The sequence below is a fragment of the Rousettus aegyptiacus genome, unplaced genomic scaffold (genome assembly GCF_014176215.1).
Source record: "Rousettus aegyptiacus isolate mRouAeg1 unplaced genomic scaffold, mRouAeg1.p scaffold_m13_p_10, whole genome shotgun sequence".
Taxonomy (NCBI): domain Eukaryota; kingdom Metazoa; phylum Chordata; class Mammalia; order Chiroptera; family Pteropodidae; genus Rousettus; species Rousettus aegyptiacus.
In genome coordinates, this window is record NW_023416285.1 from 27,487,545 (window position 1) to 28,064,260 (window position 576,716).

Below are 576,716 nucleotides of genomic sequence, written 5' to 3' on the forward strand. Positions count from 1 at the left end.
AGAGTGTGCTTTGGAATTGTGGCTGGAATTACCCTCAAATTATTTCTTTTTCATTTTCTAATAACTCTTAGATAAAATCCATCAACTGAGCAATCCCACATGTTACCTAACAATAAATTGGAAAACTTGAACGGAACCACTGCGAGTGGGCAGATTGTCAGCCAATCTGCAATCAAATGCAAACCCTCTCCCTGCAGTTGTGTAACTTGGGCACACTCTGAAACCTCTCTAGGCTGTTGCTCCCTGTTTTCCAACAGAGGATGACAATGATATGTCTGTCATGGGGTTGTGTGAAGACAGAATTAAGTAATACATGTTACATAAGCCTGGAGCATACATGTACTCATTAAATGTGGGTGGATTCATTAGGATGTTTTTGTTACCAGTAACAGGAAACCTGAATTCGACTAGTCTAAACAACAGAAAGTACTATATCAAATGATAAGACCAAAGCTCAGGTGGCTCCATGGTTAATTCAGGGTCAATTCCTCAAAGGCGCAGTGGCTCCTATCCACCTTGACCCTTTCCACTTGGTCACTTCCTCATAGAGGTTAATCTACACCTCATGCTACCCCCGTACTCTGAGTAGCTCTGGACCTAGGTCCGGGGTCTGACTTTACTAGAAGGCTAACAACTTAGTTCACGTACACAGACGTCATTAACACTGTAAGATTCATGTCTTTTCAATTAGTTTTCATCCAAAAAAAAAATGATGATGAGAATTCCAGACATTGAGAAAAATCATTGGGGTGAAATGAACATTTTAGCACAGGTACGCTCAGCTTTTTCTGTAGTGTTTGTCCTTTTCTTTCTTGCTTTTTTGATTTTCAGTTCATTTCAAATAAAATCTCAAACCAGAAAAATATAAAGATACAGAAAAACAAATAGGTAAGCAAAGATATATCTATAATTCCACATGATTTGTAATCCTTTGGTACACACACACACACACACACACACACACACGTCAATGGTTTTTGCTATGCAAAAATCTTACCCTATATTCAGTTTGGTAACTACTTTTCTAACTAAGCAATAGAGCATGAATGTCTTTTCAGATTAATAGATAAAGGTCTTTGAAATGGATTTTAGTGGCTGCAGAATATTCCATTTTATGGGTGTACCTACCGTGATATGTTTTAGAAAGCCACTGTGGGGAACAGTGTTTTGTCATTACAAAAAGCATCTTGGTACATGGCTAGGCAGGTACATTCTTGGGTTTGTCCTTAAGTCTCATTCTATAAATGGGTACTTGCACTTCCAATTGACTTTGAATAAGGCCTTTTTTTTTCTCTGACACCTATTTTGCTCATCTTAAAATGGAATTTTAAGTCATAGGATTGATATCAAGAAAGGAATATAAAAATCTATAGAGTCTTTTAAAAATGAAGCTGATATTATTATGATTATACCTGGAAGCAGGTATCTTAGAATATAAATTAAGATGACACGTCTTCGAGGGACACTCTGTTTGCTTCATGTTAACTTTAAAAATTATTGTGGGAAGCTTTCCACTTTATCTGGATAAGTGGGTCTGCTGTGTTTTAAAAGCATCTTAGTCATACAGTTTCTCTCCAGTCTTTCTAGTGCTCCAGGTCCACAATATCTCATTTTAGGGGCCCAGGCTTTGTTCGCAGACCAGGCTCCTAGCTGACACCATCTTCCTCCAGAAATCTCGGTGTGTGAGCTGACTTGGGTGCCCTTAACTAATATTTAACCTAGTAGTACAAGCCATAATTCATTGTCAGAGGCTGGACGGATTGATCTGGAATGTAAAGGTTTATTTATTTACTGGTTCTCTAATGTGAGAGCTATGTTATGGATGGTGTTATCTTGCCGTGCAGGAAATGTGCACACTCTTTAAGGCCAAGGCTTAAGTCAGGGCCATAATATTCTGACCCCAGTGGGTGGTGATTTTCCACAGCAGTAAAAAAGCCTTAAAGATGCAGGAGTGGCAAGAGTCCAGGAGCTAAGGCAGGGCAGAGTCTCAAACATTATATTTTGTCTTCATTCCCCAAACTTTCTTCCTATATGCACACACACTCATTCACACACGTCAAATCCTTCTTCTCAAGTTCCTCTTAATCTTTCGTCTTCTGTAAACCTCCCCTAACCTTTTCCACCCTCTCAGACATTGCAGTCTTTTAAATTCTTTCAGCACTTCACAGTCTATGCCATATGCATGGACGTTTAATTGCAAACTGTCTCTGTGACTATTTCTTGTGCACTGGGTTCGTTTCTGCAAACAAACTCTCTGAGGTGAGGGCCAGATATACTTCTCCTCCATCCCTAGCCAGGGTAAAGCACAGAAGTAGTGCTTGAGTGATTCTTTGGATGAATTCATTCAAACAGACTGGCTCTTCTCTTCTGCTATAAATTCATTGAACCAACACTTCATGGACGAGGGTAATCTCAATCACTGTTGAGTCCCTTGGAGAAAACACCATTGGATATTCACAGTGCTGACTGAACACAGTGAGCAACTAAGTAATATTAAAACAAACGTTTCCTAAGACCTACTGTCTAGTTTTACAAAGGAAGGTCTGTTTCACAGAAGTTAAATAATATGCTCAAGGCGATCCAGGTATTTAATCAGGCATCAAAATTGCAGGCCTTTATGCAAAAAGCTCTCAACGCTTTTGTATTCCTCAGAAAATGGGCACTACAAAAAAATACATTGTTTAGTAGCATAGTTATATGTCAAGTTTCCATCATAATAATGGACTTCAAGCATTCCTTTACCTGAACAGCAAATTCTAATTAATTAGAAGTTTGTCAAGGAATTCTTTTCAACATGGCAATTACTTATAGGGGAAGGAATCCATCAAATAAATAAAAGTTCATATAGCTTTCTCTGAATGACCTCGATAGTGCTTGCCATAAGGACCCAAATAACCCTTTCCAGGGCAGCGCGACACGGCTCACACTGCAGGTTATTTACGTGCGCTCCGTCTGCGGCATCCAGCGAGCGCTGGAAAACCGCAAGTGTTCTCAGCCCTGTTCTGGCAGGTCAGTGCCACAGGCCTGGCCATGAAAAACATGTTACGTGTCAAGGAGAGCCCTAGACCTTAACACAGGATGATTTCACAGCTGCCCCAAGTGAGGAATAATGAAATAGCTTCAGTTTGCAAGAGTGTTTGAGGTATTTATTCAAAATTCATTGACTGAGCACCAAGTATGAGTAAAGCACAGTGTTATCAGATGTGGAAGGAGCATCGACAAAGAAAGTCAAGGGAGCAGCCTGTCGGGACAGGGTTCTGTTCCAGGGACAGAAAACTGGCTGAGACCCTGAAGGCTCTTGACTGGCTAATGTAACTCAGGGGCCAAGAGAGAATTCTGGCTTTAAGCAGAATGGGTTCTGATGGGTTCTCTCTTTCTGTTTTCTCCAGGGTTAAATTTACAGTCAGGCTCCAAAGTTCTTGTGGTGACTTTGCACATTCCCCTGATGGTGGCAAGCGGTTGGCACTGCTGCGAGACTGTCACCCTCACACCGCGCTCTCCAGGGAGGGAGAGTCTGTGTTAACTTTCTTGGCAATAATTGAAACGTCGACTTGGTTTTGACTAGCTTGGGTGGCGGCCCACACTTGAAGCTGTCACTAGACCAAGTGGGGTACTCGCTTGGTCAGGGTCTGTGTTACAGGCCTGTAACCACTTCTGACTAATTGATCAGCTCAGGCTGAGCAGAGTCTAGCTTGAAGCTGGGGTGGGGTCAACTCCACCCAAAGCACATGTCAAAGATGGGGAAAGAGCATTTTCGGCTTCAGACTTCTGTTGTCTAGAGAAGAGGAAATAAAAAGTAGGGAAGCGACCAACAACTGTCTCCTGACAGTTGCCCAAGAGTGAGCTCAGATGAGACAGACGTGCAGGTGCCCGACCAAGAGCTGTTCGTGACACCTTGGACGGCATTTTTACTGATCACCAGCAGCGCCGCCTTAGCCATGGTGAAGATGTTCACTGTCAGAGGGCTGCCTCAGTTTTCAGCTGAAGGAGTAATTTCACAGGAAGGTCGTTGTGTTACAGAAGGTTTGTTTTGCTCTACCTAAAGTGAACTAAAAAGCAAGCTGCAATTGGCCATCTGAAGAAAATCAGATTTCAGGGCTATTGCCAGCACCAGGAGCCAATCAATCTATGTCCCCCAGCCCCTAATTTGGCAGCTACTTCTTTAACTTATATTAATAACATATTTATGTTGGCACCAAGGTGTGGTAGGAAAAAGTGAGATAATGTTCAGTTCATCTCAAGAAGGGACGAGTGTAATAACCGAAGCTAAAAGGCTCAGCTTCTAGTCCGGCCTATGTTACTAATTCACTAGGGACACTGTCAACCTGAGGGCTTTGGAGTCAGCTTCACATTTACTGTGCAACTTTGGGCAAATTACTTAACTTTCTGATCCCAAATTTTCTCCTCTGTAAAATAAGGCTAACAATAATCTTTATTGTTAGTGTGGAATCTTGCTACATCTCAGTTTGCTCCCATGTAAACAAATGAATGAATTTTACCTAGCAGTCGTTAATTACCTGGTGGATGTGAAAGAGGTGCTGTTCTACCTGGGGAATGGAAACACACTGGGAAGTGAACGTGATTAACAGAGCTCACTTGGTGGTGAGAACTTGGCAGCGAACCCAAACTCCCAAACCTGCCTGCAGGTGACCTGGCCACTCTGCTCTTCCAAGAAGGATGGGACAAGACCCAGGGATGGCAGGGTAAACCGAGGGAACTTCCTTATTATCATTTGAAGATTTCCTGCTTCATTAATAGTCACCATTTCTACTCTCAGAGTGTAGAAGTCAGGAGCATCATACTTTGTATAAAGTGAAAACTTTCCTCAGAAAATTTTTCATATAATTCCCATGAGAAATAGTTCCAGGTTCCTGTCTCTTTCCCCTGCAGGAGATTCTTGCCCCACCTAGGAACATACCTATACCTCCCAAGCCAAGTCCAGCAGTGCAACCAGCGCTGTAGAACCCACGCTTGAGGTTTCATTTCTGGTTCCACCATCTCAATGTGACTTTGGACAAGTTATTAAAGCTCCCTGAGCATCATCAGTTCATTTCCTCATCTGAAGAAAAGAGTGTGGGTACTGATCCCTTGCAGGGTGGTTGTGGGGATCAGTCTTATGGAAGGTACTTGGCTCCATTCCTGGCACAAGGGTGGGGAGTGGGGGCTTTCTCTGCTGAGACTTTGGGAGGTAAGGAGCTGAAGTGGAGATGTTCGAGATATACAGAATAATTGCTGTGTTTCATAATCTGGCCACTGAAAACTATACTAACTTTTAAATTAAAAATGTATTGAAACTGCAAAGTATTTAGTGTTGTTTTAATGGTGTCAGCTGGTCAAACTGCCCAGCTATAATTTTGAAATATGGCTGATGTGTCTGGCAGTCAACAGGACATAAATGTCGATGGAAAACTCAGATCAAAAATAAAAGTATCACAGGATTTCTAAGAGGAGAGGACCCATAGGCGTCACCTGAATGCCCTGTCTGTGTGCCCCCACCTCTACCTTGTGTAATCTACATAGCCTCTATTACTGTGCATTAAAATGGCCTTGTCTGCACGTGGTAAAACTGGCCAGAGCAGTATCAGTATAAATAGCAAAGCAGTGCGCGATTTATTTGAAAGTGTAAACTTCAGAGCCCCACTACTACTTACTAACTAGTCTAACTCTGGGCAAGTTGTTTAAACTCTGTAAGCTTTAGTTAGTTTTCCTGTCTATAGAATGAGGCCAATAAAATTTCTTTAAAAGATTGCCACAAAAGTTTAATAAAATAATATAGGTCAGCAGCTTGGCCCATAGTAAGCACTTAATAAACAGTTATTATTCTTTTGTGTGTGTCTATGTGCTGCTATGGCTTACTAATTTTTCTCTTTACAAGTTTTGGATACATTTGGTCTGTCCCTATGTTACATTTTCTAGATTGACACAACATGAAAAATGTGTGTAACTCATGTCTAGCACTCTGTCTTGTCCTATTGGTTGATTAATGATTTTAAGTCAGTTTGTATGCCCAAGGTTTTTCTCTCTAGGAATCTGAGCCCTGTCAGCGCAGGTGAGGTGTGAATTCCCCAGGCCTTTTGACTCAGGGGTATCTAAGATGACTGAGTACTCAGTGGTCAGCAGTCATGGTCTTGTAACCACTAGCCAGTGAGTTTCTTTGTCCCAGACCTATTTCCAAAGAGAATTCTTTACCATGGATTGTGTCCCATAACATTTCCTCTTACATTGCTTCCCCCATCTTGGACAACCCCCAAATCCTTTGCTGAGCTGACCTACACTGGTCATATCTGCCTGATATGGACTGAATTATATACCCCTCAAATTCATATGTTGAAGCCCTAGCTCCCCGTCGTGATGGTATTTGGAGGTAATTAAGTTTAGATGAGATCATGAGGATGGGAGCCTCCCGATGGGATTAACGCCCTTATAAGAAGAGATACTAGAGAGCTTTGCCATGTGAGGACCATGAGAAGTAGCTATCTGCAAGCCAGGGAACTCAATCAGCTAGCACCTTGACTTTACACTTCCCAGCCTGCATAACTGTGAGAAAAATATTCCTGTATCTAAGCCCTGCCCCCCGTCTGTGGTAGTTTGTTACAGCAGCCTGAGCAGACTAAGACAATGGCAGTCTGTATTGCTCCCAAAGCCAATTGTACTATAAAAATGGATTATACTATAAAAATGGGGAATTAAAACCCAAATACTGTTCTTTTATCCCAAAACTAGTTATAAGAATGAAATTTCATTATATGTTGATACTATTGTCTTAAAAATAACAGATATTTTCTATGCATAAAATATGTATTCTAGGCCTCATAAAGTACAATCATTCTAAGATCTAAGTGTCTAGAGTCAGAAACTGGTATGTATGTTTGTAAATATATACATATAGGTGTATATAACAAACACATGAGGTAATCTGAATAAGCTACCAATAATAAAAATAATAATAGTGTTAATGATAATACTGATGATGATAATAATAATTGTTTCCTAATTATAGAATACCTCATATGCTTTACAAAGATTATACTATTCAAATAACCTGTACATCAATCTTGAAGGAAGTATTATCTCTCTTAAGATAAGGAAGCAGAGAGTAAGAGAGGCTGCCTAATTAGCCCAAGGTCACACAATTGGTAAGGGCAGATGGGCATTAAAGGGTTGTGAAGAAACGCTGTGTGACAAAGATAATAATGAGGAGCCTCCTGGGCCCATAAGCCAGGAGGACCTGGGCAGCAGGATGAGGATGAGACACCATCAGGTGGAGGTGAGTGAACATACAGTTAGTGCCAATGGAAAGGAGCCCCTGAGGGTACTTCCTCCCATTCACTGCCCTTCACACATACTTACGGGAGAGAGGACTGGGCTGCAAAGAGAGAGTCGAAAATGAGCGCCCTGTGAGGTTGCAGCCACTGCTCATGGTGATGTCGTGGTGACAGGACCCAGTGATTCTGCCATGCTCATGGGGGCCCTGCTGAAGCACCCGGGGACAGATGCTCCACTTCCTTTGGCCTTGAGGCGTCTCATTTAGATAAACTAGCTTCCATTACCAAAGAGGAAATAATAAAGACTTGCCTTTCCCTTTGTGCCTGCCCAAGAAACTTTGCTAAGCCAAAACCATGGCCAGTGCTGACAGGAGCTTGGTGGGACTTCTTTTAGGTGCACAGTTTGAGGGAAGCAGTACATGTGAGGTTCTCTATGGATTGTCAGTTCTCTACATTATGCCTTGTCAAGGTCTTCTCCCCTTCTTTATAATGGGGTCTTTAAATTCCAAGATAGAAATATGGTCACCTCACTGAAGTCTGAGCTGGTCAAAGTCATGATTATTAATTTGGAGTATAGCATTTTGGGGACACCTGTTTCCCTTGTCTCAAATACACTGGATATCTCCCTATAAAAACCATGAGTTGGCCTGCTTCCCTCAGAGCCATTCTGACTATCCTATTCTGTCAGCGTGACTCACCCAGAATGTCCAACTTTTGGGTCTCTCGAGCTGTGCCCTGGGCACTTGCCAGGTACATTTTTAGTAGGTCCCTCAAGACTGGCTTCCTGCCCAGAGTCTCCACTGAAACTTTGGCTTACCTCCTGTGATTTGGCTGGACGCAGGAAGAACTAAACTTGGCTTCCTGGCCCATATCCCAAGTGCCCTCATTTCACAGGACATCCGGCTTTTTGTCTGCCTTCCTGACCAGGCAGGCCCCATGAAGTTGCTCAAAGCTCTGCTGCCCACAAAATTCCCAGTCCTTTCCCTCTAATCACTCTTTCTGTAAGGTAAAAGAAGGAGCAGATTCAGATTTATAGCACTTTTTTGCTTTTTGAGACCATTAATTCATAGTACCCTTCTCTCCTCTAGATAAGGAATAAACTGAAAAAGACCCAGTTGTCAGAAATGAAAACACGAGTTGTTGAAACAGGATTTGAGAAGCGATGTTCTTATTCAAGAATCTGGACAATTACAGGACTGCACACCTTCCTTTTCTAGGAACATGGTCTTCTCTGAGGGGCCCAAGAGATGGAGAAAAACATGTGGAGACTGCGGGGAGGCAGAAGGAGACAGAAGGAAGGCCCCAACTAGGGATTTATAAACTGAGAGTCTGGCCTAGGACCAGTCACTGCTCCTGAGGGTGGAGGGAAGGGAGAGGAAAGGAGAGAGAATGTAGCGACTTCCTTACTACTTCGGAGGATGCAGAAGCTCTGAAATGTGTAGGCTGGTGGGAATCCAGGGAAAAAGGAACAGCAATCACCCCCAACCTCACCCTGAACCCCCATCACTACACACATCCAAGAGTTGTATGCACAAGCAACAGAAAGAAAGACTATGGAGACAAATGAGAATAACAAGGAAGAAAAAAAAGCATCCAATAAAAGTGTAAGGATAAAAGGAAATGTTAGAAATATGAAACATCCTGAAGAATAATTCAGGGACCCAAATATCTACTATCTTGTAGACAGTTTTAAAGTTACTGAGTGTTATACACTGTGACCTAAATACGCTAAAGTTATAGAGGAAGGAGCAAAGGAGAAAAGTAGTTGACATTCTCAAGTAACAAACTATACTAAAAAAATATATATATATTTTTATGAGTTTTGCTGAGACTGGAATATGTTTTTTAATGACTACTACTTTTTTGGTAAAGCAGTTAAGAGTCTTATGGAATATAAACTAAGACCATATCTTCATTATTCAATTAGTTTAGGATTTTAAAATTACTGAAACAAACAGATTAACTCATTTTTCAATATGGTACTTTTCATTTCCTTTGAAAATGCTGAGAGTTTAGAAGTGTCATTGCCAGGTCAGAGGGAAATCTTGCACCTTGGGCAAAATAGCCAGTGATCTCATATTAGAAGCTGCCAACCGCTCCCACCAATGGGCGGATTTCCTTCATGCCCAGGGAAATCACAGGTTTTGTATAGTAAGAGAACAGGAGGGTGGGAATCAAGCCAGTATTTAACAGTGTGTGTTCATAGGCCTCCCCACGGGTGTTCTAAGAAAGCCGTACAAACTTTGGAGCAAAAAAGAACTTATTTAGGACAGCTGGCTAATCTTCTTGGATTAATCGAGTTGGAATCAACTTGGTAAGAATAGCACTGCACACTTGACAGAATTTTTTATTACTACTATTTATAAAAATACCTAGAGACTTATCATTTTCATAAAAATAACTTTGTATTCTTTGCATACAAGTGTGACCCATTAAAGGAGAAATTCATGGCAGCTTTGTTCCTCAGTGATATCATAAATATATAAATAAAGAGAAGTAGGCTTTTGAATATAGGGTAAAAGCTAGCACATCAAAGTAAAAAAATTATTTTGCAAAGCTTTCCTCTCAGGAATTAGCGCGGCTCTTTGAAAATTTGTTGTATGAAGTAGGAATTTCTTATGATCTTAGAGGAGACAAGAATTCAAGGTTTTTGACTCTCATGCAGGAACAACATACACGAATCACATTTAAGCATGTTAAAAGGCAGTACTTAGTGCATTACAAATCAGATGTATTACATGGACCATTAGATGATTACATGTACATGATTTCATGATTACCTTGCACAAGATTTTGGTACCCATTGGGCCAAAGTCTCTCTCTCCTTTGCTGGCTTTGAGGAAGCAAGCAGTCATCTTGGGGAGCATGGGTGGCAAGGAACTGTGGTAGGCCCCAAGCAGTTGAGGAGAAACTTCAGCCTCCACCTTCTAGCCAGCGAGAAAATGCGGCAGATGCAAGGGACTGAATTCTGCTCATGCAACGTGAGCTTGGAATTGGATCCATCAATAATCAAGTCTCGCACGAGACCCCAGCCCTGGCTGACCCCTTGACTGCAGCCTTGTCAGACACCGAAGCAGAAAACCAAGTCATACTACGCCTAGACTCCAATCACACAGAAACTGTGAGATAATAAATGTGTGTTCTTTTAAGCTGTAGCTTTTGTGGAAATGTTGTTAGATAGTAATAGAGAGTGAATGCAATTTATTTTCTGCAGCGGAATGACCAGCAGTCATAGGTGTTAGAGGATATCTTTATGGAAGTCCATGAAAGAGGCAAATGAGCAGACGGTGGTATAAACACCTCAGGTTACAGTTAGAATAATGTCCACATGTCTAATGCAAGCCAGGACCCACTCTCCACACAGACTGTGTGAAGGCTAGGCATTTGAGAGGTCTCTGTACTTTTATGTGTGTGCCTGGGAGGTTCAGAACTTCGTGCTCCCTGAAAGATCAGATGGCTCTCTCTAGTATGTTCTCATCATGCTTTGAGGTGACTTTGGAGAAAGTTCATTTCCCACATAGTTCTTATTAGACCAAAAAGATACTTTTAAAAATTAACCATAATGCGAATGTTGGAATAGTAGGTACATCTTCCTCATTCCTTAAAAAAAAGAATAGACTTTGTAAAAATAGAGGTTCAAAGGTCCTTATTTTTCTTCTTTGTTAGCAACATAACATGATGTGGGATGAGGAAACTAAATAGAGGAGAAAAAACTGCTTAATGCAATTTTTCTTCACCCTGTTTTGTCTTCTGCCTCTGGAGCATGACTCTTCCAGGTTAAGTGCACTGCCAGAGCAAGAGGTCCTTTGGAGCAACCCAGTACAGCTGGAAACAGCTCTGAACAAACAGCTGCCCTTGACCATGAGCAAGAGATGCAGAGGCCCAGAGGGACCCTAATCTCACACTACCCTATTGAAAGAGCAGGTAGCCAGCCTTTTTCTAAACTGACAGAAGATATATTACACAGCTTGCTTGCATTCAAATTCCAAACTGAAACCAGGACCTTTGATTTGTAAAGAGACATCTACTCTGCTTAAAGGAAATAAAACTGTACGTGATATGAGGGACAAGTGAGTGAACTGACCAGGATTGTCCTGAATCAAAAGTAATTCTAGAGGTCAGGACAAGGACTCTTAGCTCTTTAAAAGCCACATCACCATTTAGATCATTGTTTGGAAATAAAAGTATAAACTCCAGCTCCAGATGGCTAATTGGTCTTGGTGTGTGATGCTAGCTTGAACTGATTAGGAAGGGCTGCCTAACTGCAGACTAGAAAAAGAGCCTGAAGGTGATTTTGTTGGGATGGAGGAGTGATACAGGCCTGTGTGCTTGGATTCTAAAGAAACAGGGAGCTAGGGGCATGCAGATATCACACACATCTCCGAGAGTGCTTGAGGACAGCTCCCTAAAGAGACCCTACAGCAAGGGAAAGAACTGCCTCCCAGATGATTTTTAACTTCTATTGAAAAAAAAACCTTCTCTTGTTCAATGAACACTCTCAAGACTAAAAATCAGCATCTTTCCAAGCAGATAAGGCAAGCTGTTTCTCGTTTTTGTGGTTGTTTTGCTTGTTTATTTGTCACATATTACCCAGAAGCCCCCGGACGTAGTGGCATTTTTATGAAGAATTCTCTCAGCATTTAATTCTTAGCAATAACAATTCTCATTAACATCCAGAGGGTTAAGTAGCTGTTGGAATAAAATGCCATTTTAATGCAAAGCCAATGTAGAAAATAGTATACCATACTTCGCTTAGCAGAAGGGCTCCACAGTCATTTAGAGATACGATTCTGAGTTATTTTTCCACAAATTCACTTGACTTTCTACCTGCAATATGGCTCATGGGCATTTTGCTTTCTATGGTAATCTTCCAGAATGAAACTGAGTTATCCACAAAAACATCTACAGTTGGACGTTAGCCTCACTCTTCTAATGCTTAAATCTCCAAAACCTTAGAAGAATGTCCCACTGAGCTCAACTGCAGATCCTGCAAACCTACAAGCACCCTGTACTACTGCCCGTTGCTAATTCCCCTTCAGGTGGCCCAGGGAGCAGCTAGAGGGGAGCAGCAAACTTTGTTGACTTTTTTTTTGTTTTTGTTCAATGAAATGTTTTTGGATCTAAAAAGGGAGATTCCTATTGGCCTGTTTCTTCCATATTTCTATTTCTAAAGAACTAACAACTCAGGTCTGGCTTTGCTGAGAACCTAACCTCCTGCACTGTGTCCCAGGCCTCCAGGGAATGTTTTCATAGTTCACTGGAGCAAGCGAAGGAAGGGCCAGGGATTACACACAGACTGCAAATTGCCTCCTGCGGCATAATTAGGCTTCTGGAGTGCCTAGAAGGCTTGTCTACAAAGGCAGTACAAAGCCTGGAGACAAACTCAAGGTTTACAGTTTTTCCACTCACTAACATACTATGCAGCCATTCAAATGAGGTAGTAGAAGCATGTTCCACTTCAAGTACAGCTGTTCATGAAGTCACGTTAATTGGAAGCCTTTACCTGTAGGTTTGGAGAGCACAGGTACAGATACCATGAGAAGTGTGAGAGGTCATACAAACGCAGCAGCAGCTACGGCTATTTCCAAGCTGGGATAGAGGGAGTCTTCCTTTCTCTCTTCTCTCCCTCCCTCCTTCCTTCTTTTTAAATTTTCTCAGCAATCTACAATAAGCCTGTGTTACTTTTGGCATTTTCAAAAAGATTCCCTCAGTTCTCTGGGTGCTGTTAAGTGGATGTTCAGGACTTGAAGCCTCTTCCTGCTCCTGGTGCTGCCCTGCAGCCCCGATGGGCCCTGTGACTTGCCACTCTAGCTCAGCAATAGACACAGACGTTTTTAAAATCAGACCTGGGGTTGAGCCCCAGTGTTAGTACCTACTATGCAAATGACCTTTGGGAATTTGATTACTCAATGACCCCTAGTGTGACCCTTGTCCATAAAGAAGGAACCCAAAATCCCACCTACGCTCAAGCACTGCTGTCAAATGAGGAAAGCATGTATTATCAAAGAGGCCAAACGAAATAGTAAATGGACAAGTATTTGTGAACTATACAAAATGCGCAATTCTTAGTTCTCATCATAGCTCAAGAGGACCCAAGCCCAGTGTGGCCTTATAAGTATGTTAGAGGTAAATGAAGGTACAATCATTTATTTTTGACAGAAATGCTGTTATTATCTTAGTCAAATTTCCCTCATTGTCTCAATGTCTACATTTCCAGTTATTTTGTCCCAATCCAGGATTTAATCAAAAAGGCTTTCAGAAACACTAGCACACAATGCAATAATATATATATATATATATGTACACACACACACACACACACACACATATGTATATATGCCTTACTGTTAAATTATATACCTGGAACTTACTGGATTTCATTAACCAATGTCGCCATAAAAAATAAATAATCAATACATAAAATAAAAGAGGAGGAAAAAAAAGAAAGACATACTAGCTGTTTTACCTGCCAGTATATGTGAGTGTAAGAACAGTTTACAAAAGCTACTGAATGGAGCCAAGTGTGGTCACTGGCTGCAGTGTCTGAGATTACAGCACCAGGGCCGCAGCCTATGAACAGCCAGATTCTCCAAAGCTCCCCGGGACTTCTCCATGTGGGATTGGTCTTCTGCCTGGGGTTAGGGAGAACACAAGCGTGTTAATAATTGCAACCCAGAATTGCCCTTTTGGCAGTGAATTATTGACCACAATAAGGATAGTAGCAAAAATGAATAAGCTTTGCCGCAAAAGAAAAAAATTACAAATACCTCTTTCTTGTGATTTATATGTCTATTTCCTGACTTTCACAGTGCAGGCATAGATAAATTCTTCTATACTTAGAAGTTATTTGACAGAAGTCCTAAAAGCATATGCAAAGGTAGGTAGGTAGTGTCTCATCTACTTGAGCACACAGACAAATGTTGACAGCTCTGTGGATTTTATTTTTCAAAGAAAAATTGCAGAAACTGTGCAATGAAAACTCGTAAATCTACCCAGGTTCACTAAATGTTAACATTTCGGAAAGCTCCATTTGCTTCATTTCTTTCTATATATTCGTATTTTATTTGTATTTTCTCTTAGAGAGAAAGTTGTGCATTTTATTTTTTTTATGGGTCTTTCTTCATTAATCTCAGTGCCTAAAATGTATTTCTCAAAAGGTAAATATCATTTGGAAGTTTTCGGGTGCATTTGAAACTTCTTCATTTAACTTTTCAAACAGCTGGTAGAAAGTCTGTTTGCAATTGTGCTTTTGGGTTCCAAGACTAGCCTTGCCCTTTAAAAAAGTCACTTTAATCTGTTTCGAACTCACTTTTCTCACCTGTTGCAAGAGGCAATTATACCTATACCCTGCGTCAAAGTAGCGATTAAGTTAAATATCATTTAAAGCACTTTGTGAACCGTAAATTTTCTGTGTATGTACAAAATGTTATTATTCACAGCCTCGATGAAATCATCAACTCAGGTTCCCCTGATTATGAATTAGCCCTAAAACCACCTTGAACCCCTCGAGGTATTCGACGGCATCTGCAGAAGAGCTGGTGTTTGCATGCACGCCACAAACTGTCAGGGAAGGCAGGGGGCTTCACTGGGAGTCTGTGATCCAGAGCTGCCACCTCCACAGCGGTGGTGCTCAAATGTGAGTGAGCATCAGAATCGCTGCAGGGCTGTTAAAGCCCGAAGTTTGATTCAGTAGATCTGGGGCGGGCCTGAGAATCTTCATTTCTAGCAAGTTCCCTGGTGATGCTGGAGCTGCTGGTTCCAGGACTGCACTTTGAGAACCTCTGACCTCAGTCATGATAAGGCTGGGCAGGTATATTTCACAAGGGCTCATGTGTAGGAGAGAGCTAAGCTCTATAGAAAAGCTTTATACTCTAAAGTGGTGCTTTGCAAACCTCAACAGGCATACAAATCACCGAGGGATCCTTGCCAGAGGCAGATTTTGCTTCATTAGGTTGGAGGTGGGTTCATGATTTCTTCAAAAAATGCACAGGTGATGGTTACATTGTTGGTCCATTGACCATACTTTGACTAACAAGGCTGAAGGTTCAGCTCATGAACCTTACACATCTGATTTCTATTTAAAAAAAAAAAAAATGTAAAGGCAGTTCCCTATTTATTTCAAAGTATTCCAAGCTTCCTACTCTCAGCCTCTAGCCTGCTCTTCAGATAACTTGGACTGAGAGTTCAGCCCTGCAGGAACCAAGGTATGTTTCATTGTTTTGTTTTTATTATCTTATTCAATAACAGCTTGGAAGAAGCTTATAAAAGTACAAACCATACAAAAAGACAACTGAAAATATTGTGCTGTGTATCCACAGCTCTTGCCTGCCAAAAAGCCAAAATGGTTTCATGAGAGGAGAGAAAGCAGCACTGTTGACTCAAATAATAAAAAAAAAATGTCATCCCAGATATTTTTCATTTTTTGACTGGTGTGGGACAGAGGTAGAAGAACTATTTCAGAGGCAGAACTATTAGAATTGGTTAGTGATTTGAAAAAATAAAAATAAATAAGTAAAAAAAATAACAGTGGCAGATTTCAAGGATTAATGATGATAATACGTTGCTTTCATTCAGAGAAAGAATTAGCAAAGGGAACAAACAGATCTGGGAAAATGGGAGAGAGGACGGATCAATAATAAAGTGTAATAATACAGTTTGGGACTTGGTAAGTTTAGGGCTCCTTGGATTTTTCCAGGAATTTGTTGGAAAAGTGGCCCCTGGAAGCCACAGGAGAAGCAGTTTTCAAGGAAGTGGGGGCAGCATTCTCCACCGCCAAATGCTGCTGGTGTGATGATGTGTGTGGGTTGAACAGTGGGATCATATTCGAGATAACACGCAGGCTTCGAAAGAGCAATTTTGATCAAACAATGATGTTGAATATCAGTTCAGGAGTGAGTCGTCAGTGGTAGTAAGGTATTGGAGGACTGGTCTAACGTAAGTCACTTTCCCTAAAGAATCGGAGGAAAATGGAAAGAGTAAGGAAATTTAATCTCAGACCAATGCTTATCAGCCTCACCTGGAGAGCTTGTTATGCCACAAGATGCTGGGCTCCGCCAGAGTTTCTGATTTTGTAGGTCGGACATGGAGTCCAAGAATTTGCATTTCTAATACACTCCCAGTATGGATCCTACTAGGTTGGGGACCACTCTTTAGAAATCATTAATTTAGATAAGGCTTTCTCACTACTGACATTTTAGGCCAGATAATTCTTTGTTACTTGGAGCTGTCCTGTGCCTTATTATAGGACATTTAGCAATGTATCTGGACCCTACCCACTTGATGCCATTAGCACCCGCACATTGTGACAACCAAGAATATATCTTCTAGGCAATACCAAATATCTTCTGAGGGTCAAAATTGCCCCTGGGTGGAAACCACTGCTTTAGATCATTCAACACAGCTGGAGAGACTATCTGCAAGCAGGTCGAGAACACCGGGCTGGGGGCTTGGTCTGGAAAACGAAGATATGCATCAAACAATGAAGCAGAGCCTACAGGGTAGTAGTCTATGCTCTTCTAAATTAAATTATGAGGGAAGGCTCGATTTTTAGCTTTTAATGAACCCAGAAAATCAACTTGGAACCAATCCTTGTAATTCCAAGTTACTTTCAGGTTTCTAAATCCTATAGTCCTAAACAACATTTCTACTAAATTACCCCAGTTCATGAATGTCCCCCTTTGTCTTCTGGAATGTAGGCTTCCTGGATCACTGCTTCACTTATATTTAAGAGTCTTCAATTATGACTTCCTTATTGATAAGGAAGGCCCTGCCATTTGTTAGACAAAGCAATGTTCTGTACCAAGTTAGCAAGTTTAAATATTCTATGCCCAAACTTTGTTTTTTTTCTTATTTGTGTCTTATAGGCAGCATATAGTTTAGTCTTGCTTTCTTATCCAATCTGACAAATCTCTTTGGTATTTAGACCATTTAAAAATGATATGATTAATGTTAGTTTTGGTTTTAATTTGTTCCTGCCAATTTGTTCTTCCATTTGTCTCATCTGTTTATTCTCTTTGTCCTCTTTTTTTTGCTATGTTACTTGAAAAATTTAAAACATTAAGATTAAAGGCACCTGGCAAAATTACTCACTTTGAAGTGAACAGTTCGGTGGCATTTACTACATTTCATATGCTGTGCAAACACAATCCCTATTTAGTTCCAAAACATTTGAATCACCCAATATAAACCCCTTATCCATAAAGCAGTTACTCTCCATTTCCCCTCTGGATATCACCAATTTACTTTCTGTTTCCATTCATTTATCTATTTTGGATATTTCATATAAATAGAGCAATATGATCTTTTGTGTCTGACTCCTTTCACTTAGCATAATGTTTGTGAAGTTCATCCACATAGTAACATGTAATAGAACTTTATTTCATTACGTGGCTGAATAATATTTCGTGTATGCATGTACCATAATTTGCTTATCTATTTATCTGTTAAGGGACATTGTTGCTTTCCCCACCCTTTGCCTCTTGTTAATAATGCTGCTATGATATTTGTGTACAAGTATTTATTTAAGGAGCTGTTTTTAATACTTGGGATATATACGTAGGGGTAGAATTTCTGGATCATAGAGTAACTGTATGTTTAACTTTTTTGAGACATTGCCAAACTGTTTTCCACAATAGCTGCACCATTTTGTATTCCCATTGGCAATATCCAATTTTTCTACATCCTCGTCAATACTTGCCACCTTCTATTTTCTTGATTATCACCATCTTAGTGGTATGGAGTAATACCACGTTGTGGTTTTAATTTGTACTACTCCAGTGAATTATTGTACTAATCATTTTTTACTAACCAATAAACACACACAAAGTGTTTATTGACCATTTTTTGAGAAATGTCTAATCAAATCCTTTACTCATTTTTTATTTGGTTTTGCCTTATTGAATCGTAAAAGTTCTAGATATTAAACCCTTATGAGATATGCAGTTTACGTATATTTCTCCTATGGATTATTTTTATACTCTTGATTGTACTTTGCACAAAATGTTTTAATTTTCATGAATTCATTTTACCTATTGTTGGTTGTTGTTGACGATGATGTTACTCATGCCTTTGGTGTCATAGCTAAGAATCCATTGCTAAATTTAAAGGTTACGAAAATTTACTTGAATGTATTCTTCTCCAAGTTTTATAGTTTTAGCTTTTAGTTCCGGTTATTCATCAATTTTGAGTTAATTTTTTACATGGTGTAAGGTGTGGGTCCAACCTCAGTCTTTTGCATGTAGTTGTCCCAGCACCAGTTGTCGAAGAGGCTATCTCATTTACCCATTGAGTGGTCTTGAAACCTGGTCAAAAGAAATTCACCATGTGTATAAGTTTATTTCTGGACTCTTGGTTTTATTCCATTGGTCCATATGTCTCTCTTTATGCCAGTATCACACCGTTTTGATTATTGTAGCAAGTTTTGTGAATCCCCTTACTTTGTTCTTCTTGTTCAAGATTATTTTGCCTATTTGAGACTCCTCGAAATTTCGTATCAATTTGAGCATTGGTGTTCCAATTTCTTCATAAAAGGTCATTGAAATTAATAGGATTTGCACTGAATACATAGATCACTTTTGTATTGAGATCTTAACAATATTATGTCTTCTAATCCTTTAACACAGGAATGTCTTTCCATTTATTTAGGTCTTCTTAACATTTGTGCAGGAATGTTTTGCAGTTTCCAATATACAAGTTGTTCATCTCCTTGGTTAAATGTATTCTTCCTTTGTTCTTTTGGATGCTATTGTAAATGAAATTGTTTTCATCTTATTGTTCATTCTTGGTACAAAGAAAACAACTGAGTTTTTATGCTGAGGTATAATTGAGATATGACATTATATTCATTTCAGGTGTACTACCTGATTTGATATTTGTATATATTGCAAAGTGATTACCACAGTAAATATAGTTAATATCCATTACCATACATAGTTACAAATTTTTTTTCTAAGAATGTTTAAGCTCTATTCTCCTAGCAACATTTGAATATGCAACATACTATTAACTATGATCACCATGCTGTATATTTACATCCCATGACTTATTTCATAATTGGAAGTTTGTACCTTTTGACACTCTTCACACATTCTGTGCATTCTCCTCTACCTCTGGCAACCACCTATCTGTTCTCTGTATACATGAGCATGGGCTGTTGTTTTTTTTTCTGTTTTAGATTGCACATAAGTGAGATCATTTGGTATCTATTTTTCTGTTTGACTAATTTCACTTAACATAATGCCCTCAAGATCCATCCATTTTGTCACAAATGACATATTTTCATTTGTATGGCTGAGTAACATTCCATTGTGCATGTATATACCACACTTTCTTCATTCATCAATGTGCCCTCGGGTTGTTTCCATATCTTGGCTATTGTAAATAATTTTCCCATGAATGTGGGGCTGCAGATATCTTCTCAGGTTAGTGTTTTCATTTTCTTCAGATAAATACCCAGAAATTAAATTGCTGGATCATATGGTAGTTTCATTTTTAAAAAGTGTTTTTGAATTATAATTGACATACAATATTGTATTAGTTCCAGGTGTACAACATATTGATTAGACATTATCACTCCAATAAGTCTAGTACCCACAGGACCATAGTTATTAAAATACTTTTGACTATTGTCTCTATGCTGTACTTACATACCCATTGCTATTTTTATAACTGGCAATTTGTACTTCTTAATTCTTTTCGTGTTTTTTACCCTTCCCCTCAAACTTCCTCTCATCTGGTGACCATCAATTTGTTCTATTTATAAGTTTGTTTCTATTTTGTTTGTTCATTTATTTTGCTTTTTAGGTTCCCAATATAAGTGAAATTATTTGGTATTTGTCTTTTTCTGACTTACTTCACTGAGCATAATGCCCTCTAGGTTTATCTATGTTGTTGCAAATGAGAAGATTTTATTTTAATTTTTTTTATGGCTGAGTAATAGTCCACTGTATATGTACCACATCTCCTTCATCCATTCATATATTGATGGGCACTTAAGTGGCTTTCATATGTTGGCTATTGTAAATACTGCTGCAGTGAACATAGGGGTGCATATATCTTTTCAAATTAGTATTTTAAATTTTTTTGGATAAATACCCAGAAGTAGAATTGCTGGGTCAGATGGTAGTTCTATTTTTAATTTTTTCTGGAACCTCCATACTGTTTTCCATAATGAGTGCACCAATTTACTCCCAACAGCACATGAGAGTTCCCTTTGCAACACATCTTTGCCAGCATTTGCCGTTTGTTGATTTGTTGATAATAGCCATTCTGACAAGTGAGAAGTGATATCTTGTTTTAATGTACATTTTTCTGATAATTAGTGATGTTGACCATCTTTGCATATGTCTGTTGCATCTCAATGTCCTCTTTGGAAAAATGTCCATTTATATCCTCTGCCCATTTTTAATCAGATTCTTTTTTTAGTGTTAAGGTGTATGAGTTCCCTATGTATTTTGAACATTAATCCCTTATTGGATATATCATTGGAAAATATCCTCTCCCATTTTTCCTTTTGTTGATGGTTTCCTTTGCTGTGAAAAACTTTTTAGTTTGATGTAGTCCAATTCTTTTTTTATTTCCTTTGCCCAAAGAGACATGTCCAAAAAAAAATATTAATAAGAGCAATGTCAGAGAGTTTAATGCCTGTGTTTTCTTCTAGTAGTCTATGGTTTTGGATCTTATATTTGTTTTTAATCCATTTAAGTTTATTTCTGTATATGGTATAAAAAAGCAGTCTTTTTTTTTTTTTTTTGCATGTGTCTGTCCAGTTTTCCCTATACTGCTTATTGAAAACAGGATCTTTACCCCATTGTATATTCTTGCCTGTTTTATCATATATTAATTGATCATATAGCTGCAGGTTTATTTTCTGGCTCTCTATTCCATTGATCTGTGTGTCTGTTTTTATGCCAAGACCGTGCCGTTTCATTACCATAGCCTGTAACATAGTTTGATATCAGGTGACACCTCCCTCTAACTTTGTTCTCCTTTCTCAAGATTCGCTTAGCTATTCAGGATCTTTCGTAGTGCTATATAAATTTTAGGATTATTTGTTCAAGTTCTGTGGAAAATGCCATTGGTATTTTGATAGGGATGGCACTGAATCTATAGATTGCTTTGGGTAGTATGGACATTTTAACGATTTTTCCTGTGCATGAGCACAGTACATGCTTCCATTTCTTTGTATCTTTTTCAATTTCTTCAATGTCTTATAATTTTCCAAGTACAGGTCTTTGTACCTCCATGGTTCAATTTATTTATTTATTTATTTATTTATTTATTTATGCGATTGTGAATGGGATTTTTAAAAAATTTTTCTGACATTTCTGTATTCTGTAAAAATACAACTGATTTCTGAATACTAATTTTGTGTCTTTACTGAATTTGTTTATTGTAGTAGTTTTTTTATAAAATCTTTAGGGTTCTCTCTATATAATATCATGTCATCTACAAATAATGACAGTTTTACTTCTTCCTTTTCAATTCAGATGCCTAATTTTCTCATCTAATTGCTGTGGCTAGGGCTTTCAATACTATGTTAAATAAAAGTGATGAAAGTGGACAAACATCCTTGTCTTGTTCCTGATATTAAAAAAAAACTTTCAGATTTTCACCATTGCGTATGTTGTTATCTGTGAATTTGTCATATGTGGCCTTTATTATGTTGAGGAGTGTTCCCTCTTACCCCACTTTGCTGAGAATTTTTAATCAAATGGATGCTGGATTTTGTCAAATGCCTTTTCTGCATCTGCTGGTATGATCGGATGATTTTTATCTTTTGCTTTGTTTATGCAGTGTATCATATTAATTGATTAGCAGATATTGAACCAATTTCACATACCAGGAATAAATCCCAGTTGATCTTTTTAATGTATTACTGAATTTTGTTGGCCTAGATTTTATTGGGGATTTTTGCATCTATGTTCTTCAGGGGTGTGGTCCTATAATTTTCTTTATTTGTATGTCTTTGGGGGGGGAGGGTTGGGATCAGGGGTAATGCTGGCCTCAGAGAATGAGTTTGGGAGACTTCCTTTCTCTTCAATTTTTTTTTTTTTGGAATAGTTCCAGAAGTATAGATATTAATTCTTCTTTAAATGTTTGATCAATTCATCTGTGAAGCCATCTAGCACAGGCCTTGTTTGTTGGGAATGTTTTTTATTACTAAGTTGATTTCATTAGCAGTTATCAGTCTGTTCAGATTTCATTTCTACCTGATTCAGGCTTGGATGATTGTATGTTTCTAGAAATTTATCCATTTCTTTCAGTTTGTCCAATTCATTGACATGTAAGTATTCATAGTATTTTCTTACAAGCCTTTGTATTTCTGTGCTATTGGTTATCACTTCTCTTTCATTTCTGATTTTATCTGGGCCCTCTCTCTTTTTATTCTTGATGAGCCCAGCTAAGGGTTTATCAGTTCTGTTTATCTTTTCAAAGAACTAGCTCTTGGTTTCATTGATATTTTCTATTTTTTTAAAGTCTTTTATTTTTGTTCTGATCTTTATTATTACCTTTCTTCTCCTCACTTTGGATTTTTCTATTTCCTTTAGCTGTAAGTTTAGATTGTTTATTTGAAATTTTTCTTGCTTGTTGAAATAGGCTTGTATTGTTATGAATTTCCCTCTTAAAACTACTTTGGCTATGTCCCATAGATTTTGGGTCATCATGTTTTTATTTTCATTTATCTCAAGGTATCTTATGATTTCCTCCTTGATCTCGCTGTTAACCCATTCATTGTTTATTATTTAGCCTTGTGTTTCTGTGTTTTTCAGTTTTCTTATAATTGATTTCTGGTTCCAAATCATTGTGGTCAGAAAAGCTACTTGATAGAAATTCAATCTTAAATTTATTGGGACTTGTTTTGTAGCCTAATATGTGATCTGTCTTAGAAAATGATCCACGTATACTTAAAGAATAGATATTCTGCTGCTTTTGAGTAAATGTTTCAAAAATATTAATTAAGTCCACTTGTCTACTGTCATTTAATGCCACTGTTTCCTTGTTAATCTTCCGTCTGGATAATCTATCCATCGAAGTCAGTGGGGTATTAAAGTTCCCTATTATTGTTATATTATTATCAATCTCTCTGATTATGTCTGTCAATATTTTCTTTATATATTTAGGTTCTCCAACATTAAGTGTATAAATGTTTACAAGAGTTATAGCTTCTTGTTAAATTGATCCCTTTATCATTATAAAATGCTCTTCTTTGTCTTCTGTTATGGCTTTATTTTAAAGTCTATTTTGTCTGACATAAATATTGCTACCCTAGCTATTTTTTTTTCCATTTCCCTTGGCATGAAATATCTTTTCTATCCCTTTAATTTCAGTCTATGTGTGTCTTTTGATCTGAACTGGGTCTCCTATAGGCAGCATATGAATGGGTCTTGTTTTTTTATCCACTGAGCCACCCTATGTCTTTTGATTGGACCATTTAGTCTATTTTTATTTAAAGTAGTTATTGATAAGTATGTAGTTATCGCCATTTTATTTTCTGAATTTTTTTGTAGTTTTTCTCCTTTGTTTTCTTTTTTCACAAAAAATTATAAATTTTATTAAGTTGTAATACCAAAAACATAAAATTGAAAAATGGCATATTTCTATTAACTTCTTTACTAAATCAACTTTTAATTTCATAGTCTGTCCTTGGTAATACCATGCAAAATTTTATGATTCTGTTATATTTGGGAAACCTCAGTTAGAAAGAGGTCCTCCCAACTAAATCAGTTTCAAGTACCAGTATCCCTTTCTTATTCTGCTGGTCTCATCTCTTGAAAATTGATGACTTTGTACAGTGTTGTGTGTGAATTTCTTTCTCTTTATTTCTTGTACATCTTTATAGGTTTTTGGTTACCATGTGCTTTATATATATCTATCTAAGTTTATAGCAGTCTATTTTAAGTTGGTTACTTACGTTCAAAAACATCCTAAAATCATTCTTTTCACTCCGATCTTTGTCTTTGTCATTTTTACTTCTTATATGTTGTGTGTATCCCTTAGTTTAGTGTTGTAATTACACACGATCTTCCTAGTTTTGCCTTTTGATGTTTTTACTAGCTTTACAATTAGTTGATCCACTGCCCTTAATGCTTGCCATTGTCGGTGAGATTTTCTTTCCTGTATAATTTTATTGATTTTTTTATTTTCTACTTAAAGAAGTACCTTTACCATTTTTTATTATTATTATTTTTTTATAATATCGGTTTACTGATGATGAACTCCTTTAGCTTTTTCTTGTCTGGAAAACTATCACTCCTTCAACTAGGTAGAGTAATCTTCATTGTAGATTTTTCCTTTCATCCCTTCTGGCCTTCAAAGTTTCTATTGAAAAATCAGAAGACAGTCTTATGGGAGTTCCCTTGTGTGCAACTATCTGCTTTTCTTCTTGCTACTTTTAAGATTCTCTTTCTCTTTAACCTTTGGCATTTTCATTATGTGTCTGAGTGTAGGCCTCTTTGGGTTAATCTTGTTTGGGATGCTCTATGCTTCCTAGACTTCTATGTTTATTTCCTTCACCAGGTTAGGAAAGTTTTCAGTCATTATTTCTTGAAACAGGTTCAATTCTTTTCTCTCTTCTTCTCCTCCTGGGACCCCTATGATGTAAATGTTGTACTTGATGTTGTCTCTCCCAGAGGTTCCTTAAACTATCCTCATTTTTCTTATCCTTTGTTCTTTTTGCTGCTCGATTGGGTGTTTTCTGCTACCTTGTCTTCAGATAGCTCAGTCCTCTGCTTCATCTAACCTGATGCCGATACTCTTTAGTGCATTCTTCATTTCAGTTATTGTATTTTTTAGTTCTGATTGGCTCTTGTTTTCTAACTTCTTTTTGTATTTCCTATCCCTTGTCGAAATTCTCACTGAGTTCTTTTATTCTAATTCCGAGTTCACTGAGTATCCTTATAACCAGTGTTTTATACTCTGTATCTGGTAGTTTGCTTGTCTCCATTTTCTTTAGTTCTTCTTATGGGGTTTTGTCCTGTTCTTTTGACTGACACACGTTTATTTGTGTCCTCATTTTGGCTGACAGCCTGTGTTTGCTTCTATGTATTAGGTAGATCTGCTACATCTCCTGATCTTGACAAAGTGGACTTAAGTAATTTGTGTCCTCATTTTGGCTGACAGCCTGTGTTTGCTTCTATGTATTAGGTAGATCTGCTACATCTCCTGATCTTGACAAAGTGGACTTAAGTAGGAAATGTTCTGTGGAGCCCCTTGGTCACCTGGGTCAGTTGTTACCTGTGTGGCTCATGTGTACCCTTCTTTATAATTAAGCCTCAACATCTGACACATCAATGAGTGTGTTTGACCCTCGGGCTGACTGGCTGTGAAGGCTGGTAACAGCTATCGCAGAAGAGCTGTTGGGGGCTTACCACGTTGAGCAGGAGTTGCTTTAGCAGGACTCTGGTGCTGGCTCAGGCTACCCTTCAGGTATTTTGGTTGTGGAGATAGTTCAGTGGGCTCCAGTGTTATTTGAGGCCAACCACTGGATGTGTTGGGTCTGGAGCCTTTTGAGAGGGGCTCCAGTGCTGGCCAGTGTCAGCTGCCACTTGTGCTGTATTTGGGGCCGCTTGGGAGCAGTTGGTTTGCTGCTTGTGCTGGGCTTGAGGGTGCTTGGGAGAGGCTATGCTGTGAACCAAGGTCATCTGTCACTTGTGCCAGGCTTTGGATTTTTTTAATGGGTACTTGGGTACTGCGATGTGCCCTGAGGCTAGCTACCACTTGTGTCAGACATGTGGTTGCTTAGTTAGAACTACATACCAAGCTAAAGCTGGCCTCCACTTAAGACTTAGGGCCACCTGGTGGGAGTCACAATGCTAGTCGACACTGGTAGCTGCTTGTGCTGGGCTTGGCATCACTTGGTAGGAACTACAACATATTCCAAGGTTGGCCGCAACTTGTGTAGGGTTTATGGACCTTAGAGAGAGTCTGTAGCATGATCTGAAGGGTGCTGCCATTTGTGTTGGATTTGCAGACTTTTGAGAAAGTCTGCAGCACAGGCTGAGGGCAGCCACCGCTCATGTGAGGTTTGCAGATCACTCACTACAAGGGGCTGAACAGTGTAAGCCAGGTTGACGGAGAGCACATTTTGGCACCTACCTGCACCAGCTGGCTGGATGTTATGAGAGCTCCACAATGGAACAGTGGCACTGCTTCTGTCCCCAGAGAGTTTCCCTGACCCCCACCCTTTCAGCTCTCGTCCTGAAGTTAGTCAATTTAGTTCCTGTATGTCCCTGGCACTTTTGCAGCTATCCCGTGCTAGAGCTTAGAGTGAGTAAATTTGTGAGTTTGTGTGCTGGCACTTTAAGAGCAGCACCTTGGTCTTCAATAGCCCTTTGTCTCTCAGACACAATCCCCAATGGTTTTTATAGCCAGATGTATGGAGATTCCTCTTCCTGCCACTGGTGCCCTGAGCTGAGGAGCTCATTGTGGGGCTGTGACCCCTCACTCTTCAGCGGGGACCTCTGCAGCCAAGATATCCCCCTTTAATTGTCACATCATGGGTGTGGGGCCTGCTCATTCTGCATTTGTTCTACCAGTCTTTTTTTTTTTTTACGTGCAGCAACCCTTGGTTAACCTCACAGATTGCAAGGACCTTGTCAGCTTACGATCCCTTATTTTTTTTTACACTTATAGCACCTGGTCTTCCTGGGCGGTCTCCTATCCAAGTACTAACCAGGCCCGACCCTGCTTAGCTTCCAAGATCAGAGGGGATTGGGCTTGTTCAGGGTAGCATGGCCATAGAGCTGTTCTACCAGTCTTGATGTGACTTCTTTATATCCTTAGTTATAGGACTTCTGTTAGTCTTGAGGAGTTTTTCAGTGATGGCAGTTCTATAATTTAGTTGTAATTTTGGTGTGATTATGGGAGGCATGGAATCTATCACACTTTCAAAGCTTTCAAGATAACACATACCAGAATAGCAATTTTGCATTTACTTGCATGGCTTTGGTAAATGCCCATCTTCCTCTCTAGATTGAAACCCAACAAAAGGAAATCTGCTTTCTCTTGTGTCCCAGAGCCACACATACAGTAGGTACTCTAAAATCTATCGAAGAAATCGGTGAACTGGACATGGAATCTCTTACCTATCTGTTTCCTCCAACCCCCAACCTCAAATAGGTTTCAAGAGGTTTAATTTCTTAACTTACTCAGAAAATTTGAGCTTGATCAGATTTCCTAGGGATAATTAAGAAGGATCTCTGAGATAAGAGAATATCTTTAAGATAAGGAAACTTTTTTTTACCTTTGGCTTAAAGTATGTATTTAAAACCTCAGTCTCCCAGCTGCTAAGAGTTTCCTGAGTAGTGAAAAAGAAGGCAGTAAGCATATTCTCTAGAATTTTGTAGGAAGACTAATTTTTAATCTTGCATTTCATTAATTTTTTCTTTATAGTTTTCTCTATTAGGAAAGGTTATTGGAATATGTGTAAAATGTCACAAATTAACAAAATCAACACTAGTAAAAAAGTCTTTTCATTTATATTTTAAATGCATTTGTATATTTACTTATGGTTTATCCTGCCTTTTAATAAAAGGATTTGAGGCAAATATTTACAACTGAAGTATAAGAAAACTAAAGTAATTTGCTAAGGTATATGGGTTATATGATTTGGTCCTTTCTCTTTGCATTCTGATGAAAAGTATTTCATATTTTATAACCTAAAAAGCATAATAATTTGGGCAATATCTTTGTCCTCTATCATTCGATCAGTAAATAGTCTGCCAATTAAAAACTCAAAACAAGAAGAAACAGACAATTGGTATTATTAACAGTGTTTTTATTTACAAAGAATTATTTTTATTTGGCTGTTTGGAAAACCACTAACATTTTTCACTTTAGAAAACATTAAATTATAAACAAGATGTTATACAGTACTTTGGATAACTTCTTCCATCAGTTTAGTGCAATGTATTATTGGCACCTAAAAGTGAAAATTTCAATTATCTTCCCCTTTCATTTCAATTGTGCAGTTTATATGACCAAAAAGGAAATGAATCATTAAAAGGGGCTCTAAGGCCATATTTTCTGGCCCCAATTCAAAGGCTCACTCATTTATACTTCCCTTCCTGCCCTGCCTCCACCAAGTTAAATAACAAAAGATACACTATTGCACTTGTTCAAAAAAAATCACCATTTTGTAGAGCTTGGGATATTCAATTGATCAGTGAAACTGAAGTGTACCAATTAGGTGAAGTTAAAGGCCTGGCAGTTAGTTGTGTTGGACGTGGTGCTCTTTATCAGTAGCCAAGTCAAGTCCTCACATGCACTGCCGTGGGAATGCATCAGATAAAAATCTCTGTAAACGGTGTTCTTTCCTATGGTCTCTTTAAAAATCTGAAATATCCATTGAGCAAGTAAAAGGGTTATATCTTTATCACAGAAAAAAAAAAATAAAACAAACAAAAAAAACTCTACCACATTAGGACACTGGGATACTAAAACATTTGTCCATTTTACTCTTTTTTGGAATATGTGTGTGTGTGTGTGTGTTTACTTTTTGTTTTAATACTGCTAAGTTTGCCATAAAATGGGAGACATTTTTAGTGAGCCCAGCATTTGGTGGATTTTTCCCCTTTTTATTCCTCATTTCCATTAGGAGCTGAAGAGGGAAATGCCTAAATTAGACACTTGCCTTGTCCAAATTACTTAGTTCTGGAAATCTTAATTACATAGTGATACAGAAAACATCTTTTGGGAGATTCTGTAATCTGTTACTCTACCTTGAGGTAAGAACATCTTTAACCACCCTAAAGAGACAAATTTTTATCTAATTTTTAAAAATCCTCAAAAAAAGAAAAAGTGTCATACTTCTTTATCAGCGATTCTACTTTAACAACCGTCCCAGCCAGGAAATGTTCCCTCATGCTCCAGTTCAAGCTCATTTCCTCTCATTCTATTCTTAGTGTGTGTGGAGAACAGCTGGTCACCATCCTTTCTGTACCAAACCCTTCATATACTTGAAAACCAGCAATGGTTTGCCCTTCAATCTTCTCTTCTCCAGGCTGAATAATACCAGTTCCTTTAATTTTTCATCATAGATCTTTTTTTTTCCAACCCTTTAATCATCTTTGTGATTCCTGGCAAAAACAGCAGAAAATATTTGAGTTACTTAATCAGAAATGAGGGAATGCCTCAGTAGCATTTTTTCATATAAAGTTAAAATATGCAGGGAGGGAATATGTTAGTTGAGGGTTCTTAGATCTTAGTATTCTAATCTTGTCCTATTTTCCTAGTATGTGAGTCCTATTCTAACACTTTCAATGCCTTAAAACATGGGACTTGTTTGCAATCCCATCCTGACATGACAGCACATGAGTTATGAGTTAGACCTGCCTAAATTTATACTGCTTTAAAAATTAGCATGAAAATCTATTCCAATGGACTCCCCAATGCTTCCCACCCTGCTTTCATAAACAAAATCTTTCTTCTGAAACAACCAGACCTTTTACAAAGCTTTTTACAAATTACTATGGAGACCATATTATGGTGAGAGCTGTTGGTTTTAGAGTATAACCAGAAACAGTAAGGGTTTTATATGTTAACTGCAGTTTCTTGTCTACCTGAATGGTTTACTATCCTTTACAGGGATCAAACTCAAGGTCATTAAAAAATTCATTCCTCCACTGCAATGTGACACCTTTTCCAAATTTCTCTTGCTACCAATATAACGTCATGGAACTGGATAACGTTTCACTATGTATTTTTAATTCGAGGGATCACAAGCTGCCTTTTCTCTTGCAACTAGAGTCTGTAAATATTAGGAACACGCAACTACTTAATATCAATAGCACATTTACACAAATACAATACTACTAACGAGGAATTACGTGCTCACTCTACGTAATTGTCTTTAAAGGAAAAATACAGAAAACAAGAATAAATGCATCTTGATATGTTATATACCCTTCTTTTTTAAAGTGAATGGCAGTAAAAGAGTTGGGATCAGTCCAGAACTAATAGCGAAGAGGAGAAACCAATTTCACAAGCACATTGTACAACACACCTTAAGGAAAGTCAATACTACTCATGGTACAATACTGAACAGAAAACAGAATGGCCATGTGCATGGATTTCTTTTGAAAAAGTCTTCCGTAATTTGCTACAAGGAACACCTTGTAACCAGGATGAAGGCTAGCATAGGCCATATAGTCAAAGGCCTTCCTAAGAGACACAGGATTGAAAGTAATACCCAAAGATGGCTTGCATGTGTCTACAGATGCCCCTTCTATTTCAAGGAGAGTGTCACTGTTCATTGGGATTGCACAAAAGCAGGCCAGCAAGGTGTGGGTCGACAAGCCGACTTTCTCTTGACCCACTGACCAGCTCTTCTCCTAGGCCTGATAAAGGGAGAAGTCAGGAGGTGAAGATTAGAAAAAGAAGAGGAAGCAACATGGGAGTTCACTGCTAGTTGTGGAGTTGCTGGCGTTCTTCAGAGCAGCGGCCTTTTTTCAAGATCACATCATCCAATCCAATCTCCCCAGTGTGACCACGCTTTTTTTCACCTTTGAAGATGACCTAGGGAGAGACCGCACACACCAATCAAGCCTCCTCTGCCCTTTCCAGTGCCTGCTCATTTAGCAAAATAAAGGCAAACGCCCCCCAAAACTAAATAGTAAACTCAACAGAAGAGTAGAATAGTGTCCCCTGAGGCTTTCCTTCTGTAAAAACTTAAATTTCCAGTAAACTGTTAATCAGACCACATTTCTCAGAATCAGTTACTCTTTAAAAAGCCATTCTAAACTCTAGTCTACATCATTTTAGAAATACTTATGGACAGTTTTGTCAAAGATTACCAAGGTCAGAAGTAGAAAGAGTGCAATGGAATGAATATAAAGGTACAGAAGTTGAGAGCCAAAAATCTGAAAGATCACAATCATGCAGCTTGTCTTATGTTTTCTGCTTTTTCCATGGGGTTCACAGAGCTTGTTACAAAATGGAATAGAATCAAATGCCATAATCCCATCACAGTGTGTTGCTTATGTAAAGACCAAAAACTTCCACTATTCTTGTATTTTATAGAGCATCTTTGCTCCTTTTAAAAACAGAAGAAACCTTTCTATGCTGTGATTTGAAATGATCTATTATCTTGTTTTATTTCTCTAAAAATATGTGTTAAACATTTTTTAAAAGGTCAGAGTAAAATAAAATTCAAAACTGATAAAAGCTGTATTGAATCCTTTTTTAAAATAGTTTCTAGAAACTATACCCATAGGCATAGATACAGAATCTCCTAATAGCAAGTTTTACAAGCATCAACATAAAGGCACTTTTTTCCAAGTTCATTATTTTTGTGAGATGTTATAGATCATTTTTTTTTTTGCTACCTATGACTTGATTACTTAAGATAAAATTTATATATTTAATCAAAGCTTTCCATATCCTGTCCTGAATAGAATGGTATTTTCCAAACATTGTTCTGGGTTCCCACCCAAGGCTGCTAAGGCAAAAGGAAAAAAATAGATTTTAAAGAAACTTAAAAAAAAAAAAAAAAGAGCACTTTAGGGTAACTCATGGTGGTCAAAGTTTAAAGTATAAGGAATAAAAGGAAAAGCAGGAACAATTAGCTTATCACCCCTGACCTCTGAAGTTTCTCTTCATTAACTTTTTTACTCTTCAATTCCTAATTCTTTTTTTTATTTTTTCACTAAAAATAGTGGATCTACCCCAGGATGGAGAGAGTGGTGGTGATCACAAGTCGTAATGAAGAATGCATGAAGAAGCAAAAAGTGATTACAGAAATAGGCAAGGAATGGCGTTGTCATGCCCAGAAAAAAACGCGAACCTTGTCGAAGCCTCAGTTAATGAAGAGACCACGTCTTCTTCCATTCAGACCCCAGAGTTCTCCTGTGAAAGGAAACCCCCCAGGTCGGCATCCTTTGTGGTTCTACTTACACTCTTGATGTCAGCCCCTCGCAGGGTGATCTGTGTCTGCCTCCAGCCATGGCCACCGTTTCTTCCCCACAGGGCTGCTCCTTGGGCACCGTGTTTTCTCAGAAACACCTGGAGTGTGCTAGAGTGCAGCCCAGTCACCTTGTGCCTAAACGACAGGCACAGGTCCCCTGAATGCATGAGGTGGCCAAGAGGTAGCACCAAGCGAGCAGCTTTTCCCCCTGGGCCCTTGGCTGCTGAGACTGTCAGGTATTGTCCGCCTGCAAGGGGAAAAGCAGGGCTGTGTATGTGCCGACATCCCTTTCCAGCACAAACAGTACGGATAGGAGTTTTACCTTTTTTTCGTTTTGTTTGTTTTAATAAAATTCAAACTGTGACAGTCATTTGTAAAGAATTCCAGATTTTTGAAAGAGAAAAATATGATGTAATTCTATGCCTGTCTTAAATTCCATGGTTTTGTTGAAAATACTCACTCTACTCATGGGGAGTATATATTATGCCAAAAATATGGTAATTAGTAATCCTGACACTATGAATATTTCCAGTGGAATATGATCAGACACACATAGGCATGCACAAACATATACACATTCACCACCCCAAGTTGGCTGGTTTGCTGGTTGACTTTAAGTTGCCAGGGAGAATGTTCTATGTGGATAATTAACCTCCGGGCACTAAAGCAGACAGTGGTTTAAAGGGCATCAGACCTGTTTATTCTCTCCTCTTATTTTTTTTAATCTTTAAAGAGAACAGTCCTTTTAAAAAGTCAGCTTGCTGTTTATCCCACTGGACTGCACCTTGCGCCAGGAAGATGCAGGTGTATTCTGGAAACCCTCCACACCTTCCTGGAGCATCAATTTTATTTGGAGAGAAGTTTATAATGGTTTTATATCAAAACAAATCCATAACATAACATACAAATCTCCAATTACATATACATGAAGACAAAATGTTAATAAAAACTGTGACTTTGGACAGGTCACTTTGTCCTCAGATCTTTCAGCCACAAAGTTTACCCACACACCTTGCCCCAGTTGTTAAAGGAAATGCAATTAAGTGTGTGGGTGGGGAGTGTGAGCAGCAGTGATTGGGGAAGCTGCTCCTCAAGAGAGGGCGAGTTGCAAGTAGTATTTGGAAATTCAATCCATGTACAAATGACATTTGTCTCAGGTTGTTTTATTGCAGCCAACTGAAAAATACAGTTTCAACACTGATTTATCCATAGGAAAATGTGATTGGCATACTGAACTCATTTATCTGTCTTGGTAGGAACCTCATATATTTTTCAGTTAAAAGATAAACTTTCTTATGTTTATATCAGACATGATAGGGTTGGGATGTCCTCCTATTCTGTAAGTGACTTCTTCAAAGTGCCCTCTGAGTAGTCATACGACCAAATAGGTGATCTCCGTACACTTATTCTGTGCCAGAGTGCTCTGTGGGGGCATCTCGTGACCACTGCTAACAAGCCTGTGACACAAAGGCTTTTTTTGCAGATGCAGAGCTAAGGCTTTGAGAGGTGAAGTGAGCCTAGGCATCGCCCAGCCAGGGAGTGGCAGGGTAACAATTTAAGTTCAGAACCATCTGAGCCTCGATTCAGCACTTACTGCACTCAGACTGGAATCACTGGTTCCATGCTTCTCTACTCTAGGAGACTGTGAACTCTCTGGTGTCAGAACCAACCTTTCCCCCAAACCACCCAATTACATTCCGAGCATAAGGGTTTGATGCCATTTGTTGAATAAATGATGTTCCAAGAACACAGGGGGAACAACCACCGGGAAATAGGTCCTTGAGTCATACAACTTCAGTCACCAACAGACAATTTCTTATCTTCATCCCACTTGTCCCCATTCTCCTCCCCCAAATTAATCCAAATGGGATTTGGGGCCCAAATATTTAGATTTTAAATGTCTCCCCATAAGTCAGCTTTTGAATCATCACAGGTATTTGGATTAAGACTAAAATATAAGGTTATTACAGTTAACCTGCAAGTTTTAAGAAAACAAGGATTATCTTAAGTCCCTGTGGAGTGTATACTGTTATCACTGCCAGATGCTGCCAATAAACAAGACAACCTAACTAACCAAGGTGTCCTAATAAAAGAGTCAAATAATCCTTTTGTATAGGTATTTAAAAAACTCAAATGTAACACACGATCAGTGAAGCTACAATTTCTCTTCATAGAGCTGCTCTATGAACATTTTTGCAGTGTTATACCTTATTTTTCATAAAAATATCCATTTTTCTGTGTCAACAAAATAGACATTTCTCATAACTACAAGTATGCTATTAATAACCAATTTTTCACTGAAGAACATTTAAGTTGTTTCCAATTTTCACTTTAAGATAATACTATAAAATAGTAAGACAAACAAAAAAATACTTGCAACACATGAAAAAGGACTAAGTTTCCATTTTACATAAAAACCTTACAAATAATAAAACAAGAAAAGAACACAAGAAAAATACAGGGTACGTTAGGGGAAAAAAAAATGACTTTTAAAATGTGAAAAGATGGTCAACTTGTAACAATAAAAGAAATTAAATTAAAATGAGATGACCTCTTACCTATGAGGTTGACAAAGATTTTTAAGAGATTCTAAAAGTATTGGGGATGGTCCTTAAATATTGTTGGTGGGAGTATAAATTGCTATAACCCTTATGAAGGGCAATTTAGTAAAATCTATCAACATTCAAAATGCAAGTTCCCTTTGATTCAGCATTCTGCATCTAGGAATTTATACTACAGATATATTCAAACATATATAAAATGATATGTGTACAAGGTCATTCACTACTGAATTGTCTCAACTGCCAAAGGCTGGTTAAATACAGGTGGAACATCTAAGGAGTAACAGAGTGATAATCATAGTAAGAATTAGGATGTTCTATGTGTACTGATATAAGACAATCTTCAACAACAATGGTTATACTATTTTAATGGTAACTCTGGGCTGGGCATTGCTTTAAATGTTTTACATATGTTGAATAGATACTATTGATTATGTCCATTTAAGTGACTTACTCAAGGTCAAATCTACTAAGAGAGAGTGCCAGGTTTCAACCCGGGCATTCTGGCTTCAAAGTCCTTGTTCTTCAAGTTAACTCTTAATATGCTTAAAGAGACAAAAGCAAGGTACAGAAGAGGGCGATTTGCTCTTATATGGACCAATAGCTCTTTGGTAAGATAACCAAGAAACTGGTTGCACCTGGGGAGGGCAACTGGAGCCAGGGCTAGGAGCCAGCTTTAGAGAGTTGATTTATTTTTCCATCTACAAGTATTTCAAAATAATGCTTTTTAATGCTGCAACAGACATACTTGTATGTACACGCTGGCATACTTGTTATATAGTTTAGTGAATTCCTTGTAGCTATCGGTAGCAAACAGAGCACTGAGCCAGTTGCCTTTAACCCTTGATCCCCAGAGATCAGAGTTCCAGGAAAAGCGCCCAGGTCCAGCATTGACATCTACAGCAGTAGGATATGTCATCAGGGCCATAGCTACATGCCTACACCTGTTGGCAGCACAATTTTTCATTCCTTAGAGGAATGTATTAATTTCACTATCTCACAATTAATTTCAAGTTTGAATGTGATAAACAAAACCTAATGAGCACCAGGAGGGGCAGCTAGCAAATGCACTTATTTTACAGCTGTTTCTCTAAGTTGTAAGTTCATTTAATTGAGGGTTTTCTTGGCAATATTAGCATATAAGAATATTTGCATATCTGGATCTTGGATAAGAAATGCACATTAAAATCAGTCATAACTGTGGAAACCCAAATACATGTTCCTTCACAAATGTGATAATATAGATAGAAACGAACAATCAGCTTGGTAATTAAAGAATACACAAATAATTCATTAAATTGCTTATATTCTTCTCTGGTCTTAGCATGTGATACACACATATAACACACACGCAAACCTCACTTTAACTTCCTAGAAGAAAAATAGGCAATTTTTATAAGCTTCAGTAGCATTACTCCATCAGTACATGGTTAGTATTCCCCAGCATATTCCAAAATGCCCATCTGCAATTTTATCTTGACATATGCCATGCACACTCCTACCCTTCTTCCAACTCTCTGCCCTCCTCTGGTTTTTCCATTTTCTTTCTCTTCTTTTTTGAAGAAATTTTATTTTTCAATTAGAGTTGATATCGAATATTATTTTATATTAGCTTCAGGTGTACAAAAGACTGGTAAGACATTTATATAATTTATGAAGCGATTCCCCCTAGTTAGTTAGTCTAGTACCCACCTGGCATTATACCTAGTTGTCACAATATTACTGACTATATTATCTATGTTTTCTTTCACACATTCATGACTATTCTGTAATTCCAATTTGTAATTTTAATCCCGTCATCTTTCTAACCCAGCCCCCCAACACCTCTGCCATCTGGCAATTACCAGTTTGTTCTCTGTATCTATGAGTCTGTTTCTGTTTTGTTAATTTATTTTGTTCTTTAGGTTCCACATATAACAGAAATTATGTGGTATTTGTCTTTGTCTGACTTATTTCATTTAGCATAATACTCTACAGGCTCATTCATGTTGTTGCAAATGGTAAGATTTCATTTGTTTTTATGGTTGGGTAATATTCCATTGTATGTATGTACCACAACTTCTTTATTCAATTGTCTATTGATGGCACTTATGTCGCTTCCATATCTTGGCTATTGGAAATGGTGCTGCAGTGAACACTAGGGTGAATATATCTTTTCAAATTAGGGTTTTAGATTTCTTCAGATAAATACCTAGAAGTGGAATGCTGGGCAAAATGGCAGTTCTATTTTTAATTTTTTGAGGAACCTCCAATCTGTTTTCCATAGTGGCTCTACCTATTTTCAATGTCATAAGCAGTGCGTGAAGGTTCCCTTTTCTTCACATCTTTGCCAGCAGTGTTGTTTATTGATTTATTGATGACAGCCATTCTGATGGGTATGAAGTGATAACTTATTGGAGTTGAACTTGCATTTCTCTGGTGATTAGTGATGTTGAACATCTTTTCATATTTCTGTTGTGCGTCCTCTTTGGAAAAATGCCTATTGGGCATTGTTTTTTGCAGGGTTGAGCTGTGTAAATATTAACCTCATATCAGATATATCATTGGCAAATATCTTCTTCCCTTCAAGGGGTTTTGTTTTGTTGATGGTTTCCTTTGCTGTGCAAAAACTTAGTTTGATGTAGTCCCATTTATTTATTTTTCTTTTGTTTCCCTTGTATATTCCTGAGAATATACAGCAGAAAAAAAAATATTACTAAGAGCAATGTCAGAGAGTTTACTATGTTTTCTTCTAGGAGTTTCATGGTTTCAGGTCTTACATTTCAGTCCTTAATCCATTTTGTGTTTATTCTTGTATATGGTATAAGAAATTGGTCCAATTTCATGTTTTGCATGTATCTGTCTATTTTTCCCAAAATCATTTATTCGAGAGGCCATCTTTACCCCCACTGTATATTCTGGCCTCCTTTATCATAGATTAAATGGTCATGTAGGCATGGATTTATGTCTGGACTCTCTTTTTTGTTCCATTGATCTATATGTCTGCCAGTATCATGCTGTCTGATTACTATAGCCTTATAGTATCATTTGATATCAGATAGTATGTTATTCCAACTTCGTTCTTCCTCAAGATTGCCATGGCTACTGGAGGTCTTTAATAGCTCCATATAAGTTTTAGGATTATTCGAGTTCTGTGAAAAATGCCATTGGTATTTTGATAGAAACTGCAATGAATCTATAGATTGCTTTGGGTAGTATGGGCATTTTAACGATGTTAAATCTTCCTATCCATGAACACTGTATATGCTTCCATTTATACGTATCTTCAATTTCTATTCTTCAATGACTTAAAATTTTTTGAGTACAGGTCTTTTACCTCCTCGGTTCAATTGATTCCTAGGTATTTTCTTCTTTTTGGTGAAATTACAAATGGGATTGTTTTCTTAATTTCTCTCGTAGTTCATTATTAGTGTATAAAAATGCAATTGATTTTTGAATATTAATTTATATCCCTTACTATACTGAATTCATTTATCAGTTCTAACAGTTTTTTGATGGATTCTTTAGGTTTCCCTCTATATAGTATCATGTCGTCTTCAAATAATGAGTTTTATTTCTTCCTTTCCAATTTGGATGTTTTTTATTTCTTTTATCTGATCGCTATAGCTAGGACCTCCGATACTATGTTGAATAAAAGTGGTGAAAGGTGACATCCTTGTTTTGTTCCTGTTCTTAAGGAAAATGCTTTGAGTTTTTCTCCTTTGAGTATGATGTTAGCTGTGTGTTTGCAAACAGCCTTTATTATATTAAGGTATGTTCCCTTTATTCCCACTTTGCTGAGAGTTGTTACCACAAATAGATGCTAGATTCTGCAAAATGCTTTTCCCACACCTATTGATATAATCATATAATTTTTATCTTTCAATCTGTTAATGTGGTGTATCACATTAACTGATTTGTGAATATTAAACTAACCTTGCATCCCAGGAACAAATCCAACTTGATGACAGTGTATGATCTTTTTAATGTATTGCTGAGTTTTGTTTGCTAATATTTTGTTGAGGATTTTTACACCTATGTTCATCATGGATATCAACCTATAATTTTTTTTTGTAACATCTTTTTTGTAATGTTTCATAATTAGGGTAATGGTGGCCTCATAAAATGAGCTTGGGAGCCTTCCCTCCTCTTGAATTTTTGAAATAGCTTGAGAAGAATAAATATTTTTCTTGAATGTTTGGTAAAATTCAGCTGTGAAGCCATCCAATTGAGGACTTTTGTTTGTTGGGAGTTTATTGATTGTTGATTCAACTTTGTTAGTAATCAGGTGGTTCAGATTTTGTTTCTTCTTAACTCAGTCTTTAAGATTGCATGTTTCTAAGAATTTATCCCTTTCTTTTAGATTGTCCAATTCGCTGTCATATAATTGCTGATAGTATTTTCTTATAATCCTTTGTATTTCTCTTTCATTTCTGATTTTAGTTATTTGGGTCCTTTATTTTTTGATGAGTCCAGTTAAAGGTTTATCAATTTTGTTTATCTTTTCAAAGAACCAGCTCTTGGTTCCATTTATATTATTTTTAGACTCTTTTTCATTTATTTCCACTCTGATTTTTATTATTTCCTTCCTTCTACTCATTTTGAGCTTTGTTTGCTGTTTTTCAGTTCCTTTACGTGTAAGATTAGATTGTTTAAGATTTTTATTGTTGCTTGAAGTCCTTCTTAGGACTGCTTTTGCTGTGTTCCACAGCTTTGAGGTCTGTGTGTTTTCATTTTCATTTGTTTCAAGGTATTTTTGATTTACTTGATCTCATTGTTAACCCATTCGTTGTTTAATAGCCTGTTATTTAGCCTCCGTGTTTATTTTTCAGTTTTCTTCTTGTAATTGACTTCTAATTTCATACCACTGTGATCACAGAAGATGCTCAAATTTATTAAGAATTGTTTTGTGGCCTAATGTGGTCCTCTTGGAAAATGTTCCACGTGCACTTGAGAAGACTGTATACACTGTTGCTTTGGGGTGAAACACTCTAAAAATATCATTTAAATTCTTCTGGTCTAGTGTTTCATTTAAGGCCAATTTTCCTTGGTGATTTTCTTCCGGGAAGATCTGTCTATTGGTGTCAAGGAGTGTTCAAGTCCCCTTCTGTGACTGTATTATTATTGATCTCTCCCTTTACGTCTGTCAATAACTGCCTTAAATATGTAGGTGCTGCTATGCTGGCTACATAAATGTTTACTAGAGTTATATCCTCATGTTGGATTGTTCCCTTTATCATTATACAATGCCCTTCTTTGTCTCTTATTATCACTTCTGTTTTAAAGTCAATTTTGTCTGACATAAGTATTGCTACCCCAGGTTTTTCATTTCCCTTTGCATAAAATCTCTTTTTCCATCCCTTTACTTTCAGCTTGTGGACATCTTTCAATCTGAAGTTGGTCTCTTGTAGATAGCATATGTATAGGTCTTGTTTCTTAACCATTCAACTACCCTAAGTCTTTTGATTGGAGCATTCAATCCATTTACATTTAAAGTGATTTTTAATAGGTACATAGTTATTGCCATTTTGTTATTCACATTTATATTCTTCTCCCCCTACCCCCTTTAAAGTCCCTTTAACATTTCTTGTAATACTGGTTTGGTGGTGGTGAATTCCTTTAGCTTTTTTATGTCGGGGACACTCTTTATCTCACTTCCTATTGTAATTGATACCCTTGGTGTGTAGAATAGTCTTGGTTGTAGGTCCTTGCTTTTCATCTCTGAATATTTCGTGCCAATACCTTCTGGCCTGTGAAGTTTTTATTGAGAAATTGGCTGACAGTCTTATGAAAGTACCCTTGTAAATAACTAGCTGCCCTTCTCTTGCTGATTAGGATTCTCTTTGTCTTTAACCTTTGCCATTTTAATTATGGTGTGTTTTGGTGTGAGCCTGTTGGGGTTCATCTTGTTTGGGACTCTCTGCACATCATGGATTTGTATGTCTATTTCCTTTGCCAGGTTAGAAAAAATTTCAGTCATTTCTTCAAATAGGTTCTCAATCCATTGCTCTCTTCTCCTTCTGGTACCTCTATGATATGAACGTTATACTTGATTTCCCAAAGGTCACTCCAACTACCTTCATTTTTTTTTCCTTTTTGCTGTTCTTATTGGGTGTTTTTTGCTACCTTATCATCCAAATTGCTGATTCAGTCCTCTGCTATTGACTAATCTACTATTGACTCCTTCTAGTGTATTCATGTCAGTTACCGTATTCATTTCTAACTGGTTCTTTATGCTTTCTATGTCTTTTTTATGCTTACTATCTCCTTGATGACATTTTCACTTAGATCATCTACTCTTCCTCTAAGTTCATTGAGCATCCTTAAAAACAGTGTTTCAAATTCAGTATCTGGTAGGTTGCTTGCCTCCATTTCTTTTAGTTCTTTTTCTGGAGTTTTCTCCTGTTTTTTCATTTGGGAAATGTTTGCTCATTTTGGCTGCATCTCTGTGTTTGTTTGCATGTATTAGGTAGAACTACTATGTCTCCCAGTCTTGGCCTGGTAGCCTTATGTGGTAGGTGCCCTGTGTGGCCCAGTGGCACAGTCCCCCTGGTCACCTGTACCTGGTGTTCCAGGGGTGTTTCTTGTGTGGTTTGTGAGTGCCTTCCTGTTGTAGTTGAGCCTTGATTGCTGTGAGATTGCTTCAGGCTGACTGGCTGTGAGGATTGGCCACACCCATGGCATGTGATCTGCTATGTGTGGGCTGACCTCACGGTGAGGGATTCCTCCCAGTGGGTTTGTGCACCTGTTGAAACCACCCTTTCAGTATGCTGCTTGTGGGACTAATCAGGTGGTGCTCTGTTGAGGTCTGATGCCAGCCTCTGGGTAAGTTGGTTCTGGGGCCCCTTGGGAGGAGCTCCCATACAGGCCAAGGCCAGCCACTGCCTGTGACTGGCCTGGAGCTACCTAGTAGGAACTGCAAAGCTATCCACAGTTGTTTGCTGCCTGTGCTGGACCTGGAGGGAAAGGCCACACAAAGAACCAAGGCTGACTGCCCCAAGTACTAGGCCTGGAGCAGCTCAGGAAAAAACCCAGGGCACCGCAAGACCTGAGGCTACCTGCCCATTAGGCTCGGCAGCTGAAAGAGCCTTGAGGAGTATACGAGTTGGATGAGGCGTGGTCCCAGGGAGTTCCCAGGGTGGGGTGAGTCATGTTCCCCAGGTTAGTGCAGAGTCATATTTGGTGCCAGTGCTGAGCCTGTGGCCACTCAAAAGTCTCATATCACATTGAGGCCAGCTGCTGCTTGCCTCTGGCCCACAGACCCTCAAGATTCGTCCAAGGACTACTGCAGCTCAGGCAGGGGCTGGTTGCCCGCCATCAAGAGTGTCTCTGGTAGTGCGTGAGCCAAGGCCTGCTGACTGCTGCTAAAGGAGCCTTCTGCCAAGAACACAGGGCCTGGTTTCTCAGCCATGAAAATGCCTCAGGCAATGTACAAGTTGTGTGGGGCAGGGTCTCAAAGAGTCACCAAGGTGGAGTAAGCAGAGATCACCAGGTCAATGCAGATTCAGATTTGGCTGTGTGGGGAGAGAGCTCAACGTTGACAAGATGGTGCCCACGTAGGCTGCATGAGAGGAGGGCTCAACACAGGGATAGTGGAGGCTGTCCCTCCAGCCCTCGCCATGAAGCCACACAATTCAATCTTTTTCTGTATGTCTCTGGCACCCAAACTGCTGTCCCTTCACTGGAGCCCAGGTGAGTGTCTGCGAATGAGTGAGTCTGTGTGCAGGCCTTTTTAGAGAATGTCTGAGTTTTCAGCAGCCTTTCGTCTCATCTGAATGGTCGAAGTCCCTGCTGATTTTCACAGTCAGATTTTATGAAGTCTCCTCTTCCTGGTACTGAAACCCTAGTCTGGGGCTTCTCACTCCTCTGGGGAAATATCCACAGCTGAGATATCCCTCCCTATGCTCAGTAACCCCATACAGGTACAGGGCCAGCCCATTTGGCATCAACCCCTCCTACCAGTCTCAATATGGCCTCTTCTTTATATCCTTAGTTATAGGAATTCTGTTCAGCTAGTCTTCAGATGGTTCTCCAGGTTGACTGTTCTATAATTAACTGTAATTTTTATGTGGTCATGGGTGGAAGCAAGCCCAGCATCTACCTAGTCCATCACCTTGACTAGAACTTTCTTCTCATCCATTTTCCAAGCTGGAACCCTGCTGTTCACTCATCTCCCTGGGATTACCTGGGCATTCCGTTCTGAGGCAGAGGCTCTCAGAGCTGGTATAAGAGGTTTAGTAACCCAGTGCTCAAAACATCATCTTGCCATATGTCACCTGGTTGAACACCTCCACAGACAGAGCGCTCCTTACTTCAAAGTCAGCCTAAGCTCTTTTAAGACAGTTCTGACTATTGGGAAGTTCTCTCTGTAGTTTTCACCAACTGATTTGACTCCCATCTCCTATGGTCACAGAATAATAGTGACAGATGTTGTCCATCAAGTAGTTGAAAAGCAGCCCTGCTCCATTATTTCTTCCCAAGGCTAAACACTTTTCTTCTCTTTTTTCTACACGCTTTGAGACACCTCTCCATTTAGGTTATTCTGTGTGATCCATATTTATCTCTATTCTTCTCAGACAAGAAAGAACCCACCAAAGTAGAATTTCCATTCTGTAACAAATACCATAGTTCTAGGGAAATGACCCAATTTTTTGGCAGAAACAACACAGGGGTCACTCACCTATTTCATTACCCACTAAAACTCTATAGTCTTTCACACTTACTGGTAAGACACTTCTTCCCCTCCCACAGCTGCATAGCTGGTTTCTAGACCATGAGTCATACCTTGTCTCCATCCCCATTAGATTTCAACCTCTTCAATGTGACCTACTGATCTAATCTTTTGCAGCGGGTTGTGTCAGCACCAACACTTTCTCCTCTGGCTTTGAGCCATCTACAGTTTTGTTAGTATGCCTTGCATATCCAAGTTCAACATCCGGTTCATCCAAGTCATTGATAAAAACCTGGAGCAACCCCAGAAGAGCATCCTCCAGAGCCGGTCATCAGGACCTATCCTGTCACCTCAGAAGCCACCACTTCCTTTCCATCTGTTCTGTACTATGGCAATTTAAATGATTATTTCCAACATTTTTCTTCTTCTTTTTTTTTTTTTGCCTGTCATTCTAATTTACCACCCTCTTCTCATTTTTCTATCAAAGAGTAAGTAGAATTTGGGTCAAAACAAATTTAAACATGTACATATGCGATGAATAATAAATGTTAAAATAACTTAGTTCTAAAATAGTCTATGTAAGACTTAATTTTTAGAATTTGAATATCTACATAGATATGTAATGGATTCTTCTGAGTTTAGCATGAATTACTCTCTCCAATGTACCTTGCTTGAAAGTTATTCATTGTAACCATGAACTTTATTCACCATTTTATCACATACTGCTGCTAACGATCCTTCCTTCTGTAGCAAAATACTCCAAGTCATTGGTCAGTCAAATCCCCAGGTCTGAGATTGACTAATCAGATTGTGCACACTACCTCAGCAGACCGAGGCCAGACTTTGATAGAGTGAAAACCCCAGAATAATGTTACAGATGTTCTGGACATTGAACTGGCAAAGAGGCTGTATGGGCAGCACAGAGAGGTCTAGAGGTAAAGTCCATTCTTTAGCTCTATGGCCTTAGGAAATTTATGCAACTTCCAGGCTTCAGTATATCCTTTGTGAATTAAAAATGTTACCTGCTTCACATGGTGGATAAGGGGATAGTAAATAAATTTAATAAGATGATAAATAAGTCAGGACTATAGTAGATATTAAAAAATGTTGGTTTCTCTCTAATTCACAGATATGTGTGACATTAATAATTTTGTCCTGCTCAGAGTTAACCTGCAATGAACAAGAGTTAATACAAATGTGAGAATGAGAGGGACTGTATCATGTACATGCACATCTGTGTGTCATTAAAAATAATTGTATTGCTAAATCTAAAAGACCTGTTTGAATTTATTGAATGTTAATATTTTTAAAAGCCTACCTCAAGTTTTCATTTTTAAAGATCTCTAATATTTCAATCTTAGGCGACCTAATAAATACATTTTGGACTAATATTTTAATACCTTGCTACTCAAAATGTGTACAAGGATTAGGACCATAGGTAACCCCAAGGGGCTTGTTAGAAATGCATCAAAATCTACAATTTAACAAGGCCCTCAGCTAATTTGTACAAATGCTGAAGTTTGTGAATAATTGGTATAACACAGCATATCCTCTCTCAAGTTAGCTTTTGTGTTTTGTGCCCTTCTATATAATACCCAGGAGAGTATTTAAGAACTAGGCTTTTAAAACTAACATACTTTTTCTTCATGACTTGCGTCTTTTATTCTTAAATCTAGAGTAAGGAGTATAAAAATTAAAAAAATAAACCAAACTCCTCATCCTTCCATTAAGCTGATCTCATCCATAAAAGATTTAATTACTGAGGGGAGGAAAAAACCAACAATACGTAGCTTTGCTTCCTTAAATAAGATGACAAAACATCTTGCAAGTTCTAAAACTTTAGATTAATAGAAAGCATGCAATTTGAAAGTCTGCTAATTTTCTGTGGAACTATGTCTAAATCCACCTTACTAATAACATTCTCTAGTGAAATAAGTAGTGGTAATTTGTAACTAATTTCTCCATCATCCAAGTTGGATTGAAATTTTTTACAAGGTTTTCACAACTTCACAGAACTTTCACTTGGACTCCTTCAGCTACGTCTCAAATCATTTTTTTTTTTAAAGGGGCCGGGGGTACATAATTGAGAAAAACAGGAACTACAACCATGGTTGATGTACTTCTTAAATGCTTGGGCATGGGGCTCTACAAGTCAGTTGAAAATTATGTGTTGAGTCTATGTTTTATTTACCAAGCTTTGTGGGAGATATTTGATGGCCTTTTAATTAACTACTCATTTTCTCATAATATAATTTTAGTTGACAGATAACAAATTAAGTTCACTGAAAAAATGAAATATGAATGCTAGACAAGATCTTTCTTTACCTTCTTTGTTACGTAAACACAGAGATGTATTATAGAGTATACTTGATTAGCAGACTACAATCTTCCAATAGGATCACACTAAAACGTGTCCTGGACTTAGATAATTGGTTTTACCTGCTGGATCCCTCACTGGTTCCCAGTGCAAGTCATTGTCTTTTTCCCTGATCCATCCACAAAGCCCATGGTCAAAATTACAGCTGTGTATCAGGACACCTGCAGGGAAATGACCAGAAAGATATGTAAACCACAAACCAACAACTAACAACAGAAAGGCACTTGTTAACAAAGTTATCTGTGCAACAAGTATTCTCTCCTAACCACACTTAACTAACCCACCAGAACTCTCCAGGAGATCAAAAGAAAATCACATGAATCCTTTCTCAACACAATTGTGCATGTGTGCTCAGCTTTAAAAATAGAACACACAAATGCTGCCAAATTATGACCTTGTTACATCGTCACTTGTAAAATATGATTTCCTCCTCATAGTTTAAATGCTGCTTTAATATATTTTTTAAAAGAAGATGATGACCCTATTTTTGCTCAACTGATTTAACTACAGAAAAAACAAGTTGTAAAAAAAATCTATAATTTTTCCAGCTGTAACTAAATAAACCACAATTTAAGTTATTTTCACAAAATGGAGGGAAACAATAGAATGTCATTATAATGGTACTGAAATATAAGTATCTCACCTGGATCATCCTTTGCTTCATCGTCTGCACTGACTCCTCTTTCAATTTCAAATGTTTCAAACAAGTCATTTGAAGGCTGCCGTGGAACTATAAGAGAAAGGAGTTTTGTTTTGTTTTGATGAGGTGCTGATAGAGGTAATACTGCTTTAACAAGGGGTAAGGGGCAAGACCCGGACGCTCGCTCACTTGGAAGAATCCAAAATATTATATTTCACATGAAGATTCATAAAGTTTGTTCGGCAGTGATTTACACTGTAACAGTTAGCTGGGTACAAATAATAAATGGTTTTCAAAAGTTTCTAAAGTTCAACATAAAAATACATAGAAAGCTCTTCACTTGGAAAACATTTTAAAAGAGCTACCAATTTCTAGTAAAATATGTATCTCTATGAAATTCAAAAATTTATCTCTATAAAAGATACATTATAAACTCTAAATTAAGGACGTTTTAACTAAAAATGCCTGCAACTGCAGTGAACAAACCAGTTTGGTTTTCTAACCACAGCACCGACTACAGTGAACTCTGCACGGTGGTGCACTATAACCTGGATGTCTTAGTCTGGCCTTTCTTGCTTACGCAGGTGCCCTGGCTCCTTTAAGATGAAATCCAAATGCCTTGGTGCAACATTCACAACTCCTACCCCAAAGTACACAATACTGCCCAAACATGCCATTCACTTTCTGACACCGGTCCCCAGCCTGGGATGCTCTCTTCCTGATAATTAACCCACCAAATGTCCCCTCTTTGTTCCTCGCCTAGTGTAAATATCACTGCCTGGGTGAACACTTTCATGCCCCAGGCAAATTAAATTCTTCCCCCTGTAGTCCCTGAAGGCTAGTTTCCACACCTCTATTCCACTCTTTCATAAAGAACTGCAGTTATTTACACACATGTGTGTGTCTGTCTCTCTGCTTAGCCTCTGAGGTCCTGGAGGGCATCAATCATATCTTATTCATGCGCCATTTCCAGGGCGTGACCTGGTGACAGTCACTCAGTATTCACTGAATGAATGTGAAGATCTTGTTAAGAAATGCTTGCACTTTGTCAAGCCTTTTCCTTAATGAAACAAGTGAGACAGAGCTTAATCCACTTTTTAAAAAATGGATTCATTTAAATCACTAATCATTAATTCATTTAATGTGTATTTGTCTGCCACCCATATGCCAAGCACTGTGGAAGCCAGAGGAGAAAGGGTGAAAGGGGTAAACAAGACCAACATGGAGTCTGCACCCTAATGAGACAGACATTAAACATGAAGATCAATGAATGTGATGATTCTGAATGCTGATAAGGGCCAAGAATGAAAACACCAGATGATAACATTGAGGGTGACTAGGGTGGGAATGGTGGTGGTGTAGAGTTCTTGGCCAAAGCCCAGGTACTCCCTCTTCTCTAACAGAACTTAATTAGCTCTATTTTCATAAGGCAGGGAGTAAAAGATGTAGAACACCAAGGAGCAGACATTAGTCAAAGGGTTTTTTTTCGATGATGCTTGTGATTTTTAGCAATTTTTAAAAATTAACAATCCCATAATTGCCTCTTTTTTTTAGCTATGGCTTTGCAGTTATTACCTTTTTCTTTTATACCAAAAATGACTGACAGTGGTGACATCCAATTACAGCTTTCCTTTCCTTGTTTGGAGCTCTGAGAGGGTGACTGCCTCTTAGCTACTAGAAATAGTATAAAGCTATAAGCAAGAATGCTTCATTTCTTGTGACAAAGTTAGAAAAATTCTATCAAACTATTTTTTGTTCCCTCGCCTTGTAATTTATACAAATTACCTCCGGATTGGAATGGCTCAAATCTGATGGTACCATATTATATTCTAGGGGCATTTTGATCATTTGTCAGCTTTCTCTTTCCAGGTGAAGGACTGTCAGATGGCAAAGAGTCTTGACGTAGGTGGGGACAATCATCCCAATATTTCCTGGTACATGGGACCTGTTTTATGAAGGGAAATCAAGGAGATCCTCTCTGAAGAAGTGCCGCTGAGACTGAGAGAGGAAGGACACAGGCCCTTCCAAGTGGAGTGTCAGGGGAGAGAAGAGGCGCATTTCAAGCCTCTCATACAAAGAAAGGGCTCGGAACAGTTAGAGAAAGGCAATCAGAGAGACCGAAGGATGCAGAGAAATAGCAAGAGTGGCCTGGGATGAGGAAAAAGAGAAAGAGAGAGATAAGAATACACATTGGGAAAATAGCAACCCAAAGAATTAGTCATTTAACACCTTGCAAAGGGTCAGATGATTCATTAGTATTTTAGGTACTGGGTTTCCAAGAACAATTTAATTGAACAGATGACTATATACGCCTTCATTGCAATTCATTGGGAAACACCAGGAAATCTAGAGACCTGAAATGCTCAGCAGCCATTCTTATAACTGGGTGTGCTCTACGCTGTTACTCTGCCATATTAACTCTCCTTCCTCACACATACCAGTACAGATCACTAACAGCGACCCACCGAAGTGACAAAAGAAGATGTACTACCTACTCCCTGGTATATTTATTTATGTGAAGATATTAAGCAAAATAAATAGTGGAAGAAATCTTTCAAGCAGTATGATCTCAACTACATACAAGAGAAATGAACAAAAAAATCAGACTAGAAAAGAGAATGGTAAGAAATACAGCAATATGCCAATAGTGGAAGTCTGAATATTGGAAGTAAAAATGGTATTTTCTTGGTTTGTTTTGTCTTTTGTAATTGTAAATTTTTAAGATTGTTTACAGAAATAATTTCTATTATAGAAAAACTTACCTAAAGCATTTAAAGAAAAGGGTTCTCTCAGAACACATACACAGACCTTGCCCTACAGCAACTATGTCTGTCATTTGTGTTTTGATTGCTCGAAGAGAGTTCTGAACACAGGCTTGATACCTGCTATTAAATAGGAGGCTATGCATGTGAAATACATTTGTGTAATTTGAGCATATTCTTTGATCCACAGAGCTATTTTAAACAATACAGAAAACATTAAATAAATAACTAGCCTTGCCTGAAAGTAGTATAACTAGGATAGATGCTGATATATGACTTTTCTAATTATCCTTCCCTTCCCCGAATCATATTTTGGCTAATAGTTGACTTAAATATATAATATATATATATATATTTTTTTGTAAAAACAAATACATATCAACTATTCTCTGTAGTTGGATCATTCTTAGAATAGCATAATTTTAGAGATGAAAACAAGGGTAAGAGAAATTGAACCACGCAATTCCTCTGCCATTTTTCCATCCTCCCTTCCCCTATTCCATCCACGTACTAATAAAATCAAACGAGAAAGTGAGCATCCACTGGGTACCAGGCTAAGAGCTGGTCGCGACGCAATGAACATCTTCTTGCCTTCGTGGGATCCACATTTCAGAGTTGAAGTCAGACATCAAACAATTTGCTCAAGTAATGAAGGCTTTAAAAAAGAGGTAGAGGAAGCTATGTGAGCATGAAGGTGAGGAGAAAGGGGGCAGGCTAAGTTGCTGCTGGGGGAGGATGATACTCAAAAATCTGAGAGGTGATGCTTACAGCACGATGTGAAGGATAACTTACTGGGAGCTGGCACCCTGGAGAATGAAGGAACGTGGGTCTGAAACCTCATTATAGGTATAGTGCTCACAGGGGAAGAAGGGCCTCAAATGAAGATGAGGAGGCAGGCAGAGGGTCCAGGGCCTTTTATAGCCCTGTAAAGATTTTGGACTTTATTCTGGTAGAAACTGGAATCCTCTGAAAGATTTTAACAGAGGAGTGCCAGGATGAGGTACACCATTCTGGCCATAGCGCAGAGAATGAAAAGGAGGGAGTGTGTGTCAGAGGGCAGTTATGACCAACAGTAACTAAAAAAAAAATGTTCATATAGTCTTAAGAGGATTTATTTCCTAAAAATTTTTCTTCCATTGGTCAGTGTTTCACCTACAAAATATATATTTCTTGCTCATGGTTTATTAGAACCTTCTGCATGAATTAAAAGAAAGAGAATGTGCAGGCACTGAAGCAAGCAGCCAGCCAAATAAAAATGAGGTTGGCGTGGGTTTAGGGGCCCTAAATGCTTTCCTAGCATCTGGAGAGCCCTGAGACCTGTGAGAAGAATCAGCCGCACTAAGAAGCAGGAAACTTCCTAAAAAGAAAGTCTGGCCCAGCACTTTCTATTAAATATATTTTCCCCAGGCATATGATAATATATAACCACAGTTCATAAACGAGGTTTCCCAAATAGTCAATTGTATATTTTACCGAAAAAGCACTAAGAGTAAGCACAGTGAAGTAAATGTAAATATTATCATATGCACTGCCCACCCCCAGCCCTCTTCCAAAGAGTAACTATAGCAAAGTGTAAGTGCTATTTATTAAAGGTAGGTTTGCAATTTCTGTTTCTGTTCTCCGGTGGCTCCCATGACAAGACCCAGGCCAGTTCTAGCATTTGTTCTTGGACTAAAGGTTAAAGATAACAATGTCTCAAATTCTTTCTATGCTTAGAGGTTTAGTTCATCAGAAGAGAAACGGGACACATGTCACCTTCCTAATATTCTGAAGGCTCTTTCTGGTGGCAAAACCTAGGGATCTGCAGACGACGGCGTGGGCGAAGGACAAGGGTGTTGGGAAGCAGTCGTCCTCTCTCTCCTCCTCTCCTCCCCTTTTCTCCTCTTCCACCCCGACTCCACTCTCCCCGGCCCTTTCTCTCCATCTCCAAAGGAACATGTGCATTACAGCTTTAAATGACCAGAGAAGTGAAAAAAAGGATTGGGGAAAAAAGTTCCTGAAATTTCCTTAACCACATTAGAGAAAATTCTTAGCCATCTACTGATTACTAGCACAAAGAAAAGGGTTTCTGGGCTCCACAAAAATAAGCTCTTTTTTGCCAAAACTTTCATCCTACAAGAGAAATTTAAAAAGTTCAAAAGACACCTTTGGGCTGAGGATAAAGGACACCACTTGAAATAATTAAATCTCTGGTGAAAGGTGGAATATAGACACAGTTATTCAACAATCAGCCCAATTTTTGTAACTCACCTATTCTCCTTTAATAAAGTTTCAGAACAAATTTAAGCACTGCCCAGAGCAATTCCAGGAGAACAGGATATCTAAAAGATGGTTCTTTTCTATATATGACCATAAGGATGCTACTACAACTTTTCCAGATTAAGAGAGCACTTCATGGGTTTTGTTTTCTTTCTCTTTTCTAAGACAATGGAACCCGTAAGGTTAGACTACGTCAGGACCAAGTCCCAAATACCGTAACACAGGTGTCGAGCAGACTCTGACAGGGCTGCTGTGACTGTGTACAGCATGAACGTCTGGGGTGCCACAGAAACCCATGGGACAGGTAGGTGTCAGTGACCTCAGAATCACTTCAAAGAAGAAAGGGAGCTTTTATTTCTGATACTTATGAGACCCATAGTGTAGCTTTCCCATCTAGACATGTTTGTCTCTGAAAAGGCTGTTGTTACCACTTATTTGCACAGTAAAAAAAGTTGAGATGATGCTGTCCCTATTTTAATACCACAACGTTCACCTAGAACATTGAACTAGATACTAAAAACATGTAAGCTAAACCGGATAGTCCAATTCTTTGGTAATAAGCAAAGGATATATGAAGTCACAACTTTCTATTTTCATTTTGTCTGCTCACCTAATAGCTTACACTTGCAAATCAACTTTTTTCAAAAGGATCTAGTTAGCCAAAAATGATATTATGTTGTAATGAACCATAATAAAAAGCATCAGAAAAATATAAACATTACAACCAGAACACAAAATAGCACCGGTAAGAATGCTATCATCACCACATAAGTGAATTTAATATCAACGGAAGTAGTAATAGCCATAATGTACTGAGTTTTTATCATATGCCAAGCACTATGGTAAGAGTTTTACATGCACGCTCTCATCTAATTTCACAACAGCCCCATGAGGTAGATACTGTTATTATCCTCACTTATGGATGAAGAAGCAAAGGCATAGGAATCAGAGTGGCTATGAGCTCAAACTTTTCATTAAAACTCTGCAGACGAATGTGTATATAACTTTTTTTAAAAAATCTGATTTCTTTCTTGGGTCACATTCGCCAAGAACTCAATTTATACTTTCCAGATAACTGTTTTTTTTTTTTTATCAGTCACCATAGGATCTAATTAAAATATAAATCAAAAATCTTGAAAAGTCTCAGAATTCACAGCACAAGATCCTGACCTGTAAGCATTGACAACTCACTCCTTCAAAACACTAGCAGAAATTTAATCTTCAGGAAGCTGTCAGGCATCTCCTCAGGGTCTCTCTAGGCCTTGCTGTTTACTAGAAAGCAAACTAGTTTGAGGACCTTTTCACCCCTCAGCAGAAACAATCTTTTTACTCAGCCCTACAGAGAATCAGAAAAGAGAGCGTATTTCTATGACTAAGAACAATGTGACCATGCCAGCCACAGACTATCAAACCTAAAGAATGGAAGCCAGAGAAAGAGCCTGTGGACAGCATGCATAAAAACAGCAATTGGTAAAAAGGAAACAATTTTCTTTATACTGCATGGTACTTGGAGTTTCAAGAATAACATAGCAATAATGGGTCTGGCGTCTGATATGGCCAATCATAAGACCACCTGATACATAATACATTATATTCGATAATCTTTCTTCTGCAACACCTTTATTCACTTTCAGTGAGACAGATGCTACACTTTAGGCACAGTTGCTACATTTTAAACACTTCCATCTGTTTCCACTGCAGACATGGTTCTGGTGGGCTGGAACTGCCATTATGGCCCTCAGAGCCCTGCTTTGCAAAGTGTGACCTGTGAGCTTGTTAGTAAGGCGGAATCACTGCTCCCTGCCCCCATCTCACTGAATGGACATTTTCATTTTTACAAGATTCCCTGTTTCTTGTATACACAGTAGTCTGAGCAGTACTTCTCCAGATAGTCTGATGTAGTGGAGGAGTTAGGAACTGATACGTTAAAAGAGCATTTTAAGTGACTGTAGTTCAAATGGGCTCTGACAACATTGAAAAAAATCTGCTTCCTGCTTCAAATGATATTATACTCCTTGCTATAACCTCAGCTTCCTAGCTAAAACTAGACACACCTGAGAGTTGTAAATAAAATTTTGAAATGTTAAAAATAGAAGTTACTAAAAATTTTAATGCATTTTTTAAAAAAATTAATGTGGTTAAGAATTAGAATCTACTGGGGTATTTTTTCAAAGCACAACTTACTTTCTTTCTGGGGAGAGTGAGCTTCTAGTACCATTAGCCCCTCTCCTAAGGAACTACTGATATACTGAATTACTATGAATAATGACAGTAGGGATGGAAAGATTTAAAAAAGCACAGCATGAGAATAACAAAAAGACAATGAAATTGCCCCAAATATCATAAACTGGATAGATCCATGATTACTGTTTTGGTCTCTTCCAGACTTTTATATTCATCCAGACACATATAGATATGTATTTTATACCTAATTGGAGTCAAATGGCATATACAATTTTGTGTATTTTTTTCACTTAGCATTTTTATAACATGGATATTTTCCTATATCATTAAATATTTTTCAAAAAAACTCATAATATTTCATTGACTGCATAGAATGCATTTTCCCCTACTTTCTCTGACACTAGATTTTTGTCTTTGGTTCTTGGTCTCCAACTTTTTAGCAACCCCCTGAACCATAGCTCTGGTCTCCATGTGGTCATCCCACAAACTAGATTTGCTTTTCTTGCTCTGTGTCTGCCCAGCACCTTCTGCCCTCCCAACTCTACCCCTTCCACCAGGCTCTCCTGGAGTCCAAGACCAGCCCACTTGTCTCAGAACCCATGCAAATGAGAGCTAATGAGAGGTTTTGTGAAGAGTGGTCTCTACACTTAGTTCGGCTCAGCTTGACCTGAAGTTGGTTACACACCCTAAACCCAACAGTTAAATAATCCTGGGGCTAAATCCATTTGGGAAATGACAGCACATTATGTGCCTGAGAGATTCACAATGAAATCATAAAAGGGGTCAAATATGTGGTAAAAGAAGAAATGTAACTATGCGATATATTACATAGTATGTTCATCACCCATAGTGGTACACACACACAGACACATATACATATATATTCCTTACTGTTACATTGTACACCTGAAAATTATTGGATTTCATTAACCAATGTCACCATAACAAAAATAAATTTTAAAGAAGTCCTACAGTTAACAAACCTATTTAGGTTGACTAAACCTAGACTCTCTCAAATTCATTCGACCTCAGAAATTCTTTAGGCATACACTTACATAATATCCCAGAGAACAAATATTTTATCAAACACACTTTGAGAAGAACTGGTCTGCCCTACTAGTGCAAGAACAAGAATTTCATGCCATATGGGAACTTTAGTGTTGCTCAATAAGCCCTATTGGGCTAGACTTGCAAATACATGATTATAATTCTAATCACACAATCTAAAACTTTAGGGCCCCTCAAGTTGAAATGATGCTTAATATTCCATGTTATACATAAAAGATTATTTCCTTAATCATACATTTAAATGCTCCCCATTATAGTTATTCCTATAAAATACAGTATCTTTTATATTTCATAGTAATTAATAATTCACAAACACTTTTACTTGTATTATGCCTGATTCTGGAAACCACTCTATAAGAATGGAAAGCTAGGGATATTACCTCCATTTTACAGATGAGAAAATTTACATGGAAAGCATAGGAACTTATACAAAGTCACATAACTCGTAAGTAATAGAAGTGAGAAGCAAAACTAGAACTTCTGATTCAAAGTATCCCATCTTTAGCAGTCATTAAGAACCTCTCAGTTTCATATGCCCTCAGCCTTATTTTCAATGACTTTTCAATGCTTTTCAATGCCTATTTACTATTTCTCGATATGATACTTAAAATTTAGAAGTACATTAGATTTAGAGTTTTCTAGAGAATGTTCCTTTTCAACGGCTATGTTAAACTATATCAGGAAAGAGAAAGACCATACTTTGATCATTTGAGGAGGGACTATCAAATCAATAAGTTAAATTTAGCTAGTTCAAGCATATGAAGGGTTACTTAAATTGAAAAAAAAAATAAATCCAATATAAAGTTTCATTTCATTTCAATTAACAAGTATTTTTGAGCACCTACTATGTACCAGGCACTGTATCCCTGTTTGAAGGGCAAAAATTGGAGTTAAAGGCTTCCACAAATCTGCACTAAAGCATACTTAGCAACAGAGGGAAATTATTTAGATCAGAGTAGCAGGATTAGAAAGATTCCCCTTGTAATCAAATCGGGTCAGATCTCACTATTACATACCTTTGAGCCCCAGAGTTTGAGACAGATTTGGAAAAAAAAATGTTCAAAAGGCAAGCCAAAAATATCGCTTAGTGGGTCGAAAAACAGTATTTCTAAGAAAAGATTTATGAAACAGAAATTACTAAACCCCAAGAAGAAACAGGTAATTTCCTGAGGCTGTTTTTTGAATACATGGAGTGTGGGTGTGGTGATAATAACCAGCTGTGTACCTATAGTACTGATGAGGTGTAAACTGTAATTTCATGAATTTGGGTTAAATATAAGAAAGAATATCTCAATAGTGGGACAGATTATTGGAAGGGACTTCAGTCATCGTTAGAGATTCTGGGTATGATTGGGATAAATTTTTTTAAAACCTCATAAGGGATTTACACTTGGGTAATTAATTGATGTTGGTTTAGATGAAAACTTTGTAGGCCCCAAATTAAAATGCAAAAGACTATTATAACTATCCCATCTGGACCACTTATTTGAAGTTTAACTTTTTTGCTGTTTTGAACCACTTTTTTTTTTTTTTTTTTTTTTTTTGCTGGAGTAGTAAAAGGATAAAACTCTAGCTTTAATAGTATTTTGTGTATAGCTACAAGAAACATTGTTTTAAGGGGTTATTTTCTAAATCTTTCTTACATTAAAAAATTTGCATACCTTCACACATGCCTAATTTCACATAATAAAAGTATAAAGCAAAAATTATTTGAACTAGTTTTAGAAGCTAAGAAATACATACTTTGAGACATTATCCCTCAATTGATATCTTCCTTCTCATTAACATGAAAATTTCATATACAATAATCTACTAAATAGAATACCAATCTTCAGAAAGAAGGGAAGAAAGGAAAGAGAGAAAAATAGAAAAAAAAAAAGATAGAAACAATAAAAATCTCCCCAGAGTAGAAAATAAGTAACAATCAGAGAAGAATATATTTTAAAATTCTTAAATATAGATTAAATGTTATTATATTAAGCTAACTTTTTAATGAAAAATTTGATTATATGATAATTTATTTTCCTTTAAAATGTTATATAAGTGATTAATCACTTATATAATGGTGTTCAAATGCCAATTATGTGCCAGGCATTATTTTAGGCTCTGAAAATGTACTAATGAACAAAACAGATATTATAAGTAAGTGAACAATAAGGATATTAGAAGGCAATAAATGCTATTTAAAAAAAAAGAAACTCAGTGGAGAGCAGTGAGATCAAGTGTGCTGCTGATGTTGGGGAGGTCACAGTACTGAATAAGGGGGTCAAGTTGAGATTGTGTAAGGAGGTGAGAAAATGAGCCCAGCTGACACGCTGGAAAGAGTGTTCCAGGAAGAGAGAGTAGCCTGCGTCAGAGTCCTCAGCTGGGCGAGGTCTGCGGAACACAGCAGAGACCACAGTGGCTGGAGCAGAATGGACAAGGCAGGGAGCGCTAGGCCATGAGATGACTCAGGACTCTAAGACTTGGGAGGGTTTGCGTTCTTCCTACACCAAGTGGTGCTAACGCAGAGCTCTGAACAATGACATCTCGTTTAACTTTTACAGGATCATTCTGGCTGCTGAGCTAAGAAGAGACCACAGAGGGGCAAGGGTGGAAGCAGGGAGAGGGGGTTGCAAGAAGACCTGGTCCCCAGGTCCAGACCTGAAATTCTGAAATCCAAAAGCTGTGGCAAAACTAATTCTGGAGACTGCCGAACTGTGGCTATAATTGACAACACCTGAAAATTAGCAAAATGAAGGGAGCCAAATCCTATTCTCAGATCCGTGGAGTGTAAGGATGGCTTAAGAAGTTATTATGCCAGAAGTGAACATTCAACGAAGAAATGGTGTTGAACTAAGACAGGGCTAAGGTTCTTATCTGTTTTCACAGTGAATAAACATTAGTTATTTGTCCTCAATTAAAAACTTAGAACCCTTTCCTTATTCAGAATGTGTGCTATAATCACAAGACAGCAATTTAATGTGTCCAAAATAACCTCATAAATGCTAATATTAACCAGCAGCTACCGCCAAAGATGAAATGAGAGAGGAATTTAATTTTGGGCAGGAGTATTCAAAGGCAGCAATGCTATCTGTGTGGCATGTAACGGTCTTGGCATAGGATCAAGGTAATTCTGTCCCAGGGCATGTCTTTAAGATCACACTCTATTAGAATGAGTGCTCTCTCTCATCATTGGAACTCCATGTTTCCCCAGTTTTATACTGTTAAATTCTATTGGCGAACTTCAACATTCTTTTTAATTTATTTGTGTTGGTATTGAGAGGAATGATGGGAAGAAGGGGGGACCTTTACGAAAGAGAAAACATTAAAAGACTCAGAAAGGTACTGATATCCATGTTAGAGTGCCTTTTTATATTAGATAATCAAGTTTTTATGACCATACCTTAAAGCAGAATAACACTATATTTACTTAAGCACCCATGAGTAAAAATTGCATTGTAAGATCACAGAGATAAAAAGAAAAAAATAGATAAGAGAGAGACAGTAGAAGGAGAGAGAGAAAAACAGGGTGATAAAAGGTACAAATAAATATGGTTTTCCCAAAATGAGATATATAAGTATAAAATATATTATTCGATCTATCATCTACTTCCTCTAAAAATTACATTTTTTGCCCAAAACATACACAATTACAACTACATCAGAATTAGGGACTATCTCTCTTTAAACTAACGATGAAAAAATTTAATTGAGTTACATAAAAGCGAAAAAAAAAAAAAAAAAGCTTTTCCTCTTTTATAAAAAAAAGCACAAACATCGATGTTCTTTTCACCTGGTAAAAAACTGCAAAAATATTCAATACAAAAGAAGTAAAGCTTAGTTCCATCATGGGGAAATGGGAAAAGGAAAACTAAACAAAAACCAGTAATGTCAAAAAGAACCTGGGAGAGAGGAGTAAGTGCAAAGGTGGGTAAGAATAAAGTGAAACATGACAAATGGGAAAATATAGGGAACAGACAAGAGCTGTAAAATTGCAAATTATGGTTTGCTAATAAGGGACCAAACTCTTCCTTCTTCACAACTTGCTTCTTTACTACAGCCTCTGTCTCCATTAGTGATAGCATCCTTTACCCAGTGACCCATTAAAAATCTGGGAGTCTTTAAACTAGCTCCCATCCAGATCTAACCACCAGTTTACAGCAGATACAAGGGGTCGTTGTCTAGTTTTTCTCATCAATCCATGGCTCAGCTCTCTAGTCTATTGGCAGTTTGTTGCGTATGCTGTGCTGCTTCCTACCTTTGTGCCTTTGCTGTCCTCTCCCTGTTAACTATAATGCCTCCCTTTCTCATCCTCTTTGCCCGTGTCACTCAGGAAATCATCCCCCCAAATACTCCCTGCCCAAAGACTGATGAGATACCTTTCTCTTTGCTCCCATATTGTCCTATACAAATCTCTTTTGCTAATATAATACCACAGTTATCTTCTGGGTGACTGTCTTTTCCACCGGATTGTAACCTTTTCTGTTTTATCTTTGTATGCCCAATGTCTAACAGGACCTGGCATTCTAAAACACACTCAAAAATGTTTACTAATTGAACGAATGGACAGTTAGATTAAAAGCTGAATGGCATGTGATATAGTGAGTCCCCACCTCTGAGCGTTTTCAAGTTAATCTGAATATGTTAGGAGAATTCTCATACTTGATAGTGCTGTGATCTACTACTATATGACTGTGATATTCCTTCCATTTCTACATAGTCTCAATTACCTAATTGGCTTTTATTCAGCTCTTCATAGTATTTAACAATAGGAATATTTGACTTATGCTGTATACAGATAATTCTTTTTGTAAGTTTGATTCTTATTCAATGCATGACCTGTGGCTACAATGTCATCATAAAGATCTTATTAAAAATGTGCTAACACAAAAGACCCTGAAGGGCCAATGCAATCTTGAAAAAGAACAAAGTGGTAGGGATCACACTCCCTGATTTCAAGCTATACTATAAACTATAGAAATCAAAACAGTATGGTATTGGCATAAAAACAGACATATAACCCAGTTGAGAGTCCAGAAGTAAACCCAAGCATATATGCTCAACAAATACTTGACAAGGGAGCCAAGAATATTCAATGGAGTAGATTGGAAAACTGGATACTCCTACCAAAGAATGCAACCGGACTCCTATCTTAACACCACTCACAGAAACTACCCTGAAATGAATTAAACACTTGGACATAAGACCTGAAACCATAAAACTCACAGGAAAAAATATAAGGCAAAAGCTCCTTGACATGGGTCTTGGAAATGTTTTGGAGATGACCCCTAAAGCACAGCAACAAATTCAAAAATAAACAAGTGGACTACACCAAACAAAAAGCTTCTGCACAACAAAAGAAACAATCAACACAATGAGAAGACAACTTACGAAACGGAAAAAATATTTGCAAACTATATATTTGACATGGGGTTAATATCTCAAATGTATAGGGAACTCATACAACTCAATAGCAAAAAAAAATAATCCAACCAAAAAGTGGGCAAAAGACCTGAATAGTCATTTATCCAAAGAAGACATACAGATGGCCAACAGGTATGTGAAAAAGATGCTCACCATCACTCATTATTAGGGTGATTCAAATCAAAACCACAATGAGATATCACCTCACATCTAGCAACACAAAAAGATATACCAGATGTGGAGAAAAAAGAACCCTCATGCACTGTTGGTAGGATTGTACATTGGCACAGCCACTATACAGTATGGAAGTTCCTCAAAAAATTTAAAAAAGAACTACTATATGATCCAAGAATCCCACTTCTGGAAATACATACAAAGGAAATGAAAACACTATGTTGAAAAGATATCGGCACAGCCACGTTCATAGCAGCATTACACACAGGACAGTAGCCAAGACATGGAAGTAACCTAAATGTCCACTAATGGATGAATGCATAAAGAAAACGCAGCACGTATATACAATGGAACCTTATTCAGCCATATAAAGGAAATTCTGCCATTTGCAACAACATGGATAAAGCTTCAGGGCATTATGTTAAGTGAAATGAGACAGAGAAAGACAAATATTGTATGATCTCGCATGTGTGTAAAATCTAAAAGAGAAAAAAGAACTCAAAAAGAGATCAGATTACCAGAGGTGGGGGTTGGAGGAAGGAGGAATTGGATGGCGGTGATCAAAAGGTACAAACTTCCTGTTATAAGATAAATAAGTCCCAGGGGCGTGACATACAGCAATGGAGACTATAGTTAGCACTGTTGCATGGTGTATATACGAAAGCTGTTGAGAATAAATCCTAAGATCTCATCGCAGGGAAAATTTTTTCTTTTTTTATATCCACAAGATGATGGATATTAACTATACTTATTGTGCTAATCATTTCACAATATATGTAAGTCAAATCATTATGCTGTACCCCTTAAACTTACACAGCATTGTATGTCAATTATATCTCAATAAAAATGGGGAAAAAAACTCAAAAAAAAAACATGCTGACATTTATATGACTTACTGAACACGTCGCCTCTAGGTTTCTGAGGATCTGTCTGTATCCTATTGTCAACCGTAATGCCCCTGGGAGATGTGGTAGCAGCTGGTGCCACAGTCGTCAGTCTGGTGGTCGGTCTTTCTGGCGTTGGTGGTGGCGGAGGTGTTCTGAGTTCTGTGGGTGGGGGTGGGGGTGGGGGTGGGGTAGGCCATGTTGTTGGCTTTGGTGTAGGTCTTGTTGTGGGCTTAGAAGTGGGCCTGTTGGTAATGACAGGAGGAATATATGGTGTCTTCGGAGGCCACCTAGTACTTCCGACATCAGGAATCCAATTACTGTATCCTCCATCACCCTTTAAAACGGTGCCATTTCCCCTTGGTACATGAATTGGACCTGAAGGTTCAATCATGACTTTTGGAATATCTAAAAGAGTCAAAAGATTTAAATTAGTGTTTCATCATCTCACTCTAAAGAGTAAAACATCAAATTGTAAAACGAACACATCAAAATATGTGTCAACGAGGCTTACTTTTCACATTTAGAATAGTCCCTTCCTGTCAGTCATGCTGTTTTCCAGATAACAAATACATGCATTTATATATGATACATATTCATCCTGTGGATGGATGTAAAATTTATATTGGTGTTTCTATAATGAGTATGTATTATTTGAAACACACAAATATTTTACGTATTTGTAAAGTGGAAACACACAGCAATGAGATTTTTTTAAATGGAAAAACAGTCTAAATGTTTTAAAACAGAAATGTATATACACAGTCTATGTTAAGTGTCCCTACAGTACCTATATATTACAAAATTATCTTTGGAATTGTCTAAAGACTAATACTTTTCCACACTTTATATAAATTTGACTCATGCAAAAATATTGTCATTAAATGTTCTATGTCATTAAATGTTCTATGGATTTCCTTCCCCTTTATTAATTTACACAATTACTTTTTAAAAAGAAATTTTCAAGGTCACCAAGATCATCTGTGGAATCTTTTTCCTTGATTATTCTCACCAAAATAAATTAATATTTAATCTCCCTGGTAGTATATACTCCTGGGGAGAGTATGACTACATGACCCTTCAAAAATCCTTTAATCCCCATAGTTATGCACTATGATTTTCAGTAAATATTTTACTCCAGAAATTTTAAAAATTATCTATTGTTACATGAAATATATGCTAAATTATGGCCTTTGGTTTCTGAACTGTTTATCTTGGAGGGTATTTTTTCATGTTTATCTACTAATATAGTCGTACTCCAAACAGCTTATAAAAATTTTAAAAGCAAAACAGTCCTAAACTGTTTTATATGTGGAGAAAATAGATAAATATGAAAATGATTTTTTAAGTAGTAGAATAAGGAGGCATAAAACAGAGGAACAAAAAAATGTAGAATATATTCAGATTACCCCACCATCAATAATCTAATGCTAATGACACACAAACATTTATTTCTGATTTTAAGAAAATCAAATTCTCTGGAGGGCTCTAAAATTTCTTGCCAGCTAAAGGGAAGCTACCGAGAGAATTTAGTCAAGGAATCGAATGCTTTCAAGCATAGAATATATTACTGAGTCTTTAATTTTTAAAAATACCTGAACGAATGATTTTGTTTATGGAAAGCACAGAGTTAATATTACCAGCTGTACTCCTTTGTTCCTTATCTTCCCTAGTAACGGCCTCTGTGTGATATTGTATTTCCTGTTGGAATTCATAACTGGGGACTAGCATTACTCACACACGCAACTTAGTCCATCGCCCCGGTAGCCATCTTTACATTTACACTTGTAGGACCCGTGCACGTTGAAACAGCGAGCAAAGCTGCTGCACTGATACTGACCAAGGGAGCATTCATCTATATCTGCACCAGGACGAAGAAAAAAAAAAGAGGTTCATTTAGGAGATAAATATGATGACATAAAAGTATACATACACTTTCAAAAAAAATTTTTTCTTTTGCAGTGTGAAGGTCCATGTAAACTTGGCAGATAAACAGAGGACATAAAGTATATGTGCATCCAGAACTACTAGTGGTTGAACTGGACTTCTGTTTGTTGAACGCCAGTATCCTCCCCTGCCCCTGGCACCCCCGTCATCAGCACACAATTAAGAGACTTTTCCACACCATAGGAAGGAACAACACAAAGCAATAACCGGAGATTCATTACCGTGACATTGGTATTTGCCTCCAATATACATGAGGTCGAAGCCTTTATGACACTTGCAAATGTAACTTCCAAAAGTGTTGACACACTGCCTAAACCTAGGGCAGGAAGCTCTTCCAGTAGCACATTCATCAATATCTAGAAACACAAGTCAACTGCATTTTAGGAAAAGTTATAGCACGATCAGATGGAGTGAATTTTTAAATAAATAACTGCAAACGGTTGCCTGGCACGCAGCAACTCATCATAAACATTATCCAGCTGGTTGCCCCCACGGGCAACATAAATTCCACATCTCCAAATTTCAATCCATCTTCCTAACCCAGGCTGTCCTACTCCTGCACCATATCCCAGCACATCCCAGCACCTGCATCCACCTAGTTGCTCGAACTAAAACATGAGTCATCCTGACAACCCTTTATCCCTTAACCCTAAATCATCATGCCTACTTAATTCTGCCTCTGAAAGACTATTTGAATTCATCTCTTCTCTTCATGCACTGACATTACCCTAGTCTAAGCTGCCATCTCCTAGGCTAGACTATTAAAAGCCTCCAAACCCGTCTTATGCGGGCCAATCTTACCTCCTCCGAAGCACTCCCAGTCGGCCATCAAAATGATTTTATTACAACATAAAATTGGATTAGCACCACACTTAAAACTCTTCTACTTTTTCCATTTGCTTCTTAAATTAAATCCTCATTCTTCACCATGTCCTCAAAGGCCCTGCAATAAATAGCCCCCACCTACCTCACTTGTTGGGTCTCAAGCCACCACCCTCATATGCCCACTCTGCACTTGCCACACCGGCCTTCTCTCTTTCAAGACCTCAAGCAGGCCGCCTTCTCTTTCACTGCGCCGCCTGCAATGCCCTCACCTGCTTGGCTGATTCTTTGTGTGGCCGGTGGTCCAAGTCTTACTTTAAGGCTTTCCCTGACCATTATTTCCTAAAATAGACCCGGTATGTTTTTCTCTCTTAGTATTCGTAATTTTATCGGATATTTGTTTCTTTTCTGTCATCCTCATTAGAATGTCAGTTTTGAGAGAATCAAAATCTCGGCACCTTGGTCCATTACTTATATCTCAGCACTTGGCACAGTGCCTGGGATAAAGAAAGCAATCAAGGGCTCTCGAATCACTGAATACCTCCTTTCATTGAGTACTTACTACCGGCTAGGTACCATGCTAAGCTCTTTCCATACACGAGTCCATTTGATCCTCACAATGGTTCTATGTGCCATTACTCCCATTTTGAAGATGAGGAGACTCAGGCTCAAAGAAAGGAAGTCTCTTGCTTAAGACTATATATCAAGTGTATGGCAGAGCCAGGTTTGAAATCAAAGCCCAGACTCTTAACCACAGTCCTATACTGCCTTTCTAATTAACGGGGAAAAAAATCTAACTCTCTAGTGCAATACGTACAAGCTAGCCCTAACTACCTGTCAAGATCATCACTCACGACCTCTTATGTTCCAGAAATACTAAGCTCTTGTTTCCCTGAACATTATGCTCCTTTAAACTTCGATGCACATGTGGTTTCTTCTGCCTGAAGTTTCCTGCTGTCCATCATTTTTAGGAAAACAAGATTTTCATGGTGCATTCACAAAGTGAGGTCCTTTTCTGAGATATCTAATATCTTCTGCAGGGGTGAGTGGCAGTGAAGCTTCGTCTGTATTGGCAGCCACTCCCCAGCACTAGTATCATAGCCTCAGCTCCACCTCAGATCATGAGGCATTAGATTCTCATAGCAGCACTGGTCCCTGGTGCCAAAAAGGTTGGGGACCGCTGCTCTAAAGGACAGCTAATTAGCTGATGTAAGTAACTGCCTTTTTTTCTTACTCTCATCACCTTTCACTTTCTTCCTTTTCCTAGAGGCTGCTGACAGAGATGCTTGATTTTACAACTCACCCACACAGGTCCTCCCGTCAGGAGCCAGCTGCAGTCCAGGAGAGGGGCACTGGCACCGTATTTGTCCTTTGACAACATCACAGCCATACTGACAGTTTGCCATGGAGCAAGTCAGGGCACCTGAAATAAGTGTGACTGGCTGACTCAAGGAACAAATTCTGTAACTGAAATAACTATGTTCTTTTACTTGTCTTGAAATCAGTGACACTGAACCAACAATGAAGACAAAAGGGCCCTAATTATTCAACAGTCTAAAGAAAGTCAAAAATAGGGGAAGGGACAGAAAGACTCTCTTCCTCCAGGGATTAAGAAGATCAAAATGTGAACCAGCTCCCTTATCATCTGGGGAAGATTCCCAATGCATTTGAGGAATTAAAAGACAAATGTGAAACTGTACCTCACATAGATTATCTGGAAATCTTCCCAGTGACCAAGGAAAGTGGAGAATTGAGGTATTTTTCAGATTACTCATGCTAAGTGCAGGTCGTAAGTCAAACATCCACATAACTGTCTCAACCTCCCTGTAAACTTCTCTAGGGACAGCAGATGAACCACTGTGCTGCACAGTGCTAGGAGTCTAGCATCACTGCCATTAAACATGAATCCACCTCATTCCAAAAAGTCCCATGCTAAATACGCAATGCTAAATAAAATTAGCTAGCCTTTTTTTATTTTATGAAATGCAACCCCATTAGAGATAACTGATAATTAACTGATAATTAACTGATAATTAGCTAATTTAACTGATAATTCAGCAAAAATAAAAATCAAGTCATCAATTGTTGGATATCACATAAATACAACCTCAATTCATTATGTTCAGTCTGCAGGGAATTTTACAGTATTATCCATCTTATACACACATTCAATGATAGTAGGAAACACCATACATTTCTTTCTTACGAGATATACATAAAATTTACTTTTTGTTACTAAAATCATTTCTTTTTATTTCAAGTAGTCTTTAAAAAAAACAAGGGACATAACTTAGTCCTTAGACAATTATAAATACATGTAAAAATGAAGTGAGAAGATATTTATGAGTGGTTTATAATCAGTCAACAAGCTTGATGGATTCTTTAACAGCAAACAGTTTAGAATCCATCACAAAAGTCTTCAAATAATCACTAATGTTCTTTTTTCTAGCTGGAACAGCTCTCTGCCCGGATAGAGGAAAAAAACGTAAAAAAATACACTTAGTTGTGTTACTTTTTCTGACTACCGTTTCCAAACCAATTTAATGTTGGCACCCATGGTAAAAGGATGCTAGCCATCTAACGGGGCAACTTTTATTTTGATTTCCAGTTCCTTAGGCATGTACATAAACACACGTTCACATCCCATTCAGGAGGAGGACCTGAGAGGCCACTCTTATTCCCACACTGCCAGAGCACAGCACTAAAGAAATCACGCCCAAAGCACTTATAAGAGTTAAGATTCTTGACATACTTGAGCAGGACCCATCCGGCATGAGCATGTATCCATTGAGACAGTAGCACTTGTAGCTGCCGTAAGTGTTCATGCACCTGTGCTTACAGGGCCGCGGCTTCAGGCCACACTCATTTAGATCTGAAAAGAGTGGAAGTTGAAGCAGAAAAATCACAAGACCTTGGCATAAGTGTAAACCATTTAAAATACTTCTCTATATTGAAAAAGGAAGGAGAAAAGTAGGTCATTTACATAAGAGATGGAGTTTGTTCACACTGTCTTAATTTTAATGTTAGCTAAAGTAGGGGCAACCAGGAGTTTTCTATCAAAGGTGACTGAAAGCCTTATAAAAATGAGGAGGCCGTGTGAATTTCTGGAGCTTAAGTTATATAGCACCTGTGATCTCTGTCCACAAAGGACAGTTAGAATACACTGTGCCTACCTCGTCATCCCTAGAAAGAGCAGCATACTGATTCCTCATGGTGCTCTACCATCAACCTGACTCCAACGTTCTCAAAATATCTGGGTTCCGCGAGATTTACTCCTGACTATGTGCTCCTCCTCTTTTAATTTCTTCCTGTCTCTGTTTAAAGAGGATATTATGTGAGTCTATTTTGTTTGTAGAAAGTATATGGATTTTAGAACATTATACTGCTTTGACTCTCCCAAAAGAAAACTATATTTTCAGAAGATAAGAGCTAAATGAATTACAGTGATCACTACTGTGGTTTTTCTTGTCCAGTCTTATAGATTCTATACTGATCTCAGGTTAAAGAAGAAACTTCAGTTTCCTACTTTGGTAATGCATTCAAGTCACAAAATAAACTTGAAAAAAAAATTACCCTCCAAGATATTTTCATTCATTTGGCAGTGAAGGACATATGGAAATACTAATGGATAATACATAATGGACTATCATTATGTATTTTAGGATTATTGGTCTAAATATTAATGTAAAATAAATTTATAAATTGCACATGAGCATTTTCCAATCCAAGTTTGAAAACTGCCTCAAGTGAAGATAAAACTCATAATGACATGTATATACTAAAATAGCAATGCCTAAAATGTAGCTATCATTAAAAAGAAATATAACCACATGTTTATTTTGTCTGGAACTGCCAGCATAAGCACTGATTAGCATAACTTAATTATCTATTAATCTATGTCATCAAGTCAGAAATACGGATAAATCTAGTTGCAAGCTGTTTTCGAATCTAATCAAATTTAAATCTGACCTGCTTATTTATTAGAACTCTATATATTTCACTGAATTAAATCACCAAGTTACATTGTTTTTAAAACCATCGAATAATTATTACATCTGAAACTTTAAAAACATTTTACTGACTTTCCAACTTGGTCTTTTCTCTAACCTTAACACAACTGTAAACAGATCCCCAGCTGGGCGAAGCCTGGGGAGATCAAATAATAAACCTTTGTCATCTCCTACACTTTCTTCAATTTTTTACTTTGTCTCTTGCACAGTCAAGGATGTTCAAAACAGAATCACATTTTACGATATTTCGAAAACAATTTTCCTCAAGGTGCTTTGCAGATTATACTATCAATAAAAATTTTATCTCTCCTGCTAAATTAACTCCACTTCTCATACTCTTCTACCTCATATTTCGATATTTATTAAAAATTAGAGAATCTTTTCAATGTTCTAGGAATAGTTGATTATTATTCCTAATACATTCCTGTAGATTCATACCTGGCTTTGATAAATCCCTGAATGATATTATAATAAACAGTATTTACTCTAAGAACATTGTTAGAGAAAGGCTTTGTGTTTTAAATATCTTTCTGTATGAAGTAAAAGTAAAATAGTACAATCCAACAAAACAGTAGAGTAAGACTGAATTCTATATCTCAAGGGAAGATTATTGATGGGTATAAAATGTATCATTAAAAACTCTTAGGTTTATTTTTAAAGAGCTACAAACTTTTGTGGGTTTCTGATGGGAACTGATCAAATGTTCACAGCTCCAGAAAGCTCATGTACAAGCAATATTTACGCTGATGGAGGCTTCTCTAACACTGTGTCTATGAACTAAAGCTGAGGCAGCTGCAGTCTTGGCCAATAAAGGGCTCCTTAGGACTGCTCTGAGAGTCTTCAGAAGACTGGGGCTGCTAGTGGTCTTCAATTCAAATTTATCCTTCCATGCCCAAAAAGGACTTTGGAGTAAAGGATCATGAAACTGAAAGGAAATGAAAAATCAGTAAGATGTCATAATTTCAAAAGAACCTGTGAATCTCTCTATGAAACAATATGGAAAAGGAAAGAAATGTGCAACATTCAATAGGTAAATTGTAGACACATTTCTTGACTATTTTACTGTTATTAAATTGACATGTAAATATCCAAATACACAGGAAGCAACTGGAGAAAGCTGTGCTCCACCAGCCGCTGACTGAGTGGTTGATTCTCCCTGACAGCTGGCTGGTGTTGAGGTCCTCAGTGACTGCCACCATTGTCCCCCCTGCCATGAGTATCGTCTCCTAAAAACTTCACAATGAGCCTTACAAAACCCACTGCAGTAATTATGAAATAAGATTCCACAATAACCCATAATTATCAGTAGTTATGAAATATGAGACTTTAGCTAAAGCAGGGAGTTTCAGAAGATTAAAAACATCTGGTATCTTGGTGATGAACTTCTTTTTTCTTCAGTCTTCTCCAGGGTTTCTATGCTATAGTTATTTCACCTTATTTTCTTATTGACCTAATACTTGACAAAATTGAGTTAATATAGACTATTTCCAAAATCTCTTGGATTACAGAACTAGTGACACTAGTATTATTATCAAATTAAGTCAGAAATTAAAAAGTCAGCCTTCCCATTTATAGTAAATGCTCTAATTATAATAAAATGGAACAATATAAAGAACATGAAAAGTTTCTTTAATCACACATTGTCAAGTCAATCTTAAAAGCTGGTAAAAGAACCTAGGAAAGAAAGTTTTAGCGTGTGTGTTTTTTAAATTTACTTTAGCTCATTCTCTAAAGTTTATAATATAAATTATAAGGAAAATCTATAATAAAAAATTAATGAATTCTATCATGTAGCTATGTTATCAAAGAACAGAACTTTACAATTAAACCTCTTACATTCAAATGCTTTAATTATTAAGTGTACAGTTCTTAAAGAGCATCTAGAAGCCCGGAGTATACTTAAGCAGGGTGGTGGATTCAGGAGCTTGGGTATGGGGAGGAGGAAGAGAAGGGAGCTGATCCAGAACATAAATGCAAGCTGCATAGCATTACAATTACACTTCAGGGAAAAAAAAGAATTAGAAATTTTATCAGCATGCAGACACTGAAAAGGAGCTTGAAAATCTGGAAAAGAATCACTGAATAAGACAACCCAATGGATTTTTTAAGAGAAAATAACCTTTCATTCATTTAATGCCCTTGGACTTATTTTTCCCACAGAGGCTTAAACTGGGCAATGTTTCAGGAGTCTAAGCTTTTACATTTTATCTGACTAAAGTAGAGGTCATAGGCAGACAGATAACAATATGTCAATTGCCATAACTTTTATTTTTTAAAGACAGCAACAACATTGATTATCTTAAATTAATCCCATTGCCCTACTTCTTGGTGCAGGAGATATAAAAATGCATCCAGTCCCCTATCAGTAGAGACACATTAATAATTTAAATAATTTAAATTCAGACATTCTAAGTTCCTAAATCTATGAGGGGGTGAGGATAAAGTCTTTAGAAAAACTGTAAAATCATGCTTCCATCTATGTTTTCTACAAAACTTTCCAGCAGAATGAAAACATTGTTATTTTTTCCTGCAGGCAAATAGGGCAGGAATTACTCTCCTCCTATTACTAATTATTTTGCCAAACCCAGACACATTAAATGACTTGCTCACAATCAGACAGCTACTTAAGGGCTATAATGGAACCAGAACTTAGCCCTTCTAATGTACAAAATGTGCACAAAAAGAAAGAAGCTAATATATTGTTTCATTTCTACGTAACCCAAAACCCTACACCCTAAATACAGAGGTGAAGAGGACTTGATTAATTCTAAAATCTACTTAGCAAAAGCCATCAAAACTCTGATTTCAGTTGCTTTGGAATTCCTGACTTCACCTACATACAAAAAGAAAATTTATTTTGTTATCCGATTTTTAGAAAACATTTTGATATCCACAGAAGAAGAAGAAAAGCAATGACACTTGATGCAGTGAAAGGACAGTGGAGGCTCCAAGCTTTATTAGAGCACAGAGAATCAGCACCAGGTGGCAATTCCTGCTGCTTGCTTCACAGGCTCAGGATGCTGAGGCTGGGCACTCCTGGGGCTAATCTTCAGGACAATTGCAAGAAGTGACATAACTGCAGGAAGCCGTGCAAGTGGGAGGAGCAGTCCTCCTGAGATAATGCACGCTCACCCCTCGAAGGTAAACTTGTGGCTTGATGATCCAGGGGTTGGAAAAGAGGCTGTTCACTGCCTTGGTCAGGAAGGGTTGGGTAGAAGTGTTCGTCTTCACACCAGGAAGAAGGTAATAAGAGTCAACTTTGAATTGATGTCATTTTTAGCCCTAAAAATCTTTATAAGTATATATTAAACAGTTACATAAAGTTGATGGAGTTCAAAAAGAATCCTTTACTTTATAAAAAATAGTTTCTATATCTTCCAGTTTCTCTCTTTTTTAAGTTTCTATTTTCCTTAAAATTTATCACTGCTATCTTTCTTCCCCAAAACACACAATTATAGGTTAACAATCCATCATTCTCATACTGATTAAAAAAAGAGAAGTGGTCATTTTTTTTAATGCATGACTATAGTGATCAACAAAGAGAGAAAACTAAAAAAAGAAAAACAGATTATACAAATATTAGGTACAATCAACTTGCTCTCTTTAAGGACACTAAGGCCTTAAGTGACCAACTTACGACCTTTTTCTTTTTATGTTGTACAACAGTTTAAAATACTCCCCCCAAATTACACAAGAACTTATGATTTACATAAAAAACCTTATTTAAATAAATAACATAATCGATGTTTCCATTCAAATGTAAGAACTTAAAGTTACATTTAGGTCACATTTAATTAGAATATATACGAAGATTTCTGCAAAAAATAGTAACTGTTTCCTTTATTAGCTTACCAAAATATAAGATGGTACAAGAATCAAAAATGGAGAGCCAAAAAGGCAATCACATCCTGTTTCAAGATTCACATATTATTAATAGTTAAACTTCCAAATTAAATGAACATTGGTTTCTGGAGTTGAAATCACACATCCTTCAAAAAGTAAGGCTATAAGAAACTACTTTAATATTAGGGTTAAAATACTTAAGCTGTTGTGCTAAGGAAAGCAAGCAGCTTCTCAGATTTAACTAAACTACCGAAGGTAACTGTGTGGTTATCTGCTACAAGACACTGATTTTTTTCTTGGGATAAGAAATTCAACATATGATACATAAACCACGTCCAACATTAGTAATTGTGATATAATGTTTCTTCTGAAATTATTATAAAGCACACTGAATTCAAAAGAATATTTTCCATTCCTGAAAAAGTGATGTATTACATGCTAAGAATCATTCCCTAATAGAAAAGTTATAAAAAGATTTTTATCTATAATAGTATCCTTTTTTGGCTGAGGGGAAAGAGGATTTGTATGTGTACAAAGACTCAAGGAAGGGAAAAATATGCATGAATAAAACTCCACAGAAAGTAAAGTAGAAAAAAGCAAATCTTGCCAGAATATGGGTTAGAATTTCATCTACTGTAAAAGGTACCATGTACCTCATAGAATATGCTGATGATCAGTCCAAGCCTATGGTTTTATATGTGATCCAGCTACAGCAAATCCACAAAATGGCTCATGGGGAAGAGCAAGCCACCAAGGGCAGATTATACTAATTTTGTGACAGGCTGTTAAATTAAGCCAGCTCCCAAGCAGGCTTGCCCTGCTATTCTGGCTGCTCCCCAAGCGCTCTTAAGTGCTTGTCATTTACTCAAGCTGTTCACTCACCCAAGCAAGTTTCCAAGAGGTGATTTCTTAAAGTACACATTTCACAACAAAAATTTTAGCAGAGATTTACCTTATACCCAAATCTACTTTTAATCAAAAGCTAATTGTCAGCTCTGTGAAATTATTTCAAGGTACCTCTTCTTGACATTTCTCTCCTCAAGGAAAAAGGAACCTGTTTGATTTCGCTTATCTCTGAGTCATGTTTTCCACTTTATTAAAATGTATGGTCTGGGTAAAATGGTGTAAGTTAATTTGTTATGTAGCAGATACAGGCAATTTGCTCTAAGATCGTTCCCGGGGGGGGGGGGTGGTCTCTGGACAGCTCTCCCACTTACCCAGCTCACTCACCCTTACAGGTCTCGCAGTCCACGGGTTCAGAGACTAAGGTACGAGACAACTCCTATGGCTTTCAGGACCGAGAACCATTATAGGAAACAGTTACTTGCTTAATAAATAGTCAGTGTGCACTAGTCACGTGCAAGTCATTTTAATAATAGTTTTTAGAAACCCAGAAATCAGAGAGGCACCATAGAGGGTTCCTGCTCTCAAAGAACGTAAACCTTTCCATCAGGAACTTTCCACATTGCCTTTTTTGATAAGAAAGGCAACAAGAGCAATGATTAAAACATAGCTTTTAGGTTTACTATAAGCAGGAGTTTTATATTCAAGATTGGATTCGAAATTACATTTTCAGTGTCAGCACTATTTCTACAGGGGTAAAATCCCATTTTCCTACTAATGAAATCCTCTTCCCCCTAAGGAACTTAGTTTTAGAGGGCAAGGTTTCAACTTACTGTATTTCAGTTTTTCTTTAGAAAAACAAGTATGTATTATTTTTTTAAAAAGTACTTGGTAAACTGATTTTCTGAAAATAAGAGATACCTAGAGATGAATCCTTGCTCCAATAATAGCTTTAGTATCTTTGAAACAAAGTGGATGCAGCTCCTACAAATAAATTTAAATGAATTTTTCTGCAATCTCAACAGTAGTTTCTTTCAATAATCTTCCTTGTATAAATTCTTGGCATCAGGACAACAAGTTTTATGGTGCTGACATATTAATGAAACCTCTGATGGTTTATGTTCATCACTTTTTAAAAAGAAGCATGCTGGGACTCTAAGATATAACACTGATAACTCAATAATCAGAACAGAACATGCTGCTACTTGAGAACTTAGACTAGAGAAGGAAAATCAAATGAGTTTTTAAAAGAGTAAAGTGAGAAAATAAGAACCTCATTTATTTCAAAAATACAGGTGCTGGATAAATTCCAAGTTTAAAATATTATTAGAAAAGAAGCATTGGAAAAAATTAGTTACAAATCAAGTAGTAGATAATCTAGAATACATTTTAGAATAGCAGCTTGCCCTACCATTGGACATGTCACATTTTACTAGCATACATTTCCTCTGTTAGTGAACAATTTGACATACTTTAAAACATTAGTGTTCTGGATTGTTATGACAACGAAATCTGTAAATCACAGGTTTACATGACACACCTCAAGGAGTATCAGATATTGAAGAACAAGAATGTTTTAACAATATCATTTCTGTATCGAATGAGGTCAAATAAGTATCTATGAGACAGTTAGATCCCACATAATTGTTTCATTTGATATTTGAAATGACAGAGAACATTTAAGAAACAAGGGAAAAACTGACTTTTATCCTTGCATATTTCTAGTGAAATCTAACTGTAGGTTTTCTTCTGGATTTTTTTTTTTTTTTTTTTTTTTTTTTTTTTTTTTTTTTTACTCCTAATGGTATGATGTGTGTGGTTGAAATTAAAAAGAAGACTTGTCAGATGTGTTAGCATGAGTCAAAGGATCACATTTCCAATGACATTTCTTCGTCTAAAACTAAATTGGCAGAAAGAACATGAATTATATAGATAATGGCTCTAAGCTGACATAGTAGTTCTTTTACCAACTAATTTTATAAACTTGGATAAGATACTTAATATCTTTGATATCTCTTCAAATAAAAAATAATGCACTATTATTTATAACTTAATTATAATTATAATAAATACTCTGCAGCCTAATGTAAGTGCTAAATAAATGTTTGCTTTTATAAGCTGATGCCAATTAAAAAAAAATAAGTTGCTAAAGTAATCAAAATCTTTATTTCTTGGAAGAACACTGCAAACTGGTCAACAGCTGAAGGGAATTTCATCATGAAATTGAAGGGCTCAGAGTTTGAAAGGACCTCAAAATTTTAAGTCGAACTTCCTACTTGACTTTGAATTTTAAAGTGTGGTCATCTAACTGGGGTCCACGGAGGTTAACAAGTTGCCAAGGTTTCCCCACTAATTAGCACATGAACAAGGAGTAGCAGAATGTAAGGCTTCTAACATCACTGGTGCTGCAATTCTGTTCTTCAAAATACATTTTAATTATTAGCAGTGACTCTGAATAAGAAGGTGAAATTCTTTTAATTGTCCTCTGATAAATAATTTTAAAAGATTTACCATTATTATATGTTTACCTTTCAGCAAATGGCAGCTCACCTATGTGGAACAATAGTTATGGAAAAGCGGTTAGGCATGAGGACTCAAAACTTTTCTAGCAGACAGGAATAGAGGGGGCTTATAACTGTTTTCTTGTTTCACAGTTTCCCTACCTTGATTGCAGGTTTTCCCAGCGTATCCAGGATGACACTTGCACTTGTTTGGTCCGATACATTCACCATGTTTGCACTGTGGCTGGCATACAGCTGTGAAAAGACAATATCAAGCATTATTTCCCCATCAGCAGCACACCATATAAAATCTACGTCATGTACTAGCTTGATGCTGAAAAGACAATATCATGCATTATTTCCCCATCAGCAGCACACCATATAAAATTACATCATGTACTAGCTTGATGCTGAAAAATAAAACTAAGAATTTACAACGGAGTAGCAGAAATATACAAAATCACTGTCTTAGAGTGCTAAGTATTGTCTAGACCACACTTTATGTACATGTATGAGCATGTATCACTTGGGGCTGAAAAATTTGCTAAACTTGAGGACAACACTCAAATAGTCAAAAAAATATGTAAGACTATACATAAACACAACTGACATCTGTTAATAGTTATAACTTTAAAATAACCTGCACCTATAATATCAAACCCATTCTCTCATGTATACTTCAAAAAAATCAGGTATATTGTTTAATATAAATATATTGGTTATATATAAACTCCAGATAAATTTCCAGTTAAATAATGAAATACTTATTTTATTGGAAATGGTATTTCTAGGTATGAAATGGTTTAAAAAGAAATAAAAACTGAAACAGTATTCTTTGGAACTTCAACTTAAGAACACCTTATCATCTTGCTCTTTCTTCACCTTAGTTGCATTGCAGTTGCTCATCGATCTGTAACGTCTTTCCTATAGCCTGTCACGGAAAATAGAAAGTTCTGCTTTACATTTACTACCTTCCATCAACTGAGTTTGTCTTTCTTCAAGACCTTAAAATACTATAAAATCATCACTCAAATCTTTTCACAGTCTTTGATTACTGCTAAGGCACTGGTTAGAATTTATTCTTTTTAGTTCATACCAGTGATTCTCAGCTGGGGCGATTTTTACCCCCATGGGATACTTGGATAAATGAAGACATTTTAGTTGTCACACTAGGGAGAGGATGCTACTGGCATCTAGTGGGTAGAATACCAGGATGCTACTAAACAACCTACAGTGCTCGGATAGGCTCCACAAATACAAATTCTCCAACCCAAAATGTGATGGTGCCAGATTAAGAAACCTTGTTCTGTGCCAAATAAGTGTACAGTGTTATGCCAAGTACTAAAATAGATGCAAAATCATTGTATAGAGTGGTCGCTGGTCTCAAAGAACGTACAGTCTAAATGGAAAGAGAAAACAATCATGTTTTTAATTCAAGGCAACATTTATTTATGAGCAAATGGGTGGCACATGAAATGTGTCAACAAAGTCATCACACAACCATATCGACATAGATTTGTACAGAAAACCTTGTAGAACAGACTTGAGTGGGATCTTGAAGCATGGGCAGACAGAAAAGGGAGAATATTATCTAAGGTAAGGGGAAGCTACAGTAAAATAGATCATCATTTATTTAGGAGACACTAAGGAGGCTTTTCAAGTTAAAGAAATGGGTAGCTGCTGATAGGAGTGTAAGAAGTAGACAGTCATAGATGAGTGGTCTCAGATGATGTTCTCTCAATTTGAAACTGAAAAATATACACATTATAGGAAAAGTTTATCAGCATCAGGAGAATTACCTGATATAAATCAAAATTCTGGAATATTAGCCTGGTGGTGATATGCAATATGAACTGGAAAGAGTCTAGTTGACATGAAGAAGGCATGACTTGTGTGTGCGACAGGAAGAGACAGGCTTCAGTAACCACTGAGTGAAGAGCTAACACATCTTAGACTGAAGGGAATGAGATCAACAATGGCCCTGAATTCTCAAGTTCCCGACACCTGTTCCTTCCCATATTAGCCCTGGCTGTTCTCCATTCTGGGATATGCTCCCAGATTCTGACAATTCTCAAACAGCATCTCCTTCAAACTCTAATATTCCCGTGAAACTGAAGTGCATGTTATTTCTGGTGTTTTCTACATATCCTCACTCAATTCTCATTACCCTTCCCTGGCCTGGCACTCCAGAGGGCTTATTGCCAATTTTACTTTCAGGCCTTTCCTGACTATTTATTTGTCGTTCCAACTAGACCCTGCATCACTACTAATCCTTAGATAGCTCAGTAGGTATTTAAAAACTTGCAAAAAGAAAGGATGAGCAGAGTGGAAAGTATAAATGGTAAAGAAATGTGCTTGAAAGTTTTTTAAATCTGATTTTAGACACATTATGAAATTCAAAGAGAAGCAATTTTGTTCATATCTGTAAGAAGAAATGAACTATAGAGGAGGGACTTCTAATATTTTTTTTAGGTCAATTGTACACCTGATAGATGGTTTATATGCAGTTTTTAAAACGAGTCCCAGAAATAAGCCGTTTTTATGTAATTTCCAGGTCCCATCATCAAGAAATGCAAGTTGAATATAATTTATTCAAATCTTAAAATAAAGATGTTCCATGCATATTAATAATTATATATAAATATGACCTAAATCAAGTATCACTGAGGCATGCAGAGTGCCACATTTGAAAAAGTAAACATCTCAAAATCATTAAAGGTAAGTCAAAACATATGGAATTTGAAAATATCTGTAAAAACATGAAAATGTTGTTTAGAAAGTACCATTTAAAAACTTAAAATATATCTATATATTTAGGACATTTTATGACATAATTAACCCTGAGGCCCCCAGGCCATATTGCCTTTTGACCCCCTGGCCAGCCTGACGAACATCATTTATAGCCCTTTCAGGTGCTTTATAAGAATAAAAGTTTTTATTGTCCCCCTCCCCTTCTCCTTGTTTGTTCTCAGTGGAGTGCCCTAATCTTGGGCACATCAAATGCACACATTCCAAGAGGCCAGGCTGTTAATGTTTCTTACATATTCAGGGTGTCAGTAACTTATTCTTTCTTTCTTTTTTTTTTTTTTTTACTGCTCTTTGCTCATCTAGCCAACACACTATTCGCTGAAGTGACCAACGACCTATGTATTAGCCAACAGCTATTAAATGGGATAAAATAATAATAATTCTCATATAACAAATTTGTTTTTCCTCTTACAAAAAGGAAACTCTGAAAAACGTTGCACAAAAGTACTTTTTCCTATTGTCTTATCGCCAATAGGTCTGAAATGGAATTCAACAAACGTGTATTGAACTTTTGTTATATATAATGTATTATATGAGGCAAGTCTGGGGGAAATGAGTCACTGAGGATATGAGAAGTTAACTGTGGAACTATAATATATTGACCAAACATAACAAGGGCTATGATAAAGAGATAAGATGAGAGAGGGAAGGGGGAGGGGCAGATAACTGACTGCAGGCACTGGAAAGGCCTCCTGTGGGAAGCATGATCTGCGCGATGCCTGAGAAGCAGAGACAGTGGGATGGGGGACAAAGCCTTTGAGAATACGCGCAAAGCACGGGGGAAGGACAGTGAAGGCGGCTCTGTGCAAGTGCCAAGTGTCCCAGTGGAGCTGCAGTGTGAAGTGCTCGTAACAGCCGATGAGATCAAGACAGGCCAGGGCAGGTCAAAAACGACAGAACCTGCGGGCTGCTAACCAGTATCTGTGTTTCCCTTCTTCTTTAAAATAAAATGGCTTCTCTCTCTCTCTCTCTCTCTCTCTCTCTCTCTCTGTGTGTGTGTGTGTGTGTGTGTGTGTGTGTGTGTGTGTGTGTAATGGGTTAGAAATGGTAGATTGAATAGCCAAGCAACTAAATTATGGCCAACTGTATGTGAACAGAAGTTACTGGCTGGGACATTTGCAATGCTACTTCAAAAAGTCCTATTATGCTTCCTCTGCCTACTTGCTTGGACTATAGAAGTCATGGTGAACTTCAGAGACCACTTTGTGGCAATAAGCTCATCATGAGAATGAAAAGGATGGCAGAGCAAGAAATCATATGAACCCTAAATTGTCATCCTAGCAATTTAGCAATTCTTTGTGTCACTATTACTTGCAGCCAAATACAATTCCTAAGTATCTTAAACACTTCATTTCTATATCTGGAGAATTAAATTAGAAAACACATCTTGAGACGAGAGAAAAATGAACTCCTGTGTAAACTAGTCTACCTTTTGATAACCCACTCACTGTGATGTGAGCTCTCAGTGGCCAGCACACATCAGCCTTTACAACCTGCTGGGTCTAAGTCAGAAAAACAACAATAACTTCAAAAGAATAAGTGATCCACTATTAGTGGTCCGTTTTAAAATGGTCTTCTAAAAGCATCAAAAATAGATGATATACTTAATTTAAAAGAAATAATGCGTCTGTTATCACTACAGGTTTATCAGAAAAGGGAGCATTGCTTCTGAGACCTTCATGCGAATCAGGACCAAGAATGTTGGGCTGTATTTGATAGTCTAGTGTCCTCTGCATCCACATATGGTTAACAGCTCAGTAAGTTAAAGTCAGGTGAGGATCACAGATCGTCAATGAATGAATGATAGATTTTTTTACCCCAAAATTAGATGCAAGAATTAAGCCCAAATTGGTAAATCACTCTCGAAATTTGCTTTCTAAGAGTCCTGCAGCATAATCTCCAAAGTGCCCTTAAAATAACCTCTAAGTCATTACTTTAACTAGAAAAAGAAACAAGTCTCAACTGGCAGAGCAAACAAAGCTCTTTAATGTCACAAGTCCAAGCCTCTTCTGTTTGCAATCTAATAAAATTTTACTCTTCAAAATTCATCTTAATGGATGTAACTGGGGTTCTGAGAGTTGGATAGTGTTTTCTGATATTGATGTAAATAGTGAGTTATCAAATAAGTTAGGGGAAAATTATACTCCCACATCAATTCTATATGATATTTCTTATGTAAACTAATCACACTGGGAGTCAAATGTCAACTTTTAAAAAAACATGGATCTCTTGAGATGCCCCAGCAGATGGTGGCTCTGGACAGTGACAAGGAAAAAACCAACTCAAACTCAAGTGTTGTTAGTAACTTGAGATGGATTTTCTTAATGCAAATAAAATTATATTTAGAGTCTTAAAATTCATTTGTAATTTTTGTTCATCTACATCATGTTGCTATTCAGACATGGCACCAGTAAAAGCAGAACAAAGAACCCTATCTTCCAGGGCATGCAATTTAGAAACAAAGGTGGCACAGAAGTATGCAAGGGCAGGGCAAAAGAATGGATGTGTACAAAACTGGGATATTCCAGAGAGCTCGCATTACATCTAATAAGTTTCAGAGAGTTCAGATATGAATGAACTCATTTGAGGCTAATAGGAGTATACAATAAGAATACCTTTTTCAAACAACAATTGGCCTTGGAAGCCAGCAGTGAAAAGCAGCATGAAATAACTCATTGCTGTATTAATGGGACCTAGAAAGAATGGAGGCAGAATTTACAGGGCTCCATTGGAAAGGGCCTTGCGCCATCCCATATTTTAGGTACAAAATCCACAGGGAAAAAATCCTACACATTACAAGATCTCCAGAGGAAAACAACTCTCCAGCTTCCCTAATATCCTGTATTCTAGTGCTGATTATCGTGTTTTCAAATCTAAATTCCTGCCGCAGTAAAAACTGAAATAAAAGTGCCTCTGTTATCACTTTAAAATATTATCCATTAAATGCTCTCGTGAACACAGAACTCAAAACCGTTTTATGTGACTGGTTAAATTCATCCTCAGAATATCCATATAAGGCAGGAGAGAGGCTAACATTATCCTCATTTTACCAGCAAACAAGTGAAAACACAGGTTAAGTGATTAGACTGATTTTAGTAAAAAACTTCTTATGCCAGTTCCACAGACAATCCACTAGTTCTTCTGGTGTTCAGAAAAAGGTCCAGAAGTTAAGTATTTGGAGTGGGTTGGAAAGGAGAGTGAGATTATAGTAAAATACTAAGAGGGAAAGGATGAGACGTGTAGGGAATGCCAATGGTAATTAAAGGCATAAAGGTATTTAAGTTATATTTCCAAGAAGGAAAAGTCACAGTTAAGAGCATGATCTGTAATTTTAAGAAAATTAAAGTAACCTTGCCGGAATATTTCAACACAAAATATTCTCTTTACTCCCTTGCTTGTTTCATGCCAATCTCAGATTCTGAACCATTAATAAAGTCTAGAATCGTTATCTCTTCTGAAGTATTGCTATATTTATGTTTTTTGCTCTCGCATTTTATCTACAACTGTTTTTGAACTATATTCAAATATTAAGTCAATCAATTGCTTGATAATATAGAGCATGAAGTTAAAATAAATGTTTTTGGTCTATATAATGTTGTCTCCCAAAAGCTGTCTTATGATGACTTAGTTCATTTTGGTCTTTAGGAACATCCAATTCAGACACATTTTCTAAGCACCATTTCACATCTCACTATTTAACTTTTATCCTGAAGTAGCCCCCAAAAAATGTGTCTGTATCTGCACCTTGTGCGTCTCAAGCCAACTTTTATTTATCATAAATAAGCACTATCCCTTCTCACTGAAGAAATCTTCTGAAGAGTGTCATTATCTACTTGGATTTTTTTCTTTGTGATATGAGTTTCCATTGTGATATGAGTAGAATTTAGATTAATGCCAAATGAGAGTTTAAGAACATATAAGAAAATGTTACTATTTATTTGGAAGTGTGAAGTGGGTTTGTTTGTTTGTTTGTTTTAAGTAGGTAAACAGTAGCAATGAGCACACCCAGAAAACAGGTTGTTTCTAAATGCTACTTCACAATAAAAGGAATCAGGGCTGGAGCAGTAAGGTTGGGATATTTTGCTGTGATAAAATGGATGTATTCAAAGAATGATAAAAACATGTGAAAAGGAGGTGTTCCATGGCCAAATGTGGGATAATTTGAGCACCAAAAAGAATAAGAACAGTAATTGATAACTACTGAATAATAAAAGAAAGAATCTATGGGTCCAAAATGATTTTAAAAAGAAAACAGAGTTCCTTTTTACAGAATGTCAGTGAGCATGCAGAAGGAATGACAGAATTTGAAAAACACAATTTTACAACCACTAGTGAAATAATTGATATGATCAAAAATTATTCACAGATGTTAAAACTTTTATTGGTTGGAAGTTTGTTGTGGAACGGGATATTCAAACAGTTCCAATGTACCACCTCAGGGATTACTAATTATAAAAAGAAAGTGCCTTCAGTGCAAAAATCTGGTGGACAGAACCTTAATCAAGTGATCAAACTTAACGTCAGCAATAATGGAACAGCCTGACATTATGTGCAATGGAAATGTCATGATACATGATCACTTATGCAATATTCTTGCAAAAAAATGTTTAATCTAAATTAAATAATGAGAAAACTACAGACAAATTTAGATTGTGAAACATTCTACCTGGGACTCTTCAAAAATGTCATTGTCAAGAAGAAAATAAAAGTAGTAGAACTGTTCCAGACTAAAGGAGACCAAAGAGGAATGTCAAGTAAATGTAATATGAAGATACTTGATTGGATCTAGATCAAAAAGAAAAAAAAAATCATCACTGGGATAACTGGGGAAATCTAAACATGGACTGTTTATTTAATAATATTAGTTATCCATGTATTTCTTAAGTGTGATCATGATAATGTGGTTTGTAGGTAAATGTCCTGTTCTCACGAGATGCATGCTGAAGTATTAGGCATGAAGGACCATTCTGCCCGCAAGTTACTTTCAAATGGCTCAGTGAAATAGAAAGAAAAAATAAACACATATATGTAATATGTTAACAATCGCAGGTGAAAAGTATCTGGGCATTTACTGATCCTATGCGTGTAACTCTTCTGTGGATTTGGAAATTTTCAACGCAAAATCGAGAAACATTTATAAAATGAGAATAATAATATGCATATCTTGACAGATATTATTTGTGAGCTGTTGTTCACCTATTCGTGCAGTCTAGAAAAGAGGTTAAGAGCACAGATGCTGCAATTACACTGCTGGGGTCCCAGCTCTACCGCTTAGGAAACGCTTGACTCATGCACATGACTCAGCTTCTCTCTGCTCTAAAACGGAGATCCTACGTTGAACCAGAGGATGTTCCCAGCACTGCTGTGTTTTTCTTAAAAATAGTAAACCCAGAACTGGGAAAAATGGCATAGATGATAGGAGCTTAGCTCCTTCCCTCTTGCGACCACATCGAAGTTGTGATGGAAACATGGAGCAAACGCAAGCAGAGTCGCCTGGGGGTCTAGATGAGCAAAGCCGCACAACTAGGGAGAGAAATAAGAAGTCACCCTGAAATGGTTGGTGACAGGAGGGGTCAAAGATGCCAGGCTGCCCAATCTCTAGTGGCTGAGTAGGACAGGGGCTACGGATGCCACAGCCAGGAGCTGCAGACATTCCTCTTAAAGGGGCCGTGTTCACAACCAGACTTTGGCAGTGATGGACCTGCTCGCTCTTAGTACCAGTGCCGGGTTGGCTGCTCAAGGATCACCAAAGTGACATAAAAACAGACTAAGAAAGGCAGCCAAAATGGGAAGACAAAGAACCAGAAACCAAATGAATGGACAGAACGTAATTCAAGGAAAAATGGAGTCAAGCAGTCTCACAGTTGCAGACTTCAAAACACTGGTTATAAAGATGCTCAGTGAAATTAAAGGAAGTATAGATGAACTCTGTGAGAAATTTAACACAGAGATGAAAAACATAAAAATGGAAATGGGAGTTATAAAAGGGAACCAGTCAGAAATGAAGACTACATTATCTGAGATGAAGAGCATATTGGAGGGACTCAACAGAATGGAGGAAGAAGAGGATGAAAACACCAACACAGAGGACGGGGAAGCCAAGGACGCCCAACCGGAACAGCAAGAAAGAAGTAACGGAGATTATGATAATAATTTAAGGAGCCTACGGAAGACAATTTAGGGTAACAACGTCCATGTCATAGCGGTACCTGAAGAGGGAGAACAAGAAGCTGAACATATATTTGAAGAAATCATGATGGAAAACTCCCTAACCTGGTGAAGGAAATAGACATGAACCCAAAGAGGCCCACGCCAAGACACATCATAATTAAAATGCCAAAGGTTAAATACAAAGAGAGAATATTAAAAGCAGCAAGAGAAAAGCAATTAGTTACCCACAACGGAGCTCTCATAAGACTGGCAGCTGATTTCTCAAAAGAAACTTTGCAAGACAGAAGGGCTTGGCGCAAAATATTCAAAGGGTTGAAAACCCAGGATCTACAACCAACAATACTTTATCCAGCAAAGCTATCATTTAGAGCCGAAGGACATACAAAGAGCTTCCTGGATAAAAAAAGCTAGAGATTCCTCAACACCAAGCCAGTATTACAGGAATTGCTAGAGGGGCTTTTTAAGAAGAAAAAAACATATCAAGAACATGAATAAAGAATGGCAATAGCTACATATTCATCAACAAGTACCTCAAATGGAAAAGAATTAAGTGCTCCAACCAAAAGATAGGGAAACTAAATGATAATAAAATAAGACTCCTATGTATGCTGCCTACAAGAGACTCACTTCAGGTTAAAAGATGCACACAGACTAAAAGGGATAACAAAAGATATTACCTTGAGGACCTAGAGGGTATTGCGCTGAATGAAATAAGTCAGATAAAGACAAATACCATATGACTTCACATACATGTGGAATCTAAAGAACAAAATAAACACAACAACAACAACAAAAACAGAAACAAACTCATAGATACAGAGAATATTTTGAGGACTACTAGATGAGAGGTGGGATTGGATGGATGGATAAAGGGCAAAGAGATTGAGAAGTACAAATATATACAAAATAGCTATGGAAATATAAAATGTAGCATAAGGAAAAGAGTCAACAATTTGTAAAAAATATGTAAGGGGGAAGAGGGATACCAGATTTAGTGCGGTACCGCTTTGTGAGTTATATAGATCTCTAATTACTATGCTGTACAACTGAAACTAATATATTATTGTATGCCAACTATAATTTTAAAAATCTCATTGAATTGTACAATGTAAATATAAGCAACTAATTGTCTGCTATTCTTCAAAAAAGCTGGAGAAAAAAAATAGTAAACCCACATAGTACAAACCCGTAGGTTTATTGAGAGGATTACATGAAAAAACTCAAATAAAGTACTTAGAACAGTACCTATCTCAGAGTAAGAGCTGAATAAAATGCCAGCTATAATAAGGATTATAAAGATGACTAAGAGGAAAACTCCAGTGTCTAACATATTATATTAAGAACTGGAGATATCAAAATCAATAAGATTACGAGATACCAATAAGATACCTTATCCTCAAGCAGGCAAGTCCAGTAAGAAGAGACAGAAGTAAGCATAGATGTCTGAGTCGTAAAAAGGTTTTGGAAAACAAGTGGTGCCAAACAATTTTCTACAAAAAAAAATTACAAGACATCTGATTTCATTACGTAAGAAGTCATTAGGATATAATAAAACACATTATTCTTTTTAGTTAAAATTATATTTGTTTTAGCAAGTTTAATATGCAATTGTCACAAAAGGCCAGACAATTTTAATGTAAACATCATTACTTCTTTCAGCAACCAAAATATTTGTTTAAGAGTCACTGATAGATAATGAACTGAGCCATATATCAACTATTTTAAAAATGGAATCATTTTGTGACTGTGCATGGACTTATTTGTGAGGCATCTGTCAGTTTGGCATACTGTTTTTAAAAAAGAAAACATTAAATCATTAATTGTTCCAAATTTATCTGATGAAGAACCTTAAATAGAAATTTGAAAAAAAAAAACTAAACTAAATATCCATCAATAAGAAACTGGACAAATGGCAGCATGATGATCTCCACGATGATCTCCTTGGCTCCAGTATTGTGGACCTCAATCCAGCCCTACACTGCTATGAGAGGGACTTCGCTAAGCCATGATTTCACCATGCCATTCCCCTCCTCACACTCACTGATGCATCATCATGTTTACTTAGCTTATATTAGATCAATCTCTTACTATGGCATTCAACACTGCATTTCATGCCTTGATTCCAGCCTCATCTCCAATCACATCTACAAATGTACCAACAAGTTGAAATTCTCGGGAAATAACGTGCTCTCTAATACCTTTACATGGAAAGTCATTCTTACCCTGGTCTGCCAGACTAACACCTAGACATGCTTCAGCACTCAGCTTAAACATTACTATCTCCAAGATTTGCTTTAGCCCTGCATTCTGAGTTTGGAGCCCTCCTCAGTGCTTTCGTGAGCCTCTGTGCATACTTCTATCATAAATTCTTTATATATGTTTATATTCACATATGTTTATATTTATACATAATTGTTCTGTGTTATCATAGTGATTTTTATCTGGCTCCCTTACTAGACTTTGAGCTCTTTAAATACACAGTACCTGCTCCGAAACAGCATATAGTCTCCTGATAAATATGACAGTCATACAAGGTGTTAAAAAGAATATAGAAGGAATTTCTCTGCAGAGAGGTGGAAATAGGAAAAATGTCAGGAAAGCCTGCAAGAGGAAACATGAGCTGAATCTTAAAGGATGAGTAGGAATTCACCATGTAGATGGGTGAAGGGCCTTTTATTTAGAATGACCAGAGGCACAGAGCAGCGGAGAGTATGAAAATGCAATGGCGGTCCACTGCGATGGTCCATATAGCAAAAAACAGTCCTTCATAGATAAGGCGGTTATCACCATAAAGAGCTCTGCACTCAGAGAATCAGGAGTCTATCCAAATTGCAAACAATGGATTATAAACAGATGACACAGGTTACATTTTATGTGCTTTCAAGCAAGTAAACTTATTTCTTTTCAGAATCTTAATCAAAAGTCAAGATCTACGATATGTAATAAGGCCATAAGATAGGCAGGCAAATTAAATATATTCATTTTCTCACTAAATTGTTTTCCCTGAAAACCACAATCTGCTTATTAAGATTATATCTTATTCATCTTTTATCCCTTTTATAAAGAAGTGCCTGGTCCTTCTGCCTTCAAAAGTGTACTGAACTGAACTATGCTAGGCATTGCAGAAGCTATTGGTATGGATATAAAGATGTGTAAGACACAGTTTCCAGCTTTATGACACTTTCAGTCCAGCAAAACAAATGATATACATTCATAAATAACCACACTATAGAGCAGTTTGAGGCAGGCTCCACGTAAGAGGAGAAGGTGGCATTTGAGCTAGGGCTTGAATCAGGGCTGAAAAAAAGGACAGTCATTCATCCCTAACAATTATTCATTTTTAGTTGACTATTTGCTTAGAATTAGGAGTGATGGTGATGAACAATAGAAAAAACCAACAAAAGACAGAAAAAAAGATACAACATTTGGAAAGGGTGATTTTTTTTTTCAGCCCTGATATAAACAAATGTTGAATCATTCATTTCTTTTGACCAGAGGCCAAAATAGTAAGCTGGAAATTTTTTTTCAATAACCTAATACTATTTGATAACATTTCGGCCAAAATGTAACATAGTATTTTAGCTCTCCCACATTGTTCGTATGTTGTTTAAAGTCAGTCTCTATGGAGGTAGCTGTGATCATCAAGGCTGACTGAAGTCGATGGAGGGGAAAGAAGGTTTGAGGACGGTGGTGGCCACATCATCCGCTCACAGCCTACGCCCTGCTCACATCGTGGCCCTGAGCTCCAGGCCCCAGAAGCCAACCACATATCACACCTCTCCACCTCAGTCTCACAGTGCTTCAAACGTACCACATCCAACACTGAAGGCACCATCTGCACTTTCTGCTATGTTCCCTAGCTCACCAAATATATATAACACGCCAGAAACTTGGGCATCGACCTTGATTGTATCTTCCTTACTCCTCACAATCATTATCACCACCACCAAATATGAACAAATAGGAGCCAGTTACTGAGCTAAAAGCTTTGTTTTTTCTTATTGGGTCCTCATACGAATTCTGAGGTAGGCCTCTAATCTATATTTTACAAAAAATAAAAATAAGCTTTTGCACAGAGGGGTTAATTATCAAAAACACAGTTTGCAGTAGCAGCCAGGCACGTACGAAGCCCACATCCTCACCACCATCCTGATGCATGCCTCTCTGCCCTTTCTCTTCAGTACCTTTTAATCTCTATCCTTCTCTTCATTCCTACCACTACTACTAAAGATAAAACCTAATTTCTCATCAGCTTTCCTATAATAGCCTCTAGTCCTAAGTCTCAAATGGCTTTTCTCTAAACTGCCAATCCAGGAAACATTCAGAAATGGGCCCCGGAACCTCAAATGCCTACAGGTCCCAGGCATTTGCACTGAGTAAGTGAGCCTCACAGTAAGATGGACTCCATACTCCTTCCCAAAGGGACAGTTGCTAAGCGACTCCAGCCCACCAACTCCTTGCAACAACAAAAAGCTACTGATTTTTCAAAAAGCCTGATACCCACACTGGTGACTATTTCAAAATATGTTAAAACCCTCTGTATGCTAGATCTGACTCATCAGCACCATCTTATAACCTCTGAAATATAAATTTGATTATGTAATTTCCCTGCTTAAAATCTTTACAGTGTTCCTCTACAATTTGGGATAAAGGCTAGTATATTGAAGGTGGCATCAAAAGCCTTCCATGAGTCAGCCCATCCTTCTATCTCCCAAACGCCCTTCGAACACAAACCCCAATGCTGGCTTAAGAGTCTTACATTTCCCGGAATGTGCTCCTTACTCTGGCTTCTAAAATTTTAGTGTATTTTTTTGTCTGGCTGGGGTGCCCTTCACCTGAATTACTCATCCCTCAGGATTTAGCTGGGCAACCAGTCCATTAATCCCATTCTGAATACACCCCTCTGAGGTATGCTTTTGTAGGATCCTATCTCAAAATATACCATTCACCTGGTATCGTCATCACCTGTGGGCCTTCCGGCTGACAGTGAAAGACATGAATACCTACAACTTCATCTTATTGATTTGATATCTGCAGAGGTTGGCCCAGAATCAGGCAGGTAACAGCACTCAATACATATCTGCTCAATGAATGAATCAACTGAACACCACCGAGTGCATGAAATGCTCCTTGATCCTCTCCAGGTAGAAGTGATTTTTCCTCTGAACAACCTCAATTCTTTATCTCTAACTCTCTCCTACTTTAGAATATGGAAGAAATGAAACAACCATTTTACCAAATCAGCTCCTTGCAATAGCAGATGTTTTTAAAAACTTTCTATCTCTTCCAGCACCTAACTCCTTGCCTCTAGTAAGCTCTCAATGTTTGTCAAATAAAACAGTAACTGTAAATGCAATTTTAGTTTGTCAAGTAAGTTTGTGTCTAATAAATGTATAGTAACTCTAAATGTATATCTATAATTCTAGTTCCTCCAGTTCCTTTTCCTTTGGTTAAAAGAACCACAACTGTACTCCACTCTGAGGTTTGCAAATGGGTATTATTAGAGAAGTGGGAAAGAAATGGTTCGGAAGCACAGACATTTATCCAATGAAAGTTTTTATTTGAGAAATAGAGAAATTTTTCTACTTCCAGTTGATTATTTCCATAAGATGGGCAGGGTAAACTAAATGTATTTAAACACATCCTATACCATGGATACTATGATAGACCTAGTAAAACACTTCAGAGTTCATCTGTATTCTCTATACTAACCACACACTAATAATAACAGACATTTATCAAAAGCTGTTCTGCAGGAGGCACTCATGGCCAACAACAATCTTGCAAAGTAGGTTTAAAGAGTAGGAAATTGTGGTTCACGAAAGTTAAATAAAATATCTAGTATTTTATAGTTGGTGAGAGGAACAGGTCCTGAACCCAGATCTGCTGGTGACAAAGCCCACATTCTACTCTAAGGCACTGTCTCCCTAACTCAGCCATAGCTCTGCTAGTTAATTCTCTGTGAGTAATTGTAAGATACATACACTTTGATTTTTAAGTCCCACTGGAGAAATCCCTTTACTTTGATTTCTAGTACTATCAATTTTGTTCCCAAGTGTTGTTATTAAAATCATCTCTTAAAAACATTTTCTATGTTTTACCTATCAGTTTAAAGTATGCTGTCTTCATGGCACCGATTTCCTTAAATACGATTTCACATATTTCACTAAAATTTTCCAGTGAAGTGTAATTAGGGCGATTTGTGATATTATTCACTTCCAAAAATATTTTAAACAAGGAACACTTCATGTAGCAAAAAAATAACATGATTTCCCAAAGGTGCTATTAGAACATCTTATATATTTGATACAATAAAAAATATTTCTTACCTGATTTTTTTCCATGGAGAATTAATGAATATTAGATACAATTCCCTCAGGTTAATGATAGGCTGGTGTTAGTAATTTCATTTGGTGAACTTTTTTTAAAAAAAAATTTGCTTCTTTAAGTATTAGAAATATAAACTGTCCTTTAGGTTAGAGTGGAGGTCAATTTATTAGATTCATAAAACAACAAAAAGAAAATGAATTATAAACTGAAAAGGAAAAGTTTAATGTAAGAACTGAAATAAAATTAACTTAGTATAATTATGAACAAAATAAACACAACTCTAAGAAATACAGTTTTCCCCAAAAAAGGTAACTCAAAAAACCGCAACTAATGTTAAATTTCATTGATTAATTTTGTGGTTATTATTTAGAAGTTATGCCTTTCAAGACATATATTAGCCAAAATTATTTCAAGAAATATGTTCATCTAACCTTTGAGCTGGCACCTTATCCTGGCTATTCTCTGCCTTAAGACGTAGAAAGCTGCAAAACAAATGTCCAAAAAAAGAAATTCCAGATCTTTTCTCTGTAAGGAGGCTGGACTTGGGTATTTATCAACTTGTTACATTCCCGGAGACTTACACATATTCAACTTTCAGTGCTTTTCTGAAACAAAAAAAAATCTAGGACATGTTTAAAATAGTAATATTTTAGTCACCATTTTGTCATTAAAAAACATTTTGTAATGAAAATATTAACCAATAATTGGAAGTTATGCTATTCTTTCAGTCCAAATTCTAAATTAAAATATTTCAGACCTTTTGTGATAGTGTACCTTCTAATCCAGCTTTTCATTTTCAGAAAATTAATTTTTGGTTCGAAGAGACAGTATCCTTTTATTTAAATAAGTATTGGACATCTGAAAAAAATTAAAACTTTTAATCAATTATTAACAAGAGATGGTGGTTTCTAAATTGATATCTCTTTACTTACCTGTTTCTTACATAATGTATGTTCCCTTTTCTCTCCAACTTTCAGGAGAAAATATTAAGTTTTTATTTTTTTCTTTCCTTCCAGAGCAATTTCTTCTTGCATGGCTGCTTTGGTTGTCAATAGCAACAAGAATTACCATGAAAGCTCAGCCATTTCATTTAAAGATACATAAATAACCCAGTTTAATGAAAGTAAAGGGAAGAAACTTGAAACACTATTAATAATAGTGAGGGTTTGATCAGCTTAGAGATCCCACAGGTAGAGAAAGAGATGATTTCACCACTTCTGTTTTAGATTAATATCATCCCTCTTTCAAGCATAAAATATTCACTTTAACTTTAGATTTGTGTGTTCACTTGTATAATTTAAAATTAGGCGAATGAAGCCTTCTTTGGGGTAATATCAGAAGAAAAAAATCTAAGTCCAATTGATTCAAATAAAGTAAAAATTTATCAATCAGAATGATTGTTCTGTATATTTAAAGGCACACATCATTTACTTGTTAGAGATTATTTTTTATGTTGTTTAGGTTTATAAAAAATTAGTGCTTTTTAATTGCTTTTGTTTTTAACTTGAAAAGAATTCACCATATCTTAATGTTGATACATTTCTTAAAATAGGATAATTAAATATATTGGGTACAACCTAAGCAAAAAGCTGATAATAAATCAAAACATAAACTAAAAATTAGATTCTAGATCCCATGTTAAGGAAAACTGTTTATAACGATGGTTATGTATGAGAAGAGAAAAACATAAAAGGATACCGTTTCTTTAATACTCTTTAATTGCCAACTTTAAATAATCTAACTTATTAAGAAAAATACATTAAATGATTTTAAACAACAGTAAAACAACTCAATAAAGAATAGCAAACATTATTATTTCCTAACTAGTTATTAGTATCAAGCAAACAGTTCTGTATAGTTTATTTTCATCTTATAGTGTCTTAAGGTTGAGTCACATTTCTTCTACTGAACATAAATCATCCTTGACACACATAGATTTAGTAAATTTTATGATATCAAGATGCATACCCATTAATAAGACTTTTAGCTTTAAATTTTGGCCAATGTTCCCTATGTTAAAATTTGCACTTTAAAACTATACAAAACTGCATTTTAAATCAAAGCAATGTTAAACTTAGAATAGATTATTTCTAGAAAGTTTCTGGGGTCCATTCTCTATTGACACATAAGGAAATTTTCATAGGCAACCGTTACCACAATTTTTGTGTAAGTTGCCCAAAATAAATGCCCTACATATATATTTTTTGTGGTATAAACCCCACTGTGAGAAGCACTAAAATAGGATTCATTAGTAGCACATAACATAGAAGAACCTGTCCCATTTTCTCCTAATAATATTTCTCTACAGTCATTGTAAAAACAACCATAGTAGTAAATCATGCAACATTGCCAGTGAATCCACTCAGTTTGCAGCTCTAGAACTCTCTCCTGCCACCTGCCCAAGCATCACTGCTCGGGTTCACCTGAGGCTTCTAAGTGATACTATATACACTTTACTGAGGGTCTCAGTGATATTAGGAATAGTTAAAAGCAATAAGCACTCTGATGATTTTATAAAATTGGGACTGGTTCATATAAACTATTCAAGGATTGCTCTTCCTTGCTTGCTAAACACAGGAATCAATCCTCGGCTTTGGATAGTGTTAAATAAAATGAAGGTTAAGAAACCCTAAGGTAATGGGCCCAGTTATTATCCAAAGGTATGCCTATCGTCTGGTATATAATTTACTGTAAAGTATTATAAAATGCCAAAATGTTAGGCCAATCATAACCTTTCAAAAGGATATTCGTTTCAGGCTAACATGACTGATGCAGTTACCACATGATCCAAATGGGGGTCGCATAACCCCTTAAGCATAGAGCACAGCATGACACATGTACTTCCTACCAGGTGACAAATGCCAGGTACACGCATGGAAGGAAAAGGTCCTCCCTGACACTGTACTTCTACATTTCAACACTAACTTTAAGCCAGAATAAGTAATAACTCTAAAAAGTGCTTCATACCCCAAGCTTAAATTTTATGCTATATTTCTCATTGTCAAAAAAAGTTGACATTAGCATGGCAAATGTTATTTATAGACAACTGACAACTATTCAACATACATTTATAACACCAACAGCCAGGACAACAGATCTCACAAATAGCATTCTGAGTAGGAATTTGGATGGTCCCAACTTTCAGTCCACTACTTAATAAGTATTAAAGCTATAGAATCTATCAGACTTCAACACAAGATCAGAGAACAGAACATTTAGCAAAACTACAAATTATTTCTTCATAATTTTGTTTTCTTCCCTCAATTTAACTGTCTCAAAAAACAATTCTGCCTTATTTAGAAAATGACACTATACATGGGAATGTCTTAATTGCTGGCCATACACAGACACCAAAATATGATGAATCTTTAAATTCATCAGTAATTTTAAAATTCAATCCAAGGGACACAACTATCTATGTGAAATACTAGGAAATACATATGTAAACCTATGAAGTTGGGACAATTTATCCAGTAGAATCTATTACCATAGTACATGTATATAAAATCAATTCTGAACACCTATATTTTAAAAATAAAACTAAGCATGAACTGCAATCTGTGGCTTTCTATCAGCTGCTGTCTTTTGACATGCAAATATTTGGCAGACAATGATCAAGTACCTACAAAATCTTAACGATGAAATTAAATAGGAGGTACCAGGCTTTAGAAAAATATTTTGAGTGGCACGAATCTTATACTTGGATAGTCTATGCACAAAGTTAGTTTCAGTATGTTTAGCAATACACACCTTTGACTACTGAGGGATCTTTCATAGAAACTGAGTTTGAGAACTCTGATTTATGAAAAAAGGCTAAAGATTTTTGAAAAAAATGACAGTTTTTGGCAAAGTAATCCTACATCCAGAAATTCCCAATTCCTTCTTCCTTTGTGTACATTAGCATAAATTTAAACTGTGATAACATTTCCTAAAATTTCAGAATAAGTCAATAGCATCAACAAAAGGCAACCCTAACCTTTGTGATCTGATGATGCTACAACAGGAAAACAATGTCAGTTCTATAGAATTTATACTGTTAATCTACAGACCAAATGAAGTGTTCAGTTTGAAAATTTAGTTGACTCCAGATTATCCACATGGAAATCACCTATGGCAAATCCTTAGTCTCAAGCTGGTCCTCCCCTGACATCTAGCTCCTATCAAGGCCATCTCCAGCTCTTAACGTACAGCAGGAAACGAGAGCTTTTAATTAAATATAACTGGGGGGAGGAGGGGGATACTTCTCCAAAATCAACTTCTAAAGCTAAGAAACCATGTTGATTATTCATAACTTTTTCCTTCCATGAGAATTAAAAAATTGACTTAACAGTGTTTCACCAGATTAAGTTAAAACTAAAATTCTTGAGAGAATCTAAGAATATGAAATGAACATACAGATATCTGTCACCATTTTATCACACATGATAATACTTTATCACTTCTGGGGTTTCATGTACTCCTTTAGGCTGGCTTTATCACAAATTTTATTAGGAATTCTATTTTGGCTATAATTCTCTTGAAGTATACACTAGTAGTAATTAAGTGTTGAAATTGGAAAACTATAAAAAGCTTTGGTACATTAAAATGGAAATTTTCTTGATATTTGATATTACTTAACTCTGCACTTTGTAACACATCGATTTTTCAGTAACTAGGTGTGCATATTGCCACTAATTTGCCCTGGTAGAGTCCCAGGGACGCCCTGCCACTTGCATTAGGCCTACATTGCCAGTGCTGTTCTATGCATGTAGCCAGCAATTAATACCACTTTGAAATTTTTTCAGACCAAATGATCTTGGCTACATTTTATTGTCTTTGAAAACTGATCATTTTTATATTTGTTCACATGAAGAAGTGGAAGGCCTTGGCCTGCTAGTGTCAGCTCCTCAGAACCCCTCCAGGTTGATGTAGGATGACAATTCTTAGACATGTTAGATTCGTGGCCAGTGCTTATCTCCAAGGAAAGGCATTCGAAGCCCCTTTCTATGCTTCACCCAAGGACATGGGCACTTACTGGATTGGTTTCCTCTCAAGACACACATGGATCTAGCTTCTTTTTTAAGAGAGGGAGGGGAGAAGGAGAGAGGGAGGAAGGGGAGGAGAAGGACAGGGAGAGAAGGAGGGAGAAAGGGAAGGAGGGAGGGGGAGAGGGAAAGAGGGAGAGAGAGAGAGGGAGGGAGGGAAGAAGGGGGGGGAGAGAGAGAGAGAGATTGAGAGATTGATTCTCCTAGGTCATGTGTGCATCAGAATTCAGGTTCCAGTGTCCCTGGGGTTTTAGGAGTCATGAGAATCAACCTTTCCTCACAAACCAGTAAAATGGCGTTAAGTTTGGGTCTGGATGGGGACATAAAGAGGACTTACTTACCACAGGCTCTGCTTTGAGTCTATTCAGGCCTCAGTGGCTTATTTAGAGGAGCCCTCCATGAAATCCAGGTGAACCAGGATAACAACTAAAGGTCATGTTGGCCCCTTTCACACCTGTGACAATCAGGAGTTTGGGGGAAGTAAGCACTGGCCAACATTTTGTTGTTCCTGGTTCAGTGGCCTTTATTCCATGTGACAACATAAGTGGGATAAATGATGCCTGGAAGCAATGCTTGTGCCTCACCTCGTACCCTGAGCCACAATTTGTACATAAATAAGAACATAGAGAAAAGTGACGAGCTTATATACCAATATCCAACGAACACAAAAATAACTCATACGAGATTTATATTAAAAAGTCTCCTACTGATTTCTTTACAGAATCTCCTTACACTGGGTCCTAGGAGACACCTATCTGCACTCCGTTTGCTACAATCCTGACTCCATCAACTGATTGATGATAACTGATCTTTAAAATGCATGTACTAAAAATGGCAAAAATATATGAACTGGCCTTTAATTAACAATACAGCAAAGTCCAGGTCATTGCTAGAGATCCTAACTTGAAAGTAGAATTGTCTAACCCAGAATTGTCCATAAAGCTCTGAACAGTTCACCTATCACGGATAGATACTCTGGGCTGGATCAAGCTGAAGCATCATAGAGCTAAGGTATGTAGATAATGTTTCTGAAACTGGATATAGAATAGCTTTCCATGAACCACTTCTAAAATAAGGGCCTCATCTAAGGCTTGAGGATCTTTTAGAAATAGCTTTACAAAACCAACACTGGCTTCATGGTAGAAATGTTGCTGTCGCCCCTTCCACTCCATCGTTCACTCCCACTCTGCGAAGGACAACATAAAAGTCTTCTTTCAAAACTATATGTGAAAGGAGCCAGAGTTTCTCCAAATAACTAGTTTGTTCTTTCGCTAAAGACAATATGAATTATATGAGCCCTTTTTCCTTTGCTACCCTTTTTCCTTTGCTACCAGAAGCTAAGAGCCAAATTACAAAACATATTTAGGATCCTGTGGCTTATATATCTACATTTTAATAACTCTCTTCCAAACATCTTACCTTTTATCCTATCCCCTTTTCCCCTCAATCTAGCTCTTGTTAATTCTATTTGCCTGTATTATTGCATGCATTCCTGAAAGACACCTAACATCCTTCCCCACACAAGGAAGGACAAATGAAAACAAAAAAACAATTCTATTTATCTTTTAAGGTATATTCTACAAAATCAAATACAGAAAAGTGACTGATCAGAAAGTTTCTGCTTTGTAATATTATCCATGGTTTAATCTTAAGTTACATATTTTATATAAGAAAATTTATAAAAATAAAATGAAAGCTCTTCAATTGCTATACTTAACATAAAAATAAGATATCTCTATAACTCTCCTACATCTAAATGTACACAACGGTGACGATGAATCTAGATAATTCACGGCAGTACTGTTCAAAACAAATATTGAAAACCATGTAAACGTGCATAGAGGATTTCTAAATTAATTATGGTGTGCATCCGTATAATGACATGCTGTACAGTCGTTTCAAAGAATGAGTCAAATTTATATGAACTGATAAGGTTGGGTCTCCAAAACATAATGTTATATGAAAAAAGAAGACAGTGAAAATTCTTACTTGGTGTTATATTTTATGAACAAGGAAAAGTTTGGAAATGCTTAGAAATCTCTGTAAAGGCCAATAGGAAACAGTTCCTAGGGGTTAGAACTAGGTGTCAGGAAAACAGGGAAGTTAGACTTACCTTCATTGCCTTCTCTCTCTCTTGACCTGTCTTTAATTTTTTTTACTTATGCATGAATCTCTTAGTTTTTAAAATAAGACGATTTAAGTATAGAATTAGGATAAAGATCATAATAAGCAATGGAAAATGTATGCCCTATAGTTTTAAAGTCACTTTCTAAAAATATTTTAGTACATTATTTGAATATTTCCTGAAAATCTTTATATCATAACAAGTGTCCAAAAAAACTTTATTCAGATAACAAAATTCTACATAATCCTCCCCAACAGATAATAGGTCTAGTAAAAAAAATAAATACTATAAACATAGCTATAAAAATTATGGCTGACCTATAAAAGATAATAAAAGGCAAATGACTTCAGCGATTCCTAAAAAAATGTATAAGTCTTTCTTCAAAGTAAAAAAGACTTCACATCCATAAAAAGTAGACAACTGATAGGCAGGAAATCCTGGCAACCGGACAAACCTCACTCCATCCCCTCCCAATATCAGCCCGTTGCTTCTGGTCCAAGAAGAAACAGATGAAAAATGCGGACAGAGACTTCTTCAGTAACTTGTCAGAGGGGTTTTGGGGAAAGAATAGGGACCAGAGCATCCTGGAATCAAGCAACAGATCCAATTCTGGGACTAGAATTGCCAGACCCTTAAGTCAGCTTTGCAATCCAGTCTTTCCCATTACCTATTTACTACCAGGTAAGAAACCAGTTGGTCAAAATTACAAATGTATATGCTGTTTGACCACATAAGAGAAAAAAATGGTCTAAAAGAAATATTAGAACTCATGCAAAACATTATTTTTTAATGTTCAAAGTTGCTTATTTTAGAAGTATATCAGTGAAAGATTGGAATCAACATAAATGTCTATTGATAAGAAATTGTTTAATAAGTTATGGTCTAGCTATACAATAGAATACTATGAATCCATAAAAAAGTGAGCAGGCTCATTGTACACTGGTGATAAAGAAAGCCTTTCAAGATGTATAGTTAAGAAAAAGAAGCAAGGCAGAGAATGGTGTATATACAGTATGCTTTAATTTGTATAAAAGTGATGAGGGAGGAGATATATAGGAATTTTCCCATAAGTATGTAAAATATTTCTGAAACATACACAAAAAACTGACAGGACTCATTATTCTGCGGAGGACTATTTGAGGAAATGAATACATTTTCTCTTACAAAATAAATATTAAAAAAAATTATTTTTGAAACCTGCTCCTGGTGAGAAGGGGGCAAAAGTATCTGTGTGTGGTGGTGGGTGAGGAGTGGAAAATAAAGAGAACCTTTCCCTCCTTCTGCTTCATCTCCAACATGAAGAAGGCCCTGCCCTGTGATCAGTCTCTTCCATTACTCGCTGGATGCTGCATGGAATCATTTGCCATCACTGGATTATCACTTTCAAAGCATACAGTTGATTTAAATGATTCAAAAGTGCATATAACGTCGGTACAGTGCAGATAAAAAGCACCATACCAAAATGCTGTCCGTTACAGTTGCTATAATGGAAAAGGGGGGAAGGCAGAGAAGCACGCTTATATTTTTCAAAGTTTATCACAAAGTTGTCAAGCAGCAAACACACTGTTTCTGGGGGCTGAAGTGCATCTCAGGCACCATGTGCATATGTGTGTGTGCACTTGCCAGCAGCATCTCCCAGTGCTGGGTGTCTGAGGGCAGATCTAGAAGCTGAATTTATAGTGACTAGAGTGCTTCCCCTTTCCTTGGCCTGACTTCCCAGCTTGAGAAGTATGAAAATTTCTAATCCATAAAGATTAAGACCTGCTCATATTAACTTTATGAGGGGATCTTCTGATATTAGATCTTAATGGCATTATATAAAGGTCAGTTCTAATGGAGGAAAAGAACAAAGGAATGAATTTCTGTGAAACTTAACTTTCAAGACTACACATACTCAAAAACTACCTGTTTGAAAAGGTCAAACATCTTCAACACTGATTTTCATTTGGATCTGCATTCCAAGACTACTTGAAGTTACAAGGTGTTCTTAAATAACCTTTTCATGGAAAGTGGTGGTTGAATAAACTTAATCAAAAACTTCATTTCCTTTCCAGTGGTGGGGAAGGGGGAGAGGTGTAGGGGGAATTGAAGCAAGGGGGTCAAAAGGTACAAACTTCCAGTTATAAGATCAATAAGTCCTAGGGGTGTGATGTACAACATGACTGTAAGTTACTACTGCTGTATGGTACATATAAAAGCTGTTAGGGCAGTAGATGCTAAGAGCTCTCTCATCACAGGGAAAAAAAAAAAAAAAATATATATATATATATATATATATATATATATATATATATCTGCTATATAATGAATGTCAACTAAACTTACTGTGGTAATAATTTCACAATGTACGTAAGTCAAACCATGCTGTCTACCTTAAACTTATACAGTGCTATATGTCAATTATATTTCAATAAATCTAGGGGAAAAAAGAATTCCTGAAATTAAACTAGAAAGAGAAACTTCCTAAGGACTTGGAGATTCAGATTTAGTGCTGAAAATAGTTAGGATTGTCTGCCACCTTGCTTTTATTCCTACCTCCAAAAAAAAGAGCAGATTCTCCATTCTCGCCCCAAAATTGGAGAAGGAAGCTAATAAGCATTAAGCAGTGAAGCGTGATCCATTAAGCCAGCCCTGGAAACTGCTGCCAGTCTTCTAGGTGGCTCTGGCCTACACGACCCACTTTGAGGTTCCCAGTTACGCCTAGGGTGTGTATAATTAACCATCATTAAATTCATGTTCAATGAAGATTGCCATAGCTGTTGACTATAAAAGGAAAGACATTCACTAGAAATAACCTTTTTGAGGGGGAACGCTACATATAGTCTTCAAACCCAATGCCAATGTTTCTTATTTACTCGTGGTTATTTTTTTAAAAATATTTTCAAAATCTAAATAACTAAAGAAAGATGTAATCCATATAATTTTGTGACTAGCAGTCAGAAGTCAATGGCCAGCATAATGAGCAAAATTAATAATCATGTTCCATTAACAAGGCTGAGTTTCTGAACCCAGATAAATGTAAGGAATGAAACATGAAATTTAAATGTTTCATTTATTAAATCAAAATTCCTTGCTTAAACTATTAACCTTTTCATTTGAAAAACAGAAAGAATTAATTCAGCAATTCACTCATCATTCTTACCAGTGGTCCGCAATCAGTAGCCAATAATAAAGATCATCCAACTAAAATTACTTGATGACTCAAAAATAGTTTCAGAATGAATTACTGTTTTTCAGTCACTAATTTGCACTAAGTTATGTTTACCTAATGTTGATAAGAATCCAAAAATTTCACTTTACATGCCAATTGTACATTTGTAGCCTTTACTAACTTCAGGGAGAGGTAGGAGGAAATGAGGTTTCGAGCTAATAAAATAAGGTGAAACTCTAGGTTTTACATCTTTCCAAAATCTCCAGAGAAACATAAAACATCTGTATTTTGCCTGGTGTTAAGTAAAAATGATGATGCAAAACCACCCCAATTCACATAATTTCCTTCAGAAACCAAAAATCACTCACTGAAAGCCAAAGAACTCAAAAACTGAATAGCTTTATTGAAACCTGGAACTAGTTGTTATTTTGCATTTTTCTTCACACCTATATAAAGTGCTTTCAACAGAAACACTATTGTCATAACCACATATGCTGCCAAATCGTCCAGTAAACAGAAAGACAACGATAGAGAAATACCGTATCTAGATCCTCTATACTCTTTTCCACATTATGGAATCTTAGAAATCTGCTTGTAAAATAAGAAAATTGCAGCTGAGAAATGTTAAACAGTCTATCAAGTATAAAATTTAGGGCTGGACTCAGGTGCCCCCAGTAGTCTAGTGCTTTTTATTTCAGTTAAGAATTGGTTCCAAGTCATATGCTGGTTTTTCAAATAAATATACAAACCCCGAGAAACCTTAATTACAGAGATGTCCACTTGGTAGGAGTAGAGAAATTGTTAAAATAATTAAAATGAAGTGAGTCATTAATGTGATGGAAAAGTTAAGAAATAGAATAATTACAGAGCAAGAAACAAATATTTTACTACAACATGCATGCTTAAGCTGCTCTGTGCTGTAAATATGTAACCATCAGTGTGTTATGAACATATTAAGAAAATTCCCCTTCATAACAGAGCCTCATTAATAGCCGATAAAGCCCAAGACAATGAGGAAATCAAATTCTGAATTCTCAGTATGTAGAGATCTGTTTATGAGTGAAGAATACAACATAAAGAATCAAAAGACAGAAAGAAGCAAGGGTAGGACCTTTAGAAGAACTATGGAAACACAACCTGCCTATTTCTGGAAGGCTGTGCTTTCCTAGCCGGCAGGAATGTTGGGATGGAGTGCTGGGTGGCATGGGCAGGAAGCAGAAGGGCAGCTCCCATGCCTGCCTGTTTGGGCAGCATCTCTGATCCTTCCTTCCTCAGTCCCAGAGAGAGGGACAGGAAGCCTGGCTGAAGGTGGCTTTGTGGCTAGACACAGTGGGCCAGGAGCTGAGCCTGAGCAATGCTAGTGCCTGCAGTGGTGTCGGCCTCTCCAAACAAGTCCAGGACAAAGGGGAAAATAAAATATAGCATGTTTTGTGTAAACACATATATTTGACCCCACGAACACTGAGTCAAACTTGTCACATACGTGCAACCAAACGGAATAAACATGCAGCCCAGTGACTCTGCAGTAGGGCATGAGGTCTGATAAATATCCAGCGTAAGGGTACAGCCTCTCCAGCTTACACGCACGTCTTCTAAGGGATAAAGTGGGAGCTTCTGGGTCTAGGTGGAAATAGCTTCCTTTAACTTTGCTGTGCTGATTTGAAGGAAAATTCCAAAGTGAATCATTCAGAAAAAAAAATGAGAACCAGGGCACATTTCATAGGGAAGGGAGAAGGCTCCTCATATGAAAGAACGCGGAGATTATCTAAGGGTCAGAGAGGCAAAAACATTTTTCACATTAAATTTCCCAGAAACTCGTTGGAATTTTTATAGGTAATCCATTACCAGATGTAACTGTTAAAGAATACCAAGGCATTTTCCTCGAATAAATACAGTGACAAAGGTTTTAATTTCACAAAGCCTTTCTTGAAAAAATGAATCAGGAGTTTTCCATCTGTCCCTAGCAAGCCCCTCTTGGTGCAGTTCTTCCCACTTTGAGCTGACCTCTCATCCCACATTCCTCTACCTGTTAATAGCAAAACAAAGGTGGGGGCCTTTCTGAACTGCCAAGACATTCGGACCATCTGAGATTCTGGAAAAATTAAACACACCCAAGGACACGTCCACCTTTGAACTCATTTTTACAACTTTGCCATCTACAATAATAATGGTAAAGATCCATCTGGCCTTTCATAATTCAAAGGCATTTTATTTTATTACGACACAAAGAGAATTGGAAGCTGATTTTTTTTTTTTTATTTTGGCAGTATGAATAAAAAATACATATAGCATGCCTAGAGAACAAAGAGTCCGCTGGCGCGGGATGTCTCACCCCACGACGCTGTTGCAACAGCAGTGTTCCTTTATATTTCTTTACCTTCACCGAACGTATGTAGTGTTTACTCTGTGCCTGGAATAATTTTAAGTGCTTTACAAATAATAACTTATTTCAACTTCCTATGGTTATACCTATGAGGTGTCATGCTCCAGAGTCCATGTTGCCCTCCACTATGCTGCCTCTCAAACCTTCACCAAATCTAAATTAGGATAAACCGTGATTCATGCAGGATCATCTTACACGTTTTTATAACATTACCATTTCAATAATTAACTCACGCCGGTGTTGCAAGAATAATATCAAATACTCTGTCTGACCACTTTCAATCTTTCAGGAACAAAATGAAGGTATAGCAAATAAAATAGCATCCTATATTTTCTGGGAAAGCTACTGTGCAAAAAGCGAGATGATAGGAAACTGTTTTGATGTTTAAATTTTGTAATGCCACTAGCACTTTGATAGGCCTTTATACTCATTCAAATTCAGAATCACCAAGCTGGTGTATACTAGAGAAGATTCAATGACATGGCAGAGAGACAGAGAACAGCTCCTCGAGGTTCTTTCTGGAGAATACCTCTAAGAGTTAGAGGAGTTTTCTCCTTGGAATTCTTTTCGCACATCTGGCGGGGTATGTGTGTGCTCCTGCACCTCTCTGCCCATTGCTCTGGCCCTCTGCCTTCAGGGAAGGCACACTCCACTCTGCTCAGGCCGGTGTAGCCTTGTCCTGGGTGGGGTGGGGGACTGTGCACAAAGCACTTTGACATTAGCTCTGAGATTGTCCTGCCAATTAAGGCAGCAAAGGAGGAGGAAACTATCTCTATTTCTGAAAAGACACTACATGTTTTATTTGGGAAAGGTGCATGTGTTGGGCCTAGAGAAGGGTCCTCTCCTCACCCTTTGATTATCAAAGCCTGATTGCTCTTCAAATTCCACACCTGTGGCCTCCAGCTGTGCAAACACTTCTGACTGTGGTAAAACTAGCAGAAGACTGTATTCCACCAGCTATGATTCTTCTGTTTGACCATCTTCCCTGAAAAACAATGGGAGCACAGCAGCTTCATGTAGTTCTTTTGTTTACTGGAATCTGAAGTTATTACTATCTCCCTTTATAATGAAATGCAATGTCCCAACTGTGCAAAAGGTCTGGCCCAGTGGCTTGCAGGTAGACAAACACTAGCTCCCATTATCTTTCCATCCCCAACCAGAGATGTCAGTCTACATGTGCAATGACAGAGGCAACCTGTGACTGTCACTCTACCTCCTTCAGGAAGTTCGGGGTAGATATTACATGCAATTCTCAAAGATGAAAACAGCTAAGGGCACTCCTAACTTTTCTGAACTTAATTTACTCAACTCCTCACATTACCAACACACTCCTCCCCTTCCAGCTCCAGCCATCGGAACCACTCTTCTCTATTCCAGCTCTCTCCCTCAATTCCTTTATCACTGGCGGTAAGACATTGAGATGTACAAAACCCAGCTTAGTTCCCATCACCTCAACAGACCTGCCGAACTACCATTCTAAAGATGCCCCTGAAATTTACTTGATTTTTGTGAAGACATATATATATATATATATTTGGTAAGGGGAGTGAGATGCAACTTTGAGATCCAGATAAAATTCTGCAGAAAAACTTCTCAAACTTCTGTGATGTAGCGCGCTCTCTCTCTCTCTCTCTCTCTCTCTCTCTCTCTCTCTCTCTCTCTCTCTCTCTCTCTCTTTAACCATAAAAATGTCCATTATGTGATGGGAAAGGTAAAAATCAGTGTTCTGATTTGACACTTCCTACAAGATTACTTATAAAACTTAAAAAATAATGTTATTTCAGAGGTGTTATTTGATTATACTGGGTGGTCCACTTAGAACACAGTCAATACAACCTTACTTCAAAAGAGGATTTACAAATAGGCCACTTTACACAACAGCTATGGTAAGGATTTTATAAGTGCTATAAGGTTCAGAGTTTATTTAGTGTAAATACAGTCTAGACTCATTATCTTACCCCCATCTCTGAGCCTGGAGCAAAGAAAAGAGTGAACCTGATGAGAAAACAGGAGATGGGAGATACTGGGGACAAAAATTGAAATGAGCATCCCATGAATAACGAAATTGGTTCCTTACTACAGATGGCTCAGGTTGGAATGGGGTAGGATAAGGAGCCAGGGCCTGTACCTGGAAACTCCCATGCCAGAACCACACCACCACCATGCCTTGCTTGTAATGAGCCCTCCAATACGCAGAGTGAAGCCATGAATGAGGGTGGACAGTCCCAGCTGCCAGGGAGATGAAGTCCTCAGGTTGATGATACTCACGCTGACATTGTCCCCAGGACCGGCGGGCCCAGCCCCAGCAGCAGTCAATCCTCCCACCATAACGACACAGGCCAACTGAAGACACTATTTGCCTGGGCCACCTACCAAACAAAAAGATTTAAAATAAATAAAGACACTTTTGAAATTAAAAATAATTTCCTGTTATCATTTTAGAAAAAAAATTAAATCACACCCAACAATTTTCTATGAATGCCTTTATGCCTGTAAAAATTTAAGGATAAAATACCTTCAGGGAAACAGTTCTGCTGTGATCTAATTTCAAATTTCAGACAGTTACACACACACACACACACACACACACACACCACAGGAGTAGGTGAAAGGGGAGGGGAAGATCTTTATTTAAATGAAAATAGGAACAGCTAAAACCAAGTTTCTCAAGGCTGCCACTCACAGGGTGGCTTCTGAAGCATGAAATAAAACAGATTCCTCAAAGACCCACACCTGTTACTGGGGGGAAGCCCAGTTTTGGCTTAATCATCATAAACTGAAAAAGTATTTAGACATGTCAAAGCAGAAAGAAAAAAAATCTGCCACATATAAAAGGTAGATGTGGGAAAGGGCAGAAAGAGAGGAGGTTCCTCAAAATCAACAGAATTCTGTCGAGATTTGGCTTTGGTGAAAAAAAATTCCCAGAAAAAAATGCACTAGAAAAAGAAGTCTAAACAAAACCAAGGAGAGTTTAAAGTGCTGCTAACATCTCAAGTGTCCTTGTGGTTTGAAACTTTCCTGCATCAACAATTCGTTATCTTCCTCTCTAATGTAAATAAGGACTAAAGAAAGTATTCAATGTCAGGATACCGATTTATCCACCAGATTCCACTTTGGCACCTTATTTGGTAAATGATTTCCTTGTTTAGACACCTAAATGACTCCCCACTACCACCGGGATCAATATTTTAACTGGCTGTTTTAGAAAGCTTTTTAAAGCTACATTAAAATCTTATGCATAATCATCTGACATATTTCTTGTTACAAACGGGTGTGAAAGAAAAGCACAACATACCCGAAAGTGGGCAAAAAATTGCTTTAAACATTTTTTTAAAATAGCCTCTGGCCGCTACTTGAATTTTCTTCAACTCTATCAATCTTTTCAATTCCCCTTTCCTTTATCTCCCCATTATGCCTCCAAACCCAAAGCACAAAATCACCCCGAACTTTTTCGATTTCCTCAGACCAGGTGGTAAACAAGCAGTTGCGCTCCAATGGTTCCCTTCCGTTCCCCTCCAGGTACAAGAAAGCCAATCAATCGTGGAATTGATTCGTTCCAAGATTGCAAGTAAAACAGGTGCGGCAGTCTTTAGGGCTGCGCAGGGAGATAATCGATGGTGGGGTGGGGGTGGGGGGTCGCTGAAAGAGAGCGACTGGATAGTGGTGCGACCCACGTGAAAATCTCGCCTGGTTGCTTCAGCTGGGTTTCTGCGCGAGCAGCAGCGATCGGTGCTCGGGGCGAGTCTGGTCTGCAACTGCGCGGAGGTGGAGTACCCGAGCACGCCCTCCCGACACACACATACACGCATACACACACTCACACACTCACTCACTCACACTCGCCGAGCGCACCCGGCGGCGGGGGAGAGGGCGCCGCGCGCCGCGGCGGGAGGACGGGCTGAGTGACAGCGGAGCCGCAGCCCGGTCGTTGGAACCTGTCAGAGCACGCCGCAGTCAGGCTCGCCCGAGGTCTCGGGGGCTGTGTGCGCGCGCGCTCACACACACACACACACACACACACACACACACACACACACACACACACAGCGTCCCCCAACGTCGGTCCTTATTTTGAGTCCTCCTCCCTCAAGGAAATCAAGTGCAGAGGCAGACGAGTGCCCCGTGGAAGCCCAGGGCCACCCTTGGTGTGAGCGACCCTGACAGCTCCGAGCCCAGATTTGGCCACCGCCACAAGAATGTTTCCCCACTGAAGTGCCGTCTAAACCAAGAGACGCAGGTTCCCCTCCAAGGGATGCCCCGCGCGTCACCTCCTCTTTGCGGCTGACCCGGGCCCTCAGAGCCGAGACGTCGGGCTCGAGCCTCCCGTCTCCCCAGACTCCGATCCCCAGCGGGGAGCTGTGTCCCCGAGCTCCGGCTCGGCCTGGGAGTCGCGGGAGGGAGCGGCTCGACGGCTCTGCTCCCGCCGAGGCGATGCGGTGGCCCAGCTTCTGCACGGAGAGACGCCCCTGCGACCGCGCCATCGCCCAGGATAGGGGACCCGAGGACCGTGGGAGATTAGCGTGGGAAAGGAGGCGGAGAGGGCGCCCCGGGGCCCACTCACCTCCCGTCGAACTCGGCGGCCGCCGGCAGGTAAAGCGAGGACCCGAGCACCAGCGCCAGGAGGAAATCCATGTCGGGAGGCGAGGCCCGGGCGGCTGCGCGGCTGCGCGCGGGGACCCGGCTGGGGTGCTGGGCGCCGAGGAGAGGCGCGCTCGCCTCCTCGACAACCCCGAGGAGCTGCGGCAGCCGCAGCTGCTCCTGCCACCCTCGGAGCAGAGCCGTGCGGCGCGCAGCCGGAGCAAGTCTGCTGCGCAGCGTCCCGAGCCCCCTCCGGCTCCCTCCCCGCGAGGGAGGCGCTGCAGGGGGAGCCGCGCCGCCTGCGGGGAGGGGCGGGGGGCGCGCGTGCGCTCCACTCGTCGCCCTCCTGGCCCCGGGCAAGGGGTGAGGGCGCCTGGCCCCTCCGCTGGAAGCTCGCGGGCGGGGGCGCTGCGGGAAAGCAGCGTCTCTTGGGGGCCAGCCAAGCGGGGCGAGCGCCAGACTGGGAGGAAAGTTGCAAGCCTGGCCTGGGCAAGGAAAGCAGGGTGCTCAGCAGGAAAGGGTGAGCCGGGGAGGAAAGGGGCCCGGGGCGTAGGTGCGTGCTCAGCGGGTTGCGCCCGAACAGGTGGTGACCGCAGGGGCGAGCTGTAGTTGTCACCGGAGGGCGGAGAAGTCCAAGACCAGAGAGGTTTATGGGGCAGAAGCAAGCGGAGCAACGTCTGCATTTAGTGAAACTACAGCACGACTTGGACATATTAGCAAAGGCAAACTCCAGGAGTTTGCTTCTCCCGCAGAGTTGGCAAAGGCATATTTTTTATTTTGTAACCAACAGAAAGAAATGTTTAGCTCTGCAGTCGAATTTCGAAGAAGAAACGTGCAGACTGCTTCTATCTCTGCCAATTCAACTCCAAGAACATAGGATAGCGAAGGCTTCGCCTGCAGGGGCATATGCCCGCCAGGGAGGGAGGGCTGTTACTGTTTAGCAGTCTTCTGTTGCCTGATCCTGCGGAGATCTTTTAGAAACCATTTTAATCAATTATTGGTCTGTTGTGGCAGAGTAAAACGTGTGATACTAAAAGAGTGTTCAAATAAAAACACAGTGATTTTCCTAATACGTACGTTTAAAACATCAGTCCAATCGAGTCACTCTTCTTCCCAAAACCTACCCTGAACGACTCCCCAGGGCAATGACCTGCCAACTCCCAAACCTCAGGTCCAGTCTCCTGTTCTTTCTTCCCATAGTCCGTGACCTCATTGCCTTTCTCCCACACTCCAGGCATGTCCCTGCCTTAGAGCCACTGACCGACTGTTGCTGCTACCTAGACCCAAATATCTGCCTGGCTCACATTCTCACTTCCTTCGGTCTTTGCTCAAATGTCACCTCTTTAGGTAGATCAACTTTGACCACCTATTTAAAATTGCTACCGGCCCCCTTCTGATGTCCCCTGCCTGTTCTACTTTGTCTTTTCCCCAGATCACTACTCTTCTAGTTTCCTATATAGTTTGCTTATTTCTTCTTTGTATGTCTTCTTTCTGCTAGAACGCAAATTCTAGAAGGGCGAGTTTCTTCATTGCCTAAAACAGTGTCTAGTGCGTAGTAAGTGCTCAGAAACGTTTACCCAATGAGTTTGTTAAAAGATTCCCGCCCCCATCTTTGCTTTCTTTTTGAGGTTTCTCAACTTAAGATTTTTAATGGAAAGTTCTGTGGCAGTGACCTCACTATCCTGATCTCTTAGTGTGTATAAAAACAGGAATTTTCTGCGAGAAAAAGAAAAATACTGGGTTTGACTTAAACGACTCTTTGATTTCCAAGTTGTTTTCTGTTAGCAAAACAAGTTTCTATTTTTATCTCAGCAAATAGCCATGCCAATTCAGGCTTGGGACATTATTTTAGGCAAACAGCTTGGTGTCATCCATTTCAGATCTTTCTAATGGAGTCCAAAAATGTAGGAATCAAAATATTTTTTCTGCAGAAAATCAAATTTTTGTAAGTGTAATGTGGGTGTTGTTCCAGGCTCCAGTGGCTACTCTTTAGCCATTTTCTTGGTTTATTGTTTCCCAGATTGGATTTGCAAATAAGCTTCACCAGAGCAATGGATGATTAGGGAGAAGGTGTTAACCTACAGGCTAACAACCGAGGATAGAAGGAAGGGAAGAAAAGTGGTGGGTAAAAATAAGACAACTATCTAGAGCAAAATTGCAATGCTCCATCTACATGCCTCTTATTCTTTCCATATCTTTGGCCCAGAAAAAAACTTTATTCATCATCTTCATTTGGACACTATCCACTTACCCTTTGGGTCCAAGCTTAGCTGCCACTCACCAGCGAAGCCTTTTCAATCTTTGCTTGGCTGAGCCTCCTGTGGTATGTACTTCTCAACTATACATCCCCTGAAGTAACCCTTGATATACTGTATTATATTGGTTCTCTACAACTCTGGGTTCCTGTGAGATCAGTAGGAGGGTGAGGCAATTGTCGCTCTATCCCTTGTGCCCAGCACAGTGCCTTGCACAAGGCTTAAAATCAGAAAATATTAAATAGATTGAATTAGGTTCTGCCTGGTGAACTTTAGCTTCTCCCTTGAGTGAGCTGTAGCTAATTATATCCATTTTTGTGGAATCATGGAATGAGGAGACTCTAAAGGAATTCCAAGGTCTAACTGTTAGCGTGCTGCAGTTATGCCTGCCAGTGATCATTCCAAAAAAGGGGTAGAGTTTCGGTGGCAGTGACATTTCGCTATCTCAGGCTTAAAAACAAACAAAAAAGAACCAGATCAAAATAGCTTACTTTTAGCAATGTGTGTACTTTTCCAGTGGGACAACCTTTTTAGGTTTCATACCAAGCAATGCCACCTTGAAGTAGTAATTCCAATTTTCTCTCACATAAATAATTATCACTGGTCACAATGCGATACAGATAAACAACAAAATAGACCCTAACAAACACAACTTCAAACGGCTCTTAATTAGTTGGTCTTTTTTTCCTCATAAATACTTATTGAGAACCTACAATGCATTGATCACTTCTAGGTGCTAGGACTCCAGCTGGGAACAAAACAGAGTTTTCCCTGAAAGAGTTTACATTGCAGTGGGGAAGCAAGACAGTAAGTGTTTTGAAGACAAGATGATAAAGGCATAAAGAGGGTAAAGGAAGGAGAAAGTGATAGATGGGGTATGATTTTAGGTGGAGTGATGGGATGGTTACATGAGCAGAGACTGAATGAAGTTAGGGTGTGGGATGGGGGTGTTGTCTGGACTGGGGGGAGAAATGTGACTTCTTTATCAACTTTTCTTAGTCATTATCACGCTAACTGTTAAGCAAGCTATTGCTCCACATATCCCATATGCCGTGGTGGCCCAGGGACAGGATTACTGCTTTAAAAACTCATATTAGAAAAGAGGGAAGAGGAACACATAGCTGCTCATTCACAGCAATTTTGACTCTCAGTTAAGCAAGAATTATGGAGCTTTCCTGCTCTGGTCAGACAATCAAGTCACCCCTGCTTCTATTACTTTGTCCATTAATCTTACATAGCCACATCAGAAGTGACTGTTGGAGCGTATGCCTTCCTTGGGGGCTATATATCATTTACAGTTCTTTTTCTACTGGTACAAATTTAAAGTCCTGAGTGTTTCTTTAAGGAGGTAACAGAGACAGACATTTTCAGGCCAGACTCATGGTTTCTGTGGCTACAAGATTTCCTTAAAACTCTAATAGGCTTTTGATCTAATTGCTTCCAGTCGGTTCTTTGTGCAGATAACCGTACCCAAAGTCTTCTCTAGTCCTAGTTTGTAAGCCTGCTTTATTTCTTTGCTTCCATGAGTCTATACCTTACTCTTTCATCTTAATGGAGGCCACCTTGAGGCTAGCTGAGATAATAGGGTTGTTTGGGAGTGCAGCACACTTACTCTGATCCTTGCCACAAGACTTGGATCACTTCGTCTATATTAATGTTCGGAGCATAAAAGCAGTTGCCTTTTCAGTCTGGGGGTGGGGGAAGGGGACAAAGTTTCTGGACATTCTCATTTTCTTTCATTTCTGCTTGCAAAGTAGCCAATTCTTGCCTGAATTCATCTCTTTCTTAAGATACTTCATAAAAGCAACAAGGAATAAGCAAAATTTTGATTTTTTACAACAGTATCTACTTTATCTGGATATATGTTGTGCCTTCCAATTGATCACAGATAATAATTTTTAAAAATAGCAGAATGAGTGTTATGTTTTTCAGCCTATACACAGCAACTATGGTTCTACTACAATCAGAGCATATCATCCCTTCAAATAATGGATAATTCCAATATTATTTAAACTCTTCTAAAATGTCAAAAAAGGAATGCTTAAAAATTGTTCCTAATAAATCTATGATATTCAAACCTGAAAAAAAATAGCCTTCTCCTATGTGTAATATACACACATATACACAGCTCATCTCAGATACAAATATCAGTGCAAAAGCTCTAACTAATTGATCAGCAAGCATAATCTGGGAATATATTAGAATAATCTATTACAATCAAGTTGACAGAAATCCTCTATGTGGGCAAAGGGTTAACAAATCCCTTTCCACTTCCGCATGAGAATGTGACCTTACCTTAACTTTCTAGCTCTGTCCCCCTGGCAACGTGATAAGGTGGTCTGTGAACTATGTTGTTTGTAAAAATGGACCCCTAATTGGTAAACTGCATTTAGACAGGGAGAACCTAATACACCTGATAGCAAACCATAGTACTGGACCAACCTAAGTTTAGCGACTCATAACTGGGCATGTCCCTTCACAGATACTTTGGACGCTATGCTTATGGTGCTGTCACAAGAGATGTTGGCTTCAGATGGGCATGAGGCTCTTAAGCCAGGGCAGTTTCATACCTGTGTAAAGTGTTTCTCACCTTTTACCTGAGCCGTGATGCTTCATGAGGAGTTCTGTTGAAGAGGAGTGCTTATAGCTACTGTGCAGGCAAATTGTGGTGCCCACCCCATGGCCTTCTGGGTAAGTAGATGCCAAACAGCTATTATTGCCCCTTGAGACTGAAGGTTCTGAATGTTTATTTAAACCTAGGTGCACTTGAGGTTGCTGCAGATTCTATGATCAGCATTACCGATTCTTAATTATTAAAAAAAAAAAAAACAACTAATAAAATAGGAAGATGTATGTTGCAAACTAAAAGCCAAAATAATGTTGCAAATCATCACAGGGAGAAGTCTTATTAATGTCAGGAATGAGATGAGTATGCTCATATCACTATTTTTATTTTGTTATAGTCTACTAATATTTGATGCAATTAAGAAAAAATATAAATTTTTGAAAGCAGGAGGTGAAGTTCTCATTAAAATGATATAATTATGTAACCTAGAATAACCACATAGTAACTTAAAAATGTGTTTAAAAAATAAGACTATTCGGTAAGACAGTTACAAAAATTGATGATTTAAATATATAAACACATACCTACATGAAAAAAAGTTAAAATATAATAAAAATTACCAACTTAAAAGATTGATCTTCAATAAGTAATGACTGCATATAGTAATGTATTAGAGTAATCAAGGAGATAGCCTCGTAAACTATATATGTGTCTAACCATTTTGCTGTACGACTGAAACTAATATATAATTAAATTATATATTAAACTGATATAAAATTAAATTAAATTTTAAAAAGGTTGATCTTCAAATTTTTGCTGACTTTCTTTTCACAAACTGAAGGTCTTGGTCTTTTGGTCTAACTGACAAGTTTCAGGTACAACTATTACTGTTGTTTTCCATTCATCTTCAAATAATTCTGCCAAAGACAATAGGAGACTGTATTCATATATTTTACTCTCCTACCTTTCAGCCCTTCTAAAATCACATCTTGATGATCCAATGCAAATTCGAAGGAAATTTTGATTCATGGTTTTATGTATAAAGATAGAATGATCCTTCCGTGCTGACAATAAATTTTTAGAGTCACAAAACCAGGAGTGACAACACTACCCAGCTACTTTAACACATCACCCCCAAATATCTTTGGCTTAACACACTACGAATTGCTTTCATTAGTGCAAAATTTAGTGCGGGTTGAACAGCTCTGCTAAGTGATCTTTCGCCAGTGCCTGTTCAGGGATCTGGGCTCCTTCTGTCCTGTGGTTCTGTCTTCCTGGAGTTTTCCTCACATAACGACATGGACAAGAGAGAGAAAGCACGGGCAATCAGCCCTCGGTTTTGTGGCACTCCACTGACGACTACCAAATCACATAGCTCCTACTAAACTGCAAGAGAAATCGCGAGATGTATTTTCCTCTGTGCCAAAGAGGAGAATGATGAATTCTAATTGAGCACCTAGCATTATCCTTGCCACATCCTCAAAAAGCCAGTGAACATAGTGTTTATTTACTGCCAGAAAGAAAGCTTTACATTAATTATGACATCACTAAAAAAAAAAAAAAATCCTCTTCGAAAACCATTCTCCAAAATTCACATAGTCAATGATTTTCATCAAACAGCAAGTCAATGTACTTATTGGGAATTCTTAACTTAAAACTCACCCAATTAAATTAGGTAAATATATAACGTGCCTAGTCCAGCATATGGTACATGTAGTAAGTGCTTAGCAAGTACTGATCACCTCCTCAAGGCAAGATTTTACTACTGGGAATGAAATACTCCTTTACTAAGGTTTTTCTCTGTCTAAGGCCGTCAACTCGCAACACTTGCATTAACATTTTTTATGCCTACAGCAGCTCTGACATGCTGTGCTGTGACCCTCTCATCTCAATCAAGCTTTTATCAAAGTATTTGAGTGAATACGAAGTTGTCTAAAATACTCTTGCATCCCCCTGCAATATGAGGATGTATAGTTAAATTTTTCACCTTTCATAATAAATTGTCAACTTACTCTTCTGGTCTCCAAAAACATAGATATGCTCTCAAACAACATAGAAGGCCAGTTCCTTAGCCAAAACTTTAGTGCTTATAAAAAATTCCTTTTTAAAATAAATGATATTTATGGAAGCTAGTCTAGATTGGGTCTGTCTATCCATCAACTTCTCTAGTTTTTCCAAATATAAACCTTGGATCATGTTAGTCTCTTGGAACTCAGTTTAGGACCTGGAAGAGTCTTCTCTTACTGAGTTGAACTTTCAGCTTTTATGAGTTACAAGATATAGTTAAATAAGATCTGCTCACACGTTTATTGGAAGACTGTTGTGGATGTTATCTGACATATTTATCCTGATCCCATAAAAGAACTAGTTTCTTACAGAATTTAGGACCAAGGAAAAAATGGATCTCTTCTGAGAAAATTTTATGCCTTCTATTTTTTGATAAAAATTTACCATATTAAGATTTTTTTAAGTGGCTACCAAAAAACTCTAAAGACAGTGAAAAGATCAATGGTTGCCAGGGGTTAATGAGAGACAGAGATGAAAGAGCAGAGCACAGTGGATTTTTAAGGCAGTGGAACTATTTTGTATTATACCCTAATGATGGATACGTGTCATTATACATTTGTAAGAATGCTTAGAATGTATAACACGGAGACTGAACACTAATGTAAACTATGGACTTTGGGTGATTGTGAAGTATCAGTTGATTGTTGGTTCACTCGATGTAGCACTCTGATAGTGAATTTGATAATAGAGGAGCCTATGCATGAGTGGGAGCAGGGGCTACCTAGGAAGGCTCTGTACCTTCCACTCAGTTTTGCTGTGAACCTAAAATTGCTATAAAAATAAAGCCTATTAAAATGATTTTTAAATAAAACTTAAATGTATTTTGCCATTAATTTTCACCAATAATTTAAACTTCTTGTGGCAGTTTTGTTTAATGTTATTTACTTAAAATTATGAACAATTAAAATGTTTACATAAAATTAAACATGCACACACGCACTATATATATATATATATATATAAACACAGATGTGTGTGTGTGTGTGTGTGTGTGTGTGTGTATTTAAAGAATCTACCAAGAAGCATAGATTTAAGTTCTGCTGCAAGAGTTATTTTAACCTTAGGATGGGTTAGCCTGTGTGCTCTTTTCCTGCTTTCGCTGGTCCTGATTTTTCTATTACTATTTTATTACCTGGGTGTTCAATCTAATAATAAATATTTACTTGGTCTTTGCCCTGGTTCCTGGCACACACAGATCTCTTAAAACCGTTGCAATTTTGAGAATGGTAAGGGTGAGAGGAGCATCTTTTGTTATTTTTAAGAAGCCCCTTTCAACCATGCCTGAGTTTAAATTTATGTAGTACCCCTTGATGAAGCCCTAAATAGCTTCCGGATGGGGGCTGTTGTCAGAGAAGGCAACAGATGTGATTAGAGGGGTGGAACTTTCAACCCCACACTAAGAGTTTAGAGAAGAGAAGGGCTGGAGATTGAGTTCAATCACCAGTGGCCAATAATTTAATCCATCATGCCTGTGTAATGAAGTCTCCCTAGAGGCCTGGATTCAGAGAGATTCCGGGTTGATGAACGTCTCCACACGCCAGGAGGGTGGCAGTTTGGAGAGGGCATGGAGGCTCCTCACCCTTCCTACCTGTGTTGCTCTATGCATCTCTTTTATTTGGCTGTTCCTGAGTTGTATTTCTTTTAATAAACTGGTAATAGTAAGTAAAGTATTTCCCTGAGTTGTGCGAGCCATTCTGGCAAAGCATTAAATCCGAAGACAGGGTCACGGGAACCTGATTTATAGACTGTCAGTCAGAAGTACCAGTGACAACCTGGGACTTGTAACTGAAATCTGAAATGCGGGCAGCCTTGTGGGACTGAGTGAGTCCTTAACTTGTGAGGTCTGCACTACTTCGAGCAGTTGGTGTCATAATGAATCAAATTGTAGGATACCCAGCTGGTGTCTGCAGAGAAAGAATTGCTTGGTATAGAAAACCCACAATGTAGTGTCAGCGCTGTTGTGAATGGAAAGAAATATAATTTTCTTTCAATACCCTTATTTTATATCGTCATTTCTTGAGGTTTTTCTCAAGTTCATTTTGGAAAGAAACAGGACTAAAATAAATTCAATAGATAAAAAGATAGTCTCCCAGCAATTAACATTTAGGCTTGATCTAAAAGCTATTACTTAGTTTTTGTTTGTTGTTTTTGTATTTCCTATCAAGGTTTCTTTTTTTTCTCCTGCTTCTAACATTGAGTCTTATCATCCAGAAAATCTTTAAATTCCTATATATAGAGAGAGAGTTAGTTCACATTCTATATAACAATTCGCTTTTGCTCCCTCTGCTCAAACAATAAAACTATCTCCCATAAAATAGTCCTTTCTTGAATGAAGATGCAAAATGTAATTCCAAGACCTCATAGTTCCATGTTGGAAATTTCCTGATATATAACTTAAGTCAGTTAAGACTACATTTGCTTGTTTTGTCCTAGGTAGAAAAACAAAACACCACACATTACACAGCTCAAGCTGTGTGACCTAGTGAATGAACAAGGTCTTACTTCCCAGCGCAAATAACCTGAAATGTAAGATGTATGGAAATTGAACAGTTGGAGGAGATTGGTAGATTAATGTTTTTAATTACAGAGTGTCTTCAACTCTGGTAAATGTGCATATTAACTATAATTAATCTGTAAGATAATTCATCAAGGAAATCAAATCACTTTAGAGGTATTATCTCATTTTTCTAAATGCATGTCTAGGAATACAGTACAATTTTGAATAACTTTACTTAAGAAAAATTAATGCAGGATAGCACATAAGGTCAGACAAAGTTCAAATTTAATTCCACTGATGAATATCAGTTGAGCACTGACTGAACGTCCCTGAACTCCAGTTTCTACATCTATTATATAGGAATGCTAATACACTATGTATATATAATTTTCTATGTTATGTTTTGACATCATAAAAAATCATTCTGCCTAGAGCAAAACTTCTCCTCTCTGGGCTGTCTGATGCTTATAGAGTGAGCTTGAAGGGTCCCTGAGCATAATAAGCTTTGTTTCTTCCTGAGCCTCTCCTGTCTCCTCTTATGGCCACATCTGCATATAAAGCTACGGAGTGTCTCTACCTCTCCCTCTTTCCTGGTATAGAAAAGAATGCTGGACCATTGCTGCATTCTTATGAGCATGTCATTTTTTTGTTTGTTTGTTTTGCCACAGGGATTTCCTGTCTCTTACTGTGATAGAGGCTGACAGTGGAGGCGCCTGTCTTTCAACAACAGGTACGAATTCTGCCAACAGAATAGCCAATGTAAACTTCCACGGAGGGAGGGATTCACCTGGACTAGATACACAGAGTTTTTTATTTTTAATGCAATAAAGATGAAACTGATACATACCAACTCAAAAGAAGGAAAAGAAAGCTCTGACTGGATTTGATATCCAGGTTTAGTTTCTGGAAGCAGTGCCAAATGCTCCCTGCCAGGCAAGAGACGCCTTCTCAGCTCATGTCACTCCTTGGTGCAATCAGCTCAAATTTCTTTATAGTCTAGAAGAGAGATTTATTTTTTTTCACTGAATGATTTAACAGGTATCTATTGCATAACACTTATGTGTATTGTACCATATTACATCTAAGTCCTAGCCAACCTTTCAGGCTGTGATTGAAGTCAGCTTCATCTCTTGTAGTTATTTAATTTGGTTTTGGTTTCTTAAGAAGCAAGCAAACAAATAAAAAACCATAAAGCAGATTATTGTCACCTGTAGTTGCCTTTTTTATGGTAATTGAATCAATCTTTTTTACTCACAAAAGTAACCCTAGGATGGGCTAAGAAAAAGGAGATGAAAACTTAAAAGTTCAGGAATAAAGGCTCCCAAGAACTTTAGTAACATCCTGGAAACTGAAGGGTTACACAAAAAATTCCTCAAGGTATTGATGATGTAATTTATAACCTGAAAAACTATGTTGGCCTTGCCATCCGTGGTAAAGATTTGGATCTCCTTGGGAGTGTTTCCAGCCTTTCACATTGATCCACCCATGTCTTTAAACCCAACTTTCACACAAAAAGTTTGTTTTGCAAGCCATTTGGAACTCTCACTTATTTCTATAGAAATCTGCATGGTTGCTCGTAATTTGAAGGGTAAGGTCATCAGATACACAACAAAGACATACACAAGGGTTCTGCTTCTAGTAATGGTGGGTGAAGATGTTTTGAAATAATCTCCTCTTTGAGAACTAGAAAAGCATTTGAGGTGGTAAGGAACTGGGTTCATGGGGTCCAGATATGGGAACACAGGGGAGCCCAAAGAACTGAGCCTGGAATTGTACTGCCTTTCTTCTTCAGGCAACTGCCAATTTTAAAAGCGGGAGTTCAGGAGTAGAATCCATGTTTCAACAGACACATGGGTCAGGGGAAGAAAGATTAGAATTCAGAGCTTGCCAAAGAGGATGGGACCTGGTAAGCCCCCTAGGTGTTCAGTTGGAACCCTGAAGGGGGTAAACCCGAGGAATTAATAGTCCACTAGATACAGACGAGCACACACAAAGACCAGGACCTGATGGAGTAAGTGATCTGTGTCTGCTACCCCTCCAGCCCAGCTGCTCGCCAGAGGCAAACAAACCCTCTCTGGAGGAAGATAACATCACCTATGGCCACAGATTATCTCCGAATGTTTTATATCAAAGTCTGACAATCAATTAAAAAGTATCAAGCACATAAGAAAATGAGACCGAAAGGAAAACAGGGTAATAGAAATAGGCTCGTAGAGAATATAGAATTGGAGTTATTCAAAATATTTTTTTAATTATGATAAAAGACACTTAAGAAATTAAAAGGCGAGATTAAGAATTTTGACAAAAAACAGGAAATAAAAATAAAGTTTAAAAAAATAAAAAGGAAATTTTAGGATTGAAACACAATAACTGTTATTAAGAATTCAATGAATGGGTTTAATAGCAAGTTAGATGCAGTTGAAAAGAATCAGATAAGTTGGAAGAAATATCTAGGTTGGATCATGGAGAGGCAAAAAAATGAAAAACACCCAAAAGATCCAAAAGATTGTAAGAGATACGGGGGCAGCTGAAAACATCTAATACATCTATAATTGTAATCCTAAAAGGAAAGAGAGATCAGGACAGGGAGAATGGAGCAGAATAAAGGTATAAAGAGATAATGACTGAGAATTTCCCAAAAGTTTTGAAAAATATTAAGCCACAGATTTAGAAAGCATCATGAACCCCGAGCAGAATGTCTACAAAGAAAACCGTACCTAGACAATACTGGTAAAACCAAAATCGTAAAACAAAAGAAAGAAGAAGACAGAAATGTGTTGGCTTCTCCTACTTCCTCCCCCAGGGTGATGTTTTAAGAGGACAGTGTAGTGAGGAAGCCTGTGCAGGATGTGAGCAAGTGAACCGGGGTTTGCTTCATTCTGTGTTTCTGCCTATTGTCAGTTACTTTGGGGGAAATTGAGGCGACATTCCTCATTTTCAAAATCTTTATCCATTTACTTGATGACAATACATACTCATTTGGTGCTGAAGCCTGCTCTGTACTGTATATACAACTAAATTGGGGTGTTTTCATTGTGGTAGGCCCTGTTATTGTGCCTGACTTTAGATAAGCAAAACAAAGTTGGAGAAGTCAGTTTGGCTAAGGTCATGAGGTTAGTAGGAAGTAACGCCTGACTTTGTGGCCCTTGCTCTTAACCCTCTGACTTATGTCATCCAAGAGAAAGAGTAAACTCCTTGTGGGAGGATTATGATTCGACATTCTACTACCCCTTATACTGGTAAGGCTTATAACTAGTGACTTGCTCAAATAATATTCACAGCATCCCTGACAATAACAGCTGACCTTATTGAGCACACACAATATATCAGGACTCATGACTTCTCACATCCTTCTCACGAAGTAGATACTAGTATTATCCCACTTTACATATTAAAACACTGAAGCACAGAGAGGTTAAGTAACTTGCAAGGTCACACAGCTGTTAAGAAGTTGAGCCAAAACCCAAAAAGAGGCAGTTTGGCGTCTGAGCCTGTTTGTAACCATCACGTTTACTGCTGTTGCTATACTATTGTTCACAAACAAGAGAGGTCAAGGGAGAGAGAGTGGTCTGTGTCCACCAGGACAAGCTTGGAAGCATCCTAATAGCAACTGTTAAAATGGCACATACCTTGGGCGTGAAAGACCATATTTGTAGAAAGGCCAAGAAAAGTCAAATGATCACATACGAAATTTCGAGCTCTTCCATTTGGCTCTAAGGACATTTTTCAGAATCTACGCAGTCACGTGCTTTCCCCCACAAGGTGAGTTCTTAATTCATCTATTTACTACAATTGCTTTCATCAGATATTTTTCATTGCCCAACCCCTTTTTTTTATCCTTTCGAATTCATTTCACTCTTACTTTATACCTGAGGTTAAAAGGTAAATGAATTGGCTTCATATCAGCTATCGTCCTTTACTGGGTCCCAAATAAGATAAGGCTTGACAAAACTTCTAAAGCCACCAGAGCTTGTTTAACAATGTTTAGAAGGGGAAGATCATCATGAAAAGAACAGGCCTATTGCTTGGGGAAGATGGTAAATGTTAACAGATGCCAGGAAGAAGGCAAAGCTATTCAACTGCTACTATTCTTCTTCATCAAGGAAATGAAGCATCTTCACATTGGAAAGAGTAGGGCGAATGTTAAGTGAGTCATAAATTTTACGACTCACTCTCTACAATGGAATTAAATTACAAAATATGATGGTCTGACTTTCTCTAAGGCCATATATATCCAATCCAATACTGTAATTAACATCCAGTTTTAAATGTCAGTAGTCTCAGAAGAATGAATCCACAAATCTTGGGTGAAAGTATTTTAAAGATGTCATTATCAAATACTTCCTTGCTATGAATGGAGTTAGATGTGTAGAAATTCTAAAAGAATATGGCTTTGCTCTGCCTTAGGGCTCATTTAGTTACAAGAACTAGAAACCGGCTCTGGCTACTTCCAATAAAAGAGGATTTATTATACAGTAGCTCCTAATGGAATTCAGGAGAGGAAGGCCAGTCAAGCCCCCTGGGGAATTAGACCTGGAAACTGAAAAGTTGTCAGGAACTACATAGCTTTTCTCTGGGGTTGCATGTTCTCTCACCTATGTTTTTCTGTTTCAGCGCCCCCCCAGGATGGGCTCTCTCTCCTGCTCTCACATCCATGACCCTCAATAGCTGTCATGGTCTCTCATTCGACAGGACCTTGTAGCTTGAGGGACCACCGCTACTTGACTCTCAGCCTGTGTCTCTTAGTTCAGATTCTCAAGAGAAAAATAATCAGACCAGTCTGGTTCATGGGTCAGGTGTCCACCTTCCTTCTAACCATGGAGGGTTGGGTTTATCTGATATAAACATGGGAAAAAGGACTCACAACTAGTGCCCTAGTTGGGCCAGTGAAAGGGTGTTCTTAAAAAAGAGAACTGGGAAAAAATCTACATCCAGTATTTCAGTGTCCTGGAATTTTCACAATGTTTTAAATGACTACCAAAGACAAGTTCAGATACTGAGACAGGATGTCAGAGAAAGCTATTAAAAGGAAAAAAAAATGGACATTTAATATATATGTAGATTATTCTCCACCAAATGAGGTTTAAGCTCATAAATTATTCTTCGCCAATAAAGTGAAATTCAAAAATTGAAATAAAAACTTTTAGTAACACATCTGAACATTAACCAAAGATTTTTAGGGCAAATATCAATGAAGCTTGTATCTAAGATCAACATAATGTGATACATTAGGCAGAGAATATTCAATTCAGGTGCTTGCAATAAATAATTATCAATACATGGTTTTAAAGAAAATGTTCTCTGTTGTGTTGTAGCTTGACTGAGACAATGTGAAAAATTTCAGGAGTGTTAGAGAGAGGAGCGTTTTCCATTTTTTTCTGACACCTTCACCTAACTGCTTTGGAGTTAACTTCTAAACCAGAGCAGATCCCAGACAAGAAGCTTCTAGAGAGATAGCTTCTGTTGCTACCATCTCCCCAAACAAAATTCAAGCTCAGAGCCAAATCCTAGCTCTGCCCAGTTTTTGGAGTTAGGCTAAACAGGTATCAAAGGACATAATTAATTGACTTGACCTCAGTTTTTCAGGAACATCTTTTCAAGATCAGAATTTATCTCTGGCAGTAGAATAGTTTAATAGCAAAATAGCCTTAATTTTATAAAATATTGAATTATGAATTATTTCCAACATGCCATTTTTAAATTGAAATGTAGAATATGTAACCTTTTAAATATTAAAATGTTTACATCAATTTATTAAATAAATGGTATTCATCCTATTCAAGAAAACAATCATTTGTTTGACTACATAGTTGCAAATATTTTTGAAAGTTTTTCAGATATAATTAAAAATGTTTATTTTATTTTTTACTCTGTTTAAAGCACATGTGATTGATATTTTCTTTAGAAATCTAGTTTTCATATCACTATATTGTTGTTTTATGTTTGAATCCTTTAACATTAAACTTTTGTGTGTAATGGAATGGTTGTCATTTTCAACCAAAAGCTAAAAAAAAAAAAAAAAAGTAGATATTTTTATATGGTTTTAACACTTGAGGATATCTTATTTTAAATCCAACTACAGTTTTTAATGAAAGACAACATTTTTCCAAAGAGGAAAGAAAATGTATCTGTAATTGATGGACATTAACACTTGGCAATACAATTATTCCATGGCCTTTATTTGCAAAAAGGGAAAGAAATTTGGGTGACTGAGCAGAATTTTTCAGTTGCTTTTCCAGGAATAAACAACAATCCAAGCAGGACAGTATTATTCCTGCTTTTCAGATGAGACCTAGAGAAGTTAAGTAACTCAATCAAGGTCATATGTAGTCTGGTAAGGGACAAAGTCTGGTTTCTAGTTCAGGTATATCTGATTCCAAAACTCATGCTCAGTTTATCACAACTCGTGGTCTGATGGTTTCACAGATGACAGATTCATAGCACTTATGGCCTCAGAAGAAGAAAATGTATATTGGAATTTGTTATAGTGCAATTCAATTTAAAAGCTCCATTTTTGAGGGTTTGTATATGTAGGAGTATGCTGGGGGTACAGTTAGGGAAGTAATTATCTCACTCCATCATTACAAAATTACCCTCTGTAACCTTATGACAACTCACTTTCTCCTGTAAAAGAGAAAATAGCTGATAATATATCGGCTATATAGCATTGTGTACTAAACTCTCATTAGGTTTGAATTAGTATAACTGAAGTAGACTCACAGACGTGTAATGTGATTACATGACTAATGCAACATAAAAGCTATTCTACTTCTGAGGTTCTAAGGTGGATAGTATTAATGCTATTGTAAAAGAAGCATTATTTTATATTTGGGGATTCTGAAGATTTCCTTGCTAGGAAAAGACCTCAAGGTCATTTATACTCAGATAACTGGGTAAAGACTAAAGGCTAAGAAGAATAAACATGTTACAGCATCTTCTATAAGTTAAGGAAAAGAGTAGTAGCTGGAACTAGGTAAAATCGGGACATTCCTATGGCCTCTTAACCCAAATGGAACATGGAAGAGATGACTGATGTAGTGTATCAGGAAATGCCTTAGTGTACTGCATGCAGAGGCATTTGAGCTAGAGGCCTGGAATCTTCCCAGTCTCTCCTCAGAGCCTAGCTCCAGGTTCTCTCCGTTACCTTCTTCCTGTTAAGTAAAATCCTCCAGAGAGCGCACATGCACGTCTGCTTTTGTTAGATCACAAAAAGTAGAGTTAAAGGTGACGAAGACACTGATAAGGAAGCTGCATGAAGTTTAATTCTTTTTCCTTCAAAATTGAGAAAATAAGTACTTTTAAGTTAACCAATCTATAATTTCATATTGCGATTTTAAATAGTGGAGGTATCTAAATTAATGAATTGAATATTCTAAATAGGTTTATAGCTATTTCACCTAGATCCCTAAAAAATTTATTTGTACAAGTGGGCAAAAATTTGGGAGAAAAAATATCTCATGAAAACATGGGGATTTCATCATTTATTAGTAAATGTTTGATTTTTAAATGTCTCCATTTATTCAAAAGTTTGTTTCTATCTCTTAGTAAATCTTGGGAATAATATGATGTCAAAGGTCTTTAAGAAAGATTATTACAACAGCTATTTATACATGAATTAAAGAAGTGAAGCTCTAGAAAGGAGGGTATTATCATCCAGGGAATTGGGGGGAAAGTGAGGTTTTCAAGAACTTTAAGGAAGAAAAACTCAAAAGGTCTTGGTGATGGGACAGGTATAGAGGATGACATTCCAAACACATGAAGAAAATGTGCCCCTGAATTCAAGGATTGTTACAGCAGTGGCAGTACTAAGACTGACCTTGCTCCAATTCTCTTGATCCTCATTCACTCTGTCTGTCTAATTAAACATTGCTGAAGAGAACAAGATGTCAGATTCTCATGATGCAGTAGTTTGTCATTTCTCCATATAGTAGTGTCAGAGTACCAACTTTTGCTTAAGGGAAACAAGAAGCCCGAGACATGAGATCTCTGAAGAGAGGTGAGAATGAAATAATGGATTCTCTGACAAGGTTATGATCCAGAAATCCTGCGTCCTAAATGAGGATTACAACCTTTTTCATAGGCCAATAGTTGTTAAATTGATGTTAGCATCAATTAGGTTGTACGAAGATAAAGGTATGTTTTTTGGAGAAACTCTGGAGAGCACATTAGCTGATGTCCCTTGATGTTTGGACCCTTCCTCCTCATCTGTGTCAACATATCCACCTGGTAGAAATATCTATTGACTCGTATCAGTCCCAGCTAGCAAAAGCAGCTCTTCACTCTAAGTCCGCTGCTTCAGAAGAAAACAGTGGAGAATGAAGTAAATCACAATAGAAACACGAATCTTCTCCCTTACGAACTCATGCTAGTGAGATTCATCTCATATTTACATTGTTTGGGAAACATGCAGACACTCACAAATAGTTTGGAAGGAAGAAAAATTTTATGTTAAAATTCAAAATTACCTAGCTGTTTGGATGTCGTGAGTGATTATATGTATGTATATTGGTCCAAAGAATGCCTGGATATAAAGCATAGGCTAATAAGTTAGGGTACTATCTGAAACATCACGGTTCTTAGTTTCCCCCCAGTTATTCAGAAATGCAATTAAAAAATTAAATTAATTTTTAATTTTGAAGGTATTGCCCATACATGATAAAAAAAAAAATTAAAGCAACATAAAAATATATACAATTAAAAGATGTGTCTACAGCCATGCAACCCTGAACAAACCCGAGCTTGTCTGATCTCCGAAGCCAAGCAGGGTCGGGCCTGGGTAGTACTTGGATGGGAGACCACCTAGGAAGACCAGGTGCTGTAGGCGTAAAAAATAAAAATTAAGGGATTGTAAACTGACAAGGTCCTTGCAATCTGTGAGGTCAACCAAAACATAAGTAAATAGATAAATAGATAGATAGATAGATAGATAGATAGATAGATAGATAGATAGATAGATAGATGATAGATAGATAGATAAATGTAAGATGCTCTTTCCCTTCTGCACCCCTTAGTTCATTCCCTAGAAGTAATTGTATCCATCAGGAATGCTTTGCCTCAAGTATTAAGAACTACTAATAGTGGTAATTGTTATTTTATATACAATTCAAAAGGAGGTGCTGTCAGAGTTGTGACATAATCAAGAAGCCACACTCCACAGCATGCCAGCAATATCATACCTCACTGTCATAAGGGGGCTAACACAGCTGCAAGCAGTCCATTTTTCAGATGAAAGGTGCCTGAGCAGGAAGGAAAGGGGTAGAAGCAAAAAGACCCTCTTCCTCATGTACATCTTTATTTTCTGAGGAGAGAAAGCCTCTCAGAGTCTTAAGCAGACTTCCCCTATCTCTCATTCCCCAGGCAATAGCTGAATCTATCTGCAGACCCACCACAGGTGAAAGAGAATGAGACTGCCCTAACTCCTCCCCTGGAACCAGGCATGCAGCAGCCTGAACAAAACCAGTGTTCCCTTAACATGAAAGAAGAGGAATGACTATTCTATTCGACAGGGGACTTCCGGTGATGGCCACAATAAAAATGGTTAATTGTGTCTTAATATTTGCCCAGAGATGTTCTATATATGTACATATGCATATACACACAAATATTTACACATGATACTTGCTTAACTATTTTACTTTTTTAAGTAAATGTAAGACGCTATGCATAATCTTAGCAGATAATGAGCATGTAGTAAGTGCTTTAGTGATGCTAATTACTATTATTACTTTGTTGTTTATTGCTTGTAGTCTGTGAGACAACATATGCCCATTTAAAAAAGAACAAGGATCATTTTCCAGCAGATACAAAATTATACCTCACCAGTACTTCGAAAAATTATGCCAGCAGTTTTATTTTGGGTTATTGAATACCTTTGAAGATATTAGCTGCATAGCTCCTTTAAAGAGAGATAAGAATTACTGTGGTCAGCAGTAAATTCCATTTAAGCATAGTGAAATAATTTTGTGAATAACTGCTAGGTGACTAAATGTTTACTTTCCGATGGCTATCTAGCCACAAATATTTTCTAATCATGTTAATATGCAGGGAGAAGTAAAAAGGTTAGGTATTAAACATTTTTGGTGTATTTGCACAAAATATCATGTTAGCAAGTGAATTTCATATTATTGATAGATTTTTGGGGGAAGAAAAATATTTTGTTTGCCTAATTTATGCTGCACAGAGAAAATAAGAATTGTTTGAGATATTCTTATGCAAGAGAAGGGCACTATTTCATGTAAAAGCAAAGCACTTTTCTTCAAGTATTTGACATAATTGGATGAAAGTCCTTGGGAGAGGAAGGTGTGGAGGAGAGAAGTCTCCTTAGCAGTCCCTGAAATAGGATCCCGACAAAGGTCTAAGATAGGTGAGTGCTCAGGTACGTCTAGTTCCTGATTGCCTTTCAGCCTTCATGAGTTGACTTCTCATAGACCTTAAGGCCAAATTGTAAAATGGCTGTTTTTATGATAAAAACTTGATTTTTCAGTCCTTTTTTCTATCTGTTTCTTATTTGTTCCCAAAACGTATTGCTAAATATGAAGATATTGGGATTATGCATAAGTATGTATAATTCATTTCCAACACAAGTGGGTAAGCTTAGATGATGACTAAGATCTCCAGATCTAAAATTCTAAGTTAAAGATCAATATTTTCAGAAGTGATTAATCACCAAAATCACCTGGCTACACTTCAAAAAATAGTTCCCTGTATCCTACTCTCAGATAGTCTGTCATTCATTTAACAAATAATTACCGAGAGCCTTGTTTTGGATTCTAGTACATGATTATGACTGAAATGACATACTCTCATCCTGCCTTATACTCTATGGAACAACTGCGATTGAACCCAGCAATGTTTACTTTTAAAATGCTCTCCAGGTAATTCTGATAACTAGGCAGTTTACAGAAGCAATGTTTCAGGCCAAATGCAAATATGAGACATTTCTGAGGGGGTGTTTTAATTTTATTTGGGATGAACTCAGCTTTACACTCTAGAAATACTTCTATTTTTCTTTGAAAAAAGTTAAATAGCTTTTCTAAAACACACACATATATATACATATGTGTATATATAAAAGACATATCTGTATCTTAGATTGGAACATAAATGTTAATAAGAAGAAAACATATACTTCACAGACATAGTTACACTATGCCAGCATCAAGTACGGTTTTAATAAATTAACATTGATAGTTGATACGTCAACTATGGGCATCAGCACAAGTTAAAATAATATTTGATTCAAAAAGCTGAGAGTTAAAGTTCAGATTCCTTATGCAAATAAATGAATTATTTGTTTCGAATTCTACTATTAACTTATTTGCTCTTTGAGGAATTTGAAAGATTTACCTACTTTAATGTTCAACAATTTGAAACTTGCTGAGATTTATAAATGGAGGTTTTATGCTTGCTAGAATTATACAACTCTATTTTCCTCTATATAATACCAGATTAGAATTTGTCAAAATGAAACAAATGAAAAAATCCCCATTTCTATGCCACCAATTATAAACATGAAGACAATTTGATCTAACTTCAGAAGTACAACTCTAAGAAACCCAAAAGATAAATGTTAACAAAGGAGTTATGAATACCCAAACCTTAATTGTTTGATTTATAAATTAGATTCTTTATCACAAGTTTCTCCCCACACTCCACCATCGATACCCACATTCCACTTAGGCCAGTAAAACATAAAAAGACACCACTCAAAGCAGCTTTATTTATGTGTAGTCTTCTCTGTATCAATCAAGTTTCCAGCAGGTGGTTCAAATGAAAAGACTTTACTGCAGGGACCACAGCAGGTATAGGCTGAGCAAAAGGAATATAGAGTAGGAATATGAGAAGCTAAGAGACTAGCAAGAGTGGGAAGCAGGTGAACAGTGCTGGATGTGAAAGGAAAAGAGGAGGACACTGTAGTCCAGACTAAAACTACGGAGGAAGGAAGGGCCCCTCAGAAGGAGCTGTTGTTAAGGCATGCAGAACACAAGAGACCCCTTTCGGGAGGCACAGGACAGGAAGTAAAACCTTTCTTTCTGTGTCCCTTTCTATATTCTGATTTTCTTCTCCTGCTTCCCCAGTGTCAGTTTCCTGGAGGTGGGGGGTGGGGGTACCCACAATGCACAAAATGTATCAGGGATGCATGGACAATTTAAGGAAAACCCAGACTCTCTAAACCAGAGACTCCCTTGAAAGACAATTTATAATGGGCATTTAAAACCATGGTTTTATACATAAGCTATCTACTTTGTAGATTCATGACTATTTTCAAATCTAAACTGTTTTTTGGGTGCAAACAAGGTTTTATTTTCTATCCTTTTTACTAAATTCTAGCAGTAAGAATTACGTGATTTTATATTGCCTCCTCTTCTAATCAGTTATTCATTATGAGTAGTAAATTGTAAGCAAGGAGCCAAATCTAACACAAAAAAGATATTTTGGGTTAGCTGTAAATTGCTCCTCTACTTTAGTAAGGTTAATCCAGAATTAGACTTTGGTGATTAAAATAATAGGATTAAAAGACAATTCGGTTTATGTGTGAATTCCCTCTCATTATAGAGTTAGCTGTGTAGTTATGGGACCTCTATCATTAGCACAAATGTGAGCCCGAGTCAACACTCACACAAAAGTTTGTCTTCTTGAATATTTGGGTAATCGAAAATGCCGAAAAACATTTTATAAATTCAGGACCAAAAAAATGGTAATCACTGTTAATGCTTTTGAAAACTGGGATGAATAAATTGGTTTCGAGATGCTGCAAGATGAAGATGACAGCAGCTCAAAATGCCATTCCCTAAAGGAGGACAACCAATGTTAGGCTAGCTGCCATCCACGTGATTTCACAAACGGTTATCCAGAAGGGATGTCACCCACTTCAAGAAGCACAAATGTTATTGCCAGGACCTTGCATTCTTCAAGTGTAGTGATATAAAAAGATCAAAGGCAATTTGATCCAGAATGATAGATTAAGCATTGTATAAATGATTTGTACATCCAGAAAGAATGCCTTTCCCAAGAAAACACTTGACAAAAAGATACCATTGGAACACTAGTATCACAAAGAAATGTAATAGTTACTAGTTTTCAAAGGGTGCTTAATAAATGGAAAAGCTAAATTTTCTAATTTTCATTTATTTTCTCATGTGTTAAAGTCAACAAAGGCGTAAGCAGGGGAGGGACAGAAAGAAAGCCCATTCAATTCCATTTTATTTGCAAGTTATAATTTAAGGTAAATGTTAGCCATTTTACATATTTGCAATTATTTTCAAGTAACCTAAGTAAAATTTCATGATAATTTGAGCATTCACTATAGATATTAAGTTTAGGTAGTCTGAAGATTAAGAAGAGACTGTTAATTAAAACTGAATGCAAAATATGCCCCCATTAGATTCCCACTTTACTTTTATGATCCCTGATGGCTCATGAAGTCTTCCACAGGTCCAAGTCTGGATATTAATTACCTAATCTGTTTTACCTGTTTTAATTTTCTTCTGCCTATTTATTCCAGCCACAAGTAGCAAGATCTCTGGAAACACCAGTTCTTGCCTCACATCAGATAGGCTACATGTGTTCTGTTGTGATGACCAAGTATTGATTTAAGTTTGCAGGAAATACATAGGAGTTTGCCATTTGTTAAGAAAAGGCTTCCATTCATGAGTCCCCTCCACAAAGATCCCAATGGGTTTTCATTGCCAATAAGACTGTCACATTATAATGTATTTAAAAACTTACTGTGCTTTGGTTCTCTTTATCCACTTTCACTTATTTCCCTCACTCCCATCCTATTAAAAAAATGACAGAGCACATGGGGTCAAGGTGACGGAGGAAGTAAACACTGTGCTTATTTTCTCCCACAACCACATCAAAATTACAACTAAGCTACTGAAAAATCATCACTGAGAACCACCTAAAATCTAGCTGAACAGAAGTCTTTCTTATAACTAAGGATATACAGGAGAAGCCATATTGAGACTGGTAGGAGGGATGGACATTGGAAACAGGTCGCATGCCCACATGAGGCAGTTAACAATCAGGAGGGATATCTTGGCTGCAAGGGTCCCTCCCGAGGAGCAAGAGGTCCCAGTTTGACACGAGATTCCCCATCATAGGGTTCCAGTGCTGGGAAGAGAAGTCCCTACGAATTCTGGCTGTGAAAACAAGCAGCTATAATGACTGAGTGAGAGGCTGCTGGAGGCATTCCTTTGAAAGGGCTCACATGTGAACTTACTCGCTGATGGACTTACTCTGAGCTCCAGCGCTGGAGCAGCAGCTAAGAAAGTGCCAGGGACCTACAGGAAAGAACTGAATTATTTGGCCTCAGGGTAAGGGCTGGAGCTTTCTCCCAGACAGAAGTGCTTGTAGATGCCATTGTTCCTTTGTCAAACTCTCCTTCCTGCCCAGCCTGCAGGCACAGATGCAGACAGGCACCAAGTCTGAGTCTCCATTAACCTAGATAACACTGTTAGTCCCACTCTGGTGATTCCCTGAGACCCTGCTGCCCTACCTAACTTACGGGCTCACCCAAGCTAATTCCAGTGGCTTTTTCACACAAACAGCCCATCTTGGCTCATGCTGCAGACTTTCCTAAAATCTCTCAAAGTTTCACAAACTCCAAACAATCAGCATCTGACCTTGGTGTGCCCCATAACTCTTGCTTAACAGCCCCATACCTGGCACTAATGACAACCATCCTTGTTTCGCAGCTTAGCCTCTCCCAGGTGCCTCCAAACCTGGCACAAGTAGCAACCATCTGTAGATAACTTTATTGCTCATACCAGGTGGCACTGGGATGGGCACAGGTATCAGCTGTCTTGGCCTGCAACAGAGCCCCTCCCCAGAACCAACATACCGGTGGCCAGATTCGGACCCCATGAGTACCACCCAACCAACTCCACAAATAACGTACCCAAAAGACAGACTTTGCAGGCACCAGAGTTCTGCTAAAATGAGTCCTGCTCATTGCGTGAGCCCTTGCACAAAAGCTTCTTCCTGTATTCATGACCATTCCTCATAGCCAATTAGCCTGAGGAGAAATCCCTCCCACTGACATGCCAACAGCAATCAAGTTTCAGCTACAATAAGAGGACACACAAAACCCACACAAGTGACACACCTGGATCACCCAGCTCAGGGGACCAGGGAGCCTGTATCACTGGGCTCCACAAGACATCTACTACATAAAGTCACTCTACCAAGACCAGGAGACATAGCAGATCTTCCTATTACATAGAAATAAACACAAGGAGTCAGCCAAAATGAGTCATCTGTTCCAAATGAAAGAATGAATTAAACTGCAGAAAAAGAGCTAAAGAAAATGGAGACAAGCAATCTACCAGATATAGAGTTCAAAACATGGTTATAAGGATGTTCAGCGAACTTAGGGGAAGACTAGATGAACTCAGTGAAAACTTTAACAATAGAGATAGAAAACATAAAACTGGAAGTAGAAAACACAAAAAAGAACCAGTCAGAAGTGAAAAATGTAATAACTAAAATGAAGAATACATTAGAGGAAACCAATAGTACATTAAAAGAAGCATAGTCTCAGGAATCATGCTCCATCTCAAACCTTTACTATTACTAGCTACTGTTTAGAATAAATGATTACTCCTCAATGAGCCTTAGTTCCTACTTCTATAAAATTAAGGATTAATACTCATCAGACAAGGTTGTGAAAATAAAACATTAAAACATTATCAACAATATGTGCCACAGAGTCAACAGAAATGAATGACTTAGCGTTAACTCTGAAGAGTTATAAAATTTCTTTACACAGACAAACAACTTTCTTAGCCAACAGTGTTTACCAACTTTCCCATCCTTTCAAAACCTTTTGAGTCTGCATTGTTTTTGTTTGTTTGTTTGTTTGTAATTATGGTAAGAACACCTGACATGAAAATTTCCCTTTAAACAAAATTTTAAGTGCACAATGCAGTATCATTAACTATAAGAACAGTATTATACAGCAGATCTCTAGAACTTATTTATCTTGCATAACTGAAAATTTATACCTATTGAACAGCAACTCCCGTTTCCCTCTTCACCCCAGCCCCTGGCAACCACCATTCTGCTCTCTGTTTCTGTGAGTTTGATATGTAGATACCTCATATAATTGAAACCCCTCAGTATTGGTCCTGTGACTGGCTTGTTTCCTCTTAGCACAATGACCTTAAGTTCAACCATATTGTCGCAAGTCACAAGATTTCCTTATTTTTTAAGCTGAATAATATGCATTGCATATATAAACACTACATCTTCCTTATCTATTCATTCACTGATGAATATTTAGGTTGTTTCCATGTCTTGGCCATAGTGAATAATTCTGCAGTGAGCATGGGAGTGCAGATAGCTCTTCAGGATACTGATTTTGCTTCCTTCAGATATTTACCTAGAAGTGTGATTGAGAGATCATACAGTAATCCTATTTTAATGTTTTGAGAAACCACTGTACTGCTTTCTATAAGGGCTGAGACATTTTACATTCCCAATGTGTATAAAGGTTTCAATTTCTCTACATCTTCACCAATACTATCTTTTTTTTTTTTTTGTAATAGCCATTCTAACAGGCGTGAGATGATGTAGCATGGTATTGCATTAGTTTTGTAAACTGCTTTTCTTTAAACCATTCCACAAGCCTTTAAAGTAGCAAATAAAGAATATTCATCTAAAATATTAGTTTTTAATTCATTTTGTGTCACCAGATACCTTAGAGAAACTAATGAAAGCCATGGGACCCTCCTGCCAGTAAAATGCATACATACAATAAATAATGCAAATTGTTTCTTGGAATGATAGACCCCATATACCTATTTATGAACCCCAGTTTAAGATCACTTGCCCTAAGTTAAGCTAGTTTCTGGCTTTCCTAACACCTAATGGTTTAATTCAGGAATTGGCAAGTTTTTTTTTTTTTTTTTTTTTTTTTCTGTAAAAGGCAAGAGAGTACATGTTTTCAGCTTTAGGGCACAGCCTCAATCAAAACTACTCTTCTCTGCATTTGTAGCGCAAAACCAGCCGTAGAAAATACATTTAAAATAATGAGAATAGCTATGTTCCAATAAAATTTTATTTGCAAAAACAGACTGTGGGCTGGCTTTGGCCCTCGGGCTATAGTTTGGCAACCCATGAGTTAATTCTTTCAAAAGAATTAAATAAATTTCAGTAGTTATGAACTGGGAAAATCTTGAACACACACATACATGTACACACAAAGCAGGCTATACACATACACTGTAAAGGAGTAGCAGCTGCTAGATCTTTCCTCTGGAATGTCTGGGATGGGATGAGAACCCATTGAGATGATCCTACTCTCCCATCACATTTGATAATAATCTTTTAATTTGTAGCTGATGGCAACTGGTGTCTTCTGTTGTTCTGAAATATCATCAGAGCCATCTATTAATACTTCTTACCCGTGACATAAATTTATAGTGCATTCTAATTTAAGACTGGGGAGAAAGGAAAACACTCAGCATTTCATATCCATTTTTCTATACCTACATTCCATCATGCCCTGTTTAGAATAATTTACCTCCTTAAGAAACTTGATCGAGTTTCTATTGTGTTGTCTATTCTGTATTACTGTGTTTATAAATTTTGTTCTTGAAAAGCACATTTGGTGGTATTTACAGTAAAAATATCCAAAAAACTATGGCAATGTGAGTATAAATTTTATACAGTAAACATCTGTATATTAAAATATCATTTAAAAAATTTACGAACACTTTACTGATAGTTGCCAGTGAGTTTTCATGAAGAATGAACACTGTCAGACTAATCTGAACGATTAGGATAAAAGTCCAGATAGGTCAAGAAAAAACAAGATAGTTCTAATTTATCTTGGCTCTAGGAAGATTAAGTGATTCAGTTGCATGAGGCAATAAATTCAAAAGCATGGTCCAGACACTATAATTTTAGGTGAAAATACAAATTGGAGAGGGCAAAAAAATAATGCATGGTGTCTTTTCAAAGTCAGGTAGGAACCTATATTTTTAAAAAGTTTTTATCACTAGCCTCAGTTAAAAAATAAAGAAGTCAATCCAGACAATGCCTTAGAAAAATACGCCTTAAAAAAGCAATTGCAGAATAAGTGAAGAATCTTAATACACCTATAATCATCAAAGAAATTTAATAAGCAACTTAAAATTGAACTCCTATTAATCCTGCCCGCAAATATACTATAAGGTTTTACAGGCCTGTTAATCAAGCATTTGAGAAGAATAGTCTCTATCTTATAAAAATGGTTCTAGAGAGTAGAAAAAATATTTACCATATCAGTTAATGATGCTAGAATAGCCTTGATCCTGATACTCAAACCAGATCAGGATAACATTAGAAAGCGACAATTACATGACAATAACACTTATGAACAAAAATAACAAAATTAAAAATAAAACATTAGTAACTGGAAAATCTTGAGCAATTTAAGTTTTTCCTAAGAATATAATGATGGTTTAACATTAGAAAATATATTAATGGAATTAGCCTCATTAAAATACTAAAAGGAGAAAAACTATATGATCATCTCAGTGGATACAGGACAAGCATTTGCCAAAATCAGCAATTAATATGCGATAAAGTTGGAATTGATGAGAACTGCCTTGTTCATATTTACCATGTTCAGGAATAAGAAAACTAGAACGTTGTTAAGATGTTAATTCTTCCCTAAGCAATCTATAAATTCAATGCAGCTCCAATAACGGAACACAAGAAGCAGATCTTAAATTTTAGATGGAAGAGCAAAAGGGCGGGAATAACCAAGATTATTTTTAAGAAGAACAATAAGGCAGGGCTTCTCTCTGCCAGACGTTAAAACTTAGAAATCCTTAGGTAATTAAGAGAGTAACTGGCATTAATTTGCATTGCTCACTTCTCTAATGCACTAGGATTTACAGCTAAGGAGGAAGCAGAAATTGGGTTTGGTTTAGAAGTAAGCCTTAGAAATATTGAAAGACTTAGGAAATAAGACTTCAAAGGTAAAATTAGAAGTGTTTGGTCTGATGATAATTCTAACAATACGTTCAAACAGCAGTAAAGAAAACAGCAGTTAATATAATACTTTGAAGATATTCAAATTTAAAACAAGGGTAGTTAATTCATTGCTGTTTTTCCTTTTCCCTGACATAAGCACCTGAGATGGATTTTAAAAGTAGCACCAAGAATTTAGTTAAAACGAAATTTCTTTGAGGTGAGATATGGAAAATACACTGAAAATTTACTGAAAGAGAAGTAAAATTTCTTGCTCTGGATGTCTTCAAACATCAGATTGACTTTAATCTATCAGGAAATTTAGGAGTTTAATTTACTAAAGGTGTTGGAATTCATAATTTGGCTATATAAACTATTTGTAGTTTTGCAACTAGAAATAATGTGAAGATGTTCTCTTAAGGTGAAAACGAGGGGGCAAATTATATTAATTTATATTCATTGTTTCCTCTCTATCCACGACCTCCATTCACTTCCCCAAATACACACACAGATGCTTTCCCAAAGTAACTGCTCTTAATTTGGCAGCAAACATGCCCTCCACGTAGTCTGTTAAAAGCCTACTCAAAGGGTATCCTTGTCATCACTCTGGATTGTGGCAATTCTAAACTCAAAATACAACAAAGGAAGAACAGTTGCCATTTACCCAGGCATGTTCTTATGTATTTTTAGTCTCGTTGAGTTCAAAGTAAACTGTGGGATAATTTATGAAGGATTTAATATAAATAAAAGGTTTCAATCAAAGAAATAATTGAGATGACCATTCAGTGAAGTCCATTTGATTATGTATAAAATTCACTTTTATTACTATTAGAGGAATATAGTCATCATTTAGTTGGAATATAGTCACCATTTAGTCGCCATAGTTTTAACTATTTATGATCAGATTTGACCCATACATTGGGTTTCCTTGCCTATCCAAGTTCTAACTTACTTTTTCTAACTATTGAGGACATCTTAAGGGATGTGATTGTTGTTCTCAACAAAATATGCACTGCTTTCCCAAATTACACTGAGCTATTATTCAATTATCAATTCATAATTGATCTAGCTATTTTATACAAAGGAGAAAACATCCTACAAGAAAAACAGTCGGTGGGATTCCAAGGCTTTGCACATGTTCCCCCACTAACTGAAATGCAGGCAGATGATGAGACATGATCTGTGACTGAGCCTAGTTGTCAGACATGTGAAAAGCGAGCTTTTCTTTTCTCATCGAAGCAGCTCTAGTGACAGAGAAGTGGCATCTCCCAACGGATTACACCTTCTACTGTTAATTCTTTAACGGTCGTTCGGTATCACTCATGCGACAGATATTTATTAAGCACCTCACATGAGCCACACTCTATGCTGGTAAATACCACACTACCATTTGTCGGGCACCTTCTCTCACTTTAGCTTAAGCATTTTACCCTTTTTCCATAGATAGGGAAAATGATTTGGCAACATCACCTTCATAAAAACTGTTTAGATGATGCAGGCAGTAACCGTCACTTCTTAGTTTTCTTTAGCTTTGGATTTGCTGAATATATTTTAAGAACATTAAACAAAATAAAAACAACCTAAACCAAAACAATGCAAAAATGCCACATGCTTGACACCTAGATATATGTCTATAGAGAAGAAAGAAAAACTTCATATATATATTTCTGCCCACATGGAAAGTGTTAAAATATATTATTTATTCTATAAATATTTATTTAGTTTCTACTATGTGCTTGACTGGATTAAGCATAATGGTGGATAAAACAGACTGCTTGGAGCTTAAATTCTACTGAAGAACACATAACAAACATACGCAAACATATTGTGGGAGGAAAGTAACTAAGCAAGGCCACTTCAGTTGGGCAGAACAGTTTCCTCTAGTAGGTGGTGACAGCAGCTAACACAGTATGAGACACACATTATGGAAATTTTCAGGGCTCTGGATCACTCATCCAGTACATATTTTTCTCTGATGCTGAGTTTTGTTTTGTTTTGTTTTGTTTTTTTTTGCTTGATAATACACTGTTGTTCTTTAGGTCAGTTAAACCTAAAAGCACACACACACAAAAACACAAACAAAACAAAATTTGGCTTCTTTAGAGTATTATGAAAAAAGGAGTCCTGCAAAAGCAAATGATTATTTTGTTGTAAATATTGGAAATAAGATTATAGTATTTGGCTAATTATTGTGGAATACTGATTTCTGCTACAATATTTTTACTGCCTTTAGATCAGTGATACTTAATGTTATTTGGATCCTTTTGAGAATCTAATTGAAACTATGGTCCCTCTCTCTAGGAAAATGCATGTTCACTGGAACTAGAAGGTACAATTTCAAGACAGGTTCACATATTCTTTGAGTCTGAGGTCACAAATACTCTGTGTTATTACCAAATGTAAAACTTACCTTGTTAGGGTTAAAATGTATTTTAAGCTACAATAATTTAATGTAATTTTGGTACAAGAATTCAACAGAACGGAGTAAAAGTGAAGAAAGTCCTAAGTATACTTAGCATACTAAAGACACCTCAAACAATGAGGAAAAGTTGAATTTTTATAATGGTATGGTGAAAATAATTGTGTGAAAAGAAATTTTAGATTTGTACCTTAAACCGCTCACCAGAAAAAAGTGTGCTGGGTTAAAGATTTAAATGTAAAATCTAAAACTATTAAAGAATTACGATACCAAAATGATAGGCAAATATATATAATTTTCACTGGGTAGAAAAAATCTTTCTAAGGAAGAGAGTGACATGTATGACCAAATGTGTGTTTTAAAGTTTATAACAGCAAAACAAGAGCAAAAGCAACACCTTTCTTTGTAAAGGTCAACTTTAAAAAAGTCGTAATTAAGAAAAAGTCTTTAATCCATAAGTAAACCTTTACTAATCTTTATAAAAGATGAAAGTACTAGATTCAAACTGAGCAAGAAATATGAATACAAAACTTGGTCGCAAAGCAAGAACTCAATAATTTAATCAATGTGTTGATTAAATTAATAAATCAACAATAGGCAATTTACAGAACATAAATGGCCTATAGACATATGAAAAGAATGTAATCATATGCATAATTTCAAGAATGAATAGCAAAATAAAACAGTATTTTCGCTCATCAAATTGGCCAAGATTAAAACAAAAATCTGGTAATGACTGTGTTGGTTAAGGGTATTGGGATGTCATCATGTGATTTCTAGGAGTGTAAATGCTTACCTTCCTAAAAGTACAGTTGGTATTATAGGTCAAGCACTTTAATATATGAGGCAGAATTTGCAGCTTTAAAATTCCATTTAATAGAAGTTTCTCAAAACTTCTACAGTAATAATGATAATAATAATAAATCCGTTGTTTTTCTAGATAATTTCCTTCCACAGAACAGTGATAGCAAATGCTTGTGGCACGTGCCTCCCCTCTCTTGGATGGATCCAATAAAATGTCCGATGCCAGAGCACACGCATTCAGAGTCTCTGCTTATAAACTGGAAGATGCAGTGTCCTTTTTTCCTGCCCTCTTCTTCCTTCTTTTTCTTCCCCTTCTCTTCTTCTTTTAACCATAGTGCAGTGGCACATTTTATTATCGTTTGCAATTATCTGCAACCCACTCCATAAAGTTTATACATCCTCACTTTGTTAAACTCAGCAGGGGTCACGGTCAACAAAATGAGGAAGGCAAAGTGTATAACATCTGAGTAGAATCTTTAGCAGCGAGGATAGTTTGCTATGCCCATTTTTCCCTTGCCGTGGGACCAGCTGTGGTCCTGATAGAAGCTTCCTGGTCAGGTGTGAAGATAATGTGGAGTAGTCATAGCTAACCTGGATGAATAGACAGTATGAGTGAAAAAATACAACTTTTTGTGTAGAACTTCAACATGCAGATTTTTGTTACCATAGCATATCCCAGCCAATCCTGATAGCAATGCTGAGGAGCCTGAATATGAATATTAGCTGTGCCAATTACTGGCTGAGTTCAATCTCAATCTGCTCTTGCTATGAAACATTGGCCTTAGTTACTAATGGTAAATAGCTGTTAGGGCCATTATAATAAGAATTGAATGGCTTAAAAAGGCTAAATGAGTTATTATTTATAGAGGGGTTAGGTTAGTGCCTGGCAAATACTAAAAACTGTATTAGTGATTATCAAATAATTTGTATATGTGTGAGTGTAGAACAAACTCTAGGAAGGTATACGACAAAGAGGTTTTAAAAATTTTCTTCTTTTTGTTTAGCTCCATCTTCTAGTTTTTCTTCAATGGACATGTATTTCTGGTATAATTAAAAAAATTTATTCAAAGACTTCTAAGTACCTCGCATCGAAGGTCTGTTTTTAAAAGATATGTATTGCTTTCTTTATTATGATTTCATTTTATCACTTCCACAGAAATGTATCTCTAATTTTTTCTATGAAAGTCTAGAGAAACAAGTGTCAGTGGGTAGAAGTTCTATTAATGGCAATTTCTAGAACCACAGAGTAGACAACATCTGTAGCCAAAATCTGGAGAATGAATGAAATGTTTAATTATTGTTATTCACACATAATTTTGCATATGTACTATGAAAATGTTTTGATTTCTAACATGACTGACATTTATCTCCCTAAATAACATAGTTGTTTAAGTCAATAAATATACCCCTGCTTCTCTGAGCCAGGCTCAAAAGTCAATGAAAGTTGATCTCTTGCTTTTAATATTACAACTTCAGGGAAGGCAGATCAGTGAGGAGCATTTTTGCTTTTGATGGACAAGGACAGGGGTAAGACCAGGTCACTTGCTGGGGTTATTGTCATCGCAACAACCTTTCTGCTGCTGAATCCAGCACCTTTAATTTGCCCTGGCTGACAAGGAAACTTGGCACGGATTTACACAGAAAAATCATGATCCAACAGCAGCCATTAACACCCATATCTATGACTAGCAACATCCAGCACAGCTGGAAAAGTCCATGCGTGAGAACAAGAAATGAAGAACCATGGGGTAGCTTTCTTTTTTGTTCTCCATATTCAACATATGAGATTTTGGGGGGGAGGTTGGTGCTTTTAGTCACCTAGGGGAGGATACAGAAGACACCTCTGGATAGTTTATATTCCCTAACAGGTACCTAACTCCAGGGAAGTTAGGAAAGGATGTAGGATGTCAAGTCTAAGGACAGAAGACTGAATGAGATGAAGCTAGTGGGAGGGGTAAAAGGAGGCTATTCTGGGTAGCAAGAATAGCATATAAAAAGTTCAACTTAATAGCATTAAAACTATCAAGTAATAGTAAATAAAACAAAATATTTACACTTAAAATTATAAAATATCACTGAGAATAATTAAAGAACTAAATATATGGTAAGATCTATTATGTTCATGGATTTTAAGACTCACTATTGTTAATATGTTCATTTTCCACAAATTGATCTAAAGAATTCAGGCAATACGAAAAATCCCAGCAGGTTTTTTTTTTTAAAAAAGAAATCGATAATCCAATTTTTAAAATTATATGGAAATACAGGATCTAGAACAGCTGAACAATCTGGAAAATTAAAAATAAAACTGGGAGACAAACTACCTAATTTTAAGACTTACTATACAGCTCCAGCAAGCAAGCAAACAGATTAATGGAACAGACTAGAGAATTTAGAAATAGACTCATACATACACAACTGATTTTTAACCTGGGTGCCAAGTCGATCCAATGGGGAGAAGGTTTTTAAACAAATGGTGGTGAAACAACTGTATATTCCTCAAAACCTACCTACCTCTATATGTGAATATTGACTTGAGATGAATCATAGACCCAAAAGTAAAAAGTTAGAACCATAAAGTTTCTATAAGAAAACATAGGAAGAATCTTCATAATCTTAGGGTTAAGATTTATTATAAAGGACACAAAATATTAAGAATAAAAAAATATGCTAGGCTTTATGAAAATTAAAACATTCATTATGAAAATGAGTAGGTAAGCCACAGACTGGGAAAAATATTCTTAATACATATATTTGCAAAAGGACTCATCCTGAATATATACAGAATGCATAAGTCGATAATTAAAAGCTCCAATTGACCTAATTTAAAAAATAAGCAAAAGACTTGAACAGACACTTTATAAATGATGCTTAACATTAGTAGTCATCTGAGACATGAAAATTAAAATCACAATGAGACACCATTTCACACTCACCAGAATGGTTAAAATAAAAAAGACAGACAATAGCAAATGTTGGTGAAGGCAAAGAGAACTAGAATTTTCATATGTTGTTGCTGGGGATATAAAATGGTACAACCAATATGGAAAATTGTTTGGCAACTGACATACACTTATTCAATGACTCAGCAATTCTACTAGATATTTATTCAAGGAAATGAAAACATATGTCCACAAAAAGACTGTACAAGAATATTCATAGGCCTTATGCATAATATTCTCAAAGTAGAAACAATTCAAATAAATACTGGTAGGAGAATGGATAAACACATTTTGATGTATTTATATAATGGAATACTTTGTAGGAAAAAGAAGAAACAATTGATACACATAACGACATAACTATTTCTCAAAAAATACTGCTGAGCAAAAGAAGCCAGACACAAAAGACTACTTACTAAATTAGTTGATTTATTTAAAGGATAAAAATGGGCAAAACAAATGCAGGATGATGGAAATCAGAGAGTGGTTGTCTGTGGGGTGGGGGTTATTGAACTGAAAGAGACATGAGAGAACTTTCTAGGCTGATGGAAATATTCTACATCGTATTTCTGGTAGTGGCTGTATGGGCATATACAGATGTCAAAACTTCTCAAACTGAACATTTAATATCTGTTATTTTATTGTCTGTAAATTATACCTCAATTAAAAAAAGAAAGCCCAGAATAAAAGAGCATGGTGTGTTTATAGGTCCAAATGACTGAAATGCTCAGCACTGATGATTAATTCTTTTCTCAAATATTATCTCAGAAAACAAGATTTCAAACCCCTTCTTCCATAAATATCCCTGTATTTTAATCCACAATGATGAGAGTTATTTATTAAAATTCTTTCTCCTGATGATCTGTGTCATAAAGGGTTGAAAACATCAAAATTGATAAAATAACTCATCTCAAATGGAATAACATAGGACATATAAAAATCAATTAGCAGCATGTCAGGAAGGACATGCCATCTGTCTTTAAAAACTTTGCTGGTGGAATAAGAATTAGGTAGATAGCTATTCAAATAAGCTTTTATGTTCCATACTCCTCCCACCTCCAATTTATACTCAATACATTTTACCAAAAAAATAAAAAATAAAAATTTCATTCATATCTGAAAAACAAATCCTGTGACCATATATTATATTATGATATAAAGAACTTAAGTAATTTATTAATCTTTCTCACTTAGCTGAGTTACTTTCACAGGCGAAGAATTGTATCTCTTCAGTTCATCTTTGTATCCTTAAAAGAAGCTAGGCCAGAGTCCTGAAAATAATGGATCCTCAATAATTAATTATATTTATAGATTTAATTAATCAACATATTTACTGATTAGTTAGAATTTATGTCCAAATTACATGTTGCCATAATGAGAAATTTACTGCAATTATTCTATAATGTCTTTATATAAAATATTTGAACCAGAGATGAGCTCATTGGATAATTTATGGAAAGCATATTTAAGTATATGAAATGATATGCAAGTCATGTCATTAAAAATTTAACCGTACTGTAATTACCTGACTAGATTTAAAATTCACACACACACACACACACACACACACACACACACAGAATACACATACACATAGGAAAAGTACGATTGTTAGAAATATAAAAAACAAACAAACAAATCCCACTGAGTCTACTTTTAGTCTGTACTTGAATATCTAAATGATTACAAAGGCTGCAAGTACATTGTTTTGAATTGAACATCACATTGGCCAGATCAGAAAAGCTGTGAACTGAGAAGGAAATTGTTATTCCAGTGATGGAACCTCCATTAGTGACTATTATTCTGCTGGCAGCTGAGACTTCAGGAGACTCTCACTATGAAAACCAGTGGTCTTTTAATCTCACATTATAAGAGCATTTGTGATGCTTTGCAGGCAGCCTTTCTTCAAAGATTTTCCTGCTGCTTTCCTTCCTGAGCACAATAGGTTCAAGATGGCTAATGCTGCTCCCTAGTTATGCCAAGAACCTCCTGAATGCCACTGGCCTTTCATCATGAAGATGGATGGCAAAACATCAAATGTGAATATCTTGTTCTAAATGGGGACTCCCACGATCATGTTATTTTTGGGAGAGCAGCTTTCTGGCTCCATGGATATCACTTGAACAGAGTAGCCACGTTCTTCTGCAGCTCTTGCTCGGTCCAGATCCACCAGACACATGCACTGTTTTCCTGAAATACAGTGAATGGTATCATGAAGAGCTCTTCAGTGAACAGTGCCATTTCAATTTAAGAAACTCTATACAGTGAGTATATGAAGAATGCTGTTTGCCTCCAAATCCTGTTTAGTCTCTTTCAATTTAATTATTGATCGGTATGGAGAGAAGACAATTATATGACATCACACAGATTTTTTTTCTGCTAATAATTTAAAGAATGTTAACTTTCTAAAATGTATTTATAAATAAATCTCAGATGAAAATTACAGATCCTATTTCCAACTTTGGTTTAAAATCCATGTAAAGACCTCTTCTCTTCATGAAAACACATATCTGTAATAATATGAAATAACACTATCTGTCTTTAAGACTATCTAAAAGGACATGCAACGGGATATCCGAAAGAATGTTACATTTGGTAACTGGATTTAAAAAAAAATAATGAAGAAACAAGAAATAGAAAATACTTGAGGAAATTTTCAATTGTGCGCTGATCATTTTAGGTGGATGTATAATGTTGAGCATAATATAACCTTAATTTTCAGAGCTCCTGTACCCATATAAAATAGTGCTATTCAATTTTCTTTGTAATCTTTGGAAAATAAAAGAGGAAACCAGATAGGAAATCAAAGCAGTTAATTTGTGTTCTTTTTGCAAATGCAAACTTCTATTTCAAAAATAGCTCAGGAAAAAAAATTGGGGGTTTAATATATTCAAAGTTATGGCTTTCACATTTTCAGCTTCTTTAAATTCAATATCTAAACTTCTTCATCCTTTTGAAAAAAGGTTACTGATTCTCCAGAACTTCATTCATTCCATTTTTACCTCAATAATTATAATGCCCAAACATTATTTCTAAATAATTTATTTAAATGATATCAGAAACTGCTAACTAAATAGAGCTTCAGAAGTGAAGATAGAAAATTTTGGAAGAGAAGAATCCTCACAGAAAACAGTGGAAGGTGAAATTAGTAGGTAATAATTGGCAATGAGAGATCCAGGTTTAAAATATTTTGTATGTTTTCCTGGAGAGGCTCATGCCCAAAAGGATAAACTGTGATAGAAATGAAATAAAAAGAGATGTTTAGAATTCCTTTTAGGCTAAATCATCCCCTTTTCATCAACAGCAGTATGATTAACATTTTTTTTTTTACCTTAAAAGACCGTTCTTCCTTTAAGACGTCTGTAAGTGTCCATCCCCCCAGCCGTCTACTTTTCAATTTAAAATGAAACATTCCCTGTCAGAAAGGATGTTCTACATTCCTTCGGTACCCACCCTGGGTTTACATTGCAGCTCATTTAGCCTTGGCTTTGATCCCAGTCCAGTTAATTTTTCTTTTTCCACAACCTAGAATAATCTTATGCTTTCATGTGTTGAAGAACTAACTATCTTTACAACTGAAATCCAGTTGTTGGTAGTCTACCTTTTGAGACCTGAGACGGTTCCTAAAATGTTCACAAGAGTGAACTCTGTGCAAAGTATAGATGTAGACATTTGATGAAGTCTATGACCTTGAACCTGACTTTCCCTCCCTTCATGCCCATGATCATGCCAGACGCTCCTCCTCTTCAACAAGCAATTTCCCTTCCAGCTGCTCTCTTCTAGTTTAATGCCTAAAACTTCAACCATGTACACGTCACCTCCCCCGCCCCCCCCCGCCCCCCGATTTTATCTGCATTCAGTTTGGTGGAGTTAAATAAAATGTAAATTCATACATATATGTAAATTATACCTCTCTATATATACATATTTGACTATACATTCAAATGTACATTCAACTAACTCAAAGTTTTAGGAATGGGAAAAGAAGGAGGAAGAGGGGAAGAGGTTGCAGGCAGGAAGGAGTAAGCTTTTTCCATGTTTATGTTCCAGAGTGTGAGAAAAAGAAGAAAATCACTTATTCCTTCAGCTTCAGGTCTCATATGTCTCAACTGTGAGTATCTTGATATGCTGACTTGGAATTTAGAATTTCAAGATTACTATTTCTCACATAACATGGTCTCTGAATCCAAGCTAGTGACTACATCTGGTGCTCTGCCAAAGAAACAGCAATCTGTTTCCAGCCCATGATAGTCTCTCCTGTTGACTTTTCTAAATATTTTTAAGACTAGTTTTGACTCCACTCTATCATTTGAAGCCCTAATTTTGGAACCTAGACTTCTAGTGATGTGACCCCATCACTGGGGAGCATTGCAAAAGTGGTAAGAGCTTCATGTCTGGAATTAAATAATTTGGGTTCATAGTGTGGTTCCATCATCTACTAGCTGAAGGATTCTGGGCAAGCCTTTGTCCCAGTTCTCTCATCTGTAAAATATAAATAATAGTATGTTCATACTCTATAGGTATTTTTATAAGAATTTACTAACATAAGGGCATTTAGCTTAGTGCTTAATGTTCAATCACTGTTAGCTATTATCCTTCTAAATGGGATTTCTTTTTCTAAAGCAAAGTCTTGGATAAATTCATTACTTAAACTTGAAATACAATTGTAGATCTTCCAATTTAGGTAAAGTTTATTACAAACGTCAAATAAATTGGTCTATGATTGATAATATACAAGTATACTTTTTTCCTGAGAAAGAAAACATTATCATCCTTGTTTATACACTGTTAATGCATCGATTTTGGCATGCATAGTTGATTTTCATCCTTATTATTTTCTTATGTGGTTTCTGATAGAGCCGTCACTATGTTCATAACAGTGAGAAAGATCTAACATAGCAATTCTACTCAATGTACAAACATTAAAAATGTATTTTAAAATGTTAATGTTAACGAAAATAGGATCAAATGTTGTTATTGTTTCAAAGCCTTTTTTAAATATGAATTAAGTTTTCTGGGGAAAAATAAACCTTTGTTTCTTGTTGGTAAACGAACTAGTTTTACCCATACAGAGTTGGTCCATTCATTCGTAGGCATCTTGTACATAATCTACTCAACAGCTGCTGTGAAAACACATACCTATGAGCCTTCGTTGGGGTGGAAGCTGGACAGCTGTCTGATCTGCAAATCTGCACAGAATCATGTGTTCCTAAAAGAATAAGTGAGAGAATGTGCTTATTTTAATCTTCTGCTTCAAAATTATAAAAATTAAAAAATAAAACCATCTCATTTTTCTGGAGTTCTACATTGTTTAACTGAATAAGGTGTTGCAACAACTAGTACTTTTGAAAGAAGCAATTTTTCAGAAAATGGTGCTCAGTAACTTTTTTTTTCCTTCAAGCAGACTGCTCTTAAGAATAGATGCACTGAAGACCCTCAGGGACATTGCTTTTAGCCAAATACAATTTGTATTAAATTAGTTAACCTAAAATTCATTTATATTTTTCCTTTAATGAAATTTGAATCTCAGGAACATGGTTCCAAATAGACATTCTAAGTGGCTTTTCTAGTACCAGAGGAAAAGGAAGTGCTGCGCCTCTCTGTCCATAGCTTCTGGAGTCCTCTGGACACCCAGTGAAGTGCTAGCTAAGCCTTGGCTTTTCCCACCTCTTCCCTTCACTCAGTTCCTGTAGAGGAGAGGAGGCTGGCTCGCTCCCTCTCCTCTCACTCCAAGATGCTACGCGGGTGTGTCTACTTCTGCTTTAAGACAAACCGTAAAGAGGACCTGAGGGAATGGGAGGGATATTACTGCTTCTGCTTAACAATTTTAGGAAAGATTGTATTAATGAAAGAACAAGGCTTTAAAGGGATGAGAGCCAATGAGGCTGCACAGCTCTTAAATCTGCAAGTGGCGAAAGGTGAGTGATTAGTTGCAGTCGAGATGACTTCAGTGTGTCCATGACAACTGTTCCTTCAGAACAGCTGCAGTTTCCAAGTGTGTAAATGATCTCACCTGTCAGCTTAGGCAATGGGCTAAACTCAGATTCATCATTTGTCTCTTTGGTGTTTCGTATATTCAATTTGTGGCCTCCAGTTTTTAATAAGGTAATTAAAATTATTGTTTGATATTAGTTCTTTCTGACAGGTTACCTTTGTATAAACTTTTACGCATTAATAAATGCTATAATGCTCACTATAAAGTTTAGTGACAATGTGTAGAGTACTAAAAAATGGTTCAGTTAATAAGTTTTATTAAGCTCCCATAAATTGGTACCAGCAAAGGGAAAGAAGAAGAATTTAGAATTATATAATATGAAAAAGGCAAGAAAAAGCATGCCTCATGGTGTTTGTAAATTAAGATTCAGTTTAGTAAGTTGAGCAGTCACAACCTCAGATGAGGTTCATTTCTCTTGTTCTGATAAGTTCCACCACATTTCATTAGAATTATATGTGGATGTGTTCTTCCTAGCAGAAGTTAAATTCTGAAATGGGAAGGCACATAGTGGGTACTCAGTAAAGGTTTGCCAACTAAATCGAACTGTGGAGAAGAACACTTCCAAAGTGACCCTCAAGAAACTTGGGCACTAAGTTAGTGTAGCTCTGCCAGCCCGCCCACCATGGTCAAGTTAGGGAATACCAAGACATTGTCTTGCTGCAGTATCCAAGAAAACTTCTCTGTAGGGTAATTATACCTGAGATCCTCAAAAGGGCTGGTGGCCAAGCAGCATTTGGGTATGTGGAGAAAGAGATGCTAAAGATGAACCGAGCCCAGGGAGTTTGGGAAAAGCTTTTTTGACTCCGTCTTTTTTGACTCCAGAAATTTTTCATTATTTTCTAGGCAACGAGACTGTGGCACCTGACCTCCTTACCACCCTGGGTTTTTTTCATGTATTCTCTCAGAGTTTTCTTTACCTAGCATTACTCAAAGAGAGATTAAAAGCAAGGGTCGATTTTTTTTTTTCCCAATTCATTTTCCACTTTATCGACAAGGCCTTGAGAGAGAAGAGTAAGGTGTCTCGAATCTTATGAAAATGAAGTTCCTTGGGTCCTAGTATTTCCCCTAAAACTTTACAGTTCCCTTAGGATTCAGAAACTTTAAATCCAGTGGGCAACGGTTAGAAAAGTTCCAGTTGAGGAAGAAAGCATGAACACTGAGCTTTTTCTCTTCTCCACAGGTGTGTGTCTGTCTGTACAGTCATGGATGGGTAGGACAGGTTTGGGGGGGGGAGTAATGAGGTGGGAGGCAGAGTTGAAAGTGGACCTTAAAAGAGGTAGAGGTAAAGGAAATATAGTTGCCAGGGTGGTAGAAATAAATATTTTTAGGTCATAGTACACCTCACTATTTCATTGCTAAAGGGACATGAAGGTAAAATTCTTAGAAGGCAGGGGCTGGTATATGAAATGAGAGTATATAATTTTATTGAGTTTGTACAAGAAGTGGAATTAACCAAACTAAAAATCCAAACTAGTTTATCAACTTTTAATAAAATTTACATATTTCTCTCAAATATTATTTTTTAGATTACATTACATCATTTTCCTGATCAATTAATTAGTTAATAATGATGCTCAAAAAGCTGAAAACTATTTTGCTTAGGTTGGTGACTCAAAACTTTGTAATGATCTGACTATTGTTGGGAAACAACTCTCTGTGGGTCTCTTGCGTTTCTTCATGTTTGTGAGCAGAGACACTGCCTTTGTTCTAGATCAGCGGTTGGCAAACTATAGCTCACAGGCCAAATCTAGCTTATGACCTGTTTTTGTATGGCTGGAAAGTTGAGAATGTTTTTTACATTTTTAAAGGGTTGTAAATCTACAACGACAATGACAAGAACAATGTAGAATATGTGAAAGATTTGTAAGTGGCCAGCAAAGCCTGAAATATTTACTATTTTACCTTTTACAAAAAGAAGTTTGCCTCTATTCCAGTTTATCTTTTCAAAGACATTTGTATGATGAACAGCCTGGTGAACTATATAGGGTTTCCGCTCTGGAGGAAAGAGCAGGCATGCTTACTTAGAGATTAAATCTTAAAACATTTGGGCTTCCTAAGCTCAGGTTTCCTCTCCTGTAATGCAACTCACTGTGTATGTAGGTGTCACCTGGCTCTTTTTGTGCTTCTCTGTGGGAATTAGGCCTCAGAAAGTCAGTGCAAAAATGATTGCCTACTCCTATTTCTGTGAGCAATAGCTGTGTTTGCCTCTGACTCAGGAATCTCTGGTGTTCTATCAGCATCCATGAAACTGTGGTAGGCTAACTAGTTAGCTTGCAAGTAGGGTAAACTCAAATCGTTCACAAAATCTTGTCAACTACTTAAAGATTAATCTTGATTAAAAAGAAATCAACATTAAATGTTCAACTAATTCAAATATGACTATGGACTATATACTCCATTAGAAGTTTAGGAGGGAAAAATATAAAGAAAGAATAAGAAGTATATTAGGAAAACATCTAGATATTTTTAAGGTTACCTTGTATGATAAAGTTTTCTTAAATTGTTCACTGAAATAGAAAAGAAATAAGAATTAGTTATCATTGTAAATACCAAAGGTTAAAAGTTGACATAGTCCTAAAGGAACTGAACGGCAAACAAAAATATGTATTTTATCTGAAGAGAATATGACGCCACCCTAAACTAAAAACTATGTCATTTCAATATGTCTTTATAAAAAGACAAAAGCATAAGATTAGTATGTTATTAATTTAAAAAAATTTCACACCGATAGATTAGATTACACTATTAGAGAAGCACAACTATATTTTCCCCCCTTTTCCTCACATGGGTGCACACAGTTTCAGTCAGTTTCAAGATGTAGGTTTGCTTGTTCTTCAGGTGTGGTGAGGCCACAAAGTCAGGAGAGGATTGCCATTAAAAAGATAGCTTGTGACTCAGTTTCCAAGAAAAGGTGCATGCTATGCCATGCAGGGCCACGGAGGGAAGCACCAGGGTTGGTCAGGAGGCAGAAGGAGGGAGGTGAAATGCAGGCAAGAGCCTTTATTACAGATTCCCTGGGAAGGGATGGCAAGGCAGGGCTCACAAAGCCCGGGTTGGCTTATTTGAATAATGTTAGCAGGCTCTGAGGCCCACGGGCTGTGGCTAGCTGTCCGGTACATGGCCCTGGGGTGATCAGAGCAGGGGAGTAGTGACCCTGGAGTGGTCCTCCAATGACAAAGAGGGCAAATGTCAGTAATTCTACAGAGATGGGAAAAAAAATCAAAAGACACTAAATTGATACTTTACCATCAGTTAAGTGAGACTGCAGACTGAACAACTCAAATCAGGATTCTTAAGAATCTAGTGCTAGACTTACAAATTTTTTGGTGGGTAATAAAAGATACATTTTATCTAAGTAGATTTAGAATAAAATAAAATTTCAACTATTAAATAAGCCTCAAATTATATTTATTTTTTGCTTGTCTACAGTTCCTTTGCTTCTCTCTCAACTAGTTGCAAATTGTAGTAAGAAATAAAACAATGAATGACAAAGAATTAAAAGGTTATTATTTGCACGTTTAACCTTTAAATTACTTAGAAACTTTTAAGTATAAATTCTAATGGAAATTTTCTAAGATTTCTTGAAAGTAGTAATGCAAATGATCGAGAAGTTTTTTTGACACATTATATATAAGATAGACTTTCCAAAGCTAACATATTTAATATATTCTATAATTAAAATGATCAGAATGATTCCCAGCAACTGTGATTCAGAAAATGAAATGTTGCAAACACCAGGAGAGTGGCCCTCCAATAAGCTGAGTCAAAGTGATGATAATTAAAATGTCTCCCTTCTGCGTGGGATAAGAAGGGCTGTAAAAATGGCTCTCAAGCGTACAGACTAATCATCACCCCCCATGGGCAACATTTAAAGATAATTCTTCTGCTACTACTGTAACTAGCAACAGGTCACATTTATTGAGTGCTTAATTTTATGCCTCTTCTAACTGCTTAAAATATATATCGTTCAAGTCTCACGAAATACCTTGAGATAATTTACTATTATAATCCTCGTTTTGTGGATGAGAAAACATAGGTGAAAACAGTTAAGTGAATTGCTTGAAGTGAAACTACTTATAAAAGGATGAGGAGCCAATTGTTGCACCCAGAAGAAACACTTCAAGTCGTAAGCACTAAACCACTACACTCTACTGCCTCTCTTAGATGATGATTTCCATTTAGAAGCACACAGAGAGGTGCTGAAGCTGTCAGACTTCCAGTCAGCGGACTCTTAGACAAATTTCAACAAGAGCTGGACCCAGAAGAAAAATCAAGGACAGGCATAGAGGAGACCCTCTCCTCCTTATATAACTTATAAATAACACTTGCCATTGTGGAAACAGGAAATAAGCTTAAAACTTAATCTCATCACAACTTTATATCAAATGACTTTTGTGCACTGGTTTACTCTCCATATTGATGCCTTAGGTAGAATGCTAAATTTCACCTTTTTGGAAAATTAAACTTTGAGGTGTTCTGAATGAAACCGTAACAGCAAGGGCACGTGACAAAGGAAGCCCGTGTTTTGATGCAGTGCTCAATCACCATGTCCGTTGCCACTCCGCAGGCATGCAACGCCACCTGGAAAACGAAACCAGAGCTTAGTGCTCAGTTCTTTCTTAACAGTGCTACTTATTACCTTTTCTTTCCCCAAAATACTTTTTGTGCGGACTGATCCTCAAAAGGTTTCCAGTTACCGGAATATCATTCTATAATAATTTTCATTTGGACGTACCAAAGGACTAGTTAGCTATTCACATTAAGAAAATTAAACAAAGTTGATGGGACACTGAGAATGAAGCGTAAGATTCATTCAGTGGGAAATGTGATGTGATGTTAAATATGGAAAATTTAATATGCATCATGTCTAAACTAGTGTTCTTGCTGATTATGAATTTAGTTAAGTTGTAGCATTGTGGCAAAAATACAAGATTGAAATCAGAATTTCTGGTCTAGAACTCTAGTTGGCTGTGTAATCCTGGGCCACCTAAAATTTAATTTCTTTGGGCCTTAACTCTCCTCAACTATAAACTAGAGTGAATATGACATATTACAATGCTGATGCAAAGTTTGAATAAAAATGTATTTGAAAACACTTTTTAAAATACTGCATGAACATACCAGTGTTGCATAAAAACTGTCAAATTATATTTATGTAGCACCTTTTTATATTGGTATAACACTTAACATTGACCGATGAATCGCATGAACTACTTTTAAAGAATTTTAGAAAAGAAAAAATTATGAGAGTCATAATTAAGGCTTCAATAATTTAGGAAAAGAAAAATAACTCTAAAAGTGATTTTAAAGTGTTTTCAAAATGAATTCCTTAAAATTATCTATATTGTATTATAATAAAAAGTAGGCAATTGTGAAAATTATTAGGCTAATAAAGCATAATAGGATTCTATGAAAGAAAATCAGATGTGGGGATATTAAAAGATGAAACATTTTGTCAGAAAAAAATGCTCAGATCTCCATTTCATTCCTGACACAGGCAAATTGTACAAGATTATAACTATCCTTTTTAGGGACAGATCTTTCAACTTCAGGGTTGGGAGGAACTTTTAGAGTTAAGCGAAGATTTTCTGGAAAATTCTAGATGTGCAGGATCATAAACTAGATTCCCCTATTGAATGGCAAAATCCAAAACAATGCTGGATAGGAAAGAGAAAAGCAGGATCTCTGTTCTCAACCCTTCTGAATTCTCTCCTCCTTCCAGGCTTCTATCAGCTGCGTTAAGTCCTCACTTAATGTTGTCAATAGGTTCTTGTAAAACTGTGGTTTAAGTGAAATGGCATATAACAAAACAAATGTTACCATAGGCTAATTGTCATAAACAAGAGTTACAAAAGTATATGTCTTTCTGGTCACAAAAGCATCACCGAACTTCTAAACAATGACCCAAAACACTTTTATATTAAACATGAAATAAATGTGAGCTATACATATAAGAAAGAATAAGAAAAACAAGCAAGGTCATTATTTTCCAATCTACTTATTCCAGTTTAGGGTCACAAGTCACCTAAGCCTATCCCGGAAGCTTAGGGCACAAAGCAGGATCCACCCTAGACAGGGCACCCTCCCATCATAGGGAGCACTCACACCCACACCATGCTCACACACACCAGGACAATGTAGACACACCAGTTCACCTCACGTGCACATCTTTGGGATATGGGAGGAAACTGGAGTCCCCAGAAAAAATACAGGCAGATGTGGGGAGAACATGCCAGCTCCATGCAGACAGCGGCCCCGATCAAGAATTGATTTTCTTTTTCTCATCAACATTATAAAGAAAAGATGAACAAAATGACACTATTCAAGGACCTGCTGTCCATGTGTCAATAATCCCTGTGGCTGCTGTTAATCCGCCTTTTCTGTTTTCTTCTTTTTTTATAATTTATTTTTTATTATGGCGACATTGGTTAACAAGATCCAGTAAATTTCAGGTGTACAATTGACAGTAGGCATACATATTTTGCATTGTGTGTTCACCACCCATAGTTACATTTCTTTCTGTCACCACATATATGATTCCTTTTACCCCTTCTACCTCCTCCCTCCCCGCCACTTCTGGTAACCACTAGTCTACTGTCCATATCCACGAGTCTCCGTTTGTTTGTCCTATTTGTTTGTTGCTTTTAGGTTTATATCCCATATATAAGTGATATCATGTGGTTTTCCACTTTCTGGCTTATTTTGCTTAGCATGATTATCTCAAGGTCCATCCACTCTGAAACAGAGGCTAGGAAAGCTGCAGCCCAGTGAAGGTGGCAACAACTACAGGGCAATTGTGGGGCAGCGGGGGGAAAATCCTTGATTTTTTATCTGTCCCTTTTATTTAATCAGCTTTGAAGAGTGAAAATCGGGCTGCTCCTTATTTTTGTGAGTAGCTTGAGAAAACCTCACAGTAAAAATTTTAGATGCATTTTGGTCTGGATGGAGAGAGAAGAGAACCAGCACTCGCTGAGTGTCCTTTATGTGCTGACATTATGCTGAGTTATTGCATGCAAATCTCTATGCTCACAACAGCCTTGAAAGATTTTATTATCTCCATTTTAGAAGTGGGAAAACTAAGACTTAGGGGAATTAAGAAAGTGCCCACAACAAAACCGCTCTTCAGGGGCAGGATCCTGACCCCATGAATTAGTTACATCAGCTTGCTTCTCCATAAAACCCTCTTAAGGCTCTTAAAGAAAGGTTTAGACAATTTGCTTTTATAAATCTCTCTTAGGTTCACATTCCCTTTGCTACATGCAAAAGAGTGAGTTTATTTCCCTCATTTAAAGAAAACAACTAAATCAAAGAACTATTTACATGATGGAATTTAGATCTAAAAGGTTTTGCATCACATGCTCCTAATTTCCATTGTCATCAAACGCAGGTCAGAAATAACAGGCAAATAATGAGAGATATACATCAGTAGAATGATGTGATTATGGAAATTTAGCATACACCGAAGGTGGTGCTTCCAACACCTAGACAAAAGATGGACTTTTTGAAAAGTGATGTTGATCACCATATAAAAAATAAAATTAGATCCTTTCATCTCACCACACATAATAAATGTCAAATAGATTAGAGATTTAAAGCAAAAAAGAAAAAAAGTGAGTTCCTCCACAACTTAGGGGAGTGGAACATACTTTCTTAACTGTGTCTGAAAATCCACATTTAATAAGGGGTAAGGTTAATCAATTTGACAAAGTAGAAAGACAAAAAAAAGAAGACAAAAAAAACCCTTTTAAGTGGCAAAAAAAGTAAAAAGACCAATGACAAAGTAAAAAAAAAAAAAAAGATTTTTCAACTCATAGCATAAACAAAGAGTTACTATCCCTAATATGTAACAACTTCTAAAAATAAAGAAAGAGCCCAATAATCTGATAGTAAGATGGGCAAGAGATTTGGACAATTTACAAACAAAATATGCAAACAGGCCTTAAATCGAAATCATTTAACATTGCTCAAAATAAGAGAAATAAGTATTTAAACTACATTAAGATACTACTTATCACCTATTACAGTGACAAAATACTTAAAATTTGATGCCAGTCTATGAGCCAGGCTGTGGGGAAGCAGACTTTGTCATATATTGATGGCGGGAATACAAAAATTTCACAAGCCTATGGAGGAGGAATTTAGCAATATTTAGCAAAATTACATGTGTAATTTGTGATCTCACTTCTAAAAATCTGTTTAGAGACACAGCAAAAATATTTTTTAAATTATTCATTGAGGTAGTATTTGAAATCACAACGAAATCGAAATAGCCAGTTTTCCATGAACATAGGACTGGTGAATCGACACAGTGAACTACTCTGCAGCTCTAAAAAGAAATGATGACTATGTCTATATATGGCCATAGACGATATTATTAAATGAAAAATAATTTTTTAAAATGTTCAAATTATTTTCAGTAATGATCATTGGTGGTTGTGTTTTTTTTAGAACTCTAATGTGCATATATTGTAAGATAAAATAAGTAACATGCTGATGTCATTAAGAAACAGATTTTTACTTTTTATCATACATAGGAGAAGAGAGAGATATATGGTAGCTAGATGAGGCTAAGGTAAAAATCACATAGTCCTGAATTTAAATTGGAAGTATCAGTATGAACCCATGATGATTTTGTTTAAAACACACACACACACACACACACACACACACACACACACACACACACTGCCTAGCTCGGACCACTGAGAAACCTACAAAAAAGATCAAACCAGTAGCAAAGACCACTCCTAGGACCTACACTGTGCTAATCCAAATAGCGTTTTCCTTTAAAAGACTTTAGAGATCCGTGAAGAAATAGCTGATGCTAGACATGAGGCAAGAAATACATAAGATGAGCTAGAATAGCTTTTTATACCAAAAGCACAGATGCTATCGAATACTGCTGAAGCCTTATCAAAAAGACTCAGGGGACAACTCTGGCTCTTCCACGGAACAAAGATGGAAATATTTCAGCATTGGTGACAATAATAACTGCAATGGATTGAAGTATTGCAAGTATTAGATTGATGAGTCAATAATCACACTGAAAAAAAAATTAACGTCATTTTTTGGTAGATAACCAACTCACTTTGAAAACTGGAAAATATAGGAAAAGAAACAAGTTTTATCTAGCCTTTCTTATGTGAATTATACCTCTGTGAAATCAAATCATTGATAAGGAAAGTAAATGAAGACAGAATTATAAAGTTTGAAGAAGATCGCCATTTCACTGCCCTTATTGAAATAACAGAATGAGGGGCAGTGATCATAAATGCTACACAAGAGATAAACTGACACAACATCTTTTCATTCTTAAAGAATGAAAAGAATACATGTTGATTCTTCTCTAAGTGAATATATATTCTAAGCGGATATATTTTGATAAAGAGTATATGCTAATTTTTAACATAAGGTACATTTTCAAATATACTAAGCCTATGCTTATTCATACCCAAAAACCAGTCTGGTGTTAGATGTATTAAGACTCTATTTTTTTTTTTTTTTTTTTTGAGAATCATTTAACATTTACTACTCTTTTCCTAGCCCAAAGTATGCACGTATGTGTTGTTATTCCTCATTTGATAAAATGGCTAAGTGGCCGGTGCAAGGTCACAAATTATGAAGCCAAGATTTAAACTCAATTTGTCTGACACCTTTATTCTAATATTCTATGTTCCCATTTACTCCTTTTTAAGATGTGGGAAGTGAACAGGAAGTCACCGACTGGACCTTACCATTAGCTCTCATATCAACTACCTACATTCCTCTTCCCCACCTGGAACATCAATTTCTCTGTTTGTAGAATGAGACTGAACTGAATGACCTCTAAATCTGCCGCAGACCCATCATGCGCTGAGCCCCTGCTTCTCAAAGGAGTCTTCAGGTATCTTTGACAGAAGCAGGTGTGGTCCTAACTGTGCACTCATGTTCTCCCTCTTTAAACACCTTCATGAAATTATATTACAGATAATTGGCTTTGAAATTCAAATAATGCTAAAAGGCATGTAATTACAAAAAGAGTCCCTGGCTGGTATATATTCTAACCCTAAAAGAAAATCTGGAAACCAAAGTGCAAGCTTTTCAACTCAGTTTTATTACCTGAAATCTGTTTTTTCTATATTGTAAATGTATATTACTATCTCTTGATTTGTAAATATTAGAGATTACCTATTGATTTTACTATGGGAGATGAGGATATTTTTTTTGCATATTTATACACCTTTTCCACTTTTCTCATCTCTTAATATTACCACCTCCAATTTTTAGTTGTGTTTATGCAATGCATAAACTGTTTGCTGCTGAGTCGAGCGTGCTGCACATTTTTTTTTTATATCCAAGACTTTCCCTACCCCCTCTTGTATCAGATACCATTTATTCCTATTTCTTATTTACTCTCTTGTTTTGGTGAAGCAAATTTTCTAATAATTTACCAAAGTCAATTTTCTCGAGACCTCAAAATTTCATTACTTTCATACATGATTGGTGAATTGGTTAAATATAGAATTTTAGACTTCAAAATTTTCTTTAGCATTTTAAAGGCATTGCTTCACTGTCTTTCATGTTGCTACTGAGAAGTACGGTGGCATTTTTATTGCAAATTTTTCATATATGACCCTTATTTTTCCTCTCTGGAAACTGTTAGGAACTTCTTTTCATTTTTTGGTGTTCAGAAATTTCACAACAATGTGTCTTGATTGAGGTCATTTTTCAAGAGGGCAATTTTAGTCAAGAGAAATACATCATATTAATGCATTTTCTTATATCAGTTCTTTGATTTTCTCCTCCCCACCATTTTATCTGTTTACTCTTTCTGGTCCTCTTATTATTGAAATATTAGACTTTGTGGACTGAATCTCTAATTGGTTTTAAAAAGTTTCTTTCCAGTTTCTATCTCTGTCTTTTTTTGTTCTATTTTTTAAGGTGATGTTCTACATTTCATGTTTTAGGTTTTCTACTTTTTAATTTTGGTTAATATTTTTTAATTTCCAAGAAGTTCTCTCTTGTTGTCTAATGGTTCATTTCTTCTTTTCATTCTATCCTTGTTTCGTCAATGCATTATCTTTTCTGATCTCTCCCTGAATCGTGGCCTTTGTCATGTTTGTTGCTTTGGTTTCTAACTTCTATTTTGCAAGTTTTCCATGTTCGATATTCCTTAGCTATTAGTTCATATTACAGGGCAAATCACTAAGTTATTGGAAGTTCTAAATGAAAGCCTTGAAGACTGGAAGACTGGGTGATTAGGTGACCAGGTGGTTTTTGTTTGTTTGTTTCTTTTAATTACGACTAAAGTATCTGTAGTATTTTTTCTCTGGGAACAGTTCTGATTCTGCAGAGGGTCTTTTAATCCCTTTACTGAGATGATTCTAGCTTCTGGAATTAAGGGGCAAAAGGTGGGGTGGGGGGGGGATTACCATTATTTGGTACACAGAGTCTCACTTAGTTCTTATTTTCGGTATGGCACATCACCCTTGCCTTCCTTAGTGCCTCATATCCCTATATTTGGAGTGTCTTTCATCCAGTTTCTTCATCGAATAAACTTCCGGTCTTTTGCAGGAGTTGGGTAGATGGTTTCTTGTCTACACAAGATGAGGGGGGAAATAAGGGTCTCTAAATAACATTTTTAAGTAAATATGATTTCAGCCCCTTTTTATCCTCTTCTGAGGTTTCCAGTGTCCTGGATTCCTGAAGTTTTCTGGAATCTTGTGAGAGCAAAATGACTTATTTCCTGACAACTCTCTTGCCTTTCCTTTTCCCATGTATTTAAGTTTGATCTTCCTCTTTGCTACGCAATAATTTACCATTTTTCCTCAATCCATTTTCTGCCTTCATATATTGTGGTTCATGTTATAGAATGCTGAACATAATTTCATCAATAATGTATGATTTTTCTGGTTCTTGTTCTCATATTTGGGAGTCTGACCTTTCTTGGGGACAAGGGGGTTGTAATATCTCTATCTGCCCTCTTCATCTGGGAAGTGTTTCAATTTGCCTTAATGATTTTTCTAAATTGCGTTTGAAGGATATATAATTTTTTAAGTTCCTTAACTTTAAAAAAAAGATTATATAAATTACTCATCAAAAGTTACTGAATTACACTCTATAATTGCATAAGCTTCTTTTAATTGTACACTAACATATATGTAACTAGAAATGAGCTTGTAATTAAGCACTCAGTACTGATAAATCATAAACAAATTAAAATTACTATGCATAAAATAGAAAAAATTAAATACAGATAACTTGAAATAAACTGTTCTGAGATTTTGATATATATTAACAAAGAGAAAATATTCACCATACTGTTAAAAACTAATCATATCACTTGGTTGAGATGACTCTATTTTATTGTTGGACTTATTCAACTAATTTAAATATTTTGGTGGGCAGATTATTTAGCATTGACAGATTGTGTTTTTAAATGCAAAGTGTTTTATTCCATAGTCATGGCCCTTCCTGTAATACTGACAGTACAATTTCTGTAATATTGTTTTAAAGCACAGGTATTGATACTCATTGTAAGTTAGGTCTTAAAAAGCATAATCTTGTAAAGTTTCCCTGATAATGAAGATAATTCAGGCAAGAAGATAATAATAAACCTTATCTAGAAAATAGTCTTAAAAATTCTTTATCCCTCTACCTGCCTCCTCTCTGGCAACCATTAGTTTCTTCTGTGTATCTGAATCTCTTTCTGTTTTGTTTGTTCATTTACTTGTTTTGGATTCTACATATAAGTAAAATTGTATGGTCTTTGTCTTTCTCTGTCTGACTTATTTCATTCATCATACCCTCTAATTACAAATGTGTTGTAAAAAATGGCAAAATTTTACTCTTTTTATGGCTGAGTAGTATTCCATTGTATACACATCATACATATATGTATATATAAAATCTTCTTTATCCATTCATCAATTGACAGACATTTAGCTTGTTTCTATAGCTTGGCTATTGTAAATAATACTGCAATAAACAGGGGTGCATACATCTTTTCAAATTAGGGTTTTCAATTCCTTTGAATAAATATCTATAAGTTACATTGCTGAATTGTATGGTAGTTCTATTTTTAATTTTTCGAGTAACCTGCATACTTAATGCAATTCTGTAGTGGCTGTACCAATTTACATTCCCACTGTCAGTGCATGTTGGGGTCCCTTTCCTCCACATCCTTGCCAATACTAGTTATTTGTTGTCTTTTAGATAGTAGCCATCCTGACAAGTATGAGGTGATATCTCATTGTGGTTTTGATTTGCATTTCCTGATAATTAGTGATGTTGAGTATCTTTTCACATGCCTGTTGGCCATCTGTACATCTTCTTCGGAGAAATGTCTACTCAGGTCCTCTGCTCGTTTTTGATCAAGTTGTTTATTTTTTTGATATTGAGTTGTATGAGCTCTTTATATATTTTAGATAGTAACCTCTTATCCAATATATATATTGCAAATATCTTCTCCCATTCAGTAGATTGCTTTTCTGTTTTGTTGATAGTTTCCTTCATTGCATAAAAGCTTTTTAGTTTGTCATAGTCCCACATGTTTTTCTTTTGTTTACCTTGCCTAAGAAGACAAATTCGAAAAATTACTAAGACCAAAGAGTTTACTGCCCTATGTTTTCTTCTAAGAGTTTTACAATTTCAGGTCTTACATGTAAGTTTTTAATCCATTTTGAGTTTATTTTTGTATATGGTAGAAGAAAGTGATCGTTTCATTCTTTTGCATGTAGCTTTCCAGTTTTTCTAACACCATTTATAAGAGATGGCCTTTTCCTCATTTTATATTCTTGACTCTTTCATCATGGATTAATTGACCATGAAAGCATAGGTTTATTTTTGGTCTCTCTAGGCTGTTCCATTGATCTGTGTATCTATTTTCGTGCCAGTATCATACTGTCTTGATTACTATCATTTTGTAGTATATTTTGAAATCAGAAAGCATGACACCTCCAGCCTTGTTCTTCTTTCTCAAATTATCTTTGGCTATTGGGGATCTTTTGTGGTTCCATATAAATTGTAGGATTGTTTGTTCAAGTTTTATTTAAAAAATGTCATTGGTGTATTGATAGAAATTGCATTAAATCCATAGATTACTTTGGGTAGTATGGACATTTTTATGATGTTAATTCTTCCTATCCATGAGCATGGTGTATCTTTCCATTTATATGTGTTGGCTTCAATTTCTTTCATCAATAGACATAGTTTTCTGAGTATATTTTTCTTTCTTCACACCTTTGGTTAAATTTATTCCTGAGTATTTTATTCTTTTTGATGCAATTGTAAATTAGACTTTTCTTAATTTATCTTTCTGACAGTTTGTTATTAGTGTACAGAAATCCAACAAATTTTTGTGTATTAATTTCATATCCTGAAACTACTGAATTCACCAATTCAAATAGTTTTTTTGGTGGAGTTTAGAATTTTCTGTATATAGTATTATATCATCTTCATATAGTGACAGTTTTATGTCTTCTTTCAGAATTTAGATGCCTTTTATTTCTTTTTCTTGTCTGACTTCTGAGGCTAGGACTCTCAATACTATGCTGATTAAAAGCAGCAAGGGTGGGCATCCTTGCCTTCTTCCTACTTATAGAAAAAAAGACTTCGGCCTTTTACCATTGAATATGATGTTTGCTATGAGTGTGTCATATATGGTGTTTATTATGTTGAGGTATGTTCTATCAATATCTACTTTTTTGAGAGTAGATAAATGAGTGTTGAATTTTATCAAATGCTTTTTATGCACCTATGGAGATGGCCATTATAACTTTTTTATCTTTTGTTTTATAAAGCAGTATTTTATAAGTTGCTCTTTAAGGGTATGTTAATCAATACAAACTGTCTTAGTTTGGGCTGTTACCAAAAATTACCATAGACTGCGTGGCTCAAACAGCAAACATTTATTTCTCATAGTTCTAGAGACTGTGAAGTCTAAGATTGAGATGCTGGCAGGTCTGAGGTCTGGTGCAGATGGCCCTCTATAACATTACATGGTGAAGTAAGCTCTCTTTTCTCTTCTTATGAGGGCACTAATTCCATTAAAAAACAAAAACCGAAAAAACTCCACCTTCATGGCCTAATTACCTCCCAATGGCCCACTCCATAATACCATCACATCACAGGTTAAGAATTCCCCTTCAAATTTTGGGGAAAGGGAGGGACACAAACATTCAATCCATAACACACACTCAATTCAGGGTCATAGAGCTGCTTATATTAAAACTGAAAGCAAAAAACTTCTTGAATGTTTCTTACTTTTGGAAAGACTTATATTAACAGTCATTATAATCACAATCAGAATAAGTCAATCAAAAGGTATTTTTATAATAATTTAATACTTGTTCTGAAAGAAATCGTATGTATTATATTTATATATAACATACATGTCTATGTTCAGAATCCTTAGGATCTTATTAGCCTTTCTTGGCTAAATAAGCTATTTATCTATCTATAAAATTAAAACATATATTTACTTATTCTCTATTGCTTATATTATTATAAATAAAAAGAATTACATGTTAAATTTTGGATATTTTGAGAATACTGCAATAATAAGAAAAATATTATTACATTGTATATAGAGCTAGTCACCTTTAAAAAAATAAAGAGTAGCATAATTGCTTCCCATTCTGTTTTGATGCAGTTTTACATAATTGAGATTACACTGCACAAAGTAAGAAAAGGTCCATCTCACTGAATACTTCCCAAGTGCCAGGAAACCTGCTAAGTGCTTCACACACATTGTATCAACATCCTATGAGCCTACATATTTTATACCCATTTAATAGATAGAAAAACCGAGAATTAGTAGGTTTAAATAAGTTGCCCAAGGCTATATGAGCTAATAAATGGCCAAGCTGAGACTTTAGCACAAGGTTGCTCAATGTTAAAATATGTACTCTCATCCATTATGTTTACATAATTTTTTAATTTACCATTATAACTAATTTTTCCTGTCATTAGCAAATCATTGCAAATATCATGTAAATAAAAATTTTCAAGGTTCCTGTATGATTAGGTCCATCTGACTGGGCTTCCAGTCAATGAGTAATAGTATTTCAAACATCTTTGCAAGTTTTAAAAGCAAAAATGGAATATCATTGTTCAAGTTAAAATATATTTGGTTACTAGAAACTTTGAATATTTTATATGTTAATTAGGCATTTGCATTTCTAAATAAATATATTTCTCAAATAACCACAACATAAATTAGAAACTTTGGAACAAGCATAGTTATTACCTCACTGATTCTGGTTATATGAGGCAGGTACAGTAGGTACCTGATACAGGCTGTCTTAACGGAGAAAGGACTAGTAATTAGTATTTTATATCTTATATATGTTATTTGTTTAAAATTCCTAAAGATACTTGGTTCTAAGACTTTAAAATTATCTCCTCAAAATCTTGTTTATATCATTAATTTTTATACCTAAAAAAAGAACAGTAAAAGAAGACATTTTCTAAATAAAGATAAATGCCAACTAAACCCTTATTTAAAATATCACAAAATCATGAATTAATGTAGTTTTAATGCATTTCCCATACCTGGTTATTTTGATTTCCTCTCTAGCTACACTATTTCACTAGAATCTATTTAATACAGGAGTTAGAACCGTTGATGCATTTAGTTTGATTTATCTAGTGACAATATCTCAGTTATCTGCCTAGGCAAATTATTTTCTTGATCATAAATCTAATTTTGGTTTCATCCTCCAAGTCACTTTAATTCATTTCCTATATATCTTCTTAAAGGTAATTATGAAAGCGAAAAACAAAACATTATGGATATATTGCTATAAAATGTAGAGAAAATATTACTTCGAGAAAGACATATACATTTTCATTTGGTTTTAGTGAATTATAACCTTGGAAGGTATAAGAATATATCACAATGATTTAGCAACTAGAAGCCACAAAAGGGTAAAGAGGTGTATGGCTGACAGACTGGGAATTTTGTGATTTGAGAGGTGTGTAAATGGGTGGCAATATCTTGCTACTTTAAACATTCTGCCTGGTGTACTGGTAAAATGGGCACTGTGCTAATGGCTTGTTTCATGGGAGAAGCTTTCACATTTACCTAACGTTTATGTAAAATTTAAGCTGCACATAAATATATATTTAATTTGAATTTACCGTATTGGACGTCTACATTTTTCTGAATTTCCTTATTAACAGTTTTCTTAAAGTTTATCTCTCTTTGTATAGGCTTGGTTTGAGAGAACCAATCTAGATCATGTCTACAAAGGAAGCAAACTGTATACTTTTTAGGCTACAAAAATAACAACGAACCTCACAAATTTTCAGTAGTTGTTATTTAAGAGATGAATTTCATTGGAAAAAATCGGAGATACTAAAAAAGATATGAGTTTCTGAAATTGGACAAGAGTTCCATCTAGACAAGCCCATTGTGTATGTTATACGAACATACACAGTTGGAAATGCAAATTAGCACAACCTTCCTGGAAAGTGATTTTTCCAAATAAATCAAAAGACTTAAATGTCTTAAACAATGCATAAGATATCTATTATAGTATTATTTACATTATAACAAGAAAAAAAAAGAAACATGATTAATTAGTAGGAAAAAGATTCATGACAATGTTCAGTTAAATAGGATCAATGTAGTATAATCTCAATGATGTTAACATGTGTACCGATGCATTTGCATGTGTGTATAAGTATCTAAAGAGCAGAAGTTTTTGACAGTATCTCTCAGTAATAGAAATACTGGTGATTCTTCATATTATTATGTATTTTTCTCTATTGAACATATAGTCCTATAAATATCAGAAAAAAAATATTTAAAAATACAAGGGACAGAAGCAACACTAGCATCTTAAACTCAAATTCCACTAGAGCATACAATTTGGGGTTTAAATGAGCTGACACGTATCTTAGGTCTTTTTAGTAATATTAAATAATATAATTTGATCTTAAAATTTTAGAAAGATGCCTAATATACTCTCTGTCTCTTGGAAACTAAAAAGACACGTAGATATCAAATCCTAGCTAAAGTAAATATTAACTAAAGGCAACTCTAGTATTTAGGTTACTAACGAGCTATGTTTTTCAATTATCTTCTTTGTTTTTCTTTTCTTTCATTATCTCCTAAAAATGTAGAATAAATTAGGGGAAGCCATCTCCATTAGAATTCATTCATTTAATTAATAACTACTTTTTAAGCGCTTGCTACGTGTTTAAAGCACTGGGGATTCTGCAGTGAAGAAAATAAAGTTCTTGTTTGGTTGAGGAATAAATTTTATTTCTATCATGTCATGACAAAGTGCTAAAAATGAAGTAATATTCGTTAGTATGTTAAACTGTATCAATAATAGAAAATGAAAGTTACAAATTTCTTTAACAAAGAATATAAAAGAATCACCTTTATTTACTCTAAGGTATATATTTTTCCTTATTTGTTTAATTAAAGAAATTAAAATTACTTGATTACTTACCCCAATGTTAAACATCCCTGTAAAATATTCCATATTTGCTTGAATGAACCAAATGTTGCTTAGGCCTAGTTCGTCACTTCTCTTCTTAGCACGAATTAATGATAATTCCTTGTTTTCTATTAATGTAACCTAGATTTCACCCAGGAAACAAAATATACTCAGTAACAATTCAGACCTTCGGACAAAGTATTATTGCTGTTACATAGCTTTAATAACGTAGAACAAATTATATTGAACCCTACCCTGTGCCAGGAAGTATGCCAGATAATGTGGTACAAAAATGAACAAGGTCCTTAGTCTACGGCCAGGCTACCCTGAATGTACCTGATCTCATCTGATCTCGGAAGCTAAGCAGGGTTGGGCTTGGTTAGTACTTGGATGGGAGCCCACCTTGGAATACCAGGTGCTGTAGGTGTTAGAAAAATAAATAAATAAACGAGATCCTTAAACCCTTGAAGCTCACAGTTGTAGTGTTATAAGTGAAATAGGCAATTATAATACAGTGATAAGTGCTTAATGAAAGACATATAATGTGTTATCAGAGCACTCAGACTTGATGTCTAAGGAAGGTGTCAGTCATTTAATATGGAAAAGTAGCATATTAACTGAGTCCTGACCAATGAATGGAAATTAGCTGGGGGGATGAAGGAATGTTTCAGGCAGAAAGAAAAGCACGTATGAAGGCCCGAGGTGAGGAAGATGGTGTGAACTGAGAAAATTGGCATAGCTGGATCACGTTATGTGACGGTGATGGAGGGGATGGGAGGGAGACAGTGTGTGGAGGGTGGAAATAAGGCTGGAGAGGTAGCAGGAGCCAGATCATGGGTGATAAAAGCAGCTTCAGTTGCTGCGATGTATAGTACAGTTTGGTGGCGGCGAGGCGGAAGGCAGTGCAACCAGTTAGCAGTCTCTCCCAGTAATCCAGGCCAAGGAAGGTAGCAGAGCATCATTGGTTTGGATGGACAAAAGTAGGCAGAATTAGGTCTTTATGAAAAAAATCCTGGATCTCTCTGTATAAAAAACCTGTCAGAGGACACTTGGCGTCCAAGGCTTTCCAGCTTTTATTCTAGCCAAGACTTCCCTTTTCCAGCTTTAACATCTCCGTTTCCAATAAAATGGTTGGGATGGGGAATAAAGATACCATATACCTGACCCTGTTTCTCTAGGATTCTCCTCTATGAGTTTTCCTCCTCTTACTCCAACCATGAAATCACTGCTTTCCTCAATAATAAGACAGATACCTGCCTGTTTCTCCCGAGTCCTTATTTATTTTGCTCTCTATTTTCTAAGGAAAAAAAACAAAAACAAAAAACAAACAAACAAAAAGAAGAATATGGTTCCACTAATGGCCATCATTCTGTTACATGCCATTCTCACTAGTCTAAGAGTTCTTCCACATTTTTTCTTCTGGGAGTGAAGTAATCACTGTAATTATTTTACACTATCCAGAGCACTCACATGCAAAAAATTTGCCCCAGTTCAAATGTATTTTTTGAAGAACTGACATAAAATTCTAGACTTTCATGTTAAAAGATGGTCACTGTGAAGAAATTATTTAATATAGCAGAAGACTAAAAATAGTACAAACTTCTACTAAATAGTGATAACAACTGCATAAATTATGGTACATTTCCTTAAAAACATATTATGTACTCACATTTTAGTGATATTTTAATGAAAATATTTAAAACTATTTGCAATAGGGAAAAACATTTATAATAGAAAATTAAGTAAAAACAGGCAATAAATTGCATTTGCATTGTTAGAATTTGCAACAACAAGCATCCTCATGGACAGTAACTTAATGAGAACATGGAGAGAAAATCATTTGATGGATCAGTGTGGTTGGTAGATTGGGATTTATTCTATTTATTCTTTTCCTTTAAAATTTTTTTTATTTGTTGTTACAATTTTGATATAATGGATAAAAATCAAGATACCAAAATAATATGGTCAACAAGTTTCAAAAGTTAGTATTTCCAGGATAAAATTATGTTGACTAGTAAACTAGTTTTATCATTATTTTATTTCATGAGATATTTCATTTTTAAAATTATTTTAAAATATAACCCTTTTACAAAAATTGAAAACTATTGCGATCCTATAACACATCTTTTTCCCTTAAGATGCTGAATCTTAGTTTGGATAAAAAAACGAAAAAGAAAAGAGAAGAAAAGAAAAGAAAAGAGAAGAGAAGAGAAGAGAAGAGCAGCGGCAGAACGAGACGTATCAAAACGAAAAGAAAAGAAAAGAAAAGAAAATACAAAGAAAAGAAAAAGAAAACTAGAAAGAAAAGAAAAGAAAATCAATAAAAGAAAAGAAAAGAAAAAAAGGAAAAGAAAAGAAAAAGAAAGAGAGAAGCGAGGATTTGCAGGGAGGAGGAGGAGGAGGCGGTCCGTCGATCGAAGGATTCTTCCGTCAGTCTTCCTTCTCCCCCTTCTTCCGACCTCCCTCTCTCTAAGCTTCTTTCGGCTTTCCTTCTTCTTTCCTTCCTTCCTTCCTTCCTTCCTTCCTTCCCCTCCTTCCTTCCTTCCTTCCCCTCCTTCCTTCCTTCCTTCCTTCCTTCCTTCCTTCCTTCCTTCCATTGAAGGAATGTAACGGCCTGTGCCACATATTTGACCTGAGTGAATGATTACAAACTTAAAGAGCAGGGAAAAGCCGGACCCAGATAACTGAATTATACAGTTTTCTGATGCTTCCTTTTACCCATTATTCAGACTTTACCTGGCATGAAGGCAGCATGTGAGCAAGCACAATCCCAACATGGCCCTAAAAGGAGAAGAAAAAGAAATTTTAACATTGGTTCCTAAGGCTTTTGCTCATTCTGAGATAACAATCTTGCCAAATAAAAGCATGACCTTGAATGTAATATAGTAAAATCACATAGTCTGGGAAAGGCTAAACAGAATACAAGGAGAGATGTAATACCCCACCACTGCAGAAATCCACAATTCGGTCACCAGGTTTGGCCCGATTTGTCACCACATACACAAGGTTGTTTAACTGTTGCTGCTTCCTCAAAGCTCGATCATAGGGCATTTTACCTGGGAAAGATAAGAAATGAAGAAAATGAAATGCATATTGTGTGGGACTGAGAAGGCACTCCTACAATAGACTACCAGCATGAATTAGAAATTCCATATAATTCACTATGAGAAGACTAGAGAACTAGAATCCAGAGATAAACTCTGTTATTGCTTGTTTTTACTTTTAATCTTACCTGACTTTTCTTTCAACAGCCATTGACAGAAAATCTATGAACCAACTCTTCTAAAGAGATTGGACAGTAAGTGAAATATTAAGTTCGGAGTCATAAACAAAGTAATTGTTCGATAAATGTTTATCAGATGAATAAAAACAGTAATAGTCTCTTCCCTCTATTCCTCTGATACCTATTATAAAAAATTACCTAATTTCAGCGGATTAATTAAATCTCTTTGAGAAAAGAGATCTATAATAAATAAAAACATTTTTATTTTTTAACTGGCACAACCTTGAGCTCTTAATTCTCCTGCTTAGGGCACTTGGAACACAGATGTCACATTGTCTGAAATATATCAACGGTTATTATATTTAGAGAGAAATTGAATTTCCACATTTCTGCTTTGAAGCTTCCTTTCCTTATGAGTCAGACACAGAAATTTAATGCAATTACAGATTAAAGATAGGGTATTTCCAAGTATGAAATGCCTTGGACCTAGAAGCATGAAAACATATGAACTTTCCTTTCAAAAGCCACTAGTGAAGTTCATGAACATATCGTGTGAAGAATAAATGAAATTATTTGTTTTTACATATTTCAACTGTACTTTTTATAAAGTAAGATTAAGAAAATGTAAAAAAGCAGATTTCCATGATACAGATAAAACACTCAAATAATCTTTTTGGCTTGAACCAGTATTTTTTATAGATACCAAGATTTCTCTGTTCATTTTCACATAAAAACAGCATGGCTTTTTTTTTTTTCTTTTCTTCTCTTTTTTGTTTTCCTTTTTTCTTATGTTACTAAAATAAAAACAATGGGAAGCTTTTATTTTAGGAAAAAAATGAAAAATTTGGATAAAAACAGATCTGTATGAGAAAAAGATTCATAATCTCATAATTCAGAGGTAATATCTTTGTATATATATTCTTCTAGTCATATTCATAAATTCATAATTTTCTAGACAGCGTATAAAATATAATAAGTCTTTCCGTATTTGTTTAACTAATTTCCTTTTGTGATGATGTGGTTATCATCAGAGAGCTGAATTGTTGTGCGAATTCTTAATTATTTAGCATGATCTAATGTGAATTTAAAACATGAAGAGTATTTAAATAATAGTCTGCTGACTCCATTACAAAGACAATTTTATGTAGCTCTAAAAATCAATTATTTTCGCTTCTCTCTAATAATTGTAAAAAATGTAAAGAATTAATTAAAAACTTCTGTCATCCTACCCTTCATGGATAACCGCTCATAAGAGATTTTATTATAATAATTTTCAAATACATAGAAATAGTGAAAGGTTCTTAAATGAATGTCTTTATACACTCCACCTAGATTCTACCATTAACAACTTACTATACTTGGTTTAACATACTTGTATCCATTTATCCATCCCTCTGTACATTCATTCATAAATCTACCTTATTTTTTATGGCAATGAAGGTATGATTTGGAGAATGAAGAATAAGAACTAGGAAGGAGATGAAGAAGAGGTAGGGGTCAGGGGCAAAAAAGCAAACGTACTATGAGCCCCTTGGGAGAGCTAGAGTCACAAATGCTGCTGTTAAATGGAGCCACCAAGCGGCAAGGAATGAGCACAAGCATTTTTGTCTTTGTTCTGTTTGTACATTTCCTAACAATTCTTAGCCAAAGGATTTTCATAAAATAAGCCAAAAGGAATTAAGGAAATAAGAAAAGAAAATGTGTTTAATGGAATTTCTAATAGCAAGATCTCTACCATATTTCTCTTCTGTTTCAAGAGTAAATGCCGATGAAGATATTTTTCTTGCTAAGACTGCATATTTGCATAGAAAGAATTCATACTGAAATGAAAGTTGAAGGCAGAGAGTACTGTTTAGGGTTGTGTTTAAATAGAGACTATGAAGCTGTACATACTATTCACAGATTGAGCTAAAAATGATGCCCAGATGCTTTATGGAAAAACTACCTGTAATAAAGCATTCTTCCTCCCCATTCCAGTTTTATAAATATTATGAAGCTCCTAGAAACATGAACAAGATTTCAAGTACATTGAACAAGGTAAGAAAGTGGCATTTTGAGGTACAATATTAATCTAAAAATCAAATTCTGCTTTTGATTTATATCCAATATTCTTGTGCCTTAGACATCATTTACAAGCATAAAATTATACCTATTTTTAGGTTGACTAAAAATAATGATTCTTTAGGTGTCATCATGGAAATAAAACCCAAGAATTAAATGTTGTAATACAAGTGACCACTTTTGTTCTGTGATGTAATTCTCCCACATTGAAGACTTCTTGTCTGATTCAAGTTAAGAGGAACCTGATGGTTTAGACAGCCTCAGTGGCATTTGCATTGATCAAAAAGAAAGTACAAGAATAAAGGAGACGATTTTTAAGCTAAGGAAGAGCTATATTAGAACACCAGCATTTTTAATCAGTACAAAACATCGAAAAAGGCAAAACAAAACAAGCAGACGAATAAAATCATGGGTAGAAAACGAGCACATGTGCAAGCCAGAACACCTGCGCATTCAAGTAAACTATGCTTGAGATCAGGCAGCTTTCCATTTTTTGTTTCTTAGTCTGAAGTACCAAAGTACCAGGAATGTTATAATTTACTGAGAAAAGGAAAGGTTTGGTTCTTGGACACACTCACATTAGACCTGTTTACGAAAGGCTCCCTTCTGCCTTAAGAAAAAACTTATGACTTCTTGGGGGGGGGGGAACAAGCCACACACACACACACACACACACACACACACACACGCACACACCAAACCTCTTATACTCTGGGCCCTGTTAGTTTGCCAGCCTCACCTTCTGCTATGTTCGTATAGATGTATATGTACATATATATGTATGTATGTGTTTATATGTGTGTGTGTGTATAAATATCCCCTATGTTCCAGCTTTTCTGAACATCAGACAAAGACAAATACCATATGATCTCACTTATATTTGGAATCTAAGTGAATAGATCGGTGATTGCCAGAGATGAGAGGTGGGAAAAATGAATGAAGGAAGTCAAAAGGTATAAACTTCCAGTTATAAAATAAGTAAATCATGAGGATGTAATAATACTGTATTGTATATGTGATAGTTGCTAAGAAAGTAGATCTTAAAAGTTCTCATAACAATTTTAAAAATTCTATAACTATGTACGGTGACATGTTAATGAGACTTATTGTGGTGATCATTTTATAATATATACAAATATTGAATCAGGTATATCTTAAACTAACGTATGCCAATTATATCTCAATAAAAAATTAGAAACTATAAAATGATACCGAGGCACAATCAATTTTACCAAAAAAAAATTAGCTAAAATTCCTTCTGTCTCCCTGAAACAGAGATTATTTTTTTCTGGAACCATGTAAATTTGGGTCCAATTAAATGGAAAAAGTATTAGGAAACTGATAGGCACATAACAGGTGTTCAATAAAAGTTTAATGACAAATTTCTCTGCAATTATGACTTAAAACTGTATTCCAAGGCAGTATGCTATTGGTATTTTTGCAGATACCAAGTATGAAACAAGTTCGATATCAATGCTATGCCTGTATTTGTTGAAATAGTAAAAGAAGTAAACTATGAAAAAGTGTTTTAGGAGGGAATGGAAAAGTTTCCAGGAACTTTTGTGAGGAAATAAGAAAGCCGCCATTTAAAATCTATATTGAAAGCTAGAAAGGCAGGAACAAAATTCCTCAGGAAATTCCTGAGAAGACGAAACTAAGTAGCAACATAAAGTTTATACTTTTGGTTAGGCAAAGTTTTAAACTTTGGAGATGAGTTGTTGGAAACACTAAACATTTACAATAGTTCTTTTGATTTACTTTTTGTAAAGCCAATTGCAGGCTCACATCACGAATCCTCTTAACCATGCAGACCTCACAGTGACAATATTCTTGCAACAGTGAATTTTAATAATATGACCCCCTTTTCCTATTTCCCCCACGGCCAGCCCATTCACACATCCTACAGCGCAGTCTATGAAATCAACAATGGTGCACCAAACAGTGTGTTGGTGTTTTCACCTGGACAGTTTTTTTATATATACTATTGGAACACTTAGTAATCGTTAACTAGAAATTCAAAATGTTAAACAAGGCCGATTTATTCTCCTGTAAACTGAGGAATAATGACTTCACAAATATCTTTCTCAATCAATTATTTCAACAAAGAAATCAACCAACCAACTTGAGCTACACAGAACTATTGTAGACGGTGTTAGAGACACAAAGACATCTAACACTTAGTTTCTGTCCTTAATGCAAGTATATATCTTGTTTAATTGGTATAAAACATTATATTTGAGTTTAGAAAGCATACTTATTAACCAGATAGGATATTAAATATATCTTATTAAACATATCTTATTGACTCTACAACATATTTATAACAAAAATTTAACAACCATAACTTACAAAAATCCATATATCTTTCATCAAAGCTTCTAAAATGATTGATAATACTTCCTGTTTATATCATGCTTTGTAATTTATTCAGCAGTTGCATATTTGACATAGCATCTAACCTCAGAACTCTGTCAGACTGTGAGAGTGTGACACCTTCCTTATTTTACAAATGAGGACACTGAACACTAAGGAGGTTGCTCAAACTTAGCACTTGCTCAAAGACACACATAGCTGGTAAGTGGCGAAGCTGGACTCTAATCAAGGATTTCTAACTTTAGGTTCAGTCTTCTTTCCTATATGATCTGCTGTTTCTTCCCTCCCCCCCTTCTTTAATTCCTCCCCGCCCCCACCACTTCCACCCCTGACCTATGGATGTTGCCCTTTCCCCTTAAGAACTGGATCTCTGGAGGCGGGGCGTCTCTTCCCACACGCTCAGTGCTTGCACCCAGGGGCCTGGCGCACCCAGGGTATGGTCTCTGGTTTCACCTGGGGTGTGAACCCAGGACCTTCTGCTAACCACTACACTATGGAGCCACCCTGATCTGTTATTTCCTAAACAGATGAGTGATTAATTACGATTTCAGAATTTTAGTGCTAATGCCTTTTTTATTTGTGAGAATTCATGGAAATAAGATGTTTTCTAGCAAGGAAGTAGGGATTGTCCTAATAACTACATCTTGGGGGGCGGGGGGAAATAATTCTTCAGAATCAGTCATAAAATACATTTTTATTTCAGTTTTTCTTCTAAATAAAATTTCTAAGAGCAAGCTTACCTGTAAAAAGGATCAATTTATGTTTTGAACCTCAACATTTTGGAATATGTCACTAAGGCATTATTTGGAGGTCTCATAGATTATTCTGTTTAATGGATTGACCTTTGAGTGTCACCCTTTCCAAAAAGAGACCATTTCCCCACCTTGCGCTTATAAGCAACCTTTTTGATTTTATAGAAAAGGGACATGGGAGGTCAAGTAATCAATTTGCTACAAAACAAGATTGTCTAGGGGGGGAAATGACAATAGATTGGGAAGATCTTTCATGGTACAGAACTGCAGATGCTGATTGGAAATATTATGTACCTTTATCCTTTCACATCTAATTCAGAGCATCTTTTAAAAAGCTGATAGCTAAAAAATATTTAGGCAAGATAGAGGACAAAATCTGAGAAAAGTATAGCCACATTATTTGCCAAATCAAAACATCTGCTTTGTTTATAGAAGAGTTTGGATATAGCAAATAGTGGAAATTTAAAAAAATTTTTTAAAATTTCTTATTCTTGCTATTTTTTCTCTAAATTGTATAAAACAGTTTGACCTCAGAATATCAGATCCCGGAGTTAACCGAATACATATATTTTCATTTCATTCGCATACTATTTACACCACACAAAGTAAACATTACTTTTCTCTGGAATTTAGTTTTAAAAAAAAGTTCACAATGCCTTCCAAATTGTCCACAAGACCAAACTGAAATGATTTAGAACAAAAATGTTCACTCTAGAAAATATTTTAGATATTTATTTCTTCCTCCTTTTCAGAGGCTTAAATTTAACTATAGTAAGGTGTTTTAGTAGTTTCACTAACTTTTTAAGATCATTCAAATAATCTTCAATTTGTGTATTTCACAGTATTTAGGTTAAATAATATACCTAGTAGACTGAAATGGTGTGTAAACTTCTAAGAGACAAGTGATTTTTTTTTTAAAAAAAAAAGCTTCTTTTATGCATAGTATTCTAATTTCTACTATGACCTGACCCACAGCACTTCTTGTTCAATTTTTTAATGTATTTCATTTTGTTTAAATAAATAAAATGGTGAATAATATCTAAGGTGACATGGCCCTAAATTCTTTGATAATCTTAATGCTATTAATGCATGGTAGTGCCACCAAGAGGTAGCATCTATGTCTGTTCCCTTGAATCTGAACTCTACGACTGCTTGACCAGTGTCATACAGAGCAACGCTGCCCATTTCCGGCAGCTTCCACTGCCTGTCTTTTGAGACACTTGCTCTTGGAACACAGCATCGTGCTTTAAGAAGCCAACTTCCCCCACCGATGCAGTGGGAACAGACAAGCTTTCACACCAAGCCCTACCTAAGCTGCAGATTTGTGAATAAAATCGATAACTGTTATTTAAAGGTGCTAAGCTTTGTGGTGGTTATTTATGCAGCAATGGATCATCGGAATAACATACTAACACTGGGTTTGTAAGGACTGTCATCATAAAATAGTATTATTAGGGCATTAAATGGTGCTATGAGAATAACCCAAATAGAGAATGGTTGTTATATCTAAGAGTTAATGCTCCAAGCCAGTGGTATTCATTACAAGTTACATAGGCATTGCATAAACCTCAAAGGCAGTCTTAAATTCCAGTCCTACTGTTCCTTTTCCCTTTATAATGGCCTTAAACCTTGTGGGCCTAACTGTAAAGAATGTTGAGATCTCAGCACCTTGGGATAATAGAAAGAAAAAAACTGTGGGAACTGAACTGGCTATAGGCATGTGTAGGTATAGAGACAGTGATCCAAATTAGTATTCAATTAGTATCCACACAGGTCCAGAAACAGTAGTCTTTAGCATAATGCAGCCAGTAGGGTTGAGGGAAAGGAAGAAGTACAAAGTGCTAGAAAAATGAAGGTTGTACCATCAGAGATATGTAGGTGGCCAGGGCTTATGCTAAGTCATGAGAGATAACAGTTCTAGAAGAGCATGGCTACACTGAAACTGTACCAGTTTTAAGAGGTCTGAGTCTATTGATATATTGATTCAGGACCTGGGTAGGGCAGGGGAAGGTAGGAACCGACAATTTTTTCTAATCTGCAATTTTGAATCTCCCTCCCTTCATCTGATTCTTTCATTATAACCTCTGCAGCAGAGTAACGTAGCAAATATTTTTGAAGCACTTATATGTCCAGCCCTGATCAAGGTGCTAGGGCACAATGGAGAACAAGGGACATTCTTATTTTCCAGTGAAGGGAGTCTGAAAACAACAATTAAATCAGGTAACAAATGATAAAGAAAATATTTTAGATTAGGTAGTCAGGAAAAGCCTCACTGAGCAGGTAACAAAAACTGAGATCTGAATGACAAGAAGCCAGCCACAGGAAATGAGAGAAAAAGGACTTCATACAAAAGGAGTGGCTGATGCAGGCTTCAGGTGGAAAGGAGCTAGCGACTTTTGAGGAAGATAATGTAACTCTATACATTTATCCTCATGACCATGTGTTAGGCATGCTTTATTTAGTATTCCAATCCTTTGTCACAAGGTTGGAACCGTTACTGCATTGTTGGATGAACAGCCTTGGTCACACTCACTCCATAGTGGAGCCAGGGTTTGATTCTTGCCAGTCTTACTCCAGAGCTTGTGTTCCTATCTACCAATCGTCATCCGTAAAATATTTTTGAACAAGGCCCAAATATATATTACTTTGTCTGTTAATATTAGTAAAGTTTACTCTCTTTTTTAGAAAAAAATAAATAGAACTTTTTTTTTATTTTAGTATGCATTATGCTGTCTCCTCTGTGTGGTACACATGAATATTTCATCTGTATTTCTAACTCCAGAGAAATTTTCATCATTATGGAACATCAGTCTTTTATACTTTGATAATATACTTAATTCTGATCTCAAAATCAGCATGGAAGGTGTGCTGAATTCAATTTTCCAGGGAAATGTCATGTAGTAGGAGTGCAGGAGTTGAAGCATATGTGTATAAATGGCTTTGATTTAGTAAAAAAAAAAAAAAAAATTATTCAAGACTTATCTTAATGGTAAATACTAATATTCCTATGTCTTCGCTGCTTAGATTTTTAAGTGCAAAAGTAATGGTCAACTGCTGATTATGAACTAGCATGTGGTATGCACAAATGTGTGCATGCAAAATCAACTAACCAACCAACCAACCCACCAACCTGGTCCCCCCTCCCAAACCTTTTCCTTCTTATAGTTGGAAATGCCGTATCTACACGAACAACATCCAAATCTATAGTTGAACTAACACTGCTCTCTGGAGCTCTATCTCAGAGGTAGATCAGGTTTTTCCAATTCTGTCTATGCCATTCAGGGACCTCAAACCCACATGTCTCAAAACTGAACTCATTTGTCTTCCATTAGGAAACATGTTTATGGTTTGGTGTCTTCTCTATTTGTTAATGGTACAATCTTCTATTCATTATTCTCCGCCCAAAGCCATATTCTCCTTTCACACTCTTATTATTTATTCTTCACTTTTATTGCTGCATTAGACTTTGAATTAAACAATCTGCCTTATATTCTCACCCTTTCATGCCCATTTTTAAAAATGCAAGTGTGTTCATAGTACTTCCCTTTTTAAAAGTCTTTAATGGCTCTCCACTGCTGATAGGATAAATTTTAAAAACTGAGACTTCATTTTCTGGTCCATCTCACTTCCTGCAACCCTTTTATTCCCATATTCTCACCATTCTCAGGACAGATAAAACTACCAGTTATTCTCTAAACACACCATGCTCTATCCCATTTCTGATGTTCAAACATATTATTTGCTTTGTCCTAAATACCACTATCTTATAAATTCTAAACTGTTTGTGCAACACTCAAAATATTATAGAGCTATTGGGAGGAAAAAAAGTGGGTCCCACCATCACATAGGTAGCCTTAGGAAATTCAAATATTATCCAATATTTTTTGAGCATCGCAAAGGCCATTAGCAGAGTAAAGGCTCTAAGGAGTCTCAGTGTAGAAACACAGTTTCCTAAGACTCTTGACAGCTGAATGCTGTTACCCTCTAATTCTCTTTAGGAAATATTTTAGGAACTTGCTTTAGGAAACATTGCTTTATCCTACTTCTTATCCTACTTCTTTGCTTAAAAATGCTTACTTATCCTTCAAATTCAGTTCCAATAAACGCAGTGAGTCAACAAAGACACAGACCAGATTCTTTAGACAACAACAATTTCACCTCAAGACAACTGTATTCCTCCGGGACCTCCAGAAGTTACTTAACATAAAAGCTCAGTCACATGCTGGCTAGGATCAAGTCACTGAGTCAGTAATAAAAAGAAATAAAAGGCACTCAAAACATTTTTTTTTCTGAAAGTGAGTTATAAAAGCTGTGTGTAGAAGCTCAAACACATTAGCTATCATTATATTTCTTCTTGAATATTGTATCAGTCCTCCATTGCATGGAGGATGAGTCTCGAGGCCCCCAGTGGAAGATAAAACTTAGATAGTACTGAACCCTGTATATAATATGTTTTTTCCTATACATCATATATATATATATATATATATATGAGATAAAGTTTAATTTATAATTTGGCACAGTAAAAAATTAACAATTACTATAATAAAATAGAAATATTATAACAATATACTGTAATAAAAGTTATGTGAATGTGGCCTCTGTCTCTCTCGAAATATCTTATTTCACAAATAGAAGTTTTGTTTTTAATATAGATCTTAGCAACCGCGGCATCTTTTTTTTTTTCTTTCCTTATTAAGTTGAGAACTTTCACCTTTTCACTTAAAGGAAGCACTACATGGCTTCTCCTTGGCATATATGAATTGCTAGCATCACTGCTCTTATGCTTTGGGGGCTATTATTAAGTAAAATAAAGGTTACTTGAACACAGCACTGAGATAACTACAACAGTTGATTTGGTAAGTGAGATAGCTACGAAGTGACCGGCGACTAATAAGTGGGTGGTGTATACCAGGGATCCCCAATCCCCAGGCTAGAGATCAATAACCGTCTGTGGGCCTGTAAGGAAGCTGGTCGCACAGCAAGAGGTGCGTGAGTGGGGGGTGATTGAGCGAAGCTTCATCTGTGTTTGCAGCCGCTCCCCAGTGCTAACATCATCGCCTCAGCTCCACCTCAGATCATCAGGCATTAGATTCTCATAAGAGTACTGGTCCCTGGTGCCAAAAAGTTTGGGGACCTTTGCCACTGTATACAGCATGCATATGCTGGGACAAGGGGATGATTCACATCTCCCAGGCTAGATAGGGCAGAATACATAAGATTTCATCACGCTACTCAGAATAGCGTGGAATTTAAAACTTGCGAACTGTTTTTTTCTGGAATTTTCCACTTAATATTTTTGGACTATGGTTGACTGGAACCACAGAAAGTGAAATCACAGATAAGGTGGGGGGTGGGGCTACTGCAATTTATATTTAATGTAAACTTTGAAATATTCTAAGAACGCAGAGTCATAAGTAGTGCTTGCCACAGTTAAAAAAGATGCAATGTTTAATTATATAATGAAACAGCTAATTGTTTATGAGAACTCTTGAGGATAATGCTTAAAATTTAACTTTTCTAGATACTCAGTGAAATATACAATATAATCTAAATATCTTCTCATGAGTAGCCCTAAAATCTATCATCTGATGTTCGGGATACAGACATGGTAGCAAAAGTGCATTTATGAGTAATACCTACATATCTGCATACCCACAAAACAGGTATGGACATTTCCTTACTCTTTAAAACAGCAATGCATATCTTGATTGCTTCTAAGAACTGCTAAAATCATATCTGAAGTCTTATATAGTTCCTTTCATTTAAATACCATATATGTAACACATAAAGAAACCAAACATATGGAACAAAAAACACCAGGAGATGGTAGTCAAAAATTTCCAGCAATTTTGATTAGTTTAATCTTATAAACATGTGATTAGTGTTTACTTTCAAGTTTTAATTAAAAAAAAAACCCAGACTTTCTTCCTCCTTATGCTAATAGAAAACAGGTAAACTTCCCAGAAAATTATTTTAATGTAAAACATTAAAATAAATACTGTTAAATTGGTAGGCTTTAAAATTCTAAATGAATGATTAAGTAAAAGACTTTGTGCTTTTATTGATAATAAGAGAAATATTAGGTTAAGATATCAGAATTTAGTTGCCTTTTAAGGAATCATATCCAAACACTGAGAAAAACATACTGGGATTAGTGATAAGAAGCAGAAAAACTATAAATAACACATTAATTTATACAACCCACAAAACATAATTTCTTTACTAAAGTATATTGTCAAACAATATTTCAAGAGGAGAGAAGAGCAGTTATAAAATTAAAACTATTCCTGGAAATTTAAAAAAATCATTTTCTTTCCATAATTCCTAAAGGAGTAAGAGGTATTCCAATGGCTAATTGACAAATATTTATTAGATGCCTACTATGTGCTAAAGCACTGCTCAAAGGGTTGGGGTATAGCAGTCCCTGCTGCCAGAGAACACACATTCCAGTGGGGGTAGACTGATGATACACAGAAATCAGGGGTTAAGAAAAAAAAAGACAGGAGGCACAAAGAATGAGGGAGAGGAGATCTATTTTAGTTAGGATTATCGGAAAGGGTCTTTCTGATAAGGTGACATTTGAGGTCTGATGAAGTGATGTATATGGGTTACCCTGTAGAAGAGTTTTCTGACAAAGAGGATGATAAGCAGAAGTAGTAAACAGGAGACTAGCAGAAGAGAAGATCAAAGAAGTAGCCGGGGCCAGAGTATGCAACCCTTTAGAATCTATGTAAAAACTTTAGATATTATTTTGAATTAAATGGATTTTGTAAATCATTTGACTTTTGAAAAAGGATTTCTACTGGTAAGCAAGGGTAGAAGGAAGGAGTTTGACTAGGGCACTGCAGTAGCCAGATGTGACAGCCGCTCAGACTAAGGACAAAGCAGTGGAAGTGGTGAAAGTGAGTGAGTTTAGTATGTATTGCTGATAGAATTTTCTGATGAATTGAATTGGGGAGGTGGTAAAAGAAAGAGAGGAGTCAAATATGTCTTTAGAATTTTGAGCCAGAGCAACTAGAAGAATCCAAGTGCCACATTTTGAGTTGTAGTAGAGATATGAAGACTAAAGACTGAAGTGTTTTCATGGTTAGAGATTTGGAAGCTGAAGACGAACCAGCGAACAAGACTGATGTGGAGTCATTCTATTGTTTTCTCGGAGGTCAACTAAAGAGAGTATTTCAAGAATAAGAGAATGATTAATATCGTTAAATGCAGTTGATGCACCTAGGAAAATAAGGACTGAGATTTGTTCATTAGATTTAGTAAAGAGAATTCATTGAGGACCTTAACAGCAGCAGCTTTGTTGGAGTGATAGAGAAGAAACCTGATTACTGTGGATTCAGACGAGAAGAAAAATGACCAATAAATGTCTAAGGCATAATAGAATTAGAAAATCACCATATTACAATGATCATAGTAATAATTGATTTGGGTAAGAATCATCAACAGATGCTAAAACCATTGGTGAAAGACTACTGGGAAACAAGCCATCTTAAAATGGCTTATCAGAGATTATTTATTATTACAAAGGGAAACCAGTATCTTTGCAATGGAGACATCTGAGAGACATCTTTTTAACAAAGTGATCAAATTTATCATGGATAATGTGTCAAACTGACATTCTATGTTCTCTCCTGTGGTGCACTCAGAGGGGTCCATCAAAACTGTGGTATGCTTGCCAAAAATATTTAGGAGTTGTTTTATTATAGACTTGCTGACAGTTTAACCTCCATCTAGTAAAGGAAACAGATAAATCCAAATTGAAGATATCCTGCAAAATAATCAGCTTAGATTCTTAAACAAAAGTCAACATCATAAAAGACAAAAAATATATATATATTGAAAGGTCAGGATCTAGAGCAATGGAGATAAAGATATATGATAACTAAAGGCAATGCATAATCTTTGATAGGATACTAAATATTAAAAGAGAGAGTATTATTGAATAATAGAAGAATTTAAAATATGGTCAGTAAATTTGATAATAGTATTAAATTAATGTTAAACTTCCCGTGTGTAATGATTGAATTGCGGTTAGATATGAGTGTGCCCTTGTCATTAGGAGATACACGAGAAAATACGTTGGGGCAAAATGTCATAATGTCTGCAAGGAACTTTCAAATGACTCAGGAAAAATAATTTTTTTTTTAACAAGACAAGATAAGTAAGACAAAATAGCAAAAACTGGTAAATCTTTATGAAGGCTAAATGGGTGTTCATTGTATACTTACACAAATAAAAAAATAGGTTTGTAAATTTTTGACAAAAGATTGGGCAGAGAGTAGAGAAAGAAGATGAAAGCATGGACTTTTGAAGTCATACTGCTTTAAAAAGGAGCAGGTAAATGAAGTGGTAACTGTGCAGCTGAGTAGGGTGAGAGGATTTTTTTTTTAAATGAAAGATAATTAAGAATTTTTGTTATCTAATGGGCATGACCCAGGAGAAAGACTATTGAGGGTAAGAGAGGATGAGATACAGTACACAATGAAAGGTTGGGCTTAAATGGGAATACGGCAAGAGGACCCGGTGTGTAGATATAGAAGCTGGTTGTGGTGTACTTGCTGATAGAAGCATGTAGACTTTTTAATTTGAATTACTGGAGGAAGTATTGAAAGTTTAGAGATGATATGAAATAGTTATATATGCTCGGTTGACTTAGAAAATATTATATATGGATTATTAGTACTAAGGACCCACTTACTTAAATAAAAATCTATATAATTATACAGATAAAAGAAATCTTAGAACTCTTCATCTAATCCAGTCATTTTATAGGCAAAGAAATGGAGACGTGGCTATCCTATTATAATTCATGGCTGTGAACCAGAAAAACAGATAATGTGAAGATAACAAACATGGTTGACTGGCCAAATACAACAACAATATTTGAATATAAACCATTTACTGGAATCCTACTGGCAGTACCATGCTAAGTACTTTGTGCATACATCATCACGTATATTGAAACTACTTTTTAAAAAAGTACACATTTTAACTTCTATTTTCCATATGAATAAATGAGTTTTATTTATTCATAAAAAAATTTAGATATCACCCCCAAAGTCACATAGCTATTTTCATGCATGGATGGAATTTACATTTGTACTGCCGCTATCACAGACTTACTTTAAAGGATTCTCAATGAGAATTCAAACTCTGTCTTATCCAAGTCTATACTGACTCTCTATCTCCTTTCACCTAGTAGATCTTCAAATATGTTTACTGAATCAAACACTTCAGTAACCTAAGCCTATTAAGAACCCTAAGGCTACTTAGGGCAGAGGGCTGATCATCAGATATTTAAGGGAAAAGGAGAGGTGAGTGAACAAGGAACAGCAGCAGAAACTGAGAAAGTGAATATCATGCAAAAATTAACCTAAGTCTCTGCATTAAGTACACAGTGAAGCAAACTGAACTCAATGCCGATTGATATGAAAATATTTCTAACAGATGCAATGGGAAAATTTCTAAGAAAACAATGTTTTATACATTTATGAACAATAAGGGCTTACATATTGAGAGGCAAGGCAGAGGAGGCAGAAGGAAGGGGTCTGAATTAAGTGGTATTTTATAAATTCTTACATAACAAGGGAGAGCTTAGAGAGTAAAAACTTTCATTGCTTCACTTTAGTGCAGTGCCAGTCTTTTAATCCCTTCCTGACCTATTTTTATTCAGCACTGAAAAGGGTACATTGTTTGATTTGGGCATTAGCTTTTAAGGAGATTAGTTTCCAGGAAAAGTAAGACATTTTGCATATAAAGAGGGACCCTCATACAAGGCATCAGAGTGTACTCTGTTCCCAAAACACCTGTTAAAAATAAATAGAAAATAAAACAGAATCCAATATTTATTCCCTCCCAAAATTATAGATGAAATTAAAAATTTTTGTATATGAAAAAATATTTTTCAATACAAAATATTTGCCTTACAGAGTTTTAACCAGAAGGAAGCTGAGTTCATTTATTCATAAGCAAGAAATAAAAATTAATAGATTTTCCTTCTTAATCATGGATGTCAATCTGCATTAGATTATTAATTATGGATTATAATGTGATTAAGTTATAAATACAATGAGAAAATAGATAAAGCTTCCTAAATCTTTACTTAATTTACTTTTTCTTAGAGACTTCTGACTTGACCTTAACTTCAGAAAAATTTGTCCATTTACTCCAAGTAGGTACAGATTATTTTTTCTCAGCTTTAGTAGTTCTAATACCTCTTTTATAACAAATATTTTGTAATATTCTCTTTAACCAAACTGAAATGAAATTTAAAGATAATATAGCTTACCTACCTATCTAATCTAAACAGAAATAATCACTTAACTATAATATAAAGGATAAGTAAAATAAATAGTTTATGATAAAATAGTACTATGATATGTAGGTGCTCAGTCATGATTACTAGAGGATCAAAATGTCCCCACAAATTTCTAAAACATCCTTGGTCTTAACATTAAATATTATGACATGTAAATTCTCTGAATTAGGTGACATTCTCTCTAGAATTTAGTGCAATGTTCTGTTACTGGAATTTTGCTTTTACTTAACTCAAAGCACCATAAATTTACAAACAGGTTTCACACAGAGCATATCATAATTTAGGGGATTTAACATCTATTTTAAAAATTCCCTAGTTATAAAAACCATCCTATGTACACTAGTATTCAACACTCTAAAATAAAGGAATTGTTTTCTTAGGTCAATAAATAAATGTTGTTGTTGTTTTTTTTTTAAATGAGCTCTCTGATATAGCCATCTGGTTATTTTAATGTTTCTTTTATAATAGGAATAATAATGAATCATCTGTCCAATATCTTTGGAAATATTTCTAGATAACTGAAACATAGCCCTCTAAAGAATCAATATTTTTTTTTGCTATTAAACATTTCATACATACAAATGTGTTTTATACACATATACATTATAAATAATAGTATTGATGATAAAATGAATATAGGTATCCAATACCCAGATTAGGAAACAGAACATTACTAATACTTTTAAAGTCCTGTGTATCTCTCGCTACCTAATTTTACCTCCTTCATCTTTCCCTGTCCTGGGACAACCACAACCCTGAATTTTGCATTTACCATTAGAGTGGTTTTCTTTTTAGCTTTTCTACATAGATAAATATCCTTAATTCTCTATTATTTAATTTTAAATATTTCTGAACTTTAGATGAATGGAATTATACAACTTGTTTTTGCAAATTTCATTTTTTTCACTGTTTGTAAGATTCATCCATGTAGATAGATACATGAAGCTGCATTTTATTTTCACTCTCTAAGTATTCCACTGTAGTGCTATAATATAACTTATCTATTGCCATTTTAGTCATTTGGAGTGTTTCCATTGTTTTGCAATTACAAACAACTGAAAACATCTTCTAAAAGTTTGAAATTTCTTAAGTTGATTGAATATTTGTTAGCCTTCTTTTAGAAACTCAAATACAATTTAATATTTCCTTAATAAATTCAAGGGATATTTGTGAATATCGATTGTATACAATACTGAGTTACAGAAATGCCCTCAGAGATTGCGGAGATGTATATCCTAATTTTTACTCGAATTAGTAAAGTTAGTCTGCTTTTTATAGTTTTTCTCTCTCACTCTATAGCTATTGGCAAGAAACGTTTTGCTGCTACAATGTTTATTCTAACATTCTCTATTTTCAATTTCCTCCCTGTAGACCTGGAGCCCAGCCAATGAAATTTGAGTATAGCGCCAACAAGAAAAAAAATAGATTATGACTGAAAGACCAAATGGGAGCTTTTCTAGGGGGAATGTGTACTACCATGAGATAAAATGGTATTATGGAAGGAATAAAGGTTTTGGTATTTCAAGTCTGGCTTAGGCATTTATTAACTGTCTGACCTTGTCAAGCTACAAAATCTTTCTGCATATTTGCTTTCTCATCTGTAAAATGCACATAACAGTCCTATCTGATATGACTATCATGAAAAATAAATAGCACCAATGCAGAGTCCCAGCTAAGCCACTGGCCTTCATAAATGTAGGCTGCTTCTCCCTCATATCTACTCACTTCACATTAGAGAGTGGTGTTTGCCCAACTACTTCGAGAAAACAGAGACTTTTTGGCTTACGTCCTGGTTTACAAATGTGTTCTACATCATTCCAGACATACAACTTTCGTGGAGGAGAAGTATTATTATAGCTTTAAAAATCACAGCAAGCACCTCATTATAAATGTTAAGCAGAATTACTACCACAGAAAAACTGAATTATGACTTTAGAAAACTCAAATGTAAAAAAAAAGTGTGGAAGGAGGCAAAGGAAAAAACTTCAGAAGAGAGATATGAAGAATATAGTGAAGTGACAATGAAAAGTCAATTTATAGATAACCAGTCTTCCCCCAAAAAAGAGCAGAATAAATAGATGAAAATTCTATTTCAAGAAATATTATCTTAAGGGAAAGAAACTTTCCTAGACAGAAAATAGACATAAATTATATTTGAAAGAACTCACCTGCTATGGCAAAATTAATTTAAAAAAAAAGACTACTGTCTTTTCTGAAGAAAAAATGTGAACTTAAATAGACAAAATTTGATCAGATGAAACACTTCAAGTATTATGAAGAACTGGTTATCTACATATATAGAAAAGACAGGCTGGCCTCAGATTTCTCTGCAGCATTACATGCTCCACGATGGGCCAATAGTTACAGAGTTTTGATAAAAGATAGTGCGGCTTAAGAATTCTTTACATGGCTACAGTTACCCATGAAGGTAATAGAAATATCTTCTCTAATATTCAAGTGTTTAGAGAGTATACTCACCCTCTACAGGGAAATGAAAAAACAAAATAAACAATATCATTATATGCCAGGCTCTAACTAGTCCAAAATAGTTTTTATATATTATCTTATTTCACTCTCATAACATTACCTTCACTTTACAACTGACACTAAATTCTATCCCTCATTCTCATTTTATAAGTGGGGATATCCTTTATTACCCTCATTTTACAATTGAGAAAATAGTATGTTCAGAAAAATTTATTTACTTGTCCAAAGTCACATAGCTAGTAAATACAAAAAAGGACTAGAAACCACATCTGTCAGACTTCATAAATGTGGCTTCATGGGTACCCATGGAATGGCTCTTGGAAGAGAATGTTTTAAAAGAAGATAGGAAAATAAACATAAATTATTGTAAGAAAATGACAGCTGGTTTATGTAATCTTGGTGTGGATAGCCTTTCAAACCCTGACATCAAAAGCTTACTTTGAATTTTGTTTACTTTAAATTTTTATTCCCAACATAATTACCCATTTTTCTTTGTTAAAAAAGCAAATCAGAAACTATGGCAGGCTCACTACAACAGATGGGCGAATGAAATAATATATTGATTAACTTCATACAGAAATCCTAATAGATAACTGTTTACTTCTTGATTCAATTTTATAAAATTAGAGTTTTAACCTGTTATTCTGTAATTTATTAATGAAAGATAGAAGAAGAATACCTTTTATCCCATAACCCCCAAATTCCAATACAATTCATTTAACAAGGTCTGTACTCATTCGTTTTGATAAATCTAAGACTTAGAGTAGAATGAAAAATGAAATACAGTCAATCTTCATTATTTACAGATTCTGTATTTGCAAATTTGCTTACTCACTAAAATTTATTTGTAACCTCAAAAACACTTGTGTTTTCGTAGTCAATTGTGGACAATGAGAGCCACAAAAAAACATGAGTGGCCTGACACACTTGTTCCCAGCTGAGGTTAAACAAGGTGATACTCTGCCTTTTGCTTTCAACATTCATAGAGAAACAAGTATTCTTTTCATGATCTACTTAGTGCCATTCTTTTTCATATTCTTGTGCTTTTTTTGTTGTTGATTTTGCTGTTTAAAATGGCTCCTGAGCATTTTGCTAAAGTGCCGTCTACAGTGCAAGGTTGTGATGTGTCTTATGGGGAAAATATGTGTGCTAGAAGAGCTTCGTTTAGATGTGCACAGCACGTGTGCATTGCTGTTGGGTTGAGTTAAATATTAGTGAATCAACAATAAATATTAAACAAGGTGTCTTTAAACAGAAACAGCAACAAAGTTATCATTCATCAATTGTCAAAAGTTTGACCAGAGACTCAGGAATCGAAGGCTATATTTACCCAGAAGCATTGCTGATTCAGTGCTCTCAGTGATTTTACTTAACTACCATGAATAAGAGAATTAACCATATTTATTGGGCAACTATTATGCATCAATAGCAACCGACATCATTTTTTAATGTCCCCTCCCACACTTTGCCTTTGTGTAAAATAAAATATTTTAGCATTTTGCGTAATGTGAATATATAAAAATCATTACTTTTCTTTATAAGAATACTGATATATCTTACTTTTTCATGGCCATACCTGGAAAGAATTTCAAACACAAGATTCTTAAAGCCTAGAAAAGTCCTTAGGGATTAATAGTGACACAAGGCAAAAATCCCTAAGTGGTATTTACAAATTTTTATATATGGTCAAAAAAGGGAATTTTACAACTTTCTGTGACATCCGTTTCAGTGGTTAATATCTCTTGCTTCTAATTGAAATGTATTCCATAAGCATTTATTTTATTTCTACCCTAGACAAGGCACCATGCTATGTCTAGGAGATCACAAAAGATAACTCTGATACATCACTATTTTTAGGGATCTCAAAGTGTTAGGAAGGCAGTATATAAGAAGAACAGGAAGGTAAACAGACCATTGTAGTTAACTGTGATAAGTCCTAAAACAGAGCCACACAATGAGTGCTGGGAAATCACATATAAGAAGTATTCTCCTCTATCTGCATGTGTGTGCGTGTGCGTGTGCGTGTGTGTGTGCGTGTGTGTGTGCGTGTGTGTGTGTGTGTGTGTGTGTGTGTTTGCTGGGGAGAGGTGCTCAATAGGCAATGAGAGAAAAGAAGGGAAACCTGGGAATGACATCTTAGAGTAATTAAACTCTAATTAACTTCTATCTTGAGAAATTAGGGAGATGTTAACTTTGAATTTAAGATAGAAGAGAATCAGTTTTGAGAGGAAGGACAGAGCAGAGGAATAGAATTACGCATATGGGAAGAGAAAAGGATGAGTTCAGCTTTAGGCTTGTCCAAGTTTTGGTGCTGTGGACTTCCAGCCAGAGAGACCAATACACTCTTGGAAACATAGGTCAGGAGCTCAGAAGAGAAATGAATTTGGAATTGATCAGCCCATAAATAGTGCCCAAAGTCACAGAAAATGAAGTGACCCAGGAAGAATGTGGGATTTAGAGAAAAGAGAAGACAGACCCTAGGAAATATCAATATTTAAAGAGGAGGGAGAGGAAAAGTAGTCACCAAAGTAGACTAAGGTAAAGTCACAACCAGGAGAGCATGCGGACACGGATGCAAGAGCAAGGGCTTGGGTAGCTGCCAAGCAGGGACCGGACAATAGCAATAAACACTGCAGAGAGGTTTAGTGAGTTAAGGACTGAAATGCGTTCAGTAAATTTGATAGAGAGGAAGTCACCCTAGAGAGATGACTCTAGGCAGCTTAATTTCAATAAAGTGATGCAAAAAGCAGGCAGACTAAAGAGTTTGAGTAAATGATGAGGAAGTAGAGACATAGGCTAGACCCCACTTCCAAAGAGCTAAGCTTTGAAGGAGAGAAGAGATTGGATGGTACAGGCATTCAGGAAATGATAGGGATGGTAACTTAAGCTTACTTGATGGGATTAGCCTGGGACAGGAGAGCTACTTTCTCTTTGAGCCAGGAAGGACTAGGAATGAGGGAGTTCCTATTTTCAACTTGTAAATCTTGTACTCTGCACTCTTAGCAAACTTTCTTTAGAATTCCATTCCTATCTGAAGTACAGTATGCTAAGACAATTATCCTCACGCAATACTACCACAGTTATTTACACATTCCAAAGGGGAAAAAAGAGGGTATAAAAGTAAAAGGCAAGAAATAAGTAAGTTGAAGTAGTGGGAAAGAACATGAGAGTTATACTCTCTAGCGAACCACCTAATAAGTAAGAATGAGAACCAAACTCCTGAGAGAGGTGCTGCTCTGCTGTCTGCGAACCTACACTGACAAACCAGGCCTCCCTCCCTCACACACACGCCCCTACCTGTATCTCCTTCTGTGTCACTGCCCCCCTAACCCTCCTCCATACCCCCGTCCAATCTTTTTGAAAGGAATGTATCAGCCTAATGGGCTGTGGGAACTTCTTGGAAGCCAGTCCTCCCCTGGATGGCTGACAAGCACTCAACTATAAACAGACATGACCATAAGTCACATAAATGTAGATTCCAATTTCAAACTAAATGTATAGCCAACCCAACTTCTTCTTAGCCAGTTCTAAAAAACAAACAAAACATATAAAAAGCTTTGGCTTTTAACAAGTTGATAAATAATTTTTAAAAACATTTTAGAAGTGCATGGGCCAAGCAATACAAAGGTGCTGTTATCTGGCCTAAGGCCACCAGTTTGTGGCCTTCTTACCACAAGCCAAAAGTAAAAAGATGCTGAGGAAGGCAAGAAAATGTGATCAATTAAGCAAAAGTCAGAAAAGGTAAAAACCAAACATAATAAGAAATCATGATGAATAAAATAAAAAGTTAGATAGCTTGAATAAGACCAAATGTGGTAAATGTTATATTTGGCTACCATAGGATATGGATGCTCAGAATTAATAATAATAAAGACAACAATTCAAGTAAGATAAAATGATTGGAGAGGAAAGGAAACAAAAGGGTGGATAAGAACATTCCAGGTAAAAAACTAGCAAAAATAAATAGGAGTTGCAATATTAATATCATATAAAAGAGTTCAAGGCTAAAATAATCAGATAGCACACTAAAAAGGTGTACTACTAGGATACAGAAAATTATGAATGTTTATGCACAGAACACCATATAAAACAAATAATTTAGAAAGAAAGAAGATTTGGACAAGCCATTATTGAAGTGGAAGCTATAAAACACATTTCCTAATTCAACCAACGAAATATAAGTCTGGAAACTGAGTGTTCAAGCAATGAACACGGTGAACTATCTATAGATGTTCATATGTATAGGTACACATATAGGCAATTAGCTGGAGCTGAGGAGCAGATGACTCCTTAAGCGTATGTGGTGACAGGCTTTCTACTCAGCTCCAGCCAGTTGTTGCCAAGGAAATTATAGGCGTAATGTTTCCAGGAGATGCAAAAGAGTCTAAGGTGTTTTATTTATGAACATATGCACATGCACACATATAAACTTTGTGTCCAGCATAGATGGGATATACAGTTTTAAACGCCCATGACCATTTACAAAATTGATCATGCCCTGGATTAGAGATTCTGATCACAGTTCAATAAAAACTGTCATAAAGTACCAAAATAAACAAACACTAAACACCTGGAAATCTAAAATTCTTCGTAAATAACTCTAGGAAGAAAATTTTAATCAAAACTGAACAACATAGTATTAAGAAATGACTACAAGAAATGACTAACGATGATCTATATAACTATATATAAAAACAGGTTTCAGAAAAAAAGTATAAAGCCTTAATTAGAAAACATCTATTGGAAAACAAGAAGCATGGGAATATAAATTACTTAAGCATTTGAGCCAAGAAATAAAGTAATTAATCGCAATATGTAAAGAAGAAAATAATAAGAACAGAAGTAATAAACTAAAAAAGCAAACACGATAGAAATAAAAAGACAAATCTAACTCAAATTTTGGAAATGTGAATCAATCAAATAGATTTTTTCATATATGAATATATTTTGCTAGTGAGGATATATTTAACAATAGAAGACATTCTATAGATCACAGTATTTAAACAACTGAGCAATTCAGGAAAAAAACACTAAAAATAGTAAAATGCATGTTATTTTAGTAGACTGTTTTTTAGAGCAGTTTTAAGTTCAAGGCAAATTGAGCAGAAACTACACCCTGTCCCCTCCCACACACAACCTTCCCCACTATCAACATCCCCCACGAGTGGTAAATTTGTTAAAACTGATGAACCTACATTGACATGTCATTATCACCCAGAGTCCACAGTTTACATTAGGGCTCACTCTTAGTGTTGCATATCCTATGGGTTTTGACAAATGTATAATGACATGTATCCCACATCGTACTATCATACAGAATAGTTTCCCTGCCCTAAAAATCCTCTGTGCTCCACCCATTCATCACTCCCTTACCTGCAGCAGCCTTGGCAACCACTGATCTCTTTACTGTCTCTGTAGTTTTTTCTTTTCTAGAATGTCAACTATTTTAGATGTGCTTTTAATGTTATACAGTATCTCGTGAATAAGAAAACATTATTGTATTAATTAATAAGGATTAAAATACTTTATGAGCTGCTAGTTTTATGTATATTTCTCAAATCCCCAGAGTATAAACAAACAAATTTTTTCTGGACACAGAGGGAAAAGCAGCTCATCTCTTTTCATATCAAATTAACCCATAAATGCCGTTTCACAGGAACATATGTTCTGGAACTTTTTCATAGTAGAGCTAATCCCATTAAAACCCCAAATATGGGCAGTACATATTTCCAGATTCAAGCTTTACAACATTATAATTTAATGGGCACCCCTTGCCTGGTGAACTCTTAATCCAACTTCAAAAAAAACATAGCATTAGGATGGGCTTCATGCTGCACCCATATAATTTATACAGATAAAAAAATATCCAGAAACCCCATTAACCCCTTCTACTGGCTTGTAGAAAAGAGACTTATATATTGGCTGGGTGAGGGTATGGGTGAAAAGCAAAATTATGAAGTGTGCTGAGATTTCAGAGCGATGCCCATAATTATGCATGCAAAACATATAGATATGGTGGTAGGAAGAATAAATATGAAATAGGAGTTGAATTTAAAGTCAAGGCAAAAAATTTATTCGCAACTCAGTTTAATTCAATAACACCAAAATAGTGCATGGGTTAACATGAATTTTGCTGTGTTTTCCTCCCTCCTTCCTCTTCTCCCTCCTTTACCTTTTCCTTCCAATATTGATTATGCTCCTAATCAAAACACACTGTCCCCGATTAAGGTGCTTACAGCCCTGGTGAGTCGTGAACACTGTCAAGTAAACATATAATTAAAATTTATTGTACTTAGAACTATGATAACGAAAACACTACCTAGAATCAAGGAAGTGCCTAGGAGAATCAACACTTAAGGATTAGGTGAAGGGGGAGGAGGAACGTATCAGGCAGTAAGACTGAAAATGAGTTCATTACAAGTAAGGCACAGAGAGTGTAGGGAATGGTGAGTTAGGCAGGAGCATATACAGAAGCTATGTTAAGAAAGCAGAACTTTATCTAAAGGCAATGGAAGGCATTGAATACTTTTAAAGTAGAAGAATGACATATCCAGATTTGTATTTTTAAGAATCACTCTCAATGTAAAGCGGAAAATGGATCTGTTGCAATAATCCACATGAGAGCCAATGGCGGTTTGCGACGGGAGCGACAGAGGACACAGGGTGTGAAAGGATTTGAGAGATATAACTCAAGAAACAACCCACCCATAAGACTTAGTGATGAGTTGGAGGGGGTCGAGTGAAACAAGGGGGAGGGAGGAATCAAGGATAACAGCTACGATTTCTCTAGCATCATCACGTACCAAGAGCTGTGTAGTTGTGTAGAATAGATTATCTCATGTCATCCACACAGCAATCTAATGAGATAGCTGTGATTACTTATCCCATTTTTCATAGGCTCACAGAGGTTCACCACTTGTCTGGAATCAAATAACTACGCAGTTGAGACAAAACCGAACCTGGGTAAGACAGATTCCCAAGCTTGTGCCCCTGACGAGCAAGATTCTGGCATGGCCCAGGAGGAAGAATGGTTTACAAAATCTGGGGTTATAGGACGTGGTTCCATAGTGTAGTGGTTAGCATGTCTGCTTTACATGCAAAAGGTCCTGGGTTTGCACTCTGGTGGAGCTACAGTCCATAGTCTACAGTCATGACGCCTTGAATAAGCCCAATGTCTGATCTTAGAAGCTAAGCAGGGTCAGGCCTGGTTAGTACTTGGATGGGAGAGCACTTAGGAAGACCAGGTGCTGTAGGCATAAATAATAGTAAAAACAAACAAATAAATAAACAAACAAAAAACAAAATCTAGGGTTATGGAAGAGTGGTTTCAGTAGAGAATCAGTGAGAAAGTCGGTGTAAAGGGCCAATCCTGGGGCAATTGGATATTTGGTCTGGAGTTCAAAGATCTGGTTGAAAATACTGATTTGAGAAATACTTTATGAATTGAAGCCATGGAAGTGAGTGCAGAAGAAAGCAAGATAAGCAGCGAAGAGGGCCAAGGATGGCCCCCTGCGAGGAGCCAGCAGGAGACATCTAGAAAAACCTTCCAGGGAGGCACTAGAACAATCGTGAAAATGCGGCATCACCAGAGCAGAGGGACAACACTGCTCCAATGAGTCACGTGTTTTTGAAAGGTCAGGCGTACAATTTAATTTTTTGGTCTGGGCAAGAATATTTTGGTGCAAATTCTTATTAATAGGTGGAAAGTCTATTAAAGCAAAGGGAAAGGAAATCCTTTACAGGGTGGCCCTATATATAAGAAAGCTATATTTAGGCTTATTTACTTGTAATCCAATTCTTATAAGATGAATTTTCACGACAAGGGTGCTTTTGGAGCAAGGCTGACATAAAAATTAAGCTGTGGACAAGTATGCAATGCAGAGTTATTTTCTGAGGGTTTGGCAAGTGAAGCTTATTACAAAATATTTTATTTAGAAATTTTAATCAAGAGAAAATAATCGAAGTCTTTAAAACCATAATAGGGGTGGGTAAGGAAGCTATAGCTCTCATGAATCAGAGGCAACTTAGAAACTTAATGTTTTTCACATAATTCCTACTTCCTCTTTTGTGCCTTCTTTGGCAGCTATCACTATGTAAATATTTTTTGTGGTTATGACTGTAAGTAATGCTCCAAAGATGAGGTGGGCAGCTGTCTACCCTCAACATAAAAAGTAAAGCGGTTGCTTCTATGGAGAATTTACCTTCTTCAGAACTCAGCAAGATATGTGGATCGCTGAACTGTGTATCACACCACTGGTTTCAGTGATATCCCGGAGGCAAGCAGGCCGTCTGAACCATGTAATATATTCATGGGAGGTCTTATCTCACCTAAGAGTACTGGAATGAAACCTTTCTAACCATAGTTCAGCCTAAGAAGTGGACAAGTCCAGGCACAAGACTTGGCATACAAAATGGAGCCTGAGTCCACAGATTTTTACCCTCTTCCTTTGATCCTCCCTCTACGTTGCTCTTACAAATGCACATACCAAGTTAAGCAATATATTTAATACAAATTGGGTGTTAAGAGTTAGTCCTAAAATGATATATTTAAATGAACTAAAACATTACCGAATAATTATTCTTTAAAAAGGAAAGCATAATTAGGACTTCTGAGAAAATGTCTGGTAGCCCTTTGTCACTATATTTATGAACAAATGGCACTTTTCAGAGAGTCTGTAAGGCTGAAATGATTTAAGACTTAAATATAGAAGATGCTAACAAAATAAGTGAAAGAGATCAGGATATATATTTTATCTATATGACTGCATCATTTGCAAATAAAAAGGCTGCAAAAAGTAATACACGAATGACATCAATTGCTTGATTTCCACAGTATTTTCTCTTTCCAAAAAGCTTTCTGTTATACCGTTAGGTAACTTTCAATAAAACTTGAAATATGTATTTTTTAAAAGAAAATATTCCTTTTGGAAAGGGTACAAAATAGCAGCTAAGCCTAATTTTTGAGTTGCCGGAAGAAAGTCTTGAGTAATCTCGTCTACGATATTTTTATCATGTGTCTACCAATTTTACTATATCTGAAATTAGACCTCTCATGAGAATTTTCTCACCTGAAAATACAGTCACATCTGGTTCTGGTCAGTGATACTTTCTGTAATTGAATTCCCTTTTACCACGCATTCCCATCTATTCTTGCTTTTTACTCCCCATGTTAACTACGCTATCTTTATTCTCTACTTTATCTTATTCAATTTTATCCAAAATTAAATCAAAGAGAAAAGGACCACATGGTGAGAGCTTTTGGAAACTTACTTAATAGATGGGAGGACATTTTCATATAGAGCTGATGGTCAGGATTTTGATTCTGTTCTCTGCAAGAAATAGAGGGTTGTAAAAGAAAAACTAGACATTTTTTATAACAATGCTGCAGAGAATCTGAGACAAGACTTCTGCTCTGGAACCATCCAGTGGCATAATTAACTTTGCAGCTGACAACCGCCAACCACCATGACAATTTTTTTGCTGGGAGAAAGTGGCTAACATTGCTTCTCCCAAATTTTTAATTTAATATGGGAATTTAAAAACATATACAAAAGTAGAGGGAACAGTGTAATGAAATTCTATGTTATTTATTACCCAGCTCTAATAAATAGCACTATTTTTCAAATCATATTCCATCTGTCCCCAACATGAATTTCTCCCCTGAGGTAATCCTAAAGAAAATCCCAGACATTCATATTATTTCACCTGTAAATATTGCAGTGCATATCTCTAATAGATAAGGGCTTTCTTTTTTTTTTAAACATAATCATATCGTATCCAATAAAATTAGCAATTTCTTACTATCTCCTATTATCTTGACTATCTCAAAAATATCTTTTTGTAATTGATTTACTTGAATGAAGATCTAAATGATAAATGAGTTCCTTATATTGATCAAGTCAATACATCTCTTATATTATTTGTTCTAAGACAATTACCCCTTCTCCAGTTCCATTTGTTTCTCATGAAAGTAGCTAACTTTTAGTATCACTTTTCTTCTGGATTTTTTTGTTAATCTCTCATAAAAGTAAATTATAGTCAGCCCTCTGTATACACGGATTCAGAACCCATGGATACAGAGGGCTAGCTAAGGAACTTGAGCACCTTTAGGTTTTATATGGGTGGGAGTTTGGAGGTGTCCTGGGATCAATCCCTTGAGGATACCTAGGGATGACTATACACTGCTAAAAGAAATCAATTTATAATAACATCTCTTGCTTTTGCCATTCAAGCTTCCTAGTTATTTATTTCTTCCAGTTCTACTTTGTTAATAAGTTAGCAACCAACTGATTTATCATCTAGAAAAGCAATCAAGGCAAAATTTCAAAGTATTATTAGATTCTCTTACCCTGTTTTGTTTTCTAGATAACAATGGAGGTACCATTCAGAAATGTTCTCAAAAGACAGTGGGGTAGGAGCAAAGGTCTAAATTCCCAAGTATAAAGAGATAAGTGGAGGAAAGCTGCTATTTTTCAACCTACTTCCATCTTTTCTTACTCTATTTTACCAAGCTGCTAGATAGCTAGGAAGAGGAACGTTCAGGGAACCATGTGAGAAAAGCATTCAAAATATGTTTGTATGCTTGTATACATTTTGATCAGAAATAGAGCTTAATAAATAAGCTAACAAAATACAAGGATCTTGCTAAAATTACAGAAGTCTGGTGTTAGTGCATACTTAATACACTAGCAGGTATTTTATTGTTATAAGTTATAACAGGTAGGGTGTTTTAACTCCAAGTAATTGGTGGTGGCTGATTAGAGTAAGGTAAAGAATTAGGTAACAATTGTAAAACCTAGCATATGGTAAGAATATAATACATATATATCAGTATCATAATACATGTCAGTATCACTCATGCTTGTATACAAAATGTTTATTATAAACAGCTATTTCAACAAATTCTAATTTAGAGTTATATACTTTAAAGTTAAAGATTTTTATTATACCTTTGAATTCAACATTAAAAAACTTTATCTTATGAAAACTAGGCTTTTCTTATTCATAAAAACAAGTTATTTTGAGTTTTGGTATCATTGTTTCACCTTTGCATGTAAAAACAACTGCTGAGCTAATCATCAATATAACTAGAATAATGTAGAGAAAATTTAAGAAGATGATTTCTAAGTTTCTTTCTAGTACTAAATGTTCACAAGTCTCAAAATCACTGCTATATTACGTAGATCACTTTACAAGAGATTTCCAAGAGATGTTATGGGCTATCTGGCCCAATCTCATTTTCAATGTGAGGAAACTGCTCAACATGATAATGATACCATATACTTAGGAATAAAATTTTTAGAGTAAAGTCAGTTCATGCTAGCTTAGCCTGTTATAGTTTAGAAGGCATTACTTTGTTTGATATACCCAGTATCTTTATGAGAAAGTATTAGCATGTCCATTTTACAGATGCGAAACTGAGGCTAAAAGAGATGAGTAGCTAGCCTGAATCACATCACATAAATGGAAAAGAATGTCATGTCTCAAATTCTTCTGAATTCATACTCTACGTTCTTTGTAAAACACATCTGCAACTTTTAAAAAATTATTACAAAAATCGTATGATGTTGCCACGGTAGGAAAACTATGCTCAATTAGAAAAATTATGCAAACATACAGCTTTGCCCATGAACAGCAGAGTTGGGGTAGGACATGGATTTTGTCTTCTACAACATTCTTTCTAACACACCCATGTGTGTCTGTTTGAAACTTCTAATTTTGGAAGTTCTTTTTTTTTTTTTCTAGCAAAAATATATTTATTACTTGACTCTTTGGGAAAGAGTTAAAATTATTTCACTTGCCTTGACTAAGGCAGTTGAGTCTTTAAAATACTACATATTTATGAGTCACATTTTATCCTAAGTTAAGACACGTTAACTTTTAAGTTAATATAGATAAGTTAATATAATTATTAAGATATACACTATTATAACCCTTAATAACACTTCGGCAATTAAACTGTTGGAAGGCGAAGAAATGAAACTATAAATACCTTAAAGTGCTTTGAGCACAAAGCTGATTGTTTACTTGACATTTTATTAAAACTTGAAAATTGAATAGAGGCAAAAACATATTTTGAAATGTACTTGGTGTTGTAGATTGTTGAGAAATAGAAGCTATTTAATTCTACATTTTGTAAACAGTTTTCATCTGTACCTATCTTACTTCTCATCCTAAAGCAGGACCCTGTGCAGAACCAGGCTGGCGAACACTACATGGTGAAATATCTAGAGTTAAAGAGGCCCCACTGGGAGGAGAGGCGGCAGGCACTCCTCTTAGCTGCCGATTGAAAAACAAAATAAACCCAGGGGCCCCTATGTTATGCAAAGTCCACTGAGTTTTCACACCCATTTATCAAATACCCAAAATTAGGTATTTCATGCATTTCTTGATCTGAAGTTAGAAGTTCCTGTTTAGCAACCTGACTCTGTTCCAGTATTCTTTAAAAAGCTCCGATTCTCATAAGCATTTGCTGGGGTTGATTCTTCCAGGCAGACAGATGCTTTTGACCCAGATCTAGTAATGACTCTGACACTAGATTTCTTGCCTGTACCTCCTGGCTTCATAGGAAGAGACTGGGCCTCTTCCCTGGATATCCGGGCTTTCCAGTTATGACGTTAAAAAAAATAAGATAAATCATTTTAGACTATGGTTTCCCCCGGAACTACAGCAAACTCACGGGGGTAATGTAGGATATTTTAAATTATCAAAGGAAATACAACTCTACTGAAGATCTATTTACTGGATACCACAAAAACTCCTAGATGAGATAGTTCACAGCTTCAACAGTAGATTGATCACATTAAATCCATTTCATTGGCCTAGGGGTTCTTATGAAGAAAATTACATGCTAAGACTGGAAGTTTGGAAAGCTCTCACAGATTCTTTTACTGTATATATTTGGAAAACTGTGCTTATTCATTCGAAAATTAAGTATTAAATACTATAATCCTTCAGGAACTGTTTTAAGCTCTGAGAATCTAGTAGTGAACAAGATAGAATGTGTTCTCCATGTATGTTTTTATATAAAGAGAGAGAGAAGTTATATACAATTTTAAAAATGGATAACTGCTATGAGAAATCACACAGGGTGACCTGATAAGGAATGCAATACCAGTAATATTTGTTATGCTACATTTCCCTCTTTGATTCTTTCTCTTATTGCAATAGTATAAGTAATCCCATGGGTTGGAGGAAATTAAAAGTAATTTTTCCTCTCAAAGAGAAAAGATTATCATGTCATCAACTCCTTTTTTAATAATTTAAATGAGACAGCACAGTGGTCTGGGAATTGGACCCTGCTTTGCCACTAACGAAATGTCTGCATGACTTTGGGTACTTCACTTATCTGGATCTCTGTGGTAGGCAGCTTCCAAGGTGGCTCCAATGCTCCTCTCCTCCAGGCAGTCACACATTTGTGTTATCCACTCCCCTTGACTGTGGGCTAAAACTAGTGACTCACTTTTTAAGGAACAGTATATAGTAAAGGTGACAGCATATTACTTTAAAGTTTAATTAAGCCACAAAGAAACTGTGATTTCCCTCTCCAGCTTGCTTTCTCCCTGGCTCACTCTGAGGAAAGCCAGCTGCCATGCTCTGAGCGGCCATATGGAGGCGCTGGTGGGAACTAAGTCAAGAGTCAAGAGTCAGTGAGGACCCGAGACCCTCATTCTAATGGTGCTTGAGAACGTGAGTTGCCTGTAGACATTCTCACGGATTTGGAAGTGAAATCTCTTAGAGTCAGGCTTGAGGTGAGACCACAGCCTCGCTGACATAGGAACTGTACAAGGCTCTGGGCCGGAGGACCCAATAAAGCCTAACCAGAACTCCTGAACCACAGAAACTGTGAGATAACAAATGTTAACTGTTTTAAACCATCAAGTTTTGGGGTATGTCAATAAATAACTAGTACAATCTCTGTTTTCTTCTTTGCCAAAAAAAGAGTTTAGGTTAAATGATTTTTTGAGTCCCTTTCCAGCTCTCAGTTTCAATGACTATACTGTGTTGGTTGCAAACACATTAAAAAAAAAAATCACACATAGACACACAAACTTCAATTTCATGTTGTTATAGTAAAATTTACAGTTTAAAAATCCATGGTAGTTTTGAAGTAAGATGTGTTCATTTGCCCTTCAATATGCTATGGCCCCAAGTCTGTTTTATTAGCAATATAGCAATTAAGAAGAAAAACTTGAAAAACCTTTTCTTTATAAAGTATGTATTATTAATGCAGAACTCTATAAAGGCAAATTAAATACCCAAATTCATATTTGTCTGCTTCAGGAATCTGACATATTTGGGTTATGGAATACAACAGGTTTGATAGCTTTTGCATTAAAATAAAATCGAGAATGATATAAAAAATATACGATATAAGAAATATATTTATTATTATAAATGTCAACAATGTATAAAATATCTTCTAGCTATGCTAAATCAACAAGATATATTTTGTTGAAACTATGTGTCTGCCATATGCTTGAATTTATTTTATTCTAAAGCACTTTCTGAAAATTGTATTTGCATACTGACTGTGATAAACTAAATAGATATTTCAAAACTTAGGGAAATAACTAAAATGCTTTAAAAAGTGGAATAGAACCACCAATAGTGGAGATAAAAATCAAATCATAAAATATACTAAAAATATACAAAAGCAGTTATAAAAAAAAGAAACAAAGAAACAAAGACCAGACAGGACAGATAGAAAATAACTCAGCAAAGTGGCAGATTTAAATCTAACACTTTTTCTAGTAAACCTTAAAACACTTGAGAAAATAGCATAACATAATGGAATAATCAGTAGCAAGAGGTGAGAAAACGGGTCTTAGCCCTATCTCTGCCACTTTTTAACCTTGTGACTTTGGAAAGTCAGTTTAATTATCTCTACAATGGGAAAATTGAAATCAACTTTGGCAACTTCCAATTATAATATTCTATGGATCTGATAAAAATGTATGTACTGTAACTCCTAAATATCTAAAAAATATAAAATAAATAGTGACACAGCTATAATTCGATAGGTTATTCTTTAAAGGATTCAGAAAACCATGAGGAGATTATTTACGACAGATAATTGGGGGGGGGGCACTGCTCATACAGTATCATCGCTAATACAAAATAAAGACATCTAGAAACCAAACAACAACAATAATACAACTTTGCACAAAAAACCCACAATGTAATGCGAAGATTCATGAGTTTTATGATAATAGTGAGACCAGGGATATATATTTTTCTTTCTTTTATTTTGCCAAGAATTTTAGTCAGTAAATGCATGTGAAGATTATGATATCCTAATGAAAAAGGAACAGTTTTAAATGTTAGTTTTTAATAATGTAATTATGATACAAAAAGGAGTATATTACATAATATCTATAGTCCCCAAAATATGTTTGCAAACAAAACTTAAGTATAAATCTAGCTTCCAAGGAAAAAGAAAAGCTTACAAATATTTCTTTTATGGACTGTGTCTCATTCACTCATGCCTTTTCTATCAATATCCTTTAAGAGGGAATCCAAAGGAAATTTTCCTGACTCTGAATTGATTCCCAGCCTGTGAAAACATATTGGGAAGAATAGTTTCCCAATTCACTGAAGGGACCATGCAGCAACCCCCCTGACTGATACCTGGCATCCTATCACTCCACTCTGTAAGCTCCATAGCAGAATGTCTCAAAAAATGATGATCTTCAAGCCTGCTGGGTCAGAATCACCTATGGTCAGCTATGTTCATACAAAATCAGAAGCCAAACTTTGGCCTACTGATGAGTAATTTCTAGGGATGAAGCTTGAAAATATGTACTTTAACAACAAACCTCTAGGTAAGCTTTAGCATAAATGAGGAAAACAAACTAAGTTCTCCAAACACAGCCCCTGGACCAGCAGTATTGCCATTGCCTATAAATTGATTAGATGCAAACATTCAGGCCCCATCATTGACCTACTTAGCTGGAAACTCTGGAGATGGGAACCCAGAAATCTGTATTTTAATGCCAACCCCTGTTGAACCTAGTGCAGACGAAAGTATAAGAACCATTGCTATAACGCCATGGTCTCCAGTCTCCAAACTTTTTTGAACACTTATCCCTTATCTGTAAATATGAGTGTTGTGTGTGTGTGTGTGTGTGTGTGTGTGTGTGTGTATTTGAGCATGTTCCTGGTTCTCTCTCTCTCTCCCTATCTACCTCTCTATATATAAAACATACAGACACACACACAACTGAAAATTCATATACTGCATATAGCACACAGATAAACATTCATGGTTCATAAGGTTTCATGTGAATATGTTTTCATTTCTCATGGGTATATAGGTAAGAGTGGAATTCCTGGGTCATATTATCATAACCTTTCGAGAAACTAACAAACTGCTTACCAGAATGGGTGCACCATTGTACATTCCTAGCAGCAGTGTATAAGAATGCCAATTTCTCCATATACTCATCAGCATTTGCTATAATGTTCTTTTTTGTTTGTAGGCATTTTAACTAGGTAGGAAGTAGCATATCACTGTGGTTTTGATTTGCATTTCCCAAATAATGATGAGAGGCTATTTTAATGTGCTTATTGGTCATCCATGTATCTTCTTGAAAGAAATGTCTACTCAGATCCTTTGCCTTTTTTTTTGTCTTTGTACATTTTTAAATTGGGTCATTTGTCTTTTTATCATTGAGATAATAGTTCCTTATATATTCTAGGTTATTTGCAGTAATACTTCTCCATCATGTGGGTTATCTTTGAATTTTTTTGATATGTTCTTAGAACCGCACAAGTTTTAAAATTTTGATTATGTATAATATATCTTTTATTTTCTTTTGTTGCTTGCGACTTTGCTGTTGCATTTTATAAGGCTTGTGTAATCTAGGGTCACAAATATTTATGCCTATGTTTTCTACTAAGAGTTTTATAGTTTTAGGTCTTACCTGTATACTTTTGCTCCATTTTGAGTTTTGAATATGGTGTGATATAGGGGTTTATTCTTTTTGATGGTATTGTAAATAAAAATTGTTTTCTTAATTTTATTTTCAGATTGTTTATTGTTAGTATGTAAAAGCATAACTGACTTTTGTATATTGCTTTTATACCCTGCTACATTGGTAAAATCATTTATTAATTCTAAGAGCTTTTTAGTGGAGTTCTAAAGATTTTCTATACATAAGATATTATCATTTACAAATAGAGATAGCTTTCCTTCTTCCTTTCCAATCTAGATGTCTTTTTAGTTCTTTTTGTTTTTTCTTAATTGTCCAGGTAAGAGAAGACATCTTTGTCTTGTTCCTGATATTAAGGAGAAATCATTCAAACTTTCACCATTATGTATGATGTTAACTGTAAGTTTTTTGTGGAAGTCTTTTAATAAGTTGAGAAAGTTCCTTTCTTTTCATAGTTTGTTGAGTATTTTTATGATGAAAGTGTGTTGGATTTTGTCGAATGCCTACTAGGTCAATTTGAGTGTCAAAATAAATAAATAATGACAATACTGGAGTATAATTGATTGAATAAAGTAAGAATCTATGATCCATACTATATAAATAAATGTGTTTGTTGTGCTGTATCCTATTGATATAGTGTTTTACATCCATTGACTTTTTGATGTTAAACTAATCTTACCTTCTTGGGGTGGGGGGGGCGGATCCCATTTGGTTATGGTATATAATTTCATTTAAAATCTGTTGCTGGGTTTAGTTAGCGAGTATTTTAAGAACCTTCACATTTATAGTCTTAAAAGATATTGGTCTATTTTCTTTCTCGTGATGACTCTATAGAAGGTTTGTTCTAAAAGTGTTATGAGTTAGCAATTTTGAAACTACTTTCTGTATAGTCTGTAAATGAGCAAACAACTAAATATATTAAGGATAATAACATTCTCAGGTTTCTAACTATTGGAGAAAGAAAATACAAATATAGAAAATAATTAAAAACATGAGAGAACTAGGATGAAGTAGATTCTAGAACTAGAATCCTGCAGCTAGATTAGAATTAAAAGTGCGTTTGTTTGATATGATCACACACACACACACACACACACACATTGATATACATCTGTGTCCTAGTTGTGTCCACCGAGAAGGTCTAGAAGTAGTTCAATCCCAGTATGAATTATTATACTTAGCGTCCTGATCTTAGAATAAAGGCTACTTCTAAGAGGGTCGGGAAAATGACAAGATGATCTCGGAATATTTTATGGTGCCAGAAATTAAAGAAGTGCTCAAAGAATGAAGAGGACATGTCAAAAGGATGTCAGAATCAGTTTGAAGGGGTTCACCAAGTCTGGGATAATTTGAGTATCAAAATAGATAATGATAATAATGGAGTGCAGCCAATTAAAAAAATAATAATTCAGGAATCCATACTGCTATAGAGAGAATAATAATGAATGAATGAATGAATGAATGAATAGGGAAGGAGAAAGGAAAACTTTTCTTTAGTTTGACAATTAATAAATATAGGAGAAATGATGAATGCTAGAAAATTACCATTTTGTAAACATTATAATAATTAATAGTAATCGATTCAGATAAGAATCAGATACATAATGTCAAAGTACCGCAGCACAAATTATTTATTAATTACAAAGGGAAAAATAGTAACTTTACAGTAGGAAAACCTGGTTATGTGCCACCTTAACCAGGTAATCAATATCACCATTACAAATAATGGGATAAACTGACATCATGTGCTTTTTCTGTGGCATAGTACTTCTATGGTATGCCTGCCCCAAATCTATAATCTGAATCTAGTTATGAAGATATGTCAAAAAAATCGAAAATTATGAAACTTTTACTCAAAATAACTTTCTCATACTCTTAAAATGTCTCTCTGAAAAAAGTCAGTCACAAATGACAAAAAAAAAAAAAAAAAAACCTAGTAATCATTCCAAATTTTAAAAAAAAAAAAAACTAAAGAAACATGAATACTATATAAAATAAGGTCCTGGACTATATCCCTAACCAGATAATTACTGGGAGAATTGATGAAATTTGAATATAGGCTGTGGGGGTAACAGTATTATATCAATGTAAAAATGCATGATTTTGATCACTGTGCACTGCAGTTATATAAGAGAACGTAGGGGCTAAAAGGGGCAAAATGTCTATTGCTTACTTTTAACCAGTTCAAGAAAAAATAACAAATACACACACACACACACACACACACACATATGTATATACACAGATACAGACAGAAAGAGAGAAGGGAGCATGAATGATCAAGCAAATTGTACAAAATGTAAACAATTAGTGAATCTGGATAATTTTTGCACGAGTTTTGAAATTTTCTGTAAGTTTAAATTATATTAAAATAAAAAAAAATTGAAAGCATATATGTTGACACCAATACAAACACTGAATTTTATTAAGAATATACCCAGGAAATTTACTTTTAGAAAATGTATATATATCACCTTGCTGAAGCAATACTGAACTGCCTTTTTGTAAAACTAAAAGATTCTGTGTAACAGCATGAAGTTAAAAAAAAATGAAAAACAAAAAAGCTAACACTGTCCTCAACATATTCATTTCAGAAAGCTGTTTGTTTTAAAGGGTAAAAAGAAAAAGTTCAATTTCCTGAAGATGTAATCTAGTATTATCCACACCAGGTGCTATATCCAATCTTATCCAAAGAAACTAGTCCAAACTTAAGCCTCTGAGAATAAGAAAGGTCAAAATTCGAACAAACTGTCCATGTCAAACAGAAGGAAAGAATGTAAGAAGCGCTCTGCACAAATAAGGTTAACTTATGTTCTGGCACAGTTGTTATTAACAGAGAGATGACAGTAAAGAAAAAACTACTTGAGGATAGGCCAAATTGGTAGTTATTTTTTCATACACAATATATATACGAAAACACAATAATGCTTTTCGTATAACTGAAAATAAAAAACTCTGCAATAAATTCTTTATATACTTATTAAAATATAAGAGAAGAGTGATTATTAAGAATTCCGAAGCAATCATAATTCCTATAATAATGAAAACATGAATGACTTTTTCTGTCTCCCTTTTTTTTCAGTTTCTCTTTCCTTGTTCCTCATCCTCATATTGTCTTCCTTTTTTTAAAACTACTTTGCCTGTGCAGGCACACCACAACCTATGCTTAAGCACGGCCAGTAGCAGTCAGAGCTACAGAGCTTGCTGACCTCGCACAAGGCATGCACAAGAAGTGGCACATTTATTTTGACAGGGCATCTAGATGAGCCAAAACGTCTTCTAAAGCCTCTCAATGACAAACAGATGCTGCTGGGAAGAGTCTCTGGGCTTCAGGACGTGTACTGCCCCCCACCGAGATGCTGCACACCTTAGCGAACACCACCTTGGCAACCTGACAGCTGCGGAAGGCAAGGCGCATTGACATAGCTGTTTTCCCCGAACCCGTATTACCCTTGTCAAAGAAAAGTTTATATAGTTTAACAAACTATGAAACAGGGTGATAAATTTTTTAAAAATTCTGAAAATTTAGATTTCATCTTTAACAATTTTATTAAAAAAAAAAAACATTTGTGTTTTAGTTCTTCCTTCCCTTGGTAATAGAAATATTTTTACCTTTCCCTATTTGTTCTACTTCTATTCTACTACAGAATACTCCCTAAGAATGCTAATAGAGCTACAAAGCCATTTTTGTTTCAAAAGAAAGGAAATTAAAGTTAAGAAATTCAAATCTCAGGATAAAATAACATACCAGGTAATGTTAACATTTCTTTTTCATTCTCTATGTCTCAAAAAATGTCCAACTACCAGGTAAGAGGAGATAGTAAATCTAGGTACAGTGCAACATACTTTACATATTATTTTACTTAATGATGTGAGGTAAACATGCTTCTCTGAGCTAAGAAATCTAAGGTTTGGAGAGATTAGGTAATTTGCCTGAGATTACGCAGCTAGGAATGGCTTCAAACTCAGGCCTGGTTAAAAACTAAGTTTACACTTGCATGTCTCTCCCCTGCCTCCCTGGAATTCTTCTACTGAAACTACAGTAACATAAGAGTAGCTTGACTTTAAAAAAAAAAAAAAAAAAACTAGAAGGAAAATAATTCTACAAATCTAGCAATAAACAAAAATTTCTGAAATGAACTTCGGGGATATAATATATATTGTACTTTCAGACTCTGCCAAATCTATGCATAATTTGATTAATTGACCAATTTCATAAGTCAAATGAAAATTAGAGATGAATCCTTCTTATCGAAAAAGAATGTTCAGACTTGTGTTAGTTGTATGAATGACTAACCAACTAATTTGTAAATCTTTTTTTAAAAATGACGAGAGGTGATAACAGTACAGTATTTTCTTCTTCGATATCTATAATATCTTCTTCAGTGAAAGCTGTGCTTCCTCATAATGACCCATTCAAATATTTCACCCATTTTTCTCTGTTCAATCAGCTTATGTAGGGCTCAGACTTCTCGTTACCAGCTGAGAAACAGGACATAGTAAAATTTCCTAGAAGCTCTATCCTAGCAATCTGGTTGCTAGCCAGATACAGTAGCACATATGTTAACTTCGCCAGGAAATATTTTCCAGAGCATCACTAAGAAAGGCCTTAGGGGAAACCAGTGAGCCAATGAACACAGCAGATGAATATTGTAAGACAGCTCTTCCTTAGCGTGGAAAGCTCAGATCAAATTCCCTGCAGGGCCCATCAATTTCACACTTCATCATCTAGAACAGGTTACTGTTAATAAGCCATGGGCCACCGATGTGGTGAGGACACCATCTTTGAAGCACCCCTGGGTCTATCCATCATGGGAAATGGCAGAAACACATGTTGTGTTGCTCTTGTTAAGCAAGGTTGATTATTCATTATTATTAACATGTATTTGTTGGCAAGGAGCAATATGGAGCACATAATTAGATACAACATCTGTGCAGCAGGTTTTGTATTCAGGCGGTACTTTTTTCTTTGTAGAGCGGAAAATAAGTAAAAAAGAAAGATCAGGTTTATAATCTGGATATTGTATATTTATCTATATAAAGAACACCACTGATTTAAAATTAATTCTGACCAAACAGAAAACAACTTCCCTTGAATGTCTTTGAAAATCTAACCAGTGCCAAGTGAACATTAATAGAAGATGCCTCCATTCTTTCCCTGTCAGTGGCCCTAGACTCTGGTGGCAAAGTTTGACAAAAGCAAATCTCTCAAACCAATTACTTAGTTCAGGCTCTTTGTTTATATCTGTCAAAAACAAAGGAACAAAAAACTTTAGCATAAAGTTCTGTTTCATCTCAAACCTATGTTATCATTTATTGTTGTAGACACTAAATTTCTTACTAAAGAGTCCCTTTTCTGTATTTACTTTCATCGAACAATAAATATACTTGCCATATTTGACAGAACATTGCAGGTAAAGTATTATTCCATACTGAATACTGTACTTACTGGCTAAAAAACAAACAAACAAAACAAAAAAACAAAAAAAATAAAAATAAAAATAAAAGAATTTAGAAATATGAATCTGCAAATATTCTACAGAATTATAATAGTTTTTCTTTTCCAAACTAAAATTCATCTTTTAAGATTTTTGTTGTCCTCTTGATCTGATGCACTGAGAAAATAATACCACTTCTGTGATATTTCTGCTCTAAGTACATCACCTGAATCTAATCATGAGAAAAATATCAGACAAATCCAAATTGAGGGACATTCTTTAAAGTAACTGGCCTATGTTTTTCAAAAAACATCCAGGTCAGGGAAGACTAATCCTGAGATGGTGTTCCAGATCAAAGGAGAGATAGATATGGCAACTACATGCAATCCATAACGGGATTTTTCTGTTGCTACCAAGAACATTATTGAGACAAAAGGCAAAATTGGAACAAGGCCTTGTATCGATGGTAATTTTCTAATTTTGATAATTTTTTTTTGGTTATTTAAGAAAATGTCTTCATTTCTTCTTGCTTTTAGAAAACGTACTCTGAAGCATTAGGAGTAAATAACGGGCATCGTGTGGGTGCGGGGTATCAGAATTCTTAGTGGTGTTCTTGCAACTTTTCTAAGTCCGAAAAGTATATTGAAATGAAAAGTTTAAAGAGAAAATAACCAAAAAGTCTTAGTCACATGGCTATAGAAAATACTATAACTCAAAACATATATTTAATTCAAATAAAGTGACATTGGACTTCATTCAACATTTATCCCTTGATTTTCACGTATCAAGCTGTTGTAGCTGTTATAAGTTGTCACTTAAGTTTTCTCTCAACTTTAGCTAAACCAATGGAGATCAATGGCACAATAATCCCGGACAGCTGATAATTTAAAAACCATTAGCAAAGTATTGTCTCACTAATTCAAACAAACAGGAAGGAAAATATATAGCTGAAATAAATAATATTTTTAAATAAATGCTATCTTGTTAGTTTCTGACAGGTATTGCAAATAAAAACATTAAGGAAATGTTGCCATACAGAGGCCCTTCAAGCTAATGTGAAAGAACGTGTGTCACAGACACGCACACAAACACATGCGAGTTTTTGTTGTTACTTAATATGTAGTCTGTACATGGGTTGTTAAAACAACAGCTCGTAGTTACTGCATTCTTGCTATGCCAGTGCTTTAGATGCATTTATTCTGAAAAACAACACTATGAAGTGGTTTTATTATTAATGCTAAGCCAAGATAGTACTTCTCTCTGAAACTGCATGCTATTCCCTTGGCTTCAAATGCCCTGTTTTGTTCATTTCTACCTGTCAAAATTCATACCTTAGATGTGAAAGTTCAAATACCAACTATAATCAAGTCTTCCTCAATCCTATAATCAGAATTAATCACTCCCTCTTTTGAGTTCCTATAAGCTTTTATTCAACAACATTCATCAAAACCTCTAAAAAATATGTATTAAACACTTAGTACATCCAAGACATTGACTTATGTGCAAGAGTCCATGGTAGAAAAAGGGGTTATTAATATAATTTTCATTATACAATAAATCAATGGCGTTATTAAGAAAGCCTTGAATTTACTGGACACTTATCAATGTGCCAAGCAGGGTATTAAGTACTTCACAAACATTATCTCATCTGTGCCTTACAATTCCTATAGAGAAGTCAGTATTAACATCCTCCTTCTACAGCTGAGGAAACTAAGACAGAGCAAACAAGTAACTTATCTAAGTGGGCATAGCTGGTAAATGAGCCTGGTCCATCTGGCTCTAAAGCCTATGCTTTCAAATTACTTCCTGCCCTTAAGGGTGACAGTCTAATGGAGAAAAAACATGCACCTAAATAAATTATAGTAAAAAGTAAAAAGCAATATTCCACAAAAAGAGAAGGAAGATGTTGAGATAAGATTCCTAAGTAACACCTAAACTGAGAATTAAAAGATAAATAGATATGTGAAGAAGGGAGGAAAGCCATTCCAAACAGTGATTGAGAAGTGCTGGGAATTCTGGGAATGAACATGAGAAACAGAAACTAGTTATATTTTGAAGGTCCATATTCTGCATAAGAAAATTAATATTGGAAAGATATGCATATTTATCAGCTAGAAAGGTTAGACAAAATTATAGGATTTTAACCTCCCCACTAGTGAGAGATGCATACATTCAGAATCAATTCAGTACCCCTAGTTCTAATAATGTACCAGATACAAAAATGTATCAATACATTTTTTTGTTTGAGTATTTAGTAGGCTTTTAATAAATGGTAATTCACAATAATCCCAACACATGAAGAAAGTTACTAACATTTTAGTCTTTTCCAATTTCAGAACAGAGGTTAGATTTGATCGGAGTTATATATTATAAAGATTAATCTGGTAACAATCTTAGAGTGGGTTGGAGGGAAATAGAGAATGGAAATTGGGGGAAGGATTATAAAGTAATACACCTATCTAAATCATAAAGTAGCATATTAGAGATGGATGGACCCATATAGAGATCATCTAAGAAAATTTCCATATCCTAGAGATAGGAAACCAAAATAAATAGATACATAAAATTAGAATCTTTAGGATTATAAGTGGCAGATGGTCAATTTTCGTCAAGAAAATCATTCTCAGAAAGGTGGGGTAAATGCTAATACAGAATAATAGTAAAAGAAAAGTATAAGAAACAGAAGAAAGAACATATGTGAACTTTGAAGACCTGCCTGAGCTTCATATTCAACTCAATTTGCCACTTTGAATTTAAGCTAAAATGGATTTGTTTTTATACAATCTTTTACAATCATAAAGATTGCGTAAAAACAAGCCTTTTTCTTCTGTCAATATCTGTTATGCCTATAAAATAGAGCTGATTTATATAAACAAATAAACAAAATCTGTTTTCTTATCGTAAAGGTTACATATACATACCAGAAATTTGAAAAATCAACCATCAACCAACCAACTAACCAACCAAACAAACGAACAAATGAATAAATAAAAGAATCGATCAACCATCCAGAGACAGCTACTAATGAAAACTTGGACTGAAGAATTGATAAAAATTCAGAGGATTCTACAGACGAGAAAACAGCCATGGCAAAGGCACTAAGGCAAGAAATCATATGGGACCTTCAAGGATCTAAATATATCAACTTGGAACACAAATCTGGGGGAGACAGGGAGATGGTGGAAGATAGGATGCCGCAGATTATAAAGATTAATTGTGGATTATCTTCTAATTGAGGATTCATAAAATGTGGTCGCATAGAGTACGTTAATTTTACCCATGCATTCCTAGCTTCTTCCAATTAGTTCACAAATGACTGACCCTCTGTGGACTTAAACTTAAGACGGCTCTCTATCTTCCTGGCAGGGAGCAATAACTGGTTATATATAATGTATTTTTAAAAATAACTTCCTATTTCTCTAATAGAAAAGATCGATAATAAAATCTCATCTAATAGTGTTTTTAAAAATTGATTTTTAATTATTTGGTATAAATCCTCTCCATATTTCTTTAGTAAATGTAAAATAATTTCCTCAAACTAAAACATTTTAGGAAACATGTGTATGTTTATACTTTGTGCTTTTTCTATACTTGTTTTACAAAATAGAATACATGAGCATAATATAAATCCTGAATAATTTTCTCAAGAATCATAAATAATTCTTTATAATAGCCAATAGTAGAAAATCTTAACCATGTTAACATTTAAATAAAAATCAGTATATCTTAGCCAGCCACATTTCATATCTTATAAATACTAATTAAACAATTATTATAAATTTAGTTTAAAGCATGCTGTCTAATACTTTCAAAGGAAAGAAATTAAAGCATTTACAAGGAGATCAATTAAACCTGTTATTGGTGTAAGCCTCAAGCATAAAAAAGATGTTTTATTTTGCTTTTAAAACTCTTAAATATTTTCCCATTAGTGACTCTGTAAAAAAATACAACAGTCCTGATTATCTCTAAGATCTTTCTTAAGTCTAAAAGAAAATTTTCACACCTACGGAATGCTAAGAACTCATTTTTAAAAACTATAATAAAGCAATAATCCACACTATGTGTAAAAAATACAGATACGGCATATAAAAACTAATATGCTACTTTCTGTCAAAACATATTTTTTTCATTTGTGCATAAATATGTTTTAAGTTTTAAAAAAGGGTAAAGAGCTATAGAATTATCTCATGAAAAATAAAAACTTTGATCATTTTCTCTCATCTTAGAACTGTGTTCAAGCGTATGTAAAATATGAGACCAAACTTTAAGAAATTAACTGTTTGGTTTTTGAAAAAGTGACACCCCCCTTTACCCTTATGCCCAAATCAGTTCTAAGCCTACAGAAGAGAAAGACCACAGATGCTATTAGTGTGAACTGCCAAAGGAACCAGTCAGGCTGGACGGTGCAGGAAATGGACTTCTTTCAGAATATTTTATTCTAGTCCGCCACCTAGGCTACATGACCTCGGGACAGACACAAGGCTTGTAGCTGTTGTTTTTGTTTTTTTTCTCCTGTTAAATTGTTTTCTGGATTCTTCAATCCACAGTCTTAGTAAACGTGTTAGAAGAATATTAAAAAATGTGAATAAACTATTCACCAAAAAAATTGTCTACTCAATAAATGTGAACACTATATTCACCAGCCTAATAATCAAAAAATCAACAACTAAAAACCAGTTACCATTTAGCACTAACTAAATTGGGTACCAAGATTTTTTTTAAGTTTATTGGGGTAACATTGGTTAATACAATTATATAATTTTGGGGTGTACATTATAATTTGACATCTATATATTTTATTGTGTTACCACCCAAAGTCCAGTTTCCTTCAGCTACCATACATTTGATCCCCTTTACCCACAAAATTTTTTAATGACACTTCTGATGTAGACAAAAGCCACTAAAATTGGTTCTGTCGTATGTTGATACTGGTAAATTGGAACGATACCACAGAAAAGGAACTTGTTGATTAATAACAAAAGTCATAAATCTGCTCATGCTTTTGGCACAGTAATTCATCTTCTGTGTCTATAACTTTTGAAATAATAATTAAAACAATATGGCAGAAAGGGCATATGCATGAACATACTCACTGCTTAGTAATTTATAACAGCAAAATATCAAATGAAATGTCAATGTTCAACAAGAAGAGAATAGTTAAATACAGCACATCTACTCAATGAGAACATGAGCAAGAAAGCCTAAAACTCATTCTATGAATTCATAGACATAAATGTGATTTAATAGTGAATCATTCTGTATCATAAATAAAATGAAATTAATCAAAGATGAATAAATAGATGTGTTAGCATCCATGCCAATCTTTCGCTTATGTGGGCTTAGACCCATTCCCTGCCTGCTGCCTCTATCTCGTGGAGCAAGGAACTACATTCGTTTCCCATGTCCTCCGGTTCCAGCAGTTTTGACCAACAAGTGGCATTGGCAGGAGACTGGACGGTAGGAAGAAGGAGAAGCCAGAGTATTTCTTCTCTCCCCTGTTTCTGGTTTTGTCTCAAGCAGCAGCTGAATCTCCTCTGTGGCTTTTGCTCACCCAGGCAGTCCTTCTCTGCAGGTGACCCCAGCTCCTGGGTTCTGGTACCACCACCTTTTCTTCCTGCTATTGCTGTTCTCTGGGATGAGTCCCCACCCCCTTGTTTGGCTTCTAAAGCCTAACTAACACCTTGTATTAAATTATCTCTGCTTGAAACAGTTTGTTTTCTGAAAGGACCTTGAATAAAACAGTATCTCCAATTAATATAAAAGGGACAAAGATGGCAATAAATAGATCAAGATACTTGTTAAATGGCTTATATCATTATGTGAAACTATGACACCCTCTAAAGGAAGGGGTCTGCTTTCTAGGGAGTTTTCTCCTAGGCACTGAATACTTGGGAGTGGTCAACAACTGTACAACAAAACTCCGCCAAAAATACAATCCACAGTTACCTTCTAAGGAAATTATTATGAACACACAGAGAACATTGCCACCTTCCACGATAATACTGGTCAAACAAGAGTTTTTACTTCTTAAGAAGTTTTTCAAATTGCTGGTAGCAACCCATTGAGTCAGTTGAGTGGATCATAACAGTTTAGGGGGTCATGACTACCATTTCAAAAAAATAAATGAGATAATGGAATATAAGAATGGAAAAGTAGAGAAAATATCAGGGTATGTTGCTTATAAGAGGGTAAGATTTGTAACATAAACTCATGTTTTAGTTATACAGTTTATATATATAGCACGTGATTGTGGTACATGTAAATTGGTTTGTAATGGACAACCTAATTCTATATGCAGGTCTAGTGTAAAAATTTTTGAAAGCCGCCACACTGGTATACTCCTTGCCTAGATTTAAGACATATAAAATGATTACAAAACACCTCGGTGGGATAATTTAAAGAAATATGTCTTCATTTTGCTGCAAAATGCTCTTTTGTTTAACAAAAGATTAGTAGAACCTGGTAAATTTTCCATTTTATTGATGCTTAATGTTGTATTGAATTGTGTCCTTTCAAAACTCAAATGCCGAAGGCCTAACCCCCAATGTGACTGTATTCAGAGATAGGACCTTTAAGGAGGTAATTAAGGTTAAACGAGGTCATAAAGTTGGACCCAATAGGACCAGTGTCCATTTCAGTGGAGGAAGAGACACTAGGGGTACGCAGATGAAAAGGGAAGGCCATGTGAGAACACATGGAAGGCCTCTCCAGAACCAACCCTGCTAGCACCTTGAGCTTGGACTTCCAGCCTCTAGAAATGTGAAAGTATAAATTTCTGTTATTAGGCCCTCAGTCTGTGGTATTTTGTTATGGCAGCCTGAGGAGACTTATACATTAATTATTCCACATCTTTCTCTGAACTTGTTAACCCACTAATAAATGAACAAATTGTTACATAGTTTAAAATAAGTATTGTCAATTGAAGAAATGTATGATAACAAAAATGAGCATTTAGCATATCTGAGTTAGATATATGACAGTAACAAAATATTTCAAAGACATTAAAAATTTACTTTTTTACTTTTTGATACGTTTTTTATTTTTCTATAAAAACCGTTTCACTTTTTAACTTGATAATATTCACATAATTAAGTAAATGTATTATTGGCTGACTGATAGATATTGTGTGTATAATTTAGAAGCACATTGTTAAACTCTTGATGTGATTTCCTGTCCTGATTTTGTTTTTATGATAGCCCACCCCTTTTAATTTTTATCACTTCCAAGAAGAAGTTTTTTTGAGTAATATTAAAGAATATATGTAAGAAAGAATGCAACCAAATCTACACAATGACTCAAACTGTAACTATATGAAGACTCCTTTCTTTAGCCAATAGTGATTCTAAGATGACTTCATCAGTGATCCTTGGAATCGATGAAGTCACAACTAACTCTGGGGAAAAAATCACATTATTACTTAACATATATTTTGGATTCGATAAGAATTAAAGTATTATAAAAGCCTTGGAATAGTTTGAAATGGAAGAAATATGGTCAGAACAAAGAAAAGAATACAACTTTAATTCTACATTTTAATGCAATGTATAGTTCTCTAGTACATCTCAGATTGTGTATTTCAGATTTCAAAAAACATCAAAATAACTGTGTTGTTTATAACTGCTCCTTTGGTGATACATGACAAAATGCATGATGCAGCAGAACACTGGGAATTAGTATTCAGTCTCTTCCTTACAAACACAGAGGAGCTGCACAGTGTAACTGGTTACAATAGTCTGGCTCCAGAGGCCATGCGTTTAAATCACAATCTGCTTCAAATCCCAGCTCTGCACTTTACTAGCTGTAGGGCCTTATGCAAATAACCTAATTTCTCTATACTTCAGTTTCTTCATCTGTAGATTGGGGATAATAATAGCACATATAGAACTGGATTGTTATGTAGATTATATGAGTTAATATTAAGACAGTGTCTTATACACACTGAATACTTTATAAACTTTTTAAAGATACATATAAATTCTAGCTAAGAAGAAAGTATTCAACTATTAAATTCTTAAATATAATTATTCCCTTTTCATTTTTACTTATTTCTGTTTTGCTTCATCTTGTAGAGCTGTTTTTTATGGTGGACTAACAATGAAGAGCTTCATAAAAAAAAACAAATTTTTAGGAAGAATCTTAATATCCTCTGCACTCTTAAATTCCCAAGCCTTCTACAATAACAGGAAAAATTGTAACAGGTTTGATATGGTACCAACATTTTGATGTTGATTCATATGTTTATCTTTTTCATCATGTAAACGAGGGAGATATCATGCTAGGTATTTAGCATATAGTTATTCTCACTCATTTAACTTTAGAGCATAGATATACATATGTAAGTATAATTGAATACAACATTGTATTAATTTCAGGTATTAAATATAATGATTCAGAATTCGTATTAATTATAGAATGATCACAATAAGTCTAGTTAATAGTTAACATCTGTCATCAAACATAGTTATAAAAGATTTTTTTCCTGTGATGAGAACCTTTAAGATCTACTCTCTTAGAAACTTTCAAATACACAATATAGTACAACTTACTATAGTCACCATGCTATATATTACATCCCTATGACTATGATTTATTTTATAACTGGAACTTTGTACCTAGAATATACTTTTTAACAAGACATTACAGTTGTCTGGAATAAATTAAGTCTGTTCTTAACTGCAAACAGCTGAACTGACCTTTTAAAATCTAAAATTTCTTTTTACTTAGAAACATGCAGGAAAGAGCAAAATGGAAAACATTACTCAATAGAGGTTACACTCAAGAATAAAAATATTCAGGCAAATTCGAACAACCGTACCTGAAATCAAGGCATGAATAAATTTAAAACAGAATTTTTAAAAGCTCGTGTGGTACAAGTCAGTAGTGGATAGATGGTCACAGAGATGGGAAACACAGCAGAGGGAATGCAGTTAGCATTAATATGATGGCGAGGTGGAGAGCCAGAGGAGAGAGAGAGCAATTAGGGGGATTGTTTTATAAACTATATAAATGTCTAACCAATATACTGTGTACTTGAAACCAATAATAAAATAAAATTTAAAAAGAAAAAGTTTGTGTGGGTCTGTAAGTAAAAAAAGGCAAAAAGTTCATCAGCAGAAACCAGCCACTGTAAATGGCAACCTGGAGCTCTGAAATGTCAATTTCACACTGCACTAAGCATATCCCACCAAACATGACCGAACCGCTGTTTGGAAAAATATCAGCACCTGTTACGACATTCCCTGAAGTAATAGGTCAGCCAGGTCGGGTACAAAACTGCATCCACTTGGACCTACCCACTCTGGAATCACTTTCCCTCTCTTTCGGTGTTTATTACTTTTAAATTAGATGTGTTATTTGACCTAGAAAAAGCAGCTAACTCCAAATAAACTGTAGTTTGGCTCAGTATTAATGCTAAGAATATTCTAAAAAAGCAGGTGGGGGCAAACTAAGTGAGTTAGAACATATTCATCTAGGAGTTCATTCAGGTTGAAGTGACATTTATAACCTATTGCCACCATCTGCCACTCATAGGCCCTCTTCAGTCAGGTGCCCACTACAGTGTTGACAATCCCAATCAGCGTCATTTATTAGGTGATAAACATTATTCATCCGAGGACTATTTTCCATATGAAAAGTTCCTTTGGGAAAACACTAGAAATCTGGGCTCCGGGACTAAAGACACTTCTGATCTGACAACAAAGCGAAAGATTCTGTATCACTCAGAACCTCTGGGGAGTTGTCTCCCTTGGGGAGGGTGGGGCTGGGGAGACCCAGCGGTGCCCAGCCCCTCCATGACAGGAATGAGGTCTGTCAGTAATCTGTAAGTAAAGAGCGACTCCAAAAACAGAATTTTCAAATTTAGGCAGATTTAATTGAGGGTAATGAAGCACACAGACACAAATAATAACCTTGATTTAAGGCACACAAAGAGGCTAATGAACCCTTAACAAAAGTAACAGAATCTCTCCAAGTGCTTTGTGCCAAGTTTCTTTCCCTGGTATATACCCACATTGCTACACTCCAAAGACAAACGGCAGAACAAGCTAGCCAGCAGTCAGCTGCACATAAGTACCTGGTTTTGATTGTATCATGAACAAAATGGTGGTCAAGGAGTCCATAAAAAATGCTTTAGGTGAAAGACAACAGACAGAGTCAAATAAAGGTTTACCGAATCAAGAAGCCAGACAAAGACTGCTTTACTCGTATTCCATAAACATAGTAAATATGGTAAACTATATAGCCTTCTTTCAGGGAAAGATCATCTATTTCATTTTTTTAAAAAATAGACAAGTCACTGGTCTCTGGTACACATACTCTAGAATGTCACTCATGTCCACAGTGCCAGAAAATTAATAGATAATACCAGTACTGATACCTCTGTTCTCTCTAGAAAGTTCATTTTTAGGAAATAACATGTAAAAGTATAAAGGCATGTATAAAATTATTAGTTGCAATTTGTCCCTATGAAGATTCCTGAAACCACTGAAAATGTTTTTAAATTAAAAAAAAAAAAGCAACTATATTCCCCTAAAAACCCTACAAAAATTGGCCCTTGTTATGAAAAAAAAGAAAAAGAAAAAGCATAATTATTACATTAAAGGCTCTCAATGAGCTGATTCCACTTTACGAATCCATCCATAGCTGGCATTCCTTCATAAAACCAGTTTTCTGACATTCATTTGAAATCCCCTTTCCATACTCATTCTCACTAGTCTTATTAATGCTGTTACCTCTCACTAAATTACTTAATATTATTCTTTCTTTTAATCTAAAGTTTACTGTCTCAAGGCCAAATTCAAGACTTGCTTGCCATTATTTCCAACCAAAAATCATTTTGTTTTCTTTCTAACCTTTTACAACACCTACTATTTCAGTCTTTCCAATTCAGTAATCTCTTAAACACAGAAATTATGTTCCTAAATGTAATGTAGTTGGCAAAACCTAGCTGGCAAGATCGAAGTCTCATAGAAAATAGAGAACTAAGGAAAAGAATGATGCTTTTAAATGTTTTCCTTAAAAAGAAAGTTGTGGAAGGCATCTATTTCAAAACAATATAGACTTATTAAAGTTATCTCCTCCTATGGGCTTCCAGGTAGGAAACCCTGCTGCTGAACCAGATTCTTCAAGTTTAACGTTAGAAGGCTAGAAATCTCTTAAGGCACCCCCTACTGACTTAGAACTCACTATCTTTTGTACCTGAATTTTCACTGCCTCTATTTTTTTTCCCCCAAATCTTAGCAAAATGCTTAATTTACCAAATTACTAGATTGCATGACACAGTTTTCTGGACCAGCATTTTCCATATTGCAAGATAGAGAAAACACAGGTGTCCTGTCTCAGACTGCTTCCCAGACCCCAGTGAGATGAGCTACTGAGGATGTGCCAGATCTATAATGCTGTTGTTTTAGCACACGATTATAAGACTGAGGTATCTCGAAACATTGGTTTTGAAGAAGTAATGTACTGCACTTCACTGACCATAACATTAAAAAACAAGTCTTACTGTAATAATGAAAAAAAAAAATCCATTTTTGTTCTGAGTCTATATAGACGTTCACAGATATTGTTATTATTTTCAGTGAATTTTTTAAAAATTAGATCTTATAGATAATTCTTAATTTATTTTCTTCCTCCGAGGATGCACAGTGGTCAGATTCAGTATTAAATTTTCAACTCCAATTGCTTCTCATACTATATCCCCCTTGCAATTCATTCATTATTTCATCCAAGTATTCATTAAATCTCTGCCTTTGTGCTTGTCACTCGGCCAGCCTTAAGAGTTACAAACCTGAACACCTGATCTGTGTCCTCAAGGAGCTCAGTCTGTTGGGAAGGAGGGGTCGGATAGTAACTGTTAAGGAAATCTTCTTTATGGAAATTAAAACTACTACTAACATTTAACCCTCCAGGAGTAAGAGACTACTGGATGAAGAGGCCTATATTCTGTGCCCTTAAGCTTCATCTTTTAAGTGGGGTTGATTTAAATGACCACATTCATCTTCATGCTGCCTTCTTAGGGTATGTTATTTTCATCAATAATTTAAAAAAAAAAAAAAAACTTTCTTGGGCTCCTATTGGCACAATGGAGATAGGCTGATATTTTAAAATGACTTTGCTAAATAGATAAGGTAGAGCAAATAGGAAATTAATAAAATAAAACAACACACAGTTTAAAAACAATCTGATTTCTGATTTTACTTTTGGTAGCTGACTTCTAGAGCTTATAAACTCTATGCTATTGTTTAGCCTATTTGAGACTGTCACTCTCTTAAGAATCTACAGAAAATGCTCACTTCTGCTACAGTTTTCTGCATACAAAATGGAACTAAAACAAAACCTGTGGAATTTCCAACGTTTATGAAAAACATGATGCTAACTAAAATTAAAAAGGCAAACACTATTCTGAGAAAAACATCTTTAGCAAATTAATGTTAAGATTAATATATTTATTTTATTAAGGAACTCATGCAAATTGACAAGAAACAGATATTAAGCAAAATAAATGCAAATGTTCAACCCGTTATAAAATAACACAAAATAAAACAAATTATCCCTATTACCCTTTAAAAATTACCAAAAAAAAAAAATTTGATGAACTGAGAGTGAAGGTGAGAGTAAAGCAGGGGCTAAAATTTGCTGATGGTAAAATAAACTAGTTAAAACACTTTGGAAATCATCTAGCAATATGTATCATAAGCAACAAAAATGTTCACATTTTTGACCCTATCATCTCACTTCTGGAAAACAATTCAAAGTATAGGAAAAGCTATGTGCAGGCTATTTTCATTGTAGTGTTATCTGTAGTGTAATAGTTGAGAGCAACTTTATATTCAACGGCAGATAATTAAGCAATATATTAAATCTACTTGGTGAAATACTATGGAATTATTAAAAGTGAGCAGTTTAATTAGGAGATGGTTGAATTAGGTTTCAAAATTTTTAGATTAATTTTTTCAAAAGTAAACACTGAATATATGAACTACCTGAATTCTTTAATATGGTTTGACATCAAATGACAAGTTATATCACACTGCTTAATAAAAGCAAAGTATTTAAGGAAAAAGTTTAAGGATCCAATAAAAGTGTTTATAAAGCTAGAATATACTTACACTAATTTATTGCTTTCTAAAAAGAAGAAAGTGCTGCATTTTTATTGAAATAGTTTTTTGGTTTTTTTGTTTTGTTTTTGTTTTTAAAAAGAACCTTTTATATTGTATAGGCACTCAAACCTAACAAGGGCTCCTTTCTATTGTAAAATCAAGGGAATGTATCTCCTTGTGAAACAGGTTGGATACAATGCAACATTTACAATTAAATATTATAGTCACAGAAGCAACAGTTGACATTGATCATTTCTATTCCTGATAAAAAGATACAAAAGATCTTAACAATAATGTACATAAGTACAACTTTTTTGGTTTAAGAGTTTACTCATTATTGCTGTTCACAAGCAAGATTTTTAATTTCAAAGCAAGCGTTGTGACCAAGAGTTTCCAGAATGTGAGCAGAGTTTGAATAGATGCTCTATAATTTCCCACCCTTACCTCTAGTAGAACACAAGTGCATTCCACAAGTGGAAAATTACTTGGTATAATATGGCCAAATGGGATTAACAGCATAATGAAAAGAATAAAGTAGGAAAACATATGAAAATGTTCAAAGTAACCATGTTTTAACAACGTAGGGTAGAATTCATCTTAGGAATGGAAATTCATAAGGTATTAAGAGCTATATATGCTGCCTTTAATTGTAATCAAATGAGTTCCAAATTTTAAGTCTATTAAGAAAAGACTCCAATAACTAGAAGGTTATTATAATTACTCTCCCTATCTTACCCCACAATTCTGGGATTTTTTTAAAAAAATCACATTAAATAGCAATTTTCTATAACAAGTGTGGCCATTGAAAGTAATTTTCAGGCAATTGTAGTATGGTCTGAAATAAGTTTGGTGCAACACTATTATTCCAAAACATTTCCTCTAGTGTGGGCAACCCCTAGCCCTTAAACTAATAAATCTCAAATTTTATTAATTTTGCTAAGACAATAGCAATACAAATCAGTATTCACACCAAGATCTGCACAGATCCTGTAAGAGGTGATCATGGCATCATTACGAAGCATAATGGATGTGGAGCTCAAGTTCTGGGCTTGGTTGCCTGACAGACAACACATCTTGATTGTGTTACACAAAGCACATGTGATATAACCTCTCCACGAGCCTCAAATTTTCTCATTCTAGATCTCTAATGTCTCTTTCAGCTATAAATTTCCAAAATTACTCTAAGATATTTTAAGTTTGCCCCCTCCAAATTCAACCAGCTCTCTGCCCTGGAAGTTGACCTGCACGGGCTATGTCCTCTGACATCTGGAAGAATTTGGTCAGTAAGAAGCCCAGCAGGAGATCGGATAGATGGTAATGGTAAAGAAGAATGAGGGCAGGTTATTTTTCTTCTCACTCTCACACCTCCCTTTCTCTCCTTTCTTTTCCCTCTTTATATCCAGCCAGATCAAGAAGTGGAAACAGCTCTGTGGCTACTGACCCCAGGTTCCTGCCCTATCCTGTTACAGTTCAAGACACCAGCCTATAATTTCGTAATTAATTTCTCTATATATAAATCCTCCTCAGATGATTCCAATTTGAATGTGCCATGTTTTCCCCCTGGGAATCTGACTTATATAAGCACTTTGTAAGTTTGATCGGGGTGTAAGTCAGAATCTAGTATCTAGTGTATGGTAAAGTAGCTGTGTACATTGAATATTGCTTATTAATGCAATTTAAGGTCACTTGAAAGAAACTTTACCAAAGCAGTTATTTTATAAACAAAGAAAATTATTTTAAGAACATCTTTTTGGTTAGGCTATATTAAGATTGATCCAACAATTACCTATTTTTCTAGGTCATTCAAATTAGATGAAAGCAGATAGGCATGACTGAAAGCAATTTTCTAAGTCATTTTCTTTAATACTGCCTTTGTCAGCTTGGTTTTCCTCCCTTTTCTTGTTTTGCTGAAAAAATGTAAGTGTGACAATGATCCCAAGGGCATGAAAATATTTAGTCAATAAAGGTCTTAGAAAAAAAAAAAAAAAAACAAAGACAGAAGGTGTGGCCCTATCTAATTTCTTCCTAGTCCCCCAAATCCCATGAATAGTTTTTGATACCTAGTTTGTTACATGTGCACACTGCCACAAAAATTCTTTTGTTTTGTCATTACAATAGATAAGTCCGATTAAAACCATCATATAAAATAATTTGTTTTTAAGTTAAGGAGTTGTCCTGGGAATTGAGCTGACCTTAGTTTTATAAAAATTTGCTATGTAATCATACACAAAATTCCTAGATATTTTTTCCTATGAAGCATTTAAGTTTGCACTTATGAATACAGATAGAATCCAGTCAATTTTCTAATCAATTTAAAAACTAATTTAATAATTTTTCTACAAATAAGTACAAAATTCCCATCTAGAAACATTATGCTACTGATTACTAATACTATATACTTAATGCCATTTGAATTATGACAATTTTCTATTTATGACTCACTCTTCCTATAGTTAAAGATTATTTTTTTAAATTCTTCTGATGATTCAGTCATGAACAACTGTACTGTTGCAAAGCCTGTGAGCTATTGTGATTGTACAGCTATTAGGGAAATTTCCTTGCTTCAGGTATTTCTCCAGTGTGAGTTTGGCCTAATTAAATAAAAATAATGAATGGGTTTGGGTGCTGAAGAGAGCTGATTCAAAGCACAGAATAAAATAGATCATTGTGTAGTCGAACTGATTTTAATCATAACTGTCTGAGATAGCATAGAGAATGCCAAACTAAACTGAAATGAAGAATCCTAATTAGTTTCCCTTAGCAGAATAATAAGGATCCACATCATTAGTTTTCCCTCTCTCTCCTAAATGTGCTTATAAACATTTATAATTAAAAAAAAAAAAAAGTTCCTGAAAGTATAGCAAAAATCAAGAGTTTTTAAGAATAAAAACTTTTACTTAGTGCGAAATATTCAAAAATAATCTGGAAAGGCAATCTAGGAGCTAAATTATATGAGGAAATACCTCTTTGCAAATGTACAAAATGAAATTAATACAGAGCTGGTTTTGCATTAGTTATAAACTGAAGTCTTTCTGGGCTTTCAGAGAAGTTATATATAGCTTATATGTAACTACAAATATCTCTGTTTTGGGCTGCTTGTTCATTTGTCTTTATTAGAAATGATGTTAAAGGCTGAACTAAATACTGCCAATATCTTCATTTTAAAGGTTATTTCCCATTTTTCATTGCTAGTTTTGCTGCACTTAAAATGAGTACTCACTGAAAATTTACCCATTGATAATTAATGAAAAATAAATAAATAATAAATAAATTTTTGTCTAAAGCTGCCTCATTCTAAAACAGCAAAACCCGTTATGGTACTCATTGCCTATGATCATTAGAAAAACTTATGAAGAAAAAAAAAAAAAGAAATTCTTAGGAAAAGTTTTATCTTGAACTTCATACACATCTCCAGCCCTAAGAGAACTCGGCTGCTGTTGGAAAAAGCAATACTGGAACAATGCTCCAGATCTGATCACCAGAAGGGACTTGCTGAGTTAAAATAATTCCACCCCAACTACATTTCAGTTTTAAGAAATAAGTATTTCATTACTCACATAAATTCTATTTCAACCTTTCGAAGCAATTCAATCTCCAAAATATACTAATACTTAACAATATTCACCCTTGAATGGATAATTTGAGGTTTCTTATCAGTGAATTCATAATATTCCTAAAACAAAACCATAATAACTTTTAAACTTGCCTAGTGATATAATAAATGACTTAATAGAGTTAGGAATAGACCCAAATCTCCTTGATTATTCAATAAATTTTCAATTTGTTAATTTGTATACAGATGAAAAAATCCAAATAATTATTATGCCCTACATATGACCTAATTTAAAAAAAAAGATAAATTTGTATCATCACATAGATACTTATGTCAAACATTTTTATTTTGTTTTAAAAAGTAATAGCCTTAGAAGATTCTATGTAATCCACCCTACATAAACTAGCCATTAAAACCTTTCTCGGTAATCAGTCAACATGGGTTCTGCTTTCAAAGTAAAAACATGATCTATAAATAGCGTCCTTGAAGTCTAACCCTAGAAGACAGAACAAAGCATAACATAATACTGGGAAGAATTACAGCAAACCTAACTCTAAGAAGAAAAAAAAACCATCAGCTTTTTTTCTTTGACCACATATCACAGTTAAATACACTTTTAAAAGTGGGGTAGGCATCGTATTTTTCTAAGACAACCTGGTTTCAAGGTTTACAAACAGAAGAAAAAAAGAAAGATAAGAAACTCAGCAAGCCCAACGCTATATGGGTTTAAGGTGTCAAAGCTGTGAGCCCGTTTTACCAATACTCCTCTAGCTAAAGAGTCGCTGCCTCTATGCTAGATACTGGCCCTGCACTTATTTTTGTTGATGGCTTTGAGGTAATTAAATTTGAATTTAATCTTGTTGCTCTATTTCCAGCTCCTTTACAGCAAAGTGCTTCTAGATGATATAGTAAGTAGTACAATGTTATGCAACTGTGTCATTTCCACACCTGAGCTGATTTAAAGTTCAAAATAAACTCAGTCACTCCACAGTTTTGAGAGTCAAAATACTCAGTCCCACATCTCAGTACTTTGAAATGCAATGTATAATTGAAATTGGACACTGCTAAGCTTTAAGGATGAATGAACTTTCTGTACTCCTCACAAACACAACATCTACATCACCGTAACATATGTAACTCCATGGTATTCTCCAGAAGCCTCCAAGTTGTCTGGCGGCAAGGCAGGAGCCCTAGTGTGACCTGTCATACAAGATTAATACTCAAGCTATGCCTCGACTGTACTAACCACTATTTTGAAACAAGACTGATGATACAAAGAAACTCAAATTATGTTATGTCAATTTGACTTTCTTAATTTCCCTAGAAGCTTGAGAATAGCAACCTGTGAAATAGACTATCAAAAATGAAAGACTGTTTATCTGTGCACATTAGCATTGTATCACTATTCATTAATAAAGGAAATATATTAAGATATCTTTGTAGTTCTTCCTTTGTATCGAACTATCATTTGCTTTATAAATGATCTCCATTAATTTTCTGATAAGTACTTTTGAAAAAGGTGAGCAGAGAAATATTTAAATATTCTTTATTTTCTTGACCTTTTCCAATATTTTTACTTAAGTTGTATTTTAAATTTTTTATTTTGATATAATTATATACTCATGAAAAGTTGCAAAAATAGCACATAGAGTCCTGTGAACCCTTCACCCAGCTTCCCTGATGGTGACATTTTATATAACTGTAGTACAGTATCAAAACTAGGAAATTATTTTTAATACAATATATTCTTAACTACAGACCTGCTCAGTTTTCACCAGCTTTTACACGCATTCATTTGTGAGTGTATATACAGTTTTATGCAATTCGATCCCATGTGTAGGTTCATGTAACTGCATCGCCACAAGGGAACCCCCTTTTCAGCAGCGCCCTGTGCCCTGTCACGCCCATCCCTGTTCCCTGTTCCCGGCCAACCATTCATTTGTTCACTATCTCTCTAGTTTTATCCTTTTGAGATGGACTTTTTTCACTAATCATAAATAATGCCCTTGAGACCCTTCCAGGTGGTTACAAGTATCAATAGTCCATTTTTGTTTTATTGCTAAATAATATTCTCTAACATAAACACATCAGAATTTTTTAAATTATTCACCCATAAATGACTTTGCGGTTGTTTCTCGTTTGGGGCTATTAATAATAGGTTTCTATGAACATTCATGTACAGGTTTTTGTATGAATATAAGTTTTCAGTTCCCTGGGATAAATGCCTAACTGTGCAATTGCTGTCTGATGTTAATTGTATATGTAGTTCTTTATATATTTCAGATACACGTTCTGCGTCATATTTGCATAAATTTGTGATTTGCAAATATTTCTTCTTGTCTTTAGCTTGTTTTACCATCCTCTTAACAGAGTCTTTGTGAACAAACACTTTTAATTTTGATTAAATTCAATTTATCAAAAAAAAATTTGTATGGATCATGTTTTTGATGTTATGTATGAGAACTCTTTTTCTATCCCCAGCTCCCAAAGCTTTTCTACATTTTTTTTTTACATTTTCTTCTAAAGTTTTATAGTTTTAAATTTACATTTAAATCCATGATTCATTTTGGGTCAACTTTTACATGTGTGCAATTTAGATTTTTATTGTCTCTGTCTATGGATGTCTAATAGATCCAGAAACATTTGTTAAAAAGGCCAATTTTCCTCTATTGAGTTCTTTTTAACCTTTCTGTAGGTACTTTCCTCTGTTCTATTAATCTATGTCTATCTCTCTAATTACTATAGTTATACAGGAAGTCTTAACATCGAGTAGATTTTCTTTCTCATACTATTTTTTTTCACATAAAATTTAGAATAAGCTTGTCTAAATCCACAAAAAAAATCTTGTTGGGATTTTGATAAAGATTGTGTTAAACCTATAAAAATAGATAAATTTGATGAGAATTTGATTAAATTATTTAAGTGCTACTTCATGGGAAATTTTAAAAGGTTTAAAATTTTTAAGGTTCCAATTTTTAAAAAATAAAAATCAATGTATTATTTCTATATAATTATAATAAAACAATATATTTTATGGTTCTTTATTATTCAAAGTTAACATTTTATAAAAAAATCTTTAAACCTTTTAACATTTCATATGAAGGAAGTAACACTGAAAAATAAAAATACAAACTAAAAACCTTCTACGTAGCAAAAGAGACTATCCAAAAAACAAAAACACAACCAACCAAATGGGAGAAGATATTTTCAAATAATACTTGCAATATGGGGCTAATATCCAAAATATATAAAGAACTCATATATCTCAACAGCAAAAAATCAAAACAAAACAAAAAACAGGCAAACAAACGAAAAAGTCCTATTAAAAAATAGAGGACGTGAATGGATACTTTTCCCAAGATGTACAAATACATAAAAGATGCTCAAGTTCACTATATGAAAGTTCACAATGAGATACCACCTCACACCTATTAGAATGGCTTAATCAATAAGACATGAAATAACTATAGAAGAGGATGTGGAGAAAAAAGACCTCTCAAACATTGCTGGTGAGAATGAAAATTGGTACAGCCATGATGAAAAACAGTATGAAAGTTCCTCAAAAAATTAAAAATAGGGTTACCATATGACCCAGCAATCCCTCTTCTGGGTTTCTCCTGAAAAAATTGAAAACATTTATTCATAGAGATATATGCATCCCTATGTTTATTGTAGCCTTATACATGGGGTAGCCAAGACATGGAAATTGGATAAAGTGCCTTCAATAGATGATTGGATAAAGAAGATGTGGTGCATATATACAATGGAATGCTACTCAGCCATAGGAAAGGATGAAATACTGCTATTTGCAACAACTGGTAAGTGTATACTCTAAACTGGATGGCACAGGGTGAGGGAATGGGTGGCGATATTTAAGATCGTTATGCACTACCCACCTATCAGTCTCCCTAGCGGATGGTGCTCTCATGTAACTTAAAGCAAAACTGTGGCCTCAGGTATACCTCATTGGGCTGTTAAGATAGTGGAACTTGGAATACAAGAATAAAAGAAATAATAAACGGAATAAGACCTAAACTACTATCTTCCTATCTCCTTTATTTCCTATAAGGTCATGATTCTGACTCTCCTCCCTCCTATACGATTGACATGGTTATTCTGGGCAAGGAGGAACTCCTAATATATAAAACACCCACCCAAAAATTTCTGAAGAATAGAGAGGGAAATATTGCATGGAGTGAGTGCTTAGGGCAACTCTGTTCTAGGTCTTAGGGCAAAAGACTATACCTATTTCCTCTCTCATACTCAGGAGGCAAAATGTCACAGGGTTAGAACAGAGGTGCCCTTGAGCTTAACAAAAGGGAATTCATAGACTCACACATTATTTATTTTAGTTCATTAGAGTAGGAAATCACTGTTATTTGAAGACAAATAGTAATGGAGAGTAAACAATTGCCTGGATCTTCTCAGTACAGTAGGAGAATATTGGTTGAAGATTTTCTATCAGGTGACATGATTAATATTAACTTAAACTTTTCATGCCTCACTTTTATAATTTATCTTATACAGAACCTTCTGATCACAGCTATCTACATGAGAACTATGACCACACACCCTTAATTTGAAGATGAAAATCACTACAAACAATGTGGACTTTAACTTACTAGGTGTGTGTGTGTTTTTTTTTTTTCACAGAGATGAGAGTATAGTAAGTCTGAAATTACTGTTCATATATTATAGGACTCAATAAATAAAAAAATACATAGGTGATGTTGGAAGCTATGAATTTTACCATTGGAAAAGATAAATACTGATATTGAATTTTAAAAATCTAGGAAGAATCTTGTGGTATTAAATTGGAATTACACATATCATTATAAACTCATGCTTTTTAATGCATATAGATAACAGACATAGGTATATAGATATAGTAATAAATATTGAAGTGATTATGTGTGTATGTTTTTGTATGTACGTATAGGTATTAATAGACTTATCTACACATACGTTTCTCTGCTGAGAAGATCTAGAAGCAATAAAACTTCATTAGCAATGAGCACACCTAGCACCCAAATCTTAGTTTCTAAATATCATTCTCTACTAAAAGAAACCAGCATTCCTTGGAGAAATATCTGAACCAAGGGCTAAGCCAGGGAAATGACAAAATAAGCCTGCAGTACTTTATTATGCCAGAAGTTAAGGAAGTGGTCATAGAATGATTGGGGCATATTCAAAGGACTAGGAGCCATCCTGAAGGGACTCGCAACCTGGGACAACTGGAGCCCTGAAATAAGTAGTGATGCTGATGGGTTAGAACTCATTTAATAAAATAAAAATTCATGAGTTGATACTGATAATAAATGAACAAATAGTACTTTCAAATAAATTCTACTTTCTTACAGTAGAATGAACACTAATAAATACAGAAAGACGACAGAGTTGAAAAATCATTTTGCAACTATTGCAGTCAAGAAGCATTCATTAAACTAGTGAGTGAAATTTTTTTAAAAAATAAGGCACAATGTAGTCTCAAATATCTCCCCACAAACTACTTATTAATTTGACAAATAAAAATAGTAATGTTACAGAACAGACACCAGGAAGACATCACCTTAACCAAAAGATTAAAGTTAACATCACTGGATCCAAAATGACACAATGTGCTTCCTGATATGATGCACGGAAAAGTACACAACATCATTTTTGTGGTGTTCCTGCCCAAAATCCCTAACTTGAATCGAAGAATGTGGAAACAATTAAAGAAGACTTAAGAGATAAGATGATTAAATAAATGTATTACAATCTACTGGACTATAGATTAGATAATATATAGTATGTACTGAATTAAATATCCTGTTTTAATAATTGTAATAGAGCTACGTAAGAAAATATCCTTGTTTTTAAAGAATATAGTTAAGTATTTACAAGTAGAAGTATGATGTCTGCAACCTACTCTCAAACAGAACATAAAAAATATAATAATAATAATAATAATGTACATTAAATCTTCGATTCTTTCTTCAAACTAAATAATCTCAATATTTTAGCCTTTAAAATTTTTTAAGAGATAAATAATTTTAAAAGTTGTCTGTTTTAAACAGAAATTTGGGAAGATAAAAAAGGATCTATAGTCTCAGTTCAATTCCATTTTAAAAAAGAATTGAGTACCTATACATGAGGGTTCTATATTCAAAAAGCTCACATCGGGGAAGGAAAACATGGATATAATTAATTACAGTGTAAGAGAAGTATACTGTAAGTACCAAAAATGAAGGATAAGAGACTATTAAAAGAATGCCAGAGTAATTCTGACTACTATATTAGTATTATTTAACATTTACCATTTAGTAGGCACTTTACTAAGTGCCTATATTAATTCATTGAATATATCAGCAATTTCATAAGGTAGGCACTATAATCTATATTCTACAGATGAGGCAATTAAGGCAGAGAAGTTGAGAATCTAGCTATAGGTTATCTAGTTAGTTAGTAGTCCAGGTTTCAAACTCATGGCCCATGCGGAAGGTTTCACTGGAAGGAAGCAGCATTTGAGTGATGCTTAAAAGACGAGTATAACTTCAGAAGGATGGGAAATGGGAAGAATAATATTCAAGGCTGGAGAAAAAACAAAAGTGAAAGTATGGAGATAGTAAATAAAGGTTGTATAAGGAAAACAGTGAGAAGTTCAGATAATGGTATATAAGACATGGAAAGATAAATGGGTGAGAACAGAAGGTAGGAAATTAGACAGGCTTAGGAAATATATGAGACTCCATCGTTAGGCTTAATACAGACTTTGTTAGTAAAAGAATGATTTTTATTGTATATGCCACAATCTTGATATAACTCAATGAATTTAGCATAAAGAATCGGTCTCAGCAACATCCAAATGAACCAAGTTTCCAAAATAACTTATTACAATTCAAACTCCTGTGAAGGAAAGTACCAGAACGCAAGCCATGAAACACTTTCTTAGTGATCTCCACACCTCTATACATAATAATTTTATTTCATAAAAATCCTATTACTATGCAATATTAAAATTGCCAGAACTGAAAACAGAAAAGCAAAATGCACAGTTCTTCCTTAGTTTAATGAGATTATAAACTTATTAAGAATAGTAAATAAAATGTGAGTAAACCATGCATCTCTTCTGTGATAGCTCCGTCTTTGTCATAATATTTATGAAAACAGGCAATACATTTATAAGGATGTAATGAGTAATATATTCCATAAACTATACTAGATAGGTACTTCAAAACAATAAAACGAGATATGAATGCTTAATGTCAGATTTCTGAGTTGGTAATTGATTGTTTGTATTAATAAGTATAAAATGTTATTTTGGCCTTACAGTAAATTAAGAAGTAAAACATGTGACATTTATAGAACTGTTTTAATTTCTTGATAAATATTAAGAAAAATCTGAGTTGTATTTAGTAAACTATAGTACATATAGGTTTAACTTGTTCAAAATCTATACTATAACCAGAGTATACAAAAATCCAATTATAAGTATAATAAATATATTTAAATGTTTCAAAATGTCAAAAAATATTTAAAATTAAAAAATTAAGTCATTAGTGACTACTTTTTATGCATTTAATAAATGACCAAAAAAATAATTTTATTTTTATAAAATATAATCTTCTTCCATTCTGGAAGAATTGACTGACAGAACAGAACTGGTTAGTGAGCTACAGGCAATACGAAGAAGCATCACAGAAGAGAATATGAAAAAGAAAGGCAAATGATTTCAAAGAGCATTTGAAAATCAAGTTATATTTGGCTTGGTATAAAATTAAAAAATTCATGAACAATTAAAGAAATAGAACACTGAGCTATAAAAATGTTCCCCACATAAAAATACCAAAATGGTACTTGAAATTCAGCAATCATCCTTTGCATGTCTAACTGGATTTCTGAGAAGGAAAATCCATAAGGCCTTTAAAAGAGGTTAGAGAACTAAAAAGCAGTATAATAATCTTGAACTGACACCACATTTGCCTAAAGAGTATTTGCTAACAATAGAAATCAAAGCTTTAACAGTAAGACAAAAAAGAGAGGGTAGTCCTTGATCCCTAGTATGGTGAAGAGTTGGAACTAATATCACCACATGAAAGCAGAAAACCTGAAAACCTATATTCCGTATGAAAAGATGCATTGAAATAAAAGTCTACTCAACAGCAAAGGAAAATGATAAAAGGTAACTTGTCTGTTTAAATAAACCTCAGCTCCTGATCAAAAAATAGCTGAAGGAATATCAAGCTGAAACATTAATGCTTAGTGGCCTTAAATTCTAACACCTTGAGATGCCCAACAAGGCTAATATAAATTCCTTCTATAGGAATTTACTCCTAACGTCACAAATCCCCACAAGAGTCCCACAGACTTATGAATCCAAAAATGAATCCGCAATCTAAAATTTCAAAACTAACAGGAAAATAAGAAACCAAGAGTAAAGTCAACAGAAACAACAAATAGCAGAATTAGACCTTTATTAACATCAGCTATTAGAAATAATAAATATGGACTATAAAAAAAAAGAAATTGAAACATGAGCAAGGAAAACATTATCAAAAACAAACAAACCAAATATAACTTCTAGCAATGACAAATATATTTAACTGAAAACCTAACTACAAATTTATTTTCTTCAAATAATATTCTAAACAATTGGGGGAAATGATTATGGACAGCTTATTAGATGATCAAAGAATTTTTGTTAATTTTTATTATGTGTGATAATGACATGGTGATTATTTAAGATGTCAATATTTTTTTGCTGTGTGTACTACAGGATGATGTGTTATCTGGGGTTTGCTTCAAAATACTTCAGCAAAGAAAAAAGATAAATGAAGTAGTTGTTGGAAAAATGTGGGAAATATTAAATCTGATGTGTACCTATGTAATTTTTATAATAAAAATAAAGTGACAACTCAATGTATAGGATAATAAGAATATTAGATATAGCCAAAAAGAGAATTAGAGAATTGGAAGATGGATTTAAAGTGAGTATCCAGATTATGAGTAAAATTGAAAAAAGGGGGAAAAAGAAAAACTCACCTTCCTTTGGGCTCACTGCTGCAGGAAGACTGTTCCAATCAAGAGTCCAAGTAGGGCAAGGGTGGGGAGAAAACATCACTTCAATGCCTTTTTCCTAAAAAAGGAAATAGGCCCTTTCCAAATTAATGAATTAATAAAATCCTGTTATGTTCTACAAGGCCAAATTTCTATTTTCTATACTAGCAAGGAGGAACAAAAATATCAATAATCAACAAAAATATCAAATATCAATAATGTTTTTCTCAAAATATTAGTTATATAAGAAACATGATATGTTGAGTTTTTGACAACACAGTTACTTTCCTATTATTTCGATACTGAGATAATAAAAAGTAATGATATTTCAAAATTATTAAATGAAAATACATAGAAGTAATAGCTCTCTAGTTATATATTGAGTGCCAAAGAAAAAAGTCACCTGATAAAAATTTTATCAGAAACAATCCACACAGAGATAATAAAAAACTGATTCTGCATATGTCCATCAAGGTCAGCATTTACATATATGAAAATTGCTACAACCTATGAGCACAGGACCACTTCAACATATGTCCAAAACTATTATCCATACCAGTCTTTTACAAGTGCCTGCAGTATCTCTAGAGAAGGATTCCTCTGGTTTAATCGGTTTCCCAATATTTTCAAGAATTAGGTTCACTTTTTGACATATCAGAAAATTCTCAGGCCCCTTTCCCATGTTAAAAGTTGTACATTTATTTATTTGATCGAAAGTGGCATAGCATACACATGGATTCCCAGACTCCTTCCAATCACATTCTGGATCCACAGCCCACGGAACAGATTTCCATGGTTCAGGTTTGTTTGTTTGTTTATTTTTTGTTTTGTTTTGTTTTTACCTCCAGAAATATCCTATTCAAAAAAAAAAAAATGATAGATCGAGAATCTATCATTAACCCATTTGTACTGATTAGTTCATGAGATGACTTTCTATTATGAAAACTAGCTGAATTTTTATTCCACAGAAAACAGTACAGAAATTATTTTGTTGGAGGTAGAGATATAGCTATAAATCTAGAGGTCTAGAGCATTCACTAATCTCCAGAAAGATAAACACATTTGTGTCCCCGACATCATTTACCACTCTCCTATTGTCTTTAAGTCTAGCCATATTGAACTTCTTGCTATTCTTCATTTCACCAAACTCATTCCTACCTCAGGATTTTTTAAAGAATACAACTATATCAAGATATCATTTATATGCCATAAAATTGATGCCTTTAAAGCATATAATTCAATGGTTTTTAGAATATCCACAGTTGAGCTATCATAATAAACATCTAATTTGAAAACATTTTCATCACCTCAAAAAAAGTCCCATACCCATCAGCAGACACTCTCCAGCCTCCCTTCTCAATTCCTTGCCCTAGGCAACTACTGCCACACTTTGTCTCTACAGATTTGCTCAAGGTATTTTTACTAGCTGAATCTTCTGTCTAGAATACTTCCTCCAAATCTTCATTTCATTCAGGTTACTTGCTCAATGTGTTCACCTCATCAGATAAGCCTCTCTGACCACCCTACCTGAAAAGAACTCCTACCCTGATCGCTTCCATCCCTTTATCCCATATTACTTTTTAACAGCACTTATTATTACCTAACGTGTTATATATTTGCATTTTTTTCTTTATTTACCTCCCCCACCAGAAATGTAAGCACCATAAAGGCAGTCCAATTTGTTCTTCATATATCCAATACTCAGACCACTGTTTGGTCTTTAGGAGACACATGCACATTTTTGAACTGATTAAATAAACAAATTCACAATTTCTGGAGAATAAGAGAAATTGTGGAGGTAAGATTGTGCCAAAGACTACAGAAGTGGGGGGGGGGGGGAGGTGAGATGTGAGTGTTCCTAAGAAATACTTTACTATTTTATTTTCCTACTTAGCACTTACATTTCCTATGTCTTCATGTAATTGGCACAAAATACTGTGACTATACAGAAATAAAAAGTTATTGTATATAAATATAGGGAGGTAGGGGAAGGGTGACCAGTAAAGAGGATCAAATATGTGGTAGCTGAAGGTAACTGGACTTTGGGTGGTAAACATAAAATAGAATATACAGATGTCAAATTATATAATTGTATTAACCAATGTTATACAAAACTTTTTGTCACTATAGAACTCAAATAATTCCTAACCCAAGTACTGAAATATAATAACTATATTTCCAGTACAACTCAGATGAATAGCTCAAATTACTTCATGAATTCTCTAGTCAAGTAAATCTTCAAACAGTCTGAGTTAAAAGCAAAATCTTTTTGTAGATTGCCTTGGATGGTAAAGAAAACTTTAAAATTAGTACTATTAGAAACAAATTATGCTGCAAAGTGAGAAAACTATAAATTATGTGTTCTTATGTAAAAGATCATTAAAATCAAAGAATAAAGTAAAAATAAAATTCAAAGGATTCAAAAATCTTAAATTTAGAAAAATATTTTGGAAAGTACATTGAGATATTCTTCTCCATATTTCTTTAATTTAAATCATGATCTTAAAATTAAAAAAAAATAATTGAAACCAAATCCTTGCAACAGGAAGACATTAAGTAAAATGGTAAACTTGACCAGGTAGGACATGACCTTGATGTCTTGAATATCAAAAATTAAAGTTTTAAGAAAAATACTATCTAAAAATGTATATTCTGATTTATTTGGCTCCAAAGACACATAATATTAAAAACCTTCAATTTATTGCCTTCACTTTAATGCAAAAAGCTAGTAGAAATATTATTTGGTCAAGAGTGATATAAGATAGCTACAAATAAAATTTATAACAAATAATGTCAACAAATGATTAGAACTTGGGGTAGAATCCTCAGCAACATTATTACATGGAATTTTTTAAAGAAAATTTTAATAAAAACAATTTAAGTACCATTAACTTGGTCATAGTGGGTCTAGGTCCTCCTACAAATGAAGGATCGTTTTGCTCCTCTACACCTGTGGCCTCATTTAAGTTTGAATGCTGTTCATTTGAGGAGGTCAGCAATGCTGGTAAATGGAGAAAGTGGATACCACACTGAGAAGCTGCTGTTTTCACTCTTGGCACTTCCTGAATCCTCTGGTACCAAGCAGAAAGCAGTGGAAATTCTACCAGCTTTTCAGAGAGTTTCTTGCAGATAATTAACTAGGTAGGAAAAGAACAAAACACATTATATATCTTTTGTATGTTTTTGACAGCTATACCGAAGAAATTTACATACCACAAATACACACATTTTAAATGTATAGTTCAAACAATGAGTTTTAGTAAATTTATAGTTGTGCAACTGCACCATAGTCCAGTACTAGTACACTTAAGATACACCAAAAAGTCCCCTTGTGACCATTTGCAGTCAATCTCTGTTCCCCTGGTCAGTTCCAGGAAACCACTGATCTATTTTTCGTGTATATAATTTTGCCTTTTCTGGAATTTCATATATATGGAATCATAAAACGTGTCTGTCTTTTTTCACTTAATGTTATGTTTTTGAGATTCATCCATGTAGCTGCATTTATCAGTAGTTTGTTTCTTTTTACTATGATACAGTACTTTTACTTATTCAAATTAGAAAAATTTGAAATCATTACTACTGATATAAATCAATATTTTTTTTTCTCTTGCTTAGTTTAAATGCTTTCTCCCTATCACCACCACCAGTTTTAATTTTTTTAAGAAATTAGAATGTTCTTGCTTCTTTGTGAGGCACTAAATGTTGTTTCCATAGAAACAGTTATAATGTCACAAACACATTATTGCTTATGATTATGAACAGATAGATAAAAAGGTCAAGTTACAAAAAATCTCTACAAATATATCTAGCAATAATCAGTATCAAAGAAGGAGCCAAAAAGCACAGAAAATTAATGAAAAATTCACGTGTATGTATATTTACTCTATTTCAACTGGATTTTAAGGTTAAATAAGTACAAATAATTTATTCTAAGGGCAGGGTTTACGTCTAACTCTCTTTGTACACCGAAACACTTCAAACGCTGCCTTGCAAAAAATACAAACTGTTGAGTGAACAAATGATCAAAGAACTATTTATTACCTTTGAAGACTAATCAATCCTCTAAATTAGCATTTTTCAAACTGCTGTTTATAACCCATCAGGAGGTTGTGAAATCAACATGTAGATTTTTTTAAAAAGTGAAATAAAATATCAGAAACAAGACAAGAATGCCCACTTGCAGTACTTCTATTTAACATGCTATAGAAAGTCCTAGCCACAGCAATCAGATAAGACAAAGAAATAAAAAGCATCCAAATTAGAAAAGAAAGTAAAATTCTCATTATTTGCAGATGATGTGATACCATATTTGAAAAATTCTAAAGACCTCACCAAAAAACTATCAGAACTAATAAATGACTATGGTAATGTTGAGGGATACAGCATATTGATGTATGAACAGCATACAGAAATCTGTTGCGTTTTTATATGCCAATAACAAATGATCAGAAGAAGAAATTAAGAAAACAATCCCACTTACAATTGCATCAAAAGTACAAAATACCTAGGAATAAATTTAACCAAAGAGTTCAAAGACCTATACTACAAAAGTTATAAGATATTGAAGAAAAAGAAATTGAACAACATACAAATAAATGGAAGGGTGGACTTTGTTCGTGTATTGGAAAGATTCATATTGTTCAAATGTTCTTACTCTCTAAAGTACTATACAGATTCAATACAATCTCTATACTATACCAATGACATTCTTCTCAGAATTACGACTCATCCTAAAATTTATATGGAACCACGAATAGGCAAAGAAATCCTGAGAAAGAACAAAGTGGGAGGTTTCTTTCTCCCTAATATCAAACTATACTATAAACTGACAATAATTAAAATACTATAGTACTGGCATAAATACAGATATATAGATCAAGGGACTAGAATCGATAATCCAGAAATGAATCCTAAATTATATGGTCAATCATTTATGATAAAGGAGGCAAGAATATAGGGTAGAGACAGTCTCTCTAATAAGTGATGGTGGCAAAACTGGACAGATATATGCAAAACAATGAAATTGGACCACCTTCTTACACTATATTAAAAATAAATTCAAAATGGTTTAAAGACTTAAATGTTAGACCTGAAACCATAAAACTAGAGAAAACATAGGAAGCTAACTCTTTGACATCACTCTTACCAATATCTTTTTGGATGTATCTCCTCGAGAAAGGGAAACTAAAGAAAAAATAAACAAATGGAACTACTTCAAACTAAAATAGTTTTTGCATAGTGAAGGAAACCATCGACAAAATGAAAATACAACCTACTAAATGGGAGAAGATATTAACAAATGATGTGTCTAATAAAGAGTTAATATCCAAAATATATAAAGAACTCATATAACAACATAAAAAAAATTAAATTTTAAAATGGGCAGAGTACCTGAATAGACATTTCTTTCAAGAGGACATACAAATGGCCTGTTGATGTTCAACATCACTAATCATCAGGGAAATGCAGAACTTCATTAAAACCACAATAAGATGTTACCTCATACCTGTTAAAATGACTATTATCAATAAATCAACAAATAAAAAGTACTGTCGAGGACATAGAGAAAAGGGAACTCTCATACACTGTTGGTAGGAATTGTAAATTAGTGCACCCACTATGGAAAACAGTATGAAGATTCTTCAAAACAAAAATTAAAAATAGAATTGCCATATGACCCAGCAATTAACATTCTACGTATATATCCAAAGAAAACAAAAACATTAACTCAAAAAAGATATATGCACCCTATGTTCACTGCAGCATTATTTACAATAGCCAAGCTATGGAAGCAATCTAGGTGATCTAGGTGTCCATTGATAGATGAACAGATAAAAAATATGTGGTATATATATATATATAAAATACATATATATGTGTGTATAAACATATATATGAATATTATGCAGCAATAAAAAATAATGAGATCTTGCTATTTGCAAAAACATGGATGGACTTAGAAGGTATTATGTTAAGTGAAATAAGTCAGGCAAAGAAAGACAAATACCATATGATCTCACTTATATGAAGAATCTAAAAAAATTTTTTAAATGAATAAACAAAATAAACAAACTATAGAAAATAAGAGGATGGTTGCCAAGGTGGGGAGGGGGAGTGTGTGGGGGGGGGGCGGTGAGGAGAAGGGATGGGGATTTTAAAAAGATGAAATAAAATAGAAACTATTAGAGTACACAGCATGCAGTAAAGTGGGTTATTTTGTAAGAATAAGTATATTTACATAGATAATATAAAGGTGTATATTTGTATTTGTATGCTCAATCACCTTGTAAAATGCATTATTTACTATGGAAGTAAAGTTTGAAAAACAGTATCTAAATTGTACTCTTGGAGACAATATGTTTATAATTCTCACCAAAATTCTTAATTGCCTGGAAATAAATTATGGGCTAAGTGAATTGAGCTTAAGTCATGATAAATTAATCAAATAAGAAACATTCTCATTTCCTCATCTTTCTTTTACTCTCCTTGGTAGTGATTTATTCTTATTTGTTAAATGTATATCTTTCCTTCTTTTAGAAAATAAGTTGTGATTAAGTAACAATAATATGCATTTAAAAGAAACTGAAGTGTTTTACTCCGCATGACAGGTCATCCCATTTAATCAACATGCCAGGCTGCCCTACAATATCCAGACAGTTCAGGAGGTACTGAACTACATTATTACATTCAAGAAGATATATTTAAGGAAGTGGCTAATAAAAAATGTGTGAGATGAAAATTAAATTTGACGCTAAAAATAATTTTTTTAAAAATATTACCTGGGCTGAAAAGACTAAAAACCATTATAAATATCACGGTTACTAAAAAAAAAAAGAAAAGAAAAGAAAAAAAAGAGAGAGAGAGAAAATAAGAGAATTTAGTCTTAAAACAATGGTAAAAATTATACTACCAAAAACAAAATGAAACCCTAGTGACTTTGTAGTTAATTTTAATAGGGGCAGAAAAAATTGTCTGAATAAAAAACAAGATGCTACATCTATCTGTCCAAAATGCCTCCTCCTCTGCACTACTTTTCAGTCACTCATCATATAAAATATTTTGTATTTATTTTATATTGCTTGTTTAATTATGTCTATTCTTTCAAAACAGGTCATAACTAAAGAATGTTTAGGTGAGCAGTGTAATAAGTAGGGTAAGAAATCATAACCTATCTAAATGAAAATATAACTGTAGTTCTGCTTTTTACTTACAGATTAGAACTGGTAGGTTAAAACTGAAAACTCTTAGGGACCTGATACATAGGAGAAAATATGGAAAATAAAAATTAACCACTAAGTGGCATCCATGATTTTTGCAATATGCCAGCCAATAGTGAGAGTCCCATTTTTGCCCCAATTTTTTGTCAATGGGGACACTTAAAGGGGTATTAATTCAAAAATTGATTCAAAAATCAGTTTCAACAATGATTTTACTTCAGCAAAAACTATGTGTTATACTTTTTTAAAAACTCAATTAAAAGCATTAAAAGCTAAAATGTAGAAAATTAAGTGATAGGTATTCAAATTACAAAATAAAATTAAGAAAAGGGCAATTTCTGCACATTCCATGAGCAAAATATTTTCAATTGTCCTGTCAAAATGTACCTAAAACTTTTCAGAGGAGAGGGTTTTACCAGGCACCTTCCATAAGAAGTGCTGGGCCAATCAGGGATTAACACTGCAAACTTGTAGAGGAAGAGAAGCTTGGAGGAAGTTTAAACACAACACGTCACCCACTCTACCTCCTATTGTTCTGCATCTTGGTTTTATTTTGTTTAGCAGACTTGGCTATTTTCCCTAACTCTTTTAATTTTGACCTCTGGTATTCCAAACCTTGACTTGCAAACTAGGGTGCTCTTTTATATTTTTGGCCTTATTCTTGTGACTAAATACCTTGGCTCAAAGTTCAACTCTATGCTTCTAATCCAGACCTTATAGCTTAACCTTCATTCCTGATCATGAACTTGATCTTGATTAGGACTGCTGCTTCATCACCTCAAGAATGATGGCTCAACATCATAGCTACTGTGAACTAAAATGACCGCTTCATAACCCCAGATGACTTAAAGGAGGAAAATAAATATAACAGAAATAATATCAAGGCATTAGCAAAGAAAGATTAATTCCTAAAAAAAGAGGTACAGATCCAGGAAAAATATAAACAAACAAAAGAAAATATTTTGAGAATTAGTTTACATATGAATGTCAAGTCAAGAACTTAATCATAGAATACATGTAACAGAAAAGGCTGAGTGTACGAGTTTTCCTCTATGAAAAATTGAGATGAAAACAAAGTTTCTCTTTGTAGTATTAGGTAGATAGTCAGATGTCTTGACTCATTAGAGAGGAGATAAAAATCCCACACAATTAGGAATACTTCAGCCTCAATTTGATCCTAATTAGGCAAATAGTTAAGCTATAATCAAATGCAAACTAGCTCAAGATAGATGTCTGGATAATGATCTAAAAATATCTTATGAAGGTAAATCCAACTTTTTATCTGTTTTGTTGAATTTGAAAGCAAATATTTACCTTCTCTATCACCTTGTTTTATTTTCTTGGTAGCAATTACCATTATTTAAATATATATTATTTATTTGTCTACTGATTCATTTCTATCTTCCCTACTAGAGTCCCTAACTCCATGAGAGCTGGGACCTTATTTGTCTTATTCATCACTGTATTCCTAGTGCTTTAGCAGTGCCTGTCATATATGAAAAGCTTTCATTAAATTTCTTGAATTAATAAATATGTAATTTTGATTCAATTTTATGAAATTAGAAACAAATAGTTATCCAAGAAGATCAACAACATTATTTCATAATATGTATCAAATGACTGCTCCAATGACTGAAGTTGGTAACAGGGGAGAGAAGTCAGGCACAAGAGAATTTAGAAATCATTTGACAAGGAAAAACTAATAATGTTTTCTTCCCACCTAGTTCTCTAGACAAAATGAGTACATATGACATTTAAAATACTAATCAACATCTAAACAATTCCTGACTCTCTTTTTCATACTCTCTAATTCTGAAGTTATTTTGGTTTCCAATCTTGTTCTCATTTTGAGGAAAATAGAAATGTTCTTTAAGGAAACGCTAATTGTTTAATAATACCACCTAACTCAGTGAAGCTCTCACCTCCAAATACATAAATTTCCATTAGAAGTCTTTTCTCATTTGTCAGTAGAGATACTTGATGTGTTGGTGAAGTATAATGAGAATGAAAACTGATATCCGATTCCTTAATAGGGGAAAGGGTGAAATGCTTCAAAGCAGAAAAAAAAAAAAAAAATGCAGCTCTTGAAAACCAGCTGGAAAGCTGCCAAGAGCTATAGCCTCCCATGTTCACTGACTGATATTTTCGCCTGTTCTTTTCTCCTGTTTCTCACAGGGAAGGGGGTGTTGTGTGGTGGTATGCATATATCTCCATCCTCCTACTAGGAAAAGAAACTTTCCATGTAATCTTTTGGAGAACAGAGAAGCATACAGAGGAGGATAAATATTTCTGATTTGATAAATGTAATACAATTAAGATAGTATTTTAAGTGACTACTTTATTATAAAGTATAAGCTGAAAGATTTTTTACTGCTTTAACAGTGGACCCTCGAATATTAGAAGGTAATCACAATAGCAATTGAAAATTATCATAACAATTTCTAATATTTTAGCAACTCAAAATTAAGTCATAATAATTACATTTATTGAGAGCTTACCTATGTGCCAAAAACTGTTCTCCACAATCTACACAAGCTTTCATTCATTCCTTGCATTGGTCCTATAAGATAGGTGCTATTGTTATCTCTATTTTACAGATAAGAAATTGAAGACAGATACTAATAACTTGTCCGGGAGCATGATGATAGTAAGAATTGGAACTGAGATTCAAACACAAGCAATTTCATACACAGAAACTTACAGTAATGTATCCACTTCAGATAAATCTTACCAAAAAATGATGGATACAGGGTAGTAGCACAATATCTGCCAAAGTGAAGTAAAGGCCTTCTGCAAACACATGCTCCAGAGGTGGGAGGTCAGAAGCCTTTGCTTTTCTGATGTGAGAAGCGTCCCCGTTGGTGGTAGTAGCTGGTTCTTCCTGTACCATGAGCTTTGAGAATGCCATTTTCAGTTCCAGGCTCTTGGATGAAGAGCCCAACTCTTCAGAGGTTTTCTGTCTATCAACCTTGCTCTGCATTTTGCCCTTAGCAAGGGAAGGCCCATCTCCAGGAGCTCTCTGTTGCTTTAGCTTCTGCCGACGGAGTTTGTCATCATTATGCACTCTAACAGGCTCACTAAGCTTTTTCTCTAGCTGTAGTATTTCTTCAGGGATAGTTGGGTGCCGATCAGCAGATTCTTTGAGAAAATTCTCAATAGCTAAAGGGATGGTGAATTCACATAGCCTGGTCCACTGACTAACCTGCAAAACAAATCAAGAAATGAAATTATTCTTATTTCAACATAGCTTGTAGAAAAATAACTGTCTTTTGGGAAATAAGACTAGTTTAGAGAATTCAAATCTTGAGCTAAATCATTCCTGTGCTAGGCTTTTATGCAATATTGAGGGATATTACAGCGCTTCAGAAGTGATAACATTAAACAATGGAGGTTTAGCATTCCTGGATCTGGAGTACATGCTATACTCCTATATCCTCTTACTAAATAAATCCCTACTTCCCAAAGCCTTTAAAGTACACACCTCCCTTAAAAAGCTGGGTTTCCAAAGCACTGCTACTTAAGCTCTTGTGATATATAAAAGTTCTCTTTTAAAATCTTCAGTGTAAATAAAAGATTTTAAAAAAAGTCATTCTCTAAAAATAATGTCTTCAAACATCATCAATTAAACCTTAAGTTCTTATTTTTCAATACTGCAATGCAATATTGGCATACATGATAGGCTACTCTATTTCATTGGTTACTGTTTTTTTCAAGGAAATGAAACTTTAATTTCTAGAAGAAAGTTAAATGTTTAAGTGAATGTGTTATCACTATGTGGCTTTAAGTGACAGAAAAGAGGTAATATACTTACTTCAGCACAAGCTTTCAAGCAAGTCTTCTTAAAGCCCAGAAGTTCCAAAATTTCCTTCTTTGAGGGATCTGCTTCATATGATTTCTGGATGATGTATCTCAGTACAACAGCTAGTCCCGCTCTACAGAAATCTTCTGGTCTTTCTACTATTGCAGGTAAACAGCAACTCTGGACTATTGGTGGAAGCTCCTGCCTTGAAATAATCTGTATTTCAACATCCTGGGACAGTACATCTTTAAGTAGTGGAATATCTGTACTTTCTCTGGTGAGGACTAAGTAAACTTTGAAGATTTTACAGTCACAGTATGACAACAAAAATAAAGTTACAGATGTATGAAGTGGAAAGATGCATCCTTCTTTTTGGTGAGAAAAGTCCAGGTATAGATATTCTTCTGTAAGGCTTTTCTTAACGCCTTTCATTTTCTTCTTTCATTGGGTCACCTGAAGTATAAAGCGAAGTGGTTATAGGCCTTAGATTAAAATAGTTGAGAAGCTAAAAAAAGAGATGAATATTTTAAAAGCCTGTTCTAAAAATCAGCAAGGATTTGTGGTAGATCTAATTCTACAAGAATTTGTTCCTGGGCTGAATAAATAGCGTCCAAAGAAAAAAGTTCCACCCTATGCAATTAACTAGACTTACAGGTGATTTCACACCCAGCTCCTTTAAAATGAGCAAACTTGGATGCTTTGCAATAGAATCCTCCCAATCAAGTACTTTAAGGTCTCACTAGAGGTGAGAACAAGAAATGAATAGAATGGAAAATAAGAAATAATCAAGAATACTGAGAGCTGTCTGGGAATAATAGCCTTGAGAAGCTTTGATAATGCTGGCCCTCCAGCATTGTTTCTGTTTTATGTCCCTACAATATAAAAATCAGGGGAGATATATTTACTCCCCCATGAAAAACGAATTCTTGTTAAGTGAGTTTTGATATGTGATGAGCTATTGCATGCTGAATCACAACAGAAAATATTTGAATTTCTCCATAACTTAGATGTTAATGGCTGAGATATCTCAAAGTTAACATGGCCAAAATCAAGGTCCCCACCCCCAAATCTGCTCCTAATGTACCTTTCCCTTCTTCGTTTATAGAACACCATCCTAGCTAGCTGCTCAGGCCAAAAACCTGAATCATTATTGATTACTCTTTTCTTTCATATCTCTATAACCAGTGCATTAAAAACTTATTTGGGCTCCACCAACAACAGATCCAGAATCTGACCATTTCAAACCACTGTCATTGCTCCCACAGCGATCCAAGGCACTATCACCTCTCATCTCCTCAATTATAGCACTTGCCTCTTAACTCTACTTTCCAGCTCACCTCCCCTCTAGTCTATTCTCAACATAACAGCAAAAGTGACACTGTCTAAAATGAAGTAAGATTATGTCACTGCTCTGCTTAATTCTCCAATGTCTTCCCATCCTATTCAGAGAAAAGGTGAAGTTCCTACAATGACCTACAAATATCTCTTTGATCTAATCTTTCTGTCTCTGAGTTCATCTCATCAACTCTCTTCATAGCTCACTGCTCCAGCCAAAGTGGCTTGTTATTCCTCAAAGGTAATTAGGTACATCTCTACCTCAGGGCCCTTGCACTTGATAGTTCCAGTACCTGAAACACTTCCCTCATCTCCTTCAGGTATTTATTCAAATATCAACTTATTACTGAGATTTTCCTGGCTACTATATTTAAATTGCAAATCCCAACCCCCATCCTCCCTGAAAATTTTTCTATCCTCTTCTCTGCTTTTTTTCATAGCATTTATTACTGTTGTAACATGTTACATATTTGTTTTGTCTGTCCAAATTAAAATGTTCCAGGAGTAGAAATTTTGTTTTGTTCACTGCTATGCCTAAAACAGGGCCTGCTATATATATGAAATCAAGAAGTATTGAATGAATGCATGGATGAATACACACATTGGTTATTTAAAAGATGCAAACGTATGCAATTTTGAGGTCAAATTATTCAAGTCATAATCCTTAAGGCTTTTGTCAATTACCATAACTTTTTGTTTGATGTATACACATCCTGGGTCTAAAATTCCCCTTATTCTAATCCATAAATCACAATTTCAAATTGACACTAGATGGCACTATTTAAAAGCATTCACCATGGAAATCTGCAGTAATAAGAACATGGTATTATTATTAGAGGAAAAATTATTTTAAAAGGCTTTAAAAAGTACACATGTAACTCTTTTAAGTGTATTTATAATATTAGAGTACAAAATTTTAGGAAATCTTCAATATATTAAATTTCCTTAATATTCCAAGTTTCTTAGATTTTTTTTTTTTTTTTAATCGAAAGCAAAATAGTTAAATACCCTTTAAGCTTTTTGGTCCTCAACTTTTTTATCAGAGATAATAATCCATTATAACAAAGGGATATAACTAGTAAGATATTGTCTTAGAAAATCTCTTGATAATGCAAATAATCACTACTGTTTTATTTTATTTTATTTTATATTTCTTTTATTAAAACATAATAGCACCATGATGTTACTTCTCTAAAAGGTCATTTAGGGGAAATTATTTCATGTAATTTAAAAGCAACAACTTTTTAAATCATGAAACTACTTTCTTGCTGACTTTAATAACTTTTTTTTTTAAATCTAGAAGTGATTTTAAAACAAAATGTTAAATGGCATTTATTAAAGCCCACGGGCAAAAGAAACCATTTTCTAGGAAATTGACAGTCTCTTTGAGTTTGCCCCTGTAAATCTATTGCTGATCAATTTACCGATCCTCTTAACTCTCTCTCAGGACAGTGGCATACTAGGAAGAAAATCCCTAAGTGCTTCCAGAACAGATCTGAAAGAAAATATGGCCAATTTCATTTGGTCAGCAGTCTAGGAAACAGTAATTATGAGACTAAACCTACCACTTAAAAAAAAAACACAAAATTGAAAACAATGTCATGTTACAGCTTTTAATTTAGGATATGTAGAACGACTTTTTAAAATTAAAGTGTGAGTATATATGTGTATGTATATATACACACACACATATACAAATATATGTATTTGCCACTTTCCATAAGAATCTTGAGAATAGGCTTTTACATAGTCTATGAACTATTCTCTCTCTGAATACTTAATAAATACTAAATGTGAATGAGATAGAATAGCAATAACCTGCCCATGGAGATATCTAAAAATTAATAAGATGCCCGAGAGAAAATGCAAAGTACTGTTGATTCTTAACAAAATTTATTTTTTCTAATATACATGTTGATTTTTTTTTTCCTGGGAGATTAAAAATGTTACTTAACGATCTTGGAGTTAAAATAAAAAATGACTCTCCTGGGGCAATTTCCCTCCATTAAGTACTAATCTAATCTCAAAAAAATATTAAGTATTAGCAAACTTGTACAAATTTGATATGTTTTTGGCTTGTACTATGTCTTTTTCAACAAAGAACAGAGGTTTTGCTTAAAATTTACAAATACCATAGGCAAAAGAAACCCCTCTTTTTCTTCTCCATTTCTATCTAGGGAATTTCTTAGTTATTAATTTTATGTCATTAAGTTTAAAAAGATAGGTCCTGTGGAATCATCTTCTGGGTCTCCAGGACTTCTTGGGCACAGCTCTTGTTATTCATATTACATTCCTGCCAAGCACAGAAGTAGCATCATGCGCTCTTTCTCGGCTTTGACAGGTGCCACCTTGCAACTACTCTTGAAACAAAGTGAGAAAGCAGCAGACAAAACCACAAACTTTAGGAGCCACACAGAGTTATTGGAGCATGCATCTCTTCTCTGAACATGACAGTTTGCTTGGGAATGTTGCAGAGAGAATAAGTAGGGAAAAGGAAAATATTTAAGCCTTGGTTTTATCATTGGGAATCTTCAAAGATATTTTAAACAACTTAAGTAGTCAGAGGTTTAATATTTTAAGCATTTAGACTTTTTTGCATTTTTATTCTAATTAACATATCTTGGTGTTGATAAATTGAAGCACTTCACATATGAAAAGGGAAATGATTTTCATAGGTGTTTTCTTATTGAAAACCATTTTACTACTTCACTCCATGCATGTATGTATGTGTGTATGTATATCTATACCAATATATATCTCTAATTCCCTATCATCATCTATATCAATATGTAAGTATGATAGAGATGTAGAAATACAATAAATGTTAAAATATTAAAAATAAGTATATTTCTCCAGAAGCTGAAAAAAAAGTTTGAAAGTTTTATGCTCAAAATTCAAGTCTGGATTTATGACAACTAAATATTACATAATAAATAAATGTTATAGATTATATAATAACAAAAAGTGCATGATTGCAACAAAATATTGAACAGTTGATTTTTTTTCAGATAAATTATCACTGTGCATGGAATGATAGGAGCTTAATAAATGTTAAATGAACAAAAAGTACAATCCTAAATAATATTATGTACATTTTATTTTCCACCCACTATGCACTAAGTAAGCAAAAAGAACTTTTAGACGTTGCTTCTAATCCTTGCAATCCTTAAAAGTACATTTTAGTCCCATTACATGGATAAGAATTGTACATCAATCTACAAACATTAACTGAATCTATAAAGGAAACTTATTTGAAAACATTCAAAAAGAGGTATTTTTCTAATATAAATAGCACAGCTTTATAAACGTAGAATTTCGTAAATTGAAGCGTATTGCACTTTCATTGCTGCAACAATTTCAGTTTCCCATTGGCTTTTCAAAAGTGTCTAACAAGTGTGCATTTTACTCCCTATTTGTTTAACCTGAACTCAAAACATATACTGAAAACGGCTAGATTCAGAGGAAGGAGAGAAAACTAATGGAAGAAATATCAGTAATTTAAGATATGCACATGACACCATCTTACTGGGAGAAAGAGCAATGATTTGAAATGACTTCCGATGAATGTGAAAGAAGAAAGTTCCAGAGCAGGACTGCATTCGAACATCAAGAAGATAAAATTCATGTCTATAGAAGACATACATAATTTAACAGACAATGAAGACAAACCATTAAAGATTTTGCTTGGTGACCTTGGTCAGTCATCAATTCAAATGACGACTACAGTTAAAAAAAAAAAAAAAAAAAAAAAACAAGAAAAGGCTGAGAACTGGAAGGGCAGCAATGAAAGAATTAGGAAAGATCACCAAGAGCAAAGATGTGCAGTTAGAAACCAAGGCTAAAGTCATCCACACCCTCATATTCCCAATTACTACGTATGGATGCACAAGTTGGACAGTGAAGAAGACTGATAGGGGAAAAAATGATTCATATGAAATGTGGCATTAGAGGAGAGCTCTACCCTGGCCTGCCAGGAAGATGAACAAATTAAGTGCTAGAGCAAATTAAGCTTGAAACACCTCTGGAAGCAAAAATGACAAAACTGAGGCTGTCCTACTTTGGGCAAATCATGCAGCAGGATTGTCTGGAAAAGACAATAATGCTGGGAAAAATAGAAGGCAATAGGAAAAGAAGACCAAATATGAGATGGACTGACTCCTTAAAAGAAGCCATAGGTGTGAGTCTCCAGGAGCCAAACAGGGCTGTTGAGAAAGAACATTGTGGACATCATCATTCAGAGTCACCAGGAGTTGGAGCCAACTAAACAGCACTTAATACACACAACTTCACCAAAGCGAAAACCATCAGAAATTATGTTATTCTAAGCAATAGTCCTGGTCTTGGTAATCCTTGATTTAAAAACAAAACAAAACAACAACAAAAAAACCTCTGTTCTAAAGGCAGAGTAATTCGATTTGATTTAACCACTCTCAGTACTGGATTAAGTGCTTTGAGAGTTCCTTCCTGATTCCCTTTACTGGATCCTCCTCAGACCTGTTAGTGACTCATAGCTCAGTGCTTTGCCCTATTCTCAATCAATATTCACTTCTGAGGACATGCTTTCAAACTTTTGATCATGCCCCACAAGAAATACATTTTATAATATAACTCATTATACACTGAATAAAACTTAAACAAAAGGATTATGTAGAAATATCCGACTACATGGAACATATATTTTTTACTGTGCTTTTTTTCATTTTTAAATGCTGGTTGGCACTCACTAAATTGATTTCATGACCCACTAATGTGCTAACTACTCACAATATAATAGCTCTGTTCTAGATGATCTCCATTGCCATAGGTTTAAATATCCCCATAACTCCTATGTTTATCTCATCTACATCCTTTCCAGGGAACTTCAGACTCCTATATCCTACCTGACATCTCAGCTGGGACATTTTTCTACACCTGTTCCTCTTCCCTAGTAGCCCCCTTCTTGGTAAAATGGCAACACCATTACCCCAGATGCTCAGGCCCATAACACTGAAGTCTCACTCAACTCCTTTTACTCTCACTCATAACTTACTATTTCTAACTTTGAAATATATGCCAAATCCAATTTAGCACTTCTACCGCTATCACCTTAATGTGAGTCATCATGAGCTCTTACAAAGACCACTGCAAAAGCCTATTAACAATTTTCCTCCACTAATCATACAATTGTCAATGATGCTCCAACAAGAGTCAGGGTGATCTTTTAAAAACATAAATCAGATATATTCCCTGCTCACAACCATCCAATGGCTCCTCAGCACACTTAGAATAAAATCCAGATTTCCTACCATGGCCTATAGGGGCTGATGTGACCCCTGCTCTCCTTTTCTTACCTCATCTCCTACCCTTCCTACCTCTTGCTCACTCCTCTCCAGCCAGTTCTCCTTGCTGTTGTTCTTGGAAGACGCCAGGAACGTGCCCACTTGAAAATTTTGTACTTACAGTTCCCTCTGCCTAGAATGCTCAAGATATTCACATTGTTTGCTCCTTCATTTCATGGAGGTCTCTGAATATTAACTGGTAGCTGCCTCTCCAGACAACCTGAATTGAAAAAGCACTCCCATAACTTGCTAGTCCCTTATCTTTTCTTTTACTTTATGGCACTTCTTACCTGATGTTATATCTCCAATGCTTAACAGTTCTCAAAATTGTTCATGGAATGAATAAATGAATGAATGTACATAAATGAATATCAGTAATCACAGTAATGAGAATACTATTGAGAACTGTAGTCTTGGTACACCATGAACCCCATTCTCCTTTATACCATTCTTTCTCTTCCAGATGAATAAATCTATTTTAAGAACCACCAATTTATAAATTAAAATGAAGAAACAAGATCACCTTTGTGAGTTGAACTGGAAAAAGAAGAGTCCACCCAAACATGTTGGTAAAGAAAACTTAGAAGTTTTAATGCATATTGATATTCAGGCAAGAGAACTAGGAATCTAATTAGATTTTATATACTTACTTAACAAGTAGAATATTTATATATCAAGAACTATAAAGTAATGGATAAAAGCCTAGATTCTGGAGCTGACTAACCCTGTTCAAATCCTGGTCCTGATATTTAGTAGTAATATAAAACATTTCTGTGCCTTAGTTTCCTCATTTATAAAAGGGGACAACAATAATAACAGTATTTCTCATGTACTGTGTTGTGAGAACAGAACAATGCCTATTACATTAGTAAGCCCCTACATAAATATTGGCTATTATTATTCATTTATAATATATCCTAAACGTCTTTATCCAGTCATAGTATTAAAATACACAAATTTTTAATGGGCAAGCCCCAAATTATGCTTTATATTTCCAAATTTCTCAGGAAAGGTAAGCAGTTCATGTCAAATTGGAAAGGTATTCCACCCCAAATACTGAAAAAAAAAAAAATCTATTACTGAAGCTGAATGAAAGCCAGGGAGTCACAAAATGGTAGACTATGAGAACCTAAGTTCACATGTTTTAACTGCTTATATTTTATAAAACAAATAGCTCAATAGTTTATGAGTATGAAAAAATTGCAATGTTATTATTCTTAGATATTAAGACTTAAATTTAAACCTATTTAAATTTCCTACTTTATCAAATGCTCAACATTATGGCTATTAGAATTTAGCTTGTTTTATATATTTCACGAAATAATACTATTTGGTTGCAAATCTCACCCTATTTTATTACAATTATATAGATTTTTTAAAAACCTGCCCCTAACCTTAAACATTAAAGGTTAACAAAGAAAAAAAAAAACTGAGCTATTTCAGTGCTCATTACATTATGTAATGTGGGACTACATACAGTTAAGACCTAGAGGACAAAATTCTACAGTTAAAATTAGCTGTTTTCTTATGTGGGCAAGTAGTGGGGTGGGGAAAAAGGTTTAAAAATAAAAAAGCTTACCGTTAACCTTAGCCTTAAGGGAAGTGTGTCATCTTTTCTCTGGAGAATCAGGGAATCATCTGTTGCCATAGAATCATAATGCTTGTAGTTAAGCCTGACCTCATAATTAATAGGGATTCACAACATGAAATGCTGACATGTTAGAAACATCAGCAAGGCTGAAATAAAATTACTGAATCCCCACAGCAAACTATACTTCTACTTGTTATGATCTAAAAATGGTCTAAATCTTTGCATTCCAAGTACTAACCAGAACAATTCAGTAGGTTGCTTTGAAAACTTGAAGATGTAAACAACATATACTAAAGATCTGTACATATTACAAATGTTTTAGTTGACAGGCCTCAGAATTTGTGGTTTCAAAGTTTGCTAAATTGTTGTTATCAGAAAGGCTAACTAGATACTCAGTATTTATTCTTATTTCAAATGGTAAATAATACAAAAGCTACAAAGTAAACACAGGTTAAAAAAAAAAAAAACTCGTGGGCCCACGGCTTAAGTTCAAATCCTGGTTAAAGCAGGCAAACAAATCGTGGAAGTTAAAAAACATAAAAGAACTGATGATTCTCAAATCTCACTGATTTTTTCACAGACTTATTTTTGAAGTGAGACCTATTAAATTGATGCCTTCAGTTATAGCTCAAAAACAATTTCAAATAATGAGAAGAGTACGCTTAAGGCAATCCTCAGTAGTGTATATTCCCCACCAGGAAGTTAAAAAAATAAAAATAAAACAACTCTCATAGCTTAATGTTTTATTAAATATGACAGAAAATCACTCGGTTGTATTTATAACAAATGATTTATTTTTACAATATTTAAGTGATCATGCTTACATGTTTTAAATTGTCACATCATTAGTCCTTGCCAGCTTCTGCGTTTTTCTCATTTAAACACTTTCTACAGATAAGCTTAGAGAAGTAGAGGTACTCTCCCTACTTTATCAGTTGTTTAGCACAAGATATATTATTAAATGCTGGCATTTCCTTGACATTCAAGAACTTACGACAAGGACAGGGATCGTGGCATTAAGGGATCTTGGAAGTAAGAATAAAACAACATCGAAAACAAGTCACCTCGTCCCAAAACCAGGTAGAGTGTTGGTTTGGGAAGTACTTGTATTAGTAAACATTTTTTGGAGCCAATGCAATTTTCGTGCAATTCAACTTTCTACAGAAGTTGAAAACCGAAGTGAAACATTGATGGTGTGACAGAAGCAAATAGCCCCAAATGAAGAAAGTCTTTCGGAGCAGTATGCACACAGAGCTGCTTTCTCCAAAAAGGAAGGACTGGGATGGAAAACTAAGTGCCAAAGAGAAAAAAAGTTAAAGCGTGACCCAAGAGCTCTTACAATTACGCTTAACGGCAAACGGCGAAGGACCCCGACTCCTACAGATAGAAGCTGCTCCATTCCCCGCACCAGCCATGGGGGTTGGCCCTGAGAAACTAAGGGCCGGGAGCCCTCCACGCGCATCCTCAAAAGCTGTGGCCTAGGAGGGGCTGTAGAGAGATCAGCACACTCATTCCACGCCTTTGCCCTTCCCCCACATCGCCGGCCCTGTCGCCCCCGGAGTATTCATCGTGGGGTCGCGGGGACTGCGGAGCCGGCGGCCCGAGCGCCCTCTTTACCTGGTCGCAGAGGCGCGGCCAGGCAGGGAGGGTGCGTGAGCGTGTGGGCGACACGAACCCCCTGCGCCTTCCCGTCCGGCCCGAGCCGGGATTGCGAGGCGGCTTCTGGAGTCTTAGCCAGTAAACAACTCACTGCCAGGGAGACTGGGAGAGAAACAACACACAGCACGCCTGAGAAACCGCCGCGCCGACCGACATTCATAATCCGGCGGACCGGAAGCAGCGGAGTTTCGTCACTTCCTACCGGGGCACAGCGAAAACGTTTCCCCCTCGACTTCTCTTCGGGAACCTTTGTTTCCTGCTCTCGGAGCTGGCTCGTGCCGGGACCGGTTCGGAAGGGGCTACGGAGAGCCGGCTGAGGAGCGGGGCGGAGCGGTGAGTTGTGACGAGCGACCCCCCCCTCCCCCATCCAGCCTCCTCTGGGAGGCTCGAGACCTCCGCGAGGGATGGAGAGTAGTTCCGTGCGATCTTTGTTTCCTCTCCCGCTATGGGGGGACCTCGTAATTTGCCGGAGGTCGCGTGCCCCTGGATGACCGCTCTCCCTTTTCATTGAGGTCCCTGCTTCCTCCGAGGGTGTTGCGAGCTGGAGCACGCGGACGGAGGACACAGCCCCACACGCTAAATCCTGGGAACCCAGTCTTAGACATTCCCCCAAAAGGTTTTGGCAACTTCTCTGTACAGCTCTCTCTTTCCATCTCTCATCTTCTCTCGGGCTCCCTTTGAAGGACCTTCTAGGCCTTTGGTGTATCATGCTTTGATCAAAAGGTTGGCATTCTTTTTCTGAGCGCCAGCTGTCGCTTTTCAGGTTCTCTGGCATTTGCTTGGTCTGGAATAGGGGTCCCTCTGCCTGCCCTGCGTTTCCTGACGTGTCCCTAAGGTATCAGTGTAGCCCAGGGCCAAGAACTCATGAAAAGGGCAGAATATTTAAAAGGATGCTTATTTGAAAGGATTGCAAGAGCTTGCAAAGACATAAGGGCAAAGCTTTCTACAGCCGTTATGAGATGTCAGCTCTAAGACTGCACTCTGAGTAAGCTCAGTTTTCCTCATGTCTTGGACGTGGAGATGATCAACTTTAGACTTTTAAAATTTGCATGGAGGGTGGGAAACGGGATCTCAGGGAAAGCATATATTTATATATGAAGACCCAATTCTGGTTGGAGAGATCACAGAAGCCCTAGAGTGTTATTTCAGCAAAAACCTAGTTCATTCAATAAACATATTTGAGTACCTGTCAAGTTCCAAGCACTAAGTATGTATAACTATTAATTTAAAAAGTCCCTGCTTTCATGGAGTTTACACCATGAAACCAGAGGAGGAACCGGGAAGTGAGCACTGTAGATAAGAACATTGTACAAGTTTCCAGTCATGAAAGAGGCACTTTTGTTTTGCTTTTGCTTTTTGATGTTTAGGTATTTGGGGGGTAATGGGATGAGGCATTGAGTGATATGAGTTTTGTTGCTCTTTGGAAATGGGGACTTTGGAAATGGTTAAAATTGTGTAGAAAGAGAGAAAGGGCCATTATGCTTTGATAACTTAATAATTTATAGCCATTATTTTGTGGTACTTTGCAAAGTTGCAAAATAATAGGCAAAAAGATAAATATAGGCTCTCCCCTTAAAGTACACAGAGTTTTATAGAGAATATAACACTTGTGCTAAAAATGAGTATGGTTCAAGGTAGAAAGCCCAGTTCTATAAGAAAGCACTATAAGATATCCTGGGAGAGAGAAAGACACACCAGCTGTGACTAAAATCCTCATGAGGAATAGTGTTTGAATAGGGTCTCAACAGGATTTTGAAATCTAAAAAGGGTTAAAAATGCTTCCCAGTCAGAGAAAAAACGAGTAGAACTGGCAAAACGAGCTAATGGCTCTGCTGTGAGGAAGATCAAGATAAAGAATTAAAGTTTTTGTGCCAGTTAATGAATCTTCTTAAATGTCAGCCAAGAAATTGAGTTACATTTTGAAGGCAGTGGGAAGCCTTAATTTTTGAAGAAGAAAATTAAAAAAAAAAAAAAAAGGAAAAAAAATGTTTTTTCAGGAACATTAACATGGCAAAAGACTAATTAGAATATTACTATAGTACAAAAAAGCTAACAAGATATGAATTTGAATAGTAGCAATAAAATTGAGAAACATAGAGCAAATGTGAGAATTGTTAGAATCCACAGGAAAGACCTGCTGATTGTTTGCATATAAGGACTAGGAGAGGACCTAGTGAAGGAAAGATTTAGGCTTTAGACCTGATTAATGGAGAGTTGTATTATTTATTGAAAGAAATTGTAGGACAAGGAATTTTGGGGGAAGATATTCATAATCTGAATTTTAATCATAACTGAACTTAAGATACTATTAGGGCAATCAAACAGACATGTCTATTAAGCAATTGGAAATGTGAGTTTCTAATTTAAGAGAGATTGGAGTGGGAATAAACATATGAAATCATCAGCCTAGAGATGATAGTTGAAAACATGATATACATAAGGATCACCAGGGAATAAATTAGTACCAGAACTAATGGAAGTAGACTGGGATAGATACTTGGGCAATACCAAGAACAACAGGGATGTGAAGATGAGCCAAAGAAAGACTAATCACAAATAGAAGAGGAAAACCAGAAAAGCCGAATGAGATAAAACTCAAGGAGGAGAAAGTTTTTTGAAAAAGGAAGCAGATAATCTGTATTTACTTAGCCGACCTTTACTGAAAACCTGCTATCTGCCAAGCACTCTGCTAGACACACCGTTTTAGCAGTAGGAAGACCAACCCAATGCTGGCCCTCATGAAATTTTTTCTAGTGAGAAAGACAAACACCGTTCACATAATTAACAGTGTAGTAACTACTAAAAATGAGTGCAGGACGTTTGGGGACCATGTAACAGCAAGAATTTGTTTAGAAAGTGAGACTTGAAGAATGAATAAGATAAGGGATGGGACACTCTCTACCAAAGTGCTAACATAAGAAAGATACATTGAAAGACTTGAAACAAGTCATGCGGCTACAACAAAGAGAGTGGGAATAGCCTGAAACACTAGGTAACATTTAATGAACATGTACTCTGTGCCAAGTACTATCCTAACTGCTTTACATATACTACCAGATCATGTAGGGCATTAGAGACCTTATTAAGAATCTCATTCTTTAACCTTTGGACAGTGAGAAGTGAAAGGGATATTTTAAGCAACTGGGTGATAGGAAAAGATTTGAAGGGGCACAAGAGTGGCTGTGGAGAGACCAATTAAACTACTACAGTGGGCCAGATAATGAATGATGGTAGCTTCATTTAGGGTGCTGGTAGTAAGGATTGAGACAGGTAGATAAATTTGAGATGTGTTTAAGAGGCTTGGTGATTACATGGGGGTCAGGAGTTGAGGAAGTGGAAGGAATTAAAGCTGATTCTCAGGTTTCTGGCTGGAGCAATGGGGTAAGCATCATCTGAGAAAGGGAATACTAGAGGAGGAACTGGTTGGGAGACAAGAAAAGACATTATGGGTGGCTCTGTTAAGGACATGTTGAGTAGGAGGCACTAGTGGTTTATCCAAGTCAAGCTAGAAGTTAGATCTCGGAGGAGACACATGGGCTGGAGAGATAAATTTATAATTACTGGCAAAAGGGTATAGATCAAATTGTCTACGGCAGTAATTCTCAAACTTTAGAGTGAACCAGAATCATCTGGAAGGTTTAATGCAGATTTCTGGGCCCCACTCCCAGAGTTTTTTCTTTAGAAGGTCCAGTGGTAGAAACCAAGAGTTCACATTTCTAACAGGTTCCCAAGTAATGCCTGTGCCACTAATCCAGAGGATACATTTGGAGGAGAAAGTTTAGAATGAGACAAGAACCCAATCTTGGAGAATTCATTTTTGTTTAAGTGGATTAGGAGGAATCTACAAAAAAGACTGAAAATGACGTAAGAGGAAACACCATATTTATTATATTTACCTAAGGCTCTGAATGCATTGGTGAGAGCCTTTTCACGAAATGGTGGCCTAAAGGCCAATTTGCAGAAAATGCAGCATAAGTAGAAGGAATAAAGACAAGAAGAAAGTATAAAATGTAGATGACTGTCTAAAGGTTTTGCTATAAAATGAAGAAGACAGGCTAAAAGAGACTTGAATATATTTAAATGTCAGTGAAAAAAATGCCAGGAGGAAGAAAGAAACTGGGGTGGGGACGGGGACAGTGAAGAGGACATAGTAAATAGGAAAGGATGGATGCAAGTAAGTTTGTAGATATGGCAGGAAGTTGATGTAGTTCCTCTCTGACAGCTTAGGTTTTCTCTGTGAAGGAGGTGAGCCATCTACTGAGATAGAGAAACAGTTTCAAGGAAAATGGAGAAATATAACTAGAGCAGTAGTTTCAAGGAAAATGGAGAAAGGTAACTGATCTTTGCAGAAAGTGGGGAAGTGAATTGACTAGAGAAGCATGATAGAATTGCTAAGTTGTATTGAGTACCTAGATGAGGTTGGTGACTCTGAAGATATGGAGTGTGAGTGTATTATTCTCACTAGTACTTAGAGTTTGGGTGCATGCTGGGAGAAAGTAGATAGCAGGATGGATGTCTACAAAGTAGATGAAATTATAGGGCTATGGGACAAGTGTGCTTAGAGTACTAGAAGAGTTTTTGAAAGGCTGAACCATGGCATGTAAGCTAGATAGGAAGTAAAATGACATACTGCCAAATAAATGAAGAAATGTGATGGAGAAAACAGATCATTGTTTAGTAGTAGGAATTTCTGTGTTTATATGCATTTGTCATAGACAATTCCTAGAATAAGCTAATAATTCACTCTCACCAGCTCCACTTCTACCACTTTGCTAGGTCATTGACATTTTTTAAGTGGTAATTATTAATTTTATAACTTTTTAAAAAAGCAATACTTAGATTTTAAATTAAGCCTACATTTAAAACATTAAATTTCTTTCATCTCTCTGCCTCTCTCTCTCGTTCTCTACACACACACACACACACCCCTAGGACTTTGTTTTCTAGAACTGTAATCCACAGTAAGAATGATAATGGCTGTTTTATAGTCTATTTTTATCATGAATTTGGAATAGTCAGGAAAGGAATCATATGGAAGTAACATAATTTGGCCTAACAGCAGGAAAATATTTTTGGAAATAATAAAGGGGATAAATTGACAGAGTTACACCACAGTTGTTGATCTCTTTAGGACTTCAGTAGAAGGAAAATATATTTCTCTCAGTACATGTACTTTTCCCAATAAGAAAGGAGAAGTAATAGAAACCAGGGAAGGCAATAGAAAATGGGGAGGAAACGTAAGATAGAAAACTAAAAACTAGAGGGTAAAGCACATAACCATGAGTGTTTTATTTTAGGCCTAACTACTGTTTTTTGTTTCATGAGGGAAGGAAGTTGGGGCAAGGAGGTGCCAATAAGGAGAAAAGGGAGGGAACAAAAAAACTGGAGGCCTCTATAAAGTCAAAGCACAGGTATTATGGAGGTAAAGAAATGAAAAAAAAAAGAAAAGAAAGATTCATTTGGCACCCTAAAGAAGTTCCTGGGTCAAAGCATTGGAAGAGATAAAGTGATGGAAGATTCTAGCCAAAGAGAAAAATAGTTGTGACAAGCTTCAAGTCTTATTGGCTGACAGTGAAGCTCCTTGGGGTTGAAGATCTAAACTGAGCGAAGGAAGTTGGAAAAGATATCTATATAGATGCTAAAATTGTGGCCTGCTAACAATGAAGTTAATGCAGAGAGGGAGAAGGGCTGAGTCAAATGTAATACTGGAGAGATTTTCAAGAAGGTGGTTTTTACATAAAAGGAACTGTGATGTATATAGAATAGAGAAAGGGAAACCAGAATTTGCTAGACAGGCTAAAGCAGTTGCCTCCAAACTTTTCTCATCATATATTCCATGAATAAAAAAATTGAACTCACTTCCATATGCGTATTTAGTTATATGCATATACTAATTATATGCATATACTCTTCTAACTGTATATTAATAGTTTATTTTTTAATAAAAAAAATTAAAAAGAAAAAGAAATTCTCTTATTTTTCTCCCTGTATTCCACTGTGGAAACCAGGGACATGTTAGTAATGTAGGGCAGGGGTACAAAGCTGGTTCATTTTATGAGTACAGAATCATATAGAAAGAGCTGACTCCAAGGTTCCAGTTGGTGTTCCATGTTGATGTTCATGTAGATGCCGACTCTTGTCACTAGTCTGTAATGTAAACCTTAAATCTGTGATTATGAAAATACATAACAATAAATATTTTGCTTCCGTTTTTCAGCATAGAAATTTCAAATAATGGTTTTTCTAGTATATTATAAGGATTCTTCTAAGTATCGACCCTTTAGTTCAGTACCTTATAAAACACTGTTCTGGGTAACTAAACTACTATGCTCTTTGGCTATAAAAAGTAGGTCAATAGAAAGACTAGGCCGTGTTCCCCTTGGGTACTCAGGAAGTGTGGAAAGTTTACCTTTTCATTATGGACACTTTAAAGAGGAGCTATTTTCTCAGAATATGTACGGTGACCAGCCCCATGAGTAAATTTAAAAATAACCTTGTACCTATCATTATATATAGATGATTTTATATATATATATATATATATATATGTTAATATAGTCTTAAGACAGAGTTTGCTTCTCAATTTTTGTTAAATTCTTATTAATATAACTGAGGTAGGTCATTTTCCTTCTAGTATTGGCCTTTGGACTCCTCTCATGGGTGATTCGGATACTTTAGTAGAGCATAGAATTTGACAGTAATTTTGAGGGTATCAGATAGATATCTAATACCTTCCTAAAAACTTTTAAAAAGTGTAGAATGTGTGTGTGTGTGTGTTTCCTGTCAAAGTTGGAGAGGAATTAGAGGGGAAGCAGATGGGGAAGGAATAAACAAAATCCATTTTTAGGCTGAGCTTTCATATGCCAAGATTAAATCTACAGCAAGTTTCAATGGCTTTATAAATCCCTGAAAATGAGAGATTACTGTGGAACTGCTGACAGATCCTTAACTATAGCAGTGCAAGTGTGGTGCATTATTATAATATTAACCTCGAGGATTGAAGACAATTTCAAGCCGTAGAATATTGATCAAAGGATTGAACACAGACTATACATTTTTATTTTAATATTCCTTGCCTGGAGAAGTATTTGAAAAAATGATAGAACCACATGATAGCATTGGTATTAGTGGAAAACAAAATCTTTTAATGTTTTGGAATTGCATAAGCTTTTGATGTATTTACTATTTTTTAAGCTCCTTAGAACACAGAACATTATCACAGTCACTATGAGATGGAGATTTATATGTATATTTGTTTGTTCGTCTTTTTAAGTAGAGATGGCACCATCCCTCAGAGACCTCACTTTTTAAAAATAGGTTAAGGCATGAGATACTACAATCTAAATGTGATCCAATATAAGATTGTCATTCAAATGTTTTCTGAGGCATTCAAGATTGGGAATGAGGACTTGGGAGGAAAAAAAAGATAACCAAAGTAAATGCTGCATCAGTGTCCTTTTATATAGCTTATTACCTAATGTATCCTCTAACCATGGTCCTCCTATGATCCTTTGCCCTGCTCCCCATACACACACATTAATTTTTTTTTTTTGTCATGGAATAAGATTTGAGAAAAGACATTTTCATATATAGTAAACTTGACCTAAATACGTCAAGTTCGTGTGTACTGAGCTGTAAGAGTATATTTTAAAATAGAATTAAGAAGGGCTCTGTGGTAGGGAGGAGCTTATCTGGAGTTAAAACTTGGATCTGGATACACAGAAAACTGGTAACACTCTTGCCCAAGAGAAAAGAACTAGATAATGCTTTTATCTGTAATAACCATTTAGATATTTTGAATTTTGTATCATGTGCACAGCATTACTTGTTCTAAACAAAATAAATTATAGATAAACTTTGTTCATTGTCTCTAAATTACTCCCCCTTTTTTTTCCCTTCAGGTGTTTACAATGGCTGCTACTGTGAACTTGGAACTTGATCCCATTTTTTTGAAAGCACTAGGCTTCTTACATTCAAAGAGTAAGGATTCTGCTGAAAAGCTAAAAGCGTTACTTGATGAATCTTTGGCCCGTGGCATTGATTCAAGTTACCGTCCTTCTCCAAAGGTATCTATGTGAATAAAAAAGCTTAGAGGGAATTTTGTAAAGCCTGTAGTAGTACAGTTTTAACATTTAGGCCATTTCAAAACAGTCTCTCTGCCAAAATAATCTTTCCTGTGGCATGAAGAAATTATATTCTTTAATTTGCTTTTCTTCCCTCAAGCTTTTAGAGAACTGTTATAGTACTTACTTAGAAAAGTAGTATAACAATGGAGGATAGTCTGTTCTACTACTTTATGTGTATAGAAACCCACTTATTTGTGATATATTTTAATTTCAAATTCTTTTTGATCAGAATGTTTTTATTTAAGCTGCTGAACAAAACTGTAACTTGTAATTATTTTCTAATGTTTTAGGGGCAAAAACAATTATGAAGTAGGACAAGAATTTTGCAACAAAGTGAATCAAATAGGAATAGGATAATTTAAGGGGGAAATGGACAAATTATGACAACTGCATAGCCCCAATCCCGATAATATGAAGTGACCAAGCAGCTTTATGTGAAAAAGTAGACATTTTGGCCCAGAACGCCTGTTCTAAATCCCAGCTTACCTCTTACTAGTTGCATAGTAATAGATGACATATCCTAAACATTTACTGTGTCCCAGATACTTTTCTGAGTGATACATGCATATAATTCATTGTAATTGTGATAATAGTATTTTGAGATAAGTCTTATTTATTTCCCTCATTTTACAATAAGGCAACAGAGGCACCTAATAGCTTCATTTCACCCAGCCTCTGTTTCTTTATTAGTAAAATGGAATAATAAGACATACCTTGCAAGGTTGTTAAAATTAAAAGAGATAAAGTATATGTCACCTAGTGTAGTATATACATGGTAAACAATAGAAGGACAGCTCTTATTATTATATTCTCTAATACCTTCTAAGACATTCTTTCAAACCTTTCTAAAGCTCTAGCCCTGAAACTCTTAAGTGACCCAGGTCTATGGACCTAGATAGTAAACTGAAAAGGAGAAGACAGAACTGCGTGACTAGCTCAGTCTAATCCATAATTTTAAACTCAAGACAGGGCCAAGTGTCAAGCTCAGCCCCCAAGTAAACAGTGGTATTTTGCCCTCAGTCTTATTTTAACATTAGCTCTAGTATTCTCAAGACTTTCTGTTGTTTATTGACTAATAGAGCCATCGTGATCTCTTTTTTTTCTACCATTCTCATTCTGGTAGGTTCAGTAAGTTCAAACCAACCAAATTACTACAACTCTACGAAACACACTACCGAGTTCATTCTGCTCTTGGTATTAGTATTGTCCAAAAAGGAAAAACCTAACATTACTAAAGAAGTAGCATTTTGAGATTCTAAAACGAAAGGAAGTTCATCTGTTCAAGTATATGAAAAATTTGTTGTGATTTAAAAGCCTGCTGCCCTTAGATTTCTAACCAGAAATTACTTCTCTTTCTTGGCCAGAGAAGATATTCTGGGAGGTATTTTAAAAGCACAGGTTCATTTAATTTAAGCTTTCAGCTGAACATTTCCATCTCTAGAATTGTGAGAATGATTTACACCTTGTTTTTTAAATTTTAGCTTGCATAAGAGCCACCTGGAAACAGTGGTGTGCTTGTAAAGACTAACAGCCAGCTCTTTGAATGTAGTTCCAACATAAAAATTGGTTGATGTTTTTCATCAATGAGTGAGTCAAATGTGAAATGATGGAATTAGAACTCAACTCATCTATCAATGACTTGAGCTACTTCTTTACTGAATTAGATAATAGTTTTCAAATGTTGTGAGACTGTGTCCTCAATTTTTTATGTTACAGACACAATACACTTTTAAGGTTAATCTTCATTGTTAACATTTTCCCCATCACTTTCCTAAGTCTACATGAGTGGTCACCAAACTTTCTGAAAAGAATCAAATAGTAAATATTTTAGGTGTTGTGGGTCAGGTAGTCTTTGTCACAACTATCTAATCCTGTCATGATAGCATGAAGACAGCCATAGATAATGCATAAATGAGTGAGTATTACTATATTATAATATACTATATTATATTATAATATACTATATTATAATATAACTTTATTTATAAAAACAGGCGGTAGGCCAGAGTTGGCCTACAGGCCTCAGTTTGCCGCCAATCCCCATTCTAGACAATCAACACAATAGTAAATCAAGCCCTACTACCAGTAAGTCTCAGGCCCCTTTCTCACGCTTTCCCCTTCTCTTCCTTCTCAGAGTGGTCACTATTCTGAAGGTAATGTATAGTTTTCTCACTCATATTTTTAAATTTGTATGTGTTATCATAGAAAAATAGACTGCACTCAAATTTTTATTTAGAATAGTAGGGAAATGCCCTCCTTTGCAGGGTGGAGTGGGGGCCCAAGGACCTATTTACTATATACATACACTTTTTATACTGTTTATAACAATATAATAATAGGTAATAAGTATACACACACGAACAAGAATTCGAAGTTTAAAACAGAATGAAAAGACAAGCCACCAACTGGGAGAAAATATTTGTAAATCATATACCTGATAAAGAACTTATGTCCAGAATCTATGAAGAACTCTTTAGACTCAATAATAAAACAACAACAACGACAACAAACATTTTTAAAAATGGGCAAATAATTTTAACAAACACTTTGCCAAGAACATATATGTATGGCAAATAAGGACTTGAAAAAATGTTCAACATCATTAGTGATTAGGGAGATGTATATTAAATTCACAATAATATACCTATTAGAATGTCTAAAATTTAAAAATTAGCCATGCCAAGTATTGATAAGGATGTAAAGGAACTCAGGTCTCTCATGTACCCCTGGTAGAAATATAAAATGGCATATCACTTTGGAACATGGTTTGGTAATTTCTTAAATAGCTAAAAACACACCTACCACGTGATTTAGCCATTCTACTCTGAGACATTTATTCTAGAGAAATGAAAGTATATGCTCATATGAAGACTTGTACATGAATGTTCATAACAGTTTTATTTGCAATAGCCCCAAACTGTATATAACCCAAATGTCCATCAATAGGTAAAATGGATAAACAAATATGGCATATCCATCCACTCAATGGAGTATTATTCAGCAATATAAGAAACGAATTGTTAATAGACCTAACAACGTAAATGAATCTCAAAATTAATAGGTTAGTAAAAGAAGCCAGACAAAAAATAGCACCTACTGTATAATTCCACTTATATAAATTTCTAGGAATTGCAAGCTAATTCATAATTACAGAAAGCAGGTCAGTGTTGGCTGAGGACGAGGAGACATAGCTTCTATAGGATGTGTACTTCTAAGAGTGATTACAAAGGGCCGCAGGAAACTTTGGGGAATAATAATATAGATTGTAGTGATGGTTTTACAGGAGTGAAACCATATGGTAAACCTTATAACATTTTATACTTTAAATAGGTGCAGTTTGTATATCAATTATTTCTCAGTAAAGCCATTTAAAGAAAAGGACATTATACTGGTCATAACATGATGTCTTAATTTTTAACTAAAAATTGTTTATATTTATGATCTCTTTTTTTTATAATGTATTGGTCTGAATATTTAATGATAGGTATCCTTTTATTTCACCTTTTAGGATGTGGAGCCACCCAAAATTACAAGCACAAAAACTATTTCCATTAAGCAAGAGCCCAAAACATCTTCCAGTCTTCCTGCTGGCAATAATAATGGCAAGGTTCTCACAACTGAAAAGGTGAAGAAGGAAGCTGAAAAGAGACCTGCGGATAAAGTAAGAGTTTATTTTAAAATAGTAAACATATTAAATAAATCAGCCCTTTAGAGGCAGAAACAATATTTTGTGCTTATTTCTTTTATGTAATAGTGGGTTAAAAGTACATAATAGTTATTCAGTAAATATATTTTGATAATTGTAGATGTTGATTTTTTTTGAAAAATTAGTAAAATTTAGAAACATTTTTTAATCATTTACTAAAGTCATCATCAACAAATATTTGAGCCCTAGGGGGTTTGAAGTATAAACTTGAATTCCTAACTCAAATATTCTAGATGGAACAGTTGTTGCGAATAAGAGAGAGGAAAAAATAAAGAATAAAGGAAAAATAAATAATGAACATGAAATTTGTTACAGAATAATGTATACTTTAATAGGGCTAAAATAATTCTTGGATTATATGTTTTGAATGATTTTAGCACATAGTCAATTTTTAAGATTTTAGCACTTAGTAGTGATTGTTTTTGTTTTTGTTTTTTAATTTTAATTAAAATTCTACCTCAAGGTGGGGTACATAAGTCCCATATGTTTTCATACTTTTTCTAAATATTACTTATTCATAAACCATATTGTATTGCTTTTTGTGCTTTTAAATTTATATAAATGGTGTCATATACTATGCATATATATATGTGTATATGTCTGTGTGTATATCTATATATATCCATCTATCCTTTGATAACTTACTTCTTCCCTACTCAATAATATGCTTTTGAAATTTACCTATATTGATACACATAGGTCTGAATATTACTTTCAGCTATCATATAATTCCCCAGCTGATGAGCAATTAGCTTATTTCTTCTTTTTCTATATTATAATGGAGATTCGGTAAGCTGCTTTTACCTATCTCTATACACACATGATGGTAGTTTCTATAGAATGTACCTGTAAATAGATATAATAGGATAGGTATCTTCAACATTACTAGGAATATTACTATCCAAAGTGTATGTACTAAATGTATACGCTCACCAATAAAATATAAGAATTTTAAATTCTCTATGTCTTATCGGACTATTTAATTTTTGCCAATCTGATAAATATATCTACAACATTTATATCTTAGAGACAGGAAAGATAATTTACTTTGAAGGAAATATGGCAATCTGTTAAGTCTTTACTTCTTTACAATCTATTTTAAATATCAGTACTTCATAATTTAAAATACAAAAAAATAGCCTTTAAAAATAGCCTTATCAATGATGTGTCTTCTCAAGTCAAAGCATCTGACAGGGTTAAAAAAAGAGGCAGTGTAAATTCATTGGACTTCCAGAATACTTTAATGGATGAAAAAGTCCAAAGAGAAATACAGATACATGCTAAACTGTTCTGATTTACTTATTTTTACTTCGCAAGGTTTTTTTTAACATACTGGTTATGAATACGTTATGAATCTTCTACAGGTCTTTACTGCACACATCTGTCCCTAACTCTGTGAAAGTGTCTGTTAGATAGGCTTGGTCATTGCAACACTGTCCATCTTATATCTTTCTCAGTGATTTAAAGTTTATTATAACACATTACTTTCTGATTGGGTGCTTTTTATAGATGAAATCAGACATCACTGAAGGAGTGGATATTCCAAAGAAACCTAGATTGGAGAAACCAGAAGCACGGTCCTCTCCCATTACGGTCCAAACCAGCAAGGATCTAGCTATGGCCGACCTTTCCAGTTTTGAGGAGACCAGTGCTGATGATTTTGCCATGGAGATGGGATTAGCCTGTGTTGTTTGTAGGTAAGTTATATCTTGCCACGGACTCTTTTGTTTCTTTGTAAAGAGTAAACAACTAAGAAAAAAATTAGACCAATTATTGAGTGTTTATATTGTTATTATTTGCAGGTGGGTAGGCAATAAGTAGATTACCTGCAAACTTCCCATATAGCAGTCGAACATCTTGAAAATTGTCAAATATTTTATCTTCCTGATTGTTGTATCTTTAATCTGTTGTGTTGCAATATTTTCTGCATTCTTATGTTCTAGAGAGAAAATGATTATTGTTTTATTCTTTACTGTGGGAGAGTCTGTTTAGAAAACTCAATTTCTTCCATCATTCTTTTGGGGAAGTCTGTGTTGCTTTTTTCCCTCCTGAGTGATTGATAGTACTTATAAACTATTATATAGCATATGTTAATGAAGAAGATAGCGCAACATGTAGGTAACAAATATAAAGGAATTTAATAAAGGTACAAAGAAGATGTTATATGACTATAGGGTATTAGCTAAAGTCTACTACCGTTTGGAAAAGGAAAAAAATTATAATGAGAAATGACAAAGAGAATATAGCCAAATTTAGTTAAGGCAAATATATAAGGCACCTTATATGTTTATTAATAGTTGAGTTTAAGCTTTAAAAGAAATGAAATGTTTGTACAGGATACATGTTTGTATTTGTTGTTTTGCTTTTTAGTTTTCTGGGGTTTTTGTCCTTTTTAATATATCGAATTTACCAATCAATCCTAAAATTGCTTTAAATTGTTGCATGAAGTCATATAAGTGCGATGTTTAATGGTATATTTTCCTAGGCAAATGACAGTGGCATCTGGTAATCAATTAGTAGAATGTCAGGAGTGCCATAATCTCTATCACCAAGATTGCCATAAGCCCCAGGTGACAGACAAGGAGGTGAATGACCCTCGCCTTGTGTGGTATTGTGCCCGATGTACCAGACAAATGAAAAGAATGGTAGGAATCATTTTTCTGTTTTTTAACAGTTTCTATCAATATTTTTGTAGATCTGTGCTTTTCAAAATAATAATTTGAGCTATTAAGATATTGAAAAAATAAATTATACAAGCTGATTATTCGAATGTTTGTGCATATAATGTATATGTGTGATTTATGTGTCTATACCTAAAGACCAGACTGTGCTATATGCATTTTTCTCTTTTCAGCTTTTAGCTTAGTCTAATATAGATAAGTAAACAGGGTTGAAAACCCAAAAAACGTAAATATTTTTTACTAGTATGCAAATGTATTTCTAAACATTTAAAAATACTATGATGAGTCTGATAAGGAAATATTGAAAATGTTTATTCCTGAGTGAGCTTAAACCACCAGACTTACAGCTGTGTACAAAGGCAGTGTTCATATGTGCATCTCTGTGTTTCTCTGTTCCTCAGTCTTCTCATTGCCTTGGAGTGACCACTTATCCTATTTTCTCCATATACTTGCTCTGTTTCCTGCTTACTAACATAACTACCTTCAATTTCTTACTGAAACATGTTTTCTACACTAGTTTTCTACCTCTTATTCATTTAAAAGTAGATAAGTCAATTTCATCATTTTCATTTCAAAGAAATCAAGTTGTTATTTACTTCAATGACTTGTTTGATTCCTGCATCCCCACTTGCCTGCCTTGGAGTAGGAACTCTTAATAGAAGAGTTCTCCTATCTGTTAATCAAATGAATTTTCACGTAAATATTTCTGACCAAATATATTTTTCTAAATCAAAAGTACATAGTTAAAAGTGAAAAATCAAGATATCTATTTTACTTTTTAGTCAGTTAATCAGAATAAGAAATGTTTTCATTTATACCTATGAAAAGTATTAAAATTTCTGTAGGAGGTACACTTTCTGTTTTTAACTGGAAATTTCTGAGACAAGGTACAATTTTTCTATTCAGTCTGATTTTAATTTGTTTATTTTTTAAACTAGCCCTTCAGGACCTCAATCAAAATGAGTTTGGGTGAGCAATATAATACATTCCAGGGCACTGACAGAAGTCACTAATAAATGATAATGGTCAAATAATTTATGACAGTAACCTGTCTTTAGTATATTTTCAATGTTTTATTATTATTATTTCACTTTAATTCTCTTAATAAAGTAAGCATTGTTCTCTCCTACGTTTTTTCTCCCGCATTTTTGTGACTTAGTTTACACTAAGTCTATATTTACAGTTTTCTCTTTCTGGAGTGAATTTTGGCAGCTGACCAGATATCCTACAGTTACTTTAAGTTCAGTATCTTTAAAATTAAAATTGTTCTCCACTCAGTTTATTTTTAATTACCTGAACTAGAAAACATTATCCTTTATACTTCTCTTAATTCCATATTCTGCTATTTGCCAAATTTTTAATGATACCACTTATATATTTTTCATATTTGTTCATTTTGTTCCACAGATCTCTCATTTCTTGTCTATTGCTTTAGCCTCCTAAAGTGTCTCCTTGCTTCTCTTCAACCCACTTTACTCATTAAAATTTGAAAAATTAGAATTATGCTTCTAAAATATTTATCTAACGTTATCCGTTTAAATATGCCCAGTGGCTCTTAATTACTGATAGAATGAGGTTATACTCATTAGAGTATTTGGACCTTCCCTCTTTGACCCAGGTCTACCTTTGTACCTTTCTCCCATCACTTCATCATTACACCATAAATTCTGGCCATGCCAGATTATGTGTATTATTCTTTGAATATGTGGTGAACTTTCATGTTCCCATATGTTCTGCTTCTCAGTTTCCCTTTATCTGGGATACCTTTTATTCTTTATCATCTTTGCAGATTAAATGTCTAAGTTACTTATCAATAAGAGCACCAGAGCAGAGCTCAAAACTAGACATATCCTATATTTTGTCATTTTCATTTTAAGATACATAAAATGGAGGAAATATGGATTAGTACCAGAGATTAAGAGTTAATAAGTTTAGTCTGTGTGTTCGAGAGTCAGAGTACTGAATGGAGAGTCATGATTAATGTTAGAACATGGTTAGAATACACCAAAGTTAGACCTGGTGAAATAACAAAAGGCATGATCTGAAGTGAGCCTGAAGATCAGGAATCAGTAAACATAAGATTTGTGAGAGAAAGGAATTTGGAAACAGTGGGGATGCTAAAACTAGTCATTCTAGCTACAACTACTTTCAGTGAGGTCCTCATATATACACTGGTTATTGCGTCAAGGTATCTCAAAGATGTTGTAACTAGCATCTTATATTCCCTTCCTCCTTGCACTAACATTTCAACGAGGGCAGGTTCTGCAGTATTTTATCATCATCGTCATCATCATCATCATCCTAGATAAGAATATTGTGATAGTGTGTGGCAAGGTTCTAGGTCATTCATTAGCTCTATAATTTTCTTTCTATAAGGTAATGAGTTTTGCCCGAGCACTAGATAAGAGACTCATACGATTTATTATAGTGATTCTCAATCTCAGATAATTACCCACCTACTCAGTAGCATTTAGAAATATCTGGTGTTTTCCTTGAGTGGAGATTTCATACAAACAGTACAACAGTGTGTTTGAGTCATCCAATGCCAATGACAAATTGTAGTACCTTTATTAAGCAACACTGAGTCAGTGATAATATTCTAGTTCCCTAAACTAGTATTACCAGCAAAGGACAAAGGGTTCTGGGTATTTCTTACTCAGCTTCTAAGATGGCTGCTGAATAGAGGAAGCAGAAGATCTAAGCATGATCTGCTGGACAGAGGCCCTTTCTGGGCTTCATTGTAATTAACCTTCATCTGCTAAAGCACACAAGTTAGGTCGTTCTTCAGAAACTAACTTGTGGAATAGTAGATGTGGGCAGAGGAAAATGTAAGATGGAAATCCATGTTTACAGAACCCAGTATTTTCATTTATTCTGAGGCCTGCATCTCATAACATGATTTTGCAGTAGAGAATAAGATGGCCCTCTTTTCCTGCTGGTAAGAGACATTTTACCACAGATAATCTTCCAGCATTTTTAGTAATATCCTTGATCTGAATGTCGCTTTATAAATGATATTTGAAAATGGATGTACTTTCACGTGGCAAATATGTCATATAATAAACTCCTTGGCATAGTCTTGTATGGCCTTATTAGGATAGTAAAAGACAATGGAATGGCGGAAGCATCTTCTGCCATTCAGTATGGATGGTTTCTTCCAGATTCACCTTCGTAAATAATGATGATGAATAGATAGTAACTATTATTATCCTCCCTATAATCCACCTTTAAAACAGAGAGTATATCCCCATTTTGCAGTTGAAGAGAATGAGTCTTTTAGAGATTTACATATTCTACCTGAGGTATTACAGCTAGGGAAGTAGTTGAGCTGGGTTTTAATACAAATTCTGTTTGACTCTGAAAAATGTGCTCTTAAATAGTGTACAATATACTGTTTATATACCTGGAAATGCTCTAAAGAATAAAGTGAAAAATGATTACAGTTTGTAAGAGAATTTAGTAAGGTACCTAATTATAAAATAAAAACTTAATTATTGGTCAAAATAAAACTGAAATACTTGTAAAGGGACAATGGATACAAATTCCTCTTTGATAACATAGAAATTTGTATTTGCAGACTTCAGTGTACCTAGTTCTACAGTGTGGAAAAAAACCTCAAAAAGTTTCATCTTATCACTAATTTTTTTTCCCCATTTTGTATTTAAAACCGTGTAATTGATCTGAAATGTCTTTTCACTCATTTAGTTGCTCAGACACTTATACTTGAACCCCATGAAGAAAACTCCTAAGTATTTGTCCAGTCATAAGAAGAAATAAACACACTTCATTGCAAGTGAAGCTAACTGGTTACAAATATTTTGTGATTTTCCTTAAAAAAAAAAACAAAAAAACTTGATTTGTCTTGTTAAAATTGTATTTAATCAACCCTAATCTGCATGATTTCTAAAGCTTCATATTATCTTTACTGTTTAGAAAGTTATAAAATGTATAAAAGCATTAGTATAGTGATAAAAATAATTGGTCCAAGTCTATATTTTTAGTGTCATCACAGTATTTTTTAAATGTTCAACTATATTTCAACTCAATGAGGAGTACTGCGATAGATTTTTTATTGTCTTTTTTGTTCATTCAACTAAGATTTTGTAGTTAGTTTAATCTTAACACTGATTTTTACAGGCTCAAAAAACTCAGAAACCTCCACAGAAACCAGCCCCCGCTGTCGTTTCTGTAGCTCCTGCTGTCAAAGATCCATTGGTTAAGAAACCAGAAACTAAACTCAAACAAGAGACAACTTTTCAGGCATTTAAGAGAACAGAAGTCAAGGTACAGTATATTTTATTTTTATCTAAGACTGGATTTTAATTTAGTTTTACTAAACAAGTTACTTGAGAAAAAATTAATATACTAAATGGCTGTATGTTGGAAATTAAGACCGCATTACTTTTAACAGTAGGTAGAAAGGAAACATAATTGTTTAATCTCTAACTATTTAATTTCTGCTATTTCTCTTATCACAATTAGAAACTGTCTATGGAATGTGCCAAGATGACATTCTTCATCATTTCTATGTAGTCGGACACTTACTTCCATCAGGAATTTGCTTTAAAGTCTAAATCACCCTGTCCTCAGTAGAAACAATTTTGCTATTCACATTACATGTGCTAATTAACCCTGTAGCTTTTATCTCCCTATGTATTGACTGCTGAAGAAGTTATCTTGCTTTGTCTTATTTTTTTTCCTTTTATTATCATGAACATTTTTGGTACCTACCTCTTATACTAAGGGGCCATATTATCAAGTAAGAATATCACCTTTCATTCCTTGGTTTATATCCTTGAATTCACATTACATGGTTATTAATATCCTGACATTTTGATATCATGGAATAAAATATTTTTCTAATCTAAGTCTATGACAAAAGAATGCTTTTGCTGAGTTATACATTCCAATTTTAAGCAAATTACTAAAGATAGAAGAAAAGAATATTAGCCTCAAATTCTCAAAGGTTAACCCCAGAAAATTCCAAAAATATTATCTTGTCCAAGGGATTATAAGTACCAAAGATCAAGAAGCTTGGGACAATGATAAAGAATGTGATTATAAAGTACTCTGAGAAAGATATTGATAATTTTCTTTGCAGATCACTTTTTTAAATTTAATTTACTAAGTAGGAGTTTATATCCAAGGGATATCCATTATTTTATCATATAGAAACTTGGTGAATTGGATTAGAAGTAAGAATAATTTATTGAAAGTAATTACAGTTGTTGTATTCCATACTCATGTCACTTTTAGGTAGACTTTTATACTAACCTGTTACTACGAAAGTTTATCTCTGGGAAATCCAACATGAAATCATTTTATGGCAAATAAATTAAGGCTGTGGCTGTCATGTTTGCTCTATTTTAGAAGTTTTGATATTTCTACAATAAAAGCAGATAAATTATTACTATGAAAAAAATTATTCTTAAATAAAAAAATAAATGAGTTTCTAAAAAACTAAGATAATGGGCAAGAAACTTTTTATAGTTAAAAACAGTTGAGAAATTTATTTTCTACACTAAAGTAGTAAGCAATTACTTGGTTGCCATTGTTTGTGTTATTTGACTTTTGTGTGTTCTGATAGTATTACAGGCCATCTGTCATTTTGTTGAAAAGTAAGCAAGCAACAGCAGCCATTAAAATAAAATGCCATACACACAGAACTTGCTTTTTCATTTTTACTTCATAAGTGTTGGTCTCTTTAATTACTTTAGAGAAGTTTTCTTTTTTGAAGTCTGTTGAAAGATCATTTAGCCATATAGCAGACAGTTTTATGTTTAATAAAAAGAAAAAGAAAATTAGATCTTTCATAACTGAAAATTGAAAGTTGACTACACCTGTGTCCTTTTTCTTCCTTGATTAACCTTTTCTCATCACCAGTATGCATTCCTCTAGGAATTTATAATTGATATAGTTTATCTTTTCTGGATAACCTTATGAGGTAGTTACTATATGATGTTTTCATAAAAAAACCCTATAATTTTCAGAATATATGAACAAAAGTCTGGACTCTTCCTCATAAAAAATAAGGAGCTCAGAGCACTCTATTTTTATTACTTTTCACACTGGTTAAAAATGTTTACATGCAGACAGTATCAAAGTCTACTTTGTAAGAACAAAAATGATTTTTATCAGCTCTTCAGAGTTCAGTTCTAAAATATAACTGAATATATTTTAGGCATGATGACTACCATATATTTAAGTAAGTACTGTTTGTAATGCTTTATCTTTTATCTTTTACCTCTGTGTGAATTTAACACTTTTGTGAATCTTAAGCATATGAAGGTAAAAGAATGCCAATGAAAAGGTCAGTTCATACTTAATTTGAACAAAGTACATTTTTGCTGAATGTGAAGGTAAAAATATTAATTCTTATGGGAATAAGAACAATATTTATTTACAGTAACATTGATATCACTGTTAGCTTTTGACTGGCTGAGGAAGTTAATTGGAGAAACTGAAGTGTTAACCTTTAAGAAATATTTCTAAGAATGAGTCAGACCTACCCAAAATGTCATTGTGCAGCTTATAAGGCAGTTTATAAAATCTTTTCTACAGAAGCAGGGATCTCTTGTGTGACAGTTTCAGTGGAAACATGGACAAATTTCAAAAATAAAGTCAGGAGACTTTTTAATATATCACCAGAGTTCTACAAGTCCAAGTAGTTAACATTGCACATCTGTGTATATTTTGCAGTGCAGTAGCTATTTACTCAAAAGTTGAGGGGAACTTTTTTTTAATAGGTTTAGAATCTCATACATTCACTCAATAAGTAATTACTTAGTGACTCTCTATGTCAGACATCTGAATTTCCTGAGTGTGAACAATTTTGTCCATTAAGAGTGAATTCTATTTTTGAAATTATCAGCAAGTCATTTGGAGCAAAGCTGAAAGAATTACATGTCTTACTGAATTAGATCATACCTTTTGGGGTGAAAACAAGATAAAGCATTAAAACTAAATCTAAAAGCAATTCAAAAAAGGAATTCCATATTTCTGTTTTGGAATCATTAGAACAAGAATATGGGATCCCAAAATTTCTGTTTTGGAAACGGTAGCACCCATAGCTATGGATAAGTTTTGTTATATGTGTTTTTTTACACCAGTTTCATACAAATTTAATTTTGGTGATGTGAATTCCCTAAGTCATTACTTTTGTATAAAAAAATCCAAAAATTAGTTTTTAAAATATATTTCCGAATATTATATTAGGTGTTAATTATACTTGGCTCTAATGTAATATTTATCTTTTTTGTTTTAAAAGACATCTGCAGTTATTTCAGGAAATTCTTCTAGTACCAGTGTTTCCTCTTCAGTAACTAGTGGCCTAACTGGATGGGCAGCTTTTGGAGCCAAAACTTCTTCTGCTGGTCCATCAACAGCAAAATTGAGTTCAACAACCCAAAACAATAGTGGGAAACCTGCTACCTCATCAGCTAACCAAAAGCCTGTGGGTTTGACTGGTCTGGCAACAACATCCAAAGGTGGAATAGGTTCTAAAATGGGTTCCAGTAACAACAGTTCACCCACTGTGCCATTGAAACCACTTCCACCTCTAACTTTGGGCAAAACTGGCCTTAGTCGCTCAGTTAGTTGTGACAATGTTAGCAAAGTAGGTCTTCCAAGTCCAAGTAGTTTAGTTCCAGGAAGCAGCAGCCAACTAAGTGGGAATGGTAATAGTGGGACCTCAGGGCCTAGTGGAAGTGCCACCAGCAAAACCACTTCAGAATCAAGCGGCTCTCCCTCAACGTCCCTTAAAGGCCCAACTTCTCAAGAATCACAGCTCAATGCCATGAAGCGATTACAGATGGTCAAGAAGAAAGCTGCCCAAAAGAAACTCAAGAAGTAATATGGCCAAGTAGGTTTTTATATCACAGTACTCTCTAAATATTAAAATCTTACTATTAGGACATAAACTGTAAGATACTATAATTTAATAAAAATCTTCCTAATGAAATTTCTATTATTTCTTACCTTAAAATGATAGGTATTACTTAGTAAAACTTGAAAAATCTTTGTTATTTTAAATCTGTTTAACAGTTTTATTTTAATCATTTCCATAGTGTAATGAAAACAGTGATTAGAATGACTAATTCTTGATGAGAACTTCTGCGGTCCTGGAAGACTGGTAGCATATATGAATTAAAAAGAAAAAAAAAAGCAATAGTTCATCTGATAACCAAGCCCTAAAAATTGATCCTGCTGAATAAGGTGCCTTATAACGTGGCAAGGATGACCCATTATAAAATTTCCTACTTTCCCCCAATATTCTGGATATTTAGTGTCAGTCCCCAGCCTGGTTTCAATTAATTTTCCCTCTCCCTCCAAATATTTCATCTCCCCTTTTTCAAAATTAATTTTTCATAATTGATTTCTGATACCCCTATATATCTTAACTTTTTTTATCATCATATTATTTATGTCTTTCACTGGAGTGTGAACTACCATGCCCTTTTTTTTAATGCAATACTTTTCTCACATTGCCCACTTTTCCTTACTTTGCCAGTGTAACATGTGCACATAGTATATACTTAATAAATGTTGAATTTTGAGTTGTCCTGATGATATGGATTCCTGAGAACTTTTGAGAAAAATACCCATTTCAAGAGTATGGATGGATAATTTCTACTTGTTTACATACCGATAGCCCCTTTCTATACCTTGAAAAATAGGCTGCTTTATTTTTACTGCCCAAAAATGTTATAGCAATTTATCTAATTTGGATTAACTGCGTATAAAAGAAGCACCTATAAAACAATCTTGAGATTGTTTTGAAGTATGCACATGTACATTTAGGTCAGAAAGTATAAAGGGTCAAAGTTGTTGCCTTATTTGCAAGTTAACAAATTAGTCTACCATTATTTTACATACATATTCTGACAAAAGACGCGAGGCTTTCTGGATTAGAGAAACGGTTTGTTACAGCAAAATGCAGCAGCCATTTTGTACTTCACGAATATCTCATTTCACCCAGAAACTGAAAATCCAACAAATTTTCACATTCACTAGACTGCGAACAGCCTTGTCCCTTCAACTTCGATATGTACTACTAAATCTTCATTCTATGGCCTCCAATCTTGAATCCTGTCCCTTAATTCCTAGATTTGTATAACATCATCATTCTAAAATATATTGATAAAGGATTTCTGTGAAGATAACACTTTTTAAATTAAGCTTGGTCTTTTTCTAAGGACAGATTAAACAGTTCTGTTAAATAATGGGACTGCATGGTAAATTAGAAATGAAGATTGAGATAATGCCATTACTTACAAAATGGAGTAAACATCTATTTACATATTTAAAATCTGCCTGCAGATGTTTTTGTTTTGAGAAACAGATTTCTGTTAATTAAACATCAATCTGTCATTAACCTCAAATCCCCTTTAAGGTCAAAAGATCAAAAAAAATATCCCTCCATCACTAAATGTTTATAGTTTAATGCTAGTTTGGACTAAACAGAACAAAATGACCTGACACAAGTTCAGCTCAACAACTATAACAGTTTTGAACATGTAACTTCAGTACCTACAAGAAATTAAAGGAGTAATGCATAGTTTGCACATTGGTACTTGAAATAGAAAATTTTATTCCATTATAGAACATATGTGCTGGATAGACTTGAGAAGAGAAGCAATTGTTTTAATTTCCACAATACTTCAGAGAGGTATTTGAGAAGACTTGTTCAAGAAGTAATTTATCTTTTGTTGAGCATGGCTATAATCTTTGTATATATTCTGTATTCGTATACATACATATTTAGAATCTGTACAGATACATAAGTTTGCATTCTTCTAGTAATATATAACTCAGTTTAGCATTTTTATGGAGGTTTGTTTGATATTAGAGTTTATCTTCAGGTAGCTCTTAGATCTTGATTTTTCCATGTCATTAAGCGAGCTACAAGGCTTTTTAACTGTGCATGTGATAAAATAGCCAGCTTCATGTTAATATTATTTATCATTTATTTTATGTATAATTTATTTTTCCCACTAGAATTTAAGTTGTATGAGGGCGGGAATATTGTCTGTCTTGCACACCATGTGTTCCCACTGCAGCTCTCAATATATACTTATTGGCTCAGTGAATGAATATATAGGTAAGTAATGAGCCAATGAGTAAGTTTTTAGGATTCTAAGTTCAAATCGCATTTTAATAGATATCTTTAAGTATCACTTTTCTGTTTTGCATACCATGCTTTCTGTAAGATTACTTAATCATAGATTTTAATGACATGAAAAAAAGGAAAAACACTGAGAGAATACTGGCTTCAAGTTGGAAGACCTGGTTTTTGAATCCCAGTCTCTCCATGTAGTAGCTGCGTGCTCCTTTTTTTCCTCCTTTATAAAACATAGATAATAATTAATGAGATAAAATGAAAGGCATCTAAGATTCAAACTTTAGGTGATTCTGATTCTTAACAAGGATGTGGTAGTACTGTTTATTAATAACTGAGATTATAAATTATAATGACTATTGGTTATATAGGAAATACACATCATTTTATAGAAATAAATTTTTATTAATGTAGTAATTATAAAGGCTTAAAAGCAATTAGAGAAAGCCATAAATAACATTTACACACCATAATATTTTTTTAAGTAAGATAAACATTTAATTTACTAAGAATACATAAATACATACCCTAGATTTTTTTCACAAGAACATCTCATTCCAAAATATGCTAAAGTATGACTTGTTTTCCTGAAATACTAAAGCAGATCTTACGCTTGTCTAGAGTCCAATATCATTAAAATAGTAACTGGCCTACAGAGGCTCAGCTTGAATTCTAGTAGCCCTGGAATACACATGCGTTATATTGGAATAATTTTGAACATCATAGAGAATGTAATGACTGAGTTTGTGTGTGTGTGTGTGTGTGTGTGTGTGTGTGTATTATAGACACGTATAATATATGTAATGTAATATGTATAGGAGGAAGGTAATTAAAAAATTAGACTAAAAATACTAGAATAGTAGGATATCCCTAAAGAGTATAAAGTCTAGTGTCCTCCCAGCCAATGAAATTTCATTACTTCCTCATCAACTCTAATGTAAACTTATAAGTCTAATTTACCTTGAATTTGTGAGGTCTAGATGTTTTCACTACTGAGCAGTGCATTTAACACCTTGAGAAGCCATAATTATGACAAACGGGATTTAAATGAAGTGGTTTTCTTGCCACCTTAGAATCTAAAGATTTCCTCTCTTTCTTTATGTAGATTTGCAAAGATTTTTTACAATAGACAAAACTCCAAGAAGCTTATGGAAAAAGTGAAAAGTTTTTAATGCCATGATTTAGTAGTGAAAACACTAATTTTTATAAATCATATAAACTATTCATCACAGAAAATGACTGGCATTTCATGGCCATCTCTAAAAGTCCAAATTACATTTTAGACAAGATATAGACTATACCAGCAGTTAAAGTATTTTATGCAATGCTGCATTTGTATAATTACCAAGCCATTATATTTCTTCTACACAACTCAACTTTCACAGAGTTGTTTTCTACTAATAAATACTAAAACAAGATATTTTCTGAAATATAAGAAATGTTCACATAGTGGCTTAGTGACGTTTTCACATGATTTAAGCACCCATGGTAATTTTGTATTACTGTGTTGTTTATAATTTCTAAACTATATCATGTATAATATTAGTTTAGATCATCTACTTAAAAATAAATGCTAAATAAAATATATACATATACTTATTTGTTTTACAAAGAAAAATAGCTGCAAAAATTTTCCCTTCATTCTTGGTAAATAAAAAATATATATATCTATTTGAGAGAATTCTTTATAATATTTTATTTTAAAAATATAAAACAATTAGCATACCTCACTTTAATTAAAATGATCTCACCAGCAGTTTTATCTTTATAAATTTCTTGAAAACTTACATACATCTTAAATATCTCAGGATTTTATTTCCTTTAATCCCAAGAAAATAATGCCTGGCCTCAAAATTACAATTACTTTATTTTAAACAACATACTAAGAATATGAGGTTATTGTATACTGTTTTTAAAAAGCCTAAATGGCTTTTTTTTTATAGCAGTATCTGTTCAGCACAGTAGTGGGGGACTGCAGTAGGTAGCTTCATTACAATTTTTGCTCAGCAGCTAACTGCAACTACGATTTTAATGGTGTGGTTTCTTCAAAGATCAGACAGGAAGCATCAATCCTAGGACCACACAAGTAGGCAAAGCTCATATACATCTAGTCAATATTTCAACCAGAAAAGCAGATAGGTGCTACTTATACAATTCTTCATTTTAGGATCACAATTTAAGTTATAAATATAATGCCCACCCGCCCCCCCCCCCCATCTTAGGCTTGTTCATAGTTTCCACAAGCAGCCAAGTAACAAGTTTGGATTTCCTTTTGCTTTACCCTAGGCAACCTGGAATTTACCTGTTTCATTATTGGGTACAAAGAAGAACTATTTAAAAGACATAAAAAGTCTCTGTATACATAAAAAAAGAAAGTCTTCTTTTGGTATCTGACTCAAAGCAAGAAAATATTTTTTATGCAAAAACAGCTAATGAATAGAACCTTTTGAAACCATGTTTAGATTAAGAATTTTAGGAATAATACAAGTCCCTCTTGATCGTGGTTTCACCTACCCACAGCCAACCGTAATCCAAAAATATTAAATAGAAAATTCCAGGAAAAAAACAATTCACAAGTTTAAAATTGTACTTCATTCTAAGTAGCATGATGAAATCTCATGCCATTTGGCTCTGTCCTACCTGGAACACGAATCATCCCTTTGTCCTGCATATCTATGCTGTATACACTACCTGTTAGATACTTAGTAGTCATCTAGGTTATCGGATCAATTGTCAAGGTATCACAGTGCTGTGTTCAAGTAACCCTTAATGTAGCCTAACACTACTTAGCAATACCTACATCATTCACCTCGCTTCATCTCATCATGTGGGAATTGTATCTCACATCATCACAAGCAGGGTATGATATGGTATTTTGAGAGAAACCACATTCGCATAATTTTTATTACCATATGTTAAAATTGTTCTATTAATAGTTATTTGTGTTAACCTCTTACTGTGCCTAATTTATAAATTAAACTTTATTTTAAGTGTATGTGCATAGGAGAACACAGTATATATAGAGTTCAGTGTTATCTGAGGTTTCATGCTGGAACATATCCCCTGTCATGTAAATGTCATGAATATCTGTGGTTGTACATGTCATATATGTATGTTAAAGTCAGCAACCCTCTGAAAAGCAGCACTCTTCATTTTATTTGCATTCTTCAGTGATGTATGTGACAATATACATTATAGAGATCAAACCCTTTAAAATATTTTTAATCTTAAAATTTCATGTCTCAAGATGGAAGTTCACCATATTTTGTTTTTTGAAGGAAACCACTAAGTCAAATTTAATTTTTTTTCTGTTCCATAGAAGCATCTTTAATTCAATAAAATGCCTTGACAAAATATGCTTGAAATCTTAGGGGACAGTTCTGAGCTATTCCCAAATTAAAGTTCAGTGTCCCAGAACATTGTGTTACAGCAAATAATATTCTCAGTGCTTGCCTTGTCTAAGTACAAATCAGCAACTAAAAGTATTTACATCTTGGCTCAGAACATGGAACACACATTCCCCATTCATCATCCAAATGATTGAGTGATCCAAAAATATTTCCTCATTAAAATATCTTTATCATGTAGGATAGTTTTTAAATGATTATACTTTCAAAAGTTTTTAAGCAAAACAATAAAAATAACCTAGATACTTCATTTTCTCTAGGCTAATATGGAAATTCTTGTAGCCCTTGATTTTGAAAAACATCTCAATACTTAAATGTGGACCTGAGAGGAAAATGGTCCTCATCGATGCCCATTATTTGTATCACTGAGTGTTTTGTGACAGCAAAGTATGTACTCCTGGAGGGTTAGCACTGTGGAGTGCTTGGAAGTATGGATCTGAGAACCAAGCATAGGCTTGAGCCCCCACCCTGTCATTTATGAGCAAGTGATGGGCTAAATTCACCTCTTTTGGCCACAGTTTTTTTTGTAATGTTATGAGTACCAAATAAATTACCACATATAAAGCATTTAAAACTGTCCAGCAGTCGTATGCATCACATATTGTTATTCAGATTTTTTTTCATTCAAATTGTATTATTAAAGAGAAACCCCACATCAGACTTCTAGTTGACTGTTATTAACCAGTTCCTATCCTTATGTATATTTAGTGCACTCCTTGGTTCATGTGTGTGTATAATCTATACCATATAGTACACACATATATATGTGTAAACCATATATGTGGTTTATATATGTGTGTATGTATGTGCATACATATGCAAGAGGGAGACATGAAAAAAAACATTTTTGAAGCAAAATATATAATACAGAGAAATACAGAAAATTGGGGGGGAAAAAAAAAAGCCTTGTCATTAGATCCAACCTTTTATGATGGTAAAGAACACACTTACCCTTCCTAGAGAGCTCCACTTTTAAGTAATTGATAGTTGGAGCTTGGGCTTCTGTTTTGCTATCTCAGTTTGTTTAGTGTTTCCTTCAACATGTATTCTTTATAATACATTTTGAAATAATCTTTTTAAAATCTGATACAGTATCAGTTCATGTAGTCTGAAGGTTTCTTGATTTCTGGGCTGACATTGTAATGTCAGTTTTATGAGGCAGTCAATCAACAACTTGCCAGAAAATAAAAGTCAAAAGGCTTATTTTCTCAAGCATAAGTCATCTTCCCAAGGTAGTTAGCTGGCACGTATCCCTTTTGCCCTTGAGCTTCAGCTAACCACCACTCTTTATTGCCACTTAGGTCACAAAATCTAAGTATATGAACTCTTTGGTATTCCTGAAGGCTGAGTTCATGGTCGCTCCGTGCTTGAAAGGAATGAACTGCATAGAAAATCTAGACAAAGAAGCAAATGACATTATTAAAAACAGAACCTAAAAATGTTGACAAACACAATAAAGTTTTCCAAGGTTTTAGCAAGAATGCTAGTTTTCTTTTAATGCTAGTTTTCTTATTCCCTAACTCCTCCTGCCGGATTTATTTTGCTAACTACAGTTCAGATAAGAATAGAGTGAAATAGAAATTCTGTTGGGAGGTGTCTAAACTGTTTGTGCTTGAAGGCAATTTAGCAGTTTTGAATAACTTTTTTAATGTTAATTACTTTTGATTCAATAATAGCAATAAGAATGTCTTCTACAGAAATAGGAACATTGACAGATTTTTGCAAAATACTGTTACTGCAATACCCATTTATAATGTGAAAAGTGGAAGAGAAGTGGAACTTTGTAGTCAAAATTGCAAATTACATGGGGAAATGATTTTGATAAAATAGTAAGCAAAAAAAGAGCAGATGTACAATATAAGTCTAATATTATTGGTCTCTTTGGTGGAATTAGAGGTAATTTTCATTTTTACTTATTTCCTTATTTTCCAAAATTTATAATGACAATATATTAAATATTTTAAGTGACATAGAAAAAACTAGTAAAGCATAATAAAGTCAAAAGAATTTTTCTGTAACCTCAAAAGAGCACTTCAAAATTAATATATGCTTAAGAAGTCCCTAAATAAGTATTTAGTCCTTCTTTCACTAAAATCTTAAGACTGTTAATAAAAATATTTAGTTATGGCACAAAATTAAACAACTGATAACATTTATCCACTTATTTAATCAGAATTTATTAAGTATTTATTAAGTGCCAGACTGTCATCAGAGAATTTGTAACCCAACTAAGGAGGAAAAAAATGTTTTTTAAAAAAGGCACATACAAAAACAACAACAACAACAACAACAAAAAACCAGCCAATACATGAAAGTGCTGTATCGGCTAATTGTGAGCTGGTTTGGGGGATAAGTACTGTTTTATAGGTGAAAAAGTTGTTAAAAGGGGTGGATATATATCATATTCAAAGGTATAGAAATGAATACATGAAAACGAAATATGGGAAAGGCAAGCTGATTAACTTTCAAAATTGAGGGTCAATGTAAAAAGGAAATAATGAGAATTAAGTTGACTGTTGAGCAGGGAAAGAGGTCGGGCAATGTGGAGAGGGGGCTATAGTTACAGTTTAAGTTGTTCTTTAGATCTTGAACTGTTATTTAACTTTCGATGAAACTCTGATACTATTGATTTGTGTATCATCTCAACAATTCTAGCATGAGCTCCACCTCAAAGAGAGGAACCACATTTCATTTTTTCTCCATTCACTACACCATGGCACAGTAGAAATTAAAATATATGTTGATTTGACTTGAAAGTTAAGCTGAAAGAATATATAAGGAATCATCTTGTATTGTGTAAAATACATATGAGGCAAATTGTTTTAAACAGTGGAGTGTCAGCAATAATAACCACCTATTATGTCACTCATGACAGTTTACATGTCAAATATGCTTTATTATTCAACAACCCTGTAAGGTATGACTTAGAGAAGTAACATATTCTTAGTCACAGAGCTAGTTGGTGCTGCTAGGACTATATATTTTAACTTCAAATCCTGTGCTTGGTCGATTTTTTATACCACTTAAGGAACCAAACTTGTTCTAGCAAGGATGTGCAGAATATATTCTTGTGGAAAGGGAATGAACTCTCTAGTACATTGTTGATACTGTTTTGGTTGTTATTTAGAGAGTGAAAACATTGATTAGATCCACAAGAGCAAAGTGGAGGATTTGGTTTACAAAAGCATTCAGGAATATGTACCATAATACAGCTTCTGAACTAATCTGTAAGAGCCCACATTAGCAGTTGGCTAGCCATCTTTTGTAGTTTTTATACATAATATATATGCTTTTCCAATGCAGCTATAAGTTTTTAGCAGGTTAAATTCCTACTAATAGGATTCCTAAACACAGTTGATCCTTGAATAACATATAACTTTCAACCCCCCAAAATTTAACTACTAATAACCTATTGTTGACTAGAAGCCTTACTGATAACATATACAGGCAATTAACACATATTTTGTATGTTATATGTTCTATGTACTGTATTTTTAACAATAAAGTAAGCTAGAAAAAAATGTTAAAATCATAAGGAAGAGTAAATACATTTACTGTATTTATTGGAAAAAATCCACATATAAGTGGACACACATAGTTCAAACTAGTATTGTTCGAGGGTCAACTGGTGGTCTTTCACTTTGGCATATGTTCTCTCAAGGAGAATATAAAATCTTATACCTAGATCTATTTGGTCTAATTATAGCAGAACTTATATTTTAAATGCTAAATATAGATTCTCATGAAATTATAAATTTAAAGTATAAAATTATATACTTTCAATACTTTAGATGATCATGGTCCAAAATTAGGATGAGCATTTTTCAGTTTTTATGTTTAGGTGCTCAAATGGGAGGAAGTAAGTCTACTTTTAAAGAGACAACAGTTGGTAATCTTAGACCACAAATTTGACATTTTCAACCTGTTATGGATTTAAGAGCTAAAGGATTTATTTTTTTGAATATTTTAATTATTCTAGGATATATCTTTCTAACTTTCAATGTCACTTTGTTTTGGTCCAGACACATTAATTAAAATTTTATTAATTTAAGTCATAATCTGATTCTTTTCTCTTTTTCCTTGGCATTTATTAAAATATATTTTATTGGTTGCTTCCTTTGTACAGTTCTGGCTGATTCCATGTACAATACTCTATGAATTCAGTTTTGTTTTCCACAGCATTTACTTTTTTTTTATAACACTCTATATTATTGTATTATTGATTCATACCTAATTTTTTACCCAGTTTATAACCACCAAATCTTTCCCAATTCGGCAGTATCTTATTCTGTATTTGTGCATCTAGTTATTCCTCCCTTAGTGAGCCAGGTTATCTGTCTTTTGTATCTCCTGTTATTGTTGTCATCCCAGTTCTCTAATTAGCAACAACAAAAATCATAATATATTTTGATATTCCTTTCCACAGCTAAAAAGCCATAAACAAGCATTTACTGTATTATATATAACTCAAGAAGTCAGAATAGTTATATTACATAACAAATGCTCATTCTTCTCTCTTCCTGGAGCAAACTTTCATGTTCTTCAGTTAACAATGATGTAGAGTTATTACACAAGTAATTTTTATAAAGAAACAAAGGTAAGGGAAAAAAAATCACCCAATTGCTATTAATATCTTTTCCTTCTCCCTCCCTTCCTTTCTCCTTCCTTTTCTTCCTTTCCTCCTTTATTCCTTCCTTCCCTTGTCTTTTTTCTACCTATCTACCTAAAATGGTAATAAACATGTAATTATAATACACATAATTTTTGCAACCTGCTTTTTTCACTTCAAAATATATTTGAAAATCTTTTCATGTCATTAAAACCCTCTAAAGCATCATTTTAATGACTACTGGAATACATTATGTTACAGCTTTCTGGCTTTTGAAACATTTTCTAAACAATGGCATACCTGACATATAGCATTAGTATCATAAATAGCTGAAAATGTAAAAATGAAGGACCAGACAATGAAGTTAGGATTGGCAGCAAAAACAACTAAATTTTTAGAAATCAAAAATTATGTTCTCAGCATTATTTATATGGGAAGTGGGGAAAGGTATTAATTCTCAGACATCGAATTTCCTTCTAAAACTGGTTTTTCGCCATTATTAAACTCAGTCTTCTTTGAAAAGTACCACAGATTGCTTCACATTAGCCCAACATCCAGCCTGCCAGACAAGGCATCTTAGAGACCGTGTAGCAGAATTCTAAGATGAAACCCAAGACTACCACCTCCCATTAAACACGTTTTATATAATCTCCTTTGTGAATATGTTGGGAATTCACTCCTGTGATTGGGTTACATTATATGGCAAAAGTAAAGGGATTTTGCAGAAGTGGCTAATCAGGTCCTTAATAAGTTGACTTTGAGTTAGTCAAAGATTATCCTGAGTAGGCCGACACAATCAGGGAGCACTTTAAAAGAGAGTCTAGGCTTTCTCTGAAGAGAGATTTGAAATGAGATAGACACTCACCTGCTGGCCTTGAAGAAGAACCATACTGTGAAATACTATACAGACCACCACATGCAAGGATCTGTGAGCAGCCTCTAGTTGTTGAAAGTGGTCCTCTGCTGATGGCCAGCAAGCAAGTGGAAGCCTCAGATCTACTGGCACTGAATTCTTCCAACAACCACAAACTTGGAAGAGAACCCCAAGTTCCAAGAGAGCACAGCCCAGCAAAAGTCTAGATTGCAGCTATGTGAGGTATTAAGCAGAGAACTCAGCTGAGCTGTATGTGGACTTCTGACCTTGGATATGGTAAGATAACGAATCTATATTGTTTTAAGCCACTTTGTGATGATTAGTTATGCAGTATAGAAAGCTAATACAGATCATGCCATTACTATTTGATGAACAAAAAGGGGGGAATACATTACAATTGGAAGCATATTTGTTTGCTTTTGTTATGTTTTTAAATATAACAAAGTAGTGAGTAAAGAAGTTAAAAATTATGTTTCTTATAAATCAGTACTGCCAGATTGTGAATATCCATTAGGTTATCCCTATTATTCTACAAAGGCTCTGAATCATAATTTAAGAGACCTTCTAAAACATTCAGAGACAGTCCATGGTTTCTGCATGGGATGTGCATCAAGGATTCTAAATAGATTGGTTCTGAGACTCCATGAAGTACGTTAACCATATCTCCCAATATATCTGTCACAGTTTCTCATCCAGTGAGCACTCTTTTTCATTAACAAAAATGTTCCATTATAGATAAGTATGTTTTCACCCCACCTTGAAGACTTCTGATGCACTATAACCATTCTAGAATATGGAAGCTCTTTTGCCAAGTCTTTCTTCTTGCTTGAGTGGAAGAGTGGGTAAGAAAGTTAAGGCTCCAGAGCAGTGGTTTCTAAACTTTTAAAATAGAACATCCCTTGGAAAATCTGGTGAAAGTTAGAGACTACTTTTACCATAGTTAGGCACATAAGCATAAACTTTCCAACATATTTAAAGGAATTCATGAAACCTCCCAAATTCAATTTATAGACCCTTTTGATTCTTCGGGTTCTTCTAGGTTAAAAACAGCTTTAGAGTAAAAAAAGTCACAGAGCCACCAGTCTTAAGACAAACAGAACTTGCCTATTTATGACTGATGCCACCTGAATACCAGGTGTATGTCTTGTCAGGGTCCACTACAACCATCGATAAGGCTAGGTGACAGCCTACAACGCCCTTGGCAACGTGCTACTGCACTTCTGGAGGAAAGCAAAATGAAGTGTTGCTGCCACAGTAGGAAAGGATAGAGAAAGAAATGGTGACCCAAAGTGGCATCCTATTAAACCAATACCGGTTTCAGTTGATGTTCTTGATAATAAAATAAAAGCAAGAACAAAAGTCTAAATAGCCTTGCTTTGTAAGGAACCTCGAATATGTATAGTATAGTAGGCAATGTAGTCTCACTGTTCACTAAGATGATACAATCTACTCCCTCCTTTTAGGGACCTCTCTAGCGTTTTGTCCTCTTAGACTGCCAGACTACAAATATGGGGGGTTAAACATTTTCATCTTCACACACTTTCCAAGAGCCAATAGAATGAAAACAGTAGCCCTCTGAAAAGGATTAGGAAGATTCATATAAGGCTTTCCCTCAGTTTCTAAGGGGTAAACAGTAAATGCATTATAAGCAGAGTCTGAAAAGCACTGGCCATATTCTTTACTGGCTATGATTAAGACATTAAGAGAAATACTCCTATGCAGCCTTTACTTCTCTTCCTCATACTAGGATTTTCAACAGGTGCAACCTCAACTTGTATTAACTGTACTGAGCAGACTTTGCCCAAATACAGGAGAAGTGGCCCTTTGGACTAGGCTATTTCAACTCAGATGGAAGGTATAGGGGGTCTTAAGTAGCCACATCTAAGCTGCACGTTCTAATCCAGATGTATTAGTAATAATCCAGATGCACAAGTAATATATTAATATTCCTAACATCAGGGTCTATTTTGAATTGGTTCCAAACTTGGAGGAAAAAGAGAACAAATAGAACTTTATGGAGAGATACCATGAATATATACTTTTGGTGTTGAGCAGAATAAAATTATCTCATTTTTTCCTGTCAGTAATGGAAACTTCTAGTGGACCTAATTCACATGATACATATTGAAAAGGTTAGTCAGAGGATTGCTTCGCAGTAGCAGCTAGAAGGAACTAGATGTAGTTTTAGACTATGAACCTCATGCCAAATGAGCCTAAATGAGGAACTTACTCCAGAAGTCCACACAAAACCAAGTGAGAACCATAACTCAACATCAAGCTAGGTTTAAGGTATTTTGACAAATTTGGTCCTCACATTTCTTTCTTTTTAGGTTATTGGGATAAGGCAGATTCTGCCAAGACATTTAATCAGTTATCTATGTTTCCTGACCAAAAGTCATTTATCGGTTAGTATTATAGTATTGTCTTATAGAAAATCTGAATAAACTAATAGAATAAACAAATAATAGAAAATCATCTTTTGAAACCTCAGGACAGAAAAGTGCTAAGAACTCATAGTAATGTCCAGATGAGTTAAGAATCAGTTACGACTGGGAGAAAATATTTGCAAATTATATATCTGATAAAGAACTACATCTAGACTATATAAGGAACTCTTACAACTGGATAATAAGGAGGCAAATGACCAAATTTTAAAACAGGTGAATATTTGAAAAGACATTTTACCAAAGAAGTTACAGAAATAGCCAAAAAGCACATGAAAGTTACTCAACAGCATTAGTCATTAAGGAAATGGAAATTAAATCCACAATGAGACACCACATCATTCCCATTAAGATGGCTATAATAAAAAAGACAGACAAAGCAAGGATATGGAGAAACTACAGCCCACAATCCTCATACATTGCTGTTGGGTATGTAAAATGGAGCAGCCACTTTGAAAAATTTCTAAGTGAAAGAAGCCAGCTACAAAACGCTGCATACTGTATGATTCCATTAATGCTAAATATACAAAAAAGGCAAATCTATGGAGAAAGAAAATAGCCTAATGATGTCCTGGAGCTGAGAGTGGAAAAGAGGAGTGACTTTGAACAATTCAAAGGATCTTTTAGGGCGAAGGAAGTGTTCTAAAACTAGATTTGGGCAATGGTTGCCCAACTTAGTATACTAAAAGTCATTGAACTATATACTTAAAGCAAATGAATTTTATGATATGTAAACAAGACCTTAATAAAGCTATTTTTTTTAAGTATCAGTTGTGAATTAGACAGCAATCAATGTATTGATGAAAGAAATTGAACAGAAAATATTTTTGAAGAGCAGTGTGGCAATGTCTATCAAGACTTCAAATTTATATATCCTTTGACAAGCCAACATTTTTAGGAATTTGCCCTATATATATTATATACATATATACTCATATACATGCAAAAAATATATAAACAAGGCTATGGCCTGAAATATTGCATGACATTTTTGAAAATATTCTAAATGGCTATTATTAATAGTTACATAAAGTAAAATATATCTACAAAATGAAACAATTTTTTTTAGGGAAGAGGTCAGTTTCTAGGTACTGTTGAATCTAAGATCCATTGCTAAGTGAAAAAAATATGTAACACATATATGTTCCCACTCATATAAATATATATGTTTGTATATGCACAGTGTCTGAATATTGTCTTTGGAGAGAAAGACTAGAGAGGGAATAAAGACTTTTACTTTTAAATTATACATATAAATAAAGATATATATCTTTCTACTATTTTAACTTTTTACAAATAACATGTATTTCTCTTATTTAAAAGAAATTAATAAAAAGCCACTAAAAAAAAAAGTAAGTTAAAAAAAGAAACTAGTTAGTTGGTTGCTGCTTGAGGATTAACAGTTAAATATATTGAAACTATCTGAGGCAGAAAAAAGAAACCACATTATAGTTACCATTTTCTGAAAGGATTATTCCAATAGCCTTTGAATTGGTGCAGTGAGGAAACGTAACTCTTACAAATTTCAGTATATAGTACATGTCATTATATAAGATTAGAAGTGGCCAATTCATAGATAAATTCAATCAAGATATTGCTCTTAGAGGAAGGAGGAACATTTTTCCCCATGCTACTGATGGTGGCAATCTGTTCAGTATAAGCTGTTTTTCTGTATGAAGGTGTATAAAAAGACCATCCTCACTCTATCACAGTAGGGTAGTAATAGTAACAGCTACTATTTATTGTGTCTGCTCTGTGCTGAGTACTCTACATATACACGTTATCTCTAATCCTCGCATCAACTCAGCACTGTAAGAATTATTATCCTCTTCTCATTTGAAGAAACAGGTTCAGAAAATAAAATTCCTTGCAAAAAGATATACAGAGAGTAAGTGCTAATGGAGGTAGTTCTCCTTGACATCAAAGCTGATGCTCTTCCACCACGTCTTACGGTAAGAAAGAGCACATTTAGAGAAAATATCTTTCACGATTTGACTAGCCAAGCATTTTTACATCAAGGTTCGAATTCTTACCTGTTCATCTACCTCTTGAAAACTGTCAACATCAGTGCCGTTTGCTTCAAACTTTCCACATGTGCCACTAAGAGATGAGCTGCTATCACTTATACTACCTTCCGGGGTACCTGTGACACTGTCGCTAGCTGGCCGTGAAGATACAAAGAGGCTGATGTTATCAAAATCATCATCACAGAGCCTGTTGTCAGCATCCACCTTCTGTACTTTTGCTGGATTGTAGGGTTTTAGAAAGGAAGAATATACATATCCTTTTATAACTGGATAGGAATAAAAAAGGAGAAACAAGGTCATTTGTATACACTTTCCAAACATTTGTGTTTAGAGAAGCACATAGAGGCCCCTGGGAAATCTCAACCAGAAGAGAGGTGGTAGTTCTGTGGATCTTAAGCAAAAAACTTACTTCCTGTGTCAACAAGCCACCTGCTTGTACTCCCCAGTGGATCTTTCTGTTCCATCACGGCCACTAACTCCCCTTCCAGAAGATTGATGTCATTTTCTTGTGTAGCATTGCACTTGCGCTTAGCTTGGTAGAGTTCCTCTGTACTGTATGTAGACAGAAGCTTGGCCCGGTGAGTGTCAGTTTGACGTGGCACTTCTGGCTGGGAGAAGAAGTAAGGAGAAATTTTGGTTTCGGTAGATGTATAATAAAGTCCTCACTGAGTTGATAAATATTTCTTCGGAGATTTTTTTAAATGTCGAAGCCACACATGGCTTCGAGAGTATTTCAATCTTGAGGCATAGATTGGATTACTATTGGGAAATATCCAACTGACTTATACAGTGAAAAATTATCTGGTTAGCACATGAGGGCAGTATTGTAGAGAAGAAAAAAAATCAACTGAGAAGGCAGAGGTTCTAATCTCTCTTGGATGTTGAACAAGTTTTTAATTCTTTGCCATACAGAAGACAATCCCTTGCATAGTATGCACTTGATAAATAATATTTAACTAAATGAATTAAATATTTTTCTGGGAAATAATATCAGTAAATTAGGCAGAAGTTCAGAGGCCTGGACCCCATCCCAGTTCTGTCACTAAGTGATTGAGAAACCACTTAGTGGCTCTGATTCTTTATCTAGAAAAGTGAAATGTTTGAAATATATGATTTTACCCTATAAACTTCTATTCATTCATTCAACAGATATTTATACAGTGCCTACCTTCTGTCAGGCACCATTTTAGTTGCTTGGGATAAATCATGTACAAAGCAGATAAATATCTATAACTTTACAGAGTTTATAATAGAGATGGTAGATATGAACAAGAAACTACATATAATAAGCAAGTAAATTATAGGATATTAGAATAAGTGATATGGAAAATAATATACTATGATTTGAACAAGGCAAATAAATGATAGTCATCATTGTCATGAATGCTGCCAAACTCACCAGAATTTGCACATACTTCTTCTTTTCAAAACTAAGTTTCCTCTCAATAAAGGTGGCACTGTTATCCTTTACAAAATTAAGATTTTGAAATTCTTCTAGTACTTGATTCTGAATTTCAGAGATGTTTGAAACCAACAGTGGTCCCTATAGGCAGAAATAATACAGAATTGTTCTCAGACAACTACTTAACCATATTAGGTATTGAATTTAGTAGAGCGATGAAGAACAGCTGAGAAAGTAAAAGCTCCACAGCAAAAAAATTAGGCCAACGTGGCAGCAGTCACCTCCGGTGTCCTGGGGTGGGATAGTGGGAAGGGGAAAGAGGCTAAAACAAGAAGCATTGATTAAGAGTCTGTGATGGCTTTAAAACAAAGCAGCAAATTCTTTGACATGTTTCTTATCAAGAGATGGAGACCATGTCCCCTCTCCTCAGAATTGGGTGGGCCTTTCTGATCACTTCGGTGAGTAGAATGTTGAAATAAATAGAACAATGGAAGTGATACTATCTGAATTTCAAGTTTGGGCTAAAAAAAAAACATTCAGTGTCTGCTGGTTTCTCTTAGGATACTCATTCCTGGGAGGCCTTCATGACCATAGAAGAAGTTCAGCTGCACTGTGACCACTATATTGAAAGACCAAGTTGAAAGATCAGAGAGAAGGAGCAAAGGGAGATCTATGGAGTCGCAGCTATTCCAAGTCTCCAGCTGTTTGAGTCATCCATCATCATCTTATTACCAAGCTCAAACTAGGGGCCCGAGAAAGTCTTTGCGATGACTCCAGCCCCAGTTCTTATGTGACTGCAACCTCATGAGAGACATGAGAATGATGTCTTGAGCCCCGTGAACCTCCAGAACCATGAGAGATAATAGTAATAAATGACTATTGGTTGTTTCATACCACCACATTTGTTGTAATTTGTTATGCAGTTAGAGACAATCGGAACTGTTTTAAAGCAGTTGGATCCCCAGATTCTTTCGCATTTCAGTAAAGCTTGGTGATTGCCTTTTCCCCACCTTGGCAGAAAATAAAGTTTTCTTCTTTGTAAATGATAAAACAGAGAGCCTCCAGACTGGGGAGGGTTAAGTGACAGGATATACACTGGACTCAGAGATCCCACCAAGCAGGTCTAGCAGTCAATTGTACCCCTCTAAGCAGAGGATTTGAAGAGTCATTTTTGGAGATTTTGAGCAGCCCAAGAGGAAAGACCTATAGATGCTATTATCAGGTATTTCCAAGTGAAATTATAGTCAAATTACTCTGCACAATAGTGAAGCTCAGAGTTTTCAACTCCTGCTTATGTGCTCAATGCTGCCAATTAGTCTCCTATGCTTTATCAGCGATGAATAATCAAGTATATCAGACATCTAAGGCATGCCTCTAACATGAAAGAAAGTCTGATAAAAAGCAAAGCAACCTGTCTAAATTATAAGAAAATAAAAAACTTTCGAAAATTAAAATTATGAGAGCAAAAATAAAATAAATCAAAAGATGGGTTTGAATATTAAGTTAGAATAACTTAGGAAATTATTCTTAGGAAGTAGAGAAAAGCAACAAAGAGAATATAAGAAAATATGACAAAATTAGCAGAACAACCCAGGAGATTCAGAAAGAGAAAAGAGAGAAAAAGGTGGAAAGTAAAATCATCAGTGAAAGTTTTTAGAAGCAGAAGACATAAATTTTCATGTTGAAAGGATCCCACCAAGTGTCCAACACACAGGGTACATCATTAAATTTCAGACTGACTAAGACAATAAGAAAATTCCCTGAGCTTTCAGAATGAGATAGAATGGGAGAAGTACATACCAACCAGACCTCAGCGTTCTCAACAGAAACATTGGAAGCTGGAAGACATGGAACAATAAGATGCCTTCAAATTCAAAAAGAATAACTTACAATTTTACACCCACCTACACTATAACTTAAATGTGATGATAGTATAAAGACATTTTCTGATACTCAAGGTTTCAAAATTATTAACTTTCTAATTTTTCTTTTTTAAAAAGCTATTCAAAAACAAGTTCCCTCAAATACAAGCATAAAGCAAGAAAGAAATCAACATGAGATAAAGAAATGTGAGATTCCCACAGAGAAGAGAGGTGAAGGAATTCCCCTAGAATGGTGACAAAGTGTGATCCCAAGATTACAGTGAGTTATCAGATAAAAAGGGCAACCAGTTCAGAAGGGACTGGGTCAGAAAGCTCTGGAAGAGAGACATAATTAATAGAATACCTCACACATCTGAATGTCTTAAGAGGTGATTTAGCAAATTGGCAGATAACTCTAGACAAATAAAATTAAGCTACAGATAAAAGAAAAACACATTATTAACTTCAGAGAAAACCAAAAAGCTACGGATGAAAGAAAAGTTGTCACAGTGTTGTGTAGCTGAACTCTAACTAGCATTCATTTGTGCACTGAATATCTTTTGGTTTCTTCTTCAAATTTTTTCTCTTTCTTTTTCCATCCTGCTTTGTGCTCTGGGAGGCTGATCAATACAGAATGTATCAACAGTTTCCTTATGCTCTGGCTTCCAGATGGATTCAGTCGATGAAAAGCATCCACAGGAAATCAGAATGAGCAAGGAATGTGAAAAAAGGATATAGCTGACCCTTGAATAATACAGGAATTAGGGGCGCCCAACCCCCACCCAGCGCAATTGAAAATCTGCATATAACTATTGACTCTCCCAAAGCATAACTAATAATAGCCTGCTGTTGACTGGGAACCTTACCAATACCAAAACAGTCGATTAACACATATTTTGTATGCTATATACATATATATTATATACTGTATTTTTAAAATGAAGTTAACCAAAGGCAAAAAATTTTATTAAGAAAATAATAAGAAAGAGAAAATACATTTACAGTATTTATTAGAAAAAAAATCTGCATATAAGTGGACCCTGTTAGTTCAAACCCATGTTGTTCAAGGGTTAACCATATTTATTTCCTTAGTTTCCTTTCTGCAGTATTGACTGGTAGGCGCAGCTCCCATCAGGCAACCCTCTCCAGTAAATTCTCTCTACACATTCCTATAACTACTTTTCCCCTTGTTCCTTCAAGTCTAGATGTTTTAAGTTTCCCTAACCCACTTTTTTTGACAAGGCCCATGCAGTGCACTATTCCTTAAAGTTTCCCAGTGCCATACTCACATTTTTGTAAATAGTCCTTTTATTAAATTTTTCTTCAAGTGTTTTTTTAAAATGTGTTATGTTTTTCATACTGGGATCATGACTGAAATACAAGTCAAATAGTTTAAATGCTAAATATGAATGCAAACAAATTTATAATACAAATGTATTAGAGGGCGGGGAAATAACAGAGTACATGTGAACATATGTATGTCACCAGGACAGAGAGAAGAGAAACACCTAAATTCTCATTTCTATGATGGAAAGCATCATGCATAAAAACTGAAAATACGCAAGAGTCTTATTTTAAAATATGACAGCAACTACCAAAAGAATTATCTAAAATAGGGGTCCCCAATCCCTGGGCCAGGGACTGGTACCCGTCCATGGCCAGTTAGGAACCGGGCTGCACAACAGGAAGTGAGAAGCTGGTGAAGCTTCATCTGTATTTGAAGCCGTTTCCCAGTGCTAGCATGGCCACCTCAGCTCCACCTCAGATCATCAGGCATTGGATTCTGACAGGAGCACCGGTCCCTGGTGCCAAAAGGTTGGGGACCACTGCTCTAAAAGGGTTGAAGAGTAGTTGCCTCCAAGAAAGGAGAAATGGGGGAAAGAGAGTGAAGGACTATTGTTTTTTTTAACCAAACCTAAATAATTGCTTGTACATTTAAATCATGTGCATGTATAACTCTGATAAGAAATAAAATTTAAAATGGAGCTTTGGATTCCTCAAAAAATTAAAAATAGAATTACCACATAATCAAGCAATCCCTCTTCTGGGGATATATTTAAAAGAATTGAAAGCAGGATCTCGAGGAGATATTTGCAGATTCTTGTTTTTACCAGGATTATTAACAACTGCCAAAAGGTGGAAGTAAATCAAACATCCATCAACAGATGAATAAATACAGAAGATGTGGCATATATATACATACAATGGAGTTTTATTACCCTGCCCCAAAAGTAAGGATATCCTATCACATGCTAACATGGATGAATCTCGAGAACATTATGCTAAGTAAAACAAGCCAGTCACAAAAAGACAAGACTCTATGATTCCACATATATGAAGTATCTGAAGAAATCAAATTCATAGGAACAGAAAGTAGAATGGTGGTTGCAGGACCTGGGGAAAGGGAGAAATGGGAAGTTGTTGTTTAACGAGTATATAGTTTCAGTTTTGCAAGATAAAAATGTTCTGGAGATCTGTTGCACAACAATGTGAATATACTTAACACTACCAAACTATATGCTTAAAAATGCTTAGGATGATAAAATTTTGCTAAATGTTTTACCACAAGTTTAAAAATTATATAATTTTATTATCCTCATTTTATTCATATGAGAAAATTATTGAGATATACAGGGATAAATTAATTTGCCCAAAGTAATATGGTGATGAGTGGGTATTAGAACAAGGTATTCTAGTGCCAAAGTCTGTTCTCTAACCATTATTTAATTCTACCTTTCAGAAACCTATAGAGTTATGAAAGATGTCGCCACTGGAAAAACTGCATGCGGAGCATATGGGATCTCTGCATCACTTCTCACAACTGCTCATGAATCCATAATTGTCTCAAAAAGTTTAAATATATATAGGGCATATAAAATATATAATAAAATCATTTTAATAAGGATTACTATCTCCCAAATGCCTTTTGCTTTAGGGCATTATCAATTTGTCAAAAACAAAATACACTTTGCCCTTGTTCTATTATGGACAGCAATGTGAAAGATATTTAGATAATATAAAACAGGAACACCTTTAAAAATTCTATAACTCAGAATGGGGGGTCAAAGATACCTAAAATCACATGTCTTTTATGATTAGTGAATTCCTACCAAGGCTCAACTTTACCGTGAACTTCTGAACCTGCCTTCCACCATATGGGACACAAAAGTCTCTTTCTATAGACCTCAGAATAAAATTTCCCAAAGAAATTGCAAATTAAACGAGTCTCATTGAGAAAAATATAAAAACAAAAATAAGTAACTTTTTTATAAATAGTGGATGGCCATTTGGAAAACATAAAGTTGCATCCATATTTCACATCATGACCCAGGATGAAATCTATATTGATCAAAGATTTAAATAAAAATTATGAAAATATAAACCATAAATGCACTAGAGGAAATATGGGTGAATTTATGGAGCCTCCAGGCATGGAAGTTCTTTCTAATTATAACTCAAAAATCTAGAAATCATGCAATGAAAGATTAATAAATTTTATTACATTAAAAAACCAAACTTCTGCATGACAGCAACAACAAAAATACCACAAAGTCCAAACACAAGTGGTAAACTGGGGAAAATAGTCTCTATTTACATCTCAGACATAAGGCTCATCTCACTAGTATATTTGTTGCTTCTAGAAATTGAGGAGGCGGGGAAGACCACCGACTCAACGGAAGAAAGGGCAAAAGACATGAAAAGCTGGCTCACAAGGAGAGAAATAGAAGTAACTCTCAAAATGGGAAGATTTCCAACCTCTAATCATTAGTAGAGAAATACAAATTAAATTCACACTTGAACCTATCAGATTGGCAAAAATCCAGAGAAACCAACACTTTTGTATGTTTCAGGTGGGAATACGAAATGGCACAACCCTTAACGAGGGAGCCAGGCAACACTAGCGAGACACATGTGTGTCTACCCTTTGACTTAGAGATCCCACTTCTGGAAATCTAATGATACATCTGCCCATGTCTAAAAAGACTCTGGCACGATTTGTAATAGAAAAAGGCTGGAAATTGTCTAAATATCCACCAATAGGAACAGGTTAACACATAAAAGAATAATACATATTGTATGATTTTGTTTATATGAAATACAAACCAGGCAAATCGGTCTGTGGTACTATAATCAGAAAGCTGTTTACCTGTGGAGGACAGTAGCCTGGGAGTGGTCATGAGTAACACTAATGGGATCCTGGAAAGGGCTTAGGTCTAGATCTGCATGGTGGCTACATAGATGTACATACATGCAAAGGTTCTTTGAGATACACACTTCAGACTGATGCACTTTAGAGTATATAATCTTATAAGTAATACTTCGGTTTAAAAAGCTTAAAAATATGGGACCGATCAGAAAAATACAAATCGAAACCACAATGAGATATCAGGTCACACCCGCTAGGATGCTATAATAAAGTAGACAGATGTGAGGAAATTGGAACCCTCAATTGTTACTCTTGGGACTTCAAAATAGTGAAGCGACTATTGAAAACAATCTGGCAGTTCTTCAAAAGGTTAAAAATGAAGTTAGCATATGATCCAGAAATTCTACTCCTAGGTATATACCTGAGAAAGATGAAAACATGCATCCAGTAAAAACTTGAATATTCATAGCAGCATTACTCATAATAGCTAAAAAGTGGAAATACCCAAAGGTTCAACAACTGAAGAATGGATAAACAAAATGTGGCTTATTCATACAATGGAATATTATTTGGCAATAAAAAGAATTATGTACTGAAACATACTGAAACAAGAATAGGCCTTGAAAATATTGTGCTGAGGATAAAAGCCACATATTGTATAAATAGAATTTATACAGTATGTGGTTCTCATATTGTATAAATTCTATTTAAACAATTGTGGTTCTCATATTGTATAATCCTGTTTATACCAAATGTCCAGAATAGGCATATCTGTAGAGACAGAAAATGGATTGGTGGTTCCCTTGGGCTGTGTAAGTGAGGGGGAAATGTGGAGTCCCTGCTAATAGTACCGGGTTTTGTGGCGTGTGACAACAATGTTCTAAGATTGACCACAGTGATGGTTGTACATTCTGATGAATATACAAAAAAACTTTTGATAGGTTGACTTTATGGTATATGAATTATATCTCAATAAAGTTTTTACCCCCCCCCCAATAGGGGGCTGGTAATATAGTACCATATAGCTATGCGGTAGACTAGTATGGAGCTATAAAAGGAAGGAGGCAGCTCTCTGTGTGCTGACACGGATGATAAAAAGCAAGTTGCAGAAGGGTGCTATAATATACTAGTTTTGTGTAGGGAATAACAATGTATATTTGCATTTACTTTTACCAATACAAAGGAGCCCTAAGTAAATAAAAATAAACTAATAACCATAGGGGTGAGAGCAGGAAATGGGACGGTCAGGTGACAGGGGCGGGTATACGGCTGCTTATATATTTTTTATATAGTTTTGCTCTTTAAACCATGTAAGTTAGCAAGTGTTTATTTAACTTAAAATAATTCAAAGACTAAGTTAAAAGTTAGAGACTCAGTAAAAAATAAATAGGGGCAATTCGTTTTCCTCCAAATGTTGCCCATTAAATATCTAGTCAGCTGAGTGAGAACTAATACACTTGAAATGAAGGGCCAAGAAACCAAGCTGATTTTTTTAAGCTGATAATAGGTTGTAAATATCCTTCTTACTTTTCAAGAAATGATTATAAAACCATAACTTAATGGAAGGCTAAATGAGATACACACACACGACTTCTCTTCCTTGGAAAAAAACAAAAGCAAAATGAAGACTGGCTTGACAGTTATCCTACTTCTGTCATTACACTGATGTGTCTTCCTTTTTGGATCCACATCTTACTCAGAGTTAACAATTTAAAAACTGTAAAACGGAAAGAGAACACAAAGTATAAATTGATTAGCTTCAACACAGCATCAGGCAGGTGGAGCAACGTTGGTCCCACCAATGAGCAGTGCAAAGCCGAAAGGGGTTTGGTATTTGAATGGGAATCTCCAAGAGGAACTACAGTGTGGAAGTTACAGCAAATCCAAACTACGAAACTTTTAGCTTCCTGTGGAGGAGAGCAGAAGACTGACAGGCTTCAGTTAAAGTGCAAACCACACACACACACGCACGCACACACGCAGTACACTCGTGCACGCTGACTGGCGTGTTTTGCGTGGGCATGGTTTCTGACAGATCCTAAGGGCCGAGGTGGCCAGGTGCTGGAGCTGTGCTTACCGGCTGCACTGTGGAGTAAAGCCGCTGTGCCACGAGCATCAGGTCCCTGAGGAGCGTGATGAAACTGCGCAGGCAGTTGGACAGAATCTTCCGTGCAGCCTGGTTGAACACCTGGAGCTCTTCCACAAGCTGGGCGTTGAGGGCCTCATATTCCTTCTTGGCCAAGTTTGACTCATCTCCTGCTGCTCGCTGCAGGTAGCTGTTGTAGTCCAGCAGTTTGTCATAGCGTTTCTGGATGAGCTTCTGAGGCCCTGGGAACAGGGACAGCAGGGCTGACAGGGGTGTCAGGACGAGTTTCTGTAAATGAGCTACCTGCCGAAAGAGAAAATAATCTCGTCACAGAGCGAAGAATGAACAATACCATGTCCAGTGCTGTTATCAGTGGGCTTACTTCGTCCCTGCGCTGCTGCAGGGAAGTATCTAGCCAAGTTAAAGGGGATGTGGTCATTTTTTCATCTAGCTAAACCCGTTCAAGGACTTCAAACAGCAACTCGACTCTAACATTGAACCTGAAAGACCACTAGGAAGAAGAATATAAAAGTGGAAGTCTGAACACCCAAAATATACTCCACCTTTCTCTCTATAGCCAGTGGTTTGTCATTGGGGTCACTTCCTTCAACATTTCCCCTTTCTCTTCTTTCTAATCTCAGAGCCAGCACACGTGGGGAATGGGGGCAGCCTTTGACTGCCAAGACTGTGTAAGTGATTCACCAAATCGTTTTGCTAACAATAGAAGGAAGATAGTTGGTTTTAGAAAAGACTATGTCCTCCTCCTCCCACATCTGCCTCAATTTCCTGGCTACCCTGGAGGCTAATTTTGGTAGTGGAATTGTATCCTCTATACAAATAGCAGTCTTGTTATAAATATTCTACTCCTGTAACAGAAATGACCACAGAGTAATTGTTTCCTCCTTAAATATACTAAAGGGTTAAACTAAGGATGATTGTGTCATAAATTGCTATATTTTTAGATCTGAGTCATTGAAAATGAACTTCACATTAATGCTTAACCCCATGCCAGACCCTAAGGACCCTAGATTTAATTTCTGTTTCTCTTTCCTCTCCTATCCTGAAGTGTGATCATATATCATGTTTGCTGACTGCCTAACTTCACCCTTTATGATACATGCTTGGGTTACATGCTTATGTTATGGCAATTTGGAAGCAGGTTTCCTTTTGTACCCCAAAAGATGTCCTAGGGAATCAGATCTGAGTGGCAGCTGGTATTAATTAATTTCAATGGCCTCTGGTAACTTTGTCTGAACTCCTGGGAAATCTAGAAGACAGGAGAAACCAATCTCTTATTGGCACCAGCAAGAGCCAACGCAGATTAAATTTGATGTCTAACTTATAAAATAATCAATATACACCTGCAGACAGTTTAATGAGTCCTTTGGTTAACCAAAGAATCTGTTTATTGTTCTGGGATAAATTGCTGTGTTTATGACGTGATCAGACTCTACAGTTAATCTAGTTACATTATTACAATATAATTACAATATATATGTCCTGTGACCCATAGACATGAACCAATTCGCCTGGACATCAGAACTGTGGTTGGAACAAAGAATCATATTTTATTTTAATACCTTGCCCTAAATATGTGGGTAAGTATCTCTTGTGGATAGATAAAAACAAACACTGTGCCTTTAAATAGATTTTGAGCTCTTAATATTTGATTTTTTTAAAAAGTTGAATATGCGTTACCATTAAAAAAGTTACTTTTATGTCGAGCTTTCTGATAATTATTTTAAATTATCCTAATGTATCATCTTGTGGTTTTATGCAAGGTCAGGAAGGACACCTGATCTCTGCTTGCCTCAAATTCTGAAGCATGCTTGATGAGAGAGAAGCTATATATCATCTTTTTACATAGTACTCAATAGTATTTATTGACTTAGTTAACAAACTGAAATTAAACTAAAGAGCAAACCCTTAAGGACTTTTCTAAAATGTGCTCTCTGTAATTATGCCTAGAAAATGTGTAAGTACTAGCCACATTTTTTTTCATTTAACATGTCATAACAACTTTCCTCCTCATCTATCTAATCTATTTAAATCTTAGTTCAGATGTAATCTTGAATTTCCATTGTCTCCTCCCAGAGAAGAGTTGCTTCTCAGTGTTTTTTTTTTTTTTTTTTTTTTTTTTTTTTTTATTGTAGCGGAGGCTGTATCGCATCCTAAGATTTGGAAATATGTGGGGCTATTCATTGGACATCACGACTTGAAACGGAGGGACACAACTGAGATTTACAGCCCAATACGCATCAACCCTTCTACACAAGGACCACCAAATGAAGATTTGTCTGACCCAAAACGCCAGTAATGCCAACACAAAGATGCTGCTTTCAATGACCTTCAAGATGGTAAAGGAGACTTTTATATTTTTTATGTAATGCTTGGAATACTATTATGAAATAATACCTATGAAGCAAAAGATGCTAAGTTAAAATTAGTATTACTCAGACTAATTTGCCACCCAAATATTTTCTTGGCTCAAGCATATTTTTTGTATGATTCCCGAGCTATGTTTTGTGATTCTGCGTATTTTATAGAACTCTTAGAAAACAAATATTTACCGCAGAACAGAAGACATAAGATTTGACCTACGTAAAAGCCCTTTCTGGGACCCTATGAAATTTTGATTATAGTAAAATCCTCACTAATCCACTTGAAAATAGTTAATGCTAAAAAAAAAAGTCTCCTGTTTAAATTTACTAATTTTGACATTAGTATTTGCTTTAGTGCATGTTTTATTTCTAACTTCAGAAAAATAAATGAAAGTCAGCTCTTCTTTTAACCTTACTATTGAATTTGCTCTTATCTGTGGATATAAATAACTTACAAAGTCATCGCAAGGATTTGGGGCATTACCCGGAGCCTCCGAAGAGCCCCTCTCCCCCTCATCTTTGTTGCATGAAATCTCCTGGAGCTCCATTGCACTCTGCAGAGCTAAAGGCATGGCATCCTGAAACCCAAGAATAAAGTTACAAAAGGGGCAAAGTTCTGAAGTCAGTTCAGTTCAGCATATCCCAAATGAGCACGTCATTATTATAACCCTCTGTTAAGCACTGAGAGATACTAAAGAAAAAAAGAAAGTGAAAAAAACTCGGGTTATGTGTAACAATCTATTTTCTTTTCTCCTTTAGTCACTTTCTCATGTTGCTCTGTATGACACCCTCTTTTATTAAGTAGAGTCTGTCTTAAATTCTCTCACTGGCCATTCTTCAGCATTCAACTCTTATAGATCCCCTATGTTAAAAATCACACTTGCTAGATTTATGTCTTCAGTTTTCCTTAATTTAATGCTCTCTTTAAGAGAGGATGCTCATACTTTTGTTGAATCAGTTGGTAAAAATAGACCTTTCTGTAGATGTTCTCACGAGACATCTATTCCTTGAAATGTATGTCAAGGACAGGGTTCCCACTGCCCTCTGGCTGTTACAATAATCTTTTTTTCTTTTGCACGGAAGGCAGTGCTTTTGGAAAAGATTAGTAAACCTGATTGTAAAATCAGGCTTTGCATCTGTTAATAAATAAGGAAAAAATGTGGCTTGTTGGTTACATAGCATAGAACTTTGTCTCCAAATCATTGTGCCTGTCAGCCTTTGGTACTGTGGTATTTAAGCATTCAGACATCAGTGTCCAAAAACAAATATCTGAGAGAAAACTAGAAAATGGGGAGGGGACCATTTATTAACCAAGTTACATGTAATTCTACTAACTATGTCTCATAGTCGTGACCATTGTCAGGATATTGTTATAGACAATTTGAATTATCTATTAATTTGATTCTGAGCTATCAAGAGGCATTACAAAACACCGGTTATAAAATATCTAGAGGTGCTCAATTTGCCTTAGAATTGTATGATCACCATGTCCTTTCGTGGGGCTGGCTGCTAGATAGCATACAGCTAAATTCGAGACCCAGCTATGCTTTTTTTTCCATTTTTTTAATGGCCTTTATGTTATGTACTTTTTACTTTATATCTTCTCTAATTTCATTTTATATCCACTTTTGATGTTCTTTTTCTTTCAGTTCCACTCTTAAATTTGTAAGTATGTGTCTTAGGTACTAGAAAGAGGTATGTTAGAAATTCCAGACAAACAAAGACAATTTTTGCCTTGCCTGTAATTTTGCATTAATGAATTTATCTCTAGTATAAAGAAAGTATGCTGATGGTCCAACACCACATCGCAATCATGTGAGCAAATGTTCCACAATCTGGCAATTTGGATGGGGGAAGGGGACGCAGGTAAGGTAACAAAGAACAAAACCTGAGTCTTTATATTGGCTTCTTTCACTAGCAATTTGTAGCCTTCCAAATTTGATACAGTAGATGTCATCATATAAATGAATATAACAGTCACATTTACTCTTCTTAATAACCACTGCCATCAATATGCTTGTAGAAACAATTGAAAACAGTTGGGTCTCACCTGTATGTTTTGAAGACAGAATGAAATGTTCTTCACACAGTGCCTCACGGTCTTTTCTAAAGATCTAAATAGCTTTTCTTCTCTATTAAAAGTGTTGTCTTTCACCTAAAATACAGGTGAAAGTATTTATTTTTATAATTCAAATGAATCTGGTATTTAAAATAATATATCATGAGCCATATTGGCCCAGTACATTACCAAAAGCTCCTTGTTGAGATTAAAACCTTTCATGACGCACTGACTTTCTTAAACACAGCACTGTTTGTGTACCAGCTCGCAGCACAACTGATGTTCAGTTAGCACAGCAAAGTCACATGATACAGCTTTAACTTGCTGTTCAGTTTTCACACAGCTTCGTCTATTATAGTAGCTGTAGGATGTAAAATTTTCTCTACTGTTTTTAATGGCACATGTTGTGTATGTACTCTTAAATTATATTACATTCGTGGATTTATAAACTATTAATAAAATTAAAATTAAAATTAAAAATTTGATCTATTGACTGGAATTTGTTGTTTTGTTGATATGACTTATTTCAATTTATTTCACGGTGATTATTTAGCAAACTATCTTTCTGTTAGGAAAACTCAGCAGAGTTAAGACAGTGGTCACATGTGTTCAGTTATTGTTTGCTATCTTACATGTTAAGCATTCAGGAAAAAAATGTTTTTCATATGCTTGTGGCAGTTTCTAAGAATGCACACTTATTATTTCTCATGATGGTGAGAAGTATTTCTTGGCAATCAAAATGGCTCCACAGGTCAGAAACAGCCTCATGCTGGCAAAACCTGTGTGAACACACAACTGTTTCGTGGGATGTGGTATGTATTTTTTGGTTTACTAATGGGTAATAACTGTGGCTGTCCTCAGTTCATACATTTGTTAAGATGGTCGACCTTAGAACTGAATGCATAGAAAATGGTGACATTTTATTTTTAACCCCCTTAATATTGCTTACTTAGAAACATTTTATTTAAATGGGCAGCATGGTTCTTTGTAATCCACACAGAAGTTAACACCCTCTGCCTTAGGATCTTTATGCTCTAACCCAGTTTGATTTACATAACAATAGACTACGCGGATTTTTTTAAATGCGGTTTTTAAGAACTCATCACTAGCTATTTTGTTTTGCATATCTTGGCTGGGGCCCAGGTGACTTCTAAAGTAAGAGGTTCAAGGATTACACTATGAGAAGTGTTGCCCATTTCCACTCCTCCATAGCTAAGCTTTTCTTATGCTGCTTTATTTTGCTAGAATATGCTGCTCTCACAACACTAATTATTTAAGCTATTCTCTCCTCTGATGGATTGAAAGTAGGAGATTATTTTTGTCTTAATAATAATAATAGCTAATATTTATTAAGTACTATATTCCAGACACCATGCTAAAACCTGTCTTCCATTTTCCCCTTTTAATTCTTGTATGACCCTATGAGGCAGGTGCTACAATTAGCCCCACTGCAGAGATGATAAGGAAGCAGAGATTCCGGGAGGTGAGACTGTTGACGTTTCCTTGTCATCCGCTTACTGACAGAACCTGCACCTTTACTCTAAGTCGGACACGTGGCCGACCTGCCCTTGACGACCCTTCCCACAGTCTTTTGCAGCTGGCTCCGTGGGTTCGGGCAAATAGGATGTGAGCAGGTGAAGTTTCTTTTCTGAATTTTGGCCTTATAACACTGTCCCTAGGACTCGAATAAAGACATGGCAGTGACCCAGGTTTAACTTGGCAGATGAAGACAATATGTTTAGGGAACAGCATAGCACAATATTGGGGAGAACTGGGAGCCCGAAGAATCTCATGCAGCTGAACTCATCTGGGTTCACCTCTCAGGATTATTTTAAGAGAAAGAAATAAATAAAGAGCCGACTTAAGCTTAGCTGCTGTGTTCGTTTTATAATCTCTCTGTGACAGAAGCTTGACCTTTACCTTAACTAATATCAGAAGTTAAAAGAAACTTGACCATGTTAATAGGTAGAACCAGGATTCACACTTACGTTGTCTGAATTCAGAACCTTGTTGTATTCCCAGTCTGTAATAAAGTATCTGGCACCTAAGAGTTCAATACATGTGTGATGAATGGAATAGAATCTTCCTCTTGGGTAATAATTTCATACCCTAACTCCAGCAAATATTTCCCTTGAGCTGCTGACAAGTGCAAAATTGACTGATTTGAGATTTATCTCTTCTACAGTCCAGCCTATGCAGCTGATTTTCTGATTAACAGTGAAATGCTTCACTGCTGACAGGACATCCTCTCAAAAGATTAAGGGGAAAATCTAATTAATATCCCTCCAGGCCACTTTAACTACAATTCACTTTAGTTCACAATTGAAAAATACCAGAGGCTGATGATAAATATGTTAAAGGATGTAACAGCTCCTACAAAAGCCTGCCCACAATTAAGACCTGCCTGTTGTTCCTCAACAGAATTGTCTCCAGTCAGAAGCAACATCCCAAAGAGTAGGGAAGAATTTTCTGCACGATATTTACATATGCCTCTGGAGGTTCTGTCCCTTCTCAAATGAATTCCCAGTTCTCCAAGAGGAGACGAGAACGAGGCTTGGAAGAAGTGAATTATACTCATAACTGCTAGAGAGGGGGTCACCATATGCCATGTAGGGCCACAGGGGTCACTAGGTCTTGGTCAGATGGCAGGAAGGAATAAGAGGGAAATATAGGCCCCAGTCTTTATTGGAGTTTTTTTTTTTTTTTTTTGAAGAAACTCTACAGAAACAGCTGGGGCAGGGTAAACAATTAGCTAGTTTGAATAATTCCCCTAGGCTTGGAGCTATGGAGGAGGGAAGGTAGGAGGAGAGGGTGGTCTCTAATTGCTTGGTACCTAGCCCAGGGACCCCTGGCAGAAGAATATTGGCTTTGTGTGTGAGTTAGATAAGGAGGTGGTTGGGACTATAGACTCAGGATTGGTTGGTTTGCATATGAAAGAAGTGATTCCAGCTGAGTGCTCCACTATCTTTAAGAACAGGGTAGCCCTGAATGGGGCAGCTCTCCACAGTTGGCAAGCTTCTTAAAAATGCCAAGACATTATAAAATACAGAAGTAAAAGACCTGATTAATGCCATGCATAAAGGTGTTGACATTCGTGTGGAAAGTAAGAAGTCAGCACATTAAAAGGTAAATAACAATCCAAGACAATGATAAAAAGTAAAAATGATGATGGCAACGATGATGATAATGATGATGACAATGTATCCTGAGTACTCACGGGTTAGGTATTTTTTTATATGCATCATCTCATTTAATTTTCACAATCACTCCATATGTCAAGTCCTCATATAATCCCCAATTTACAGATGATTACACTGAATTTAAGTTATATGCCCAAAGACAGATATTTACGAAGTGGCAGAGGTGAGGTTCAAACCCAGATCTGGATGATTTCTGAGACTGTGCTCTTAATTTCTGTCCTGTACTGACACCTGCAAATATTAACAATGCCTCAACTGGAATACACTAAGGAACTCTGTTAGGCATTCAGAGGAGGAAGAGGCCACTTCTAGCTTAGTGGTCAGAAAGCTGCAGAGACAACGGGGAAAAAAAAGGGAAAAAAAATAGCAAAGCAGCTAAAGCGTGAGGTAGATGAAATAGACCATGTAAAACCAATGCTGAACCTCCATACAGTTAGCGGCTTCTAGTTCAAATTAAAAGGCTTAGTTAGAGATATTGGCATAATAAGGTATAACATCTGGCAAAAGAGAAGAAAAAAATGTATTATAGAATTGTGGGTCCCAGGGCTGGCAGGTCCCCGGTCCGGCCGTGATCCAGGCTCGCGGCTAGTAATAGGACCCCAGACTTAGAATGTCACATTAGTGCAGTAGGGCACCTGCACCTAAAATATATAAATATGATTCAGCTTATTGTATCACACATGTGTGGCTGGATGCCACTACTGTACATTAATTTGTGTGGAGCCGTGTGGTCCCCTGGGGAGCAGAAGGGGAGCAGAAGAAGAGCAGGAGCAGAAGCCCTCTCCCCACAATAGACTGCACGTCCCCCAATAGAACTGCGCTCCCCACAAAAAAGTTGGTGCCTGCCGTTTCACGCTCATATCAACCCCTCATGCATTCTTTCAACTGGGCGTCTCACCACCTAAACCTTCCCTTCTCAATCAGCTCTGAGCTGACAAGTATTTTGAGAACTGTCCTGCCTACTTTTTATTTTTTTCAGTTTTTTAAAAAGCTTTACTTTTATTAAATGTATTGGGTAACGGGTTAATTTTATAAGTTTGAGGTGTGTAACTGTATAAAGCAACATCTGTGTACTCCATTGTGTGCTCACCACCCATAGTTTCCTGATACCTCCATATATTTGACTCACTTTACCCAATTCGTCCTCCCCAACCACTCCTGCTTCCCCTCCAGTAACCACCTTTCCATTGTCTGTTCCTATGAGTTTGTTTGTTTGTTTGTTTGTTTGATTGTTTCATTTGTTTATTTGTTGCTTTGGTTAGAAGCCCACTGCATCACCACCTCCAGGACATGAATTTTCTATCTAGTTATTTTCAAGGGGTGTTCCACTGATCATTTACTTCAAGGTCGCTTAGCTTCCAAACACCTGGAGTCTATGTAAACCTCCAGACTTTTCGGTTGCACCCTTGAACCATGTGAAACCCTGGAATCTGTCTTTTAGCAAGCTCCTCAGGTAATTCTTACACACATTAAAGTTTGAGAGCCTTTGCAAATCCATCCATTACTTGTTAGGGGTTGAGATTCAAGTGGTTCAAGTCAGGGTAACTGCTGAACAAAACAATCACCCAGTAACATAATGTGCATCTCTTTGTTGTTTTTCTTTTTGTTTTTCGGGGGGAGGGGGCAGAGGGAGAAAGGGGATAAGAGGTAGGAAAAAAATCTCACTAAGGTATGCACATGAACACTTTTTATTATAGGTGAAATAAAGATAAAGATGAACATAAAGGGTCCCTAAAAGAAAGGAGGGGGGGGGGTTTAAAAAGCAGAAAGAAGACAGGGAAGAAAGGAGGGCATTGCCCTGTGTGAGATTATGTGCTAGTTGATGATGAGTGTCAGGACTCCTGGAGCATTCCTTGTTGAGTTCTGCCCTTTTGTTTTTATTTCTGCTTTGTCTGCTTCCTGACAAAGGAAGCACCCTGGCTAAGTGTCAAAACCACCCTCAGTCCATTTCCTCTAAAAGAGAAAGGGAGAAAGGAACACCTTTGGGCAATTACCTTTATTCTCCATGTTCTAGAAACAGCTATGAAAACAAAACAAAATCTCACAAAAACATCATCATTCATGGTCCCCAGGGAAAACGTATGTGGCCCAAGAAGAAAAATTACCTGTGATTCTCCTCTAGTCAGAATCTTTAGATGATTTGTCACTCTTTTTGATTTCTTGCTAATTGAATGAATATTTAGTTTAGACAATTTATCTTTAAGTGATTCATCCTCATCATTCTTCTTGTATTTTAGAACTGAAAGAGAAGAATGCGGTAACGTATCTGGACTCGTGCAGCATAGAAAGTGTGTGTGCCATCCAAAGTATTCAAGATCAATTTTTTATTTTGCAGATGCAATATCCTCCAGCTCCGCCGCCCAATCATAATCCCAGCTGCCCACCCCACTGACCTTCAGAAACCCTGCTGTCCAAGGGCGTGAACTCCTCAAAGCCCAAGGCTCAATCACCTCCCTCCCACACCAAAGAAATCCCGGATATTGGAAAAAAACTCTTCCTTTCCTTTTAGATAGTACATTTACTATTGGGGATCACCAAAATGAAGCATCAAGACCTAACTAAGAAAAGACATCCAACAGTAAGGCGATCTCAGATCCTAGAGTGGCCTTCTACCAGCAGAGAGATTTAAACTAAGTCGAGTCACCTCTCTGAGCTTTACTTTTTGCATCTTTAAAATAATTTTCACTTGTCTTATTGTTCGAAATGTTAAATATCCCTAACATTCATTTTTGGTAAGGGTGTGGAGAGAAGGGCAATCTTATACACTGTTAATGAGAATTAAACCAATGAAGTTTTCGTAGAAACAATTTGGCAGAATCTTATAAAAACTAAAATATTCATAGTCTCTGACCAAGAAGTCCACGCAAAGAAATCTGCTTTCCATGAGTATACAAAGTTTTGCTTGCTACGTTTCTTTCTAATGGCAAAATGTTGGAGACAATCTAAAACTGTATCCTAGAGAAATAGTATAATAAATGATGACACATTCACAAATGGAATACTATGAAACCATTAAAAAGAAGGCCATATTAACTGGAAGAATGTTTATGATATGAAAACCCAGCAAACTGTAGTACCACATGTGTTGCAGGAGGGAAGGAAAGAAGGAGAACAGGAGTAAGGAGAGAGAGAAGAAAGAAGATAGAAAAAAAAGACAGAAAGTCTGAAGAAAACAATAAAATCTAAGCTATGCAAGCTAGAATCAAGGGGGAGAAAATTTTTTCCTCTTGAAAGCTTTGAAACATTTTAAGCAAACACAAAAGTAAAAAGAATAATCTAACAACTATTATCTATCTTCTAGCTTTGTCAAATCTTAATTTTGCTTTGTTTCTTATCATTTTTTTTTTAAATCACAGAACAGGTGAAGCTTCTCTGATCATCATCTTTAATCCCTACAGGAGATTGTGACCCTAAATAATGGGTTTATTACATCTGTATCTATTTTTATGCCTTTATTATATATTTATGCAGTCATATTATTTTGAATAATTTCATTCTTTATAAAAATGTAACTAAATTTTATATATTCTTATCATTTGCTAATTAACTTTAAAAAACATTATTTTGATTTATCCAATGATACATGTACTTTAATTTTTATAATTTTTGTTTTCACGATATAGTGTATCCATTATCTGAATAAATATATATAAGTCATTTTCTCTTTCTCTCTTTTTCTTTTTTTCTCCTTCTCTCTCTCTCTTTGCTATTATGAACAATGCTAGTTCTTTATGAGCACACTGGCAAGAGTTTCTCAAATATCTAGAAATTGATTTTCTGGGTCTTGGAGTGTGCATCTTCAGCTTTACTAGATGTTGTCAAATTGTTCTCCAAAGTGGTGATTCCAACTTGCATTCTCACCTGCAGATTGGGATTCAGCACTTAACATTACTCTTTAAAAATCTTGTTGCCGATCTGATAGGCTGGGAATGATATGTCTTTGTGATTTTAATTCACATTTTTCTGTTTACTACTGAAGCTTATTGGTCTTTCTGTGGATTGCTTTTTTAAAATTAAATTTATTGGGGTGACATTGGTTAAAAAGAAATCTAACTATGAGAGGTGAACACACAATGTAAGTATATATGCCCTACTGTTGAAGTGTACAGATAAACTTATTGGATTTCGTTAACCAATGTCACAATAAATAGATAGATAGATAGATAGATAGATAGATAAAATAAATTTCAGGTGTACAATTCAATAATATGTCATATGTATACTGCATTGTGCTCACCACACAGTTAAATTTCCTTCCATCACCATATATTTGACCCCCTTTACCTTTACCTACTTCTCCCCTCCCTCCTTTCCCTCTGGTATCCACTAAACTGTTGCCTGTATCTACGAGTTTTGGTTTGTCTTGTTTGTTTGTCGCTTTCAGTTTTATATCCTACATATGAGTGAAATCATACGGTTCTCAACAGAATTACTTTTTAAAAATATTAACCTGTTCTGTATTAGAATGTTTTTATTATTGATTTAATATCAATAATTATATATTCTAGTTAATAATCTTTTGTCTATGGTCATTTTAATTTGTTTATGGTGTCTTTTACTCAACAATTTCACTTTTTACTTATGCCCTTCTTTATCATTTGAATTTATTAATACAAATACATATTATTTTTAAATAAAATATAGAAAATAAAAATAATAAAAATAAATGAAGTGGTTAGACCAGTTAACTTGAAAGTCCTACCGTTGTTTTAATGTTGAGTTGAGATTTAATGTTAAAGGACAAAGCCAATTGTAAACTTAAGTTTCGACAAAGCTAGAAGCACCCGGATGATAGGAATTGTGTAATTGTGCCTTTTCTTTTGAAATCTACATTCTACTTTTGACACCAATTTTACATCTTAGCTAACAAATAGTTAATAATAATTTACTAATTTGAGAAAGAAATACACTTGTTCCCTTTAGCAAAGCTGTATTGCCACAAAAAAAAAAAAAAAAGAAAGAAAAGAAAAAAGAAAAAAAAACTCCATTCATTGTTTGCCGGAAGCGGAAGAGCCTGATGTGTCAGCTGGGCCGCCTCACATGGACCATCACTTTTCAGCTCTAACTTCTCACAGCTCTGGTTACCTGGCCATGCCACGTCTCCCTCTTACTACATACGCTGCCAATAAGAGGAAGACTACGTGCTCTGGGTATCTTCAGCCAACGATATTTTACCAGGTGTGCAGTGGTCAAAAGAAGTTGAATACAGGGCCGTTTGATTTATTTAAGAAAAAAAGGAAAAGTGTCGTTTTTATCCCTCATGATCTTCTCCTGAACCCAGCAGGCAAGGCAAAACCACGGTCTCCCTGGGTCCAAATATCAAACCACGATCTCTCTAAGTCCAAATATCAAATGATCGTAATCACTGCGACTGCTGTAACTGCTTTGAAATTCTGATTCTCAGAAACACAGGCAAAACACTCCAATCACGGGAAACGCACGATTCATCTTATCTCTTCTTACCTAAATCTTTCCGTCGTTTGAGTTCATTGATGTTTACGTTGATGCCTTTCACCGCAGCAAAGGCTTCCTCCAGGGCCCCGCGGTCGGGGTGGCCGGGAGGGGTGGAACCGCAGAGTTCGCACAGCAGTAGGGGGTATTTCATCACGCGCTGGATTGGTTTGATCATCAAGGAGCCCATGTCCAGTAAATTTGGTTTGCCTCTACGGTGTGGATAGATAATATCAGTTTCACAAACATTTGTCTTATTAACCCCTTTTTGGTTTTGTGATTTTTCTTCATGATTATTCCTGAAACTGTTTTTCTTTCCCCCACTCCCCACCTCCCAATTTGGCTATGTGCAATTTCTAAATAAAAGCAAGAGCAATGATGACAGAAAGAAGCAGGGCTGAGCGATCCCACTACTAAACAAAATGCTAAAAGAAAACAAACGAGTGTATCTGTCCACCAGAATGGACCCAAAGCACGATTTCCATCCATGTCCCACTTACAGGTTTTGTTTTTTTTTTAAATAACAGACTTTACAATAATAGTAGGAAACAACTTCAGAATGCATTTTTCCATGACAACCAAGAAACACATATGCCGATGGTATTTTTGTGATTATTAGTGAGAAAAATAAATTTATTGTAAAATCTAAAATGACAGCTTGCCAAGTATAATCAAAAGAAACCATTGTCTTCTGTCTTCTAACAAATTGAGAAGTTACATTTATAATGTTTCAGAGGTTCTACCACAGTCTCCCAAAGAGATTTATAACAAATGCCATGGTTCCCTAGATATTATTAATACCGTCACTATCATTGATCATTGCTATTGCACGATGACTTTCCAGGACTTTCTGTGTGGAATTCTTCTTAACCGACAGATTTTCAAATAGCTACGCAAAAGCGGGCACACATGCCTGATTCTTCTTTTAGGGGCTTCTCAGATGAGGACAGAGACATTTCAACTGGCCAAGTAGTTCACAGGAAGTGAAAAAGCTACAAGCTTGGTCATGCCATTGTCCAACCCACTGGCATTCATTTTTCAGCCAGAATGCAATGGTTTTTAAAAGCTTCTTTATGCGAAAAGACAAATAAAGAGATTTTCAGTCTCTTTTGGTGGATAGATATATTTGTTTTCCTTTAGGTTTTTATTTAGTAGATAGAGAATACGGAACAGTTTTCAAATCCTGATAGGTGGATTTTTCATTCTTCAATTATTTTTTAAGTTCTAATATGGAGAGAAAATAGAACATGATTGGAATAGTGAAACGAATCTAAAAAATATTGAGTAAAATAGAAAATTCTTATTAGGAAAGATCTGAATTACCTTAGATACCGTATAATGCACTCTTCATTTGACGGATGAGAGATGAGGGAATGTTGACTATCATGTGTACGTGCAAAATGCGTGCACGTGCACATACACACACATCAGTCACTCTCTGTCACATCTCTCTATCTTATTTTCATCATAGCACCTATTACTACCTGGAATCACCTTGTTTCTCTATTTACCAATTTGTGCTTAGTTTCTCTACCACTATATAGTATTCTCTCGATGAATATAGGTAAACCGAAGTTACAGATTTCTTAGATTTTCTGCAATGTGCTTTAATTTTACAATGAACTTTACTTTTTCAAAAAAAAAAATCACAGTGGTCCTAATAAAAGAATTTTGTTCATGTGTTGAACAAATGACGATAATATAATAGAGACAGAGACTGAAGTGAACCAAAAGGTAGCATTTTTTTAAGAAAAAAAAAACAAAATAAAAAAAGGTTGCAAAGGAGTAAAATTTTGCTTTAATATGATTTACCTTGTACTTTCTACTCATTTGCACCAAATCTATTAAGGAAAGGAAGAAGGGAGATCAGGAGAAAGGGTGGCAAAGGAGATATGCAGGAGAGAGGCAGAGAGAGATGTTATTGGTTTCTAAGAGGACTGGGTGAAACAGATGAAAAAATATAAATCTGTTATGAATACTGAAAAAATAAGTAAAACATTTCTAACTGATGGCCTATCAATAGCAGGACCTTTGAATATGAAGGGCAAATTTTCTTATTTATCTTAAGCAGGGATTCTTCAACAATACAACGGTTTAGAGAACTAACTAGAAATAATTCCATTAAATAATAGCAAGCCAGGAATATGGAAGGTATTAATTTGACTAGAAACCATATTAGCTATATGAATATGATCAAAATTTCTTGAGTTTTTTTCTTGACTATCACCTAATATTATTTATTAAATCTTCTAAAACTCACTAAAAATGTCATCAAAATATAATCAAACACTTCAAGCAAAGGAAACTCAATTTTAATAATATAATTTATTAGTATGGTCTATTGTTATATATCCATTTGAATCAATTTAGTTATAAAAAAAATCTCTAGGTATATTAGAATATATCTTTGTATCTTCGAGCTGCCCTCCCTTCTTTCCTCCTTATCTGTCAAAGATCTTCCAAGATCTGTCAAAAAAACAAACTAAGCCCTTTAGCTGGGTACAAATTTTATCACTACTTCTTTTCCCATCATTCTGGCATCAAAGTTCTATTCTCTCCCTTTTATGTTTCAAATGGCAATAATAACAATGATAAATGATTACTGTTTCTCTTAAAAGCATCACAAATGCAAATATTAAAAAGGCTTTCTCAAAAAACAGAAATTTCCCAGACATTTTTGTATTCAGACAGGAACTTTTGACAGTTGCCCAAGGATGAGCCATGATGTTTTGACATCTGCATCACACAGATGAACAATACAGTAGAAAAGACAGAGGATGGTATAAGATAATGACACTCCAGGTGTTCAATGTCACAAAACTCACCCATCTTATCACACCCAGTAAGATTAAGTTCTGATAACTGAGAGATAGACAAGTCCTATGTGTGATACAACCCAGCTCAGCCAACCAGCCAATTAGCACGTGCCTCCTCCATAGAAAGTACCAGATATGTAACAATTCCCCATATATACTGAGCTAAAAACTAAGGTAGTTATTAATTTGTAATTCTGTTTCATCTTCTTCCTCTTACATGAATATTTGGCAAGTATTTAGTACCATAAGTAGCTACACTAATCTCAGTACGAATTATTATTGGGATTTTACAAAGTCAAGTAAACACAGCTGGCTTTGTTTTAGCAGCATCCAGTTTTGCTATAAAGAGCTTCACATCAAATACAAGGAAACAGTCGCACAGTGACAATTAAAATGACTTTTAAATAATGTAAAAACTATAATGGAAAACAGAAAAAAATCAGATATTCAACTTTGAGGTACATCTATATTTCTGACTCAGAGGGAGAAAATGAGAGAAAAAATAATCATGTAACTATTGATCATATTACTTTGAATTTCCTTATTTTATGACCACAAGAATCCTAAATTTAATTTATTTTACAGTAGCTACAAACCATTTGTACTATTACTGATTTATTTTTAATTTATTTCTCTTTAAATGCTTTAAATCAATTTTAGAAGAAGCTGTATATTGCTACACAAATAATAAACAAATATCATTTGCCATAAATTAAAAATAGTTGTAAAAATAAATACAGAACTATGAAACAAATTTTAGAAGATGTAAGGAAGATGAATGAATGGTAATTGATACGGCAAGCCAGAGAGAATTAGTAATATGAAAGGGCAATAATTTAATCACTCCTTCAAAGTTTTATTAGTTAGAGTCCTTGAGAACCTGTGGAAGTGGAAAGAGAGAGAGGCAGGGATTGGAATAAAAACTACTTAAAACCCTGTTTAAGAAAAAGCCTAATCCTTAGGGTGCTATGCAAATAAAGAAGATCAGCTGGATGACTAAGAAAAGACCTCTTGGAAATAATAGTAGAAATAACTCATAAGTGTTGTTGAAAATATTCATGAAATTTCCAGAGAGAAGAGCAGAAAGGGATAGAAAACAGAAGAAAAATATAGAAAATTATAAGACTGTTCTAGGAGGTTTGATATCAAAATAGTGAGTCCCAGAAAGAGAGAATAGAGACTCTATAAGGAGGAAATCATCAGTGAAACAATTCAAGGAAAGGACATGGGTTAGCAGATTGAAAGATCTCGCTGAGTACCCAGCAGAATGGATGGAATAGAGCACACCTTGGAATTCGTGAAACTTCAGACTGTAGGGGACAAAGAGAAGATACTACAATCCTTTAGAGAAATATAAACAAACAGGCGCAAACAATTAGGAATCAGAAAAAGCTTCAGAATTCTTATTGCAATACTGGAAGCTAGGAAACAATGAAGAATTACCATTAAATTTTGAAGGTGAATAATTTTCAATTTTGAATTCTAAATTATTTAGAATTCAATAGTTTAAAATTCAAACTACAAATCAAGTGTGGGGATAAAACAAATATACTTTAGATATAAAAGTTCTTAAAATTTTACTTCCCATGCATTCTTTGATGAATACGGGAAACTATTGAAGAGTATACTCTGCCAAAAACAAGAGAGGCAAAGGGAATATCCAGGCTGATGGGAGGGGAGTTTCTAAAAGACGGTTGTGCTCAGTATCACTGGTCCAAACTCAACAGGTCAAAAGGCTCCAGGAGAGGCTTTTTAAGGGAAGTGCGATTGAGTAGAAAATGCATCTGGGTGTCTTGAATATAACTGGCTGTGAGTTTGGCATTAATAATTAGCAGGAAGAAAACTAATAAAATGAAAGAAAAAAAAAGATAATAGTTAACTCCCAGAAAAACAAGTAATAATTTATTCCAAAGTTTACCTCTGAAAAGAAGTTTACTCAAGTATAATTCAAACACTGATTATAGATCTAATCCAAATTACAATGTAACTAGCTATATGGGGAGAATGGAGAGACAGGAAGAATATGTGTGCATGCACACGTGTGTACACATGCATGAGAGAGAGAGAGAGATTGTGTGTGTGTGTGTGTGAGTGTGTGTGTGTGCGTGTGTGTGTGTGTGTGTGTGTGTGTGTGTGTGTGTGTGTAGTGGAGATGAGGTAGGAAAGAGAGACAAATTCTTGTCTTCTATAGAGGGAAGTCAATACATAAGACACCAAAAGGAAAAACCAAACATGTTTTTAGAGTCATGAAGATAAATTCCAAAATAGTCAACTAAAACATGTGAAAATGCTTAAGTTTACAGGATGAGCATTTAGGAGCAGGTCAGAAAAGAGAAGACTACTTAAGTTTTCTTAAGTCCTGTGGAACTATTTGGCTTCTTAAATCATGGTACATATAATTTTTACAAAGAAGGAAACATGCAAGAATATCCAAAAAAAATCTGAAAAGCAAGAGTACTGAGCTTAGATTAGTTATAATCTGATATAAAATATCTGCTATACCAGATATAAAATATAAAGCTGCAAAAATGAAAACAGTTGGCATGGGTACATATATGGGTATGGGTACAAAAATGAGTATATCTATTAGCACAAAATAGAAAATCAGGAAATAAATATATGTATGGAAATTAGCTACATAGTAAATATGACATTCCTACTCAGTGGAAAAAATGAATTATTCAATGTAAGGTGTTGTGATAATTAGCTAGCCACATAGAAAAAGTAATAAAAATGAACTCTACGCCAAAATAATTTCCAGATGATCAAAGATTTAAATGTTAAAAATGAAACTATACAATAACCTGAAGAAACCATAGGATTACACTTTAAAAACAATCTTGGTGTTTCTACACAATACACAAAATCCAACAGCCACAGTAGAAAAAAAGTGATAAATCTATTTAAAAATTTACTCTGTAGAGTAGTACAGATAAAAACAAAAAAAAAATCATTTAAAAACTATATTAAAAGTCAAATGATAAGCTAGAAATCATTTATAGCACGTAAGACAGATAATACTTGCTAATTAAAGAGCCATTACCAATTTATTAGAAAACATGAATATCTCAATAAAAGTGAACAATCAATAAAGAAGATAATTCATTAGAGATGAAATACATCTGGTTAAACGATATTAAAAGTGCTCAAGATCATTATTAATAAAAATTAAAATAATACAATACTATTTTTGGCCTACTACATTGCCACACATTGTAAAGATACAAATATTAATTGTATCTAGTGCTGGCAAGTTGTAGATAAGCGGACAACTCATATATGGGTAATGAGAATATAAATTGGTTCAACTTTTCTGAAATTTTCTGGTAACATGTATCAAATGCCTTTTGGTCTAGCAATCTCACTTCTAGAAATTTATCCTAAGGAAATAATTAAATTATTGTGCAGAGATCATGTATAAGAATGAGCACAGCATCAATCTTCACATGACAGACACAATGCAAGTATCTGTAAGTTATGGTCTGTGCATCAGATAGAATATGATGCAGTCATCAAGCAATGGAGATTTATGTTTACTACATAGAAAGATGTTCAGGATGTATTGATAAATGAGGTAGCAAGCTGACGTACAGGAAATATATAGCAATCCTATTTTAGTTGGTATGTATATGGAGAAAAAACTGCAGTGAAGTAAGAAACTTCACATTTTAACAATGTTATAATAATTAACTATAAAATACGACCGCTAATTGTCTTTCCTGTCATTTTAGTTTTTTATATTTTGCAGTATTTCTTTAATAATTTTGAAAAAATGAAGCTTAAGAAAAGTGATAATAACTTATATAACATTTTGAAATTAATAAAAACCCCTGGGATGCAAAGGTTGACATAGCTGGTCAGACAGAGAACATATACAGAGAAGTGTGAAAACAAGAAAATCCGAAACTGCATTTCTGGAGATAATTAAATTGAGAAGAGGTATGTTTTTCTTGCTTTAGAACATGGGACTGTATTAGATGCTTTTTGGGAGGACAGGGGATTCTATGATTTTTGTCACTCTAATACTGTCTTTGATGTTTGCATAAAATCGTAATTCAAATTAATCATTTTAGAAGTTACAAATGTCTTTGCCTTTCTCTGTAATTTTTAAAGTGTAGATTGGAAAAATAAAACAGAAAAAATTTAGTTTCTATTAAGTAAGGGCTTCCTTTTTTGAAGCCATTTAAAAACCTACCCCCCAATGCACTCTTGGCTACAATATTCTTAGTCTTAGCTACTAAGGTACCTCCCAATTACACAGCCCTTGACATTGCCTTTTACCCTTTCATGTTGCAGCTTGTGTGCCTCATGACCTGATGAGAGAAACAGGAAAGAAAATAACTCATGACAGAAGTGACTTTGATGTTCATCCAGCCACATGCTGTGAATGCTCTTCCTCTTTTTCAATTTTAGATATATAGGATCGGCTAGAGGGGGCATGCACAGTCTGCTAACTCCCACACAGCAGGATCTGCGCAAAAGCTAGTGCCATTTTTTTAAGCAAGTATTTCAATACAATGTACTATTTGTTGTAAGTATTCTGTATGGAGGAGCCTGTGCATGCTAATTGTATATATATTTTTTAAAAAAATCTCTTGCTCTCTTCCTCTGAATCTCTCTCTCTCTCACACACAAAGACCTAGACTGTAGGGAAAAATACCTAAGCAGAATTGGTACCATATGAAGTTCTTTAATCATCCAGGTATGTGAAGCTCCAGTCCCAAGCACAATGATGTCAGGAGCACAGGTGTTATAATAAGATAGCGAGCCCTACCTCTGCATCCTCACCGACTGTCATCAAAGAGAAACCAGGGAGGCCCTGGTATGTGGAAGGACTAAAGGCCCTTTTCCCTTATTATGCACATCTTCATATTCAAATGATCCCGGATTTGGGAACTCATTGAATAAACCTACTCATATCCGTCTATACTATAGGATTTTTTCTTCTTTTGAAAGAAAAGACATAAAGTGAGAAAACCAGCTGCTTGTTTGATCCAAAACTAACTTCTCAGTCCACAATTCTCCTGGATGATGTCTGATTCTTCCACTTTGCTCCTGAAATTCTGTCTTTCCTCATAGTTGTTCTGCACCAAAGCGTGAATGACAGATATTTACAGCTTAAATTAATATAATTCTTATTTTATAAATTTTGTATTTTTTGATGTAAAGTTTTAAGAGTTTAGAATACACACACACGCAAACACGCAAACAAACTAGGAACTCAAGAACTTATATAGTTGCTGATCATGCTAAGCCAAACATGTGCTTTTTAAAAGTCCTGTAAATTGGAGTTCATATTTCATAAGTCAATATCATCCTTTCAGTACTAATCAGGCTAGACATGCTTTTCTTCTATATAAATGGACATCTTCCAAAATGTGTGCACATGTGTGTTGTTTTTATAAAGTAATTTCTATATTGTCTTAGTGGCCAACTATTTCATCTAAATATTTCATTTTCATGCTATATATGTAGGTATGATTTTTTTCTTCATAAATCATATGAGTCCAAATAAAAAAGAAACCAAATATTTTACTTTAATATATAAGAAATCTTTCCTTTTGTACATTAACCTAAGGTAACTTCAAAAATATTATGGCATTAATCTGAAATTTTTTAAGACTAATGTTGTTTTTAGAGAAAAGTATTTGGGGCACATTAAGTTTCATAAGCATATGTGTGATAAGCAGTTCCTGAAGAGTTTCTGGCACCAGCAAACATGTGATTTAAGTAAATTATATCTCAGGATTCTCCTAAAAAGTTTGGTAAAGTACATAGGATGATAATTTAATATGTAGAATCATCTCAGACAAACTTCAAATAAATGTACCAATAATGTCTATGGCAAATGCTTTTGCAATCTTGACTTATTTATTAAAAGCAATAAAACTGTATAAACTAAGAATTTTGATTTGTACAGAAAAATTCAACAGTTTTTCTTAATGATTGTTACATCTGATTTCTATTATTAAGATTAAAGTACTTACTCTTGCATGTATATTTTCCTGTAAGAGAGGGGGAGAAAAAGTAAATTTGTGTAAATCCACATATTTGAGGTAAACATTATAAAACTTCAAAATTTCTATTATATAAAATAAATAAGTCATTTTCATGAATGTTTTGTAGAATTGGCCTCGTTATGTTATATCATGTCCCTGAAATTTTATTTTCATATGTACGTACCATTTTCGTTTTACACTTTATATTAGGTTAAATAAAAACTGTTGATTCAGATCGTAGTTAGTAAATTTTGATCATTTGAAAATGGATTTAAAAGTCATTTGTCCTTTACATTATAAAAAGAATCTATTAAACATAGCAATAGGAAAAAAATGGATTATGAGATTACGAAGAAAAGTGTTATTGACTTGTAGAAAACAACTGTTGTGTGCTCTGTAATATCTCTGCATATAGTGATGTAGATTATAAACAATTTACCTATGCGATAAGAGAATTCTCACAAGAGCTTTCACCAGGCATTGCTCAAGTAACACTAACGTCCTGTCAAGGCAACCTGATCTACCTCTCCTCCCATCTCCTCTCTACCTCATTTCCTGTTGCTCTCCTACTCGCCCATCTATGGCAACCAACAGGTCAGCTTGTTCTTTTTAAAGCCCAAAGACAGACTTCCGCCTGAAAGTCTTTGCGTTTGCTGTTCTTCCGCCCGATTGCTCTCTCTCCAGATAAGGCTCACTCATCTCCTTCAGCCCTTTGCTCAAATGTTCCTTCTGAGCGAAGCCTTCTCTGACCAACCTTTTAAAAATTGTACTCCCACTGTACTCTTTGTCCTTATTCTCAGCTTTATTTCTCTCCACACCGCTTTGCCACTTTCTAATACACTATATAGTTACTCAGTTTATTATCTATCTCTCGACTCTTGAACCTAAGGGGGGCAAGGATTTAGGCTTCCTTCGTTCTCCTCTGTAGCCCCAGTACCTGAAAAAGTGACTGGCACACGGCAGGAGCACAAAACATATTTGCCAAATTAATTAATTAACATTAAAAAGTGGGAATCGTTCAAATTAAATTTCAGGAACAAGGGAGTTGGAAGTTTTTCTCTAAAACCCTCATGTTGCTAAAGAGAGGTAATAATCTGTTTTAATAACCTGATCTCCTTGACTTCTGGTTTCCAGTCTTTTGGAATACAGTAAATGTATTCCATGTAAAAACATTTCGCAACCCTATTCTATAATAGCAGATGGTCTTTTCATATTCAATGATTGAGAAAACATTCAATGATAAGTACTTATGCTGAATTTTATAAATTTTAATGATCTTAAATGTAAAAAAATTAATACCGATACTCTATATATGTGAAAAATAATGGTATACAGGTGTGTAAAGCAATTATTTCTTCACTCTTCAGACGTGTTATGTGAATGAATTCCTACACAACTCAAAATAACTAAGTTCTGCTGAATCTGAGACCTCCCAGTTGGGTCGAGCAGAGAATTATAATTTTTTTAAAAAAAATCAGCAGCTGCCACAACGTTAAGCAATTATTAGCCGTTATTTGAAGAAGTCCTCTGCTTCAGCGAAAGAAATCGCGCCACCGCTGTCCCCTTGCCCAATATTTCCGTCCATTCATTTCCTTTAAGCCCACATTCTTTCTCTAATTTCTATCCCCTTGTAATGAAGAATTTTATTTTCCCAATGCGCTCTGTGGATCACAGATCAGAGAATTTGGGGCAGCAGTTGGATAAAAATTAAAACGCAGTTTTCTATGGGAAACAAACCGAATAATGTGATTGTTTGGGAACCAAAACACATACTGAAGTTGAAAAAAGGATTCTTCATTTAACTCTTAGAGAAGACATGGAAAAAATTTTTTCTCTTTCGATTTCATTTATTTTACCAAATAAAACCTAAATATTATAACATAAATTAAGCGCTGTGTTTAATATAAGTATAACATCTTACGAAAAGGAGCCTGAGAGATTTTCCAACAGGTTTTCCCTGTTGGAGTTAGTGAAATAGTGGCACTACCTTAAAACATCTTTTTATTTGCTCAACATTTAAAAAAAATCTCTCTCTTAAGATAAAACTTTCCAGAAGTTAACCCCAGCCAAGGACAATGCAGGAAGGAGGGAGTTCAATTGTGTTCATTTACTCACTTTATGGGATAAAGTAACTCGATATAGTCACTGCCACACCTATTCTGCGGGTTCATTATAATTTAACTCACGATTAGCAAAAGTTTTTATATGGTTATTCCTTAAAGATGATAGTCTTTGTTCAAACGTGATGCCACATACCAAGGAACTGAAAGAATTTCCAAAAGTAATTTTAATTGTTATGAGACCACTCCATTAGAATAATATTATAAAATATAAAATGTGGTGAAAAATTGAGATCTATTCTTTTAGATTCTGCATCACGTGAACTTCTACTTCCTCCCTGGATGGAGATGTCATAGCAGGAATGTGAGCAGCCAAAGTACCCAGGTGACTATAAGTCAGAAGTTTCCTTCTATGGACAGTGGCCTTGGTTAGGAAGAGAAATGTAGATACATTTATAACAACTAGACATGAAATTAGAAATATGTCTTCCAGCAAGCAAAAAAATTGGAAAAGCCCCTTCATTCTTTTTCTATTACAAAATAAACAGATCTCTAGGGCCTCTGAAAGGCAGCAGGGATTTGGCAGTATTTATAACTAGAAAAACAGTAAAAGGAGGCAGCAGACAGGCTATTCTAATTATAGCTACACTGGCATTTATAGCTATTCTATTTTTCACTTTCCTCATACAGATCAGAAACCTTAAATAACCCCAAAAAGGCCGAATATCTGGATCTTTAGCGAATACCTTCTATAAGCTTAGAGACTATATTAATATGGTATTTCACACAATCTTAGGGGTCACTAATACAACTCTGTAAATGCTCCTCGTTGAATAAATAAAAACCTGCAGATTCGCAATTTGTACACTGTAGATGCAGATGCGGTCCTGTGCTCCAGGCTGGTTTCACTCTTTTCCTTCTTAGGGTCTCCAGACTCTGAAATGACCGCTTAGATTGTACCTATCGTCATGAAAAAAGCCCATGGGCTTCGGGGAAAGCGGCAAATGAGTACTGTGGGCATTTCTCCCCCTAAACTGGTTCTTAACTGGAGCGTGAGCTCACAATTACCTGAGGGTGCTGGTTAAAGTGCCTAGTCCTGGACTGGACCCCCAAGGATCCTTTTTTTTATTTTTACTGTGTGTGTGTGTGTGGGGGGGGGGCAGTTCTGGAGCAGAGCTTAGGAATCTACACTTTTAATACACATCCCTGGTGGATCCAATGCAGGAGAACTCACACACCAAGAAACACCACACTGATGTTTCAAAGGGATTCAAAATCATTTTCTGAATACAAATATTATTTTCTCTTTTAAAAGATATTGGGCTTCAAAGAATAGCCAAAGGTTATGAGCTCAAGTCTGTTACAGACCCAGGAAATCTCTCTACTATCTTTTTGGAAATGAGTCTTGAACCCTACTGTGACAGCTTTCTGGTGTGTTACTTAAATGAACTCTAGTATTGTTATTAAAATTTCCAGATGGTTCTGTTTATCTAACCAACTAGAAGGTGCGTTACTAGGAGGTATGAACTATGCTAATACATAAATTTAAAAAATATTTTCAGCGTTATCTAGCACTCTTAATAAATATTTATTAGGCCCTCAATAAACATATTTTAATTTTGGTTAAACTGCAACCCTAAGTTGCTTTAAAATCCTCTTTAACTTCTGAAGCATGAAACCACTTCTCTTGTGGATATTACTTCAAACCCAGTTATTCTAATATCCTCTTGCACAGTAAAAAATGGAGGCCACACCCAAAATATATTAGAAATTGGCAACTGTGCACTTAGGCTTTGTTATTTAGCCACAAGGAAAAGGCAGAGCCGTGGTAATAGCTTTGACTGATTACTTGGCAAAGAAAACCAAGCCCTTGGGTGTCCCAGACTCTCTTTGGCCTATAAACCTGTTCGAAAACCTGTTTCTCAGAATTTAAAGCTTAACTCAATCGAGGTCAGTATTATAGTAATGTCAATAATTCTACCGCTCTCAGCTTTCAGGCAGACCAGTGCAATTCATCATTAACTTTATGTTCATGGAAAGGCAACTTTTGGAAAAATAGCTCTAACTTAAGCTATTTTGTTTTGATTTTTCTTTCCCTTAAGAAATAGTTCTGCCAATATTACTTCCTTTGGATTTTGTAGTTTCTAAACCTTAGCACCCTTCAGTGCCTGAAATTAGTCCCTGAAATCAGAATGGTGTTTAATATACAAGATTTGGGGCATCACCAGGCTATAACTCAAGGTTCTTAGAAAGAGATTGAATAAACCATCGAATCTTGAAGTAATTTTCAGTGATTAAGACTTTATGAAGTTTGAAAATTACTTGTGCCTTTAGTTACTTTCTAAAGAATATGACACTGAGCGTTACTGCCTAATGGCATATTTTGGCAGGGTCACTTTCTTTCTCTTGGGGGTTAAAAGCTTAATGAATAATAAATTAATGTTCATCCCCTCTGAATAGACATCTCCAATTCTGTCCAGCTGTTAAGTACACAAGTCGAAGTAATGAACTACATCCTCTCCCTATATAGACCTCCACCCCCCCCCCCCCCCGGGGTGGGAGTTTTACTGATGATCCAAGGCGTTAGTTGTTCCCTTGTGATGGAATTTCTCTCTTACATTTCTAAATACTGAAGAAAGAAAAAGGCTCAAGGTAGACATTATTGGATCAGATCTTGCTGCTTGTATAAGGTAGAAAAGGTGTTCATTCACACCCAGGATAACACCATTATTTCTCTCTAGGAAAAAACATTTCTGCATATTTAGAAGGCTTTGCTATTAACAAATTAACTTATTAATATGAATCCTAATTCGAACTTTAAATTTCTTTGAATTGATTTGCTAACATTGAACTCAACTTCCCATGGCGGAGAAATAATTAACTGGAGCTACTTACTTAGCACATATATTATCTTTAAGAGTTGCCTGGTCATACTGAGCTCCTTATGGGCTAGGTCTGAATCTTATTTTCTTTTTGCATTTTCAGCACCCAGAACTATGCCTAGTATAGTACAAGCACTTAAGGAAATGCTTGTGATTTAGTGACTTAAATATATTTTTTTCCATGGTAAGAAAAATGGTTAAAGAACTGTAATAACTTAATAACCAGTAGAGGGCAATAAAGTTAGTTTTAAAACATCCTTCGGGCCCAGTTTAAACCCACTTTCAGTCCCAATTCTCGCTGGAAAGATTTTCTCCAGAGTAGTCTCATTTAGCTTCCTGATTTCAATTTAATTCAGCTACCAACCTCCTATACTACATTTGTATCCCCATTTCTGCTCCCTACAATACAGGGGGATGTACTAGAAGGTCAGAGTGGTTGGTGTGTATTGATTTATATGCCACAGCCCTCTCTGTTTGACTAATTCTCGGCTTAATAAAGATTTGACAATAGGTAACCCTTAGACATAAAAGACTACAATAGAACCACGCTAAGTAAGATATGGAGTAAGGCAGTAATTTTGGCTTTAAGGTTTCCGTGGTTTAAAAAAAAAACTATATATAGTAAGATACCAATTCCATTTAAAAGAATCACCCCAAACACATGTCCATATTTATGTATATAGATAAGCTCTGAAGAAAATGCAAATCGTGGTTATTAATACATGGTTTAGGAAAGAATTAATGCATGGAATAGCAAGAGGTTTTACTTTATTCATGCTATCTGACATCGTTCAGATTTTTATAATGCATAAATCTTTCTCCTAGATTAAAAAAAAAGTGTATTATGTGGCGCCTCCTACCAACAATTTAAGGATGAGGAGGAAGGCATGACTAATTCTCCTGAAACGAACTTTAACAGGGCCTGAGTCGTGTTCACCAGTCTCTCCTGTCCCCGCCGCGAGGGCCAGTCAGAGCCATGGACGTCCCACTGATTTTATCATTCCGTGTGCTCCAGTGGTCACAGTGCCACGTGTTGTCACACATACTCCTTGATCTACGTGGGAACAGGCAAGGAATAACAGCTCTAAGGAGGGGCTTTTCTTTCACATTTCGCTTTCTGATAGTGCATTTTTCTCTCTTTACAGAGCCCCGAATCTTCTCCCATGTTATTTTTAGTTGTCCTCACAGGGAGGGGAAAAGAAAAGTCAATCAGGGTTTCTGACATGTCAGCTTTTCATAAAGAGAACGCAAAGTAGAGCTTTCAGAAAGCCTCAGAAAATCTAGGATTTATGTGAGAACTTTCATCTACATCCAGTTAAAATGTTCCCTGCTAGGCAACTGAGAGTGCATGGAAATCATCATTTGAAAAGGCCTTACTTTAACGACTGGATGCAGAGGCTCAAATGTTGCTTCAGCTCTTCCTCCTTTTCATAGGACTCCAGTATACTGTGTGCTTCGTCGTGGTGGTAGCAGTAGATTTTATAAATGTCCTCCAGAGGCCCTTTAATCTGCAAAAATACTTCTCCTGATGCAAAACAAATGCAAAACAAAGGCACGATGATACCAAGTCAGACCAAAGTGGCGCTTCACATATTTATTATGCAACCTTGTTGAGCAGTGTTGAAGAGTTTGATGGGACCCAATTTATCCCCAGGTTATTCAGGGGTGGAAGTTATTAAGTAGACTTTTCCCCCCTCTTCTTTTCCTCCTTTCCTTCCTCCTTCTTCCCTCCCTCCTTTTCCCTCACCTTCCTTCCTATCTTTTATAAAACAAAAAATAAAGAGCTTAAGGGAGATAAATAGCAAAAAAAAAAAAAAAAAAAAAAAAAAGTTGCTTTTTTCCAGAGGTAACTATGTACTTGGCCAGCGTGCAGGAGCCTGGCTAAAGGGAGCATTTTAGAATCAGTTCACATGGGTTTGGGTCAGGCTGTGCCACACGCTAGGGCAGGGTATGACTTGGACAAGTTATTTTTACTCTCTGAACCTGTTTCCTCATCTATAAAAGGGGATAATAATAGATTCAATTTTATAAGGTTATTATAAAAATTAAAGTCATAGTCTGTGTCAAGTTCAGAGTGTGTACATAGTAAATGCTCAAATTAGAGTAGTTATTGTTAATTTATAAAATGTATGGGAAGTGAAATTTCAGACGCTAGGCAAAATTGTTTTTATATTTGTTTCATTAACATTTCCTGAGGTTCTCTGAAAGGCAAGCAATGGAGTTTAGAGAAATAAAATATTTCCTTATATGTGACAATAAAAAGAACTGGTCATTATTTTTGTTTAAAAGAATGGATATAATAAATAATGGAAATAATATCAATTAGATAATACTCTGAACAGAGGTTATGACTATCTCTTCACAAAGCAACTTGAGCTAATTGTGTCTCAGCATTTAAGAAATCTTTTTTGATATTATGATAAATTTGGGTCTATAACTGATGGCTCAAGTAGATATTGGACAATAATTTAATTGCCCACTCCTTCGCTCAAAAACATGTATTAAGCATCCATTACTCAATCCTGCACCGTGTCAAGATGATTTGTGATACACAAAAAGAATATGTGATAAAGTCTGCTCTCAAAAACATTGCAAATTTGGACTTGGTAATGATTTGGGGATGATTTGATTGGGAGAAATATGGGCCTACTAATCTGGACCTATTATAGTGGCAACAAGTCATTCTTCCTTCAGAAATAGAAGTGCCTTTTTCAATACATTTTACATACATTAACTGGTCAACTTCCCATATATATGAAAAGATAAGAGGTTATTTAGCCATATTAAATAAGAATGAACAAATACAAGTTTAAAAGAAATAAATGATTTTCCCAAATGCCCAGTGGAAGGTGGCAAAGCCAGGATTAGACATCATATTCTTCTCTTTTTTTTTCTCCCTTAGGCTTTAGCCTTCTATACAGCTTGGCTGGGCACTGTACGAAGTGACACAGTTGGAAAGAACCAAAAATCACTGTCCTGTAGGATTCGCGAGGTGACTTTGGGAATGACTTTTTAAAAAATCTTTGAACTGCAGTTTTCTCATTTGTAAAATAATAAGTAACAGTAACTCTTGGGATAAATTTGAGAGTTAAATGGAATGTGGATATAAGAAGTGCCTGACACTGATGAGTTGCTCAGTAATTGTCACTTGTCTCTTAATGCTGCTCTATTGTCTCCAGAATTAATTAAAACACTCATACTTCTCCAGTTTATATCCAGCCAATAAAAGACTTTTATTTCCTTTTTATTATATGAGCTTTCCCTGTAATTATAGTTAGACTGTGTGTGTGTGTGTGTGTGTGTGTGTGTGTGTGTGCATTTTATCAGTGCTTTTTCTTTGGACTTGTACAGAAACTCAGTGACTGTGAGTATCTTTGGAACTAAAGGCATAAGGAATTCTTGTTTTGTTCCTGGGATTATACTGAGTTGACCCTTCTATGTCTTGTAGAATTTTTCTTCAAGACATTTGGCAACACAAATGTAAGAAATGTAATAGTTACAAGAAGAGAAAATAAAATAAAAGATAGTGACTAAATTTAGGGTTGGGCAAAGGTGAAGAGAGCCTCCTAGTAGCAGAGCCAGGTAGCAACAGGCGTGAGGGCTTGGGCTGCGTGACAGAATTATGACCTGGAAGTGGGCGTGAGCACCAGGTTCAGAGGAAGCTCAGGAGCAAGTCAAAGAGAATGGATCCGAATTCACACAGTCCAACACGCAGTGAAGTTGTAAATATGCATGTTCACTACAAAGCATCTTTGAGACAAAGAAATAAAGAGGTAAGGACACCCTCATAAATCCAGGACAGGATCAAGTCAGAAAGTAAGAAAACAAAAGGCAAAGACATTTATTTTGTGCACAATGAAACCATTACTTGTAAATTCTCTTGTATTTTCTTTAACGGCAGTGGTCTAGTTTGAAAGAATTTATAGCTCTCTGCTTAACAGCAGAGTCAAATTTTTTACTCTTCCAAGTAAAATTCTGTTGGGGCTCTAATAATAATTATTAAAGTTAAAAAGTATTTAAGTATTCTAATTGAAAGTCATTTATTCACCCAAAGGCCAAGTACAACACTGGCAGGCAGAATAGTTGATTCTCCTCCCAGCCTTACCAATGTATTCTGCTTCATAATAGTGCAGATGAAGCGATGTGTCTTGCGGCAAAAAAAAAAAAAAAAAAAAAAAATGATTCTGTTTCCACGGTAACATAACTCTCAGCTGCGTTTCTTTAGTGGTGAAGGACAACTGCTCTATCTAATGTATGTGGGTTTGAAGGAATGATTAGGAGTGGAGAAGGGACTGAGCCAAGAGCGGTGAAGGTAATTTCACTTCTAGCAGCCTGTCACAAAGGCACCAGAATCCTATAAAATAAATATAACTATCATGTGCTTCTTTTTAAAAATTCTGCAGCCCAGACTTTCTGCAATAGCTGTGGTGCAAAAGGAGAAAAAAAAATGCACCCTTTTAAATCAACTTATTTATCTCCTTTAAAAACAGCTCCCAAGAATATCGAACATGTTTCCTGTCCTGGCGTTATCACTCCTGTGTTGCATATTGTTCCCTTCACTAATATACATATATTGATGTTCCTATTGTTGGCCTACCTCTTCTTTACTTCCAGACCCTCACGTCCATCCCCGGGATGTGCCACACCAAACGATGCACCCTCTATATTATTCCGATCCCATCCCAAGATGAATCTCCCCTGCAGGTAAGTAAACCAAGGTAAACCAACAATATTCAAGAGATCTCCTTGTCCTACGCTTTGTTCAGGAAAATATTATTAATGGGAATGAAGAAATAATAGTCTTTACTTCATCCTCATTTGTCAACAATTTAGTGAGAGACAATTATGCATCATGCACTTTGGTAGGGACCACAGATAAAAGAACCACGTCTTCCCTTGAGTCTCTTAAGGGACTTATGAAGAGAGAGAGAAGAGCAAACTCCCATTTACTATGTGGAAAGTACAACAATGGGGCAATAAAATAGAGAGGGTCACCTATTCTGCTCTTGAGGACACTTATGCTATTTCCATAGCAGTCTGCCCTTGAAATAGGAGTTATGAGTGAGGAGGACAAACACACAGAGACACAATGCAGGAGCACAGTTTGTTCAGAAGCTGCAAGCAGTATGGCTGCTGGCATCCTATCCACGGGCAAGCTTCAGAGGAGGTTGTATTGGTAGGTAGGCAGCGGCCAGACCCTGAAGGACCTGTGTATCAGAAAGGAGTTGGAACTCCAGCTTGAAGGTGACATCCAACATGATTAGATTATGTCTCAGAAAGATTACTCTGAGAGTTAGTCGTATGAAAGATGGAATTAGGGGGAAGAGTTAGTAAGAATGGAAAAGAGAAACCAATTGAAAAGCTCTATAGTAAGACAAGAAATAAATAATGAGGGCTAAAATAGGAAGTTCTAGCAGTTCAGAGAGTGCTCAAGAATCAACTGCCTGGTTTCAATTCTGTTTTTATCATTTAATTGTGTGCCTTGACTTCTCTGTTCCTTAATTTCATCTGTAAATTAGAATAACAATAGTAGGGATGTTTGAAGGTTAAATGAGTTAAAACGTATGTAATATATTTATATCAGCAGGTGGCATGTGCAGACGCCAATAGATGTTAGCTACAACCACTAAAGCAGAAGCAGAAAGGATGGAAAAGCAGGGGGAAATGGACTTTAAACATATCTGAGAGATGAGGAGAGTCATTTCAGGTGTATCCCAGAATTCTGGTTTTGGTGAGAACACAGACAGAGACAATGACAGCAACATAAGATGTATAAGGGGGAGAGACGATGAGCTTAATCTTAGATGGACTGAATTTGATCACTCACAGTGTATTCGAGTGGAGAAGTCCTTTATGGAATTGGTTACATGAGTTTGGGGTTCAGGAAACAAGATATGGAAAAGAGAGGTAGATATGTAAAACTTAGGTAGTAGAAGCCACAAATTTAATTTTGTCGCACAAGAAAGTTCACAGCATGAGAAGAGAAGATGGCTTGAGAACCCAATGCTGGGCAATACTAACAGGGAAGGAGGCCCAGAAAAGAAAGAGTGCAGGAAGGCTTGAAAAGGCACAGCCAGACAGAAGCCAGGAAAACTAGGATTGGTGTCAGCAAAGCCAAGGACAAAATAGTGAGAAAAACTGCAGTTTGAGGGTAAAAGAGCCTGCTGTGTCTCCCAATGTCAGCACTCCCCTTTTTCTCTAGCAATAAAATTTCTGTTGGCCCAAATAAAACCTACATTTACTGGCCTCCGTTGCAGTAAGTATGGGCATGTAATTAAAGTTCGACAATGGGATGTAAGTAAAAGTGTCCAGGAACTTTCTTTAAATGACAGCTAGTTCATTCACTCTTTACCGCTCCTTCTCCATCCTTTGCTCTGTTCTACTGCCTGGAACTTGGATGCTGCCTAATCTGTGAAGACAAGGGTGAGTGGAGTTGTGGGCTGGAGGAAGCGTGTACCTCAGAGGACTTCGTGGAGCAGGGCTGACATACAGGTCTAGTTTAAATGTCTTAAGACTTTTACACAATAGAGAAATGGACAACTGTCTTATTTATTTTGTTTTCTGTTTCTCTCCCAACACACTTTGTGTTTTAATCAACACACTTTGTGTTTTCCTTCTTCCACAGGAAAAGATCTGGGGAGAAATCATACCTCATTGAAAGTCCCCTCTTTAACTACATATAAAAATTTCATTAGAAAATTCTATGAAAATATCACATGAACTGTTATTGAGAAAGTGTTGAAGCCCCACTTATAATGTGATGGTATTTGGAAGTGGGGTCTGTGGGAGGCGATTAGGGTTTGATGAAGTCATGAGGGTGGAGCCCCCATGATGGAATTCATGCCCCTATGAGAAGAGGAAGAGATAGCAGAGCTTTCTCTACCTGCCATGTGAGGACATGATGAGAAGACGGCTGTCTGCAAGCCGGGAAGAAAGCTCTCACAAAGAACCAGGCACCGGGATCTTGGACTTCTAGCCCCGGAATTTTGAGAAATAAATGGCTGTTGTTGAAGCCACCCAGTCAGTGGTAATTTGTTATGGCAGCCTGAGCTAAGACGAAGTTTAAAGTAGAAAGTTGCTTGTGTTAGCAAGAAAAAATTAGGTAACAAGTTCGACTCTGAAAACCAACTACGATGAAATTAAAAGAGCATTTTAGTTAAAGTCTTAAGTATAAATTAAGGTCTAAAATATATCCCAAAAGAAAGTTCTGTGGTTCAAAGTAAAACTCATCAAGAAAGAATACTTAGAATATAGACAGGGGGTGGGATGGCTTCAAAGACAGAGGGTGAATATAGCCCACTCCCTGGAAAGAAGGTCTGAGATGAGGGTGAGATAATACTAGCCTCTGGCTGTCGTCCCTGAGTGTCACACATAACTGAGTAAATACCCCCAAATGAAAGAGCTTTACTGGAAGCTTTCACTCAGGAGTTCCAAGGAGAGTTCCCCACAGTCTGCTTGTACTCCACAGACAAGAGTCCAGCTGCTGAGACTAAACTAGGCAGTGGATTAGCCTGCCAAAATGCCAGATCATTACTGTTTTCTTCCTTTCTTCCTAGCCTCTTTCTGCCCTCTAGGGGAGGATAAGTGAGAAGGAATAGAGTGGGAAAGTAAATGCTGCTTACAGAAGCCACCAACCTTTGCTTTTAGTATCATTTAGTTTTTACTTCACCTGGATTTAAGTCAACTACTAAGGATGTGCAAGGGACCCTGGCTAGGGTTATGAAATTCACACCAAATTCAGGGGCCAGGTGGTACATGAAGCCACGGAATGAAAGCAAGCTAATTCCTTGAGTATCGATTTTATTAAACTATTTGAAAAAACACTTTATTTTTATATAAATGAGTAGAATTTAAAATGTTACATGAATTCTTAGGATAAAATGAGACTACGAAGTTACTTCATGCCTATGGCTATGGCTTTGGGTCATAACCTTGCATTCACTGGAGCTCCTATTATTTCTCTTCTGACAAGATTATTTCAGTAAAAAAAATTCAGAAGCACTATGGTAAGATAAGTTCAGAAAAATGTGTTCATTTGGATTTGACAATTCTCAGGTCTTCGGTGATGTGAGAACAGCAATTATGGAGGAGGGGTGTTAGGAGGGAATGAGAGGTGAGGAATGGGACCAGTGAGGGTAGCTGGACCATAAAGAGAAAAGAAGAGAAAACAAGGAAGCCAGATTGAAGTATGGGGTCCTGTCCCAGGACCGCTACTGTGTCCACTGCCAGGGAGGCTGGCATCATAGTCGTGGCGAGCTCTCTCAAAGGCGTGGTCATTCCGCCACTGTGGCAGCGCCCGCCCAGTGCAGGCAGTGGCAGGTGGCCTGGCAGCGGGGGCGGGACAAACTGAGGAGCCTTAGCGAGCAGTGGAGATAGACGGTGTATAATATGTAATAAGACCCATGTCAGGAAAAGAAAAGGTTCCCTTCTGTGTCCTGAGTTAGTGATGCCATTTGGGGCAAATCAGGCTCTCACTGTTTTCATTTGAACAATGAGGTGGCTGGGCTGGATGTTCTTCAAATATTAGTCCAGAGCTAACATTCAAGGATACAGCTATTTATTTTAATGATAACTCCTGGTCTCTTTCTGAACCTTTTGACTTCCTGGATACTTTAACTCCAGATGAAGGTTTTTAATCACAACTGACACGTTAAGAAAACATAGGCTCTTGGATGTTATCTAGACTTATTGTGGTGGTCATTTTGCAATGTATGTTGAATCATTATGTTATACATTTGAAATAAATATAATGTTATAAGTCAATTATATCTCAATAAAATAAAACATTGGCTCTGTGAGTTCAAAGTTAAGGTTTCTCCCAGCTGGGTTAAGAAAAGGTACAATAACTTTTCCCTTCTCAAGGTTAATAACACTGAGAAACCCGTACTTAGACCAATCCATACTTCCCCACTGATCACACCTTAGTAAGTGCATCTCCTAAGACTGCTTGCCTCTGTGACAGCTAATTACTCTATGCCACCTACCGGCCTCTGAAAGTGGCATGGGGCAAACCACAAGCAGACTCATTCACAATACCCGCAACAACTGCTGAGTCCCCTCTGTGTGCTGGCCAGTATACGAGATTTCACATTATCTCCACCTACCATGAATTTCATCCATCCAGTCAGTACTTATTGAGGACGCTGGTTTAGGTGCTGGTGATAAAACAGCAAAGAAACAGACAAGAGTTCTTCCCTCACGGAGCTTATGTTCTGGAGGGGTATGCCCTTGGTCCCGTATCTTTCTGCCCTGGAGGATTTCCTATCCCCATTTGAAACATGAACAAATAAATGTGGCCTCCACTGTTATTTGCTTATCCATTCTTCCTTCTTCCAAACTAGCAGAATTTGAACAAGCAATGCACACGGTTAAAAATACAGAACTTTCCCCAAACTTCTGTGGGTAGGGGTGGCCAAGTATGTATACAAGTGAGTATTCGGCTGTGATTATATGTACATATGTGTGTGTGAGAAATTAAATCAAAAGATACAGGTAGAAGTCACTGGGAAAGGCTTCTATTCCTCCCAAATGAAAAAAGCCTTGAGAATAAAATTCTGCTGTTTAAGCAAAAAAAAAAAAAAAAAAAAAAAAAAAAGAGAGAGAGAGAGAAAAGAAAAAGAAAACAGCCTTGGGTGGAGGTGCTCTTATTGCCTGTAGGAAGCATGCTTGGCGGTGGAGTAGCCATGCCGAGGCCATGAAGCCAAATGCCATATGTCAAACACTGTGAAGGAAAAAGCTGCAAGGAGCCAGCAGGCAGCCGCCCCGGTCCTGGACCATTGAATTATGGGTTTCTTGTTATGTGAGAAGGAAAAAAAAAAAGTCCCATTTGGTTATGTCCTTTAGGTGAGGTTTCTATTCCAGTCAGAGAATTTCGGTCCCCGCTGAACCAAGTGACTTGTCCCTAGCCACAGAGCTAGTGGTAACAGAACCAAAATTAAAGTACAGCTCTGTCTCCCTCCAGAAGCTGTGTTCTTTCTGGACTCTTGTGGACCTCCAAGGACTACACCTCTGCCAATGTTCTTCTCATTTCACTTCCTGGCTGTTGGCAAAATGCTCATACAACTCTTAAACTCACAGAATTTAGGACTTTACTTCTCTGTGTTTTCTGTGCAACATTTGACTTTTCCCAGCTCCATTCAAACTTGACTACATGGCTAGGCCACTAACCTCTACAAGCCAGCTCCGTCAGCAGAACCTCCGAGAACCCGACATTCTCCTCAGAGAAAAGAACTGTAGAATTTATTACTAAGCCACCCTGGTATTACTTTTATTATAAGAAATAAAGTCCTAATAACCCTGGGACCCATCCTGACCTCACTCAGGAGACTGGAGGCCCAGCCTTCATACTGTGTCCTGGTGACTGTCTTCTGCTGATATTTCCTTTCCCATGTGGATTTATGTATATTTGACCCCGAACCCATCCCCTCTCCCCCCACTCCCCTTTAATGTACCATAGTCTCTGAAGCTGACAGTTTTCCTGTTACTGCCAACATTTGGAATAAGATGCCTTGGCCTTCCAACCTCTGCATCTGGGTCTCCCTGTGCTGGGCTCACGCGTTCCAGCACATTGGTCTGGGGCCCTCCCAAACTGTCCTAGCTGGCCAGAATTTACTAGGGCAAGCTGATCTGTGTCCTGAGTAACACACACACACACACACACACACACACACACACACACACACACTCAATATGACAATAATAATACTAGAAAAGGTTTTCAGGTGAGCTACCACATGTTATCTCCCACATGGCTTCATAACATGGATTGTCAGTGACTACCGTTCTACTCACAAAATCACTGCAAAGGCACAGGTTCCTGTTTCAGGGACATACCAGAGATGCTGTTTTAGAAGAACAAAGTCTTGGCATAGAACCACAGTACATCACCCACTACATCTTCAAAGAACAGAGAACTCTAAATTGCCTTTCTGTCCAAGGATAAACTCACCCTCAGGAAATGGCATGTAAGAAATGGCGATTCCTTTACCACAAGCTTCTTTCAGCTCTGGTCCTCAGCACAGTGTGCAAGAAAGAGACTTTAACATACATTGAAGTATACTTTAATATATTCATAACTTAGTCTTTCTTTAATACTTGGGAACATGACAACATTGTTGCAAATGTATATAAGAGGGCACGAGCCCCGTTTAGCTTATCTGTTGCTATATAACAAACCGCCCTAAAACTTAGTTCCTTAAAATGACAACTGTTTTGATTTTCTCACAGGAGTCTCTGCACTGGTGGGGATTTGCTACGTGGTTCTCCTGCTCTACTTGGTATCTCTGGGCTGTAGTCATCCCAGGGCTTGACTGATAGGATGGTCTCAGATGGCTTGCAAATCTGGCGCTATGCCAGCAACAGCTGGCAAGCTGGCCTCAGCTGGGATGCTGGGACCGCTGGGTCACTTTCTCACTCTACATAGTCTCAGGTCTAATCTCTCTCTTTGTGACCTCTCCATGTAATAATCCAGCCGGGTAGCTGAAATTCTTAAATGGCAGGCTCCCCAAATCACAAAAGTAGAAATCGTCAATATTTTTTAGGGCTTAGGCCCAGTGGCTGGCACTGTGTCGCCTCCATTGCATTGTCTTAGTGAGTGAGTCTCAGGAATAATCCAGAGTCAATACGAGACTAGACCAGGTAGCGGTGCGAATACCAGGAGGCACGGTCCGGTCCATCGAGGGCCGTATTTGGAAAGTGGCTGCTGCGAGCGCTGTACATTCTATCAAATGAGGAAATGATACTTGATCGTTAAATCACCCTTCAGAGAAGAAAAGCGTACCCTATTCGATAAATGAATCTTTAAGAGGTATAGATATTGGGAGCATCTAGAAATCACACACATTCGGTGACTCGTCTTTATTTGAAAACCATGATCAAGAACTCTGAAAAAATATTCACGTTTTATTCGATTGTAATATGCATAAGAAATCAAGCTTTGCAAACGGATGGATAAACAATATTCTAAGAATATTAATAAATTAATAATACTGTGTATTATTAACTTAATATTTATTAGGTTAAGATCCTTATTAAGGATAGGCACCGGGCTATCATTATTTATACATGATTTTATTTAATCTTCACAAACACTCTGTGGGCTAGGTATTATTGCCTTAGATTTCCACATAAGAAACTGAAGTTCAACAAGATTTTGTAACTTGGCTAAAACTTCACATCTAGTCATTGGATGAGCCAGAATATAAAGCTAAATCAACCTGATAGTGAAGCCCCTGGGTTCTCACACGCTGTGTTATCATCTGACTTGTTTTGTTCTTGTTCACTATTTTCTTTCTTTTTTTTTTTTAAATGCTAGTTTATTTTTTTTCATACTACATATACATGATTTTTTAAAACATTTTATTTTTTTATTTTCCCTTACTATTTTGTTAAATTGTTGCAGACAGATCTTCAATTTGTGTGGAAACAAGAGCCACATCTCATACTCCCATCTCTGGATATTTAGAACTCATTGACTGTTTAAATAGCCTGCTATAGCCATTATTTTACAGTCCAGTTTTTACCTCGGCATGATAGTCCAGACAGTTCCCCAGAGCTCGCATATATATATATATATATATAAACATATGCCTCTGTGCTTAAACTTGAACCTCATCCAAACCCCAAGGTAATTACTGAGTACAGTCCTTCTCCTCCTGCTGATTTATCTAGGTATCAGGAAAATTTCCCCTTTGGCACTAGAGCTGTGAATCACAAACTTTTGTTTGTGCCATCTAAGGACAGAGAAATAGGATACCTGTGCTTTTCATCCTGTGCTAACAAGATTTTAGAATATCTCACCCAAAATCAGCTGATCTCATGAAATGGAAGAACATTGGCAAAGATGTTTAGTGAAAGATGTTTAGTGATGGAAATTACCAGTGAACTCTGTGTTGATGTGGCTACCATGCGTGGGTCCTGGAGGCCTCCTTGGCGTGGTGCTCCAGCCTCACTGGATTGCTGTCTTTTATAAGACTTTCCCATACTCTCCTGCCTTGAGGGCTCTATGCCACTTCTCATCTAGAAAGTTACTTATTCCAATCTCCACCTTTCTAAATCCTTCTAGTCCCAGCTCAAAGCTACTTTCCAAATCAAGTTTTTCCTTCTCAGTGAATCTATATTAGTTACTATTGCTGTAGACTATCTCCCCAAAATCACCCTAAAATATAAAAACTTAAAACAATAGTGTTTGTTTGCTCACAATTTTCTCGGCTGACAATTGGAGCAGGGCTCAGCTGGGATGGCATGTCTCCATGTGGTTTTAATAGAGTTTGTTCATATGTTTGCAGTCTGTGGCTGGAGGCCAGCTGGCTGAGGAGGCTTTTACATGTTCGAGGCCTTGACTGTGTTAATTGCAATGACTGAGTAATTTGAGCCTTCTCTCTCCCTGAGCAGAAAGTAGATGTCACAAGGCTGTTGTAGGACATCATTTTGTCACATTTTATTGGCCAAGAAAGCCACAAGGATAGCCCAGATATAAAGGCTAGGGACATTAAAATATGACTCCAACTCTTTCTTCTTCAGATATGGCCTGTTTTAATCTTTTAAATAAAATTTCTTATAATCCTTGTCAAAGTTGCAATCTATGGTTAGTAAATTTGAAATTGTGAACAACTTTAATTGAGTCTGCTCTGTAAACCATAATGTTTTTAACTTTTTATTTTGAACTAATTTTATACATATGAAAGTTGCAAAAATAGTACCAATAGGTTCCAAATATTCCTCACTCAGCTTCCCCAGTGTTAACATCTTCTATAGCTAGCTGTAGTACGAAAAAGGAAATGAAGTTTGCTTCAATACTATTAACAAAACTAAACACCTTGTTTGAATTTCAATACTAGCGTTCCTTTGCTATTCAAGAATCTATCCAGGCTCCCACTTATATTTGTTTGTTACTCCTTAGTCTTCTGCAGACTTTAAAAAAACTACAGTTCCTCCAGTCTTACCTTATCTCTAATGATCTCAACATTTTAGAAGAGTAATGATCAGTTATTTTGTCGAGTGTCCCTCATTTGAATTTGCTGGTGTCTAATGTTTTCTCATGATTAGACATGATTAGACATATTCCGGACAAAAGTACCAAAGATATAATGATGTGTCCCCCTCAGTGCATTGTATCACAAAGTTCAGGATGTGAATATGTTTCATTTCTTGGTGATGCTGGCCTTGATCACTTGGTTAAGATGTTCTCTGCCTGGTTTCTCACTGCAAAGTTACCACCTTTCTCTTTGAGATTATTACTTAAGAGATACTTTGAAACTATGAAAAGTATATTTCTCTAACTTTCCACCCACTAAATCTAGCATGTATCAGTGGATTTTGTCTGCAATGGTTATGACTATAGTATCTGCTCAATGGTAATTTTCTATTTTCCTCTCTCCTTCTACATTTATTCATTAAAATCTACTGTATAAAGAGCTTTCCTTTCTCATTCATTTATTTATATCAGTATGGATTCAATATTTACTTTGGTCTATGGGTTAAAATCCAATACCAGCATTATTTATTTTGCTGCTCAAATATGTAAACCATAATATTTTTAATTTAATAAAATACTCTCCTGAGCATGGGGACATCTAATAAGCTCAGAGAAAATTCTGCTAAAGGTAAGATATTAAAATCTAGACTATGTATCTCTCTATATTGAGATATGTAAATATTTGGGTTGAAATAGTCTCACAGGTACTATCTTTTTGCTTCCATTTTGATTCTTTTTGTTTTATTTTGGCAAAATAAAGCTCATTTAAAAAGTTGTTTTTATTGATGATTTTTAAATATTTTTCCAAATATAGATGTCACAAAACCTGGTACAAGCTATAACTTTATACTATTAAAAGCTCTATTAAAAGCTTCTTTCCATAAGTCAGGTTTTCCAAAATATAAGATAGAATTTCAAAATTAAGTATTTTATACAATATGAACTCTGTTTCTTTTTAAAGCTAATTTCCTGTTTTTATATGACTAAATTTCAGTGTCTTCCCATTTGTAATTTTATTTTCAACTATTGCAATTGTAAAGATTAAAAAGCTGAAATTACTTTTTCCTGTTGTGTGTTGAATACTTTAACTAAAGACTTCCAAGTGATTTTGAAAAAAATGCAATTTCTAAAAGCTGATTAGTGACCAGCAGCAAAGTATGTACTGTCATGCATAAAATTATTTTTTAAATTAACATCAACTTTATCCCCCGAATATTGTAAGTAGTTCATTCTAAATTTGTATATATAAAACTGTATGAATTTTGACTACAGTTAGTATTTAATTTAATAGCACAGCTTTATTACATATGCACCACCACCAATCCCAAGTACATTTCTGCTCCATAGATTCCTTTCTTTAGTAAAAACATTATTTTACTGTGATGTTGAGTTCCACCAAAATATATATTCATGCTATCATGTGCATTCATATGTTTAATTTTTAAATTTATAGTAGCATTTACAATAAGGTCAGAAAATTTAACTTTGTCACAGTAAACTTTTAAAAGCTTTTCTTTAATTCTGTGAATTTGATTAAATTTTAAATTGTTATTAGAATTAACTGATTTTCTATTTAATTCATCTACTTACATTATTGTAAAACTGTCATAATTTAACTGTTTGCAAATTCTTCTGCTTATGGTATCAACTCATTAATAGCTATTGCTCTATATTTTCACAGGCCCGAGAAAACTCAGAATTAAAAATGAGAGAAATTAATTTAGGACAATTGTCATGACCTAAACGAAGTCATGCTGCATGAAGTGATCTGTAAACGTACCTTCTGCAGTTGCATGTGTTAAATTATATGCACTTGTGCTTAAACATTTAGGTTGGATTTCAGCAAGAGGGGATTCCAGGTTGGGAGGAAGAGTCTAAGTGGAAGTAACAGCACGAACAAAAGCATGGACTCCCGGTGCCGAATAAGCTTTAAAAAATGGGCACGGTCTTCGAAATATTGACTAACTCTCTATGTAGGTGTTGCTTCTTCAGCAGAGTTTTGTCTTCTGATTGTCTTATGGTCAGTGATATCATTAAAGACCCCATGGTGTATGGTGAGTATTTTGTGTGTCCTATGCTCATCATCAACTTTCTTGAGAAACAGAAAATCAATACTAAATTTTTATTAAACTGTGTACATTAAACCTTTCCCTTTGTATTGGTTTATTGTGAAATAAAATAAACATAACAAGACAATAAAAAGTTATAGATTTATATCATAAGATAAATAACTAACCTACTGTAGCAGCAGCATCCTAATACTTGGTAGCAGGATGGCTCGGTCTCTGCTTCCCACACATATTTCACTTACATCTAGTCTTTAATTCCCTACGTGTCTCACTAAATTCGTTATCTGTTAAACTGGTGACTTCATGCCTCTCACAAATCACGGCATGGCTACTCGCTATGGGTCATGACATAGCTCGCTGTTTTACTCCATAGATGATAGGATCTGTAGCGTCAAATATGCTTCCCCTACTGCCCAGAACAGGAAGCATTTAGCTGTTGGTAGATGTTCGTGTCCAAATGTCATCATTTTATCAGACAGTGCCCTGCATACCAGACTTCAAAAGAAGATGTAAGTTTCCTCGAGACTAGAAAAGGGTTGGAAAAGGAGAGATAGGTTGTCTTTCAGAATTTACTATGTATAACAGTAAGAACTCTCTCAAATGTTTGTGCCTCTTACGCTCTACTAAAAGGCATCATGTCAGAAATTGAAGTACAATGTGGAGATCTTATCAACTCTCTTGTAGTGAAACCAGTAATAATGATTCTTCTTTAAAAAGAAGAAATGCCAGGACAAATACTACACTAGACTGACTGATTGAACAATAGGTTAAAACAAGGATGTTCTAGGCCAATCAGGATACATGTCTCCTTAAACCTGTCTTTGACTCCAGCACATGCACACAACCCCTGGATCTTGATTATGCTTTTTTCCATGTTTCTCTTGAATCCGGCACCTATTTTCTGTTCCCACTATATCCACCTTAGCCCAGATGCCTGTTCCCACATGCCTTATTATTTATAACTACCTATCTATTGGTCTGGAACTCATTTTCTCTTTCTATCTATTCTCTTCATATCTACCATAGTCGTCTTTCTCTAGAAATTTTTGTGTCTCATCATACTCTTGCTGAAAAATCTTTTAATGATTCTTCAGAACCTGCAGAGTGAATTCCAAACTTTAATTCCAAGAATAGTCTATCCCTATTCTATACTTACAAACTCATTTCTCACCTCCCCCTTATATGTATACTTCACTCCAGATTGATCTGACCACTTACCGTTTCCCACACACACTTGGCATTTGGCATTTGCTGTCCATGCTTTTGTTCATGTTGTACTTCTGCTTCGCCTTCCCAACCCAGACTTCACTTGTTGAAATCTGAAATCTTTAAGCCCAAGTAATATCTTCAAGAATCCTCTAATTCTCCATCTAAAATATTCTCTTTTCTTATGAAGGTCTGCAGTATTGTAGAAAATACTTTGATAGTGTATTATACAATAACTTCCATTCGGGGAACTATTGGATTGCAAACTTTTAAAGGACAGAGATGAACTCTTCCATCTCTTGATACCTGACAATGCCATACAGTACGTTAGTCTTTGAACTTTGAATATGCTGCTGCTTAATAACTATTCATTGGGTGAATTAATAAATGAATGGCTAATGAATCCAAACTAAAGCAATAGTAAATAAAGTCCTGCCTCTAGAAAATATTTTTAAAACTCATTAAACATTTTATTAATCAGCTCAGGCTGCCATAATGAAATAACAGACTGGGTGGCCTAAACAACAGACATTTATTTCTCATAGTTCTGGAGTCTGGGAAGTCCAAGTTCAAGGTGTTGGCAGGTAAGGACGCCCCTCCTGGCTTGCAGAGGGCCACTTTCTTGTTGTGTCCTCACATGGTAGAGAGGGACAGAAAGAGGAAGTTCTGGTCTCTCTTCCTCTCATTATAAGAACACTAATCCCATCCTGAGGGAACTCATCTCATGACCTCATCTAAACCTGAATTACTCCACCTCCAAATAATATCATATTGGTTTGAGGGCTTCAACATATGAATATGAGAGGAACACAAAGATTGAGTACATAATGAGGACATTTAATCACAATAAATGATTAAATTGAAACACAGTATGTGCTTGAATTTAAACCCATCCATGAGAAAATCTTTTTGAGAGGACTGGCATTTTGGTCTGTAAAATACTACAAATAGACAGGTTGATTCACCTTTTCCTTATTAAATTTTGGGTCTTTCATAAATATAAAACAAGATTAATTTCATCCCATTTTTATCACTCTGATTTCCATCAATAAATAAAGACATAACAAAGATATAAGGTACAAGTTTGTATTTGTGTCTCTATCTCAAAATAAGGATCCACATCAAACTTATAACAGTGGTGACTTATGGGGAGGAGAGTGGCATTGGAGGGGTGCACGGCCCTGTGTGGTCTTGGACTGTTTTAATATTTTTGTAATGTGCATATATTGCATAGTATGTGTGAAGCAGAAAAATGATAACAAATTTTTTCAAAGAATTCTTGGCCTACATGGCACTATGTGTATGAGATCTTGGCTATGGCAACGGACTTCAAAGTGTTCACATACAGTAGTATTTCCTTTGGAACTCCCCAAAGATCAAGAAAATAAAATTTTGGCTCAACACTTTCCCAATGATATCTTCTTTTCCAAAAATCTTGTAAAATAATCTATGACTAAGAGTAACAACATATTTGGAAAGCAGAGAAAAAGGAAAAGCATGGGAAAAAATTGGACTTCTGTGTCTTACAAATCATTTAAACTCCACATATACACAAAACATTTACAATCCAAAAATCAATGGATTCATGAAAAGCATTGTGATTATCAGTAAAGCTTTTAAAGTATTTAAATATTTAATTCTTTAAGGACCAAGTAAGTGTTAGCCATAACATCTGGAAGGTAAAGAGGTTGAAACATTGAAAATAAAAAAGCAAATGGTGTGCTTAGTGCTACTGACAGACTTTAGCAAATGGATATAAGCCCATTTGAAAATAAACACAGAGTTTGTGTAATTACAATGAGCCTGTAGATGGGTTTAGCATTTATAGATCTCCTGGGAAGTTTGGTAAATCAGAAACATAAAACCCAAGCAGAGGGAGGTTATTAAAATATTATTTCCTATTGTACTGTAGAACTGAGAAGAGAATAAACATACCGATTACTTGCATGGCCGGTTCCACGTCTGCTGTGGCCTCTTCCAACAATGACAGCAGCTTGGCTGATATCTGATGCACGGATTCAATATTGCTAAACAAGCTATCCACGTCCAGCCGATCAATCTGAAGAAACACAAACACTGAGCACCAGCTGATGGAGAGAAATGCGCTGTATTTAGGATGTTTTCTCCTGCTAAACATTACGCATTTTATATGCCAGCCTATGCTTTTCCCATCCACCATTTCTGTAAACATTCTTATTTGGGATTTCTAGAGGAAATGCGCAGTTTTTCATGCAAGAAATTGGGATGACACATCTGTTACCTCTGTCTTTTCGTTTATTTTGATTAAGTTTTAGTGAGCAGAGTTTACATTACATATCCATATAAGATTCAGAGTACGAAGAAGATGTGGGCCAGCAAATTAGTATTTTTATGGCGTATCCTTTGGGAGAGTGTGTACCTATGTATATGACTTTAGAATACTTTGCTGCTTATATAGCAGAAGTCTGACCTTACTCGAGGAAAGTAACTATTTTCAAAGCAGTTTTAAAACCACAGATGTTCTCCAAGTGATGACAAGTTGAGTTGCTGAGTTGCTTCCTGATTTTTTTAAAGAAATGTGAATGAAAATTTTTACCAAACATCTTCTACTAATTAAAGATTCACCGTATTTTGAACTTCATGAGCATCCTAAAAAGACAGTATAATTATTCCTAGATCTTACAGCTAGTACTTATAATAACTTGCTTATTTAGGTAATGATTATATGGATCTTTTTGTTAGTAATAATAATTTTAAAAGACTCAAATGTCACACATCTCTGAGTACCACTGATTTAACATATTATTTTTCCTAAGGAATTGATTTATGCATTGGGTATTAATTAAAGCACAAAAGTGTACCTTTACATAGTGCAAAATGTTTTCCAAAAGTCATTTATGAATCAAATTTTTGTACTAGCTGTATATTTCTTAAAATTATATTTTGAAATAAATTCTTCTAAAGTATAAAATTTCACTCCTAACTTACTTGCTTTATAAGATAAAAGATCAGATGTGATTTGTAAGCGTACCTTATTATTATTTTATTTTGTTGTGGAAACTATTTTAAGGAACTTAAAGTGCTTCATATTTATTGTTTCATAAAACATTCCAACTTCTCTGTAAAATATGAACCAGTTTGAAGATAGGAAATCTCATGCAGGGTGAAGAGCGGTACTATGCTCAAAATTATGAAGTTCAGGAAAGAGCTGTAACTAGAATTTGATCTTTTAGTGTTTCACCTTATTTAGTCTGTTACTGACAAATACTATTAATAAAATACCATCTATGTTTGAATTTTTTGGTTCATTCTTGAGTTTTTCACAAAATTGTCACTACTGCATATCTGTCTAATTTAGATTTTAAATCCATTTAGCAGGGATCTAATTCTATATCAGTCTATAATCTTAGCTCAATGCAACACATATTAAATAACAAAAATATAGGTTTTAATTTTATTTCTTTTTGAAGGATAGAAAAGAGTAAAACATCAATTGGCTTGATTTTAACCATCTGTATCACTACAGACCTTTGGAGATTCTGTGAATTATAAAAATAAATTTGCATTCAGTCATTGCTATGCCAAGGAACATACAAACATCTGGTCCGAACAGGATTTAAAACTGGTAAATAATTTTATAATTATTGATATAAATTCTAAGAATCATTTATGTACATTTATTAAATATTTACTAGGAAGAGGCAATGCATCAAAGAGCTTAAATTGAGTTATATTTTAAATTGATTAAAAATTCATTTTTTAAAAAAAAGATTTATTTTATGTATACATTATTCTAAATAAAGTCAATATATAATAATTTAAGTGTATAAAACAAAATTAAAGTTAAGTGTTTCTGGTGACAATTTAATTATTTGCTTTACACAAGTATTCATCACAGGATATATTTCAAATAGCAAGTCCCCATTATATTTAAATAATCACCAAACTTGCAGTGGCACATATGCAAAACTCCCCAGGTAAAAATGTCTAAGTAAAAGAAAACATCTATAAAAATTTATCAGTTCAGAGATTGTAATCATTGGTATAGAATTACTTTGTACCCCACAAGGATGTTACACTCACTGTTTTCAAAGCATTCTTTGCATTTTCTTGCCCAAGCTTTTTCCTTTGCTCACAAATGTTTTGCCCTCATATTACCTTACAACATTCTATCCATTTGAAGTGGAATACAGTAATGATAGTGTTTGTCCTTTGGTTTTGCCCATGTCCCTGCCCTGTCTGTTCCATTTCTGGGAAAGCCACAATCCCTTAGCTCTGTTTGATCCCGTATAACTGTCAATCACGTTACCTTGCCCCATTCCCTACTCTCTACAGTGGTGGTCATGTGACATAACTGGCCAAAGAGTTTGGCTTAGGTTCCCATGCTGAGGTAATGAGACTCTTCACTGATGTTTAATAAATGGCTTTTGGGAAATAGAAGGGCCTGGATTTAGGTCCTAAGGTGTGTATGTTTTTATCTTCAGTAGTCATCTTTGCAGAGAGCTTAACTGTGATAAAAGCAACACAGAGAAGAAAGCTAAGACTGACAACATCATGTTAGGCCCTGGATCTGTCTTACCTACATCAAGACAGCCTTATTACAGAAGTCGATAAAATGTCTTTATTTAAGCTAATTTGAATTTTATTTATTACTTTTGTATAACCAACAGGAGACTAGTACATTTTTCTTTCTTTCTAGCCAAAATCTCACTTCTTCTAAGAAAACTTTTTTGTTCCCTTGGTTAGAATCAACCTCTCCCTCTCCTGAGCTTCCATGACTCTTCCTTTGTATTGTATTATTCAATGCTTAGATTACAGTCTATTACATATAACAGGGATATTTACTAATTTATCCATCTCTATGTCAAAACTGTCAGTTCTTGTAAGACATTAGTCTTGGTGAGTTTTGTGAATACCCCACTGTGGCTAATACAGTCCCACACCTAGTTATTCAATAAAAATTTGACAATATGAATTGAATTGAATCACTGCTATTCAAATGAGCTACTTACTTTGTGGGAGCCATCAATAAAACATGCCTTGTAATCACTCTACTGGGCTCCAAATAACAAATACGCAGAGATCAAAAATGGTTTAAAGAGAAAAATCAAAATACCTAATTCGGTTGTTTGAAATATCACAGTCAGTAGATATTTTTTAATTTTCTACTTAATTTTACCTACATCGACAAAATGTTGTGCTCAGTTTGGCCATTAGTGTATCTACACAATTTGCTGATAGTGGCCAAACTTCCTCCTTAGTCTACACTTTAGAAAATCTCTGTTCATTGTTTTCTGTTTAATGAGACCCAGGACACTCAACCAAACCAAATCACAGGAAGAAATAACTATACATTCTCAGACATGTTGTACAGACCTCCAAACATGAAGCCCTTTAAAAGTGAGCATAAAGACAAGTCTAGGAACAAACTCTAAAAAAAAAAAAATTTTAAGTTATTATTATAAAAGTAATTTATGTTTATTGTAGAGACTAAAGATAGGTAGATACATGAGAAATAAAATACAATAGCTTATAATTCTACTACACAGCAGTAACCACTGATATTTTGAAGTACGTCCTGCCAAATCGTTTTCTCTTTTCATATGTGTACATCTGTATAAAAAATTTATGTAATTTGAATAATGTTCAAAATTTGGATTTTTTAAATTTAGCATCACATGGACATCTTTTCATGCCATTAATTTTCCTCAATTACACCATTTCTAATGTCAACATTATGTGGAAATACTGTAGTCTACTTAACTCATCACTAAATCTTTGAAATCTAGATAGACTGCCATTTTCACTATTATAAACAGTTCTCCTGGCTAAAACTTTGCTCACATCCATGATTATTTTCTTATGATAAATTTCATAAATGTAATTTCTAAGCTAAAGTTATTGATATATCTTAAAACTTTTAACAAGTGTTGGCAAATTATAGCAGCAATTTTGTAATTATTTTTTCTTCTAATAACCACTGAATTAAAAATTTTCAGTTAGATATTAACTTTCTAACATAAATCTGATAATTTATTTTTAGGCTTCTAATTTGATGATCAAAATCACACTGCTTTAAAGTTCCAGATATATATACATGACATATATACAACTGTAGAAAACAGAAGAAGATAGATAGCATTGCATTTGAGGGACATGGTGATTGCCACCTACCAAATGCTTCTCCAAAAATTGTTTCTAGAAAAGACTGTAACATTTCTATTTGCTGTGGTTTGGCAAAAATCTAGGTTCAACATGGAGTTCACTTCTGGACCCTGTATTAGAATTCATACAGGGGACTCCAGCTTAGACATCACCCGACTCAGTCTAACAGAACCTGAGTCCCATCGACCCCTTCTAGAAGGCAATTCTCTCATGGTGGAATATAATATACACTTCCATAATAGAACTGTCTTCTAGAAAGGGCAGATTCCACAGCAGTATGGTGAGGCCTGGATGATTTTCCTAAGTTAGTTTGCTCCATTATTACAGTTTAAGCTGTGTAAGCCCAGTAACTATAACAAGTAAGGTTAGAATGGTAGAAAGTTGGAAATGCTTTTTAATAAAACTGTAAGGAGCGGACACTCAGTGAGAATATTCTGAGAGGAAAGAACCAGGTCTTGTTTTATTTTTTAGTGCAACAACAGAGAAGGGGAACTGCTTGTGGAAAAGAAATTGCAGCAAATGAAAAAAGCAGATGTGTTGGCAGATGGCCCTGGCAATCGCAGGGCTAGAATAATTATCTAATTACTATGGCATCTACTCAGCTGGCTTCTAGATTACAAAGATTTTCAGGGTCAACTAGCCATTATTTCATCAGGTTTCTCAAAACTACTGATTTGCATGTGTGAAAGTTCCTGCTGTGAAACTAGATTCTAAACTACAAGATGAATCAATATCACTGCAAGACAGAAAGTCTTTTAATTAATTTTGCAGCTAAATGCCCAAGTTACCTGATAACTGCCTGGAAATGATCCAGGCCAGGAAACATTAATGAGGACAGACCTATATCAGATGTGTCAATCTGTTTACAGAAAATAAGGTTGAGACTCTGGGATAGACATCTCAGCACGTACAAGAGGAAGAGAAAAGCCAATATTGGTGAGTCAAGGCCAGACCAGAGACTGTGGTCAAATTTGAGAAGTTCCTGAGATCGTTAATGAAGAGGATTGAGAAGTTAATCCCAAACTTTGTTTGACTAATGAAAAAGGTAAAGTGTTTATATTGATATCCTTGGATGAAAGGTAGGTAGTTGACCAAGGGTCCCTGCCTTTGCTTCTCTTATCTGCCTTGACATAGGGACAGGCAAAGAAAAAGTTACTTGGTGGGAGTTGGAGGTGGTTTTCAGGTTTGCTCTTCTTTTCTACTTAGAATTGTATATGAAATGCTCAGAAGACAAACATACCGCTAGAAATAGCCCTTCTGAGCTGAAGATTTAGTAAGTGTTGTGATCCTTAAAATATTCTAAAAAAAGTATAAAATGAATACTTGACTATATTGGCAAAACACAGGAGAAAGTAATTTGGAAACTCTTTGTAACAACCAGTAAGATTAAATGAAAAATACAGAAATTTTTTATGCACTTAAATCATCCAAAAAAAAAAAAAATGTATTTAAGGGCTTCTGGCTGAGCACAATGAGTGAGATTAACAGTTTTGTGCTTTGGTCCCTTGAGTACTTACTATCTATGTGAGTGTGTGTGTACATATGCGTGCATTTATTCCTTCTTCTTCCTGCATACTCAGACTCAAATCTATTAAGTGTAACAACTAACCAGCCCAAAACCAACCAACCAAACAAAACTCTTAAAATTTCCAACAGAACACCTCTTTCCTTCAGATCCATGTTTGAAAGTAACTACTGATATCAGAAATGACTTACTCAACATTTACTCATTCTTTTTCCACTTAGTAACACAATTGCAAAATTCTAATATTCAATAATATAACCAAAAACTAGGAAAGTCCTGGACTCACTAAAAATAATTTTGAAAAGTTAGGAGACACTTTTGGAAAAACAAAACAAAACAAAACAAAAACACAACATTTTCTTGAGATAATAAATAAAGGAAGAAAAGAGGAGACAAAAGTGTGAAAAAAAAAAGGCATGGTGGGCAGGTATGTGATGGTAGCCCTGTGTAAAGCAGGAATTAGGGACAAAACTGTATGACATAGAACAAATATCCATGAAGTCTATCCGTGTCGAAAATTCTGGAGTCATTCCACTATTGGTGTTCTCATACCTTCTTGCTCTTATTTAGTCACTCTGATTACCATATCTAGATTAATCATGACTCTGCTTAAAACTGTCAAAGGTTTTCCATCCTGAATGCATAAGGCCAGTGCTCCTGACACAGGGCTCTCCAGTGACCTTGCCTCTGAACACCCCTCCTGCCTTATCTCCAGCAACTTGGCACTTCAGCCACGCACCGTGCTATTGCATATCATGCTTTTTTCTTCATGCAATTTTTTTGGAATCCAATAATGATAGTAAGACTACAATAAAAAGTTAAAATCACCCATTTCATGCCTCAATTTTACTTGGAGTATCAATTTCTTAGATATCAAAAACTGAAGTGAGTAGGAGATGGTTTGGCATATGCAAAATTTAAAAAAGCAAATCTCGGTGGAGTGTTCGAAAATCACCTTTGTGGACCTCATGCTTGTGAAACCTAAAGGAGACTGTAGGAAAGTGGTGGCCAACTTGGGACCAACTTGCACTCCCTCAGGTTTGGGGACAAAGAATACACGAATGTTTCCCATACACCAGATGTGGACCCTGTGAGGGAGGGAGCTGGTGTGAGCTCATCTCTGATTCTCCCTTCTGGATCGAAGCACAGAATACGGAAATAAACTCTGATGCCTAGGAACTCAGGAATGAGTTGCAAGCCACCAGCTGGAACAGAGATGCAGTATGGATCAAGTGACCTTCAGGAAAGAACACTCTCCCAGCCACCCGCCATCACCATTGTCATGGAAATCTACACACACACACACACACACACACACACACACACGGGAAGCACCCACATTTGGAAGGCCCAGAGAATGTAAAGCCAGTCTATGTTAATACCAGTCCGAGCAGACCTTTCTCTCCTTGACCTCACCTTCCACCCATCCTCCCAGGGGTCAGAAGCTGGCGGTAAGCTGCGGTCTGAGGATGAGGAAGAGCAGCACCAGGAGAAGAAACAGGGAGAAGCCACTCACACTCTCTCCTCCCACTGCAGGTTTCCTGGTGAAGCAGGCCTCACCTGGAGGGGTGTTGATGCCAATGTCAGAGTTCGAATTAATTTCTGGGACTGATATTCTGATTTCTGACAAGACTGTGTTTGTCTTAAGATCTGTTACATAAGGAGAAGAGAAAAGCCATGGGCCTCCAGAGTTTTTATCCAGAGGCAAGGCAGGATTCCCTACCCTGTGTACTTGGCAGGGTTGATGGAAGAAAAATTCAAGTTGTCTTTTGATTACACCACAAGTCATGCTTATTCAGCATACTGGTTATAACAGCAATTACTGTTTATTGAGTACTTCTGTGCCAGAAATTTTGCTACACTATATATACATATTTCTATTTATTTCTTATAACACGTTATTATTATATCTATTTCTTCCATTGAATAAATCAAAGCTCAGAGAAGTTAAAAGATTTGCCCAAAGTCACGTAGTTGTGAGTCTCAGATCCAAGATCAGATCAGATTTAGGGCTGCCTGACAAAGCGTTCCAGAGTGTAACTGCTATGCTAGGTCGCCTTTCTGTTTTCATCAAGTGACCCCTCAACACCCAGGCAGGACATGGCTCCTCCACAAAGCCTTCCATGACCATTTAGGCACAACTAGAGTAACCAGCATACACCTCAACCATGGAACTTAGTCACAATAGGGTAAAATGACTCATCTGTAGGCTGGGATCTCCTACTTGACTGTAAATTCTTGAGGCCAGCTAGTATGTTGTATTTATCTCTGTCTCTCTAATACTTAGGTCTTAGAACTCATGTTAGTAAAACCACAGCAAGAAAGATAACCAAGGAGAAAAGGCAAGTCAATCTTTCTCAGGATACGTATTCATGTTGGTTCAAAATACAGTGGTTACATCCATAGGCTTTAGAATATGGTGACTTGGTTTTAAATCCTGTTTCTGCCACAACCTAGCTGTGTGACTTTAGGTAAGTTACTTAAACCCTCTTTGCCATGGGTTTAAAATTAGTTAAGTAGGAATACTGAAACCTGTTTCATGAATCGGTATGAGGATTTCAAGAACAAATATAAGGAAGTTGTTTAGAATGATGCCTGGCACATAAGTGCTCAATAAAATTTAGCTATTGTTGTTATTTTAGCTATATTGATAGCTACAGAGTGAATAGTTAAAACCAAACTCCAGGCTGAAATAAACAGTCCCCAAACTAAATAAACGGTCATTGATCTATGAAACGATTGAGTAATTTCTCATAAACTAATCACGGGCCTGCAAGAGTTTTCATCCAGAGGCAGGACAGGATTTCCACACTATTGTTTGTTTACGCTCCTCACAGCATTATGGCACACCCCAAATCCTCAGAACCACATAGAAGAAGGAAGTAAGCAAGAATAAGTGTTGATTTTAGGAGGTAGAGCCAATTCCTGCAACATTTTTAAATTGCTTATAATTTCTCACTTCCCTCCCTTCTGAGAAACTACCACTTTGCGGAACCCCAGGTGCCCAGCCCAGTGTCCTTAGTCACCTGAGTTCCAGAAAAGACTCAAACTTCAGCAGAGTTTGGATTTCACCAGGTCTGCCCAGAATAACGAAATAACTGTGAGCCCTGGAGAGGGAGCCGGTCAGAGCATCCCGTGTATTAACTGTGCAACCAGTTTCCAGACTCCAAACTTCAGGGTCACAGCAAGCTCACTCCTCTGTCACCCTGACTTCAGATACCCATAGTTTAACTACACTCACTATTCAGTGAGCCTCTTTTAGTCACTCCATAAAACTCTGTCCAGTCACATTTCATGCTTCTGAAAAAGCTTCTAAAGTCATCTTCATTTCCCATACTCCAAATTAGCTTACCTAATACTTTCAGTTTTCCAAAAACATAAGTTGAACGAGATTTACAAAACACCAACAAACTTTCCTCCTTTAAAACAATCACTACTCTCTCAGTTTTCTATAGAAATAACCCCAAATTCCTGAGACTGACAGTTTTGCCTGGCCAAGACCTTGTCTTACTCCAATTATTTTTATTCTTATAAGAACCATCTGCTTTCATCAGAAGCAATGGCTTGTTCTCACATTTGCCACATGCCAGCTCACTTACTACTCAAGTAGCTTTGGTTCTCTGCTCTTGGGCTCTCACACTGGGGTACTGACCCTGCCTTTGCCTACTCAGCGTTTACTCGTGCAGAGTCCATCCCCTCTCCAGGACTTCTGAAATCACTCACCCATGGGAAGTCATTGATAAACAATCAATAAACAGTTATTTCTGCTCATGTCCCAGACACTGTATTAGGTACCGGGCACTGGGGATACCACAGTGAAAAAAATAAGACAAAAATTTATGTTTCATAAAAGAATCAAGTAAAGAGATAAGTAAAATATAAAGCATGTAACTCTAGGGTGAAATACTACAGAGATAAAATCCAATAGGGAAATGGGGATAGGAAACAAGGGAAGCTGCCTCAGCCACATCCCCGTGGTACCAAATGTTCTTGTGTATTTGAAAGGCCTTCTGCTGAAGCAGATTTGGTGCTCTAACGAAAGGCATTCTCTGACCACGGATGCCTGTCTGTCTACACAAGGCATTCCAGAGTGTCAGGAATGAATCTTCCCAGGCGCATCCCTCAACCAATGTCTAATGGCAATTGGTGGGTGAATACCTCCCATGTGAGACAACTCTGAGGTGTGTTCTATACAGTGCCTTAGGGGCTCCCAGTGGGATATGAGTGCCAGTTGGAATCTGCTCATGCCTGGACACTATGTCTTTCTTTCCTTCTCAGTCTCATTTTCTGATTACTTCACTGCTGTTCCAGGGGATTGTCTCCCAAATAAATGACTTGCTCTAAAATTCTTTTACTTGGATTTGCTTACAACTCAGTGTAAGAGTGAGGTGGTCAAGGAATGTTTAACTGTCTCAAGAAGGTGAAGGAGCAAACAAACCATGAAGGTATCTTGGGGAAGAAGAGTCAAGGCAAAGGAAACAGTGAGAGCAAAGAGCTTGAAACAGTAGTGCTCCTGGCCTGTCCATGGAACACCGAGAAGGTCAGAATGCAGAAACAGGTGAGGTCAGAGAGAATGAGGGACCAGCTCATGCTCATCCTCGTAGGTCATCATAAGAATGTCAGCTTTTCATAAGACTGAGATGAGAAGCGTCTGGAGGGTTTTAAGTAAAAGGGGGAACATGATCTGACTGATATTTTTGTAAGGATCACTCTGTCTGCTTAGTTGAGACAAGGGTAGAAGATTAATAGGTCATGAGGCAGGTGTAATAATGTAGGTGGTCATTGATGGGTTCTTGACTCAGAGTAGAAGTAATGGAGGAAGTGAGCAGTGGTCTAATTCTGAATATATTATGAAGGCTGAGTTAGTAGAATTTTCTGATAGATTGGATATGGGGTTTAAGTGAAAGAGAAAAGTCAAGGATAACACTAGGGTTTTTTATCCAAACAACTAGAAGAATGGAGGTGCCACTTACCGAAGTGACAAAGACTACAAAGGGAGCAAATTTTAAAGGGAAAATTAGGAGCTCAGTTTTGGACATTTTAAAATTGAGATGCCTTCTACACAACCAAGTGGAGATTTGAGTGGGGAACTGGATATAAGTAAAGCCAAGACCTCATGGACAACATCTAGGCTGCAAGTAAAGTTAGCAGCCACCAGTATGTAGATAGGATTTTAAAGCCTGAAACCAGGTCAAATCCTCAACTAGGGGAAGCAAACAAAAGAGAGAAGAGGGTCACAGAATGAGCCCTGATATACTTCTATGTTTAGAGATAAAGATTAACAGTGAAGGAGACCAAGAAGGTGCAATTGGAGTAGAAGGGGGAAACTAGGTATGTGGAGTCCTGGAAGACAGAAAAAGAAAGTTTTTCTATCAAATGCTGTTGACAGGTCAGGAAACTGAGTGCTTCCTCCTGCTAATGTCTAAAGCAATTGTTTGCTGCATAACTAATTAGCATAACTAATTTTGAACTGCCTTCTGTCACCATCATTTCTAGCATTGCCTTGAATTATATCTTTGATTGTTATTTGGCTTTTTATGTGTTTATGAGTTATTTTCTTGGCCAGATTATAAACTCTTCTAGAGCAACGCTATGATATAAATCTTCTTGATTCCCACACAGAACTCAGTGGAGGACATTGCATGCAATAGACACTTGACAAACATTTAATCTTTTAATTTGCATTTTCAACTGAAATATCACATTCTTCATGAAATATTGCCTAGTTAATCTGTCTGAAAGTGATCTGTCCCTTCTGTGAACTCCAGTTACATTAACTGTCTGCACTTAAGAATTATTGCTTTGCATTACAAGTTATCTTTTCATAGCTATGAATCGTGTCACTTCTAACTAGGGATTCATAGTATTTTGATGGCAAGGAATGAGTTTTGTGTATCTTTATATACTCCAAATGGCCTACAATTAATTAATTAATTAATGCATGTAACCATCGACCTTATCTGTATTTAAAGTGCCTTAAGTAAATGCTTATTGATAAATACTTGTTTCCCCAATATGTGCTTCCTTTCTGACCTGGTATTTATTCTTCGGAGTCTGAGATTTCTGGCCTTCTACTGATACACATAGCTATGACGTTCTGCATCTTAGTAGAGGTGCTTCATTGTTTCTGGCATTTCATCAGAGAGGTTTATGGTATCATTATAATAATCACAGCCACTGAAATTGTGTTATTTTCACAAATAGAAGTAAATTATAATATTGGTTTGTGCATCTCAGTTCTGAGAAGTGAGGTGATGAACACAATATCATGTTACCCAGGCTGAAGGACTGACTTTTCTTGTAAAACTAAAACCGATCCCCGTATTACACCTCTCTCTTTTTTTTGGTCATTCCAACCCCTGCACTGAACTGGAAAATGGATTCATTTATCTCTTCATTTAGCCCAGCAGGTTTTGATCTGGACTATATATTATAAAAATTAGGATGCAATTCCATAGTGTAGCAATTAGCGCATCTGCTGTACATGCAGAAGGTCCTGTGTTCGTGATCCAGTGGAGCCACAGTCCATGGTCTACAGCCATGACACCCTGAACAAGCCCGATGTCTGATCTCGAAAGCTTAGCAGGGTGGGGCCTGGTTAGTACTTTGATGGGAGACCACCTAGGAAGACCAGGTGCTGTAGGCTTAAATAATAATGAAAATAAATAAATAAATAAAATAAAATAAAAATTAGAGAAACCTGAAGTTGCCCTAAAATAGAGCTTATGAGGTCCTTATAAATGAAACAACATGGAAGAGAGTTTCCACTATAAACTGCATTATAAGGATAAAAAAAATTCTTTAATTTTGAGCTTAGGCTTTCTGAACAAGCAAAGATAAGAGAATCCTACTTGTCAATAGAAGTTCTGCATGTTAGAATATTGATATATCACTTTCACACCCAACTAAATCTGAATCTAGTTTGACAGCAAAATTTGTGCCTTCTGAGATGATAAAACACAGATGTCCTCCTAGGGGAAATGGGAAAGTAAGCGAAGAGAAATGATTTTGTGTCAGCATTAATAAAGAGGCCAGTTAGAAATTATATATTAACAGAGTGACTTTGTGATTGGCAGCACCATTACTTGTATGATTTTAATTTTCATATTTAATATTTTATGACTTTTCAAGTATCTGATCTTACCATGGAGGAACAATGGCCCAAATTATGTAATATATTCTGAGATTCCATATAAAAGATGAAAATTATGTCCTTGATTTCAAAAAACATAGAGTTCTAACCTTGCCCTATAGATCATGGGATTCTTCATTGTGATATGATCTTATTAATCATGAAAATCAGTATTTTTAAAGAATTGAGGAATATATGTGGCAATGTTTAAATCAACTTCTAACAAAAGCATTACATTTTAAAGTCAATACATTAGCTCAGAAAAGCCAGTACAAAGCAGATCAGAAATTCAAATGTATATTTTTAATTGAGATATAATTGGCATATAAAACTGTGTAAATTTAAGGTGTACTAGGTGTTGATTTGATAGATTTGTATAATGCAATACTGTTACCACCATTGTGTTAGCTAACACCACCATTCAAGTATTTCTTTTGAGTTATTTGTTTACAGTATCACAGTTACAGTTAGCAGAAATTATTCTGATTTTTCGGATTGCGATTTAATATAGTGACTGAAATTCATATTTATGCTCTGTTTTCTTACTTTCTGGGCAGCTTTTGCTTTTTGTATTATCAGTCTGGCTTTGATCTCTGCACTCATAAAGTCTGCAAAGTCCTATGACTGAGCAGTTTAACCCTCGAACTGCAGGACCCTGCAGGGAAAGGGACTGAACTGAGTAGCAGCCGGAAGTGGATGAGACACTTAATTGGTTTTTCCCTGGCTTCTTTTAGAATCTAGAAATAGAAATGGTATTCTAAGAATAGCATGAGAAAGAGCCAGATACATAGGAAATTATTATACACTACAAAGTTTCTTCTAAACAACCTAATGTATACCTTTATACTAAACATGCAGTCTTAACCTCTCTGAAATCACAATAAAAAGAGAATTAATTGGAAAGTTTGGAAAAGTGAAAAAGGTAAAGAGTCAGTAAAAATGATTTTATCCTCAACACGTAAAGTTTACAAGTGAATTTAAAAGGATAATTTAGTTAAAGAGAGAAAGGAAGGAAGATAGAGAAAATAAGGCATTATATTTTCTAATTAAACTTTTTATTTTGAATTAATTATAGGTCACATGCAGTTATAAAAAATAATACAGAAAAATACCGTGTACACTGTACCCAGTTTCCTCCAGTTATAACAACCTGCAAAACTATAGTATGTGCACACTGGATTTTGATGTGGTAGGGTAGGACATATTATGAATGGAGTATAGCAATTATTTGCATTAGAAAAGGCATGTTTATGAGAAATTAACATCTTGATTCCATTTAGATCAGGGCGATTTCATGGAGGAGACAGGACTTTAGAAAGTAGTTGACTTTAAGAAAGTTATGATCAGTGAACCGAGGTCTAATATGTTTGAGGCCCAGAACACAATTTGAAAATTTTGAAAGTTAACAGAGATAAGAAGACTGGCTGAGTGATTCTGTGAGGTCAGAATTGCCCTAATATTAAGACCAGACAAAAACATTAAATACCATTGAAATACCATTATACCTATTAGAATGTCCAAAATCCAGAACAGTGGCAACACCAAATGCTGGTGAGGATGTGAAGTAATAAGAACTCTCATTCATGAGTGGTGAGAATGCAAATCGATATAGCCACTTGGGCAGACACTCTGACAACTTCTTACAAAACTAAATATACTCTTCCCATATAATTCATCAAATGTACTACATGATCTTTATTCAAATGGACTGAAAACTTATGTCCACAAAATGCTGCAAATGAATGTTTACAATAGCTTTATTCATAATTGCCAGAATTTGGAAGCAACCATGATGTCCTTCGGTAGGTGAATAAATTTAAAAACCGTAGTACATCCAGACAATGGAATATTATTCAGCACTAAAAGAAAGTGAGCTATCAAGCCATAAAAGGACATGGAAGAACCTCGAATACATGTCACTAAGTAAAGGAAGCCAATCTGAAAATACTGCATACTCTATGATTCCAATTATTTGACATTCTGGGTAAGAAAAACTATGGTGACAATAAAAAAATCTAGTGGTTGCCAGGGGTTAGCAAAAAACAGAGATAAATAGGTGAAACATGGGATTTTTCGGACAGTGAAATTTCTCTGTATGATTCTGCAATGATAGATACATGTTATTACACATTTGTCAAAATCTACAGAAGGAATACTATCAAGAGGGAACCTGTGAGCTTTGGGTGATGATGATGTGTCAATGTAGGTTCATCAATTGTAACAAACTTAACACTCTGGTGGGGATGTTGATAATGAGCAAGGCAATGCATTTGTGAGGCCAAGGAATATATGGGAAATCTTTGTACCTTCCCCCTCAACTTTGCTGTGAACCGCTTTAAAAAAAAAAGTCTCTTTGAAACAAAAAAGGAGTAGCTGGATGATAGAAAAAGAAAAGAAAAGAAAAAAATTGTATTGTTGTCTATTAAGCAAAAAATGAATGACTATTAATACTGGCAACAGTAAATGAAGTCTTTTAGTGAAGAGAACAGCTAGAGGAGACAATTTTGATGAGTTTCTGTGACACTTAAAATTTTATGAGAGAAGACATTTGCTCACCTATGTTTTCCTCTATTTGTTATGCAGACGTTTTAATAAATAGTTTTGAGAAGCCAAATTTCCTTCTATCATCCATCTATCTATCTATCCAGCTAATCTATCTACCATCTATCTATCTATCACCTATCTATCCATCATCTATCAATAAAAGCTGGTATATTTTTAATAATTACTGGATGAAATGTTTGTTTTGGTTATTTTATCTTGTATTTCAGTCAATTATCATAACTGTAATGCTATCTTTTGTTCAGTGAGAGTAGCAATTTCATTACATTTCAGTGTCTAAATTTCTCTTCTGGAGAAATGGGAGTCTGAGAGCTGGGCTGGGAGGAGTTTCACACTAAATTGAGGGTAATCTCTGAGAGTGCGTCCAAGGAACGAAATTCGAACTGAGAGCCAAGCCAATCGTCCAGCAGAGCTGCTGCACAGCCTCTATGCTCCAACTGCTGAGAGGGCCTTTCACACAGCAAGGCAGCCAGGGAGAAAAGTCCTAAGGTAAAACCTCACTCCGCTTTGAGTGTCAAGATGGACCCTGGCGCCTCGCAAACAGGCGCCTCGCAAACAGGCGCCTCGAAGGGGAGGGCAGGAACGGAGGCCTGAGAGAGTCCTAGAACTTGTGCTGAAGCTACAGTCCCGTTACACAGGACAGCAATGGGCTTGCTCTGGTCAAGAGGAAGCCATCGGAAACATAGGAAACTCCAAATATAAAAACCATTCACTAAATTAAAATGTAGTAACTGAGTTTAAAATTCATAGGAAATTAACCGGCCCACAGCTATCTTTGTGTTACATGCAGAGTTTCATGGTATTACAGTATTTGGACAGTGTTTTCATTATTATAATGCAATTACAACCCCCTCCTGTCTGTCTATCTTCAGAGATGCTCTGATCTACGCTGTGCTCTCTGGGATTGCAGAGCCTTCAGCAAGCTTCTCTACCAGAGGTGGCATAATTGTTTAGGCTACAGCAGGAGAAAGAAGTTGAATTCCCTGTGCCATGTGATCCCTCCACTTCCTTGACACTTTCGAAAAGTGGCAGTTTAGGAATTTGTATTCCCTCTCCTTCATGTTCCCCTATTCCTAGGCTTGCCTCATACATTGTGGACCCTGAAAGAGAAGTTTGCTAGAATGTCAATACAGTGTGCTATTTATCACAAATGTCACTTGGAGCAATTGCTAGACATAGTCCTCACCATCATGACACTGAAACACCCCACTGCTAACCTAGACTTGCACAATAACACTGGTGGGCCCCATTTTCCATTTGAGGTTTTTCATCCAGAGAGAGCATAAATATTGTTCTCAAATTTATGATCCCTCAACAAACAAAAGAAAATATTTTTCCATTTTAACTAATATTTGTTATTTGTGGTTAAAAATAAAAACATGTAAGTATAATCTTCAGGGAGAAGAGATATCTATAATGATATGTATGGTATGAATCCAACTTCTCAAAATATTTGGTTATCCCTGTACATGCCTAGACAATAAATCAAAATATTTACAATGCTTATTTCTAAGTGGTAGAGCTAGTGATTATTTTCTTTTGTCTGTATTTTTTTCTAATGAAATTTATGTATAAAACGTTGCCATATAGCATATCTACATTTTAACAAAAAATTCCCATCAAGGTCTTGCCAATACAAAGTTATAGATTATTTTTGCTCCCTTTTTTTTTTCAGAAAATGCATAATTTCAAGTACAGACAAAACATGAGCAAATTCAAAATAAATATACATAATTTTCTTATTATATAAATAAAAATCTATCAAGTGTGTATTTAAACATATACATGCTTATAAATAGAATACCCTTGGAAGGGTAAAAAGAAACTGATGTTTGCCTCAGCAAAAGTAATTGGACAGCTATAATATACTATTGTCTTCTTGAGATCTTTGGTATTTTTGTGTTTTATGAATTTTAGAACTTAGAAAAATATAAGAAAAATAAAAACATGTATTTGAATTCTTCTAATTACTCTTTCTAATCAACTGTTGGTTCTTTCCTTACACATAAAACCTTTTTTCATTGTTAGATTAGATTACTCTGTTTTTTTATTTATTTTGACTTACTGCCAAAAATGTGGGATCTCTCTGATTGCCCTGTTTGGATAATAAATAACTAGACCCTGTTTTCCTACTAAATGTTTCAACACTAAATGTTGTGGAAAACTTTTACCTTCTTGACAAAACTTCTCACAATGCTGCTATTAAAGAAAACATAACCGTTGAGTTCGACTCTGTTCTTAGTTAGGTGAAGGTTTGTTTATAGAAGAGCCTTGAAGTCAAGGTTAAGGTTTGTGATAGAACAGTTATCAGTCAAGGGCTGAGTCTAGACATTCATTTGTACACTGGTTCACTTAGATAAACTCAGAGCTTTTCTTGGCTTTCAACTTTTGTCTTCTAATATTCGTTTTCATAAACTGACTTGTTTCTTCTGGGAGTGAAAAGATATAGATCAGGTGCATAGAGAGAAGATATGGAGGCAATACAGTGGAGCAAAATAGTCTTCAACAAAAGAAAAGACATGCACAGAGAAAAGGCCTGGATCAGATGACTTCGCAAAGTCTCTTTTAGCCTCACCTGTACATGTAAAATATTTACTTATGTTGTCTCAGGTTTAGCTAAGTATGCTTTGCAGATTGTTCCCATGGTTACATGAAAACTGTATGTGTTCATTTATAATTTTTGACGCTAACTGATGATAAGTGGCTTGTGTGCAAAGACCGTGGTATTTAAACAGTTAGGAGCAAAGTGAGTACGTGAAGGAGCTAATGAACATTAAAAAGGTGGTAAAGTCAATGAACTGGTGGCATCAATTATCTCCCTCAGCACTCATGTAAATGTTCGTGAGAGTCATACAAGGTCTTGAGCATTTATTTATGTAATCAAAGGTTAATAGCATTAAAAAATGGGGAGAACAAGTGGATCTAACATGAGAACTCTGAGAAACCTTAAAATAATCGCTATTACAACACTAGTGGAGGGGACAAATAGACTACCAGACTGAAACAAATTTCGCAATGAGGGAGACAGAGAGTACTGGAAGATAACCAAACAAAGAGAAGTGCCAAGTATGAAAAACCAACAAACTATAAATCATTCTAACAGAATAACAAAGGAAATATGAGTTAGAATTGTAAGAATTGTAATTCAAAGCATTGAGAGCAAAAGTTAAACACGCCAAATAAACTACATGGCACCCTAACGGAAACATTTTGTTTTACATGGTTAAACACCAATTCTGAGAATTGCTTAAAAGAGTTAAATAGGAAGCAAAAAACAAGAAAAAACAAACACAAACACAAATAAAAAGCAAAAACAAACACAAATAAACAAAAATTAGCATATATAAAAGTACAGCTCAGCAACAGCATTTACATACTGATGGGGCCAGTTTAACTCATCAACATAGTAGATGGTTTAAATTGAAAAGATTTTTATACTGAATTAGCTAATTTTTCTATTTGATACGAAGATTGGATTCTATTTGATACAAAAATGTCAAAGGAAGACATTTCTTATGTACTTAGTTTTGTGTTTTTTTTAATACTGATCATTAAGTCATCAGTGGAATAGATTTTTGGTAAATGGTGCTTATTTTGAAAGATGTCTTAGTCATCATATGCTTTTATATATATTAAATGTTTCTTATTCAACTAAGAAAGAGAAAGAAGCAGAGAATATAGACAATTCTTTTTGTTTTTGTTTTCATTTTTAAATAGCAGATAATGAAGATGAGTATGACCCCATAAGGAGGGTAAAATCGATTATGCAGGGCAGAGAAAGACAACTGGCAGGGATAACAGTCTTGAGTAAGCTTGAGAGGGTGGAATCCACAGCATTAGGAGAGAGGCAACCTTTAATTAAAAGCAGAAACCATTAGCTACATTATACGGACAGAGATGCAGTTATGTTAGTAGATTTGGTATTAGTAATGCGTGTATCTTCTTATTGTGTCTCATTTTCCCGATGGAACGATTGAAAAGGTCATTAGCTGAAAGAAGAAAAGAGGGAGTATTTGAGGTATGAGAAGAAAGAAGATGTGAACTAATCCCTTCAGAGACATTACTGGGGGCCCCGCTTGTAGAAATGGTCATGAATCAGCCTCGTGGGTAAAGGTGTAAAGTAGGCAGAAAACTGAACTTCATCAAGAGTAGGTTTTTTCAGGCAAGTAAATGGAAAGGGGAAGAGAAAAGGGAATTGAGTTCATCTGTAAGGAGTGATTATAATGAAGGACCCTTGGAAACTAAACCAAGTGTGGGCTTAATGACCAAGAAAAAGTAGTGGTGGGGTCAAAAGCTTGGAAGTCCTGCCGGCATTAAGAAATTGTTGGAGACAGGGTACCAGTGGGGATGAGCTGAAAGAGAGGATGAGGGGGTTAGAAAACATTAAGTCTGAAATTCTGATTTTTAAGGGGTGGAGTTAGTGATAATGGCAGTTGTAGGGTATGGTCCTGGAGTTAGTGGCAGAGAGGGGGAGGGGAAGAGAGAGAGAGAGAGAAAGAGAGAGAGAGAGAGAAAGGTGGAGACAGTGGACTAGGTTCTAAATTTTTCAAATAGGAGCGACTAGTAGCACCGCATCATACGGGAGGGTAGATAGTAGTAGAGTCTGGTGCCATGTGCATTTAAAATCAATATTTTAAGAGGTATGTAAATGAATACTCTGCTGATAACCATTAATATACGCCAAAATAGAAGTTACAACAGCTGCAGCTAGTTTATATTAAGTGAAAGAAAACACACCCAAAATATTGTTATATACTTGGCAATGAAACTAGAGAGCAAATTTTTATTATAACCATGAATGTTATTCCTACTCTTACAGAATAGGAAATTTCCAGATTCAGGAAGTTGCCAATTACCTTCTAACAAGAACTATGAAGAGGATTAAGTGAGAATACTAATGAAGTGTTGGACCTGACGAATGGTAAGTACTTAATAAAATGTCAGGAGGGGATAAAACTGAAAATGACTTTCTATGAAGGAGAAATTTCTAGCTTGCTTTGCAACTTTTCTTTATGCATTGTTTTAAACAATACAAAACAAAACTTCTATATCAAGGTTACCTTGATATATACACTGGTTGTCCCTAATTTGTAGGCCAGAGACTTATTCTACTATTTCTGAGAAGAGTCTTGCATTAAGCAATATAAACTCTGCTTTTGAATGTTGTAAGTACTGGTCCAGGGGTGGGAGGAAGATTTAATAATTGATGTTGGAACAACCGGCTAGAAATGTTTTTATAGTCATGGGAACGTATTAAGATGCCAAACTCGGAATCCATAAAGTTGGATATATTTGATCACTGAAACATGGCAAAAACGAATGAATAAACCTTAAACAAAGTTTTAACTTTTTAACCTTACCAAGATTAGAAGGCAAAAAAACAAATGAAGAAAGTTGCAACATGTAGAATGGAAAAAGAAGATTCCTAACAAAAAAGAGATTTTATAAAACAATAAGAAAAAGATAAACCATAATTGTTTTAAAGTGCAAAAGACATGATTATGACTAGGGATTAAAAGAATAGAAATGGCTAATGACTGTGTAAAAAGTTATTTGTCAGAAGGAATGAAAGGGACCTGATCTTCATTATTTATAATATCAACAATGCCCAGCTTTAAAGAAGAGGCAGAGAAGCAGCCCTCTCAAGCACTGTTAGTGGGAATGAAAATTAGACCAGTATTGACTTTTTGGTTGTTGGTTGGAAATCTTTACCAAAATCCTAAATAGGCATACTCTTTGACCTAGCAACTCCACTTCTAGGAATTTGTTCTAGGAGATAAAGCGACCTAAAACATAAATGTGTCTTAGCACCAGCAGTAACAGAAAAAACATTTTGAAATGTTAATATTCATGAACAGATACATCCGACAGACTGCTGAATGAAACAAGTATGCTACAAAATAGCGTGTGTAGTTTTGATCACATACATGTAAAATATATGTGTTTGTATGAAAGCGTCCAATTTGATGTCTGAAATGATGTTCCCAACCATGTGAATGGTGATTATCTTTAAGTAGTGAAAGTTCTGATCATTTTACTTTCTAGCTTATGTTTTTGTATATTGTTTGAATGGTGAATGAGGACCCTAGTGATTAGACGATCACTCGTTGGGCGTCTTTGCTCTTGTTCTCTTCTCTGCCTGGAACACCCTTCGCCTCCTTCAGTTCTCTGCTCGAATGTCACCCATTAGAAAGGTCCGCCTTTGCCACTCTATTTGAAATGGAAACAGCACCCCTCTGTGAGCATGCTCCATCCCTCGCCCTCGTGTCAGTCTTCCCTGCTGTACTTAACACTATCTAATATTTTTAAATTTTTATTTATTGTTTGTTTGCTATCTGACTCTTCTCTTCGCCCACTGGAAAGTAAACCTAGCAAGGACAGGACTTTGTTTTGTACTGAACTGACCTGTAACCCCAGTGCTGGGAGCAGTGACAATCTCTTCATAAATATGTGTCAAATGAATGAAAACACCCATATATATACATATGCATGAGTGTGCATGCACATGCATGTGTGTGTGCGCAAATATGTGAATCAAACATCCTTTACTTTTACTCTAATTCCCTACAAGAAATTTCCTAAAAAGGCCTTGAAATTTCCTTAAAAAGAAGGAGAACGATTAATTTATAAACATCAAGTTTTGTCTGCAGCCAGCCCTACCAAAGAGAAAATTTCTACCTTACATTCAGGTTAATTTCTATGCTGAATTTTACTTCAACATCAGTAGTCATAAGTTTAATTAGCTAAATAGCGATAACTTTAATTGAGCTCTCAACGTAAGGGGAAAACCTTGATCATCTTTGAATCAAATTAAGTGCTTTGTTCCAAAACTGCTGAAAACCTCTTGCCAGTTCCATAGGAATCCAAGAAAGAACATATAGAAATTTTAAATGGCAAAAACTGGGAATCCCCTCCCCCCCCCCCCGCCCCCGACCTGCCATATTTTATGCCATATTTTAGAACACAGTCTCTTTGGCCAAATGAAGGGACTCTGGGAATATCTCTGCTAACACAGGAAATCTGAGTCTGATGATGCCTTCTTCCAACCCAAATCCAGGAACTGATGGAAAAGGCTCCTCACCCCACCCCACCCCCGTGTCCCCTGCTACCACTGATACACTTGGGTGCTTTGATTTCGTGGAGCTGGTGATCCTATTTAGGATATGGTGGTGGGAAGGTGGGGCTCAGAGTTGCATTTACCTGTTTATTTCTCAAGGGTTGAACCACTTCCCTAATGCACAGCTCTAGATCGTTGAGATAGTCCTTCTCCGTCTGTATCAGCTCCCTGATGATTTTCGAACGCTTTGCCATCATTCTCTGCATCTGATGTTCCTCCTCCTGAGTTAGGGTCTCAGCTGCAGAACACCCGGCCTGTGGAGTCATCTTTTCTGTTAAGTGAAAACATGTACACGTGAGGCATTCTGCTGAGGTGTCTTGTTCCTTCATTACAAGTTCCACGGCAGGGTTATTGTTAGCAAGGAAAAAGGCTTAGGTTGTCTTTGAGATATGTTCTTAGGAGATGATGTGTGGACCTCCCCTGTAAAGTCAGAATCCTATGAAACTATGAGCACAGAGGAACATGAGAATGCACTACTTCTGACAAATCAGTTAATAGATTTTTGACTGTCATGGCTTGTCTTTAAAATATCCCATTGCTACTGTATTAGGCTAATAAACCCAGTGTTTGAGCTACAGGTAAAATGTATAAAAGTATAGTTCTGAATGTCTTCTGGACACACTTGAATTATTTAAATTTATTTTTATGGCAAGATTTCATTCTTTTTTTTATGGTTGAGTAATATTTTATTGTGTATATATATACATACCACATCATTTTTATACATTTATCTATCGATGAACACCAAGACTGCTTGGCTATTGTAAATAATGCTGCAATGAACATAGGGGTGCATATATCTGTTCAAATTAGAGTTTTGGATTTTTTTGGATAAATATCCAGAAGTGGAATTGCTGGATCATATGGTAGTTCTATTTTTAATTTTTTGAGCACCCTTCATACTGTTTTCCAGTTTACAATCCCACCGATAGTGCATGAGGATTCCCTTTCCTCCACATCCTTACCAATAGTTATTCTTTGTTTGTTTTTTTCTTTCTAATAATAGCCATTCTTACAGGTGTGAGGTGATATCTTTTTGTGTTTTGATTTGCATTTCCCTGATGATTAATGATGTTAAGCATCTTTTCATGTGTCTGTGGGATGTCCGTATGTCTTCTTTGGAGAAATGTTTATTTAGGTCCTCTGCCCATTTTTTAATCATATTGTTTGCATTTTTGATATTGAATTTTATGAATTCTTTATATTTTGGATTTTAACCCCTCTCAGGTATATAATTTGCAAATATCTTCTCCCATTTAGTAGGTTGCCTTTTTGTCTTGTTGATGGCTACTCTCATGGTGCAAAATCTTTTTAGTTTAATATAATGCCATTTGTTTATTTTTGTTTCTGTTGCCTTTGCCCTAGAGGCATATCCAAAAAAAAATATTGGAAGTGTCAGAGTTTATTGCCTATGTTTTTTTCTAGACCTTTTATGGTTTCAGGTCTTACATTTAAGTCTTTAATGAATTTTGAGTTTATTTTTTTTGTATGGTGTAACAAAGTGTTCTAGTTTCATTTTTTTAAATTTTTTGGCATGATTTTGGACACATTTGCTTTTAAATTGAGGGAAGATTTTTAATTAGTAAGTGGAACACTTTCCAATTTTGTTTGTTTCTATTATTATAACTAATTGCCCCTCATTCTCAGTGGATAACAATTGCATGTGATTTGAATTCACAATCAGGATCCATGAGGAGTGAGGTAGTGGTGGATTAAACAAATTTTAACTTTTTTTTTTTTTTTTTTTGCTCATCTTCAATACTATGCACATCTTGTTATCTCAAAATTCTTGAACTGCTGAACAGAAATTTTTAATTAAAAAATTACAGTGCTGAAGAGATGTTCAGATGAATTGGAAGCGTCACACGTAGCCAGGGTTTCATATAAACTATAATGTAAAAAAGTTAAGTATTTTCAAGAATGAGATTTCCATAGCAATCTAAAAACTTGGAAGCCACAAACTAGGTCACAGATGAGATCAGAGTGAGAATAGATAGCAGGACAGTGTATGGGTGTGTGTGCAAACGAATTTGCTTCAAGCTTGAAGTCACCACAAACTTAATTTTTGTCTAAGCCTCTGTAGTTGCAGAAATAATTTCATTTTCTTTAAAGCTAAGACGATTTTAGGAACTAATATGTAAGACATCTTTGATATTGACACCACTTCCTGAGAATGGAGAGCTTCACAAAAGGACTTTCAAAAAGTCTGTATGAAAAAAAAAAAAGTGCATGCATCACAATGTATAGAAATGGAAATAAAGAGAAGATATTCTCTGGCTGACTCCAGAAATGAAGCTAAGAAAACTGGAGAAACAATATAGTAGAAGAATTAATGTAAAAGGTTCAATGTAAAAGAACTGACCCAAGAATGTGAAGAGATGCTCCAAATGTAGTGAGCTCTCCTTTCTCCCTGCTGGCTCACTAAATTCAGAAGTTCAGACAGTGGCTCAATAATCAAATATCTGTGGAGAATGCCATGATAATAACTCCAGTGTTAGTTGGAAGGCACATTGAATTGATCTTTGGACAATCCTGACTGGCAGGTAAATTCGCTCCCAGACCATTCACCTAGTATCCTTCCTCCATCAGGAAAAAAGATGGATTTGACAGACATTATCTGAGCGCACACAGTTTTACAAGGCTTGGGGGAAGTCAGTGCCAGAGAAATAATCTATACTAGGAGAGAGAATGAATGTGTGAGGTTTTCTGCAGCCTACATCTCCTGATCTATATTATAAGCATTTTTGGATGCTTGCTAATTTATCGTATTTTTATTGGCAAGTAGAAGAAGGCTGCCTCTCAGCACTCTAAATTTGAAAGGAAAAGTTACAATCAGGTGCCATTACTATGAATTATTTTGTATATAAAAGAAGAAGGCAGGTCACTGGTGAGGGGACATGCAATAAGCAGGCTGTATACACAGTGTAACCTTCATGAGCCTCCTTTTGGCTACTCCTTATGAAAGGTTGGGATTTGAGAGACAGAGGCAGAGGGGAGGCGATGGAGGTTCTTTTCTCCTGGGATATATGAAGTAGCTCACAGAAAAAAAAAACCTCATTAATACAGAGCTGACAAACCAGTGCAGATAGTTCTTAATTATTAGTTAACATTACCTCGAAAATAGAAGGGACACTGTTGAAATACTGTTCTGTCCAATGTATGCTTTTCCAAGTTCTAAACCTTTTATGCCTTATTAAAAGAATCTATCAATTATTTGGGGGCAAAAAGAAAAGATTCTTCCCTGATCTTTGGGAAAGAAATATTCCTAAAATATATTCTCAGGTTCCTTTTAGTTCTAAATATAGGACTCAATTGCTATTATGATTTAATTAATTTCACATATTTCCCAATTGCTGCATTTTAAAATGTACTACATCAGATTTTATTAATTGAAATTTACTTAGATTTTCTAGTACTGCTCTATGACTTGTTCAGATATAATTTGGGGGCAATGGTGGTTGAAATAAAGTGTCAGTCAAGATATTCAACTTTACGAACTTCTCCCTTCAGATGTGAAAAATCTCAGAGAATTTAGAGTTGAGCAACCTTATAAGATATCTTTGTTTGTTCTTTCGATTCAGTTTTATTGCAGGAACAAAGACTCAACTTGCATCATTTTATGGTCAGGTCTCTAAACACTTTCTATGTTTGAATTTCTTAAACCAACAAACTTTGCAATGCATTGTGGGCACAGGTTTTGTTTTTATAAGATCCCCTCTACCTTTAAAACTTTCATCTTTTTAATTATTCTATGTTTTTACATATAAAACTATTTGTAATATGTGACTATTACCAATCTTTATCACCCAAATCAGCAGTCTGCTATAATAAATTTTTATTTCTAGATAAAGCAACAAAAGAACTGAGTATTTAGGAAAGAAGGAAAAATAGAGCTTTACAAATTAATATTTTTCATGAGTTAGCATATACCGAAAGACTGTCAAAACTAAAGTAAAACTGAGGCTAAAAGCACATTTAGGTTGTTTTAACCAAAATATGCCACTGTGTATAAGACCAGTGCCATGTAACTGACTCCTGTTACCCATCCTCTATTTCTGTCACCCTCAAATTTCATTTTTCCAAGAGTAATGATAAATTCTCACTATTCTAGCCACAAATTTTATTCCTAGCATATGTGAAAGTTTACATATAAGGAGTTCATATATAAGGAGGTTGCTGTGGTTTAGGAAAAGGATAGTCAGGCTTAAGATCAGGCCTGCCACTCTCAGCAGTGAGAAGGTGATGGACAAGTTAGTTACCCTCACAGAGCCTGTACTTCCTCACCTGTAAAATAAGAATGACAACCATTACAGTGTTATCATGAAACCTGAATTAAATGAGCAGTATTATGTTGAAACTCCTTAGGATCTTTAAAACAACATAAATGTTAGTTATTTCCATGGGCACAGAAATGATAGGGCTCCCTTCTCTGTTCTCTTGAACTTCATCATCTAGAGCAAACAAGTATAACTTTCCCAAAATACTTCCATGCACCTACAAACATACAAACAGAAGTTATCCATACATAGGTATCTTTTTGTAAATCATATATGTACACACACACACACACACACACATTCTTTACAATAGCCATATAGTTGTCAGACACTGCTATTTGCCTACCCAATAACTATTCTCCCATTTGTTTTTCATAAATTGAACCCTGAACAGATTTTTTTTAAAAAATGCCTGTTTCTTTGTGGTGCTTTTTCAGCTTATGGTCCAATTACAGCCAATGAGATGTAAGCAGAAGTCTCTGAGAGGGGTTTCCAGGAATTTGCAAAAAAGAAAACCAGGCTAGGATGTCCCTTTCCTCCATCCACTACCCACTATGGTCCTTGCTTTCTTTTTTCTGCCTGGAATGTGAATGTGAGCTCCGGAGGTACAGTAGCCATGCTGGGACTGTGAAGTGATAGCCACAGGAATTTAGACTGATACACCATGGATGGCAGTGTGGAAAGATATAAAGAGCCTCCCTACTCCTAGACTTCTTGCATGAGATACATAAATGTGTATGTGGTAAGCCACATTTTTTCTGTTGCTTTTAGGAAAGTAATCTGATAGGAATTTTGGTATCTATAATTCAAGTGCTGTAAGTAATGAAACCTAAAATGTGAAAATGGCCTAGTAGGGGAGGAAGGATATCAAGAGGTCATTTTGAAGTCTGGAAAGTTGGTGGCCATCATTATCCAATGACAAAATATTTGTTAAATCTATATTTTTGCATACAAAGTCATATAATTCAGGGAATGGTGGAAAAAATCAAAATTTTAATAGATACAGATTATTTCTTGCCTCATTCAGCAAAATCATAGAAATGAGAGATGAACTCAGACCATGACTAGTCAATCTCCAAGGAGAAATGGGGGGGAAAAACACCTAAAACAGATATTCTACTGGTAACCTATAATCTAAATAGTCTCTTAATTGAATTGAAAAATGCCAACTGTTTGCATCCTCGAAGTGAAGTCCAAGAGATAGTTTTAGCAGCAGTAAGACTGGTGCCTAATGCTTTCCTCTCTCGTGCATAGATAAGTTTGAGGGTGGCGCCTGGAAGCCTACTAGTGGCCATTGGGCTAAGGCCACTGTGCTTGCACCCAATCCTGCCTATTCGGCTCAGCCATTTGTCTGACTCCTGGATCTTTGCTAATCCTGATGTACTTCTGCCTGGAGAGACTTACGGGCTTTGAAAAAAATCTCTAGATATCAGTGGTCCTCATATCTGGACATTAGTGGTCATCCTGATTTACCTGTCCACTACTGATTTCTACAATCTGGGTTCTTGTCCACTGTGGTAAGCAGAATAATGCCCCCCTAAGGATATCTGCTTTAATCCTCACAACTATGTAGCTGATTTGATCAAAGTTACTGATTTAGATATGGGAAGATGATCCTGGATTATTCAGGTAGACCCAATCTAATTAATTACATTAGCCTTTAAAAGTGGAAGGGGAAAGCAGAAAATGCAGAGGGGAAGTGTATGAGGGTTTTGCAGATGGAGAAAGGGGCTGAAAGCCAAGGAGCAGCTGAGGGTGTGGGCAGCATGGGCAGCCTTTGGAAACAGAATAATAGCCTTTGGCTGATAGCCAGCAAGGAAATAAGTTTCAACAACCTGAAAGAGCAAGAAATGGATTTTCCCCTCTAATCTCCAAAAAAAGGACCACAGTTCTACCGACACTGATTTCAGCCTGTGAGATACTAAACAAAGACCCAGCCAAGACCTCTGGACTTCTGACTTGCAGAAACTGTGACATAATATATTTGTATTATTTTAACCTACTAAATTTGTGTTTATTTGTTACACTAGCAGTATTCTCAACATGCCAATCCCTAAAAGATCACAGTCACTATGTGTAAACTGCCCATTTTAAGAATTGAACCACATGCTTATAAGATTCCTTCCACTTTTCAGAATTCATCAATGAATCTTCCTGAACTACTAGTCCAAGATTGTTGGGCACAGTAACTTAAGCTTCAGTTTTGAAACAAACATGAACAGATTGTAATTTGGACTTTTTCTTTCAATATAGTTTTTATGGCCTTTGTTCAATATGTTGGTTTTCAGTGCAGGCAAGAAAAATCAGATAAGAATAGAGTTGGACAAAAGATTTCAATTTGATAAACAATAAACCAGATACTCCTTATGGTCTGATGTATTATTGTCTTGAATTCAGTTTAATAATTTCCCAAAGCAGCCACGCAACAGTTCAAGCGGCAGTTCAATTTGTGGCAGTGGCTCTGAAGGCCATGGCAATGGCAACAGTGAAGAGAAGAAATAAACCACTTGGAAAAAAAGGCATGCCACTCCGGGTGCATTTCACAAATCATGACAAAGAAATCTCGACGTGCCTAATAGAGACCTAGAGACATTTAAAAACATCGGAAAAAGCATTTAAAAAAATATTTTAAATGAATGAATGAGCCTTCAAAAATAGGTAAGAAATCCTCTGAGGGGAGTCCAGTGACTTAAATGATGCTGAAACCACCAAACACTCCAGAGGCATCTGCGGACCCTGGTAGACTGGCAGGACGGGGATTTGTGTGCCTGCAATGAGGAGATAGGACGTGGCATGGCAGAGACAGAACCTGGGCAAAATCTCTAAGCATCAAGAAGCCTGATGAGAGAAAGAGCCTAAAGCCAGCAGCAGGAAAGGAAACACACCCAGAGCAAGGTGAACTAGTAAAAATAGTGTTCCAAAGGGAGAGACACAATAAGAATTATCTGTCTCAGCCAAAGCTCTGGATCATGATTGAAAAAAAGGTAGGGGGAGGGGACACCGATCTGCTCTCATACGGATTTAGGACCTGGATTCATTGAATGTTCAACAAGTAATTTTTAAGAGCCTCCTATGAGCCTGAAAGGGTTGTAGGAGCTGGGGATATAACAGTTTAAAAAACATCGAAAGCAAATCTCTTTCTTCATGGAGCTTAAACTCTAGTGGGGGAAGAAGAACATAAATAAAGGTTATTTAGTATACTTGCAGGTGATAAATGGTATGGAGAAAAATAAAGCAGTAAGAGCCACTAGGAGGCATTCAAAAGGTGTGCAATCTCATATTACCTTTCGAGTCATTAAGCAAAGAAAGATTTGAAAGGTAAGAGGAAGTCACAGAGGTAGCTGGAAGACATAGTTTTCAGCAAAGGAACCAGTGGTAGAAAGCTTTAAGGTGGTAATGTGCAAGTTCTGTTCAAGAATCAGGAAGGAAGCTGGTGCGGCTGAGGTGGGAGGGCCAGGGAGAAAGTGGTAGGAGAGGAGATAAGCAAATTGGAGGAGAAGGCATCTTGGAAGAGATTGTGGTGCTTTGCAAGTATTTTAAACATTTAGGCATCTTTATAGTGTTGCAGAAAAGGTAAAGGCATTATTGAACTTTAGATATTTGTAAATTAAAAATGCTTGCTAAAATTTCATGGCCAACTGTTCATAGAAATAGTATGTAAATTTTCAAAAGCAGTAGAGGGAGAATTCAAAAAAAAAAAGAGGAAATGGAAAACAGAGAGGAATAAATACAAGATAGTACATCCAAATATGAGTAATCATAATAAATTAAATGACCAGATTACTAAACTGAGTTTAAAAATAAAACCAAATAGCTATGTGCTATTTATAAGATAAAGAACATAAGCACATACAAGGTTTGAAAGTAAAGAGATAAAAAGATATACTAAGCAAACATTAATTAAAAGAAAGGTGGGGAGGCATTTTTTATGTTAGACAAATTTTAAGGTAAAAATAAAAGTGGATAGTATATAATAAAATGCCTATCTGGAATAGATGAAAATTTTGTGTGTGCTGAATAACATTGTTTCAAAATATGTAAAGCAAAAAGTGAGAATTGTAAGCAGAATTTGACAAATCAACCATAATAATGGAATTGTAAATATAACTCAGCAATGGGCCAGTTAGCATAGAAAAATTTGCACTCAATAATTAAAGATTTCAGATTCTTTTTAAAAACACATGTAACCTTAATGAAAATACACTATATTTCAAGCCATAAAAATTCAAAGAATTGGTACATAAGAGTCACAACTAATTAAAATTAAGTTAGAAACAAATAAAAATAAAACTTAAAGGCTCATTTGTTTTGGAATTTTTAAAAACTCATAAATAACTAATGATCTATAGAAGTAATCTCAAAAGAAAACAGAAGATATTTATTCTGAAGAAAAATATTAGACACATGTAGAATGTAGCTAAAGCATTGTTTGCAGAAAATTTATAGCCTTAAATGCCTATATACAAAAATAAACAAGACTGAAAATTAATGATTTAAGAATCTAACTAAAGAAGTAAAAAAATTAAAATAGGAAAATATAATAAACCAAAAGGACATTAAGAACAAAACTTAATGAAATTGAATAGAACTTCAACTCAGGCTTCAAATAATTCCTGCAGATAGATGGTAAGGAACATAAGAACACACACACACACACACACACACACACACACACACACACACAGAGAGAATCCTAAAACACACTAGGAAACAAAGTATCATTAGTCAGACATCAGAGAAAAAATAGCACAATTATACAAAGTCTTAAAATATCAGAATTATTAGACAGATATTAAAAAGTATACTTAATAGGTTCAAAGAAACAAAACGTGGTTTGAAATTATAAGCAAGAAGCAAAAGGGTATAAAAATGACCAGGTAGATATTTTTTAAATGAAATATAACTGAAAAATAAAACTCAAAATTAAAATTTTATAACTCAATGAAAGCATAAAATAGTAAATTATACAGAGGTAAAGGAATTAATGAATCGAGCTAAAATATTATACAGAATGCAATAAAGAGAGGAGAAGACATGTAAAATATACAGTGTAAGTTAGGAGATGTGGAGGATTGAATGAGAAGATCTAACAAGTGTTTAATTGGAGCTAATTGGGATATAATAGAGAATGTAAGGAAGAAGCAATATTTGAAGTGGTAATAGCTTGGGACCTTTCAGGATTTTTGAAAGACTCTAATCCTCAAAGTCAGAAATTATAACAAATTCCAAACAAGATAGATAAAATTATAAAACCACCCCTAGATATAGTATTTTCAAACTTCAATACAATAAAAATAAATAGATGATTGTAAGGGTAGGCAGTAAGAAAAGAAAAATTACCTACGAAGAGATAATTAGATTTATAACTGCCTTTGCACTTAAAAGCTCAATTGTTTTGGAATTTTAATATTGATAGTAGCCAGTAGATAGTAGAATAATACCTTCGGAGAGCTGAGAAAAAAAAAAAAACTGCTACCTTAGAATTGCATGCCTAGCAAAACTTTTTCAAAAATGGTGGTAAAATAAACACATATTTAGGCAAATGAGATCTTAGTTTACCATCAAAAGAACCTGAATAAAATATAGCAAACCCATGATAACGTGGAGGTTAAGGGCACTGAACCCCCTCATAGTCAAAAATCTGTGTATAATTTTTGACTCCCCCAAAACTTAGTTGCCACTTGGCTCCAGAAGCCCTGCAGATACCAAAATTCTTAGATGCCCAAGTCCTTATATAAAATGGCATGGATAAATGCATACAGTCAGCCCTCTACATCAAAGACTCCCAACAACAGCTCAAAAATACTATAGGTATTTATTGAAAAAAATCTGTTTATAAGTGGACCCATGCAATTGAAACCTTTTGCACAAAGGTTATCTGTACTCTAAAAGCTATACCATACCAAATGGTCCCACATGGGAGACTAAAGTATAAGGATGGAAATGAAGAAGGAAAGATAAATCATAGAGAAGATTTATCCAGGATGGACACCTGAAGAAGTAAAGAGAAATAAACAGATGTAAAGCAATAATCAATGAAAATGACAAAATTTCTAGTCTCGAAATGATTTTTTTTTTCACTTCAAAAGAATAACATGATGTAAAAAGGAGAAATATTCTGGAGAAATATTCTGGAGAAATATTCTAAATTCCATAGATAAAGAGAAATTGTTACAAGAATTCTGAAAGAAAATGTTGAAACAAGACTAAGACCTTAATTAAATTTCTTATGTATAACATTGGAAAACATTAGAAGACATTGGAATAACATATCAAGAATTCTGAGAGAAAAAGATTTTTGTTGTTTATATTTCAGGAAAAAAGACTATCACTTTCAAGTACAGGAGAACTTGGAAGGTAGCTGCTCTTGAAATCTTTCTGAAAACATTACCTTAAGAATTCCAGTCAAATGCAAATAGGTTTTAAACATCTCAGGATAGTAGAAAATCGAATACATATGAAGCGGTGGTAGACCCCTCTGTCCAAACTCCTGATGAAAACATTCAACAAATGACAGAATCCTGCCTGAAATTTTAGAAATCTCAGTGTTTTAGGGTAAGAGCTTCTGGAGAGAGCAGAGATGAGCAAATATTCACTATTGCGCCTAGAGAAAAAGCAAGGGCTTGGAGCAAAGACCAGCAACCAGCAATTCCTTCTGCTGCCCAAGAGGGTTTGATGTAACTCAAGGGATGGAGGCGAAGGTGAATAATTAGAGCTGGTATTTTTATTGAGCCAGAACTAATGCCAGAGATGAAAGAGAACTTCAATCAGCATGATTGCAACGACACTGTGGGACAGATGCAAATAGAACATCCATACATAAAGCCCTCTGGGTATATTAATTTTTTTCTCCCCAAATTTAACATTTCTTAGAATGGTTGAAAAAAAGAAAGGAAAAACGTTTCAATGTCAGAAGCAAGTCATGTTTTAAAATAATGGTTTGAGTTTGTGTTTAAAGTGCAAGGCAATTTAAACGAAACAGACCTTTGCTTCTAAAAAAAGAAAAAAAGGCTTACGGAAGTTTTAAAAATCACATAGGAAGGAAAAGCTTAAAAATGAAGAGCTGAATTATAAATAAACAGCAAAACTGAATACATCTTTGTTCCCAATTTGATCCTGGTGATGGAATGACCTTCATAGTTAATTATATCTTTGTATCTCACAGGCTGTTGGACTATAGATCATGCACAGCACACATGACTAATGTACTTTAGCCTGGCTTCTTTCTATCATGCACCACATGTCTGGCACATCAAATTTCCTGGCAAAAATGTTATTTCAAGGTAATGCATACAATAAAAATGTTCTCTTGGGGTCACAACTATATTATTTCTCCTCTGACAGCATTGTTAGGACAATATCCGCATTGATTAATACTTATCTGTCAATTCAAATAGGAACATATGTTGTGGATAAGAATAGTCATGCACACCTTCTTACTCTTGTAAAATATAAAGACTAAAGTGATTTCTCGATGGAATTCAGTATAAAACATCAAAAATATTACTAAGGAAGCAGAAGCTGATCTTAAGACTATGATTGTCACTTCAATGATTTTAATAACATAATGTTTTCCTTTTCTGGGAGGATATATTCTTCTCCCCCACTTTTTGTGGTAAAATATACAAAGTGTAACATTTGCCATGTTAACTATTTTTAAGCGTATAGTTCAGTAGCATTAAGTACCTTCACACTGTGGAACCATCACCACCATCCATCTCCAGAACTTTTTCATCTTCTCAAACTGAAATGTGCCCGTTAAACAATAACTCTGTTTTCTCTTCCCCCAGCCTCTGGTTACTGCCATTATACTTTTTTTTTTTTTTAAGTGTCCATCTCTTTGTCATACTTTTTTTAAAAATTAAGTTTATTGAGGTTATATTAGTAAATAAAATTATATAGGTTTCAAGTGCACAATTTTAAAACACATATCATCTATATATTGCGTTGTGTGTTCACTATCCAAATTCAAATCTCTTCCAGTGCCATATATTTGACTGCCTTTACCGTTTTCTACCTCCCCACCAATCCCCTTTCCTTCTGGTAACCACCATACTGTTATCTGTGTCTGTGAGTTTTTATTTGTTTCTTTGTCTTATTCATTTGCTGCTTTCGGTTTTATATTCCACATATGGTTCTTGACTTTTTCCATCTGACTTATTTCACTTAGTATAATATTCTCAAGATCAATCCATATTGTCACAAATGGCAGTATTCCATCTTTTATTATGGCTGAGTAGTATTCCATTATAAATATGTACCACATCTACTTTATCCAATCATCCATCAAAGGACACTTTGGTTGTTTCCATGTCTTGGCCACTGTGGATAATGCTACAAGGAACATAGACGTGCACATATCTCTATGGATAAATGTTTTTAAATTTCAGGGACAGATATCCAGAAGAGGGATTGCTGCTGGGTCATATGGTAATTCTATTCTTAATTCTTTGAGGAACCTCCATATTGTTCTTCACAGTGTCTGTACCAATTTACATTCCCACCAGCAGTGTATGAGGGTTCTTTTTCCCACAACCTCTTTAACACTTATTATTTGTCTTGTTGATAATAGCCATTCTAACAGATATAATGTGGAATTTCATTGTGGTTTTAATTTGGTTCCCTAATAGCTAGTGAAGTTGAGCAACTTTTCAAATATCTGTTGGCCATTTGTATGTCTTCTTGGGAGAAGTGTCTGTTCAGTAACTCTGCACATTTTTCAATTGGACATTTGTTTTTTTATCGTTGAGTTACATGAGTTTTTTACATATTTTAGGTATTAGCCCCTTATCGAACCACCATTCTATTTTTGTCTCTATGAATTTGACTGTTCTGGGTACTTCATATAAGTGTAATCATGGAATATTTGTCCTGTGACTAGCTTATTTTACTTAGCATAAAGTCTTCAAGGTTCATCCATGTTGTAGCGCATGTCAGGATTTACTTTTTTTGAAATATGAATAATATTCCATTTTATGTATATACCACATTTTGTTTGTAGAAGAATATACTGTTTAAAATTATTTTTATATTAAGTACATACATTGTAACTGCAATCGTACTGATTATAATACACTGTGTTAGCCTGTAGTAAGAGCCATCATTATCAGGTATCTATTATATACCACTTGTTTAAAAAAATACATTATCTGTAGCTTTTGTCACAACACTAAAAATGAAATACTGCCTTTTGTGACAACATAGATGGATCTTGAGAAATATTATACTAAGAGGAACAAGTCAGGATGAAAAAGTCAAAAATCATATGATTTCACTCAAATGTGAGATATAAAACTGAAAGCAACAAATGAACAAGAGAAAAGAAACAAAAACTCATAGATACAGACAACCATCTAGTAGTTACCAGAGAGAAAGGGGAAATTAGAGAGCTAGAAAAGAGTAAAGGGGGTCAAATATATGGTGACAGAAGGAGATTTGACTTTGGGCGGTGTCCACACAATGCTATGATATATAGATGAAGTATTATAGAATTGCATACTTGAAGCCTATATAATTTTATTAACCAATGTCACTCTAATAAATTTAATAAAATTTTAAAAAAGGAATTTTTTTTTAAATGATGTACTATGATAATTTTAGAGATGAGGAAACTGAACATAGTGAATGTGAGTAAAACTTATCCAGTGACTCACAGACTACACAGAGAGCTGGGATTCAAACCAGATAGGCTTAGCTCTGAGTCCTGGGCTTTCTCCCCTCTGCCACCTGACTGTTCAGGCTGTGATTGAGGCACATTGTATTATACGTGACAGAATTGTGCTAGACAGGCAGACATCCAGTCCAGTTCTGACTCTGCTGCCCACTAGCTGGGTGACCATGGCCAAATCATTTGGTTTTACTAAGTTGCTTCATCTGTCAAATGGAAATAAAAACAGTAGTGATGGTAATGATAATATATCAATGGAGTACTCACTTTGTGCTAACTATTGAACTTGCCTTATATTAGCTCTTCGATCCTTGTGATAACACTATGAGGTAGATTTTTCAATTTCTTTCTTTTTATTTAAATAACAGAAGCTGAAAAACACAGAGGTTCGAGGTCACACCACAGTAAGTGGATTCAAACCCAAACCAGTCTGTCTCCTAACCTGGCATTTTAACCAGTCCTCACTGTTAGGAGGTCATGAGAACTGAAAGCATGCAAATTGCTTAACTCCATGTCTGACACAGAGAAACCCCTCAAAAAAATGTCAGTCATTATTTTTATGACCATGATTTCCTCGCCATTTTTTTCTATATCTGGTTCTGAATGGCTGCACCTGCTTTTTCTATTTTTTTTTCTCCTTGGAAATGTTCCAAGAGTGGGAGGGGAGACTGATCAGGAAATTACCCTCCCTGGCTCTGGATCGGCTCTAAGAAAAACCACAAAACAGCAAGGACTTCTGCAAAGTCAGCTCAATACCACGCCTAATGTGCACTCTTATTACTAGGGCTGCATGCAGATGAGGTGGGGATAGATAGCCCTTGTATGCTGTATTGGCATAATATTAACCCCTGAATTTTAAAAATCTGATTTTTCTCCATTTACCCTGAAACTAAATTGCCAATGCAAATAAGTTTCTGAGAAATCCACCAAAAATGTTGTGCCTCTCAAATAAGCTGAAAGAACAAGAAATCTTTAACTCTAAGGCCTAATTTAAAGTCAATTTTTTTAATTGTGTATTGGGTTTGAGCTGATACCATGGTTTATGTTGGGCATAGTAGTAAATAAAATAATAGTTCTTATGATTAAGAAAGGTATAGTCTAGAAGTAAAGAGCAGTTATTAAAGTTACAGGATAAATCAGTACTTTCCATTCTCTCCCTAAAACACTCCAACTGATGTCTGTATACTTATCCACTTAATGATTAAGTTACAGGTTTTCCAAAAACTAGTTGTGTTCAACAGCAAACCTGATTATGTCAGTTGCATTTCTTATTGTAATTATAGTAATTTAATTAAACCTACATAAATTGATATTTTCATGAAAACTGCTTTAATGTTTTGAAATAATTTGATAAAATAGTGTTGCCGAAATATTGGTGCTACATTAGGAGTTGAATAATACAATTGTAAAATATTGAAGAGAAAATTATTCTAGAAAGAGTCAGCAAACAAATCTTTTTGTCATTCAACATGTTGGTCAATGTTTAAAACTGGTATACAAATACAATTACAATAAACTATGACCTAAGCTGAGCATAAGACAGCCTAGAGGTCAGGCCTACCAGAGAAGTGACATAAATGAAATCTGAAAGAGAATATAACATCAGTCAAGAAGGAAAAGTAGCTTGAGCAGAGGGAGTATATATCTAAAGGCTTGGTAGAAAAAACATTTGAAAGAAGCTTAGTATGATTGAAGTACAAATGTTAGAGCATGTGGTAAGGGTATGAGTCTAAGGACATCATCAGGACACAAATCATGAAGGCCTAATTTAGAAATCTGTAATTTTTGAAACAGTGGGAAATCAATGAGAAATTTTACATAAGAGTGATGTGATCAAATTCTCTTCACAAGATTACTTTGGCCTCGGTAGAACCAGATTTCAAGGAAGAGGGTGGAGAGCAAGCCTGAAGGCAAGGAGACAGTGAAGTGGACCTGAACCTGGGCAGTCTCGTTGCTAGGGAGAGAGATGGAGGCAGATAAGCTTAGTCTAGTTGCCAAGAGGAGAGAACTGAACAGATCAAGAAAAACCCAGGAGATAAAAAGCATGAACAATTAGTGGAGGGGGTAAAGGAGATAGCAAGTCAAAGCTGACTCTCAAATTTCTGACTGTTAACAAGAAGGGTTGTGGTGCTATTGCAGAAAAGCAGATCAGCGAGAAACCAAGCACCACTCAGAGAGTTGAAGAACTCAAGTTTATTATGCCAGCAGTCCCAGAAGAGCCAGTGCTCTGAAGATCTGAGACCCGAACTCAGGGACAATTTTGCTTTTTTAGGGTTTATCCATGCTGTTACAGTTGGCATGGGCCGATTGGTTGATTTGTCCTGAGGCAGTTACAGACCATGGGAGTTGCTATGGGCTATGGGAAGTTACAGAGCAGGAGATTTTCAGACAGGAATTTAGGCACTACATCTGTTATCTAGACAGAACAATCAAAAGAAAGGGCGAGTCTTCAGCTGATTTCGAGATCACTCTGCCTTTCGGCCTATGCAGCAAGCATGTCTACAGAAGCAGAACAAAGAGCTGATTATAAGGTTAGCCTTTTGAGTAAAAATTCCCCTTTAGTGCCATTTAAAGAAATAGGAAAGAATGGGAAAAGAGCAGGCAGAGGAGATAAGGTGATAAAGTCTACCCAGTTCTAGCTCATGACATGAAAAAGGAAGTGAATTTCTAGAGATTAAATTTTTCACCTTAAGTAATAGATTGAAAAACTGAGTTTATACCTTTTGATCATCACCCTGTCCCTATCCAACCCGTCCCTTTCTAATGACATAGTATAAACACCGCCCATAATTCTATCTAGAATTTTATTTCAGACAGATCATTACCAAATCCCCAGATATGATTTTAAATGTTCTTTTATCCCTCTTCATGCAGTGTTTCATGTTCACCTCCATAAGCCTAAAAACCTTGACTTGGCATTGCATTGAACCCTACTGACCTAAGTTTCAAATGGTAAAATCTTTTATCAGTTTCAATGGAAATCTGACCCACAAAAAGATAAATGGAGGAGGGCTTCTGTGAAATAGGTTGAAAATAATTGCATGTCAGACAGCTTTTGGCGAGGAGCCAGTAAAGTATTAAGTGAAAATGGGAAGAAGTAGACCCTCCATTGCTCTGAATTTGAAAGCTCAAACATTAGGGCAGAGAAATATTTTATCCTCATTCAAAGGACACGTGATTTATTTCCTCTGACTGCTAATTGCTGCAGAACATGGAGAAGTGGATTTCAAAGAGGCGTTCAAAAAAGCTTACCTAGCTTGAAAAATACATAAGTGGCATTGGTTTGAATTTACAGACTCCTACAGTGATTGGCATAGCACAGCCAAAACAATTGGGAGCTAAATAAATGGGTACATTCTGGAAAGGTCTTCATTTAAAGTCTTTAGCAGGAGAAGATGATGAAAAGAGTATAACTTTTATGCCTTGGATAGAAAGGGGACTTTACTTGGTTAAATACTCTCTATATTTAATTTTTCTGTTATAATTGTTCTATTGTTGAGAATGTAAAATTTTGATTGAACAAGCAATACTGATTTTATCCATTTGTTCATTCACTCAGCAAATATTTATCGAGTGCTCATTGTTCCAGGCATTGTTCTAGATCAGTGATTCTCAACCAGAAACTCTGCTCCTCATACCCCACGCCCAGGGATACTTGGCAATGTCTAGGGTCATTTTGGGTTGCCACAGTTGGGGGGTGGAAGCGCTGCTGGCATTCAGTGGGTAGAAGCAATAATTTATCTATCCCAAAGTGTCTGTAGTGCAATGCTGAGAAATCCCCTTCTAGATACTGGCAATATAGTGATGAAAAAAAAAAAATCCAGGGAAAAACTTCAGTTTTTATGAAACATAATTTAGTGATGAGAGAGAAACAATAAACTGATTAATAAAGAAATACATAGCATGCCAGACAGTGATAAGGCACCATAAAAGAAAAAAAAGCAGTGGCGGGTAGTGGTTACTGCCTTGTAGAGAGAAGTCAGGAAAGATCTCAGTAATAAGGCAATTTTTGAGCAGAACCAGGAGAGAAAGAAGTCCTGGTATGAATGAGGAACAATCTCATCACTGTCTTTATTTTAAAAATATAACAGTTTGCCAATCATACATGAATTCAGGGTAAGGATAAATTTAAGATAATTTGTGAACAAATTATCTGAGTGTCATTGCCTCTCTCTCTCTCTCTTTTTTTTTTTTTTTTTTTTACCAAAACCTTTATGCTGGTTTAGGTTTAGATATAGGAGTATAAGATTTTTAAATTTTTATATATTTTAAACAAATGAAAAATGGAGTTGGCTTTCCTTACAACCAATTGAAACAGAATATTTTAATTTAACTTAATCAACAGGTTCCAAACAGTATACACAAAACAGCCACACACCATATATTCCGTATGTATAAATATAGCATGGAAGTGTGTAGTATGGCACAGGTGCACACAGTGAATATGTGATTGGCTCTTACTACACATGATGTAATCTGAGGACAGGATAAGTCATCAGGGCTTAAACACAAACATAAACATGGAGGAGGATATTTTGAAAATAAGATCAAATTGTGGTTTGAGTGTTTTGTTTGGTATGATTAATTTTGTTGTTGATAACTTGTTTGTACTTACAGTACATATAGCAAAAAAGATACAGGACTTGAGCTTTTTAAATAGGTTTATCTCAATTTAAAATTTTATTTTAGTAATAACTCATTGAAAGAAAATTTTGTTGGTTATACATATAAAAAATATATATGAAAAATAAATATATTTTTAAAAATTTGCTTGCAACTGCAATGCAATGAAATATCAGTTTCATCAGAGAAGTATTGGTTTTGTTTTCTAAGAATTCATTTATTAAAAGAAGTCTAATTTCACATCTTAATTTAATATTTTACTTCTACACAGAAATGCCCAGTATAAAGAAGCAAAAGCACACCAAGATTATAATTGCAGTATTTTTAAAAGACTCAGTAAATTTTGAGTATTTCCAAAGCATTAACACCATTGAAACATAATGATAATCCTAAATGTCTGATTGGTGTGGCATTAACAAGCAAGTCAAAATCAAGGAGATTATTTTCAAATATGGTATTATATTACATGTATAGAGTTCATTAACAGAAAAGAAAAGAAGAAAATTACTCTACTTAGAATCTTTGATTAGCCCAGAATAAAAAATAATTTAATTTCTTTATATCTGGTTATAAAATTTTGAGATGAATTCTGAGGGATAACATAAGGTCCTCCAATATCATGTAGACGTGAGTTCTGTATGCCCTTGCTAACAAGGGCAGAAGTGTAAAGGGTGATCCAACAAAGACAAGAGAAATGAGATATGATAAAAATTGATAAGTAATTTCCTTGTCTGAGTTAGATCTATACCCAAGTACTTAACAGTACCCTGAAGCCAGTGAAGAACCTCTTTATCCAGTCAGAACAACTGCCACACCATCCATTTATTGTTTATGCATTCATTCACTTATTCACGCACCGAACATAATTACCGAGTACAAGCCAGCCTTTTCCTAGGTACTGAAGATACACATGTTCCTGTCTTTGAGACGTTCAACAAAGTGAAAGAGACATTGGCATGTAAATAATGATATGAGAAATGTTTAGAGGATGTGATACAGAAATATCTTTTGGGTATAATGACTCAGAATGATAGACTTGAAAAGATGAGTTGGAGTTTATACAGCAACCAGGATAAGAGCGACCATTCCAGGCCGAGGAAACAGCATGCATCAAGGCCTGTCAGTCCAAAGTAAGACTGTTAGGCCAGAGATGAGAACAGAAAGATGGAGACAGGTTGTTAGGAGGCTTTATATCCATTTTAATGTTTTAACCTAGAGTCTTCAAACTTCATTATTATTTTGTATCGTAGTAAAATATGTATAACGAAATTTACCATGTTAACTATTTTTAAGTATGCTGTTCAACTGCATTAAGTACATTCACATTGTTGTGAAACTACCATCATTTCTATCCAGAACTTTTTCCTCTTCCCTAAGGATCTCTACACATTAAACACTAACTCCCTACTCTCCTTTTCCCCAACCTCTGGCAACCTCTATCTACTGTCTATCTCTATGGATTCGACTACTCTAGGTAACCTCATGTAAGTGGAATCATAGAATATTTGGCCTTTTGTGTCCGGCTTATTTTACCTAGTATAATGTCTTCAAGGTCCAACCATGTTGTAGTATGTGCCAAAAATTTATCCCAAACTTTATTGATCGCGTATCGGCTAAACTGTTTTAAGCATGCACTTGCAATATATGTATAGTATGTATCATGTACATTAGAAAACATACAAAAAATAAATATTTTAAAAGGATAAAACTGAGAATAAACTTAATTTTCCTTTTTTATAACGGGTTGTCTTAAAAAAAGCCCCCAGGGTATATATACCTCTCTTTGGGTAGAACTGCTATAAAACTCGGAGAAACATTGAGAAGTATTAAACAGAGTAGCACCACATTTGACACTCTCCCAGTTTTTCATCGAACATCTCACCCTGTTGTGTGCTCTGTAGTGAGTGATGAGGGCAGATTTCAAAGACTAGATTTCAAAAAATCAGATTTTTGTTTTTAGAGTGGAATATTCTAGTGAACTTATAAAGTATACACCTCGTTTCTTGCAATTGCATGTCTTTCTAATGTCCATCCACATAAAACATCTTGTTGAAAAGCATAAAATAATACAACTCTCGGAAAATACGTGTTGGTCACTGTTATTTCAAGATCGCAGATAAATGTACTAGTAGAACTTAAGGGTCTTTTGACATTTTTGAGTATTCTTCAAAACTTTATCAAGATCAGTCAGTTCCTTAAAAACAAACCATAAAACAGGTGCTGCTACCGAAAACTAAGGTTAGAAAAGTAGAGACTACATGGTGGCTGAAAAAGCATGGACCTTGGAGCCAAGTAGACCTCGGGAAAACGCTGACTTCACCACTTACTAGCTAAGTGACCGCTGGGCAAGTGTCTGAAGCTCTCTTACACTTATTTTCATCATGTAGAAATATATGACAATAATGTCTTTTGCAAAGTCATTAAGAGAATGAATTGACATAAAGCATCTATATGCTTAATACAAGTGCTCACTTGGTGTTAATATCATCTTTTTCATTTACAAATTCCAAACAGGAAAAGCAGTTTTATGACCTTGTTCCATGGTCTAGGACATGTTTAAACTCTCTACCTAGATTATCCTCTGCCCCTTCAAAACTCCAAATTGGATTTCAAAATTCAGCTTTTAATTTTTGACATTATAGAGGTAAAATAAAGCTCTTTCTTATCACAATTTCTATTTTCCTTTATTTATGTCTCTAATAGAATAATAACCACTAATACGTAGTAGCTTCTGTGATGAGCTGACAAGTTTCCCTTCAGGAATAAAGGATGTATGTCCCATCTTCTGGGAGTACCACCAGCAGACAGACTCTCTTTAGAAATTGTCTCAGCTCAGAGCACCTCTCAAGTCATGCTCCCTTCCTAAGGTGACCCCATCCAATAACTGAATGGTCAGATTAGGGCCCAGGTCCTTCACATCACTGAGGACAACTCTGAAGGATCATCTCACATTTAGAACTCACCTTAGAGTTTGCTAAGTCTTGCACTGAGACCACATCACAGTTCAACCATTCCCTCTTCCCTTCCCTCTTCTTTGCTAGGTTGCAGTCACAAGACTATTTCCTAATAAACCTCCTCTAACCTCATCTCCATCTCAGAATCTGCAACCCACAATCCAGCCCACAGCCATATCTCAGGCACTTATTACATTGCTACAATTATAGGTTCACTGCCTGTTTCACTCAAATGATTGAGTTTCCTTCTGATTTATTTTTATGTTCTTAGAATCTAGTCAATACTTGGCATATGTGAACATCTAGCAAATGCTTGTTGAATAAATTCGTTAAAACTAAGATCTTATTTTGTTTGACCAAGAAATTCTTTCCATTTTCTTGTTTGGTTAAATTTATTTACATTTTTTCTCTCTTCATAGAAAAATAATTTAGAGCAGTTAACCCCAGAGGTGATTATGATTAAGTAGGGAGGGGGGCAGGGAAAGGGAAATTAACAAAATTGTAAAGGCAAAAATATAATATTATAAGGGTCAATATAGTTGTAATTAGTCATTGAATTTCTTTTAATCATTGAGTAAGAAGTTACCGAACTGAGCATCTACCAGGTCTGACTAAGTGCTACAATAAAAGTAAGGCTCTATCCCCAAGGAGAATTATACTCAAGTGGAAGAGAGAGACAAATATAGAGTATATAGTAGCATAATTTCAGAGAGCAATAGGTAGTACGAAGGCCCCTGAAGGGGATCATGGCATAACACCCCAAAAGATGAATCTGCACAAACAAACCTCACTAAACTAACCTTTACCTTCCATGAGGTTTCCCCAAATATTTCCTATTCACCTTCCCATGATTTAATACGTCCAGGCCAAGCCCTTTCCCTTTGTCCCGTCATATCTTCTCAACTTCTCATTCTTTGTTAAAATGGCAACACAAACCCCTGGGTCTGTTTCTTTATGATGTTCACTTCTTTCTATGAAGGCCTCTATGCCATGTAAAAATATTAATATCGAATAAAATGTATATGCTTTTTTCCCCTGTTATTCTTTCTTCTATCAGCTCATAGATTTTAGCCACAGGTGCTAGCCACAGGACCTAAGAGAATAAAGGAAAAGTCTTTCCTCCCCTCTACCACTGTCAGTAGGACACTCAGGGATGGGCTCTCTAAGAAGGTGAGCAGAAACCTCAATTTTGAGAATCCATACTCACTAATATTTGAAGGAAGAAACTTTAAGGCAGGGAAAAGCTAACAGACCAGGCATGAAGTCAAAATTTGACTCTAAATCTCCAGGCAGCTAAATATAGTACATTTCTTTTTTTTATGAGGAACGTGTTCTAATTCTTAAGAGGAACCAACGTTTTCCCTTGAATAAAATTGAATGGCTCTAGGAGAGGTAAACAATGTCTTCATCAACTATCTCACAACAAAGACAGAAGAAGAAATCTGTGAAAACTTTTTTCAGTGACACTGGAGACCTAACATTAAGACATATTCAGGAAAGACAATTTCTGTGAGGGCCGTAATGACTCAGTGTGCTTCGAGCAGTGGCTGGATGACATGACCTTTACGTTTTTCTTCTTTAAGTAAGAACTGAATGTCAGATAGTCAAGATTACATTCTCTATCAAAGGCCTCAGTGTAGGTATCTTAGAGTATTCATTTATTTTCTCATTCATTAATCAAGAAAGAAATTGTTCAGAACAACCTGGGACAAAGGCTTTTAATCATAACACTCTATTTTCCTGCTGCATTTAAAACTCACAATTTAGGCTGACTTCACAGAATTCTGATGAAATATCACCTACAGAGATAAAAGAGCTGCTTGTTTCCAACATATAATTCCATTCTTTTCATTTGCAAATGCATACACCACGTCTCCACCTCCAGCCTCCACCCTGTCTCCATTGCTATAGAATAGGGCTTTCAGGTTTGGGGATGTACATTAAGCTTTATAGAGACACAAATAAATAAGTGATGACAGGTATAAAATTAAAGAACTAGTATCAAGATATTCAAACAGGTGGGAAATGAAGATCATTAAGCTATCACTATAGAAGCAGGTTTGCTTAATCTGTTTGTAATCTTGTTTCCTGACAATTAAACAACAACAAAGAAGCATTTATTAAACAGCAACACTCTGGCAGGGGAATGTCAGTAATTCCAAAAAAAGAGTGTATATTCCAAAGTGAAAAATTAGGCAAGTTAAGCTTTACCATAATAGTAGAGGAATGTCGCCACATTATACGACATGCTGCAACCATCACATTGCTTCAATTTCTTCTTACTAGTAAGCCACACTGATAAAGCGTTTACTAAATCGATGAATTACGTGCATTCTATTTTGCAAATATTTAAAGCATCTGAGTTCAGATCCAAGCTCTACCACCTTAAGGAGTTAAATATATCCACCCTAAAATAGGGAGAGGTTTTTCTGCCTCCCCCTTCTGCCTAAGGACAGATCCTCTAAAAGATACTCAGTTGTCATCAGTCCCCTTGCTTGGATTTTCATCAGCCAGGAAAGACTCTTGTCGCAAAAGAGAAGACTAGAAGTCAACACCACAACCAAACATACTTTGTCACGAATTATATTTCCCATCTATTCTTGTAAGGGTTCATTCATCTTTCATAAAATTATTTATTCTTCCCTGAGTGGCCTACTTTCCTCTATCCCTCCCCTTCCCCTATAAAGATGGTATACAAGCTCTCAAATCACCTGTTTTTGGATATTCACTTTGTTTTTCCTGTAATGCCTCCAGGCACTTAATATTAAACATTCCTATACTTTTATCCCTTTTCTCCTGTTAATCTGCCTATTGTCAGTTTATTTCATAGACCCAGTTTTCAGTCCTGGGAGGGTTCAGGGAAAGACTTTCCTCCTCCACATACTTATTTTTTCAGCTGTAAAACCAGAACTGACAAGGTGTTCCTGTGATATGAAAGCCCCTGGGCCAGCATAGCAACTAGCAGATAACAATCGCTCAGCTATTCCTTCCCTTCCTTCCCTTCCCTTCACTTTTCACAACCACGGAGAGAAAGGACAATACCCTGAACACAAGTTACAGCCCAAACCACTCATATGTAGCCTTCCTCAAATGTACAGTTTGAGGCCAATACACCATGTCTACATATTTGAAAGTTATAAGTGAAGCTGGCAAACTGTCAAATAAAATGTTATTTTTTCCTGTGTTGATAAATATACCTTCATAACAATTTGGAAGACCAAGTTCAAATTTAGATTTCTTAGGTCCCTCAGAGTTTCATGCCAAAATTTGACAGGAGGCCCTGGGGCACACACACCCTAATCCTGAGGCCAGTATCCCTAGTCTTCCCTGCACCAGCACTGTCCCACCCACAGGGGCCTTGTAGGCAGGGTGCTAAGACCCAGAGCGATTGAGCTCCAGACACCCCTCTATAATCAGCTGCTCCTCAGGCACACCAGCAACCACTAGGGGAAACAATGGGATTGGGAAGAAGTCTTGGAGGTCTTGGAGGCAGTATTTGGGAAAATGTCATGTTCCCAGACACCCTGAACTTAGTCTACGAATGAGAATAGGGGTCACAGGTTGTCAGCAACCTTGGCTCCAAGGACTACCCTACTGCTTGGAGGACTAGGGCTTGCAGAAGGATACTGTAATGTCTAAAGCACAACCTGAAGCCACATTTCACCTGGTTTTAACAGTGATACAGCTTACAAGTTAAGCAATTCTTCCACTAATTCAGTCTTCACCAAGAAATCAACAGCCACAAAAATATTGAATTAGTACAATTATGGTACCAAGTAATTCTGTGAAAAGAGGAAACAAAGGTCGATCTAGCTTGGATGCTTTTCTCTCATCCATCTTTTTCCCAACTATGTCACTATTTTAAACTACGTTCTACCCATGCTTAGTACATCTGAGTTCTCCCTCTCCCTCCCCCTCTCTTTTTCCTTCCGTTCCTCCACCTTCTTGATTTTTTTCTTTTTGTGTATAATTAAAAACTGTCTGCTACCTTAAAAAAGTTATAACTAGAGTCACATCAGTCAAACACAGGAGGAAAAACTTTTCCTATCACAATGTGGTCATAATGAAATGGCTCAAACTTTCTCGATTTCTGAGACTCGTACTTTATTTTACTCATATGGCTCTTTTAAAACCTGCAAAATACCATTACCAAAAAAAAAAAAAAAAAGTAACATATCAAATTTCTTTTTGGTGTCTATGCATGTGACAAGACAGAAATTACTTAGTTTTAAAATTGCCTTGACATTTATAAAGAGTTGCCCTTCAAACTATGAAAGAGTTTATTTGTATTGGTGTCACATTACTGATCCAAGCACTTTCCACTTCGTTACAGAGCGCATGAGGCAGGGCGAGAGGAAGGAGTGACAATACTGACAGAACGGGGGAGGAACAAAGAGGGCTTGTGCCACTGGACTAGGCACATGCACAGACAGCTGGACAACTCATTTTATTTCACCGTACTTTGCATTTCGAACAAAATCACCAGACTTTCAGTGTTAGCAACTTCTACTCACAGATTGGCCTATGTTCCTAAAAACCATTATTAATTAAATGTCTTCATATTCTTATAAGTCTAAATTATTACTTAAGCCATCTGATCACAAACTGCGAAATATGTTATTCTGTTAGAGTTCATGTGGTAGATAGAGTGAGTGGTTCCTTATGGTCACTATAATGAGAAAACGTTATGCTTTCATAAAACAACCAATCAATTCTTTCTTCATGAAAATAATGATAGCCTTGCAAAAAAAAAGCGCTATAGACATATTAGGAATTGGAGATGCAATTTTTGACTAGTGTGATCAGCAACAGTAATGACATTTTATATGCATTCTCACTTTGTCACTTGATAATTAATAAGCAAAAATATGCATTGGCCAAAAAATTAACTGGAGGCTTAGTATGGCCACTGCCTAAGTCAGTTTGGGTTGTTATAACAAATATACCATAGAATGGATGGCTTAAATAACAAAGAGTTATTCATCACAGTTCTAGAGGTAGAGAAGTCCAAGATTAAGGTGCTGGCAGACCTGATGTCTGGTAAGGGCCCCCTCACATGGCAGAGAGGAAGAAAGATCGCTCATATCTCTTCTTATAAGGGCACTAATCTCATTTATAAGGGCTTCACCCTCATGACCTAATTATCTCCTAAAGACCTCACCTCCTACTATCATCACATTCAGGATTAGTCTTCAATATATGAATTTTAGAGATACATAAACATTCATCCCATAGCATCCACACTGAGAGAAATTCTATCTCAGTAATATTATATAGAGTTTTTAGGAAAAGGCTTAATGTTAGTCAATAAACTTTTCATAAAAAATATTAACCATTACAGAAATATGTTTCAAGTATACACACACAACTATATCTATATCTACATACAGTATATAAGTTAGATAGATAACCTGCATATACTCAGATACAGTTGTGCTTAACTGTTTAAGTCAGGCACATTTCTAAGATAGAATTCACACATATAATCGTATACAAAATCATTTTCCAAAAAGAGAAATTTGACAATTCAGCCAGTAAATTTTTCCAAATTTGATCACTTTCTGTGGTTTCCATTAAAATGGCAACCAGAAATTGAGCTAGCTTGGAAGCTGAGATGATGTCCTCACATTTTAAATAGGAATCAACTGAGACATGGTCTGGTATGCTTTAAAATATAGATTCAGAAATGAAATAAGCTTCCCTAAGAATTATGTGTTATATAGGCAATAGGCAATTCTGCCCATCTTAATTGCTGCTATGTTTATTTCTTTTTAACTGAAGAATCATCTTTATTAATGGAGACATATCCTTCACATGTGAAAATACAAGGGCACTTAATTCAGTTCTTGATGCCTTTCCTCACACTGATTCCCTGCCTAGATGAGATCATTCCAGTTACTCATTCATTCTATTTGAAAGTTACTGAGTGCTGACCGTGTGCTGGACATTTCTAAGTGCAGAGATGGAAGAGTTAACAAGACAGACAGGGTCTCTGGCATGGAGTGGAGGGAGGGTGATGGGAGAGGAGATGAAAGTCAGTAATAGGCAATAAATGAAATGCTGAACAACAGAATTTTAGACAACAGTAAGTACAGTGAAGAGGTTAAAACACCTTTCTCTTTCCATTCTGCACCTTCTTTCTCATTCCCACCATATCATCTCTTCATGTTTTCTAACAACCTCCTCCACCCAGTCCTGAACAGACCACTTCCTCCTTTTGTGGACCCATGGATCCCACCTTCACTTCTATCCTGTCACTTTATGGCATTTGTTTACCTGTCTTATCTTTCTCAATGAGACTTTAAGCCCCAATAAAGTAATCGGCAGGCTTTTTTCCCCCCGTAATGATTTTGTAGATGGATTTCTTGGCACATATTCTAGTTACATATTCATGTAACATTTTCCGTAAATTAACTGAACAAATCTGCTGAGGAAATAAAGAATCCACTAACAGTGGACTACTACGGAACTATTAGTGTACAACTTGAGGCTTGGTAGGATTAACTTCTTTGATTTAATCATGATCTTCTATAAAGATTTTATGATATTCTCATTAAAACCATGTTCTATTGTTTAATCTAGTAGCTTTCACCCACTGTATCATTTCTTTTTTTAATTACAATTTTGGATTCATACCACTAAAGTGATATCTGTCAGAAATTGAATTAAACAGGTATGTAGTAAGAGTAAGAGGCAAGGCCTGGGGCATCAGAGAAAGATTTTATATTTCCCAGAATCCAGAGAATTGTAATATTCTGATAGCAATGTAGCCCTGACAACCGACTGAATAATTCGAGGCTGCCTTCCAGTATTATTACAGGTCATCTATTCGAGAACTCTAACCTGCTCAGGTCTTTATTTTTCAAGGCCTTCCAAGAAACAAGCAGTTGTAAGGCTGGCAGAGGAAAAGCTCTAGACATTGCAATAATAAATAGCTTTTTAAAGGTGATTAGGACTCATCACTGCATGATAATGTGTATAGTAGGATGGGAGTGCAAACACACAGAATCGATAACTTTGAATTTTAATGAGAAAATGCCTTCTATTGTTGCTAAAGCAGTTACAGAAATATTGTACTAAAAGCTCTATTGGGCATTAGATATCAGACTTGAATTTTATTAAGAGTTACAGCTAAAAAATGTTACTTATCAGGAGACTAGCCTGTCTCTACAGCCCTGACATGCTCCTCTTCATTCCCTGATGATTTTTCTCCAGCACAGCCAGTTCTAGGGATATAACTTAACTCCTGAGTCTTTCCCTCCACTTTCAAAGACAGAATACAACAGAGTACAGAAAAATCAAAAACAAAATGAAGCACACATGAAACCTGAGATCTTCTGTAAAGTAATCAATAAAAATTGGCTGTGTTTTGTGGCTGCAGGCTTATTTTTTTAAGTTTAGTATGCACATAGTGAAAAGTATTTTCCTTTTTTCTTTTCTTTTCTTTTTTTTTGCTAATGGAAAATCTGAACCAAAATGATGTGAATTAGTGAATCTCAGACAGCAAAAAAAAATTATTTGGGATAAAGCAGTGTGCTTTTCCTGAATTGCTATTATGGTCTCCATTAAAAGACAGAAAATAGTGGACATAGAATAGTAGACTAAGAAATTTGGCTTATTAGAGGACAAGTCCTGTTCTATCATCATAATACCAATTATTCTAAAAATTAAAAATAACTACTATTTATTGAGCACATACTGTGTGTCAACCAATACACTAGGTGTTTCATGTAATTTTCTTATTCCATCTCTGAACAATACTATGTGGTAAGAATCATTATCCCACTTTCACAGGTAGGAAAACTGAGGCTCAGAAATTTTAAGTAATTTACTCAGTCTTATAGGTAATAAATTGAAGAGACATGATTGGAAACCAAATATGCATGACTTTAAAATTTGCAGTCTTCCCAGTGTATCCAATTCTTTGAGCATGGTTAATTTCAAAGAGTAAATGATATCCCTTCCCCATTTTTAAAAATATTTTTTAAGGACAAGACATGACTCTGCATTTTAATTTAATTTCTAAACTATTGAGATTTTTAAAAAAGCTTTAACTCAGAGTAGGAATCTTTAAAGATTTAATTTAAATGCAATTAACTTATTTACCTTAATTTGCATAACTAAGTGCAAGCACATTTTTGAGGAAAGCAACTTGCTAAGTACTGGCTTGTCCTCGTTGGTCAGTTGGTTGGTCGTTGGTCGTTCTAGCCTCATTATAGTTTGTCAGTCCAGCGTGATACTTGGGGTGGGATTATGAAAGCTCAAACACGAACTGTGCTCAAAGAAGAGAGACAGGTTCTGGGGGAATCACATGACAGGTATGGCACTGGATACTTAAAACAGTGCACAATATCAACATCAATTGAAGTTTTCTAGAACTAGTGACCTTCAAGAGAAAGGGAGAGAAAAAAAAGAGAAGGTAAATGAAAAAGAATAGGAATTCAGGGCCTGAAACAGAAGATGTGTTATAATAACTATGCCAAATTATCTCATGACTATTGCAAAATAAACTGAAATTATTTCCTCAAAAGACATTTGATCCAACCATGCTAAATATTTCTTACTGTATTTGGATGTTATTCAATTCACTGTAAAAGAATGAACACCTAAGTGATTTTCAACAAGTTCTACTACACCATCCCGCTGACGATAACACTCGTTTTTTCATGGACATGATTGTAATTTCATGCCCCTATTTAAGATAACCACAATCATAGGTCAGTGCCATTATCTAGATAGATCTCATGGTGTGACACCTAACACCTGTTTATTGAGATAAACTCTCTTTTGTAGGCTTCTAAATCATTTGCTTTCTAGCACTCCTACTTCTTAAGTTGTATGGAGGAGAGGGAAAGGAAAGGAAGAAGGAAGCAGAAGAAAAATTGCTCTCATCGGGAAAAAAAAATTGTATTAATAATTCAAAATTGGCTTTTTAACTAATGAAGCACATAACTTTTTCCGGTAATTTATGAATTACGTTTGCTTTCATTTTCTTATTTTTCTTATTTTTCTCATTTTCCTCTTATAGAGGATGTAATATTTGATGTTCTTCCCTGCTTTATGTGTTTTCTTTGCAATTGGAACAGTAGGAGGAAAGAAGCTGAGAGGGCAGTAACCTGGGACAATTGGCTGCTCTTGGGTTACCTTGTAATTTTTGGTTGTATTCGGTCCTGTCAGAATGGCTCCTCCTCAAGGTACCGGAGTGGTCCCCAGGAATGCTGCTCTCAACCACAGTGTCAGTCTTCCTTCTCTCCAGCATATAGAGTCTAGACCTCAAGAAGATCAGGTTCTTTTTCTTGGTGCCCATGTTTTCTTTCCCAGTGGCTTCTTTGGGCTCCATCTGAAGTAAAGACAAGCTTGAGAGACTTGCAGGCAATGGCTTGTTGCTAAAATGCCTCAGGGTAAGGGTTAAGGCCAGTGGACTCGACTGCCCAGTTTAACTGCTTCCTTCTAACTAAACAGCTTCACTCCAGGGTTACCTGGCTGTGACTGCCACCTCTACGGAGTCCCAGAGGCACACCCCTATGAGGTCATTCTTTTTTATACCTAGAATCCAACAGGGGAAGTTGCCACCTGTTACCTGAGAGACCTGCAGCACAGAGCTAGGCAAAGCAGGGACTGCACTGTCACATGCTGCCGAAGCAAACAAAAATCCCATTGTGTGGGGTGAGGGTTGGGGGTTGGGGAAGAGGAGAGAGAACAAGGTGAGGCAGGGAGGAAGGGAAGTACAGGAGAGTAACCTGTAGCTTATGGATTTAATGTGCGCCTAAGGGTGTGTGCAGGTGTGCCCAGGGCACTGCCTTGTGATCTGCTGCCTCGAGGCAGATGTATATTGTGTGTGACCTTTAGCTAGAGTCACTCACATGTGACCACGGAGTTAGTGTGAGGCTAAGGGAATTTGCATTTACATCACAACAGGGGATAGAGAATCATTTTTAAGAATTACTTGTGTGCACTCAGTCATGCTTCTACATTTAAACACTGAGCATGCAGAGATTATTACTAAAAAAACATACTTCCCAAACCCTAATCTGCATTCCTGAGAAAGTAAGGATTCTAGTTGAGAGAGGTCTGGCCACAGGCACGGGAAGAGAAGAGAATGTCCAAAGAGGCCTGCCTGGGGCCCTTTCATTTCTCCCCTTCTGCTGCCCTTGCCTGAAATTAGTCCTTTCATGTCCCAGCCCTGTCCTGAGTCCTCGTCCTTAGAAAAGTAAACACCATGTCAGAATGTGATTTTTATAAGATTTTTTCCCCCTTCTCTTTTGCAGAAGGTGTGGAAAAAATACAGCTTACTTTGGGAAAATAAGATGAAAAATGTTTGAAACTGAGAAGAGATATGTAGAAAGTAGAAGGGATGGTGACAAGGACCGGGAAGGAGAAAGGTAAAGAGTGGGACTTCCATTAATTTTTTTGTTGTTTTTCCATGTACTCACAGAGATTTCTCAAGGGGGAAGTTCTCAGAAGCTCTGGGGATGTGCTGAGTGGTTCGTATGCCCTCGTTAAAGAAAAGAGAGACCCTAAGGAGGAAAATAGGCTGTTTTTCCCTGTAAAGGAAACACCAAAATTCAGCTTTGTGTTGCCCATTTTGAATCATGGTTAACTCTTGTTAGGCAAGGTTTACAGATGTGGAAAAAGAGACAAAACCCTTTTTCTCCAATTAAGAATGTGTGGGCTGAATACAATTGGCATAATTATCTTCAAAGATAAATGACAAATCTTCACCCACTATAGAGACATCTGTAGATAGCTTGGCATTTTGAATGGCTTTTATTTAAAATAATTGATAGTCTTTTTTAAGCAAGGCTTTCCAAGTACATTTAATAAATGCTTTTAAAGGCACGTTCACCACTAAGATGTAAAATGAGTTTTTCCGATTTATGTTTAAAATGTCTCAATTGTATTCTAATATTATATATATATGTATAATATGTTTTATGTATTTACCTGGTTAATAACAGACATACATTATTATACATTATTAGACATAGTTTATTGCAAAACTGTTCAATTAATACTCTAGGACTTATTAATACTATAGGAAATATGGGGTTAGGGACACAGCACTCAAAAATTTTGTCAGTGACCCATAAAAAAAACAGAGAAAATGAAAAATAATTACAGCACAATTTTACATGTAATAATAATTAAGAAATATACAAATAAATATGAAACTTTATCTTGAAAGAGAACAGAAAGTTTCTTTTAGAAGCGGGCCTTGTAGGGTCTTAGCTTATGAGTCTTAGAGAAGTGATAGAAGAAGAGGTATTAGAAATCAAATGAAAATGTGTACTGCTAGATGTGGCCAGGCACGGCTAGGACCACAGGCGGTAAACCGAGGTCTCTGGTCACTTGGAGGGGTGTACGTGTGTGAGTTTCGTGTACTCTTTTGTGGCTCAGGGCACCTGGATACAGTTTTGTTTTTTGTTTTTTGTTTTTTTTTTGCATTCACCTAGTATTTCAAGTGGATGAAATCACACATAAGCAAATGTAAAACTGTTATGTGCTCAAACAGTTCCTCATTGTTGGAGCAAATTTGTGTTTTCAAAATAAGCATTATAGCAGAATTGACTGTAGTAGCTTTATTATATTTTAAATTTTCATCAATTAAGAAGATACTTAGCATAGCTACTATAAATTCAGTAGTAAATCTACATTTTATTTATTCACAACAATTTCTATGGCAACTTTAAAAATAATAGATAAATTATTTTAAAACTGTCTTAATCAACCAGTGAGTGGGGTTGTCACTGTTAGTTGCTGTCTCAATACTCATTCCCGCCACCTCCCACCTCATGCCATTCCTCGCCAACAGGACCATATTGCCTTGTTTCGTTCCAGGCGACATTAGGCTTCACTAGTCATAATGATAACTTTATTTTCTATTTTTCTAGTTCGTCTTGCCACTAGGCTGTCCGTGTAATCCCAGACCTGGCAAATGAGACCTCAGGGGTAGTCTGTTATAAAGGGAGGTAGAGTATTAATTCTGGAAAAATTTTTGCTTCTCTAATAAAAGGCATATTAACAGTTGTTTTCGATCTTCCCCCTTTATCCAGACTTGATCACAAGTGTAATGCATGGAGCCGTTACAACCACTCTGTGTCGATAAGAAAAGACAGAGAGACCCATGGACTCTGATACCATTGAGCCGCCTTTAGACTTCTTGATATAAAGATAAAATAATCCTCTCCCCCTAAAGCCATTGTTAGGTGAAGTTCTTATTGTCAATACATTTCTAAGGAATTCTATAGACAGTACTTTATATATATTCACAAGTCCCTTGGTTATCTCTTTGACACTTTTCAAGCCAATGTGTTTAGAATCACCAGCATAAAAAGAACACATAGGTTAGAGAGATTTTGAGTGTTTTCTCTTTTTTTTTCCACTGGGGCATCTTGCTAGAACATGAGTGAGACTGGAGGAACAAGGTTTTTAATTTGTCTATGTTTTATACTTTACAGCAGAGGTCCAAAAGTCTTTCAATACAAGAATTTTGTATTACTTAAATAAATAAAATGTTGATATTAAGATATTTCAATTTTATTGTGTGCGAGAATAAGCTGTTCCCAGTTTATTATTTTAAAAAGCATTGGACAGTGAGTCCAAGACCCAGTTTTAGTATAGGCTGTGAAATGTGTCAGCTTTATGACATTACAAGTGAAATAATGTCTAGGTCCCAAGTTTTTCATCTGCAAAATATAAGATGAGTTAGTCATTAGTACTCTTCACTGACTATTTTGAATTCTCCTCTTAGGCACATGGAAGTATTGCATTGCCCTGTACCCTTTCAATTTAGCTGTGATCACTTGCTTTGGACAGTGAAATTGATTAAACATGGTATATGTCACCTCTGGAAAAGTGTTAAGAACTGGTGTTTGGTTTACTCTAGCTTTCTTTCTCTCATCCATGGTGACTGTCAAGTCTAGGCAGTGGCTCCTCCATGAGGATGAGTTTGAGATTGTGGATGCCTCAAATTAGAGCCCTCAGCTCCCTGTAATGGTTATGTAGTTTGAGCATGAAAGAATTATTTGCTGCTTTAAACCACTGAGATCTGGGCTTTTATGATTATGATTATGATTACTACTACTACTATTACTACTACTACTACTACTACTACTTCGGTATAATGTACACTCTCCTTGTTAACATAGGGTATAGATTAAATGACACCAAACTTTTTTCAAACCCAGCATTTATGATTTGCAGATTCTTAAACCCAGGTTGCTATTAGGCTGTAAAACTTTTAATTCCAAAAAGAGAAATCACATCTCTTGAATAATGTCATCTATAAGCTGAATTGGAGGAAGAAAAAAAAAATTATTATAAGCAGGAACTTATAGAAATCCAGACAAGAAATGCTTGGACTGAGGTAGTGGTGGTAGGGATGGAGACAATAAATGAATACGAATCATCTTAAAAGTTGAACTGACAGAGCTTGTACATAGTTTGATGAAGGCGAATAAGTAAAAGGAAGAATAAAGGATAAATTCCAGGTTTTAAGATCAAATAACTGAGAAGATACTGGTATTGTGTGCTAATAGAGGAAGAAAGGACAAGAGAAGGAGTAAGTTTGGTAGGATTGTCAAGAATTCTGTTGAGGTTACTTTAAGGGTAAGATGTCTGTAAAATATTCAAGGGAAATGTCATGTAGCCTTTGGAGTGATAAAATTGGAGTCACATTTCAGATCTTAGAGAAAAAATTGGGAAGCATCAGAATATGCATGCTTAAAGCCATGGATTGAAGAGACCATTTAGGAAGGTAGTATATCCAGAAAAGAAGGACCAAAGTCAAACCCTGAAGAACTCTAAATTAAGAGGCAGGATTAGAGGAAAACCTAGCAATGAAGGCAGAAAAGAGCAGATTTTGAGGTGGGAAAGGAGCATGTGGTGTCACAGACATCTGGAAGCAAGTTTTTCCAAAATTAAGGCTTCAGTCTGTTGAGAGGCCAAATAAAATGGAAATAGAGAAGAAAATAATTCTTTTAATTGGCACAATGCTGGTCATTTATAAACTTTTCAAAAGGAATTTCAGTAAAGTGGTAGACGTAGATGTCAAAAAGGAAGAGATTCTATTAAAGGTGGCAAGAAAGTTGAAACATGGGATTAACACTTCTGAGAATATTTGCAATATTATTATTGGGCAATTGCTATATGTAAGGATTATACCTAGGTAAAATAGTGAGGAAGGTAGAGTCATACCCATATTTTACAGATATAGAGACAGATTCAGAGAAGTTGAGTAATTTTCCCAATATCATACAACTTGAAAATGATGGAGTAAGGATTCAATATCAGACCCTTCTTGTAGCAAAGCTTGTGGATTGCTAGGCAAACCGCCTACAAAACTGCTAACACACTGCCTGGCATACAGCAAGGGCGCCACAAATGTATTTTTTCTCCGCTAAATGCTTCTTGGAACACTTTCTTGTTAACTATTCTTTATTCTTTGGGATGAATCTGAGGGATCTAAATTTGATCAGGCATCTTAAGTGATTTTTATGCACAGTTAAACTTAGAGAATTCCCGCAAGCATTCTCCTTGTCTCCAGTGACTTTCCACTCCAATTCATCTTGCCCAATGTCCCTTGAATTCCCTTTCTAAACCATAAATCAGATCATGTCATTCTTTAAATTAAAAATGCTTGATGGATTGTTTCTCACTACATGTAGAAGGGAATCCAAATATTCTTTAGACCTCAATCAGACTGGCCTCTTTTTTCACTTCAAATTACTTACCATTCTAGTTATTGATTGCTGAATAACAAATCACCCTCAAAATTTAGTTGCTTAAAGCAATAATTGTCATTGTATTACCTCTCACAGTTTCTGTGGGTCAGAAATTCGGGAAAGACTCAGCTAAGCTGTTTTGACTCAAGTCTCTTATGTAATTGTAAATAGATGTTGGTTGGAGGTAACAAAACAGGCAGCTGGAACAGCTGTGGGGTGACTAGACATCTTTTTCTTTTTGTAGTTTCAGGGCTTCTCTGACCTCTCCACGTGGGCCGGCTTTAGCTTCCTTCATAGCATGACAGCCTGAGGGAAGTAGACTGCTTACCTGGTGGCTCAGGGGTCCAAAGGAGAGCCTCTCAAGAGAACCAGGCAGAGCTGTTATTTTTTATGTCCTATCTTAGGAAGTCACACAGTGTCACTTCCACCACAGTCTCAAAGCCTACCTGGACTTCGGGTGAGAATGTAGACCCCATCTTCTCCACAGGAAGAGTACCAAAGTCACGTTATAAGAAGAGCTTACAGAATTGGAGAAATTGCTATGGCTCTCTTTGGAAAATGTAATCTGACTCATATACCCATTATATACTCCGTACTCTATTCTCTTTCAGAACTGATTTTTCTAGAGCTGTTTCTTTTACTTGGATTTCATCCTGTGAAATCCTACTGATCCTTCGAGACCCAGCTCAAATGTCCCCTCTTCTACGACATTTCCCTCCTGTCCCCCAAGAACAATCACTCACCCCTTCCTCTGAAATCATGGAGCAGCATAACGTCTATCATAGCAGAGGGGGTCATTACATTATGAGCACTCCAAGCTATTTGCCTTTGAAATCCTCGTGACTCGCAATAGGAAATCAATAAATGTTTATTGTCGTGGGGGTCAGGCACAGCAGCTTACAGTCTTGTGCAGCCTACCAATTTGTGGTGAGAGGCTTAGCAGTGAGCTGCAGTATATATTGTTTTTCCCTCTCTCTGATTAGTAAGTATCTTCTTTCTTGGAAAAGGAGGATATAGATCTGGAAACAAAAGAAAAAATCTGAGATATTACTTCCTCAAAGATGAGGTCATTAATGCATTTGTGCGATGACCATAAAGCCAGCTTTGAGAGCTCCCTATTCAACTATAAATTGTTCACAGTGGCCCGGCTATCTTGTAGCTGTGTTTTTATATCCACTGCTATACTTCCCGAAAGCAACAATTTCGGTTAATGCACTAACCAAGCAGCAGCATAATAATCCTGTCAGCAAACAATGGATGGGAGCTGAGGTTTGGAAGGAGGTAAACCTTCTAATGTTTTTATCTTCTTGACTGAAGTAATTTTAGCAAAGACATATGATCATAGTTGGGCCTTTTCCTCAGCTGTAATGAATCATCCATTACAAGATTTTCAAGGTTGTTGGGGGGAAATTTATCTTGGGAAGAGGAAGAATCTTTACAAGTGCTTGAAATAGCCTGGCTATGATCAAAACCAGCTACATAAGCAAAAAAAAAAAAAAAAAAAAAAATGTGCCACTGGAATTTTTGAAAACCATTTATTCAATAATGCCAGTAACTAAGTCAGAGCATTGGATTCAATTCCAATAGTTCATGATCTTCCAGAATTCATTTAATAGTTATTCCACCAGAACTGCAACTTGAGTCAAAACGATTCATACTGAGATGAACTATTCTCACTTTCCTAGGATAATTTAGAAAAAAAAAATTTTTTGCTCCCTCTCTCAAATTTTTTCCATCTTTATGTCTTAAACTTTGTGCTTAATTTGTGTTAACCTGTTAACCAGCCTCTAAGAATGAGGTAGAACTATTGGCACTTTTTAATTTTAGTTATAAGTAGCCAGCTTCCTGTTTCTTTTCTGTAATTATAAATAATGCAGAAACACATTGAAAATAAATTTTTAATATTATGGTTGAATATTTAAATTTATTTGTTTTACCATGTTTTATGTGCAAGATTCTATCGATGCCGCAGACTCATAATATAGGTCATTAAATGATCATAGAGATGTAAGTAAAATAAATGACCCTTTGTTGTTTGCCTTCGAGGCATATATATATCTATCTATATATAGATAGATAGATAGATAGATAGATAGATAGATAGATAGATATTTTTTTTTAATTTCACTTGGTTTTCATTTGTGCTGAAACCTGTTTGTTGTGAGAGCTCAGTGTACTGGCTCCAGGTAGATACTTGTCCTTTTTCAGTTTGGAAGTGAAAAGCAGTAGTTGTAGATGGCTTGGAAAAAGAGTGTGCTTTTAACAAATGCAGCAAGAGCTCATGTAAATCAAGAAAAATAAGAAGCATTTTTTTTTTTTTTTTTTTTTTAGGAATTGAGTGAGTTTAAAAAGCACATGGGCCACTTACCTAATCAGAGACATTAGCCTCATTAATTCTGAGATTCCTCTAGGAATCTTCCTATTTCTCTCTTGGTGTGAGATAAATCATTCAGCCTCTCTGACTCAGTTTTTTCACCTTTCAAAGCTGAGATTCAGATTAGTCTCACTATTATTGTAGGGCTATATTGCTACTCCTTCAGTATTAAATTCAAAATTATGGTATCCATAGCAACTCTAACTAGGTCAGTTTGCACTTGGAGTAACAAATAACAGCAGAGAATCTATATCCTTTTCCAACCATCTTCTGTGTTTGCAAAACTTTGTTAGGCCACTGGAAGTAGTGGCTTAGCAGAAAAAAGGACTCATAGCATCTGGGAAAGTTATTTTCTTATTTATTTGTGATCCATACATTCAAAAAACTTCATGCAATTTCGATAATGTGTATCTCATTTTACTTTACCCAACCAACACAAATATTTGAATAATGACTTTAGTAGTTTGATTATTTCTCTTAAAATATTGTGATTAATATCTAATAAAAATAACACCTAAATTATTCTTGTGAAAAGAACTGGAGTGATATAAAGATAGCTCTTTACTTTGCTTGCAGCTAATTTTTTCCCCAAAGCTACTGTTTTCTTATTAAACCAAGAAATATTCATTGTTCCTTCCCACTCACGATTCAAATATTTTTATCTAACTATATATATAATGTGATATGGTTTTATGAAAGTAATTATATTTATGTACCTATAATTTTACTTTTAGAAAAAATCTGGACAGATACACACATGGACAGTGGAGCTGGAAGGAGGATGAGGGGAATTTTGCCTTTTTACTTTAAACATTCTTAAACAATTTACCTGTTGATATGTTCTTTATAGCACTGAATTCTCCTTCAAGTCATCCAGTTAAAACACTGTTTCCTCTTCAAATCAATAAGGATAACAATAGCATTAAGAACTACCATTTAAAGAGCATCTACTACATGCATGTTGTTTGTATATTGTAGCTCATGTAACCCTCAGAACAATCCTGTGAGGCAAATCTTATCATTCTTGTCAGACAGACACAGAACTGAGACTGAAAGAAGGTATGTAACTTCACTCTATATCATCTAGTAGAGGGCAGAAATGAGATTTTAGCCCAGGTGTGTCAGGCTCTCAAACCTGTAACCTCATCAAAGCACTTTTTTTTTTTTTTTCATAAAAAAGGTAGTCTCTGCCTTTTATGTAGTATTCGAATGGATGACTACACTGGCTCTGATTGTTAGAGCCAGTCAATGTTGAACTGGATATTTAGACTTAACTTACATATTTTGCATTTTAGAAAACATTGAAAAAGCTTAAGTAATTGTGAAATATCATGCAGTTGGTCAGTTGCAAATCCAGAACTAGAATAAAGTCTCTTGATAGTTGAATTATCCCCTTACCCCCTTACTATAACATGTTTGTTGTTAATCCAGACACAATTTCTCATCTAATTTACTGTTGCAAACTGTTGCATAGTTTGGCTAGACTCTCCTAAGCAAATGGTTTATTTTGTGGGCATTCTTTACACAGACTTTTCTTTCCTCCTTTCCTTGAGACAATATAACCCAGAGCAACTGGAGACAAACAAATAACAAAAATCTAATAACAAATATATCTGTTTTTAAATGTGCTAAATTTTGTCCTAATATTAGTGTAAACGATGTATAAACAAAATGTGCAGACCATTTTAGGGTGGAATTATAAGGCTAGAAATCCAGATTTGTAAAGAAACAATATGTTTTTAGAATACAAGTAGGTTGGAAAAATAGAAGGAAATTTTAGAAGTCAATAATAAGAGAAATTCGGTGAGACCATAAAAGGCAAGAAAAGAAAAACAATTCAGACTCTGAACTGGGACTACATATACCCCAGAAGAGGTTTGTGCTGAGGAATTCTATCTATAACAGACTGTGCAACAGAATGATGTTTAATCCAGTCTTGGGCAGACTATGGGACAGCTGCCTTCACCTCTTACCAAGAAAACAAACTCAATCTAAACAGAATCTTGACTCCTCTGATTATGAAAGAAACATTGAGTACAAAATTGTGGTAAGATGTGTGACTGTGTGTGATAGAACGATGAGTGTAGCAATATGTGCAATGATTTAGAAAAAGTCACAAGAAAGCTACATGTAATTATAAACTTCCAACGAGGTGAATTGACCCATCATCCCTTATCTATGTACTACTTTATCTTATTACTTCTACTGAGAACTAATTTTGATTTTAATTTCAAGAAATTACTTATGTCATTTAAATAATTTATTCTGAAGGTAAACCAAGATGAAAAAGTAAAGTCTCTAACTCAGTCAATGAATAGTTACTGAGCGTCTGCTGTTTGCCAGACACACTATTCCTTTGCATGCTGCCATGCAAGGAATAGATCGCAATTTCTCAGTATTCTGATCTAGTTGGGGGTCACCAAAATGACCTCAGATACCACTGATATGGTGAAACATTCTTTATTTCTGTTGACTTTGGTGACATTTGGTGGGTTGTGTCCTTGGTGATGTTAGCCACATTTTTTAAATAAATACACATGATTTGTCAAAACAAAGTAGATTCAGATCATAAGACTTTGCTTTTTATCATTAATCAAGACATAAATTAAGCCTTGCATGAGGATTCCAAACTTTATGTTTTCCTGAAAATTATGTACTGAAAATGTGCAATCTGCTAAATTATGCCTTATCTAGTCTCTTACCTCATCACCTGATGTGCCTTTCTATAGCAGACCGATTCAGTGTTTCCCCATTGATAAGCACCAAATCCCGTAAGAATTAACAGAGCATTAACCAAAAAGGGAAGGGCAGCCTCTCTCAAACAATTTAAGGCTTACTACAATTGACTCTTGAACACAGGTGTTAGGACACAGGTGCTGACTCCCCCACAGTCGGAAATCCATAAATAACTTTGACTCCCTCAAAACTTAACTACTAATAGCCTATCATTGACCAGAAGCCTTATCAAGAATGTAAATAGTCGATTAACACCTATTTTGTATATGTATTATGTACTGTATTCTTATTAAAAAAAAAAGTAAGCTAGAGAAAAGGAAATGTTATGAAGGAAATCATAAGAAACAGAAAATACATTTACAGTACTACATGCATTTATAGAAAAAAATCCACATATAAATGGTCCCATGCAGTTCAACTCCATGTTGTTCAAGAGTCGACTGTATGTGCTTTCCCCCAGACTTATTCCAGTACAGTCCAAGGTGATTGGAAATACTCATGTTAAATTGTTTATTTTTATATCCCTCTAGTCTACCTCCAGAGTAGATCTAAGGTTTTCCTAAAGTGCCATTCTCTCTGTAATGTTTTATATTAATGACTTCAATAATAATATTTTACATTTTCTAGTGTTTTCTACTAAAGTTTATATCTTGATTGTAATTTCAGTCTTTCCCAGTTAATAAACCATCAATTTATTGAGTATTTCTTTGGGTAAATTTACTTCTATAAATATCTGATTTCATCCATTACTTGTAGATTTTTCACTTTCATTCTTAGACAATAACTAGTCTCTGCATTTTAAGAAACTTTGTATATCCCCCATACCCTTAGAAATAAGAGGTATAGTTTATGTATACAGGTTAAGTTTACTAAGAGTCACTACTGATCACAGTGATCTGGGATGTCAAAGCAGGTGGATAGACAGAAGAAGCTGCTCAGCACAAGGATTGTTCCTAGTCAGGCTGCATGAAGAAACCCAGCCTTGAGCAGTCCATGCAAAGGAGGAAGGAAAGACCAATCACTTGCCTACCTCCCTTTCTGTTTTCCTTTGATAAAAATTTGCCACCTGAGAATTAACTTCTCTTTATTTCTGAATTTCACAACCTTCACTGCTCGCCCAAAGATACCTCAGGTTAGGCCACATCTCTCCAAATTTATTTCGCCACTATCATCTCTGGTCTAGATTATTGTACTAGTCTGCTAATTATCATTCTCACTCCCATTCTGGTCCTTTACAATTTGTTCTTCACATAGTTGCCAGAATAACCTATCAAAAAATGCGAATTGCATACTATCAATCCTCCACTTAAAATCAAGCCATATTTGATGTGGCCACTGCCTACGTCTCCAATTTTATCTCAGGCCACTCCCCTCCAAGATGTCTTTCAATCTTATGCACCTTAGTGGAAATTCATTTTCAATGATTACGTTCAGAACTTATGCTCCCTGAATTTGAGGATCCAATGTTTTTCATTATTTTGAAAAGTCTTCAATACCATCTCTTCGAATATTGCTTATCCCCTGCTCTCTATTTTCTCAATTTCTAACTCCTCTGAGAGAAATGTCAAATTAAGATACTTAATATGTTTGTTTGTGCTGCACTTAATTTTTGTCTATTTCTTAATCATTTCCAGTTCACAAATTCTCTCTTAAGACCTACCTAATTTGCTGTTAAATTCATACACTGAGTTTTGAGTGACTATTTTTTATTTCTAAAAAATAATTTTGACCTTTCAAATCTGCTGGTCTTTCTTTTAAAAGGAGTCTCATTCTTTTCCCAAGTTTCAAATCCTTTTTTAATAGTTATAATAATTTTAAACTTACTTATTTTTATTTTATTTTAGCTTTTCCTACTTCTTGAAATTTTTAAGTCTACTTTCACTCTCAAGGTTTATTCCTAGTATGTATTTTTTCTAGATTCTAAACTTATTTTTAGTGGGGTTTTGTTTTTGTTTTTGTTTTTTGTTTTTGTTTTGTTTTGTTTTTGTAGAAAATCTTGGTTGAAAAATGTGTCTTTTGCTACTTCTAGATTCCCCAGGGGTATCACAGTTTGGGAGAACTTTTTGTGTTAATTTTTCATCTTGGAGGTTAGCAAACTTGACACAGATTTTCAATTTTAATTCTAAATCTCAAACTTATGTGAGAGTAGGCCAACAGTCACCAATTCACAGGAGAGACTTTTTTTTCACTTAGAGCCCAGGCCAAGATATCCATTAATTCATTAAATAAACATTTAGTAAGTTTCTGCTCTATCTATGCCAGCACTGTGTTAAGGAATAGGGATTCACAGTGAATTAAACAGCCAAAGCCACTGCTCTCATAAAAATTATATTTTGGTGGAATGTTTTTGTGTCGGTGGGGAAATTTTCCTAGTTCTGTAGCAGGACTCTCAATTTCAATATTTTGCCTTCATTGGGCCCATGGCCTCATTTCTTATCCCATCATGGTTATTAAAATCTATACCCTTGATTACCAACACTAGCAACATTTTTTCCCTTTAGTTTGACCATACCACTTTACTATGCCCTCTGTTTGGGGCAAATGGGAACTTCCTTTATTTATAAGCTCAGTTATGCATTTAAAAGAAAATATATAATATTGTATGCATTGCTTCTATGTGTTTGGTGGCAGAAAGAATTACAGTATCTAGTATACTGCGTTAAAGAAATACATTTCCCCAGATCACTAATGACCCAGCCAGAAGTCTCCTTTCTTTTCCCAAACACATCAAATTCATTTATACTACAAATGGAAATTTATTTGGTACTTTTTTTCTTATCTTTCAGGCTGTGCTCAAATGTTACCTCTTCATAGAAACTTTATTGGGTCACCTTGAACACTATCTTATGTACTAATTACCTGGTTTTATTCACAACTTTATTCCTGTTGGAAATTATTATATTTATTATTTATTTACTTACTTGTTTATTATATTTCTATCCCACTAAAAGGTAAAATGCTTCATAAGAGCAGGGATCTTTTCTGTCTTGTTTATCAATGTTACTCTAAGATCTAGCTTTTACCACCTTAATTCAACACATAAGCCTCAGTATCACTATTGGAAAGATGACCAAATATTAGGTCATATTTTTGGCTGTTAAGTAATGTTGCTTAATAAAATTTGAGTGTGTGTGTGTGTGTGTGTGTGTGTGTGTGTGAGAGAGAGAGAGAGAGAGAGAGAGAGAGAGAAAGAATTTGGTGTAAGATGTGATACAAAAAGAAAACACAAGATCAGCAATGATGGATTATAACCAAGACCCTAAATTGGAATTCTAGATTATAGAATTTTCAGGAATGGAGGCACAGAATGAATTACAGCAGAAAGAGAATTTAAGACAAAATCTGGAAGGAAGGGCATTCCATGAGGTAAATTGTCCAGCCTCTTCAGTAAGTAAGAGTCTAGTAAATCCTGTAGTTAGTATCTTTAGTGATGATGTGTGTCTATGACTTCATCCCTAAATGGCACCATATCTAATCATTAGTTCTTCATATTGTTTGTTTTATGCAGACAATAATTAACTGACTCTTGCTTCTAGAATATGTGCAATTGCCTCCAGTAAATCTATAATGCGACATGAATTTAAAACACCCGAAATGGAGATTGGGTGGGTGTACCTAATATTATGCAAGTTGTATTGTTTTTGCCTGCTTGCTTGCTAATAAATGTTGTTTAAGAGAAGAGTGTGTGTGTGTGTGTGTGTGTGAGAGAGAGAGAGAGAGAGAGAGAGAGAGAATGAATATGTTATAAGACTTGTTTTCATTATTAACTTCTCCAACTCTAGTTATTAGTTACTATGGAAACTATGAGAAAGAGCCTAATAGTTTTAGATAATAAAATTGCCTCTAAGGTATATTTTTAAAGTGACTTAAAATGTTAGTAAACAGACAAAACTGGGTATATCTAACTCTACCGGTGAATATATATATAACCCTCATAATTGTTAAAACTTTTCCAGAAGTATATGTTTATAGTTTATATTAAATTCAAATTAATACCTTTTAATCAATAAAAAGCTTATATTAAACATAAATGCTGAGTTACTAAATCCCATTTCATATTAAAATATAGTTTTTAATTTTAGAAATTCTTTTCTTTGAGATAATTTACTCCCCAGAGTATAGTCACCAAGTTCTCTTCCCCTCATGAATAATGTAGAGGAAAGCACTGTTTTAACTGTAAACAGAATGGAGAAGAAAATGGCTATCAGACTGATCACTTGTGACTTGAAAACATGCACTCCACATACTGTTCACAGTAAAGAACAAAGAAATAGACTCAAATATGAACCAAAAGGAAGAACACTAAATATTACCTGAAATGCCATATGATTTGAGTCCTGGACAAAAGTGATGATGGGTATAAGGACAATTATGAAAGCTCAAGACAGAATAAAAATGAAAGATTTTCATTACTAAAAGTTAGTGGCTCAGCCTTTATATTAAAACAAACAAACAAACAAAACTCGTATCAGTAAAGAACAATTTCTAAAGTTCTCCTCCTTGTCAGTCTAAGCATTCTAAATAAAAGAAAGATGTCTCTACTGTGACTACAGGACCCCATAGAAAATAATAGCCTTAAGTTGATCCCAAAACTACAATTCCTTAGACCAGAGTATATACTTTATCTATCCTCTCCCTCACTCTCTCTTTCATCTATCTATCTATCTATCTATCCATCCATCCATCATCTATCATCTATCTATCATCTCTCTATCATTTATTATCTATCTATCTACCTGTGTGTGTGTGTGTGTGTGTGTGTGTGTGTGTAATCATCATCTATCATCTATCTGTATTTTTGGTGTGTAGGGTCAGGTAGAGAAAGTATTTTTTTTCCAAATGAAAATTCCTGTGTACCCAATATGTAAAACAGATATAAGAATAGAATGAGTCTCTGAGATAGAGCAAACTTTTATTATTTTGTTAACTGGTGGAAAAGATTCCATCATTGCAGAATCCTAGGAGTACATTCTCAGAACCCTGTGGATCTGATTCAAAACTGTCACACATCAAGTAAGTTCAGTTTAGGTGATTTGAAATACTAACTGTCTTAGCCCAGACTTAGCAAAACCTGCTTGAGAAAAATCATAAGAGCTAACGCTTGCCACAGAAAATTAATGTCTTATCTTTTTTATTTAGAGCATTGCATTCTGAAGAATGAGAACAGTTACCCCATAAGTAGTAACTGAATAAAAGAGAATCAAAACATAAACAGAGGACCTGTATGCTTCTTTCTGTATTAGCTGGCAAAGATGCCATGGAAATGTATTGTTGGTTAACATTTATTGAGCACTTACTATGTGCAAGGCACTCTAAGTATTTCTCATGGATCATGGCACTTAATTCTCACAGAAACATCACTAGACGGGTAGAATAACTCCTTTGTTTTATAGAGAGGGATACCAGATTACGGAGTAACTTTCTAACATTATAAATAGTAAATGATGACGTTGCAATTCTAACACAAGTGTAAGTTCCTAACCATCATGACACACACACACATTATTGAAAAACACCTTTTTAAGGAAATTATGTTCTCATCGTTTTGGCCTAATTGTTTCTCATAATTAGGGCACCTCCTTCACTGCCATTGTGACACTGGTACATAGTCAATGACAAACAAATATAGTTATTACTATAATTTTCAACAGATAAATAAGTCACATCCTCATTGATCACATATTTCTCATCTGTAAAGGAAGAGAATTACTTCTAAAATACTAGAACTTTACTTTAAAAATCAGAACAGGTACTGATACTAAAATTGCCAAATTTTAATAGCCAATTTCTAAGCAACATTATTGACAGAACAAAGGTCATCTTGATTGATAAATGCTAATCTTTGTCTGGCTGCTAAACTATGGTACAAAAGAGTATGAAACAAAAAAACAGTTCTTAAGCCAAAAATAATTTAATCTCAGTAATCCATCACAGAAAGCTCTTAACATTATGTCTTAAAGTTCATCCACAACATTTTAAATTCAAAATATGTGCTATTTTTTAAAAAGTTGTTTACTCAAAGTTAAAGTAAAAAAAAAATGAAAGTTTAATTGCAAGCAGAAATATTCAAATCTGTTACAGTTTCACTCATTTTTTTTCAAGTATTTATCCAATTGATTAAAATCCAATATCATAGTTCTTTGTGAGACAAACAGGCAACTTTCTTTGTATTTTGCTTTGACCTTTAATTTAGAAACCAAAGACTAGAGATGAAATACCATAAGTCCATTAAACTATTAATGGATATATTTTCTTACCAACCCCTGCTGCTGAAATTTATGATTTTTTATGATTATAAAATGAGACCTATTCATTATAGATAGTATTGAAAATATGGAAAAAGGTAATAAAAATAAAAATTATCTAATTTTAAAACCTAGAAAAAATACTGCTTTTAAATAAATGGTATATTATTCTGGTGATTTATCTATTCATATGTCTCTCTATATAGGTTCCTACACAAATATGAGGTCATATTTTACAGAGTTTTGTGACTATTAAGAATATTTAATGAGCATATTTCTGTCATGTATTAATATGTGTAATTTATATAACTAGCTGTCTCAAGTTAGAATTCAGGTATTCCAAGTTTTTCTTTATCATGAATAATATAACATACAACATTCTTGCACATAAATGTTTGTGTATATGCTCTTCTTTCACCTTTCCATAAATTAGAGTGAACTTTTAGAAAATTAAAATATTCCAGAAACACTAATCTGTTAACCTAGTGACATTTTATAAATTACTTGTTTATATTTATAGTCACAGAACATCCTTCCTCTAAGTATTTTGAGCAGTTTTATGTATATTACAACTTACTTCTTATTGTTTGATGGGTGATTTTTTTTAAATTATAGGAATGAAATAAAGTGGCAAGAAAGAGTTTATTGAGTAAGAGGACAGAGGGAAAAAAAAGGAAAAATTCTTGTGGCTGATTCTTATACTCTGTTTCCTTTTTCTAGAATACTTGTCCATGACTAGTCTACCCAAATAAACTTTATTCAGTCTCCCAAATTTACATTCAGCTGTAAATCACCTCCCTAGGAAGCTTTCAATCATCTTTCCATAGGCATGTAGGGATTCTATGTGTGTGCTCTCTTAGCCACTTTTTACAAATTATGGTTCTTTCCTTTACATATATTATCATATATTTGACATCGCTGTAATATTTTGTAGCTCTGACTTGTCCTCTGGAAAGAACTCAAAAGCAAGGCTTATATTCTATTCATCTCTGTATCTCTGGACTAAATGAGAGCTAGCATATAAAAACTACTCTTTAAATGTTTTTAGAATGAGCAAATAAGTGAATGACGAAGTCTACCATTTCCAAAAACAGGTTATAGTTACTGTCTTGATAGAGACTTGGGTAAAGTTCAGGAGAATTTATTGCCTAGATGCCTAGATTTTTGCCTGCAGGGACAAAACTGTAAAAAAGACAAAATGAAAAACAATTTTTAAAAGAAGAAAGGAATGATAGGGAGTTCTATACCTACAATCATAGAATAGACTGTAATGGCTCTCACTGTGTCCAGAGAGCTGATATACAACCTGCTCAATTAAATAGACACAATACAAATGTCAATAATACAAACAAAATTCAGTGTATGCAAATTTATGGAGTTCTAAACCTAGGTAAAAAGTTGTTTATCTGGGTCCTTTGGAATTTGTGTTTCCATTTTTTTTTCTTTCTCTAAGGAAACAAAGACCAGCAAATGCTAGTCGCCTAAGGCTACCTTATATCTGGCTTTCTGTTCCTAACAAGCTTAAAAATGTTCCCTTAATTGCAGGGAAAAAAATGCATTGTATGGGAATGGGGCTGTAGATACTAGTAGGAAATGGCCCATTTATGCTTTTTTTTTTTTTGTGGAAAAGATGCTCCATAGGTTTGTATTTGTAGAGGAAGGAGCAGTATTGATAAAATAATGTTACTATAGCTTTCCCTAATACTTTTTAAATGAGTTTGCTATTCGTTTTTAAAAATGACTTAATAGATCATGTCTGGAAAACAAAGGGTCAGTTCATACAGCAAAATATTTTGCCATACCTGCCATGGGAGTTCTAGAAAAATGTGACTTAAAATCAGTAAGACTTCGATGAGAATACTGGGCAGAAGGGACACTGGGGATTCAACCGAGGCAGCGATACCCTCCTCAAGTACCCCCGACACACACGCCTCTTCTGCTCTCCTTTAAATCCAAATATCATACCGTCCTAGAGAGATGAAATTCTCCATGGAAAACAGATACAAACATAATGTTAAACAATGATGTAAACAAACTGAGAAGGCATGAAAAGAGGGGGGTAGTTTAAATACATGATGATTTTTATACCATGATTTTGTATCCTTTGCTTTGTACTTTATGCGTGTCTGTATTGTTTGAATTAGTTATAAGAAATATACATATATTACATTGATGATAAAAACAAAGGCCCAAAGATATAAAAATAAAATTATAAGACCACTAAGAAACTGGAAGAAAATTAATCATAATGGTGAAAAAGAATTAAGATCTTTAAGAATATCTTAATGGAAATAGTTCAAGCGAGCTGATAAGAAAGATGCCAACATCTCAATAATAAAATAGGGGCAAAGGTCATGAACAGACAGATTTCACAGAAAAAAATGCAAATGATCTTTCTGCTATGGTCATGCTCCCTTTAAGCTGTCTTTCCAATGTGTAGCAGAGAAATTTTTTTAAAACAGGATCATATTTACTCCCCCGCTGAAAACAGTTTTTTTTTCCATTTCGATGAGATTTTTTGAAGAAGTCAGAAGTTACGGTATCACAATTTGAAAGAATGTTAATTAGAAAGTAGTCTGGCGATGATTAAAGATCATTTTCAGAAAAGTGGAGGGACAAAGCCAGATTTCAGGGGTTAAAAAGGCAATTGTGGGACAACAACTGCAAAATAAAACTAGACCATACATTCAGGAAGCTTGTTGATGAAAGAGAGTAAAACATGATAATATCTTGAAGGGAAATGGTTATTAACCTATTCGTGTGTCTGATAGATACTGACTATTGGTCTTGTTTTGACATCTTACCTTTCTGTTAGTTTGTTTTTATGTTTTTCTGGAAGAATCATCAATTTAATTCACACTCATAGAAAATTTGAAAAGTACAAATAAGTGTAAGAAACAGAAAAAAATATATCACCAAGACTCAACACCCAGAAATAGTTGATATTTTAGAGAATTCTCCGTCAGTACTTCCTACAGAATACCTTTATTTTTTATACATATGAGGTGTGTTTCTCTATAAATTTGAGAAAATGTAAGGCCTTTTTTCATTTCATATTATTTCTATTCCTTTTCTTACAAAATAGTGTTTCTGTAATATAATCCTTTAAGAATTTTTTTTTACTTCCCATGAATCTTACTATGCTTTGTCTCAGTAGACAAAGCCACTCACACATATCTTTTTGAGATAAGCCCTTCTCTACCTTAGGCTTCTGTTAAGACTGCCTAGGAATATAACTTACTATGTACTTCTTAAAATCCTATTGTTTGACAAAAATTTTTTCACTTGAGTTATCTGAGATTTTGCCAAAGGGCTTTTACAGTTAAACACTCAACTTTGTCTTTAGAACATGTTTTACTGAGGATTCATATTAGATGTTTGCCCAGCATCTATTTCTTAATTTTAGCATCATTTTTGTTATCATGCTTTATCAATATATATTAACTATCCTTATAGTTATCGACACTATAACATATATGTATATGGAGAATAATGCTATAGCATATCCAGTTTCCCATGTAATTAAATATTTTACAAACAGCATTTTGAATGACTGCTTTTATTCTATATGCTGTTATTCATCTAATTATTTCCAAGATATATAAACTGGATAGTTGTTTTCAAGTTCTGTATTTATAAACCATATGTTGAATAACTTGAGCATGGATTTTTTTTCTGAAATACAAACTTTTCTCTTAGGATAACTTAAATGTAGAATAACTGGATCAAAGTATACTAATGCTTTCACTACTTGTTAAATATTTTAATGCTCCTTCCAAGAGAACTTGAATTATTTTTCACCTTTGCTTTCTTTCTTATTTCATTATCTAGATAATCAATTTTTTCCTCAAATTTTTTTTTTATTTTCAGCTGTTCTGTTTTGCTTTTTTTGGTCTGTGTGTGTGTGCGTGTGTGTGTGTGTGTGTGTGTGTGCACGCGTGTGTGTGTGTGATAAGAACATCATTTCTCTGGTTCTTTATGCTGTGTTGTTCTCCTTTCCTACTAAAAGGTCAGCCAACACTTCTTTTATCTCAATAAATACATCTTATGAGGGAGCCAATATCATGCTTTGGTCTTTTCTATCTCATCCAATCTAGGAAATAGAAGATCTGTTTTTGGTGGGGTTTTTTTGTTTGTTTTTTGGGGAATCATATTTTAATTTATTGGCATTACCAATTTAAGATTAAGGCATCTTTTGATAGATTTAGATTATTTTCAATCTGCCATAACATATGTTCACATATAGTCACCTTGAATATGTGATATTTCTATCGTTAGTAAGGATATATAATCCCTTTTTTACAGCTGCCATTTTTACATTACTGCCAAAAGCTTTCTCAGCATTTGCTTTGACTCCAGTCTTCAGGTCATTTCTGATTGCTTTTGCAAAGATCTGGGAGTTTTAGATGTAGCTGAGCTCAGCCAATTTCCGATTCATCCACTATCATGTCATGAGAGCACTAGTGTGTTAGCCCAAATCACAAAGATATATTGAATGGAGTTTCAAGCATCCATGTAGCCAACCTGTCGGAAGGTCAGGAGCTGAAAAAGATGTTTATAATATTTTATCAAGCATTTCCAGATGTTTTGTATCAGAAAATTTTATAGGTTATATAAATTACAAATTGCCAGAAACAGGTTCATCATCGATCTTTTAAATTTGGAGTTAATATTTACTTCCAAACTGAGAAATTAACATAAAAAGCAAGCCCAGGTAACAATTTCTTGAATGACCAGAGAGGAGCAAATGCAAGACCTCTCTGGGACTTTATAATTCCAGTACTGTGCACTCAGGACTGTCACAAGGATACACTACTTAACGTGACATCAGTCTTTTCTCTGATCTTTCCAGTTCCACTGTCTCTAGCACCCAGTATCTGACTCTAATTCTATCACCTTTTCATTATGAGCATCCTCTACATATCCCAATCCCTCCTCTCCTTACCCAGCTTATATCCCATTAGGTATATACTATCGACTCCATCACTTGTTTCTGCCTTTATGTTGGTTGCTGGGTAGAAAAGCAACTCTGGTTAAATCCACCTGTCTTCTCTTTACCTGCATACTACAGGTGAACATGACTGAGGACCACTCTGAAACACTGCCTGGTCCCATCTTAAATTCATGACCTTGAACCTCAAGTGGCCCCTTAGTGCTACAAGGAATCGAGCTGCACACTCCTAGTTACTTCTCCGTTCTTCCACTCTCCTTCATCTTGTTTTGTGCGTCCTCTCACATCCCCTCAGATAAAGACCTTGCTTCCTACTTCTCCGAGGGAGTTGTGGCTTCAGAAAAGAATTCTCACAAACTTTCATCATCACATATACTCGCTCTTGTCAGATTATCAGCCTCCCTTCTCCAATTGTAGATAAAAGGTTTATGCCTTGATTTGGACTAGACTTTCAAATCATGCACTAGACATCATCCCCTCCTGATTAGTTGAAGACATCACTTCAGCAATTTTCCCTTCCCCCTCCTATATCATCATTTTTTTCCTTTCTTCAGGTTCACTCTGAATAGCAAATATGCGGCTCTCACTCTTATCTTAAAACACGTGTGCGCCCGCGTGCGTGCACACACACACACACACACACACACACACACACACACACATCTCTTGGCTCCATTTCCCCCTCCAATTCCCAGCATACTTTTTCTGAGCTCTTTTATGATTAAACTTTTAGAAAAAGTTGTCTATACTCACTATTCCAATTCCCCAAACTAAAATCAACTTCAAAATAAAAACATTGATAACTTTAGATTAGGAAACTCTATTTCTAAGAATTTTTCCCAAAGAAATAATTGCATAAGTGTATAAATATATATGTACATTATTCACTGCAAGTTTACTTTCTTTATGAAAAATTTGAAATCACCTAATTGTCCATCGATTGAGAGCTAGTTGAAAGACATAAGGCAGCCATCTATCCAAGACTGTACAATTACTAAAATAATTAGTTACACTATACATACTGACAAGAAAAACTTTACTATATAAATAATTTTTAAATTGCAAAACTATATATTACTTTTTGTCAAATGATATAAAAATTTGTATATGTATTATATAAATCCAAAAGAGTATATATACATCAAAGCAAAACCTATGATTATCCCTTGAGGGTGAGATTATGGAAAAGTAATATTTTCAACTTTGTGCATTCTACATTACTCAATATTTTACAATGGGCATGTTATACTTTTACTACCAGAAAAATATATACTTTTACATATTTTAAATATATAATACATCATTGACACTTCATTGACAGACAACAGAGTAACTCGGAATTGTTTAAAAGTTGATTTCAAGTTGTTACACCATTGTGTATTAGTAGACAATATGTGAAGTGTTAGTACACAATAGTAGCAATTTCTAAATGAAGGAATAAAGGCAATAAAAATGGCCTATTGAAGAATGGTAATTATTTGGGAAAGCTGAATGGCTGGCAAATGTGAAGAATGTGACATTCGAGGTGCTTTGTAATACTGCTGCTCAGTACACTGCATTTTGCTTTTTAAGCGTAATAATGCTTACTGGATGATTCTCAAAATGCATAAAAAATCAACACCAATCAGCTTCTGTGGTTAGGTTTTCTCTGATCACTACCAGTGACCCAGATTTTTTGTATCCCATAAAAATAAACATTCTATTTAATGATGGATATAGTAGAGATCCAACACTATCTGAGTACACCCTCCAAAAAAATTCACCATTCTTCTTCTTTTCCTCTTTCATCAATCTTTGATTTAGTGACCAGGCTAAGAATCTAGAGATAAATAATATGTGAACATACCTTCTTGGGAACTTGAACTCTATAGATGAGAAGCCAAACAAACAGAATAAAAAAGAAATAGAGAAAGAGTTGTAATATCTTGAAATAAGGTGTCAGTTAGGGCAGAGTATTAATAGGATTTTGTGTGTTAGGAGTGCTTACAAATAGAGCTGACCTCCCCTATATTTAAAAGTAGAGATTATATGTCATTCTTAGGAAGATCTTTATTGTGTCAATGTGATTTTCCCTTAGTTATATAAGTTAGGATTGAATACACTTGGGGGAACCGGAGTTTGGAACTTTTAATAGAGGGCCCAGAAAGATATTATATATAGTACAATGATGAGGAGGGCAGAGGGCAAGAGCAAGGTGAGAATCACAATTGGCAAGGCAGCAGGTAACCAGGTACAGAACTACGCCACGGTGCTTGGTTGACACTGTAAACTTCTATGAGTTTGGCTATTCTGACACAGCGGTTGAGCTTTGAGGAAAAATATCTGAGCCTGGATATAAACTAAAAAGCAATAACCTGGGTGCCCAACATTAGCCCTATAGTGTCTGGCCATCAAATGGACCTAAGAAGGGCGTCCTGGGAGTCTATGTCAAATTGACAGAACAAGTCTTCAGTTGGTGACATTACCAGCTGATAAGAAGAAACAGCACAAGTAGCTTGGGGTGTGGACTACACAAATCTCTGGAGTCCCTGCACAACTAGTGATAATAAAGGCTGACAGGCATTTGGAGACTTTAGGACTGATTGAAGGGTTGTCAAATAATGGCCGCGAAAAGGGGAGCTGGAAAATAAGGAGACAGTAGTGGAGTGAAAAGAGTTTTAAACTGTGAGTCAAGAAGTCTGAGATTAAATATTACTTTCTTCATTATGTTAATTTTATAATAAGACATTAGACTGAGGTAGCTTTAGTGCCTCAGTAGCCTACTTAAAGCAAACCTAAACCTGAGTTCCTCAAGGTTAAGAAATCAGAACCTAAGGACAACTTATCACAAATAGCCTACTTGGCTTTCCCAAATAAGGCAACTACTTAAGCTATAGACAATCAAATATTTTCTTGCTTTGCTTCTGCTTTTTCTCTATGAAAGTCTTTCCTCCAGCTCTATAGGTAGTGTACCCCTAACAACTTTCACTTTGGTACTGCCTGACTTAAAGAGATTTTTGCTCAAGTGAACTGTTAAAAATTTAATAAACTTCAGGTTATTTCTTAACAATTATCACAATATCAATTTTAAAGATGAGAGACTAGAAGTGCAGGAAGTTAACTGAGTCAGCCAATGATACCCAGCTTCTGAGTGTCAGGGATGGGATCTAAAGCCAAAGTGCCGAGCAATTTAGCTGACATTTCTCTACTGCATATATCCAACCACTTTCTAGATAATCTTTCTGAAATCTAACAGGCACCTTAAATCAGACTGGACAAAATAGAGCTTTGGATTCCTCCTGCCCTCCAAATTCACTTCCCCACAGATTTTCCCAACCTCAGTTATGGTATCATCCTATCCATTCAGTTGCTCAAGCTCCAAATTTAAGAGCCATCCTTGATTCTTCTCTTCATCATACCACTTCATCTAATTCATTAGTAGGTTCTACAGGCTCTATCTCCAAAATATACCTTGCCATTACTACTGTTCAACCATTATTTTTGCCCCAAATATGGCAACATCCTCTAAATTGGTCTTCTATCAGGACAAATCTTCAAATAGTGACATTAGTTACTTCTGAGAACTCTTGCTATCTTAATAGTCCATCCTCCAAATAGAAGCCAAAAGTGAACTTTTTAAGTGTAATTCAGATTATGCCATGTCCCAGGTTAAACTCCCCTAGTGCCTTCCCTTTACAACCAGGAAAAAAAATCTACCAGGTTTGTCCAGTGCATAAGCCCTACATGATGCTATCACTGCCAATTTGTTTGTCCTCACTCCCCTGCCTCCTCTCCCTGACCCCTTCTCCCCTTTGCTCCCTACTCTCCTGCCACGTCGGCCTTGCCTCCTAAGTACTTTCCATCTCAGGACCTTGGCAGTTGCTTTTCCTTATGCTTGGAATGCTCTTCTCCCCAACCTCTGCCTGTCTGTATCCTGCTCATTGTTAAAGTCTAGATTCAAATATAACTGCCAAGAGGCGACTATCTTAGTTAAAGCAACCTCCTCTCTCACTCTGAATGACATTTCCACATTTTATCTTCTTAGCTCTTATCACTTCTTGAAATCTCAAGAGATTAAAAGCTCATGGAAGATGCAGACTCTGTTTTATTCACTTTTATTCCACTACCTAAAATGCTGCCTATACATATTTGGTGTTTAATAAATACGTTTTGATTGACTATTTAAATAAGTTATTTGCATCCTAAGGTTGCCTTTCAGAAGTGAAGAACGAACTAGTGAAATAATAGAACATGTTCTTTCTAAATAATGGTAAATAATGAGAAAACTTTCTAAAACTAACACCCGTTGGTTTTCCACTTTGGTTGCCTGCGATTGCTCAAAAGTAGGAGAGAAAAAAACTGCATTGTAACATTGCTCAAACTGCTACTTAGTTTACAATCATATTGTATCTTTTGGTAAAGTCTCACAATGTCAAGAATAAGTCACAACCATATGGAAACTTTCATTAGTTAAAAGGTCAGGATCTTTCCTTTCATTTTAAAGTCAGAGCCCAGAACTCTAATGTCTGATCATTCTTGAGACAATTCTCTGGAATTCTAAGTGAAAAACTTTGTTTACATAATGTGCTTATAACAATTTACAGAAGTTAATCATTTTTCCACATTTCATTCTCATAAAGAGTTAGGCTGAGTAAAAAGTTGCCATTTTTATTATTTTATTGAATAGAAACAAAAGAAAGGGAGTTGTTGCAGCAATTGCTGCTGTTATGAATTAAGCTAGCTCATAATTGTTAATAGGCCCTCCAGATTTTTGAGACAGTTTCCTAATCTGGATACATCATATCCTCTCTGTGTCTTCTTTATTATTCTGGTTTTCAGAACAGCTTCTACTAGTGAAAATACAAGATTTTGCTTGGTAGTGGTAGGAAACGAGATGAGAAGGGAAAAGCTGCCCCATGTCTTGAAGGCGAAAGGCTCTAACCACGCTAAGAAGCTTGGACTTTACTGTGAGGGTTTATCCCTTAAGGGAGAGGGAGCAGGAGAGGTAGAAAAAGAAGAGATGGAAAAGAAAAGAAAGGGACTCTTGTTTGCCTGATTGTTTATTCTAGCTTTTATCCAGTTTTTCTTCTTCTTTTTGCTGCCAAAATTCTCAAATAAGTCTTCTAGACTGAAATCTATGTAATAAGATGTTAAAGTAGAACATTTGCTATTTTCTCAGTTTTGTGAAGCTCTAAACTCAAGAACAAAATGTTTTGTTACCCATAAATTATTAAAAGAGATACCAGACTCTTTCTTCAGAACCAAAGAGTAATTCAGAAGAGCCAACCTAAAAGTTAATCAGATGACTCTTCTTTAGTCTACCTTGACAATATTTTACGGGGATGCTTAAAAATTAATGGAGATGGGTAAGTGGAACTACTTTGGAGGAAAAATTATGATAGACTGAATATACAAATAAACAATGGCCAGGCCATATATGTCAAAACAACTCTGACCCACATCCTCTGCAACCACTAGCCAGGGAAGCCAAACCACAGGGTCTGTAACATCTGGCCGGAAGAGTTAGGACTTGGTCAATGATTGCCAGCTTCCCAATTTTTAACCTCCACTTCTAACTCTGGACCAGACAGAAAAAGTCAAATATGTTCCTAAACCCATCATATAAGATACTCAGTTTCTGGTTAGCTCTCTTCCAGCTTCCCCGTGTGCTCCAATCAGAGCACATCTAAAGCCTTTCCTTTCTTAATACTCTAAAGCTTTCCCATGCTACTGAGTACCTCTGAGCTATAACAAGCTCTGAATAAATAATGTCGGTTCTCATTTAGGTGCTTGTCTTTATTTACTTCAGGAGTCCTATGACATGTCTCCTCCCCTGTGTGGTGGTGGACAGGACAAGGATGCTTCTCCCTAAGCTATAGCCAAAGGCTCTGGGGATTAACACTCTGTTCAGTTCCAATGAATTTCTAAAATGGAAGCTTTCTGAAGAAACCTGTGACAGCTGAGGGAAAAAGACAGGGCTATGATAGGACAATTTGATAGGGGTGGAGTATATGCAAATATCACATTGGCCAAGTGTGGACCATTTCGGATATCTTGAAAGGTACCATCCCAAAAGAACTTCTAGGAAGGGAGTTCGCCCCAACAGAAGGTCCTTTAAAAACCTTCAAAACACCAAATGAGAGGGAACATCAGCTTTCTGATGAACCAAATTGCAAAGACTAGATAAGCTAAATAAAAATATTTCTGCCTTTCATTCCTTGTCCCTCCCACCTTACTAACTCTAGAAAAGCCATAGGTAGCATAGTGAGTAGGAGAGGAAGTAACAAAATTTACTTTATGAATTTGAATTATTTCAAATAATATTATTATTGGATTGTTTTTTCATATTAACATTTATTATTATTTATTATTATTATTATTATTATTATTATTATTATTATTTTGCCAAGACTTTCTGAAAGAACTGCTGAGGAAACCACCCTCATTTTTTTTGCTGTGGCTGATGACACTCTTCTTGGTTAAATTATGAGTAAAGAAGCATTTTATAAAATATTAAATGCTTAATATTAGAGATAAATTTGACCAGTCTGCTCTCTCCCATCAAGATGTAGTTCTATTGCTGCACTTATTTCAACCTGTGAACTCACTACGAGGCGACTATAAATTTGAACAAAGCTCATTGGACCACCACTATACCATCCATCAGCTTCTACTGATACAAGAAGAAATGCTTTACCAGACTTCTTTTGAAGAACCTTGGACCAGGTGATCCTACAGTGCTTCTCATCTCTCTGACCTTATGCCATTCCCCAAAAGGCAGACCTCTCCATCTTCATTTCTTCATCCTAAATTCCTTCCTGTATCCTTATCTTTCCCAGCCGCTCTTTCTCTTCTGCCACCAGAATTCCCACATGCATGAAACCACATCCTCTTACAATTCCGGATGTTTTATGAAACAATCTGCTTGCCTTAACTTCTCCTGGCCACATTTCGCAGCTACAATCTTACTATAGCCCTTTAAAGTTAAAAGCTCTTCGTCCCCCTACTTGCCACAGGCCTTAGAGCTTTCTGAAGTTTTGACTGTTTTTCTTTCCCCTCTTGCAGTTTTTCACCATCACCGTTATACTGCCGTACTGTCCAATAAGTGGCCGCTTGCCCCATGTGGCTGTTGAGCACTTGAAATGTGGCGAGTCTGAACTGAGATGTATTATAAGCATAAAATATGCCCCAAATTTTGAAGACATAAAAAATGTAAAAAATATCATTAAAAATTTTTATAACGATTATATTTTAAAATGATAATGGTTTGGATATGTTCGGTTAAATCATATATATTATTAAAATTAATTTCAGATACTTTCTTTTACTTGTTTAAAAAGTGGCGATTAGAAAAATTTAAATTATGTAGCACACATTATATTTCTATTAGAAGGCCTCGTTGTGAGTTCACAGGTTGAAATGACACAGTGAGGTGGACAAAATGAAATGTTAATACTTAAATGGACCTCCTGAATATCCTCTTTATTTGGCAATATTTCACTTAAGTCTCTTCTGATTTAATAAAATATTATTTATCTGAAATTACAATTCTCTAAAAGTTACTTGTTAAGGACTTCTATAGAAAACAACCAGGAAAAAAAAAAAAAAGCATTTGAAGAAGTCTGAAAGAAGTGGCTAGAAAACACAAGAATACTGGAAATTTGCATTTCAACAGCTTTGGTAATATGGAGTAATTCTGGAGTTCTATCAGACACATTGCTGGTTTTCCATTAACGTAAGTAACCTCCCCAAAATAAAGTGGTCAGCATACTTACAGCTGTTGAGTCATGACTGGCATGCATATGCTTTTCAACAAAAATTGCCACCTTGACAGGAAGCTAAGTTCAGAGTTATTGATAAACATTAACTGTTAATGTGTTAAAGGTGAGACTTGAGCTTCCTTAGTGAGCTGAATATTAGAGAAGAAACAACTTAACTTTGCCTCTTAAATTTTAATTTAACACACAACATTTTTCAAGGTCTTATGTTTTTTTATAGTTTGTATAGAGAAAGACTATATTTCTTCTCCCTATGAGATTTTATATTCCTTAAGATACAAAACTGTATGTCTGAAAATTGTGTGTTTTATGTTGAATATACTTAAGCATATTTACCACATATTTTATTTTCCAAGTAACCCTCATGGTTGAGTTAGTCACTAAAAGAACATAGCTCTGACTGTCATTACATAACAAAAAATTCCACCTTTAAATACATTATAATCTATACGATTGCTCTTGATTTCTCAAGAAAGAAGCAAATTTAGAACTATGTGAAAACATGTAAATTGAATTTTTTGTTAAAATATTTTTTAACATCATAAGGCGACTGGCTTTTTGAATGAAGTGATAAACATATAGTCTAATTTAATCCACCGAGTGCTGGATTTGGTACTGGGAATCTTATATCTGTCTTTCCAAGAAAATCCACTGTCTATTCATTTTATTATAACTAACTAGTAATTTGTTGAATATAAACTGGTCACATTGTGCTTTATTTTCTAAAAATTAACATTCTAGCTTGGCTTCCCTTCACTCTGTGTTGCCATTAGAAAATACACATTTATATGTCATGAACTAGAACTCTAATTCAATTCCCCCTCTACAGTTTACCTTGTATTATTCATTTAACAAGTATTTATCAAGTTTCTACTACATGCCAAGCTCTGTGCTAGAAGCTAGGAATTTAACCTTAAGCCATATTTATCGGTTAGCTCTATACATGTTTGTGGTTGATTATGTCCTCATGCCCAGAATTATTTTTGGAGAGGACAACCAAAAGCATTTATATTTTAATTTTCAGCTTGCTAAATTCATATATTCTACTTACTAAACACACACACACACACACACACACACACACACACACACACACATTGATGGTAAATTTGGTTAACTAAACTTACTTTAAAAAGATAAAGTGTTACAGAAAAATCAGACCAGCAAGAAACCAAACACCACTTAGAGAGTTAGAGAAGTCAGGTTTATTACACCAGCGGTCCCAGAAGAGCTAGTGCTCTGAAGATCTGAGCCCCAAGGTCAGGAGTAACCTTACTTTTATAGGGTTTATCATGAACAAGCAAAGGGGATACATCTGTTTTCTAGACAGAACAAGCAAAGGAGAGTGTGAGTCTTCAGTTGATATTGAGGTCACCCTACCCTTCAGACTATGCAGCAAGTATGTCTACCAAAGTGAAACAAAGAGCTGATGATTACAAGGTTAGCCATTTGAGTGGAAAATTCCTCTTCAAAAGGACAATTTCACATTAAGCATGACTGAACACCTTAAACAGCAGATAAAATATATACAAATACAAGGACTCTACAAATTATTATTACATATACCTTTACATGTGTTCTAAAATATTAACATTATAGGTTGGATTAATACCCTCAATATTTCTTTTGTTGTTATACAATATTTTTACTACACTTAATCTGATCTCTTCCTAAGATTTTAGTAATAGTATGTTTTAATAATATTCCATGGTTGGTAGTCTTTCCTGATAGAAAAGGAAAAAAAGACTTTTTCAAGCTAGCCAAGTTCACAGGATCTAGGTTATCAATCAATTAATTATTAGATAGAGAATAGGGTATAGAATTTAGTTGTTTCTCCCAAGCAAATTAAAAATCAAGATAATGGTAATCAGGTTATTTCCTTTTATGTTTAAATTATGTATTTTGAAAGTCTCCTTTTGTTAGCGATGTCATCTATATCTTGTCATCATAAGAAGACTGATTTTGCAAAGAACAAATTAGAACTTGCACATATTATAAGTATCTGTCTTTTTTGCTGACCTAAAGAGGATATGTATTGTTCAAAGAAAGTTAGTGTATTAGTTACTCATTGCTGCAAAACAAATCACCCCAAAACTCAGTGGCTTAAGATAATAATTTATTATTTCTCATGTACCTGCAGATAGGCTGAGGGTCAGCTGATATAGGTTGGACTCAATTGGGATACCCCTAGTACACATGTCATTCATCTTCCTTGGACTAATGGACTGGTCATAACCAAGGCATAGCCTTCCCAAGGAGATAACATTATTTCTGCCTCTACTTGTGTTGTATTTGTTTATATTCTTTTGGCTAAAAGAAGTCATGTATTTGAACCCACAATCAAAGGAGTGGTCAGATATACTCTGCCTTGGGGAACTTCAAAGATACATGAGTAAGGACACAGAGACAGCAGGGTGAAGAATTTGGGGACATTAATTCAATCTACCATACAGACAGTTATCACAAATGTTTTGGATTTTTCATAATGACAATCTCTAGTTAACTATTACTGTGAATTAGGAACTCAGAAAAGGTTCACCTGGATGGTTCTGGTTCATTCAGTTTCTCATACAGTTGTAGTCAGATGATGCTGGGGTTGGAACGGAGGGAGTGCTAAAGCAGACGGGGGCTGGCTGGGTAGCTTGCTCTCATCACCTTACCATGTGGTCTTTCTACGTGGGTTAGTTTTGAGCTTCCTCACAGCATTGTGGCTTTAGGGCACCTGAATTGCTTACCTTAAAAGCGAGGCATTAAGAGCAAGTAATTAAGCTCATGATGCTGAAACTAGCTTCATATTAAAATTATATAACTTCACTTTTGGTTCTATATTCTATCAGTTACAGTGAGTCACAGCCTGCCCAGGTTCAAAGGAGGAATATTGGACTTCACTTCTTGATAGGAGAGCGGAAAGCTTCTAGAACATGTGGAATGAGAAACTTTAGAGACAATTTTTATATTTCAGAATATATAATCTGCCACAAGAAGCATAATAAGAGCAGAAAATTGGACCTGTGTCCTAGTTTGCAACTTACTAGCTATGTAACTTTAGACATATTTATCTGATCTGCCAGTGTTGTCCTATCGTAGGCATCACATAAATATCAAATGAATGAATGAGTGGCATAGAATGACTTCTTCAGCCTCACTTTCCTCTACTCCATGTGATTAATAATACCTAAGGAAAGTCATGAAGAATAAATCAAATGAGAGACTTGCAGGTGTTTTGAAAATTTTAAAAGACAATCATTTATGGGTATTCTCTTTTTTTTCCAGGGCCTACAGTATTCTTTTTGGAATATTCTTTGTGGTGTCAAATCTTTGGACTCTGAATAATTTTTTTTTAGAAAGAACCAAAGGTCATTTGGAACAGGGAAAGGACTTATGATTTCACTGGGGAATAACATTTTGGGGCCTAAAATGCAAAATAATTATATGATGAGACTGATATTTTAAAAGTGGCTGGTAACCTGGCCTGGACAATATTTCTAAGAAAATATGGCTGAAAGTATTTTACATGAAGGCAAGGGAATCAAAATAACTGTGTGATGGCTGCAAATAAAGGATAAATACTCATTTGAATATTTGTTTAAATATAGCATTAAATGCTATATCATCATCTTGCTTGTCCACTGTCTGAGGAAAGATTCATGTCCAGATTGGGGAAATTGAATTTTACTGATCGGTTAAAAGTAAAGCCAACAGGAATTAAGTGGAATAATTACATTTATAGCTAAAGACCAGCGGTAGGTTTCCAAAAGCTATAAGAATATCACTTTAATTCAATTATCACTCTATTCATCTTCCTAAAGTGGAATTACTTTGATATAATTTTTTACTTATATATGCTTTTATCTTCCTTTTTATAATCTTGGAGATAATGAATGGGAAGTTTTGGGGGTATCCTTTCTGAAGTTTTCTTCTACTTATAAAAAATAAATGATTTCTTAGTCACTGAAGCAAAATAGTAAGAATGAAAGTGATTTCGGCAAATGGGGCTGACCATTTACCAGCATTCTCATCCTTAAAGGAGTGTTGTAGTAGTTGGTTTTCTCTAGGAAAATCCATGTGTCTGTGGTAAAGTGGATGGTGCTGTGATCTCAGCCAGGCAAGAAGAGTTTGAGCAGACTAGTTAGGGAATTTGGATATTATTTTCACTTGGAGAAAGGCTTAGGGAGAAAACGTCATAGAAGAGAAAGTGTGGAAGAAAAGGATAAAAAATATAATTACATAATAAATAAGTGATATGTATGCTATAATAGGGTAGTTACATGTACATTTAATATAATATGTACATATAACGTAAGTTATATGTACATTATAATAGGGTAGTTATATTTTATAAGTGTACATTCTAGAATTAGGTCAGAGCTTTCATTAGCATATATACTAGAATTACACACGGAATTACCATTCTGGCTGATTGCCTACCATCTTAAAATATCATTTAAGACCACTGCATATCTATCGATTTCTTCTCAAAGACGAGAGGCAGTGAACAGCTGCCAGAGATTCTTGGGCATCTTCTGGCCTGCTTGATTTTGTGGGCTAAGCCTCAGTCTGATTTCAGTTGCCCACTCTCCTTGCCCTTCTTCGAATGAGGCCAAACTCAGTCCGAGATGGGTCAGACAGCCCACAGTCCATTGCTGATTGAGCTGCTGGTCCATCCCGTAGGTAAGGAAAATCTGTTCTTGGCATTAGCCTGACAGGCAGTTATAACCTGGACTGGTCTTATATGAAAAGGGCTGATGAACACAGGACCCATAGAGCACTCTGATAAATAAAGTTGGTTTCCATATCATGGGAAGAATGTGTAATTGCTTCTTCCTTGCTCCAGGTCCACAGAAAATACAGATCCTAAGCTCTAGGAGACCTCTCTTTGGAGGCTTCTAACCTGAGACTCAGATGGAGCTCAGGAGAGCCATTTATTACATCAAATTTATAACTAATTATGGCTACAGCCCTGATAGTCTTGATTTAGAGTATATTAATTAAGGCATACTTCTTTGTGTTACAGATATTACTATATCTCATTTGCAACAGAAAATTCCTTTACCTTAAATAATACAATAGTAAGTGTCTCTATGGGAAAAACTATATTTTAAATTAAGTAGCTTAGAATGTAAGTCAAAAAATAAACTAGTTCAGAAGTGTCATCCTCAACTACAAAGTTTGTTTATACATGCTGCATCGCATCTGGCACTGCCGAGCACTAGTTACATAATTTTTATATTTTATAATAAAACAGAAACTCTTCAATAACAAGGAAATAACTGAAATATGCTTCAACAGAGTGGCAGATATTGATTTTCCTAATAAAAAATTTAAAAAGATATAACAATTAGTTTTTTTTAAGTACACAAACATTTTAATGTTTCCTTAACTGATGCTCAAAGATATAGAACACTACTGTTTTATAGCCTCCAAATTAAAGCCCTACCCATATTCCTAACTATACTTCCAGTTTACCTTGAACCCATTCTTTCTCAGTTTCACAGGTCTTAACTCCTTTCTCTCTTCTATATCTAGTCATCATTGTCCTTCTTCCTTTTAGACTCTCTCATCTTCCTGTGAGCTACATCTGTTCTTTCTCCACCAGGGAAATCTTTTTCTATTTCAGCTTCTCTACCTTTCCTATTTCAACGTTTTTCCTGCCACTCCCATTGCTTGGATTCTTCCAGTGGCCTCCTAATCAGACCCATAGAGTCCATACGTACACCCCTCTAATTTATTGGCCACATTCCAACCAAGGCGATAGTTGTAAAGCAGAAATCGAATCGTGGCACTCTCTGCTTAAAATCCCTTGCGGGGTTCCCATTGTATATGGGATAAATTCCCAAATTCTTAAAATGCCTCATAAGGCTATGTGATCTGTCTACTAGTGTCCTCTGTTACTCACTGTGATCCACTTGGTGTGGGCTGCTTTTTGTCCTACTTTCCTCCTGTGCTTTCTTTCTGTCTAAATTTATTTGGGGGTGAGGGAATGTCAAAGTCGTGGTGATTCTTAATGAATATCTTAGGCTCATGAAAAAGAGACTGTCCACATGGGGTTTGGATGAAGCTCTGAAAATAGTGAGAGATCGAAGGGCTCAAAAAGTACTTAGCTATATGGGAAGGCATCACTTTTGCTGGAAGATCACGTAAAGCCTTTTTTAATTCCTAAAATAATATATACTTACTGTCACAATAACAATTAAAAAAACAACACAGATGTAAGCATAAGTGATATCCTTTCAGGTTTTTCTTGGCATTTATTAGCATATACGTAAACACAGGTAAGTTCTTCTCTGGACAAATGAACAAATGATCACTTCTCTTCCAGAAACAGCTGAACCTCAGAATGGAAGACTAAAAATTGAGTTGTACTTATGACAACCCCCTGCAGAATTTTGTTTGCTTTTCCCATGGACTGTGGAGACAGTCACATTAATCAGTCCATTTAATAGTTTAATTTTGCCACCCACCTCCACCCAGTGTGGAAATTCACCTCGGTTACTGCAAATTCTGGCACACTACCGGGGCTGCTCCCGCACGGGGGAAGCTGTCTCACGTTGGGATGGACTGTTGCCCGGGAATCCCGGGATGAGCATAACTACACCTTCACCTGCCATGGGTATTACTGGTCATTAAATTTTTGCCAAGACAATGCACTGCAAAACAGAAAAGCTTCTTCTCATTCTAGTTTGCATTTTCCTTATTGCTGATGGATGAGCATATTTTTATATATTTATTGATAACTTGTGATTCTTCTGTGAATTGCCTATTTTTGTCTCCTACTCTTTTTATTACGGTGTTAATTTTCTTTATATGAATCTGTAAAAGCTTTTTGTAATATCAAATGCTGTGGCAGACACAGGGATGTGCCACCCAGATCCCTTTCAGGGAAAGGTTTTGCCTCCACGACAGGAAATGCTGCTAAGAGAAAGCCCACAACTATCAGTCCCTTTAGAGATGGCATGAGTCTCAGAGACACCCGCCCAAAGTCACACCCTCACCCTAGTGGCTTGCATTCGATAACTGATGTGATTGAGGAAAGATTGTAAAAGTCCAGCCATTCTGGCTCTTTAGGGGACAATTCTGACAGGCCATTTTGTCCCTAGAATGCCTCATGTGGTTAGCCAAAGCTGTTGCTTAGGTCTGCATCAAAATTTGACTCTCCCTCAGCCAGTTTCTGAACCCTTCTCTTCCTTCCACAGAAATCCATCCTAAGGACACGTCCTAATAAATATTCGGTCTTAGGTTTTGCTTCCCCAGAGAATCTATCCTGTGGAAAACATATATTTCATATATTGTGGCAAACATCTTTCCAAGAAAGATTCCTCAGGCAAATAGTGCCTCAGGACCTTTGCACATTCTCTTTTTAAACTTTTCCTTTTGCTGTCTCCTACTCTACTCTAGTATCACCCAAAATGTCACATGTTTACTGAGGCCTTCCCTAACCTCCAATCTAAATCAAGTCTCCCTTTTATTTTCTGTCATAGCTTCTTGTATTTTCCTTCACAGCACTTATCTCAGTTTTTAATTCTATCAATAGATTTATATGCTTAATTATTTAATGCCTGCATCCTGCCTCAGACTGTAAATACCATGAGGACAGATAATCTTTCTATTTTTCTTCATTCTATATCTAGTTACTATCATAGTTCCTGACTCATAGCACATTTTAAGCAAATATTAGTTAAATAAGTAAAGGAATGAATGAAAGAGAGAAAAGGATGAATTTTTCTTTATAAAAATGTGACTTCCAAACAAGGAAAACTTCTCAGCTCCTGAGTTTGTAACACAAGCATCACCAGCTGAATTGTGAAACCATTCCGCAATTTTTTGGGCTCCTTGAAATTTATTTGCTGTGTGGGTATGAGGATTGATGTAAGTTAATCCTGTCCATGTGTTCTTGCAATGCATTGCTTGCATATACTTCAAGGAATTGTCTTTGGAACCTAGAATTCTTTTGAATCCAATTTGAAAACCATTATTCCATGTAATTAACATTGTATAAAAGAGAGGAAAAAAAGGAAATTCTATGGTTAAACCACTTAAAAACAAAATTAATTCCTACTGCTCAAGGCCTAAAGGGAAAAATCTAGAAAGTGGGCAGAGAAAATGCATTGTCTCATTAGATTTTGTTCAGGACCTATTATTACCAATTTACTAGCTCCTCGAATTGGATTAGAGTATTACCATGATTACTATATTTATAATATTACAAGGGATTTATAATGTGTCGTTTGGAGCTGAAATTTCTCATGATTATTTTATCCTAGAAGCAGTAATAATACTTAATCAAGCAAAATTTATATTTTTTTCATGCCATTTAACAATGTGTAGTTAAATCACATGTGATTCTTGTATGATGTATAAATTTTATTACATTCAATTTAGTAACTGAAAGCTTAAAATCAAATGTATTCTGCATATCACTGGGACTTGGTTAAAAAAAAAACTTGATTGTCTTCTTTTCTATTGTTAAGAGTATGTGGGCCTTAGGACATGGGCTTATTTTTACATTTATAGAATCATTCAGAAAAATAATTTCTACCTGCTGAAAACAATTTTGTTTTTATCCAGACAAATGGGACTGAAACTAATTTCTCATCTTTCAACCAATTATGTCTCTATTTGCTGTGTGAATTTGCTTCTTGGATTCTACCCACACACACACCCATCAAAACTTGATTTTTAAAACAGAGAAGAAACCCATAAAAAATAAACTAGCGGGTGGAAAGATATCTTATCTGCTCTTAAATCATAAGAGTCTTAAAGAGAAATCCGAGGGCAAAGGAGAAAGAATATAAACCCCTGCCCCTTACTAGGTGTTTGCCACCAGGGGTTCTGGGGTAGAATTTAGGGAGTCAGTGAATTTGGATTTTAAAAAAGATCATCTTTATTTTCATTTACTTCAAACTAAAATTCAGCGTTTATGAATGTAAGCAGCAAACTCTACAGTAGTGTTAGCAGCTTCAATGATTTTTGTCTTCAATAGCAATGGTATATACTTGCTATATCCTTTTCCCAATGTTGCAGATGCCTCTAAATATCACTTACTGCCATCGCTACTTCAAAATTATGTTAGTTATTAGATCCGCTGCTAGATCTAGTCACTTAATGCCTCAGTGAAGAAGCGAGTATGTTATTAGACCATGTTTTAAAAATATATTTTAAAAATATATTTCAATATGATTGAATAACTTTATGTATTTTTTATGCATTTATAAACATTTTGAGAAGAGTCATAGGCTTTGTAAGGCTGCTAATGAAGTTAGTGTAACAAAAATGGCCAAGAACCCCTAAAACAATCATTTTTGAACTTATTACAATTAATTTTCCCTCTTTTAAAAAACTGACGTGAAATTCACCTAACAAACAATTATCCATTTTGGAGTGTACAGTTCTATGGCACCTAGTGCAGTCTCAATATCATATAACTGCTACCTATCTAGTTTCAAAACATTTTTATCCTCCCAGAAGAACACCCCATACCCTTTAAGTAATCACTCCCCATTCCTCCTCTTCCTCTTGCCATGACAACCAGTAATCTATGTTCTGTCTCTATGAATTTGCTCATTCTGGGTATGTCATCTAAAAGGAATCATACAGCATAGGCCCTTTCGTGTCTAGCATCTTTCACTAAGCAGAATGCCTTTGATGTCCACCCAAATTGTAGAATATATCAAAGCTTCATTTCTTTTTATGGCTGACTAATATTCCATTGTATTTATATACCACAATTTGTTTACCAAACTGAAAAACAGAAAGACAGACAACCTAATTAAACAATGGGCAATGAACTTGAATAGACATTTTTCCAAAGAAGATATAGAAATGGTCAAAAAACACAGGAAAAGATGATTAACTTCATTGATCATTGAGGAAATACAAATAAAAACCAGAATAAGATGCCAATACACACACCCAGTAGGATGGCAACAATAATTTTTTTTAATAACAAGTATTAACAAAGATGTGGAGCAATAGGAACACTTGTACATTGTGGTGGGAATGTAAAATGGTGCAGTTGTTGTGGGACACAGTTTGATGGTTTCTCAAAGAGTTAAATGTAGAATTGCCATATGACCCAGGAAAAGTGAAAACATGTCTACATAGAAAGTTATGTGTGAACGTCTATAGCAGTATTATTTATAATAGCCAAAAAATAGAAATCATCCAAATGTCTATTGGTGGGTGAATGGATAAATTAAACTTTCCTTTTATTAAGAAATCATTTGTAACAACATCTTTTCTCTCCCGAAATGAAATTGGTAGATAATAAAAACTATTACACTGATAATTTTCAAAAAATCAATGTAATGCCCTTACTATCATATTAAGAGGACGTAAAAAAGTGATTTATAATAAAATTACATGCATTTCAATATGCGAATGCTCAGGCACCAGAACTCAAGACATATGAAGTACTCATATGTTTGTGTTCATATTAAGATTCACCATTAATTAAGAGCTATAAATATGGACTGACACTATTAAAGACTCAAATACCATAAGCATAATAAAACAGTGCAAAAAATACTTTGTATTATATACAAAATGGAATTAGTTTTTAGGCTGAGACCATTTTTAAAATATAGGTTCTTCACTTATACAAATGTCTGACAGCATTTGACAGCACTGAAGTACACAGGACAACACTTTCTCCTGTAGGTCTGTCTTAGGTGTTATAATTTGTAAGCGTCCCTGACCTCTACCCTCCAAATTGCAGTAATGCTCCTCAATTATTGTGACATCAGAAAACACACAGCCAATTTTAAAAATGCCTCTTCGGGGGCAGTAGTGTTCTTTGAGGACATGTGACCCAAGGATTACACTCTGAATCTCGAAACTAAATGCATATCTGTATTCTATGATAAAGTGTTTAAAAATATGTGTAACTCTCATATATCTGAACTGCACAGAGGCCGATCTCAGTATATTACAGCTTCCCAAAAACAGAAGCCTATCTCCAGAAGCGTGGATGAGTAATATAGATATCTCAGTAACCTTCAAAGGAAGTCTTAGGAAAGAGTTACATTTCATCACATACAGCAGAACTTTTTAAAAATCCATTTCAAATCTCTGCTCTTTTTTTACAAAGTCCTTCTCTCTCCCCAAATATCTATTTTTCAGCTTTCCCAGCCAGGCTGGCTTCCGAGCTTTGCACAGTTCTCTCTATGTCTTTGACTCTAACACACTCCACAAAACAGAACAAACAGGACACAAAATCTGGTGACTAAATTTTCTGGTTCCTCCCTCCAGACAGATGCAGGCTTTTCAAAGAGTTATCTTGGTATTTGCGCTTTGTTGCTGTATGGTAGAACAAGGCATTTTGGCACCTCAGATTTTGTTTTTAAGGCTTCTGAGCTTTAGGGAAAGACTTACAGGGACAGATGAACCCTCAATGGGCATGTGCAGAGCAGCCTCTTCTCCTAAGCCCTCCCTTGTTCTGATGGCGAAAATGGCCCCATGTGGACCCTCGCGGTGCCTTTCTCCAAGGAGCTGTTTGAAAACTACTTTAAAACAAATCTACTTGTTCTCAGGGACTCTTCTGGTAGCAAAAAGTTAGAAAAAGAACTTTGAAACAATGTCACTTCATAAAATAAAACAAAATTCACAATTTGCAGATATAGAGTAATTCCGCCCTCCTAAAAATGTGTGTTCTGCCTATTCATCCCTCTTCCTACCCTCAAACCATGCCACACTGAAATTTTTACTCTCTCCGTAGATATGTCTTTTCCAGAATTCATGTAGTTGGAATGATGCAGTTTTTGGCCTTTTCAAATTGGCTTATTTCACTTAGCAATATGCATTTAAAGTTTCTGCATGTCTTTTCATGGCTTTATTGCTCATTTCCTTTTTAGCACTGAGTAAAAATTCCATTGTCTGGATGGACCACAGTTTGCTTATTCACCCATTCACCTACTGAAGCACATCTTGGTTGCTTCCCAGTTTAGATTTTTATGAATAAAGCCTCTATAAACATACACATGCAAGTTTTTGTGTGGACATATATTTTCACATTATTTTGGTAAATACCAATAAGCATGATTGCTGGATTGCTTGGTTAAGAATATGTTGTTTAGTTATATGAAAAATGCCAAACTTTCTCCCAAGGTGGCTGTAGCATTTTTCTTTTCCATCAGCAATTAATGAGAATTCCTGTTGTTTCACATCCTCAAAGCATTTGGTGTTGTCAGTGCTTTGGATTTTAGCCATTCAGATAGGTGTGTATCTTAGTGTTGTCTTAATTTGCAATCCCCTAATGACATAGGATAGTGAAGATCTTTTCATATGTTTATTTGCCATTTGTATATCTTCTTTGGTCAGGGATATGTTCAGATCTTTTCCTCATTTTTTAATTGGGTTATTTGTTTTCCTATTGTCAAGGTTTTAGAGTTCTTTGTGTATTTTTGATACAAATCTTTTATTAAATATGCATTCTGCAAAAATTTTCTGCCGGTCTGCTTAATAGTTCAACTAAAATTCTCCTGTAATACCACATTAGTTGGCTTTTAGAGTTGAATTTATTACATATTTTTTCTTACTAATATAACTTTTTACTTTAAATGCTTCATAAGTAATAGTTCATCTAATATTTGCATAACAGCTTTGAATTAAGTTATACAAGCTGTAAATAGGGAGCCTTCAATCATAAAATATTTTCTTATGCAAGGAGAAAAGAATAAGATTATGTTGTGGCACAATCAATTCTAAGACCCACGTTGCCAATTGAGATGATTTATGAGCCTTTATTAGCCAGCCATAGACTGACTCTCCACCACGCAGGGTCAGAGAATCAGCCCCGAGATCCTAAAAGAGGCAGCTTATAAAGCCTAGAACCACATCAAACAAGCAAGCAGATTACAGAAACATAAATTGGCCCTTAGCATATCTTCGCAGAATACATCTCCTAGAACCACACCCTGGTTAACATCAAACAAGCAAGCAGATTACAGAAGCAGAAGTTGGCTCACTTGAAAATTTTCCACCCTTAACATTCCCCACTGGTTTTTAGAAGAATTCAAATCATTGATTCATCAACCTGGAGTGATGGGTAGTGAGGAGTGGGCCCCTGCTCTCATACCACCGAATGTGTCCTCCCTACGGTGTTCGGTCCTCCCTTTGGGGAGAACTGTCCCTTGTATGGGTGGTTCTAATACTGCCCAAGGATGTCGCATAAGTCTAGGTGATATGTCAATTGTCCTGTAGTATTGATGATGGAAATGGGGACACCAGTTTCTGACCTAGTAAGCTCCCAGTTAACTGGCGCAGGCTGATGGGGTTACTGGGGTTATAATCAGAGGAGTGGAAGAGGACAGATAGAATTAAGGGGGCCCAGACTGGACCCATAATAGTCTTATCTTTAACGAGTCCATTGTTTTGATGCCTGAGGAGGATGGGCTGCCTTAATCCTAGTGTGGTGAGTACAGCGGCAGCGTCCTGCTATCTTAACAGAGGTGGGGGTGGCCAAGATGACAGGAAAAGGTCTGTCCCAGTGAGGCTCAAGTGAGGCAGGTTGTATTTTTTTCACCCATATCCAGTCACCTGAAGAGTAGTTGTGTGGCTGGAGTAGGGGCTGAGCTGGGGCTCTGGTTGCAGAAACTAACTGCTGGGTCTTTTGCCATACCAGGTCTAGAGCCTGTAAGGACTTAAGAAGGGAGAAGTTATGGATTGCTGTAAGCCTATCTATCTTCCCCTAACTTGGGGAGAAGTGGAGGGAGTCTTCCAAACATGATTTTATAGGTTGTGATTTCCTTACAGTAGGGGGTACACCGTGCCCTAAATAGGGCGAAGGGAAGGAAGCTTACCCAGTTTTCGCCAGTTTCCAACTTGTACTTAGGTAAGGTTTCTTTTAGGTTCTGTTCATTCTTTCTACTTGCACTGAACTCTGAGGCCTATAAATGCAATGCAATTTCTAATTGATTCCTAACACCTTTGCTAGAGATTGGCTGATTTGGGCGATAAACGCCAGGCTATTGTCGGCCCCCAGTGTTATGGGCAGGCCAAATCGAGGCACTATTTCTGAGACTAATTTCTTTACTACTACCTGAGCGGTATCCTGCTTGGTGGGGAAGGCTTCGGTTCATCCTGAAAAAGTGTCAATGAACACAAGCAAGTACTTGAATCCGAAGGTACCCAGGCTGACCTCAGTGAAATCCAACTCCCAACGTTCCCCTGGTGCTTGTCCACAAAGTCTCGACCCTTGTTGTATTTCCTTGAAGGACTCTGGATTCACTTGTGCGCAGATGTGGCACTGGGCCGATACCTGCTTGGACATTCGTTGCAGCCCCGGAATATAATAGTGTCTTTTCAACAGTTCAATCAACTTGGTCCCTCCCAAGTGAGTGCTCTGGTGAACCTGGGTTATAAGGTCTTGGCTCAAGGCCTCGGGTACCACAATGAGGCCATCTGGGAGCCTAACCCACCCAGCAGATTCCTTTTTTCCTCCTAGCTTTTTGCATAGTTCAACCTCCCCTGCAGTGTAGGTAAGGGTGTCTGTTAGCACCTTGGCTGGCAGAATGTCAATTGGCCCCACTGGTTTTCCGGGAAGCCTTTGCTGTCTGATCAGCAAAGGAGTTGCCCTGTGCTACCTCAGAGCCCGAATTCAGGTTCCCTGGGCAATGGATGATTACCACTTTCTTTGGCAGCCAAATTGCCTCTAGAAGGGCTAGCATTTCATCCTTATTCTTAATTTATTTTCCTCCCGAGGTCAGTAGCCCCCTTTCCTTATATAACGCCCCATGTACGTGTGCCATGGCAAAGGCATACCTGCTGTCCGTGTAGATGTTAACAGTCTTATTTCTACCCCACCACAGAGCTTGAGTCACTGCTACTAGTTCAGTCCACTGAGCTGAAGTGCCATGGCTTAGGTCTTGTACCCAGATGACAGTCTCAGTGGTAACCATTGCAGCCCTGGCATACCTGACTCCTTCTGAGATGAAGCTACTCCTGTCCGCAAATAGAGTAGCGTCCAGATTCGGCCAAGGGCTGTCTGTCAGGTCCAGTCTGGTGCAGGTGACGTTCTCGCTAAACCCTTGCATGAGCTCAAGGCAGTCATGCAAGGGTTTGGCAAGGGTCATCATCAGGCAGTAGGGTAGCTGGGTTGAGTGCAGCAGTTTTCAGGAACTGTATGTGAGGTGGGCTGAGAAGCAGGACCTGATACTGGGTGAGCCGAGCATTGGAAATCTACCCATTCGGTGGGCTGCGAAGCATTGACTCAGCTGTGTGTGGGGCGATAATCTGGAGAGTCTGCCCTAGTTTCAATTTCAGGGCTTCCTTAGAGAGGATTGCAGTGGCGACGATCGCCCTCAAACAGTTGGGCCATCCTGCTGCCACACAGTCCAATCTTTAAATAAGGTTGTATTTTGATTTTCGAGTTTTAAGAATTCTTTCTGTATTTTGATAAAAGACTTTATGAGATTGTCTGTTTTGTACTGATCTCAGCCTATCTATAACCAACATTGTGGCTGAAGCAGCTGTTGTAGTTCTTATTATGACTGCAAGGCGCCCTTCAGCAATAACCATCAGGAAACTTTGAAAAGATACAGGTTTATTATTTACAAGACCTAGAAATTACATAGCACATCTGGGGCGACACAGTGAGCTTTCAGGGTGGAGGAGAGTGAGAGGTGGGGGGTGGGGTGAGAGAGAGAATGCACATTCCCACGCATGGTCACAGACCTAGTGTTCTGCTTTTATTGAGGTTGAAGGCGGGCGACTGGGTGTTTTGAGCTCACTCTTTACTGGTGAATTTAAAACATAAGAATGGGAATTTAAAGCACGGGAAGACAAAAGGAACAAGAGGCCTGAAAGGTCAGTTATTGAAATCAACTAAGATCTCTAAAACAAAGGAGCCTTGTGGGGGGTGATGAGAAGGCTCTTTCTCTTGTTGCGTGGCTGGCAATGTGTCTTTTTGAGGTAGCCAGTTTCGAACTAGACTATTTGAAGAAATCAAAACTTAAGTCAGACACTTGCATTATGAAAAGGAAAAAATTAATATCAGGACTTACACTCTAATGTTTTTTGCAAATCTTTTTTCCCAGTCTCTGGCTTGTCTTACTCTCTTGAGGTATCATTGCTTTTACTAAGGAAAATAAATTCATTGTAATGAAGAACCAAAATGACTCCATCTTAGGTATAAGACTCCATCTTAAGCACAGGCCTGTTCCTGGAAAAGCTGCAGATAGCAAGACGATCACCCCACCCTAGACTCAGCCAATCAGAGCAACTGTGGAAAGTAACTCTCCAAATTCCCCGCCTTGTTCCTTGGCGCCATCACCCAGCCAATCCTGCTAAGCGACAAGCTCGTTGTACCAATCCTGTAATGCCAAGAGATTGCTCCCCATGCTTACGATTTTTCCCTTCAAATACCACCTTCTACTCACTGCTGCGTCAGTGTGCGGTCCGCAGTCCGGACTCGAGTCTCAAATAAACTCCCTCTTGCTCTTGCATTGGTGTGGGCTTCTTGGTGGTTCGTGGAGATACGAGTCAGGGCATAACAATAACATTTGTAATAAAATATTTAGATATGTAAAGTGAGCAGATAAAGCTTCTGTTGTTTTTGATGTATTGTTATGATGATAAATTTCTCAATAGAATAATAGTCTTTAAATGAGAAATAATAGTCTTTAAATGAGAAATGATAGAATTTTGACATGTATTTAGAAGGAAAAATGTGACTGACAAAAAATGGATAAACGCGAGCTTTAGGTAACATTTAGAAATATTTTTGGAACATTTATTTGATAATATGACAAATATTTCAAATGTTTGTTAACATGAAAATATTTTTACAGTTCTCTTATTAAAGCATTAGAAAAGACAGTGAAATATCACAATCTATGTGTCCCTAAATAGGTAAATTAGAAAACGTTCAAAACTGTTTTAAAATTCTCATTACTTTGAGTAAATACTACTATATTTCATGGCCCAGCCACATAAGCTAGCTATTGGTTCGCAAGCATGAGCAATGACAACTAGAAAAATGTTAAGTTTGCATACTTACATTGAATTCATTTTTGAAACATAAACTGCTTTTATAAAAGTTAACACATAAATGACTACTCCACAATTTTAAAATTCTTTTATTTCCTATTAGGATAATCCAGCATTTTAGAAAATTACAACTATACCCATGATAAATTTTGTGTTATGCTTCCCAATGCTAAAAGCAGAAACCAGACTGGGATTTTCTCATTATCTATTTTTTTTTTTTTCTATCTCCGACTCCCATCCCCACCTTAATTTCATAGTTATAGGAGTCACTGGGATGTGGCACTTTAAGGAAGGACTTTTTTGCATTCACTGTAAGTCGCTTTAGGGATGGCCTTAGCTGCTTTGTCCAAATCATTGCCCTCTCAAGGGGAGCTGGCATTCATTCACTGGGGTTATAGGGGGCTTGTGATTTGAGCCCTTGCTTTTTTATCTTCAGTTTCACATACTGGTCCCAAGGGTACAACTTAATGCACTGGTCTCTGGTACCAAAAAGATTGGGGACCTCTGATTTATATATCAGTTTTCCTAATTTATTAGTTTATAAAATCAATTTTATATTCAAGAATTTCTGGTGGTTTAGTATTTTGTAAATACTGAAAATGTTATTTAACAGTTTCATGTATATTTGTCTTTACTCTCCAACACATTTGTTGAAATATAATTAAATACTGTGTAATAAATATTACCCTCAGAAATTTATATTTTAAAAATTTAAAGAGCCTAACCTGGTATACCTATTGCTTCTTATCATCGAAATTACACACTCTTAATTCTGATTCTCGAATATTTCAGCAAATTGTAGTGAATGAAGGATGGGGATTTAAGCGATTAATAAATAAAAATTTAATAAAATTAATTGTTTCCTTTACTGAATGTCTGATAGACTTGGGTGACATTTTAAAATGTGATTTACAAAATAAAAAATAAGTGTCAATATTTTAAGTAAATGTTTCATATCTTAAAAATGCTAATATTATTATTGGTTTCTTCAAATCAGGATGCACATAACTTGTTAGCAGTTATCAAGTTACCAATAAAATAAAAGATATGTTGCCAGAGTTAAGGAAGACTGACGGCAAGGAGAGTCCTCAGAAGTATATGCTGGATTCTCTCAGTGGATAGCTGTGAGTGTTAGAAAACAGAGAATGCTGTTAATATGAGGAAGAATTCTTGGGTAAAATGTTCCTCTTCACTATTTCCCAAAGATGGCATTGTTCTTCATGCCATGAAGCATTAAAGTGTCTGAAAAATCAGACACCTGGAATGTCTGATTTTATTCTAAGAATCTATAAGCTCTAAAAACATTAGAATTAGCTCACAACTTTATTTTAAAAAGATTTTGTCATTTCGAAACATCTAACTTCAAAGGTTACTAGAACACTTAAGCTTTTTTGTTGTATAAGGAAACAGTAAAATTATACAGCTACTGTGATTTATGCACAAAAGAAATCCCTCCCCCCCACCATTTTTATGGAGGGTCTGCTTTATAGTTTAGCTTAATCAACTTGACACATTACAAAGTCACCACTGTTGACAAAACATTTTAGAATCTACAATGTTAGTAAAGTCTAAGTGGTTGCTGACGATGTCTCCTAGAGAGCTTTCTGGAACTTGGGTAGACCAGTCTCCTAATTTAAACTGTCACGAAATAATTGGAAATGCTGAAATAATTGGAGATACCAGGTGCCTAGTATAGAAGAATGTGAACCCTGTTGACGATTGGGGTAGAAATATGGAGACTTCTCAGAGACCTTTTTAAGGAAGTTGCATGATAAGGAAAGAAAATGATATTGGTAGCAGACTGCTGACTGTTCTCCAGTATTCATTTTCCCCTTATTCTATAGTAGTATGGCTCCTATAACTATTCAGAAAAAAGGCTGCTAGTTTATAGTTTATAGTTAGTTGTGCCCAGTAGATTAAGTGCTGCTCACTGGGATGCAAGTAAAAGTGGTATATGCAATTTCTGGGATATGTTCTTAGAGGAAGAGACAGGCCGTATTATTTTTTTTCTTCTTTTTTGCTAAGTGGAGTGAGGATGTGATAGTTGGAGCTGTAGCAGTCATATTAAACTATGAGGATTATCTTAGCAATGGAGATCAAATAATAGGGTAGAAATAACTTGGCTCCCTCATTCGAGAGAGCCCTGTGTCACCTACCATCAGACATTTACGTTGACCAAAATCCTGACCATTGTCTAGGTAAAAGTACTATTGTCTATATGTAAAGTTACATGATGGCTATAGAGTTATCTTGGTCAGATTTCAGCTTTCAGATTGTTGTGAGTAAAGGTTATAATTAATTTGTTAAAATTTTGTCTATTTTGTTAATTTTAATAACCAGAGGATGTAGTTTGTAGCCATGGAACAGAGAGAGAGAGAGGTTAACTAGTTTGGACTAGGATCACATCTGTAATGGCGACTTAATCACTGTAAATTAGTTAATATAATCTACATAAAGATGTTTGTCTTGTAAGAGACAGGATTTTGAGTAAAACAATATTTTTGTAAATTTATGTATTCATTGTGCTTATTAACATTGTTTTTATTATTTTAAGAAATTATTATTTTAAAAATGCCTTCTCTTTTAATTAAAATCATCTCACTTAGGTTTTACAAAAACTGTAAGTGCACTTTTTTATCCTTCTGTAGAATTGCTTTTACTTTTATAAAATAACTGAAATATTTAACTTTCTTTAGAAGTTTCAATTTCTAATTTAAAAAAATCTTATGTACCACCCTCTTCAGAATGTCCCATGATTTATTGAGAATTGACCTTCATGTCTGACAACAAGGAGGTCATTGTTGACCCTGAGGAGGTGAAGGAAGCCTTTAGGACTGAGATGAGGGAAAAATATGAAGAAATGAAGATAGTCCCTATGGACAGTTCTTTCCACAAGTTTTTCTGGAAAGCTGATAACCAGAATTCATATGCTAATGAAAAGATTTGGTAGAGGGGGAAGTTCCAGGAGCAATTTAACTCAACAACAAAGGTGCCATTATTATATGTAAGGTATGGTGTTACATCCTGCAAGGATACTAAATCTTAAGTCCTAAATGCTTGGCGCTTTAGCAATACAGTGATCTGGTCAAGCTGAAATAGGGAACATGATAGGTTCACAAAAACAGTACTAAGTGCTGTTTTGTAAAAGTGAACATATAAGAAAAAGGAAGGGTAAATTACCTTTACTTAGGTTAAGTAGGAAAAGGATTCATGGAGGATATGGATCTTGTTTATTGTATTTTTTTTGCTCTATTTGTCAGTCAAGTCTCACAAAGAGGGTTGATCATTGTTTTATAATGATGTGTTTGTAAGAGAGAGGATTGTGCATGCTTGTCGCCTACACTGGGCGGGATCTAGAGCAGTGCTTGGCGCAGAATTACCAACCTTTATCACTATAATAATATTATGACAGTTAAACGTTAACTGGTCGAGTAAATAAATGAATGCATGTCACTTATTATGCATTAATAAGTAACAGCGTGCTCCTCAAGGGCGGTAGACCTGTCTTGCTTATCTTTGAACCCTCGCTGCGGGAACATCGTGCATTACTGGTAATTCGCAGGGCTCTCTGCTTCTCCCGTCAGTCTCCAGACCGCTGGGGCGGGGATCTAGATCCCGAGCCAGGAATGACGACTACGGGCGGTAGGGGGCGCCGGCGAGCGGCCGGGCCGGGCTGGAACTCCGCGCGAAACGTAGGGCGCCATGCGCACGCTGCTGCAGCTGCTGCGCACGGGCTGGGGCTGGCGCGCGGGGGTTATCGTCGCTGGCCGCCCGCCAGGGCCAGTGAGCGCAGGGGCCGTGCTGGGCCGCGCCATGGCCCTGTACCGCACGGATGAGCGCGGCCAGCCCCACTCGCCCGATTACCGCGTCTTCCTCAGTAAGTAGCTGGTGGGGCCCCGCCGTGCGGAGCGCTGGAGGCGGCTCGGGAGGGACCTGTGCCGCCTATGCGGCCTCCTTTTCCCGCTCGGGCCCATCCACTGTGGCCGCGCGGGCCCAGCCACCTTCCTGCACGCGGGAACCCGCACCGCTGGTCCTGCTAGCGAGAGGAGCATCGGCATAAGCCCCCAAAGGTGGAGCACAGACGCTGGGCGGCAGGTGGTGCGGTTTCGCCGTGAGGGCGGCCAACCGCCCTCCCTGAGCCGCGCGGGGTGCGCACTGGAGTGCGTGGTCACCCTGCTGCGGCCCCGCAGCCTCTAGCCGAGCGCCGGCCGCCGTTCTGGGTTTACGTAGCTGAGATATGAAAGGGAAGACGCAGAGCCCGCCCTCCAGCCGGGCCTCTTGGTGCGCGCAGCAGTGCTCCTCCTTTTGAGGGCTGCCCGCAGTTGGAGGGGCAAGCCGAACTTTGATGTCCAGTCCACCGCTTCTTCGTCGGGGGAGCTGATGAAAGATCTCCCAGAATCATGAATTTACACTCACAGTTTACCCCTTGAATGCGAGCCAGGATCAAGAGCCTCTTTGGCTCCAGGGTAGCCCCACCCCCACCCCGCCCCAAATTGAACTAGGTCAGAGGGCAAAAGACTTTAGGGCACTGAAGTGGCTTACTAAGACAGGAAAAGACCCAGGTGTCTCGTTTTTCTTTGCACCCAGATATTTCACTGTGGAGTTAGCTGTAACCTGAAAATAAAGAGGTTGGTTGGTTGACTTACCTGCAAGCTTCATTGACTTCAGAACCCCAAGGGGAGTAGTTCCTTTTTTTTATAAGTTGGCCTACAGCATCGCCCACGTACCTGTTGGGAACACCAGCCTGGAAGCTTTCAAATCTGACCTCGAATGCTGGTTTCTTCGTCTTAGCTTTGACCTGGACAAGTTTCTTAACTTGTTAATCCTTGGTTTTCTCATAGGGTCGTAGGAATTACATGACATAGTGTATGTAAAATGATTAGTCACGGCATAGAATATAAATTACTATTATTAGTAATACCTGTAATCATTGATATCTGTAATTTATAAAATGTTTACACATATTCAGCCTGAGCTTAGAGTCAAGGAGTGTTTTATGTGAGAAAAAAATTGAGCTTGCGTAAAGACTTATTATAAAGCAATTGGTACTCAAATTCCCATTTTCTTCAAAATCGGTTGCTTTTCCCCTCTGTGCTACATATTCTTTTTCATCTTTGTTTGGTCAAGACTGATCAGGTGGACAGGAACCCTTAATTTTAATAGGAAGTCCCAAATTTCTGAATGAATTGTGCTCTAGAACTTAAAACGCAATGATTATTGGTGTTTTCCGTAGAAACAATGTTATAAAATGGCAGTGAGGTTTTTAAGTAAATAAAAGCATATTAATGCAATATGTGGTGAAAGTATTCTAGATTTGCAATAAGTATAGTAAGTAATAATAAATAAAGAATAAATATTTATGAAATGTGCTTGGCACTGTCAGGCGTGGATGGTGTTGAGATTTAGTTATGGCCCTGCCCTCAAAGGATTCATAATCTCAATATAATTAGTTAAGGAAAATATAAATACACTGAAAAATATTTTTTCGAATGTTGGTTAAGAAAAAACAGTCTTGAGCCTGGAGCATATGGTGTAGCTAACAAGCACTGGCTTTGGAGTGGGTAATCCTAGGCCTTAATCCTGGCTCTGCCATGACTTCTCACTGAGTGCTGTTGGGCAGGTGATTGCTCTATTTCTTTCTCACAGGAGGACCTGTTTGTCCACCTGTAAAATGAAGCAGTTGGGTTAGCAGTGATCTTTTCAAGGTCTTTCTCAGCACTGATATTCTTTGAAGGCATTGAGAGAATAATAGATATTCTAATAATCTTTATTGAGGTATGGCCTCTATTAGGGCATTCCTGAAGTTCTGTTGTGTATTGGCCTCTTACTGTGGCTTGTTTTTGTAAGTGTATTTCAGATTCATGTTTTCTATAATTAGAAAGCCACAAATAAAATGTTTTTTCATTCTTTTTTTTTTTTTTTTTTTTTTTTTTACTCAGTTGTAATAAACAGCAGGAAAGAAGGAAAAAAATCTTACCGAAGCGAATGGGCAAGAATTGGAAGAAAGGGGAATGTGGTTTTGGAGAGGGACAAGATGGTGAGATAGTAATTAGAAGATATGTTGGGTTAAACAATTCCTGAACTAAACACCAGATGGCATTGTTGGCCCAGGACTGTTTATTATATGCTGGAAGGGGCAGGACAAAGTAAAAGGAAGCTCCTTTAGGGTAAAAGGGTAAGAGGAAACTGAACAACTTGCTCTTTATAAAGGTGGTCACAAATTGGATATTTTTAACTCTGGCAGTATCCGTATGGAATACTAGGGTGTGGTTCTACCTTACACCTTACTTCAACGAAAATTGGGAGTATAGCACTACTTGGCTGAAAAGTGTTGTTCAGCATTACTAAAGTGGAATCATTTCCCACATTTCCAGATACATCCCAATATATGTTTTTGAAATTCTAGTGCAGTGGGAGGTAGACTGTTTTAGAGCTTCATGTCTGTAAATGGTTTCTCTCTACTGCCATTCAGAAGAGTCAAAATAAATGATTGATGTAAAACTTTTTTTGCCTTTTAGTTGGTGTTGAATTTTGTAGGAATAATGTTGAAGTGAGAAGACAAGATGATACAGGAGCAGGAGCAGCCTGGTGGAATTATTAGTCCTCCTCGGTACCAGCCCTGGCCCTGTTAGTAACTTTCTGTGTGGCCTTGAGTGATTCCTTTGACCTCTCTCTACCTCATTTTATTAAATCATAGAAAGAAGAGATTGTACTAGATGATCATTTTCCAAATTGTGCTGAGCACAAGCATCCCATAGGATGTTATTAGGTTTTCTGTGAAAAAGGGCTTCATAGTTTAACGAATTAGATAGCAGAACCTCATTTTATCGCCTTCTTGGAGAGTCAAAATGTGCCTATTAAAGTTCTGTGAAATTGTCATGTAACTTGTCCCAAACTTTTGAATCCCAGAGCCCCTGTTTCTTGGAACATTTGTTAACATCTTAGTGACTCTTAGAGTTTCATGGAATTTAGATTGGGAAATGCTGCATGAGATGATTTCTGAAACTTCCAGAAGCAAGTGTGTTGTGATAACAGTTCTAGACTAATAGTCAAGACACTCAGGTAGTAGGTCTGTCTTGATATCAATATCTTTGGTGTCACCTGACATCCCTTAGCTCAGTTTCTCCATCCCTAAAATTGGGATAGCACTAATTTATAGAATTGCTGTGGCAGTTAAACGAGACTGTATAGAGATTATCAGTGTCCCGCACATGGTAGGTATTTAATATATGTTATTTCTTTTTCCCTTTTGACTTTAGATGTAAGACCAAAATTATTGTTATATTCTTTGAAGGATGAAAACAGTGGGATGTGGGTAATCGAATATTTTGAACCTGTTCCAGTTTATTAGTTCCTAGGTCTCAGAGTTTCAGTGGGTACTGCCCTGCAGCCTTGAATTAATTGCAAAATCATTCTGCAGTTGGACTTACTTACATTGGGCCGAAGACCGCGTGTCAATGTCCCTTTGGTAGTCTGTGTGTTTTTGCTTGCTTTGTTTTGTTGTTAACTTGAAAATTCACTATTTTAGATATTTAAACTTTTCTCAGGGGATGGGCAGATGCTATGCTTTTCCAAAAATTTGGATTTTTGTTAGTGTGGGGTAGGCGACTGATTTTCTTAGAAAAACACTGCCATGGATTATCGCTTTTATTTAGCTTGAGGATGAATTATGCAGTTCTTTAAAAGTGAATTTGTTTTATGATTTATAGTAAGTGTATGCTTATGTTGAAATTACATAGTTTTCTTTTTTAAGTACATAATTTGGGTAGTGGGTGGAATCTTCCATTGAATGCACCATACAATTGGACCTTTACATTAAACTGTCCTGTGAATAATCCACAAAATATATGTTTAAATATGTGAATTCCTGTAACCTTTTTACAAGTTGGCCCATATCATAGAAGTTGAATTTACACAATGTAACATAATGATTATTGTGTGAATACAGAAAATGGTAATATTTATTTGTTTTTCATTATTGCTGAAGTTTCCAGTAAGAAGCTCCTTAAATGGTTTCAGTAATGGTATTTGGCATGCATGAGGCTGTTTGATATATATACATAAAATCAAAGATAGGTTTCTCATTCTATTCAGTTTTCTCACTTGCTAATAAAAGTAATAAACTTCCATCAACTTGTTGTTATGAGAGAAAACAGATAACTTAAAAATGATAGAATGAAATCTCATTTTAGTCCAATTAAAGGGATAGTTTTGACACCGACAATATCCAGCGTATGTTGGTGGCCCTGCTAGAATTCATTAGACTGTACCTAGGAACACAGCCTGGTATTTGACAAGAGTGAATCCCTAGACAAGGTGGCAGGGGGACTACAGTCGTTTATCTTATCTCCCTTCTAATAAACATCCCATCAAAGTAATAGTAAGTGAATAAAAGGGATAACGCTAAAACAAGAAATAAGGAGCCATCAGAGGTGGCGATGTCACAATCTTTATAAAAGATGAAAAACGGATGAACATTTGGTTATTGATGAAGCAGTGTGGGGCAAGTCCCATCTTAAGCATAAAGTTCAGTTTAGGAAGAAGCTGAACTGCTTTGCAGACCTCAGGTTGTGGACGTGTTGATGTTATAGGGGAGAGGGTGGGAGTGATGTGGAGCTTAACCCGGATGGATTAATTTAAGTTTTATTATGGAATAGCCACAGATGTGTACCATGCAGTCCTGGCACTGGAGGAAAGGGCTAGTCCCTTCTATAGAAACTGGAGAAACTGTTTGAGGGGAAGTCAGCCTGATGCTGCCGCCCTGGCAGAGCTGTCTGCATTCTGGCACATAGGAAATCCCCCAGGGTGGCACCCGGCTCCCTACCTGTACCTGTCCACAGGAAGCTGGCTCTTCAGCACGCCTCTCCCGTGAACACATCAGTTTTTCTACTTTTTTATTATTAAAGACAAACCAAGTGGTCAAAGATCACTGTCAGTCAGGCTTTCATCACTGCTGCTCTACCAAACTGCTTTTGTCAAGGCCACAGGTGACCTCCATTCAACAAATTTAATGATGAACTTTAAGTTTATATCCCACATGACCTCAGCGGGACTTTTCACAATGGATCACTTTTTTTCTTTTTTTTTTTTTTCTTTTTTTTTTTTTACCTCTGTGACTACCCTTTCTCTTAGTTATCATGTTTTAATGGCTTCTCCTTCAGCAGTCTCCCCTCCCAGATCCTTCTTTATTTCTGAACTCTAACCTTTGAAATGCTCCAGGGCTCAGTCCTTAGCGCACTTCTCTCCTGGGCAGAGGATGGCAAACCCTTTTAGTAAAGGGTCAGATAGTAGATATTTTAGGCCCTATGGGTGGGCCATACAGTTTCTGTCACAACTACTCCACTCTGCTATTGTAGTGCAAAGCAACTAGATTGTAAAAGTATGGGTACAGCTGTGTGTCAACAAAACTTTATTTACAAAAATAAAAGAGGCCATGGGCTGGATTTGGCAGAAAAGCCGGTTTGCTGACCGTTTTTATAGCTCTTGGTTATCCCATCAACCCCCTTAGCTTTAGATACTGTCTATGGTATCTGCGCTTCCCAGAATTTACACATCCAGCATTCCACTCTATTCACACTTAAATGCCTATGAAGCATCTCAAGCTCAGCATATAACCAATAACCTAGGACTCGTTCTTATTGCCTCTCTTACCCTTAATCCACATCTAGTTCATTAGTCTTTCCCTTCAGCTCTGCATTTAAATGTGTCCAGTAGACAATTACCTCTCTCCACTTCCACCCCTGCCACTTCATCCATGTCACCGTCATCTGTCACTTGACCAGTAGCCTCCTGATTCTTTACCCTGCTTTCACCCTTGTCCCCCTATAGTCTGCTTTCCACACAGAAGTCTCCTTGTTTTAAAATGTTAAGTCATATCATGTCCAGACGCTCCGCTCAAAACCCCAATGGCTTTCCATTTCATTCTTAATAAATTTTAAATATTTACCGTAGTGTACAATACAAGGTTCTGTGTGACTGCATGCTGGGTTTCCTCTTTGAATTCATCACTCACCTCTCTTCCCTTCGGTCATTGTGTTCCAGTCTTCCTGGCCTCCTTGCTGTTTCTTAGACGTGCCATTCATATTCTTGCCTCAGCGTCTCTGCGCTTGCTGTGCCTGCAGTGTTCCTCCCTGGGTGGCCACTTGACCTACTTCAAACCTCTTTCAGCTCTGCGCTGAGTGTTACCCATCAGAGAGATCTTTCCTGGCCTGTTCGTATAAAATAGTATCCTCTTCCATTATTCATTCTTTTCTTACCCTGACTAGTTTTCCTGTATGATGCTTATTGTACCTGATATAGGAAAAACTTATCTATATTCATTGCTTCTGTACTCCCCCACACCCAGGATATAAGTTCCATAAGAGCAGGGAGTTTGTATACCTAGTACCAAAAATAGTGCTTGATATCATTTGTACCAAAAATAGTGCTTGGTATCATTTGCGTTCAGTGAATATTTACTGATCAACTTACTGAATGAAGTTATGGAGACCTTATAAATTAAATGAGGAAAAAAAGGAAGTAGAAATAAGAGAGCTTGCATTTTGAAAAGTCAAATGTGTGTCCTCTGAAATTTTATAAGCTATTGCATCTATTACGAAGGAAGAGAAGGCCGTGAAAAAGTTATCAAAGAACAAGAACTCTTGGAAATTGAAGTTTGACTGTTAAGACAACTTAATAGAAGGTTAGCGGGCCACATGGTGGTCCATTGTTTTAAGCTACCAAGTTTGAGATAATTTGTTGTAGTCCTAAAGAATTAATACAGAAAAGTTAGACTGTAATTAGGTAAAGAAATCTACCAGAAAGTTTGAACAAAATGTCAGACAGAAAAAAAGGTAGAAAGAAGAGATACAGAAATTCAGTCTAGGAGGTCCAACATTTGATTGGTATCAGTTACAGAAGGAAGGAATGGACAAAATGAAGAAGAAATTATCGACGGGATAATAGAAAAGATCTAAGAATTTAAGAACCCAATATTCTAAGTCCCAGACACAAAATTGTGAAATCTCAGAAAACTGAGACTGTAAAGTAGATGCTAAAAGTCTTGAAGCAAGGGACAGGGAGGGAGGAAGAACAGGACATTTAAAAAGGAATAGTAACTAAACTGGTATCTGAATTATCAACAACACTGAATGCTTGAAGACTGGAGTACTGCCTCAGAGAAAAGAATTTTCCTCCTAGAATTCTCTACCCTGACAACCATTAATCTAGGATGAAGATTGAATGAAGACATTTCAGACATTTAAGTACTTGGAAAATTTCCCTCACGTGCAGCCTTTCTTACTGAACACAAGTTAGGGACATCGTTCTGCAAAACAAATAAGTAAACCAAAAGAGATGAATGCATGGGATCCGCAACTGTAGATCTAAGCTAGAGGCCAAAGAAGCAAAGTCTTAGGATGCCAAGCAAGCCTACAGTCCAGATGGCAGCAGGAGATAAGATTTTGAAAGGGAACTATTTGAGTAAAGAGAGAATTCCATAGTTTTGATGGTATCTGTTGAGGCAGTCGAATAATTTATAGATACGATTATGACTTACAATGGAAGAAAGATAATTAGAAGCACAAGTCAAAATAGGAGCTGACCAAGAAAGGAAATTTAATTTTAACATTTTACTTGGCTAAAAATCAACACATAGGCAGTGCTTCTCAAACCTGCCCAAATGTAAGTCTTATTTAGGATTGCTTGCTAAAAATACAGATACGTAAATTTTTCTCCTTAAGATTCTGATTCACTAGTGTGAATGGAATGGATGTCCAGAGATCTGTTTAACAAGCACACTAGGGTATTTTTATCCTTAGAAAATTTTTAGAAATATAGTCGACCCTTGAACAAAGGAGGGTTGGGGGTACAGACCCTCTGCACAATTGAAAATTCACATATATAACTTTTGACTCCTCCCAAATTTAAATACTAACAGGCTACTGTTGACCATGAGTGTTACCAATAATATAGACAGATTACCACATATTTTGTATGTTATATGTGTTATATACTGTATTCTTATGATAAAAGAAGCTAGAGAAAACATTAAAATCATAAAGAAGAGAAAATACATCTGAGGTATTTATTTTTAAAAATCTGCATATAAGTAGACCTATGCAGTTCAAGCCTGTGTTGTTTGAGGGTCAACTGTGTATTAATAGGGAAATTATGTAAAATTCAATGTGAATAGAATATAAGCTTTGAAATGAAAATATAAAAGTGTAGAAGTCAAAAATTAGGAGAGAGAAGAATGAAGAAAGGTAAAAAGCTGGTTAGTAGAGTTGAGAAATACTATATGTGTTTGGTGGAACAGAGAACAAAGCTATGAAGTGTAAAGATGAGCCAGTAGAGAGTTTAAGAGGAATAGAGTGGGGTCAGGTGAACTAAGCTCAGAATTGGAACCAGTAGATAATTTTTAAATTGACAAAACTAATCATAAATCTATTTAGATGCAGATAATCACTAGACCTAATTAAAGAAATGAAAGTGGGTTGCTTTGATAGCAGAACTGTTGGAGAGAGATGGGGACTTTTATTTTTTTTTAACCATGCACATGCATTGTTTTATTTACACAACAATGAAATATTTTTAAGAGTAAATTGGCAAGAACTTGGTTTCAACTCTTAAGAAATAACCAGTCAGAGCTTCTGATAAGTTTTATTATCTTTAGGAAGTGACGTACGTTGCAACAGTGCTTGCTGCATATGCCATATCTCTGTCTCTATGGCTTATATATTTACACATGTGGATCACCTTTTTATTTTACAGAGAACCAGGATAGTGTATCTCTTTAATCTTATATTGTCCACTAAAAACATTATTATTGTCTGAGATCTAAGGCCATATTTTAATTTTTTTTTTAATATTTTACTTTTTCCTTTATTCTTACATTTAATTTATACTATTTCATGATCCAGATGGCTTTTGGTAGATATGGTTAGCTGAGTCAGACCAGGCACTCATTTATGTGCTCTTTTTTACCTTCCAAAATGGCAGTTAAATAATTTTAACATATATATTGGCATTACCTTACTGTTTGAACAGAATACAATTTATGTCTGGATTTAGAAGAGTACTCTCACAGACCTTTAGCATTTAGTGATCATAGCTTGGTCTAGTCCCATGTTTTCCTCAGCTGTGAGTATAAGACGTACTCAGTTTACATCATATATGTTGGTTGGGGCTCATCCTGTGACCAGGAGCATTGGAGCTTTAGGGAAATACAACACCAAATTAGTGTGCTAGAGCAGTGGTCCCCAACCTTTTTGGCACCAGGGACCAGTGCTCCTATGAGAACCCAATGCCTGATGATCTGAGGTGGAGCTGAGGTGGTGATGCTAGCGTTGGGGAGTGGCTGCAAATACACACGAAGTTTCGCCTGCTTGCCTGCCACTCACCATGGCCTGGGTTCCTAACAGGCCATGGACCGAGCACCGGTCCACTGCCTGGGGGTTGGAGAATTCTATGCTAAAGGACCATTTACTCTTAATTACAAAGGCATCCAGCTATTCTGTCATGTTTCCTATACTTAAGTTTAATAATGGTTTTACCTGGTTTGTGCAGCTTCCTGAATTCCTAGAGCTGAAATGATTAATTTCCACCCCACATGTAACAATTGAAGTAATCTAAAGGATTGAATTTCTCTTCAAAATTCAGCCTTATCTTTGTGACTTAAAGCAGATAAAGAATCACAGATTGACGATTTCTTGGAAAAAGAACTTCTACTTACACATGAAGTATATTTTTCTTGGCTTCCTATTTTTTTATTCCATATTTTTTAAATTAAATATGGTAAAATTCACTCTTTTTTTTTGGTGAACAGTTAAGAGTTTTGATAGAAATATAGATGTGTTTAAAAACCATCACAGTCAAGGTACAGAAAAGTCCATCACTCCGAAAAAATTTCCCTGCGGTTCCTCTTGAAGGGTCATTTCTACCCTTTGACTTTAACCCCTGGCAACCCTTGATCTTTTTATCTGTATACTTTTGCCTTTTCCAAAATGCCATTGTTTAATGCAGTTTAGGTTTATCCATTTTATTGTAGTATCAATACTTCATTCCTTTTTTCTTGTGGGCTAATAAACTATTGAGTAAGACACCATTATATGGATGTAAAAGAGTTTGTCTATTTACCATTTGGGTCGTTTTCATTTTTTGATGATTTTGAATAAAGCCTCTGTAAAGATTCACTTAGAGGTTTTTGTGTGAATACAGTTTTCATTTGTCTTGGTTTAAGTAATTAATAATAGGATTTCTGGGTCATGTTTATAAGGAACTGCCAAACTGTTTTCCAAAATGACCATACCATTTTCAGTTCCCACTATATTTTGTTTTAATGGAAATATGTAAATGTGACTCACTTAAGTATCTGGCTTATTTATGGAAAAATAAATAATCATGCAACAAACTGGTCATTTTATTTGCTTATAGACGACTTAAAAATCAGAGAATTTGAAATTTGATGTGGTATACAAAGGAGAAGATCTTTTTTTAAGGGGTATCCCTTTTAATTGGTGAAGAACAGCTTTATAGATCACAGCGAGAAGTTTTATGGACTTTGACACTTGTGCTCTCTTTCTTATCGTGTTCCTGCCTCTGCACAAGTCCTTCAGGTGTTACCTCGTTGCTAGGGTGAAAAAGGAAACAGTACCTTAACAGTTTGGAGAGGGCAATGAAAAAGTAATAGAAATGTTTGCTGAGCACGTATTTATGGAATGCTGGCTAAATGCTGGGTACTCTTCTGGATGTTGGGGATCCAGTAGAGAGCCGACAGAACAAACAACAAAATTCCATCCTTCAGGAACTTTAGCAGTAAGCGATAAGGAGAACCACATAGCACGAGAGGAGGAAGTAAAATTTTGTTGGAGTGAGGGCCATTAAGTTATATGCTTCTACTTTATTGGGCTGAAGCCAAGCCTTGTTTTCTCTCTCTCTTTTTTTTGTTTGCTTTTTTTAAACAGTCTTTTTTGAGGGGTGGAGGATAATTTTAGATTTGGCAGAAATGCAAAGGTAGTACAGAATTCCAGTATATCCTATTCCAAGTTTCCTCCAATGTAACATCTTTAAATACCATTGTACATTTGTCAAAACTAAGAACATTGGTGTATACTGTTAACTGAACTCCAGATTTTAGTTGAATATCACTAGTTTTTCCACTAATGGCTTTTTTTCTGTTCCAATTCAGGATCCAATTCAGGATTCCACATTGCATTTAGTTAGTCATTATATTTCCATAATCTTCTCCAGTCTGTGACAGTTTGTCAGTCTTTCCTTGTGTGTGTGTGTGTGTGTGTGTGTGTGTGTGTGTGTGTTTTCAAATGACCTCGAGATTTTTAAAGAGTATTGGTTAGGTATTTTGTAGACTGTCTCTCAGTTTGGGTTTGTCTGATGAGAGTGGCATTATGGGTTTTGGGGAAGTTACAACAGAATTGAAGTATACTTCTCATCACAGCACATCGGGAGGCACATGCTCTCAACATGATTTATCACTGGTGATGTAACCTCATTCACTTGGTTAAGTGGATGAGGTTACTGTTTGTCAGTTTCTCCACTGTGATGTTTTTCCCTTTTTGAATTCTATTCTTTGGAAGCCAGTCACCAAGACCAGTCACACTCAAGTGGGGAAGAGGGAGCAGGATAAACTGTACTTCTTAGAAGGGGGAACATCTGCATGTGTTGTTTTGAATTTTTCTGTAAGGAAGATTTGTCTCTTATTTATACAAATTTATTTGTATTAGTATGGACTTTTGTATATTTATTTTATGCTTTGGGTTATAATCCAGTACTCCATTGTTTATTTTTTTTTGCTCAGATTGTTTAACTTTGTCGCTTGGGAGCTTTTTTAAGTCGGCTCCTCATTTACCTTTGACATATCTCCAGCCTTTTGTTTTGAGCACTTACTCGGTTGATTTCTGGTACTACAGGGTGCTCCAGGATCATCTTATATATTCTTTGTCCCAGCCTTAAAGTCAACCCCCTCTTTAAGAAGCCCTACTTCCTTTTTTATTGGAGAACAGTATTTAGAAACCAAGATTTGGGGTATACTCATTGTTATTGAGGTACCAGCCAGTTTTTGTTTTATTTTGTTAAAATACTTTTAAAGTCTAAATTTGAAAATCATGCCAAAGAGGTAGAAGTCCAGAAATAATACAAACTCTAACTTAGGAAATGACAAAATAAAAAATTTCTATAGCTATCCTAAGCCCAGCTTTTGGAAGCATATGCATTCCAATAAAAGTGCATATTTCATCATTGTATTTTATTTAAATAATATGTACTTTTAAAAGTATTTAAAATATGCATTTTAGTGTGTAATAAAGATAAGTTTGTTATTAAAGGTTTTTGTTTTTTGTTTTTTTTTAAGTTAATAGTAGCATCCTTATCACTTTGGAAACAAATTATTTGTTTTCTTTTAATTGGGTAGAACCTTTAGACATTTGTTAATATGGATTATAGGTGAAAATGGAATTCTATTGTTAGGTTTCTTCTAGGGAAATAGACATCAGTTATAATTCAGTTCACTTATTAAAGACTATCTTTTTAAAAGTGAGATTTGGTTTATATGTGGGGTTTTAATTTATTTTAGACATTTTCTACTTTGTATATTTTTAGCTATAGGATTAAGTAATGATTTCAGCAACACAAATATGGTTTATTTGGTATGTATTTCTCTTTGGTCATCATATTGGAGCAAGTTTTAAACATTGAATGAAACTAAGTTAAAGTTAATTTTGAAAATACTTTCAAAACTTTTTAAAGTTCGAAGTAGATAAAGTATAATTGCTCTAAAGAACAGGATAGTTCATTGCTTTTTTTTTTTTTCTTTTGCAGAGAATGAAGCTGGTCACTACCTTTCCCCCTTTCATGATATTCCTCTGAAGGTGGACTCCACAGCGGTATGGTTTTAACTTGTTTTAGGGATGAAAATAGATATTTTTAGTATGACCGTAAAATACTTTTTAGAAGCATCTTGAAAGGGAAGAATTTGGTCAGAGTCAAGAAGGTCAGTGGAGTTGTTATGACAGGATTGTAAACCTCCTTTATAAATTAGAATTTGTGCGAGAATAGGATTCTTTCAGGAGGACTTGGGGAGAAAGGAGTGTTAGGCCCATAAAGCTTAGAATTTGATAGGAAATAAAGATTTAAGGTTAAGATTTTAAGGTGTTTACAACAGGCTTATTTTTTAATAATAATAAGAAGAACAATATATTTAACATTTGTGGATTATTTTCTATTTGCTAGCCGCTGTGTGAACATTTGCCATTTTATTTAATCCTTATGAGTTGCTGTTATTATCTCCAAGGAAACCAAAGCTGAGTCATTTTGTTGACTCATCTATGGTCTCACAGCTGGTAAGTGCCAGAGCCAGGTGTGAGCCATCATTTCTGATCACAAAGCTCAAGCTCTTTGACCACTCTATGAAGCACATGATAGAAAAATAAAGTTAGGAAATGGAAGTTTTTAAATAGCCATTTTCTTAGAACCTAGAACTACTCGACAGATGAGGAGGGTGGCAAGGATATAAATCAGGTAGGAGTGGGGGATCTGCTGTTAAAGGTGGACCTGAGCATGGCTCAGAATCACTGGAGCATTCGCATAGCCCGTAAAATGGCATAATTGGTAGCAGATATTATCATCACTAAGTTGGAAATTTTTTCCTTAAAATCCGAGTAGTTCATTGGTTTATTCTATTACCAAATTTAGTAAGGGGCACAGCTGTTGAGTAAATAACCAGGACTACGTTTCAGGTTGAGATTATGTGGGGCTGGTTAGTGAGGTTGTGTTTTCTAGATCAGTGTGGGACTGAGGCCAGTAAAGAAGTGGGCAGCTGCTTCAGGTGCAAGAGTGGTTTGACCTCCTTATTGTTACCTTAAAGGCTGAATGTAAGACATCATACTGAGGTTATGGGATGCTGAAGTAGGATTTGTGCTACCTTCCAGCCCTTCAGAGGACTGAACCGTCAGTAATAGTGGCAGTAGGGAGAATAATAGAGGTTTACTGAGTGCTCGTAGTGCTTGGTAAAGCACTGTGTTCAGTGCTTGGTGCTCGCTTCGCTTTATCTCAACACGTCTAAGGCTGCTGTTGCCATTGTTTTGTTAATGAGATTAAGCGCCTCGCCCATGGTCACAAATCTAATCTGTAGTGGAGGTAGCATTTAAATTCAGGTGCTCTAACTCCATAGTTTGTACTTTTAACTGCTCTCATGTAATCCTTCCAGCTCATAACTTCTAAGAAGTGTTCAGCTGCAGAACAAAGGGTCATGTAATCTGAATAGAAAAAGAAACCAAAGAGAAGGCAGAAAGAACTTCATATTACTATGTGTCTCTGTGAGAGAGAGGGAGAGAATGAGAGAGAATGAGAGAGAAAATGAATATATGCAGGTGTGGCCATGTATCCATGTGGTTTGTTTTGTTTCGGCCAGTCAGCTATTCCCCCTAAATACCTCATGTCCCCCCTCACCCCTCTTTGCTTTTTGCTACAAGTGCATGCATTCATTTATTCATTTGCTCATTAATTTATTCATTCAGTAAATAATCATTACATACTTATTATGAGCCAGATAGTATTCCAGGCACTAGGGTAGCATTGGTGAATAACGTAGATATAGTTCCCACTCGGTTAGAACAGGTCAATCGGATAATGTTAAGTGCTATACAGCGAGAACAGGGTTATGAAAGAAGGTGTGCTGCTTCATGTGGCAGTGTACCATGACAAAACTGTGTACTTAATAACAAAAATGATAGCATTACTGGGAAACATGGATTAGGTAGGGGTAGATGTACAGAACAAAGATGAGCAAAAATAACCCAGTGGGCATAATATTCTGCCTCAGGAGGATGGGTTTTGGGGAACGTGAAATTTAGGGTTAGGCGGAATTGAGGATAGGGCAAGGCAGAATGGAACAGGATACGCCTGGGAATCCCGGGCACGTGGACATTGATTGGTACACGCAGTGGTGTAAACAGGCTTCCCTCGCTCTTGGTGAGGAAAATGGTTAGACCTATTGCACGTTGTACCTTGTGATGTGTTTTAGGAACAGTAATAATGTTTCAGAGCCAACTTGGAATAATCAATTTTCAGTTTGTTTTGTTTCCTTCATTAGTCGTTTTGGCGCGACAAGCTATGTATGATGTGTGAACATTTGTGAATGGCCTGATTTTTCTCCCCAACCCACCACGTACGCTGTTTTAATTTAAAAGTGCTTGATGGAGGCACAGTAATCACACCTTGGTGGGACTCGCAGGCAGGAGGTGCAGCCACGTACTTTCATGGCTTGTTAGTCACGCTCCCTGGAGTTTCATTCCAATAATGAAATGACTGTTTTAAGCGCAGTCACTGGAAACTGCTAGTCTTTCCTTAAAGACTGAACGGAGCCTTTGCTTATTTTATAAAACTAGGGAAATATACTTGAAAGAGATTTAGCTTTTCTGATAATTTGTTTTATGAAATACTTTGATGCTTTTATGCTGGGGATGCAGATACTGAGAGAAAAATGCACTGGGCCTTTTGTAGGTTCTCCGTTGCCTCAGGTTTCTGGACAGCCTCTGCATTGGAATGTTTATACATAGGCGTTTTTTCATTGCAGCTATATTTTCATGAACTATTACAATCATAAATACCATCTTTTCTTTTATAGGAAAATGGCATTCCTACAAAGAGAGCACGAAATGATGAATATGAGGTATATCTAAAGGTTTTAATTTTTGTGAATCACTTATATTGTCTATTACAGACATTGATAGTTTGTATTTGTAAAGTGCTTCTGACTTTTTCCCTCACGAGACTTTTGTGTGCATTCTGATATTTTTATTCTTCTAGTTTTGCTTTAAGGCACCTAGGAATGATATTTTCATTTCACTGTTTTTTTCTTGTGGTGAAATATACGTCGCAAAATTTACCATTTTATTTATTGCACACTAGTTAAGTGTACAGTTCCATGGCATTAAGTACTTTCACATGTGCAGTCATCATCATCATCATCATCATCCATCTTCAGAACTTTTTCATCTTCCCACACTGAAATTCTGTACATATCAAACAATAACTCTCCATTCCTCTCTCTGCCTAGCCCCTGCTAACCACTATTCTACTTTCTGTGTGTGAATCTGACCATTCTAGGTACCTCCTTACCATTTCATTTTTAAGTAAAAAACCAGAGAGGATTAGGTTTTTCGAGCCCACAGTTTAGCAGCAAGTTATCAAGGTAGAAGCTTAAAATAAAGGTTCTTTATGAAAATAGGTCAGTTTATCATCTTTTTATTACAAGGGGAAAGATTGTTTTTGCGAGGCTGTTATAGAATCCAGGAACAAATCTTGGAGGTAGAAGAGAAGAAAAAAACAGTTATACCAACTGTATGCTAAAATAAATATGTTCTAGATATATCATGCAAATATGTGATTATCAAACTTTTAATAGTTCTTGACTTGGGACCAGAACATTTGATCGATGTCTGTCATCCCATCTCTTGCTGTTGATCGATGCCTTTTTATCTTGCTGATGCCAGGCAGCTTTTCCGCCACCTTCCTCAGCCTTCTTTCCCTTTCCCAACCTATTTCCAGGTATTTTCTACTCCTGCTGAAACTTAGGACCCCAGCTTTGGCATTCACCTCCAAACACAGCTCTGGGGCTGTTTAATTCCTACAGCCTTTGCCTACCATCCATCTTGTATGTTTCAATGGGAAAAATGTATTATTCAGAGTTCATACAGCCAACTTAAAATTTAATTTTTAGAACATAATTTATATGTCAGGAACTGCCTGATTTGAGTTTATTTAATTTTTTAAAATTCTGTTCCATTTTTCCCATTCTCTAGCTCCTGGAAATCACTTTTCTACTCTCAGTTTCTATGAATTTGCCTTAAAAAAAAAAAAAAAAAAAAGATTCCACGTGTAAGGGATACGATGCAGTGTTTGCTTTTCTCTGTATGGCTTATTTCAGTGAGCATAATGCCCTGAAGTTCCATTCATGTCATTGCAAATGACAGGATTTCCTTTTTCCTCCTGGTTGAATAATAGTCCATTGTGTATATCTACCACATCTTCTTTATTCGTTCATCCATTGGCGGACACATAGGTTGTTCCCATATGTTGGCTATAGTGAACATGGGAGTGCAGATGGTTCTTCAATATCCTGCCTTTACTTCCTTTGGATATATAGCCAGAAGTGGAATTGCTGGATAACACGGTAGCTCTGTTTCTAATTTTTTGAGGAACCCCCATACAGCTTTCCGTGGCAGCTACACCAGTTTACATTCTCATCAACGGTGTGCACAGGGTTCCCTCTCCCCCACATCCTTGCCCACACTCGTTGTTTCTTGTCTTTTTGATGATAGCCATTCAAACAGGAACAAGGTGCTATCTCATTGTGGCTTTGATTTGCATTTCTCTGATGATGAGTGATGTTGAGCATCTTTTCATGTACCTATTGGCCATTTGTATGTCTTCCTTGGGAAACTGTCTATTCAGTTCCTCTGCCCATTTTTAAATCAAGATTGTTTGGGGTTTTGTTGCTATTGAGTTGCTTGAGTTTTTTATATATTTTGGATATTTCCAGATTTATATTTGCAAGAATCTTCTTCCATAGGTTGCCTTTTTATTTCGTTGATGATTTTTCCTTTGCTGTGCTGAAGCTTCTCAGTTTGATATAGTCCCACTTGTTTATTTTTGCTTTTCTTGCCTTTGCTTTTAGTGTTAAATCGGAAGTTTATTTGATATTTTGTTAGAAAAAGGAAAAAAGGTGATTTCCTCCCATTTTCCTCCCAAAGTATGTACTGCTTTTCCATGTCTTATTTTTCTTTTTAATTTGTGCAATAAAACTAGAAGGGAAAAATGGAGAGAGAGAAAAGAACCAAAGGAAAAGGTAAATGCCCCGGGCCCGTGCCCAGCGTTCTGAATTGAAATCAGTCCCCTTGTATCTTTGTGATTTTTCTAGTACATTTCAGCAGACCATTATTGATGTCTAATTAACACTGATGTTTGGATGACCACACTAACGTGGGCTTTAGAAAATTACAGGTCATACACATTTGAGCTGGATGAAGAGAAGAACAAATGATGAGGGATGGTGTGGGTTGCAGGCTAAAAATTCAAAACTCATCAATTGTTCTTTTGGCCTAATTTTGGTCTCTGTGAGTGGTTTTGTTAGGTGTCATTGTGTAAAACAATTGTCACTAGCTTGGTCTTCTCTGTCACCTCTGAGTATGCATCTGCATGCATGTGATCTCTCAGAGCCAGGCTTTCAGGGATGAATAAATTATGTGAACATCTGCCATTTACTTAGGTTTTTCTTTTTAAGAGCTACTTCAGACAGTTAAACAGGTGCTGGGATACCTCATGAAAGAGCATAAAAAATGAAATATAACAAGCAGGACTGTGTGTAAAGGTTGCTAGGATAGGTATGAGACATACTTCTAAGGAGCAATTGTTGAGAATCCATTCTCAGCTTTGTTCTTTACCTCATTATGAATATGTGGTTTTGTTATTGGTAAACTAGTCTTATCTAGAAAAAACTTTAAAACTGTCGGTACTTTTGTGGCTCAATTTATATCTATATTTAATTGCATAAATGGTATTCTTTGAAATAATAGCATCCATGTTTCACCAAGAAAGCCCCAGATACTGTTTAGCAGTGCTTTAAACCAGAGATTCTCAACTGTGGCTGCAATTAAAATTGCTTGAAAAGCTTTTAAAAATAAGCTATGACCTGGCTCCACCCCAGAACAATTGCATTCAAATATGTGGGAGGTGGGGCTCTAGGAATCTTTTTTTTTTTTTTTTTTTGGAATTGATTAAACCTCCAGATGAGTTTTATATGTGGCATGATTGAGATTAGGTATATTTAATCACTGTTTCTTAACTGATCTTTGGCAAAGACTGGTTTTTTTTTTGGTGCTTTATTTCTAATCTGTTGTGACCTGGTACTTAAAATATAATCAAAGCGAATTATAGAAAAGTATAATTCTTATTATTACATTTGGCAGACATAAATATTACTCCATCATATTGATATAAACATTTCTAAATGAACCAGTAACAATCAGCTTGCGGATGCACTGGTCCATTACCACAGTTGGGGTAGCACTGTTTTAAACCATTGTTTTGCCATGGTAAGTTGTTAGTTAATGATGTCAAAATGCATGCGCGTCAACTTTAACCCTAAATCTCTCTCTATAAGGACAAAAATGTAGGAAATTATACACTTATATTCCTAATTACTGAGGAAATTAGTTTTACTCATCACTGACCTAGAGTCTCCTTTGTTTTAAGCATTCTGCAAAGTTCAGAAGTGATAACTAGAAGTGATGGTCCTTTTGTAACTTTAGAGAACCAGAAATCATGAGAATGCAAGCTAAATTTAGAAAATTGTGTCTCTTTGTTAGGCTTTATAACTGCCTATGCTGATACCTTTAATTTTACATGTGATCATAATAACTTGGATTTAAATATCGTTTTGTAATTTTCAAAATATTTTACTTTATAATTTTCTGTGTGTTTTCCTTTAAATTATATAATTGATTTTTATAACAATCTTGTGTGGTGAGTAGGGTAGAGATTATCACAATTATTTTGCAGATTGGAAAAGTCAGATATTCAACTTACATGATGGTCCCCATTTCTCTTATTTTAGTTTGAAAATAAAAATTAAAACAAGTATTCCGATTCCATTCTGGTTCCATCACTATGCTGACAAGGTATTTCCAGAAATGTAACAACTTTTAACTTTATGCAGTGATGATCAAGTGACATGATGGCTTAAATTCTGCTGTGTTTTAGACAACTTCTCTAATTTTTTAGAAGGAATTGTAGGCATAGGCAGACACATGATGGAGACTCTGTAAACATTTTTTTTTGCAGAAGAAAAAACTAAAGCTTTCTCATAAAGGAGATAAGTGTAAAAATAAAGGATAGGTAAAAAAAATTTTAATTTTCTCTCTCTTATTTTTAATTGCAGAATTTGTTTAATATGGTTGTCGAAATACCTCGGTGGACCAATGCTAAAATGGAGGTATAGATATATTCTCTTAATATCAAATGGAAATGATAATAGTGATACAAAAACTTTGTTTCAAGTTGTCTTAATATTATGAATTTGAGATGGTTGATAAACTTTTTAATAATGAAAACAATTGAAAACATTCTCGTGAACTTTGAATCTAATTTCAAAATGCAAAATATTATTCACAGGTGAATTTATACTTTAGAGAGAGTGTTTTTTTTTTTATTTTTGCCTCTAATTTGTTATACCCGTATTTAATTTTCCTTGACTCTTCTCTTTGAAAATGACAGATATTTTCAAGGTTTACTCAGATTCTGAGATGTATCTTGTTCATAGACACAACTGAAACATATTTATTTGGGGTTTATGGCAATTTTAGTTTCTAAGGGCTTACTTCTCCTTTAGATTTTACTCTACCAGGAATGAAAGCATTTCCTGGCCAACTCTTGATTTATGAGCACTGTCTAAGAGCGTCTGCTATTCCCCTGTTTAGCTGTTCTTTATATTTTTTTAATCTTTTCCATGAGACATGGACCTATCAAGAACGTCCCTTTACTTTTCAGAATTTATTGTTCCATTTGCAGTTAGGTAAGACCCCTTATAGTGCTGAGTGGAGTTTAATTTATGGCACTTTGTTTGTTTTAGTTATTTAAGCCCTCTCCTACAACTTTCGATGTGATGGCAAGTTTTATTTCAAGTATTTAGAATAAGGGTTGTTATATAGGTGTATATTTTTCAGAATTTCTATTTGGAGAATTGTCAGTAATTTCACCAGGCCATGGCAGTTTTTTGTTTTTGTTTTTGTTTTGTTTTGGTGGGGGATGGGGGGAAGAGGAGGGAGTACTATTTTAATAGGAAAAAATAAAGATACTAGATTCTCCTTTTGGTCTTGCTTTAAGTATAAAGTTTCATCATTCTGAATACTCTCTACCTTACTCAATTAGTTATAAAACCAAGAATCTGTGAAATTTTGCCTAATTTAAATAGTGTTTATTTATGCAAACATGGCTTCAGTTATTTTTTGTTTATTTTGTAGGATAGGTTTTTTTCCTTTTTGCATGGCAATTTGGATATGCTTCATAGAAAGGTAACTTGGAAATGAAATCACTTGGTGAAAATCTTTGTGTTATCTTTATTATCATAAGATTGATGGGTAAAAGCCCAAGATTAGTAAAAAAAGTAAGATAGTTAATCCTTATCCTCTTGCCATTTCAATCATTTTGTTATTTGTGTTAGAAATAATGAGTGCATAAATAATAGAGTGCCTAAATATATAAACTAATATTTCCTTTTCAGATGGTTTTTCTTAAACAGTACTGTAAATTATAAATTGGAGCTGGCTTGATTTGATTTACATTATCCTTGATCAGTAAGTTGGAATATGAATATTTAGTCTGAAAACAGCACATCTTAAAGATACTATTTGAAGATAAGATTAATCATTTCTCATCCTCCTGGCCCCTTTCCCTATGATCTGCTTAGATTGCCACAGAGGAGCCATTGAATCCCATTAAACCAGACGTAAAGAATGGCAAGCTACGATATGTGGCAAATATCTTTCCTTACAAGGGTTACATATGGAATTACGGCGCCCTCCCTCAGGTAAAATTTTTATTGTAATGGTAAAACTTTTCTGTCTTTTGAAAAAATTGCCTTGTAAATCCTGTGAACTACTCGATTTAAATGGGTTATAAGGACATGTCAGTTTGAGAGATTTATAAATTTAAAATTTTTAACGTGGAATTTTATGTATCAATAATTTTTTTTTTTTAAACTGTATTTATGTCTGCATTCAAGTTCTTGGAGTTAGGCATGTAGAACACTTATATTTGACATTTTGAACACATTTCTTTTTCTGGGCTTGGCTATTAAGAGTTAGTGAAAAACATTTTATCTGCTTTATCTGAAGTCATTTCTTTGATTGTGACAAGTAATGCTTTTATATACATTTATATATGATAGCATTTAAAAAATAAAATCATTTTTTAAAATTTAACAGAGGAATCTTTTATTAACTATGTTTCAGAACTCATCGTGAATTGAGTTAGGCAACTTATTCACTATGATAAATTTATAATTTTTCGATGGAAAGCAGAGAAAGCAAGGGCTAAATAGTGGTAAAGCAGCATTCATATTAGAGAATGACACGATTTGCTTTTCCTCCATATCCCTTTTTGTTTTCTTCTTTGTTTTCTCACTCCTGGGAAGTGGTACTTACTTCCAGATTATTTAGTGAGTAAAATTCAGAATATGCAGAATCAAAAGTCCAAGTTTGGGGGGACATAAAGAAGCATCTGCATCTGTTTATAAAAGCCATTAGTCCATTTATCTATCAGGATATTTATTTTTTCTATTTTTATTTTATTAATTTTAACATTTTACATGAATTTTTTAAATTAAGTTTGTTGGGGTAACATAGGTTAATACAATTACATAATTTTCAGGTGTACATTATAATTTAAAACTGTATATTCTATTGTGTGTTTACCACTCAAAGTCCAATTTCCTTTAGATACATATATTTTATATGAAATTTTAAGGTGCTTTTGGGGAAATACCTGAGGATGGGGTCTTGCTTTATCTAACTCAGAAAAACAGCTGCCCATGTAGAATAAACATGCACAGAAAGGAAAAAAGAAAATTGTTTACTAAAGAGTCAGGCTGCCTTTTAAGCAGTTAGACAACCCACATGGATATGTTCTTCAAAACAGGCTCGTCTCAAATGATGTGCTAAGAATGAGAATGTCTGCTGAAACCATGAAGGCAGGTGCTCTCCAGGTGCCTAAGTAGACATTCTGTTTGAACCTAGCAGTGAAAGGGTTAAAAAATGTTAAGCTTTGGGAATACCGTCTGTAGGAGGAGATATGTGGATGAGAGGAAGGCCAAAGAAGTCATTGAATTAGAGAAAAACAGACAAAAACAGACATACAGAGTATGTAAGGATAAACTAAAGTTCACATTTATTTTATTAAATATTTATTAAAGATTTATGTGTTAGGCAATACATTAGGAGTAAGATATACAAAGAAAAATGAGATATAAGATTATTACTACTCAGCATAATAAGTGACTAAGAATGTGGATTTTGGAGCCGAATTGCTGCTTACTAGTAAGGTAACCTTGGACAAGTTTCTTTGTTTTTCTTTGTCTCTCTTTATCTGTAAAATAGAAATGATAAAGTACCTACTTGATACGGTTTTGTTGAGGTTAAATGAGTTATTGCACATTCACCTTAGTGTAGTGCCTAATGAGTAGTGATCACATTATTCCTGGTACTTCTATTATTATATGGTCTTTTCTCTGAACAGATTTATAGTCTCACGAGGATGATTGACAACTAAACCAGTGGTTACAGTGGAGCATAATAGGTGCTACAAACTCAACTCCTAATTATAAGCTTTTGTAGTTTATCTGTTTAGAGTCCTGATGAATTTTTGTACTCTTCTGGATATGTTTGAAGTTTCAAGGTGCTTTTATCTGCTGTTATATCAGTCTGTCTGTACAGTAGTTCCTATTTACTTACAACAGAGTTAGACTGAAGTCGTCTCTTAACGCATTCTGTATTCACTATCACCTACCAAAATTTCACACTCCACCCAGCATCTGAAATAACATTTTAAAAACATAAATCTGCTAATGTTTTGCTTATGCGAGACCTTTTTAATGGTTTTTGTTGCTTAAAGGATAAAATATAACATTCTTAACGTGGCCCCTTACCCCTATGTAATCTGGCCTGTGCTAACTTCTCCAGTCTCGTTTTGCAACATTCATCCTTCCTCGCTTCCATTGCACCACTGTGACTTCTTCAGTGTTTCTAATTTCCTTTGGCATTTCTATAACAAGCTGTCAGAGAGCTGTTCATTCACTCAGCACATAGTTTTTGAGTGTCTGATGTTTGCCAGGCAGAGTTCTGGAGGTAAAATAGTGATAAAAGTGACAAAAATTTTCTCGCATGTTTATCCTGGGCAGAGACAGAAAAAAAAAAAATATGTGTAATAAATCAGATGGTGGTGTGTTGGAGAAAAATAAAGCAGAAGATGGGGTAGGGTGTGTTGGGTTTGTTGTAGTTGAGGTAAGGAGAAGGCCTAAGTGAGAAAGTGTTATTCGAGTGAAGACCTAAAGGAAGCGAGGGCACAAGTAGTATGGATGTCTAGGGGAATTCAGCAAGAAGCAGCAAGTGTAAAGGTCCTGGGGTGGAAGTCGGCCTGGTATGTTTGAGGAACAGAAAGGAGGGCAGTGTGGCTAGAGTAGAAATGAGGAAGAGGAAATAGGCCTGTGTCCTCTCTGCCTTTTTTTTATACTTGTGCTTTTATTTTTATTTTTTATTGAGGCAGCATTGGTTAATCACATTATTTATTCAAGTTTCAGCTGTATAACATTATAATTGGATATCTGTACACACTATCGTGTGCTCACCACGAAAAGTCTGTAGTTTCCATACTTGACCCCCGTCACCCATTTCACCCTCTCTCTTCTGGTAACTACAAAGAGAGATCACCTCGCCCCTGATAGGACTGTTATCAAAATGATAAGGAATAAATGCTAGAGAGGGTGCGAAGGAAAGGGAACGCTTGTACACTGTTGGTGGGAATGTAAGTTAGTAGTATAGCCACTATGGGAAACATTAAGCGGGTTCCCCCCAAAATATTAAAGACTGTGATCCAGATGTTCCTGTTCTGTGTATTTATCCCAAGAATATGAAAACACTAATTTGAAAAAATGTGTGCGCCCTTGTGTTCATGGCAGTACTATTTACAGTAGCCAAGATATGGAAACAACCTAAGTGTCCATTGATGGATGAATGGATAAAGTAAATTTGCTGTATATACACAGTAGAATACTACTCAGTCATAAAAAATGAAATATTGCCATTCGTGACAACATCCTGAGGATATTATGCTAAGTGAAATATCAGATGGAAAAGGATAAAAACTATGATTTCACTTGTGTGGAACATAATACAAAAAAGAAATAAATGAACAAACAAAACAAAAACAAACTGCCATTTTTAAATGGAGAGCTTTGCTATCTTTTTCAACCCAAACTGGTCTTGTAGTGTGTGTATGTGAATGTGTGTGTGTGTTAGTCTTCAGTAAATGAATCTACTATAGGTTGGTAAATTAGAAGTAATTTACCAATTAAAAAAAAAAGAAATTGATGATTAATGTTTATAAAATGTTGAAATTAGGCCAATTGTTTATGGGAAAGTATAATTTGCTTCATCGTCAATACCAAGACAGAATGAAAGCCAGCCCCTGGTTCCATTTATGTTGGGACCTCATCTCCAACTTCCCCTCATCCTCCTCCTCCTTCTCCTTCACTCCTACAGTGGCTGACACTCCAGGCATGCTCTGTTTCAAGCCTACACACTCACTGTATCCTCCAGTGTGAAACACTCTTTCCCAAGTGTGCACATGGCATCCTCTTTACATGGTTGTTCAGGAGTCACCGTCTTTATAATGTCTTCTCTGAACATCCTTTACAATTTTAACCTGGCCTCCCATACTCTCCTTCCAACTTTTTATACTTTATATTTTCCCCTTTTCCATAACACCTGCCAACTTTTAACATGTTATATAACTTAGTTATTTATGTTTTTTGTTTCTTCCAGTCAGAATACTCATTTCTTAAGGGCAGAGATTCTGTTTATGTGTTCACTGATGCCTTCTAACTGCCCAGCTTAGTGCCTGGCACAGAGTAGGTAATCAGTATATGTGGAATGAATAAATAAATGAATGAATTGTGTGTGTTGCATTTGTTTCATAGGCATATATAGGTATTGGAATTTGCTATTCTCTTAGGTTTGTCTTGTAACAGCAAGGAATTAGTTCAGAGCAGTTACCAAGCCAACCATGCTTGGAAGAACATAAGCAGCAGAATACTATTTAAGCATCAGTCTCTCCCCTTAGCTGTGATTCATCATTGTGCCGTCATTACTTCAGACCTTCAGCCGTCTAGACTGTTTAACCCTAATAACTTCTCCCGCACTAGCAATAATGCCTTCCTCAGAGTCACTGAGTTTGGCCTGAGCAAAAATCATCTTTGTTTGTCTTCCCCCAGCCTTTCTGAGTAAATATTTAGAAGACCTGTCTGGGTAATGTTAAAAAACAAGAATCACTAAATTCAAGATTTCTTTGGTTTTAATGTAATATCGTTGTGTTTATTATTTTGAACTTTATTATAAATTTGGTTCATTGACCCCCAAGCATCATTTAGTACCTCTTAGTAGTTTTAGAACCTGAGACCAGTGACTGAATTTCACTAGGTCTGTTTGTTCATGTGTGTCATTACACCACCTACCCCAAAAAGTTACTATGAATGCTGAATGAGAGGATCACAGCCAAGTGTTTAGCCACATAGTGAGTTCTCAGTGATATTATCTCAATGATGATGACACTGTTGCTACTGATATTAGCTTCTAATAGTGAAACAACTGGTAGAGGCTTTTGCTTTAAATTGAAGCTGGTAAAGTACAGTGGTGGTTGAGGTGATCTTCCTTCCTTTGAATCCTGATTAATCAGGAAGTAGTTCTCAAGGAGCGCATGTATATACAGCTCTGTACAAGTCAGTGATTTTTTGGAGAGATCCAGGGATCAGAGCATAGTGATTACAAATGTATTAGTTAGTGTTTATAGATTGTAAGGTAATGATCTCAAACACTTGCATGAGGATGAATAAGATTTGTTTTAAGCTTGATCAATAATCTGTGTATTCTAATTTATTTATTTTTATAACTTTATAACCATCCTTTATATGAGTTTAACATTTATATTCCTGTTAATGGGTTGTTTTTAACTTTTTTATGTTTTTCTTGGGTTCATGCTAAAATTTTTCTATATACATTGTTTACATAAGTATATACTCCTAGGTCTATACCTCTGAGTCAAAGTGATAAATTATGAATTATACACCTATTTTGCTTTACTAGATATTTCCAAATTGTTTACAAAAGGAGTGGCAACAATATATACACTCCTACGTGTTTTAGGACGGAGGTGCTGCTCGTATTTTCTGTTTCTGCCTCTAGATTTCCTGATCCAGTCATACCTCAATCCCAACTTAGTTTCTCCAACACATTAAGATTAATTTTATGGCATTTATGACAAATGCTGTACCATTTATTAACATGACATTCTTCAGAGTATTGACTGTGTCCTATTTATCTCTGTTCCTGGCCTGGAGTAGGTACTTGGTAAATATTTACTGTGTGAATGGTTGCCTGGTGATAGGTAATAGAAAACAAGAAGCAGTAAGGGGAACAGAGGACAGAAGAGACTCTCCAAAGGAAAATATCCTTAGGAGATTCAGAAAGTAAGGGGTCACGAAATGGAATAGGGTTATATTTCAAAGTCATTGCCATTTAACTGCTGCTGTTATCAAAATCTGGGCATCATAACATCATGATTAATAGCATGAGTTCTAATCCATTGCCACCATTTAGAAACTGAGCTTGGGCAAGTTTAAACTCTTTGTGCTTCAGTTTACTTATCTGTAAAATGGGCTTAATAATGGTCCATTCCTCATGGGGTCTGTATGTGTGTGTGTGTGTGTGTGTGTGTGTCTGTCTGTGTGTGTGTGTGTCTGTCTGTCTGTGTGTGTGTGTATCACTTAGAAGGTGTCTCGCACCTATAACCAGTATGTAAGGTTAACATTTATATTTATTCTTATATTTTATTAGTAATATTAGTATTGGGGGGTAGTGAAGTGTTGTTGGATTAGGTTTACCTATTTTTTTTTTAATTCAGTTTATTCCTGAATATACTATAATTAGGACTAGAAGAAACATATTAGAGTTTATTTAGAGTTTAGCTGAAAATAAGAGTCTGTTTTTAATTATATAAAATTATAGGAACCAAGCTTAGACAATCTAATATTCTAGATAACAGTCTGGAAATAACAGTCTCTCTACATCTTTATAATGTAAATATGAAGAAAAGAATTTTAGAGAATTTCTACAGTTCCTTTAGAATCTGGTAATTATGAGTCTTTGGGGGAAGAACAGTGCCTAGGGGATATTTAAACTGGATAACAAATTTCTGTTATGCTACTTACTCATTTATAAACGTGCCCACATGTATATTTTGTAGCCTGTAATCTTTTCAATAAACTAAAGAGTTGACAGCTTTTCATGTTTTTGTCAAGGTCTTGATATTTGATGGAAAAGATAGAAGAATTTTTAAATGGAATGAAATGAGTCAAAAATAGGTTTTTATTTTCTTAGGCTGGCACTGTCTTGTTTTTTAGTTTATGAAGGGAGAACTGGGTATCCTCTAGTAGAAGTCTTTTAAAGAATAGGAAATTTGTTTTCAAATACAGAAAGCCAGACCTTATCCAAGGAAGCAGTGAATGATGAAAGCAACAGGTTAGGCAATCAGTGGAAACAAAGATATAGACGATGGGAACATCTGAACTCAAACTGAAAGTGAACATGAATTTAGACACTCATTAAACTTGAAAGACAGTCTGTTTGGATGTGGGTACTTTTAGATGTGATTATACAGACAGGTGAGAGAGGAGAGGAAATACTACAAATACATTTTAATTATTATGCTTAAGAATGTACTGGCATGTTGGCACTGAGCCTGTGTGATTTCCGAGAATTTGGATAATGGCTCTTTGTGAAACTTCATGATCATGTGGAAATATTAAGATGCATTATAGTGAGTATTAACCTATATTTCTGTCCCCCCCCCCCTTTTTTTTAGACTTGGGAAGATCCCCGTCAAAAAGATAAGAACACAAACTTCTGTGGAGATGATGATCCTATTGATGTTTGTGAAATAGGCTCAAAGGTTCGTTGTCTAGACTGTTATTCTAACGTGTTCTAGTTTATTTACACCACAAAATTTCCATTCTGTTTTGAAGGTACCAGTTCTTCAACTATTTAAAGTTCCAGACTATTGATCCCTCTGATATCAGTCCCTTTTACTTCCTGCTTTATTTCTTTTTCTTAAATTAAGGATTGGTAAACTGCAGCCCATGGCAGGTCAAATGTAGCTCACCACCTGTTTTCGTAAGGAAACTGGTCAGTAGCAGGAATAATTCAAGAGAGAGAAAATAGTGAACTAGACAAAGCTAACTGCAATGAGAATGGAAAGAAATAGATTTAAAGGCCATTTAGAATATAGAGTCGATATTTCATGATTAATGAGATGAAGAAAAGCAAAGAATGGTCAAGGATGAACCCTCAGAGTCTGACTTAAGAATGTGGGGGTGGGGAGGAAAGGAGGAGAGTTGTTACTCACTGAGACTGAAAATACCGAGAGGAGCGAATAGGAGAGGAGGAAAAGATGAACCCAGCTTTGGACATGATGAGTTTGAGGTACCTAGGAGGCATCTAGGTGCAAAAGCAGGGAGCTGAGTATGTAGGGCTGAGCTGGAGATACTTGAGAGCAAAACTAAGAATGCTTGGCATTGGATCTCCAGAGGAATTCCTATATGAGGAGAAGGAGTGGGCAGGGGCACAACCCTCAAGCTAACCAATCTGTAAGAAGTCGGTAGAAGAAAAGGAGCTTGTAAAAGAAACCAAGGAGGAACCAGAATTAGAGAGTGTCCAAGATATAATATTTTAGGTCTAGCTACTACTTTAACCACTAAGATGTTTTATTTTTTTTCCACGGGAACAAATTTCTTACTTTTGCCTGGTTTTGTTTTTATGTTTGACCTAGATTCCTTCAATTTTTAGGAGTTTTTTCCCCCCCTTCAACAGTATTTATCGTTCAAGAAAATTTTAGTTATATTAATGGAAATAAAATGAAGCTTCGGCCTTCCCTCACAATCTTGCTATCCCAAAAGTCATATTGTTTTTCTCTTTCTGTTTTCTTCTTCTTTGGATAAATAAATGTTTTGATTTTATTGGGCATTTTTTTTCCAGTTTATTTTCTGTTGTAGAGTTGGTATAGTTAAAGGTTTTCCTGAATATTGCTTTTCCTTTTTAATTTCTTTTGCGATAACTGGTTATGGTAAGCAGAGTTCCTAAAATGGCCCATTAAAGAGACCTGCCCTAATTTCTGGAATCTGTGACTATGATATCACTCCCCCGATTGTGTTACTTTATAGAGGACAGTTTACTTTAAAGTAGAGAGATTATCTTGGATGTCCCATGCAGGTCCCATGTAATTACTTACATAAGCCCTTAAAAGTAAGGAGCTTTCTCTGGCTGGTAGTAGAAGAGAAACTCAGAGGCTCAAAGTATGAGAAATTCTGCTAGACCAATACTTTTGAAGATGGAGGAAGGGGGGTGGGCATGCGAAAAGGAATGCAGTTGGCTTCTAGTTGCAGAGACCATCCCTGGTTGGCATCTAACAAGTTAACAGGGACCTCAGCCCTACAACTGCAAGAAACTAAATTTAAGTGGAGTCTTCCTTAGAAACTTCATATCAAAGCCCAGCCTGGCCAATACCTTGATTTCTGCCTTGTCAGGCCATAAACAACATCAGGCCATATTGTGCCTGGACTCCTTAGCCATGGAAACTGTGAGGTAATAACTTTACACTATTTTAAGCCTTTAGGTTTGTAATAATTTGTTAGAGTACAATAGAAACCTAATACACAGGATAACAAGCCTTAAAGAGTTTTGTTTTCCAGGGTTTTCTTTTATTAAGTGGGTCCAATTCTGAATCAGCATAGAATTTTTGTGGTAGGCCACTATGATGTTCCGCTTATACCAGGCTCCTGAGAGTTAGCAGTTGACAAGTGTGAGCTAAGTACATATAGAGACCAGAGAGAAAAAATACTAATATCTGTGGAAGAAGACCTCTTATGTTCTAGTTCATGTACCTTTTCTTTCCTTTACTCTTTAAGGAATAAGTAATATGATCTCCATTTTACTCTTGAGAAACCAAGTCCTAAAATGTGTAAAGCAATTTGCTCAAGGTGGTAGAAGATTCAACCCCACATATTTGTGACTTAAAAATCCTATCTTTCAAAGTCTTTCCATGATAGCTAGAAAAGTTGGTGAATCCTACTCTGATTCTGCTTAAAACCTTTGGGACATTCATATATTCTTGTTTCAGAATCTCAACTCATTTTTCTAAACTTGGTGAACTATATGATTCCCCAAGAATTAGTAACAGAATATGCTATATGCATTAATTTCCTTGGAAGAATAGACTGATAATTTTGTAATGGAACTGGGAAAATAGGTTTTATCTTCTAGCCAGAGCAATTTATTCCTTTAGTTAGTAAGATTTGAACTAATGTTCAGTAAATACGAAGTATGTACTTAATCACCATCTAAAGAATAGGTCTTTGTTGAGACTGTCCTCCTTAGTTTCGTGCCTGGCTATGCAAAAGACCTTAAATCATCTGTAAGGTACATGGTAATAGAAAGCCTGTTTAACACCACATTGTAAATGGGCCAAGGGAAAGGAGCAGAGTCCTGGAACTTGATAGTAGACTTGAAACCACAGGAAATAGACATTGTTTAAGGTTAATTTCTTTGAGGAATTATGTATCATTCATTTGTGTCTGACATTATATATTCAGCATAAATTTGTTGTATTGATTTAGAATGAATTGAATTGTTGGGGGACGCTTACAAATTTTAATATTTGTTCATAGGCATCTTAACTAGAGTTTTTATTTTGACTGAGTTTTCTTTCTAATTTGTAATGGCGATTTAACAAGGCAATGGCTTGTCAAATTCCTTTATATTGCTTATGAGACCAAAGAGCATGCATCATGATGAAGCTTGATAATTCCCAGACATACTTCCTGCCTGTCATGGTGACCATAAAAAATATGCCCTTATGATGTATGAAATGTCAAAGTAAGTTAATTTTTGTGAATAAAAATAAAACAAGTTAGAATACGCTTTTTAAAACTATGAGTCCCAGGAATTCCCTTAGACATCCTGCCACCAAAATCTACTGCAGGACACCTCAGCTTTGACACTGTTGACATTTTGGATGGCTAAGTCCTTTACAGTAGACTGTCCTGTGCAGCATTCCTGGCCTCTTCCCACTAGATGAGATAGTAATAACTCCCCAGTTTGACAACCAAGAATATCTCCAGACAATGCCAAATGTCCTCTAGAGGGCAAAATTGCATCTGGTTGAGAACCAGTGATCTAAGTTTATCACTGAGTTAACCAATGTAATCAGCCTTTCATTGGTAATTATATGATAACTTTGAATTTGAACATTTTGGTTTTCTATAGGATCTCCTGGCATGAGGTATGCAAATCTCTCCAGAAAGACTATAAACCTTTTGAGAACAAGGATTCTTTCTTTTTATATACATAGTATCTAATATGGTGCTGGGTACTTAATAGAGCCTAAATATGTGAGAGTCTGGTTAATATAATTATGCATATTCTCCTAAAAGTGAGATTTCAGTTTAGTTTATACAATCTCACTAATCTGTTGTGTAAACTAATTACAACTTCGTGTAGATTTATGTTAAGATTTTGGATTCATTTTGCAAATGTTCTTAAAGGATTTATTTGACTATGGTTTAAAGTCTGATTTTTTTGTCTTAAGTAATTTCAAGACACCAAAGTGACTCTCTTTTGCATAAATACCTTGCTTTCCAAATGTAAAGCTGCATTTCGAATCATGAAGTAATTTATTCTGAAGCATGTGTTCAAATTTCAGTTTGCAGTGAAATTCTGTAGCAGACTAAACCTTTAAAAATAAAGGGATATGGGAAGAATGCGTGCATATGAACTTGGCGTAGGCACCTCGAAGGAACCACTGAAATTACTTTCTTTAGCACACGAAACATCTGCTTCCGCATCGTGCTACTTCTCGGTTTCTCTTTAAGTCTTTTTAAAGCATTTTATGAAACCTGTATTGTCTGTCTTTAAAATATTAATAATTCTTTCATTGTCATTCATTATCTTCTTATGGTTATATTCTAATATGTTAAAATTTTACCTTTCCCTGCTAACCGAAAAATGAGTTTTGCAAAAAAGGTACTATGAAGCAATTTAAAAGAATTCTCAGGTCTCTTTTTACCCCCAAGCAGCAGAAGTCAAGTTTATATTATATAAGGATATACATGGATTTGTTTTCTGTTTAATGAGTTCTAGCCTTGTACATTAAATTTCAAGATCTATACACATCTTCAGTTTCCAGAAAGGGATCAAGATAATTTTAAAGGGTTTTATTACTGTTTTTACAATATTTTTAATTATCGAACCTCTATTAAACTTCAGTCTACATAGTGCTTTTCATTTATTATATGAATTGTTATGATGTATAAGTGAACTTCTCCAAAGGCTTGCAAATGTGAATTTCTTTGCTCTTTAAAGGTTCTTTCTTGTGGAGAGGTTATTCGTGTGAAGATCCTTGGAACTTTGGCTCTTATTGATCAGGGTGAAACAGATTGGAAATTAATTGCTATCAATGTGAAAGATCCTGAAGCCTCAAAGTTTAATGGTAAGTCTGTAACTTTCCAGAAACAGAAGTAAATCTGTGTGTTATTGGAATTCTTAGAATTAAAAGAATGATATAAAATACATTTGTATGTATTTGAGAGTTAAATTTACATGGTTTGTTTTTACTCATTCTCTTTCCATGGAATTTAAAGGGTATTCTAGTATGATATGTCTGAGTTGTATCATATTGATAGGAGGAATAAAAGAGAAAAGGAAGTAGTCAGACAAATGATACTTTAAACTAAGAAATACATTCTATGGGTTCTCTTCCCCTCTCTTTCCCTCCTTCCCTTTTCTTTCTTAGATATCTCTCTTGTTCATTTGAGTAACAGAAGAAACTAAGGAAGGAGTTTTCATCAAGGACATAAGCTATTTCTATACCTAGTTTTTGTTCTGTTGTGTACAAATGAAGAGAAAGATAACTGCCCTCTGACAAATTTTTTAAAATTTATTTTTATTTTATTTTTTATGGTGACATTGGTTAACGAAATCCAATAAGTTTCACCTGTACACTTTAACAGTAAGGCATATATATATTTACACTCTGCGTTCATCTCCCATAGTTAGATTTCTTTCTGTCACCATATTTGACCCCCTTTACCCCGTCTACCTCCTCCCTTCCCCCACCCCCTACCTTCTTGTAACCACCAGTCTATAGTCCATGTCCATGAGTCTCTGTTAGTCCTGTTCATTTGTTGCTTTTAGGTTTATATCCCACATATAAGTGATATCCTGTGATTTTCAACTTTTTCTGTCTGGCTTATTTCGCTTAGCATGATTATCTCTAGGTCTATTTATGTTGTTGCAAATGGCAGTATTTCAACTCTTCTTATGGCTGAGTAATATTCCATTGTATATATGTACCACAGCTTCTTTATCCAGTCATCTATCGTAGGACACTTTGGTTGCTTCCATGTCCTGGCCACTGTGAATAATGCTGCTATGAACATCAGTGTGGAAATACTTTTCAGATATGGGTTTTCAAGGCTTTGGGGTGAATACTCAGTAGAAGGATTGCTGGATCATATGATAGATCAATTCTTAGTTTTTTGAGGAACCTCCATACTGTTTTCCATAGTGGCTGTACCAATTTGTGACAAAATTTTGATGTCCCAGAAATTTAAGTACCAGAAATTGCTTGCTGTGATGAAGAATTGACTTTCTTTGGAGTCAGACAAAGTACATTTTAAGTTCTGGCATTGCTGCTTTCTACTTGAGTGACTGGGTAGATCATTTAACTTTTCTGAATTTCAGTTTTCTAATGTGTAAATGAAGATAATTATACCTACTGTGAGGTTGTTGACAGAATAAGAGGTGATTTACTTAAAGCATCAGGCTGTGACATGCAAGTGTTGACTCTGTGGCCACTATTATTATTCTGTGACCATTTTTTCCTCTATTTTTTCTACCCCTTTTTCTTTCAGTTTTATATTTATGATCTTGATTACTTCTATACCTCACATCTTATCTCATCTAGAAACTATATCATTTACGAATTGACCGAAACTCATTAACACTTACGTGTTAACTGCTCTTCATTTATGTGCGTTTAAAACCTTTTCTTGCACACAGAACAGCAAAAGTGATTTTATTTTATTCCTGCATTTAATTGAGAAAGGGAGGAGTATGTTAGGATGAACTACATTTAACCTCAGGGTCAAAACTAAAACATGAAACTATAATTAAAATATGAGACTTGAATTTATAAACTATGTGTATCTCTTGTTTAATTATTTTACCCTGGGTTTCTTTATTATCATCTCTAATGTATTTCTTATGTATGCATATGAAGAAGAGTAAATAAATATACAGTTTAAAAATTTTTGAAACTTTAAATAACTGCTCCTTAAATGAAAACTGATAATAAAATGGTGCAATGGGTAGCCAAAGCAGATCATTTGTAAAGTGGCACACTAAAGTCATGAAACTCCACTTGGGGACGTTCCTTAAAACTGGAAGTCGGAGAGCCAAAAAGAAACTAGTCTTTAGGTGGAATAAATTCGTTCTTAGCTTATTACTATTGAAAGTGTGATTTAATATTTTAAACTCCCTGGCATATGCCAAGCACTGGTGCCTGTTCTACTACCTATTATTATTATTAATTTAGAAGGTGTTCGAAGTTAAATAACTTGCCCAAGTTTGCTCATCGAGATACTAAATCATGATTTGAACTCAGTTCTGTTTGATTATGAAGTCCATTGTTCATTTACAGCATTATTATACTGAGCAATTTCTACATGATTGTAGTCATTTATGGTTTGTAACTAGAAGTATTGAAACAGATTACATAGGCTAAGTACCTTCCTCCTTCTTGAGTGTCCTAAGGCTTAGAATGAAAAATTTTAACCCTCTTTTACTTTATTTCTGTTCTTACCCAGAGTGACAATGACTTTGTATTTATTCATTCTAAATTCTTTGTGTGCTTGTACAAAAAGACATACAGAAATACTGAAACCATGATGTGCAGAAATAGTGAAGCTTATTTAGGTTGAGGTGAAATTATCAGACTAGAGTAATTAAGTGTTTTGAAAGGAAAAAAGGACTTTTTTCCCCTTCCATTAAAGATAACACATATTAACTTCATCATGAAAAATATAATTTTTCATAAATTTTTAAAATCCTAAAATTAACAGATGAATATCATTGACATATTTTGCTCTAAAATGGTATGCTTATATTGTGTTTTGTATTTATTTCCAGAGCGAGTGAGGTGGGGTGGGGAGCAAGAACCAATTATTTCCTTTAAAGATATTTGCATATTGTTCACACTGGGTAGTGTCTTAAGTACTCTTATATATCTAGATTTTGTAAAGTACGTTCTGTAGTTTTAAGACTTACAGATGTTTTCTTTTTTTCTTCTCATTTCCCTTACCTTCACATTATTATAATGTATTCCACGTATCTTTATTGAATTTTCTTCTGTCTTGCTTATTTTATAGTGACCCAAGGCAAAAACAGATATAGGCACAAATTGAAAGGCTCAAGAAATTATATTATAAGCTTATTTTTAAATAATCAATCATGGAATGCTGGGTGACCTTATATAGCAGCTTTTATTTTATTTTTAATTTAAAATCACATTTTGATTTACATTTATCATATCTTTCAAACTTCATCCAGCTGTTCTCTCAACTATTTCAGGCACCAGATCTTCTTGTTCTGCTGCTTAAGCCAGTGTTAATGGACAGAAATTATTCCTAATTACTCTTTTTTTTCCCCCCCACTTCTTAGCCTGCTGTGTTGTTTGTGTTTTCATTAGCAATTGCTAAAGAGGGGGATTGGAGGAGATGAGAACTGAGGGATGCTCAATTATTGCAGTGGTTGAAAACTTCCTGAATTTGCCGAGAAATTCTTCAAAGTTAATTTAAGAAAAACGGTTCACGTGATTTGATTACAATATTTAATAGCTTTTTCTTGTATCATAATAATTATTTCCTCTTGTAAAAAGTACCTAACTTTTGATTCAGGAGGTTAAGTATTGTAAGCATGTGGCTTATTTTATATGATGTTATAGGTTAAAATAGAACCTTGGCAAGAGTGAAGAGGCCTCAAATAAATAACCATTTCATGATTATGCTTCTCATAACAACTTATGATTTTATTATAATAAGAAAAATGTATATTTGGATTCATATGATTAAATAAATATTAGTTAATGGATATTAAAAGTTTGGTGCTTTACTATATATCTTTGAAAATTAATAAACTATATTTAATATTAAGTCAAGCGACTTTTAAAAAGTTTATTATGTGTCCCTCCCACATGTACCTTCTAAAATCACAATCACGGACTTTTGGATGACATTTTTTTAAATTATAAAAACAATATACTTAGAAATAAAATTTTAGAAGTATAAAAGCAGTATATGAAAAAATGAAAAGTAAAGTTCTCCTTCTCCCTTCCAACTTCCAGTCTTAATTCTCATATCCTCTTCCCCATAACTTTTTAGTTCTTTTGAGTGGTTGCTTCTCTTCTGTAAGCAATGTGCTTACACCTCTGTTTCTTAATTTATGTATTTTCCTTGTCGACTCAGGTCGTTGCTTTGAACCATTAGGAATTTGACTTCTTATACGTTTCTCAGTTTTGTAATTATATTTCTTCCTCCATTATCTTAATAATTCTAAGTATTATACTTTGAGCTATATCTATTGCTTTGTTAATTTTAAACAGTAACTGGTGGCTGCCCAGGATGGAACTAGGCCTTTGAGGTTTCTGTTCTCTTCTCTGCCCCTTACTGCCTGTCTTCTCCCAGCTACACTGTTAGTTCCACAGTGTCAAAATGTAAGTTCTGTTCTTTTCCTATAACTGTTTTTCATGTTTTGTCTCTTGAATTTGAAAGTCAAAAACTAATAAATAGCACTTATAGTATTTATGTGAATATTATTTGCCTAGTTTATCATGCCATGTGTTAAATGATCAGTTTGGACAGGCTGTTCTCATCGTTACGGGCTTCTTTTTATCGCCTGCCTGGATTCTTAGTTCTCCTCTTTTCTTAGATTCTTTCATGTCCTCTTTTTATTTTTCCTTCTTCATTGTTGACTGGTGTACATTTTGCAAAAACTTTTACAGAAAATGCATGGGAGATTAACTCTGAGTCCATCTATAACAGAATGTCTTTTTTTTTGTAGGCGGGGGGAGGGGATAAGGAGTGTTCCCTTCTACTGAAATAACTTTAAAATATCTAATGTAGTAACTTTAAATATAAATTACTGTGCAGGAATTGAAATTTCTATCATAAAGAAGCAAGTGGTTTTATGACAGTTTAAACATTTGTCATCTATACTTCCTGGCATATTTATTAGATCAACAAGAGAAAAGATTAAAAACAAATAGGAAAGGGTAGATATCTGAAAACTTTAAAAATTCTGTGGTTTTCTGAGGATGTGTGTACTACAGAAATTTATAAAGAAATTTATTTTCTATATATTTTATTGTTATTTAGACATTTAAAAAATAAATCCCTCCTATTAATTCCCACTACCTTAAGAAATAGCTGTTTTTTGACATAATACCATTTTTTTCTTTTCTGAAAACTGTCTGTTTTGATTTATAGACAGCATGTTCTTCCATGTGTATGTGTGTGTATGTATGTGTGTGTATATATATATTTGTGTGTGTGTGTGTATTTACTATATTAATCCAGACACATTTAAGTTGTGATTCTGCAAGGAAGTTTGGAGTTGTTTTGTTTGTTATGAAATAGTGTCTTTGATCTTAATGAACATATGTGCAGACTTTGGTAGAATGTAATATCCTGTTATAATATTTATGGTTTTTAACTTTGGCATAACTGAACTAAAATTAGCAATTGCATCAGAGAACATATTTAAGTTAGAAAGAAACTATGGTTGCTGGCTGTATTTCTGTAATTTCTACATTATTATTTAAATCTTTAAGTTTTGTCTTCTGAAACTGGAATAGCCACTGTGATTTCTTTTTTTTAAGTCTAACATTTGAAAATAAATTCTCTATACTCTCTGATAGAAAATTGGTCACTACAGCTGGTTCTTAGAGAGCACTAAAGCCATTTAATGCATTATAATTAGGTTCTAGGCCCTAATGCTCTGAATGGTACCATGATGGCCTGAGTTAGCAAGACTCCCAAGACGCCTAAATTGTTACTAGAGAATGCCTTGGCCATTAAGAATAATAGCACTTGGTTATGAAATAACCAAGTTCAGAGCTTTTTAAGAAAATTGAAATGCTAAGGCATGTATTATTTCTCTCTTGGTTAAATTAACCAGCTTCTATAATGTAGAGCTTCATATATTCACCGAACAAATGTTTGAGCCTCTTCAGAACTACCAGTGATGCCTGAGGATTTTATGTCAGGTGAAGTAATGTCATGGGAAGGTTATTAGGCCTAGAAGCTACCTCACGTTAAAGAGCAATAAAAATTTCTTTTATTTGGTCTCTAAATAAATAAAAACGATTGTCTGTTTTCTTATAATAACTATTGCCTATACAGTGATTTAACGATTTTAAAAAATTAAAAATTGGAAAGTAAAAATTGAAATCAGAAGAGTTATATTGATATAGATACATTCTGGGATGGATAATTTACATGAATGATAAGAGAATTATTTTAAATGAAGCAGTTAGGTCTTTTTAAAAGGCCAGCATTGCACTTGTCTTAAAATTATCAGAATTTACATGTATTTTATATATAGTAGTTTTCCTTATCTAAGGAGAATACATTCTGAGACCCCCAGTGGATCCCTGAAACCACAGTTAATATTGAACCCTATCTATACTGTTTTTTCCTGTGCAAACGTACCTATACTAAACTTTACGAATTAGGCACAGTAAGAGATTAACAATCACTAATAATGGAATAGAACAATTCTGACAATATACTGTAACAAAAGTTATGTGAATTTGGTCACTTGTTTCAGAGTATTCTCTCGGAAGTCTTTGATATATAGGCTAAGATGCTTTCTGGAGTAACATGTTTCCATCATTTGAAACAGTAGGTTCTCTGTTCATGTCTTCTAGCCACAGATTTAATGCCTTTTGCATCTTAACCAAACACTTGTCCTGCAGTGTGGCATTAACTTTTGCAGTTTGAGATGCAATTGCAAGAGTAACATAGATTTCTTTTTCCTGTTTCAGTTTTATGGATAGATTTGTTTTATTTGTTTGTTGGTTGGTTGGTTTGTTTAGGGGAGGCAACCCTTGGTTAACCTAACAGATTACAAGGACCTTGTCAGCTTACAGTCAGTCCCTTATGTATGTATGTATGTATGTATGTATGTATGTATGTATGTATGTATCTATCTATCTATCTATCTATCTATCTATCTATCTATCACCTACAGCACTTGGTCTCCCATTTAAGTATTAGCCAGGCGCGACCTTGCTTGGCTTCCAAGATCAGACATGATCGTAGATTTATTCTTATCATAGACTTAGCAATGTCAGTTTACAATTTTTCTTATTCAAGGATTTTTACCTTTTCATTTAAAGGAAGCACTTTATAGCTACTATTTGGTATATCCAAATTGCCAGCATCACTACTCTTGCACTTTGGGAACATTGTTAAGTAAAATAAGTGTGACTTGAACACAAGTGCTTCCAACAGAATCCAGTCTGATAACCAAAATGGCTACTAAGTGACTAACAGGTGGGAGGCATCTATAGCACCGAAACGCTGGATAAAGAGGTGATTCATTGGACAGAGCAGAGTGGCGAGAGAGTTTATCATGCTACCCAGAATGGTGAGCAATTTAAACTTACAAATTGTTTGTTTCGAGAATTTTTTATTTAAATTTTTTGGACCATGGTTGACTGCAGGTAACTGAAACCATGGAAGGGGAGAGACCATGGATAATGGGGCCTGTGTTGTCTTTCTAGGCAGGAAACATGGAAACCAAGTCTCTATGGCTTAAATTTTTGTGTGCTAAATAAACACTTTTAGGGTTCCTGCAATTATTATTTAAAAAATAGGCAAATTAATAGTGGTGTTTGATTTCCTTACTTTCTGTAATACAATTTAATACAGTCATTTAGGGGGAAAAAATAGGGAATAGCATAGTAATCTTAAGGGAAAAGATTCATGTTAACCCTTGTAACCAGGAGGAATGAAATGCAGTTTGCTTTCATGTGCCTGTACTCTTTGGCACAGAAATGGGCTAGCATGTCATCGTTTTCATACCAAAACTCTAACATTTCTGGAATAATGACTGTGTGTTAAGGGACTATGCCAAATGGTTCCTTTGGAATAGCTGTTTAGTCTTTATATAAGCTCAAGCCTTATTTTTCTTTCAGAGTAGGAAACGGAGGCTCTGGCGTGGGAGGTGGTTAGTCTGGTGGTCTAAAGCCACACGGAGAGCCAACAGAATCCAGTTGGGCTCCAGAGCCTGTGCCCTTCAGCACTGCATCACACTGCCCCCCTGAAAAGTACTGGAGTGGTCAGATGTGTTTGTGGGCTGGGACAGTGTTCCTTTCTGGGAGTGCTGACCATTTGCTCTTAATTTAGGCATCAGTGGGATAATTATGATTACAGGTCCCAATAAAAAGATGGCTCTTTTGATCTTCATTCCTTTGATTTCATTGTTATACTTTAATAGATGTGGGTGTATAGGGAATGGGGTATGGGAGGAGGCAGTTAAGGAACAGGGACAAATTGAATAAAATGTACTATCAGAATATAATTAAATTTCTGGGCATCTTTTGTCTCTATTTTGAACCCTGACCTCTTTTTGTGTCTTTTAGATTTCAGTCATATTTCTATGATATGGCGAAAAGTAGGGGAGACCTAAATTCTAAAATCCGCTCTTGTGTTCTTTAGTTATCTGACCTTGGAAAAGTCATAACCTCTCTAAACTTCAGTTTCTTCTCTAAAGTTGATCTTCTGATCAGTAAATGTTCCCGAGGGTTTTTCCCATCTCTAAATTTTGGTGGTTCTAGATATTTTTAATTCATTATTTTTTGCCTGTCTTCTTCTAAAGTAGAAAGACCTAAATTATCTTCAAAGTTAGTGAAGCTGAAAGAAACACAAAGGATCATGAGATAGACTTCTTGAGAACATTGGCTCATTTTTGAGTACTTTGGCCTAGCTATAAAGTGATGGAGCTGGAACTTCAGTGGAGGTCTGTCTGACCCAAAGCCTGAGTTTTTAGCCCCTTCATTATAGGCTTCATATGAAAATTAGAGTAGAAAAATATTTGAATTTCTATTATGAGCAAGGCATCCAGATGGTTTTTATTTTATTGGTCATGTAATATTTTTTTACAAAATGATAATAAACATGTATATTTCTGGAAAAATTTTACCAAGTCTCTTCTGAGAGGCTTTTCTGATAAAATATACATGCCTCTAGGTAGAATTACTTCATTTGGTATTACTTATTTAGAAGTGTGTTCATTTCTATTTTTCATGACATTTATATATATATATATCTTTAGTAGGGGTGTTGATAGTAGAATTTGTGGGAAAGGAGAATGGAGAAGGAAGTCTGTATACTCTTAAACATAGATTTGCAGAACAGGGTTGAAGACAAAAATCTTTTGGAGATTCTGAGTAAACACAAACTATTAAAACAATTCTCTGAGCTGGAACCTGTACGTATGATGCAGAAAATACACTGAATGCTCTGGAAAGGAACTTGTTTCTTGTGCATGTTTATAAAATGTCATTGAAAGCATATGTTCTTGCTTCCCGAGATTTTGTTAGAGGCCAGTGTATACATGATTAGTTCTCTGAGAGCAGAATCTGTGCTAGTGGAATGATAGTTTTGTGCATTTGCGTCACTTCCTTTGGTAAAAGCAATTAAATTGAAAACTCCTTTTTATTTTTTTGCCCTCTTCTGACAAAATTTCAAGCATGAAACCATTGTCTAGTGTCTTGGGATTTTTTTGTTTGTTTGTTTTAAATAATACGTACAAAGAGATATGTGGCTCTACATTTATGTTACTGGTTTTTATCTACAAATAAAAATGATAAGTCCTCAACTAATTATATGCTCTCCTCACTTTATTATATGGTTTGGTGGAAATAATCCAGATAAAAATGGCATTTTAGTTTTTTTCTTTAGATCTTTTTCATGGAAGTACAGGTGGTTCTCAAGTTGAACATTTGAATGGAAGGTTAGAAATGGGAATGTTATGGTTTGATAAAATTCAGTGGGAGATTCTGATAAGTTCCTCCAAATTGAGAACCATTCCATTAATCTTTTTTTGCTAGTCAGATATTCTAATCTTGGATGTAGAATATTTGATAACAATTCGATACGCATTCAGTTGGGAGATGTAGTTTCTATTCCTGACAGATTTCCATGTGTTAAGGCATTGTGACCATATTTTCCTGAAAGTCCTTGAACATATTCACAATAACTACTTTAAAATTCTTGTTTGCATGGGTCACCTGAGGATTGATTTCTGTTGACTCTTTTTTCTCTTGATTAGGAGTCTCAAATATGTTCCAATATGTACAATAAATCATATGGTCATCTGTGACAGGAATTTGTTCCATAGTGAGTATGCAGTGTGCTTATCTTTTTGAGTATTTTGGTTGTCTTTTTTTTTTTTTTTTTATAAATTATCTATCTTGTTATGGGATAACCTGAGAAATGGGTTGAAACATGAATTCATTGCCTCATCTTTCTCAGAGGTTTCTGTTTTCTGTAAAGCAAAATGCTTTAGATAGTTTAGCATTCTTTTTAATTGCTAGTAATTTGGTTAATATACTTGAACTGAGTGAAAGACTTATTTCAGAAATAAAAGTATTTTTATTTATATATTCCCTCTGTTCCAAATATTTTAAAAAATGGTTATTTAATTTAAACATGCTAGAAATGAAAACTTTGTAAGAACTAAATTGTAATAATATTAGAAGTAAAGACAAATATATCTTTCCTTAAATAAGAAATTAATTTAAAAGTCACTTGAGGCTTATTCTTTATCATAAAAGAAAAAAATGTTCATAGAAAAAGATTATAAATGTGTATGTGTGTGTGTCTGTGTACGTCCAGATGCCTGTTACATTAAGTGCTGTTTTCAATGTTCATATCTATTTCTAGCTATATCGATTTTTCAGTAGTTCTACACATTAAAAATACAATAACTGTCAACATTAATGAACATATTTTAATAATTTTCTAAATCATTAATTCATATTTATTGATTTATTTTTGAGAGATAAAGCATAAAGATATAAAGATAAAGACTATAGGTTTGCCTCTGGGTATAACTTTGGCAGCATCACATGGACAAGGTTTTAGGGGATTGAAGGGCTGATAATTAATATTTGTTCAAATTTACCCTTAATTTTTTGATGATTGTCATATATTACTTAATTTTCACAACAACCTTGATTTCTTTTTCTTCATTTTATATTCGAAGAAACAGACCATGTATAATATTTTCCCAGGCTGACACAATATATGAAAGCCGGAACTGTAATTTGAACTTAGTGCTATCTAACTCCAAACAGGATGTTTTTTATTAAGTGAAGAGTGTGTTTTTTGTTGTTCGGTTTGTTTTTAAATTTATTAATTCTATATATAGTTTAGGGGACTGAATATGGTTCTTTTTTGGTGGGTTGAAGAGTCATTTAAAATTTTTTATTGTTAATCTTGAGATTTACTGTATTGTACTTACTGAATGTGTTGTCATGATTTTCTCATGCTTCAAATTAATGTTTTCTTAGTTTTAGTACATAATCATTTTTAAAATTTATTGTCGTTTTGATATGTCTCTAGATTAAAAAGATCTCATAGTTTATATCTCCCATATTGTTCATAGGTTGCATATATAAAATTAATCTTATCAACTTGAATTTTACCTCATTTACATAATTACTACTTGCCTATTTGGCAAAAAAAATAGAATATTGTCTTAAAGTATGTTTGATTTCAATATCCGGATAAAATTGAGGTCTTGGGAAACACACATCACTAGAAACTACCCCTAGTGTGAGAGAATGTATTTTTTATATAAAAAGAATAGAAAGACACTTAATTCACAAACAACTTCTTTTTTTCCCTTAGTAGATCACAATCTCTGTCATTCTCTTAGGTTTTAGAAACAACTGAGTTGGTTTATACTTAAAAGAAACTTGATTACATAAAAGGCATACAATATCCCTGATGAAGAAAAAGGTTGTTATAAAGAATAGAAAGTGTTATGATCCTCTGATGTCTACAGAGATAGAATCATAGGCTCTGACTAAGATAGATTAATTTCCTTGCTTTTATAAATTCCTTATTCAAAATTAGTTAATAAAAATAATAAAATGGAGAGCTCTGGACTTGGGAAAACCAAATTGACCTTTAAAATTTGTTACTATATTCCATTATTACCTTCTGTTTGCCCTTTTAGCTAATTTAATAAATTTATAAAATTTCCAATGGATTTCTTTAGAACTTTTATTATTTATAAATCCGTCTTTAATTTTAATATAAATATTCTCTTGAGACTGTAATTTGTTGATTGAACTTTCAAATTTGAAAATAGCTCTGTAATAAAGTAAATCATGACTGTACACTGTCAGAGATTGATGCTTTTATGAAGCATTTTTTTAAAAACTTAGGTGATAACCTATTTAGGTGACTGCTTTTATTTAATGTTACAGACTAGTCTTTTTTTTTAGCTCTTTGATACTTTAAGTTTTATTTAAGTTTCATCTTTACTAGTTTTTGTTGTTTTTACTCATTTCTTTTATTGATAATTCCTCTTAGTTCTACTTTCTACAGATACCCAAAATTGACCATTTGTCGCATACAGCTGCTTTTATCTAAGCCTTCATCGATGTCATCTGTGTGGATCCTCTCGGTAGCCTCTTACTGAATTTTCTGCTTCCACTTCTTTCTCTACACAACAGATAGAGAAATCTTCCTAAAATATGTGATCCTCTGCCCAGAACCCTCTAATGCAAGGGTCCCCAACCCTTGGGCCATGAACCGGTACTGGTCCATGCCCTGTTAGGAACCGGCCACACAGCAGGAGGTGAGTGTCAAGTGAGCAAGCGAAGCTTCATCTATTTGCAGCTGCTCCCCAGCGCTAGCATCACCGCCTCAGCTCCATCTCAGATCATCAGGCTTTAGATTCTCATAGGAGCACCTGTCACTGGTACCAAAAAGGTTAGGGACCTCTGATGTAATGGTTTCCCATCTCAAAGTAAAAGGCAAAGTCTTTATGGCCCTAAGTGTCATATGTGACTGGCCTATGACTGCTTCTCTAATCTCATCTCCTAACACGCTCTTCCTTCACTCTGCTCTAAACACAGGGCTTTCTTACTGTATTCCTCATATTTCAGAATATTGTTACTAACTAACTTCCTCCCAAGATGGCTCTTTTAGATATTCGAATGAGTTGTTCTTATATCTCATCTAAGAATTTACTAAAACACAATTTATCAGAAACTGCCCCTGAACTCTCATATTTAAATTCTTCCCACCTCACTTGCAGTTTAGTCTACATGCATAATTGTAGATTTTTTGTCTTTTTCTCATCTTTAAAGTTTTCTTATCTATGCCTCATTTAACAGCAGATATTTTTAGCAACATATTTTATTAAGTTCCTTCAAAACATTCAAATTAATTTTATAAAAACAAAATCTCTTTTTTATACTGATAAAATCACTACCTTATATAATTTTTTATTAAATCTCATAATTATAACTAAAGATGCAATTGGCATTAATGCTTTAAGAATAAATACTTGATGCTCACTAAAGCTGAAATTTAACTGGTTTCCAGTTAAGTGTAGATTTTATTTTAGTCTACCAGATTCAGCATACAGACAATTCTAGATATCAATTAGAATATTTTAAAAGAAGTCTGTTAATTGTCTAGGGAAGTGATCAAGAGATCTCAATTAAAAGAGTTCGATTTGTAATTAAAAACAAATAAACTTAGCTTGTTTATATAAATGAGCTCTTCTAGATTATTCTTTTACTGTTGGACTAGTTCATTTTGAAAATAAACTATATAACTATCCATATTAGAAATTTTACTGTAAAGTTAATTTCCAAGAGTGGGAATGACTACTACAGAATTGGTGTCTAACATATATTGTAAAAAAAAAAAAACCTAATGAGAAAATTCCAGAAATGGGTAATAGTGATGTTTGCACAACATGTAGACATACTAAATTCCACTGACTTATACACTTAAAAATGGTAAATTTTGTTATTTATATTTTACCACAATAAAAGAAAAAGAAAAGAAAATATGTCTACATTTGTATTCTTTTAGTGTAAAGAAAATCTGTGACAATATTACTGTGCAGTATAGAAGAAAAAGCAGAATTTGTGGTATTAGAAGACTTGTATTTATATAACACAGTAGTACCCCCTTATCCATGGTCTCACTTTCCATAGTTTCAGTTACCTGAGGTCTACCACAGTCCAAAAATATTAAATAGAAAATTCTGGAATTTAGCAATTTATAAGTTTTAAACTGTGTGCTGTTCAGCAGAATGAAATCTTCACCATCACACACCATCCTGCCCAGGACGTGAATCACCCATTTGTCCAGTGTCTCCATGCTATATGTATATGTGCTACCCACTCTCAGTTACCAGATTAGTTATCAGCTGTTTTGAGAGAGGGAGACCATGTTCACATAACTTTTATTACAGTATATTGTTATAATTGTTCTATTTTATAATTAGTTGTTGTTTTTAATATGTTACTGTGCCAAATTTATAAATTAAAGTTTATCAAAAGTGCGTCTGTATAGGAAAAACAAAAACATGGCATATAGAGGATTTGGGACTACCAATGCTTTTAGGCATCCACTGGGGTCTTGAAACATATCCTACAATGATGGGGTGTGGGAAGACTTCTGTACTAGCTCTACCATGATTAAATTGGATCAATTTTGGCAAATCTTTTACATTTTCTTAGCTGTAGTTGTCTTGTTTCATATGAATGTGCTGACTCTTCTCAACTCTCAGGAGTTTTATGAGGAACAAATGAGGTTATATAAAAATCTTTTATAAATTTTAAAGCAATTTATAAATTTTAGGTGGAATTTTGCGTATTTTCAGAAGAGTCATTTGTTGAACTAATTATTGATATTGCTTATAAGACTTTGGTTTGAGGCATTTGCTCTTGAGGTTTTAAAGATGTTTAAATTGCTTATTTAAATATTTTTTTTTGTTTTTCTTTGCGAAAGTGCAGCTATTTTTTTTTCCAGAATATACTTAATGAATTAAGAATGAAAACATTTAGTTTGTATTTGGAGAGTTCCACTTCTTATTGGCATTATTAAGTTTGCTGGTTTTTATTATTAATGTCTTAGCTTAACAGGTCCTCTTCGTAACATCTGCCGAGAGAGCCTCCTGAGCCGAGATAAATAACTTTGCTTTTTCTTTCTTATTTGAAGTCAGTGAATTAAAAAGTTATCCAAAGAAAAGTTTATACATAGGACAGAGAATGGTAGATTGGGTAAGGTACAATGATGAGGTCATAAATCAGATTTAAGTTATAGAAACTTATTTATTTAAAGTGCCTTTGTGGTTGCTTACGTTAAGTGAGCTAAATTTTTTCCCCTCTGAATCAGAAAACAGTGAGTTGGAGGAACTTAGTATTAGTTAATTTACAGATTTTTTTTTTTTTGGCAAAAATAAGAAATAGGATGTAAGAAAATGAGCAATAGAAAGCTCACCTTGGAAGGAAGCTCTTTTAATAAGCAGAAAAAATAATCAGAATTTGAAGAGGAAACAACATGTATTAGGTGAAATATTTATTAAATGTTCTATTTGGGGCATTACAAAGGCTTAAGAATTATAATACTGTGTGTAATACTAAAAAGAATCCATTATCTTAAACATCTTCCATCGTTTTATTCAATAAATATGTACTGACTATGATTAATAGAGCAAGTAGCCTGTGTTCAGTTTCAAGTGATTATTTTTCCCCTTATTTGTAACGTTTTTGCTCTTTGCTCCAGAATTACTTTAGTTAGATCTGTGTTCATTGACATATTTAAAATTTTTAGAGTGACTTTAGGTTGCATATTCACTCAATCTTGTGTTTGTTGTGGTCTCTTTCACTCCTATGGTCTCTGCCTTCTCCCTTCTAGCGCCGCCCCCCGCCCGCCCCAGTTTCACTTATGTGAAACATCTGGCCTCTGGAGGCATATGAAACTCTTTCTAAACCTTTACTTAACAGGCAAAAGGCAGGCTTAAAAAGCAAAAGGATAATTACTGTCTCTTTAACCCATGCCTGCAAAATGCTTGCCTTATCCTGTTGTGAAGGATTCCCACAAGGCTTGGACGAGCAAGTCTGAAACTGTACAATTTTTAAATTGTCTTATGCATGGTGTCTTCTTCTGATTTTAGTTATAACTTTCTAATTCTTTAAGTGCTACCGAGTCTGTCATTTGCCGTAATATATGACGCATAAAGGACTACATGCTAAATTAAGCCTTGAGCCACAGTGTGATGGAGAGTAAAGACTTCTAGTTTTGTCTAGTTATTTCTTATACTTTTTGAATAGATACCTATTGGAAAGGATACATTCTTTGGGGACCTTTTGGGGGAGTGGTCTATTAATACAGTAATAGTTTCAATTATATTTAAATGAACGTCCTCAAAATGTATTGGTTAAGCCGTTTACATGGTAATAGAACTTTAAAGAATAAGTCCTGTATATCATTATATATTTTGAAGTTAAAATCTCTGAACCATCCAGGTATCACCCTGTTTAAAATTGCCTTGTCCTCATTCTCTTTCTTACTCTGTCTTCTTTTCCTTCATAGGACACTTTGCACTTAATGTCTTATGTATGTTTCTTTATTCGTTGTGTCTTTTCAACTGTGTACACCATGAGAGCAGAGACTCATTTTGCTCACTGTCCTGTTTCACTCTTTAGAACAGTGTCTGACACATAATGAAAGAGAGACTGACTAAATATTTGGCATATATGTGCATGAAATCCTTCTCATCCAACCTTAGCATGTTCTCTTCTGGGTACTGCCCTCTCCCTTCTATGATCAGTGTTCCTTTAGCTTAATATTTCTAAAGCACTGATCCTGATGTAACTTTCCATCCTCTAAGCACTCCATTGCACATACCTCTGAGCTCCTTTAGGAAAAAGAACTTTTTTGTCCTTCGTCGTCCTCATCTGCTTATCTGCTGTAGCTAACAGTGTCTGAAGGTACTCAAGAATTATTCATAGAGTGAAGGACTGATATTTTACATATGCAAAGCCAGAAGTCCAGAGGTGATAGGGCACATGTTGATGATTATGCTGCTAGTTAGCAGCCTTGTTCCAGACTCCATGTTTTCTGGCTCCCTCAGTCCAGTGCTGTACTACTCATAGGAATGAATTTTGATTTTTAACAGTAAGTCTTTTTATTTCTTCACTACAGATATTGATGACGTTAAGAAGTACAAACCAGGTTATTTGGAAGCAACAGTTAATTGGTTTAGATTATATAAGGTGCCAGAAGGAAAACCAGAAAACCAGTTTGCTTTTAATGGAGAATTCAAAAACAAGGTGAAGATAATAATCTTATTTTAAAATGTCCCTCATGATATTTGTACTTTTTCACTTTGGGGGTTTCTTAAATGAGTATTCGTATGTAGCATGATAACAAAGTGCTTTGTAGTGATATTTGAGGGCACTATTTTATCACTTTAGTTAAAAAAAATTTTTCAAGAGATCTCAGTGAATCAATAAGGCCAAAAAATATATCTATCGATAGCTCCTTCATCTCAGAATATGAAGAATTTCCACGATAAGTCTTATTCTTCAAATTATGTAGGAAGAAAAACCTGTTTACTATTCTGGAGAGGAGACAGTGACCATTAGTGTAAATCCATAAGGGTTTATCTCCTACGTGTTCATTCTGCCATAACTGAATTAAGCGGCTGATTTAAGAAAGCACATGAATTTTCTTACTGTCATAGGATTTTTCTATTAGAATACCATAAAGTTATCATATAGTGCCTCTGATACGACACAAATGGAGAAAATAAAGAGTTAAAGTCTAAAACATGGAATAATTTTTAAAAGTTGTTATCACTCTATAAATTACACATTATAAACCGACATTTAAGTGGATACTAACAAGCGAAGTATGTTTTGTAAGTAAACTTAAGATTTGTAATAAGTATTTTGCTATATAAGAATTTATTGTTGGAGCGAGTATTTTTTAAACACCCTTAAGATCTTGTGGGCTTTGTCCAGGATTATTAAATATTAATATAAAACTATTTTAGATTGGGTTCTTTTTAAAAACTAAATATTGTAAATGTATACATTTTTTAAATTTTTTTTCCTCAGAGAAGGATGTTTTACTTTATGTTTGAAATAATACAAATTTCAAACTTATATAGCACTTTTGTGGCCCCTTATTGCCTCAGGGTAAGGCTGCCAAGTTACAAATTTATAAAAGAGGTGTTTTGTTTTATTTGTTTATTTCACTTTGACAAGCAGGAATTATTTTCTGAATAAACATCAGGTTGTTTATATAATCTCATTTCTGAAAATAATCATTTTATTAATTACTTTTTACCGTGCTATTTAAAATATAATGCCTAACTCAAGAAAATTAAATTGTGCCTCTTTAACATGATTGAAAAGATGGCCATCTAGATTTCTTCTGCCTGCTTCTGTAAGCAAGTACTGGAATTAACTCTAAATAATTGCAGTTATCTAAATAATTTCATTTAAAATCTTCATTTGTATTATGCAGATAATAAATTGGACTTCTAACCTCATATTTTGAGACTTCCCAATACCATCTCACTGAGAATTAAGCCATTCTCCTTCATCTGAGACAATAGCAGACCTGAGCCAACTTTTCAGAAGTAAATTCCTCATTATTATATCTCAGTTCCCTGTATTTTTTAAAAAAGAGTTAGAGCAAAAATTGATTGGAAGAAAGGGGCAATGCCAAACCAGAGTGATTTAAGAGTGAGTGTACCCCCATATTCTTTATTTTTTTCATTTCTTACCACAATGTGGTTAGTTGTCATTAAAGGAGAAAAGAGCTAGTATGAATTAGCTAATACATAAGGACTCTTCTTAAGGAAAAATAGCAACATTTGGGGGGAAAAATATGAAGAATTATTTGCTTTAGAATAATAAAGCAAGTTTTCTTTAGATGGTTTCTAGATATATAATCTAGCAAGAGTTATATTTCTTGTTGATTTTGCATTTTTAGATACCATATGAATTTATACTGAGAAAATTTTTGAAAATGTTAAGGCAGTTTACTACCTTTAGACAGTGGCTAATCTAAAATAATTATGCATTTAGACTGCTTACAGTTTTGATAACAATGAAATTAACAGATGAGAGCTCGCTTACAAGCTAGGTACTAAGCTAAACACTTGACACACAAAATCTTATTTATTCTTTCAGCAGCTTCGTGATTCAAATCGAGAGCTGGCAAACGTTTTTCTGTAAATATTTTAGACTTCATGGGGCATGTGCTCTCTGTTACCACTACTCAGCTCTATTATTATAGCACCAAAGCAGTCATAGGCCAGGCACAAATGAATGGACGTGACTGTGTCATTAAAATTTTATTTACAAAACCAGGTGGCAGGCCAGATCTGACCCAAAGGTCCTAGTTTGCCAGTCCCTGATTTAGATTGTCCCCGTTGCATTCCATTCTTATAGATGAAGAAATTAAGATTTAGTAAGATTAAGTAATTTGCCCAAAGTCAAACAACTGGTAAATAAGGACACTAAGACTTTATACTCAGGTTTGCCTGACTCCAAAGCTCATGTTCTTAACAATTAATTATCATAGTAAGTATAATGTTAGTACATTTTATTAGTATACCATATTAGTATAATGATGTGATTGCTATGTCTTTTTCTGGTTTGGAACTAGGCTTTTGCTCTTGAAGTTATTAAATCTGCTCATGAATGTTGGAAAGCATTGCTTATGAAGAAGCGTGATGGAGGGGCTATAAATTGGTAAGAATTTGCCTTTTCTCTGTAGCTATTTTATTATTAATTGGTACTAAACAGCCATGTAATACTACTCAGATCTGATTTTTTTTTTTTTTAAGAGAATTGCAGTTTTTGTTTTTGTTTTTTTTTTCACTTAAAAAATACTTTGTGGAACATCTGTTTGGAAGATATCACCACGTGCTGGACACTGTAAAGCTAAGTAATTGGCATGGTTGCGTTTCTCAAGGGATTTATAGTTTAGTGGGGTATTTATAATAATAATATTATTATAATGTGGTATGTGCAAAGATGGAGTAAAAATCTAGCAATTTTTCAACATACAAAACATATGGTTATTTTAGTTATCTTGTAACTACCATGTCATTTCTTGATAAGAATAGTGAAAGTCTCCTTTTCCAAGCTCTGGATCTCTAGCCGCTTGATTCAGGGGAATCAAACATTATTAACATGTAACTCAATCACTTTATTTTATTTTAAAACATTTAAATGTGCATTTATTCACCAATCTTTAGATAGAAGGCTGAGACCTTTTCTATATAGATTCCATATAGATTATATATTAGATATATTCTAACATAAAGTAGATAATAAAGATCAGATCCCATAATCCATAATTTTACAATTAATAACTCTTACAGATTTTTAGGGTTCTTTTTTTCTAATCTTTTATAGTTGCCTTACACATATCAGATTTGACATTAAGTTTTTACTGTGATTCATCTTTATTATGGCTTTTTAGAACCTCAGTAGTGTTAACAGCCTCAGTAGTTTTAGGGCCTACTAAGTGTTCGTAGAAACAATTCTCTTTCCACACTCCCTTCATCTCCGAGCATAATTACTGCTGAAATTATAGTAACAAGGACAATGGACATAAACAGGTTTGGGAGCAAAAGCAACTGACTCTTGGTAAGCCTACTGTAGAAAGCAAAAGTACAAGGTCATTCTGGAGAGTCGCTACCACCAAATTTCATTGTTCCTGTCTCAGAATCTGGAGAAACTGGGAAGCCATTCACTCTTCAGAAAGTGCGGGTTGAGGGTCTACTGCCAGGATTTCTGCTGTGACTACAATGAATAGAGTCTCTGCTCTTTTGGAGCATAAAGTCTAGAATCAAGAGAGACTTTAAATCATTAGAATAAAGTAGTCAGATGGAATAAAGAAATAATCTCAAGGAATGTTTTATCCAAATCATCAAGAGACTCATCTTGCCTGTGACACAAATGCTTAGGCATTTTAGCTTCAGATTCTATTTCTTGTGCAAGCTAAAGTAACACTTCAGCTCTTTGATATCTTCCTGTTTTGTTTTGTTTTGTCTTTTTTTTTTTTTACCTCTTATGCAGACTACTCTTTTTTCAAGCATAATTTTAAGATTTAAGTAATTGTTTCTAATTTAAATAGTGTGATTTAGAACATTATATTTGGAAGTCTTCTCGTTCTTTCTTAGTAACTGATAAACTCAATTAGTCTTCCTGGTCAGATAGTCTAAGACAGGTATTAATGTGATGAGTTATGAAAGAAGGGATCTCTAATTTTGTGAAGAGTTATTTCTTTATCATTTGCTTTCTTATCTCCTTCCTAATCATACTTCCTGAAAACTTCTGCAGTTCTTGATGAGAGTTGTGCGCTTCTCAGGTTTCCTTAACTACACAACTGGAGACCATCTCTTTGGTTAGTTTTTCCATGACTTAATATCATTCCTTCTGTGCTGATTCTAATTATCTTTGAGGGTAACTTTATTTCTAAGCTCTGGCATCATTTTGCTATAGTCTCCTTGGTGATGATAAAGATTACATTAGTAAGAGGTGATATTGAACTTTATACTGTCTTCTAGGTTCTAAGTGTTTTATATGTGTTGTCTAATTGATATTCACAAGACCTCTGTTAGATATGTATCATTATTTCTTCATTTTACACATGAGGACATTGAGACTGCATTGAGAGTAAGTGACCTAAGGTCACACTGCATGGTGGAGCCAAGATGTAAGCCAGATTCGAAACCTACTCTCTTAACAGCTGTATTCTACCTCTATCATTTTAAAGAATACAACAAAATTAAAATTTTTTAGCTTAAAAATTATCAGGATATAAATTGTTGGATGTAAATAATATGTATCTAAATAATTGAATGTCAGAATCTTTAGAATTTAAACTCATTTTTCTTAATTTTTTTTATTACTACTTGATTTGTAAAATATTTGCAGTTATTAAATTTTTATTTCATCTTTACCAAATGAATTACTTCTCTTCGTTCTTTAAAATGTATTGCTATTGATTAACAAACTGTCTCCCACTTTCATTTTAACCTGTTTTCCTCACTAAGTTCAGTTTAGGGTCACATTTGTCACAGCGGTTCTCTCAAACAACAATGTGTATAGTACAACTTAGAAAGTTCCCTTCTCTAAACCTACTAAATCAGTCTCTAAGGAGTGTGGTCTAAGCCTCTATATGTTCTAAAAGCTCCCGAGGTGCTTCTAATGAGCCACTCTGGGTAAGAACCATAAGATTCAAATTTCTCTTTGAAGAGCAAACAAGGCCTCCCAAGATTTGGCCCGTGCAACCTGTCTAGTCTCATTCAGTCACTTCATGCCTATTTCATGTTCCAGCAACTTAGAACCACTTGTCATTCCTCACAAATGCCATGGTCTTAGTGATTTTTTGGCCATTATACTCATTTCGTTTCTTTTGCCATGATTGTCTTCTCATTTCTTGAAGTGGCAACTTCCTCATCTTTTAAGACTTAGTTTTGAGTTTATCTTCTCCAAGAAACTTCCCTTCACAGTAGCCCCATGCTCACTAAGGTGTCAGTACACTTGGTATTGATTGCCCTACTGTGTACTTCTGTCATTGCATTTACCCAGTTATTAACTACAGTAGCCCCCCCACCACCACCACCACCACCATCCACGGTTACCTGCAGTCAGCTGTGGTCTGAAATAGTAAATGGAAAATTCCAAAATAACCAATTTCCAAGTTTTACATGGAGCACTGTTTTCAGCAGTGTGATGAAATCTCAAGCTGTACTGCTCCGTCCATGCCAGGACGTCAGCCATCCCTTTGTCCAGTGTCTCCATACCGTATTTGCTCCCCACCCTTAGCTACTCAGTAGCCGTCTTGGTTATCAGATGATCACAGAGAGAGACCACATTCACATAACTTTTATTAGATTATATTGTTATAATTATTGTATTTTATTATTAGCTATTCTTCATCTCTTACTATGTTTAATTTCTGTCTGTCTGACTTGCTTGCTTGCTTTTCTTTTCTTTTCCTTTTTTCTTTTTTTCTTTTCTTTCTTTCATTCTTTCTCACCTACAGCACCTGATATTTCTAAGTGGTCTCCCATCCAAGTACTAACCAGACCCAACCCTGCTTAGCTTCCAGATCAGATGAGATATCAGGCATGTTCAGGGTGGCATGGCTGTAGATACCATGCTTAATTTGTAAAACTTTATCATAGGTGTATATATGGGGGGAGGGGGAATATATATATATACGTGTATATATATATTGAACCCTATGTATACATACATATATATATGTATGTATGTATATATAGGGTTCAGTACTCTCTGTGGTTTCAGGCATCCACCAGGGGTCTTGAAACATATTCCCCATGGATAAGGAGGACTCCTGTACTTGGTTTATGAATTTGTCTCCCCTTCTAGAATATAAATTCTTCGAAAGCAGATGAATAAAGATGCCTTAATCATCTTTATGTTTTTTCACGGGCATGTAATAGCTATTTTAAAATACCTGTTGGAGTAGATTTTTGAATAATATTTTTAAGCCAACAAATATTTGTTCTTTTTTAATCTAGTAGTGACTCTTGTGTTTTTAGGATCACTACATTTATTAAATTCTTTAACTGATATTTTGAGTAATTATCTTTTTCACAATAAGTTTTAGTTTTTTTCTTTTTTCTACCGTTTAGTGTTTACTCTGAAAGCGACACATTTTTCTTTAACAGAGAATTTCATTATTTCTATTATTACTTAAAATAACTTTAAACTGTGTCATAGGAGAAATAAAGCTTTTTGCCATTCGGGTTTATTCTTCAACTCCTCTTACCTTCTCTTTAGCCACAGTTTATTTATCTATCTTATTTTTAAGAAAAAATTTTGATTTTACCAGCTGACTTTATTTCATTAAGAATCGTTTATTCCGATCCATTTGTCTTCCGAATTATTAGCTGTTCTTAATCTCTTACCGTGCGTCATTTTGATTGATTCTCAAATGCTCTTCTAGTTATAAATTGCTTTAATTCAGCCACTTATTGCTTCTCAACTCATAAATTGTTTTATATTGCAACTACTCTCTTGTTTAATATGTTCCATACAGTACTGTCAGAATTATATTTGAAAAATACAAATGCGATTGTCATTTTTATGTTTGATAACTTCATGTGGTTCTCTTCAATTATAGGATATAACCCAGCTCTTCTACATATTAAACAGTGTGTCCCAACCTCCTGTTCCAGCCTCATGTTCTGTCCCCTTATCTCCTTGTCTCTCCTCTGTGAATGCCCGCTCATTGTTCAGGAAGCGGTTTAGGTGTCACCTCTGCAAGGAATTACCATTTATTTCCTCAACAAAATTCACCGTATTCTCCGACGGGGCTTTTATATAACATCTGTACGCACCTCTGTGGAGAACTTGGAGCAGTTTGTTATTTTATGCTCTAATTTGAGTTTGTACTTTAGCACTTAGTGACAGGACTTGACACATAGTAGGTAGTTTAAAAACACTTAATGAATGGAAAAATATATATATTCAGGTTATTTAAGTCTTGAAATTATTTTTTTTTCACCTTTCCAGAGGACGATGTATGCGATCTATATGTAAATAGCTCCAGTTCTTTTAACTGTGTGGATTTACTTCAGTGTCACTTTTCTTCTGCAAACTCTTATCTCCTTAAATTTTCTCTCTCCTTTTTTCTTGACTACTGCTTTTCTGGAATGAAAAGCCTTGGCAAATCTATATCCTGGACACTGTCTTTGAGGATTCTGTCTTTGTCTGACTTGAGATTTTTTTGAAAAAAAAAAATAATAATTTCTCTTTACTAAAGTTCCATATTGCTGGCCGTAAATTTCATCATTTATATTTGTTTATTATTTGCAGGTAATTTTCTATTTCTATTTTGTTTATTTAACCAGTTATTTTACACTTAGGTGTCTACTAATATGCCTTTTTATTTTTAAATGCAATTCAGGTTTGTTGTACACAGCATTTTTGGAATTGCTTATCTTTTGCTCTTATGTCATGTTTGCTTATTTAGGTCAGCAAGATTGTATGTGGGCTATATAACGTTTAATCTCATTTGTAGTAGACACGATCAGCTTAGTCATCTTTCCTTTGATTTTTCTGCTTCTCCTCTTGGAGGTCATGGTCAAGTTTACAGTTAAAATGAACCATAAATATTATAAGCTCCATGGGGACTCTGTGGTTTAATATTGCATCCCAGCATCTAGAAATGTCCCTAACAAATATTTTTTTAATCAATAAATACATATGAATCAGTATTAACTATTTTTACATAAAGGCTGATTCAGAGAAATTTAAAATGTTTCCTGATAACATGCCTTTATTATACCTTCAAACATTCAGAGTAAAAATTACTCCATTAACCTTAAGGAAGGTGCCTTGCGACCCAGATTACATACTTTTTAACTAAAAGGATACCAGTGAGGAAGTTGGCACTATTTTTAGCTAATGAAAATATAAGAGCCTATTAGAGAAATAGTAACAAGGGGCTTTGTACTCTCTCATCTTTATATTGGTATATCATGGAAGAATTTCTTAAGTCCACTTGTATATACTTTTCATTTTATTCTTAAAATAGCCATAGTAATAATTTGTCCATGGCTAGAAATGCCAGGGCCTGTTGACTTTCCTAGGTTCTGGTGGTTACTTGTCAAGATGTTTTATTAGGGATATTTAAAAAGTCATTCAGAGTTCTAAAATTTTCAATGCTGGCTTTAATATTGTCTTTTTTCTATTATTTCTAGTGATGGTTTTGCTTTGTTGTGGGAGTAGAGGATTACTTTAGAAATAGGTTATCAGATTTAACAGATAAAAATTATAGAACACTCAGTTAAATCTTAATTCAGAGCAGTACATCTTTTTAGTATAAATGTCTCATGCAATATTTGGGATATACATATACTAAAAAAATAATTTGATGTTTATCATGGGTACCACATTTAATTGAGTATTCTGTATTTTATCTGGCAATATATTTAGGGAAGACTCTCTATTCTCTCACCATTATTTTCCCAGAATTTCCAAGGAATGTTTTACTTTGGTTTAGTTACAATGTTGAAAACATTTTATGTAGCATATTTACTATACATCATGCTTTTTTCAGAGGACTAGCTCTTAAGTCTTTGCAGTGTCTAATTTTTTTGCCTTATTCTTTTTATATTTAGTTTTGACTTTCTTTAGGGAAATGTCTGACCTATAAGGCCTTACCTTTTTCAGTTGTTAGTTTATTTAAATATGGAATGTAGAGAAGATAATACAAAATAGTTTAGTCTTATAGGTGATAATGCTACCTTTCATCAATTTTATTCATGTCAGGAATGAAAATATATCTCACATTTTGAGTCTGGATAGAAAGCAAAATGACCGGTTACTATAACTGCTGTATATCCAATATCTGATTATAGACAGATGTAGTTGAAAAGATAGATGATTGATAGGTAGGTAGGTGGATGGATGGATGGATAGATAGATAGATAGATAGATAGATAGATAGATAGATAGATAGATAATAGATATATAGATCTTATCATATATATCCCAACATTTCAAAAAGCCACTGTGAAAATAAATTTGATGGTTTGTATTCCGTAGATCCACTTGAGGGCGAGGGAGGGTGGGTAGGTGGAGGTGCAATGGAGAGAGAAAAAGAGAAGAGTTTCATCTACTACTTACCTCCTTTAGGAATCTGCTAATTACTTTTCCTTTCTATTTTAAAAAGTTAATTGGGTTTTAACTCTCTTCTTACCACCTCTTATAGTATCTATTTTAATCTGATTTTTTAATGAAATTTTTAAAAATCAGACTTAACGTGTTAGAGAGGAATGATGTCTTTGCTTTCATCTATGAACAAGGAAATGTATAATGGGTGGCATGCTTATGGAGATAGCATGGTATTATTGGAGAGGCTTTTGATTTATAGAACCTTTATGATCATGGAAGGAGCTGCTGTCTTATGCCTTATTGAACTTCCTGAGTTTTCATAATCATATGTTTTTCTCTAACCACTCTTAGCTTAATTTTCCATACCTGTCTGAGAAATAGATTCCACAGCATCTTTCAGAAGCCAATTGCAATATTTATCAGCTCACTTAGAGGAAAATTCTTCCTTATCGTCATCATCCTATGGGTCAAATTTGTTTTTTTCTTTTCTTCACTAAAGATGAAGTATAATTTTGTTATAGCCTTTTATATGTACCAGGAGATTATTTAGATTTATATTCTGTCGTTTAAATTTTTTTTTTTTTAATTTTGGAGAGTGCACGCTGTGAAGCACTTTATAACCTTGCTTGAAAGAATGTATAAGAATCTCAGTTGTCCTGCTTTATAATTCATTCAGGTTCTTTTCATTGGCTAAAATCATACAGTCATTGTGAAGTATTTGGAGTTGGTTTTCTTGTTGGTAATTGCTCCTTTTTTATCCTGTGTTATAATACATTCTCTTTTTATTTGCAGCACAAATGTGCAGGTACGCAATAGTCCTTTCCATTGCACTCAGGAGGAAGCAAGATCATTAGTTGAATCGGTAAGAGGAAAATGTCCAGCGCATCTTTTAATCTTGTAAATGTCATGAGGAAACGTAGCAGAAATTCTGAAAAATCTAGCAATGACATGTAACGAGTCTTTTGGGAAGCATAAAGTTTTAAAATAACATTACAATCTATTTTTTTTTTAACCCAGGGGATTTAAATCAAAAACCTTAAAACCTGTTAGTTGAGCTTTTAAATTCTATTTTCTAAAGTACATTAACCACTTAATTTCCTTCGATGCTATTTTTTTCTTGGCATCACCAATTTATTGTTGTTTATATGCATTTCCTCTCCTCTGCACTCTTCTGTTTTTATGATTTATCCACCATTCAGTGGCTGTGTTGTACCTGGTTGCTGGTGTAGGTGCATTTGCCTCAAAAAAAAAAAATAAAATAAAATAAAATAAAGACTCCTCTTTTTCTCCGTCTCCAAAAGCTTTCCTTTTCCACGCTTAGAAGATATCCTTGGGTTTTTATCTGTCCTAATCATATTGCTGCCTAGAAACAACTGAATTTATTAGTAAATTAGTGCTCGATTTGGAGATCACTAGATAAGAAAATTTATATTGAGATAATCAAGTAATATTGCTGTATAAAGTGTGTTCAGGAGTGATTTTAGGCTAGAAATCCCATTTATAAATTGTGTTTAAACTAATTATGAGGTAGGAAACTAGTGAATTTAGATCTTCAGGGACAACAAAACTGTTTGCTCACTATGACTGCTTTGAATTTTTTTCCCGCTGATTCATCAATTATTTAATTAGTGCCTGCTCTGCATGGTGGGATTATAGGTGCTGGGAATGCAGTATTACAGAAAAGATAGAAAAGCTCTACCCTCATGTAGCTAACATTCTAGTGGGGGAGATGGATAATATTTAAATACACAGTGTTGCAGAGGTGATAAGTGCTATGACGAAAAATGAGCAGAGAAGAGGGGATAAAGCGCCATGAGTGGGATGGGTATTGTAGTTATGTAAAAAAAGGTCGTCAGGGACAGCTTCACTGAGGATAGCAGCGCCATGAGTCAAGATTCTTAGAAGGTAAGAGAGCGAGCCAAGGAACTGTCTGAAGGAAGAGCATTCCAGGCCACGGTCCCAACGGCCATGAGGCCAGAGGATTCCTGACGTGTTCTAGAAATATCCACAGAACCACAGTGACTAGCGGGGTAGAAACGCTCTAGGGGAGAAAGGAGGACACGATATCAGAAATGTGTAGAACTGGGGGGCGGAAACAGAGGCAGAGTATTATGAAAGACCGTGTAATATAGTCGGCAAAGACTGTTTTAAGAATTTTGTTTCTCATTTTGGATAAATAGGGAATCACTGTAGGGTTTTGAGCAAAAGAATGGTTTGATCTGACTTAGATTTTAACAAGGCGCTCTGGCTGCATTGCTGAGAAGGGACTGCAGAGAGGTAAGGGAAGACACAGAGCAGCCATTAGGAATGCAGGCCACAATATCTGTTTATTTTCGTCAAGTTTTCAATTTCCTATCTACGTAGATTCCATTGTCAACTTAGTTTTCATCAAAGTTTATTATTTTTTAGGGAAAAAAATAAAGGAGAACTAAAGTTTTTTTATCTTTGTCCAAGTAGTCTTTCTCTTACTAATCTCAAGACTATTCCATTTATTTTATTTTTAGATTTATAAATAATATAATAGATATTTGTCTTAAAATTAGCTTTAAGGTAAAAGTTTCTATCTTACGTCCTATTTTTTCATTGTTACCTATCATATTAGTAGGAAAACAGTTCTCTTGGGGGAAAAAAACAATTAGAGGACATGGATATAATCTAAATAGTTAGATTTGGGAAGTAAAATTAGAATTCAGAAATATTAACATCTAGCTTTAATTACATGGTTTGGTAACTTTGTTGTGCTTCATAATGACGAAAGTGCTATATGATTTTTCCCTGAGAATACTGCAGTAGAAAATCAAAATGCAGAGAAAGCAGTCCTTCTTAACCGGCCCTGATGGAACTTACTGTGAATGGGATTTCACCATTATAAGTTTGTTAAAGAATTGCCCTATTAGCAGCCTCCTGATTCAGGAGGCCGGTTTATTTAACACTTTCTCCTGAAGATTTTGCGCCTATCGTAATTTGAAATTTTTTGTAATCCAAAGTTTTTGACTTGGCATTCTATCTCTTCAGAACCACACTGAGATTTTTGAATCAGAATAATTTAGGTATATATTCCCAGATCTCCCTATTTTGCTGTATACCGAACATTGCACTGACATCAAGGTACTGTCAGTTTGCTTGTACTTTGTTTGCTCAGCATAGTTTAAGATGTTGATGTCATTCCTCAGACTTGATCGTATTCAGACCATATCTGTTCTGGGCTTGTATGGAAACAAATCATAACCCCAGCGTTTATTGGTGGGCTCAGATTGAGTGAGCTCACTCTAACACGTTAATCAACAAGTATAATATATACCCAAGTAATATTATCTTGAGACTGATATATAGATGTTAAATGAATGAATTATGGGTGAAACAAGGCCAGATGGTCATAGTTTTCACTTTCTAAATCTGTATTGACAGAATACTCACAAAGTGAGATTTCAGGTTAAAGTAACTGCTTTGGTGAACAGATACTTTAAAAATATGTAAAGAAAAGAAACGGACGGTTTTTGAGTAATTAATTGAACCATTGCAGGAAGCATATACTGGCAAGCATATATTGATCAAAACACAATTAAGTGTAGCATCAAGAGCCAAAAAAGAATCATTATGTATTCACCCAGCAATATATACAGATCAGTGAGGAAAAATATTGTACTATAACCAAGAAAAAGAGAACGAAAGCCAACAACCTGATTAGTATTATTCAGAAGCATTTTAGAGACAAAATGGAAAATATATACAGAAGTAATTTGTCATACTTAGGTTAGAGATCTTAAGAAAGAGAGTAGATCTGAGGAAGATAAGGATAATTGAAATGATCAAAAGGGTTATTGGGTTTGTTCATAAATATAGATGTTTGAATTATATGCAATCATTGAAAGACATAGCTTGTCAAAAACAGTTTGTTACTTGGATCTCAACACGCGAGGTATCCATAGGTGGTAGAGTCCTATGCTGCCCTGTTACTCTGGGTGGTGGGGCTGTAGCCTGTGGCCACCGGGAGCTGGAATAACACTTTGTAATGGTTCGGCCACAGGACCACACACCTACTTTTTTGGGGGTTGGCGGTGGTGGTGGATATTGTATCAAGTTTTCTTAACCTTCACCTAAGTTTATAGCCAAAAAATAAGGGACTCTTTCTCAATTCTTGAAGACTATGTGACTGGTAATTGGAGCTTTATTTAGGAAGCAAGGCTCAGAACATTTATAGGGAACATAATGTGTGTTTGTATGTGTGTGCATGTGTGAATGTGCTTATATACATACACATGTGATTTGCCTTTCAGATCTAATAATGATATTTAAATGACAATTGATTTGACTACTAGGGTTTAAGATGCTACTTTTAGGATTCTATACTGTCCATAAATGTTATTTGGAAATACGTTGATTAGATTTAAACAAAATTTACAAGCTTAATCTAGTAAACATATATAATGAGAGAATAGTTTTTTTCTAAATGTGAACACATCTAAAAATTGAGTATGTTAGACCACAAAGAGAGTTGCAAAAAAAACACCAGTTGATATCATGCAGACCACATTATCTATCTGCAGTGTAATACAGTTACTAATCATTTACGAAAATATTAAAAGAAAAAACAAATCCCTGTGTTTGGAAACTAAAGGCACTTCTAAATAAGTCATGCCTCAAATAAATTATAGAGTATTTTAAATTGAACTAAATCACTATATGTCAGAAATTATGCAATACAACAAAATAGTTTTTGAGAGAAATTAAATATATACAGCAGAAATAAAGAAAATTGAGATACTAAACATTCAACTCAATAGTTACTCTGTTCCTTATCTTTTTTACATTGTAGGAAAGAAAATTATAAAGAGCAAAACAAATATTTGATGGAATTGAAAAATAATGGCAAGGATCAATTAAAACGAAAACTCAATTTTTTAAAGATAATATAGACAAGCCTATTGAAGGATGATGAAATAGAGAAGGCACAAATAAAATTATCAGGAATTAAAATGAAAACATAATTACAGATATAGATATTTAAATAATCAGAAGGAAATACTATGAGATGTTTTTGGCAATACCTTTCTAAACACAGATGAATTAACAATTTTGTTTAAAATACAAATTACCAATATTAAGAATAAATAGAAAACCTAAATATATTTATAATAGTTTTAAAAGGCATTTAATCATGAAGATGGCAATTTCTCCCATATTAATTAATGAAGTCAATTGTTTTTAATCTGAATCCCAGTAGGATTTTCACTGAGCATGACAAGATTAATACTAAAATGTACGTTAAAAAGTAAAGGGCCAGGAATAACCTTGAAAAGATTGATAATTTAAAGTTTTTTTTAAAAAGCTGGAAACAACTAAAGATACCATAAAATAAGTTAAAAGATAAGCCATTAATTGGGAGAAAATGTTTACATATAAATGACAAAGGAATTAACTACTTTTTCAAATCTGTAAGAAAAAGATACCCCAATAGGGAAAAAAAAGGACAAATAATATGGACAACTGACCAGAGAGGATGCTTAAATGGTCTGTAAGCTCTATCTCACCAGTAATCAGTGAGATCAACCTAAAACACAATACAATTTCATAGTTATTAGTTGGCACACATTTAGAAGGGGGAGAGGAGACCTGTCATACTTATTGATATGCTTGAAGAGCAATTAAGTAATTTCTAGTTAAGTTGAAGATCCTTATAAACCCACTACTCAGAAATTACCCTTATATAGAGGTTCTAATAAATGCATTTATAGAAATGGACTTGGGGAAATTGGAAACCAGATAAATGTCTGTCGATTAAAAACTTGGATAAGTAAACTATAATGTATTTGTAGAGTGGAATACTATGCCACAGGCAAATTAGAACTGCATGATTCTACATGGATAAAACCTGAAAGGGTGATTTTGGGTGAAAAAAATGTTTGTAGTCGAACATAATATGCTATGTTTTTGTAAATTTTAAAATACCCAAGCAGTAATACTATATTTTTTGATGAACACAAAGAGATATAGTGTTCACATTTCAGAAACAAATGAGAACAATAAACACCAACCAGTGTCAGCGTAGTGATTAAGAGAAGTTACTTCTAAGAAGGAAGGGAAATAAGATAAGTTTGATAAGTACATAGAAAGACTTCAGTTTTAAAGTTTCTGAAATAACAGTGTTAACACTTAAAAATCTAGAGTAGGTATGTGTTATATTAGTCTCTGTATTTTCTGGATGTTTGGAGATTTTATAATATAAAAAATTCATATGCCCAGAAAAATCAATAGTGAAAATTAATGAAACCAAAAGCTAGTTCTTAGAGAAGACCAATAGAATTGATAAATCTTTAGCCAGAATTATCAGGAAATAAGAGAGAAAACAAATGTTCAATGTCAGGAGTGAGGTAAGTTACATTATTGCCGATTCTACAGATACTAGGAGAACAATAGAGAGATATTGTGAAAAACTTCCTACCAATAAATATGGCACCTTGGATGAAATGAACAGATTCCTTGAATGAAATGCGTAAACTACCAAAGCTCACTGAAGAAGAAATAGGCATAAACAAATTAAACTTGTACTTCAAAACCTTTTCATAAACACAACACTGGACCTAGTTGGTTCCCACTTCATTTATTTAGCATTTTATTGAAGGTTCTAGCCAGCGCAATAGGCATTACAAAGAAGGAAAAGACATACAGATTGTAAAAGAAGATGGCATGAATGCCTATATATGAAATACCCAATAAAATCTACCTAAATGCTACCATAATAATTAATTTTTGCAAGGTCGTAGTATATAATATCAGTATACAACAAACGTATTTTTATATACTAATAGCAAACAATTGGAAACTAAAAATAAATACATTATTTATAATGGCATCAAAAATATGAAACAGGGATAAATCCAGAAAAAAGTATGAAGAGCTTGTAACCTGAAAATGATAAAACATTGCCAAGAGAAATCAGAACTAAATAAATGGGAAGATAGATCATGTTCATAGGTTGGAGGACTCAGTATTCCTATGTTAGTTCTTCTCAAGTTGATCTATAGGTTCAGTGCAATGTCAATTAAATGTTAATGCACTATTTTTGTAGATAGAAATTTACAATAGTAGACTAAACAACTTCGTAAGGAACAAAGTTGGAATAGTAACTATTACTAATTTCAACACATTTATAAAACTATAGTAATCAAGAAATACAAAGAGATCAGTGAAACGAAATCTAGATATAGATGTAAATATATATGGACAACTGATTTTTGAAATGATAATCTTTTCAACAAATAGTACTTGAACAATTGTTTTTTTCATATAAGGAGAAAGCACTTCTGTCCACACCTTACACTATATATGATAATATATCCTAGACCAAACTTAAAAACATAAAACTAGAAGCCTATTTTGACCTTGGGTTAGTTAGACAGGATTTCTTAGATATACCACTAAAAGCACAATCTGTTTTTAAAAATGATAGAGTTCATCAAAATTGAAAATTTCTGTTATGTAAAGGACATTCTTAAGAGAACACAAAGAAGCCACATAGTACAAGAAAATATTTTAAACTCATATACCTGATAAAGTGAGTTGTATCCAGAACATATAAAGAACTCCCACAATTGAATAATAAGAAAACATTCCCTCTCCAAAACAGTGTGCAAAATATTTGAATAGTACTGTGCCAGAGAAGATGTACTGAAAACACATGAAATGATGCTCAACTTTACTAGTCATTAGGAAAATGCAGATTGAAAACCACTATGACATGCCTATACACACTTTTTAGAATAGCTAAAAATTTAAAAGATTGGCCATACCAGTTGTTGGCAAGAATGTAGAGGAACTGATTCTTCCATACCCTACTAATTGGAGTGCAAAATGGTACAACCATTTTGGAAAACAATTTGACATTTTCTTGAAAAGCTAAACGTATACCCGTCATAAGATCTAGCCATTCTACGCTTAGATACTAACCCAAGAGAAATGGAAATATATGTTCATACAAAGATTTGTTTACAGCAGCTTTATTTATAATAGACAAAAACTAGGAACAACCCAAATGTCCATCAACCGATGAATGGTTAAACAAATAGTGGTTATTCATATGAGGGAGTTTCATTAATAGCAATAAAAATAAGATAATTATTAGTATGTGCTACAACATGGCTGAATTTTTTTAAATTGCATTGAGAAAAGGCAGATATACATATTACATACCATGTGCTATGGAAAATTTTAGGAAATATAAACAGTAAAGCTTGCTGACACAAGGCAGATCATTGGTTGGAAGGCTTGGGCTCTCCCCGGACTACTCGCTTTTACAGGAATTCAGGAAACTTGGGAATGATGGTGAATATGTGTATTATCTTGATCATGGTAATGGTTTCACAAATGTAAATGTATCAAAATTCATATGCAGTTTAATTCATGTCAGTGGGAGTCTAGTAAAGGTTTTTGTTTGTTTGTTTGTTTGTTTTTAAGAAAAAGGCTCTGGAGTCAGACTGTGTATATCTAAATCTCAACTCTTTTATTCATAACTTGAGACAAATTATTTAACTTATTTATGCTTTGGTTTCCTTCTGTATAAAATAAGGAGCTAATAGTATCTTCCTTATAGAGCTGTTGTGGTGAATTGAATGAAATAGTCCGGGTAGAATGTGGAGCAGCTAGAAAGTATTCAGTAAATGTTGAGTTTTATTGTCGCTGTCGTTTTTAGTGTTCGTGGGCTAAATTGCCCACAGAGAGAAATCCCTTTTGTTCCAGTCTCTTCTCGAACACTCCAGTGTTGAGGGTTCAATTCTTCATGAGGTGGCCCATTCCATTGCTGGATAGTGGAAAAGTCAACCTGGCTAATTTAAATTCTGTGAGAATTAGCCCTATTTTCAGAAACTTAAAACAGGAAGAAGGGGAGGGAGAAAGAGAATAACTTAGTTTCCATAACTTATTCTAATGCTTAACCATTTTTCTCATCTGGGAATTTTTTCCTCAAAATTCTTCCACATGCTTCTGTTTAAACACTTTCTTTGTATTCTGCCCTCTGAGAAGTTGGAAAACCTCTAAGCATCATGTGAAGTGAGGAAAGTTTGAATTAAGTAATTTGTAAAGTTTTCTAATATTTGGTGACTGTAATCATTTTACTTAAAAAAAAAAAAAAGAAGAAGAAGAAAAGATCGAACTATATGAGGTTCCACACACAAACTCACTGCATGTAGGACTAAGGGAGAAAACTACACACATTGCTAAAGGAATTCCCAGACCTTCCCCAGACCCTACACAGCCGGTGGCCTCAGGGGTTTAAAAATCTTAGACTCTGGGATCAGGCCAAGGAGCACAAGGTACCACACTCCTCAGTAGCGGGGACCTAGTCCCATGATTACAGGAACCTGTAGCTCACAGTAATGATAGAAAATTTTCTAAAAGTTTAAAGACGTCTAAAACAGAAGATTGAGTGCCTCCCAGGGCAGTCTCAGCAGCCTCGGTCTGACTGTTTTTGCCTTTGCATGGCCAGACTTCCACTTAAAGCAGTCTCATGCAAACCTGGATCACGCAAAGCCCAGAGATGACAGTGCAGTGAACGTTAATACACAATGAGCACTGCTTTGAAGGAAAAGAGTAAGGGGGAAATTTCAACTTTAGAATGTATTATTCTGATTGCATTTGGTAGATCTTATTTCTTCAGTAATAAGATCTGTAATGTAGTCAGAATTTTGGATGGTCATTTTATATTTGATGTCAGGACTTCTTAGCTAAATCGTAAAGAGCAGTGCGTTGAGGAGGCCAGGGCCCTGGAGTGAACCTTAGTGGCAGTTAACATTAGTATATAGTATGGCTATCTATTTCATCCCTGAACTTGACCAGCAATCTCATAAATACATGTTGGTGTTTACATGGAAACTCAAAGATGAATCCATGTGAAGGACTTTAGATGAATCCATCAACATTAGGCCTGTTATGTGAGTCTGAGAGGCATTGTTACCGTTTAAGAACAGTAACGCTTAAAAAAAATTCACACCAAAGCCATATTTCATTTTTTCCGAGGTCCATAACAAAGACGAATCAATAAAGCAGCTAGCTAAGAAATGCACACTCAGGAGTTCTGTGCTGTAGTAGGAAAATACCGACTAATGAATGTTAAAAAATAATTTCAAATACAAACAGTGGTGACCAGAAGAACAATGCTGCAGTTCCTTGCAGTTGTTGGACAGGACTTCACAGTGTGCTCCTCAGATGGTTTCCTGTGGGCGCATGCTTTCTGTCTCCTTAGAGCTGTTGGTGACATGACAATAAACAGATTCCTTGCACATCCAGCTATATACATTCTTGAAGAAGTGGATTAAACTTATATAAACTTAAAATACTTTTTGTTTATGGATAACTGAGAAAACGTTTGTAGGAAGCTGGAGGGCTTATTTGAAGGAGAGTCACCAAGTCCAGAGCAGTCATATTAATAGTTCATATTAATTTAAAATACAGTTTATGCATGGATAGGAACAGAGGCCAGATTAAGCTTTCTTTGGTTGGTAAAAGAAAGAGGAACACTTTGGTAATGAGAGCGCTATATTTGTTTGAAAGAAATTAAAGGTAAGAATATTCATGAGAAGTGTTTGGGGAATGGGAAAAGGGGAGGAGATGGCATTTTTAGAATGAGGGTATAAAATAATTTCTACTGTTAAATGGAGAATTTATCTTAGGTGAGGAGAGGGTATCTACATATCCCCCCTCCTGAGAAATAAGAAGTAACTAACATGTTTTTCTAGTTTCTTAAAAGGAAAATGTAACAGGGGTGACTCCTGAGAGTGAGAGTTAGCATTGGGACACTTTTAGATGCTGCTCAGTGCATTTCTTTCTTCCCGTTTCTATAAGCAAGTGTTACATTTGTTATTATGTTTAAAGGTGTGGAAGTCATTGACAGTAAGTGAAGAGTTAAATGCTGATATGTATTATGAACCCTTGTTATTTTCAGATTCAGATGCTGGTCTCTCTTTTGACATATGTTAATATGGAGAAAAATGTGAAAAATAAATGAAATACCTCCAAGCTGTAATAGCTTATAATCCCCGAGTTTTAGACTTACTCATGATGTTTGTTTCCTTTTATAGAAGGCTCTGTACATTCTGCATATATTCTACCAGCCAAGAAATACATTTAAGAATGAAAGAAAAAAGTAACATCCTGGAAATTATTTTTTAAATAAAGTAAAATGATAAATGTTTTAGCTAAAATGGTTTGTTCTATTCTTTTCAGAAGTACTTTTTAAGCTAATGAGAAGCTGCTCAGTTATTCTGTTTTATATGCCATACATTTTCTTCTTCTGAGATGTTTGGCAGCTCCAGCCAGAAGCAGCTGCTGATTTTAAACAGGAAATCTAAACATCTAAGTTTCCAAGAAATCTTGTAATATGTGTCCTGCACAATTAAACAGCATAACAATTTCAAAGAATAAGCAAGTTACTCTCTCATAGTCTCTTTAGAAAACCAGTCATCAAATCCCGAAGGCCTACTCTCAATGAGTATAATTTTTATGTTGTAGTGTTGCTTTCACACCTAGTTTTAAAGTTCTACCTTCCTCAGAACCAGCCATGGTTAAGCACTTTCTCTGTGCTAGGAAGCTGAATAGAATTTTTCTTGTTTTTTGAAGTACTTGAAAAATCTCAAGGATGTGTTACATAAAATTTGTACAGACATCTCTGTTTACATTATTACATCATCCTTTTCTATGACAGAAAAGAAGACAAAGCATAGTTGATTAGTCTTTTTTTTTTTTTAAGAGTAGGAGGAAAAATAACTTTAAACTATTTATAATTTGGGGAAACATTTTAATCAGGGTTCCCCAGAGAAAGAGAGAGAGAGAAACAGAGGGAGACGGGTGTGTGTGTGTGTGTGTGTGTGTATCTGTCTGTCTGTCTGTCTTAAGAGACAGACAAATGGTGGAAGTTTGGCAAGTCCAAAATCTGCAGAGTGGACTGGCAGTCTAGAGACCCAGGAGAACCGATGGGAAATGAAGTCCAAAGGCATTTTGCTATAGAATTCCCTCTTGCTTGGGATTTCTCTTTGTTTTATGTAGGCCTGATTGGGTGGGGCCCACCTACGTTATATTGAGCCATTGGTTTTACCCAGAATTCACCATTTTAAATATTAATTTCAGCCCAAAACATTGTTCAGAGTGACACATTAACTTACAGGGAATATTTTAATATTGATGAAATTTAATTTTATTTCCAAATTGTTCTTATTCACTACTTCCCTTAGACCTAAGCAAAGAGGACCATGTATTGAGTCCTGCTTTTTAGAGGGTCTTGCTTTAGCCCTCATCCAGTCATGTCCCTCCCTATAGAGCAAGACTCAGGGACCAAAGTCGTGCCCTCACTGGGAGCCCAAGCTTCCGATTCTAGAACACTTTTTGGCTACTCACGACCCTGGAATCTTTGCCCAGACAGCTGCAGGCCTGTTTGCAGGGCCTGCATGGGCATCTCCCCAAGTTTGCGCTCATCACTATGGAGACTATGCTCACTATTACTTCTGCAGGGGCCTTGGGACGATGCGCGTAGGTGTGTGGGCTGGACTTTCTACCTTTGTGCAGATGAGACTTCTCCATGCAGACTGGAGCTTGGGGTCGAAGGAGATGTGGGGCAGGATGAGGGCTATGTGCCTCTTCTCTGCACTCTGCCGTCTTCAGGCAGTCTCTGAGGTGTCCAGACTGCTAAATGAGAGCTTCCACGTCATCACAGTGGTGCATTTAGAGGATCGTAGGATGAAACATACTTTATATTCTAGTCATCACTTTGTTGGTTTGATTTATAACTTTTAAATATTCAGATGTATAGTATATGGTGTAACATTTCTACCTTTGCCCCAGACCATAAATATTAGAGGCAGATCTTCCCTGTTGAGGGTGAGCAAATTCAGAGAATTAGACATTGATTATTAAATGTGAAGTCTGAAAAGTGTTATAAAATCAGGGTGTGGTTATCTCTTGGGGAGATGAGGTTATAACTGTGGAAGAACCTGTCATGTTCCATTTCTCATTTTGAGCTGTGGTTACTTAGATGTTTATTCTAAGTATTCTTTGGCTTTGTGCATTCCTGTGCATGGAAAATGGATCTTCCAATAAAATATTTTTTAAAAAAACTTTTAAAAATGTATTCCTATTTAGAAAAAATTTTATATCATAAGAAAACCTTTCAGACTCATTCATCACAAATTTTATTACATCTGCTCTAAGAATCTTGGCCTAGTCATCAAAATAAAAAGGTAATTTAAAATTCTAGAAGATGACTAAATAAATTCTTTATTTATGTGTGTGTCTCTATATGTGCGCGCACACACACACGCACGTAGTCATGTATGTGTGTGTTTGATTTTTGTTCTCAAGACCTCAGCCAAGGAAACAGCTGAAAGCAAACCTCTCCTCATTTTCAGTGGTTCCCATGGGTTAATGAGAGAAGATAGTTTTAAGAATGCTTTTTTTATTTGACTCTAAGTCTGTGGTTCTTAATTTATCTGGAAGAATGAGTGATGATAATAAAGGCAAAAAGGAATATTTTTTTCAGTTTAAAGAACCATTGTGTGTAAACCTTGTTCTATAATTTCATGGGGGAAAAAAACTTTTGGATACAGTTTCTACATCTAAATATTTATCATAACAGAGACTATCTGTTCTTATTTTTCAGGTATCATTTTCAGTGAATAAAGAATGTAATAAAGAAGGTATGGCATAGTTTGGTTCTTGAGCTCAATGTGTAAATTTATTCATTTACAGTTCATTAAAACCAAAAAAAAAGTACAGAAGACTAAAAGTTGTATAAACTAAGTAAAATATTTTGTTAAATAGTCATTCAAATTTTCACATGAAATAACTTTATTTCACAATTTCAGAAAATGAGAAAGAGCACATTTATTACTATTAGGCCAGAAAATAGTTTGATTATGTAGTGTCTTGTGTGTGTGCGTGTGCGTGTGCATGTGCGTGTGTGTGTGTGTGTGTGAAGTAAAGAGATCCCAGCTAGTTTTAATAAATTTAAAAAAGATTCAAAATATTTGATTTTGGAGATTTTTAGTATCTCTCATCATTTTAATGAATCACTCATTTTAACTGAAGAGCTTAAAAATCAAAATTTGTAATAGGATTAAAAACACTATTTTTTATTACCATTATTTGAAGGTGTTTTCAAAAACAAGTAAAAATGTTCTATGGTAAATTTTTCTAAACAAAAGCATATTCACATATCATTTGTCTTTGAATATATTGAGAGACTGGCCTTTTACTTAGATATAAAACATTAGAAGTATATTGAACTTGGAAATTTGAAGGAAAAACAAGAACTATTTCCTGTGCATCCAGTTCTAAGATGTTTAGAAAGGAGCAAATCCAGACATGAATTCGTGGGAAAGCAAACTCTATTCCTTATATGGAAAACTAACTGGTTGTTTCTTTGTAATACTATCCCATTTTGGATGTTTGACAGGCAGTCAGATTTTACAGTACAGGATTTTTCTAGACTTCCCATGCTGTAGCTAGGGTACTAACTTCTGTACTATTTAGTAGAGACTAAACTGACCTAGAAAGAACAGGAAATAAAATGAGAAGGCTCTAGAATTTTTTCATTTTTTTACAGCTTTATTGAAATTTACTAGACAATTGCTCATATTTACAGTGTACAATTCATTGAGTTTTTTTTTCAATTATAGTTGGCATACAATAATATATTAGTTTCAGGCATAGGGATTAGAGATCTAACTCACAGAGTGATCACCCCACTAAATCTAGTACCCCTCTTCCCCCTTATATATTTATTACAATATTATTGACTATTATTACTATATTATTGGCAACACTTTACATCCCCATGACTATTTTGTCACTATCTATTTGTACTTGTAATATTTTTGCCCTTTTTCATGTAGTTTTATATAAGGCTCTATACAAATGAGAACTTCAGAGTTAAAATGGAAGTAGCTTTAAATAGATAAATGTGTCATCCTAAGCTGCTTGATTGTTTTTTACTCCTAAATAATTCTTAAAGGTCTAAATTAAATTTGTCTTATTTTTTCTCCTCCCTCTCTCTTTACCCGTTCCCCGACACCCTTCTTCCCCTGTTTTAAACACAGAGCAAGTGTGGTACTTCCTTGGCAAGTGATGGGAACATTTGAAGTTCTGCTGTCAAGATTCCAAGCTCTAAGGAATTCCAGACTCCCATCTCCCCCTACATGCTAGAGACAGGAAGATCTATTAGAATTTGCCAGCTTTCTTTTGAAACTTTTTCCCCAAAACCTTTTTGAGATATGTACTATGTAAATAAACACTGGAATATTTGAATTAGTCTCCTCCAGATATTTATTGATATGAAAAGAATATTTCATTTAATTTTATAGCAGAAATTTAGAAGCAGTGAGTTTTGACCAGTTCAAATTTCTATGCCTGAAGAAGCCCAATGCTTTTATTAGCGTTTATTTTTATAGGTTAATGTAAAAATTACAAATTTAGTACATTAGTAAGATTTTTGTAGATGTTATGGTTTTCATGTTTATAACTTATTTTCTCTCTTCAAGTCCATTGGTGGTAGAGGTTTCATTTAGCCAACCTCTGTTCTCTTATAAGTCCTGTGTAAATGTGATTATGTTTATTAAGGCTCTTTCCTATAATTTACTGCCTTAGAGGTCCTAAACTCTTTGATTCTTTTCTAGTCCCCTTAGTTTCCATCTTTATCTCTATGGCGATAACTCCCCAAAACTATGTAAGATGCCCAGGTCTCTCTCCTGAAGTCTGCCCATTGGACATCTCTTTAGACACCTTTGACTCTTCTGGTCCAAAACTGACCTCGTTATCTTCCTTTGTTCTTGAACAATGAAATTAACATTCTCCTAGTCCCCCACCTAAACCCTTGAGATCATATTGAGCCTCTCTTTTTCCATCTTTAGTCGTGAAAGTCATCTTCATGTTTCTTTGTCATCTCCATTCCTTTGCAGCCACCCTATGCCGATTTTCCCTTTTATTTCATTGAGACTCTGTAACAGCCTCTTCTCTGTACCTCCCCGATCCAGACCCGCTGCCTCATCCCCACTGCTCTAGCACAGTTGCATACCCTCCTGCCTCCTAACCAAGTGGTTGCCCTGCCTCTGGCTCTTCTCCCTCCGTACCACCGTCCACATTTCTAAACAGTTATTTTCCTAAAGCACAGGTCTTGCCCTGTTATATTTTTCTCAAAGTGTCCTCAGTGGCACCTGAGAATAAAAATCAGACTCTGTGATTTCCTCCGGAGTCTCATTCTCCAGCCATACCATACGGCTTGCTCCTCTGCATGCACATCTTGTACTTTCAGCCTCCCAGTTCTATGCTTGTCTTCTCTTGCCAATTCTATTTATATCTTTTTCTCTCCTTTCTATTACCATCATCAACACATTACATTTACATAATGTTTTGTGGTTTACAAAGCACCATTATAATAGTTACCATTCCTTGAGCATCTATTCTATATCGGGCACAATTTTAGATGTCCTATGTAAATGTTTGAGATACCCTATGTATATATATCCTATAAGGTAGATAATGCCTGCTTATACTGAAGTTCTGGGAAGTTATGTAACTTGCTCAAGATCACATAATAAGTTTCAGAGCTAGAGTTAGAACTCATAACTATATGGCTGTAAATCCTTTGGCCTTTCCATTTCCTTATGCATGTTCCTGCTTATAGTCCCTTTTGATGTAGGCAAAGCTTAGAGCGTACCTGTTTTATAGAAACAGGAACAGAGAGTAATCAGCCCAAGTCAAACAGCATTGGCCACTTGACATGCCTTTGGGAATGTGTGAACCTCTTTCAGGGACATCAAAGAATGTAAAGGGACAATTTGCTGGTTTTAATTTTATTGATATATTGATTTCTTTTAATTGTGAAAATAATTTATAAAATAAGAAACACCTATTATTGCAATAGTTGTAAACAACAAGAAGAATTACCGAAGGATGGATAAGTGGGTTTGTGTAATGTGGCATATTTCCTGAGTTGGAAGAGGAAAGCCAAGTCTGATGAGCTTCTTCATGTCAGATCCAGCGGCACATCTGTCAGTCATATTCTCAATATCAAGACCCTAAAGGTATCCTGGTACACCCTGAAAGCTATCAATGCTTTCTCTTCTCTATTCAGAATATGCAATACATAGGGCTCATCCCCTCATTTTAAGTACCTGGTTGCAAAAGGTTGAATTATACAGAAAGTTTAGGGAGATCTGATTATATCAGTCCAGAATACATTCCCTTCTAATGGTTTTAATTAGCCAACTCTTTTTTGACGTGCCTTTGTATTAATGCTATTTTAAGATGCATTCATTCAATAATTATTGACTATATATACACTAAGCTCTCACTTATCAATAGGTTCTATAACTTTAAGTGAAATGATGCATAACAAAACCAATGTTGCCATATCAACTCTTGTTGATAGAAACAAGAGTTTCTGTGATATCAATGTTATAACAAAACAATATTAAGCAAAACATTATTCAAGGGCTTGCTATATGTGATAGGTACCATTCCAAGCCAGCTGTATGACAAGTACCATTCCAAGTACCATACATCACTGCATAACAAAAATCCCTTCCATTTTGTGTGGAGAAGATACATCATGAACATGATAGATAATTTATAGGGGATTTAGAAGAGAACAGGTTAAGGGGAATCAGCAATCCAGCTTGTGTTTAGGGGCAGACGTATGAATTGAAATTTTAAATTGAGTAGGTTAGGACAGGCCTCACTGGGAAAGTGACAGCCAAGCAAAGCATTTAGGAGAAGGAGTGGGCCCACTTGGGTCTAGGGAAGAGCACGAGGCAGAAGAAACTCTAAGAACAAAGGCCGAAAGGCAGGAGTGGCCCACTTATTAAGCAGAACAATAAAGAGGCCCCCTGGCTGGAGAGGAAGGAGGGAGGGAAGAGAAACGATTGAGATCCCCAGAGCTATAAAGCAGGGAGGTCATATAGGGCCTCATAGACCAGTGTAAAAACTTAACAGGACTTTTACCCTGATAAAATGAACCATTGGAATGTCCTGAGCAGAAGCATAGCATGGCATAATATTACTATTGTTATTATTAATTGGCTTAAGTTTTCTTACATATTTACTGTTATATTGTCCTTTATGAATGTTCTGTATTTTGCCTGTTTTTCTACTGAATCTTAATATTTTATTAATGTACGCGATGTTCTTAGTTTTAGGTGCAAAAGTTGGATCCTGAATCCTGGAGTCAAGTTTAAAGACATTAGCACACATTCAAAAAAAAATTTAGACATAGGCCATGAAAATATTTATGTTTAGTTAACTGAGGGTATCGGGGGGTGATATATACTAATTTTCCTTGTTTCAGGCAGGACTGGCTATAAGACAATCTTCACGTTACTACTTCCTGTTCTCTATTAAAAGTTAAAAATTAAAAGAAAGATAATTTTTTAAAGCTAATACTCTAAAACAGTCAAAATAGTAAAACCAGTACAGTTTTAACGGAAATCATGAGAGTGCCAAACAGTGGGTCTGATCCAATTAAAGCAGCCAAAACTGGATGGCTGATATGCTTCTGTGGTCCTTGACTACAACTTGGCAGTTGGCGAGATCAGGGATTACCACCCTGAAGCAAGGTGTCTCCACATTTGGTGAATAGAACAGGAATACTAGGATTCAGACCAGAACCTCATGCTTCAGGAGTATTTTTATGCACAGGTAGACAAAAGCAGGTGAGCCCACAGTGTAATCAGCAAGTAGCCTTCCCTATTCCTGTCTAAACCAACAGCAATGTGGGCAAGGACACAACCTGGGACCCAATGTGTGCAGGAGATGCCTGCAAGCTTCTAGTGAGTGGTCCAGACAGAAATGGAACAGAACTTGGACTGTTGACTTCAAGATTACCTATTGTCCTTTCCACTGTATTATCTTGCTTATTAAACTCATTCTTACCCTAAATGCCCATCTCAAATGCAGCCTTTTCTGTGAAACCTTATCCAATCCTTCACATTGAAATCAACCATTCCCTCCTATGAGAAAGGACAATAGCAACTATTGGTTTTTAGTACTGTTACAGTGTTTAGGTCATTCTGGCTTATATCAGAATTGTTCATTGCATCTCTACTACTGGATTATAAGCAGTGGTGGTGTGGTTACAGTCTTGGTATTACCGTTTTACCCATTAACAATCCATGTTTGTTGTATTAAATTGATACAGCATCCTATGAGGAAGGTAGATATTCTTTTGATTTCACTTATTAAGTAAAATGTAGAGGTCGAGCGGATTTCTGGAAACCACAGGCCTCCTGCACCTGAAGTTGAGAGCATTTTGAGGGATATTGCTCTACTCTGTTCCAAAAGCCATATAAGACCTTTGAAATATAAGAATCTATTCCTTTTAGGGATGTCAAAAGAGATTTAACATCTGTCTTAAATACTAGTGCTTTTAATTTATCTTATTTTATTTTGAATGTGTATAGGCCTGATCCCTGTACTCAGAGAACTCCTCATAAATATCAAGGTAAAATAAGAATTAACCTTTTTTTTTTTCCAAGTCACATAATTCTTGCCTCCTAAAATTTTATACATTATTGAGATTTTTCTTGAAATCCTTTTTAAAATATTATCTTTTTTGCTATGAGCCCCTAAATGAATACAGTAGACATCTACCTAATGTAAAAAAAAAAAAAAAAAAGTTTATTTTTATATATTTTATGTACCTAGAATATTTAATAATTTCTGAAACAATGATTGCTGTTACCCATCCCACCCTCAAGTGAATAAATGATATCCAGATAGTAAGATTCTCTGGAATGGATCTTATCTATTATTAGCATTTAAAACATTTTGAGAGTACTTATACGTTATAGTTCTAATGCTACAGGAAATAAGTTTAACTTACATAAAAACAATACCTAATTGTGAAAACACTAAGTCTGATCATCACATGTTTGCTGCTGCTTTTTTGTGGAATATGAGGCAAAAATAAATATGAATTACTTAAAAATAGAAATTGGCTCAGGACTCAAAAGCCAAAATTTTTTGAAAAATTTATGTTGGTCTCATTTTCCTTTTTCATATGTTTGTGCAGTATGAGCACCCATCATGTGATTAATAATTCTCCTATATTTAGGAAACATATTCCATGAAAGCAGCGACAGCTGTGGTATTTAGATAATGCTTCAGGGATTTTTGTCTGGAATAATGCATGTCACATAGAGCTGTTTTTGTAGTTTTAAAACAGATTTTGCATTGCAATAAATCTCATTCATATTTAAGAATTTTTAAAATATAAAAAATATAGAAACTGAAGAAGATGAAATGAAACTCCATTGTTGAGCTCTAAAGGAATTAGTAGTTTCAGAGTACAAAGCTTCTTATGTGACATTTTATCAATACTATATAATGCTCACTCCCTATTGATTTTTTTAACTTTTTAAAATTATTTTTTATTTTTAGTCTCATTCTCCTACCCCCTCCCCTTTGGCAACCATCGACTCATTCTCTGTATCTGTGGGTCTGTTTCTGTTTCATTTCATTTATTCATTTGTTTTTTTCATATTCCACACATAAGTGAAATATACAGTATTTCTCTTTGTCTATCTGACTTATTTCAGTTAGTATAATACCCTCTAGGTCCAGCTATACTGTCACAAATGGCGAGATTTCATCTTTTGTTGCTGAATAATATTCCATTGTACATATATATCACATCCTTTTTATCCATTTCTCTATTGATGGAAATCTATCTTGCTTTCATATCTTGGCTATTACTAGTAATGCTGTAGTGAACATAAGGGTTCATATATCTTTTCATAGTAGTGTTTTAGGTATTCAGATAAATACCCAAAAGCAAAGTTGCTGAACCAAATAGCATCCCTGTTTTTAATTTTTTGAAGAATCTCTATATTGTTTTTCAGAGTGGCTGTGCTAATTTACAATCCCACCAACAGTGGATGAGGGTTTTCTTTTCTCATCCTCACTAGCACTTGTTGAAATTTATTGATGAAGTCATTCTGACAGTTGTGAGGTGACACTGTGGTTTTAATTTGTTTTTCCCTGATGTTTAGTGATGTCGAGCACTTTTTCATATGTCTTTTGGCCATCTGTATGTCCTTGTTGGAGAAATGTCTATTCAGGTCCTCTGCTCATTTTTTAATTTAAAAAATAAACATAAAATGCTCTAAAAATAAAAATCAGTTCAGAGTTCAAAGGCCAAAATTCTTGTTTTAGAGTAGCTTTTTACATGAGCTTTGGTATAATTATTGATCATAACTTCCATGTTTGAACTTGACCTCCCAAATATGAAAGTAGAAGTAACATATTTTGATTTTCAGGTTAGAAATATCACGAGAAGCACTGTGATAGAAGACCTGAATAATCTTAAGAGAGTGGTAGAACGAATTAGAATATGTAGTGAGAAATGAGAAAAATATAACCCATGTAGATCTAATATAAATAGTTCAGTTAATAAACTCTCATGAAAAGTAGTTTAAAAGGTCATCTGTTGTACTTAAAAGTCCACTACTAAATCTATAGCCATGCCACCCTGAACAAGCCTGATCCCACCTGATCTTGGAAGCTAAGTAGGGTCAGGCCTGGTTAATACTTGGATGGGAGACCACCTAAGAAGCCCAGGTGCTGTTGGTGTAGAAAATAAAGGATTGTAAGTTGACAAGGTCCTTGCAATCTGTGAGGTCAACCAAAAGTTGCCTCAAATAAAAATAAATAAAAATAAAAAGTCCACTACTGTATTTCAGAGATTATTTTTCTTGAAAAAAGTTAGTTTTTCCTTTTCTTCCCACAATATCAAATGTTCCTCTGGTTTCTCTTTTTTTTTGAATTTAAGGTGGTTTTTTTTTTAAATTAATTTTACATTTAAAAATTTGTTTAGTTTGACTATATTAAATTTAATTTTAAGATAATAACTAGGACACGTAAAAACTAAAAAAATAAATGTAATCTAGGAAAATAAGAATCAAATTCTCATTAAAATTTTAATTTAAAGTACCTGTAATAGAAGGGAGAACTGATCAAATGTTGTGGGAAACCAGGGAAGAAATGCTATTCTTTTCTTTTAATGTTAGGGCATTTGTTTTTTCTTTTCAATTACAGTTGACATTCAGTATTGTGTTATATTAGTTTCTGGTGTACAGCATAGTGGTTAGACATTTGTGTAATTTTATGAAGTCTGATTTAGTACCCATCTAGCAGCATACATAGTTATTACCATGTTATTAACTATATTCCTAATCTTTTCACCTTTTTCATCCAGCCCCACCCAGTTCCCCGCTTGTTTAGCAACCATCAGTTTGTTCTTTGTACCTATGAATTTGTTTCTGTTTTGTCCGTTCATTTACTTTTACTTTAGATTCCACAAATAAGTGAAATCATATGGTATTTGTCTTCTCTGACTTCACTTAGCGTAATACCCTCTAGGTTCATCCATGTAGTTGCAAATGGCAATATTTCATTCTTTTTTATAGCCAAGTAATATTCCATTGTACATATGTGTACCACAACTTCTCTATCCATTCATCTCTTGATGGGCACTTAGGTTGCTTCCATATCTTGGCTATTGCAAATAACATTACAGTGAACATAGGGGTGCATGTATCTTTTCGAATTAGAGTTTTGGACTTTTTTGGATGAATACCCAGAAATGGAATTGTTCTTTTTATTTTTGATTTTAAAGAGCTATTTAAAACTAATTTATTCATGTTGATTTTAGATCTTCTTAGTAGTCTCTCAAACCATAATTTTATTTTTACCAACACCCACTCTGGCCTCTACTCTTCTGCCCCCTCAAAACAAGTACTATTAATGTAATTTATAATAGTACTAGTATTGTCTCTAGAATATGCTTAATCACTTACAAATAGATTTTATGTAATTCAGAGAATGCTAAAGGCAGAATAGGTATAGACTATAGGTTGCATTTCTGAATCTGAAGAAGGATTTAGAATATAGAACACTTTGTATTTTAAAGTGTCTTGCATATAACATGAGACAAGTAAACTCCAGAGAGGTGAATTGCCTGAAGCCACAAGTTAGCAAGCTAGGTCTTCAGAATCCAAGCCTGTTGTTCTGTTTTTGCTTTTTTTTTTTTTTTTTTTGATCATATTCTTTTGTGTGCTTTGTCACCTTTAAAGGAGAAAGATATTCATTTGCCTCTTTGTATGGTATGAATTTAAAAATAATTATGTTGTCGTGACTGTGGAAATAAAGATACGCATCATTTTGCTATTCTTTGTTATAAATTTTCCCAGCTAATACCTACTTAAATGTTTATGCTTTAAAATGCAAAACAGATATGGGGATTTTTGTTTTTGTAGTAAGAACTCTTTGGTAGGCTCTCAAACCGTAAGTTGATGTTTACCACAGCCCAACTTCATATTTCTTGTAAATGTGTCTGTGAATTAAAGATCACATGGAAAACCAGGAATACAATGTACAGATAGCTTAACATTTTAAGTTGTAAAATAGTACTTGTGATTGACTTTACAGCACTTTTTTTTTTTTTTGCAAAATCATGTTCAATTTTTGTGTATGAATCCAACAATAAGATTTTTGCTCATCTCTGACATGTTTTCAGTCTGTGACTCTAAGTATCCCATGTTGGGAACTGAAAAAAGATGGTTGGACAATGAAAGTGTGGATAAATATTAAGTTTTTCATGATATGTTAATACTTTGAGCAAATGAGAGGAACATAAACCAACTATGCTATTAAAAATATTGTCTTAATGTAGCATCTGTTTGGGTGGGTGTTTTCCCATGGTATAAAACAAAAAGTGCAACAAATTAGGTTTGTCACTCCTTAGGGCTTTTTTTCCAGTGTGCATTGAATGAAAGATTTAAAACAGAGACAGTATTCCAGAGAAAACAGGTGGCTTGGGAGCTGGAATTAATGTTGGCCAAATACTCTGTGGCAAAGATTCATCCTCTCTAACCAATTGTCTGTCCCATGAAAGCTTTTTGCAATTTATTACAAGGAACATATTATGTGAGGAAGGTTAAGAGTTGGCCTCAGGGTTGGACACTTGGAGTGACTATGACAAAGAATTATTTGCACTAAAAAAGTATCTGGCTTTAAAATGCAATTTTAAGTTAGATTAGTACTTATTTCTTGGAGAGAGGTACTTTTTTACAAGCAGATGGCCTTTGGCTTCTAACCCCCATTCCCTCCCCTGTGAAGGTCATCTAAGTGGCAATTATGCTTAACCGTTTTTGTGCTCTCATTCATGTGTATGGTTTAAGGTGGTGCCTCTTGGAGAAATGAGTCTTTATTTTCACCACAAACAGAAATTGGGCAATTGCTTTATGTAGAATCAATGTAAAAATTTTGTTCTCAAGAAAATTACTCACAAAATGATCTTTCTGTAATTTGTGAAAATAGAAGCACAACTTCACATATAAAGAAATATAATATCATCAAGTGGTAGACAACCCTTTTTCTATTTACTGTTACAGAGAATATGATCATTAATGCTGAAGCTGTAACATCATAAGAAGGGGTTGCTGACTAATTTCTTCACGACAACTGATAATAGATTATTTGGCAGTCTGATTTGCATTCACTTTGGGTTTAATGTTGGAGTCATTTCAGATCATAAAGAGATTTTCCCTATTATTCTCTAATCTTCTAAACCAATAAGTTCTATTTTTACATTTTGAAATATAAATTGTTAGTGTTCAATATTTAAGCAAATGAATATTACAAAAAGAAATTGATAGTCAAAAGAATGTTAGTTGAATGACCTTGGCAAGAATTCACATGAAAGACTCACATGAGATAATGATCATGAAATTAACCTTTAAACTGAAGTGTACCATAATTATGTGGGAAGTGTATTTGTTCCCATTTCCCAAACACTGGAGTATTAAGAAGAAAACAGCCTCAGGTTTGCATTTGTCTCTTTCTTTCTTCCTAGCATAGAATATTGGAAGCCATAAACTAGAATCACTCTATGAATGCACAAAAATAGCCTACTGTCTAGCTCAAACAGTTATTAAGATAATTTCTTCCAAAAAGCCAAATACATGATTACATTACTGTGATAGGGAAAATTGTTTTTTTTTTTAATTTAGTATTTTATTAATCTATTTCTGCATAACAAATTTAGCAGGTTAAAAACATGCATTATTTCAAAGTTTCTATAGGTCAGGAATCCAGGCAGGGCTTAAATGAATCTTCTACTTCAGGGTCATCTAAGGCTTGACTAGGGAAGGATTTGCTTCCAAGCTCACATGATTGTTAAGAGTATTCACTTTCTTGCTGGCTGTTGGCTGGAAGCCACTCTCTGTCCCTTACCTCCACAGTGGCTTCTCCAACATGGCAGCTAGATACATCAAAGTGCATAAGCCAAGAGTGAAATAGCATCTGCCAGCAAGACTGCCAGCAATCTTTTGTAACCTAATCATGGAACTGACATCACGTCACTATGCCATATCCTATTGGTTAGGAGCAAGTTACTATGCTCAGCCTACACTCGAAGGAAGGAATTAAACATGGGAGTGTATACCGGGAGGTATGAATCATTGGGCACCATTTTACCGTCTGCTTACCACAGCTACTAACCATGACTAGTGGAAATTAACATAGATCAACTGAAGTTTGTGTGAAAAGGGAGATGAATACTGCCATGTTCCAAGGGGAAATGGGCCCTGGCAGAGGGTTTATGAGGTCAGCTAGAGTTGGATTTCCAGAAAACTTGTTCTAGAAAATTGAGGTACATTATGGGGGAAGTTTTCTAGAAATAGTAATAGGAGACTTAAGGTGAGGGACAGCCGATCAAGAAAAGGGCTATAGTCATAACTCAATGATCAGTAGTTATGTTCATTTTATGCTTGGGGATTTTTGCAGCTGTCTGGTGAGTCATGAAAACCATAAAAGATACAGAAGAATGAGAGTTAAAGAGGAAGTAGAACAAGCTAAGACATTTAACGGCTTTAAGGAAAAAAAATTGAACAACTCAGAGATTTTAACATACAACTGTCAAGGAACGTGACAGTGGAACCACAGAAAGTCTGGATTTCTCACACTTGACTCCGGGTTTCCAGAAGAACTTCAGAACTCTGAACAGCTGTCGGGGATGGCAGTGCCAAGGCTGTCTATGTGGGTTTACAGGTGACTGAAGAGGGATGTGTAGCGTATGCTGTGAGGGATAATCAGAACAAGCATGTTTCAAAAGCCATGAGATAGTATAGCATGGTTGTTAAAAACTTTGGTTCTGAAGTCAACAGACAGATTTGCTTTCTAGTACCATTACCTATGTGTGTTGGGCAAGTTATATAATTTTTTTGAGCTTCAGTCCCCTTTATCTATAAAGTAGCTTATTAGTAGTATCTACCTCATGGCTTTGTTTTGAGAATTAAGCATGATACTGTATATACCATTTAGTGGCACATAATAAATGTACACTTTAAATATTAACTATTACTATTATATGACTAGATTACTGTGCACAGAGAGAGAGATAAGACAAGATGGTTCAAGCTTTGGGTCATGGATTCTAGGAGAGTGCTGGTACCATTTATTCCTTCACAAAAAGTAAAGGTGAGAATGAGAGTGACAAATCATTTAGGTGGGAAATGATGAGGTCAATTTCAGACTTGTTAAATTTGAGGTGGCAGCATGTAGCAACATCCAGCAATTCTTTATGTGCTCAGGTGGGAGTTTAAGTCTGGAGGTGGTGATTAGAGATATCGTGTTCTTGTGACCATTTCATCATAGTTGATCCATCCAAGGTGAGCACCTGATCCCTTCCCCTGACTGTACCCCAGTCAAAATTGATTTATTCAAGGCCTAAGCCTAAACTGAGCCAATCAATATCCTTAGAGATTTGGAATTGAGACCAAGATATTACAGCCCAGTCTTCCTGCTCTCTGTAAGAAAAGAGATAAAAATTCAGTCTGCAAAAAGGAAAATGAAACAGACATAGAGAAAAAGAAAACAAAATAGGTATAAACTCCACATGTTTTGAGTCCCCGATCTCAGGTGTCCCTAAATCTCAGCTTTATTTCTTTAAATCCTTAAATTAAATATCGTCTCAATTTTTATGCTGGTTCAAGTTATGTTTCTATTTCTAGAAACTCCCAACTAACACGAAGAAGTCACGTACAGGTGATAATTGCCAGTGTTTGAAGTGAATAAATCCCCTGAGGAAACAGGAAGGTCCCATCAAAAGAACAGGAAAGCACAGTGCAAGGAATGAGAGAAAAACTAGCCCAGTATTTTGAGTGTCATGGAAGCCAGGGCAGGAACAGAGGGGTTGATGGGCAGTTGTGTCAAATGCTATACAGAGTGATCAAAGAGAATGAGATTGAAGGAAAGCCCACCCGACTTAGTTTCTCATTTTAATTAAAGTTTTTAATTAAAGTTTTATTTTTGGGGAGTTACCATTGATAACTTTAAAGATATGTACCATTCTCAACAGACTACCTATATTAAAATCTCCTGAAACTTTTTTAAAGCTTGGAAAACAGCGTTCCCTCCTTCATATGTCTTCTCAGCATACATATTGAGTATGCCTGTATCCAACTTAGAACTGTTGGGTAAATAGATTGCCTTCATTAAATCTACATTGGTTATGATTCAAAATAGTCTGACGTTTTAATGGCAAGTTTGCTGAGTCGGGCTGAGTCACTTAGTCTTGAGCTTAGGGACCGGCTCAGAAACGTCTGAGAGTGACATCATTGTGACCACCATTAAAGGCAGGAGAAGAGGGGTATTTCAAGCTGCTTCAGGAAGGCTAGAATGGACGCCTTTGCTGAAGGGGGTGTGACAAAAGGGCAAAGCTGATCAAAGGCAGACTTCTCTGAGAGTCAAGGAAGATTCAGAACAGGTGGATTGAGTACACTGAGCCTTTGGCAACTGAGTGACGAAGCAGCAAATTGTTCAGCTTTTTAAACACTAAGACTTAAGAGTGAATCCCTTTACAAGGGTAAGACTGAGGGACAGAGGGATGGTCAGCATAAGCATATTAAGAAATACAGGAAACCTCTTACTTGTCCCTCATACTTGTCTCCCTTTCTGGCTACTATGTGGTTCCATGTACCTGTGTCTTATGAAGAATGCATTGATTGGTTTTGAAATGTGTGTGTGTGTGTGTGTGTTTTAGGATAAATGGGTTTCTTTGCTTGATCAAAATTACATTTCTCTGGGCCTAAATCACTGTGATTTTTTCACTAGCCAAAAGAGGTACACAGGTTTTCTAGAAGCACTGATAATCTAGATGGGGGAAAAAATCAGCGATATCCACAAATAGTATCAGGACACAAGTTTTACTGAGTCTCAGTTGAGGTCAGAAGGGAGAAAACGCCATTCTAGATTTCTCTGTAACATATCTGGGATCTATTTGGACAGAAGACAGAGTCATACAACTTTAAATGCTTACAGAAAACACAAGTTTCGATTGGTACTACATTTCTGCACTGACCTGTGCTGCCCTCAAGACAAAAGGTGTCATTGCCATGATCCTCAGCTTCTTTTTCTGTTGCTTTTGGACCCTAAGCCCAAAGAAATCTCCCAAGCTCTTCTGCCTATCAGCTGTCCCCAACCTTTTTGGTGCTAGAGACCGGTACATCTATGAGAATCTAATGCCTGATGACCTGAGGTGGAGCTGAGGAGGTGATGCTAGCGCTGGGGAGCGGCTGCAAATACCCATGGAGCTTCACTGGCCTGCTGCTTGCTTCTTGCTGTGCTGCCCAGTTCCTAACAGGCCACAGACTGGTACTGGTCTAGATTCCTGCTAAGGAAATAATGGGTACATGTTTACCCTCCACCAGGCAAATGAAAAACTGACAATATTCTGGGCTCAGCCCTCTTGCCACCAGCTTGGTTTTTGTTTAAATGTGACCAATGCTTGTTGACACTCCACGGTAAGGGATTGAGGGTGAACTTGTCTCCTAAAAGCCTAGACAGCGACCAGATTAAAAATTGTTTAAAAAAGTAACAATACATTAAAATTTTCAACATCTAACATAGGTAAATGTGGCCACTCAGATGATAATTCAAAATATTAGCAGTACAGAAAAGTGCTTCCTAAAAAATTAAGTGAGGGGAAGCTGATATAAAGTAAGTATCTGTTATGGCTAAAACTAGGTGAAGAGTATACATGTATATAAATAGAACACAAAATAATATTAAAAAACTAAGGAAGGTAATTTAAAATAGTGGGCATCTGAATGATTTTTTAAAAATTCTTGTTGATCTTATAATGTTATGAGTTTAATACATTTAAAGTAACCAAAATTGATGTATTTATGTGGAGGGATGGTTTTTTGGTTGAACTACAGTAAAAACATCTTAACCTAAACCATGCACATAATCACTGAATCAAAGAGTGGCCCGAGTCCAGAATCTTGTGAGCCAAGCAGTTATATGGGGTGATAAGTGGTAAAGGCTCACATCCCAGGATGAGAGCCAAGAGAGCACAGAAAGGGTAATAGGATCACTTAAGTGAGCTTTCTTTCTCCATGGAGAAGGGATAATAGCCATACTCTAAATCTAGGCTATTCAGAAGTTATATGAGTTAACTCTGGGTTCATGGCTAGTTAGAAGGAGAAAAAACACATGTCATTTTCTTCTGGGAAACAGTTCATGAAGACAAACAATAAGGATGGTCTAGTGATGATAAATTGTGCATAGAAAATTGACCAGAAGAAAATGAAATTTTTCCTTGGGAGGAGATGGGTTTAACTTACTGGAGATATATGTGTTCTGCAAAAGCAATTAGATTTGGCTCCTTGAAAGACGGCCAGCTCAGCTAGAAAGCAGAAAGTTTCACTTCCCTTGACTTAATGATGTGGATGAAAATATGGACACTCTGTGCCTATTTCCAATGAGCATTTGTTTTGCATATTAAACTTTAAGAAAGCACAGAAGTTACTTCTGAAAATCACAAAGGCTCTAGTTTAGTAGATTTAGATGTCTTTAGCAGTTTGTAACATATGTTGAAATTTTTAGATCTAAGTTAATCTAGTGGTGAAAGTACAATCTTTGGAGTCATATAAACTTGGACTTTTTGCTATCTGCATGATCTTGAGAAATTTGTTTAAACTCTCTGAGTTTGTTTCCTCATCAACAATATGGGGATAAGAATATTCTCTTAGAGACCAGTGTGTTATGTTAAATGAAATCTACTCAAGCTAATTTAAGAGGAAAGGAGAAATATTTGTAAGACTAGAGGGTGTCATGAACCTCCTGAGGACAGGAAGTGTGGCAGACCTCATAAGTAAATGAATCCAGGAACTGAAATACAGTTGAGCACTGACGTGACTTCTGATTCGATCAGTCTCTCTTAAGGCGAAATGGTCTTTATTCTCATCATTCTTCACTCTCTCCGAAGACTTGCAAATGAATCCAACATGGCTTCTCCATTTGGACATTTATTTGTTTTAGTTTTCAACAGAGACAACTTAGTTTATCTATATCTGACTGCAAATTCCTGTAAATTTGAGTTTGATTGGCGCAGTTTACCTGGTGGCAGGTGTTCACTTCTGGTCTAGTCAACAGTGACCTAGAGGGTCAGGCTCTTGTTATGTGAAGGTCAGTCCCCTCCTGGGATATGAAAAGGATGTGAGAATATAGAGAAAATTATAGTCATCTCTATAACTGAACCTTGACTTGCTAGGGACAGTATTAGGATCAAGTAAGATAATGGATGTGAAATATCTAGAATAGTGCCTGACACGTAGCTTGGTAAATGGAGTCTGTGAAATAACACAGCTGATTGGCAAGGGCCATGAAATCTGATCCAGTTCATCTTTGAAATGGTATTTTGCTGCACCTGTCATCAGAGAAAGCTCACAAAAACATTAGTCATGTGATGTCTATAAAGAATTTCTTTCTCGACCAAAGTGGCCACAGTGAGAAGGAGTTGCCTCAGCCGCTGATGTTAGTTGTGGTCAAATTCCTTTAATCTGGCAAATGCTCATATCCCAACTCCCATCTTTGTGGTCTCATCTGTGCTTCCCATATATGTTTACTTACTATGAGTAAATAAGTAGATGACTATTTGACAAGCTACCTAGCAGAATGACTAAATTATTTGAATATTTTTCTTGAGTTTATGTAAAAGACATGCGGCTACTGACGAACTTTTTTTCATTAAATTGCTTTCTCCTCCTGCATTGATTTTGATGGGATTATAGAATATCTGAGTCAAGACATGGGGTCAAATGAAAACTCCTTTTTGGACATTAAAATAGTAATTACTCTTTCCAAGCACCTCTTCTCTGGCTATGAGGAAGTACCCCACAAGCAGAAAGAAGCTACTTCTCAAGATATGCTGTTTCATTCCTGCTTAAATCAGGTTGTCTATTTTTAAAATTTAAATATCCTCTTTAATTAAAGAAACATTATGAAGTAGGTATGAGTACACTTTTTCTTCTGCACCTGCAGCAGTCGTGGTGCCTAGAGGTGCTATCTATAAAAGAAAAAATGTCCCAATACACCTTTACTTGCTGGACTATCAGGTTTTAAAACAAATACACACACACACACACACACACACATATATGCACATACATATATATTATATATGTATATATATAACTTTTTACGTATACATACGTGTGTGTGTGTGTGTGTGTGTGCAAAAAGTTCACTTCCCCCTGAAAGATTTTTTTAATGATTTCATACTTGAGGGAGACATTACCTAATATGTTTTCTTCTTTTTTTACTTGCAGCTTTCCAGACTTTACTCTTCAGGGCTAAGGTCTACTTTAGTCTAAGGTCAATATTTATTTTAGAAGCAAGGGTACCAATGCAGTAGTCAATGTCTCATAGAAAACCATCATGCATGAGTAACGAAGAGAAACATACATCTTGTACACGTCAGTGGATTGGCTAAAACAACCTCTGAAGTTCAATCTTCAACCTGGTTTAGGTTAAGATCAGGAACGTTTATTCGTCCTTCGTGGATCCAGCCACTCTGGTGCAGACTTCCTGAAAGTGCCTCAGACGGCCTGGATAAGTTGGACTTAGAGGGCTCTCCACTGCTGGAGAGTAAAGATAATATGCTTCCATTGTGGCTACATCATGTCTCACTGACATGTTCATGATTGCATAGACGTGTGGAGAACGTCAGAGGTATCCCAATTGTTAAATGGCTCGAGTTAGATAGACATAGAGTGAAGGTACCAGACCTTGATCCTGATGCTGGAGGAGGCTGCCCTGGGCCTAGCATAAGTGACCCACTATCTTATGAACTCAGATTTCTCTGAGCCTGACCTGCGTATCGTGCTGCCTTTTATACATCTCCAGCTAGAAAATCCACAAGTATCAGCATATCCAAAAGTTAAACTCATGGTTTGCCCTTCCAAAACCACACCTCTTCCATTGGTGAATGGGTTCCAGCCTCTGTCCACTCGCCTAAGCCAGAAATTCAGGAGCAAATCTTAGCAATTCTTCCATTTGCCTTCATATCCAGTTTCACTCAGTCATGTCGATTCTGCCTGTTAGTAAATCTTTGACTTTGTGGTTTGCACTATTCTTGAGCTACTTTTAAAGTCCATTACTTATAGAATATTTATCTCCCAATTTAAGTGATGGTTAGTTTCCTAAAAGTGGGCCATTTTTAAAAAATACAAATGGATTTTCCATAAGAACAGCAGAGCTCAAGAAATAAATTCAAGCAGTTAAAATTGAACAGACATATTGTAGTAATGTGAATAACAAAAGTAGTTTATAGAAAAACAAATGTTTTTCATGTTTTTTCATTAAAAAAAAATTAATGACAGTGCCCAAACAAGTCACTGATTCAGTTCTCCACAAATGTTAGTGTGCTTTTAAATCACCTGGAGATCTTGTTAAAATGCAGATTCTGATTAAGCTGGTATGGGATAGGGTCTGAGATTCTGTATTTCTAACAAGCTCCTGGGTAAAGCTGCTGCTGGTTAGTAGCAAGACCTGAGCCTTACAACTCTCAGTAATGTTCATTTGCATTTCAAGGAATTCTTGTCCCCAAATTCCTTCTCTCTTACTGGAGGAAGTTTCAAACTTGGCTCTTAAACATTGACAACATTATTCTGTTGCTTTCCCTTTTGGTGAAGCATCCTCCCCTCAGAGAGATCACCCATTCACATTTTTTTCATTTTAGGTGATAATATAAAATATAAAAATAGAAGTATTTTTATATCAGAGGTAAAGGCATCAATTAGTATGAATCTCAATGGCATTAAATGACATCTTACAGACATGTAAACTCTTTAAAGAAAAAAACATGAGAAACAAAACAACACTCTGGGAATACATACACTTATGGAGTCTGACCCTAAAAACACCTTAACAGTAACTGAGAAATGTCTTTGCAATATCTTTAGCCACTCTCAGCATGAGAACTTCTGTGGCCAGCAAAAGATGCCAAAAATGTTGTCAGGCAAGATAAACTATGTTATCCTGGAAATAAAACAGGAATCTCTTTCCTAAAACAATGGTGAAGCTTTTCATCACTTTATTCTGAAAATGTAAGATATTTTGAGTTGTAAAATTTGTTATTTTCCTGAGACAAATTTTTTATATGCACACAAATAATATCATGTTATATATATATCTTCGACTTGCTCTATTTCCACTTAGAAATGGTCTTGGGCATCTTCATGTACTCGTATATACAGTTTTTAGCATATCCTTTTTGATAGCTATGTAGCCCTTATTTTTGTACCATTTTATTATTCTGGTATTGTATATAAAATCCTTTTGGCTTGAGGTGAAAGGTTCATATTTATTAACTGACAATAATTAGTTACATGACTTTAAATTATATTGTGTTGCTAACACTTCCTGAATGCTTCCTCTGTACCAGATAGTGTACCAATTGATTTACAAACATAATTTCATTACATTCTGAGGCAAAATTTAATGTGGGGTGTTGTAAGGTAATATGCAGAAGTGAGTCACTGTGCCTAGCTATCTCCAAAACCCCTCCTACCTTCACACTCAGCTTGATGGTCCCATACTGGTACTAGCATTTTCAGTGACAAAAACAAAACTTTATTTCTAATGTACTATGATTCTATAAAAAACTTGCTGACAGAGGTGAAGAGAAAGCTAAAATCACTTAGACTGAAGAGAAAGAAGAGTTTAGAAAATCATTCGAATAGATCAAAGAGTAGAATATCATATTTGTAATGGTTTGGATCACCATCATAACCAACTTGACGATTGTGGAAAGAATTCCAATGAACATTCAAGTTTGAGTGCAAAAACTGCTCAAGTGGGGGAGAAAGATTTAATAAAAAAAATTGTGTTATTCAACTTATGATCTTTAGACACGTACAAGATAGGAATCTCTAAATGGTAATGACAAGTTATTTGGGAGAAAGCCAGGAACTTCTACAGACACTACCATACTTACTGTATTGGGGATTTGCAAAGGCATATAACTCTTGTGAATATCAAATGTCTGCTGTACCACGTCTTTTGAATTGGTGTTCTCTCTGTCCCCTCTGCCGCTAACCCAGTTCAAGCTTTTGTGATTTCTCATCTGAGCTACTGCCATAGATTCCTATTTGGTCTCACTGCTTCCACTCATAAGGCTCACCCTTGCCCCAATCCATTTTCAACAATGGTGACAGAATCACCTTCGTAAAATGCAGATCTGACTGTCATTCCTCCACAAATCCTCAGTAATCTGCATCAGGTACAGGGTAAAACCTCAGCATACATGTTCCCCACAGCCTGGCCTCTCTTCTCTCTTCACTCCCTCTACCCTAAGCCTTGACTCTGTGCTTCAAAAATACCATAATTACATTCAGTTTCCCAAATATACTAGGCTGTTTCATCTCTTGTGGGTCATTGCAGATGACACCTTTTCCCTGGAACCACTAGAACACCATGGGCTTCGTGAATGCAGGGACTATCTGTCTCACTTTCTTCTCAGAACCTAGCAGAGCACTTAACGATAGGTGTTGAATAAATGTCTCTATTTCTTGTACCACCTTTATGTTACTACTGTACTGAGCATATCTCTCGGGTGGTATGTTTTTTCATCGTATGTCGGTTATTTATGTCCTTATCTTTCCTGCTACATAGAGGAGGGGTTAAAATTTGAAACTGAAGACAGTTTTTTATTCATCTTTGTGAGATAAGTATTTACCATGGGGCCAGACAGGGGTCAGCAATTTTTTTTTTACATAAATTTTAGTATAGGACTTTTTCCTTCTAGTTATTTATTTTCAGATAAATTTCTTGAGGTGGGATCCCTTAGTCAAAAGATATAAACATATTTTTGGTTCTTAATATATATTACCAGATTGCTCGTAGGGTTTCATCAACTAAGTGTTTTATTACTTTAGAATGTCAGCGGTACCGTATGAATGCATTCAATTTTACAACTTCACTCATATCGCTTGTATTGTTTTAATATTTATTACTATCTTCTTAAATAATCCAGTAGGATTATGTGTGTGGCAAATGGTGTGTTGGATTGTTTTTAGATATACTTCTTCAGTTTTTCCAAAATGCTTACTTCGAAAAGAGGAAGGAAGAATCTGGAAGTGTGCAGAGAGGCAGGAATCTCCAGGGTCTGCTGGGATTGGGTCCAGTACGTTCTCTTCACTTTCCTCCACTGCCTTTGTATTGACTTATTCTAACTATTAAAAGTCCAACCTTACACATGCATAGAACAGGTACTATTCCAAAAGGAGTTGAAGGTTTGTTATATATGAAATTAATCTACAGAGTAAGTTATGCTTTATTAGAATGAGTAATTGAGGCAAAAACTCTTCTCAACTTTCCGGATCTCATCAAGGAGCTTTCCAATGTTTTCTCATGTTCTTGAATGGTTTCTGACTTGATAAACTTTTAGGTTGCTTGACCGATGTTTATTTAGTAATAGTTAAGTCCTCTGGGCCTATTTTCCTCATTGTCATCTACTTACTGAGCCATTTGGGGTTGAAAATATGTCTGTGTGACTTCATCACACACACATGCTGAAAACATATGTTGTGAGTAACGGGCTGAGATTTGAGGCTTTAAGAACAGAATCTGTAGTGGATCTTCTTGCTTTTTATTTGTATATGAATCCTGTGATCGTAATAAAGTATATAGGAGGTGGGTGGAAAGAGAAACAGAGAAGGGGAAAAGGAAGTTCATGTATCAGCTATTCCAGTTCTCATCATACTTTCTGTTTGGATAGCACATCACATTTGGCTGCGGCTGAAAAGCAAAATCCTATATTTAATGAGCCAATAAAATGCCTGGAGCACCAGTGGGCTTGGGGAGGCTTGACTTTCCACTAAGCTAAAAGCCGATAATTGAGCCTGTGTGCCAGCTGAGACCTGGAGATTTCTTCTGAAAGAGCTGTGGCTTTAACATTTTTTTTTAATTCCCCTCTCATGTGCAGCCAGCTTCTGATGAGGACTTCAATTCACCCTAGAGTTAACCGCTATCACCTAAATTATTTTGATTAACCCTTAACTCTGAGAGTCTCAATTTACTGACAAGCCACATTAACACAATACCTCTGCATAAAGGCCTGCGGGGTGGAGGTGGGGGGTGGGGAGTGATAAACCAGGTCTAATGTCGGGGGAATGAGGATGAGCCTTTTTTTTAAAGCTTAAAATAGAATTGCAGCTGTTTCTGCTTCAGAAACACGGAGAGGAAAAGGTTAGCCTAAAAGACCATTTTATATAATTTTAAATTAATCTCCCCCTTCGAATAACGTTTAGCTGTGAGTTTGCTTTAGCGAGGATATTTTTAAATACACATTGAAGGGAGCCCACTTCTCCATCACATCTTTAAACAATTTTCTTGATGTATCTGGCCCCCCCACTCCTGGTCCTCACTGTGCACACCCTGAGAGCTGATTCTGCTGAGAGTTTTATATGAACACTTCCTTGAGCTTTGGAGGCTGGTGATGGAGAGTTGTTCTGGGCATTTAAGAAACTTAAGCAATAACAAAACAACACATTACAAGCATACCTTGTTTTATTGCACTCTGCTTTATTGCGTTTTTTGTTTGTTTGTTCGTTTGTTTGTTTGTTTTTTACAAATGAAATGCAAGACCCTTCATCAGCAAAAACAATACAACTCACTTTATTGCAGCGGTCTGGAACGGAACCTGCAGTATCTCCGTGATTCGGGTGTATTGTTTTAGTCCATTCAGGCTGCTATAACACAATACTACAGACTGGGTGGCTAATAAACAACAGAGATCTATTTCCGAGTTCTGGAGTCTGGGAAGTCAAAGATCAAGACACCAGAAGATTCAGTGTCTGATGAGAGCCCTATTCCGGGTTCATAGATGACTGTCCTCAGTGTCCTCACATTTGGGGTCTCTTTTATAGGGCACTAATCCAGTTCTTAAGGACTTCACTCTCATGATTGAATCAGCCCCCAAAGCCCCTACCTCCTGATACCATTGTATTGGGCAGAAAGAATTAACATTGAAATTTGTGGTGGCGGTGGTAGTGGTGGGGCACATAAACGTCCATTCTCTAGCAATTATTATAGACAAATTCAACACCTGTGGACCTAGACAGCTAGTAACCCGATGGTTTTTTAGCGGAATCCAGAACCTTGATCCCACTGTGTGAGATATAATCAAAGAAATCAATTGTGTTCCTGAAGACCCCTGACATGTTGGCAGCATTTTCAAGGTGTATAGAATGAAATTTAAGGAAATATTTTATAACGAGGTATGCATCAAGTTTAACATATAGCTATGATTACACACCCCAAATTTTACAGACAATAGGTAATTTTAAGTGAAGACAGGTCATTACAATTTAAGTAAGTGTGTTATAGGCCAGAGCAGCTATGCCAGCCTCTTGCCATTTCATTTGCAAAGAGGTTTTAAGCCACATTATTCTTCTTTCATTTTAAAATGTCTTTAGAGCAGTTAATACAGTTAGGTAGGATAAAAGGGTTTGTTTAGCACATTTTAATCAGGAAGTAATTCCCCTCTGGCCTACATTTGCAAATTGCATACACACACAATCTGGCCAATTGGAAAGCCAACTGGAAGATTTGTTTTCTAGAGCCAGTGTTGGGCTTTTCTCCTCCCCTTGCCCCTTGTACCCAATATCTTCTGCATCAATCTCATTTCATTGGAAAGTTATAATTAAGACTTGAGAAGAAGACAGAAGAAATGAGAAAAAAAATTGCAAATCTAGGAGGCAAATAATGAAGAAGTGATGAGTGGCGCCTGGAAAATCCTTCTCAGTTCCCCTAACTGTCCAGAGATAGAGAGGCTTCTAGGCTCCTGTGGAGTCACTCATGTGTTCTCACTTATACATTATTCCCTGTGATTAAGGAGTTTCCTCCTTAAACTAGACTCTTTTTCAAGAAGGCACATCCAAAAAAACTATTTTGTTTGGGGAAACAAAAATTCCATTTGTATCCATTGAAACTAAAATCGAGATCCATTATCACTGAATAAAACTGGAATCAGTAAGAGTCCATATAATGTAATTAATAGATCGTGTATTATAAAGGAATTTATTAAAGTAAGTTCCTCCCAGAGACTCACTTTAAAATTGAGAACAGATGTTCTTGGCTAAATTTAAAGTTTTGAAATCAAACCATATGCTTTAACCTTTCCACTTATCGCAATTGTTCTCAAACATTAGTGTGCTTAAATTAGAATCAGATGAAGGGTGTGTTAAAACAGATTATTTAACCCTCCCCCCCAGAGTCCTGGTTCAGTAAATCTGGGAAGGGGCCTGAGAATTTGACTTTCTAAGAGTTCCCAGGTGTGATAGGTAGAATTCTAAAGCTATCTCATTAGGAATCCCGTTCCCTGGTTATTCATTCAAACACTAGTCTAGGAACCACTGTGAAGGGACTTTGCAGATGGAATTCAGGTTACTTATCAATTGACTGTAAAATAGGAGATGACCCTGGATGATCTGGGCAGGCCCAATGCAATCACATGAGCCATTAAAAGTGGAAAGGGAGGTCAGAGAGTTGAAGCTTGGGAAACATTTACTCTGCCCTTGCTTGCTTTGAAGCTGGAGGTAGGGGGCTGCAATCCAAGGATGTTGTTGGCCTCTAGAAACTGAGAACAGCCCCAAACAGCTGAAGAAAACAGGGACCTTGGTCCCACATGGAACTGAATTCTGACAACAACCTTAATGAGATTGAAAGTGGATTCATTTCCAGAGCTTCTAGAAAGAAGTTCAGTCCTGATGACATCCTGATTTTGGCCATTGAGACTCTCTGAGTAGAGAATCAGCTGATTCAAGCTGTGCCCAGGCATCCGACCTACAGAAACTGTAAGATAATGAATTTGTGTTATTTCAGCCATTGAATTGGTGGTAATTTGTTATAACAGCGAAAGAAAATGAATACCCATGGTATTACTGATGCTACTGGTCCCAGAAACACAATTTGAGAATCATTGGTTTATCTTCTAAGTCTATTATTAACAATTTACAGACTTCTGAAAAAGTTCAATCATTTACTTAGTTTTCCTTACTTCAGAAAATGGAAACTAAGGCAAAGTTTACTGCTTTATTTTTTAAAATAAAATAACATGTAAAATATTTAGAAAAGTGCTATTCCTTGGTATAATAGCTTCTATTAGCAGATGGTATTTATTAAAATGCTCTATGCCTGGCACTGCTAATTTACTATGATTTTGCCTGATTTATCCTCAGATTAACTCGATGGGGTAGATGTTATTAATGGTTTCATTTTATAGATATGTAAACTGAGACTCAGAGGAATGTTGCCCAGAATCGGTAAAAAATGGAGGTGAAATGTGAACCTAGGCAGTATGACTCTAGAACCTAAACTCTTATTTGCTGTTGACTTACATGTTATTTCACATCTGATTATGCATTCATGTCTTGTTTGCCACTTGAGTTAAACATTCCTACATAGTTTTACAAAAAACTTTAATCTATATAATTTTGTCTTATTAAAGGTGCTAATATAATAAAAGCTACCTATCATTTACTTACCTCAAATTTATTAAACACATAACATATGTCAGGCACTGTGATGAGATGGAGTGGCCCTACCCCTGTTGAACTTACAATACTAAAATCAACAGTCATTAAAGTACTTACGGAAAAACTGAAGAGTCATTCCTAGTAAAATCAGAAATCATATAGCAATACTATAATCACTTTTATTTGGCACGATTCCTCCTGTAATGCTAGCAATGCAATTAGATTTGTCAGATTTAACAAATAAAAATATAGGCCATCCCTTTAAATAAGTATGAATTTCAGTAAAACAAAAAATATTTTTTAGTATTAATATATCTAAAATATTACATGGGAAATACTTGAGTTATCTCTTGTTTGACTGAACAAATAATATTTGATTCTTCGTTTTACCTGGCAACTCTAAATACAGCTAAAAAGAAAGACTAAAGATATATGACTATTTGTAACTAATCAACTAGAAAATGATTAGTGCCAATAAAAAGTAAAAAACTAGCTACAAAATATATAAAAATCAATGGCTTTTGGATATACCAACCAAAATTAGTTAGAAAACATAATGGATACCAGTACTTTTTTTTTTTTACTTATTTTTTAATTGAGATGTAATTGACATGATAATATTGTATTGGTTTTAGATGTACAACATATTGAATTGATATATGTATATATTACAATATGATTACCATAATAAGTTTAATTAACATTTGTCACATTCATAGTGATAAATTTTTTTGTTGTAATAAGAACTTTGAAGATCTATTCTCTTGGCAACTTTCAAATAAATAATACAGTATTATTAACTATATCACCATGCTGTATATCATATACCTAGTACTTTTTAATCTTATAACTGGAAGTTTGTACCTTTTGACCACCTTCTCCCCTTTCTCCTTCCCCCAAGTCCCTGTCTCTAGCAACCACCAATCTGTTCTGCATCAGTGAGCTTTTGTATATTTATAGAGGGATTCTTTTTGTATGTAGCTGTAGATATGGTATGTCCATGGGAGGAGGTGAGTTCAGGATCCTCCTAAGTTACCATCTGGAACCAGAACTAATAACACTATTTAAATTAGCAATCAACAATAAAAAAATAAAAATAAAAATTACCATGAAAAGTATGGGATAATAGAAAACTGCGAAATGTAAGGGGCATAAAAAGATTCTTGAAAAAAATGTGTCAATTATACAATATGTTCAGGTGTCATATTACCTTAAATAGTATAGTCAATGCAATTGTCATTAAAATCCTTGTGGCAGAGGGGGTTGGCGGTGAAATAGGGAACTTTGAAAAATAAATCTAAAATTTTCTGGACAAGTAGAAGTATTAGAATAGCTTAATTCTATAAGAAGGGATTAAAAATATAAAAATGTGGCCAAACTAACAGTCTCTTAAATGGAATTAATCCCCCAAATTGTGTGTGTCTTCCTGAGTGGGGTTGTAAGTTCCAAATATAAAATCATCGTGGTGGACAGAATTGGGGTCATTGGGCCATGCGTCCTCCCCACCACCAGCGTATTGGGGTATGGGCAAAGGAAGCTACTTTGAAATATCATTTGCCTTTGCTTTGTGCAGCTACTTCACTGTCACTAAATTGGAAAAATAAATCAGAATGTGTGTGTTTGTGTGTGTGTTGTGTACTACTCTTCCTGCTAATCTGTGGCCCACCTGAATTTCCACAAAGGCATAAATCAACATTCACATATTTTGAAGAGGAGAGGGCATAATACCAAAGAAAAAAAAACCCCATAAGGCAAAAGATTTTTAGATTTGACTTTAAGAAAAAAGTATAAACTTACGTCAAAAGAAACTATTCTATAAATAATAGATAAAATGCTAATATTCCTAATATACAAATAACTTTTAATTTTGTACAAAGAAATATAATAGAAAAATGGGTACTTATAAAAAAATCAATAGAAATGACCAATAAAACTGAAGAAAATTTAAAATAAAACAAGATGATATTGTTTTAAAAACTATGAGCCCATTGAGGTTTGATGGATAATGCCTTATATTGTCAAGTGTTAATGCAGACTGTTATAAATTGTGGTGAAAATGTGTCAAGAGCTGGAAAGCATCTGAGATTTTACTTTACTGGCAAAGCCAATTAGTTAGGTGGTCACAGTTCATGGATGCCTGGGTCAGAGACAAAAGACTTTGTTACTAAAAGCAATAAAAGTTACTTAGAATAGCAGCATCTTTGGTGACAATTCCCTAAGTCTCATTTCCTACAAGATGACCCATAATCTGGAATTGATTCTAAGATTTTTGGAAAAGAGTACAAACATGGATGCACATACATGTAATATGTGTTTTCATTGCTGCATCTTTGAAGTATCAAAAATTAGAAACAACATAAATGTGTGGTTATTTAAATAATAATGCATCCATTCATATGGGAGAATAGTAGGAAACTATTAAAATGATTATATGGATCTAATTTATTGACTTGAATTTAAATATTACAACTTTTGTGGGGGATATTTTGGAATGAATTGTACCTCCCCAAAATTCATATGTCGAAGCCCTAACTCTTAATGTGACTATATTTGGAGTCAGGGCCTTTAAGGGGGTAATTAAGTTTAAATGAGGTGATTAGGGTATAGTATTTTGTTATAGCAGCCTAAGCAGATTAATATAGGGAATAAGCAGCTCACATAAATTATGAACTCATTTATATATAATTTTATAATTATGTTTTTACATAAAGAGAGGTCCAAAAGGATATTCACTAATTATACCAACAGTAGTTATCTCTGGTAGGTTTGGGTGACATTTAACCTTTTTACTTATTCTTTTCTATATTGCTTAACTTTCTACAGTAAACATGTATTCTCTTTTATATTCAAGAAAAAATAAAGTTTTCATTTGGGGGAAAAAGTACCTTTTGATGCTCATCTCAGCATAAGTCCATTTTTCTTTAATTTTCTGTCTTGTCACCTCCCAGCTTCTTATATGATTGTAGAGCATTGTCTCCTTTCAAGTAATGATTTTACTGTTAAGTCAAGTATATCCTGAGATGAATAATCTTAGATGTTATAATAAGTGGCTCCTGATGAAAGAGTGGTTGGAGACTCAGGAGACAGAGCTAATACCACGTGGAATAGGTTAGATCTCATTTTGAACAAGAACTTGAGCAGGTTGAAAATTGCCCAGTAAATTAGATGGGTGACCATCTTTTGCTTCAATCTCTCTGCTCCTCAAAATAATTCTGACCTATTTTAGATGGTCCTTTTATGGTTTCCTCTTATTGGCAGCTTTGATTTAAATGTTTTTGGTATTGCAAATTTTTAAAAAGCAAAAATCCAGAGAAAAATTTTTTTTAATTTGTTACTAGTTTAGAGTAGGTACAAAAGAAAATGCAGTTTTACTTATCAAGCTAAGGCAGGTTACTTTTTAGTCAATATATAGCAGAGGCTTGTTTTCATGAGTTTATCATCAGAAATTCTGCATTATTCAAATGAAGCGCTTCCAGTATTATTGGTGTTGGCCTAATTATAACATCCTCACATTTGCATATAATTTTTATATATTAACTTCTTATAATTCATCACATTTATTTTATAGTAGACCAGTGATACATTTGTGGCCTGTTATTAACAAAGACATAAATGGGGCTTCTGTCTCCTGAAGATTTAGGTGAATTTGGATCAAACCCTTGATATCCCACTTTTTATGCACATAGAATTCTCAATTTCTGTGACTTCCCACACTTATTTTCTAATGATAGTGCCTACCTATCAATCCTATTATATTCATATCGTTATAATCCAGCCTACACCACCCAATGTTAAGACCGTCCCCATTTCATTTTATTTTGTATGAAAAAATCCAATCAGTTATTTGTGACTCTAGTGCCATTGTGGAAGACCTGAAGGGTTTTAGGGAGCGAACACATCACACACTCATTTATTAGTTTCCTTGCCTCACTTGTCAGGCTCCACCACCTTTTAATGCCTGAGCCTCTGACAAAAAATATTTTTCAAGATTTGCAGATCCCTGAAAAATATAGCCTAGTGCCTTTAGTTTGACTCCTTCTCTTATGGGGAATGTTCTTTTCAGGTTATTCTGTCTACCTCTGATACCTGGAATTATGAAAAATACACATTTTCCTATTTTACTATATTGATATTTAGAAATGTAATGTTACTGACACTCATACCACAAATTAGTGGCAGGGGTGATACCCTTATTCAAAAAAGACACTTATTAGGCATCTTCCAACTACCCAATATTGTGCTAAGTACTGGGGATAGAAAGGCATAATGATGACAGAAATATTTTTAAAGCTTTTTTTATTTGAAAAAAATACGAAGTTAGAGAACTTTACAACTAGGAAGGATCTTGGAGGTCATCTATTTGAAGTCTTCATTATACATATGAGAAAACAAAGGAATAAGATTACTTGACTGATCCATGACAGAGCTGGAGCTGGTACCTGTGTCTTCTTCAGTCTTTTAACCTAGATCTTTTTCCGGGACAAGTTGGAATACAGAGGAAGTTGATCAAGTGAAGACATATGTGAGATGCGATGGAGAAACACCAAGAGGAAAAATATAAGAGATGCATAAGAAAGGAAGAAATGAAATGAGCAGGGCCCCATGATGAGAAAAACTGAGAGAGGATATGCCAAGCCACAAGGCAGGAGTGGGCTCGTTCAAGTAGGAGTGGTTCACTTGCAAACTGAGGTGTGTCGCAAACGGAACAGACCTAGGTATGTGCATTAGTAGGTGGGAAAAGGAGAGTGAAATGTAAAACCAGTGCTTCCTGAAGCTTAATAATGTTTGATCTTGTTTTCTCAGACTGATAGCATCCAAAATTTCCTCTGATGTCACTTTTCTTAACATGGTCTATGAGAGTAGGAGTTGGTAAATTTTCGAGAAATCAGACCGTCTTCATGGGATTCTCAAAGGCTGAGAAAATAAACTGAATGATTAAAAACAAAAAAAAAAGTGCTTCTTTTTTTCAAAAGATTTGTTGGAATCATTGGTGTAGACTCAATAGCTCCAAAGAGTAAAATAAGTATGAGTGTTAACCAAAGGCCTTTAGATACACACAGATACATTTTATGGTCCAAAAGCTACACAACACCAGACGGCTTGGAGGTGGTGATAGTGAGGGAATGGAAATACTGCTGAAGGCGTTTCTTTATTCCCTGCTGCGTTAAAAACGGAAGCATCAATAGGTTAAGGAATACTTTTCCTTTACCTCTCTGTTGTATAGTATTTTAACTCTCAGTCAGTATAAAATTTGACCTTACATGGGAATTGGCATCCTGCGCCAATTTTATGCGCCAATTTTAACCATACCTTTTTTTTTTTTTTTTTAGTTTTATTGCTTTTAAGGAATAAAATTTACTGCTAGAGTAGCATATGAACACTTAAGAGTACAAAACAAAGTAGAGCAATGCCATGCACAAAATATAACTAGAAAAGAAGGGAGGTGCTTCCTGTCAATTAAGTCTGCATGTTCTTTTTAGTACTGATTTTGAACATCTCTTCCCAAAACTAAATGGTTTTATCAACACAACCTGATATGGCAACTCCAGCACAATTCTACATGATCCTTAAAATTCTTGCACACATGATCATATTATTGATTCAGTTCTTCTGTCTCAAATTCTTGAAAGGAAATCTGGCTCATTGTACTCAGCTTACATTTTGGTTCCCTTTTGAAAGGTATCTACTGTTGACCAACTCAGTTGTGGCTAGAGAGGAAGTCAGGAGTGATGAAAAGCCCCCTTTTCCAGCAAGGGAATATGGTCTGCTCTTCATAGTTTTGAAGAATAAACAAATCACACTTTCAACTCGTTAAGCATTTCTCTGGTTTTATGGTCTGGGATCCAGGTTTTCTTAGTGAGCACTTGGTCTTCTAAAATCTAAATTTCTAATCAGAGAAGGTGAGAAAAAGTTAAAAGCATGAGAAATGTGGGGTTTTATTTGTCTCCTCAAGCCATTAATGTCAGTAGCAACAATGTAGTATAATTTTCTTTATGTTCCTGATTCTTTCACAGGGCCTAAATTTAAAAGAAAATCAGAGTAGATTTCTAAAATATGTATTTGACATGACAGGATATCACCCCTCCAAAATAACAGCCAATTTGAGAGATTAAACAAAATTGGTCCGTAGTGTGAGAATATGCTGATTGGGAGTGGGGGTGGGGTTTTTTTCTTTTTCTAGTATGTAGTTTTTGATAAGTGGTGAAATCATACAGTTCCATTTGCTCTTTTGTGGGGATCTGAGAGCCTCATGCAAAGCATCATTCATACCTCTTAGTAGCGTCTGCAGGATTTGCTGGGTCATAATGAAGCATTTACTGGTTACATTATGAAAAATCAACTCACGAGCCAACGGGTTCCTTTAGCTCCAGGATACCTTCTGTACATACAATGGCAGGGTGGCTGTTATCACTGTGGTGAAAACTGAGTACCACAGGGTGCCCAGTTACAGCCCCGGTGAGAGCATCTTCAGGGAAGTAATTTCGGTTTCCTTCATTGCCTTCGCCGGCCTCTGAGTGAGGAGCCTCACGATTCTTCCCCAGTCTGAGGAAGTAGAGTACTAATGCGGCATGCTGTAATTTTGACTTCCCTGTCCACTAGATTGAATCAGCGCCCTCCCTCATTCCTTTAATAAAACCGTTTCCCACAGATGCCGAGCAGCTGTCGTTGTCTGAAGATGCTCTGAGAAAAGCAAATCCTTCATTTCCTTTGTTCGTGTTAAGCAGACTTACTTGTTCATTGAAAACAAAATGTCCCCTGAAGAAGGAGGACAGGAAGATATGGTTTAAGGAGGGAGCAGAGGGGACAGAGTTGTGTAATGAGGGAGCTTTGTCAGAAGCCTTTCTACGAAGGCTGCGTTCTTAAGGGCATCACTCCTTGTGCAGCCTACAATTGAAAATGGTTAATGAAGTGCTTTGGATCAAATAGGTTCCTTAAAATATACATAGGACATAGGTATTATGGCTGTCAGAGAAAATTTAACCGAACTGCCAAAAAGAAATTACCAGAACTGTCTGGGCGGTTTCTAATGTGTCTTAACTATTATGTATTGGCTTAATTTGATCTGCTACTATTTTTCTGGTTTCATATGTAGAGCATCCATGTTTAGAGACAGAAGTAGAAGGAGCATGAGTGTATGATAAAAGGAAACCATGTTATGCTTTCTATCAAGAAAAGATTTAGCTCTCCCAGTCTTCTCCCTTAGTCTGGAGATGAAACATAGCAAGAGGGGAACGATGGGCACTAATGTCAACAAGTTGGGCTCAGATAGGGATGGGAGGAGACTCAGTCAAAGATGGACAGCTCAGAGGTCCAACCTCTCGAACTACAGAGGCCTACTAGGTCTGTCACTTTGGGAATTTGATAGGCAAAATCTGATACAGGCATACTTCAGTGATATTGTGGGTTCAGTTCCAGACCACTGTAATAAAGTATTGCAGTAAAGTGAGTTGTAATCTTTTTGCTGGTGGAGAGTCTTGCCTTCTACTTGTAAAAAACACATCTGCGAAGCATAATAAAGTGAAGCATGGTAAAATGAGGTTTGCCTGTAGTATTCGTGATTCGATTCTATTACGTTTTTCCAGTTGTAGTTTATCTTCTAGATTTTGAGTTTTCACGGCAAAAGAAATATCCTCCATGACTAAATTCTGAATATTTTTATCCCACCCAAAAGAAATAGATTATTAGGCTTTTTTTGTTATTCCGACATAATATATGGGAGTCATTCTTATAATGCTATCAACACATCTTTTCTATTAAAATATACCACCATCCAAGGTTCTTACAGCGGGAATAAAGAACAGCTGGTAAAAACCAGATTACATGCACAAGCAGGCTATGAGGAATTTTTTTTGTTTCTGTTGCCAAAAGCAAAATTTTCTGGACTCGTTTTTCTTTTATTGAAATATAGAAAAATATAAAGTTTGGGGGAAAGGCTACTATCTTAAAATTAGGAAAATATTTAAGCTTCCATAGCTGTGATGAGTTTTGATGGTGATTGGGTGCAATACTGTCAGTTTTGTATCTCAAGGACAAAATTGTCAGTCTAAACTGTGGAAGACAAAATTGTCAGCTGTGTCTCTGGATAAGCAAAAGTATTGATTGTGTCTCTGGAAGGTGAAAGTCCTTGGGGGTAAGAGAAAATTGTCAGATGCAAAATTTCAAGACAGAATCTTTGGCCATGTCAGTTAAATAATAGGTTACTGTTATTTTACTGCTTAACTGTGAAATTTACCATTTTTATCCCTTTTGCCATTTGAATTGATGGAGTAAACTCCACCTAAATTGTCATGTGTATTGGTACTTAGCAAGGACAGACATGCCACATGTGCTTTTGTGTTATGACTAGAAACAAAGATACATATGGGCAACCAACCAGATAGTATATGATAAAATGTTGCCAGAGTTAATGGAGAAAAAGCCATTCTGGATTCCTTTAATGGGTGCTTCAATTCAAAATGAAAGGCATTTAGGTCAGCGGGAGGTGGAATAGAGGCATGGGGAGTGGGGAAATCATTACCAGAGCACTATATTTAATAACATGGCTGGTGACAGGTCTATGTTAAGTCAATAATTCCCTCCTGAGTCACATTGTTTGGGTGAGGAGTAGGTGTGTGTATGAGAGGGAGGGATGGGGGGGGGGAGAGGGGGAAAGAGGAAGGAAGGATACTAACTGATTATATTTCTACCCTGACTCCCATTTGACTGGCAAGTGGTGTTTCTGACAGAGAAAGTTAGCCTTAAGAGTATTCCTATATAACAAGAGTTTTCGAATTTATATTTGAGAAAGTAGCCTGAATAATACCACCAAAACAAGGTAGATTCTCCATTACTAGAAGGATTTTAATTCTCTTTCCAGTTACTGAAATGCTAACACTGGGTACATTTTATTTTTCAGACCAAGATGATATGCTTCAACTTCCCAGGAATCTCTGGAATATCCTCGAAAATTAGTTATCTATTTTATTTTGATTCTGTGGATTTGTGATTGTCATTTTGGAAGGCAGATTCAGCTCTGAGATTAAATTAAGGAAGTTGGAAATGTTGAACTTCTGGATTCTTAAAGTTTGTTCTTTAGTGAAACTAATCCAGTTATCTGTATTGCGATACACTCTAGTTCACAACTTTTCAATGGCTTCCCAATGCCTACACGATAAAATAAGTATACTCTAGACTAGAGTCGAAGGCCTGTTATAATGTGGTCCCCACTGGTCTTTCAATTATGTTCCAAGTCATTATATATACCCTGTTGACTAACTGCTCTGATTGTTAATATATTTCCTGAGCTCCATCCTGTTGCAATCTAACCCTAACCTTAAATCTAATCATGACCTTGACTCTTCCTAGTCGAGTTCTTTGGGACCTAAAGCAAATATATCTTTGGTGATATCAAAGTATCTAAAGAGCAATCTTACTCCTTTATACTCTGAGCTGTTATTGTCACTCTGTACCACTAATTTGATACTGATTACACAGCCTGTTATTGTTATTTGTGTATTTAAATAATATTTTGAAGGGCTAACTATGTGTACTAAATCCGATGTTAGTGGTATAATGATAAACAGGACATGTGCTTATCTTCCTGGCCATCATAGTTCAATTGAGGAATCAGAAAGAAACAGATGATTGTAATGGGATTCAGCAAGTTTTACAAGAGGGATGCACGGGACATAATGAGAGCAGACAGGAAGAACTCCTTACCCAGACTTAGGGTTCAGAAGAAGACTACTCTGCGGAAATGACATTTAGGCTGATACCTGAAAGAAAAGGAGGCGATCTTAGCTCTTATAAAGAAGCTGTAGCAGAGTTCTCTATTGAACTAGCAAACTGAGTTAGTGCTCCTTCCCGTACGTCTTCCAGTCTCCTCATTCAGAGCAGGTGGTCTCTAGTATGTGAGAGAGGGATGGTAAGAGATGAGGGGGTGCATATCATGAAGGGTGCTGTAGGTTATCCCAAGGTGTTTGAACATTGTCTTATAAGAAGACATTGAAGAGATGGATATTAAGGGAGGGACAAAATCAAATTTGCATTTCAGAAACGTCACTCTGGCTTCAGTGGAAAAAGATTGTTAGATAATCAAATAGTGTGGTTTGCCTGTTGTAGTACACTGTACATTTTAGCATCTGTCTTAGATGTTTCATGTTTTAACAAAATAGGAGATCCATTTTCTACTACTTGCTTCTCCATGGGTTCTTGTAATGTTTGAGATATATGGCAGTGAAGAGGATTCTCACCTTAACATGTGGTTGAATCTGAAAGGGTACCTCTTTATCAAGGACAGTATGCAAGGCATTCTTGATAAAACAGCCCAAAATGCAAGTCCTTTAGGTCTTGAGTGGTGGTGGGAGAAGTAAATAAAACTGCTCTTCTATTGATGTACCAACCTGTTGTGCCAGCCTGTGAGGTGTGGGAAACCATCATGTTTAGTGGGAAACAAAGGACAGTAAAGGTTAAATGTGCATGAAATAATGAGCAAGAAATAGAAGTTGAGTGGTTTGCTGTAGTGCATAAAGAGAGAAGTCCCACTGTAGTAATTTTATAAGTTATTGTGTTATATATCTGTAACAGTTTATCTGAATGATAAACCCTTTCAGCAGCCATGATTTAAAAAAAAAAAATCAAAAGCACATATTCAATAAAAAATTAAGTAGTAAATTATGGTGTCTTAGGAAAAGTGATGCTGATTGATCAACAAAATAATCAACAAAATATCACTAACCAAATGAAAACTAGAAAAGAGAAAGCTCTAAAAATAATTGTAATTAATACTTTAAAAGAAAACTGTTTGACTACAACAATTTAATGTGTGTAGATGCAGAAAGTTCAGCTCCTTATCACTCTACAAATATGATTTTTCATTAGATCAAATGACTGCTCTGTTCCTCAGATTCTAAGTTTTTTAGCACATGTACAAAAATATTTCCATTAGCAAAAGAGACATTCTCAGTCATTTAAAGGATGTTGGTTTTATATCAGTATTATCAGATGCTTCAAATAGAAAATCAGTTAATGCCTTTTTCTTTTTTTTTTCTTTTTTCAATTCTTTCCAGGGAAGTTACTCCTTCAAAAAATATATATATATAATATATATAATATATATATATATATTTATATAGACATCGGTTAATGAAATCTGATGTTTCAGCCGTATACTTTAACAGAAAGGCATATATATATTTACACTGGTGGTTTACCTCCCATAGATTTTTTTCTGTCACCACATATTTGACAACCTTTACCCCGTCTACCTTCCCCCTCTCTTCTCCCCTCTCCCCACTTGTCTATAACCACCAGTCTATAGTCCATGTCCATGAGTCTCTGTTTGTTTGCCCTGTTCATTGTTACTTTTAGGTTTATATCCCACATATAAGTGATATCATATGATTTTCAACTTTTTCTGTCTGGCTTGTTTCACATAGCATGATTATCTCGAGGTCCATCCATGTTGTCACAAATGGCAGTTTTTCATCTATTCTTTTGGCTAATATTCCATTGTGTATATGTACCACAGCTTCTTTATCTAATCATCTATCATAAGACACTTCGGTTGCTTTCATGTCTTGGCCACTGGGAATAACAGAAAATCAGTTAATTTTAATGGTTCTTTTTTTGAACAATATAATTTATAGAAGCAAAAGAAACCTTATGGAATTTCATTTGGTTGGCATTATTTTTACTGTTGTTACAAATTTAGCTTAAAACAAAGTTCAACTTTGAACAAGAAATTATTCTATGATAATACAAATACATGTTGGTGAACAAATATGAGATATAAACATTTTTTATACCAAATTAAGAAACTTATGGAGCTAAAATGTACTTGGATTCGTGGTATATACATACTTTATAATTGCAGCTGAACAAACTGTATTGTTCTACCAATTAAATACATTTTTATATATTCCTAGGGTAATATAAAATTGTATGATGCCAATGATATTGAATATACAAAACTACTCTTTCATGGCAGAACTTATTTTTCTTTTCTTTGCTCATCATCAATTGGACTTTAGAAATGTCTGAGTCTTTTCAGATTAACCTAATCGACCAACAGTAGTTCTAAAACGTTTTGTAGACAATTTAACTTTTGATAGCATTTTGTCTAAAATAAATTGAGAATGTTAAATGTATTTAAAAATGGACCACCAAGAAATGAATTTTTTAGCAAAATCCAATTATAAGGTAAAATATTTAAGAAAAAGGAAGACATTCAAATGTCCCCTCCAAAAATTAAAAGAGAAGAATAGAAATAAATAATGTGAACTCAAGTGGTATATAATATTTCATTCTTAAGTTTTAAATTTTGCTTTACAATATTTCTATTTGTGGGAAGAATCTTTTAATGGAGCTCCTGTTTTTAACTGGGTGTATTTCTATTCCATATGCCTGGACGGAAAGAATGGAGAAAGCTTATGATTTTCAGCAGCTAAATTTAGTGAAACATTCAAAAAAATCATAAATAGAGGCAGTTTTGGGGACAAATTTATTTGTAAAAATATGTACCAAGGAAAGGCACTTTAAAAAATGGCAAAAATATAGTACCTATGAAAATATTTGAGCTAAAATACCTCCAATTTTAATTTGCAAAATTCAATTTTAGTCTGGGCTTCTCAGGCACCATAAATTGTACTTTCTCAATAAAAAATACTATAGACTACAGGAAAGAGCCAATTAAAGGTATAAAAACTTTAAATTTGTTCATCATAATATGCAATATTAAAGATTTCAGGTAATTTTAAAATTAATAAATTATTCAGAAAAATGATAGACACACAGTGTTAAATACAGCTAAGAAAGTAAATACAGTGCATAATTATAAACCAAGAATAATTATTTTACTAATATGTTTTTTAGTTTTACATAATCCATATAAAGATTTTTTTTGCTTTTATATATATATATTTTAAGACAAAATTTTATTTAATGTGGTAAAAAAACCCATAAATCTTGCCATTTTAACTATTTTTAATTCAGTATTATTAACTATATTAACAATGCTATACAACAATAGCCACTATCTGTGTCAAAAATATTTCATCAGCTGAAAGAGAAACTCTGAACCTCTTACTCCAGTTCCTAGTCACTTCTAATCTACTGAATTTGTTCTGTTATTTTACATAAGTGAAATTCCGCAATATTAATTCTTTTGTGCCTGGCTACTTTCACTTAGCATAATGTTTTTGAGGTTCATCCACATTGTAATGTGTATCAGAACTTCATTCCTTTATATAGCTGAAGAACATTCCATTGTATGTATATGTCACATTTGTTTATCTATTCATCCGTTGATGGACACTTGAATTATTTCCACCTTTTGGCTATCATGAGTAATGTCACAATAAATATTGGTATATAAGTATTCTTTTGAGTCTGTTTTCATTTCTTCTAAGTGTATAACTAAGAGTAAGATTGCTAGGCCATATAATTCTGCATTTAGATTTTTGAGGAAGAGCCAAATTTTTCCAGTAGCTGTGCCATTTTACCTTCCTACAAGATGAATAAGGGTTTCAGTTCCTCCAAATCCTCACACTTATTATTTTCTGGTTTTTAAATTTATTGTTTTTTGTTGTTATTATGGTCATCTTAGTAGGTATGAAATAAGATCTCATGGCAATTTTGAGGAATTTTACTTATTAAAACAGTTCTCAAATGGAACTATCTTATCAGTTTGCCAGTATAATGAAATACATTGAAATCAAATTGTCAACCAAATAAATATATCAACACACATACATGAAACAGAAGAGGGACAAAAAATAAAAGTAGGGACACTGAATGGCAATCGTAGTCCACGCAGTAGATTATGATGTCCTGAACTGGGGTCATGGCACTGTAAAGGAAATAAAGAGATTTAAGAAGTAAATATCAAGAGATATTTACCAGGTCAAATGAACAAACTTAAAGATTGATTGATATGGGAGATAGAAAGAGAAAAGTGTTAAGCATGATGCTCAAATTTCTGACATGAGTAACATGGTGGAATGGTGGAACCATTTTCTAAGATATAAACCTCAGAGGGAAGAAGAGCCAGTGTTGAGGTGAAGGTGGATAAAGATGATAAACTGGACGTGTTGAATCTGAGATGTTCATGGAGCATTAGAATGATGATGTTGGCCCAGGAAACGGAGGGCTATGCGCCTAAAGCTTAGGAAAGAAACCTGGACTGGTCACGGAAATTTTGGAACTACTTTTTTGTGTGTTCTTATTTATACAACAAGGTGATAAGCTCCTTGAGGACATTCAAGTATTTCCTCGTTTCTCTGACTTTCAGCCATATAGCATATTTTATTTATTTTATTTTTTTAGGTGAGGCATCCTTTGGTTGACCTCACAAATTGCAAGGATCTTGTCAGTTTACAATCCCTTATTTTTTATGTTTTACAACTGCAGCACCTGGTCTTCCTAGATGGTCTCCCATCCAAGTACTAACCAGGCCCACCCCTGCTTAGCTTCCAAGATCAGACGGGATTCTGCTTGTTCAGGGTGGCATGGCTGTAGACCCATGCAGCAAATTTTAATTGAATATCTTTCATATGTGAAGCATTGCACTAAATTTAAGACAGATTAAATGAAAGATGAATATGGTATAGTCCTTGCCCTTAGAGAATTTACATCTAGCAAGGACAAGAAAATTTTAAATATATAAATACAGAGATTAAGTGAGGTGCTTTGAGGCATGCAGAAAAGTATTATTTATTCATTCTAAGGAGATTGTAGAATGAAGGATACACTTAAAAAGACTTCAGTACTTTGTTGACTGAGTGATCTAATCATGGTATCTACATAATTTGTAGGGCCCAGTATAACATGAAAATCTGAAGCCCTTTGTTCAAAAAGCAGGGAAAAAATGATAATTTAAATGTTCATATAAACTTCCATGACTTGGCAAGGTGTTTGCTATTAATGTTCTCAGTTTAAAAAATTAAAATCTTGAATTACTAGCACAAATTTAACATTTACTTTTACATTGTATAATGCTAGTTTAAAGTGCAAATTATAAGAGCATCTAATTCTATATGCAGAATCACTGAAATTATACAATTTGAATTTCATGGCTCATCCCCTAGCAGAGTGCTTAACAATGGCCTGAGTAGTAAATACAACCGAGGCTCAAAGGTTGGAAATCTGCAGAGGATTCCCCTCGGGGCACAGGGATATTCAAGGGGCAAAGGTAGATCCTTACAGGTACTTACAGCCACGCTCTGCCTCACAGGGTGGTTCAGCTTCCCACCAGCTGCCAGATCTCTATGCTGTGAGGTCTGAGAAGCTGAGCCTGGAGCAAGCACCGCATTCCAAGTACCTGGGCCTCAACTGACAACATACAGGAGAACCCTCAAAGAGCTCTATGCCTCCGTGCCTGGACAGGCTCTGTACCTGGATCAGGAATGAATGGCTGAGGAATTTCCCTGCTGAGATGCGGACTCCATATAGCTGTTTACATGACATCCCATGCTGCTGCCAGCCGCAGGTCAGACCAGCTTCTGCTGTGTTCTGTATCTCTTGTCTTACCCTTGCCTGACCCCAACCTTCTGCCACATCCTGTGAGGATAGAGGGCAGCTATGGTCACAGGGTGGGGCAGGAAGGAGGCTAGGCAAGGCCAGAGCATCAGAACCATGCTTGAGAGGTGGTGTGAGCCAGGCCTCAGGTTCCCAGCACATTTTCCAAGATCCCATCTGACTTAATTTACCAAAACTAAACAAGTAAACAAACAAACACTTAAAATTAGAATTTTTAAGAATTTCAAGAGATACACACACAAAATGTGAATGGATTAAGTCTTTTATTCAGTTCTGATTGGTCTTTGGTGGAGTGGAATGCAGAGCAGGGAAAGGAGGCAAAGGTGGCTTTTTTTGGCCTCGGAAAAGAAACTTTTAAAATAAGAACTACTTTTCCTATGTACTGTACTTCACACACATCATCCCGTTTAATTCTGTTAACTAATCTCCTACACAGTGGTCATTATTTCTGTTTTTCCAGCCGAGGACAACAAGGCTCAGAAAGGTTAAGTAACTTGTTCAAGTCTAGACATGGCAGAATCGGAATTTGAGCACAGGTCTGTCAGACTGAGACGCTTCTGTTCTTTCTTTTAAGACTAGATTCTTGTGCTCAAGCAGCAGACTAGTCTCTCCCCAGGGTCACAAGAAGACTGTAAGTAACACATGTTTCAGGGAGTCTAATCAGTACCAAAAGAGGTGGTTTCTCCAACAACTTTTTACCAGCCAAGTCAGATTTCTAAAAGTTTTCTGAGTAGCAAGTATGAAATTTGAAAAGTGGAAGAAATATAAGATGGGAGGAGGAATTAGGAATAGCTCTTTCCCCACTAGGAAGTTTTTAACTTCCTGGCTTTCTGATGGAGAAAAAGAGCAGTTAGTCCTCTTTTTCCTCCCTACTTCCTCCCTTCCTGGTTCCCTCATGAATCCCGCAGCCATAATTGGTATGAGTCCATCCCTGTACATGGGATAGAAGACAAAGTGGGTGGAGGGTTTTTTTGCCAAACCCAGTTCACTTTACTGTGTCTGATTTTCGAATGCAGATGCTGTGCACACTGGATTGTGTGGTCAGGTTCTTCCATTTCTGGGCTCAGGGTCTCGGAAACTCTGAGATGGGTGGACTCTACCACTTTTGACTCTCCGCCTCCTGATAGTACTGATGTCATTAAAGTCTCTGAGGAAGAGTGCTTCTCATATCTGTCTTCCTCCCTCATTCAGCCTCGCCCCCGCCCTCCCTCCACCCCCCACATGCTCTCTGACCCCATTTCCAGGACAGGTAGTGCTCTCTTGAGTCATTCTTTCTGTTTCCAGATGGCTCACCTTAATAGTGACTCAGAATAGCGGAACAGACTCTTTTCTCATGGTTAGGTTCAGCAAGTGGCTTCTGGTGTCTTTCTGTCCTTGGTTGCAGAATGTCATTCTGTGCAACCATGGGGGTTTTCCCTCTTAAGTTCTGGTTTTGAATGGTTACTGCGAGAGAGAATGTGTCACCACTGTTTAATATGCCAAGGGGTAGGCGAGGCTCTCTAACATCAGCTGCTCTTATGTGCCTGGAAGCAGACACATGCCTACCTACACCCACACTGTTTTGCTTTTGTCATTTAGAGCTGGAAGCACTGAATAGAGCAGGATCCCAGGTATTGTTACATCATATATGGTGTAATGTTTTCCACTGATGCTTTTCAGAGAGTCAGGAGTGCATGGCCCAATTAGCGGGATTATAATATGTCCCTGCTGTATACTCACCATCCTTAGCCGTGTTGTGGGATCTGAGGCCACTTTTGTCTTTTTCTTTCACTCACTCTTTCTCACCGACCCAGGCCCATTTGCCAGGGAACAAAGAAATAATGAGCAGTGCATCTTAGTTCATTAATGGAGCCAGACATGATCCACAGGACTCTGCAGGCAGGCCTAAATGAGCCTGATGAACATGTGGTCACCTGGGAGCCCTATTAAAAAATTGGACAGCTGGGCAAAAGGCTGGCCTTCTGGGCCTCTGACTGTTTTCACTGGTCAGCCAAAGATCCTGTTGCCCAGATAAAACAGAATTTCTCATACCTGCCTTACTATCTGCCAGGCTCTAGAGCCACTTACTAGCTCTGTGATCTTGAGAAAAGTATTTCAATTCTGTATCTCAGTTTTTTCAACAATAAAATGCAGATAATAACAGTATTCCCCTTAAATGGTAATCAGTGAGGATTTAAAGAGTTAATCCACATAAGGCACTTAAATCAATGCTTGGCCCATATAGTTGGGAACTTCTGAAGCTGCAAATATGTAAGTAATATCACAGCCTACTTGGGAGATGAAAGTATATTCTTCTGTGCCTTGACAAGAAAATACTGTGACAGTCATCTGATTCATAAGCACCTGAGAACTCCTTGAATCTGATGCTTTCTACCTGCACTGATATTTAAAAGGAAGCTTGTAGAGGTTGGGGCCAAGTCATACTTACCCTTATTGCCAACCCCTTTTGTGGTTCTTCTAAAAAGGCTGGCATGTTGTAGATGCTCAATTGTGTTCACATTGAGGGCCATGATTTTGAATCTTTACCCTAAAAATGCTACTTTTGCTTGGCCTTGCCAACCACTCCATAGCACAGTGGAGGTTCATATCAAGCACTAATAGCTCCAGAATTCCTCTTTACTGTGATGTACGTGTTCCAAAGGCACAGAGGGTTGTTTTTTTTAATTATTGTATTTCTAGTGTCTAGAACAGTGCCTGACACACATAATAAATATTCGTTGAAGATATAAATAAATGAAAAACAATGGGTGGGCTTTGGGAGGTAATGTATTTAGAAGGGGCACAAGGCACTGACTTAAAGTCTGTGGTTGCATGTACATGTTTTAACCAGTTTAAACAATATTTAGATGTATAGTTCAGTGGCATTAAGTACCTTCACACTGTTGTACAACCAGCTTCACCATCCAACTCCAGAAATTTTTCAGATTCCCAAACTGAATTCTGTATGTTTTAAATACTAGGTCTCTGCTACCCACTACTCCCCAGTCCTGGCAACAACTATCCTACTTTCTATCTCTGAATCTAATTATTCTAGGTACCTCTCATATAAGTGAAATCATACAGTATTTGTTCTTTTGTGTCTGGCTTATTTCACTTAACACAATGTCTTCAAGATTTATCCATGTTGTAATGTATATCAGAATTTCATTCCTTTTTGTGGCTGAATAATATTCTATAGTATGTATATATTCCACATTTTGTTTATCCATTTGTCTTAGCTTGTGCTGCTGTAACAAATTACCATAGCCTGGGTGGCTAAACCGTGAACATTTTTCTTATAATTCTTGAGTCTGGGGAGTCAAAGACCAAGGTGCCAGCGGATCCTGTGCCTGGTGAGGGACCACTTCTTTGCAGATGGCCTTCTACTCATTCTAATTTTGCCGAGAGAGCAGAGAGAGGGATTATGCTCTTGTGTCATGTCTCTTCTTATAAGAACACTAATTTCATTCATGAGAGCTCCACCCTCTTAATCTAACCATCTCATATTCCGTGCCCACCTCCAATAGCATCACATTGGGGGTTAGGATTTCAACATATGAATTTAGGGTGGGAAACCCAAATATTCTACCTAGAATATCATTCATCTGTCAATGGACATTTGGGCTGCTTCTACCTATACATATAACCGTTTTGGGTCCCTGCTGTCAATTATTTTGTATATGTACCCAGAAGTGGAATTGCTAGATCATATGATAATTTTATGTTTGAGTTGTTTTTGAGGAACCACCATACTGCTTTCCACAGTGATTACATCAATTTACATTCTCACCAGCAATGCGCAAGAGTTCCATATTCTCCACATCCTCAGCAACACTTGTTGCTGCCTTATAGATAGTGATATCTCATTGTAGTTTGATTTGCATTTCTGTAATTAATGATATTGACTTCTTTTCATGTACTATTGGCCATTCATATTTCTTTGGGGAAATGTCTATTCCAGTCTTTCACCCATTTTTGAACCTGGTTGTATGTTGTTTTGTTGAATGAGATAGTTGTTTAACATTCTTTGACTAAGAAATCTGATAACTACTTTTTTAGGGATGCTTTCTCCTAGTTCATTTTCTTCTTTGGAATGGGCCATGTTGTCCTGTTTCTTTGTCTACCTTGTGAATTTTTTGTTGTTGAAAGTTGGGCATTTGGAAAGACAGCAATCTCTCCCAGTCCTTGTAGCCTGCCCTGTGCTGGGTGCATCCTTCACTAATTAGCTAGGTGTGCTCTGGGCCTTGGGATCAGCCTGAGTTGAAAACTTAAGGTCTTTTTTGGTCTTTTCTGAAAATGAGTTTTGTCTGGGCCCATGTGTGGATTTTCTGTCTTCCTACTCCCATAAGAGACTGCTTTTGAATGTTCTGCTTCTCCAAAGCATCTCACCCCAGCTTTCTCAGGGCCTGACATGGTCCATGCATGACTCTACCAGTAATCTCTTGCCCTGGGCATCTACTAGCCTAAGGCTCCTTGCAGCTTTCATGAGCAGTTCACGCTGCTTCCCACTTGAGCTCTCAGGTGAAATAGACACTCCGGCAGACCTCAGAGAGATTAGAATGTTGCAAATAAGGTCTGCTCTGACCCTCTGGTTCATGGGAGGAAATTGGAAACTGGGACGCTGCTTTTCCAGACCAAGACATTGTCTCGCCCAGGAGGTAGTGGGGCAAAAGGCAAGTAAAAACACCAGAATTTACTACCATTTTGAATGTGGCTTTTTCTTGATTGGGAGTTCTCTTGGCTCCTGGTAGATCTTTGACTTTTTTCTACTGCTTCTATAATGTTGTGTGTATGTGTGTGTGCGTGCATGCTTGCACACGTTTCTGTGAGGAGGTAAGAGTTTGGCGATTACTAGTTTGATATTTTGTTAACATCACTCCTCAATTGAGATTTTATGACTTCTTTTAGAGTAGCTTTGGGGGAGTATTGATGGAAATTAATACTTTTTGATTATCCTTCCCACTTAAATTACGCTTAGGCACTACCTCAGGTTTCTGGAGTTTTGAAGCTATGAAGGTAGCTAGAACTTCTCAGTAGAAAGCGAAGCAAAGAGGCTGTGAAGAGCCATATTTGGAGTTAGGAGAAAGCCCTTGAAAACCCTGGTATGTGGACATTGTTGAGGGCATTACAAACGCAGTCAACATGTGTGATTTATGAGATCCCAAGGGAGAAGGTTTTTCTCTTTATCTGACTGGATTTAAAATACATAAATATTCTCTGAAAAGTAGGCAAGACATTTATCATGGCCATCAGCCTCATAAGAAAACTGAAAAATAAGGAGTTTTAGCCAAATTTCTTCTTCCCACTCTACTATGTTGACCCTCCTGCCTTCCCTGACTATGGAATATTCATTTGTATATGAAACCAGGATCTCTGTCTATTTCTTTAATAATAATTTTTATTTTTTAATTATAGTTGGCACACAATATTATATTAGTTTCAGGTGTACAACATAGTGATTAGACATTTATACATCTTATGAAGTGATCACCCCAATAAATCTAGTACCTATCTAACACCATACATAGTTATTATATCATCATTGACTAGATTCCTTATGCTGTACTTTATATCTCCCTGACTATTTTATAAGTACCATTTTGTATTTCTTAATCCCTTCCTCCTTTTTTACCTATCCCTTATCCCCCTCCCATCTGGTAACCCTCAAAATGTTCTCTAAATCTATGAGTTTGTTTCCATTTTTTGTTTGTTTACTTTGTTCTTTAGATTCTATGCATACATGAAATCACATGCCTCGTTTGCTCATGCATCCCATGCCCCTAGAATGGTGCCCAACACATAGTTGGTGTTCGGTAAATATTTGTGGAATGAATAAATAAATGGGAAGAGCCAACTTCCTATAGTATCTAAAAGGGAAAACAAGGACTTTGTTATCTTTTTAAAACTTTGTTGAGTAAACTTTATAATGAAGTAGAACATACATACAGAAAAGGGCGCCTGTCCTGTCATATGTCAGTGAGTTTCCACATGAACACATCATGTAACCAGCTCGCAGATACAGAAACAGTAGGCCCTCTGCCAGTCAGTGGCCACCATCAACCTCATCTTCTCTATGACAAGTAACGACTACCCTGACTTCCTAACTACATGGATTTGTTTTGCCTCTTTTTGAACTTCTTATAAGTTAGTTAACACGACATGTACTCTTTTCTCTTTTGTGTTTGGCTTTTTTTTGTTGTTGTTCAACATTTCGTAAGATTCATCCGTGTTGTTGAGTGAAGTTGTAGTCGAACTCTGTTACCTTTTGAAACTTTAAAAACATTTAGTTTGAAATTCATGCCAGGAGAAATACCAAATTTATAGAATAGTAGCCTTCAATAACCACCATTTACTGAGCACATGGTGACAGGCACTATGCTGAGAAATGATATTCAGGATCTTGCTTAATTCTCTCAGCAATTTCCTGAGGTGTAGACATCATTCTCCCTACTCTCTTGATAGAGAAACTCAAATACAGAGTAGTTAGCTAGCTTGCTAAGTACATATCAGGCTCTTAAGTGATGAAACCCTCACTTGAACCCAGTCAACCATGCCTATGCTTTTATTAACCTCTGCCCTCATTTGCCATTCCATATAGCAATCCTTTAAGAAACTGTTTTAAATGAATATGTATTTAGGAAAAACTATGGGGGAAAGTGGGGCTGGTACTAATCTGGAGACGGCTGTCTTTTAGCATCTGCACTGCTGATAGAGAAGTTTCCCAAGGCCCCTTTGCTGATCCTTTGGGTCCTTCACCTTCTGATCACCAAAACTGACTCAGGGACCCAGAGCCCAGGAGAAGAGGAAAAACGAAACTGGCCCCTGGACTGTGGGTCACAGATTTGGGCCTCAGGATGAAGTCAGGAAGGAATGTCTTCAGCCATGTCCTGTCCAGCAGTCATAGGTCACAGGCAAGCTAGAGTTCAACCCCATGTCACCTGTTCTCAATTTCTGGATGGGAGGTGGTGACCTTGGTTTGAATCAGACCCATTTGAGAGCTGGATCCTTCTGTCAGACGGTGAGCTGCATCTGCAGAACTTTTCTTTGGAGGCACACTCTCCCAGCCTGGTCTTACTGTGTTTCCTTCCCGACTGTTTTTAACGCCCTATTCAGAATGATGCAAATTTTTTTCTCATTAGACTTTCCTTGGGCCAATATTTGGCTGCCTCCGTTTTTGTAGGCCTTAAATACTGCAGGTGCACTTGACTCTTGTTTTCTCATTCGTTTGCAGAGGACATCGGTGAGCAAGGACAAAGATGTCCTTTCAGCACTAGTCGAGGCTGTCCTCACGTGTGTTGTCTCACCAGTGGCCTGCCCTTTGTGAGGCAGGACACACCTTAGTTATCCATTATCCTTTTACCTTCAACATTCGGGTGATGAGGGGTAGGGGGAGTTTAAAAAAAGACTTATTTGCTAATTTTCCAGATTCAGCCAGCATTTAACTCTTGGTGCAAATCTTTCACTTCCTCAGTTTGAGGGACATGCATGCCCTCTGTCTTCTAGTCCCTTTCCCTAATTCTCTTATTTCAAGACTTC

The 576,716-nt window shown here is 35.7% G+C and overlaps 5 protein-coding genes and 7 pseudogenes across 19 annotated transcripts; 6 read left to right on the forward strand and 6 right to left on the reverse strand.

Annotated features, from left to right (window-relative positions):
• Positions 1-26,888: 26,888 nt before the first annotated feature.
• On the reverse strand, positions 26,889-27,007 carry LOC118608965 (annotated as a pseudogene).
• A 1,017-nt stretch (positions 27,008-28,024) lies between these two features.
• On the reverse strand, positions 28,025-107,981 carry NPNT (nephronectin). Of its 6 annotated transcripts, none has more exons than XM_036227636.1 (14): positions 107,651-107,963; positions 105,358-105,458; positions 90,838-90,888; positions 75,260-75,352; positions 71,043-71,135; positions 66,653-66,772; positions 65,204-65,323; positions 63,300-63,434; positions 62,870-62,992; positions 61,144-61,539; positions 46,398-46,484; positions 45,817-45,915; positions 32,157-32,413; positions 28,025-29,341 (listed from the first exon to the last, which is right to left on the reverse strand). In XM_036227636.1, the coding sequence occupies exons 1-14, from the start codon at positions 107,719-107,721 to the stop codon at positions 29,327-29,329; spliced, it is 1,761 nt and encodes a 586-aa protein (XP_036083529.1). In that variant the 5' UTR covers positions 107,722-107,963; the 3' UTR covers positions 28,025-29,326. The 6 variants fall into 6 exon arrangements, with proteins under 6 accessions (XP_036083529.1, XP_036083526.1, XP_036083531.1 ...); XM_036227633.1 differs by having other exon boundaries at positions 28,025-30,779; positions 107,651-107,952; XM_036227638.1 differs by lacking the exon at positions 32,157-32,413 and having other exon boundaries at positions 107,651-107,981.
• A 17,776-nt stretch (positions 107,982-125,757) lies between these two features.
• Positions 125,758-125,876, forward strand: LOC118608957 (annotated as a pseudogene).
• Positions 125,877-142,589: 16,713 nt separating this feature from the next.
• On the reverse strand, positions 142,590-256,999 carry GSTCD (glutathione S-transferase C-terminal domain containing). Of its 6 annotated transcripts, none has more exons than XM_016134594.2 (12): positions 256,771-256,999; positions 246,922-247,362; positions 245,842-246,312; positions 238,776-239,027; positions 235,876-235,969; positions 169,547-169,662; positions 169,343-169,387; positions 166,619-166,747; positions 152,623-152,756; positions 150,652-150,682; positions 147,320-147,389; positions 142,590-144,370 (listed from the first exon to the last, which is right to left on the reverse strand). In XM_016134594.2, the coding sequence occupies exons 2-12, from the start codon at positions 247,339-247,341 to the stop codon at positions 144,234-144,236; spliced, it is 1,899 nt and encodes a 632-aa protein (XP_015990080.2). In that variant the 5' UTR covers positions 247,342-247,362; positions 256,771-256,999; the 3' UTR covers positions 142,590-144,233. The 6 variants fall into 6 exon arrangements, with proteins under 6 accessions (XP_015990080.2, XP_015990082.2, XP_015990083.2 ...); XM_016134596.2 differs by having other exon boundaries at positions 256,904-256,990; XM_016134597.2 differs by lacking the exon at positions 256,771-256,999 and adding an exon at positions 256,493-256,757.
• Positions 166,915-167,033, forward strand: LOC118609168 (annotated as a pseudogene).
• A 13-nt stretch (positions 257,000-257,012) lies between the features above and the next one.
• Positions 257,013-300,825, forward strand: INTS12 (integrator complex subunit 12). Of its 2 annotated transcripts, none has more exons than XM_016134602.2 (8): positions 257,013-257,145; positions 264,714-264,878; positions 268,447-268,599; positions 270,154-270,341; positions 271,130-271,289; positions 275,463-275,609; positions 278,593-279,186; positions 300,808-300,825. In XM_016134602.2, the coding sequence occupies exons 2-7, from the start codon at positions 264,723-264,725 to the stop codon at positions 279,175-279,177; spliced, it is 1,389 nt and encodes a 462-aa protein (XP_015990088.1). In that variant the 5' UTR covers positions 257,013-257,145; positions 264,714-264,722; the 3' UTR covers positions 279,178-279,186; positions 300,808-300,825. The 2 variants fall into 2 exon arrangements, with proteins under 2 accessions (XP_015990088.1, XP_015990087.1); XM_016134601.2 differs by lacking the exon at positions 300,808-300,825 and adding an exon at positions 296,766-297,101.
• On the reverse strand, positions 285,680-403,890 carry ARHGEF38 (Rho guanine nucleotide exchange factor 38). 3 transcript variants are annotated; one of them, XM_036227640.1, is made up of 14 exons: positions 403,544-403,890; positions 372,962-373,149; positions 350,334-350,457; positions 332,526-332,673; positions 326,195-326,212; positions 317,404-317,603; positions 314,046-314,179; positions 308,732-308,836; positions 307,137-307,259; positions 304,292-304,603; positions 296,203-296,346; positions 295,213-295,411; positions 294,810-295,069; positions 285,680-286,243 (listed from the first exon to the last, which is right to left on the reverse strand). In XM_036227640.1, the coding sequence occupies exons 1-14, from the start codon at positions 403,737-403,739 to the stop codon at positions 286,058-286,060; spliced, it is 2,337 nt and encodes a 778-aa protein (XP_036083533.1). In that variant the 5' UTR covers positions 403,740-403,890; the 3' UTR covers positions 285,680-286,057. The 3 variants fall into 3 exon arrangements, with proteins under 3 accessions (XP_036083533.1, XP_036083534.1, XP_036083535.1); XM_036227641.1 differs by lacking the exon at positions 326,195-326,212 and having other exon boundaries at positions 403,544-403,878; XM_036227642.1 differs by lacking the exon at positions 296,203-296,346 and having other exon boundaries at positions 403,544-403,878.
• Positions 362,598-362,713, forward strand: LOC118609229 (annotated as a pseudogene).
• A 49,854-nt stretch (positions 403,891-453,744) lies between the features above and the next one.
• On the forward strand, positions 453,745-529,113 carry PPA2 (inorganic pyrophosphatase 2). Of its 2 annotated transcripts, XM_016147973.2 has the most exons (12): positions 453,745-454,045; positions 466,981-467,045; positions 469,787-469,831; positions 474,101-474,154; positions 475,628-475,747; positions 482,851-482,937; positions 487,401-487,527; positions 504,347-504,474; positions 506,825-506,910; positions 514,618-514,687; positions 527,468-527,504; positions 528,906-529,113. In XM_016147973.2, exons 1-12 carry the CDS (start codon positions 453,871-453,873, stop codon positions 528,932-528,934), a joined length of 1,023 nt encoding a protein of 340 aa, XP_016003459.1. In that variant the 5' UTR covers positions 453,745-453,870; the 3' UTR covers positions 528,935-529,113. The 2 variants fall into 2 exon arrangements, with proteins under 2 accessions (XP_016003459.1, XP_016003479.1); XM_016147993.2 differs by lacking the exon at positions 469,787-469,831 and having other exon boundaries at positions 453,747-454,045.
• On the reverse strand, positions 510,212-510,331 carry LOC118609119 (annotated as a pseudogene).
• Positions 529,114-535,312: 6,199 nt separating the features above from the next.
• Positions 535,313-535,431, forward strand: LOC118609104 (annotated as a pseudogene).
• A 32,633-nt stretch (positions 535,432-568,064) lies between these two features.
• LOC118608956 lies at positions 568,065-568,183 on the reverse strand (annotated as a pseudogene).
• Between the last annotated feature and the right edge of the window lie 8,533 nt (positions 568,184-576,716).

What these genes read in the sequence shown, in the direction of transcription:
- NPNT (XM_036227633.1), bottom strand. Translation starts at nt 107,721, where the DNA reads ATGGATTTCCTCCTGGCGCTGGTGCTCGGGTCCTCGCTTTACCTGCCG. An exon ending in GCCGCCGAGTTCGACGGGAG is followed by an intron (nt 105,459 to 107,650) that starts GTGAGTGGGCCC and finishes TTTGTTTGGTAG; the next exon opens with GTGGCCCAGGCAAATAGTGT. An exon ending in CGATGGACTAAGTTGCGTGT is followed by an intron (nt 61,540 to 62,869) that starts GTGAGTAATGCT and finishes TGACTCTTTTAG; the next exon opens with ATATTCCAAAAGTCATGATT.
- GSTCD (XM_016134594.2), bottom strand. Translation starts at nt 247,341, where the DNA reads ATGAAAGGCGTTAAGAAAAGCCTTACAGAAGAATATCTATACCTGGAC. An exon ending in AGCAGTGAGCCCAAAGGAAG is followed by an intron (nt 169,663 to 235,875) that starts GTGAGTTTTTCT and finishes TATCTTTCCCAG; the next exon opens with GTAAAATGCCCTATGATCGA. An exon ending in TGGATTTCTGCAGTGGTGGG is followed by an intron (nt 169,388 to 169,546) that starts GTATTACATCTC and finishes TTCTCCTTTTAG; the next exon opens with GGCCATGTTGGGATTGTGCT.
- INTS12 (XM_016134602.2), top strand. Translation starts at nt 264,723, where the DNA reads ATGGCTGCTACTGTGAACTTGGAACTTGATCCCATTTTTTTGAAAGCA. An exon ending in GTTACCGTCCTTCTCCAAAG is followed by an intron (nt 264,879 to 268,446) that starts GTATCTATGTGA and finishes TTCACCTTTTAG; the next exon opens with GATGTGGAGCCACCCAAAAT. An exon ending in AAAAGAGACCTGCGGATAAA is followed by an intron (nt 268,600 to 270,153) that starts GTAAGAGTTTAT and finishes TGCTTTTTATAG; the next exon opens with ATGAAATCAGACATCACTGA.
- ARHGEF38 (XM_036227640.1), bottom strand. Translation starts at nt 403,739, where the DNA reads ATGGAGCCCAAAGAAGCCACTGGGAAAGAAAACATGGGCACCAAGAAA. An exon ending in AACCCTTGAGAAATAAACAG is followed by an intron (nt 350,458 to 372,961) that starts GTAAATGCAACT and finishes GTGTTTCTTCAG; the next exon opens with ATTGATCGGCTGGACGTGGA. An exon ending in ACCGGCCATGCAAGTAATCG is followed by an intron (nt 332,674 to 350,333) that starts GTATGTTTATTC and finishes GTTTTGCATCAG; the next exon opens with GAGAAGTATTTTTGCAGATT.
- PPA2 (XM_016147973.2), top strand. Translation starts at nt 453,871, where the DNA reads ATGCGCACGCTGCTGCAGCTGCTGCGCACGGGCTGGGGCTGGCGCGCG. An exon ending in TGAAGGTGGACTCCACAGCG is followed by an intron (nt 467,046 to 469,786) that starts GTATGGTTTTAA and finishes TTTCTTTTATAG; the next exon opens with GAAAATGGCATTCCTACAAA. An exon ending in ATGGAGAATTCAAAAACAAG is followed by an intron (nt 504,475 to 506,824) that starts GTGAAGATAATA and finishes GTTTGGAACTAG; the next exon opens with GCTTTTGCTCTTGAAGTTAT.